Source organism: Phaenicophaeus curvirostris, chromosome 3 (genome assembly GCF_032191515.1).
Source record: "Phaenicophaeus curvirostris isolate KB17595 chromosome 3, BPBGC_Pcur_1.0, whole genome shotgun sequence".
NCBI classification, from domain to species: Eukaryota; Metazoa; Chordata; class Aves; order Cuculiformes; family Cuculidae; genus Phaenicophaeus; species Phaenicophaeus curvirostris.
Window position 1 is genome coordinate 24,402,810 of NC_091394.1, and position 576,716 is coordinate 24,979,525.

The following is a 576,716-nucleotide window of genomic DNA, read 5'->3' on the forward strand; positions in this document are numbered from 1 at the left end:
CCTGATGTAACTGGTGAGTGAACTGAAGGCCTCGTGGGAAATGCGACAGCTGAAGTAAGGAGAGGGGTCAGCAGAATGGGCACCTTGGACTTCCAGAGGGCAGACTTTGGACTGTTCAGATGGCTGGTTGATAAAGTTCTTTGGTGGCAGTCCTAAGGGCAAAGGAGCCCAGGAAAGCTATATGCTCTTCAAGAAGGAAATCATGGCGGCACAAGAGTAGGCCATTCCTGAAAAATGAGCTGTCAGGGAAGAAAAATCATTTGACTGAGCGCAAGAGCTTTGAGTGGATCTAGGAAAAAAAGGAAAAGTATACGAACTTTGGAAGAAGGCGCAGGCATCTCAGGAGGACTACAAGGATGAAGTGAGATCATGCAGAGAGAAAATCAGAAGGTCTAAAGCCCAATTTTTGGCCAATTGGACAATTCTGTGAAAGATAATAAAAAGTTTCCACAATTGTATATTAACAATTAAAGGAGGGCAAGGAGAATCTCCACCCTTTACTAGAAGCAGGGGGAACAATGCTGACAAATGCTGAGGACAAGGCTAAGGTACATAATGCCTTCTTTGCCCAATACTTTAGTAGTAAGGTAAGATGTTCTCCAGGTACTCAGCCTCACAAGGCAGAAGAGAGCGAGGGAGAGGACAAAACTCCAGTGATCCAAGATGAAATGGTTAGAGATCTGCTCAGGCAAGTAGACAATATCTTTATTGATGATCTGAATGAAGGGATTGAGTATACCCTTAGTAAGTTTGCAGATGGCGCTAAGCTGGTAGGAAGTGTTGATCTGCTTGAGGGATCTATGGAAGGATCTGAACAGGATGGACTGATGGACTGAGACCAATGGTATAAGGGTCAACAAGGCCAAGTGCTGAATTCTGCACTCGGGACACAACAAACCTATGCAGCACTACAGGCTTGGGGAAGAGTAGCAAGAAAGCTGCCTGGCAGGGAAGGACCTGGGGGTGTTGATTTATAGTCATCTGAGCGTGAGCCAGCAGTGTGTCCAGGTGGCCAAGAAGGCCTATGGCATCTTGGCCTGTGTCAGAAACAGTGTGGCCAGGAGGACCAGGGAAGTGATTGTGTCCCTGTACTCAGCATTGCTGAGGCTGCACCTTGAATACTGTATTCAGTTTTGGGCCCCTCACTATAAGAAAGACACTATGGTCCTGGAGCACATTCGGAGAAAAGCAGTGAAGCTGGTGAAGGGATTGGAGAGCAAGTCTCTTATGAGTGGCAGCTGAGGGAACTGGGGTTGTTTAGCCTAGAGAAGAGGAGGCTGAAGGGAGACCTTATCACTTTCTACAACTATCTGAAATTGGAGTTGTAGCTAGGTGGGTGTTGGTCTCTGCCCAAGTGACTAGTAATAGGACACGAGGGAATGGACTCAAGCTGTACCAGGGGACGTTCAGATTAATCAGCAGGAAAATATTCTTCACTGAAAAGGTTATCAAACACTGGAACAGGCTGCCCAAGGGGGCGATTGAGTCATCATCCCTGGAGGTATTTAAAAGATGGGTAGATGAATTGCTTAGGGATATTGTTTAGTAGTGGACAGGTACGGTTAGACTCAGTGATCTCAAAGGTCTTTTTCAACCGAGCAGTTCTATGATTCTGTGATGCTATGATTCTATATTTATCAAACTGCAGGATTTATGCATGTTACAAGTTACTAAATGCTAAATTAAGAAAATACTCTTTTCCTTCAGAGCTTTGTAACAAAGAAAATCTATACTCAGCTATGTCCCCCTCCTAAATAAGTGTGTAACCATTACCTGTTACAAAATACCATGCCTTATCTTTATCTAAATAGAAAAAAATAATGTCATCCTTAATGGAGAAGTGTCTGATATTCTGAAGCAAGCTTTTGTCAAAATATATATGCCCTTGAGTAAAATCCTGACTGTAAGTCATATAAAGATAAGCTTTGCTTTTTATCAACCGCATGTAAGCCTGGAATATAACCTCCCATGAGGCTATGGAATTCATTCACTAAGCTACATTTTACATTGAGAGGAATGTGAGGGATTAAATGGATTATGTGGTTGTAAGGGATTTTCTTTTTGTTCTAAACTTGTGTTAAGCCAGACTGCTTCAAAAACATGGAGTACTTCTAAACTGAGGGTATTTGGAATCCCACTTAGAAACTTGGAAAGATGCCTGCCACTGTAGGGCTGCTTGAACTTGTATTAGTGGCCTGGGCTGATGGAAGTGTACAAGATATTTAAAAGTTGCACAGAAAGAATTAGATTTTTTTTTTACAAATATAAACAGTGCATTTGCCTGCTCTTACTTCTGCATTAGGTGCTTTTGTGTTGCAATTTCTTTATTAATTCTAAGAGATAGTTGTTCATTTTGACTGTAAGAAGGCAATTGATAGCCATTAAAGTTCTAGTCACAAAAAGACAAAGAATCATCTGCGTGTCTGGTCCTTACTACAGCACCACCTCCAAACCATTTACAACTAGAAAAAAATGTGGTTACATATATATATTATTTTTTTTCTTCCAGTAGGAAGACAGGACAACATAGCTTATGTGTCTATGCCTTCCATGTTACAAGGAAAATTGGACCAAAATGCAATCCGCCATTGAACTTGTCTCATTTGGCAGGTTTAACACACATCAATGTTCCTGGTATCTTCTTGTTGAGGATATTCCTGTCTCACTCTGCAATTTCTACTCACCTGTTTTAAAAGTGGGACATTAATTAATCCAGGAAGCTTAAGTCCAACCACACATTGTTCTCCTCATTCTTTGTTGTTGTTGTTAAGTATTTGATTTCTCTGTAAAGACAATAATGTGTTCTGCTGAAATTCTATTACAAGTTCTAGGACAAGCTTTTTTATCTAAGTGCAAAAGCTACAATTTTCTTTTTTTAAAGGGACACTTCTCTTCAGTGTATACATTTTACAGGCATGAAAGGATGTAAGTAGAGCAGTGACTGCCAGTTTTATGAATGTTTTTTCATAACAGTGGTTCCATTAGACTATTACCAGAGTAAAGGAGAATGATTAAAAAAATAAATATTTCCCTCCCCCCACCCCATGGCTTTTAGATTAGTTTCCTAAATCCTAGATAAAATAAAAATATTTTTCCTAATCTTCAGTGTGAGGTTCTTCAGACGTACAGTAATAGCTTACTCACTAAAGCATTCACATAAGATATGAAAGCTCAACATCATGTCCTTGGTTTGCTTGACCTGCACTAAAATTTAGCTTAGTTTTGCAACAAGCCTATTGGTTATACAAGCCTTCTTAAATCAGCTTTTCTATACTTCTTCGTGCTTTGAGTCCTTGATATGTATTTTTGAAGCTTATAGTAGTGCATTTGTACCTGTCTGGCTACATTACAGTCTCTCCTCCCTTTTTATGTGTGTTACACTTACTAGTTGGTAAGTGAATTCTGATATACTCCTCCTCTGTCCTTGGAGAAAGGTATTGGATGCATCTCAGTCTGGTTGTATCTAATTTAGATGTGTGGCCTCCTACACAGTTGACATTAATCTTGTCAGCATGGTGGAAGTCTTCCCTCCAATATGAGATAATCTGACACATTTTCATATAGTATGTATTAACTTTTTTCAGAATTTTGGAATGTGCTAAACATTATGTAGGGGGAAAAAAAAGTAATTTATTTTTTTCCAAATGAAAAGTGTTTGCTCATTTTTTGCTTCTCTGTTCTTGGAACAGTATGTTAACAGACTGATTTATGATTGTAGTTTAATGAATATCTTCATTTTGGTGAATGACTTCAAAATACCTGGCAAAAGTCAGGAAGTCTAAGACACTTATCATTATAACATTATAAATCATTAAATTTCATTTTATCCAGTGCAATTACGTATTTGCAAGTACTGAAGATCTTTGCCTCACATTATATTTAATAACATTCTTCTGTATATTTTCCTTCTTCTAAAATTTTTATAACTAAGAGAACTGCAAATTCTTAAGAAGAAGAAATTTCATTTACTAGAAATGAGTCACTGTAAGACCAAAGAATTTAAATAATTTGCTCATAACTACAAACTGTAATGAAGACTTATTTTGAATGCTTCTTTCTTTACTTATTGTCATTTTCTAAACACTGTAAGTTCTGCCAGTGGAAATCAAAAGGCTTGGCTTTTATAACACATGGAATATTGATTTTTAAAATTAGTATTAATCATATCAGCAAAGTTTACAGATAAAATAGATTATGTAAAAGAACAAACAAAGAGATGGGGGTTTGTGATTTACATCCTGATAGGACTTAGAAGAATGTCAGAGTAAACAGCTTTCAGTTATGGAATAACAGAAAAACAAACTGATAGGGGTTGGAAGGGACCTCAGGAGATCATCAAATCGGATCTCTGTTAAAACAGATAACCTAGAACAGATTTCACAGCACTCTGTCCAGATGGGTTTTGAATATCTCCAGAGAAGATTCCATAACCTCTCTGTCCAGCTTGTTTTAGTGCTCTGTACTCTCAAAGCAGTTTTTCCACATGTTCGGGTGGAACTTTCTGTGTTCCAGTATGTGCCCATTACCCTTTGTTCCATCACAAAGCACCATTGAAAAGAGTCCGTCCCATCTTCTTGACACACATCCTCCCCTACTTTATAAGCATTGATGGGATCCCCTCTCAGTCTTCTCTTCACCAGACTAAACAGATCCAGGTCTCTCAGTCTTTCCTCAGAAGTTTGATACTCTTGTGCCCTCATCATCTTTGTTGGGCTCTGCTGGACTCTCTCCAGTAGTCCTTTGGTTGTTCTTGATCTGGAGAGCCCAGAACTGTATACAATACTCCAGATGCACCCTCAGTAGGGTAGAATATAGGGGGAGGATAACGTCACTTGACCTGCTAGGCACACTCTTCTTGATGCATCTCAGTATACTGTTAGCCTTGGTCACCAGGGCACATTGCTGTTGTTGTCCACCAGGACTCCTAGATCTTCCTCCATAGAGCTGGTTTCCAGCAGATCAAACCCTAATCTGTACTGATATATGGGGTTATTCCTCCCTTGGTGCAGGACTCAACCCTTGCCATTGTTGAACTTCATTAGGTCCCTCTCTAGCCTGCTCAAGACTCACTGAATGGCAACACAGCCTTGTGGTATATCAGCCACTCCTCCCAGTTTTGTATCATAGGCAAACTTGCTGATGGTCTGCTCTGTGCCTTCATCCAGGCCGTTGATGAATATGTTGAACAAAACTGGACCTGGTACTTACACAAATCACAGCCCTCTGCCATACTTCCTAACTTTAGCTATGAAGATGTTGTGAGAGGTTGTGTCAAAAGCCTTGCTGAAGTTGAGGTAGGCAACAGCCACTATGCTTCTCTCATCTACCCAGCCAGTTAGGCCATAATAGAAGGATATCAGATCGGTCAACTATGTTTTCCCCTTGGAGAATTCATGTTGACCACTCCTGATAATCTTCTTTTACTCCAAATGCTTAGAGAGGACAACCAGAATGAGCTGTTCCATCATTTTTACGGGGATGGAGATGAGGCTGACTGGCCTGTAGTTTCCTGGATCCTCCTTCTTGCCTTTTTTGAAGACTGGAGTGACACTGGCTTTTCTCCAGTCCTCAGGCACCTCTCCTGATCTACCAGTGTCTTTCAAAGATAGTGGAGAATAGTTTAGAAGTAACATCTGCCAGCTCTCTCAGGACTTGTGGGTGCATCTCATCATGGCCCATGGATTTGTGGTTCTCCAGCTTTCTTAAATGATCTCTAACCAGATCCTTCCAAACCAGGGGACAGTATTCCTTTCTCCAGATTTTCTCTCTTTCTTTACTCCAGGGTCTGAATTTCCTGAAGGCCTGTCTTAGCAGCAAAGACTGAAACAAAGAAGGCATTTGGTAACTCCGTTTTTTCTGTATTCTCCATCACCAGGGCAGCCACTTCATTCAGCAACAGGGACATGTTTTCCTTAGGTTTTCTTTTGCAACTGATGTACTTGAAGAAAACCTTCTTGATGTCCTGTACATCCCTTGCCAGATTTGATTTAGTGGGCTTTAGCTTTCCTCATTGTATCACTACATACTCTGACAGCACTCCTATATTCCTTCCAAGTGACCTGTCCCTTTTTCCATATTCTATAAACTTCCTTCTTCCATTTGAGTTTCTCTAGAAGCTCCTTGCTCATCCACACAGGTGTCCTTGATTTCCTCCTCCAATGGATGCATTGATCTTGAGCTTGGAGAAAACAGTGCTTGGATATTAACCAGCTCTTTTGGACATCCCTACCTTCTAGACCTCTAATCCATGGGATTCCTCCAAGTAGATCTTTGAAAAGTCTGAAATTAACCCTTCCAAAGCCCAGGGCTGTAATCTTGCTTATTGCTCTGCTTCTTTCGTGCAGGTTACAGAGCTCCACCATCTCATGGTTGCTGCAGCCAAGCCTGACCCCAGATTTCACTCCTTCTTTATTTGACAGAATCACAGAATGGTAGGGTTTGGAAAGGACCTATGGGGATCATGTAGTCTAACTCCCCTGCTAAAGCAGCTTCACCTGGAGCAGGTCACACAGAAACATGTACAGGATATATAAATAATAATAAAGAAGTGCAATTTCTGTGTGTTTGAGTCAACTGGCTTATGTGATGAATGGTATACTGCAACTGTAAATGCAAATTACATATAACCAATGAATGCTGAGCTTTCATTTTTTTCTTCTTCATTCTTTTGTGAAGGCATGTATGTTGTTATGCAGCAATGCTGACAGTCCAGCTGAGAATAATTAATAAAAATATAAATACCTCATTTTAAATGAAAATAAATGTATATTTCTACTTGTGTATTTCCATGGAAACTGCCTGGAAAAATCATCTTTACTACACTGAGAACTGGAATTACCTTTTTTTATAAAAAATGAAATCTGTACCAGTTTTTTTCAACTCATTAATGTGGTCATAACCTTATCTATGTCAGAGTGATATAAACTTACTTATAATCAGTTTTACGTGTTTCAGTCTGATGTTGGAAAGTTTTATGACCATTGAAATGTCTTTGTAACATACAACTATGAGACGAGTTCCACAATAAATTGCCTTTTAAAGTACATAAGTTCTTGCTTCTTTCCTAGAAGATCAGACTGCTGTTGATAAAAGATGCTAGTGAGTAAGGTTGTTTTTTATTTTTTTGTGCATTGTTGTTCTGGGTTTTTAAAATTTTCTTGTTTAATTATAGTTCAGGTATAGTGCTCTTTCTGGGAATACAATCAGAAACAGTTTAATCTTTCTAAAATCTATTATGCAGCATAATACAGCTCAGTTACGTTTTCCTGAATTAAAAATACTGTGGAGTTCTAAACATGCTGAAAGCTCCCCCTGCTGTTGAAGAGCCATTAAGTGATGAGCCATGCCTTTATGTTTTATGTTTAAAACAAAAGGCAAGATCAAATGCTGTAAGCGAGCTAATGGTCCAAAAATGTTTATTTCAGTGATGACATTTTAAATTGATGAAAGAAATAAGCTAATATGTTTGCATCACAGTTAAATTACTGCAAGAATCATGACATAAGAGAAAATCCGTGGTAACAAAAGCCATTTCAAAACATTAAGCATAAAATCCTTTTTCAAACCGATCCACTATTTTACATAGGGTTGAATATTCAGGATATTTATTTGAGTCCTATGTGGTTAGTCCTATAAATTTATTCTGGTTAAGATCAATTAGTAACCCCTGAAGGTTATACTTATGAGTATTTTGGGTAGTTTCTTGTAGGAATGTTGTATTCTGTAAGTAACGAGCAGTGAAACTGCTTAAGTTGAAATGATGCTTGAACCTAGCCTGAATTACTGTAACTGTCCTCCTGTCTTTGATATTGTACTGAAGAAAAACATATATACACAGGATAGAAGCCTTTATGCCTTTCTGCATATGAACAATGGGATTCTGTAATCCATAAAAAGCAAAAATCGGTTGATTGGAGGGATACATGCACCTAAATAACATACTTGTGTGAATAGATTTAAGAAGAATGTCAACAAATCTATTATGCAAAGAGCATAGTGTGGTCAGATGCCCAGTTACACTAGTGCAATAGGACATGAACTGCTGAAATTACCTTGATAGGAATGAAAGGAAAGCATCTTAATAGCATCAGACAGAAGAAGCAAACTGTACCTTTAATTTTTTTTTTTTTTTTTACTTATTTTCTGTCTTGAGCTTCTGCTGTGTTTGACAGGGGGATCGGTGTCACAATTCTCACTTTTCCTGTGTTTTATTCTTGTCAGAGTGCAGGTCACACATCACTACTTTAATACAAATCAGCGTTCCAGTTTAGCCCCCTTAGTCAGCAGCTAAACAGTAGACAACCTCTGTATTGCCCAGTTCTACCCCCACCCTAGGCAAGGGAAATGAGGCAATGAAAAGAAGATCCAAAGGTTGAAATAAGAAGTTTTAATAAAACATTAGAAACTAATATTAATACTAATAAACAAAATATACAAGACAATTACTTAGCTCCATACTGTGTGCTACTAGAAATGAATGCCAGACGGCAGATGTAGGGAGCACAGCAGTTCCCGTGACACAGGTGTCACCCTCACAGAGACATCACGAATCTTGAAATTGGACTCAGAACAGCCAGGAAGTGGACTCAAGAGTAGAAGTGTTGTGTGTGTGAGGAACTGATGAGAGCAGAAGGTCCAAGGGGGACAGGACTATGCAAGCAGGGCAGAGTCTGATGAGGAAGAGAGCATGCCCCCGGAAAACTTCCTGATTTACAGTGAACGTGACATCTATGGTATGGAATACTTCTGTTAGCCCATTTGGGTCACTTGTCCTAGATCTATTCCTCCCAGCTTCATACACCTGCTCACTTGTGAAACATGGAAAACTGAGAAAAGACCTTGGTTTTGCCAGAAATAGCATTCCTCTCATACCAGAAGCTTGCCCAACCACAAACCAAATCAATACGTGTTATCAACTTTGATCCCACACTAAATGTAAAATGCTGCAGTTACTTAGGAGAAAATTGATTCTATCCCAGTCAAAACCAGGACAATCAGCTAAACATGTAACAGTGTATCCAGGCTTATTTTGTTCTCAAATTTAAACATCTAAAACTACTTTTCTTGTTTTTGTGGTGGGCTGACCATGGATGGTTGTCAAATCTCCACATAGCTGCTCCTCCGTTCCCTTTTCTCAAGAGAACAGAGGGAGAAAATAAGATAGAAAAGCTTACGGGTCAAGATCACTTACCAGTTGTTGTCAAAGTCATAAGAAATTTTACTTTGGCAAAATTAATTTATTACCCATTGAAAATGTATTAGAACAGTAAGTAGCAAAGGCAAAAATCCTAAAACATCTTCCCTCCATCTGTCTTCTTCTCAGGCTCACCTTCACTCCTTCACTTCTGACTCTTCAACATTCTTCCTTCTGAGTGGTGCTGGTGAACTGGTTGTTCCAATCAGTCGGTAACAGCTCCTCTCTGACATGCCTTCCTTCTCACGCTTTTCCCTGCTCCAGCATGAGGCTTTCTCAGGGACTGCAGGGAAACACCTGCCCCACCAGTGCCTCTCCCAGGACCACGGTGGGGATGTCTGTTGGAACACATTTTCTAGTATTTAAAACAGGATTTAATGTGAATGACATAGTCCAGCTTTTTGCCTCTCTAACACGCAGTCGTTCCTTGAGAATATTTTTGTATAATACTTTTCCAGTTTTTCTCTAGTCCAAAGAAGTTAGTTGAACGGGAAGCTATCACAGAATTTCAGATTATGTTTTTTCCTCTGAAGTGTGAGATCTCTGCTTCAGTTCCATAACTGTAGTCTGTGATTTGTGTAGTACAGCTGGTCTGTACCAAGAGATTTTACTGCTGATGGTATGCATAACAGTGGTGAGTAAAAGGTCTGTTTTACAAGAGTATTTATGAAAATACGAATGGCTTGTGTTAGCAAGTATGCATTATCCCAAATACAGACTGTTGCCCCGTCTGCTTTATTTACCTTGTAACATTACCCTCATCATCACTGCAGCTGACCAATTCATGCTTATCACAAGATTTTATTTCAACAAAACTCACAAAAAGGGAAAGTGTTTCCATGAAATTATTATCCAGAGGAATGCTGTCAGGTTTCAGAAAGAAGTTTTCAAGGCAATTATTGAAAATACAGTTGTACATATACTGAATGGAAATAAGCAGCTAATTATTGTTTCAGAAGATCATGAAAAAACACTCTCTGAATTTGGCTCAGTTTCTGTATGAACACTGGCTAGTGGGCTGTCCTTACTCCCTTCTGCCTATGAACACTTTCTATTTATTTCATCAAAAATCAGCTGAAAATACTCTTGAAAAAATAGAATCTAAGCTAATACTGATAACTATTACCTGGAGCCAGTTAAGAAGTGTTCTTGGAAACTTTCATTGTAGGGTACTAGATGGATTAAGAGACAGCCATCTGTCTGTGGCTCCAGTGACTTAACAGGAAAACTGATTGAGCCAAGACTGCCAGCTCAGTATAAGGAAAAATAAGAACATGTTAGTATAGGTAAAAATCCAATTATACACATATCAGATTGTTGGGTTGGGGTTTTTTTGTTTGTTTGTTTAAAAATGATGTGTATCAGATTATAAACCCTGTAAATTCTCATACAAAAACTCACATTTTATTTTTAGTAGCCCGACTTCTGCAAGAGCTTAGCTGAACATACAATTTTCTCTGTATTGACTGGAAAACAGAGGAGAGGTAGAAAGTATTTCTGGATCTCCTTTATTTTTAACACAATTTTAGGTTAAATTCACCTTGACAACTTAACCCTCTACTCAGTATGATTTTTTTTCTCACATCAGATAACCTTTTCATTCTTGCAATTTTTTAAATTATATGTGAACAGAGATGAACAAAAGACATATTAGGGCTAGCCTTTTGATTGATATGCAAGGGGAAAAGAACGAAATACTCTACCTTCCCTTCTTATTCCAGGAGCAACTGCAGCCCTTTTGTTCTCTATAGAGTTTCTTCTTGAACTCTCAGAAAAGCATGACCACACATCTTAGAGGGGGAGGCAATTCTTTAGCACCTGTACAAATGTTTCAGTAGGTGTTTTCTCTCTTGCATGGGAAAAAAATTCCCTTTTACATCTGAGTGATGTAGAGATGAATAACCCCTATTAGATCAAAAGCTTCTGGATCTCCTAGAAATGTAAAAAGAGAGTTTAAAATCAGTATTATATGGAAATCGAATATATACCATGTAATAAATCAGCTTTGAAATACCAAAAGCAAAATCAATAAAGGAAGGATTCAAATATTTCAACAACAGTGAGAAAAATAAAGATACATCAAATGGCAAAAAAATGACCTGTCAAATATCTCACATAAATGTTATTTAAATATATCATTTAAAAGAAAATGCTCAGTATTCGTATCTTTGACTTGTCAATCAAAAGGATGAGAAACAACAACGAAAAAAATCAGTTGTATTGACATATCCCAAATAATAAGTGCTTAGTTTACCAACTTAAAAGTTAACAAGAAAAATACTAACTGGTAGGCTGCTAATAAATGACCTTTAATGCCTATAGAGTTCAGAAAATCCATGAGGAAATGACAAGAAAAGTATTCAAATTTCTGAGACTTCAGATGAAGAAAATCAGCATTAGGTCTAACAGACTACATTAAGATTATTCAAGTTTCGGTGTTTGGGTATGAGTGCCTACAAACATGACAATACATTCATTGTAAGGGTTGTTCAGCGTAATTCTGAACATAGCAGAACTTTTTTTTTTTTTTTAATCATCCTTTCCCTGATTTACACAGTTTAATTTCAATTATGCAGTAGACGTCTGGGGAATGGCTAGCTCTGTTTGTAGTTGTGCACAAAAATGGAACACACATGCACAACTGCATTGTTACAATGAGATAAAATAACACAGTGAGAACCTATCTGCCACCAAATTATTTTTTGCTAAGAGTGTGGACAACGTCTCTATGTCACTGCTATTGACATTACATTAGAAAAGTATTGGTTTCCTTTCTTTTTCAGATTATTAAACTTCCACGCACCATTTCAACACGAAGTAAGAATCAGTATGTTCAAATTGATAACATATTATGTTAGGATTCAGGAGGCCTAGGTTTTGCTGCTGACTGCTAGTGCTTTGGCAGAATGTAATTCAATGATCTGTTTTCTGGGGTGCTAGTAAATTTTATAAATATTGGAGTATTGCTGTAATTCTGTTTCCATGGATTAAAAATAAGTTGCTTGCTCAGTCATTGCTTTTCTTGTTCCACTTTTACATGTTAAAATTGTGCCTCTACAAGTCTTTGTACTAATTCATAGAAGTATACTTAAGTGACTCTAAAACCCCAAGATACTGCAGCCTTTCCTTGGAAATAAAAAACATAACTTTTTTTAGGGCTTCTGAACTCATAGCAATAGCAAACTTCTGAATAGTTCCATTGATCTTCATGTTTCAGAATGTTTTCTTCTACCTTTTTGGTATATATTGGAGGATGGAGAAAAACAAGGTGAGCACCCTTAAGAAACAGATTTATTGTCAGTATCTAGATATAGATAGAAGGCCTGTGACCTATCGCAGAAGTGATTTTTAGAACAGGGTCTGTCTTAATAAAAGCAATACTTTCTCAGAGGAAGAAATATGATGAATGACTGCATTTTCTAAATCACTCTTTATTACTAGAGTGACTATCATTGATATAATACTGCTAGAGGAATTTTTACTATCATTCACTGATACAGAAGTGCAGTACTTCCCAAGAACCTAGGTGAGCTGCCCACCAACTCAGTTTACATTAAGTGATTTTTCTAGTAATCAATGGCAATCAAAAGGTATCTTTCTGCTCTTCTGAGCCCTATGATATTAATCTGGCTCATATACATCTTCTAGGATCTAAAGAAGCATATCTTTTTAGTTACTCTTCACATGTTGAAATAATGTGATGAGGAATGTCTGTGCTTATTGAAGCTTTTCCTTATTTAATATTTAGATGTGGTGGGTTGACCTGGGCTGGATGACAGACGTCCACCAAGCTGTTCTATCACTCCTCAACTAGACAGGGGGAGAAAAACACAATGAAAATCTCATGGGTCCAGATAAGACAGGGAGAAGACTCAGCAGGTAATGTCGCAGGCAAAACAGACTTGACTTGGGGAAATAAATTTAATTTATTTAGAATTCAACTACAGTCTAGGTGAGTGAACTTAGCCAGAATCAGTTGTATCACTAATGAAGATTTAAAGAGAAATTTGTTTGTTGTTATTTTTTTATCATTTTCTAATCCTTCTTTACAGTCCCAAAATGCACTTTCTAATCAGCTTTTTTTGGACTTAGGAAGGCTGATTTTTTTTTCTGTGATTGAGGGTTTCACATTCCCCTTCCTCCCCAAAGCTCTTCCATGATCACATTTACAGTATATCTTAATTAACATATTCCTATCTCCAAGATCCTCATAACTATTAGAGCAACCTGGAGATAAATACGTAGTGCAGTTTCTTTTTTCAATCTTAATAAAACAACTTTTGTTGAACGGAGACTGAATATAATACACTGGATAGTGACTCTGGGGATAGGTACTTGATTTGAGAAATGGCATTAGTATTTATCCCCTGCCTTCTTGGTTTTATTTGGTTCCTTCTGGGATTACCCCTCACAGAATTATTGAAAGCTGGGACAGGATTAAGCTGGCTAAATCTTTCATTGCATTGTCATTTGTTACTGTGCCTCTGTGTAACTGAATTGCACAAACTTAAGGCTCTGATTTAAAGCTAAATATACAATTAAACTCTAAAAATATACAATTGTTTATGTTCAGTATGCTCATAAGCTCATAAGGAAGAGGGCCTGCTTTATTTTATCATTATGTAACTCAAAGACATGAGTTCTGTTGAAGAAATCAATATGCACATATGAGTACAGATACACAATGACTAGGTACAATTTCATTGAAAATGTCTATATTCAAGCTACGCATCTCTTAAGCTGAAATTTAACACTAAACAAAAACCTTGCTTTAGTAAACAGCTATAATTATCCTCCCCCAAGGAGTAAACATTGAAATTTATATCAGGAAGTCCATGTGTGTGTAGTTGATATTTTTCTGGTTGTTACCTTATTGGAACTCTTAATGCTTTAAATGGGATGAAATCTTTGTTTCTGTTTACTTTGGCTTCTCGGGGCTGCAAAAACCTGCACTTTGGATGCAGCAAAGTTTAGCAGCTTTGTAAACTAAGGAGATACTGCAGTCTTAAACTTTTAGATACATCTGTTCTTCTAAATTTCTATCAAAGTCTACTGCAGACATTTGTTTTCATCATCCTGCTACTGCAATCCTAGTGCAGAACTGTTTTGCTGAAAGACCAATTTGATTATATGAATAACTATGTGAAACACAGGTTTAGTATGATTTTTCTGCCAACATTTGAATTAAAATCTTCTTTTGACTTAAATTAACCTTCTAGAGATTTTTGTCTGTTTTGGAAACGTTATTTTTTCTCCTTTTTACTTTTATTTTTTCGTATTTCACATCCTTTTCCTTCAGTGCAAACTTCTGGCAATGATCAAATTACTCTTTGCACTGTCAATATTTGGGAAACTTTCTCTTAAAATGGAAGTATTTTCCACAAAGATTCCCGTCTGTTATGAATCTGGGGAGAAACACATAACTGTTCAGCTCTGGAGTTTTATCTGTCTGGTGTGGAACGTGATCTTTTCTAGTGTCAGTATAAGTCTGTGCCATGTGTGCAGAATAGCTACTATAACATATATTATGATATCTTTTATAAGTCTCTCGGAGCCTGAAGTGGATCAAAATAATGCGATAATATTCTTGGGAATGTTGCTTCTGATCTTATACTTAACAGGCATATCTGTACTGTATATTTCAGTGAAACCAGGATCCCCCTCTCACTTAACTGATGACTTCATAGAGAAACATTCACTTGATTTTATTTCATAACAAGGGAGGTATGGAGAAACTAGGGGAAAAAGACACACAATTCTTTTTCCCTTCAAATGACTTTTGAGGGCTACGAACTATTTATCATTCAAAGAAACGGTAATAATAAAGTCTGCCACATCATTTGGAATATTAAAAGTAGAATGGAGACAAATACCATGGTGTAAGTAAGACAAAATGTCAGTCATTACACCTGAAGTCATGTTCCTACATTTACTGTCTTGGTTAACATATGATTAGTTAAAGAAGAGACATAAGGAACTCAGAATTGGTGAAAGCATGCAAAAGTTGCTTATTTAATGGTTTGGAACCTAAAACAGCTTGAAGAAATCAGGTAAATATCTTATTTTCTCTCAGTGATGTTTATATAAATTGTTTGGAAATATTTTGTCATTATTAGAGTTTTAATGATGATTCTTTTCAAACATATTGTGAATTTGAAAGGAGAAAGAAGGTTTTTTTGGTGGCATTCTCCCTAATGAAAGTTCATATGAAATGTTTTTCAACATTTTTAAAAGAAAGATCTTGTACACCTTCTTTTAAACATTTTAGATTAAGTTTCAAAGACCACAAAAAATAGATCAAATTAAATCTGTACAGAAACTGCTATAATCATTTTGATGAACGGCTGATTTATCAGTGATTTATCTGAAAGCAAATACAATATATACTTAGTTACATTTGTGTCATAGCTGAGGCCATAAAAATATATTTCCTCCTTTAAAAAAAATCGGGATGCATAGACTGAATATTTCTGTGTGTTAAACATAAGTTATTGTTTTTTCTGTTTTAATTATCCCATATTTTAGACTTTAATGTTGAATGAGTTTATTTCTTCTGGAATATAGAAACACCATTTATTTTCTATTAGTAGAATGAATTTCATAGTAAGCAATATATCAAATAAACATTAGCATAATGCCAGAGGTTTTTTTAATAGCTGGTTAATATTTTTTTTCATTGCTGTCTGCGTTTCAAAATATCTAAGCATTAAAACAACACCTTTACTAAGTACAGACTATATTTTAGCTTATAAGATTTTTAACATAGGAAATCGTAAGCTTGTAAGCACACAGTTTACAATAGTATTATGGTCTCCTTTTTTTTTTAAATTACATTTGTTTGGATATCAAACTAAAAATACTTTTGTACTGGATCTAGCTATAAAGAGCACTTACTTAAAGCAGTATCTATGTCAATACTTACTGCTACCTATTTTTCCTTAAAATATTATAGAATACTACATGTATAGTTCTTCTGCCTTTCTCTGCAGGATCCTTATTGACATGTGTGGTTTCCAAACATGCCATAAAACAGAACCCGTGAAATAATATCCTTAACCTTAGTAATCTTGCATTCTACAAAAGGAAAATATTATACATAATTTGAACCATCCATTTCATATAAGTAACAATAACTTGAAGGCTGCATTAATTTATACTCAAAAGATAATGAAAGCTGTAGACAAATAATTAAAATTTAATTAGCCAGTACAAGTTCATGTAGAGATACAATAACCCCTATAAACACTGAAATTCTTTGGAAATAATTTGAATGATCCATTTTCCGTGTCAAAAGTGATCAGCATATGAATTTCTCATTGTGAAGACCATTTCCTTTTGATAGTAGCTAAAGCATATCATCTTTATTTTTATAATGGGGAACTTATGAACGTTTCTGAGAAGGAAAATGCTCTTAGATTAAACAGCATAATTGCCGGGGGAACCACTAAAAATGAGAAGAATGTCTTGTAAATATTCTGAAATTCTCTGAACCAGAGGAGTCCTGCCAAAATATTCAAAATATTATTTATTATTGGGCCTTAAATATATGTGATTATATGTAACATAAATTCTTATTTATACTCTTGGTGAAGAAATCACTAGATCACAGAATCACTAGATTGGAAAAGATCTAAAGTCCAACCATTGCAAACTCTTAAAAATTCTGTAGATCATTAAAAAAATACCCTATATGTATCTTTTGGGAATTTTAATGTCCGATTGTAGTGGGAAATTTTAAAGTCTAATAGGTCTTTGCAAAGAAAGCTTTCTTAAATTGAGCCTACTGGAAATAAAGTTTATAGCTGTGTGCAATAATGTGTTAAATGTGAAATGTCACACTTCCTTGAAGCCGTTGAGCTGTAAACCCCCAAATTATTCTAATGGCTAAGTAAGCTGACATATATACTATGAAGCTTTTATTGTGATGAAATGATGTATTATTTTGGTGACAGATTTCCCCCTGATGTCTATTCCTAAGCCCAAGCATAAGTTTGTCTTAACTGAGCTGTGCATAGAAATTATGAGCTGAAAAATGTTCTGATATTCATAAAGATGTTGTCTGTTGCACTGAAACTGTACATATTTTTATACCAGAATTTCTCTTAAATTACTAGTAATTTTTGTTTCAATAATCTTTCCTTAATCTTTTGTCTTCCCTCTGTCTTTCGACATTTTATGTTAATTTTTCTCTATGTTCTGAGAAATGTTAATGCTGCCAAGATCTCCTATGTCACATTTATAGCATGACAGTTAGTAATTGTACCTGCCTCTCTGCACCCTTTTGAAAGTGTGAAATTGAACTACTTTGATTTTGATCAGCCAAAAGAGCATCTTCTTATCTTTAAGTATCAAGACAGTACCATGAAACGTCCCTAGGCCTGGAGTGAAGCTGGTGTTTCAAATGCTGTTCTGGGTCAAGATTAGAAAGGTCACCCTGTGGGCTTAAAATTATTTTCTTACAACATTTTAATTAAAAATCAATAAGCAAAATAAGCCCCATTCCTAACACTAGAGCGTTCTTTTCAATTATGCTTTGAACTCCAATCTCAAGTAGATACCAAATTCAGTTAATTTGGCTTAGGAAGGCTTTTCATACAGTTGTACTGCTTTGAACATGATTTAACCTGGGAGAGATTCCTGAGTTTCAATGAAAAATATTTAATCAGAACCACAAAAGATAAACCCCTTTTGTAGAAAAGTCAAGGGTTAGTTAAGTACTGAAGTTTCTACTTCCAATACTAAATACTTAAACTGAAGTTTTTGTTCTTATATTTGATGATTACCTTACCATTTGGTTCTTCAGCCATCTCTGTCATCTCTGTTGGATTCAGTTATTTATTTTAATACAAAGTGGAAACATATCAGGTAGAGACTATGCTAGTAATTTAGAAATTCCAATTGGGCATGAGAACTTGAATTTCAAAGCCTGGCTTTCTATGTGACAGAACAGTTATGTAAGTTAATGTGTCTTCTTTACCTTAGACAAGCACTTTAACTACTGGAAAATAATTTTTAGAATATGAGAAAATGTATAAATGCTGTCTTTTTTTTTCCCGTCTCTCTACAAAGTTGAAAATCCTTTTTCCAAGTCTATGCTGGCATCTCATTTATTTAGAGGAGATGTAAGCTATTATTTATTTAGCCTTAGAACAGAAATAAGGAAATGTTGGGGTAGCAGAAAAAGGCTGAAGCCCCAAAAGGCCCAAACCATTGTTAAAAATATAGTTTCCTAGAAAGCTTCAGTTCTGAATCTGGATCATTCTGAGGGATATCATTCTACTCATTGTCTTGCTCCCTTGTTTCAAGGCTTTACATTCGTCATCGCTAGCACATTTGCTACTAGATTTCACATCTTTGAACAGTTCTTCTTCTATAGGTTTATCCAGTCCAGAAAATCATTTCTTTTTCTTGTTTTATAGATCACATATGTCAAGAAATCATCTTCAGCATACTCCCATCTTCTGGATGTATGTGCCCAACCCTAACACACTTTCAGTAGATACTAGGATGACTGAAGCCCTGGTTGAACATCCTGGCCTTGTATGACTCAAGAGTAACACCATTTGTTTCAAAAAGTTTTACAAAAATCATTTAAGGTTTCCTGCAATTATTTCTTTGAAGCTATTACATACCTATTAGACGTTTTTCTATTCTTTCTGTTTAATATGTAAATAGTCTAGTAACTGTGCTCTGAATGGTCTTTGACTACAATTAATATCCTGCATAAAGTAAATAATGATAGTTGTTTAATTATTCATTCAATTCAGTTTATTTTTAAAAATCCTAAAATCTTAGCAGGACTTGCAAGATCTCAGTTCAATTAATGCTAAGTTATTGCAACTGGTCAGATCACTGAGTTTAAACAATGAACATTATAAAAGATAAATAGTAACTATTTTATTTTTTAGCTGTTCTGAACCTGAATATGTACACTTTTCAGTAGATGTTTCCTTCTGCAAAATTTGTTGTGGATCAAATGACAAAGAAAATGAAGGTTATCTTTTGTTTATGTCAAGTTTTTTGATTGTTTATGTTTTCTGTCCCATTCTGCCGTACAACTTTTAAGATGAGGACAAACTTTGCATATGTCAACTTTGATACTACATGGGAGACGATCTCACATAAAAATGTAATTTTGTATCACATTGCTAATTCCAAAAAGTATTGTTTCATTTTGGCAATATTTTAAAGTTATGTAAACACTCAAAATATTTTGGTGATGGGATGCTTTTGCTTTCATTTCTAATCTATAAAGGAGCTCATTGCAAATTTTCGTACTAGCCGCATATTTAAACTGTCTCTAAAATGCGTATCTTAGAGACTCATCCTTGATTATGTACTACTACTAGCTCTTTTCTTAACCTTCACTTGGATGAACTAAACTACTTGAATTTTCTAGCTCTCTAGCTGCAGTCTCAGCTGGATTGTAAATCATTTCTGCATCTCTCTTGTAAATGAAAAATACTCTACATGTCTACTTCATACATTTTATTCACTGTTTTCATGGACATTTTTTTTAAAGTGCTGAGAACTGTGTTACCACTAACTATAGAAACAATAAGCAGTACAAATCAAGTATGTTCCACAAATTTCAAATATTTAGGGCTCAACTATGTCAATAAGTCTTTTGCTGTAAGTAGAAAAGACAATCAAATAGGATTCAGATAGGATTAGCTGAAAATAAACAGAGTTAAGGTGGAAAGTACAGTATGCAATAATCAACTCAGCTTATATGCAGGTAAATTTCACCATATGTATTTAACATAGCCCAGTATTCTCTGGAAAGAGTTAGGTGACATATGAGAAATGTCTATTGTAAATGAAGACTCAGCACTCACCTTACAGCTTGTTGTTGTTTGTGATAGATTATCCCACTAACTCACAAGCAGTAATTATGTTTACTAAATTATGACATCATGAAGAATCTCTTATAATCTCTTAAAATGAAATTACTGCTCATACAATTGATTTTATTTAAGGTTAACCATTTGTGAAACACATACGCCTGTTTGCCTGCCTTCTACTGATTTCTGCTTTGAGTGATGGGGAAGCATGAGCAAATTGAGTCACTTCTTCAGTCACATGCTTAAGAAGTAGGCAAAAGATGAGCTTTCTGGTTTTATCTATAGATGTACTTATACATACATACATATATATTTGTGTGTGTGTATGTGTTTGTCATCCAGTAAATTTGATCAATTTTCTGACTGAAGTGGTAATCTATAAGGTGTTGTTTGGCTTATTAGAAGCGAATTTTAGCCATAGCTGGGATATTTTTTTCCTTTGGTACATTTGAAATTTAGCTCTTAGCCATACCAGTTCTTAAATAAACATGCTAAGTGTAGTCCAGGTTACTCTGGTTATACCTTCAGTACAATGAAGTCAGTAACTGTGTTAGGCCATGCTATTACTTTACACTCAAGAATATCTCAGAGATCACAGGAAGTCTGTTTTAGATTGCTACCACCATAGTTTGGACTTTTTTCAGATTATAATTTTTAACATTGTTTATGTTTTATGAAAGGATTACATAAGTTATATTACAACTCTGTGAAATAATCATTATATCTATGATTTATGATGAATAGTGAACAGATATGAAGTTAAAATATTCTTAAGATATTTCAGGGTCATAATAATTTTAATTTACTCATTGTGTTACCTCACTTGAAATCTCTATTTTCTGTTTTTCCATTAAATCTTTATATCATATTCACATTCTTAATTACAGCCACTGTACAGAGGTACTATAAGGATGGATGAACCATCACATAATCTGAATAGCAAGAAAAAAACAATGATCTGTTTCCTCATTTCTGGTCAGAGGAAAATTAAACGATATGTTAAATTTAAGTCCATTCTTCAGTAAATGAAGGGAAGTAGCAGACACACACAGTTGCATATTTTACTTTATTATAAACAAGTCAGTAGAGCATGACATACTGAAAATCATATTGTCACATATTAATGACCTTTTATGTGAAAAAGTACAATAACTGTAACCTTAGCTACTTGAATATTTAAGTATTTCTCCTGTTCATAGATTAAATCACAGAATCTTAGGAAAAAAAATAAAATCTTCTCTTTTTGATCTTTCTAACTCTGCCATTAAAAAGACTTTTATAATATATATTTTGAAAAAGCATACTTAGACCTATTGTTTGCTTCGAAATTGTAGAGATCAATACAAACCTGTGGAAGTTCTGCTGTTGATTTCCAAGATTCCCAAGTAAGGAATTTCACCTCTAAAATCCTAATCCTGTAGTAATAGAATATTTTACCCCTTCCTACTGTAATGTATGATGAGGATCCTATTCTGTACTTAGTAGTTCTTCTTTCGTATGTTGCAAACGTTATTTATCCCGGAAATATCTTTAAGAATTCTGGGGTAAGTAATATGCAGGAATCTTTCTACAATGATCTAGAGCAGCACGATGACTACACAAGAAATTAACGTAGCATCACTGAAGATATGCATGGCTGTACCATGGTGTTCTTCACTAGTGCACTTTCACTACTTTTTTTTGCTGCCTCATACTCTCCCATGCCAGCTGGCAGGCCTCTCTTTCTGTACGGTAAGAGTATTGATTCATGCAGCTGAGGGATCAGATTGGCTTTTTTCACAGGATCATTTCAGTGGCAATTGTTTGTCACTTAGTATCCTTCCCTTCAGTGTTTCTGACTATCCAGGTTTTAATGAAGGTTCAGTGTTCACATTAGTCCTTAATGTATTTCTCCTGTTAAATAGCTCCTTTCTGAGACATACCAGTCTGCCAATGTTTTTCAATGTGCTGGTCCTTTTCTGCATTACTGATGCTTCACAATTTCATGGAGTCTTATTGAAGCATCAGGACGTTTGGGCTTGTGTTAGTAAGACACTCTTTCATGTAAACCCAGGATGCTAAGAGATCATACAGGTGCTGCTGTATGACAGTTGGTACTCTTCCGTCTTTCTGGTATTGCAGTGACTTTCTGTGCAGTGAAAAGAGAAAATATAATATTTACACAACATTACAAAAATGCCATGTCTACATGATGGTGAGCCTGAACTAATTACTCTTGAAAGCGACTTACTAGCCCAAGCCCTGTGTCATGCTAATGTTCACGTTCTCTATTCTGTGTTCACAGCAGTATTGTGCTCCTTTGTGCTCTTTTGTGCTTTGTGAATATACTAGCCCTCTGGGACATAATTTCAGGCTTCTTATAGTATGCTTCAGTGGTCCATGGTCAACCATGAGGAGACATGATATCGAAATAAATGTCAAAATAATTTATATTCTATAACAGGTTTCTTTTTGTTTTTCCACCAGCTTTGTTCAGTCCAGTCAGTTTCACAGCATAGACGCTATTTCTATCCTAACTTCATAAGTAAATTGGAAGCAAAATCTGAGGGAAAAATTAGCAATGCCTTATCTGGCTTTGGGATTTATGTTTGTCCTTATCAGTCTTTTTTGTTATGGACACAAAGGATAAGATTATCCTTTGGATAAGGAGAAGGTTTTCCAATTTTTAACAAGGAATGAGGGGAAGAAATATTAGAATGTGATCTTTCCCTATCTGTATTACAGCAGAATTTGAACAATCATTGCTCAACTTCAGCAGTACCTTGTCCAAAACTACAGGAAAAACCAAGTCCTGCCTTAGATGCAGTATAAAGAGATAAGACTGAATAAAACACGGGAAAAATGAAATCACAGACAAAGAACATCATAGAAAATAATAATTTGATCTAAAAACTGTACATAATTATTTTTCTGTAGAAGTCAGATGACCTCATGTTCTGTTTATGTGCTAAAGGTCGTACAGCGAATTTGTTTCAGTACCAGGCACTGAGAGTTGATCTTTCGTCCCCATCCAACACTTGCAAGAAAAACAATTCATCCTGGAACCTAAATGATGGAGATTATCAAAAGTCAGTGTATTCATAACATCAGTAATACATGTGGGAAACAGAAAATTTTGGTCTTTCCCTTCTCTCCCCTCTATATCAGCTACAGCTGGCCAACTTTCTTCTGCTTTTCAAAGTAGTGTAAGCATTCCTCTCATTCTTCTTCCTGTTATCTCCACATTTGTCTATCTTTCAAAAAGAAAGTTTTCACATTAAATTAGAATAATGTATTTATTTCAGAAATTTCTTTTAAGAGCTCTCATAAATTGTGTAGGATTGGGATGAGGATAATTATTTTTCTTCAAAACTTTAGTTATATTTTGCTGACTTGTGCCAGCAATCTATTGCACCAGTCTTTTTCAATGCTGGTTTTATTGTGGGGATGTATTTTGAAGAGAAAGAATCCGATCCATATGAAGAATTTTAGTATGTGTCTTTTCTAAAGAAATTATTTTAAGACCTTAGAATGAGACTTAGCCGCCTATTCTTGTGTCTTAGGGCCTAAGTCTTCATAGATGTTAATGCATACTGAGCTTTATTCAAAGAGGTAATGGCACACTGGCATTTGCCTGTTTTTGCATAGGCAAAATTTCCATTCAAATCAAAATCTTTTATGGTTCTAACACCAAAGTATTGTTTCCCTGAAGAAAAAAAAATATAAAACGAAACACCCTGCTGCCTATTATGTAGATTTTAAGTATGCAATTCCCACTTAACCCAATCAATTTCTTCAAAAGTAAAAAGCAAAAACATGCCAGAGAATTTTTTTTTCTTTAAACAAGCATAAGGGTATATGAATAATTGCATTGCTCTTAAAAAGGAACTTTAAGTCTAATATTCTACTAAGACTCCATCAGATTTTGTTCTTTGTAAAGCCTTGTTAAGAGCTGCTAGAAGGGAAATAAAAATAAGAAAGGTCTCATATTGCCTTTGATGTGGGTATTTAATAAGAAGCTGTTTCAGTGGTTTTAAAAGGTCATATTTTACAACTGTTACTAAAGTACAAGCATTTATACTAGAGTGATTCATATGGAGACCTCCAGAGTGATAATTTTGGATACGATACAGACATTTAAGTTCCTCTAATGCCTTTAATGCTTTAATTTGATTTGTAACTATTAAATTTTCAAAGTTTCTTTGAGTTTCACTGCTAAAGGATCATATTGTTGATTTCTCTTTACTTTTTGTTCACTGGGCAAATCATTGTAACTTGACAAAGTGTTAAGGTTTCCACAATTCCTAGACTTGAAAGTAATTATTTAGCAAACCATTACCTCTCCCTATGGAAAACAGAATTTAGAGTGACAATTTAGACATTTGCTTTTTAAAGAGTTTAAGGTTAAGATAATAAGATTTAGATGAATCTTGCTCATAAGACAGTAGTTTTCTAAGATGTGATCAGTCAGTGTGGTCCTGATCTATACTGCAGTTTTGTATCAACTGCACTTTTCTTCTGACTTTAATTACAAAGATTGGTTATTACTTTTATTGCCCTGGTGATTGCTCTAGCATACGATTTAAATTGTTATTAATAGTTTGGTAATGTAGTCACAGGAAGGCAGGGGAGAAAAAGTCCTGAAACACATCATGATGATACATTTAGAAAAAGTGCATGCAGTAGTGGAGAGAAAAACTGAAAAGAGATAAGGCACTAAAGGAAAATCCCATTCTTCATTGCTAGCAGTCTGAACTACTTGATTAACTAGTAAGCACTGTTTTATATTTTGTGGGTTTTGTCTTTAATTGGTGTGTATAGATTGGCATGGTATTGGTATCTTCCCTGACTTATAGAATTTCTGTATAAATAGCATCATTAGAATCATAGATTAACCAGGTTGGAAGAGACCCACCAGATCATCGAGTCCAACCATTCCTATCAAACACTAAACCATGCCCCTTAGCACCTTGTCCACACATGCCTTAAACACCTCCAGGGAAGGTGAATCAACCACCTCCCTGGGTAGCCTGTTCCAGTGCCCAATGACCCTTTCTGTGAAAAATTTTTTCCTAATGTCCAGCCTAAATCTCCCCTGGTGAAGCTTGAGGCCATTCCCTCTTGTCCCGTCCACTGTCATCTGGGAGAAGAGGCCAGCACCCTCCTCTCTACAACCTCCTTTCAGGTAGTTGTAGAGAGCAATGAAGTCTCCCCTCAGTCTCCTCTTCTCCAGGCTAAGCAACCTCAGCTCTCGCAGCCGTTCCTCATAAGGCCTGTTCTCCAGCCCCTTCACCAACTTCATTGCCCTTCTCTGGACTCGCTCCAGAGCCTCAACATCCTTCTTGTGGTGAGGGGCCCAGAACTGAACACAGTATTCAAGGTGCGGTCTCACCAGTGCTGAGTACAGAGGGAGAATAACCTCCCTGGACCTGCTGGTCACACCGTTTCTGATACAAGCCAAGATGCCATTGGCCTTCTTGGCCACCTGGGCACACTGCTGGCTCATATTCAGTCAGCTGTCAACCAACACCCCCAGGTCCTTCTCCTCCAGGCAGCTTTCTAGACAGACTTCTCCTAGTCTGTAGCACTGCATAGGGTTGTTGTGCCCCAAGTGCAGGACCTGGCATTTGGCCTTGTTAAACCTCATGCCATTGGTCTCAGCCCAGCGGTCCAGCCTGTTCAGATCCCTTTGCAGAGTCTCCCTACCCTCCAGCAGATCAACAATTCCACCCAGCTTAATGTCATCTGCAAACTTGCTAAGGGTGCACTCAGTGCCTTCATCCAGGTCATTGATAAAGACACTGAACAGGGCTGGACCCAGCCCTGAGCCCTGGGGAACCCCACTTGTCACTGGCCTCCAGCTGGATTTCACACCATTTCCCACCACTCTCTGGGCCCAGCCAGCCAGCCAGTTTTCCACCCAGGAGAGTGTGCGCCTGTCCAGGCCAGAGGCTGACAGTTTCTCAAGCAGAATGCTGTGAGAAACTGTGTCAAAGGCTTTCCTGAAGTCCACGAAGGCCACATCCACAGCCTTTCCCTCATCCAGCAGCCGAGTCACTTGGTCATAGAAGGCGATCAGGTTAGTTTGGCAAGACCTGCCTTTCATGAACCCATGTTGACTGGGCCTGATCACCCAGTTCTCTTGCATGTGCTTCATGATAGCACTCAAGAGCACCTGCTCCATGACTTTCCCTGGCACTGAGGTCAGACTGACAGGCCTGTAGTTTCCTGGGTCCTCCCTGCGACCCTTTTTGTAGATAGGCACAACATCAGCCAGCCTCCAGTCCAGTGGGACTTCCCCAGTCTTCCAGGACTGTTGGAAGATGATGGAAAGGGGTTTGGCCAGTACATCCGCCAGCTCCTTCAATACCCTTGGATGAATCCCATCCGGCCCCATAGACTTGTGGGTGTCTAGTTAGGCTAGCAAGGCTCTGACCACCTCCTCTTGGATCATGGGAGCCTCATTTTGCTCCTATAGCTCCTGGGTTTGTACACAGATGGAACAACTTTCTTTACAATTAAACACTGAGGCAAAGAAGGCATTAAGTACCTCAGCCTTTTCCTCATCCCCTGTCATTGTTGTTCCTTCTGCATCCAATAGGGACTGTATGGTCTCCCTAGTCCTCCTTTTATTATTTATATATTTATAGAAAGATTTTTTGTTATCTTTCACAGACTTTGCCAATCTGATTTCTAGTTGAGCCTTGGCCCTTCTGATTTTTTCTCTACACAATCTCACTTCCCTCCTGTAGTCCACCCAAGGGGCCTGACCCCTCTTCTAGAGCTCATAAACACCCTCTCCGGATCACCAGTGCCCCACGTCCAGGCTTGCTCCTGTCTAGCCTGGTCTCAACCCCCTCCCCCTTCACATCTAGTTTAAAGCTCAGTTTATGAGTTTAGCTAGGTTTCTAGCAAGGGCTTTAGTCCCCCTAGGAGACACACGTGTGCCATCCTTAGTAACAAATCCTGGGAGTGCGTGAGCCACCCCATGATCAAAGAAGCCGAAGCCCCTCTCCTCACACCAGTCTCGGAGCCAGGCATTAATCAAATTCTTCTTCCTGTCTTCCAGCTCCTCTCTATTTAGCCTTGGTATGGACCAGAATACTATCTGAGCCCCAGAGCCCTCCATCATTTTCCCAATGGCCCTGAAGTCTTTATAGATGGCTTTGGTCTTTCTGTTTACTAAATCATCATTACCAGTTTGGACTATCAGAGGATAGTAGTCTGTCTCGTGGACCAGGGAAGGAAGATTTCTAGCTACCTCCATCACTGGTGTTTGGACACACCAGCTCCCACAGGCTGCTGAGTTAGTGAGAGGGAACTACTCCACTGGTCTATCTCCCTCTCACACTCCCTGATGGTCCTCAGCCTCTTTACCTCCTCCCTTAACTCCTCCACCATACGACAGAGTTCCCCAACTCGAGTGCAGCTTTCACAAGTGGGGCCAGTACCAGAGGCACAAGCTGGTGTGGGAGGGGGGCACTGCCTGCAGCCCAGGGTCTGGGTAGCTGCCTGCACCCACTCTGGCTCTGTCTGGGTGGCAGCATCCATCCTGCCTGCTGCAGCACACGGGGCAGATTTAATCTTCTGCCGGGTGGCCACCGTGGTCTTCGGTGTCTACTGTCTAGTCTCTAGCCCCTCTCTGCCCCCTGCCTTCTAGCCCTGCCCGCTCGAACCGCCACAGTCCTCTTTGCCCCACTCCTCTTCGCGGTGCTCCCAAGGGACCATTTAAATCTCCCGGTGGCCGCCGGGACCGCCCCCTCCCGTCAGGAACCGGGTGGGACCAGCGTGTTGGGGCTGTCAGGAACCCCGCCCCCGCCTGGGTTTTTCTGGGATTTTCCCGGCCCAGGGAAGCTCCCGCCTCAAAACGTCCACCCCACCACAGAACTCACCGTCCTGCTGCCGGGTGCCGCCGAAGATATTATTCAATATTATTGCAGACATGGTGACAGTTCACTGCTGACAAGTAGCAGAAGTCTCTGATACTCTGATAAAGTAGACAAAGCCAGTGTAGTCAGGGGTATTAAATTTAAAAGCTTCCTGTTATCCTTGGTGACTATTCCTTGCTTGTTGAAACATACATATGTATGAAAACACTGACTTATTCATAGTATGTTAATGAATTAACAATCACTTGGACTACTTGATATTCACTCGCAATTTCTCTTAAAAACTGAAGAATTTCTTGCTTCGAGTGAGAGGAATTTGGTGATGATAGTTGAGGTTTAACATATTCTGGTATAACAACGTGCATCAGCTCAAATAAAATTTATATGAATTGAATAATGAAATCCAAACTTGTGTAATGATAAACTCTGCTAATAAGTCAATAACTTGGGAAATCAAGGAAGTTTCTTATCTAACTTTGTGATCCTTATGAATTGTTAAAGCAATAGCTTCACTCAGCATTTGAAGAAGGTTTGTGAATGCTGACATTTCCTCTGAAGATTTTTTAAATCAGTTTGTAATTATTAATACTCTTTAAAATTAAATCAAAGGCAGCAGTTTTAAATGTATAAAAGATATCTACATTAGGTTATTAGAAGTTCCAAAAATGGGTCAGCTGGATGTATTCCTGTGGAAGTGGTGTAAAGCCTTATCTGTCACTTCAAATGCCCACAGAAATCATAACTTGACCCTTATAAGATTCACACCTTCCTTTTTGTAAGTATAATTACCATTTTGTAGTTAACCTCATGCATAATTTCTGCTATTTCCTGTCACTTCTTTTCTGGGAAGTTGGAATGCAAATGTCTAAATATGAATCACCATAATGAAATATTGCATTCTGAAAGGAGACTTTTACTGACCTTGGAAGATGCAAATGAAAAGTTGTTTCCATAGAAATTGAACTTGTGTTTCTTGGAAACTTTAGATAAACCTTACAAGCCTTTGAGAAATTATTAGATAGGCACAGCTTTCTCATTTTTGAGCTTTATCATCTAGCTGAGGCACTTTGAAGTAGTCCTACAGATTTGTGTGGCAGGGAAAAGTCAATTACTGTTTTGAATTATTAGCAATTAGAAACCGATACATTGTCAGATAAATTTGGAGACGTTAAAATTAGTAACTCTATTATTGCAAAGCCAGAAAAGCTCAGCAAATAAATGTGTCTAAATTTATTCCATTAGGAGCTTACATTACTTTTTCATATAACTATAGAATGGTTTGGATTGGAAGGGACCGTGAAGGTCATCTAGTCCAACCCTCCTGCCATGAGCTGAGACATCTTCAACTAGACCAGGTTACTCAGAGCCCCATCCAGCCTGACCTTGAATGTTTCCAGGGATTGCTTTTGACATGATTGTGTCCAATATAGGAAGATTAAGAAATCGATATGAGTTAAACACAGCTCAGATATACACTGTTGTGGGAAAGCTCCTCTCTATTCCATACGAAGCTGAATATGCTTTTAATATCTTGGTAAGTGTATGCTGGAGAACTGATGAACTGATAATGGACAGAGTCCTAGGCCACACTTGCATGGTATACTGATGCTCAACCTAGCTTCAGATAAGCTCTTACGTCTGCACTAAACAGTGCAGTTCTGCACAGGTCCACTATTTTGGGTTCTAGAGTCCCAGCAGACCAAAGAGCTAATAGTTCCCCTCTCCTTCTTTGGACCTGTGAGAAAGCTGAAAATTGTGTGGCATTATTGCTTCGAGTTCTAGAGCAAGCTTTACTGAAAAGTACATTAATTTTCTTCCTAACATGAGGTACACTATGGCAAGATGCATACTGCTCCGTTCTGTGGTAGCAAGTTCTTCAGTGGAGGATATTTCAGCTTCATTAGTGTTCCTGAAAATAGATATAACACAGTTAATGCACCATTACTTATTCAAAGGGGTTTGAATCCCCTGTTTTTCATAAGAAGTTAGTTTTGTTGTCATATTTTTAGTATTGTTACTACTAAGAGAGAACAAATAATCTAGAGAGTGATCATTATAGAAAATATTTCTTATAAAATTTAACCATGAATCACGTTTCTAGCCAGAGTGAATTTCCGTAGTTTTGTTCAGAGGAACGGCAACCCTATAAGTTAAAATAGAATACAAAAAAATAAATGTACAGGAATGCACCAAATTACAGAATTTTAGCTATATGAAGTATATAAAACCAACGTCAAATATTTAGAAGAGTATTTTAACTGTACAGACACATAGAGTTGTTAGCACTGATGCACCCAGTTTGCTTTCTGGTTTTTGGTAGAGCAGACTAAGTTCGTTTACATGTATGTGCATGTGTCTGTGTAAGAGGAATGCTTTCTTTTTTACGCAGAATATCTGGCCAGGAAAATTCTACTACCTTCACTATTATATGCCCTTGGTGACAAAATTTTCCAAAACATTCTTATAAAAGCTTTTTGGTCAACATGAGGGGAGACCTCATCACAGTCTACAGCTTCCTCACAAGGGGAGAAGGAGGAGCAGGTGCTCATATCTTCTCTCTGGCGACTAATGATAGGACCTAAGGGTCTGGCAGAAAGTTGTGCCGGGGAGGTTTAGGTTGGATATTAGGAAAAGATTATTCACTCAGAGGGTGGTGGAGCATAGGAATAGGCTCCCCAGCGAATCAATCATGGTGCCATATCTGGTGATATTCAACAAGCATTTAGACAACATCGTCAGAGACATGCTGTGAGTTTTGATGTTGTCCTATGGAGGGATAGGAGTTATACTTAATGATTCTACATGATTCTGTATACTGTGAATGTTTAAGGAACCTATAATTGCATTTCTAAAATGGAGTCTTCACAATTTAGTATTATGGTATTTGTTTCTTTGGTGAATTTTACCTGGCAGCTTTCTGGCAAAAATGAAAACAAAATAAATCACAGTTAAGGCATAACTGAAGAGAACACCACTGTGTAGTGGATAATATTTATAGTATGTAGAAATGCAAATAATTTTTAAAATGGTCAACATTTTCATAATCCTTGTGCTTAAATGGTGGAATGAACATTAAGTAGTTCAAATCCTTTCCACTCACGGTTTATGAATGTTTCCAAGTAGGATCCAGCAGAAATGTCTCCTGATACATGCTAGAATCCCCTTCAAGAGTCACATCTCTTCATTGCAATACACAATTCATCCATCATAACCTCAAATATTTTACTCTTTCACATTTTTTTTATTACATTAACAATGCTAGCAACCTGCATAGCAGTTTCAAACAACCTAGTAAAATGTACTGAAACGGTCTTCCTTTCACACTTGAACCCACAGAACTATATTTGTATAAAACTCCCAGCTGGAATCATAAGCCTCAGGAGAAAATAACCAGAAAGTAATAGGAGACACAGCATCCTTCTTCCCAGTAATCTTTGTAGACAAAAGGAAGGGAGAGGGAAATAATAAACCCAGAAACAATTGGTATACAGATGAGAGGACAAGTGTGAGTTTAGCACTGTACTTAAAAGCATACAAGGACTGTTGCTATATTAACCATGCGGAAATAGTGTGAAAAATGGCTGGAAAGAATACCTAGAGAGTTCATTTGTCAATGTATGCCTCTGCAGCATCAGAAATTTCTTTCAAAGTAGCCCATCAAAGGCTATAGCTATTATACCAGTTTAAGACTTTATTTAATACCCCTATACTGCACAAGATAAGTGCATTCTTTTGCCTTGAAGAAGACTACCTTATGAGAAAGAATGTAACAGGCTGCAGTTGCACTGGAAGACACACCTTTAACTGCTGAAAATTTGCTTGCCTCACTTCCTCCTTCTGTGCCTTACAAAGTATGGGTAAGTTTGTAATGGCTTTTCTTAATACTTGAAGCATTGCCTCTTGAATCTTGTTTTTATGTTCTTCAGAAGGCAGAACAGAATCATGAAACTTGGGTTGCACATCAGTATATTATCCTTTTCCTGCCTCTTTTCCTTTTTTCTTTCTTACTTACGGAAGGTTGGCAAAGCTGCTCAGTACTGTTTCTGTTTAGTGTTTTCAGTAGGCAAAAATTCAATTTTAAACAAAAGGAAACAGACTAAATAGAAAAACACATCTAATACCTTGGCAAGAAAACACTGAGTGCCTTCATACCATGCCATAACAATTACCTGACAGAACAGCAGCCGTAGCATTCACAATGACTAGCTTAGGCATTGGAAGTGTTTATACTTCTTTAAAGATAACAATTATATGGATGCCTGCACTACAGAATACAAGCTGTGCATCATCCTCTTTTGATTTCATTTTTTATGCTTCCCAGAATCTCTAGCAATACTAAAACTGAACAATAATAAATCATAGTAATTAAAGAAAAAAGGTTTTATTTAATGGAACAGACAAAGGGCTGGAAGAGAAAAAGTACATTTTTATAGAGAATTAGATAAACAAGGAACTTACTGCTCAGAGGCAGCTTTTACAAGCTGCATGCCCTCAGGACCAACTTCTCTTCAAGAAGTTTGTATACAGAGAATTTCAGTGATGGATTAGAGCTTGACCTACAAGAAAAGATACAAAATTGGCATGAACACAATTAAAGATGCAGTGGTTGCACACATACTCTCTTATTTTCTGTATAATTTGAAAAAAATAATGCAGTAGGAAATACTGTGAAAAATATATCTTTACAGTTCAGTTACAGTTTGCTCATGGTATAGCTAGGTTCTTTCAAACTGTGTGAGAATTTTTTGCAACATATATAAAAAAGTACCTACCACCCTGTTGGTGATATCCATTGATGGTGCAAACATTATCGTTTTGTGGATATTATTAGTGGAGCAAAATTAAATAAAGGTTCTTAGGTGTGTTGAGTTTGGAAAGGCAGCAAGAAAACAAGATATACGTAGCTGGGTACCAGAAATAAGTTGAAGTGACAAGTCACTGGATCGTGTTGACCAGAGTGGTTGTGGAGTCTGCATCAGCGGAGGTATTCAGGACCTGACTGGACAAAGATCTGCTGTAGCTGACCATGCTTAAGCAGTAGGATTTGACCAGATTAACTCAAGAAGTCCCTTCCACCTTAAACAGTTCTGTGAATTTGTGTAAATAATAAAATGCAAACTCCAGAATAAGAATGTACATGTTTTATATGTTTGCTTTATTTCATTTTACTTTGGAAATGGTAAAATGTGGTTCATGTTCTAAATAAGTTTTTATTAAGATAATTCTTACAAAGACAGTATCAAGGTGCATGAGTAGAATACTGCTAAACAAACTTCCTTGATATAGTTTGTATTTACTTCTGAGCAAGTACAGAAAATGCATTTCTGGCAAAGAGTAAATTCCAGGTGCAATCCAGGACACCTCATTCTAGAACAAAAAATGTTGGATGTCTGGGTGCTGGCAGGGTTATGTTTATGTGATAACCTACAAGAGACAGACAGGAATTTAATACCTAGAAATAAGAAAAGGCAGGTTGCAAAATTTTAGTAGGGCATTTTTAATGTTCAGTGTGAGAAGAATGTGTAGAAGTGAATTCCTGACTATGGAAATCCTTGCCAGGCAAAAGAATTATCCTTTTGTTAGGATTAAACTAGTGCATTTATTATGTGGGATAGTATAAACAACATTTTCATTTTGTATGAGAAAACAAAAGTAAAGATTGATAATTGTCATATTAGAAATACAAGAGGTTTTTTTAATATAAACTAAAACTACATAAGAAAGAAGGGAGAAACTATATGGTGTTAATTACAATGTTAAACTAGTCTACAGGTGTAATGTAATTTCAAAGTTGCATACTTATTTTAAATAGCATCATATTTTTTTATTGTGGTAGGATAATTTGTCTTTATATAGCTAAGAGGAAAGAATTTGAGTGTTTTCCACACCATTAGTAGTCCCTTTTTCTTTTACTTCTGTTGTTGAAAGCTGTTTTCATGTGGAGCAAAACTACTGTTGTCATGAAACAACATTGTACTTTTAATAACATTTAGACAGATTCATACTTCCTGCTGTGCACAAATGGCTCAACAGTGTTACTTCAGGACAGAATATACTAAGGGCTGTGTGGAATCACATCACTCCTTAAAGAACAGAAAAGACTTTATGGCTGCAAGCATCTACTGCACTGTAGGGATTAGTTTAGCGTCTCACCAGTGTAATTCATCAATTCACAGAGAGGAGGTAAAGACCAAGCCCAGTATCCTGCTGCTACATAACTTTGGAATTTCTGGGAATCTAAGAAGGGATTATTTATGCAGTGGTGTCATTTATTGAAAATAAGGCTGGAAGATATTCTTTTCAGAGCACATTGGGGGATAAACACAATTTAGTCTAAAGCAGGGTTTTCTGATGACCAGAAGAAAGAAACAGATTCTGAGCAGAAAATTTGTCTGGGTGAATATTGTCTGGGTAAATATTGAAGTGTGTTCTAAGATCCTAGCTAGCCATATATTCCACCCACATCACATTTTGAAGGACCTGACTGAGGCTGAAACTAGATTGCTCAACCAACAGTATAGAAGTGAAAGCTAAAGTAAAGAGAAAAATATTCTAAAACATTTACATGGAGAATGAGTATATCCTTGGATTAGAGGATGATCTTTGTGGTTTTGATTTTCTGTAGTTTGATTGTTTTGCAAAGATGCATTGAATTAATATCAAAATTATTCACCTAAGATTCCTTATGGAACTCACAACAGCCATTCTCAAGATCAGAGTGTATCATCGTTTTTCAAAACAGCATGTCTAGTAATCCATAGAAGCTCTTGTGTTGGAAGGCCTGGTTGGACTGCTTTCATACCGTGATGTGGAGAAAAATGTAAATGTCCAAAACCTTCAGTTTTTCTGAAAGAAAAATGCTGTCTGAAGTTTTCACCAGCTTTATCAAACCAACGACTATCTTACAAGACAATAAGAAAAAATTTTACTCGGTGTGCAGTATGGCAAATGTAAATATCAGTAGTATTGAATAACTGAGTGAAAATTTTAAACATAGAAGAAAAGTTGAAGTATATTAGGTGAAGTTCACCCAGATTGACTTTACAATTCTGACACTCACTGGTTCATTTACTACTTTCTGAATGAGCTTCTAATGTTTTAATAAGTAGATTTACTTTATTGTATATCCTCCTGAAGTAGTTTGATCCTTATCAGCTGCACTTTGTGAAAACCCACGGGAACTGGAGAAGTTCATTGAAAAGCAAAACAATTTTTTTGTTTCTGTTCAAAATTTAGAAATTAAATTTGCAAGGAACTTAAAAATGTCCTGACAGGAAATTCTTTTAGTGATTTATGGAAAAGATTCACAAGGCAATAAGGTCTCACTGCAATGTGCAGTAATGAGGATGAGGAAAGGTGACTGAAGATATATTTGGTTAACCTAAATAGAGAAAACAAATATGTTGTGTGCCCAGAAGATCTGAGACAGAGAACACTAAGAGAAAAAAAAAAATAACCCCACAACCTTTAATCATTCAAAGCAGCAGTGGCTTTAGTGTCACAGCTGTAAAACAGTAAAAACAAATGGGCATGTTGGTGAAGAAGATTTGTGCTCTGTATTGTTTAAATTGTTAATTTCTGCCTTGCTTCTTGTACAGGTAGTTTCCCCCTCAATTGTCTACTACAGTTTGAAAGAAGGTCAGGTTTTGCAGGGAACCCCAGGTGCTACTTCTTGTTACTTCCTGGAAGGGTTGAGTGGATGAAACATGAAAAGCACAAGAGCCTGAACTTTCGAAATTACTGCATAGCAGGTCTTATGTTATATTTCAGAATCCTTTGTCTTCGGGCTTTGCATTGTCATATACATACTCTACTCAGATTTTATTCCTCATTCTCTTTCTGGCTGCAGCTTTTGTGCACTGATAGAACAACTACTTTTAAGAGACCTTCCTTTTGTAGGATGGCTAAAGAAGAATGAGCTGCTTTTACTGTATATCTCTGGTACAAATTCAGATGGCAGTTTTGTTCAGTAAGACACCAGTCTCATGCTAGAAAAGGATGAAGACTGTGAACTTGATCTGTTTTTTTGCCTTTACAGTCTAAGAATTTGGGCTCACACCTTGAGTTCTGGCCAGGTTTGTTGAACAGTCTGTGGTTAAGAGTGGGAGAAGGGTGGGAAAGAGGCAGAAAATAGTATGTGTGTTTTGGGCATAGAAAACTAAAAGTGCATCATTTTGACGTTTCATTTTAATTTCAAAATAACTTTCAACCCTGAATTTGGTTAAATTAAAACAAACAGACAAACTGAACACAAATAACCAACCAGCCAATCAACCAAAAAGACCTTCCCCTCCCTGCCAAAATGTTTGGCTCCAGTAGAGAATGCTTTCCTTGATGGGGTATTACATTTTGAGGATGGATAGGGACAATTCCATTTGTATAAGTAAACGAAAATCTCTGTTGTTATATCTGCCTAAATACTAGTATTTTTTCAATATTTTTTGGTGCAGCGCACAGATCAACACAATCAGTTATTTGCACAGCTCTACCTGTAATATTACTTTTGTAATCCTAATGCAAAATCGCTCTTTCTTCCCTAAATAGCGCAGTTTAGTTTTTCTTAAGAAATTGTACAATTTACCATAGACGCAGGTTAATGTAGCTACATTGCTTTGTCTTGCAGAAATTTACATTGCTTTCTTTTGCAGAAATTTTGCAATTAAAGGAAATACCTGGTGAATCTGCCTTGAGTACTGTTGCCTTCAGATGAGATACAGATAGTTTCAAGGGCAAGGGTCTGGAGTTTTTGGTCAGAAGCAGCATTTTATTACATTGTCCTTGATAAGACTGCAAGACACAAAATAACTCTGGGTAGCAGCATTAAAATAAAAGATTGCATATGGAATTTAGTTTAATCAAGTCTTTTATATATTTAAGGATAAAGAGTATCCTTTGGCTTAGTTATGAAGTACAGCACAAAGCTAGACAGTTAGCTAAATTTATCATTGTTCTGGTGAAAAAAATCAATTCAGAATGAGGGTGTGCCATAAACTCTTTCCTGCTAAATTATCCTTAAAACAATATTAAAGGTGATTTTTTTTGTAGTGCTAGAACAGTAGTTTTCATAACAAGATGTCTACAGAAATAAAATATTCAGCTTGAAGTCTGAGGCATGAGGGAAAGCCTTGCTTGGTTTCAGGCTGTCATCACTGTTATTGTTGAAAGTATAAATTGATATGAAACTACATAAATTCATGTGGACACAGACTGTACGAATTCAAGCTGACAGTTTAAGCCTCTGAGAAATGCTGTTGAAAATTGTTGCCTTAAGACAATTTCTGCATAAAGTCAGCTCATCATGCTAACTCCTACTGTTTTAATGTTATTGGATGGGGATAAAAAAATAATAATCTTTTACACAGAGGGAATGTAGAAGGCAGCTTATACTGCCGATAGTTGATGTGATTGTATAGGCCACTTCTTGGACTGTTGCTAGGAGTCCAGCCTAGTGCTGAATTAGCATTATTGAGGAATAACTGGCTCGGATTTTCGCAAAAAAGCTCTGAACCTGTCCAGGTATCCGGAGGTGACCTGTAAAATGCTGCCTCCCCTTAAGTACTCTCTCAAGCAATCAGAATAATGCCCCAAAGTGAATGATGCAGTAACCCAGCCCTTCCCTTTCTCCCGTATTTACTGTTGTGTTCTGGGAGAATAAGGAAGAAGACTTTTTTTTCTTTCACTTTTCTAATTCCCCTTTCCAGACAACACATGCCTTCAAAACAAAATGATGACAGAAGTCCTAAGGTAACACATGCTGCTGTGAAGCATTGTGAAAACTCAGGTTTCGTTTGGTGGTTTTTGATGGCATAAAAGCAGGGACTGTGACTGGTTGATGCAAGGTCCCATGTGAGTGTTGTAGTAAAGATTTCCTATTAAGATGAGTAGAAAATAGAATGGCATGTTCCATCCAATGATCATAGACAATTTCATTTCCCTGGTTTGCAAAAGAAAATGCTTGCAGGAAGTCTTTTCCCATAGTGGCTGGTGCAAGCCCCACTACTCACTGTGGGGCTTCTGTTGGGATGCTCACTCTCCTTCATAATTCCTACACTGTCTTAAAGAAGCAATTTGCTCTGCAACTAAGTTCCTATTCCACAAGTGTTTAAATAGCTTCCGCGCATTTGTCGGCACTGGTGAGACTGCTCCTTGAATCGGCTCTGGCGAGACCGCTCCTTGAATCCTGTGTTCAGTTCTGGGCCCCTCACCACAAGAAGGATGTTGAGGTTCTGGAGCGAGTCCAGAGAAGAGCAACAAAGATGGTGAAGGGGCTAGAGAACAGGCCTTATGAGGAGCGGCTGAGAGAGCTGGGGTTGTTTAGCCTGGAGAAGAGGAGGCTGAGGGGAGACCTCATTGCTCTCTACAACTACCTGAAAGGAGGTTGTAGAGAGGAGGGTACTGGCCTCTTCTCCCAAGTGACAGGGGACAGGACAAGAGGGAATGGCCTCAAGCTCTGCCAGGGGAGATTTAGGCTGGACATTAGGAAAAAATTTTTCACAGAAAGGGTCATTGGGCACTGGAATGGGCTACCCAGGGAGGTGGTTGATTCACCTTCCCTGGAGGTGTTTAAGGCACGGGTGGACGAGGTGCCAAGGGGCATGGTTTAGTGTTTGATGGGAACGGTTGGACTCGATGATCCGGTGGGTCTCTTCCAACCTGGTTATTCTATGATCCTATGATCTGTTTACTATGTCCTAGTTTGATCCATTTGAGATATTTAAGGACAGGGTCCCTCTGCCCTCCACAACCATAATGTCTATACTTTTTTTTATTTTCTTGGAAATATATTTAATAACAATAATTTGTTGAGCAAAATTACCAATTCAGGTTTTTATTGGAAAAAAGTGGTTTCACATGGTTCCAAATGTTGCCTTTCAACATTAAAAAATAAAATAAAAACAAACCTAACAAATTCTTGTTTAGAAAATGCAATTTATCTGCAAGAAATTACTGAAATGAATTTCAATAATTTAAACAAAGTATAGAAAACTTTTAAAGTTTCTTTGCTGAGCTAATTAAGGTTGATGTCTAGGAGAACTTGGAAATATATTTTAACATCTCACACCAATTTAAATTAGAAATAATTTTCAGAATTGTCATAGAGTGGAGAATCGGTTTTTTCCTCATTTCTACACTCCATGAAAAATCAGTGCCAAGTTCTAGCTTTGGAATAAATCATGACAAATGATGAAAACTGAAATAAATGCTAGGACAACTACCTTGTAACAAAATTATTCCCTTCTTAAATTAATTATTTCTTTAGATTAACATTCTGTGAACACAAGAGTCATGTTGAGCTTATACTTTTCTCTCTCCAAGCTTGCTGAATGTCTTGCTGTGATGTTCTTCATTATTCAGCAGCTTTTCAAGTGTAGTTGACCAGATTATTGCTGGTACAAGGCTGATTAATCCCTGAAGCAACAATATAGTGCTTTCCAGCAGTCAAATCAATAACCACAGGCTGAAGGTTAGCTGGTAAATGGTATTAAGTCTACTGTTATAGGTCTGTAGTTCTATACACCTCTAAGATATTAGTTTTCTCAGCATCTTTTCCTTGGAAAGCCTATTCATTCCAGCAGAGTTGAATGACTCCTACTTCTTTTGTAAAGAACCATTGAGCGCTACATTCTTCAGCTTAAGTATGTGTCCCTGGGCTATTAGTTAAGCAAGTATCCATTTATGTTCATCTAAAGTGTTAATAGTAAAATAACTAAAGATTGGTTTAATTGTCTCCTAAACCAAAAGATTCCAGGCTTGCTGATTTTTGTTTTATTTTGATTATGGTGGTTATTTCATAATATCAGCATACACTGATATGTGGTGGAGATACTAATTTAACCCCTTCTGGTGTTTCATAGCTTTGAGTATGCATCTTATTGGACTGTAACTATCACCCAGCTATTTGCTGGAAAAATATTAAATTAATTGTAAGCAAAAGCATTAAGTATTGTGATTTCCAAATAACTATTCCACAGTGATTAGTGGCTGCAAAAAAATGGAACTATTTAAAACAGAACAAAACCTATCTGGAAAAATCATGCATGGATCTGCATATAGGCAATTATTTTTGTTAAGCTCGTAAGTCACATCAGTCTCCTCATGGAGATCTAATATTGACAAAGGCTTTAGTACAAGGATCTATAAATAATCTCCTCCTGGGCACATCGTCTAGCCAACATCCTCAGTCTTCCTTTTAGGAAAGCACCACATAATAACAAAACAAACATCCCTCAAAAATAAAAGAAAACCAAACCTCAAAACAACATGTGTAACAGTAGTGTTAACTCGAGAAGAAGAGAACTTATAAATATATACTTGCTTAATAAGCTAGTAGGTACATTGGTGAAATATCTGAATTAAATATATATTGATAATCCTAACTTAGAAATGCAGTGTTAAAAAATTGCAACACATAATTTTTTATTTAAGACCTGCTATCACTGAGATCAGAAACTAAAATACAGATTGAGATTTAGAATCACTGTTCTAAGATCTTAGGGACCTAAAGTGGCAATGTTAACATTTTCTGAAAAGTTGGTTCTTAATGCCTACCTAACTGAGGCCTGTAAGATTAGGGAGGTTTGGAAGCAGTATTATATCTTTGACATTATTACTTCAGCTTATAAGATCTAATAGAAGTAACAGCATCCACAATAGATCCATTCTTTTTCTATTAGCTCAACAGAACAGGAAATTATACTCTCCAACCGCTGAAAAAGAAATAAGTCTTCCAAAAATGATGCAATTCTAGTGTTCTGGAAGTGTTGAAAGGTAAAACAAAATAGAAATGAGAGGAGTCTCATAATGAGGGGTTGACTACTTTTTCTCAATGGTTATTTTCCAGTGAGTATCTTATTAACAAAGAAATTTTGCTGGAAAGAAAGGGAAAATCTTAAGTAGACACCCATCCACTTTTTTTTTTTTTTTCTAACTCACAGAGAGTTTTTGCAGTGTATTTTGTGTATCCCTTCAAAACCCTAACCCAACCGTGCTGCTGGTCACGCAACTTCTCTAAAGCTACTGAGTTGTTGTTTTTGTCATAATGAAAGAAAATCGTACAGATCATTTGGCACAGTGACAAAAAAGGGCATTTTTCACTGGATCTGTTTTTCACATAAAGAAAAACATAACTAAAGAAAAAAGAACATGATGGCGTTGTCTTTAACTTGTATAGTGAATAAAGCTACAGGTGTTGAGTATGAGAGATGGGCTAGCAGTTAAAGGAAAAAAATGGACAAAATGTCACTGTATTGAAGACAGAAAAAGTGGAGTATACTAGACTTTGAAATGAAGAACAAACACATAAGGGGAAAGGGAAGAATAAAAAAGTGAAACATAGGACTTAAGTAGTCTAATAGATGTGAAGAGAAGGTGATATTACAATACAAGGAAAGCTTTTGTCAGGCAAGCTATATATGTAGAGTGTCATTCTGGCAATGTAGAAATTCAAGATTCTTATGTTTGGTGCACAGAATTTCATGTGAATGCATTCATAACTTTGTTATGCCTTATCTAACAACTTGGAAATGTGTGTTCCCTAAGTAGCTGGTATGTGGTCTGTTATGGATGAAGAGGTAGATGATGCACTTTGCTCTTAAGAGTGAAGCAGTGATATGATATAAAGCAGAGATTTAATAGTTTGGTAATAAATGCGACAGTGATTTACAAGATTTGATGGAAAGGTATACTTAATTATTTACTGCATGGAGGATGGGGCCAGACAAAACTGTCAGGGACATCCTTCTGTTGAGTGATGGGATTCAGGAGGGACCCTTTTTTCTTTCTAAACTCTTTCTCAGAGAGAAGTCTAGGTGTGTCTGAATCCAGACTTAGTGTCAGACTTGGTCAACAGTTTATGCCTAAAGGCTTATATATGTGGGATCAATCTTTTATACATCTTAGCAAACTATATTACATAAAGTTACTCATTTGCAAAATTGCTGGCATATGCTAGCAATATTATTAATGTGAATATTTTAATCACCTCTTTGGAAGCTTCTTCTTTGTTCATATTTCTATAGGAGGAGTTATGATGCAATTAGTTTTTCCTGTGCTAACACACTGAAGAACACCCAGAATTTTGAGAGTATCTATGTCCATTCCACAGAATGCCATAATTTCAGCATAAGAGAATAACAACTGAAGAACATTTAAAGTGTCTTCATGTATTCATTCACTAATGTTATGAAATATTTTTGAGGAAACTGCCACTAAAAAAACCGTCTCAAAACCAACAAAAAAATATTGGTGGGAAGAGCGAGAGGGACCGTGTTTTGATTGTTAATGAAATTTACCTTAGGATTCCTAACATAACCCTGGCAGTCTCCTTCTAATCAGAAAAAGTATTCTGAATACTGTCCATCAGACTTAAAGTCTGTGTTCTCTATGTCTGAAAAGATGAAATATTTTCTCTAAAAGTGCTTTTGTCACTGGAGGTCTAAAATGTATCGTGTGTCTTGAGTAGTGAAAACAAAAGCACATGAACATACTGCATTTTATATCATTGTTAAATAATAATGATTTGTGTTTTATTAAAAATTCATGAACAAAGGTAAAATTATTTCTGTGCATTATTATTGGAATTAAACATTTTCAGAGAGGGTTGTCTCAACATTTTGAATTGTAGATTTGGCATAAAGAACTAATAGTCAAAGTTTACAATTCGTGTTTTTTATGAAATGGTTTTATTTGTATATCTGATTTTATTTTATGAAACAAAGTTATGCAGCTAGTCTGAAAACGTCATTGTCTGCTCTGTTTCCAAAACCAATATGTACTCAAGGATACTGGAAACTTCTAAATTCTTGGATTCTTTGGGCTGCCTAATTCCAACCATACAGGGATCCAGATGCAAGTTCTGATCCACTGATGTCAAGTGGGAAGTGAGAAGAGCTGGTCTGGGAAGATGATGCATTTCTTGCCTGCTTCATTTATTTGCGTAATTGCGTGGGACTCTCTAAGAGACTGGTCCCACTGTGGGCATTAAGTTTTCCCCTAACAAGAACGCAGTACTAGAGGCAAGCGTTGAAACTGGTCAGTTCCATAAGATGACATGCAACTGTTGCTTGATGTGCAACAGGCTTGCAGGATCCATGCCCTGCCTCCTGCAGTGGTATAGAGGGTTCTTCTTTTATCATAATTAAGAAATTTCTTCCTCATTGGGGCCTCTCTGATGATCATATAGTCAAATTCAGCTCATAAGTAAGCTGTCACAAGTCTTGATGACTTGAAGGGATAAGCAACTTTGTCATAGCTGAATTCAGACCTTTGCTTCAATAAATTTGTGAGCACTTAGTTAGAGAAGTGTTATACTCAATACAGCAACTGTGGAGAGCCATATTTGGGTACTTGTTATTAATTTACATTTGTGAAGTGCACAGAGCCTTCCACAGTGTTAATGTGCATATCGCAATGTGGTTTTGGTAGGATTCAAGCCTCTCTTTGCAGTCATTGATACTACTGAAAAGAGCTCAGAGTCTGCTGATTTCTTGCTAGTGTTTGATTGCCAAGCTGTTTTATGCATGTTTCTGTCAAGTGTTGAGCAGGGTGAAGTGACTTTAACAGAGAACTATTATCTCCGATGCTATATTTATTAATATAGATTACAAAATTAGGCTAAACTTCATACACCTTGATATCAAGCTTTTAAAAATATTTTCAGATTTCCTGAATAGAAAAAAAAGTAGTTTTCCATAAAAATATTTGAAAAGCTCAAGGCACTTAGGTACATGATTGCCTACAAGAGAACTAGTGGTGGTAAACCTTTACTCTGTTGAGAAGAATAAAGGGAAAAAGTTGTGTGATTCAGTGGATTGTTGTTGCAGACAGATTAGCAAGCACTTAATGAAATATGAGTGGGCTGCAGAATGAACAGATTACAAAATTATACTTATATGGAATTCACCATTGGTTGTATTCATTCTTTTAAAATTTCAGTCTAAATTAAAACTGTTGAAAGTAATGTAGTCTGGATTTCAACCTTTGTTTCCATTATCTGATCACAGATTAATAAAAGTAAAGGAAGGAAAGAAATATAATTATTTTTATAGTGCAATTTTTAGATCTTATTACTTAATATATGTAAGGCATTTTTGTTACCAGTAGTAGCAGTTAACGTTAGTAGTTCAGGATTACTTAACAACATCCAAAATTTATTTTTTGTGATGAATACACATGAAAAAATAAGCACGCATGCATGTAATGTAATGTCAACAAAACTTTTATCTTAATTTATAGAAATTAGAAGCCAAATAGAAAATCCTAGTGCTTCCTGCTATGATTTTTTACTTAAAGAATATTTACTACCTCCAAATGTAATTAAACCACATTGGATACTGCTTAGTTTGAATGTACTGTAACAAAAGTATACCCGTCCAGTGTTTGAACACACCAAGGCTGCTTTCCTACCTTGAGAAGACTCTTAAATCTAGAAGCCACATGAGGGCAGCAAAGACCCGAACACTAAGAGAGGTTTGTGCTGGCCAATGACAGAATTAAACATGATGAAGAGGCTTTTTGATTCTTCCACTTCCCTTTTTCTTTTCCCAGCTAAACTTTAGGAAGGTCATATCAGTGACCATAGAAAGTCTGTAACTGCAGTCTTTTTGAAATAACTGGAGAAGCCTCTAACGGTACATATTTGATGATGCTCTTGTGCTGAGCATGGGTAGGTGGCTTTCAGAAGGCACTTCCAACATTCGTTTGCAATCCCAAATCGAACTGATAAGGCCTTCTTTCTCCACACTGTGGATGAGAGGAACCGAATCATGGCAGGAAAACCAAAACTCTTCTAATTTTTTCCCGAAGTGCAGAATATGGAAAGTTTTCCCGTGGTTCACTGCCTTAGTAATATTTCTTCTTTTGAGTAGTACACTTTGCTGTTTACATTCACTCTTGCTTTTTCTGTCACATTGATTACAGAGCATAAGAATATAGTAATCTCTATTATTCAGTTTCAATTCTCTATAAATTTCACAAATAAAAACTTTATGTAATCTCAGCCTCAACTATCTAAAGTTTTTTTCAGTGCAAACTTGGCAAGAGTAAACATGTCAGGTTTATATATATTTACTTTTTAGTGTTCGTACTTAGAATCTGAGAACCATTGAATGGCTTGGATTGGAAGAGACCTTAAAGGTCATCTAGTTCCAGCCCCCCCTGCCATGGGCAGGAACACTTTCCACTAGACCAGGATGCTCAAGGTCCCATCCAACCTGGCCTTGAACACTTCCAGGGGGAGGAGGCATCCACAACTTCCCTGAGCAACGTGTGCTAGTGCCTCATCACCCTCATAGTGAAAAATTTCTTCCTAATGTCTAGTTCTCAGAGAATAAACTTAAAAATAAATTGAAATTAATAAAATTTAGATGAATAAGCATGAATGAACCTCCACCCTCTTGACTTGTACCAAACAGAAAATTTCACAATTAGACAGAGTGAAATGAGTAAAAAATTATGTCAAAGTTAATCCAATTTGCTTTGAAATGTAAACCTTTTTTTTTGTAAATTAAAATTCTAAATGATGCAAGCTATATAGTTTGATATGTTCATAGTGCTGTGCAGTTGTTTGAAAGTCAATGAAATTCCCATGCTTCAGATTTCACTAGGTAGCTGTCAAACAGTGTAGTGCCATTTTCTGAAACTAAGTTGTTGACAAGTCTGAACATTGTCTAAGCCATTAAGTGTTTGTAGTAGGAGAATCTGAGCTTTTACAGGAATTAAACTTGATCATATAGTACACAGAGAAAAAACTGATCATGGTGATCACTTTCTTAGTCTTCTATTGTTAACCTGGTAGAGATGAGAAATTGGATATCATTACTTTTATACTCTCATTGATGTTAATATAAACTTTTTACCAAATGACTGTAATTCTGATGCTCAATTAAAGCAAGTAGAGATGAATGGTAGACATGTCTCTTCCATAGTACCCTTGCCCTACCCATTAACTCCCAGTCCTCATTAATTATAATCAGAATGTAGTCTTTCAAGCAGATAACAATGTGGGTGTTTGGTTATGCTACTGTCACCTTGCACATGCTGAGAGATTATTTCAAGTCCCTCCAGCAAAGAACTTCTTTTGTATTTACTATATGGAAGGACCATGTACTATCTCCCAAACTGCATTCCACACTTTTTTTATGTGGGAAAGGACTGCATGTCTGCCATACATTATTTGAGGCACAAGCACATGAATGACCTGTTTCAAAGATAAAAGATAGATTGCCTTATTAGCAGCTGGTGTTTTTAAGCTGTATAGTCCATATGCATATTTGTGTTCTGCTCAACTTTATTCTCTCTAACAAAGTCATCTTAAGCTGTTTCTCAGAAGAAGTAAAATAGCTGGGAACATTCTTTCTCTGATATAGAGCATGTCAAACGAGAAGGGAAGTAAGAACTAGAGCATAATTAATGCAGTTAGAGCAAAAGAGGATCTCAGTCCCTGTAAGCAGTAGCATGAGTGTACTGTGCCATAAACCAGATATGATAAGGAGCATATTGATTCTGAATCAAGATTTGTGATGATTGTAGGTCTGTAGTGAATGCTTCAGCAGACTGTTGCAAAAATGTGTTAGTGGACAGACAAGAATTTGGAGTGTACAGGCTGTATTTGAGAAAGAATGATTTCATGATCCCCTTTAAGTCATCAAGAGTATCAATGTGTGAGTAAGCCTACTTACACTTCAGAACAAAGCCATATAATAGTAATTCAGGCTACTAGTGGGCATTTCTTATAGGAATGAGACATCACTGAACATTGACTAAATGACCTAAGTTTTCCATTGTCAAATTTGCTGCAAAAGTGGAAATGATTTTAGAGAGGAGACTTTAAAAAGGCTAGTGAAATAGATTGAACTTCAGATCTGGAAGATGAAACTAACTGTAGATATACATTAGTCCTGGACTTGTGTTTGCTTTACAATCCATTTGTACACTATTACCATAATTTCTTTGCAGTATAGTATTTTTCTGCCAGCCATGCTGATCCAGCCAGTCATACAATGTAGGAGGTAAAAGCCTGGCTTATTTGAACATACATGGTGATAAATATCTTTGTGATGCTAACAGAGGCTTTAAACCAGAAAAAGGCTTTGAAGTATTTTAAAATTTCTTCTTATTTCCTTTCACCTTATTTTCAGAGGGTGGCATAGTTATATATTAGACAGAGGTTTTCTTCACAACAGAATTGTCAGGTTTGCGCTATTTTAGCAAACTAATTAATGTCATTCTGAGTCTTTATACTGGAATAATTCATCCTAGTAAAATTACCAGGTTAATAATGAAATAATTTCCTTAAGCTCCTTTCGATGCTTAGAAATCAGTGCATTGAAATATATTTATCATTTTTAAAGAAGCACCTATTTTCCATTAAAATAAATAAATAAATAATGAAAGCCAATTTTCCATGTTAAAAACGTTCAGCATTTGGTTTTAAAACTTAGAATTAAGTGTTATCCGATTAGATTAAATACGTTTAAAAAAAAACTTCTTGATGAATGAAGAAAAGAAAATAAACTGTTTAAGTAAAACATGATAAAGCAAATTAGACAAAACTGCATCCAGATGAGTAATTTATTTTCCTGTTTATTCTTACATATACCAGCCTGATTGCAAAGTGAAAGAAAAATAGTTATAATGTAAGAAATCTGAAGTTAGAAAAAGAGAATTTTTTTTTTTGTCTAGATAGGCAATAATCTTTAAATTTTTCTTTAGCTTTTTCTGCTTGTAATGGGATTTACTTTGAAAGGTGGTGACTGGTAATAGAAAGAATTATATTAATTTTTCCTAGTATGCTATACCTCATTTATTTCAGCGGCTTCTCTTTACTTCTGTTCATCCTGTGAATCATTCTAAAATTTTCTGAAATGCTTTGACACCATGCTTGAGTAACTTCACATATTTTCTTTAAACATATTTCCTGTTGAAACTGTATTACTTGTTCCAGTGCCTAGAGATGTCAAAGTAGACTGCTATACTTCTGTATCATTTTAAATTTAAATCGTATGACAAAATGATATAAGAATAAAAAAGTTCTATTGTTCCAAAATAGAGGTATCTGTTAGGTAGGGGACTAGGATATCCAGATACCCTGTCACATACAAGTAAAACAGTGTTCTGATTTCTTGTTAAAAATCGCTTACTGTTTTCCCATGGGTTTTTCATAAAGATTTCTTTTCTCATAAATTTTACTCCTCAAACTCATGGCATCAGAGCAGGTTGACTGTAGAGTCTCCTGCTTTTATTGGATAATTACAGAAAGGAACTTTAGGTCAGAAAAAAAAAGTTGATACTTCTGGTTTCGCTGTTGGACTTGATGTGCAGGTTTTCTGTATGCTTCAGAATGGTGAGTCAGAGCAGCCGATTACTTAGCCTAATTGGCACGTACGTGACTAGATCTCATTGGAGCATCTTCAGACCCATTCCTAAGAAGCATTTAAAGACCAGAATGTATTTATTCTTGATTGATCAAGCCTGGTCTTCCCATAGAGTGTTTATTGTAGTCTTCCTGTTGAAGGAGGAGAAGTTCCTGGAAAGAATACATGCATGAAGGTTCGTTCCCTCTGGAGGAAGAGGATTTTGGCAGGGACTTTTCAGAACTTGCAAAAGGTGTAGGATTAGCAGAAGAACCCAGACTACAAAGTGCCTTTTTTGTAAGCCTAGCTTTTCATATGAAGCATGCTGATTGTATTTTCTGGGTTTGGCTTGATAAATCATGTACTCTTTTTGCACATGGTTTTACATAGCTTCAGGTAGTGGCATGAAGAACACAATAGGGGCATCAATACACTTGTGTGAAGCAAGATGCTTATTTGATGTAACCTTTGAAGGGCATTAAAACTGACGCTCTTGAATTTTGTGTGCACACTTCAACTGCTGAGCCATTGCATAGGAAGGAGGGACGTACTTGTTATTTTTTCCTTTAGTTTTAATTGATTTCTGCAAGTTATTTGCAGCCTGTGTGGTATGGTAGGCCTATTATACATGGGATTGTAATTAGTAATTTAGAAAAGGGATGATTTCTGTCTATATTTCAGTAGGATGTAGATGTGTTACTGAGCACTGTTGAGGCTGAGGCAATTAGGCAAATTTAAAGAGGAAAAGGCATGAAGTAAGAGAAGATTTTCTGGATTACACTAAATTCAGATTTGTTCTGAAACTGATTTCTACTTTAACAAAAAATTCTCCATAGAAAATTTGTCTTGATCTGTAAAGAAAACCTAAGGAATAGCTTGTCCTCCAGGAAAATGACAGATTGTCTTACGGGGAAAAGTATTCTTCAGAGCACATTTTCAATTGTGTGTAAATGAAGCCATGCATGCTGTCTGTGAGATTTCAGATTACTTGTTCTTGATCACACCATTGGGAACTGTACTGGGTCTGGCTAGGATGGAGTGAGCTTTCATCATAGCAACCCTTTGCATTTGTAACTAAAACAGTGCTGATAATACACCAATATTTTGTCTCTTGCTGAGCGGTTAAGGATTAGATTTATTTTTCTTACTCTGCCACCCCAGTGAGTACTGGGGTTGCACAGGACACTGGGAAGGAACACAGCCAGGGCATCTGACTCCAGCTGACCAAAGCTGTATCCCACACAACATGATGTCATGCTCAGCAATAACATTGAAGAGAGGAGTTTTTTTCTTGAGAGGTAGTCATTGCTTGAATACTGGCTGAGCATCTCTCTACTCACCACTTCCTACATTTGTTTTTGACTTTTGGGGTTTTCCCTCCTTCATCTTTCCTTCACTTATTAAACTGTCTTTATCTCGACCCATGAGTCATTTGACTTTCACTCTTCCTATTCTGTCCACATCCCCATAGCGCTGTGGAGTGAGCAAGTGATTGTGTAGTGCTTAGCTGCTGACTCAGCCCAGCCTACCACAAAACACTCCGTCACATGCAGAAAAGAAGAAAGATTTCTGAATCCCTGAATACAGAGGAAATAATAAGCATGATGGAGCATGATTCAGCTCAGAAACTTCTAAGAAGATGGAAACACCGTCATTGTTTATAACATTTTATCTGTTTCATGTTACACTGTTTCATTTAATCTGCAATGTTTTATTATAAATGCATTAATGGTCTCTGAATTACATGAAAGACATAATGTGCTATTTCTAGAGAGATCATGGTGTTCTGCAGTACCTTACAGACCATATAAGTGAGAAGAAAGGTCCCATTTACTTTTTCCATGTACTTGTTTCCTCTGCTGCTTAACATTTAAAATTGGACTTTCACTCTGCTTATGACAACAGTTTTCTAGAGCTAGATGAGTTATCAGATCAATATTCTGTTTGATAAAATCTGAGCCCTGGCAGAGCTTTCTCCTCCCCATAACGATCAAGAGAGTATGCAGCGTGGGCTGCAGGGTGTTATCTTCCAGATAGGGAACAATTCACACAAATCCCTATGCTTAGCATGTGTGGTTGAATATCTCTGGTCAGCAGTTTAATTAAATTGCTTTTTGAGTTTACTTACCATGCTCTCTTGACTACATATGATATTAAGTACTTTCAGTCACATCCCCTGGGCCAAGGTAAATAGCAAAAGTATGTGATCTTAAATTGTTTAAGTCACTAGAATTGAAATAATAAAAATTAGTCCTAGAAAGTAAAATAAAGCACTTACCACTTGTGGAACAGCATTACTAATGGCAACAATCATTCATTGGTAAGGTGACTTCAGCAAAACTGAAAAATTTAAATTGAATTTCTGTCCATAAATTTCTCCTTTTAGGAACTGAAGAATAATATCTTGCTGTACTGCATTTGAAACATTTGTATGTATTTAATTTGTCATTGCCAAATCCCCCTATTTTTCATAATTTAAGACCAAAAAATAAAATTGAACTAAGAAATACTAGATTGTTATTTATGTATACAAAGGATTTCTAAATACAAATAAGCAGAAAAAAGGAGTTTATAACAACTCCGGAGTCCTTCAGTTCCTTCTCTTTGTATCTCCTTCCCTTCATAGAAACCAGATATGTGAGTTGCAGACTATAGAAGAATTGGAAACAATATACAAAAAGTATTGATATTATAATTAGTTTTTTCCTTATTAAGATCATAGTCTAATTTCTGGTGATGTCAGCTTGAAGAACATTATTTTCATTCTGAAAAAACTTATGTAAACCCAAGCTATGATTCTGCACCTCTGTCATGTATTTTTTGATCAGATATTTCTACTATTAAAGTTCAGCTGTAACGAGATATGAAGGAAGACCCATAACTGGAAGAACGATGAAGGCACAGGGCAATAAAGATCAAGCTTCAAAGTAACCCAGAGAGGCTAATCAGCAGGGTTTGAAGACAATGGGAGCATTATGAATAATGTTAAATGTATTACACTGACTTCACTGACTACAGGGGAAAAAAGAACTCCAAGGACAAAATTAATAATGTAACTATTGACTGCAGTCATCTGACCCAATAATATAAGACATTCTGTTAAGGCATATTAATTTTTGATTGCTGCTAACATGATTCCATTTCCTCGCCATGCACCTTGATAACTGCAGAGAAAGAAGGGGATTAATTTATGCATCCTGAATTATCATTTCTGACAGAGGCATATAGCAGAAAAATGTGCATTTGACTAGTAAATGCATGATATTCAATGCGTGAGAACAATAAATCACCTCTAACTTTACCTTATTTAGCAGGAGAGCAGTAGGCTGCACTCCTGAATACTGTACTAGCACTGCCTACTTGTCCAGGCAGACAGTCATTACACTCCCTGTTCTCTTCCTTCATGAGTTCTCAGGACACAGAGAAGTAAGCAGGATGAGTAATGACGTGAAATGTATGCAAAGATGATATAGGTTGTGGAGATGATCATCTTTATGCAGTTATGAAATTTTTTTTTAAATACAGACAAAGTCAAACTAAGTCATCGTCACTGACAGCAGTCAGAGTTACTGTCCCTGTTACAGGCAAAGGTGCATAAGTACTATACAAAAGTGCAGAATCAAAGGAAATATAGCAATTTCAATAGTTAAAATATGAGGGAAATCATAAAATATGTATGCATATATGCATGTGACAAGTAATAAAAGAAATAACTGGATTTATCCATGTAATGTGGAAAATTAGAACTGAGGGAATGGTGATTTGAGGGTCAATTATATTTACAATAAAATCATAATAAGAAAATAAGATGGGTCAAATTGAGGCAGTAAACATTTCCAGCTCTGACATAAGCTGATATCTCAGCAAAACATATATGAACGAACCAGATTATGCATCTCCCCCAAATGCAAATCAAGCACTATTCTGGACCACCCCACCCCCACTTCCCCCGCCAAGCCACATGTGATGCCTCTGTATTAAACAACCCACAATTTATTAGTTTTTCATTAATTTGTTTCTCAGTCTTCATAAACTCTGAGCCTCCATGACTATATCAGCTACTCACCATATGAAGAGTCAGTTCCATATTTTTCACTTTCATCCTAACTTTCATGTGATGCCCCTCACTACTTGTTCTGATAGTGACAGTAAATAATTTATCCCTCTTCAGTCTGTCCACATTGCTAGTGATTTTATGGATTTCTATCCTATTTCTCTGCTCCTACTTGAGCCATCTTTCTAAAACAAGTCATTTACTCTGCATATGTAGTTAGATTCCTAATGCCATTGAGTTCATGAGTTCTAACCAGGAGGTTAGAAACCTAAGTACACAGGATGATTTTAGTATAAGTCACAGAATAGCTGAGGTTGGAAAATGGGGTCCCGCTTACAACAGGGTCAGACCAGGTTGCTCAGGGACAAATCCAGTTTTGTTTTGAATATCTCTAAGGATGGATACACCACAACTTCACTGGGCAACACAATCCAATGCTTGACCATTCTGACAGTAAAGAAGCATTTTTTACTCATATTTCAGTTTGCACCCATTACTCTTGTCCTGTCACTGGGCACCACTGAATAAAAATTGGTTCTATCTTCCGTACTTCCATCCATCAGGTGTTTATACACATTGATGAGAACTCCTTGAGCCCCAAGAAGTATTTTGACTGGGATCACAGCAATAAAAGTGAGGTAGAAAAAAATTACCTGAGGATTGTAGTTGCAAATTAAAGTTTAATAAAGGAAGTTTAGCAGTTAAATAAATTGAACAGTACAAAAAAAACCCAAACCAATCAAACAACAACAACAAAAAAAACCCAGTTGGAACTTATCTCAGTTTTGCTCAAAATAGCAACTGTGGATCCTGTTCTGACTACTTATCTGGTTCTTGATTGAAATAGGAGGAGAAAAGGCGTCGGGTTATTGTAGATTTGCTAGTCAGAGAAGGTTATATAGGGCTTAATATAAAATTAGATTTTTGTACACACTTAAATGTCACAGCAGTGAGGTTATTATTAGGGGTCATTTCATTATTTGTTTTCATGAAGGTGTGTAAGGCTCAAAAATATTTCTATACACACAAGATTTGAATGGCTGTATTAATAATAATAATAATAAAAGTCGTAACAGAACTGCAGAGAATTTATAAATCAAAAACTCAGCAAGTAAAATCACTAATATCATATGAAATGCCTGTAACCCAGTGGATTATTTTACTTTCTTCCAGTATTCATTTACTAGAGATTTGTTATTTCATAATAATACAGTCATAAGAGCTCTTTTATAACAGCAATGGAGATAGATAGTATAAAATTAAAAGAGCATCTGAAGGACCATTTTTTAAACTAGTGTGTTTGTGTTTATGTAGATACGTAGACATAAAATATTCTTGACGCAAGAATATTTTCAGGGTAGTCTCTAGAATAATATTGACAGTAAACTTTTGAGTCACTCATTACTCTTTGCTCCATAATGAACTTTGTTTCCACAAGCTAGGGCAAATGCTCAGTAATTGAGTTTTTATTTTGAACAGCAAAATTCAGAGTGAATTTTTAAAATAAGTAAAAATTCTGAGAGTATAAAATATTAAGACATATCTTTGTGCAAGAAATGCTGTCGGATTCTTGCTACTTGACTCACTGACAGTATTGTAAATCTGCGTTTCAAGAATAATAGCATTTTCCAATTTTGTAGTAACATTCTTAGAACCAAATATTAGCAATCCCTTATGTTCTGATCCCATCAAAAAATTGTCAAAACTTTCCTAAGAAGTGGCAATTTCAACTTTATGGGGAGAGAAATGAAGACTTCCCTCTTCCTTGAAATTCTTTTCAAATATTCTGTTATAAACATGTCTTCAGTGTCTGTATGTCCACAATGTAAGTTTATCAGCTAGATTTCCTTAGATACTTCCCTTCTTAGCTGAATGCTTTACACTTAGACTTTTATTTCAACACTAACCCATGTCATAATTATTTGACTTAAAACATGAATTTATTTGTACCACTGAAGTATTTCAATGCCTTCATGTGCATAAGGCGTTTTACAAAATGTCTTGTGATTTGCAGGGGGGCACTGTTGAGGCATTTAAGATGATGCCAGATATCTTACATTTGGAAATTTAAATAACAGCATTTGTCTCAATTCTAACCCTTCTGTACCCTTTAAGCATTATTTTAGCTTCCTTTCATTCATAGAATTTGAGGTTTACAGGTCTTTCCATAGTCAAGAGAAAGACAGACATCCACTTTAATATCTTGATTGTGAAATGGATTTATAGAGATTCTTGTAAAATATAGTGCTTAAAAACTGAAGTAGTTATCTGATACAATTTACAAATGCACTGAGGTTCCTTAATTCCATCTGTGTGCAGTCGCAGGGCTATGATATCATCACAATTACAGAGACATATTGGGATAACTCACATGACTGGAATGCTGTCATGGATGGCTGCACACTTTTTAGAAAAGATGAGCCATAAAAGTGAAGTGGTGGAGTTGCTCTTTATGTGAGAGATCAACTGGAATATACTGAGCTCAGCGTAGGTGTGAATGAAGAGTGAGTTGAGAGGTTACAGGTAAGAAGAATCAAGGGGCAGGCTTATATGACACTTTTGAGTGTTTACTACAGGACATCTGATCAGTAAGATGGGTTGATGAGGCCTTCTACAGCCAGCCAGAAGTAGCCTCATGATCACAGGCCCTGGTTCCCGTGGGGGAACTCAACCACCGGGAACTCAACCACCCAGATATTTGCTGGAAAGACATCACAGCTACGCAGACACAGTCCAAGGGATTCCTGCAAAGCATGAATTATAATGTTTTGACGGGGTGGTGGAGGAGTCAACAAGACGAGGTGTGCTGCTGGACTTCATATTGACAAAAAAAGCAGTCTGGATAGGGATGTGAAAGTTGGGGGCAGCCTTGGATGCAGTGACAATGAGATGGTGGAGTGCAGGATCCTGCATGGGAGGAGCAGTTCAGTAAGCAGCATTACAAAACTGGACTTTAGGAGAGACAATTTTAACTTCTTCAAAGACCTATTTGGAAGAATCCCGTGGTGTACAGTCTAAAAAGTAGGGGGTGTCCAAGAGAGCTGGATGATATTCAAGCACCCCTTCCTCCAAGCTCAACATAAATGTATACTCAGGAGAAAGATATCAAGCAAAGGAGACAGGAGACCTGTGTGGATTAGTGAGGAGCTTCTAGAAAAACTCAAATGGGAGAAGAAAATTTAAAGAATGTGGAAAAAGGGACTGGTCACTTAGGAGAAGAGTAGGAACACTGTCAGAGTATGCAGGGATGTGACAAGGAAGGCTGTGACCCACTAGGAATTAAATCTGGCAAGGGAGGTCAAGGACATTAAGAAGGGACTCTTCAAGTACATCAACATCAAAAGAAAGATGAGGGAAAACATGGGTCTGTTGCTGAATGAGGTAGGTGCCCCGGTGATGGAGGATACAGAGAATGTGGAATTACAGAATGTCTTCTTTGCTTCAGTCTTTACTACTAAGGCCGGCCCTCAGGAATCCCAGACCCCAGAAGAAAGACAGAAAGTCTCCAGAAAGGAAGATTTTGCCTTGGTTGAGAGGATCTGTTTAGAGATCATTTAAGCAGGCTGGACAGCGACAGATCCGTGGGCCCCCACAGGATGTACCCACAAGTACTGAGAGAGCTGACAGATGTTATTGTTAAGCCACTCTTCATTGTCTTTAAAAGATCATGGAGAACAAGAGAGGTGCTTGAGGACTGGAGAAAAGCCAGTGCCACTCCAGTCTTCAAAAAAGGGAAGAAGGAGGACCCAGGAATCACAGAATCACAGAACAATTTGAGTTGGAAGGGACCTTTAAAGAAACTGCAGGCTAGTCACGGTCACTTCCATACCTGGAACGGTGATGGAACAGCTCATTCTAGTTGTCCTCTCTAAGCATCTGGAAGAAAAGAAGGTTATCAGGAATGGTCAACACAAATTCACCAAGGAGAAATCATGCTTGACTAACCTGAGAGTCTTCAATAGTGTCCTGATTGGCTGGGTAGATGAGGGGGGGCAGTGGATGTTGTCTACCTTGACTTCAGCAAGGCTTTTGACACCATCTCCCATAACATCCTTATAGATAAGCTTAGGAAATGTAGGTTAAATGAATGGATAGTGAGGTGGATTGAGAACTGGTTGGATGGCAGAGCTCAGAGGATTGTTATCAGCAATGCAAAGTCTAGTTGGAAGCCTGTACCTAGTGGTGTTCTCCAAGGTTCAGTTATGGGTCCACTATCACTCAATATATTCATCAATGCCCCATATGTGGGGACAGAGTGTACCCTCAGCAAGTTTGCCGATAATACAAAAAAACTAAGAGCAGTGACTGGTATACCACAAGGCTGTGCTCCCATTTAGGGAGACCTGGACAGACTAGAGTGTTGGATGGAGAGGCACCTAATGAAATTCAGTAAAGGTGTAGACTCCTGCACCTAAGGAAGAACAATTCCATGCACCAGTACAAGTTGACCTGCTGGAAAGCAGCTCTGTGGAGAAGAATCTGGCAGTCCTGGTGGACAGCAAGTTGATTATGAGCCAGCAGTGTACACTGGAGGCCAAGAAGGCTAATGGTATCCTGGGATGCACTTAACAAGAATGTGACTAGCAGGTCGAGTGAGGTTATCTTCCCTCTCTATTGTGCCCTACTGAGGCGGCATCTGGAGTACTGTGTCCAGTTCTGGGCTCTTCAGCTCAAGAAAAATGAGGAACTACAGAAGAGAGCCTAGTGGAGGGCCACAAGAATGATTAGAGGACTGGACCATCTCTGTTATGAGGAGAGACTGAGAGACCTGGGTGGTTTTAGGCTGGCAAAGAGAAGACTGAGAGGAGATCTCATCAGTGCTTATGAATATCTGAAGGGCAGGTGTCAAGAGCATAGGAGGAGATTCATTTCAATGGTGCCCTGCAACAGAATGAGGAACAATGGGTACAACCTGGAACACCAGGATCCCCATCTAAACATGAGAAAAAAGTTATTTACTGTGAGGGTGACAGAGTCCAGAACAGGAAGTTTAGGGAGATCATGGAATCTCCTTCTCTGTAGATGATCAAAACCTACCTGGACTCATTCCTGTGCAACTTGTTCTAGGTGAACCTGCTTTAGCACAGGAGTTGTCCTCGATGATCTCCAGAGGTCCCTTCCAACCGCTACCATCCTGTGATTCTGCGACTGATTTGCTTCGTGTCACCTGAGGTGCCTTGATGTAAACAAAATCTTGTTCATTTCATATTTGCCTAATTATCTTTTTTTAAAAAAAAGTTGTTAAAAACCTGACAAGCATCTTCTAGAAAGAGAGTGAGAGAACAAGAAATTAAACACAGATTTCCTGGATCTTGGGTTATACAAAAATGAAAAACAATTATTTCCCTTAGATCTATATAGCTGTTCACAAAAATTACCCTTCTTAAGTTAAGATTGCTTAATACATATTTTAAAAAAGGTCTTACAATATTTAAATTATGCTTTCATAGGACAATTGAATTAGTAATTACAAACCAATTTGGGTTTCTTTAAAATCTTCCTGGAGGTTTATTAATTTTGTGTTAGAAACATCCCTGTTACAAACCTCTTAAATGTCAAAAATATGCATTCGGTATTCAATTTGGTATTAATATAACATAAACCAACTCATTTTCAAATATGGATTGTGTCCAGCGGCCTGTTTAAGACCACATTTTCTGCCTAGCCATTTTGGAAGTCAGGGTCCCATACAGACTGTCATGCTTAGAGCAAATACCAACGTACTCAATAAATCTGTTCCCCCAGTATCTGCTACAAGTACTACTTTTCCAGGAGTAAGCATGCCATGTGATATTCAAAAAGTCAAACAGTGCTCTCACTTACTTTGACTTTAATAATGAAATACATATAAAGGACTAACATGGTTATAAGAGCAGAGTTTGGCCACAGGACTGGATTTCACATCTGTAATTGAGCAGTGTCAGATGCCCATTTTAGCTATGGTAGCAGGGTAGGAAGCATTGCTATGCATATGCTATGTGAGGAAGCATTGGTAAGCACCTCCACAAGTGTGATTTTTTTACGAATCAAACCTGTATTTTAACTAATTTTTTTTTCCCCCCAAGCTCTGTTTTAGGCTTCCTTTGCAATATCTAGTTGCCTTTGCTATGCTCTTGAGAGGTGCAAAAATTAAAAATATCATTTTCCACACAAAAATTGCTATGCTTGCAAATGCACCCTGCCACTCCATCTGCTTTCCTGCCCTGTGAGAAGAGAGGTTTTATTGGCTTAGTTTGTCTTCAGGAAACTTTGGCTGATAATAAAAAAAATCCACCAACTTGTTATCATATGCTGTGTCTCTTCCTCAGCACTCTGCTGGTAGAAGCTATGCCAATAGTGCTTTTAATACAACTCTGTCCAATTGTACCAAACGATCTAAAACTTATTTAATGTAGAAACCTTTTAAAGTCTCATTGGTAGGTTAATTTATACCATTTTGAAATACCTTTACATTTTCCTAAGAGAGTAAAGGTAACTTTGTGTATGTTAATATCAGACTTGTGAGTAGCTATATCTCATAGTTATTAATTCCTCAATGGAACAAAAAGTAAGCTGTAGACCTGAGATTGATAAAAGGCTTTTGAATCAAGAATGACTTGAGCCAAAATTGCAGGGACCATTAATCATGAGTAGAGCTCAAGCAGACTGTATTGAACTGCAGAGGTTTTAGAAAGAAAGCATAAGTATATATGCACTTTGGGGGTCATAAACCATTGTCTTTGAAAATTTCTGTGCCTTAGAACATCAGAAGAAGACAGATGAAATAGTTTTACAAGAAATCTTATAATGCCTTGAGTGCACCTGTACTTCTGTTACATGCAAAGCTACATTTATGCACGAGTTTGCACATAAAGTGTGGACAAACATGTTGGTTTATATTTCTATTCTGACTCTCTTACTATTTTAGCAAAACCAGAATTAATATTTTAGCAAGAACAAAATTAATAGAGTTTCCATCCTCAAAAGGCTTTCTAAAATGTTTGATGTGGATTTGACAGGGAAGTAAAAAGATGTATTGAACTGTAGTGAAGGTCAGTTGAAAAATAACTACCTCTGTAGTATGTAAGCTTATAGTACCTACAGAGTAACAATCTAATTGCAAAGAAAAGCGATGTGGAGTTCTTTACATACACTTCGATCATGGTACTTGCATGGGGAAATTTACCTTGGTACTAAAAATACAATAATACTTTTAAAAAAACCTCTGCATTTTATGTTCTAATATTAGTCTTTTTTTGAAAAGAAGAGGGGAAGTCAAGGGAAATTTCTTTGAGATAAAGGAATAGCTTCTTTCACCTTTTTATTATTTTGGAAAAATGTAATATTTGCATGAACATTTTAAATAGTTCTTGATGTATGCTAAGATTATTTCCTTTTCAATTTGGGCTTTACACCTTCAAAGTGAGCAATAGCATTTTAAATTCAATTTTGTAGTGAAATTTTGGAAGAACAAATACGACATCTTGCAATATTGTTCTCTTCTTTAAAAATAAAACAAACATAACTGCCCCAAACACAACATAAGTCTCCCCCCGCCCCGGTTTTAGTCATTAGATATACTCCAGGAAGTGGTTTCCATTTTTATTCTAAAAGAAGTCAGCACGTTGCTATTGCTTCTTGTCTTAAAGTTCTTGTCTAATTTACCATCCAATTTTGCAACATCGTCACAGCAGAGTCTTTACCACTTAAATGATAAAAGTTTCAATAGGCACTTTAGTGGAATTACGAAAAAGCTACCACTCTTCCACCATGATGCCAGAAAGCTATCTTCTTTCTAAGTCAGGTCAGTAAACTGTATCTTGTAGGCCTGAGCTTGTCTCAGTGTAATTCCAGAGTAACAAAATAACGACAACAAAAAACTGTGTATATTACAGGATTTTTCTTTCCATTGCAGATCAAGCCAAAACTGACAGTATGATAAATGTAGTAACTTGCTGGAAACAGTTACTGTCCTCTATAATCAAAGGAATCCTGTCCTATTATAAAGCTTAGGTTTATCTTCTAAATTTGTGGTTGGTTTACTTTTCTTTTTATTTCACTGCTGTAGTTATACTTAAGTGACTTTGTCAGGGTTATAACTTTCTTCTTCACCAAACATGTCTGCCAAGATCTTAAAGCGAGGTCCCCAGTCACTCAGATAGTCATAATCCTGGTCTGCCTCTGTAGTAAGGGAGTCTATAGAGCTGAGAGATTCTGCAACAGATCCATTTCCTTCATAAGCATAGGTTGCCAAGGAGTCATAAGGGGGTGCAGTTAAATCTACATCGTTTTCCTGCAGCCTTTGATTAATGAAATCTCTTATGTCCGTGTTATCTTCCACTGGTGGTCTCTGACGTGGAAAACGCAACATGTCTGGCTTTATGTCCCTACGTATTTTGTTATCTTCAATCACTTTGGGATTCCTCAGAGCACCTATGTCGAAAGCCTGGGTGTCCTCTTCTCCACCTCCTTCATCATCATAATGGATAACATTATCTCTGATGTCTTCTTTAGAGGTCATCAAGGTGTCCTTTTTCTTCTGTCTCTGTAGTGCTACATACAGTACCACAATGACTGTAACAAAAGAAAAATGAAGTTAAGGCATGCACAGAAATAATTTGGTGCTCTGATGATAGGTCATTATATCTTTCTTTGAAAGCTGCAAGCAATCAAAGCCACTTTTTTCCTTAGAAGATATGCTACTACTGTTCTCTTAAAAACAGCTGTGCTCTAGCCGATGAAGTGTCATTTGCTCTTTGATAAAAAGTCTAATGTCTTAGTGCTTGCTGTGCTGCTGAAATAAGTAACAAATAATTTTCCTGTTGTCCTGCTTTGCTAACAAATAGAATTGGACAGCACTTAAGCTTTTTAGTTCAGAGGCAGAGATGTATTTTTTTTAAAAAATGTATTCCATAGCAAAGTATTTTCTCTACTAAAATTTTCAAATTTCCACATTGTAGAGAAAAAAAAAAGGACACAGTATTAAAGATAAAAAGATAATTTGGAAACTTTGAAAGGGAGAAAAAATAGCCCTACTTCAGCTTTTTCTACAGCATACTTTAGCGTTTTCAGGGATCTGCTTGAAAACTCCCATGTGATATGGTCCTGAAGAGAAAAAGAGTCCAGGACAGCTCGTAGATTTTTAAGTATCACCTCCTCCAAGGTGAACAGTGGTCCAACTCCATGAGCAGGAAATTAAGTAAAGGCTGCAAGAGGCCTGCATGAATAAATAAGGAGCTACTGACTAAACTTAGAGATAAAAAAACAACCAGCCAAACAAAAAACCCCCCATATAAACAGTGAAAACAGACAAGTAAGTGAAAACAAATATAGAGACTGAACATGCAGGTATGTAGTTAGGAAAGTCAAAGTTCATCTAGTATTGAATCTTGCGAGGGATGTGAATGGCAAAAAGAAGAGCTTGCAGCTTGTACTAACAACAGCAAAATGTGGGAAAATTAAGGCCCACTGCTGAATGGGCTAGGGAACCTGTTTACAAAGAAAAGTCCAACCTAACCATTTGCTTCTTTGCATCTGCCTTTATTGATATGCTTGTCCTTCAGGAATCCCAGGTCCCTGAGAGTAGCAGGAAAGTCTGGAAGAAATGCTTATCCTTGGTAGAAGAGGATCAGGTTAGCGAACACTTAAACTAATTGAACACACACAAGATCACAGGACCTGATGGGATGCATACATGAGTAGTGAGGGAAATGACTGGTGTGACTGTGAGGCCACATGCTATAATTTTTGAGAGGTCATACAAACTTGAATATATGTCGAGATATATATCTTCAAGAAATGCAAGAAAAATGAGCTAGGGAACTACAGGCCAATCTGCCTCACCTTGATGTTGAGGAAAGTAATGGAGAAAGTAATTCTGGAAACCATTTTCAAAACTATCAAGAATGGTAAAGGGGTCAGGAGTAGTCTGCATGGACTTAAAAAAGTGAAATTGTGCTTAAATCATCTGATAACCTTCTTCAACAAGGTGACTGATGGATGAAGGACAAGAAGTATAGAATTTTAAACCTAAGTTCAGCAAAGGTTTTGATGCTTTCTCCCATAAAAATCTTGGAAAGACTGAGGAAGCATGGACTAGAAAATTAGATGGTAAGGTCGATTGGAAAGCTGGCTAATTTCCAGACTATAAGGGTTGTGATCAACAGCCCAAAGACCAGATGGAGCCCATTTACTAATGATGTATACCAGGGGTTAATGTTTTCAGGTGATACAAAACAGGTGTTGTGTCACCAGTCAAAGGGTCCTTATCAACCTGGGTCATGGTCCAACATGAACCCCATGGAGTTCAACAAAAGAAAATACCAAGTCCCATATGTGGAGAGGAATAATTGTATACTATAGATTCTTTTTGCTGGCTGACTGGCTGGAGAGATGCTTGATAGAGAAGAATCTAGGGCCCTGGTAGACAACAATTTCACCATGAGGTCCCTACTGGTCTTTGGCAGAAAGGACAGTGGTTCAAGTACTGTTGTTGAAGCAACTCAATAATGAATACAGGAATTGCAATGATTAAACATTCATGGTCAGGTTTGTGTGTCCTATAATAACTCCTGATTCTGGTAATATGTTGACTGTCTTTTGTATTGAAGTGAGTTCAACAAGAATGACTTCAACTACAATTTTAATGACTTTTGCCAGGCCAGGTCCACAGCAAGAAATGAAAATCAAAAAGTAGTTTTTAAGTTGATCAATGGAATAGTAAGGAGAAAGATGTAAGATATAAGATAAATGTCATTCTTTTAGGATACACAGCACTGGAGATCTCATTATTGATACATTAGTTCCTCTGGGTAATATTACCAGGCTGATTGGAATGAAGGGAGTTATTAAAGAACCAGAACCTCTTTTCTAATCTCAGTAATTCAGTCTAGGTTTCTGTGCAAAGAAGGAATTAATATATCTTCACTAGTTTTGTATGTGCCAAGAGCATCAATCAATGGCAGGTCTGGTAAGGAGCTCTTTAAAAATAATTATTTTTGATTAAATATGCTGTTTTTTAAAATAAAAAAAAATATTTATTTCAACTTGCCATTCAGGAAATATAAATACTGTTCTGTTAAAGGCCTCCATGATAACAGAGCAAATCTAGGGGAAATTCGGATTTCATGTATTCCTGCTTCCCCAGATACCCTGCCATTGTAAATGATCTCTATACCAAAAGCACCAAGCTGTCTGCTGCTTAGTTCACACTGTCCAGATTACTGGGCACAAACGCGGCAACTTTAAAGGCTTTGCTACTGTTATGTTTTTAGGGATCTTAAGCACTTTGCCCTGTAATGGAGAGCTTAGATACCCTGAAGTCTTGGCTTAAGACAAAACTCTAATTGACTTATCTCTTCATGTGGAAATAAGTTTAAGCATTTTTCAAAATGGAATTTCTTTGATGCTGAGGCTCACCCATGGTTGCTTTCCCTCAGGAAACTCCTAAAAGAATAACAAAAGTGGTCCTAAGGAATTGTAAAGCAGGCAGTATTCTTGATTCCATAAAAGCAACCTAAGGTTTACATTTTTTCTAGAGTCTTTTTAGGTTCAGTTTGGTTTGGGTTTTAAAATTCTTCAGAATGGACATATTTGTTACTAATTCCTGTTCCACAGGAAGTATGATGGTTTGGCACTCTCATTCTGATTTGAAACAACATTTTTCTCACAGCATAAATTTTTACACAGGACAGAAATTCTGACTTTTACCCACTGCTACTTGTAAGCTATTTATGTAACCCTAAGCCTGTAGTACTGTACTTAAGGGCTAAAGTAGTAGATTAGCCAAATGCAAAGACGTATCCGTATATTATAGTCTGTCTGCAGCTATGTTTGCTTATGCATTAAACCTACATAAGGAGTAGCATGAGTTCTAGTAAGCCCACTAGTATCGAGAAGAGGCAGAATTGACCTGCACATTGTGCCCGTGTAAGCTACAAAGTTGTTTTTATTTCATTATCGGTTCATTAAGGCTATATTATAAGTAGGATGCATGTGATATTGACTGATTTGGGCATGCTGTAAATAAGGCAATACTTAAATATAACATAGGTTAAATGACAATGCTACCTTATGTAATCTATGTCTACCTAAAATTAAAATGCTGCTGTAAAGTGTTATATGGTCTAGCCAGTCATAGTCTGCATTACAATTATTTTCTCCTCTCTCATTTCTTTATTCTCCTTTTCTTCAAGTTGGCATGAAGAATTAAAAACCTCCCTTATTGTTATTACTGTCATTAGGACTTGTCTGCCTTAGAGATAATATAAAAATACTAATTCTTCAAGGAAACTATTTAAACAAAACTGTTGCAGAGAAAAACATATGGATTGGTTTCCACTGAAAGCTGGTTCTCTTCATAAAATAAGAGATTTGTAGATGTTAGCACATTCACAGTCATGGTCACTGATTTGAGATGCTTTTCTAGAAATGTAGAAGCATAAAAGTTCTCATAAGCTACCACAGATTTTCAATGTCTTTTGTTAAACAATAGATGAAGCTAATAATAACACAAATAAAGGTGAATAGTCACAGTAACGTACTTTACATAGTTTCATGAGAACTAACCTAGAAGTATAACAATACACAACAAGATTGCAATCAGCGCTCCTGTGCTGAGGCCTACTGGTAAGAAGATTGCTTCCACATTGCAGGATAGGATGGTACCGTCAGAATCACATCTGCAAACACGGATAGTCATTGTGTTTGTGCTGCTCTGGACAGGGTAACTGCTATCTTCTATTACTACTGGAAGAAAGTACAGCTCTTGCTGCCTTCTGTTGTAATCATTTCTCCTGGTTTCAATCCCAGCTGTGTTGTCTGTAAAACATGACATAGTCATTGTAGGACTTTTATTGTGTACTTAAAATGCACCATTTTAGTTTGTATCAACCTTAGTAATAGGCAGCTATTCTATTTTTGAAACTTAGTGAATGGCATGCTTTATGTAATTGCTTTATTTTACCATTACAGAAGGTATTGTATTCTGACTGGTAGAACTCTTTTTTCACAGAGCATTACATAATATTCCATTTCTTATAAACTTTTTAGCTTGACAGCTCAAATTTCAAAGAAGACATAAGTAATAATTAAAAAAAAACCACTACAGTTATTAGATTAGGAAGACTTCGGTATTTCTGTCCTCTTTATCTCCTTCTATTCCGAGTCTGTTGTCCAAAGGACTTTGATTGCACATGGCTTTAGAATCAAGTCTCTATTAATAGTCTCTCTTTAAAACTGAAAGTAATGTACCTACACAAAGTGCACAACCCCTTCAACTTTCACGTTCCATTAAAAATAAGTACAGAAATGAACTGAGTACTTTGTAATCAGTATATTTTCAATTGATTAGTTATGAATGTGTTCGGAATTCCTGGAAGTTACATTTTGTCATTCCTTCCCTGTAGATATTCAGTTGTTGCTGCATTTCTTGAATCAGAGTAGCTAGGAAATTATATGTAGATTAAAGAATTACACTGAAAGAAAAACCAAAATAAAATCAGCAGGGAATTAACTGGCTGACAGATCTGAATGGAAGTAGACTGACAGAGTTATCCGTTTGCCATCTCACTCACGTGCTTTACTATATCTTTAGAATATCTTTAGAATTTGCTGTACATGTTATGAATTTTATCCCTTCATAGTTTTTTGTCACTAGGTAGAAGGATTAAGGGCTCTGAACTCAGCACTGAAATACTTGTGTGCAGTTCTGATAAAGGATAATAAGAATGTACTCTTAAATATTCAAAATCAGATAAGATACGGTATGATCAGACACCATTGAGAAAGCACTTGACTGACAAAATGTTTATTTCCCCTTTTTATGAAAATCAAACATGGCACATGGATGTGTTCAGTATCATTTAGCTTTGAAGAAGGAAAATGTCTCAAAACTGTTTGAATCAAACCGACTTACATATTCAGTTTTGTTCTTTCTATGGTTAATCATCTGCACTGCATAAAGAGTTTTAGATCTAAGTTGAAACCATCCAACTTAAACTTATTCCTATTCTTATTTCTATTTCTACTAATAGAACTAGTCCTGTTCTTTTTTAGTTCTTATTGCAGTGTTGAAGATCACTTTAATAAGTTACAATGCAACAAAATGAATTTCCATTCTCCCTTGAGAAGAATCAAACAGATTGAGCTCTTAAGTCTTTGATTTTGAATATGTCTTGTTGCTTTTCTACGACCTCTTTCAGTTCTTCAAGGTTCTTTTCAAAATATGGACACAGGTATGAGTTTCAACTCTAGCAGCCTGAAGCTACAGTCTGAAACTGAGACAGCTTCTTGTACTTCGGTCAATTGGCAATAAACTTGTTTTCAGGATACGTCTGATAATCCGGAAGGAAGGGAAATTTTCTCTCCCACATGAGCAACTGAGTGTGCTCAACAGGGAAGCAGCCCTCTAGGGAGGAGCATGAGGGCAGAAGACTGGAAAATCGAAGGTGAGCACTTTAGCCAAGACTTCCTATTTCTATTCACAGCTGGTAGACTCATCTCAGCGCTGCTGAAGGCAAAGCCTAGAAACATTATATTTCCCTGTGTTTATGTTTATAGAGGTTCCAAATGGTAACCTTGAACTTCTGTCTTGCTTCTGGCCTCATTAAATTATATATTGAAGAAGTATAGAACCTGGAAACGTTTATTCTCTTAGGTGCATGAGAAACATATTACACCTCTTGTAATGATACACCCCCCATGTTTTTTAGCTCTATGTAGTAGCACTGTTTATTTGGCTTCTTGATGTGTTTAAAAGTGGCAAACAAAACCTTTATTTGTGACAGCGTTAAGTGTAGCACACTGAACAAGATTGTTTCTTCAAAAAAATTAAAATTCTATTTACAAAGTACATGCTTGGTACTAATATAATTACTAACCCAAAAGATAATGGCATTTATGTTTTAAAAAGGTTTCTGTAGTGAAAGCAAAGTTGTGTTATTATACCTCTGAATTGTGTACAGAGCAAACCTTCCAGCTTTCTGTCAAACAAAAGTCAGAAAATATTAAAAATATTGTACAGAATTTCTGTTTGGAAGGATTTTTTTTCCCGAGAGATCTGTAAAACAATAAAAAAAATGAACAAGCCTTTTATGGATGGAAAATATTTCACAAAAATATATTTTTCTGTCCTTATGTATCAATAAATAATGTGCTTCTTTCTTCTTTTTCAGTGCTAAAAAATCCTTTTAAGAGTGTTGTACGTAGGTACACATACATGAAAATATTTGTGCATGAAAAATTGTGTATCTTGATAGTCTCTAATTCCATTTGTTATGGGAATATTATGTATGCTTTTATACAGTAGAGAAAGTTTGTTAATAGGCTACTGAGATCCAAAGTTGTTTTGGTGTCTACATTACTGGATTAAATGGGGAAATTTAACTATCTATTAATATATGAGCAATTTCCCCTCTAAACTTGTATGCTAAGCACACTTCACAAAAGCTGTAAATGAGAAAGGTCATCAAGTTTAATTAATTTGGAGCCTTTTTAAATTTAATGATTCTTTTGAGGAATTAAATATGTTGAAATGACTTGAGAAGAACTGGAAGACTAACATTTAAAACAACAGTTCGTAATTATTTTTAAAAAAAACCTTGGTGAAATTAAAAGATATCTTAGTAAACAGGCAGAAAGAAAGAAATTAAAGCTCTTATTTTAAAGAAGTCTTGACCAAAAGAGCAAAGGTATTTAGAAATACACAGTATTCATGTTATAAGACTATGTAATTAAGAAGGTACTACCCATATGGTCCTTCATAAGTGTTGAAAAACAAAATGATAAAAATAATTAATGTAAAATATAAGGAAGCTCTTAACAGGTTTATTTTCTTTCTTCCATTAAGATATAAAGAACTTTTTTTTTGTTTTTAATTATAATCATACAAAGTTCATCATGCTTCAAGCTCCAACTCCTGATGGAGAAGAGTCTGAACTATTTGTTGTAACAAAGGGAACCCCATATACAGTTACAGAAATAGCTAAATTGCAGGAGCGTGAAAGAGGGACATGGTCTCTGACTCACAGGACAGCCTATTGGGCGGGAGGAATTTATTCTTTGGAAAGGGGACATCTATTGACATCCCCACCCTTGGGATCAGCCACCTCACTGAAACCATAGAAGAGGCAACTTGCTAGCAGTTGATGTATAATAAGACAATTGGTTCCCTGTCAGCCTTCCCTGATGTTAATGTTTGCAAATCCATATAAAATAACCCCCTTAATTAAAGGTTTTCCTGACTCCTTAAAGTTTGATGTGGTGCAAGTTCAAGATTGGTTAAGGACTCCTATGGGGGGAGGACCTTTGGCAGGGCCAAGTGTCACCTGGGGAGAAATTGGCTGGGAGTTGATTAACTACAGTTAGCATGTGGGATACGTAGGCATGGAAGGAAAGTCACAGGTGGTGATCTGGCAGGCTGAGGCAGGGTTAAAAATTGTGCATTCTTGGGACAAAATACTGATGGGGGGAGTTTCATGGACTTATTTATGGAATGAGGGTCTGAGAAAAGGCATTCCACAAGATTTAATGGATGGCCTGTCCCTATCTAATTGGCATTTGTTGGTAAAAATGTGGAAGCCACCAGACAAGGGCCCTCCTAGAAGGGAAATTATACCCCCAGCCCCTGCACCCTTTTACAAGGTGGATTGTTCCCTCTTTTTAAAACAAGTCCTGTTAGGACTGAATTTCTCTCTTTTCTTCTTTTTCAGGGGGAACTTCAGAACTGAAAGCCAAGAACCCACAATGGAGTCACATGGATCAAGGGACTCATGCTGTTCTGCCCTCTCTGGCTGAAGAAGGGCTGAGATTTTCTGTTACTCCTGATGTTTTACTCTTTGTATTTAACATGACCAGTTCAGCTTCCTTTACGGTTTTACAGATTTTGGTAAAACAACAGCTTCTCTAATTTGAATTTTTCCTTTCCCAAGGAATGGTGCAATCTTTATATACCCTCTGTTAATATTTTTCTTACTCCTCGTGAAGTGAAAACTAATCCAAAAATATTATTAATCTTGATTGCTGGTTTTACATTTTTACTGGATGACTTAGCTGTTATACACTGCATGATCATCCATGCCTTCTGCTCTTGCTTCTTTATACTTCTATGCACCGTGTAAGGATCACTACTCTAAACAACCAGAATTTGAATTCTACGACAATTGCTTAAGCAATGTGGTGGAATGCAAAGGTTAACATCTTTATTTGTATTTTTCTGTATGTCTTAAACACTGTTTTGGTGCAAGACTGTGAGTGTGCTTGGGTTTTTGAGCAGTTTGGCAGCAGCAGAGGAAAGAGGGGGAGGTTTGGGAGCAGGCACTGTCCCACCTCATCCCCACCCATCTTATAGTGTGGCTCCTAGTGCACAATGAGCTGTCCTATGCTGCTGTGGCTGAGCGATTTCCACATGCTGAAAAGGCAGAAACCCTTGACTGCCCATGTGAGCCCAAAGGGTTTACACAGGGGTTATTCTGGCAAGGGTCCATTGAACTGCCAGTGATCCCTGGAGCTGCTAGACCCAGTTAAGTACTTTCCTGAAGAAACTTCCACACATGCCCCAATTCATGGAATTCAAGAACTTTCCATGCAGAGAAAAGGCAAAGGTGTAGCGAGACCACTCTGCATATGCTAATAGGGGATGGAGATCCTCTGGAAATAATCTCTACTAAGGAGCACATGTGCGCACCCTCTGCCCCTTGGACTATGTTTCCTGACAGAACCTGCATTGGACTTCATTGAGGTGGCGATTATTTTTCTTATCTTTCTCTTTTTCCTGTTACTTCTCTTCTTTCTCTGTCTCTGCCTCGTTTTCTCCTTAGTCTCTCTCTTACACTGACATATAAGCTCTTCCGGAGGTACTGAATAATAAAAGGAAGAATTTAAAACAGTTAATGGTGGTTTTGCAGGTCTGTAGTAAAATTTCAGCCTTTGGTGTTCTGACAATTCCTGCCCCCTAAAAGTGAGAAAAAGTGAAAGACCTGAATTTATGTTAATATGTATTAAATAGTTTAACAGTTAGAAATTATATTTTTTCATTGTAATCACACCCTGCTGCTCTGAAAGAGAGATATGGGTAAACAACTTACTTCTGTAGTCATGAACTGTGAAATTTGGTTTGTTGGAAGCCTCTGCTGGCAGTCTGAAGGAAAATCTTTGCCCAGCTGGTGACAAATCTTTGTCTACTGCGGTGACAGTCTGTATTACCTGAAACCAGATTAATTCCGAAGTCAGTTCACTCTTAGAAGAAGCAGTTCTGTAGAAGTGCAAAGTACAATGAAACAATGGAAGTGAAGTCCTGCTGGATTACTCTCATTCCCCTAATATATTGGATAATGTAGACAAGAAGTCTGAATACTATAGTCTCCAGAAGATTTGTGATGTCTCAGAAGGTCTTGCTTTGACATATCTGAAGAAAATCAGAAAGTTTTACCCTACATTCATGGCAGAAGTATTTAGTATTTGGGTTTTTGAATCAAAATAATGGTAATTCTTTTCAGATGAGTGATTACTTAAAGACAGTTCACTTTATCTACTACTCCTATTATCACTGTTGCAACTGGTACATGTTGTAGTACTTCACAAAGCTTCACCCTAATTTTGAGAGGGTTCAAAGGTGTGCACCATCTAGATGTAAGGAAATTTTTGGGTCCCAGAATTCTATCTGCTAAATTTCAGGTAAGCACAGTGCATTTAAAATGTTTCATAGTAGGATTGCCAATGATCTTTTAAAAAAAGAAGGCATTTTTTGTGTAACAAAGGTCTAAATATTTATAATTTTTGATAGCTTATTTCTTGTCTGTCTTCCATGTAAAATGGTCCCCTTGCTACTGCTCGTGTCTGGATGAATTGCTAACTAGAAATATCTTATAAATTAAGTTAATTTAGGTTCTATGGTAGTTAGTTGAATGATAAAGAAAAAATCAGTAAGACAGAAATACCATATAAAGTCATCAACAAATCTGTAATAAAAGCAATAAAAAAATTGCATGTACTGATTATGTATTGCATACATATAAACAGAAGTCAATGATGATTATACAGGAGGCTGAATATGTTCCTTCCATGTCTCGCAGTAATTCTCAAAGTTCAACAATTAAGTTACAAGTCTTGTATTGGAAATAGCATTGCTGTTAACACATATGATAGCCAGCCCTGCCACTTTGCAGCACTCTGTTTACTTGAACAAATTTTGTGCAGAAGAAGCACATGCCAGTAGCTTCTAGGGCACATCTATTAATGCTGGCATCATTCATGGTATAAGTTGATATTCTGAATCTGAAACAGATTTTGCATTGTATGCATATATTTGAAACTGCTTATAAAAAAAAAAGCTTTCAGAAGGATTTTCTTTGAAATTGTAGGTTCTTTTTCTCTGAATCGAACACAGAAATGTAATCCATCTTACTCCATTTACTCACTGCAGTTTTACCCTTATATTTAAGCATCTTTAAGGAAGAGATTCATTTTCCTGTCATAGCTATTAAATACACAGTAAAGGGTGGCACAGACCCATAGAACCAGGGATAATAAAAATAAATAGAACATAAAGATCAACAAACAGAATTTCAAAAGGTATTTCCAACACAGACATTTTATTTGCAAAAGAAGTCTAACCATGATGTCATTTTCAAACCAGAAAATTTCTATTACTCTAAAAAATAAGGGTAGAAAGAGCAAAGTAGCAAGCATTACAAATATGAAATACCTGTCCTGGTTTGGCATTTTCACATACAGATGTCTCATATGGCACTGAAATTTCAGGAGGAAATTCATTGACATCCAGGACATTTATTATAACATTGACTTTGCTGGTTAATAGTGGGTTACCTATAAAAGATTTTCAGGAGAAAAGCATTAAGCATATGTTTGTTGTTATCATCAGTGTTCATGAGCTGTCATAAATTGTTTTGATACCAGTACTGTAACTTTAAAAGCCTTTGCCTTCCATTTATTTCTGATTTGTACTAAGGAGAACTCAGAAGTAAACTTCTTATCATTTTGTACCAAACATTGATCCATTACTCTTTGTGGAATATGGAATCAATCAACATGATAAAAGCATAAATTAAAGAATTTAAAGTTGCACCTGTAATTAAAGATGCAAACTTTCCTCAGATTAATTTTTATGGAGTCCGTGGAAAATGCTTCCAATGATTAAAACTCAATTATGCTTTTCACAATGGAATGCCGAAAATCAATAGTTGCTACTTAAATGCTGTTTATAGCTTGAAGACATTAAGGTGGTAAGTGGAGCATGCCCATTTAGAAGATGGAGAAAAGTAAGAGAAAAATATCTAAAGAAAAGTCATACTGGAAGTCAGACAAAGCCAATGACAAATTTAGCAGTGAAACATGTAGAGTTAGCATTCAAGTTGTGGTTAAATCATTAGTCTATGTTGTAACATTTCTTTACCTAAGTATTTGCAAGCAGCAAATACTTTCATGCAAAAACAATGCTAAAAACCCATAAACATTATGCTTCTTTGCGTTGTCCTACCAATGCAGATAATCTTCATCAATCACTAGATACATTTTATAACAAAATTTAACTGCATATGCAGTGTCTGATAGAAAGGAAGCTGAACACAAACCACACAGTATTCTCTTTCACTTTATGTTTGGACCCTTTGTAAGATAGCAGATACATAAAAACCAGTTTAGCTGGTAAGTCAAAACGGTAGTTTTCCTTTGGCATTTAGGAAAAGCGGTAGCCATTATGGAGACATAGTTACCTATTCAAGAAATCAGTACTATGAATCAGAGTGGGGTAGGATTTACATGTAGCATGGTGTCATGGTTAAGTACAACAACAGTTTTCTTGAATCTCTAGACATAAATGGACCCTTCAAATTTTTGCATGTGTTGCTACTTCACTGTTTGTATAAGATTTTGCATTTCTTTTTTCCATAACTAGCACAGCAAGGGGCAAAGCTTCTTCATGGTGGTACTGTAGAAATTTTATGTGGTTTCTTTCTTTTTCTTAGTAATGACTAAATGAAGTGTTTTCAAGTGGCCTCTGTCAAAGTGAAAAGGTATTGTCTGATGATTTCTTAGCTAATTAAGACCAACTGCAATTAGAAGTAGCTTTACCTGTTTATACGTAGTGGATAAAATGGCCATCCTAATCTAAAATGGAATAATTGTAGTTTGTTTCTATGAAAATATCTGATTAATAGTGACAATATATAGTAATATCTTTTAATCCTCATTCATGTGCAAGTCAGCATCTGACAGAATGTGGGGGAAGGCATTGTGTAGTATAAGTGAAGACAGAGTTTTGTCTAGCAGCTGGGCGTTAGGTAGTAGTCCTTCACATGTATTTAGATCAGAAGAAGTCTACATATTTGCTTGATTCCTTCGTATAATAGCAAACAGAAAAGTACTAAGAAGTTATTTTAGTCAGTAGAGGGCAGGATTCAGACTCTGAGTGCATACAGAGATTGGATCTGTTCATGCAGTTACTGGAAGAAACCACATAACTTAAAACTTCCCTCCCAGCAGTACCTGCTGCAAAGAATACAGAAATTCATGTGAAGAAACTCAGGTTTTCCTTTGTTTTCTTGTCTTTATTTTAAGGTGAACATCCCCTGAACAACAGGAGTTCAGGATACATTGTTCAAACTCATTAGGAATCCATTTTTTGCCATGAAAGCACAGGTACAGACATTAGTCTGTTTCCTCTCATAAATACATTAACAATACCTTTCCAGGAAAAGAATAAATGTATTAAAAATGTATGCATCGTGTACATAGGAGATATGAGCTGATCTTTATAATTTCTATTAAACTTATCAGTTTCCATAAGTAGACTTTTTGGGTTCTATTTATTTGAAGTATCTTATATATTTTTTTTCAAGTTTTTGGAACAGTGTGCACATTATTGGGTAATCTGATCTAGTGGAATGTCTCCCTGCCCATGTCAGGGGGTTGGAACTAGATGATCTTTGAGATCCCTTCCAACCCTAACTATTCTATGATTCTGCGATTCTATGAGTCTATGATTGTATGATATTATGCTTCTATGATTCTGGGACTGTATATTTTTTAAATTAATGAAGAGATTTTACATTTTGCCTTCACTCAATATCACAACAGGATAGCATGCCTTAGAAATATATACAAATATGAGTATTACTCTGGCATTTATTTCTCATTGATGATCTGTGGTTTATTTTCTATGATTCTTTGAAAGACATGTTAGAAGCCAAGATATTTTCTTGCTAACTGTTTTGGCAAGGTAGATTTTTACGTTGCATGGGTCAGCAAATTACCTTGCATGGGTCAGCAAAAATTAAACATGAAAGTAGGAAGAATTACTACAGCACAAGATGGACCTACTTCTGGGTTTCATTTTATGTGATTAGTTTTCCTTTTGGTTTGCACTGATATTGGTATAACTACTCATGTATATAAAGGAAAAATTAAAAAAGATTGTGTACAGCTTTGAATTCATATACAGTTACAAAGACTGTCAATACTTGACGTGACTAAGGATGAAGAATTTCATTTCAAATACCACTTTTCAGACTTGACCTCCATTTTCTCTGTTTTTGTTTTATCATCTGTCTGTCTCAAAATCATGTCTTTCTGAGCCCTGTAAGCACAGCAGTGACGTGAATGCTGATATCAGTAAATCACTGAAAATATCTGCTTGTGCCTTTTAATCCCAGGTTACCCAGAGCAGGAGACAAGTTGGTTAAATCATTAGCCTAGGAATGAAGGAACTGATCACAAGTTTCAATTCTGCCAGTAAGATACAGGCAAATTAGTTGACTTCTTCCTTTCTCAGTTCTCCTGTCTGTAAGACACTGTCAACCCTGCTTCCTTGTTTTGCTCGAATACAATCATCTGTCAACATCTTTATGCTTCAAGGATATCACATTAGTCAAAAATATATAAAATATTTTGACTAATGAACTTGTAAAAATTCAAGATAAATGAGAAAAGAAATAAAGACCACTGAGGAAAACTGGTGATTCCTTTATCACTGTTATTGTATGCAGAAGATAAACCCTATTTTGAGATTTAAGATGAGGTTTCTTTGGCATTCATGAAATTTAGGCATGGAGTTAGAGGAGCTGGGAAGATAATTTGGACAGGAAGGATTATGATGACTTCATATTTATTTTCAGCCTAACGAGCACCTTGAGAATGGGAAAGCAGAAATAAGATTTTATGCCTTTTATGTATTTCTTCTATTATAAGATGCAAAAACCATTTCCATACTCTGTAATTAGGCAGCATGCTGGGGAACTTTCTGAGCATTGGACTGTGATTTTTTATACCATTATGTTCTCATGGCAGCCCTTGGTGCAATTTTGGCCTGGGATAACTAGTGGCCTTGTGGACAATTCACATGCATGTGCTAGGAGTTAGTATGGGAGACTCATACTCTCAGAGAGTCAATTTACATTTCAGCGTTTTTACTGAATTGAAGGAAGCACAAGGTAATTATTTTCTGCCTTATTTTTGAAATGTATTCCTCTAAAAATTATAACTTCTGGTGCTTTAGTGCTAATAATACTGAGATTTAACAGCTTGTAGGAAAAGTCAAAATGTTACACTCGTTTCTACATTTACATTCATCAATTGTCTGCTGCTATGTTTAGCTATCTAAACTGCATGCCATTGATTGAAAGGTAATGATTGTTCAAAAGTCATAATGTTACTTCAAGACTTAACTGGCAAAGGAGAATAATCATTTAGAAGGCTTCAGGGTTAAGGCACAGGCTCAGAGGAGTCCATGCAATCCTCCTCATGACCTTAGCATCATTTTCCACATGTAGGGATATGATAGCAATGCCAGTGTGCACAGGCAAGTAGACTTCGAGTTTTTAGCTAGTTTTAATTCTTCTTGGGAATAATAAACGGATTCACAGCAAGTTTACTAGAACTGCTTCCTTACTGCATAAAAAATTATACATCTCAAATTTTCTCTGTCTGCCAATGAAACTTAGACCATGGTGAGACCTTGCCTCTCTATATACCTGCCTTTCAGTTTCCCTCCAAACAAATTACTGGACTTTCTGTCAATATACGCATACACTTCTATGTCCATATACTCAGTCACTTGTGATAGATTGGTTTGCTCTGTCAGTGTATTCTTTTTCCAAGCTATGGACAAGATTCAAATTTTAATTTGAGTGGTGTCATCATTACATTTTCAAGCTCCAGGGAGGCAGCCTATGGTTCTTTATAATATAAAGTGAGGGGTTTTTTTTATTATTATTTTAAATAATGAATACCTTCTCTGCTTCCAAAATCTCTTTCTTCCTGTTAGTAGCATGTATCATTTTTTTGAGACACAGTGCCAAGCAACACATTGAGCAAAATATGTTCTTTGCTTTAGGAACTTGCATTTCTGGTCACATAAGCAATACAGAATGAAAAGGAAATACAGCAGAACTCCTCTTCTACAGCATATTGATGTCAACAGAAAGACTTATGTGGCCTTTACGTAAGATCAAAGGATGTTATATGCCTATGGGTGGGGTTTTTTTGGCAGAATCATAGAGGAGGAATACCACAGAGAAGGATGGCAATGAGGAAAATTGCACCTACATAACATAGTGGAAGAAGGGAGTTCGTAAAAAAAAAAATAAAAAAAATGAAGTGCTATGTAGGAGAAGATACAGTGACAATAAACAAAATAACCCCAAAAACTCAGCACAAATTGTATTGGAAAAGAAAATAAATGGTTAGGTATAAAGTCTTGGGCAGAGAGAAAACACAAGAGCAGAGATGCAGTACACAGATTAATTCATTTAAGGCTTGAAATCTTGATTAATTCTTAGTGTACTTTTTGTCTGAGAATTGAATGAGTCCTTAAATTTTTCAACTTTCAAAATGCAGATTGACAGGCATTTTATTTGACTAACCTAATTTTATGCAGAGTGAATGACAAAATCAGAAATAGCAATTGGAAAGTCTCTATACAGCTTATTATGCTCCTTGTGCTGACAAAATATTTTTCAGCTTCTGAGGGAACTGTGCCTACATGAGGGCTACTAGAAAAACTTACTACAGGGCTGTGTGAACATCACACTTAGCCTTACAGTGTTTCTGGCAAAATATTTAATAGGCCTTCTTAAATAATCTTTGGACAATACATATTCTCTTCAAAGCACATTTATGCCTGAGCACTACATCCTGAAAAAAAAAAACCCACCACATTAGCATATTAATTCGCTTTCTGTCATACTTACTAAATTTACTTGCAATTATAGAGAAATTGTACTGTGCGGTGCTTTCTCTGTCCAGTAATTCATTAGTAGCAATGGTTCCTTCAGTAGCATCTATTGTAAAGTAGCTGTCCACATCACTTTTCCAATCGATGAAATATCTGTATGTGAAGAACATTAAACAAAGTAGATGCAAATATGCTAAGATTACTCATTTATCATAACAGCAGTCTAGCACTCAAGTTTTGTTATTTTTTCACTTACCATCCTTGCAGGAAGAAGATAATAAAGAATTATTTGTTTATTTGGCTTTTAGAGTTGGAATGTTCAAAGGAAAATGTGAAATAAAAAAAGATTTAGGAATTCTGGTGTTCAGGTTATTTGATATGTTTGAGTTCTCAAGAAGTGGTTGCACTAATTCTGTTACCTTGATCACTTTGGAGAGCACTAAACAAGTTTAAAGGGAAAAGGAGAAAAGCTATGTGAAATAGTGCTTAAGGTATGAGAAGTGATGAAAAGTAGATCAAATCTGTTCTCTTTACATACATGTGTAGCTGCAGTATGCTGGAAGTAGCCCCACTGGCCTCGCAAGAGGTGTCCTGGTGCACATATACAGGGTGTTGGTACTGTCTATTGAAGAGATGTTAGAATGGAAGATGGAGAAGAGCATGATTATTCCCCCCACATATATAGGAGCGATAAAAGGCTACTTGTACTTGAGAAGAATAGGCAACTTTCACTGGAGCTGCAAGGAATATCATTTTTTTTTAAATTCTCCTGAGGCTTTGTTGCTAAAAAGTGTTAACACGGATTCAAAACTCAAAATGTGTGCTTACTTGTTATTTTTCCCCATCGAGGACTTAATAGAAAGCAGATATGTGCTTATAAATTTGTCCTTCTCTTTAAAACATCTCTTCCTTCTGCCACTATATGCTGATTAGACTACAAAGGTAAGAGAAGTGGGAGGAAATATTGAAGATTTATTGCCTGAAATATTAATATTTACAGGAAAAACTGCAAACAAACAGACGGCTCTTCTGTACATATGCTCTTCCCAGATACCTCAGTAAGTCTGTAATGCTTACTAAAAAGGTGAATGGGACCCCATCCGGCTGCTTTTCAAATGGGAATTTTTGGAACATGCCAAAGGAAAGTCATTTCGGGGGAGGCCCTAAAGGAAATGTAGATTCCTTTTGCAGCACCAAACCACTCTTTCACACAGTCTGATGTTCAAGGTGAGATTCTTTATAAGCACTACAGACAGAGTCAGTCTCTTTCTAAGGCCAAGAGTATTGTCTGAGCTCTGTCTTATAGTTGAAAAAAATGTTTCAGAAAGAGAAGGAATGGAATAAGGTTCTCTAACCAGAAAAATCAGTAACTTTCCAGAGATAAACCCAGGTATCTAAGACATACAGCCTGACATTTTTTGTTAGATTGTGACACAAAGAGGAACACTGCTGAAATGCTGGTATTACGACAGCTGTCTAGGTCTTCTAGTCACGGTCTAGCAGTTTGAAGCAACTGAAGTCAGTTGTTTTGACTGCTCAGAGTCCCTGCAACACAGATCACAGATAACTGCACTAACTCCAAGAGGCAGCTCTCTCCTTGAAAAGTTAGGGAGAACTGGCACAGACTTACTTATTGAAAAGAGGGCTCATCTTCTTTTGAAGAGCAGAGGACAATGGGGAAGACTATGTCGGCTTTAGCTGTAGCACAGAAGATAGCAAGTGCTTAATGGAGCACTGCTGAATATATGAGTGACAGTAGATCAACCTTGTGAGGATAACAGGAAATCTGAGCCATCAAGCAGACAGTGGTAATTGCCTTAAACTGTTATACTATGAATAAAAGAATTGGACAGCTATCCTGCCGCTGCTATGGAAACATGTTTGACAACATGCTCAGGAGGGATGGGAGGTGGCAGGAGGTTAATGAGGCTGTGAATCTCAGGAGGTGGGTTGTTGGTTTTGGCCGCAAAAATGTGGAGGGAAGACTTCCCCCGCTTAGCAGGGATAGTCTTGGGAACAGTAGGATCCATTCTCACCAAAAGTTTGTAGAACTTGCCAATTCTTTCTTTGTTGTTCTGTCTTGATAGTGACAGCTGTGCTGACCCAATACAACAGAAGAATTATATAAAACGTCATAGCATGCAACACTCACACCAAATTACAATCTTTTCTTTCTTTTTTTTTTTTTTTAGTTTATGCATGAGTGCAATAAAGAGTATGCATTTATCTGACCATGAATTGGCCCTTAGTGAGGATTTCACCACCTGTTGGCAAATTCACAGAGGAAAGCATATTGTGGCTTGGGCTAAGCTTAAAAAGGGGACCTTGAGAGAAAGTTACAAGGTCCTATACAAGGTAATAACTGTATTTTTCAGTTTTACAAAATTCATCTGAGTATACTAATCTTGCTAGTATTACCTTCATAATGAATAACCTATGCGATTATGGTTTCATACTTAAATCTCTTTTTCATTCCATATGCACACAAATAAAATATTTTGTTGATACTTCCACCAGCTAAACAAATATTACAGCCACTGTTGTTTCCCAATATCAGTTTGTCTTCTCAGCTCTCTGATAGCATTTTATTGCCTCCAGAGGACTGTCACAAAGTACTCTTTTTTTATGCTTTTTCAAGGACTTAAGGACACCTTTGAGAAGAGCAACGAGGCTGGTGAAGGGGCTGGAGAACAAGTCTTATAAGGAGTGGATGAGGAAACTGGGGTTGTTTAGCCTACAGAAGAGGAAGCTGAGGGGAGACCTTATCTCTGTCTACTACTACCTGAAAGGAGGTTGTGGAGAAGTGGGTGTCGGTCTCTTCTCCCAAGTCATAGGTGATAGGATGAGAGGTAATAGCCTCAAGGTACACCAGAGGAGGTTCAGATTGGACATTAGGAAAAATTTCTTCACTGAAAGGGTTATCAAGAAGTGGAACAGGCTGCCCATGGAGGTGGTTGAGTCACCATCCCTGAAGGTATTTAGAAGAAGTAGATGAAGTGTTTATGGATATGATTTAGTAGTGGACAGGTATGGTTGGACTTGATGACCTCAAAGGTCTTTTCTGACATAGTGATTCTATGATTCTGACAAGATGGCTTTCATTGCTGGGATTATTCTAGTGATGGAAGCACTCTCAGATCTTTTGAAGAGGATATCATGAATGTAGAGAAAGTAAAAGTAATAGAGAATTAAGAGGTACCAGAAAAATTTAGCAGATGCACAATCTTGTTACAGTGAAAGCTGCGTTGTATCAAGGTGTTCTGTGACACATTCCTATCCCTGAAGCACCATGGTGTATTTTTCCATACTTGTGCTTACATGTGCCTGGTGGCGACATCCATCCATATTGAAAAGCAGCATCCAGGTCTTAGTCAAGCTGCTTTGACATCATTTTAGACTGGAAGTTATCAGAGACTAATGGTATAATAACACAGTTAAGCTCAGAACCATCTGAAATGGAATATGCAGTTCTTAAAACTTGTCATGACATTTCAGACACACAAATCAGATCAGGAAATGAGCAAAGAAAGACATACATAAATGTGTACTTTAAAGCTTAACTAGGAGGATTAAGGTCAAATGCCACAGAAGTAAAACTCTTAAGGAGTTTTCCTTAGATAATGCTAAGGTGTAATGATGGTGGGTATCAGAAAAGCTCTGACCTGTCAAAGATACTGAGAGAACAATGAAAAAAAGGTGCTGTCGACACCTTTTTTCACTCTTTGTATGGTAAGCAGGGGAGGGAAGCACAGATCATGGCCTTAGTCATGCTACAGCAGCACACAATACAGAAAATCATCTGAAGCTGTAAAGTATATTAGAATTAAAACAAAAAATTGAAAGGAGTCATCTAATTAAGTGAGCTGTATCACATTTAACATTTAATTACTAGCTTCCTCTTTTCTTTTACTGCTCCACAAATAGGGCATAGTATTTGCAACCATCCTTCGAAAAGATGATAAAGTGCTTGTACTTGATGAAGAGTTGTCCTTCATTATCAGTGCTACCCATCAGCATAAATATTCTCATCTGTATTTCAATTTCTATTGTGAAATTGTAACTTTAGCAGACCCAGATGGTGAATCTAAGAAAACCCAAGCCACAAATGTTCTGTCTATACTCTGAACAGAATAATTTAGCTGCCAATCCGAGTTTATGAAGCATCTTATTACTCCAAATACAGTTTGCCAAACTCAAGTACTGGAATGAAGCATTATAGAGGTAAGAAAATTCCTGACAGGATGGGATACAAAGCAATATAATTTCTAAGAGAAACTGTGCTTTCAGCCACGCTTTTCCAACCCACAATTTTTCCCAGCTTCAGATATGTACTTAATATATTTCGCTGTAAAAGAACCATATTGAAAAGAGAAAAGATCCTCCTTTCCAGTTTCTGTAGTGTCTTGACTGGATGGGGACTTTTTAAGTTTAATTGCACTGAACATGCTCTTTTATTGGGTCACCAGTCCCTTCTGACCTTCCCCAAGCACTGCATCCTTGGCCAGCCACTCTGAAAAGCTCCTATGGCCAGTCAGTGGCAGAAGAAGGAGGTGCCTGCAGCTCTCAGATGGGCCAAGATGCCTCTGAGAACACTTGGGTCACCTTGCAGATACCTGAGAAACTGGGTGAAATGCAGGTTTCAATTTGGGCATCTCAGTCAACTTAAGTAGTGTGACTTTCTCAGTCCAGGCAGAATTGTTGGTGTATTTTGGTGCTTGAACCTGTTTTGCTTAGTATTACCCACCTGAAAGGTTTTGGTTTGACCACTCTGAGAGAATTGAAACTGAAAATACTTCTGTTGAGTAGACATTTCGTCAAAAATTCCTGTTGATTTTTTTTTAGTTTGAGAGGGACAAATAATATGGTTGTTATAGGTGCTTTATGAAAATATTTAAACTTGTCTCTACTCATGCTTTACTGATGTAAAGCACATTCCTTACTCTGGTACCTAGTGAGATAGAATAATGATTTTGGGGAGAAAAATATTGCAAAGACAGATGAAGGATGAAATAACAATTTGCTGTAATGTGATGATAATTTCTTTATCTATACAAACTTAAATTATTTAAATGGTATTCATTTTAGGTTCTATTTAAATATTGAACTGCAGCTAAATGTTATTCAAAGTTTATGCCAACTTGAGACAGTTAAATACCACCCATTACATCAGAAATAACAGATGGAACAAAAAAGATTAGAAATATAAATGGAACATAATAAGATTCATTTGGGAATTAATCAGGTAGGATTTTTGTAATTCCAATACATATATAATTAAATAGATGAAATAAACCTGTAAAACAGGAGTGACAAAAGGGGTGAGGAACTAGAAGACAAATGAGATTTTAAGTGTGAGTTGACTACACAAAAGTCCAAAGGAACGGTTGTGTTGTTGCTGGAAAATATTATTGCATACAACCAAGTGTTGAGAAATTGACACCTCTACAACAGAATTTTGTCCTGGGCATCATGTCACTAGATACCTATCAACAAGTTGGAGGGATTTTACAGAAAAGTAAGGAATCTTATAAGGAAAGATTAAAATAACTAAAATATGTTTAGCTTGGATAAGAGATAACAAAAGGGAGGCATGATAATGGTCTACAGATAGATGAAGGGCTTAAACACTGAAAAAGGAAAGATATTATTTTGTGAAGCAGAGAGGCAAAATTAAGAAAGGGAAAATATATGTTATGTATATAATTCTTTCTGGCAGTGATGTATATTATACTGCACACAAAAGGAATGATAAGAGTTCTGTCACTTGGTACCACAAAGCTAAGCTATGTAAAGTAATGGAGACTGTGCAGTAAGGGAAATTTCTAGAAAGGTAGAACAATAATCTTTGCATATCATTCACGTTACCCTATGGTAAAACAACCACAGAGTTCCTTCTCATACTCTTTAAGTGCTCGCTCTACTGTACAGCTCAGCAACTGTTGTACTATAAGTGCACAAATTATTAGATGTATAAAAGACTAGATAAAAGTAATAATATAAAAATACATCTTCTTGAATAGAACTCAATATAAGAAATAAATTTCTTAATGTAAGGAAACAGGACTTCTCTTTTGCATAACTCCTAGTTTTAATACCCTGGTTTTAGTACACTTACACATTGTTTAGGGGAAGCAAATTCATTTGAACCTTTCTACTGTCAAATGAAATGTGATCTTATATATTCATAGTTATTCCAGAAATCTAATGCTAATAGCAGTAAACTAACATTTAAAGTTTTGCTGTAAAATTTTCCTGTCACTGACCAAACAATATATAGGATGTGGTAATATTCCAAAGTGGAAGATGCTGTTCTGCTAGGTTACCTTTTTTTGTTTATATGTTTAAATAATTCACTAAGCCATCTCCTTTAATTGGAGTAGAAGTTTTCTGTAGCGTTGCTGAACATCTTCAGAACACTGCTGAGGTACTGGAGGTCAAATCAAAGGAAATGTTGACTACTTTGCTGTCAGATCTTATCTTTTGGGTAATCCTGTGGATACCAGCTGGATCCCAGAGGAGCCCTATCCATGCAGATACATAATAATCTCAGTGCTTAACTTTTTTTTCCCCAGGATGAAGGTTTAGGGTACAAGCAAGTATTAAAAATCCCAACAAACCAACAAACAAAACACCCCAACAAACAAAACCCAAACCGTAGCTGAAATGCGAAAAGGAAGCAGTGCCACAATTCAGTACTATCTAACTAGTGCTGTTATATATTAACGTAACTTCTCTCTTAAGTGCCCAGTCAGACACAATCACAGAAGGGATTCTGATGCTGTTTCAGGTTAAGTTATTATCTCCTACCCTCATCTTGCTTACTGCTTCCAGTCAGTATTAGTCCACCAGTTCTCCCAAATGCAATTTCTTTTTAAAACGAAATGGGCCAGTTTGTAAAGATGCAGTTTGGTTTCAGCTGGTTTCTTACCTAATCTCCTTTACAAACTGGTTTAATGGGAAGTTGCACTTGCAGAATTGATGCCAATAAACCTCTCATGAGTAATGTTTTGAAATGAGGGTCTCAAAATGGAATCAAAACCTAAGCAAACAAGGTAGTTGGTCTAACTTGCTATAAGTGCCTTTACTGCCATATATTAATACAAAACCAACAAAGTGAGCCTAGGAAGAAGTCTTAGTATCATTGCTTTGTTCAAAGGTTGCAAAAACTAGGGATGCTCATGTAGGAAATTATATATAAGTGACAGAATTGTCTTTCAAATTATGCCACATCACACTTGCCACACTTAAATACACCCCTCAATATACTGATACATAAAAATATTTCTGAGAGTTTTACCATGACTTTTCTTTGATCATTCCACTCAAAATGTCTTATTTCTCTACAAATTTGTATAGATTTTTTGAGGGTACTTAGCACTATGTAAAGCTACTGTAATAATCCAAGCTGAGTGTTTAACATTCTGGAGTAATTAATCTAGTCTCTTAGTGAAAGGATAGATTTGTATTTGTTAAAATATTTTGGCTTAGCAAGCAGAGAATTTTTAGATTATTTTGAAAAACCCCAAACGAGTTGTTGAACTCCTCTGTCCTCTTTTCCATAGTTCAGCCAGACTGATATCTCACAAGCTGTACTCCAGTCTTCGCGGAACAAATCTTGTCCATACTGCAGATCAGATAATAATGCTTTAGAGAATGACAGACAAATTTGCTACCTTTTGGGAGAAGGAGCAAAGAATTCTTATCAGTATGTTCTGCACTTATTGTCTTCATGCCTTTCATATAACACACAATCATTCACATGAAAAAATAACCCAGTTTGTCTTCTGCATACTACATGGCTGGGTTCACAATCCCTTGTACAGGGTTGCATACTTCATTCTTAATCAGGAGAGTGAAATATTAGTGATTTTATCAGTCAGTAGCTTATCTGGTCTGGAATGAGTAATGCCAGAGTAAATAAATTATATTTTGCTCCTTTGGAGAAAATCAGCCATTATGCAGAACTAATCGACAGAGAAGCAGTGGCTGCTGATGGGTCAGAGTCAAGCAAGGGACTTTTCATAAACCTTATAAATCTTACGTAAGAATTTTAGTAAAAGATGCTAAGAAATACAGGTAATAAAACATGCTGCAGTTCAGTTACCAGGTCTTCCTAACTGCCAGTTCTGCCTGTCTACAAATTCCTGTGCTCTCCCCTTAAAGGTTTTGTACATTTACTTATCAAACTCTTCAGTCAACTCCATTGTCTGCTCTGCATTTCTCCTTACCAGCTTATCAAAAGTCATTGTCAATTGGAAAATGCATTGTTTTTATTCAGTTTTAACATTATTTTTCCTGCCTCATTAATCAAGCAGAACAGCAAGACAGCCAGGCAGAGGGAAAGCTCTGTTTAATTGAGGCTCAGTTGTTTGGACTGTAAGCAGCAGTAGAAGAAAGCACATTGGACTTAATTCCCTCACTCCAGTCTTAGCAGTCAATGTTGCTATGGTGGGAAAGTGGAAGAGCACTTTCTCTGCCAGCACTGCAAATTATAGGCCCTGAACACCACCTCTGATTTTGAAAGGTGTACATTAATCTTTTGCACTGCTGCCTATGCCCTGTTCTTTCCACCTTCATCCTGTCCATAGCAGGAAGGACCCACCATTTGCATTCACTGAGGCACCCAGGCACCAGAGGGTTCATCTCACAATTGTTGAAGAGGAGCACATAGCTCTTGCTTGGCTCATTTTAGGTGAATAAAGGGCATGCACAGATGAGTGTCTGGATGTATATCAGTAAGTTTATCAATGGGCACAGTGAATGCCAAAAGACAGGGTGTAAATGAGTCCGAGTGGAACCCCCCTCAGCTTTTAAGAAAGCTGAGAGGGGGAAAAACAGATGAGACTACATCAGATATTTAGCCTCAGTAGAAGCTGAAATTGTATTTTGTACTTGTGTGCATGTGAGCTAAACACTGCAGGATAAGATAGAGATACTCCCGAGCCTCTATTCCAATTTCTGGCCCAAAATGCTGTATCTTCTGATAAAGTGCAGAGGCAAAAAGTAACATAACTGCTGCAGAGGAGGGCAGACCTAGTGGCATAAATTCAATAGGAATAATCTTTGATTGCTTTGCTTTTGCATCATGTAAATATTATCTCTGTTTTATATCTTTTGGATACTAAAATCTGAACAAATCCCTCATATTTTTACCCAGGAAAAAAAAAAAAAAGAAAAGAAAAGCTGAAGCAAGGTGCTGATGCTGAGACAAAGAAAGAAAAAGCAAATAACAGCAATCATGCTGACTCTACAGAAAGCTGCAGCATACAGCAGAGGATTTATTGCTTGTTTAGATCTTCAGCTGGGACTCAAATTGTCAGATGGATCTGCAAGAGAAAACACTATGTGAGGTCAGAAACTGGAGGCTGCATTATTGCTTTGAAGCTGTTTTGGTGAAGTGCTCATAGAGTAGGAGATTAGTTGCTGGACTCTCTCCAGTATGTACATGACTCTCTTACACTGAGGAGGCCCAAACTGGATACAGTAAAAGTAGAAGTTACTGACATCTGTGTGTATCTACATCCAGGATGTGACTGAAACTTCTAAACACATAGGTCAGAAAAAGTGTATAGCTCTTAAATTCCCCATTGTTAAAACTTCACAAGCCCACAAGCAAAGAAAACCAAAACCCAAATATGCAAGAAACTTTATAACTTTATATGCAGTACTTATTTAAACATAAACATTTTAGAACAGGACAGTAAAGCCAGTATTTACACACAGGCATAAAGGAGAAATTCAGATGAAAGGACTTGAAATCTGACTAGGTTGCAAATGTTAAAATAATTACTGTTCTGAAAAGAGACATAAAAACTTTAATTAAAAATATTGGGCAGCTTAATTTTATACCAGGAAGATGGTTTCAGGTTTGACTTTGCATACCACTGTGCACAATAACCAGCTAATATTCTTCCCTGTAGCACATAAGTTTTTCTTAGATGTTGGTTTATGTCCTGACCCTTTGTAATTCTCTAGTTGTTAAGCCCTGAGAGGTTCACAGCCTGAGGATATATGGCTGCAGCCCTTAAACCTCTGTTTAAATCTCAGAATTGCTTTATAGAATGCTTGAGGAATCCACTGCTGGAGAAATTTGGAATAAGAGTCCTTGATGAAAAATCAGGAAGACTATTATTTGAGCTAAAGTAAAATTGCAGTGTGTGCCTCTGGGGTGAGAACTAGCTTTGTAAAATCACATCACCAGGTGTTACAAGTGCTGTGAAGTAAACCATAACTATAATAGTCATATTGTTCCTTTCCTCTCACTCTGGCTTCTTAGTTGTTCCCAATGAATTTAAAAGCTTTCCCTGCCAAGTTGTTCTTTTCTGCCTTGAAGCACTCGTGTTGATTTTCAGCATCCACTCCTTCACAAACACGTCATTCACTGAAAGCAGTAGTCCATAAACTCCTTGGATATAAACATACATTTAATTCTAAAGTGCTAAGTGACATTTTATAGCTTAATATGATTGCATATGCCAACCAAAGATCGCTTCCTGTTGTACACAAGCTTCAGTACATTGATGAATTACAGACTATAAATAAAGGTTACTGGACTCTCAGCTTTAAATTTTGTTTTCAGTTGCTTTTGACTTTCTGGACTTATTAAATATTTCATGCTGCACATGCTTCCAGGAGTTGATCTATCAATATTTCTACAAGTAAAATGAATTCTAGCCATTTGGGAAGGGATGAATTTTCTCTAGCACAGGTTTTCTGACTTGTGTCAGAGAGTACTCAATTTCACTCCATGTTCCTTCCTGTTCTATGAAAAGATCAAAAAGTTGGTCTTCATGTCTGGCTGATGATACATTTACTTTCCTCACCGGAGGATTGTGTGGGGTTTTGTTTGTAGTGGCTACCTGTTGTAGCTCTGAGCTGATCACTGGAACTGAGGTACCACAGTTCTTGAATTAATACAACTGTCTCACTTGTCAGATGAGCTGTGATAACTGTCTGCTTGTGTGCACTTAATCCATTTAAAATATGAAATAATTCATATTAATTCAAACTGCTGTGAAGGGAATTATCATGATAACTTGTTACACACATCTTGCTTCACAGTATAGTTAGAGCAGAGAGATATGGTCAGTTGCTGTGACTCGGCTGGAAAGCAGGAATTACTTAAGCTGAAGAAAAACAGTTCCTTTTGAAAGACAGTTTATACACAGAGGAGGAAGATTCTTCTGCCTTGCATTTGAAGAGCAGCCATCTTTCTGCTCAGTCCCTGTAAACCACTCAGTTGCTGACGGGGAAGCCAGCTCATTCAAATGTAAAGAACAGCAGAGCAGCACACCGAATAATATGGGAAGGAACTTGGAGGAAGAAAGGAATGTAGTAGAGGATGACTTTACCTGAAGTCAAGAACACAAAGTGTAGAAGCCAGAGAAGAAAATACAAGAAGAGTCCCAAAGTCAGGGAGAAACAGGAGGAAGAAATAGAAGCTTGTTGCCCTATACAATTTCCAGCATTGCTGGAAGGTAGATAGATGGGGATGTTGTATACATGGTAGCTGAATGCTCAGTGAGCTAAGTGAAATTGGAAATTAGGGAGACTGGTGAGGAAGGAGCAGATGTGTCGGCCAAATATACCCCTTGGGAATCGGAGAAAATGTTGGCTTAGAAACCCAGTTTGTATATTTCTAGAAAGAAAATCAAAGTAAATAGAACAAAGAGAAAAAAAAATGCCTTAAGCCACTGAGATAATAAAAAATATCTGTCATCAGCAGAAGGAAGGCACTAAAGTACGATGCCAATGAAGCAAATGGGATGTGATTCAGGAGAAAAAAAGACAGAAAATAGCTGTAGAAGAAAGATGGACTATGAAATAGCAGACTGATATTAGACTGCCAGGGCATAGGAGATATAAGAAAACAGTGAAATAGTAGGGGGACTGAAAAAGACAGCAAAGAATATGCAGCAGCAAATGAGAGGTACTGATGCATGGATTTGAACTGGTTAGACTGGATAAATTAGAACTTGGAACAGAGGTCTTAAATGCGGTTGAGGAGATTTGGACTGTAGTAAGAGTCAAAAGATGGAATAGAGCTAAAATTGCAACAGAAACAGACAAAAGTTAACAGAGCAAGAAGTGTACAAAACTCACTAGGGCAGCTAAAAGGGAACCAAAATTCCTGAAACTCATCATCTTTTATCTGTGCAAAACTGACTGGTAAAGCATCTTGTTCCCCTCCAGCATGATACCACATGCAGAAAAATACCTATCACTTAATTAATTAGTAAATGAAGAGGCTTGTGATTCTGGAACCAGATGTCCTAGTCTTCCTATATAACTCTGTAACTAGAAGATAGATTTTGATGTCACGGGATGGGATTTTTATTTCTGAAGAAAAAGGAAATTTAGAAAGTGTTTGCAGAAAGAAACAACCCTAATTAGAAGAATTATTAGTTTGGAAGGTGAAGCCCTTTCATACTAAATAAATAATTTTAATTCATCTTGTATGTGCTTGTACATTAAAATGAAGTGTATAAGGATTCAGGAAAAAACTACTGATTTTATTTTTTTCATATTTACGTTACAGAGCAGTGCACTGGGAAAACAGAACCTATCATAAAATTTGCAGACCACTGTGAATTATTTTAGAATATAAATAAGGGTTTTTCTTTGGAAGCACATGCTAGGAATACAGTCTTGTCCCCAGGACACTGAGGGCAGGATTGACCTGTGACCAATACATATGCTTTTTTTTTATTTCATTAATATCATGATTTCATGGCTGTGGTCTTAGACAGGAAAATGCACAGTCTCCACAGTTTTCCTGCTTTGACTGGTTCTTGTGGTTCATAAGGCAAAACTCCTGAGTCAAGCCGAGAAGATCTGAAAGGCAGTGTTGTGTTAGAGAATTTGGAATTCATTGTAATTGGAGTCATGTCTGGGGTTCACATCAGGGGAAAAAAATCCTTTCATACTTTATGCCGTAAGATCATGTTCAAGGAAATCTGACAACTTCAAATGTGTCAATGCAAAGTTGTTGAACTTCACACACACTGTTAGATAAAGCTCACTATTTTAGAAGGTATTACGGATAACTCAGTCTTACTATCCTTTTGCACTTTCATGTTATTTAGACAGCTCTGTCTATAATGTTCATGATGTATGGGCACATATGAAAGTGATCTTTAGAAAGTACTGAAATTCCTCATACCAGAAGTACAAAGATCTTTACTAAAATCATTTGAATATTTAGAAATTATATACATTTTAATACATTGTAAGTTCTTTTTCTATTTTTCTTTCCTTTTTTTAATTTTATTTTTTCTGCCAGAGAGCTTGTAACTATACTAAATTAGAGGAATCTGAGCAGAACATGAGGTCATAGCTCTTTTCAGAAGTGATTTGGGATTTTTAATGGCCACAAAGTACATGTTCATCTTGACATTTATGCTAAGCATTTCTTGTAGCATCATGGATAAAATGGGAATACACAAAATAACTCTCCTGAGACATATAAGCCAGATTTAACACAGTTTGCACATCAAGTGCACTGGGGTAACGTTCCAAAACGGCTTCAAAGCCAGTCATCCTTGTAGGTGTTGAATACCTGCCCCTCTTTTTCTCCTTGTGCTTAATTTCCTGTTTCATGCTGAATTTGTGCTCTGTCCTATTTCATTTCAACATTTATGGCAAATATAATCCTACAAAATAAACCTTCAAATTCCCTAAATTGCCCAAAAACTTGATTCTAGTAATAGGAAAGAGAAAAATAATATAAACCTCAACATTTTCAGTGGCTTCAAGCAAAGTATTTTACTTTTTTACCAGCTGAATCCAGTCTTCATTCTTAACTGTTATCTCCCTCTTCCTGATGTTTCCTAGCATCACAGAGCTAAAGTTGTTGTCTGATAACATAGGTTTAGTTGCTGCGGCTAGTGCCGCTTCCTTTCATGTGAGCTGTTGCAGACTGCTTTGCTCTCCAGAGTTTTGCCTTCTGTTCCATACAGTGCAGATTTGTCTTTTATCCCAGTTTCTATTGTTTGGCAGGTGGTTGATTTTGTTGTTGCTATAATGGGCATCTTAATGACTGAACTGCTCTAGGAAAATATTTCAGAGAAAATGAATGAATTTGTAGAAAAACTGACACCCAGCAAATTGTATGGGCTGTTGCCTCAAAGAACATTACTGTTTTTTCTGGTTTTGTTTAGAAGTCATATTTGCTCAGAAGATGCTTGGTCTCCTTCTTTAAATTAAAATATGATTAAATTGATGGAGCCATTCTTTACGTCTATGAGACAATCTAGACTTTAAACAGCTGAAAGTATAATTGGTTAAGATACGTTAAGTTGTTGTAATAACATGCAATTATTTCAAATGAATTTATGCTTTTCTAACTTCTGGTCACACACTTTTTTCAGTTAGAAGATATAAAACTTACAGAATATTGAATACAAATACATCAGTAACTAACAATTGCATATAATTTCTTCTTGTGATTGGTCTAGTCAGCATTTCGATACAGGTAGGTTCTTCCATAGCATAGGAGCATGGTCAGATTTCAAATAAATTAGTAAGAGTCTTATCATTAAATTCAAAGGGTGGAGGTCAAGCTGAATACAAAGAATCAAGTATATTCCCAGGTAAATGAGAACCGAGGAAGAGATTTCAGAACTGAAACATGAAAATTGACAGAAATATGAGATTTTACATGCTGGAAGAGAGCTACATGGAGAGGTTTCCAGCATAATCTTCTTAGCATGTCAGTTGGCTTACTGGAAGACATCCCCCTCCTTAGAGTAAAGTATCTCCCTCCCATGTACGACTAATTCAATGTGTGACTTGCTTCTCAGTAGGAACAGGTCCCTCTAAGAAATCAGTAATACTGGGTTATAGTTCATGTTTTTCCCTGGGCATGAACTAGCAGAATTGGTTCATAAAATGAGGTCTTGGGAGCACTTCTGTAGGGATCAGAAAGTAGAGAAGTGAGACTAAAATGCAAGGATATTTTATAATATTTCTGACCTTTTAACTGTAGATGGGCATTGGGAGACCCAAGTAATGATTTCAAAGTTAAATAAGTTAGATATGGACACTCTAAAATGCCTACAGTTAGCTCAATGTATAGAGAAACCATATTAAGATGATGATTTTTAATCTGTAGTTGCAAATACAGGATCAGTTACTAAAGCACTTGAGTCTTCTGAGAGGGTTTGTGAAATAAAAAAGCTCTCACTGAGGAATAGTTATACATACAAATGATTCTGCTGTCATGTGAAAAACTACTAGACAGTATGATTAAAGGCTTGCTATCTGGTTGCAAGAGAGTATGATTTTCAGAAGAATGTTGACTTCATTGGGGCTATTTTCATAGGGTTCCACCAGTGAAAAAGGTACCCACTTCAGTCTTTCTTAGTGAAGGGAAGAAATGCGTCACAAATTCATGAGCAAGTCTCTATTAGAGAAGAATGCATTTAGAAAGAAATAGTGAAAGAAAAAAAACCATCCGTAATAGTTTTAGGAATTAATTAATAGTGAATTAAAAAAGCTGGAGTTTAACAGTCACTGTTGCATGTTAAATTTTGGCATATGATTACAACCATCTATCATGTTTATTGTACATTTTGAGACTATAAGTAATAAGTCAAGCTACATATAGGTAACAAATATGGATTAAAAAGTTAAAAATAACTTTGTAGTCAAACATGCATAAATGTGTATGCACTTGGTAGACACTAGCAGCATTTTCCTGTTCCATCATAACCCCATTTGGTAAACACTAAAATTTAAAGAATAATGACTTCCGTTGTGGCTGTAATATTGCTCCTGAAGGTCTGAGAATCAAAATAGTTCCTGAAGTCAGGTAGATCCAGCATGCATTGGTACTGGTTGTATGTGTAATGACTACCTACATCATAGACTCTGTCTGGACAGGAACTTCCGTATTTGTACATGAGTCTAGTTCACTTTGTTGTTTCTAAGGTGGTTGTAAACACATCAGTAAAATCAATATACTGCCTTTGTATAACAGTTCTTGTCTCCCTTATACGTGAGAGAAATCATTCTAGTAAATGAGAAGTTTTGCTGGCAGGGGTTTACATGTGCTGAAGTCTTCTGAATACAGCCATATTGGTCAGCAGTCACCTCCTACCAGCCTTAGCCAAGAGAGATGTAGCATTTATTTATCAAAGTATTTGCTCTTTGCTAGACATAGAGAGTGAGTGATTCTTGTGAAAGGAGTGATACTCACTGTCATCCATTGAGGTATAGCACAGACACAGAATGTACAACCTCCTACTGTACTTCAGAGCTACTTTTGTGGAAGCCCCAGACATCAGGCAAAATGATGTTTGTACTTTCTTAGTCTATCACCTCTGAAGTCATGTCAATGAATGGCAACTTATATGATCCATATGATAGGAAGCTGTCAGCACTTAATGTATTTTCCCAGATAATTCACGCAAACAAGCAAACTATCTTTTTCAGAGCAGCAGCTGTCTGTGACAGTGACAGACTTGGAACATTTTATACCTTCTTACTAAGTTCTTTGCCTCCTAGTCTCACTGTCAGGAGCCCTTCGGGTTGTTCCAGAATTACTGAAGGAAGAAAAGCTTTCTTACCTAACTGAGCTGCTGCCAGCATCGAGGTCTTGTGCTGTCACTGCACCTATAATGGTCCCCACAGGTGTATCCTCATAAACCTCCATTGTGTACACAGGCTTGCTGAAAACTGGAGGTTCATCCATGTCCAGCACATTTATCTTCACAGTGGCAGTATCTTTGAATGGACCCACTGAGTGAAATCGGTGGTCGAGATGAAGATTGGAGGCCTCTACTTTAAAGGTGTATACTTTTTTTGTTTCAAAGTCTAATGGCTGTAGAAGGAAAAAAAGCAAAATATCAGACTTGACTAAAAAATAAACGTTGCAAAATCACTTTGGTAGGATTAATCTGACATAATTTATGACAACTTCAGTTGCAAACTTCAGCTCCTAAGCTAATCATTTAAGCTTGTTTTGCATTTCATCTCATGCTAAGGTGGTTTCTGAAAAAGGCCAGATCAATCATATACAGGAAATTACTGGTTTTCCACATAAAAAAAAATAAAGAAAAAATCAAGATGACTGGCATGGATGTAAACAGTTAGACTGTAGATGTCTGAAGTTAAATGAATGAGATTCAACTCTTGCAAATGAGCTGTGTAGAGATTAGCCAGAGATTTGCGTTCACAGGCAATTGGCTGTCTCTAGCTGATCAAGTCTCTTAAATGGAAGATTTCCGATTCTTTTAGCAGAGGAAGCTTTCAGAGGACCATGACAATCATGGAAATGAGTCCAAATTAAAATTCTGATATATACTAATAGGTCAAAACAAACTTCAGGTATGTGAGTTCAAATTTGATCTGAACCAAGATTTTCCTGTAAAATATGTCTCAGCAGTGAACCTTGCTCACCCTGAATAGTTGAGCCACATGTACATTGAAAAATACAGAATTTGACTCTGCCTTATGAGTGCAGATATAATCTATAAGACCTTGAAGGCAGCATAGCAGCTTGTGGGTACATATCTAGGCTTTTGACAGAAATGCAATCAGACTGGCTTAGTGTGAGTTTCTCTCAGTGTACATCAATTTAGTGTCTTTTTATTTATATTTTTATTATAAAATTTAGTTTTATAAAAGGAATCATCTCGAAAAACCCGCAATGCAGTCTTATTTAGTTGAAAAGACACAGAACCTTTATTTTGAGTTAAGGAGTTTAGCTGTTTTGGCTTTCATGTCCGTTTTAACGTTATGTCAAAGTCTTTTCCTGATATCTGGGTAACACTGGCACCTAGTGGTTTCTGCTTTTAATTGTCACGTCGGAAATTTTCTGAGGGGAAAGGATATCCAATCAGGAAAACAAAGCAAGATCACAAGTGTGTAAGCAAGTATAATTCATTGTCTGTAATTTATTTTTTTTCCCCAGCTGTCATTACCACAGTGTGTCCAGTAATTTTTCACAGCTAGGATAAATCTAAATTCTGACATTTTCTGTCCTTATCACAACAGGACATAATTGGCCAGATGACTGGCTGGTGTAAATTGAAGTGGCTCCATTAAAATCAGCCGAGTTGCCTTGACTTATACCAGCTAAACAGCTGGCATAATGATTTAAAATTCTTATTAAAGACTTTATAAATTTAATAGATCAGATGGATTGTCTTTTCTCAGCTGAAGGTTTAAAATTACCCATCCAAGCCTATATACCATAGAAATAATCAGGCTTGAAAGTCAAGTACTGATGACTAATCCACTACTACATGCAACCACCTTCCTACAGACAAAATTCCTCTTAAAAGCCAGTATGAGTTGTACCTTCATTATTGGACTGACAGAAAGAAGAAACTAAGGTTAAGAAGAAACAGACAAAATTAAGTATGGAAGATTTTGTGCCCTAGTGGTGAAACACTAAGCTGTTGCCTTCGTTACAAATGGATATGCTGCTTCATTATCCAAATTATTGTCACACTGCCTTTTCAGATTCTATACCACTCACTTTCATTGTCATTCATTTCCAGAAATATTCCCCCACGAGCAACCAACCTATCCACCACAAACTCTTCTCCAGGTGATTGTATAAATTGTTAACATATTTTTCAAAATACATGTGAAAGGGAGAAAATCTGGAGTTTGAAGAACCAGTCTAGAGTGGAAAAATTCTCAGTATGAGAGGTAAGGCTAGAGATAAATAAGACAAAGAAAGCAAGAAATCTAAGCTCTCCATTAAGTAGTAATCTTAACTGACAACTTGTATCGATCTTCCATAAACCCAAAATTTTATTAAAACTGTTCAGACTGGCTCCTGTTATGCATGAGTATATTTGCAGATAGACGTGATAATGGAAAGAGCATCCTTCAACAAAGCAGTACCAGATCATGATCTTTGACCAGTGCTCAGGCACAACTATCATCATGCAAAAGGAACAGAGCCCTTGTTTTGAGATGGACAGAAAGAACCAAAATTTCAAGCAATTCTGTGTGTTGGTGTACACAGGCTGACACATTTTACTGCACGGCTATCCAAGAATTGGATAAAGTGCCTGCATTACTTCTCTCCCCAGCATTATGCTCTGATGTATATTTGAAAGGACAGTTTGACCCCAAGAAAAAAAGTGTTTTCCTTCTGCAACCTCAGAGCAACTCACTCTCTGTCCTTCTATGGGTTTGATGATAAGTATAGTTAAAGGTTAAATAATATATAGCCAATCAAGGCACATATAACATTTATAATAAGAATAGATAGGAAAAAAGTCCTGAGCCATCATCAGAGAAAGAAATGAGTGATGGACTCCCACGAAATAGCCTCTCAATATAAGTTAAGCTAAACTGCAGTTGGAACACCTGTGGAAAGATGGCAGATGTTACAAATGGTAAATCTAGAATTTAATTAAAAAAAAAAATGTTTTGTGTAACATATATCACGCAGCAAGGAAGTATGGTTTTATTGTATTGTGTTTATGGGAAGTCTATGCTCCAATTTCCTGATCAGTTATGGTCTTCCCAGTTTCGAACAGCTGTACCACACAGAGAGTTACTGACAGTCTCAGATTTTGGCATTAGCATGATATGCTTAGAGTTTGCCAGAAAACAGAAGAAATTAATATCTGCCTAGTTCTCAGGCAAAATCTTTCTGATTTTATTTTTAAAGATGTTAAAATAGAATTTCTTTGTACCACTAAATTCTGCGAAGGAAATGAGTCGTTTATTTATTTACTAATTTTATCTACATTTTTAAACATATTTTGCTGTTATATAATAAATGTCTGACAGTGCTCAGTCCTATTTAATTTAAAATCTGGAATGCTGATAAGGGTACAAACATAGTAAATGCTTAAATGTTATAGAAAAAACCCACCCTGTACGATTATTGTAATGTCTTTCAATTAATCAGATTGTAATGTAATGACTTAATAGAGTAGTTTGTTTTTTTTTTAAATAGACAGTAGAAATATTTATTCCTTCTATTAAAATAATTATATTTAGAAAGCTGTTTGAACAAGTTATGTGTTTTTTCAACAGTAAACAGCTAAGGCTATGTCTTATTAACTGTGAACTATTCAAGACTTAAAGGAACACTTCTAATTGATATTCTAAGTGACAGTGACAGAATAGATGTATTTGGCCCCCCTACTGGTTCTTATCTGCCTTTTCCTATGTTGCAGTTACAAGCTGCTTTATACAGTTGCATAGTAAAGTATTATCAGCACATACACAGCTGTGTGCAGCAAAGACATTCTACAAATCCCAAAATCAAATAACACATACTGACAAATCACTTTATCGTGCAACTCTGGAAGTACCATGAACAGACTTACTTAGTATGACTAGGAAAGCACATAAACAGCTCTGTGTTATAAATAGATATATTTTAAAATATTAATGTTTCCAATATTCAAGGTAGAAGTTAAGTAATGCTACTATATGGATGTATCTGTACCCAAATCTACATATTAGATAGATACATAGATGGAGAAAGAGACAGAGTATTAAAGAATTGGAAGGAAAAAAATGGATGAAAGACATAATGAATTCTGATTGGAAGCATCCAAACGTGAGAGATAACAACAGTATTCAGACTGTCATGACATACACCTACAACAATGGAAAAGCCGTATTTGAGAGAATACTGTAAACCCCGGGACATATGGATAATTACGGGCAGTAGTGCCAGATTGAGAGGAAGTGCATGGTAAACTAGGCTTGTCTTCATACTGGAGCTGTGCCATAGAACAACTGTATCATGTGCACCTGTCTCAAAACCTGGCAACACTTTCCCTTTGAAGATGGATTGAGTGTCTATATATTTTGTAAAATACTGCTATAAGTCTACCTGCTGTGCATGTTTCAGTAATTGCACTTCTGTACTGGATTTAAATAGTATAAAGAAGCAATTGATATTATAGAGTAGGTTTGTTTATTAAAACAAGCTCCAGAACAATGAGAAACATTGATTAATTACAAAGATGAGAATGCCAAATAAAAAAGTGAGATCTGTAAGCCAAATCTACAGCAAGTGTTGTAGATTTGACCAAATCTGGTGAGTATTTCAGATTTTGATGGAAAGTGGACAAAATATATGTCTATTTGGAGAAGGGAGGAAGCTGGCTAACATAAGGGGTTGAGCTTTCCCTTGCTCTCAGGCATCTTGCCCATTTCTGTAGATACACAACTCCAGGAAAAAAAAAAAAAACAAACAACCAAAAAAACCCCAGCTCTGTCTGCAAAATGCAGAGACAAAAGATCTCTCCCACTTCATTCTTCCTGTCATTATTTTCTGTGGCTGCCATAGTCTGTATGATTGTTGCTGCATCTGGCTCACAAATTTGTGACTGTACTGAAGGTCTTAGTATCACCTGTTCTTTCTCCTCAAAATGTAAAACCACAATTCCCACTCAGAGAGACTCATGGGTTATGATTACAGACAGGTGGTGCCTATGCACACATCTGCAGAGTGTATTCTCTGTCTCTGGAGAATGAAGGGGCAGGGTGAGATGAGAAGTTTACAGTTTTGCTAGTAAAGCAAACAGTAGCTTTAATGCTTTTCTGGCTGGGGGAGATCCAGAGTCTGCCTTATGCTCACCATTACAATGATGTATTTTACCCCCATACCTGGGTCTGCTACTCTGTGCCCCACCTGAGGCCACTACAGTATCAAGGAGATGGCTCCTTCTGTCACCTTCCTTCTTGTAGCTTGCACTTACTGTAGTTTGCTGAAGCATTCAGGTCAGATGACAGCTACTATATAAATATAAAACTCAATAAATGCTGTTCTAAATAACACCAGACAAGGGAAGAAATCGGTAATTGTATTCCTAATATAGCAATAGTTCTTATTCTTATAGGGTATGGTATGCAGCGCTATCCTAAAGCCAGACATTTTCCTCTCTTTTTCTGATTCTATTTTTTTTTATTTTTTGATAGAGAGGATGTTATTATAACACTAACCACACAGTGGTGCTGAATGGCATTTGGATGACTTCTTTAGCAGAATATAAGAAAAGCTGTTCTATTTTCAATATATGTAAATGCCACAATTATATTGGATCATAACATGAAAGTAAATTAGCAGACAAAACAGATGATTTAATATGTTCACCTTGTCCAGCTGTAGCTGTTTGTGACCATTTAGTGTCCAAGAAGCAGAGAATGGCCTTTTGCCTCTGCCAGTGCACCTATTGTGCTGAAAAGAACAGTTTGACTTGTGCAATTTCATATCATCAAATGTATTTTCCACAAAAATAAGTAGAGTCTGGGAAAGTATAATTTTTCTCAATTTTGATATAGAAATATCTCTTTTTTTTTTTTCTTTTGCCTAACAGCAGCACAGAAAAAGCATCTATGCAGTGACTCACTGTGGCTGCAAGAAATTTTTCAGAAAAAATAAAAGCAAACTTTATAAATGGTTTTGAAATGGCTTAGCACGAGTGACTGAAGCTCTTACATCATCAGGATATGCTATAATACGGAATAAAGTGCAAATCTGTTTTTAAAGCACATGGCATTAAAAACTGATTTTTAATTATTTATGTTTCATAATTTAAAGTGTTGGTCCTATTCATTCACTAGCTTCGATTTAAAGAAGGGTTTAAATGCATTGCTAAGAGGTATTGCGTAATACCACAAGGTCAAATCAGTGTTTTAAATACCACGCAGTGTGAAATTGCTTCTATGCAGGGAAATGAATAGCATTGTTGCAGGTTTGTACACTATGGGTAGCATGCATTTTAATAGGTGTCTACAGAATTGTGAATTTCTAGCACTTCTGAAAATCTGAAAAATCCAACTCATGATGCATTTATATTATTACAAGTGTAGTGGTTACGAAAAAGCACCTAATTTAACAGTGCTTTAAGAATCCAGATTGCTTTTGTTTAACCTGTGATTCAGCAAGGAACTTGAGTAGACAGGTTTTGGATGATTCCAAAATATCTTAAAACATTTGGATCATTTAAAGCTTAGTGAATGGGATGTTTTCCTGAAAAAAAGTTTTGTGAAGAGTAATATGTAGGGTCTGCATAAAAACAGTCTTTCTTGGAGGACCTGTGTATTTGGTTTATCTTGTTTCAACATTCCTGTATAGAAAAAAGTTGGCATTCCCTGATCTTCACAGCCTTTCACTGTCCCCAGGCTCACTGTGATGAAGAAGATTAAGAAGAGTTTAGGATTTTATTTTTCATCCCAGCTGTCTAGAGACAGAGATCTATCACTTATATTAAGTAACATTAAATGATGTTCTACTGTTGTAGAAGTGCTCTAAGCTTTCAGGTATTCCTTATCTTGTTACTGAAGAGACTAAATAAATGCACAAAAATACAATTCCCAACTCTAAGGTACTTGGATATAGCATTAGTTGTGTCATTTTTTTTCAGTTGTTTGTTTGATTAGATATTACATAATTCCCCACACAGCAGTCTCAAAAGTGGCCAGGCATTTTTCCTGTGCTTGTCCTAAGATAACTGTGTAAGGCAAATTCGTATGTGAATGCTCTTCATCAGCTATCTGCATGCTATTTGAACATCCATTGCCATTTTAAATGTTTTGCTTATACAGTGTGTGTGTGTGTGTATATATATATTCACTTAACTATCAGTGTGGAAAAATTCCATTGTTGTGCATAGAAACAAACAGTACAGCTGAGGCTTAGGACTAATCTACGGGGAACCTTACGCTTGATGCTCAAGCATTCACTTTTCAATGATTCCCACTCACTGCCATTTCTCACTGGCAGTGCATATGGAGGGGAATGAAGCTGCTTAGCCTGACAGTTCCAAATGGAGCTGACTTTTAGTTATCTGCATAGTTCGAAAAAGGTGATCTGAATGATTTTTAAATGTGAGGCAAATTTTAAGAATTCAAGGGTGTGTCTGAAGAGGCTGAAAAGTTTGTGCCTGATTGACAAATTGCTTCCTGTGGGTATCATAGCTTTCATTTTCTGTAATTAAAACCAGCAGAAGAATAAGTGGTGACATCATCTCGTCCTTTAATGCATGTATAGACAATTTACTATATCTTGGGTCAACAGGCTGAAGCCAGGAATTTGGTTGTTAGAATGAGTATAATGCAAACATAGATCCATGGTCAGAGCCAAACTAAAGCTTCTCTTCTTTCAAAGCTTGTCTTAATACATAACCAGGACCCTTTCCTTCTGAGACTGTTGTGAAGTGTTTATTTTACAAAAATTACATCTACAAGCATGAGCTGTCTATAAAACATAACCTGGTCTTTCAAAATGAGCTGGTGGTTCAGATCTCTTTCTACTAAACAAGTTGATCAGTGGTGTATGTGTACATGACTAGTCTCAGAAGACAATGATCAGTTCAAATGTGGCTGCCCCTGGTTTAGATCTGTCCTACTGACTGCCTTAATCACTAAGTTACAAATAATACTTACCCTTTCCATCTTCAATAAATTCAGTAATCTTGAACTTATTCTAGTACACTAAATGAACATCAACAGCTGAGATTCGGTGTTCCCCTTATATGAATATCTAATAACCAGCTATTTGGGACACTATAAGGAGACTAGAAGTAGGACAGGTTGATTTGCAATGCTTTGGGACTCCTTTACCCTGAGTAAAAACTCTGTTCACCACAGTGCCATACAATATTCTCATTATTAAAATAACAAACATAAAATCAAGATTAAAATATTTACAAGTGAAAATGAAACACATTATCTCAAACATAAATTATAGTTTTCATTACATGCTCTGAACTGCAGTGTTTTTCATATGGTTTTAGGTGGAAAATTTCCCATAAAAGAGAATTATACTTTTTAGAAAGAGATAAAAATTACTTCTCTGCCATTAAAACTCACAATACTGTGAAAAGTTACACTGGGTTGGACATGAAATGCAACATGAAACTCCAGTATCTTTTAAGACTATGATCACAACTACAGATCCTAATAAAGATACAAATTACTGTGTGTTACCTATAAGGCATAATTACATGACATTTATGTTTCTTACCTAGTTTCTTGCTTGAGCCATAGGTACATATACCCCATTGATGCTACATACCTTTTTCAGTTTGATGATTCCTTCCTGGGTGTTCTGATCTGTTGTTATGTCAAACAAGTTTCCTCCATCTCCTGGAACTATATTATACTCAATTTCTGCATTTTTCCCATAATCAGGGTCCACAGCTCTGATCCTTCCAATAGCAGAACCAACGAGCGAGGTCTCAGGTACTTTTAAATGGAAGATACCTATGACAAAGTGGTAAACGTTCATTCCTGGAATTTCTCAATAATTAACATACTATGTCTGATTAAAACCATGGGGTCTGTGCAAAACAGACTTACATCATCCAAGTAAAATGATGAGATTTATGCAAAAACAATTAGAAAAATATACGCACGTTTTACTGACTGGACATGTTAATTTCCTGTAGTTTATAGATTTGGTCCAGTGCAATTCTTAGGGCCTTACCATTTCTGTCTCTTGAGATACTTATCTATATTTCTGTCTTTTATTTTACCCACATGGTTGACTCTTCTGAATTAAATTTTATTTGCAGACAGTATATGTTTATAAGCATTTTCCTCCTTCTATGCTTAACAGTTGCTAGTATCTGAAATTTTATTTTGTATGAGAAAATATATCTATGCATTTCATAGTAGATGAAAGGAAAAAAATCAGTGGAAAGATTTATTACCTCCTGTTTCTGTAATATTCAGTAACACTTCTACAACTTCTTGTGATAGGGAAGATGTGAAGAGTATTGTTTATACATTAGCCACCAGAGGGTGCTCTTATTAAAAGTTCGGTGCTAAGCCCATTTTCAGCTCTGCACATTTATTTTTAGTTTATTCACTCTAAGTGGTAAGAAAAATTAAAAGAAAAACCCACATGAAAACTACACACTTTTAAAGTAAGAATTACTGCTGATATATGAGGATAAATTTTTTTCATTCAGGGAAACGGCTATGTTGAAAAAAATGTTAAACATAATTTTTAAAATTGCTATAAGAAAAAGTCCAAAATACTTAGAGTCAGCCCGGACTTTAATGCTATCAGTAACAGCAGGTCTTACTTTATACTGCTGTGTCCTAGTTTATTACACCGCTGCTGAAGTGCCTGCGTTTCCTGTTCAGCTGCACGTTTTGCTGCACTTGTTATTTTGCCCAGCTGGTAGCAAACAACACCATGGAGAGTATTTCCAGTGGGCAGGTAGTGCTCACCTTTCTTCACAGCAGCCTTTACTGTCAAAATTGCCAGCAGCTTTTGGAGCTGCTTTCAGCAGCCCCAGGATGTTTGCTTCACTTCATCCTGGCCCTGAAAAAAAGCTGACATTTGCTTGCCCCATCAACTGCACATATTGTTTCCCTGGGTTATCCTCCAACAGCTCTCATAGAGCAGTCACTTCAGCACAGGAAAACATTGCAGTGGCCTTCTTTGTTCCTCTGCATGTGAATACATAGGAGGAAACGTATACCTCTATTTCAATAGTATATCAGGACAGACATCTGTAACTAGTAGGAGGCATATTAAGGGGATGTTTCAGAGATTTCCTCCTGGTAGTGGTTCAGTCGCACTTCACAAAATAAGGCTCTGAGAAGTTGTATATCATGTATGAGCAGGATAGATGACTTTCACACCCAGCTGCTGAATTAAACAGCAGATGCTGCTCCCTGTCATTATCTCCTTACAATGCATGCTGTGTCAGCTTTTTCAGCTTTACAGAACTTCCAGGTAAGGAGAAATATGGCATTAGCACTGATGAATTAGGTGGAAACCTACTTTTTTTGTGAAGTAGTAGTTTGGGCTATAATACCTATATAATTGTCTGTTTGATTGCCTCTGAAAAAATCAGTTTTGTCTGTTTCTTCCCTCTATCCATAAGTATGCAAAGTATATCTGAAGGCAAAACTTGCTTTGTTTGTTTGAGAAATACTTGTAAGTAATGTCTGCTTGTGTCAGCATTCACATTTGGTCTTTATCATGTGTGGCTTTGTAGTGCTTGTTAACTGAGATACTAAGGGTTGTGCAATAATCATTCCACTACTTCTTCCATGGGAACATATTAAAGGAACCTTTCCTTGTTCTCTTTCCAAGGGAATGTACTAAGGGAAACTGCTATTATTATTATTTTTTTATTATTTTTTTTAAGAGCTGGGAAAAAGCAATATGATGCAAAATGTTCTCAAGACAGAGGAACCTCACCTATTTCTTACCTGTATTTCAATGACTGAGCAAACTACAAAATTTCAACACTATATGTAGGAGACAATCACAAATCCACCTATTATCTAGTGTCACTTACAAATATGCATATTAGTGGTTCTCTGCTATGCAAATTATTGAGAAGAGGTGGAAGAAAAGGATCCAAAAGCACTCTGCCTATACTGGAATCTTATATTATGTTTCCGTAACATAGTTCCAGCCCTGAAGCACAGGTCTTTTACAGGCATTTCTATTGTATAACAGAAATCATTGCCTCAGTGTTTGCTCTTTACAGCCACAATTTTTGTGAACATAAAATGTAAGAGCATATGGTAATGGATTTTTTCTTCTTTGACTAGTTGATCTATTCTTAGTGAACAGAAGAGCACTCAGATTCATTAAAACAAACATTTCTCTATAAAATGTTGTACCTGGTTATAAAGCATATAGGACTTAAATGAAGGGAAAGAAATATTACATTATTAATTTCAGATTTTTTAGGCTTTTATCCGTTCTTTTCAATGACTTGGCATTTCATCATTTCCAGAAATTCAACAGCAATAAGGATGAGATCATTCAGATTCATTTGAAACTAAAGTAATCTTCAGCTCTGTCAGAGTCAGATCTCTGAAGATGTAGCCTGTAATTACACCGCCATCATCATCCTATAATAGTGTCTTCACAGCATACGGAAACTGTTAATGGTGCTGCTGTGACAACATACTTTCAGAATAAAATAAATGAAAACAAATACTGTATATTGTTGCCAGCTTAGGGAAAAAGAGCTTTAAAAGAATATAATCTATAGCATGAAAACCTTTCCCCACCCCCAAAAAAACCAGTCTTTGTACAGCGGACATTTGAAATGATCAGTACATGTTGCATGTGAAATGTAACAGAAAGATAGTTTTTTGTAGATTTTCATTTTTCTGTTTCTAGAAGGCATTACTTCTTGCTGTAGACTTGCTGTGATAGTTTAGCATTATTCATTTTTTATTGTCCATTTTGCCTGTGTGCACTACTACCTCCATTTGTTTTAGAGGTATATTGAATCAGGCCTGCGTAACAGCCTTTTACTCCAAAGGTCCTGAAAATCTCTTCTCTGCATCTTCAAGGAATGATGGAACAAGCAGCTCACACAAATTTAAGCAGCAGCTGGTTATGTTGCTCAAACAGTTCTGTCAAATTTTGTAGATTGTCTCACATGACTTCTCTGCCTACAAATATAATTCATTCTATTTGCATAAATCTCTTTTAAATGTATTTTCTAACTTGGCTGCTGGCTTTTGTAAAGGATGACTGATATGGGATGTACCAAAGGAGCAAGACTTTACTCCCATCAGACTGCATTATGAAACTGTACTCTGCAAGAAGTTACATTTTGCTGATTTCAGACATGTATATTGTATGCATGCCAGAATATTTTCTTATATAGGAAATATAGTAGCAACACATATTGCCTGTTCAAGACTTTTCACTCTGTTGAAATTCAAATTTTAAGAAAAATATCATGTTATATTTCCTGCCAAAAGTCATGTGCCTGTTGATATGCTTAATTACCCAATACTTTACACATAAATAATGCTTAAAAACACAACTCTAGAATCCAAAACTAGAGAAAGCCCAGTGATTATGTAGCATAAGCATTCAGACATTCCTCTACAAAGCCTTTGTAGTCTCTACGTTACTCAAGGTGTGAGTCTTCCTTGGAGTTTCAGGTTGAGCAACATCAATGAGAATGATAAAAATAAATGAGTGATGATACTGTTTTAGCTTTTAGGCTAAAATGACTGATAGGGCTCAACTCACACATGCTGCATCTGAGCTTCTAAAACAAAGATGTTTCCAAAGAGCATAGCGGGACGAAATCAGAGCTGACTGACAGGTAATAAGTCATATTGACTGAAATTCAGCACACATTTACAGTTCTTTTGATGTGATTAGATCAGTTTTATTTTTTAAGGCTCAAAAGCTGTTCTGGGGTTTGATGTTTACTTAGAAAGGGAGAGTTTTGTTTTGTTTCTTCACATCTGCAGTTTACAGGTGAACTATCATTTACCAAAAACTTTTCCAATTTTGATGAGAATAAGAAATGAAAACCATCATTACATCTCATTAGCAAAGCAACCGTTAAGGAATAACCCACGTTGCCACATAGTGACTTAAGCTAAATGCATAATGACCCTCAGCAAAACAGCTGTAAATTCTATTAGAATGTTTTTTTCTAATCTGTCGCCATACATGCACTGTGTTTATGCAAGATTATCCTCTCTTGCTTTTTCTTTGTCTGTATTATTTTTAGTTCTCTTTGGAAGCTGATGAAGTATTGCATTGCAGTTAATCATGACTGCATGACACTTATTGGCAACAACACTGAAATAAAAATTTCTCTTTGGCATAAATCTTTAATGTCTTCTCACCAAAAAAAATACCCCAGATTACTTATATTATAATATTCTTATTGGCCTAAATTACCAAGACATTTCAGTTTTTATCCTGTTCAGATTATAAGGGTACTGATGCCTGTCAGATTAGGAAGAATCCAAAGACAACAGTTCATGTTTACTTCTTGGTATTTTAACAATAGTGTAATAAGCAAAAGAAATGTTTCTGTAAATACAACTAATAAGCCTAATAATTAGCAGCATCTGTTGTACATGCTTCTAAAACTGGGAAGATGCTCTTTAACACAGTAGCAAGGTATATTCATGCCACTCCTAGCTGCTGCTCTTTGCCCTGCAGGGTGCTGGGACCTTTTGTGGGAAAGAGAAAGATCGGGCTTTTTCACCATTTGCTCTGATGCAGGTCACACACAGCCTGGCATATGCTGGTAAAATGTCAGTTATGGCAAAGCTTCTTCCATCTTCAAGCTGAATACTGAGTTAGGGTTTATGTTCCCATGAGATATAGCATAACCATTCTTAAAAATTCCTTATTCTCCACTGTGGGTCCCAAAGTCTATACTTAGCAAGAGCTGTATCTCCTCAGACTGCAGAGATCCTTGATGTCCAAGGTTCCCCAGGTCTTCAAGGTAAAATGAGCTGAAGCAAAACCCATTTTGAGTTTGATCCTACCCAAGTTTAGAGTAATCAACATGACGAAGCTGCCTCAGATCTGGTGGCTGCTGAGCGAGGACTCTTATCAGTCTCTCAGGTGAGCTAGTGACTGAAATTTTGAGGCTGTCCTCTTTCTTTCCTGCCTAAAAGAATAAAAATGGTCATTGTACCTGGTATAGTTTTTGTATACTGAAAAAAAATAGTTTAACCATTTGCTGCTTTTTCCACTGATAAACTGTTGTCAGAAAGCTTTCTAAAAATAAACCTCCTCATTGCACATCAGACTGTAATTCCACAAAACAAAATATCCCCCTTGCTGGAACAAGGATTCAGGAAATGGGAAATGCCAATTAATTTTCCTTTCTGATGATATTTATATGCACAGCTTCTGTGTCCAAAGAGTGCTGGGAATAGCAAAGAAAATCTTAAGAAAATCTATAAGATTATGCTGTTAAACATCTACAAGAAGGGTCGGAGGGAGGACCCAGGAAACTACAGGCCTGTCAGTCTGATCTCAGTGCCAGGGAAAGTCATGGAACAGGTGATCTTGAGTGCTATCATGAAGCACATGCAGGAGAACCAGGTGATCAGGCCCAGTCAACACCAGTTCATGAAAGACAGGTCTTGCCAAACTAACCTGATTGCCTTCTGTGACAAAGTGACTTAACTACTGGATGAGGGAAAGGCTGTGGATGTATCTTCCTGGACTTCAGTAAAGCCTTTGACACAGGACACAGTCTCTCACAGCATTCTGCTTGAGAAACTGTCAGCCTCTGGCCTGGACAGGTGCACACTCTCTTGGGTGGAAAACTGGTTGGATGGCCGGGCCCAGAGAGTGGTGGGAAATGGTGTGAAATCCAGCTGGAGGCCAGTGACAAGTGGGGTTCCCCAGGGCTCAGTGCTGGGTCCAGCCCTGTTCAATGTCTTTATCAATAACATGGATGAAGGCATTGAGTGCACCCTTAGCAAGTTTGCAGATGACACTAAGCTGGGTGGAAGTGTTGATCTGCTGGAGGGTCGGGAGGCTCTGCAAAGGGATCTGAACAGGCTGGACCGCTGGGCTGAGACCAATGGCATGAGGTTTAACAAGGTCAAATGCCGGGTCCTGCACTTGGGGCGCAACAACCCTATGTAGTGCTACAAACTAGGAGAAGTCTGTCTAGAAAGCTGCCTGGAGGAGAAGGACCTGGGAGTGTTGGTTGACAGCCAACTGCACATGAGCCAGCAGTGTGCCCAGGTGGCCAAGAAGGCCAATGGCATCTTGGCTTGTGTCAGAAACGGTGTGACCAGCAGGTCCAGGGACGTTATTCTCCTTCTGTACTCAGAACTGGTGAGACCGCACCTTGAATCCTGTGTTCAGTTCTGGGTCCCTCACCACAAGAAGGATGTTGAGGCTCTGGAGCGAGTCCAGAGAAGAGCAATGGTGCTGGTGAAGAGGCTGGAGAACAAGTCTTATGAGAAGCGGCTGAGGGATTTGTGGTTGTTTAGCCTGGAGAAGAGGAGACTGAGGGGAGACCTTATTGCTCTCTACAAATACCAAAAAAACCCCAAAGTCAGTAAAAAATGTCCAAAACACAACGAGAAAAATGATTTTGGGGAGTATAATCAAAAAGCTTGAATCAAATGTTTTCATGTAAGTTATAAAGTGTTTATAAAGAATTATCATGGTGTAGCATGCTTTTAAAAAAAAGGGATAGTTTTCAGGAGAAAATATCTTTCCTTCTTCAGAATCTCAGGCACCATGTAATTGACATTTATTATGTAGGTCTGTTGGTAATATTTCAGTGATCACACCATCTTCATGAAATAAATCAATACATTTATTCTCCCTATAAAATATAAATTGCATTATATATGTGAAACGTTAACATGATAAAAAGTATATTGCAAAGGATGGAACACAGAGTTTGTAATGCTCTGTTTAACACCTCTCCTTCTTAAATATCTTGCAGGAGCTTTTTTGTATTTTCATTATTACTTTGGCACAAAATATAATAACACAATTTTACTACAGTTCATTTACTCTTAAGAACATGGTCAAACCACTTACTTTAGGATCTAAGCCAAGTGCTCTAAATCATCTGAATTGGAAGAATTTTTTCTCTCCATCAAGTAAAGAAATTAGTTTCCTACCTTTAGTCCTCTAAGTCACACCTAAGCTGCATGCCTAAAATCACCTAAACAAAACATGCTCAATATTTGTATTAATCAGAAGACTGCCCATGAAGATTTAATTTACACTTGCTCATTGTGTACCTTTTATGCAAATCGTTTTCCCTAAAATACATAATATTTTTCTTCACTACATTGGCACAGTCTGGAGTAGAATTATTTTTTTTAAAAAGAAAAATGTGGAATCATCAAGTATAAGTGCATAATAGTTTTATGTTCTTTGCTTTAAGTTTTGGGTTACTGTATGTAGTTTCCTTAAAATATCAGTATCAGAGTGTAGGTGGAGATGCATGGTGCTTTTCAGCCATCCCAAGGTTACCATGGATAATTTTATGCATCCAGTCTAAGTACTCTGTTTTAAATTAATAATTTCTTCACCAGTCACCACCTAAAACACATTGGAGTGGAACGAATATCATGATTTCTGCCAAAGGTTGTTGAATTTCTATGAACCGTATTTGTTTACACCTTCTATACAGAAGTTAGGAGATGTAAAATAGTGTTATTAATAATAATAATAATCTACTATGATGACAATGATGTATTTAAAAATAATTGACCCATAAATCTTTCTGTTAATGCTCAATTACCACTTAAACCTGATGGCAGGGGGAAAATTAACTGGATAAGTGCAGATTAACAACAGACTTATGACCAATAGATAGTATACAATTCCTAACCATTATTGTGCTCATTTGTATTTCTTGGACTATTGCATACGGTGCAATCCGAGCATTCTGTTTTACCTAGTGACAAATTGCTTATCTTTTTCATTGATTATAGGATAGTACCAAGAAACAGCTATATGTGTTTTTATGGTCTGCTGTGCAGCTGATGGTTCAGTCTCTCTCAGTTTAGACTTTTAAAGAGGTTTTTGTTTCATTCATCAATACTCCAACCAGTCCTCTGAATAGTCTTCGCTAGTTATGCATTCTTGAGAAAGTTAATAACCTATATAATGCAGCAAACATAACATTTACTAAGTATTTAGTGCTTTGAGAATCTATGGACACTGAATGTTTCACCCTCCAGTTTATTTCTCAGGTTTTTTTCCACAATATCATGCTTTAGTTCGATTTTACATCATTATTCAATCTGAAACAAATGTTTCACCTTCAAGATGCTTTATGATCAAGATCATGCAAGAGAGACTGCTACCAGACAAAGAAAAAACAGTTCCTAGGGAGCTTTTACTAAAACTACATTCAGTCTTGGAGGGAAATCAGCTTTTACTGAAAGTGCTTCAAGAGTTCTGATATGGAAAAGAAGAAGAAAAAAGTAAGAAAAAGTAGGCACAAGTGTAAACAGAAAACTGTATGGATCTTGAATTTTATGTTAACTTCCTTATGTTGCACACTCACAAATAGTAAAAGGTCACTTAACTGTCAGGTTCTATAACCCAAGGTGGGATGCATGGCCTGGATTGCAAAGCATAGGCTCAAAAAAGCTACAGCTTTAAAAAGAAATTTCATGTACTAGCTGTACTTCATGGCATAGAAGCTAGACAGTATAGAATGGCCTATTTCTATGTTATTGAATTCTTTCATCCACACCCAAATAGGTCAGCTTCATGGAAAGTGACTGCTGCGAATACCTCCTGCTCTTTACAAATATCTCATAACACCTTGAATTTCTCCGAGAAAGCTTTATCCAGTGTCAGTCAAAAGTATGTCCAGTGACTGTGTTAAGGCTAATAGATGATTTTAATGTCTAGGAATTTTCCCTGGCAATCTCCCGTCTTCCCTTAAGTCTTCAAAAAATACAAAACAAGTCACTGTATACCTACTTTTAGTCTATTTAAGAATGTCTATAATCACACTGATCAAGTATAGTTATAGGAAAAAAAATGAAGTACAGAGGCTTTCTTACGACTGGTTGTCAAACGTGTAGCTAACTCAGGTGGGTCAAATAGAAGCAGCAGGCAAGGGTCACTGAGCTGTGTGACAGTGCAGTGACCAAACCCAGGAAGATGGAGCTATAAAAAGCTTTTCTGGGGTGGTTAAGACTCATGATCTCAATACAGGAAAATGTGGAGAGACTCATAACTGGAAGGGAACCAAAAAACTGTAAATTATTTTAGCAGTGTTATTATTGGGGAGAAAAAAGTGTATTGAGGGATAAGGAGATTGACACACTGTAGTTAGAAGATGAAAATGAGATTAAGGATAAATTCATGTCTCTTTTTGGAAAAAGGAGACAAGAATGCATGTTGAATGAAAGCATAAGACAGGATGATGAGGAAAGAGAAGGCCAAAGGAGAAGACAGAGATGCGGGTAGTACAGAGGTGTAAGACTTGGAAGGAACCATTAAAGAGGAGGTAACCTAACTCTTCCTAAGTCCTCTGATTCCTATAACAGCATTGTGCAGATACTAGACTGCTAGTATTTATTCACACACTGATTTGACTATTGTTTTGCTGGTGTTAAAACTGTATTAAGTGACTAATTATATCTAAAATTATAATGGCCTCTGTATGGTTGCTGGTTTCATGATGGGCTTACAATTGCATGGGCTCATTTCTGGACTCTTTGCATTCATGTCTTCCATCTCACCTGAAAATGGTTGTTTAAAATATATATTTAACTCAAAACCAGAGTTTTTGTTTACACAAAACTCGCAGGTAAATAGAAATCAGACTTGCTTGAGATTTTGTGACACTAAAAGATCTAAGCTTTATTTACAAAACCAAGCTAGTGCTTTTTTTGTGTGTCCTATGGCATAGTGGTTAGAAATTTAACAAAGATGGACTCTACCAGAATTCAGCCTTCCCTCCCTTTCTAATTCAAAGCACGCTCTGGCTTGTTCACCCACCTAATCACTGCCTGCAGGCTTGTCTGCAGTGACTCTGCCTACCTGTCCTGTGTAAGTATCTCCTATTTGGCATAAAAGAAGTAATTTGTTGCTGGAACTGAATCAAGGCACCTTGTCTGCCAGGCAAATTCTTCAATGAAAGAAAGACAGATCCATTTTCACTCTGAAACCCAATGAAGATACAAGTGCTGTATACAAGGCACAACGACTTTTACAAAAATGCCAAGAGAAACCCATACTCCCCTAACTAAATTGCTGTGGGTGGAATAACTTCATGGGAAGTCGGGCAGACTTGTAAAAATACTTATTTAGGCAGATCAGAGCTCTGAACCTTAATCTCAAGTAAATTTTCTAGGAAATTGCCCCAAGTAGGGAAGGAATAAATGCTCCTCTTTAGTTATATTTGGGTTTGGTTTTTTTTCTTAAATTAAAACCTCTGCTTTCATTATTTTAATTTTTAAGGCTGGTTAATAGAATAATTTGTGTACCAGAAGAACTTTTACTTGCATTCTGCATCTGAACTCAATTTTGCAGTAAAATCTGAGGAAGACTGGTTCAAAGCCACATAAATGGAATCAGCCATATTTATTTAGTTTACTGAGTCAACAAGAGTGACTTGCTTTTATATAGTAAAACCTATACAAAGTAGTATGTGTGCTTCCCTAAACAGATAAGCAAATAGCTTCATGTGGCATGCAAGGGTTGTATAGCTAAGACAAAAAACAGCTAGCTCTCTTTTATAAGGATCTTTTACTTGCAATGAAACTCCTGAAATTGCATCAATGAAATTTTTTTTTTTTCCTGGTTTCTGAATTATCTATTTTGATGACTTTCCTGTTTAAGATTGTTTCCTCTGTTGTCTCCAATGGAGGATATAGTACATTCTGAGGAAAGCATTGTACTAACCACACTTGAAACCCAAATCCAATTAGCTGCAAAATTCTACAGTATGGACAGGCAGATGATGCTCAAGGTCCTAGGAACGATCCTTCGATCTTTTTTAAGGTGTAATTATCAGAAAGATGAACAGTTATTTTTCTGTTTCCAAGCATGTTAGCATTTCTGGAAATTTTCCATGTTATTTTATGAAAACCAACTTGATGGCATTCACTGGGTTGCTTCTGGAAAAATCAGTTAGAGCAAAAAAGCCCAATCCTTGTGAAGTTTAGGTGTTGCTCTACAGCCATTTTAATACTTTATATGTGGTTGCAAACCAGCCCTGAAATAATTGTTTCTGACCATTGTGCTTTTTTAAAAGCCAAGATATTGACAAGTAAACAACATTAAAATATTGAGTCCAAACCTTAATTCATTTTTCTTCCATCAAAAACAGTTTTCAATCATTCCCCTACAATATTGACTTCTCTTGTAAGCTGTAAATGATAAAATAAATGATAGCTTTCACCAAATAATTCTTTTGAATAAAAAAGTAAATTCAGGGACCAGGACTTTAAAAATACCCTCTTTAAAAATAAACCCAAGTTATTGCTGACATCATGAGACACTTGAGAATGGTCTTTTATTTACTACTATCAGAATAAAAGCAGTATAGATTTTAAAATTAAATTTCATCTCTTCTATATTAGAGCCTCAACCTCTAAAAGTCGTATTAAAATAAAAATATATCCTATTACTTTGACTAAAATAATTTGCATGTGGTTGTATTGCTCAGCATATGAGGGTTTATTTCTCTAAATTGCTTTTACAGGCACTTTGTCATCAGTGAACAAAAGAAAGAGACAGGAAAACTGAAGCACAATAACCTCACCAAATTTGAATCAACCACTTCACTTAATTGGTTTGATTCCATAAAGTATAATTTATACCAACTAATTATACAGGTTTTGTCATTTAAATGTTGGAGTAAATATATCCCATCCATCGTTTCTTGAAACCTATTTTAAGAGTTGGAAACAAGCCACAGCTGTCCTTTCAGCTAGCTCAGACTGGTCCAATGCTTGTTGCATTAAGGTTTAGCCCATTAGTTTCTAGGAAGAATGTGCTGAGCTCTCTTTTTACTTAACCAGCTATCTTGTACATGAGTAGCTGAGAGAGAAAGGCCATCAGCTGCCTTCTGGACCAGGATGCATGCCTACAGGATGTATGCCATTTTTATCTACCCTTCTGTGGCAACATTGTGTTATACCAAATTTTCATTTAATTGTTTGAACATTGTTGCTATGGCAGAAAAAGATATATCCCTTCCAGTCTTTGCCTTATTTTTTCTGAGTTTGACAAGAATCAAACTTTGTTATGAAACATTTATTTTAATATTTATGAAAAAGTTCTATCTTTGGCAATGAAACATGCACAATAATGCAGAAAGTCAGCGTACTAATGAAGTGTCAGGCAGACATAAAAAGCACTTTTGGAAATAAATTTCTACTAATGAAATCATTCAGATTCATTTTTCCTTCTACTTACAAAGAAAACATCAATTTTGTGAAGTATCTCAGTTTTCTGATATGTGGGCCAAGGGATACCTGCAGGTCAAACAACTCTTGACAGAAATATAGAAATATGTAACGTTTAGAGGTTTCCCCTTTGTTACACTCCTCATTACTGTAAGAAATGCAAGGTGGGAGTTCCCCACTGAATATGTTCAAAAGCACAAGTTCTAAATAAAAAATTCCATGTTCAGCAGGATAGTCAGTGTTTTTTTTTTCATCACTGGATGCTGATAACCCATCCAAACCTGCCTGTTTCCTTAAAGGACCCTGGATGAGATGAAGGTGTGCCGCAATGCATCTCTTTGGCAATCTTGTAATGTATTATTTATCAATGTAACTCCTTCCAAGTATTAATAATATATGTTCTCCCACTTCTGCTGTGATTCTTTTTAACTTGATTGAGCTCAGGAAATAAATTTAAACTTTATTCTGTGATAATTAATATCTTCTTATTTGATAAGATAGTCTGTAGCATAGCATCTTCAGTATAAGTCCTTTAGGGAACCATGGTCCTGATTACACGATTTAAAAACATTTAGTGTTGAAAGACCTTCAGTCCCCTTTTTCAACTCACACTTGGACTTCCTGGCTTGTTGACTGATGCTGAGGAATGTGATACTGGAGGTCTCAACTCCTAGCAACAGTGAGGAGTCTTTAAGTCTTGCCAGGCCCGAACTTGACACCCACCTGGACTTGATTTTGAAAGCTTATTAAAACATAAACTAAAATTCTGCACAAGTATCCTTTCAGCTACGGTAGTGAAGCAAATGACTAACACCATTTCCTGGCAGGTAGTTACTCTGAATCACTGCAAAGCTTTCAAGAAGCAAAACTGAAAAATACCTTTACTCTATTAGAAATAAAATTCATACTCAGCTTTTTTTCTATCAATTACCTTATTTAGCTGTAATTAGCCTCGTTTCTCTATAAATTTCAGGCACACTATACATCATCTCACATACCGCTTAACCAAATGGGATTGGCTAAGTAAATCCTCATTGATTACGATTTTTGCTTGTACTATTTTGATCAAGCAGAATTCCTTAGTTTATGAGAATATAAATATCTTGCCTGTAACACATCCCCCCCAAAAGAATGTTTTAGGTAACTGTTTGCCTTGACCGAGCTTGTTCCTATACACTGGAGTTCCCATACTGACATTTTAGCTTATAAGACATGCTAAGTGTTTATTATTTCTAATATCAACGTGAACCTCCAATATTATTCTCTTCCATTTTGTTGAGAGTCATTGCTATAATTCAGTTCTGTGACATTTTATATAACAGCAAGAAAAGGCTTGCAACCTTATTAGCATGCAAAGCACAGGACAAGCTTGGTGTCTTGTGACTTATTTTTCCTCCTTCATAGCAACAGTTAGGCAAAGACGTCATACCAAGAGTGCATGCATTAAATGAGACCTCAAGGCTATTTTCTTCAGAGGATGACATATTCCCTGATTTCTCTGTATCATGAAAATTGTCTGACATTATGTAGGACTTGCATAGCTTTACAGCACTGTATTAGAGGAAGGCATACAATAAACAGAAAATTCCTAAGGTCCCTAACAGCAAAGAAAGTGAAATATACAACTGGGAAAGAGCACTGGGCCCAAAGAACTTACCAATGCACTGAGTTTTTCAGTTTCCAGGCAGTTATATTGCATCTGTGGTACTCTTCAGAAGCAAGGGTTACAGCAAAAAAGGAAGCAACAGGCTGCAGCAGTGGATGGTTTAACAAGCATTGAGGACAAGGACAGTGAGAATGTTGGTTCAAAGTGATGCTCTGGGATGATTGCTTGTTGACCAGATTGGAGCATCTCACAAGTGTTTTGACAGGATGTCAGGAAACAAAAGGAGGTGCAAGTGACTGCAGTCCATGTGAGCTCTGACAAATTAAGGGAAGACCGGAAAGAGTTTTTAGGGATGAAACTTAGGTTCAGCAAGTGAAAGCTGAAGTTAAGGATATTCATTGTAGCATACTCTCAAATTGTCTCACTATGTACAATCAAGGAAAGAAAGATGGAAAGGAGAAGCTTTAAATGCCTGACTGAGAAAAATGTGTAAGGAGGAAAGATTCACATTGTTGTAAAGTAGGCAGCACTTGCTAAATAATGACTGTCCATAAAGAAGATGCAAAATTAATTCAGCCAGAGGAAACAGAAATTCAGAAAGTTTAAAAACTTTTCTATGACCATTGTGATTCTAGCTGAAAAGTTCAGGAAAATCTGAAATACTGGAAAACATACAGTTCAAACAAATGCAAAAATACACAGTTCAGATAAAGGATGCAGTTTTCAGATTTCTGCATTCCTCACTGAAGAATGCTAAAAAAGGTGATGGTAGTCCACTGAGAAATGCAGAAATGGTAGATTACACAGAATCAAACTAGAGTCCAGTAAAGAGGAGAAAGAAAGTCACAATATAAATCCAAGGGATAAAAAGAGAACTAGTACTAGCTTTAATGCCTAACACTAAATAAGAATATCAGCGTAATAGGCACAATCAAAGTCTCTGGAAAAGAAGAAAATCAGTCAGGTAATGCAGTATCAAGGAGCAAAATGCACAAGAAAGGCAAAGTAGACTTTATCGGTGGAAGAATAATCATGGTTTTTAAAGGAAGTTTTAAAACAAATAAGACTTGAAGAACAGTATTAACACTAGCTAGTTAGGAAAAGTTCTTTAGATCCTCTAAATTTTACTGCAACCATAACTTTATGTTTAAATACAATATCTGTGCAGGAGCAGCAAGATTCAAAATTACATGATGGTTGTACTCAGTTATATATATATGTGTATATATATAAAGTGGAAATAAATAAAACTGAGGAATACTGCTGTAAAAATCTGAATGGGATAGCTGAGATAGTTAAATCACTGTGGGTGGTGTGGATGCTATCTAGGGACATCTTTTGAGACTCAAAGCAAATGCACATCACTCATTAAATAAGCAAGTCTGTCAAGCTAAACAACATAGCTAATAAAAGCAAAACACATTTTTCCAAAAAAGTTGTGGCTCAGGGGGGCAATAGAAAGAACCATAAAACCTGCTTTATCTATAAAACCATAAGAAGACAAAAAAAAGAGTTTAAATAAATCTCTGGTAAACAAGCTAGTAATAATTGTTTTTTAAAGACAGCTGAAGGAAAAAGCCTTAGAGGAACTCTGTAAAGCCAACCCAAAACTGAGATACAGAAGTGCTCCGAGAAGACAAAATCACAAATGTAAAACTTCACACATTTTTTAATTTGTGTTCAGCACAGAATAGCAGGGGAATTTTTTTGTCCTGGAGCCCTTTATGGGGCACTCATGAGAAGGTTAAATTAGCTATACAAGCTGTTGTGGAACAAGCAGACACAGCAGTTACAAATCATTGGGATTAGCTGTTGCATGCCCAAGAGCCTGAAGGATGAAATCAGTGAACTATCACAATGGGTAACATTTTGCTTCAAACCACTGTGGAACATGAAGGCTTGCAGGTGCTAATATAACATATGATTTTTTTTTTCCCTAAAGATTTCCAGGGAGTTCAAAGGAGCTAAGGATGGATATGACTGACATGCACCAGGGCAAAACAGTAGGAGCAGTACTAATGGACTCTCACAGAATATCCTATACTGAAAAAAAACCCTCAACATATCTTTTCTAAATAAAGGTCATGCTTTCTAACACTTTCAGAGTTCTTTAAAGAGGTCAAAACGCAGGTAGATACATAGCAATGTTGTGAACTCTGAGATTTTACATAAGGTTCAAAACAATGGGGCAACTTGCTGTATGAAAAATCCTTTCAGGGTTGTTAAATAGAAAGACACCACCTGGGGTAAAAATCAATAGAAACTGAGGAAATGTTCTGGACTATTGTTTGGCTTGTTTTTATGTATATCCTCTAGATGTCAGTGTAAGAGACAGAAGGCAAGGCCAGAGGGACCTTTGTCTTCATATGGTTACTCTTACGCACCTGCAGAAATGTGAAGTATTTTCATACAGAGAAAAAGAAGAAGAATTTTTATATGAGGGAAACCTGTGAAGTTTCGGATGTGGTTTGATACCTAAGAATAATTTACACTATACAAAGTGGGATTACAATTCATATGCAGGAAGAGAGATATAAAGCAAAAAGCTGCCATGATCTTACTGCAAATTCATAGAAATGGTTTAATGTGAATTTGCCTTACTAAAAGCTTTTAGCAGCTAATTGTTTTGACATAGTTATCAAGCTTTATGCTTGATTAGTTTCTGCATTTCAGAGGTATGGAATAACCAAATATCAGTAACTTCAAGGAGAGCAGTAAGTGACAATCTTGCTAATCATACACAGACTATGATTTTTTTTAAATTAGCACACTTCTTAAAAGTCTCATTTAAACTAATTGATACGAAAAGCTACAAATTGTCAGTGCATGATCACTATTTTCAGGCTGTGTTTTCAAGGATAGATATAATCTTCTGGGCCAAGGCATGTAAAAAATCTGTTCCTGATTATCATAACAACAATGCTTAACATGTGCCAGTTCTGTCTTTAGTAGCTGAATGTCTCAGGTTGTGACCTTTTGTTATTTTAAGGGGATCATCCATTTTCCTTTGACAAAACGGTATTTCCCAAATAATTTTTAAAGTTGAAATGAAATGAACACTCAATGAACACATGAAATGACCAGGTTCAGGCTGGTCCTGTAGAATCATAGAATAGTTTGGGTTGGAAGGGACCTTGAAGATCATCTAGTTCTAATATACTTTTAAACATTTAAAACTCATACTTTCAAACTGATCTTTATATTATTTTAAAAAACAGGAGTATATTCAGTATATCCTTTTCTTTTAAATTTTTTTATTTACCGTTTTTCTTCCTGGATTTCAATTCCTTATCTGAAGGGTTTTTCATATTAATCATTTCAGTCATGCTTATTCAAAAATTAGCACAATTGGAATACTACGTACTCTTAGGGAATCTGGGTGGGTTGTCATTGACATCCGTGAGAGTAATGTTTACAGTAGTAGTACCAGCTAGTCCTCCCAGCTGTCCTCCCATATCCTTGGCTTGAATTAGAACTTGATATTGTTCTTTCACTTCTCTGTCCATATTTGGCAATGCTGTTCTTATTACACCTATGAGAAGAAATGGAAAAGAGAAAGAACAAGTAAATATAGGTCTGTGACTGTCTACTATTACATTTTAGTACCAGATCTCTTGGACCAGAAATGGAATTCTACCTACACGGTTGATAAGACAGGAGTTCACACAGAAACATGCAAATCACTCAGGCTTTTCAAAAGTGTGCTTGTCAGCTATTCAACCATTCCAAATGGCTGCTGCATCTTTTCATTTAGGACATGAATGGCTGAATATTGCACTTTTGTGACGGGGGACGGATTTGAATGGTGTGAGCATAGGTTTGCCCCATTGGGTTGAAAGAAAGCTGCACTGTACAGAATAGGACAATGTAAGAGGAGATGGCAATGCATTTCAGAGCCTGCATCTTCAATTGTTTCCAACCAGTCTTAATCTTCAGTGATTTTGGATAGCTGACATCTAAATAGGTATCTCTCTTCTGATACTTTAAGAATGTATATGATAAAAGAGAGACTTACAGGGAGAGAACTCACAGAATTAGCTGATGAGGTTTTAAAAACTATGAGGTTTGGGGCACTCAAGCCTTTCTCTTGAAACTAAATATATATGAAAAAATGCATTTCTTTGAAAAAAATTTACAGGTCCATATTACATTGCAAAATGCTGTATATTTATCAATAGTTTTTAGAAAATTACTAAGTGCAGTTTGGTGCAGACAGAGTGCACAAGTTAAAAATTAAATAATTTGGGGACATTCTTTTCTAAGATATTATTGGTTTAGAAAATATTATTTTCTAGTATGAAACCGTTTTGTTTGAAAAGCGGTCTTTTTCCCCTGATGTTAATATGAGTCTGGAATTATAAGAAAAAAACTTTACAGGTCATACTTATCTTTAGAGCAACCAACTGCTGCTGTGTTAACAAGTAAGATTAGGAACAATTAGCTTATAGTACTTCTTCAGAGTCTAGAAATTACTTTGACCAAAACCTGCTATTTGGGAAACCTATTAAAGATACCCATTGACTGAATTATGCAACAATTTCATTTCTCTCCCCTTCTAACACTGATCATGATAACATTATTAACCTCATCATGGCGTATACTGTACCATGTAGATCTGGACTATGACTAGTAAGTACTTAAGAATATTTAGATACCGGAGCACTATCTTTTTGAGCTCTTGAAAACAATCAGTGAAGTTTAATGTTTCGCTTGTTCTAGTCATAAATATGGAACTGCAAAACTAACTTTTTTCATATTAATGTGATATTCATAAAATAATTTTTTGTAAATAGGTTGAACATTACTAGGTTTCCTCTTGAACCTCTTATTCCATATGTTCTGCATTGCAGACACTATATGTTCCACATTGCAGACACTATATGTTCCATAGTATTTTATAACATATTTGGTATGCTCATTCTAAGGAGAAAAGTGCTATGAGAATTAAAGTCTTCCCTGGTTAGACTAGTAAAATAAACTACCACTACATGGAAAAAAATGAAAATGGCAGATACAGTAGGTTGTGAGCAGCAGATACAGTTAATCTCATTGTTTATACCTTTTTTAAGTACAACTGACCAGCTTTCTTAGTAATGTTCCAGATGTTTCATTCAATGTTTCATTTCAATTCCAAATGTTTCATTAAGAAAATGAGGAATGCCTATCACTTTAGTAATGAATTTCCCTATCACATCCTGTTTATTCTTGTCTAAAAGTATAAAGGCATTCTATATACTTTTCTATAAAAAAACCCCATTTTCTCCAGAGGAAAAAAAAAAAAAAAAAAGAAGAAGAATCTTCATGTCTAGAAGTTTATAAATAATTTTCCCTTTTCTACCTGTTCTATTTCAAAAGCATAAAAAACCCTCCCTGAAAATACTATTTCTACCAAAATCATCAGTTCACACGGACAGGTAAAAGGTGATTTAAAGTATATAGACAGCAAAATCAAAAAATAAAAAGGAGGTAAAAATCCATGGGAAAGAAAGAACTAAAATTTTGACATTCCAGTTTCAGCTTCACAAAGAATATTCAAACTTCATATCAAAGGCTTTTTATAATGTAGAATGTGCATCTAATAGCGTTCTGAGTGTGTTTAAATCCTTCTATCTTAATATTTTACATTAAAGATTGTTCAGCCCCAGAACTGAATAACTTTGTTGTTTGTTTTTTTCTTTGCAAAAGTCATCAATATCAAATGTGGAGAACAGTATAGTCTCAATGAGGCTGCCGAAAATTGAAAATAGCATCTATGGGACCTGAGCCAGAAGACGTACTCTGCAAAGTTATTGAGCCATGGTTCAAGAGGAGAAGAGAAATTTACGTGGAAGAGAAAATCCAGGTTCCATGAAAAATGTCCTGAATAAATATTAACATCAATACTCCTGACGACACAAACTTGGATTTCAAGAGTGTAACTGAGGTCAGAATATGGACTAGAATACTGAGTCTAAGAAAAAAATTGGAGACATTCACCCATAAATGAAACTGACCGCAAAAACACATCAGAAAATTGAGTGGAAAAAAGTTTGTCAAAAGAGCATTTTAGAACAGAACAGAATGTACAGCGGACAGATAAGGGAGATTATCTGTTTTAAGAGAAGTAGTCTATGTTAACGAAAACTCAAAATCAGAAGAGCAATTTCATAGTATCAAAAAGTAACCTCTATATACAACAGTTGAGGTCATAAAATGTGTCAGTCAAAGAGCTCCTCTCCAGTAGGGAGTGTGATGTGTTTAACTTCCCTGCAAGTGCAATAAAACTCAGCTCTCCCACTTCCATATAGTTTGCTTACCTCCAGCAAAGCACTGCAAAAATTAGGAGATCAGTAAAGAAGAGGAGTAGAAGGTCAGCTGTGACATTCAGACTGATAAAGGTTAAAAACTATTTAAGTGTCCTAGATTCATATCAGAGTAAATGTTTATTACCTACCAGGAATTATTTGAGAAATGTGTATGTATAAAGGCATGTGCCTGCCAAATGCAATACTTATTTCACATATAAAGCTATGGTCAGTGGTTTCATCATTACTGCTTTGCAATGAGATCTTGAACTGATAATAGAAATTCCACAAATGTATCAGCTTTTATGTAGCAGAGGCTAAGAAGTTAACAGATTATTTGGAACTGTTTGAAAAGGAATAAAGGGCAAAAGTGTTACGAATAAATAATTTTATTTATCGGTATGAACTGCTTTCTTGAATACTATGTGCACTTCTCATCCTGAGAAGAAGGATGATCAGTGTTAGGGAATAGCTTCTGTTTAAAAAAGACAACAATCTAGAAAAGAGGTAATTCGGGGAAAATATGTGTCTATAAGGTCATAGGGAACTAATAAATTGGAAATAACTGTTCACTTGCTTGTGCAATCTAAATGTGGGGTATGAAATTAGTTAAGAATTGTCACTTTTCAAAGAAGCAAGACGAGTAGGTTCTTCACCCTAAAAAAATTTACCTTGGAATTTCTAGTCACTGAGCGTGTAGATACTGAGCTCCTGGGCGAGTCAACTCTTCTGGGAAGTGGACAAGTTATGGAGGAGAAATCCTTCCAGAATTTTAGTTACACAGACAGTACTAGTCACCCAGGAACTTTGTAAGAACAAGTTGTTGAAGACTAGAAGAGTATTCAAGCTGTGCATCACTAAACACTTCCTCACTAGAGCTAAGCAAGCCAACACTTTTGGAAACATGTTACAGGACAGCATAGACCTTTTGTCTGACCTCATGTGGATATCCTTAAGTTCTTTAAATAACTACAAGGGAATGTCTCAAAATTGTTAGCAGAATGCAAAAGACCGCAAAAAAGACCCAGTAACGGCAACCCAAAAAATGCTTATCCATCTGTCAACAGTTGTGAGTTTGTTGGTTTGTACCCAAATGTCTGTCTTCCCCTTTTCTATCTTAAACACTCAGGTGTCTGGCAGTAAAACTCTGCAGTGACAAACTACTGTAGCTTTTCCTTAAAATAAAGAATTGGAAATGCCAGATATGTAGTACTGCCCAAGACTTCTAGATTTTAGAGCAAACCATTAAGCAGCATCCTGTGCATTATTATACACATACTGCTTGTCTCTACAGCCGTTGTTAGACCCCCAGGTAACTCTTATATTTAACTTTGCTAAGATAAGGTAGGTTACACCACTTTATTGTTGATTGTAGAAGCATGGTTCTATATGCTTTTTTTCTGGTATAGGATTTTAAGCTGTACTGGAAAAGCTTTATTATAAATCTCCTTTACAACTGTGTCCATTCTTTTACCTCCAAGGTCCACTTCAGTAACTCATTAAAGGGTACCAATAGACAGATGTGGAGATACTTAGTTTATATGATGCTCCAGGGCTAGTAGGGTGCTGGTGACCACCTATGGTCCACTCTCTACTCACTACTGAGTAACAGATGAGAGCATGATACAGCAATTCAAACTGCTATGGGGAAAAAAAGTTCTTCAAATATTAATAACCATTTTTTTTTCCTTGGGAAGCTTGTACTGGAACTTCAATTGTGGCTCCAGTAAAGGTTTATCTTGCCATTGAATTCCTCCTGATTCTTTACAAGACTGAAATAAAAAAAATAAGCATAAAGGTAAATACTGTCCCTCCCCTGCCTCGCCCCAGACATTTGAAGAAGTCTCATTTCAATTTGAAAAGCAAAATTGCTCACTGGAAATTGCAATATGATCTCCTGCTAAATTGAGCATGTGAAAGTGGAATGTGTTCATTGGAGATTGTGCACTAACAGCCTTATAAGTCCCTCTCTGCCAAATTAGTGATTTGTCAGAGATAAAGACTCTTTAACACAAAATCTGACATTCAAGTACAGCTTCACTGGGAAGAGAAACCATTTACTGAAAGGGGCATACAGACATAGCACAAACAGGATGACACAATGCATGGCATTCAACATGTAGGTTATTGGGTCCTTAACTGAATTACTAAATATAGAAACGAGAATGACATTTAGAAAATATAGGACAAGATAGTTATTTGACGTGTCTACCAATCTCCCAAATACCTCCTTGTTTTTAAATGCATTATTCTTTCCTGGTCACATATCCAGTAACCCCATACAAACCTACTATGCTCCAGGAAAAGAAGAGAACAAGAGACGAGTAGCTCTTCCACAGTCTTGAATTAGTTCTATATAGCAAAACAATAATTGCTATGAATTTCTAACTGTAAGTTCAGTAAATAAAAATGCTGAGAAAAAAAAAGATAGACCCAAGATACAAAACTGAATCATCAGGGAAAAAAAACCAAACCAAACAACCAAATATAGAATACATGTAGCAGATAATTCTTTAGCTATAGAGAAATGATAAAGCATAAAACCGTAATTGTTCAGTGTATACATATTATAGCTATTCCAGGAGTGATTGGAAGAGCATGGTTTTTTTGTTCCTACAAAAGATTTTAATCAATTAAAAAAATAGTCAGTACTCAAAAGTGAATCACATACAAAGTTACTCTACCGGCTTTCAGACATATCAGCCTATTCCATATTTACTCATTGATATTGCCCACATGAATAAAATCCAAACTTTGAATCTTCCACTGTTGCTGATAAACTATTTACCTGTTTTCGGATCAATGGAGAAATATGGTTGTCCTTGAAGAATGCTGTAAACCACTCTAGCACTGTTTCCATAAGTGGGATCATCTGCATCTGTCGCCTTTACTTGAAGCACATACGCTCCTGCGAAGAAACACAGGTAATCACATTTTCAGTATAGAGCAGTGATCAAGGATATTTCAGAGATGTTAGTCTTGTTGCTTGTGAATTCTGTTGTAATTCTTGTTCCACTGGAGACAAGGTGAGAATAAAACAGTCAATTCTCCAGCTTCATCCTAGCAACCATCTGAGTAACAGTTTAAGCATAGTGAGAAGGAAAGGGGAAGCAGCCCACCTTTAGAAGATATTTGTAAACTGTTTGTGGTGCACACATTATTTGCAAAAAAACTTTACTCAACACATAGAGGATAAAGGTCTGGGGAAACACAGTACTGGATTTTAAGAATGTACTATACCCCACAATTTTGTGAAAAGGTAGACAACTGTGGAAGTAAAATACGTGAGTTGCCTTTAAAACAAGTATTTGGTCAAGCAGTTCTTGAATATGCCACCGAACCAATATTGAAAGACCTTAAAAAACTATACTACAGACTCCTAAACGAGGAATTTACATTCCCATTTTATAACAAAATTCAGTGTTTGTCTTTAAAATCCAGACTTGAGTCTTCTTGCATTTTCAGTGCAGCTCAGTAGGAAAAAGAAGTACTGTGGACGAAGAATCTCCCCATCACACTTTACTTTCATCCAGCATTATAGACCAGACATAATGCAGTTTCCTTTATGTTCTAACTTAAAGGGGACCCATGGAGGAAAATAAATGCACGTGAAGACAGAAAACTTAAAGTAAATGGCAATGGTCTTGCAGAAATGTCTTGTCCCTCCTACTGGTTGCTAAGCAATTTACCTGCATTTCCCCACTGCCTTGTGTTAGTGTTCAAACTGCCTTCAGCAAAATAAATGGCCACATATTTAGGTTTTCCCATCAACTTTCAATCAATACTTTCTTGTGATCTTCTGTGCAAATTAATGTTAGAATTTACAATGTTGATTTGGAGTGAGTGATGGTTAAGATAACCTACATGAGAAACAGCACAAGGAGGAAGGTTATCCCCATGATTTCTGTTTTAAGAAATGTTCTGCATTCAGAGCTCATCTGACATTTTGTCAAGAATATCCACAGAATACTGCTAACACTGCAAGATTGCTACTTTTCTATAATGAAAGCTGGCAAGTTTCGAAGGATATTCACAATCTAAAATTAACCGTAATGGATTTGTTGAAGTTTATTTCTGGGAGTGCCTCACTGAAAAATGCTCCACTTAAAAGGTCCTATGGCTTGGATGGGAAAGTAAGTCATAAGAAGCATAGTTGTTTGGAACTTTTTTTTTTCAGTGTCCTTCCCCATCTCTTTATAGGACTGGGGCTGATGTGTTTGGAACTACCATTGTACAAATACTTACTGCATAATAGTTGGTCATACATAACTGCTCCTATCACAGCTCTTTATTGAATAATAGAGAATGTAAAGGTATTCCAAGAGATATTCTTTCTATTTCCTGAAGAAGACATAGAAATCTAAGTACTATTGACTAACAATCACATTTTATAGTCAATGGGCTGATCATGTGTTTAAGCTGAGAACAAGTTTCATTAATATGAACTTCTAAAAGAAAGAAAAGATTAGCAAAGAATAAATGAATGAAAGTAAACCATTGAGATGGATTCAATTAACTAAATGCTTGAGGTTACTGCCTTGGTCTTCTGGATGTGAGCGTTGAGGAATGATATGTATTGGAGAAGACCAAAATCCAAGCTCAGTGTAACAATATGGAAGCAATGCCTACTCAAATACTCATGCCTTTATTTACATTGCACATAATCATAACTGACCATACATTAAACAGCTTAGACAAGCCCAGCTGAAGGAATAGATTTTCCTAGTGGAATGACAGGCTGTAGCTTCGTAATACCTGCAGAGCATTTGGTGGCTTTCATCTGTTCCTGTCCATAAGGTATATCTTTGTAATAGAATTTCCCATTTTCAGCCCTGTATTCTACTTCAGAAATTCAAAAAAGTTGCAGCGATAACTTACTTCTCCTCCAATGACCAAGACAGAGAAAGAAATGGCAGCTTTTAAATTTTGTCCCCTCTTCCCCTGAAAAACAGAAGTTGACTGTATATCGCACTTTGGAACCTTACTGTTGTGGAAATAAAATGGAGATCCTCTTTCTGCAGCAATTACACTGCCAAAGCATGTCATGTTCACTCACTGTACAGTACAACTTCCCTTCCTGGTATACACATACAACTGTCTTCCTTCACTGCTACAGGATCTCATTATCTTTACAACCAAAAATATTCAGTCTACTTTTTCCACTGAAAATAAATACTATTTTAAACACAGTTCCTGTCTTCTTCCCTCTCCACTTAATTGTTCAGCCTTTCACTGTGTTCTAACCTTATACTGGTGAGTTTTGCTCCTATCTGAAGTGGTGGAGAAAAGCAGAAGATCCCCCGATGTGGAGGCTGGAGCTGGGACAACATGACTGAGTGTTCTAGTTGACAAGTGCGCTGCTTCAGGGCTGGTTTAAGACAATAGTCTACACTTTAGCAAAAAAAAAAAAACAACCTAAAAAAATGAACGAACCAAAAAAAAACCAGGGCTGTAAAACACTCCCAAGTCTTCCCTCGGGCTAGGAACTGTTTGCTGCTTCAGGGAGCTCATTTTACTTTGTCTTCTGAGTATGAACTGGGAAAATTTTGTGATCCTGTTACCAAGACCTTTGCTTTGTACCTTGAAGAGAGCAATATTCTCCATAAGAAAGCAGGATAGGCAGACCAAGATTTACAAATGTAAGAGCAGAAAATTAAAATTCTTTGTACATGTGGTTATTTTCTGAAGTACTGAGCACTGAGAAGACCTACAAAAGGTCAGAATTTAAAAATGTAATGTTTCTGGAAGGCTAGCAACTGCATATGCCTTCTCACAGGTTATCAACAGAGGACTTCCAAATATCATAATAACGATCTCTCTAACACTTGAGACTATCTAATAGAAACAGCAGATCTGTTGTCCAGGGAACACACCATCACCTTGAGAGGTTGAATTACATATTTTACTACTGACTGTTCACATTGACTAGCTTTGGACAACATATATACACAGTTAAAAGGTGGCTAAAGTTGGGCAGCAAGGAAAATGTCATGTTACTTAATCAACACTTTTTCAGTACTTCTAGACTTTAGGATGCATCATCTTTATGAAGCACTGCTCCTTACTTGCAAATTGATGACAACACCTAAGTCTATATACCAGTTCTTTTAAAAAATAATACTTAATACCATACTGATATTGGGATTTAAAATCAATAATAACCAATATGTTGAAGATGCAGTGAGACAAAATAAATCACAAATGTGATTTTTTTTTCAGATTTTCTTTAAGAAGAAAGCATTGTCCCCCTTAAGTACTTAAGCTCTTATTTGAATAGTGATTCGTATTTTCTATCCATTTCAGTTACAATTCTGCACTTGTGTTTGTCACTATCAGATCTTTTCTCTTAATCCTTAGAAGCTCAACTCAGGAAAAAAAGTATCACAATGTACTTTGAAGAGGATTGTATGATATGCTAATTTGCTATGCCAGGTCATATTTGGAAGGCAGATTTAGCTCTAGTAAAGTTTGTGCAAAAAATACTTCAGTCATCTTACAGAAAAGTCATAGATACTTTATAAACTTTTTAGCTAACTATGAACAGTGTCATTTATCCATTTATTTATAGAATTATAGATAAAATAACAACTGATTTCTTTATTGCTGTTATAAAAGAAATCAATAAGGAAAGATGATCTGTATTTACTAGATAAAAATACTACCTGGATAAAGAACTGTCTGAATGGAGAGGAGAGGAGAGGAGAGGAGAGGAGAGGAGAGGAGGGGAGGGGAGGGGAGGGGAGGGGAGGGGAGGGGAGGGGAGAGGTCAGGTCCTGGGAAGACTTTACAGCAGCCTTCCAGTAGTAAGTTCCAAAAGGACTTTTTATCAGATGTTATAGTGATAGGATGAGGGGTAAAAATTGAACAAGAGTAGATTTAGATTAGACATTAGGAAGAAGTCATTTACAGTGAGGGTGGGGATGGTGAGATGCTGAAAGAGCTTTCCCAGAGAAGTTGTGGGTCCAGCCTCACTGGAAGTGTTGTGGATGCCCTTCCCTGGAAGTGTTCAACAACTGGCAACTCAGTATATTCATCAGCTTCTCTTAAGTCCCAGAAGGTTTAGGTAAGAAATGCTAAGTTAAGATCTTCAAGCAACATTAACTTTTCTCGTTATGACATAAGTATTCACATGTATTTAAGATGTTGGCATGTGAAGTATTGAATATGTTAGTGGGGGATTTTTGATCAACGAAGGTAGTAATTTAATCCATTCAGTGTCTCAGGACACAAACAACAGTTACAGCAGTAAATATGTTCATCTGGTTTTGTTTATTCAAAGCAAAAGCTACCCTGGCTGAGAATGGATTTTGGAGCTCATCGCCTATTCCATCATTTGTTTCCTAAGACCAAGCAACCACAGCTTAAACCTAGTCAATATCCTTTTGACAGAGCTTTGACCAGCTCCCTTTCCTTCCAAAGCTACTATGATCAGGTTTAGCTCCTGCTAAACCACCAGCAACAACTATATTCAAACTAGAAATTATTTAACAAAACAAAGATTTGCTGAACGTGAGAGCCAGAATGAATGTTTTCATGGTGATACTTACAGTGTTTATATCACCTATTATTGACTCCTACCATGTAGGGATCTGCACCCACACCAGGCACCTACATATTGCTTTGCAGCCAGAGGCTGGACACGGGGAGCCTTGTAGCACTGGTCTACATGTAGCAGTGTTGCACAGACAGATGTGAAATACCACAGCTGAATCCATATCTACATCTAAGGTCTCATGCAAAAAATGTGATGTTGCAAGATGAAGGAAGCAGGCAGCAGCCATCAGCGTGTCTGGAAATTCTGCTGTAGGCCTAGGTGTCTGAGAATCCCTGCACAGACCAGTTCTTAGTTGTCTAAAAATACGTTTACATATTCTTAGTTACATACTTCAGGGAATTTAACATTATTACACAAAAGGAAGAATAAATGCTGATGTACAAAGTACACTTTTATTAAGGCAAGCATTCCAAGTCACATTTTAGTCAGATGAATAGCAGGCATTGAATACGAAAAATAATCCATTTCACGGCAATAGCAGTTTCAACTGCATTATATCATCTGTCAGGTCTTTTACATCAAACAGATAATATGTAAAGCTTAGATTTTTATGAGAGGTCAAGCACATTTTTTTATTTATGTGCCTCCATTTCCTAACTTAAACACATACTTAATGTTCTAAACAGGTTTTCTGAAATTGGTTTCTCATCCTTTCAGTATTATTATGCATTGTACATTGTATCAAACAGGTTACTATTTTATTGCAAAGCATAAACCAAATATACTTTTAAAACAAGACTATAAAATCTAATTATTTTTCTCCAGGCAATAATAGAGGGTGCACAAAGTTAGTGATGGGGGATTACATTTACTATAGCTTATGACATTTTAATTAAAAATGTACTTACATTACGATATAGAGTAACCGAAAGAACAAAATCCATATTATTTCTTGTAATTTGTAAATACCTTGTAAGATAGACAGCATTTAAAAATGATTTTTTTTAAAAAAAAGATGTGCAATGAACAAATATTTCACGTAAAGCATAAATTACAGAATAAAGGAATTATGTTGTTAAGTAATTATTTCTGTATTAGAAAGAAAAGAAAAATAATGCTAAACCATTGACAAGGCTAAAGGAAAGGTCATGGAATTCTGATAAAGATTATATTTTCTTTAAAAGAATACAGACAATATTGAGGACTAAGATACTGTAAACGGTTGTTTTAATCACAGCAAGCATACTGGCCTGAATTTTACTCTGGCTGATGTCCAAAGCCAATCTAGCAATAACTGCAAATAGAAGGGAGCCCAAGATCTCCAACTCATTGGCCAAACTGACTAAAATAATACTGAAAAAGCCTCATAGTCTGTATTGGAATGACTGAAGGGAATTATTGGAAGCCTGAATTTATACCATAGCAAGACTACCCAGGGAGGTGGTTGAGTCACCTGCCCTGGAGGTGTTTAAAAGATGGGTGGATGAGGTGCTGAGGGGCATGGTTTAGTGATTGATAGGAATGGTTGGACTTGATGATCCAGTGTGTCCTTTCCAACCTAGTGATTCTATGATTCTAAGACTGTTTACAAAATAAATGTTTGAATTCTATGACTTGTACCATTTTTTCTGACAGTTTTAATTAGTAAAAATGTTAGTTTTCCAAAATCAGATGAATATCTTAAAGAACAACAGTATTAATTAAAAATTTCCCATTCAAAGTGTACTAGAAAGCAATTTCAAAATTTTCTAATATACCCAGTTTGATGTTCTCAAATTTTTATGAATGATCAGTTAATATTTGTTAAAAAAACACTCCAAATTTCAGACATTACCCAATGTGAAAACAGAACATTTAATTTATTGATTTTTCATCTTTGTTTTTCTTTTAAAAGACTAAAATATTGGCCTTTTGTACTCTTTCAGCCTGGAAATAAGTTTTGTTATCATAAAAGTGTAGGTGGAGTATGTTGCTGGCTGTGAAGCTATTATTGGCTTCCAAAAACCCCAAGCAGGAAATTTTCTTATATTTATTTAGTTGAACTGAAAGGCACGACCAAGAAGTTACAAAATGCAACTGGGATTAGATAAACTGGTTTTTTTTCACTGTAGAGGAAACAAAGAAGACTGCAGGCTAGGAGAATAAGACAAGGCTTATTTAGGTATAATACCTGCAAAACTAATGGACAGTCAATAGAATTGCAAAGACGAAGAAAAAAGGAGATGTCGATATGTCAGATCTTTTCTCATTGAGATCAGCAAGGCCTTCAAATCCCATTAAGTTTAGTATTATATGTCAAAATTCAATTAAGTAGTTTTTTTCCACAGAAACAGAGAGGGATCTGTTTAAGGTTTTGGAGAAGCAAGAGGGAGCTGGAGAGGAGCAGCAGGTTTTGGTAGTAGTTGAGAAGGGAAGGGATACTGCAAGTGAGAGCAGGACTGCAGCATGATGTAACCATTCAAAAGACTCTTGCTGGACCCTCTCTCCACTGTGTGCAGATCAGAGATTCAGTCAGAGCAGGTAACTCAGGCCCTTGTCCATCCAAATTTTCAGTGTCTTCTGTGACATAAATCTCACAACCTCTTTGGATGCTCCTATGGAATCCCTTCAAGCAGATTCCTGAACAAGTTCAAGTCTCCTAGTTTGAAGTTCAGAGCTGTGATTTTATTACTTGTCTTGTTTACCACTTTTTCCTGTATTTTGGTAGTAGGAAATGAGTCATAGTATGTGAATTTTCATAGAATTTACTCTTTGCAAAGTGTTACGAAGGTAGTTCCATTTATTCATGGTGAGTAATGACATTGCTAGGGTTGCCTAGCTGCCAGTAGGGGTCACACCTCAACAAGTTCTAATAACAAAACTTTCATCTTAAGCCCTCCTTGTCTTTATTTTTTCCCCAACATGGTTGTCTTGTAGATTTGGAAGAACAGTTATTATCCTGCTGTACAACTTCTTCCCTACTCTATGTATGATTTTACATTATTGTTATTCTGCTGGGAGTTGTTGGTGCCTAGTACTTTTGAAAGAAATGAGAAGATTGTACCAATAGTTTTTCCATAGGCAGGAGGAAGGAGGGGCATAGCTGCTGGCATAGAAACTACTTCGCATATTATTCCTAAACAATTCCAAAAATAGCACCTTGATAATCCAAACAGTATCCATCCTCTTTTCAGAATTCGAGTAAAAACCTAATCAACCTCTAACTTTCCTGTGTTTTTTTCCAAGGGAAAAAGAAAAATAATAAAAAAAAAAGGAAAAGTGAATTTATGACTCACCTGCACCACAACATTGCAATTCAGATCAGGAGGTTCCCTGCCTCAATAAATATACCTCTGGCCTGCCACTAGCATTTTTAGCAAAGCTCCAATATGGGGAGAACCTGTGCATCTGTGAAGAGAGATGCTGACATTGGCTTTTTGAGACCTATCGTTAATAAAAGAAATAATGTGCTTTGAAAACACACTCCTAAAGCTGACTACCACAAAAGTAGTATAAAGAATGTATATTTTACTTGGAAAAGCCAGTTTCCAGTCTATGTATTCATGACTGTGCAGTCCTGATAATAACAGAAGCTTACTGGCTCCATCAATATCTTGAATTCTAGACACAAACAGGGGAGTACGTTTTCTCCTATTTTGCATTCCATGCATCACATTGAACATAAATATATTTTGCTCTCAGTTGTCAGAAGTAGCCATGTATATAAAAGCAGTACTGCCATTCCCTGTTGTAATTGATGAAAAATGGTAGCTTTTTCACTAATACTTCTGCTGTGCCAGTAGCTAAAAGTAGCTGTTGCAAGTCTCAGCATTTAGTGCATAATCAAACATATTTCTAGTATCCCTAGAATAACTTTCGATTTATAGTGGGAACAATGCAGAGAGTATGGGAAGCTGGCTTTGTTAAGCTGAATGATGCATACACTCTGATTTCATGTGGAAAACCGTGCTTTAAACACTGAGGTTTTTTTCCTGGGAAATTGGAAGAAATGGCATTGTGAAGGAGGGAGGATTTTTTGTCTTTTTCTTCCTTGTGCTATAGACGTTTCATAAAATAGAACTATGGTCTTAGAAAGAGTCAGCATATTTTGGTTTTGTCTCTCGAAGTCTTTATTGCAAATTAATTAATAGTCCTCTTTTTCCTGACCATTTCTGTCTCCCTCATGAATGATCAGAGTAAATATGGGAAACCTACATCTATGGGACTTTTAGATAACTATATAGCTTGGAAATCAGTAATTTTTTCTTTTTTTTTCTTTTTTTTACTACGCTAATTTGTTGGGTAGGTCAGAGTTAAGCCACTAAGGGCACACAATCTGGCTAAGATAATAATGGCTCTGTTAACATTGAATTTTTATTTTATTTATTTATTTTTATTAATTTAGGCTATTTATTTATTTATAAAGACATCCAGTTGCTTATATAGTCCCAAGGCTGTGATAATGTTTACACAGTTTGCATTTTAGAAGCAAATGAGGAGCTTGAAATAGCCGCTAATAGTCTATACCCAATATGCACATAAAGGAGTAGCCTGGTAAAGTAACTGCTGGAAATAATGTGCAAGGAGAGCAGCCCAAGAACTGATTAGCAAACAGTAAGCTTAGTATTTATCCCTTTGAGAAATAAATACCAAGAGTGATTTTTGCTTTCTGTTTTCAAGTCTGTGGATTGTTTTCCTCTTACCGATATGACAGAAGTTTCTCTCAAATATATGAAATTTAGCAAACAATAAAACTTAGCTTTGATTTTTGCTTTCATCATCTAGGCAACTTGATACCTCCTTTGGCCATGACTCAACAAGGACTTAATTTTGCCAATATATCCATCATGGCTAGGATGGGGGAGATAAAAATAACTGTTATACCTTCCAATCATGATAACTATTCTGGCAAAATCCCTATTGTAAATGTCCCTGTGCTGATAAAAGCATGCTTTTGTTGTTTTAGTTTATGTTTTGTAGCGAGATGGTGTAAGCTGTATTAGAAGAAAGAACCATTCTGATATCAAATGCTATGTCTGAACTAGAAGATTTTGCCAAAAATACTGTATGAAATCAAATGCACCCTGGAAGTAAATATTTCTTCAATAGAAATGTGAAATAATAAGATGTTAAGTTATCATACCTGATACACTGAAATCAGACAGTTTTCAGAATAGAAGAGTCATCCTTAAATAATAACATTAAGATTTACTATTAATTTATTAACCTGTAAAGTGGTTTCAGTGTGATAAAAATATTTTTTCAGGTGCTAATGTTCAGGCTAAATATTAAGCTCAATTTGAGTGAGGAAAGTGATATACTAGGGTTGATTCCTAGCTTTTGAATGCTAATGTAATATGATGGTTGTCATGATGTTTAGATATACAGCACTTGTTGCTATCGGCTGCATACCTTTCAACAACCTAACATTCTTCTAGTACCAGATGAAAGAGTACCAGGCGAAGAAGCATTTTTAATCAGTCCAGGAAATAGCATTAACTTTTCTCGTGGAAGATCTCCTAGAGATTCTTAAGGTGTGGCAAAGGTCTAAAATTTTGACACTTCTTCCCCACCTCCTTAAAAATAAGTACCCCAAAACCAGCAGATATCACACAAAGAATTCAGGAGAAAGCACGTCATAGCGTACTTCCATTATCTTAGCATTTGGAGTTTTCATGAGCTGAAGTTTCACACATCAATCCTTCAAATGTCAAATGATTTATTCAGAATGTAGTAATAAGAAAACTTGAGCTTTACACAAGACACAAGAGAAAAATAGTGTGAAATAAATGTCATTCATGCTAAATGTCAGTTGAAGCGACTTTGCTTTGATTCTCAGTGGATGTTCGGATGGTGTATGAAGGCTGCTTTGTTTCATTTATTTTTACTAGATGTTGGACCTGGGTAGAAATAGTTTAATTCTATGTTCAGCAAGGCATCTTCACAGAACAAAATTCATTTTTACACCGGAATTTGGTGAAAAAAATCTTTTTAGTCTTGAATAAGAGAAAAAAGTTCACCAGGACCTTTTGGCTAGTTATATTTTAATAGAGTCATACACTTAGGATCAAGTTTTGGTAACCAAATTTCATACTAATCTGGTGACATTTCAAAGAAAAGAGATTTGCAGAGGTTGATGACTGAGCACTTTTAAAGTCTGTTTTGCCCGCATCACATCCCTTCCTACCTACATAAAATGTGGTGGCTACATCTCTCAAGAAACATGCAGAGCAGTCTCAATGAACATCTTTTTCCTTCATTTTTTGTTTTTAATTTAACTTTAGATTTTTTCTCCTACTTAAAATCTACAAAACTCTCAAGGGCAAACTTGGAACAGGCAGAGACATGATAGCATGCAAAAATAACCTCAGAACACAACAGTGACTCCTATACAATCCAGTAGGCAATGTGATTTTGTGAGAAAGTTGCTGATTTTTCTTTAATTATTTAATCAGAGTATTGCTTTGAAGACTTTCCTGCTACTTCAAGATCAAAGCATTGAAGAATTCATAGGATTTTATTCCATATATTTGCATTAAATTTTAAAATCTCATCTGATCCATTCAATGACTTAATTCATAATTTCTGTACTATTCTAGATAGCTTCCAATATTAACATCCAACTACACTAACCTTCATCAGTGCTAAAGGACAGTAATCCCACATACCCATGATAGGAATCTGACTATAGGGACTTCAGAACCTGGAATGGCATGGATGTCCTCAGGCCTGACAAACGATTCATCTCATGTAAACTCATTTGCAAGGTTAAGAAAAATGGTAAAAGAGGCATTGTTACTCCAAGGGACATCAGGCTTAGCCTCCATCACAAATGATATTTTGGAAAAAAAGTAGAAAAAATACATAATTTAAAGACAGACAGGATAAAATGCCCCTACATAAGTCCTGGTCTGATTCCTACCAGTGATTGATTAAAACCTTAAAACACAGAACATAATATCCTTTCCAAACATCTCTTACCTTTTGCCACAGTAGTTCAGCCTTCCTAAAACAAACCTAATGAACTATTTTCCCTTTCTACAGGAACAGGATAAGGAGTAATGAACAGAGCATACAGCAAGGGAGAGGGTTTTGATAGATGAGCACTGAAAGATTGAAACAGGGATGATTGTGGTGACTCTTATTGTCAACTGTGTGTTCTGTACCCTCTCTGAAATCCTATTCCTGTTGTAGGAATGACCCTTAATAATTCACAGCAGTTTAGTGGACTTCGCACAAGCAGCTGGATTATCCTTACAGCAGAAACTCCTGAGACAGAGATGGAACAAATAGCTGGCAGCAGAAAACAGTACAGGCTTTCAAGTCAAGAGTGGTCAGACTACACACAGAACCCTAATGCTAATGGTAAGCACGTAATTAATTTTATTTTATTATTTTACTAGAGGGATTGTAGTGTCACTACCTTCAGAATTTCTTGAGAACAGATTAGACATTTATTAGGAATGACATACACGAAGCTGATCCTCATGGAAATGCAATGAGTGAATTTGAGATCCATTCTAACTCCAGTTTTGTGATTCTGTGCGCTGTATAGACATCCCTCCTAGAATAATGCTAGGTCCCTGCTCTTGCGGCTACAATAGAAGCACCTCTGCATTAACACTATAATTTGGGGAAGGAGTGCACTTTTGAAGCAAATCTTTCAGTTGTTCCCACTTACCTAGTTAATATGTGAACATTGTTTAGGTATGCAAACTGGATTATTTTGGAAGGAATGTTGTAGGCAGGTACTTGGTGCAACACAGCTGTTAATAGGTTCGTGTTCAGTTCAAGGGCTCATATGAGAGGTTATTTGAAACCATGAGAGTAGATATACCCTGGGTGCCAAGTTCTCAGCACTTGGTTTTTTTATCACAAAGACCTAGTTCTATTGCATGTCTAGTATGACAGAGATAGCTCTCTTTCTGTGCACAGCATCACAAATAATAATTCTCTAATCCTTTTCAAAGCCCTTAGGTACTACCATAAAAATACATAGGTATCACTATTATTTCACAGAAGGAACATTTGCAACTTCAATAGCAAAAATCTATAGTTTTAACTGAAGACAAAAATGTTATGGTAATATTACTATACAAATTGAACTAATTTCATAGCACTGAAAATGAACCATTTTAGTGATAAGGAGAGAGAAGATATTCAAACCAGAAGGTCATATTAAACATATGAAAGTTTTAAATATAGCCACTTAAAATTAGCTGGAGCATGACTCTTCTATCTGAAATATCTTATAAGTGTGAGAACTCCCAATCAGACTATCCCAATCTAAGTCACATAAAGCAGTATATCACATTCTTCACATTCCTTAAAGTCATACCTTTGAAAGAATTACAGTCTACTGTCAAGAAGCAGTCAAATGACAGTCTCAAGAGCTGACAGAATTACAAAATATTGCTTATCTGGGAAAATACTTTCTGAAATTTTAGAAGGCATCATGTAACAAATAGCTGTGAAAATACATGGTTTTGTTTGCCTTGTTAAGAACTGAAAAGTAAAGGGTGTCTTTTCAAACAAAATGATTCTATGATACTGAGCAGCCTTTGTGGTGGAAGTATTTACTCAAAATTTTGCTTGAATGATTCTGCAAACATTCTTTTCTTCAAGTAATTAACTATGCAGACAATGCATTCTGTATTTGAAATATGTGATTGAACTCTGGGAACATTTAAAATACAAAACCTCCTGTCACCTGTCACAGATCAATTTCATTATTAATGCGTATAGGAAATCCAATTTCAAAATATTTTGCTCCCTTTTGCAAAGTAGTACACCTTTGAGAAGTAATACTAAACATGAACATTTTTTAGAAAAGATTGGTTTAGATTCTAAAGCTTTTAAGAAGAATTCATGTATGTTTTCTTTGTACAAGAATAATTTCATAATCTCTCACACTTTCTAGATAAGTTTGAAGACTTCATAACTTCCAAAACCATGGCTGTCATGGTTCTTTTATAAATCCAGCTGAAATTAACTCAGACTGCTACCAAAAGTTTTTAGAAATGTTCCTCAACCTGAAAGTGTAACACAGATGCTAGAGAAGACCGAAAAAGAATTATAAATCTTTAATAAATTATTATTTATGTTCTAAATCTAAAAACTTTGGACATAATTTTCTTTCCCAAGAGCCACAATCACATTTGTCAGCTTTACTGACCCCTGAAATGAGTTCCAAATTATTCAACATGGTGATAAAATTAGTAGCAAGCCCCAGGCATAAGACTGCAGTTGGTTTTAGCATTCATTTTTGTTTTAATAACTACTAGAGCTCTATGGCAAATGAAATCACTTGGAATACTATGTAGGATGCATTCCTACAGCAGAATAACTTTTTTTTTTCCTTTCAACTCTAGAATCCTTTAGATGGATTAGAGCACATGCATTTTCAAGTGCACATTGCAGCTGCATCAAGAGGTGCTAAAACTACCAGAATCTGAAAGCAGTTGTTCTTCATTTTCCTTATTAACTTCTTCTGGCTTTTGGTCATAGGACAAATTACTGTCTAATAGCAAAATCAAATCCAAAACAATAAAAATGCTAAGTTTTCATCAACCTGCTAAAAGTATTCTCTCTTCTTTACAGAACAGTGATATTTACAGAACAGTAATGAAGCTGGTGAGGGGGCTGGAGAAGAAGTCTTATAAGAAGCGGCTGAGAGAGCTGGGGTTGTTTAGCCTGGAGAAGAGGAGGCTGAGGGGAGACCTCATTGCTCCCTACAACTACCTGAAAGGAGGTCGTAGAGAGGAGGGAGCTGGCCTCTTCTCCCAAGTGACAGGGGACAGGACAAGAGGGAATGGCCTCAATCTCCACCAGGGGAGGTTCAGGCTGGACATTAGGAAAAAACTTTTCATGTAAAGGGTCATTGGGCTGCCCAGGGAGGTGGTTGGGCCACCTTCCCTGAAGGTGTTTAAAGGACAGATGGATGAGGTGCTGAGGGGCATGGTTTAGTGATTGATAGGAATAGTTGGACTCTATGATCCAGTGGGTCTTTTGAATCTAGTTTTTCTATGATTCTATGATTTCACCTAGATTGATTGCAGGTCTTCTCACTGGCTGCTGAGAGGACTCATACCTTTGATATTCAGCTGCTCTGTCATGTTTCAGCCTTCAACACTAACCAGCCTATTTATCTTATTTTAATCTTCATTTCAATTTTATTTTACAGTGATATTCAAAATGACCATTTTTGGCACATTTTAATCTTCTTATAGGATGAACAAAAGTGAGGCTGTCTTTCCTGGAAATGTATTGCATATCAAATGGGTGACACTGCTCTGTGAGTTTTTTCCTGTCCTCTGCATCTAGTGCCAAAACCAGGCTTCATGTCAAGGCACTGGCAAAAATGAGTATATGTCCTAACTAGGTAAACAACATAGAATTTTAATGAGAAATCTAAGCATATCAGACTATTTCTAATTGTCTGAGATTTAATTTATTTCATTTCACTTTCTCTATGGGCCTTTTTTTATTATCAAAAGCAGGAAAAAGGAAATTAATAATAATTCATGTGAATGGGGGATAGTTGAGGAGAAATTTGTAGAAAGACAGTGGAGGAAACAGGCTCATTCATTTCTTTGTTATTGTAGCTAAATATAATGCAGAATACAGCCTGGTTTTCTTGATATTCAGTATGCATGTGAAGGCTACATTGTATGAGGGAATGCACTCTTTGACCATTATGTAAAAATGTCTAATTAATTTTCCTTTGTCACTTTCAATATGTTTCTATTATATGCTTGGGACTATTAGGGTTCCCAGAGGTGACTAAATTTTTCAGCTTCAAATTACTTTCCTTAAGTAATTCTAAGTATTTTCTCACTGAAAATTCTTAAGCACACACAGTTGCTGGCTTTACATTGCCTTGAATACAATTTGTTGTTTTCATAAAGTTCCCAATCTTTCCACTCATGGACCACCATGTAGCAGCAAGTTTTCACATGGACCACATGCTACTTAGTCAGAAATGAGCTCTGGGAGTCTATCCCTTTAGTTCAGTTTCCTGATAAGTTACATGTAGTGGAATGCAGCAGGGCAAGTATTATGGGCAGAGATACCAGAATATGCTATCTTCAAAGACCTCTACAGATATCATCACCTGTGTTATCTGCTGGGGAGCTACTGACTGATTCATTGAGACTTCTGCACCACCAATAAGCTACAGAATACATTTAGCAATGACTGTCATCATATTTGAAATTAAAAAATTACTACTACAGAAGTAAAAATCATGTGCTGTAATGAAAGAGTAAATGAGTGCATTTGTATTTATATATTATTTTTTATATATATATTATTTTCATGTCATTATTTTCATTTCATTACTTTCATTTTCTGTACCCCATTTCTGTCCAGAAAACTTTATTTTATAGAAGTATTAGTATAGTTTTCTTTACTAAATGCTTGTAGATCTGAAGAGATAGTTCAAGTAAACAGTTAATAAGCTGTGTTAGTTACCGAGTAATTTTCTTTGTTCTCTTAAATATTCAGATGGCATTTATTGCACAAGAGATAACTGTAAGCTTCCATGATGGACAATTGTGACAGCTATGTTTTTAGCCACAATTTTCATTTTTTCTCTTTCTATTTAATTTTTAGTACTTCTTCCAAAATATTCAGTTTTATGGCAGAGAAACAGCCTCTAAATTATGATTGCAATTCCCATAAGAAATTTTCCAAAAAGAATATCCACCAGATGGTGCCGTTCTCCTAGCAGGACACAGAATATGGTCCATGAAAGCTCTCAAATTCTTATCCACAGATATTATCTAATAATCAACATTTACTTGTTCACCATCCTATGTCCTATGCATTTATGAATTTTGTGCTGATTTTTATTTAAAGGCCTAAACTTGTTAGAGTATCTGTTTCTTAAAGAAGGATAGATAGGCAGAGGTGACCCAGCGTGTTACTCAGTAGTACAGCTGTCTGCTGTCATGACTTGCTCATAACTTCCTACCTGTTTTGCTGAGGAAAAAATCCCTCATGTTAAAATGTAAAATCTGCATGGAATTAAGGAAAAAAAAATGGTAAAAAGAAAAGCAAAACCTCATACTTCAGTCTCCTGCTTTTTGTCATAGTATCACTACTTTGCCTTCTATAATTGCTCACAATGTCTTATCATTGCCTAAAAGATTTCTAATTTTTTTAAAAAAATATCTTAGAGTTGACACAAGCTTGAGCTGGATCAATCCATTAAATAAAAAAAAGAAAAAGAAATCAGAAGTTCATTCTGACTTACTTTAAATGAATTATTTTACATCTAAAGTTCCGTTATAAGTCCCTTAGGACTGAAATAGTAAATATATGTCCAGATTCTCATTTTAACAAGAATTTTGCCTTCTTTTTATCTTCATACCATATCTTAACACAAACTCAAGTAGTATCCACAGTTTTGCCTGATCCTTCTTTTGAATATACCAGAAGACCATTGCACAGGGCCCTACACACTTGCCTGATCTTGGCTTCATGAAAGCACATGATTTCTCTCCTCATTCTTAGTGTAACGTTTGTCAGAAATGGAGTCTTCATTTGCCTTTATTCCCACAACCTATCTGCCACAGGCTGCCTTTCTTTTTTGTTCCTAGCCCAGGAGTGTCAGAACATTAGAAGTACCTGGACGTTACATCAATGAAGTTTGAGGTGCCTGAGGAACAAGGTACATATGTAGGCATAAACATGGCACTTAACAAGAAAGCACAGAAAAAATAGATTAACTAGAAAACAAAGACTGAGTGGTTTGATGCTAATTCTGGACACTTTCCTATATGGCTCTGAGCCAACACAGGGCTAAAATATGTAGGAGTAATAGTGCTAATCTCCCCACCTAAGATACAGAACATTACCCTGCACAGACATGTGATGATGGGCACAGCCTTGGGAGTAAAGCTGCCTCTCATGCTGAATGTACAGGGAGAGGTGGTGGCCTTGCACTACTGCCATATGCACACGAAGTCTTGAGCAGGTTCAAACCAAACATTTCTCTGTTAAATGCAATACGTTTATACTTTAAGACAAAAAACTAAGCTTCTTCACATAATGCCTACTTTCAGTTTCTTCACAACTCTGGAATACCCTGTAAGCAGAGTCCTCCAAGGAACCCAAGTGTCTCCTTTCTCAAAATGATTTTCCCTTTTAAACTTGGAGTCTCTCACAGTTTACTCAGAATAACACTAATAGATTTTGGCAGGACTCTCACCTTTATAAGTGTGCTCTCTGCTTGATGCATTCTCAGAATACCTTATGTTTTCCATTCTCACAACTGGTTCTCCATTTGTTTTTCTAAAGATTTTTCCTTAAACTAAATATCATTTTTACAGACAAATGTAGTCAAATTTGTTTCCAGACTTAGACATCCTACTTTTGCATATATAAATACATATAAATTGTGGTTTTGGCATGAATATAGTATACACGTCTGTGTGTCTATGTGTGTGTGTGTATATGTCTTCTGTTACTGACTTGAGAAAGCTAAACCTTGTCACATTTCTAAGTTGTAGAATTTTATTCTCTACCAAGTTTCTTGGAGTTTTGGGGATAGTATGTTGTGTTGTTTTGTTTTTAAACTGATGGTAGTAGTAACACGCTTTCATATGCAAACTGCACAGTGTCAAAAGAGTATATGATTAATTACACAATTGCTAGAAAAGATTCTCTAACATTTTCTCAGCCTTTTTTAGGGCAAGGATTCCTTAGTCAGAAAAAGGAAGATTAATAATTGCTTCAAATGTTAAAAGTAAAACTAGCAAGAAAAATAAACTGTGCTAGTTCCTAAACAGATGAGGATCAAGTCAGTAGTGGTTTCTGCAATGATTGTATTAGTACACTTCTAGAACAACTCTTGACTTCTGAAATTAAACTAAAATGTCAGGAACCACAACACTGTTGAAAAATTGATGCAAATATTATGAAACTAATCCAAAATTTGACAGAATCTGACATCTACCTCCACCATGTTTATAATTATTGACTGTGGTTCTTTTCCATATCTCAGATTGTGGGAAGTATGAATGCATTCAAAGAATATCTACATTTTTTTAAAAAAAAATTGTCTTCAATGGAATTAGTTGCTGTTCCTAGACTATGTGAAAGACCTGACTTATGCATTCATTATTTCTCCTTTTCACTGGGGGAATGCATTTAATTAAAGAACAGTGGCAGTGAAAGAAAGGTTAAGCAAGAGCACCATTGAAGTAAGTCTTTTATCAACACAGGAGGAGTGAAAGATGTCAGACAACTTGCCTTAAACCATTACGGTTATTATGATATTCTGAATCATACTCTGCAACTTTAGGAAATCATTTGTTTTATATATACTGATGCCCTTGTGTCAAGATAACTGGATCTTTATTCAGAGCTGCTTAAATAAACAAAAGAAAATTCTGTGGTTTACATCAAAATGAAGCCATTAAAGTTACCTGATTTTGCCTTTTTTTGTCTTCGTGGCTATGATTAATGAGTGAGGTTTATAGAGGCTGTGGCACAAATCACTAAGGAATTTTTCACACACGCTAAGGACTCCACAAATACGTTACTAATGATCTGGAGAAGGACTTACCTAAAAGAATACATCCTTCAACAACATTGCAAGTAGATATCGGAATTACATGCTTATTTAAACTCTTTTTTTCCAGTATTTGTACATTTTATGTTCTTACTTTGCTTCAACAATGTGTGGCCATTAGAATGACATCATTCTAATGATGTCCCATTTTTCATCCCTTTCACTTCCTGATTATAATGTAATAAAACAAACATTTGTATTCCCACAATTGCAAGGAAATACTGAAGCAAGTATGGAATAATTTCTCCTTTTTGTTCTCTCTGTGCTCTCCATTATAATAAGTTATGGAATAGATAATATTATCCCTTTTTTTGGTATAGCAATCAAGAAAGCTATGTCACAGTAGGACAAACTTTTCTATGTGCAAGCTCAAGAAAGGAAATACCTGAAAATTACAGGCGTGTTCTCATTATTACTATGTAAGTCATATGTCATCTGGAAAACGACTTCTAATCAGAACCAAGCCTTAGTCTGAAAACAGAAATGATGAGCTTTCAAAATCCCTGGTTCCTGATGCAGGAAACACAGGAATTGAACATAGTGTACTGCTATTTATTAAACCACATAAGGTCATTCACCGATTTTTATACTGAGTAAAAAATACCACAGCCCAGGGGCAGCAGCAGCACTACAGAAATAAGATCTTGCTCAGACATAAATCCTGTCAAGCACACTGTCACCTTTGTGAATGCAGTGCATTGCATCCATATTTGCACAAAACTAATATAATCATATGTTAATAAAACAATCAAATTAACAAATTTTTTCCTATTGATACAATTAAGTTTTTCCTACAGAAGCAATCTCTCTTCACCAACATGAAGTCAGAGGTTCTGCTGTAGATAATGTATTGTAGTTTTTATGGATTCAGGGCTTGGTAAAACCAAACCTCATTTGCTTTATTTTGTTTGGTGCACAGAAGAGAAAATTATTGATTTATCCTTGGGAAACTACTGGTATGGCATATGAGAAAGACCTAATCATACCTTCATGTAAGTATATTTAATGACACATTTCCATTTCTTTGCACCATAGGAAAAAGAGAAGCCTTTCTAAGAGATATAAGGACTGCAAAAAATTGGGAAGCCTTTTGTGCCTCCTTTTCAGTATATACCTAGATCTTATTCCTAATTGCTCCTATTCAGTTCCCAGGGATAAAGCCTTGGGACAGCTGAGACACAACTGTTAGGACCTTATTACAGAGCCAACTTAGGGACAGAAAAATAGAAAGCTGCTCAGGACAACAGAGCATAAGGGGTGACAAACACTGATGGCCGACAACATGCTGTACGCCTGCCCATTTGGTGTGCAGTTTCTGTCCTCTGCTGTTTCCATGTGTGCTTTTTTTTTTGGGTGACACCTGCACTGGCTTCCCAAGCAGTATGGGAAATCAACTTGCAAGACACACAAAGCAGCTGGCTACCTGAGAAATAGCTAAATAAAGCCTCCTCAGATGTTATCCAGGAACTAAATGGGTCTTTTCTTTTTTACCTAGCCCTCTACAGGCACTGGCCAATAAACTCAGTATGGTAAGTATCAATGTGTTTCAAGGCATAATGTAAAAATAACAAATTACAAGAAAGCAAGTCCAATTTTGTATTAAACTTATTAAAATAAATTTCTATTAAATTTAAAGATATTTCTCTACACTCCTGCACTTGACTTTTTATTTTAGATTTCTCTTTAATGTGTGCTGTGCATATCTGAATTTTATCAAATTAAAAGTAAATATGAAAGGCCAATCTACCAAATGTGACTTGTGGTGTGCCCTTTTCTTTGATTACTTCATGTGCTAAGAAAGGATTTTATTCCAGAAAGCTTGCTTTCAATTCCTTGGATTTTTAAGTCATTATGTTAAAAACCATACAACACTTCAACTTCCTTTTATTAATACGCTTGATTATAAAAATTCTTTAGGCAAAATTCTGTTCTCTTGCACAGATGCAGACCCAATGAACTCACTCAGAGCAAAAATAATAATCACAGTAGAAGAGATAATTTAGTAAAATATATGTAACTGAAGCTGGGTGTAGATATTCTGTTCTCCTTCTCTGATTTTGTGAGTTAACATTTGTTTAGAATCATAGAATCATACTCTCATGGTGAAGAAATTCTTCCTAATGTCTAGTCTAAATCTGCCCTTCTCCAGTTTATATCTGTTCCCCCTAGTCCTATCACCACAAGCCTTTATGAATAGTCCCTCTCCAGCTTTCTTGTAGGCTCCTTTAAGGTACTGGAAGGTCGCTATAAGTCTTACAATTTAAGATCAGTGACTGTACTTGTTTTGTCAGTTTCGTTTAAAAGGCAAAGGGAAAAATTTGCTTGGCTATAATTACATTTATAAAAACTATGCTAGCCTTCAAGTTTTCACTGTGGCTTTTTGTGGAAGGTACCAAGTACTCTCAGAGAAAGATGGAAGGTCACTTAAAACACTAAAAAGTCAAAACCCCAAACTCTAGGAGTGTAATCCCCACCAACAGTAGAAATAACAGTGGAAGCAGTGATGCAGATAAATTACATGTATAGCTACCACAACCTCCTCTACCTCTGAACTAAGCTATCTAAAATTAACTTCTTAGGTCTACACAGCTTAATGTCATGCTGCGTTGAGAGGAACAAGAGCTTGGTGAGGCTGTAAAAGCAAAAATGCTACAATGCCAAACAATAAAATATCCCAGGCAGAGAGCACACTGGTTTGATTAAACTACTTCTAATTTCCATGCTAGTTTCTTAATCTTGCTTTATACCACAGTCAAACAACCACTGCATCACGCCACAGCTGTTCACTAGCAGGGTTAACAGCAGGTACAGTGTTAATGGTATGGGCTGCACAGCTGTGTATCTACCCTTGTACACTGTATCAGCAGATGTAGCTAACGTCTCTAGCTGCTTCCACCCATGTACCTCCCTACCCACATTTATTACTTTCTCTAGGTCAGACCTTGCACAGCTGAGAGGCCAGAGCATTGGCTGTGAGCTCTCTGCACCTGAACCCAGTGCAATGTTCCCAACCATAGCCTGAGCAACCTTCAATGCATGCCCAAGCCAAGACAGATTATTTGCCCCTAAAACAAATGAGGAGCTTTCATATCATTCTTTCTGCTTTTTCAAACATGGGGATGGAGTTCTGGGGTGGAGCAACTTTTTAGTTATCATAACTATTTTTGCAGCAATTGCCTGAGCATGGTCTTAAAAAAAATAAATTAAAAAAAAATGATGCTATTGGAAGCACAACTGCATCAGCTATCCAGAATATATTACACTGAAAATTTACACCAAGTTTACTAAACGTTATTTTTAGTGGATAGCATCATGCACCCAGCTTCAGTGGACATTAAGATTAAATATTTTAAAATTATTTTCTATACATCCTGTAACTGTGTATAATCATACATTTTCACTAGTCATGGGTGAATTTCAAGAATTTAAGAGTTCTGATTTTGGTCATATAAAGACTTGGGACTCTGAACGTTAATTCAAGCTTTTCTCTAGATCTGTTCATCCTGTAAAAATGAATTTGAAAATCCATGAGTGGACACTCTTTCAAGTAGGTTCCTAACAGTCTGCATGGAATTGGTCATGAAAAATTACAAAACAGGTTTGCTTAAGATTTCTTAGAATTTTTACCACGATTGTCCATTAGAAAATGAGGTGAAGATACATACAAAAATGACCAAATGAAAAACAAAGATTAATTACAAAGCATCTTTGAATTTTGAAACATAGACTGATTCTAGAAATGTTTTAGAAGAAATCTTATTTTTCACTGAATAGGTTTGTCTTTTCCTAATTTTAAAGTATAATTAAATACAACATAGTATCTGATAAAATTGCTTTTAAAGTGGCTGCATGTATTTTGTCAGATGGTCTCAACAACTCCATAATGGTCACATGGTGAAAAACTGGAACTGTTCTCCCCATTGATCATATAAAATCTAATACTTGCAAATGACTTTGTGGGTTTGTAGGGGTTTTTTTTGTGTATGTTTGTTTCTTTTTTTTTTTCTTCTTTCTTTACATCATGAGATATAACTAGCATTTCCCTGACACAGACCTCTGTTATTTCCTTGCTTTTCAGCTGGCTGCAGCATGACTAAGCAGAAGATTAGTGAACGCCCTATGTATTCACGAATTAAAAATCAGTGTAATTCTCTCTCATACAATATATATAAAGATAATGCAATCTGAAGCACTTCCTTGCATGGAATGCTAGAATAAGAGCAGTGTACAAGAAGGGACACAGTAAATTTCATGTGGATTGTGAAAATCTCTTGTTATGAATCATCACACAAATAATGAATGAATCATGTTTCTTGACAGTAAGGCTGTAAAAATGTGTTCAAAACCTTTCAAGAAAAGCATGCTGATTCACGAAGGCTGCCTTCAAAGTTTATCTTCAGTTCCCACATTATGTGCTTTACAAATTTTTACACCATACGCTTCTAAGTCTGGCACATAGCCATTTTGTGAACATTGTTTTTAAAAAAATAAATAATTTCTTTCAAACAATGACAATATGGTAGAAAGATGACACCTGAAGACTGACACTGTTAAATCTCTTGAAATACAGATGATTGCAGGATGCTGTACTGCAGATCCAAGAGTTTTCATGTACGCTTTAATAGTATATGTATGTAAATTCTTTGCGAGTTCAGGCTAAGAAAGATGAAGGAATAAAGCTTTTAAATTAAAATTGTCATTCTCTCAAATGCTGTGAAAAATATGCCAGCATTTATGGCAAATAAAGCATAGAACATGGCACTATGAACACAGTGGTTGAATTTCTGTGTAAGCTGCTTCAAAATCTTTTCAGTATCAGATGTAGACAAACATATAAAGTATAGTTCTACTGCGAAAAAAAGTATCTGTCAGAGAATAAGAGTTTCTTACCTTGGAGGTCTGCCTTTGCTCACGTGACTGAAAACATCAGACTCTATTCCAGCTAGTTACATTCATTTGATCTGCAAGGCTGGCTACATAGACATGATTGAGTGTGCTTGCTTATGTCTCTGGCAGCATAAACATAATTGTTAATTAGTTTCCAAGAACAAAATCTTAAATGCTGGTAAAGATTCTGTATCAAAGCACAAGTGATCAGTTTTGTTCATGACAGCATTTGGGTAACTTGAGTTTGATATGTCTATGCTTCAGACTACACCAAGCACTGTCAGTGTTTAGTATCCTAGATTAGAGCTGCAATAAAAATTAGAATGCTTGCATTTGCTTCATAGTTTAAAAGTGGTGAATAAACATTTCAATGCTCACTGAGAAGAAAAATCAAGAAAAAAGCTTTAGAAATACAAACTATGGGGAGTCAAAAGAAAACTTTCTTCCATATCCACCCCAAGCTGGCAGGACACCTGCTTAGTGCCCACCATCTGGGTGTGTCTAATTACAAATTACCTGGAATAGGCTCTTAGAGAGCTGTTACAGAAACAGCTTCACAGCAGATGTAGCTTCAGTCCCTAAGGGCTGAGAGATAAGGCTGCAAGAACAAGGGGACCACTGAGAAACAGGAATATTGTATCGCCTTGTGTGGTAGTTCTGTGCAGGGAAATGCTTCCAGAAAAGCTAAGTATTATTTGCACTTAGAATTTACATGAAATCCAACAGGGAGTGATGATTACACAGACCCGCAAGTGCAAAGACAGTGAAACAACACACTGAGGCATAACAAACACATGCAGTCCTATACTGATACAACTGATGCACCATGTTTTAGAATGATGTGGTATGGATTTTTTTTCCCCCCTGGAGAGGGACTTCTTTGATTTTTAGACTATTATTTTCAAGTTTTAGTATCACCTATATTTGAAATCATATTCAACTGAAATTTAACGCAGACTTTATTTTTTAATTTCACACACTCTGGCTAAAATAACCTCTAAAAGATAATTTTCAGAGGTTAAAAATAATTGCAGTACAGTATCGAGGGGGAAGACTTATTTTTCTCTTTCTCTAGCTTCTTTATAGCAAAAGCATCACACTTGTCTACCGTAGAACTTAGTGCCTTCCAAATACTGAAACATAACACAGAATCTTTAGATAATTCATATTGGTGAAAACCATAAGTGACTTCAGTTTTACTGGGGATGTAAAACTGCAGGCATAAAGATTCCAGTATTGCATGTATGCTGGGGTGAGTGGCTGATGCCTTGGTGTACCTGCAATATTAGCAGCAAGCACAGAACAAACAGCCAATGTTCTCATGCTGGCTAGCTTGTTGAGACCTTGGAATCTTTATTAAGACCCGTGGGTTAATATGAAAGGAATGCACTAGGCGGAAAACATGAAGATAAGGGGCACATCTGTGGAAAACAGGGGGGTGCATTCTGTCGCTGCACTGTGGAAATTCACTGGGATAGCTGTTACTGGATACAAAGGCACTATATAAGGTTTGCACCCTCTCAATAAAGTTGATCTCATTTGTTGCCTCATCGACGGGGTCCGTGCCTTAATTGCTACATAAAAGTACTGCATGTCAGAGAGCTTGAATCCTTTTTCGCGTTTTGAAACTGATATTGACCCTAAAATTCCTTCGCATTGTAGGGCTTGCAACAGGGAAGAAAGAGCTGGGGTCTGGTGGAGGTCCATTTGGCCCAATCACCTACGTGGCATGAGTTGGTTCATGGCTTATTGCATTGTACCTGTCTGAGCACCTTCAGTCTTGTTCTCAGAACAGTCACCAGAAGCCGTGTGTTCTTCATAAAATGTGGCCATGCTTTTAAAAACACAAACCATAAAGAGTATAACATGTAACAAAACTTAGACTTGCTCTCTGGGCTATTTCAATTGTGTTTTGCTTACAAAATATGTGCCATTGTCTGGGTCATTCAGGTTCCTCATTCTGGCTCACCTCCGCTTTGCACAGCAGAGGAAAGAATCCTGTAAAGGAGCTGACAATGAGTTCCTTCATAGCCTGGCTTCCAAACACTTCTGGTCTTTGACCACCACAACAGTCTATCTAATGCCAGGAGCTGGCTGTGAATAAACACTTCCATATAATCACTTTTTGGTCTGATAACAGATGTGGACAGCTGAATGAGTTTCTCTGTAAACATCTAAGGGAACTGTGGCCAGGTCCAATTCCCTTGGCCAGAGAACTCTTAACCTCATTTTACTTGACTTTTTTTTGCATTCGAAGTTTAGAATTTTCCTGCAGAATAGGTGATCTGAATACAGTGCAATATAATCCATTATGGAACTGTAAATATTAATGCTGTTTTTACCTACAGCAATAGCAATATTAACTAAACTCTTAGGAAGAAAAATACATTCCACCTTCAAGTTAGGCTAATTTAAATTAGAATTCAATGCAACTTCACAGGATTATCTGTTGCTTTTTACAGTCTCAGCGGGATTTTCAAGCACAGAAAGGTGATTTGTCAGATTCCTACTGGTAGCTTAATAAAACTGTGAATTAATGAAAGCCACTGTAGTGAGTAAATTTCAGGGTGGTTGGAGATCAGTAGCCTCAGGTTTGACTGTACAGTGCATTCTTCCAATGTTATCAGTGTGATCAGAGCTCAACTGTCTAATGACAAACACAGGAACGCATTAAGCTGGTTGGGACTGGAGGCACACAGACAAAATAGCGAGTGGCTTGCAAACCACTTACTTAGGCTCATACTTTTAAAATATTCATGGCACATAGGAAAAAAAAGGTGTTTTAAGCCTTTTCTAGAGGAAAAGAAACACTACTTTCTCTGCTGGTAGAGAAAGGGTAAAAATACTGGGAGTTGTCTATGCAGACCTCCTCAAAGTCCTAGAAATATCTTAAACTTATGAACATTTTAATGATGTTTATAGAAGTGCAATAATTGCACATTCTTGCACAGTGACATTTGGGGCATGAGGTTGTTTACTCTTCTGCTGGGAACTCGATTCTTAAAAGCATCTTGATATGCACAATAGATATCATGTAGACTCAAAGCTGAGCTCATATGTAGTATTTAGCACACAACTAGGTCTACACAGAAGTTTGAAATAGCCATGTTACAAAAGAGAATCTTCAGCTAAGTTTTTCATTATAAACATTCCAAATACTAAAAAAAATCTTGATAAGGCTTTGCAATGCTTTTAGACCTTGGAAACACAATCCTAAATGTTATTTGAATTTTGAAAGGTAGAAAATTCACTAAAAAAAGTAAAGTCTGGTTTAATCAAAGGTGTTTCCTTTTTATTTTTTTTCTGGAGATATACACCACAAGCTTTTCTAAAATAATACTTATAAAAGTGAAATTTTTTTTTTTGAAACTTTTGTGCTTTGATTCCAAAACGAGTATTTTTTTAGGTCACTCTAACCTACCAGGTCAGTGAACTAAGAAAAAATTATTACTTGTAGAGACCTCCTTGTAGGTCATAACCCTTTTTATTTGCATGTTACAAACAGGAATATGAGAAGAAAGGTAAATAGATTTTCCTTACATCTCTGACTCACCAGTAAGATTAGGTCCTGACGATTCTTCAGGGCAGAAGCGTATTTATTTCAAAGCATAAACTTAGATTTGTGAAGCAAGAAAATAAAATGTCAGAGTGTCACCTCATAATGAAAAATGGACAGGAAAGGAAAATGAAATTTCTGCTTACAAGTTAAATGTCTGCTTTCAGAGTGGGACCATTAGAAAAAGCAAATATATTGTACATTACTAAAATGTGACATGCCATTTCTTTTTGTACAAATGTAGAAGAAAGGCACAGTGCGCATCTTCCTAAAAAAAAAACAAGTATGTGAATAAAAGCATCTTTAAAGGTCATCAGCCTTTCATATGACCTGTGGCAAAAAAAATAAGGAACAACACTGAATGCTGTATGTCACCCCAATAGGTAGTTTAAAATTGCATTGTACTAAAACACAGGTGATAAACTATCCCTTAGAAAAAAGAACCCTGACAGCAAATACCTGACATGCACATATTATTTCTCACTTATCTTAAATACTACTAGCAGAATTTTCCTCAGTATTCTTAGCTTAATAAGCATGTAATTAGTGTGGGTCATCTGCTATTCTACAATTAGTATGGATATTTTAAACAAGCAGTAGTTTACAATTAAAAGCTGCATGCTTTAAATATATTTTAAAGTATTTCAATAGTCTTGAAATTAATGCAAAGATTAAATTACATATTGCTTTGCAAATTACAGGCATAAGATCTGTAAGAATACTTTGAATTTGCTGAAATGTAGAACTAATGTGCAATAACAGTTGAAAAATGTCCAGAACGGATGTGAACATCTGTAAAAATGAAAGTTTGTTGGAATTCATCAGTCTAGTGCAGGTATTCTTGGTAACTTTCCCAACTGTAGTTTCAGTACTGTTACATGCAGTACTCCTCTTGGTTTTACAACAGATAGTCTCACAAAATTCTCTGGATTGGAAGAATCCCATTCCTTCTAAATTTACTTCTGAGATTTTTCACAAAACACATTTTTATTTTTTTTTGTTTCCCATAGGTAAATAAGAAAAAAAAAAATTACTAATGTACACAGAGAAGATCATATGTCTTGTGGAACTGGAGAAATGAATTATGGAACAGCAAACAAAACAAATAAACAAAACTAATCTGGGTCTGGTAGTTTTGGCTAGGTTCCATTTATCATATTGCAATACTACTTCATTGTCAGAAGGGAGTCCTTAAACGCTGACAAGATATTAGGGGGAAAAACAGTCAAAGAGAAGAATGAGATTCTGAGTCGCTCAGATTTATAAATCTGTCCAAGAGCCTGAGTTTATCTGTTTCTGCATGTGGGAATACAGTTGCAGTTCTGTTACTCTGACATTGTTTTACCTTAAAACTGAAATCCTGTCAGATTCTGTTTTGAATGAAAAATTTGAAAAATGCGATGAAAATATTAATTCATCAGAGTAGACTTTCAGTAGATAATATTTGGTGTTCTGTTGGAATACAGTGTCAGAATGTGTATAGCTAAGATACCTACAGAAACAAAAGAATTAAGAAAAACAATGGCATCCCCCACCTTTTAGGAAAAAAGTACATATGCAGATATCAGAATTTTAAGATTAAATATTGGTGCCAAGAGGAATAGTTCAATATAACATTTTGTCTAGTTTAAATGAGACGGGGTACAGATCAGATTTTAAAAGCATGCTTATGATTTATCAGCCCAATTATAAAATGAAGATAGTTCTAGCAGTGAATACAGTATTTATTATTCTCTATCAGATAAACTTTATGTCAGAGATTAAGTATTTGCTAGCAAAATGTGGGAAGGGAAAAAACAACTCTGCCTGCCCTGTGAAGCATACCAGTCATTAAGGACAGCTGCCACACTTCTGCATGTACATCTGTCTGTTACATTTGAGATAGGTGGAATGTGCTGAGAAAGATGTAAGGATGTGTACACAATATCAGAAGCATACGGGTACATCAGCTCCAGGTTATACCAAATGAAACAGCAAAATTTGCGAATTTCTACCTAATTATATGAGTATTTAAAAGCTGATGTTGAAAAATACCTCTGAGAAAACCTACACAATATTCTCACTTCAAACCTACATGGTCCTCATTAATTACATACATCCAAAATGCCTCACTTCCCTAGATCTTTTGTCAGAGGACTTCTGAGGAGTTTCAGCAGGAGCTCAGTTTTTTCCTCCCTGCTCTGAGTTCTCCCTGACACTGAAAGTGGCCCTCCCTCCTCCATTCCCTGCTCCATGAGTGTTGTCAAAAACTTACATGGGCCAAACAGTGGCAGCATAAGTTATTCCCTCTTCATAGAGAGTTATGCCTGGATAAAATGATGAATAACAGGCAAGGTCAAGATTTCTATTCATTAATCCTATTACATTGCTCCACAGCCCAAATATTTTAGGTAAGCACAGGCTTGTATCCTTCTAAAATATAAATGAAAGCCTGGCTTCAAGCAAAATCTTTAAGAACATAACTACTCAGCAAATCACTTAGGCAAATGGTTAATTTAAAGAACTCTCTTAAAAATACCAAAGCAAATGAGACCAAGTAATTATGTATAAAAGAAGGTAATTGGAATCCATTATTGGAGTGACTGAAGGATATATGGTAATGTAGTAGGTCCTTTCTGCGTGGTCTTTCCTTCATCATATTCTTCTGTTCCTTATCTATCATCAAAAATTTAGGAGTATAACTTGTAGCCAGGAAGCTCTGAGGTACAATGTAACCTAGATTAACCTTCCTTATTTGTTTTCTCAGCTGCAAAATGTAAGCAGAAAGCATTTATTTCCCTTACCCTACTGTCACTGAACTAAGGACAGAAAAAACTTTATTATAACATTTAAAAGAATTCTTCTTTGAGAAGACTTTATCTTATTTGAGAATTCTTATTTGAGAATTCTGTGGCATTATCCCACTTAGTAAGTTAATAGCACTGACTAGAACACAACCTTCTCCTGATATTGGTAAGGTGTACATGGCTATATATACAATTCCCCAATATTTCACTTGTAATCTGGTTTTTAAAAAGAAACAAGCTGAAAAATTATTATTTCCTTAATTAAAATACCTGAACTTTGAAGATGAGTAAAATTCGACACTGATGTCAAATTCTTCCTATAGCAAAGCTGCAGCATTCTTATTTAATTTTGAATTTAAGCTTTTGTAGTTTCTGCAAGGACTTCTTTAATACATTAAGCAATTATGTATTACATTCTTTAAACAAGACAGAAGACAAGAAAACAAAAAACAGTACAACAACCAAATTAATTGTGACCACATATACATGCATAAATACAAGCATTTCAATATTTTTCTGGCATAGCTATAATACAGAAAATTCTAGTTCAGGATGACATAAAATGCTACCTTCTGTACTTCATGAGGTTGAAATGATCAAGGTAGAAACCACACTCTTTATCAGATGGAAATGTGAACCATTTACTCGTTAGAGTTATTCTGAGCTTGCTCTGAGATTTTTTTTCCTGATTTGCATTTCTCTCTTTATTTTGATGATCAAAATCACCTGCCCCTGGAGACCACATAAAAAGCAATGCTCAAGTTGGCAACATTGGCCAAATAAATAAATACATAAATAAATAAGAACATAAAACGGACTAAGGAAAGATAAAATTCAAACAGTAAGACAGACCATATTTCATTGTTGTCCAAGCTGAAATGCAGTTTCACTTTTCTTTGAATGCAGTGAGGATTCTGTTCTAGAAATTTGCCTTTCTATGCCAGCCTTCCTCAACTTCTTTATGGTTATTCATAAATTCTAAAACCTGTGAGATAAGCAAGGCTTGACATAGAATTCTGAACATAGAATATCAAAGCTAAAATTAAATGCACCTGAATACGGCTTAGATACTTTGAAACATATTGCTTTGCTCATTGTCCTGGTTTTGCCTGGAATAGAATCATCTTTCTTCCCAGAAAGTTATGTTTCTTTGTAACTGTGTTTCTTAGTAGGTACGGCATTAAGTTTAGTGTGGGAATAAAGGTGATAGGATTTTCCATTTTAGTTTTGGGGTCAGCCAGAAAATCTTGCTGTCTTGGAATCCAACAATTTTTGTCAATTTTCATGTTTTACATGTAAGCAGGTATAAAATTCTATCCTAATCCTAAATAACATAAAATTAATTCAATGAAAAAAAAAAAAAGAGAGAAATGTGGAGATGTGGGCTATAAAATCATTATCAGACAGCTAGACCTCCATTGTAATCACTGAAATTAACTGAAGGATTTTTACAGCTGGAAGTTAAATTACAACACTAGAATTCTACCTGTTGTTGTTCAAAATATTCCATCTTCAACCCTGTTCCAAAATTATAATAAAAAAGTAACTTTCTGTAACTTCATTATTTCCTTACTGGTTGCTTAGGAAAAAGCTACAGGAAACAAGTATGTCATTCTTCCTGCAAAGTTCAGTAAAATCATAATAAAAAAAATAATAATAGTAATAATCATAACAACAGCAACATTATCACAGTAAAACCACAGACCCTAAACGTCTCTTCCTTTGACACGCATACATGTAATTAACAGTAGGAAGAGATTTTCGAGCTGTCACAGCATGTCAGTATATCAGTATCACATCAGCGGGAGGCTGGATACAGATGGTTATTTCTTGGATGACAATGAGATACTTTTCAGCTATTGTAATGTAGATAGGAGAATCAGACAGTGAACAGCCACACAAATACAATGATTTGTTAAAAAAGGTATCAAGCGGACTTTAATAATCCACATATAGTCATTTCCATACACATAGACAACATGCTTATCATTTTAATTTACTGAACTAATGATGCTCAGATTTTTTTAATGAGCATTAAACTCTTATCTTGTCACCTACCTGTGAGCTACTTCCTGGCTTTTTATTCCACGTTTTTTTCTATTCCTCAACTTTTTTTCCCCTGACTTTCTTACCAACATACAAAAAAAGACATACTACTTTTTAAGGTGACTTTTCCCCGCTTCCCTTACATACACTCTCATCTGTGGTTAATTTGTTATCACATAATCATAGAATCACCATGTTGGAAAAAGTCTCTTGTATCAAATGTTATATGCATATAACATACATGTTGGTAACATATATGCATTAAGATACCAACTCTGCAATGAATATTCCTTCTCAGTTTTCAGGATCTTCAAGACTACTCCTGTAAAACAGGGAAACAACATTACATGGTTCTTTCACACACAACAACCACAGTGTAGAGATACTGAGGGCTTGAATCACAACAAGAGCCAGTGCAAAATGCAATAAGCCCAAATGCAGGTTTATTCTACCTGGTGTTATTTAGATGCCAAACAATAAGATCCATTCAAGTGAGTTTATTAGCAAAACATGCTGTAGACTATAAGAAACACCAGTGAGAAAAGCTGTATCCAAGACAAGTTCTTTCTTAGAAATTATTTACTGGGGAAAAAAAATTGAAACCCTTTTCTGCATTAACAGCTTAAACCAACCTTATACTGACAAAATGCAGAAGCAGATGATGTTTCCTCCTGCATGACCAGGGATGCATAAGACACAGATTATTTTAAGTCATTCTTCTGTTAACAGTGGCTGAATACTTATTTCCTACCTCTAAGTGGATGCTCAGACCATCACCCTCTCGTAAAAGGAGGAAGTTGAACTGTTTTATATAGGGTTATTAAATATTCATCATGCCAAAAGAAAGGGAGAAGGAAGAAAGACTAAGAAAGATTCTCTGGCCTCTGGTGGTTAAAACATGAGGAAGGAGCATTAAAAAATGGGAAAGATTAAAGCTGCATCTGCATCACCTTGTGTGAGTTTTCTGCCCACCTCACTGAAAAATGAAAAACACGTAATCTCTCCTCCAGCTACATTTCGCATGGGATGTAACTCTGAACTCTGAAAATGTCATTGACTGGCTTCTGGAAAAGAATTTAACATATCTACTTTATGATTTTTGGCAGTGCTTAGGTATTAATTGGCACCTGGCTGCTCAGCAGTGTAAAGTTCACATAATTCTGTGTGCAAGTAGATTGGGGACAGGCTTAGGTGACATTTTAGGCTCCCATGGAACATTTTTATATAAGTTTACTTTATTCCAGATTCAGACAGTTACCAAGATGCTTCATTTGGAATCGAACAAATAAATTCATATGGATATCTAACCCTGCATAACATGCCCCAAATCACTTACTGTAGTAATGCTGAATTTGATCTGTGTTGGATCTGGTTGCACTCCAGAGACATTGCTCCAACTTCCTGGCCAAATTTCAAGAACATTTTTGTTCATATGTATAATATATGCCAGCAAAATTTACATGCCTACACATTAGGGATGCTCACCATTACTTGAGGAACTTGATGGCACAGCTCAAGCTATTAAACGCTATTTGAGAGTCTAAAGACTGGTGTTTTCAAAACCATTTATGTGCTCCGCACTTAGTGGTAGCAAGGCAAAAAAAATCACGCAAAATGGTTATTAAAGTCTTTCAGTGCCACCTTTAGAAATCTGGCCTGAGAATAGGCTGATTGAAAACATTCACTAACAAGATCTTACTGACAAGTCTGAAACCTCTACTGTTGATAAGAGCAATATCAACATGAAACACATTGTGTCCACAAGTCAACATTCAAATCATAAAAGACATTTGCAGTGCGGGCAGGGAAGCTCATGTGGGCTATAATGTGGGCAGTTTGTGCAGCAGTAGCACAGGAAATGAACCATTAGGACATTCCTGCAAGATAGCTGGTGAGTTAGTATCCTGAAGTCCCTTGTACTATGCTGCCATAAAACCTATCCTATTGTCACTGTTACTGTCCCCTTGTGCTACCTGAAGTAAATTGATAAAGTTGGCTAAAATATGAAGCATCCAGATTGCAGTACAAGTATTACTGATTTGCCACAACTTCAGCTTTACAGTAAATCAGTTGGATGTGCTGGTGCAGTTCTTACTCTGTATCTTTCCTTTAAATCAGCAGTTCTGAGATCTCTTATTGCTGTGCAGTGGCCCGAAGAAAGGATTCTTCTCTACAGCTTACCGGTTCAATTACCAGCTTCATATGGATTTTGAAATTTAAGGATCTGATGCCTTGATGCCATCATTTCATTCACACAGGCAGTCTGACCTCTGACATCTTGACACCTTTCTGGTCATTTATGAAAGATTTTCTTCAGAAGGAAAGGCTAGAGTTTGGTTTTGGTTATTTGTTACAAAGAAAAGCAGATGTAGGAATTGATTATCAAATACTTTATGATGGAGAACTTCCTAGTACACCAGTGTTTGATCTGGGTTGTAGCAAATAAAAGCAACAATTTACATAGGTATGTTCAGCTACTACTTCCCACTCCACAAATGTTAACAGTTCCCCTCCTTATTCCCTCACCCCAGTTTTGCAAATAAAACTATGAAATATTGTTATTTATTATATCATAGTAAAGTTATTTTTTCCACTTAGCCAGGGGAAGTTTTCCCCCTTGCCCATATCCTCTGTGTTAGCAACTGGATGATCTTTTGAAGGTATACAGGATCATCCACTGTTTGCACAGCAAGGCACTATGTGTCACTGGATTATGCTCAGTGATTAATATTAGTTTAGGATTTAAAATCTGTGACCAGAAGATGCATTTAGAATCACATGCAAGAGCTGTGAAAAAATCCCAGGACTATAAAACATCTGCTGAAAACAGTCTGACAGGGTTTGGTTTGTTTTCAGGCATCATGTGATGTGGAGTGAATGCAACAAGAAAAAGTGGATGCTTTTGGAGCTACGGAACTAGAGTAGTAGAAAGCAGGGCTGATAATTAGAGCATCTGTGTCTGTATCATCTCTTGCAAGACTATAAATTGCAGGCTTGAACACCTGAACCTGCCCTTCAGGTATCTTTCTTACCTGAGTTCTCTCAAGATTATTAAAACTATTGATTACAGTCTCGCTATCACTAAAAGGACAACAGAAATTAAGGGGCTTACATGCAAGCAGTGAAACTGATTGAGGAATTAAAAGTTTTCCACCTAGAACTTTAAGATTTCATTGGTTTAATTTAGAAATGAGATAAAAAGACGTGGTATGATAGAGATATATAAAGTAGCTGGGAATCATACCAAAGATAAATCATCCATTCCTATTCTGCTTTTGCCTTCCAGACTGAAAGTCAAAAATGTTAAAAATCGGAAAAGGAAGTGCTTTGTAGAATAACATGATCAATTTAGGGAATGTACAGTAAATAGACCTAACAAAATGGGGATTACACAAGTATTTGGCACACATGTGAGCCCAAGTAACTTTTTTTTTAGCAGAGTTAGTGAACAACTAAGTAAATTGTGCTTGGATAAAACTTATTCCCAAATAGACTGTGACATAATAATTTGACTAAATATATTTTTTACTTTCTCCAGCCCTCTATTTCTGGTCATTTACAGAGGCAGGAGGACAGATAGGTTTCTAAAGGTGTTCCTGCAATATGGAAATCCTAGCTACATAATTATCTTATGTTTGATATAAGTTAAAATATTCTTTTCAATCAGAGCACATAGTAAAATTGATGCTTGCTGTAACATCAATAATCACAGATGGAAGAAGAATATATGATTGAGGAAATGCTCTACAGCAGTATATTTCCTAACCTGGTTATTATTCTACTGGCTCTTGGGATTTATATTATCCTTTACCAGTTAGAAACTTTGTCCCCAAAGTACGTCAACCTCAGTAGGATGACTAGCAGTCAATGAACTATTTCCAGTGAAAATCATCTGTTGTGAGCAATTGTGTACCAAGATGCAAATCGTTAGGTGAAATTACATCTCTGAAAGTATCTGCAACAATATTCTCTGTCAGTGGCTGGTGCAGATTGGTGTGTCAGGCAGTCCTTGCTGGAGGTTCCTTTGCATGCTGTTTCCTTGCTCCCTCAAGACTGCTCCATAGGAATACTCATGCTTTGAGTGTCATGTATTTATGCATTAGCATCCTTTAAGCTTCTTATGAAAATAAAAGGATGGTCTTGAATTTTGTTAACAGAAATAATAGCTGTCTCTTTAGCAGTGCTAATCTGAATCAAGTACAAGGAAGTATTAAAAGTGCTACATCTCTCTCCAGTTGCTCCTGAAATGAAATCTGAACAGTCTGCTAAGCTTTTCCTCTTCCTCAGCTGTCTTCCTCTCTAACCCTCAACTTTTGCTCCTGGCTTCTACAAAAAAGGTTCTCAGACATAACTGGCAAGTAAGGATGTCTGGACAGTGGAAATTTTGCTTTATTGGGACATTTCATATATTGGCCATTCACTTCATCCTGCTTCACTCCAGAAAAAAATTATTTGCATAGTCTAGAAACAATATTGACACTGCTGACTTTTTAGAAAAGAGGCCAGTTTGTTTAATTTCCATTCGTCTTCTTACCTAGTTATGAATTGTTTAGCTTGCAGGCTGAGTAACTTGCCTGGGAAGAGTGGCAACCTGCCTTGTCATCAACTGCACAGCAGAGAAATTATGAAACAGACAAACCTGCCAAGTTCCAAGATCCAGCAAACACTGCCTGGCCTACGGGTTCCCAGTCAGACAGTGCTTGGCTTGACAGGTTTATATAAAGAATTCTATTCTACTAATTCGGGAACCACCTGTTTAATTTCCCGTCGCTAGCTAACCTAGGGGATGACTCACCAGGTAGCCATCTGTTTTCTCATAAAATATTTTGACAAAATTACAAGTTTGCATCTTTCAGTTCTACAGAAACTTAGCAAAAAGAGTTCTTGTGGGAAGGTTTCAACCAGCTCTGTAGGGACCCTTCATGATCAAAGGCTGGAGGGATGTCGAGCTTATGTTCCCATAAGATCTCTAACACTTCCTTAGTTAGGAAAACTCTACCATGTATGGGATAGACACTGGGCTGGATTGTGCATAGGTGCTGTTCCTTATTGCAAATAAGTATCTAGAATTCGTTAAATCTGAGGTTGACAGACAGATACACATAATTATTGGCTGACATGCTATTTAAAGATCCTTTAGTATGCACCATTCTTCATTCTGTGGATTTTGTTAGATCTCTAGTTTATGAAGATTTTTTTTTCCCTAAGATGTTATTTTTACCTGCAAAATCTCTGCTGTTGACTTAAAGGATTATGGGATTTTTCAGAGAGAAAAAATGTGTCCTTAACAAAATATTAGTGATGAGTGATTTTCTTTCTTAACTGCTGTTAAGCCAGATTCTTGTGAATACTTTTCTTATCACTCCAGACCCTCCTAGGATTACATCTAATTTGCCACAAGGAGTTACTTCTGCACACAGAATTAAAACCCTTAATCATATTTGGTTTAGTGACTCTCATTTGCTTAATAATCTCGAAACTATTTTGCCTTCTGTTTTGTGCTCCTCAGTGACTGATGATGAGTTGATTGATCCACTGAATTTGTCAGTGACTTATTTCTTAGATATTTATTTTAGTACAGAATATCACTCATGTCTGCTTTTATTATTTTGGTTTACTGATGTTATGCACAAAAATGGGGGAGAAGAACACTAGACATGCACACACAGTCCAAGCAAAATGGTCACAAAAAACCATTTAAATTTTTTGTTGTTCTCATGACCTGCAGTGACTTTATGAGAAGATGGCTAGGACATGATTACTTGTCATAAATGAAGAGCTACCTTGTGCCAGTGAAACCTTATTTTTTTCTGTGGAAAATTATAAATAGAACTGAGCTTATAAGAAAAAAATAGCTCAGTGACTGGAAAGTAACTTTAGAGAAAAAATATGTTCGTAGCCATGCAGGCAGTAGCTTGAAAAGCAGCCTCTATAAAACATATTTAATGTTTACAGTCACTCAGTGGCTGAGAACAGTAATACTTTTAAAATACACTCAATGTTTAAAACCAATTGGTGGCCAAAGCAACAGCTATTGCTGAAAAGATATTTAATATTCAGAGTAATTTTGTGGCAAGGAAAAAGCAACTTCTTGTTAATTTTTAACATTTACAGCTGATCAGTGGCTGCTAAATCAACTATCAATACATGTTTTATGTTTTGAGATGTGATGTGCCTGTATAAAAACAATTCCAACATCTCTCAGTGCTACACTAAAACATGTCAATACCTTTCCCTCAGCGACAGGGTCATTGACAAAAAAATTAACACATAAGCCCAACAGCTTTAATGCAATGCATCTTGAACCTAAAGATAATTATGCACACCATAATTACTGCACCAATAATTACAAAGCTCCTCTTTATATATAAAAAGAGGTATTACTCAGCCCATTAAAATGGCCAATGCATAAATTTTTAGTAAACCCAAACAGCTTAATTCTAATAACGGAAGTATTGGTTGGTTAACCTAACACAGGGGTCTGCAGCAAAATATTTGGGTGCGAGAGAATATAAAAAGTTATTTGATTTACGTTACTGAGCTGGAATAAAACCTCCTGTGATGAGAGTTTTTAGCTTTATCCACTTCCAAGTAAACCAAATAAAGCAGGCCTGCATATATATGAAGTAGGACTCAAATGCTTTGCATGAGTTTGGCACAAGTACTGACATTTTGTGACTGTGAAACCAGCTGACAGAAAACGTTTATCCAATGTCTCACCTTTTTAATAGCAAAAGCTTCTGAGACATTTGTTGTGTGCCTGTCAGTAGGGTCTTGTCTGTCACACCTTTCATTTTATACAGAATTTCCCAGCTAACAGTATTTGCCAAATTTCCTTATTTTGCAAACAATTTCCAGCAGCCAGGGTGTATGAAATGAAATTCACTGTGAGAATGACAATAGCCACAAACCTCTAACCAGGCAAGTCTTGATTCTCTGCATGGTTTTCTTCCTCCCTTTTGATCTAAAGGAGTTTTCACTGTAAGGCTTTTGACAGCAGATGAAGCTGTCTAGGTTCCCTAGTGTTTTATCATAATGTCAAGAAACACTTGTTTTGAAAGCTTTTACTGCCTACTTGTAATTTTCTCTCAATATCTGATTTTTATTTTGTTTTGTATTTTTGTGCAATGCCCCTTATGCACAGAAAAAAACATTAACAAAAGGCTACGCAGCCATAACTTTTTATCTGCTCCCTTCTTAAAACTCACCTTTCTCTACAGTGGCTATAAAACAGTATGATGAGCAGTGCAATAGCTGTGTCTTTTCACAATTAAAGAAATGCATTTAGAAGAGAAGGTCTTTAATTAACAAGGCAGTTCTAAGTGAGAAACCACTGAAACATCAACTGTGATGGGTAAACTGCCATTTGACATAGCCCCAGGACAGAAAACTGGAAGATAGCGATGAGTCATTAATTGTTCTGAAAAGTGGTCTGTATGACCTAGAGCATCAACTCTGACCCAGGCAATGGACCAATTTGTACACTCTGTAATAAACTACAATGTTAGAGGACATGTGGATATGACAGTGTAAGGGAGGAGTGAATACAGATTTGTGAAGGGAAGCTTCTCTTCTAAAAACTTGTTAAAACTGTTAAGTAAATCACTGAGTATATAGCTCTAGATTACTTGTACAAATAAACAGTATCTACATTTCCAAAAAGCTTTCAGCAATGTTCCTAAGCAAAAGCTCTTTAAATTTTTTTTTTTAAAAATATAAAGATTAAGAAAGAACAGCTTTTTTTTCCTGAGATAATATCTAAATAAAAATAGAAAACAAATGGTAGGAATAAATTGCCAGTCTTTATATATAAAGACGAGGAGTTGCCACTGGCCTCTCACTTGGATCTGAACTCACAGGCTGCCAGTAAAAGTGAATACATAAGCAGGTGACAGATTGACAATAAGAAAGCTTGACTGCAACGTGTTACAAGGTAGCAAGTATCCGGGGACAGAGGATTTCACACTGAGAAATGGATAGTAAGAGGCATAAAGGAAAAAAAAAAACTTATCAGGTGCATTGCAGCATCTCAATTAACAGCAAAAAAAGAGGGAAAATTATTGATAGGAATTATTAGATAAGGAAAAGTCAATAAACAAGAGAATAAACAAGAATATTTAATATATTTGTATATGGCATATGATGTCCCATTCCCATTAATGGGAATCCCAGTAAGCATGGAAACCAGAGTGGAGCTGGAGGGCCTGCAGAGAGTGGCTGACAGATTATACTGCCAGTTCTCTCTCCATGTGCATGTGTAAAACTATTCAACAATATCTCTGACCTCTACAAATTCCCAAAGTAATATCTTCCACAACAGCCTGTGTATGCTTTTGGAAGTTCTTAAAAAATATATTGCCAGGACCCAGGAGCGTATATCAAGGGAATGATTGCTCAGTATTGCTGTAATCCCTTATGGACCTTCCTTTCCCAGCCTTTGCTCAGCGAAAGCTTCAGGCCAAACTCAGGCACACAGCACTAAGCTAAAAATCAACCAGAGCACAGCTTCCTACCCAACAGTTCATGAGGTTAGTTTTCTACACATTGTAAACCTTTTACATGAAACTACATAGATGAATATATTAAACATATGTTCCCTTTTTGGATGTATGAACAAGCCTTTGTCAGTGTTTAAATACAAGCCAGTGTTTAAATTTAAGACAATTAAGTATTCACTTCTGAAGGAAAACTTCTAGAAAGATTTATGAAGATTATTTTTATGCTGTCAGTACCATGGGAAGCAAATCCATAACAGTCTTGGAGTAGCTGCCTTGCACCACAGAGGTTAGCCAGTAAAAATAATCTGATATCAACTTTATATTATCATTGATGATTTCAGTGTTACAACATAGTGTTACAATTGAGACAGTTTCAAATAGAATATTCAAACTTAATCAGTACAGTTACTTAATATGAACATATTAACTTATTAATATGAACTTATTAATTAATAACCAAAAAGGAAGAATAGTTGCCATGTTGATCTGGAGTCTTCAGAACCTCCTTCAGCAATAAAGAGTTAATCTAATGAAAAGGCATGAAATTAAATTTTCTAAGAAAGAACAGATGGAATCTATATGTTATGGAACTGATGGGTTTAGGACAGCCCTAGCAGGTCTGTGTATAAGCACAGAGGAATAATGGAAGGACCTTTGAAACAATCAGGAGGCTGTAACAGTAGCAGTTATAACTTTGTCATATGTAATATGTATTATCAATTAAAATCAGCATAGTCTGTAAAAGAAATCCATAAGAAATGTACATGCATTCCTGTGCACATTTTTATGCATAAGTATATAAAAATATAACACAAGATCTTTCCTTTAATGTGTGTTTAATGGTGATATGCCCCTGCTCTCAGTCTTCTGGACTGGTAGCGTTAAAAAGCAAATAACCTTGGTTTAGACTCACCATATATTTGAATACTTACATGAGCTATATTGCAACAGAAGCTGGCACATCTGCCAGAACCACAACACAATTGATTAAACTATACTTAAGGACAACATATTTTGTTAATACAAAACTACAAATGGGGAAATTACAGCCCTCTTTTAAGTCCTCATACATCAACTTCCATGTCTGGTTCATTCTGCATTTTGGAACTCTTACTAAATCAAGAGAATATTAACAAATAAAGATATTCATAAACCAAATCCAATATCAGAAAAAATATTAAGAGTCCAGTTGTTAAGCTATGGTAAGTCTCTTATTAATCACAGGATAATGTCATATCAATGTCTGTTTTTATAATACTGGTTTTGCGTTCTAATATGTCTCCATCTCCTGAGTTTCTATGCAAGGAATTTCACATCATTGCCCTTTCAAAAAAAAAATTTCTTCATCAGAAAGTATTCTTCACAGTTATTACATGAGCAATATACTATCAAGTTTGGAGGTGCCAATATACTTCTGCAACAACACAGAAACCATGAACACCTAGAAAGTATCAGAAATAATGGAAGCCATAGATGAGTACAGTAGCCTGCATGTTGCACCAGTCAGTAACCAAGGGGCTTTTCAAGCAAAGATCTTTTTTGTTTATAATTCTGACTGACTGTCCTCTCCATCATACATGAGCAGATTACAGGACGTGTATGGAAGGAGCAAGACTAGCTGCCCATTCAAACCTTTGGCACAAAACAAGTAGGAATCCTAGTATATAGTGGGCTTTAGAATGCAGTAAACATTCTGCTAACAGTTTTTCTCAGTAAAAACCATATGAAGGAATTTTGGCCCCCAGAAAGAAATGTAACACTAAGTAAAAATAGCAATCCTTAAATTACCTTTTCTTCAGAAAAAGCTAAATGATATGCATTACCATAATCTTTTTAAAGGAGTGGTATTGATTATAAAGGGAAATGAACAAACCTCAGTGTACAGAAACTGTAGAAGAAACTTAATATAACCTCAAAGTAAATTTGAAGGGAAAAAAAAAATCTTCACCAAATCCATGCATAGACAACAACACAACAAATTTCTCATAAAATCTACTGTAGAAAACTTGAACATGACAGATAAGTCTAAATCATATCTATGTGCAGAAAACAAGACATTGAGGATCCTACAAACTTCCATCTTTTTCTACTTTTTCCAGTAAAAAATCACCAAGGTGCTGGATAAAGTTGACATGCAACATTATTACAAATTTGTAACTAGAACTCAGAATTTGAGAATGAATGGTATGGCATTTTTTTCATCCACCAGAGCTTCAGCAACAGCAATTAGTACAAAGGCCACAGATATTACAAAACTAAGAACAGTGTAGCCATGAAGATTTCTAAAATGTATGTAAGGGTTCTGAAGGACTTTTTTCATCCCAAGACTTCCCAGCCCTATGCAATCTTCTCTTCTGGCTGCAAACTGTGGTACCTCAACTGTGTTTAATACAATTCACTTTACTTCACTGTCATATATACTGTGTGTTTACATTGGGTGTTAGGTATTTAGAATTTTATTAGCTACTTCTCTGCCCCTCTGTTCCTCTTTAACATAAACCCTGGCTCATTATTACCAATAAACTTGGATAAACTACTAAACTGGGTAAATCTTTGCATGCAAGTGTCATGCAATAATAAAAGATAGCAAGTCACTAGTCACAAAATCTTATAGGGTTTGTAGAAATGACTAGTAATGGGGAAAAAAAAGTCACGCTGTCTTTAATTTCCCACAACAGAAACAGTGCGCATGAGTGCAGTTCATAATAAATACTGTAGCAAAAAATATAGTAAGTGAAGTTTAGGTCATATTGAAATCGAAAACTGGCAATAAGAAAATGAGCATGAAAAAAAAATAGATGAGATAAAGAGTTTATCAGGGGTTTTGCCTAAGCCAAGACAACTGTATGCTACACCAGCTAAAGAATCAAAGTGATTTTTGATGTCAGCCTCAGGCATTGGCAGGTCTGGGCATCTCTATATATGCAACTAAATGGCACTGATGACAGTGAGTAGTAGTTTTATAACCTCTGAGAAATCTGTGCTTGCATAAGGTAGCAAAAGCTTTGATAAGAGAGAGCAAGAGAGTGGAAACACCTACACTGGAGAAGGCATAATCTCCTGGCACATCACAGCTGACAGAAGGCATTTCTGGATATTTTTGCTGCAAGATAACCCAACAGCAAAAATTGTTATCTGCTTTAGTAACCACTAATTGGAGTTTAGGCCTTCATTTAGGGTACTGTTTCCTAGACTTGATTTTTCTGATTAATATTCATCCATCTTTTGTTTTTCTTATAGAGGAAAATAAAAACTAGTATGAATAAAACCAGAGGTAGTGAGTGTGACCGAATAAAGTGAAGATCAAGAGTATACATTTCTTGCCATGGCATCTACTGCTGTTTTTCCAAGGGAGAGTAAATTGAAAAGCATTCCTTTTAAAAAGTTGTATGCATGACACAGCATACCAGTCTAATATCATTTAGTCATGCAAGTCCCAGTCAATGTTAAAGCCACAATGCGTAGCACTCCTTGAGGAGATTTCCCATGAAATAAAACCACTGTTAGCATTTTGCCTGCTACTGCACACACATATTTAAGAAAACAAGAAGGGAAGATGGAAGGAGAGCAATTGAGTGAGAGAATGAATGAATGAACTGCATTCTACTGTGTAAATAACATTATTCATTATTATTTTGCTCATTTCTCTTTGATTAAATCTTAAAAACAACAATTAACCATACATTCACTGATGACAAAATTCTATTCTGAACTTGCGACAGGAACAGTCTTGAAAACATAACACACTTTCAATCTATAAATATTATAACTGTAATCAATATTTCTAGGCATCTCTATAGATACAACAACAATAGTGCACCAATATAGTGAATCTGTACATAAATCTCCATGGGAGACTATAGTTGATTTATCTCTACAGCTGTATGAAAGTAATATGATAATTTCTACATGTCTACTCGTATGACATTTTATCACATTCTAACATGCTTTACTTCAAAATTTGAAATTCTACTTCATTAATTCCATCTAGCAAATTGTGTAGATAGCTAGTTTCCTCACAGACTGTCTTTCAAAACTTCTCCATCTCAGTTGCATAACTGAAGGAGCTACAGAATCCTCCGCACATTTCAGAGTCAAAAACTTCTGCAACTGTGAGCAACTACACGGAGGAATAAGGAACTAGTACTGGCTTGTGAAGTACTGGGAAAAGACAGCTTAGCAGAGAAAATGGTAATAAACTGAAACTAGCTGTAAGAAGTTAAAGGCCTCTCAGCCCAAGATTAACGAATCTGTACTGCCCAAAGCACCATCTGGCAGCAGGATACAAGCAACATTGTCATGTTGCAAACATATTGCTCAGGACCACTGCAGAATCAGCCATCAGGCAGAAATTTGAAGGGTCTATTCTCCTGCTCCAAAGAAGGATGAATGTTTTTTTTTTTTCTGTCCTGGCAAATGTCTATCACATTGTGAAAAATCTTCAAACAAAAACCCATTCCAGTGCTCCAATATCCTTATTATAGTTCACCTCTCTTTGGAGAGAAAATTATTCTCTCCACTGTACACCAGCTTTTTTGAAAACTTATCATGTTTCCAGTTAGTCTAATTGATATATATATATATATATTTACTATATCTTTATTTATTTACTTTTACCACTCACAGTGTAGCAGGACATCGATAAAGAATTGTACCCTAATCCATAATTGGGGGATCATGTGAGTCCCATAGGAATTTAACAACCACAAAGACTAGAAGAGGAAATTGCAAGGTGCTGCTGTATCACCTAATGCTGTGCAGCAGTCAGTCATCATACACTAGGAAAAGAGGGGAAGGCATTTCATCATGTGAAATAACAGATTTGATAGTACACAGAATCCATGGATCTTAGCATACCCACTTTGAATATATTTTTTTTCACTTCCTGTCCTCAGACACATAAAGTCAGAAGCCCTTACTTTGCAAAAGAACAAGTTTCTAAATAAGTAAATAAGGCTAAAACAAAACTGTAATCTGTATAGCACAGAGCAAGACACTTCTGGCAATAAGCTTTAGAAGTTAAATTTTCATTTCAACTTTTTCTTTCTTTTTTCTGAAAATGTACATTGAGACAATTAAATAACATGCAATTAGTTATCAAGTATTCAAAGCTTCTTACTTACCCACTGGAGACATTTCTGGGACACTAGCAACATAAGGTCCATCCAGGAACTTTGGCTCATTATCATTAATGTCCTGAACTTTGATGATAAACTCTGATTCAGGCTCTAATGGTTTCTTGGTGTCAACATCTACAGCCTGAGCCCGGAGTGTATAGAAAGGTTTTTCTTCTCGATCTAGGCTTCTTATGGCATGAATGTCTCCTGTGGTCTCATCAATGGTAAAAACTGTGCCAGCACCATCTCCTGAAAGGGTATACTTAACAGTGCCCACTCCCTTGTCCAAGTCAGAATGCAGCTTGAAAACAAAAAGAAAAAAATAAAAAGGAGGGAAAAAACATTAATGTCTTTTTTTTCTAGGCTGAAAGGCTTTTTTTTTTTTTCCTCTTATATAGTTAAAAACATTAGAGGAACCAATTTCAGAAGTCCTTAGCTGCCTCTAAGAGCATGGAAAAAAAGTGGGTAGCATGTTATCTAATATTTTTATTCCCATCTACTCCCCAGCAAAGAGAACATTTCAAAATTTTACCTGCTTTTTCCCATGAATACTGGTCACTGTTAAAACTGCAATGAAGCAGGGCTTCAGATTTGTTATAAACTGAAATTTAAGACTGAGAGTGGAAAAGCACCAATAACTACATCAGTCATGAGATAACATGAGACAGAGTCAAAAGTTTTCATAGGCATTTGGCTTTCAGAGAAGTAGTAAAAGTACCTAATTTTCATTTCACACTCAAGAGCTTGATGGAATCCTAAACTCAAACTCAAAATCAAATATGGTTTATAAAAGAAAATATATAGATTTAATTACAGTAAATGTTAAACAGAATTAAATATTTGATGGTTTGTTTCTGTCCTTTCTGAGATAATCTCCTCATGGACAGTGCGAAGCTTGGAGTTCTCTTGCTCATTGGAAGAATACAGAACTCAATCATGTCTGCCTTAACTCAATTATTTCTACAATACACACATTTCCCACAATATTAGTGTATTAAATCTCTAATTTGAAAAAAATACTTCAATACAAGATCTTGAATGATTTTGTCCATTTGATTTGTATCGATATTATTGTTATATAGACTTAAATACTATTTCAAATGCAGCATTCTTTGAATCAAAATACACTATGATGAACTTCTGTCTCAGATGCTTTTACCTGTTTCATGCTCTGCCTTTAAATACATCTAAAAGTTTTGAATAGATACACAAGGTTACATCACAGATACCGAAATAGCTTTTAAAATATTCAGCTGCTTGTCCTATCTAATGAGGACTAAAGAGATCTACTATAATAGACACAGGCTGGAATAGAGTTTTCTAGAGTGAATTCCCTTAAGCAGTATAGCAATTATGGATACAGGCTTTATTTACATGATGTACTGCCCAAGGTGAAACACAATAGAGGAAACATGTGACATGAAAGGAGATTATGTAGAAAATGAATTACTGAGAAACTAAATGGTTTTGGTAATGGTGCAGGAAGCTAAGCTACAGAGAAAGTGGTAAAGGCAATTATTAACATTTATAGCTATTGGACTGAAATTGAAAATAGGTCCTTGTGACTGTGGAAGAGGTCATGGTTTGTGGGACAGAGCGAATGTGAATATAGTCTCTTTTTTGCCTACTTTTTCTTCTCATCATTCCTGCTCAGTGAATATACTACATACTCATCTTCCATCTAGCTACTCCCTGCATGTGATTTTAAATTATTTCTCCAGTCCAAAGTAAAGCATTTTGGTCCTTGAGCAGTGGTTCACTGTGGAAAGATTCAAAGGAAGTTCAATCTTTTCCTCCTGGGGTGTTAAATATTTCCTTCTTGCAAAATGAAAAGATAATGCAGCCTGAGGCAATTAATGTCTATTTCTTCCTCATCATTTTAATTTAAGTGGCTCACAAACTTCCTGCTGTTCCATTATTCCTTGCTCGGTTAAAACTTAATATTTTCCTTCCATTATCATACAGAGTCTTACAGGTACACAAAGAGTAAATTATTCCACATGCCTGGAAGTAAGAATATCACAAAGCAAAAGAATGTGGTTTTGAAGTAGGGATTTGTAATCAGGGAAGTGTGCCAAGAATATTGTCCCTACTCCCATCTCCTGTCATCTGATTTGGCACAAAAGCTAAGGTGGTTGTTTTTCTGATGGTCAGTTGAAGGGTTTATATTTTTATTTTCATCTAGTAGCAAATAAGGCGGCATTGCACGTGTTATCTGATCACTTGGATTATGCTAGACAGAAAGTTGTAGATGCTTCCCTCAGTTGAGGATAAGGGTAAAAAGTATAATAAGAAAGCAAAAATAAGGGCTCCTAAGAGAAAGGAAAAGTAAAATACAAAGACACACAAAAGCAGAGCCTTTTTTTCCAAATGTATGAGAGAAAATAAGCTGTATAACTGGCAGCTTTAGCAATTCCACAATTACAGATGAGTCTATGGTGCTTCACAAACATCAGTCTGCTAGTATAATCTAGGAGATATTCCATTGACTTAAGCAGAGTTGTACTGTTTTGAATTAACTGGGATCTGTCACATTGCATTTACTCATCAAATTGTGCTAATTTTAATATAGTCTTCTTAGATGCCATTGCTGGAAAATAGGTAAATGCATGCATGTTTGTAACACACACTAGTCAACACAATTTGTGGGAAAATTCAGTGTTTAAAAGTGTCTAAATACTATGGGGAAATACCCAACTGATTTAGGTTAAAATGAACTATCTTCTACAACAATAAAAGGCAGACAATACTGAGATTCACATGCAAAGATGTAGAGAAAGGAACTATCATTGGTTGGATTTGCACAACACTAGAAAATAATCTTGACTTTCAACACCTAAAATCTTCTGGAAAACCATTTAGGCTAAAGAATAAGTGCTAGTGCTCTCTGAATTATGTGCTACAAGCTGGATTGCACTGGAAGAATTAAGATTTTTCATGTGCTGATAATCATACAGAACATCATACACACAGCGAGTGTCTTGTTTTTCCTGGCACTGTGTCCAACAGAAATTTTGGTTCTCTGTTTCATTTCTCTTGCTTGCTTGTTCTTATTTTCTAATTCTTGCTCTTCTGCTATTTAAGCAAAACTACAGGGCAAGTGAACAACTGCTCAAATCTTAAATGGCCACAATTCCTCATTCACATAGATTTTTCTTATTTTTACATTTTCTCTGTAAATCCTTAGCATTAAAAATGCTGCAAAGTTTGGAAATGTGAGGGATTCATTTTTACTTTTGCTCAAATCTGCACGGTTATTCTTACTACCTAAGTAACACAGAGTAGTGTTAGATCTAATGATTTCTTGCAGCAAACTCTGTTAGTGCAGAAAATCATTAATATTTTTCTGTGATGTCATCATATCATCTCATAATTCTTGCTAATGTCTGCAAACAATAACACATATGGCAAAGGAAATGATTGATTAAAAAAGTCAAGTATGAGTAATAAGATGGAGACTACTGTGAAATACATTGCATAAATCTTTGCAGAAACTGTAGCAGTGCTGTTGAATCACATCCAGTGCCAGATGCCAGACTGAGTCAAGTCCATGTGATATAACAATCTGTCTCAGCCTGTAACTAGTTTGTTTCAGGGAGGATGAAAAAGTTGGTAGCAACTCTTTACAAGCACATCTGGGAGAAATTTATACTGTACTTCAGGCAGTTATGTCCAGTTCTTAAAAAGTAATGCAATTAATAGTATTTTAGCAACAAATTAAGACCTTACTGCTTCAATAACTCAGTATTATAAGCTCTGTGTCACTCCAAGAACTCATATACCTGCAAAAATGATTTGATATTACATATGAAATCACATGAAAGATGAAGAAATGGATTAGTGTCTGTATTTCAAGAACTATACACTCCTAGCTAAATTCAATGTAGCAGTAGTATGAGTCAGAAGTATTTGTTCCTTAGCGTTGATTCACTTGTCAGTATCCTATATCTCTGATCCTCATCTGCTCATCCTTTCTTTTCTTAAACAATTCAGTGACTTACTTTAATAAGCTTATAATGATTTGGAAAGTCAAATTTGTAAATTAACAGACATGGGTAAAGAAATCAGAAGCAAAAGGGTCGTGACATTCACTAGTATTGCCAAGATCTTAATTTCACAACAGTACAGACAATAGTAAATTATTTTATGAATTGGCTGGTTCTCTTACTGAATTTCCCATCCACATATAATAACAAAAAATGTAGAGAAAGAAAACAGGAGGAAGTAAATAAGTTTTAAATGTTAAGGAATGTTTAATATCCGTAAATTGATATATTCACCTTGTAATATACTCTGAGATTCTACATCTTATTCCATTGACAATTTCACAGGCTGAAAAAATTTCACAGCTCAATTTATTTATTGCTAGCATATGAATTTAAATGCTATGTTGCAGTGCATGTCTGGACTGAGAACATCACTGAATGTTCCAAGTTATTAACCATGCCTTGCGTGCACAACAGGGCTACTTATTCATCCTACATCCATATCTCTGTGTCATTTTTGATTATGCAATATATTTTAGGACCATATTCCATTATTTTCTCTGCCTATATCTACTTCAAAGTGCACTCATTTGCTCTGTAGCCACCCATTCCTCCTCCTGCTCCTTCGTACATAAGATGTGCAATGAAACTGTTTGAGAAGTTAAAATAGCCAGTCAACTCCAATATTACCTAAAACTGCAAAGATGGTATGACATCCTGAACTGAAGAAAGGAAAAGAGGTCATTGATGTACGGAAAACACAGATGCAAACAGAGGTGTTCTGGAAATGCTTTACTGCAAAAGTCTGTGTGATGGAACAGGGATGTCCACCATAGGAAAGAATGGTGTAAATAAGCCTGGAGAAACCTTTGATATTAACCATCTAAGTAGACTTTCTATTTGGAACACTGCCCTTTTAAAACATTCTTCACATATTTTCTACTGGCAAGAACTCTACAGCCTACACAGATCGCATATTTTCTTTTAAAAACTGATAATTAGATTCCAATATACTGGTTTTATACAAACAGCTTCTCCCCACTCCCCTTTAGAAATACTTAAAAGATGAAAATTTTCCCAAGATAAAAGGCGGGGTGCAGGGGGAAACTGTTGTCAGAGACTTAAATTCAGAAAATTGAGTAATAAAAACATCACTGCAATTGCTACTAATCTAATCCCATCAAATGTTTTTTTTTTCTCTCCTCCCCTTTCCCCTCTCCCCATAACCTTCCACCCTCCAGGGAACATTTAGGAACAAGAAAAAATCTGCTCAGTATGCACTCAGTGTAAATGTTTCTTGATCCTCAAAATTTGGGTTACCTACAGCATCTTCTGAATAGTCAGTTAACATACATGTATCAGGCAAGTGTACAGACTAAATCTTATATTCATAGGAGTTAGGATACTACTAAAAAATGGGTCAGATGAACAGTGATCTGCAAAACAGGAATAGGGAAAGAAATAGCAACTAAAATCATAGAATCATTTAAGTTGGAAAAGAACTTTAAGATCATCAAGGCCAACCCCCAAATGATGACGTAAAACAAAGATGAACAAAAGAAAACAATGATTTCTTTAAAGATCATTTAGAAGACATGGTTTTGTTTGCTTTTAAGAATGAAAATTATTTGCAACAGGGAGGACTGTCTATGTATTAGCTTTATACAGAGCTTTTACAACAGACACATATCTGTGGCTAGGCTTTTTAGCGCTATGAGAATTTTAAATGATAATTTAAAATGTCAATTAAAGGATTTATATATATATGATATATACACAAATACATCAAGGATAACAAAATAATTATTCAAACTAGAAAGCTATGCATGTCTTCTCACTGTAACTAATTTTCTTAGGATTGTATTGCAATGTTTTTTTTTCCTGTGTTGAGTAAAATATCTGCTTCAAAGAAATGGCACTCTTCTGTCGAATCTTTGTAAAAATGGCAATAGACTATATGGTTCTGCATTTTGAAGTATCTTTTGTACGCTATACGAATTAGATTAAAATACTTTCTTATTCAAGGGGAATTAAATAAAAACGGTTTTCTACTCCCTTTTCTACTGACTCCTGCTTGGCAAATAAAGCGGAGCTTTATTTAAATTAAAACACCGATTATCCAATTAAATAAAACATTATCTCCTTCTGTCATGGGGATTAAGTTTAAGCATACCAAGAAAACTCAGACTAGAGTTTTCCAATAATGAGTGTGATTGTCATCTAGTAATATGATGACAGATAAGTCATTAGTAAGGAATAAAAATGGTACCTGACCTGGTGAGGTCAAATGAACCCTCACCCCTATCAACATCACTGACTTGAAGGGTCAGGGATTGTTATTTTTCTAATTCTGTTCTACAAGAATATTTTTTCTGTAGTACATAGAATTTAATAATGACACTGGCAAAAGTACATTGCAAAATACAGTGCATAGACAGAAGAAATATTGCTAAATTTTAAAAAATAAATGCACTGGTAAAATATTGAAAGACTATAGATTATAACTAAGATTATAACATGATTATACAAGTAATTATATATGTAAATTACAAATTGCATATATTTCTGAGATTACTTTTACAATACCTTTGCAGCTGGAGTTGCTGCATATAGAAACCCTGTGTCTTGGTCCTTTCTCTTAAACTTTATTGTAAGAATCAATATAAAAATAGTTATTTTATTAATTTTTGCTTTCTGAACTCATATATATCCATGTAACAATGTGCGATTTGTACATACATTGATAGGTTTAAGTTCACAGTTATATTAAATTCGATTTGAGAGAAATGTTGTGCAGAATGTTAACAGCTGATGGGACCATAAATCTGCTGAGGCCTCTAGGTATTACCATGATAAAGTAACAATATAATCACAGGTTCCAACAACAAATTCCAGAATTGACCATAAGACAATAACAAAGACAAAATTTGAAGAAATTTATCAACCTCCAGTTTCTTTTCTCGCCAGTGCAACTTTATACATCTCTTCTAGTCTGAGCTAAAGTAGAGCCAGTTTTCTACCTTCAGCTAAGTCTTATCTAAATAATTTCATGTTCTGTAAGTTTTTCACTTAAGGTTTTCACTGCATGTTTTTCAGGCAGTGTTTCTCTCTAGAACTGATAACACAGGGCATTGGTATGCAGAAAGGCCATTGCTTATACTTATTTCTGTAGAAACCTAGGCCATTCTTGAGCTGATGGAGTGCCATAAGTCAAAATGGCAAAAAAGGGTTGTATCTTCAGGGAAGGTGGACAGGATTGGTGACCCAAAATTAACCAACAGAGTATTCAATCCCATACAGGTCATATTCCATATAAAACCAAGAGATCATGAGGGTTACTCCCTCTTCTTCAATGGCCAATATCCAGTAAGGACTTCATCAGTCTTTCTGTCCCTAATCCCAGATCTGTGCATTCTTGAATTCATTTCCTAAGTCCAGATCCCTCCTGCCACTGACCTTTTCCCTGTGCATGCTCTACAGCATTTGTGGTGACATATAGTCATCAGGGAACCGAGGGAGCACTATTCATATATTTGTATATATTTTATTACTTTCTTAATAGTAATAGCAGTTGATGTTTTTACTATCATTATTATTATTATTACATTAAAGCTGTCTTAGTTTTAGTTTTCAACCTACAAGTTTTTTCTTTTTCTTTCATTTCCCTTTCCCTTGGCACAGCGGGGGAAGATGGGGAGGTATTGGAAGCTCAACTGCTCACATTTTAGCTTCCATGCAGGCCAGGTCAGGGCTAAACCATAACATCCAGCTGAAGTAATAAGAGCTACAATGAAGTGTGCATCTGCTGATGACAGTTCAGTGAAAAATGTCTTCACCATCTCATCAAATTTTTATAATTTCAGAATCTTTCAAAGTATTTAACAGGAACAGAGCAGGGAATTGAATCTGAAACCCTCACACGCCAAAGACCTTAATGTATCATATGAGAAAAGTGATGTTTTACCACATATGCTCCTGTACAGATGTGGCCTTTATTTCACTACTGTGTGCTTGAAACTTGTGATAAATTGTGTTCTGGTTCAAAAGAGTCTGCAAAACATTGCCTGTTACAAATGGTTGAGTGTCAGTTAGCAACAGTGGAGCTGGTTTTATTTACACCTGTGAAAGCACTGGCTCTCCCTCTACACCAGTTCCTGACTGGAGTCCCCGTGGCTAGGTGGGAGCATAATGCTGATGTCTGAAACTGAGATATGGAAAGGAGTTTGCCACAAAGAGTGATCTGGGGAAAATAATCACTTTTTTTTTTTTTCCTTTTCAAAGCTATACTTATTTTTTTTAATTCTGAAAATTAAATGAAGTAAAGACATTACAGTGAAATTCTTACATTCTTGCAAGATTGTGCAAGATCAATAAAACATCTAATGGCAATGCTGTAATTAGTGAAAATGGTAAGTGTAGAGGAGTGGTGCTTTTTTTTAGGTAATATGTAAGACTGTAGTATTTCTTTTTGAAACAGGAAGAATAGAATCATTGTTAGAATATAAAAAAGTTCTACATCTTTCTGGATGCCACATACTGAGAGTAATATATTATTTGGCATTATGTTTTCTGCTGTATCCTTTCTAGAACATATAGAATGCATGAGAGTATGAATTATGCCATATGAATAAATATGGTGAAAATACATACTATCGACTTAGGAAGCCTTCACATGAAACATGCTCTATCTGTAACAAAATTTATAAGACACCTATTACAGGAGAGTTTCTAATTTCTAATGACTGCCTAATTGTATTTTTGAAGACAGCATATCTGAAGATCACCAGATAATTACTGTTGAAAAAGTTGAGAAGAATCAGGAACTTTATATTTCAAAGTATCACATAAATTAAGTTGCTTTCAAGGTTAGATATGTTTAATCTAAAATGAGTTGTTTATGCTTGCAAAGTGAAAAAATCTATTTTCTTTCAAGAGTGTGTGAATGTGACTTATTTTCTGTAGAATTATAGTCTATAAATGTTTTAAGCTACAAGGTATAAAATCATGGGGCTTTTTCCTTATTCCTTATATGTTAACAACTTGGGCTTTTATAAAGAAAATATCACTAGAGTCAGAGGACACATGGTTGAGTACAAAATCCAACATGATCAATATATGAGATTACTCATCTCATCTAACAATGGGTGATGACATCATGGACATTTTTTTTCTTTTGTATTTGATTTCCCATGGAAGCTATAGCTACAGCAGTTCAATTGCATGACCCTTTCTTCTCTCACAGGAATTGCTCTACTGATGCCAGTGGGAATACATTTGTGTAGGCTGTAGGATTAGCTATGAATGTCACAAGGAAGAGTGTACTGTATGCCATTCTGCTCGTGAAGTGACAGACAAAAGGAAAGTGGCCTGCTGACAGCCACCACAGCAAGCAGGGGCTATGGAATGGCATCCATTGCTGGAAGAGATTAGGACTCTGAGCAGCTTCCTACTTCTTCCCTTGTTGGCATTCACTTCCCCACCCAAAATGTCTGGAGCTAATTGAATTCCATTGAAATTTTTATATCATACTGTCCCATTTAGTTAAAGTAGTTGAATAGCTGGCCTTTGTAAACCTGGCTCTTCTGAAATTAATTATGGAAAGCTCAAACATTCCACTGGAGTTGCTTTTCTGAGGAGGCAGCAACACCTACACAGGACAGTAGTAGTGGAGCAGCATGCACGTCTCCATCACAACTGCTACTAGGAGAAGGAATATATCTCAAACTATGTATTCATAAATATCTAAAGGCATAATAATCATGAAGCCAGTTATCTCTTACTGTTAATGAGTCTCTAACACAGAAGACAGTGGTTAGAGGTTAGCAAACCTCCATAGTGTACCTGACCACACAAATTTCAAGTCTGCCTCTGGCTCCCTGGTTCTGCAAAAAATCGAGAGAGAGTTTGTCCAGAAAGTCAAAGGCTCAGTATAGTTTCTAATCTCCATATGACTCCCTAAACTAAGTTTATCCTACTTAGGGAAGGCACAGCTCTCTGACATGCAGAGACATGAAAGTACACAGATGACCATATAGACTCCTGTTGCACTAGCTAGTAGTCTACCTATGCTGAAATATTTTCTGTATGTATATTCCAAAGATGATAATAATTAAAGTAGGTTTTTTTAAAAAACACTGATATATACACAATGTCAAGTTACTTTTAATAGGAGCTCTGTCATAAATAAAAATGAATAGGTTCCTTTTAATAGAACATGAAGAGAAAGACCAGAGCTATAGGGGCTCCTACTTTTTGAGTAAACACATTGCTGGAAACATGCTGAAAGAATATTAGTTTAAGTCCATTGCATTTGGAGAGGTCAAAGATTCTAAACCGATTATAAAAGCTTATGCTTAATTTGACATTGATTGGAACTTTAAGTAGCAAATAAATCTTCTGCTGTTTCATTTTTTATTTATATCAGTACGGTCTTCAATTCCTGTTTGATCTTGGGGGAAGGTTAGAGAAAAGGCCTATTACATTCTGTTGGTGCTGATTAAAACTTTTTCTTTTTGGTCTTTCCTGTAATACATTTTTTTCATTATTTCAAGTATTTTTCTTCACTGACCATATTGTAAATAAATATAAAAAGTCTTTTCCTCGTGTATTTAAATGTAACGTTATGTTATATGTAAAAAAACTTGTTCTGTAAATCACACTTGCTGTAAAGCACTGTCAGTTAAAGTGTCTCTTTTTGTTTGGAAATGACACCATAGGACAGATACAGAATGATGGAGTAGAAAGATTGTGTCTCAACTTGTCTATCACTGTGACAAGGCATAGTATTCTAAACTTCTCTTTTCTAAATAGGAAGAAGGAATTATTTGTTTCTATCACAGATGTGAAAAATATTAATTTTAACACATATATTAGAGGGATAATTTTAAGGTACTTACAGGCACAGAATTCTTTGAGTGAAATTAGAATATCTTCTGAATTTTTAATCTCCTTGTCTTAACTTAAGTTGGCCCCAAAACCTCAGGCAAAGAAGCACATCACAACACAAAAAAAAGCAAAATAATCCAGCAGCCACGAATCAATAAAGCTTAATGTGTATGACATATATGAATGAAAGGCACAACAGAGAAAGAGCAAGATTACTTTAGTGCCCAGATGTCTCAATTCCAAGGAAGCATAACCTCATGAATCATGTTCCAGTTGCAAGATTTGCTATGAACAATATTTTTAAAGGCTACATTAATGAAATTGCCCTTTCACACAACAACTATTGATTTTCCTTAGATTTCAAAAGCGTAGGTAAGGGTTGTGTTATACATATTTGGTCCATTTTGCTGAAGTGTTCAAAATGGTTTCAGGTTAAATATCCTTTGGGCATGAAACTGTAACTTACTGTGCTTTGCTATATATTGAGACAAACTTCCTGCAACACTAACTGAGGTTTAGGTATAATTCAAAGAATATTGCAATAAAAAACAGTCCCTACACTTTTTAAAACTACTTGCAGAAGTTGGTTTCTGGTCTGATTAACTCACATTCTTTGTTCCAAGCACCAAGAAACTGGTAAAATACAAGCAGTGATTACTTAATATTAGACTAACAACTTATGAAATTTTGTGTCCTCAGTGTAAGTAGGTTCAACAAATTAAAAAGTGAATGAAATTAAAAAGAGCTGCAACTGAAAGAGGAGCAGAAACACATTTTTGAGGTTTCTCAGTTAAGGGAGAGAGAGAAATGAAAGCCCTTTAAGGAGTGCACTCCTTGCAAGCCTTCTTGCACATCATCTCCTGCATTATGATGTTCATACTACAACATGACACCATTTCATATTTAGAATGAAAACTAAAATCAGTTTCAAAGCAGGGGCATACTGGGAGAGGGAGAAGGCTTACTTGAAAAAAAGTTTATATTGTTTTCAAGCTCCCTTAGAAGCAGAAAAAAAATTATCAATATATCTGGCAGGGATATGAATTTTATTTCCAGTTTCAGAGTTTTAGAAATAGTAATGGTGGGGTAATACCTACAATATTTTTCACTTAGTTATAACTAGGACCTTCACAGAAATGTACCAGTCATTTCAATAGAATATATATGAGGTGGTATTCATTATATTAAAATGTAATAAATTAGAGAATATGGTAAACAAAATAAGTAAATTGGTACATTACAGGTAAGTGACAAAGTGCATAGCTTGCATTTTCTTCCAGCTTGACTTACAAAAAATTTTTTGATGATATGCAAAAATGAGAAAATTTCTCTTTCAGTGGCATCTGTTAATTAAACAACCTTAGGATGGGATAAAGGTAGGTCATTAAGACAGTTAAAGTGTCAGGCAGAATTTATTCTTTAGGCTTGGATTATTGAAAACAAACAAGATTTATATAGCAACAAGCAGAACGGAGTCAAATTTCAGAAAACCTGTGTATATTGTAAGTTCTGGATACGGAGGTTTAGGCTAGACGTTAGGAAAAAATTCTTTACAGAAAGGGTCATTGGGCACTGGAACAGGCTGCCCAGGGAGGTGGTTGAGTCACCTTCCCTGGAGGTGTTTAAGGCACGGGTGGATGAGGTGCTGAGGGATATGGTTTAGTGTTTGATGGGAACGATTGGACTCGATGATCCGGTGGGTCTCTTCCAACCTGGTTATTCTGTGATTCTGTGATTTATACTTCACATATCATTAATCTGCACCACGTAAGACTGGTATGTGTTCTTTTTAATAAAAACATCACACGTATGTGCTAACAAGACAAAGAAAAATATATTCCACAGCTCAAGCCCAAATAACTTCTGCTCAGACTGAGCACTTCAACAATACATCTGAATGGTGATTATCTCTGCTGGATTGTCCCCATGCATTTTTGAAAAAAGAATGTGTCAAGTTTACCTGAAGTTAAATTCTAGCTATAGCATTTGCTTGCAACATTTATTAATGTTGTCAATGGATAAATAAAAACGTCCTTAAGAATCAGGAGAAAAATACAGTAAAATTGTTCTGGTTTGGGCTGAGGCAGAACATATTTTCTGATTTTTCAGCTAAGCCTTCCCCAAAACTTCAGATCCTGCTGTTTACCAACATAGTTCTTCAGTCAGTGGCTGCACTGATCAGCCTGATGTTTATCATCGAGGTGAGGAAGTATTGCTAAGAAGAAAGGCCATAGGTCATATCTATTCCTATGCAAATCAAGGCCATACCAGAGCTGGTGAGAACAGGGGTTGCATCTTCGGGGAGAAGTGGACAGGGCATGTGACCCAAAACTGACCAATGAATTATTCCGTGCCATACATACCATACTCAGTATAAAAGATTAGGGATAGTTGAGGAAAGGTTCTCTTCTTCAATGGTCCATCTTCAGGGAGGATGTCATCTTGGTCTGTCCCTGAACTCATCTGAGCGCAACAGAATTCAGTTCCTGAGTCCAGCTCCCACCTGTCACTCAGCGTAGTATGGGACTTTCTCTGCACCTACCCTGCAGGTCAGTGGTGACCTATAATCATCTGGGAAGTCTGAATTGGTTTTGTAACTTGTATATATTTTATCGTTTTCTTGATAACATTATTGTTTTCTTTTTTATTATTATCATTTTATTAAAGCTGTTTAATTTTAGTTTCCACCTCGTAAGTCTCTCTTCCTCTCACGTCCTTTTCCACTTTCCAGTGGTGGTGGTGGTGGTGGTAGGGTATTGGAACTACAGCTCACAGTTTAGTTACTGACCTGGCCAGAGGAGGGTAAACTGGCACAATAACTGATAAAGAAATTAGACAGCTGGTTGTATGACTATGGCAAGATCTCTGTTTTCTGTAGCTGAGGCTGTACTTAGGTTTTATGCTGATGAGATGAAAGAACAGCCACCTCTACTAGTGCTGTTGGGGATGGAGAAGGAAGTGAAGAACATAGAATCATTTTACACCAGAGGCAGAGGCCCACAAATTTGTTGCTGCAGAGACCTTGGAGAAGAGATTAAGCAAGAAACAAGGTAGAAGGGCTGTGCCTGGGTGTTTCTATCCCTTTTGTGATAGAGCTACACAATGAAACAACTGAGTTGTTAATTCGTTCCTAATCCTTCTGCATATGGTTCTTCCAGAAGTTCTGGGGAAAATAATTTACAAGGGCAAAATCTGTCCAAGCTCCAGGGAAGCCTAATTGTGTCCATAAAGCTTAAATCTTGGCTTCAAGAAGACCCATGGCAAAGCTGCCATTGATTCCAGTTTTATTCAATAGTAATTAGGGACTTGCAAGTGCTAGCAGAATACTCTCCTGCAGAGTGAAATTAAACATTTTGTTTTGTTTCTATTCACACAAGTAAATTTTCTTTCCACTTTTAAGTTTAACTAACTGAAACCAGGACAGTCTTGTCTTTTCTTGTGTGGAAATAATTCTTACTCTATCTCTCTGATTTTCCAGAATCTCAAATAATATTGTTTGATTGCTTCAAGATTTGAGAGATGAGACAGATAAATTTGGTCAAATAATGTTTTTTGCAATTTTAAAAATAAACCTTCAGTTAGACAAAATTTACTGTATAATTCTTCCACTGGTGCGGGAGTTACTCAGCATGTGACTGAGGGTTTATCTGTTTATTAATGGTCACAGAGGTAAGATCCTTACACTAACAAATGTTGCAGCTATTAATAGCTAAATTCACCTGGATTTGCGGTAGTTGCTAATTACGATCAAAGAAGTCACATTCACAAAGGGGCGTATTTCTTAGCAATTATTTCAAATATATTTCTTTGATGTAATAAATGATTTGCACATGTTCCTTTTTGAATATAAGAACAAATTTAACTACTAAATAATAATAAATTCATTGTCTGGAAACCTTCTAAGCATCAAAGATAATCTACTTCCTTTGCTATCTGCCCTTAAGTTCTCATGTATTTACAAGAGAATGTTTAAGTTCTTTATCTTATAGCGCAACCATACTAGTGCCTCTTTATAAAGATGATGTAAACATGACTTAGGATAGAGAACAATTTTCTTCTTTGTTCTGACAAATATTGTACTCACGGATAGTAGAGAACCTCTGTTACAAATAAGGCACTTAAAGAAAACATATAATCTTGTGACAGGTTAATTTTTACTAAACCTGAAAGACATATGTACAGATATTACATATTCGTTAATGAGATCACAGAACACTGATACCTATTTAGAAATAGATCAGCTAATCCTAAGCTAATTAGCATCTCATTGTTAATGAAATTTTTACTCTAGCAATATTTGCACCATAAATTGAATTGAATTTAACAATGAAAGATAATGTAGGCTAATTTACATAGGACAAAAAGTCAATTACCGTACAAATGCAATTCATTCAGGAAGGTAATATATAAATAGAGGTCTTCTGCTTAAACCAAATCAAAGAATGAACAGGTAAATACGCTTACTGTTTAATGAATTTGCCAGAAATCAGCCAGAAAACAGTGTTTATTTCTGTTGCTTGTTTTTTTTTGAAGGGAAAATACTCTAAGTATACAAGTTATTGAACCCATAGAAAGCTAGAGCTTCTAATACTTTTAACAAATTGATTATAAGGATATTTCTTTCAGTGCAAAGTTTTTTGTCAGAATATATAGTTTATTTTCTGCAGAATTGTATTGTGTAAATTCAATGCAGTGCAAATTGCCTTGCAAGAATATTGTCTTCCAAGTATTGCTTATAGTAACCAAAGAGTATTGCTCTCAAGCAGTAAGGCAACCTATATTTTCCAATTTCATTCAGGAGGCAAGTTCTGCCTCCTGGACAATGATCATAGTGTGTGACTATATGAACATAACAGGTGCAGCCTCTGAAAACACAGTGTGCAAGCCACCTGTTGAAAGACAGGCAAGGCTAAGCTCTATAGAATTACACTTCATTAATATGCAAGGAATAACACGTAACAGCCAATACCCATATCCACAGCAGGGCACAAGCCTATTTGTACCAGCCATGTGTTACAGACGGCTTGTTCTATTGAAGGAACAATTGGGAGTTTGACTCAATAAGAACAGAAAAACAAAAAGGCTTTATGCACAGTTTCCCACTCCTACTTTTGTCTTCCACACCTGCACGGGGAAATAGCCTTTTTTGTTGAACTGCTATGAGATTCAATTTAGAGCTACATCCTTTACTCTAAAACTAACTATTTTTAGAGGCTGACCTACGGGTACGAAAAGAATATAGCATTCACTTGCAGTGAGCCTTTTTAAGTCTTCATAATAGAGCCAACCCTTCCTGGCGTCCAGGTGGATCTTGTTTTGAGTGCTGCAAAATATGCTTTGAAAAATCACCTAGTAGAGGCAAAAGAAAATATTTAAGCAAAATCAATTTTTATTTTACTTATTATATGGTGATTTTAAAGTGCATATTTTTTAATTTTAATGATACATTTTTGGGAAGCATGAATTAGTCTTGTGGGATGCCAAATATCTGTCAAAATGAAATTTCATGTTAAGAAATCATAAATAAACTATATCCCAGCACAGTTTCAGCCTTATCAGGGTGATGTTCTTCTGTAAGAATTCAACTGCATGCTAAATTTTCTGAAATATTCTTTTAAAATGGACAAAATCAGTGAGACACCACTGGTAAAGAATTTGAAACTCATAAATACACTTTAATAAATACATTTCTTTGTTATTTGTTTGTTCATTAACCTAATGACTTATTTAGACTGGCCTTAGCTAGCATGGTTAAAAAGTCATTACAATACCAAACTCCCATAAGATAAAAATAGTCTTAAAATTAGTTTGTTTTAAACAATACTTCTTAGAAGTGAGTTTTCATTACCGAAACAGCTGTTACCTGGAGCACAAGTAATTTGCTTTCTTCCTAATTTGAAATACCAGCTGCAGCTAGTAGCCGTCTAGCATTTCTGACTTCCTCGAGCATCTATTTTGTAGTCAACTGTGTTAGTACTGTGGGTGCATGGTGACAATTTAGGGGTTCTGACCATGAAATATGGGATACCTAGGGATCTTTCTTTTTTAGTACAAGCTCTAATATTTACACTGCAAAGATAAACCTACACAAATTCATTCTTAATTGTGAGATGAATATGAAATGCAATCTATTTTAGAAGAGAAAACAATGGGAGAATCTGAAGACCTCTCTTTGTTCCACAAATAAAAACTGGTTTGTTCATACACATGAAAGAACTTCAGAAATGCTGAAAATTCTGATACACACTCTCTCTACTAAAGCAAGTTTGCCCTCAAAAGGCATTGCTTTCTTTTTCAAGAAAGAGCAACAAGGAACAATTTTAGAAGACAGAAAGAAATTATACAGAATGACTCTCCAACTTGTCCGTGATCTGTGAATGTCATGATTTTGATCACCAAATGAATAGGTGTTTCAGCCAGACTGGGTTGTACAAAGCATAGCTAATAAAAGATACATGCCTATATATAAAGAGATTATAAAGAATCAGTTATGTATCTCAGCTGGAAGATATTTGTCCCATGGTTGCAGTACCTACCCAGCACAGCAACACAGATGCACCAGAACCACTGAGGAAAAGTTGTAAGATGGTTCCAGATGACTTCCCTATATGGCAAATAAACTTCTGGTCTCCCAGTGTTATTGACTGTTGTCTGTGGACTCATCCTGATACACCTATCTCTCTCCCACAGGAGAACTATCTGTGTTGTGCTACAACAGGGAAGCAGATTCCAGCTCTTTCTTTACTTTGTCCACAAGAACTCCTACATTTCCTTGTAGAGCAGAATTGCCTGCTGTGAAAAGGATGGAACAACATTTTTCCCTGTGGACAGGCAAAATATTAAACTAGTCATGGCAACAGCAAATTAGCAGCATATATTAGCACTGTGTGGACATGGGATCTGAGTAGCAACACACTGTCTAAGTCCTGGAGTTATGATGGACTTTGACACAGGAAAGGTAATGATGTTCAGGTTCTAAAAACCCACATTCATATAAAAGCTAAAGATGATAACTGTAAATAAATTTACAGAGTGCACTATTAACCCTACTTAGAGAAAGGGAAACACAAAGAAATCAAAGGTGCAAAGCAGCTCAATGATACAATTTATAAACAGAATTAAGTGAAAATCTAGTGATCTTAATGTCAGTAAGCTATCTTTTAGCAGCCTTCCAGCACAATAGCAGCTGTAGATGAGCATTAACTTTGCTTTTCATTCAAGCCACAGAACCTCAAACAAAGATCAGAGGAGTGAAGTAGAAGAATCTAACTGTACATAAACTTCAGCTGGGAACATCAAAGAAACTTCCAATTCTAGTAAATCCAGCCGATTCTGAAGAAGAGCAGAGATGATGATCTCAACACAGGACAACAACCAAAGCAAACTTGTCCCTATGAAACTGGGTCAGTTCAATGAAGGTTTAATGATGAAAAGATGAAAGGTCAAGACAATGGAACCAGAAAGCTTTTGAGAAGATTTGGATCATTTATCAGCACTAATGTAAATAATCAATTGAAGCTTCCCCAGCTGCTGTTTTCACACGTGCAAACATACACCCACATGTTTTCCATATGCTTGTTTTAGAGTAGTTATTTTCCTGGTGAGGCATGGATGAGAAAAAAAGAATATGATCAAACATGTGTAAATCATAGGCATTACTAATGGATGTTGCAAAACAGCTAGCAAATGTTTCCAAAAGAAAGAGCAAATGAATTTTACATAGTCAAGTATTTTAAAAATATGCATTTTATGAGAAACTTCAACAGAAAAACAGATGGCATTTTAGACAGCCTTCTACATACAAGATTTCTCTATCACAAATAGTGAATAATGTATGCATCCTTTCAAATCTCTTTCATTTATAAAAGAGTTTTGAAATATTAATTTTTATCATTTAGAAAAAAATATAATGAATATTTTCATGAGCACACATTCAGGAGAAAGTACTGGCCTTCACAGGAATAAATGTACTGTTAAAAGCAAACACCAATTTCTTTAGAAAATTATTACTGTTCTTTATAACTCATTTGACCTTCTTTTCACACTAAAATTTTTCTCCAGAAAAATTAATTTTTTAGTTAGACTACTGTAAATTTCTTTCCTTTTTAAAAAATAACCAAACTTCCATTATTGCAATTAAAAAAAAAAGCTTTTTAAATAGACTGTATTTCCTAAAACAAATACATCAACAAATAGTCTTTCATTTCTCTGTCATGATTCTTATAACTTTGTATTGCCTGCTTCATGCTTTGTCTTATCAATCAATTAGGACCAAGTCAAAATTTATTGAAATGGAAATCTCTCAGTGACTTCAATTTCAATTTGATTAATCTCATCATTTTTATTGTTCTTTGTATATTTTCTTTCACATTGCAAAAAACAATAGCTGAATATGTTCTATCAAAAATACGACAGAGAATTAACCAAAAAAAGAAGGCATATGGGCAAATGTAACTTTTCCTGAGGCTTTATTTTGTACTTGCAGCCCACCTGTATACTTCACATACCGGTCATAGACATTTTTGTGAATATATAAATGAACCCACAGATACACATACGTGCCTATATATACATGAGTATATATATACATACAAACACTAGACCCTGAATATAATTTCGAGTTTATTTGTTTAAAAACTGATTCAGTAGCAGAGCAGGATAAACACATGAGAAACCAATGGACATTTTTGCTCAGGCACCTCTCTTGCCTCTGTATCTTGGAAGCTCATTTCTTCTAACTTAATAGCCTGTCTTTGCTCTGATTTTGTAGAAATCATGTAAAGATTTATCTTGTAGTACCTAGAATTTTCAAGGATTGTAGACTATGAGAGGTGTACCTTACAAGCATGGAAAGATTACACATTTATTGATATAAATTGTATAAATATAAATCGTAATACAAATATCACAAGGATGTACTCCAAAACACAGATCTCATTCTTCTACTTTATGCTACTATTCTTCACAATTTCTTCCTCACCTTCGGACACTCTACCGTATAAATCACTTCTGCTTAGTAGCTCTTCTTAAAAGGACTGCAAAATTTAGCTAAAATATAGGGAAAGAGGGCTGACTAAACATATTAGCACTCACCTAGCCTTGGCTAGTTTCTTCATATCTGTTTGTTATTAAACACAAGCTGTACCTATGTTGAAATTGGAGAGCGACGGAGGGAGTTGACCAAACTTGGTTAGGTGATCAAAGCTCCGTTTATTGATTTACGGTTGCTTCTTTTATACAGTGTTTAATTAGCTTATACATATTACAAAAATCTAGCTCATGATTGGTTACATATAATTATCTCATACATATTGCAAAAGCTTAGCTTATGATTGGTTACATCCACCTGCAGAAGTTACGGTTTATCATGCTTGCACAGCTATGTTCTATCTTGACTTGCTCCCCAAAATGTTCTCCCTGTTGATACTAATGTTTCTGTTTAACCAGCATGACCCACATTTTACAAGGACGACACGTCCTTGATACCTCTTTCTGAAAGCCATTGTTGTAAATATGTCTCTACATACCTATGCTAGCAAGTAACATGAACCAGTAAGACTGGATCCGTAGAATGGAGCAGCTGAAGCCCATAATAAATGCATCTTTGGCAGGGGGGTTGCTGTGGACAAGATCTGATCTGGTTCAATGCACTAAGTGCCAATTCATGCAGTGCATGCTCTCAACTTATTTTTATCCAAAAGTGATCTCGTTTGCAGCCTTCAGGTCCTCTCTTGATATGAGAAAAGTACATTAACTCTGAAGGATCAAGAGATTTGCCTCTGAATTGCACTTTTGATTGGAGTGAAAACTCTCCTGGAGATTCACCAGCTATTGGGTAATGCACAAATGCCACAATTCTGAAACACATTCAGGACTTCAGTATTTTAAAAAAGGATAATATCAATTTCTTTATTCTGAGAGTATCAGAAAGAGTTTTTTAGAAAAGTTTCTTTTTTTTGGACACTGCTCAAAATGGAAGTGGGCTTTAGCTTATGTTTCTGTTGTAAACAATGGTGATTTCATTTGAAGTAAAGATATACAGCTCTCATCAGCTGGTTATAAAATTAGGGGTAACACAATGCAAAGTGAGCTGGAATTTAACCGGAAAAAAAAAAATTTACTTGAATATCCCTTAATCTGAAGACTAGTTTTCTGAAAAGTATTCGTGTTAACAAAGTCAGTCAAAATGTGTGGGATATTGGCAACATTTAGACAAATGTCACTATCATCTTTCTTTGTACACATCGTTTTAGGCCCTTGTACATCTTGTCCTTTAGTTTATAACACCCACAAATATTAAGACTTTAAACTACTTTAAACTACTACAATGTCAATGGTTTTGCAAAGTCCTAGCATAATTTTACCTGTATTTACCTTTATAACTTACTGTTTTTTTCCTGAAGTTTGAGCTACATTACTGGGAAGTAACACTGGAGATAAAATACCAAAGCAAATAACTTCTGAATATTTATCTAACTCAGAGCATATCAACTCTCCATCATTAACAAACACAGCAATGGAGCCTACACATCCATACAGAATGAAAGAAACTTTGATTCCTGTCTCATGGATACTGGGAAGAGGGGGTTGCAGGTTTTTTTTCTCCCCAATTTACACCATTTTATATTTCCCCAAACAATGCAAAATTATTTGAATAATGCCAAAAATATCAAATTCAGTACACATCAGAAGAGGGATGAGGAGAAGGCTGAGGTACTTACTTAACATTTTTGCCTCAGTCTTCACTGATAAACACTCTCCTCACTCCTCCTGGATCATGGGACAGCAAGACGGTGACCAGGGGAGTAAAACCCCATCCACAGTAGAGAAGGATCAGGTCCGTGACAACTCGAGGAATCTGAACATTTATAAGTCTATGGGACCTGATCAGATGCATCCCAGAGTCCTGACAGAATTGGCTGATGTGGTTGCCAAGCCACTCTCCATGATATATGAAAAGTCATAGCAATCAGGAGAAGCCCCTGGTGACTGGAAGAAGGGTAACATTGTCCCCATTTTTAAAAAGAGCAGAAAATATGACCCTGGGAACTACCAACCTGTCAGCCTCACCTCTGTGCATGGGAAGATCATGGAATAGATCCTCCTAGAAGCCATGCTAAAGCACATGGAGGACATGGAGGTGAATAATGGCAGCCAGCATGGCTTCACCAGGGGCAAATCCTGTATGACTAACTTAATGGCTTTCTATGATGGGGCAACCACAGCAGTGCACACAGGAAAACCAATGGATACGATCTATCTGGACTTCCATAAGCCTCTGACACAGTCCTCCACAACATCCTTCTCTCTAAATTGGAGAGATGGATTTAATATGTGGACTGTTCAGTGGATGAGAAACTGATTGGATGCTCATATTCAGAGAGTCAACGGCTCGAAGTCCAGGTGGTGATCTGTGACACCACATGAGTGGTGTCCCTCAGGGGTCTGTGCTGGGACCAGTGCTGTTTAATATCTTCATCAATGATATAGACAGTGGGATCGAGTGCATCTTCAGCAAGTCTACAGATGACACCAACCTGAGTGGTGCAGTTGCCACACAGTAAGGATGGGATGTTATCCAGAGGGACCTGTACAGGCTGGAGAAGTCGACCTGTGGGAACCCCATGAGGTTCAACAAGGCCAAGTGCAAGGTCCTACACCTGGGTCAAGGCAATTCCCAATTTCAATACAGGATGGGGGATGATGTGAATGAAAACAGCCCTACAGGGAAGGACTTCGGGGTGCTGGTTGATGAGAAGCTTAACATGAGCCAGAAACGTGCACTTGCAGCCCAAAAGGCCAATCGTATCCTGGGCTGCATCAAAAAAAGCATTGCCAGCAGGTCAAGAGAGGTGACTCTGCCTCTATATTCCTCCCCTGGGAGACCTCATCTGGAGCATTGTGTCCAGTTCTGGAATCCTCAATGTAAGAAGGATATGGAACTGTTGGAATGGGTCCAGAGAGCTACAAAGAAGATCAGAGGGATGGAGCATCTCCCATATGAAGACAGGCTAAGAGAGCTGGAGTTGTTCAGGCTGGAGAAGAGAAGGCTCCGAGGAGATCTCATAGCAACCTTCCAGTACCTGAAAGGGGCCTACAAGAAAGCTGGGGACTGTTTACAGGACTAGGGGCAATGGGTGTAAATTGGAGAGAAGCAGACTTAGCCTAGACATAAGGAAGAATTTCTTCACTATGAGAGTGTTGAAGCATTCAAACAGGTTGCCCAGGGAAGCTGTGGCTGCCCCATCCCTGGAGGTGTTCAATGCCAGGTTGGATGGCGCCTTGGGTAGCCCGATCTAGTGGGTGGTGTCCCTGCCCATGTCAGGAGGGTTGGAATTAGATGATCTTTAAGGTCCCTTCCAACACAAACTATTCTATGATTCTATGATTCTATGATTCTATGATTCTATGATTCTATGATTCTATGATTATCTGGTGTAGCCTATAGGAAAAGTAATGCCAATAGGCTAATTATTTATACCATTATTTTTTACAAGATTTTAACTACTGAAACTTAGAGATAATTAAAGAAAATGAGCAGCCTGTCAGAATTATTTAATACACTGAGAAAGCCATTAGTTCAGTCTCTGGGGCTGGGCTCCCTAAAGAAAGAATTTAACAGTCTTTTCCAAGGAACACAAGTGAAGAAGCATAAAGAATAATGCAGATAGATTATTAACAGCACAATCCTTTGAATTTCCTGTTTTGTCTGTTTTTTTTAAATACTTTCATCATTTAATCTGATGATCCATGAATATAGTGGGCTAGTGACAAATTGATGACGTCGTCCTTTTCTCCCCTTCCTTCTTTCCCTTGAGCTTACTTCACCTTGCAATTACAAATTTGCCATTACTAACGTCAAATTATGAATGGACTTGGAAGCTAACTAATCTGAAGAGTATTGCATTGGCTGGATGTAGAAAATTTAACCAGCAATCCTTTATTTCATTTCCAAGTAGGCAGACCTGCCCAGCTTTCTTAGTTACTGTATTGTGCAGCATAGGCAGAACTCCCTACTTTACAGTTTCAACAATATCAAACTGTAGACGACCATTTATATTAAAAAATCACATGTAGAAATAATAAAAAAACCCAGAAGGATGGACTTTTTAGTCTCTAGTGGTCCAATATAATTTTGATAGTTTGACAATAATTCAGTCTTTCCTGTGCTTCAACTCTGTACTTATGAAAAAGAGCTGATACTTTTTTGCCTCATAGAGCCACTGAAAGGATAATCATTGCAAAGTTCAGATGCCTTAGTGATGAGCTTCATGTAGGCACCTGTCTGAATCACAGTAGTTCACAGAGATCATAGTAGGGTAGAGGACAGAATGATTCATTTTGTGTAGGATCAATTACAATTTCTTGAAAAAAATAATAAATCCTCCAAAACAAAAGAACAGATTATACATTAATTTATTTTTTAATTGATGCTATATCTAATTTTACTACCCTGGGTAATAAAATTATGCTGTAGTTGCTACCAGGCTCATCTGTTAGAATTTTACACTCCATTTTCTAAAGAAGGAATGATGTAGCAAGTGCAGTTCAGAAACAGGCCCTAGAATAAGTTACAGACATGGCAAATGAAGCATTGGAATGAATATATCAACAAAGTAAACTACTCTTCTTTATATACCACAGGAAAGAAAACTTAGTTTTGATTCCATGTTTTGCTATACAAAAAAGGCAGAATTATTGTTTCTAACATAGTCAACAATTGTGTTATTGCCTTTTAACTTTTTGATAACACCAAAGTAGTTTATCATCGCAGAAATTACTCAAAAAAGGAAATATTGTACATTTTTAAAATGCCAGAGTAACATACGTCTTTACTGAAAACAAATTCTTAGTAACACTGGTCAGTGTTTCAAATTTTCAGCATCTTTACTAAAGTTTTTAAGCTCCACAAATGTTGTCTGCCAGAATTCATCAGTCTTACATAGGAATCTCTTGATTCCACAAACACTCATCGATTTTTTTTCTCTAACTCTACTACAGGCATCAATTAGAGTTATAACTAGAAATAGTTACCTTTTGTTGGGCTGATATAGCTGGATTTGACAAACAGGAGCTACTACCTGGCTTATGTGAGAGTGCTGAAAAAGTGCTCTCAGTTTCTAGAAGATATACATTGCACTAATAAATGTAATTTTTTTCTTGGCTTTTTGTCAGTTTATGTTTCACTTCCCAAAAAAAGAAAAAAAATATTGTTAGAGAAATTAGACTGCTCTTCACCACTTTTTCAATTGTAATCCTTAATTTACACAAGCCATCATACATAAATATCTATAGGCTGATGCTTTTTGACACAGCAACTTTTCTTAACTAACCAAACCTGTATTGTGACACATCAATGAAAATGTCTTCAGTTTCTCTGTTGTGAAATACTAAAAAAACTGTACTCTGTTCAACAGTGTGATTCCACACATGCAAGATACAAAAATTAAAATACTCATAATCAGCTGTGATCAACAGCTTAATCAAACATCACTGCTGAAAGGCATGACACCAGAAAAAAATTCAGTATAACAAACACTACTACTGAATGGCACAGTGTCATCACAAAGACCTAAGATCTACTCACTGCTATAGTCATGGGAAGAAAATGTTTTGCTAATTAAAACACATTTATTGACATTATCCTCTAACATATTGGAACACAAAGTTCTCTCTCATCTTATTTCTCCTTATTTCCATTAAAGGGCAAGTGGAACTGAGCTCCAGAAAACCACTTTTGAAGACCCAGAGAAGAAAATAAAAATCCAAAAGTGGGTGCACACACTCCTGACAGGCTTGAATTCTTATTCAACCTACACACAAACCATCTACTCTACTTCTATTTATGTAGCATTCATTTTATACATAAAGACTGCAGACATAAATATGTCACGTATGGGGTGTGCTTTGTAATCCCATTGACCTGCTGCAGCGGCAGTTGTCCTGCTCTAAAAAGCTCTAAAAAGACCAAGGCCTCAACTCCCTCCACTGCTGTCTACCTACACCTTTGTTGTTGCAATTTCTGAATATGTATAAGATTGCTCTCTCTTGTCATCTTATGTCAGTATTGTTCAGTATGTTCATCTTGTTCAGTATTTCTTTAAAACTTATTTAGTCTATTCTATTTAAACCTCAATTCTATTTGTTTTTCTCCTAGTCTTTCTATATTTTGTCATGCAGCAAAAACCAACAAGGTGGGGCTTTTCTTACATGTATTTATGAAACAAAACCACCTCCAAAAGAAATTTAAATTTAGAACTAGTATCTAGTAATTAAAACTATATTAGGTTTACTTCCAGTCTGTGTGAAAGCTGGTGGACACTTTCTTCACTCATTATTATGCCTTTTAGCTTTCTTCCCTCCTTTTTCATCTTCCGTGAGATATCAGCCAGGAGGGTGAGGGAGGGAGAGAAATGCCATCCAGCAGTGTCAACTTAAGCACCTTTCTCCTTAGTCATCCCCTCTTGCCTACGTAGCACTAAAAAGTACATATCACTGCAGTGCCGTGGTTCTAGTACACATGCTTCTGGTACCACACAGTGAACGATACCAAGGAATTTATCAAAGTTTTTAAATAATCCTGGAAAGAGAGGAGAAGGACAATTTTCAACCAGATTTTTATGTTTGAATTAATCTTCTACCTTCAGAAACTGCAAATGACTCCACAATATTATTGAATTATTAGGAATTTTATAATCTGTATTTAGATTGAGTAAATATTCAAGAACAAATGTAAATAGAGACAGAGCAACAAACAAGTTTATCTATAACAAAAATATTTTCCATTACTGACATAACTGAATAATATTTGTTTATTTTTATAAAATATTATTTCCTTGGTTTTAGTCTTGTCACGTTACTCTTGTCTGCTTTGTTAAGATTATTTTTTGACTTTTCATTCATGTTAGGATTTTTGGTAGTTTTTTTCAGCTAAAAAAATGTAATGCACTGTCTTTTACATATAAATTGATTTTTTAGCAAATACAATAATCATTTATGAAAGCAGTTCCTTTCATTAGACTTTCACCAACACATGTGGAAGAGCTTTTGTGTACACAAGGCATACTTCAAATCAAAAAAGAAACTGCAGAGCTGAAACTTCGCTGTAAGTTGGGTTCATTCATCACAATTTAATTGGATATGTAACAGAACCTCTGTAAGCATAAACAGATTGCAGCTGTTGCAGTAGAGTGGATGCTAGGCAAAAGGAGACAGAAAGAAGGAATACAGGATGGTTATCTTAGAGGGAGCAGAGAGACAGGCCATTTAGAACCCATGGGACATGGAGGTAGGTAAGGGAGAGGGAAACAGTACATGCCATAAACCCAACACTTGTTCTGAGTCCATTGTTTTCTGTATCAGATAGAGTTACAAATCACCATTTATATATGGACTTCAGAAGCACAAGGGTTTCCGCACCTTAGGACATCTGCTGTGAAAAGACTCTCAATGCCCTGACTCACAAACCATGCTAAACGTAACTGCAACACCTGATAAGATGGCCCATCCTAATTATGTTCATTTCTGTTTATAACTTGCATACAAGGATATTAAATATAGTGGCTGAAAAAGGGTAGAAAATCTTCTACCCTTTAGCTCCTCCTAAGGGTTTTTGTTGAGCACCTGATTGGAAATTTTAATTTATTTTTCTTGAAAAACCTATTTCATTAATACCTGATTTATTCTTGCTTGGAATATGCTTTTGTTTAAGGAAATGTGGCATTTGATTTGAAAAAAAAGAATTTAAGTCTGAAAAATAAACATTAAATGCAAGTTTGACTTGCTCGTGGGAGTTTTGCATTTCCATGGTTCTACTTCGTTCTCACACCTTCATGTGCAACTGTCAAAATTGTTTTGTGTCTCACATACTTTATGCAATATAGAGGATGCAAAGCTTTTAAAGTCATCACAGTCAGACATAACTGAGAGAGACGAAGGTCTCAGTTCAACACAGCGAGATGGGAAGTCCTGACTTCTGCCCTCGTTCTGATTCCCCTTACACTTTTTTACTGTTTCATTTCTCCTCATCAATTTTCTTATCTGTAACAAATTGTGACAATGCTTTTACTTGAAAATGCATTTGGTAGAAACTCAGTCAGTCAGTTTAGTAAGCCAGGCTTACATGTTCATGCCTGACCATGCTTTAAATTATTGTCTGAGAACTACTAAGGCCTAACAAGAATTTCACTGTGATGTCTGAAGACAAAGGTGGGTATACAAATTCCTGTGGGCTAAAGATGTCTGAAGAAACTCATTCTTACAAATATTATTTGGAAAATCTTTCATGCTACAGTTATCCCGAAATGAGTAACCCTGATGTCCTGCATCATGGGAGTCAATTAATGTATTACTAGCAATTAATGTAGTAATTAATTACTAGTCAATTAATGTATTACTATCCCTGACACAACTCTCATCTTGAAGATGGCACTGTGCAAATATCGAATGGAAATTATATACATGTGTCTACTATTTTTACTTCTGTTGTGGGCATAGAATCTGATAACACAGGAAAAACCCTAATGAAAGCTTTGAATGAAATATTTTGACTCTTCACAGAAATCGAGTAGAAATATATATATTTAAAAAAAACCCAGATTAATCTGGGTACAGAGACAAGCTTTTTTAAATTATTTTTCAAAGGGCAGTAGCTTTCAAAAATGACTGTATGCATTTCTTTTCCTCTAATTCTATTTTTTGTCAAGTTAACTCAGTGCTTGTGAATAACAGTAAATTTTAAACACTGTAGATTTATTTGTCTGAGAACAGTTTCTACACAAGCAATGCAGAATTACCTTCACAGACTACCCTGTCACCCAGGCATTCACTTGAGAGAGAAAATAATAGTAAAAATTGAGCTCACATTCAGAGAGAGGTATTGATTTAAGCCTGATGGAAGCTGATCAACAATAATTTCAATATACTAAAAACTGACCGCTATATGAGTTCTATTTGAGCTCATATTTCAGATGCAGAGGATAAATTATTAGTTTTCAGAACAGCACTCCATTCTGGTCACAGAGCTCTGCTTTCTCCGTATCAGCACTGTTTCTGCCTTAATATGTAGTGGAACTTCTGAAGATGATGAGGCTTTCTTGGGACTGAGTCAGATGATATCATGCTATTACACATACCCTATACAGCCATAGGGCAGTCATGACTATTACATTTTTCAGCTGGCAGGAATCATAACGAAAAAAAATGTAGGTTTTTGTACGTGAGCATGTATAATGTGGCAGAGGTTTAAAGAACAAAATGTAGGAAAATATACAGGTTATTAATCAGCAAGATAGTTTGCGGCAAGCTATGTATATTTAGTTGTTGGACACTGGTAGTCAGAAGAAAAATGGTCATTACCTCGAAGAGGATTTGGCAGTCTTTTCCTATGTACCCAGTTTGTGTTTAATACAAGTTGCCAAATATCTTTCTCTTCAAGATTGAGAACAGCCAGCAAAAATCTTTACTATGAACAACTATACAGCTGCACAACATGAGAAACATGTAATGCATTTACATTCTAGGAACACAAAAACACACAGACACACACATATACATATACACACACATATACACATGTGGAAATATACTACATGTATAACTACTAAAAGCTTTTGTTAGTATTATTTGGTAATGAAGAACCTATACTGTTCTCACCTATTTTGTTCTTTGGAACTTTCATTTTATTATGCTGCCTTTGTAGGCCACTATTGAAACAAAACAATAAAGAAAGATTACAGAAAGGTGTATAATATTCTGGTGGGGTCACATCCCCTTGAGGTACCCCTTCATAAGGGCAATTAAAACTGCTACCTTGTTAGTAGTTATAAATTGTGTTGAGACATGGCCATGCTTGAGAATATCATACTCTGATGATTTCTACAACCATTCAGTGAGGACAGAGCTTTGGCACAAAAAAAAAGAATCATGAACTTTTTCATCTTAATCCACACAGGTGCTGTTTTGCAAGGCCTCCTGGAGCTTCTCAGTACCAGGAAAATACATAAAGAACAGTGAAGTAAGTCCATAAGCAAGCCTTATTTTTCAGCAATCCTTCCAGCATCCCTTTAATTTTCATAGGTCACATAGCAACACTATATTCCAATTTTGCTTTTTAGTCTGGGTCTGCTTACATGGGTCTCTACTAAAGGGGTCTATCTTCTGTTTGGTAATCTGTTGGATTTTTATCTCTCTTCTGTATTGCACAAGCAGAGGATATCCAAACTTTGATTTAGTATTCAGGTTAAATGGCTTTAATGTGTCAACATGAAGCACTATTTCAAGATCTCTAGACTAATCCTCATCAGCTTCTAAACTATATTTTGATTTGCAACCTGACACTTCCGGAGATAGCCTTCTAAAAACAGACTTTAAAGGAATTAGATGTGTTGGCTGATAACAGCTGACTTCACTGCTATAAATCGCTGTTTTCTTACAAGTGGCTTCCAAAATGAACTAGCCACCTCTAACTGTTTAATGAAATTGTCAGCTGATTTAACAGACATATTAAAGTCCTGTTTATAAATTACTGAGATATTATTAGTACAGCAGTTCTATAATAAGTAATATAAATGCTATGTACATGTCACTGTATTGTGTCTAACAATGATAGCTGGAAGAAGAGAATAACACTTGTGATTTAAGGTCACAGAGAATATCCTGCATTTTATCATATACTTAATATCACTTCATTACTACTACTTCAGTACTACTACTACTAGCACAATAGTATTATAAAAAGAATTGCTTTGTAAATATACGATTTTGCAACAAACCTAAATTATGGTAAATATAAAGCAAATTTATTTCTGTGATCAATAAAGAACATAGTTGCATTTCATACCTTAAAATTTTTTTGTGATTTTAAAATATTACATAAGATATAAAGGTATAGATTAGCCACTACTGAGTGTATTTCAGCATGGTGAAAGAGTTTGAATTTCCATTAAGCATAACTTTCACTATCTGGATTTCAAGGTATGATTTCTCTAAAGAACTTTCATTGAGTGCTCAAAAAACTAGTGCATTTTTTTTTAAAGTATATTGAAGCAAATAGTTAAAATAGATAAAATAAGTTATAATAAAACATTTTAAAAAAATTATCTTGTAGAATGAATTCCCTTATGGAAACAGATTTTTTTGACCTAATGTTACTGACACACTAACTAAGCATCCTAATTTATTTTGTGTTTCACCACCAAGGTAACAGTGGTTTATGATATCCTGTCAAGAAACATTGCTATTGCACATGCTACACTGCAATTTTTCCTCATATTTGAAAAGTGTCTGTTCTGCAACTTGGAAGAGTTAAAAAAGTCTTCAGAGTTAGAAACATGCCAGGTAAATATACAATGTGGTAAATGTTATTCATAATAAAAATATCACATTAGTTCTGAAGTTGCTTATAAGCTTAAATTCAAGTGTATTGATAGTAGTTAATTCTATGAAAAGTTAATATTTTCATGGCAACTTAGAAATCACCTCAAATGACTACTTGGATATCTTACATAAAGAAATAAAGACTAATGAATTAGAGGGGCGCAACAATAACACCTCTGTCTTCTGAGCTAAAAAGCACGGTAATCACATTGCCTGTGATACAGGATCAAATGTAACTAGAGTCCTCAATTGCATCTTCAGCAAGTGGCCAGAACAAATATATGTGTTAGAGAAAGCAAAATTTGTATCAACCAGACTTCAAAAAGGTGCAGTTTTTCATCATGTGATCACCTTCTCTTCAGACTGTAAATCAAGCTCATTATACTATGACTCTGATATAAACACACTGTTTTGCAAACAGTTTTGACTAATATGCTTTAGTGCTAAACACTAATGCCTACATGTGTAATATGCAAGTACATTTATAGAGGGTTTGTCAAATCATCTAGGAAATCATGTGTAGTCTTCTGCTGTTTAATTTATAAATCCTCTACTCAGAACAATTTCCTCAAAGTGTAGGAGGGGAAATTATTTTTCTGTGAATTTTATTTATATTTTAAAAAATAACTGAATTCCCAACTTCTACATTAAAAAAGGTTAAAACATGATATCAAAATAAAAACTGAAGTATGATGCCTCATTTTTATGATAGGTGAATTTGAACCTTATTGTCTACAGAAGTTGCATTTGATGACCCAGGAAATGAATGTTTAACCTCTTATTTTCATTGAATAAGGGCCTTTACCTAAACTGAAAATTATACATAACATGTGATTATATACTGTGCTATTGGGTTTTTTATGTCTCATTTTCACCTTTCCTTTCTGAAAACTCTGCTATCTAAATTCACACATACAGCCCTCACACAGTTGGCTATCAAAATTACTTATGCCCTATAACGGAAACAGTGGTCATATAACAAAAGAGAATTGTATAAATTCTGTGTGTGTGTCTGCACAGAGTATAAATGCTATAATGTAAGAGTTTGAATTATGAAGCAATAAAATGTATTAGAAATATAAAAAAACTATCTGAACAATGAGAAATACATGCAAATGATTCCGAGACAAAGCCAGTTACCTTCATTAGCTGAAAACTGACCCGGAGCAACCATACAGATCACAGAAATGCCTATGCATACTGGGTCAGGGGGGTTCTTTTTAAAATCTTATCTCTGATATCAGTCTGATATTCATTGCTAAAAATAAAGTATGCTATTACAGTAGATTCAATTAAAGTTATTTGTGCATCACAAACATATCTCAGAAATCCTTTTTTGTTTTTGTTTCATTTATTCCAAAACCAAGGATAGGGAAACAAGACAAACAAAGGTAGAAAATAAATGTTTTAAACTTGTGCCCTAAAATTAATAATTACATCTACAGTGGCTATATGAAAGGCTAAATGATGAAGGGGATGAACGGAGACAACTACCATCAGCTGGGGAATATTGGATCCACCAGAAACAAGTACACATTTATAGCATATTTTATTATTTGTCTGTGTCAGTTCACCTTGTAAAGAAAAAATAAAAAAAAAATTACCTTTCCCACATATTGAGGTTCAGAGCCCATGTACTCCTCCAGCACAAAAAATTGGTTCCATACCCAGCCTCGCTTGACTCGCTGGGCAAACGACCTCCTCCCTGGCACTGGGACATTTTCTCTTGGCTCTGCTTCTAAAGTCTGTTGTGGTTGTGGATGCAGTGGCGTTAGGAGACCTCCATCAAACAGGACCCAGAGAAGCAGGGATAAACAGTTCCTTGTAAGCATTGGCAATGGCTTCCCTACAGCAAGTAATAAAATCTCCAGCACTTAATGCAGAGCGGAGGAATCCAGGTTTGAGGTGTCTGTGGCCTCCACCACTTAGCTTCTGATTTTATTGCAGAAATGCTAATGCAGACATTAATCCTTCTGATGACAAGGTTTTTGCCGCATTAAATTCCATCTAAAGGGACCTATAAAAGAGATTTACATGGCAACATCAAATTATGTAAAATTACATTGAAGTGTTCATCAAAATTCTCACACCTAGTTAGTTTCTAGAGAGAGAGAAAAAGATTAGGAATCACAGTTTTAAGAGATATTGCTATTTTGATTGTAGCACTGAGCTGCCATAGAACTGTGCAGTTATACCAGGAATAGTTCATTTTTGCTGTGATTAGCATTACCACCTTTGTGTCTGTCTAAGGACAGGCCCGTAGCTTTGCTTTACAACCCATTTATCAGACAACACAGCTATCAATCAGTGAAGTCAAAAATATTTACTCTAGATTCACACAGAAAATATCAGGGAAGATAGGACCCACTCTTCCTACTGTCCAGAGCAGGGACGCTCTGCTTATTGTCTCTGTGAGAAAAGCATCTTGGAAGCATCCTCTTCTGTCTGTGAGTGAACTTTGGACACTGGAGGATAGATTTGCATGAACTCCATGGAAATAAAAAATGCGAAATAGTGCCCATACAGCTAAATAGCACAAAGCTGACAACACACAATATGAAGTCTATGACTGGCATTCTCTTCTTATGACAACCTTTGTGTCAAAATGATAGCTGTGTTGTTCTCCAATACTACTGTAAAGTATATTAAATAATACACTCCTGATATATGGAGAAAATTATAGAACTGCAGTCAGTGTAGAAAATGAAACAACACAGAAGAAAGTAAGATAAGACAGTGATGCTCATTTATACTGACAAATGGCAGGTACACAGATTAAAAATAAATCAGTGCTAACTAACTACAGGGCTGAGACAGAACTATCACATCAAGGTGACAATTAAAACTGTGGTGATCCTTGTAGCAGCCAAAAGCCATCAACAAAGAAAAAGAAAACCCAACACCCTAAAGGAATAGTTATGCTCCCACATTGCTCTGTTTATATCAGCACAGTTTGTTTTAACAGAAAGACATATAGGAAAATAAACTGTGTTTTCTAACCACAGTATAATTAACAGGGGTGCTTTTGTTCTATATTTCTGAAATATTCTGATGCATTTTCTGCAATTAATAAAGTGACAGTGCTAAAGGTGGTAAATATTTAAAATTTAGAAATGTGAATATTTAAATATCATGGAGTATATAACAAGTTCAATAAAATGTAACCCTAGCTGTCATTCGCAACTTTGCACCAAATTCAGCAGCAATAAATCTCATGAACATGTACACTCACATTATCTAAAAATGCTGTGACTCTGGCCTCAATAAAGACACTGTGAAGACTGGTAAATCTATGGAATCCTTCATGAAACAGATGGGGTTATTCTAGAATTCAGAACTAAACAATAAACAATAACACAAAATCTACGTTCGTTATGAAGTGGGCAGCAGTAAGGACTGAGGCAACATGAAGACTTTAGTGTTTATTTTCCCCACTCTTCCAAGCTCTTGATCTTCTAACAGAAAGAATGATACAATGGCTTCCTTGAAGCTATCCTTGTTAATGCTGACCCTGATGTAGACGAACTCCCACACTTTCATAAAGCTCATCTGTTTAGTGAAATTTCCCTTATATGGCTCTCTTCATTAGGAGAGGATAGCTGGCAAGCTGCATGTTGCATTAACTTGTATAGAAGGGGATCAAAGTTCTTTTCTGACAACTAACATTTCGACAAACCACAGTTCTGGGCTCTCAGACTTTAAATACACCATGGATTGAAGACTCAAGATTAAATTAATAATCTTCTCACATTAAGACCTACGACCTAGGAGTTAAGTGTCAGCCTACTCTATGGTCTGCTGGTTGTCAGGTACAAGAAATAACTGCCTGTAGGATATAAGATGGATGCATCTTACATTCTAAAAACAATAATACAATTTATACCTCTATAAAATTCACCACTTTTTCAGAATGATACTATCTCATTGATTTTTAAGCAGAAGTTTCTACCAAATCAATAGAGTGTTCTGCTTAAAAATCAATGATGTGATACGGACCTCAGTAAAAAAGAAACAGTAAAGCACCAAACATATTTTTCATTTTCAAACACTGCCAAAGGTTATATTTTCCTTATGAATAATATTATTTCTAGCCATAAAAATAAATAACATAGAAATTATTATTTGTTAGGTACATACTGAAGTAACTAAATAGAAATGATTTAGAATTGGGAGCCCAGAAAACCTAACAAGTTTTGAAGAAATAAAAATAGAAAAAATCCACCCTAGAAAAATAATGGCACTTTTTATTCTAAATTTAGGGCAAGATTTTCTGTTTTGATTGGAAAAGCTATGTTTTGGGTCTAACAGAAAAGAAAGTAAAAAATGTCGTAAGAGGTAGCAAGCACAACTGAGTGTTTTAATTCTACCTTCAGAAATTATTAAAAATTAGGGAAGATTTCATATCATCTCATGATCCTTTTTAAAAAAAAAAAAAGTTTTTGAAGTTGTCCTCAATATATTTCAAAATTTTTCACCTAGAGAAAATATTCTTGGGTATAGTGGGTACAAACTTCCCACTTGCATTACCATTTGTATTCTATGGATTTTATTCCAGCAGAGAAACTTTAAGACAGGACCCTACCACACTAGAGAACTGCACTCAATATTAATACATTTGGTATGCATTTCTCTTAGCAATTTTTCAATTTAACATTTCACATGAAGTTTTGTGCTACTCATTTCAATGCATTCAGTGGTATATAACATCAGATTCGGACTGTGTTCATTCATAGTTCAATTCCAAGACTTCCAAACTCCTGTGTCTCTCTTGATCCACGGTTGCAGTGTGCATTTCTAGTTTTGTGACAAAATCATAGTAATCACAAAGCATAGTGAAAAAATAAAACCAAAAAAAGAACTTGAAGTATTCCTTTGAATTGCTCATCCATAGAGGGAGCTGGAAAAAAACCCATAAAAATTGGTGGAATAACACGCACTGCTTCACAAACCCCCAAATCATGCCTTATTCAATTTAACTGCTATACCACTGCTCTTTGCAGAGGAGGCTCTGTACATTACAGTTCTCCCAGCAGAGCTCTGCCTCTGGCCATGTCAGTCAGTCAGGGAGCTTTTAAAATGTTATACAGCACCTAAAGTAATGCAAAGAGATTGAAGGACTTCACTGAAAGGAGAACAATTCCCCCTTGGCTGGAAGGTTAGTAACCAAGTGCAAAACACAGAGCACTTTAACCCCTTTTCTGTTCATCTCCTGGACTGCCTTCCAGAGCAAGTGCTGTAGACTCAGGAAAGAGCAATGCCAATACTTGCTTAATTCCCTACAGCTTCAAAAAGCCAATGAATGGGAGGGTCAGGAAAAAAAAAAATAAACAAAAAATAAAAAAGAGCATCTAAGAGGTGTTGCAGTACAGGATTGCTGCACAGATGCCCTCATCAGCTGAAAAAAAAACTTCACCATGATAAGTATTATTTTTTGTTCCTTAATTTAAAGCTCAGCAGTTAAAAGGCTAAAATTAAGAATCCAGTACTTCATCACTAAAGAGAAACACTCTACCTTGCTGCTGTGAAATTGAAGCAAATGGTTTCTCCCTTTTAATTTTTCTTCCTCAGCATTTCATTGCTGACTTTGAAGGAAGCCTGATCTAATATATTTAAGTATACAGCTGGAATCTGAACATCAATTCAAAGGCTAAGACAGATATTTCTTTTGGTCTGTGTTTATTCCTTTGCATTTTCAAGTCTTCCAGCTTAGATGGCTAAACCTGTCTTAAGCTTTTATGTTGTCATATGCTCATTAGATGTTTAAATCTAGCACCCTCATATAACTCTGCTCAGAAATCTGCTGTAAGGTCTAGGAGATAAGAATTTAGAAATCCAGTCAGAACATGTAGACATAACAAAGGTAATATATTTCCTAATTTTTTAAAGGATTCCCTCTGATGCTCATAAAGAGATACTTTTTTATCTTGTGCACAGACATGCACACTTAATGCATATATTCCCCTTAAAATATGAAAGTATAGAAGGCCAGATTTTTCATAGACATTGCTTTTTTCCAAGATTAGCTGTTGATAGTAATTCTTTTAAACTATCTTATATCGAGCTAAGTACCATTATGTATGACTTAATTAACCCATAAAGAGAGCCACAGAAGCAGAACCTGTATGAACTCCCCAATCCCACATGCTTTTATAAACTGAGATTACATTTATTCATTTCCCTGGCTTGAAAAACTGAAGTGACTCAGCGGTAAGCATGGACAATCTGTTAAAACATAATAATTAAGAAAACTTCGTCCCATTTACTCTGCCCCCAAAACTGCAGGCACAGACACTCATAAAATGCAAATGATGGATTAAAAATTAATACAATTATTTATTGAGAATAACAAAATACAGTATAAATTGTGATCCTGCAAGAACTTTGATACTGACCTGGATTATACTGACATTAATCTAAACAGCCTGATCAAAGGACTGGTTTTGGAATAGCAAGGTTTATGTATGCCATTACTGCTGCAATAACATGGAAGCAGAGCGCCACGGCACTGCAGACACAATCACCTCACCCAGCTTTGCAAAATTTCTCCCTTCTAGAGAAGATAGCCATACTTTCTCTGCAGTCACTAGTTTGTACATAAAGCCTGATTTAAAGAAGTCTTTGAAAGGAAAATCTATAGGAACTATGATCTTGTTGTTTAATCCCAGCAGGCAGCTCAGCCTCACCCAGCACCTCACTAATTCCCCCTGCAGTCAGATGGGGAAGAGAATCAGAAGAGTAAAATTGAGAAAAGTCATAGTTTGAAATAAAGAGTTTATTAGAGAAAGCAAAACCTGCATGTGCAAGCAAAGCAAAATAAGAAGTTCATTAACTACTTCCCATCATCAGGCAGGTGTTCAGCCATCCCCAGGGAAACAGGGCTCCATCACAGACAACAGTCACTTGGGAAGACAAATTCAGTAATTCCAAACATTCCCCCTTTCCACCTTCTGCCTCTCCAGTTTTATTGCTGAGTATGATGTCATATGTTATGTACCATCCCTTTGGTTGGTTGAAGTCAGTTGTCAGCTCTGCCCCCTCCTAACTTCTTGTGCGCTCCCAGCCTACTTGCTGGTTGGGCACTGTGAGGAGCAGAAAAGGCTTTGACTTTGTGTAAGTACTGCTAAGAAATAACTAAAATATTCCTGTGTTATCAATGCTGTTTCCATCACAAATCCAAAACACAGCACCATACAAGTAACTATGAAAAAAATAAACTCCATCCCAGCAAAAACCAATGCAGGTATGTATCTACTATCTACTTGGATCGGACCATAGATGTGCATGCACACTGTCATATGCAGACAAGCAAGAAGCACAATAGCTCCATGAAGCACTCAAATCTGTCCTCAGTCCAGCAAAGCTGATAAATGCAGCTCTGTGAATGGAGGCAAATTGCTTACTGACAAATTATCCATTACAAACTGGTAGTGGGAACATTTCTGCAGCTACATTAATCACAAATCTATCAGCATAGAGAATGCTTTTGCTTATGTAAAACAACAGCTAATGTAGAGTAACCATGTTCCCATCCATAAAGAGATTTGAAAAAACTTGGCAGTACTGTAAAATGGTTGATGCACGCCAGATGGAAAGCCGGCTAAGATCTGTAATGGTGGATATGTTGTAAGAGCTGACCATCTAACCTCGCTTCTCCATAATATGTTGAAATACAAAAATACAACAGAAGAAAATTGTCTTTGCAGTCAGTATCTATTAAAATTAACTGCTAACACATTTGAGATGATATATCTTGTGTTTTAAGGAATGGTAAAAGGACATGGAAAAATCTCAATTCATCTCTCACTTTGATATGATTTCTTTCTCAGATATTAGGTAAATTAATTATGCTCATATTCTCAAAGGTATTTAGTTGAAGGATTCCTATTTGATTAGAGAGTAGATGCCCATACATCTTTGTGAGTTTGACTTTCTTGAGCTTCACAGTTTATCTAGACAGCTTGGAAATAGCAGTGATTCTTCCTTTTTCCACCTTTTTTCTGCCTTGTCTTAATTAGTGTAGGAAATACCAGGTAACTTAAAAATGGGTGTTAGGTGGGAGATTACAAGTGAACAGATTAGAAACCTCAGACTACCAAGAAGAGTATTTCTCAATCTCTCTGTCCTACAAGTCTGAAGAGGTTCTACACAGTAATTGAGTAAGTCCCACCTCTGCAGCTGTAAAACCCATTTGGCAAGTTTAACATCTGGAATTCATGCCAGGGAACTCTCATGAGGTGTGTGGAAAATAAACCTAGATGTGGAAATAGGACTGAATGGTGTGAGGAATGGGACTGGGTGCTTGTTTACCATACCTCACCCCCCGCTCTGACCCCCATCCTTGGGCTAAGTACAAGGCTTCAAAAGCAAAGTCAGTGAAGAATGTAATATGCACATCCACCAAGGGCATCTCTCTGTCTGAAGTGGGGGGATGAGATGTCTGGGAGCAGTTCATAGTCAGCTCCAGTTTATCAGCATGGCCCATGTAAGCATAGGAGCCCAATTATTTTCCAGGAAGTTGGATTGCAGCTGCTGCTCTGACAATCCAGCCCTCCAGTTGACCTGTAACTCCATTGTAATGTCATTATAACACTAAACCACATTTCCACACCTAAGGTCTCCTCCCCACCTCTGAGGCAAAGCACTTCCAAACCCGCGCCTCCAGGAACCCAAAGCAAGAATTTTTTTTCCACCAATCAGCAGTGTAATGACTTCAGTCACTCAAGTTCCACCTAAACCTCCACCCCAAAGGTGCAATTTACTATGAAAAACGTGAACAAAATAAAAAGCTGGGATGGGAAAATGCCATCAACACTCTCGGGATCGGCCAACAGGCTGGACTCCATCCCACCTCCTACCCCTGGGATTCCACTGGGGTAAGACCTTAGTGTTATGTGGGCTAAATATATGTCTTAACATCAAGCTAATTAACATCAAGCTAATTATTAGTACCTCTATGAACTTTAACCTTAATTATATATTTTTTTCTATGCATTGTTTTTTACTTATGTCTGGGTGTAATTGCTATGCATATATAATTGCTTGTCGCATTCTTATATGCATTTGGGTGTTGGATAATGTATAGAGTTGTTTAATGCATTTTTGCAAACTATCTTATTCCACAGCCACCACCAAACATTCATCACAAGCCGTTATAATCAATTATTCTTAATAAAACTGGCTTGTTTGTAACATATACAAGTCTCAGAAATTTTACTTTGAGGGATTTAAAGGGAGTGTCTTATTCGAACTCAGCAAGCTAGACAAGACTGGTTGCCTTTGTGAAATTGTTGACAGGAATCTGAGTGAAACGGTGTGTAGAGCAAGCTCGATAACATTGATTATCCTCACATTATTGTTCATTAATTACTGTGAATGGCAGGCTGGTTGACATATATTTTCATTCCTAGCAACACTATCAGTTAAAGGGTTAAGGTGATTGGTAAACTCTCCTTTCTCAAATCTATTGTATTATTTTCAAATTTACCCCCTCATGACATCACAAGGTGGAAAAAAAACCCCAAAAGTCAGTGTTTTTACCTGCTAAGAAAACATCCAACTGGAGTTGTAACATGATCCAAAACAGTTACTCCTTTATCTCATAGTGTGGGACTCAACAACCCATAGAAATCTAGAATGGCTCTCTACCTATATATACATTGACTCCCCATGAAGATGAACACCTGAATCTCAGCTCCTTCTTCAGTAGTTGTTTACCTGAAGATGATGATGAACAGGAGGAACAGAAACCAAATACTCTATGCCAACTCCAAATATTCTGTGATGAGAGCACTCCAATTAAATGTGAGAAATATGCGTAAAAAGTGCAGAAATGGAAGATGAATCTTGGTATTTCTGGACTACATATGCCATCATCTGGAAGACAATTGTACTGAATGAACAACTAGACAACATGCAGATGATGGCTTTCTCCTGCAATAAGGTGACTTTTAGTTTCCTTTTGGTAAATTCTATTATAAAAGCCCCAAATAACGAAAAAATAACTTATTTTAAATATTTTGCTTGTTACAAAGTTATTAATTATTCTACTTGGCAAGAAAAAATTGAGTTTGATTAAGGCTATGATTTTGGGATTTGATTATCAAAGCCAACCCCCCACTCTATTCAATAATTACTTGCAGAGCTGTATTTTCTGTACTGAGTTAAGAATTCAATTCTAATATCAGTTATACCTATAGATACCAGGAGTGATATTAATATGAATCTAGAATACTCTATTGATTTTTTTTGGTATAAAACTAAAGTGAGATCAGAATGGTGTCCCTGAATTTTGAGTATGACTGTTCTTGTAACATGCTCATAGGTAGGTTGCCACAAAGATATTTTAGAGCACAAAAAACTTGTGATGTACTATACCAGTACCCAATGAACATATTTATGAAGTACCTAACATTGGAGAGAAATTTAATTATGTTTGGCATTTTTAAGCACTACAATAATAAAAGTATTGTAGCTTCACAGACATGCTTTAATAATTTGCTTTCCAGCATGTAGAAAAGCGATTACTTAAGAGAGTTCAGTAGCATAACAAAATTAGATGATACATATTTCCAAAAAAAGTGGAGCTGGACAATGTTGAGGGTTATAGAATATGCAATGAATAAAAGCAATATAAAATTAACATGTGTGAGTGCAAAACAATAAACTAGCTTGATATACAACGATTAGTATATGTTGTGTCAGCTTTGCCATCATTAGCAACATTTACAGGAGATAATTTATAACTTAAATATGTCACTCCGACTTCTATCATAAAAATGAAAATACAGCGATCAAGGCACAAGGCTCCGCGGTTCGTTGAAGTCTTCAAAGGTAACTCAGGTAAAATGGGATTTTCACTACAGGTTAAAAATGAATGTTTATTTCAGTGAGTTTCAGATCTAGGCTAGGACTGCCGTGTAAATACATAACACAGCTCTGCAGTTTAATCAACAGTAAAAATTAAGAAAAAAAAAGGCCTCAGAACAGCACAAAGTTCCCTTTACTTCAAAAAGGTGGTGAGATAATGAAATAACATCATCAATTTTATTTTTATACCATTTTTGTTGCATCATTTTCTGTTGGTCTTGTCTGAGGAAAGTACTATGGTGAATCTATACCTATTTTGTCAGTCATCTAGAATCTTTATTTCTGATAAATTACAAACATTTTCATCTCTGGTAGGAGTCTGTCAATGTCAAAGCATAGACAATCAGGAAAACATCCTTCATTCTGCTGTCTTTCTATGCTTTATATGAATATGTGATATGGGGGAAAGGAGAGAAAGGCAAACAAAACAAAACCTTTCAATCCATTATTGATAAATGATAGGGAAGTACTGACAAATACCAGGCTGCAACTCAAGTATATATATAATTTTGTAAGTAATATGGGATACAGAAATGGATATGAGCATATTTTAATGCACTCTTTAAAATACCATTTTTTTAGTGCCTAGGGCATTTCCTAACCTGTCAAGAATTCTACCAATTACATCAGATTGTAAGCACTCTTTAGTTAAGATTTCATTATTAAAAGGTTTTCTATGATTGCTCAGACTCTTGATTGTAATAAATTTGATACAATTCATTGTAGTTTCTTATGTTAGAAAGAGTATATAAATATACTAAATTGCATATCTAACTCAAGGACAGATATTTTAAGAACAGTCCTTGCAGATATTTGTTTGTGTATTGTGTATATAATGGCATAATTATTGCCTAATACAAAGTTGATGCATAATGTTAGACACTTAAAATCAAAAATATGGCTCTCCTATTGTCAATTATTGCAATCTGGATAAAATAAATGTCTCTGACTCTCTCATCATAGTATCAAGTAGTATTTAATCCTTACTATTCCTTTCCATGGTAGATTATGCAAATGCATTACGTGACTTGTACTTTCAGCCCAACTCTTACATTTTTGATCTTCTAAAAAGTTAATAGATTTGTGCTAACAGCACTGAAATGCATAATTTCAGAGGATGATACCCTTCTCAGGAAAAAAGTGATAGACTGCAGTTTTGCCATTAATCTTGTGGCTATTAAAAGGTAGTCCCAGAGAAAACAGGACTAAAAGATAACACATCAATATTCTTAACTGTGTGACCATTCAGCTCAGACCTCTCAATATTGTGGAATCATCTGGTTTACACTGGGCTTACTCCAATGCTCTATAATAAATAACTCTTAGGTTTAGTAATTTATCTCTTTTCACAACTCGTTTTGACTTCTCCTCAACCTAGCTACATATGCTCTGTAAGGACCAGCAGTCTTTACTCTAGTCTCATCATTGATGAATTAACAAAAAATCCTTCATGGATTTTAAAATATCAAAAATAGTCACTCTAGGGCTTCTATTTCTAGTCTTTAAAACAGTTTTCTTTGTTTTGCTGACCATTACAGCATGGAAATATAAGGTCATCACAGAAACTGAGTCAGACTGTAGTTACGCTGACATCAGTTATCTTAACAACAGAGTAGAACCATCTATAAATAACTTCAGCCAAAGTAATACTCCTTTGTTTTTTATTGTTCAGAAACAGATGCATTTCATGAAAACTTAGCAAATATCAGAGCTGTACTTTCATTCAAGTAAAACCTTCCACTCTGCAGTCAATACGGAATTGTTTCAAATCTAAGTCTGTGATTAAACTTAAGGGTGGTAAAAGCAATCACAAGGCATCTTGTGTACAGTCTCTAGAAAGGATAAAACAATATTCTTGCCTTTCATCTTCATATAGTCTTTCATGTGCAATTACTCATTTTTCAAATTCAAAACTAATGAATTGAGTAGTTTTAAAACAGATACCTGCTGTGAATTTCAGCAGTTAAGGCCGAACACAGACAATGAATGAAGAGACGCAGGAGGAAATAGAGGGCTCATGTGGGTGACACTTAGTATTGTAGCCTCATCTGTCTTGCCCAGAGAAATAAATGCATACCTTATTAATGAAAAGAACTTTATTGTCATTTTTTCTTACATTTGTAAATTTTAAATTAAAGGGACAAGAAAATATTTAGAATATAGGCAGGTCTTGTTACCTGTATAACTCTTATACTCAGCAACATTAATTACTGGAGGCTTCCTCTCACTGACCTCTTTTTTTTTCACCATACGATACACAAGTGTTCCTCTGTTAAGTGGTGTGAACATATTTTAATAATTTCAGTCACAGAAATATCTGTTTTAATTTAATAAATTAAAGACAATATTCTTTTGCCTCTGTTTTGTTGTCCATACATAAATGCCCTGTCTCCTAGCATTACAAAAAAATACAGGAAATAGAACACTTTAAATTTGAAATGCAAAACCACATTGATATTTGAAAGCTTGTTTACAATTTCAAAAACTTTTTTTGGAAACAGAGATGTCCATAAAGAGCCATAAGCCATTTTCAGCTAGCCCGGATTAAACATAGAATAGAATGCATATTATCTTCTTATGCTTTTCCTCTAACATCCTGCTTTGAAGTATTTTAATAGTCAGATATAACAGTATTAATTAAAATAAAGTACATACTTTCAAAAATTATCACACCTAATATACTCAAACTTCATAAAAGTCAATGGTTTGGTTTTCTTTTGTGCTTGCAATTTGAGCATAGTTTTTCCCTTGACTTTTGTCTGAGGTCCCTTCACACTGCAGTAAAAACATAACTGTATAGTGGAAAAATGGTTTAAGATTTATATAACTTAGTTCAAGACATGTAATGAGCAGTTTGTTTATTGCAAATATTTATTTTATTTTTTTATAATAAGCATAAATTTGTCTAGTTACTGCAGTTTGCAAAACTGTGGTTTAGATAGGAAATCAATAACGCCTTTTTAAAGTTAGGCTCAGGGAAACAAAGTGCTAAAATAGTCCCTGATGAAATTGCACCTCAGTTGAACTCACAAAGAACAGCGTTGTGGAGAGAGGATAATGTCATACCTGCAGTATTATAGATTGAAGATAATAAATCAGATATATTGTAATTGCTAAGGGCACAGTCCTATTGTACTAAAAAAATACCTTCAGGCCTCAACGTAGAAACATTGACACATTTAGTCTGGAGCAACTTAAATCAAATACTTCCCTAAAATGAGTGAATTAACCTTCCTGGAGGACACAGCCCAAAGACATACATACATTTTGCCCAGGTAGATATTCAGCTCTGCACTGAAAAAACACTGAGGGAGTTATTGGTTTGATAGAAATAAACACATATTTCCTTGGATGTGACTACTGACCTATAGTCAAGTATGACCCACTATGAGGTTCTACTCATCACAGAAACATCAAAACACAAAATAGTTGAGGTTGGAAGGGACTTCTTGAGTCCTTCTGGTCCACATAGTCAGAGTCAGCTACAAGCAGGCTGCCCAGGACCATGTCCAGTAGAGTTTTGAATTTTGCCAGAGATGGAGGCCCTGCAATCTTTCTGGGCAATCCATTCCAGTGACCTGGCCGTTTTGCAAATTTTTGATCCACCTCACTATTAGCTTATCTAATCAGTACTTCATAAACTTATCTATGAAGACATTTGCCAGACAGGGTAAAAGGCCATTTTAAAGTCAAAGTAAACAGAATTCACTATTCTCTCCTCATCCACCAAACTAGGTAACTCATTATAGAATGCTACCAGGTTGTTTAATCATGATAACTCCTTTGTAAATCCATACCAACTACTCTCAACCACTTTCCTGTCCTTCATGTGTTTGGAAATGGTTTCCAGGTTTCCAGGGCCTCATTACTATCCTAAGGTGAGGATGATGTTCTGTATTTCTCCTGATATTCCTTCTTGCCCTTCTTTAAGATATGAGTGACATTTGCTGCCTTCCAGACGCTGGGAACCTCTTCTGATTGTCATGACCTTTCAAACATAACCGAGTGTGGCCTTGCAATGACATCAGCTTCCTTCCACGGCATTCACAGAGGCAGCTGATCAGACCCCATGGACTTATGTACGCCCAGAATGTTGAAGGGCTCTTAGTCTGGCCCTCCTCCACTGAAAATATATCTTCCTTGCTCTACTGATTAGCAGCAGGTACTTCCTGATTTTTCTAAAGTTTCAAAGCCTCACCCACAAGCACTAAAACCAAGTCTCTTTGTGAAGATCACTTTTCTTGTTCACATCAGGCCAATAAATGAGCCAAAAACCCCTCTTTTGTTTGTCAAACCATTTTCCCTTCCTCTTAGGAAAGGAGTCTAGGAAAGTCTGAAGGAGTTTTAGAGACAGTTATAGTTCACTTTTCAATTAATTTCCCAATGTCTTCCTTATAAAAGCTTTAGCCTTTATTTATTACTACTAGCAATTGCATTTCTTATCATAGGAGCCTAAAATATAGGTGCATGTTCAATGCTCCTAAATACAAATAGTTTGGTTTAACACAGCCAATACAGACTTCAAGTGCCTTGCCAAATTGCTAGAACACTTTCAAGGAACAAGATATACCCCCTATTCTAAACACTTACAAATTAACGGCAATAAACATGCAGTTATTTAATAGATATTAAATGGACCAAATAAATGCTATTTGGAAGATAGCATTTTAATCTAGTGAACAAAAAGCCTGGCTCACCTACAAACCCTAAAATATTTATGTGCAAGGTTGTGGGCTTTTTTTTTTTAATTTAAAGCCCTAAATTTTTAATGCTTTGGGGCCATACTTTATCAAAAACATAATAATCAGACTTTGGTGACCCAATTGTTATCTGGGCGATCTTCATATGTAAGTAAAGAAAGCTCAATTCAGACACTGAGCTTCATAAAATGTATCTGTAAATTGCTTCAATTATATCTTTAATATAATTTAGAAAGGTACGCAGCTACCTACCCTTCTCTAACAGAGAGAGTAGAATTATTTCCATCATTTTATGACACATTATTCAGAAAATTAAAATGAACTATTAACTCACCATAAAATCAAGTATTTGCATTGCTGGGTGTTAGTAAGGTGTTAAAAGCAATTGATGATATGAAAGAAAGAAAAATCTTATCGCTTAGAGAAATTCCAGCTGAATTGCTTTTATGACTTCACCTCACTTCAGCTAAAATTTCCTCTGATGTTAGAGCTTTTGAAAATCCTGGGAGGGTTTTATCCCCAGGAAGAGTCTTATTTTCCATTTCAAAAAGAACTAATACAATTCTTTGTTTTTACCCCTTTTGATACACATACACATTTTTTTATAGTTTGTGGCATTAAGGAGCATTAAAACCCAAACCTTGCAACTCAGAAATTGAATAAGATATTATTTCTGAGACAATGTCAACCATTATTAGCTTTACTGCTCCTTTGGTTTTGCAAAGAAAACATAATGCAACAAAGTCATGTGTTCGTTTTGAATTTTTCATTGATTCACCACTTGCAACCCTGTATCGATCAACACCTGCTAAACCGCTACCTTAAGGTTTGGATACAATGATCCTAGAGGTGTTTTCCAACCTAAACAATTCTATGATTCTATGATTCTGTGTGTTTCCACCTATTTACCTGCCAGGTTCATTCAGACATAGAGGCAGAAATAGTTATCTGGTGAGGACCAAAGCAAGAGAGAGACTAGACAGGAGCTCAGCAGACACACCTCTCACCCAACATGTGTGAAACAGAATCCCTGTTGAGCAGTTCAAAACTTGGATGGGAATTAAGGTCACTCACTTGAGAGTAATAACTATATGTTGATAATACAGGGAAGAGGGATATCTCTGTTTTCCTCTCTGTTTTGTTTTCTTTTTCTTTTTTTCAGCTCAGTAAAAAAGGCTCTGCTTCTCTGTTACCTGTGCTAGACGTCATTATGTTATTCAAGCATCACTAATGATAATTAAATATTTAACTAGTTAGCATCTGGGGCAATAGTTGGCAGCCTGGCTGGGCATTTGCTTCTGTGAGCAGCAGACAATCAGAGCAGAAAGAATTATTGTGATTATTTCTTAATGAGGTGACTAAAATGGCTCTCAGCTAATCAATGAAAAAGACTTACCTGCTCAGCCCTTGTTTAGAAACAACCTGAATAACAGCTCTGCAAACAACAGGCTCAGCCAGATTACAGAGCCTTTCATATTTTACTCTTACTGACAAATAACCATATCACAATTAAGTAAGTGAACCTGCAGACAAGATTCAGGGAATTACTAGTTGCCTCATAAATACACAAAAGAGTGCCAACAACTGTGAAGCATCCCAGTTGTCTAACTGGCTCAAGTTACATAAATAAAGAACAAAATACAGCATCAGTGTTCCAGCTTGTCAACACATTGGTCAAATCACCCCTTTACGACTCCCGTATTAATCACTTCCCCACCTCTCTCTCATCCACTGTAGCAAATTTTAGAACTAGTATTTAGAAGGGGGTAAGGGGAAGATGGAGGAAATGGGACTGCCTTCTTTATTAAAATGCAACAGGAAATACCATTATTATTATTATCATCATCATCATCACCATCATCATCATTATCATTATTATCATTAGTATTGAGAAGTATAGAGAGTATTGGAAAAATTTACAAGCATCCTCAAGGATAATTTCTTTCACACATTTGCTCTTTCAAGGGGTCTTTGAAACAGAGAGACTAAACTGTGACTAATCTGATTCTGATGAACACTAGAGTCTTATCAAGTATTTACAGCAAAACTAAGTCTTTTTTTTAAAAAAAACCTGACTTTCAGAGTTGATGTCCCTTTCAGCCTATAGGAGGTAGCAAAGTTTTACCTCGCAGATGTTCCTTTTGTTCTGTAAAGGTTAAACATTCCATCTCCCAAAGAAAAACAAAACCAAACCAAAATAATTTTTTTTTTTCTCAGTGGAAAGCCAAAGCCAACTATTATAAATTCTCTTACCAAGCTCTTACTGATATTTTTATATGTATTTCTTTGTAGGCAATCAATGCAAGACCCTTTGATCTCTAATTTTCTTCAACTTATTTCAAAAATCAAATAATCCTCGGTCATTCATGTGGTGCAGTCTCCTCATTAAGCAAAACAAAGACTTCATGACAACTACATTTGCTTTGGTCCTTAGGACAGAAATTTCAGAACAACAATTTTCTCTTTATTTTATGTTGTTTCTATGTGAATATTTATACATAAATACTAACACACACACACATACATATATGAATGTTTATATACACACTCTGTAAGAATAATGAAAGTGTATTCTTTACAGGCATGACTAAGAGTGGTATATTGTCAGAAAAAACACCAAATGTATTGACTGCTGGCTAACATTAATTAACCTTCCCAATACACTGTAAAAATCCTTTGTACTTCAACATTTATATGAAAAGTAAGCATTTTAACACCACTAGAAATATTAATTCCTCAGAGGATGAATTTTTTTAAGGTGTAAGTTTCCCTTCCCATAGCCATACCTACTCGAAAAAATACTCTCAGCAATCAAGTTGCTGTTCTCCAGTGGAAAAAAAAAAACCAAAAAAAAAACTTGGTACATCTGCCACTTTTCACACAGTGCAGTACCCTAGTGCCTAGATTTGGAAATAAAAAAAGTATTCTTCCACTGATGAAAAACCTGAATATAATGCATTTTCCCAAGGAGTATAATCTCCCTGTACAAAACTCAAATGTACTTTCTATTATTTTTACTGCATGCCAGTAACATATCATTTTAAGTTTAAATCATATATGTTAGCACTTTCTCATTCCATGCTTAATTTTTAAATTTTCTCTTGTCAAAACTAGAACTATATGTTTAATTTTGACAAGGAAAATAAATAAAACAAATCCTAATTTGTCTCAGAAGCTTCTTGAGATTACAGAGGGTAGTGTAGGAAGAACAAAATGATGAAAATTTAAGATTGAATGGATAAATTGCAAACATTCACAACAGATGTTAATTTTTTTTGCATTCCTGTGAAATAAGCTCTTGATGGAAGAAATACTCCTTGCTTATCAAATTTTTATTGCTGTACTCAAAAAAAGTAAAGAGCAACTAAGGAGGCCAGAAAAATCTAAAGATGTGAAAAGTAGAATTGTACGCTTTCTGAGATTTAAAGAAGATGAAAAATTTCAAAAAGAAAACATGACAGAACTAGAAAACAATTGTAATAATTTTAAATGAAAATTTTCTATGATATTTTCTCCTTTCTTCTGATACTGCCTTAGTAAGGTTATTATATTACTGCAAATGAGATATAAAATAAAATCTACCACTTTTAAAGGCAATCTTGGTATATCCTTCATTGTACAAGAGCGACGTGTAATTTGCCTTATAACACCCAAATAGTGATGTAGCATCCAGTGGTGAGACGGTAGAGAATATTGGTTTTGTTAGCCATATGAATGTGTTGGGTGCTGCTACTGCATGGCAGGAGATACACATCCGATGTTTCTGCAGACAGGAGCTGGCCAGAAAGCCCAAGAGTTGTAGCAAGCCGATGTGCCTCTTCGTTTCTACCCATAAGAGCTCACATCACTGAAAGCAGCTCATCAGAGGCTCTGATGGCATCAACCTGGACTTCAGCAGATGGGTTATTCTCAAGGAAAATTTAGCAGTAGAATTACTGTCCTGATTTCTGGTCACAGCAGATAAGCCTAAGGCTAACCACCATAGTGGACTCTCAATTAATCCCATGGAAGCCCTCTTACACGTAAAATTTAATCACTATCATCAAGATTTGGGATAAGGGAAAATATACACCCCACACAATGCTGTGTATTATTGGTAGTGTAGGGTGGAAAGTCTGTGTCCATACCATGGGATTCTGGGATAAACTGGAAGAGTTGATCTGACAGGATGAAACAGGAAAATCTTCTAGTATACTTTAAAAAATGTATTCCTTTTTAGTTTGAAGAAAACAGAAGCAAAGAAGGGAGGGAGGCCTACACTAGCAGTAATATTAGGTTTGCAAAATGGACTCTAATAGGATCATATGAAGTAAGAAACATCTTAAAATTGAAATCTCTCTATTTTTGACCTTCTAGATCTGAACTGTCTTTCAGCTGTTTGTTGAAGTACAAATAAGAGTGACAATTTATGTGAAAAGCTTCCTATCAGAAATAATATTTTTGGTTAAACTAAATCAAACCACATAAAACTAAAGAGAATATATTTTAAAAACAAAATGAGGAAGTATTTTTAGAAATGTTGTTCCCTTTCAGATTGTCAAAACAGATTTTTCCCAGACAAAAAAATATCCTTTAAAACAAAAATATTTTGAAATTAATATTCCTTCCCTTTTAGGATTATCAGCTACTTAGATCAATTCTAAGTTGAAATCAAGAAAATTTGTAAAACAAAGTTTGTTTCCAAAGGGATTTTTAAACAGAAAGAACTAAAAAAGCCCCAGTAATTTTTAATATAATTAGGCATTCTATGGTAAGGTGTCTCATAAAAATGGTATGAAGCAGTGTTATATAACAATTGTTAACAAGTCTCTTTTAATAGCAGAAACCCTGCAAACTTTTATGAAAAAAACCAACCCAGAAAACAAACAAACAAACAAAAAAGAAATAAAACTAAACCAAATGCACCAGTAGCATGACATCCTAGAGTCATTGCTGTCATCAATTAATATGGAGTAGAGTACAACTGGAGTTATCAGTTGTGGGAGGCAAAAGCAAGAGAGGAAGATTACAAGATGCTGTCTAAAAAAAAGCAAAGGCAGAAAACAACAAAAGTGATTTTCAATACAGAACATAAGCTGGAAGTCTTCCCAGATGGTTTAACATGCCACATTAGCAGAGAGGTAAAATCTATATCCCCATGATGGGCAATAATCTTACAAGCTGGAGGCTCCAGAAATTCAGTAGCTACATGCAAAAAAATACTCAGCAGCAGAAATACTTACACAAGGGATGCTCCAGCATTCCTGAAACATGATAGGGAAAGATTTTGAAGCCAGCCTTTATTTCTGTGCAAATGATTGAATGCTATAACACAGCAGCTCTAAATATTTCTCTCTATAAAATGACAGTTTAATTTTATAAAATCAGCATAATTTTCATGTATCAAATGCTGAGTTGTGACATGAAACACTCATTTGCATGAATTTCCATGATGCTGTCAACACAGAGTTTCTTGGCAAACTAGTATGCTTGCACCTTCTCTAGCTACTGAGGCTAGTAAACCAACCTCCATGGAGGCCATAAGCTTGGCTTTGCCTCCTTCACCCTCTATTGTCACCCTCATCTTTTCCCATTATGTAACAGCAACAGAAAGCCTCTCTTTTGTGTTAAAATCCACAGAGTTAATTAACATTTCTGTCTTACAGAGTCACTGACTCACAAAACTTGATGCTTCTGATTTAAAGAAGAGAAACAGTAAATATAATTGGGTTAAACAGATTACACTTCGTTCTGCACCAAAAAAATAGTGAAAAAATGCTTAACAGAGTTTAAACTATATTGCATTTGACCTTTCTTAAAAAAAATTACTAATATGCTTTATTTCATTATCTGAATTAGGAACATCAGTCTATATCTCTTTATCTACTAAGGTAGTAAGTGACTACATTAACTAAAAAATGTAAAAAGCTGAAAAATGTCCATTTCCAGTGTCAGTTTTGTCATACAAGGAAACTCAGGAACGTTATTCTGCATTTAACATAGCTTTACTGGAGATCTGAATGCAGTTCTATGTTCTTATTCTACATTTTAATTATGTTCTGTAGTCATTCACAAAACATTTGAAACCTAAATAATACCTTCACAGTCCTACAGCTACTAACCAACAACTTCAAAGAAAAATGGACAAAGTGCCAGCTTCATACACCAAAACAATGTCGTTCAGGTACTTGTGGAGGTGTACAAAATGACTTTGGCTTTCTATAATGTTAAATGAATTCTGAATTTGATCCCAAAAGTTTATTTACTAGCTATCAATATTTTTAATGAACTACATGCTTGTGAAGAAAACTATTAACACTTTTGAAAGAGATTTTGTATTTAAATGATAAGGTCAAATGTTTGAAAATGTTTTACAGTCCATTATGCTTATTCAAATAATTTTGTAATTTTTCTTTAGAATGTGGTGATGCAGTAAGCTTTTAAACATTAACTGAGATAGCAGATTGCTTTCCACTTCTGTCAAGACACAGCCCACAAGTTCACAGATCACATTATATCCCTTATTTTTCTTTTTTATTCAATTAACCATTATCTGTTTGCAGATATGATATGTCTTAATATAAGGATCTGGTTACCTGTTTCAGATGTAAAGATTTCACAATGGAATGCTTAAAAGGGACTGTTACAGAACAAATCACACAGCAGTTATTTTGATCCTAAGCTTTATCATTTTTTCCTGGCAGACTTACATGAAGAAATGATTGTGGTGGAGGGTTTTTTTCATAGTTTGGGGTTGTTTTTTCTAAACAACAATAACAAAATTGCAAGAGCAGTAACATCACTGTAAGTAAATTCAGCATTTCAGGGCTGCACATCTTACTGATTCCTTATCAAGATCTGCTCTTGGCCTCATTCAGATTCCAAAATCTGAAACTTGGCAGGATACTTGCATATTATCTTTATTCAACAGAGAAAGGCTTCATGAACACTGTCTAGGAAGAAAAGCATCATCACTTCCCCTGCAGTTGCTTACACTTCAATCATTCTGGTCGTGACAATGGAATAGATTTACCCTGCTGAATAGAATCATAGAATCACAAAATTGCTTGGTTGGAAAAGACCTCCGAGATCACGGAGTCCAAGCGTATCTGTCCACTACTAAACCATATCCCTGAGCACTTAATCAACATGTCCCTTAAGTACCTCCAGGGATGGTATCTCATTCACCTCCTTGGCAGCCTGTTCCAGTGCCTGAAAAACCTTTTGGTAAAGAAATTTTCCCTAATGTCTGATCTGAACTTTCCCTGGTGGAGCTTGAAGCCACTCCCTCTTGTCACCTATTACTTGGGAGAAGAGACCAACACCTACCTCGCTACAGCCTCCATTCGGGTAGCTGTAGACAGTGATAAGGTCTCCCCTCAGCCTCCTTTCCTCAAGGTTAAATAACCCCAGTTCCCTCAGCCGTGCCTCTTAAGACGTGTTCTCCTGCCCCTTCACCAGCTTCATTGCCCTTCTCTGGACATGCTCCAGGACCTCAATGTATTTCTTGTAGTGAGGGGCCCAGAACTGAATACAGTATTTGAGCTGCAGCCACACCAGTGCCAAGTACAGGGGCAGAATCTCTTCCCTGGACCTGCTGGCCATGCTGTTTCTGATACAAGCCAAGATGCCATTGGCCTTCTGGGCCACCTGGGCACACTGCTGCCTCAGGTTCAGTCAGCTGTCAATCAACACCCCTAGGTCATTCTCTGCCAGGCCACTTTCCAGCCACTCTTCCCCAAGCCTATAGCACTGCACGGGGATTTTATGTCCCAAGTGCAGAACTCTGCACTTGGCCTCATTAAGCCTCATCCCATTGGCCTTAGCCCATCGATCCAGCCTGTTCAGATCTCTCTGTAGAGCCTCCCTACCCTCAAGCAGATCAACGGTTCCTCCCAACTTAGAGTCATCCACAAACTTACTAAGCATACACTAAATCCTGTCATCCAGATCATCGATAAAGATATTGAGCAGAACTGGACCCAGCACTGAGCCCTGGGGGATACCACTTGTGACTGGCTCCAACTGGTTTTAACTCCATTTACCATGACTCTTTGGGTCCAGTATTTTACCTAGCAGAGGGTGTTCCTGTCCAGGACAGTGGCAGCCAGTTTCTCAAGCAGAATACTATGAGAAATGGTGTCAAAGGCTTTTATAAAGTCCAGGTACACTATATCCACAGCCTTTCCCTAATCCCTTAAGAGCGTAACATTGCCATAGAAGGAGATCAGGGTCGTTTTGCAGGACCTGCCTTTTGTTAACCCATGCTGATTGGGCCTGATCACTTGGTTGTCTTGTGCGTGTGCTGTGTTAAAGAATGCTTAAATAAGTTCTTCCCCCAACTTAGTCTCTCTCATCCAATAGTACCCAAAGTGTGATTTGATATTGCTGTACTGAGATTAATAATTTTTTTTGCTTTCTACAGAAACATGCATGAGCATGTGCATATTCATGTCTTCAAGTATTCATAGATAAACATTTTACCAATTTAACATAAAATAAGTATTGCTCTATAACAGCGTTGGTACTCTGAATCATTTAAGTCTGTCAGTAATGTATTAAAAAGTAATTTTTTCACAATGTGTCATCCATGATTTATTTTATTCTGAAAGCATCCTTTGGCATCTGTATGCCTACTGGGATTCAGAAGTCTTCTGTAAGTTCATTTTATTACAAAAAAGACTCACTTGGATATAAACAGCCTGCCATAGAGCTGACAGCAGACTTTTCATCAGTCACAATTCCCTCTACCTCTATCTCCAACTTTTTTGCAAGTGAAAATTCAGCTATTTAATGGGTTTTGTGCGAACAAGCTCTACATTACTATTTTGAGTCTCCATAAGATAGTGCCAGCTTCTTCCCCTGGGAGACGTGGTACCTGCAATTATCATATGTCACTCCAGAGAGCTGGTCTTAAAGGGCTGACCTTGTGCTTATTTCCAAATCCATGAGCAGAAACCTGACAGGACACTTACCCATCACTTTTAATAATCACAGAAAGCTGAGCTCCTGGAGCACTGGCTTGGATGAAGAACAAGATTAAAGATAGTTACAGAATTCCACATGAGTTATTATCGGTTAGCGTGGTGTAAACATGATTAATGAATAATGGAATTAGTTTGGCTGAGCAGAAATCACTCAAAAGAGCCCAAGATTTCTCTTCCACCATGAAATATTTCACAGAGGAAGGAGGAGTATAGAGAAAGACTTGCACATCACTTTAAGAGCCTGGGTGGGTTATGACTTTGCTTGAAACAGAATCATATCAAGGAGGACAATATGCATTTTGTCTTTGCACAGACACTTTGAGGCTCGGAGCAAATAAAATTAATGTGGGGAATGGGACAAACTGATAGGAAGTGTATCTGATCTCAAATCACTTTCTTATATTGCCACCTTTTTGAGTAAATATATTTCAATAAACGACTGAGTATTTCTGTCACTATGGATTTTTTTTCTCTGAATTTGTGCATTTATTTTGTTACGAAATTTTCAGCCACTTAGGTGTCAATGATGTGAGTTTTTTTGTTTGGTTGGTTTTCTTTTTTTTCTTTTTTTAGCACCATTTAACTCAATAAACAGCAACAGCTCTAACACTTTAATGTTAAGCAGAAGTTAGGCAAACTGAATTTGAGATCTAGCAATGTTGCCTGCGGGAGATGACAGGCAATTTTCTCCTACGCATTCAGAACAGATCTTAAAAATTAAAGATTCTGGATTTCAGGTACACATATAGACATTTAGACAAGCACCAAGGACAAGCAAGGTATTGTTACAGATTCTTATCAGTGTAACTGAACAAAATTCTTCTTAGACTCATTAAAGAGTTAGAAAAATAGAGTTGAAAAGCAAAATCCACTAAAAAGGGGGAAAAAAAGAAAGAAGAATCATCATGACAGGATAAACTGCACTCCCTCCTTCCACCCTAATTTTTTTTTATGAAGGGAAAAGAAAGAGAACAAGCAAACATCAAGAAAAAAAGGCACTGGGAAGACCGGGTGTTACTGAAAAATCTTAATTCCTTTTGCATCTACGTAAGTCATTAAATCAATGTCATGTCAGTTCTTTATAATTATATCCCTGTGAGTTCATTAGATCCTTTTTTTTTTTTCTAAAGTTGATCTGGAAATAAGAAAATGGAGAAGAGAGAGGAAATATTTGCAAAAATGATGCTGAAAATAAGCCCATAGAAAGCCCAACAAATAATTTGCCACTTTTGTCAAATGCATTTTAGAGCAATGATTTGAATGATAAAACAAACCTCTGTGATCACAAGATCTGAAGACATTTTAAAATGGCATTTCAGAAGAAGGAAGAGTAGCTTGTAGTGGAAAAAAAGAAGAGAATCCGTATACTCAGTTTCACCTGAAATGAACTCCTCAAGTCTCTAATATCCTGAAAAACTGATACTTGAGTTTTCTCATTCTTACACTAGAAAGACTGAAAAACACACACACTCAGTGCTGAAAATTTCAATATTTAAATCAAGCATTTAGGACAAACTTTCTTTAAGGATGTAGTGCAATTGCTATTCTGTGATCTTATAAAGCCTATAAACTTCCTACAGCTCCTTTTCTGCATACAGTCACTGCAGATAATGTGTTCCAAGACATCTAGTACTTCTTTTCAAAGAGCTGCAAAGCACGTTGGGATGTGAATACACAGTGCCGTCATTAAACAGCATGACGTTCCTTTGGTCACTACGGACCATTTTTTCTGATGGTGCTTTTGGTTCTGCACATTTCTTTGTTCAAAAGCATGTGCTCACATATTTTATACTCATTTATACACACATATTATATACTCATTTCTCAGCTCAGAAACTCAAACACTGGCAACAATCTTTTCCAAACATTGGAGTCAATCTGGGGAAAGACAAGTGAAAATGGGAGGAGAGAAAAAAAAATTATTCTTTAAAAAAATGTGTAAATCACATGGCAACTTAAACATCATTCTTTGACCAACAGTTTCTTTAGTACTTTAGAAGCCCCATGATAGCACAAATGTGTGATAGCACAAATGAGTGAGTTTTTGGAGAAGGAAAGCCATCCAAGAAAACAAAACAAAACAAAACAAAACAAATATAAAAAAAATAAAAAAGAAGAAAAGCTACACTTAATTTCAATTTCCAGGCTCACTGCAATCTATACAAAATGCACAGTAATTTATTTGTTGAGTTACAATTTGTGGCTATTCTAAGTTGCATATTATAGAATCACAGAATCATAGAATAATCAGGTTGGAAGAGACCTGCCGGATCATTGAGTCCAACCATTCCTATCAAACACTAAACCATCCCCCTCAGCACCTCGTCCACCCGTCCCTTAAACACTTTCAGGGAAGGTGACTCAAGCACCTCCCTGGGCAGCCTGTTCCAGTGCCCAATGACCCTTTCCGTGAAATTTTTTTTCCTACTGTCCAGCCTAAACCTCCCCTGGCGGAGCTTGAGGCCATTCCCTCTTGTTCTGTCCTCTGTGTTCAAAGGGAAGTTATTCTGTGTAGAAAACAATAAGAATCTCAATTATTCAGGTGCATTATGTCATGAACACTACTGAATTCTTCTCCACCCTGCAGAGAATTGATGACCACCCTCTAGAAAATCTGTTTATAACAATTACATTTCAATAGCCCTCTGTGTAATTCGCTGCTTTTCTTCAATAATGCTACTGTTTTATATCCTACAGAAGCTGGCTGAATCGCACCGTTATTTTCAGGATGGACTGGTTATATTGCTTTAGTACTACTTATTCAAGATATTACGGCATTATTTTGAATTTGAATCCTATACATTGATCAAAAATTGGCTTTTGAATTCAATTTGCCAACTATTCACACATTTGAGGTGCTTAAGATGACCTTAATCTCTGCCTATTTTGACTGCTGATAACATGATAATCATTAGGAGGTATATACAAGTGAAAGAATAAATTATTGGTAGGCATCGAAGTAAATTTCTTATGTAAATAGTTCACACTTGATAAAAATCCCAGAAAGACACAACAAAAAATCAGATGAAACATCATCTCATTTGCACCATGTTTCTGTTACACAATAAGTTCTCCTTGATGAACAGGCCTTACTTGACCTTTTTCTCTGACGAGTGAACAAGGCTTTTTCCCATCCACTTTGTTTTTTTTCCCAGTCCAGCTTCCTGCTTAGGAAACCATCTGATTATGTTTGACCCTTCATCACTTCCTTCCTCCAACCCATGGAGCAAAAAGATTTTTGTCCTTCTTTAGTAACATACAGAAACAAACAAAAAAATCTGTAGTCCCAAAAATCAAAGCTGCTTGTCTCACAACAGTAGCCAAAAAATGGAATTTTGTTACATAAAATGCAGGTGATTATTCTGGTTCTTTTATAGACAATATGGATTCATAGAAGTGATATCATGCATTACAAAATATCACAGTAGGGCTCTGAATCAATTAGATTGATTTTTTTAGCTTCTGGAAGCCCAAAATTCTATGAAATTTTAAAAATGGCAGACATTTCATCAAATATTCTACACCACCTTTCTTCAGCAAATACACCTGAAGAAAAACACACTAATTCAGGGAATCTAAATTTCCTTGAGACTGGTAAGACAAACTGACAGTAAAAACACATAGGAATCAAAGTGCAGTGGTGAGTGGGAATACATTATACCATTCACACTCCAAACCATATGAAATATCTGTTTTTCTTTCTAAGCTGCAAATTCACATTCTTTTTTAAAGGGATAAGAGTATTTAAAGAGTGGTCACAAATAGATACATTTTAAAAAATTTAGTCCATCTGCACCTTTCTCTAGCCTTTTAGTTTTCAACTGTCCATACAATCACAGAGGTGATTGTATTAATCTACACAGAGACTGAATGTTGTGCATGTCAGAGATCAAAGGCTTAGATGAAATCAAGAACGAAGGGTCAGAATTTGATTTCAACTCTACTGACCTGTAGCTCTAGATGCTGTTACAAAAACTACATCCTGGAACTCTCAAGAAACCCAGCTCTTTAGGTCTTTCTCATTCTCAAAATCCTCACTGGGCTTCAAGAAGATTGGAAATGTTCCACATATTCATACGTCTATCACCCAAATCAACTCCCCAAACTCACTGTAATGATTTTATGTAAGATGATAAATGCTTATTTGCCAAGATTTATGTTCTCAAGTATTTTCTCATGATGTGGTAGTTTTATTTATAAAAATAAATATGTAAAATGCTACATCATATACTTTAAAATTCATCTCACAATTAGTATACTTAAAGCTTGTTTCACCCTCGAGGAATCATAAGTAGCCTTCAGTGAGATACAGATGTCTGCTTTTGACATTTGATCAAGAAGAAACAAAAATGAGTTAATGAAGCTTTCTGTATGGCACGTTAGGGGACTACAGAACTGAAACTGCTGTAAAACAGTGATTTCTAGCAATGGCCTATACATATTTCTCTTCCCTTTAGGCCAGTAGTTTCTATAAATACTACTGACACTTTGATTAAATCATCTCACTGATTGGTTCTGTTAACCATAAAAAAAATTGTAGAAATTTAAGGAATTGTTATTTTATAAGTACTTTTTTTCTTAATCTATGCAGTTTTCACAATTCAGATAAGGGCCTATGCTGACTACAAAAATCTATCTGCCCCACCACTCACTCAATTATATTTAGTTGCATTAAACCCAACGGGGACCACTGCACTTCACTCTAAAAGGCCACTGCATCCACCAAAGAGACTGTCTATTACTACCAGCACTTCCAGGCTCTTTTTACCCAAGTGCTGCCAACTCTCCAAAAGTTATTTCTGTTTTAGCATTTGTATTTTCACTTTCCCTAATTTAAATTTATAGAAAAAAAAGCATAACAAATTCAAATCTGTAACGGTCTGTGCAACTGGTGTGATGATTTAGGTCATAGGAGAATACACATACAAATGGCATGATCCCTAAGAATCCTCAGTATTCACACATGCATTCCAGTAGAGCACTACAAACAGCATGCTGTAGGCTATTATACGTAATTAGAAAATCTTTCTGACTCTTCTGATTTTTATGGTGTCTGACCTATGCAGATGAAATGGGAATTTGATCTATTATTTTCTGGATGCCCAAAATACTATACTGGAGTGATAAGGTTTAGGTTTGTCCTATCCTTATCTTCACAATATGTTAGTAGCAAGCAGTTACTAGCACATTTAAAAATCACTTTAATTGAATCCAAGTTAAAGCAAAATGCATATTTTCCCCCTAGCTTTTAACACTTTCTCCACCCCGACCCCCGCTTCTTGTCTGCTTTATGTAAAAGTGTTCAAAAGAGAGATTTGGTCTATTCAGCTAAGGTTAAAACTGAATGTTCTCTCCCCCCTTCTCAAACCCAGATGTGGCTGCTATGCGCTTGTAGGCCTGATGGTAGTAAGGCATTCACAGCCTTTTCCTTACTTTGTACCCCAGACAGCACTCTCGGAGGGAACCTTTGCCTTCATCAAAAATCGTAACTTGATCAAATGTTACCTCTCCACAGCCATGCTCCCCTAGCTACTCTCCCAAAGCACCTAGGCAGATTCAGTCTTTCACCTGGAAAATTAATATACTTCCTACTTATTGCCTACACAGGAAATCATCTGACTATGCTTTTTGAATAAAATACGCACTTAGCTGCCTCCTTATATACATGTGGTTTATATCCTATGCTTGACTGACCAATTAACAACTTTTTACTTGGAGAGAAATTTCATTCTGCCTCTTCTTTTAGTGAACTACATATATTTCATTGTGATATAGAATCAATAAACACTACCGATTTTGTTTCTTTTTTCTTCTATATTAACAAACATTTCTGACACCTATTTCAATGTTATACAGCTATATAGCTCATTATTAAGAGAAAATATGGTAGTAATTAGTCACTCTCAGGTGACTGATTTTCAATGTTGTTTTCAAAGCCATTGTCAACTTCTCATGACTCAACCCAGTTTTTAGCTGCACCTATATCTTTCTTTAAGCAGACCTGGATCTTTCACCTTTATTAGTGCATGCTGAAGATATTTGCCACTTTATTTTTTGTGTGAATTATGTGGATTACTGACTTCCACAAGTCTACCATCGATTTTTACTTTCTTACACAAGACCTTCAGTACTTTACTGCATGAAATGTCATCTTCATTCCCTCATTACTAAACGGAAAAGAGCATACCAATACAGAAGTGTGAGAGTAATTTTTTTTTCAGTACTACATTTTGAGGACTATTTTTTTTTCCTGTTTCCCACCAGCCTTTAAAAGGACTAATTTTTGTATAATGTACATCTATCTAACTGGGCACACCCAGCACAGATGCTAAATTAAAGTCACATTATCATAAAATGTAACTAGCTAGCTTTCTTTCTTTTTTTTTTTTTTAAGGAGTCAGCTAGCTACACCACTCTTTTCATTACCAGCAGAAGTCACAGTACAACAAATGGATTACATCGTTCCTCATATCACTGATACTGTCCTAGAATGTGATTATTACAGTTTTATTGGCAATCTGTCATTTTGTTAATTCAGTATATGACAGTACAGGACAGCTGAAAACTATGCATGGCTCTCCTTCCTCACAGGTTGTTGGATTTCTTTTTGCACCTCTGCTTGTGAATGGTATAAAGCAAAAGACTATATCTTGTCTTTTATGACATCTCATTTCAGAGTGATTTTTCTGTACTCTAAATGAAAGTGAAAAGATCTGTAGCAAGTTGAAAAAAACTTTTTTTAAAAATTTAAGACAGTCACTGTTACTTTGGAAGCAAGGAGTGTCCAAAGTACTGAATAAGAGTTATTATATGATTGACTAATCATCACCTAAGGCTCTGTAATTTATAGCTTGCACTGTTGGCCTATGCAATGGGCTTTCATAGCTTGTTCTATTTCCTTCTGCACCTGACGATCATATACATAGGTCAAATTATTTTTTGGTAATATAAATAACCTTCATGTACTGTTATGAAAATATGTTTCTCTGCAGTGACACAGAGACAGAAGTCTGCTGTCTGTTTAAAATCCTAGTTTGTAGTTACAATGACATGTGGAGTAACTTTGAAAGAGACGATATATAAAGTCTCAGGTTCTAATTACTTAATTAAAACCTTCAGTGTCTCATGCTCAGTTACTGTTGGATTGCACTGAACTGAATGAGAGGCCTGGGATCAAGATCCCATCTTTACTACATTTAGCACCTAAAATTTTGTAAATGCAGTTTCTATGTTTTATGCAAAATCTCACACTCTGAAAGGTCTTTTCATCAAGCTACTACTGGAAAGACCAATAGCATTCAGGTTCAGTAATCCGTAATATCTTTTTATGAACAAATATATTTATATGTTATAATGTGTCATGATTGAAATCCCTTTCTTATTTCGAAAATATTTTTATTACCAAAGCAGTGGTTTCTATTTGATATTATTACTTGACTTCTCTAATAGAAACTTTTTCAGTTTCTCAAAATCCTTATTGAAAGTTATGTTTTACATCCCATCTGTCTTCCAGAATCAAAGAACCTGGGTTTTCCCTTTTATTTTTTAAATTATTATTCAATATCAATTCATGGATGTGTTGTACCCATTTATTGCTAAACAGGTATTCCAGAGATAGACTTAAATATCTTGGTATATATTTACATGTTTCATTCTATTCACTATTTTTCTTATTAATTTTTCCTCTACTTTACCTACTGATTCTTTCCCTATTTTCTCTGTTTTTCATATAGGTCTTCCCAGTGCTGTTCAGAATCTCTGGCCATTCTCCTCCAGTTGTTTTGTCCCCTCAGATTAAATATCCAATATACATGTAAACTATGTGGGTTTTTCAATATAAGGATTGAAAAGCATGTCACCTAGAATTTCTTCTTTCCTGAGAGCAAAAAAAAAAAATCTTCCCTTTTTACATTCTTTAATTATTTGGCTCTGCATACATGGATAGACTTCCACTGTAATTTTGTTTTGGAGGTACAGGTGATTTGGTAGTTTGTTTTGTTTGTTAGGGTTTTTATTTTTTAGAACAAGTCAAAAATGTATATTTACTCCATGACATCTACTCATTATTCAGAAAACTTGATTACAGAATTTCACTTTTCACTAGGGAAAGGGGAACCCCCTAGTTACATGACTTGTGGGTAGGGGTAGAGTCTTACTTTGACTCTGATCTCTGAAGTACTTCGTGTCTCCTAAAATTTAATATAAACAGTCTCTTAATAATTCCATATCTTTTACCAAGACATTATTACAAGCTATCACTCCTCCTACAGTTTATTAACTCGCACATGGAGTTCAGATACCTTAATTATATGTGTAAAATCGTCACTACATATGATGAATTTTACCTTCTTACTCTTTTGTCATGTTTGGTAACTACTACACTATTTCTGATGTAGAAGTGAATAATCTGAATAAGTGACTAAGCAGTAATATGTTACAGTGCTTCCATCTTTTAACAGATATGCTTGTTTTTACCCATGCACGTAGAGTAAGTGCTAAACTTTTACAGTTTCCAATTATGAACTGTGTGCACACTTCTGCCTCAAGTATTTTGTCTGAGGTTGTTGCTAGTGCTCTCAATTCTATTTGCCTGTTTCCTTGCCAGCATTTACACCTTTTGAGAGAAATATAACAAATTTCATGGCCAGGTGCATATAATGTGATTATGTGCAAAAGAGACTGTAGGAACTAGCAAGGAACAAGTGATAGGAAGGTTTTGAAATTCAAGCAGAGTGCTCTGGCACATGTACCTAATAAATCTAGTCTCGAAGTGTCTTGCTTATTCTTTTGTATCTCTTTTATATACTTACAGATTTGTTTAAATTGGCATTAATCTGTCCTAGCCTCTTGGGCATTGAAGTCATATAGCTGAGAACAGAACTAATCATGGCATTTTTCAAATTCTGCAGTAGATCTGGACACAGACTGAAACAAGGACACTGAAAGCAACTTCAGGTAAGAGTGCTTTTCTATCTCAGAAAAGCTCAGGCCACTAATATTTCTATCTACCCTTAGTGCATTGAGATAAAGCAATAATATAAATTCAAATACTTAATCATAAGTAGTTTCTACTTCCTATCCTGTTTTAAATTTCTAGTTAAAGATCCTAGCACATCAGAATCCATGGGCTGAAAAATATAAATATTATTATGTAAATTTTGTAAGGACATGAAAATATGTCATGAGTGAGAGGGCTAACATCAGAAGTAGCTAAGAAGTGGCCCATATGTTTTTTTCTAGAGATTTTACTTCAAATTTTAAGGTTAAACAATTTTTAAGAAAAATAATTGGTGCTGCACGCTATATATCCTAAACTGTGCCCAACAGTACAAAATCAGATAATTGTTTTTCAACAAGTGTTGTATGTCAACAGATCAGTTTTCACTGTTACCTCTCACACTCACAAAAGGATTTAAGATTTGTTCTATAAAATAATCTCTTAACAGCCATGCTAAATGAATGCATGTAAGCCTGCACAGCACGTTTGTCTTATTAAGACACCAAAGATAAAACCCTAGCAGTCCACTTCTGATATCATCAAACCACAGTACCTAGCTCATTTCTAGTTAATTAAATATGCTGCGAGTAGCTAATACAGTGTGTAAAACTCTCACCCTCTTTGAACTACACACCTCCTGAAGACCTGAAATTTCCCTCCAAAGAAAATCCACCATAAAGGAAACATTAAAAAGGGATGAGAAGGACAGAAAACTGCCGAGTAGCTGAGCCTGGACCTACATTTTTGTTGTTCCTAGTTTTGTTTTTCTTTTTTTTAATCCATGGTGTTTTATTCTTTTTACCTTCAGAGACAGAATTTAATAAATTAAATCTACAAACATGCAGTACCTAATTTAGACAGCATTACAATATTTCCAGTGATCTTAATCAGTCATCACAGTGCTATGCACCTCCAACTTCCTACACTTTGGACCCTGGCAGTGTGATGGAAACAGAACTTAGATCAGAAAGAATATGAAAATTATTCAAATATCAATTTAAAATCTTTGTGAATCCATGCTTATATTACAATAATTCATAAAAAATACCCAACCCACCATTTAAAGGACAGCTATAATTCTGCTCCTCTATTCCTCTCTTGGGAGACCTCATTTGGATCACTGTGTCCAGTTCTGGAATCGTCAGCATAAGAAGGATATGGAGCTTCTGGAACAGGTCTAGAGGAGGGCTACAAAGATGATCAGAGGACTGGAGCATCTCCCATATGAGGACAGGCTAAGAGAGTTGGGCTTGTTCAGCCTGGAGAAGAGAAGGCTCCGAGGAGATCTCATAGCAACCTTCCAGTACCTGAAAGGGGCCTACAAGAAAGCTGGGGAGGGACTGCTCACATAGGTTTGTAGTGATAGGACTAGGGGCAATGGGTGTAAATTGGAGAGAAGCAGACTTAGCCTAGACATAAGGAAGAATTTCTTCACTATGAGAGTGTTGAGGCACTGGAACAGGTTGCCCAGGGAAGTTGAGGATGCCCCATCCCTGGAGGTGTTCAAGGCCAGGTTGGATGGGGCCTTGGGCAGCCTGATCTCATGGGAGGTGTCCCTGCCCATGTCAGGAGGGTTGGAATTAGATGATCTTTAAGGTCCCTTCCAACCCAAACTATTCTATGATTCTATGATCTTCCAGGATTTTTTGCATATGGAGATGTAATTGCCAGAATCATGTTCCATTTCAATTTTATTTTTTCCAAAGGAGTGCTAGTGGCCTCTCAAGACATTCCCTTTGGTGATAAATAAAATAGACAACGTGAAATAACCAGACTACGTGACTGAATATTTTAGTGACTGTGAAAGAAATCACAGTTTAAACACAATTTGGTTCACCTAGAAGCTTCAAAAATTTCCATTCAGCTCTTGAAATATAGTAAGTAAGTTTCCATTAACCTTGTTGCATTTTTGGAGGGGCAGGAGTTGGGGACACATTCAAAGCACTTCAAAGAAGCCTGGATCAGCTGCACTGTAACTGCCCTGCTTCATATTTCATACTGTTTTCTAGTTCGCCAAAACAACAATCTAAACCTCATTTTGAAGACTGTGTTTCTATTTAATTATGGATACTTATATCATTATATTATATAAATACATTCAATAATAATGAAAAACAAATGTACCTCACATGTAGCCTAATGGTTAGCTTCACTAGATGAGACCTGTAACTTCAGAAGAAGTAAAGAGAAAATGTCCTACTGGAGTTGAATTGTGGACAGCAGCGGCTTTAATAAGACTTAACTTTGGTTCACGACATCACTACTTCTCTTTCTGGCTGTACACAGCTCTCAGAAGAACTACAGAGAACTGTCTAGCCAGTCTTAAAACCTAAAGTCAACTGTCCTTCATTCCTCACAGAACCATTGATCTCTGGATTGTATCTGACACATATTTTTATATCAAGGCTGTGATTATTGATAAGAAATGTGCTGATAACTTCTTTCATAAGCAAATGTTGCCTTGATGGAACAACCACTCTTTGGCATATCATAAAAAAACTCCTGAAAAAAAGGCTTCACTATCAGATACTGAAAAAGACTCAACACAAATCTATTTATCTAGCACTAGCAAATAGAGTAATATGGATATTAGTATTAAAGACTGAAATTTATCACCTTAATGTCACTAAAAATCAGCTTAAACTCATAAGACTGCCTACGTACCTTTAAATCATATACACTGCAATAGACTCTCCCTGAAAAAGTTAAGCACAAAAGTGGTTTTTTTTCTGCTCTGTGGTGGTTTTCCCCTTTACAGATGATTTGTCTTGCATATTGTTGTGTCAAACAAAGTTCAATACCTTTGGTAATTATATATTTCATACATATGGTTAACTTAATATTTTCACAATATTTTAACTTTCAAGATTAATTTTATTGTGGACATTGAAGGAGTCCAACACTATTATCTAGGTCTAATTAACTACCAATGCTTGTTTTAAAAGGTTTTGGGAAACTAGAATTTCTTTTTTTCTCTGACAGAATGTACCACTCAAATACTCTACCTCCTTTTGTTCCTTATATTCATTGGTGAAACAGACCTAGATTATAATCAAAGATTTACTTGCCTTTTTCTGTAATTTCCTTACAAAACAAATAAACATCTTCTGTCTTAAAACTAAGTTATTATTTTTTTAAAAAAAAACCACATCACCTCCCCACACCTTTTCTAGAGATTAGATTTGTCCTCTTGTATTATTCAGCCATTTGACTGTATGGATGTTGGAACAGTCTCACTTGAAAACCTTCTGGATATTTGGAGTTGAAAATAGAGCAATAAGTCTTTCAGAATTTAATTTCCCCTAGATTTACAGTGAAAGCTTAGCTTTGATCTATGACATCTATGTCCCAACAAACTGGCCATTCTTAATGTTATCATGCTTCAGACACATGCTTCCATCACTGAAATATAAGGTTTAAGGGTATTAGGATCACTGGTACAGGACTACAATAATGAATTAATAAACCAAAAATGACAGTGAATGCTTTGAAGAATGCAGGTATGATGAAAAGACATCAATCAGTGTGCTAAGCCTCTGAAGCGAAGTGCTTCTGTCCCTGTCCTAACTTCAAGCATGGGAGCAGTCCCATTGATCAGAGCCAGCCTCAGATCTGGCACAGTAGGCACCGGGGGAGAAGTGTGTTGCTCCAGAAGTATGAGCCTGCCACAGCTTTGTTCCCTTAGGGAGAAGTTGGAATTGTGTTGTGGCAGTAGCAGCAGCAGATGACCAGGGCACAGGTGGCCAGGAGAACTGAGGATTGCAGGGGGGTGATGTTTGGGTTTCCTGATACCTTTATACCCACAAAGATGTTGTCCTTGTGAAAATCTTGTGGAGCCAAACAGCCAACCTCCCTCACCACTTTTACTTATTCAAATCTCAGTGTTTTGGTTGTTTTGGTTGTTGGCTGTGGTTTTTTTCATGTTACTGGTTTTGCTGTGCCCGTAATAGCCAGTTTTAGAAATGCACAGGTACATTGGTGAGTCTATTACCTATATAGTGTCTTGGGTTTGTATGGCAAAGGTTTTGGTGGTGAGGGAGCTACAGAGACAGCTTCTGCTGAAGCCTGCTAAAAGCCAGGGCTCGCTGCCTCTGTGGCAGACTCTCTGGCCAAGGTTAAGTCAATCAGCGACAGCGGTAAACCCTCTGTGATAACATATTTAAGAAAGAATGGAGGGCTGAGGGGAAAGAAGAGGCAGCAGAAACAGAGAGAGGGGAGAGGCATAGGGGGAGCCTGTATCTGGGCACCTAAAGATTGATGGACCAGTTGCACCAGTCCTGTGAGGCATGGTGGCAGAGAGAAAAGCAAGAAACAGCCCCACAGACACCAGGTACAAGTGAAACACCTATGCAGACCACCTATGCAGAAACATCAGATGCGGGAGAAATAACTATGCAGACATTAGATGTGAGGAAAATAGTACTCCAGAGAACACTGAGGACAGCAAAGAAGAAGGGGGAGGTGGTGCTCCATGCAGAGATTCCTTTGTAGCCTGTGCAGGAGATAATGGTTGAGCATGCTATCGCCTTCAGCCCATAAGAAGTCGCACTGTATATCCACCTGTGGCCCACAAAGGACTCCATGCTGATGCAGATGGAGGGACCTGAAGTAGGTTGTGACCCCATGGAAATCAGCATAACAGCAGGTCATAGAGGACTCAAGCCCATGGGAATGTCTCACATTAGAGAAGTTTATGGAGAACAGTATCTCATTAGAGGGACCATGTGCTGGAGCAGCAGAAGAGTGTGAGGGTTCCTCCTCCTGAGATGGAAGGAGCAGCAGAGACAACATGATGAACTGTTTCTCATTCCCTGTCCACCTACACTGCTGTGAGGGAGGGATGTAGAGAATATTGTGTGTAAAGGTCAAGTCTAGGAAGAAGGTAGGTGAAAGTTATTCTTTTGGGGATTTAGTTTTGTTTCTTGGAATCTTGATATAATTTGATTAGTAGTAAATTAGATTGATTTTTTGCTCAAGCCAAGTTTGTTTTTCCTGTGACAGTGATTGGTAAATGAACTTTCCTTACCTCAAACTTTTACCTTTATTTCTTTTGATTCTCCTCCCCAGTGGAACTTGGAAGGGGAAGGTATGGGTGAGCAGCTACACGGTTTGTGGTTCTTTGTTGCCCAAGGGGGTTAGCAGCCGTGTGAGACTCTGTTGCCAGTTAGGAGGCTCCAAACCACAACAACAGCTAATAGTTCTGCTGCTTAGCTCATTGTTGCTCATGTATTAAACTTTACAAAGACTACCTATTCTTCCTGTCCTGAACTAGTCACTAGGGTAGCTGGAGTTATACAACAGAAAACAAAGAAACAAATGGTTTATGTGGCAATATCCAATTCCGAGGCACTGAAAGCCAGGATCCTGTATTTTAGATATAAAAAAAACTAGGAAAGACACGGCAAAATAAGGAAACAATATTAAGAATCAGCATTTGAATTAGAGAGTGGGGTATAAAGAATTATATTACAAAAATTGAAAAAAAAAGCGGGGAGAAAGGGGAGTAGAGCAAAAGAGAGGGCAAAACAAGGGAGGAAGGGGAGGAAGGAAAGACTCACCTTCACAGAAGCAATGGAGTTTGAAGCTCCCAGCAGAAGGGGGAGAGATATTTTTTCTCATGATAGGATGATCAGATCTACAAAGACTGAATCTGAAGTTTCTAATGCCCTGCCTACAAGCCTGGTCCTGAACCAAGGGTTGTGACAGGGCTTTTGCCAGCTCCATTCCAAAGGGCCTCAGCTTCAGGCAAATTCCAGCTATCCCCCTCAACTAAGGCTTGCATCAAGACTTCAAAAGAATGTGATGTATTCCTCATCCTTCAAAAGCGCCCCATGAAGTCTTTGACAAAATTACTAGACTTCCACTGCTTCCAACCCATTATAATTTTAGGATGTAGCACCTTGCTTTAATTTATTTTTCTTTTCAAATGTCTGGTCTCCATCTTTACACACATGGCCATATATGTAAGACCATAACTCACCACACCACTGGAATATTCCTGACTTCTCATACAGCAAAACAATTTACCTCAGCCAATGAAAAACAATTTTAAATATATCCTTCAAACTTTATCATAGTTCAAATAAGTAATAAACTCTACTAAATCAAAACTGTACCAACAAATTCAAAAAGCTAAAGTGCAAGTTTTTGCTTTTTTCTCAGAAACAAAAGCAAACCAACAGAATAGTACATAAGAACTAGAAACTTTTCCCTTATTTGTTCTCTTTTTCTGAAATTAGGGAAAACACTTAAGAAAATCCTCATGTAAGTATATATTCCCATGTAAGTATCTATTTTCAGACATTGGTTCCAATTGCTCCATTTCTCTGATCACTCATCTCAGCGAATTAAATCAGTGCAAGCCTAGTTTCAAATTAAGAAATCACTCATAATACTACTGTGAATATTCTCTATTAGATCTTTCATAAATACATCTTCATTATATCCTAACACAGCTTTGAGCTTTGTATGAAGACTTCACATTTCCTTTCAAACTTTATATAATATTCTGGTATACAAAAGTAATTTTGCCCACCTTTTTCAAATGGCATACAAAATAATAAAATTATTTAAGTACCTCATTTATAACTACTTAAGTACAGAAATGTCGGCATTCCAAATTATATTACCTAAAGAGAACTGGGTATTAAAAAAGACATCTTCACAATGAAGTACCTTTTAGACTGAGGAAAAGAAAGATATATTGGCCTCTAGATTGTGTGCCAATCACAAGCTGAATTATCCTATTCAGTGCTATTTTAGCTGGATATATTTTATATATAAAGAGTTAAATGAATAATGCTGAAAAAAAATAGCCCTACCATTTTAAAAGCTTATCCTATTGCCATCACTGAAGCAGCAGGAAATTCAGCTGCTAATGAACACCTCTAACCAAAGCTATATCTATGAAAAAATTTGCTTTGCCTGCCTAAGTATAAATGAGAGGAAAAAGCAGGCTTATAGTGTAAGAAAAATGACATATTCAAAAATATTATGACCAAATGATCTAATTTAACAGAAGTTTTTATGAACATATTTATTTTACTACCTGTGAGAAAACTGAAGCTTATCTGCTTCTATATGAGCAGAGGGGATTAATGAATCTGATTGCGGAATAATAAATAAAGTATTAGTATAAGATTAGGAAATCAGAAAATTTCCATTGAATGCAAACTCATGTACTATATACTCCATCCCCACAAAAATTCCCCAGACCCTCTCTATTGCCTTTCTAAGGGCTTACACTCATTTAGAAGTCTAAACAATTATTAAATCTGTCACAAGTCTTCATAGTGATCTAAATATTCATTTTCATTTTAACACAATCCACCAAAAAAGGTTGCATTCTTGAAGTTCTCATACTCTTCTATGACATCTCACATCACTGTGGATGCATAAGAATGACTATAAAACATTGTGCAACTCATCTTATTAGCAGGATAGTTCTTCTTCAGTCATCACAAATACTCAAATAAGCCAGCATTGAACAGCAATGCAACTCTTCTATTTTATCTCAAAAAAAATCAATTTACAATCTCCCTCATGAATGTCTCTCATTCTGTTTTCATTTGCTCTTGTTTTGTCTTTATTAAAACAAAACTGCAAACTCTACATTTTTGCCACTGATTAATTTGGTCAATTAATGAAGCACGCATATTTATTTTATGACATAAGAGTAAACGATGTAGTTTTACTAAATTATATGACCAGTTGTCGAGGGTTTGTATTTTTCCACAGTCTACAGCACGTTCGCAGTTTTGCCTGACTTAAATTCCTTGAAGAAGACAGATTTCCACAGTATGTATATAATTGTTTAAGAAGAGAATTAGAATGTGAGAAACAGAATATATAATGAAAAGGAAAAACAAAGTGTTATGCTCTAAATTCGTGGTGAGGGGTTTTAGTTTTGGTTTGGGATTGAGTTTTGTAGCTGTTTGGTTTTTTTGCAGCAAGGCAGCAGAAGAAAGGACTCGTGTCTCTCCAGTCTAACTCAGCTTTAGCTCTCTTCTGACCTGCAATTTCCTGACAAAATCACCTCCACCATAGCCTTTCTGTAATCATAAATGGAAATCTGCAGAAGCTAGTTATAGGCAGCCTTCAGGAATACAATAGCACAGACTTGGAAATACTTGAAACCAGCCCTAAATGGAAAATTTGGAAAGATGGTGACATACCACCAATATATATTTATATATAAATGTATAAATATAGTTAGTCAGAGGAAATGCTCCTGAACTGTCCCTGCATCAGGAGGTGTCATGTCCCATGCCTGGAGTTTCAGTGGCACATAATACTTATGAGCAAATGGAAGTACCACATTTCTCTTCATCTTATTTCATTCCTCTTCTTTTTAATTCTTGTATATTTTAATTAATTTGGCTAGCTCCTTCCTCTACCCCAAAAGCCTGGCATTGGCTGACCTCATATTCATACAGAAAAACTTTGTCACTCCTGGTTTTCTGTGTTATTCTCATTCTTGGTAAGCTTGAATTGCTTTAAAGACCTATGTTCTAACCAGGTCTGACACATGCAGGAACTAGATGCTACAACATTTCCAATTCTAGTCAAGTGTTCTTTTCTAAGTAAAGATAAATTCCCTGTCATGGTATTCACATCCTCACATGCACATCATCACGTGAGCACTTTCCAAAACACTGAGCTTTTTAAGAAGGTCCACATTTCTTATATTTGCACACACAGAGATGTCTTCTAATACACCACTAAAAGTAACTGTCTGAAAACGTCTTTATTCATTTTACCTAACCGATAGAATATTTTCTGTTATATGTGTTTTCAGAGAAAAATTATCCAAATGAAAAGTAATTTTTGTACAGGATTTTATTTGTTAATATTTATTGTTGAATGTCATTTGCATAGTGTGATACCATGTTAACTTTTCTGATGCTTTACTACATAGGTTTGATTAAAAAAAAGGAAGCAAGTGCTTATTTTACATGTCTTCTTCGTTAGTGTTTAAAAAAACCCACACTTGTCTTCTATTTCAAGCCTTTTTATTAAAAGTTTCCTTTTTTTTTTATTTTTCCTTTGGCCAAACGCATTCTAAACTGCTGTAGAAATGTAACTGATTCATTTTTTGGATCATGCACTATCCAAACAATTATTGATGCTGTTTCAAATCCATAATACCTCTCACTGTACAAAGATGTTGACTTCAGTTTTTTAAGTGATTGACAGACCTCCTCAAGTGACCATGAAACACTATACAGAACAGAACTCTGTTTCAAAAGTTCCTGTTGCCACTCAAACACATTGTTATTACTTTTGTTAATTTGTGGCAGTTGGTGCCTTTTGTATATTCATACAAGACAAACAAAATAACTCTATCCTTAACCATAACTCTAATAAGGAACTCAATATACTTTCATACCCTTCATACCTTTTGTCTAGTTGACTCTGGTGATGCTGTATGACAAATTATATCTTTTCAACTTACAGGTTGGGTTAAGTTAAAGGATGGAGGGATGAGAAGAAGCCTCACTGCATCGTACAGCTTTCTAATGAGAAACACATGAAAGGCCTCACTCCCTCATTGGCAAGTTCAGATTATATAACTGCCAAAGGGTAAAGCCTACCTGAAAGCACCACTAAAGTAATTGAGACCTTGACTTCATTTGCCTAGTGCCCAGCCTGAATTTTTCCAACTGTGGTATGTGCTATGAAAACAAACCAAGCACAGATAATTGTTATGGAGGTGCTTACCCCAGAGTTCTGTCCTACAACTGACCTGGTCTCATGATGAGGTAAGCACAGAAAAAAAACCAGAAGGGGGCAGATGAACTCCTAACAATTTTGTGGCTAGGTAATAGTACTCTGAGGTGGGAAGCCAGAAGGTGATAATAATCCAGGTAACAGTAGCCAGATGGCTTTAGCAATGGAGACAGTAGAAGAGATTAGCCTGGGGTAATGGTTTAAGATGCCAATGAAGCCACTGGTGGCTTATATCAACCAGGCATGTTAGAAAGCAATAAACAGCAAAAACAACAGCCCCTCATGAGAAGGTCCTTGCACAAAGATCCTGTTGTACTTCTAAATATGTTTTACATTATATGCCATGTTTAGATTTGGTTCTGCCCCTGTAGCTACCTCATCCATGACAACTAAGCTAAAACACTCTGTTCTATAACTCCCATCATATCCTGTGGTTTTGTTTTCCACTAGGATCCTTGGCTTAGGTGGCCAGGAGCATACCCAGAGTCCTTCTGCATTATGCCTAAGAGAACAGGGATGCACGTGGTCATCTTTTGCAGCCTTCCACCAAGGAATGCCTAGACCAAAATAGATCCTGAGCTTTCTAAGGTTTACACTGTACCTAGAGAAGACACCTAGGTACTAGCATTGCCAGAAATCTGTGATTAGTGTGTTTCAGTACTCATGAATGAATCAATTCTTACTTAGTAATTCCTACAATTCTAACAATCCAGCTCAGCTTCTCCCAGTGGGTCTCAGTTTAAAGACCTTGCACATGCAGAACAAACTCTCTTGAAGCACCAGCCCTTGTACTGTGCACATCTTTCCCTATCCCAGTGTAGCTCAGGCTGTTAAGAATGCTAATTAAGATCCTACTGTCTGATAGCATATGCACAACACTATTTTTGTAGAATTAGACAAGTTTTTAAAATGTTTTGACAGACTGTGTTCTGAGAACACTTAACTGAATATCAAATGACTAAATCACAGCAGCTCTTTAGATGACATTACAGCTGATATGCTGTATGTAGCACAGGCACATGCTCAAACACAGTAAATGGTATTTATAGTTTGTGAAATTATGAAGATGATGTTGAAAGATTCAATATAAATCAATGTTTCACTATTTTGGGAGGATGAAACTTTTTAGCATTATTGCTTTTGGTCTTATCTGTATTTCTGCCTGAAAACGCAGACATAAATCTGAATTTGTTAGTAAGCACTATAAAAAGCTAGTAGCAAGTAAAAAGTACTTCCTGCCTCCCAGTTTACAAGAGATAGGATATATTGTTTTATCTATTTAACATAGTAAGGTACAAGAAAAAGTACATTATTGACCTTTTCTTCCTTTGATCTTTCTCTAATTTATTGAAACACTTCACACTGAATGTTTTGTTGCTGTTGCAGAAACTAAACCAAAATGAAACTGAACAGTCAGGCTCAGAGGTCTGTTATCCTTTCCATGTATGCACATACCCTCTATTAGCATTAATGAAAATTACCCATGCATATGGATGAGAGATCAGACCCCTTAATTTGTTTAGATGAGACCAATTTTAATCAGTGTGAGCTAATGCAAAATTTTGTAGCACACTTATGTGGTTGGTGAATCAACATGCTTGAAGTTTTCTCTTTACATTCTGGGGGCGCTCGTGTAGGCTGAGGATTTTTGAAACAGAAGATTGTCAAAATATTAGTCAGGAATATTATTCTCAAGGTACTTGTCCCCTGATAAGGAGAAGAGGAGCCATAGTGACATAAAGTGACCTCACATAAGCAAACCAGGACAGAGAGTGAGTGTTGAATTTCAGAAGCATGGTTTCACATTCAATCCTTTTCATTAAAAAAAGTCCTACAGCCATCACTGAGGTCTGCTGTAATAAATCACTGCTCTTGTTTACTAAACACAGGTCAGTAAACTTATATTCCTAGTGAAGCTGCAAAATTTGCATTACCTCATGGCCTCGCAGCAACCTGACACTAAGCTCAGTAAACATGTTTATTCAAACAAAACAAGCATCAAGAAAAATTATTTAAATGCACTACATAAACAACACCAAAGCACATTGTACAAGGTGAGAATAAGGACCTGGTTGGGGAGAAACTTTTGATACTTCAACCCCATTTGAAAATGCGATTCAGTCTCAAAAACAAAACTCCGTTTTTTATGACAGAGATACTATCTTTCCAGTGCTTCATTTTTCACTGGTAATCATTTTCCTAACTCACTTCCATCAATCCTGTTCCACAGAGGATTAGACTTTTTTTGAGATGCATAACTGTGCAAATATTGCCTGTTTGTTTCCAGTAATAAAAAGAATGTACAGATAGATAGATGCAGAAATTTCCTTTGTTTTTTACAGGAAATAATCAAGATACATCCCTAAATTGACGACATGTATCAGTGGGCAAAAGACAAGAATTTGCACCTGTAAAAATGTATATATTATGAAGACCAGTGATGCAGACCCATTTGGAAGATGATGATCCACTGCTGTGTGTAGCCCTTTTCCTTAATCTTTCCTCCAAGGTTTCACATTATTGGATGTTTACACCATCTACTTGACAAATGTAACTTTTAGTTTTTAAAATATCTCTCAGCTCTTCTCTTGTGTTTTTCTAGGTTCTGTGTGAAGCCATGAGTAGCTTGCACAGATCATCTTAAATAACAGTCAATGTAACCCTGTACAATTGTACCCTACAATTATCCAATCTGAAATGTACACAGGTGACTAAAAATGCACGAAAAGTTTAAAGAGTTCTAAAAATATACTTATGTTACAGTATTTCTGCTTCATTCCCAGAAAGAACAAAGAGCTTTTCCTACTGAATTCTGCATGAGGCCAGCAGGATCTAAGCCAGCTACCGACAAATATATACAATGCTTCAGTTTTCAGAGATGATATTTTTAGCCCAATAACTGATAGAGAACTGAATCATCCACGTGGAAATCTGGATTCTTCCATTCCACTACATTGCATCACTCTCAATATCTCAGTGGGGAAGAAAAGAGAGAAATGTTAAAAAAAATATACGTAGGCATGTACTCTATGCTGTGTATGTATAAAATGCCACCTACTCAGAGATCTGCAATTTAAGATGCTCTCTTAGGAGAATTTATGAAAGGAATTATGAGAATGTGGCAAGGCAATTTATCACAGAGATTTCACAGGAGGGTGCATTTTCTTCTTATATATATGCACATTTATCTATCTATCTATCTATCTATCTATCTATCTATCTATCTATCTATCTATCTATCTATTTATCTATCTATCTATCTATCTATCTATCTATCTATCTATCTATCTATCTATCTCTCTCTCTCTCTCTCTATTTATTCCAAATGTACTCTTCCATCAAAATCATAATAAGCAACACAAGAAAGATAAGTACAGTACTGTATGAAGTTTTTTTTTTCTTTTTATACCTTTAGAAAGTTACTCTCAAGGTGGTCTTCATCTGGTATAGTTTACTATTTTACTAAAACAAACACGGGTGACAATCCACCAAGTTGTACTTTAGTTTTATTTCCATCTATTTTAGTTACAGTACTCTATAAATGATATAGGCTTGTTATCATCCCTCTGTACTTTAATTTAACCATAATTGCATTAAAAATATTAAGGCAGTAAAACTAGCAGAGTTACCTGATCAAAATGAAAATAAATTAAAAAGAAATCAACCAAAAAAAATATATCCTAAAATTAACATAAAATCCAATGGCAGAAACCTAATGAGAAAAAACTATTCTCTGAGTGGAAAAAATGCAATGCCAAAAAAGCTCATAAGCATTGCAGCCTCTCCATGTCAGGGCAAAACTACTGACTGTATACTTGTAAATTCTGTGAAGACACTCAATCCTTTCACATCAGTTTCTATAAATGCCCTAATCACCATGGCTTAAGTAGATCAATTAAATATTCTCGCACACAGAAAGAATTGACTCAGCAGCTCTTATATTTGATGTAAAGGAAACACATCCCCCCAACTTTCTACCTATCTACCTATCACCATTTGAAAAACTTTATCTGTACTTCCAATCTAAGTTAAAATTAAGGACTTTGCCTTCAGTAAGACAGAAACACCTCTACAAAATCAATGCCTAATGAAGTTTAAAGGAGGGCATAAGGGTCTGGGAAGGATTTTTGGGACACAAAGCCACTATCACATAGCACAGAGACACAATGGCACCCACCAATGCTACTGGAAAAGAGTGGTTAAAACTTCTGAGTTCTGGATCCTTTTCCACTCTTCCCAGAAACCTATTACTGACTAAATAATATGCTACTCAAAAAAAACCAGATCTATTAATTCATGCCCCCACCATATAGTGAAAAATCATAATTGTTCACACAGCCTAGACATACAATTGTATACATAGATTTACAATGGTCTTAAGTAAATTGAGTTAAATTCAGTCAGAATGGCAAAAAGTAACTGTCTGAATTCTTAGCCAAAATTTTTCCTTGATATTCATCATGTTTATTGCCTTTTCCAGCTGTTCCTTTCTACAGCAAATAATGTAAAATATCACAAATAAAAGAACTCTTTAATTTTACAAACATGGTATTTTTGTCTTGAATTTAACAGCTACTTTACACAAGCTAATTTTATGATAACTTTTGTGAAGAAAAAGGCAAAAACAGCAAATAAAAAGCACTGATGTAAAGAAGCATTTATTACTTAGAGTTTTGAAACAGACTTGAGAGAAAGGTGCAGCTGCTCACCACTTATTGGAGTCACACTGTGATGGCACAAGACAGAAAAGAAAATCTTCTCAGACCTTTTTTTCTGTTTTAACAAAGAATACGCTTTTTTTTAAGAGCTACCTCAACTCAAAATAGTGAATCAGGTAACTGTTGGGTGACTCATTCTCCTCTGTCTTCTTACTAGCAATTTAGTTATGTGTGGCTTTAAGTTAAACGCGTCAAGAATCTTAGTGAACTCATCAGCTTTAGTCATGTGCTTAAACATGTTTGGAAATTTTTTTGGTTAAAGATCCTAACTTTCTCACACCACAAGCCAAAGTAGTAGTTCATGAACAATTATATATCTGTTAACCATGAAAATTACACTCATGAATTACAGATATAAAAATTCTGTGCCAATTTCAGTTAACAAAATTATAGAAAAATAATTAAATAAACCATTTTTTGATGCAAGTAACTTTCTAAATTTACATTTGAACACAGCTTCATGTTTAAGTTAGCTACTATTTCTCAATTCTTAGGCATTGCTATCTTCTAATGCATACATCATTAGCTCTTCTGAGATGCATTTGCTGTTCAAGAACTGTTGCACGCACAAGTACACTCACACAAAGATCTCCTGCTACTAGTTGAAAAGAATTCTGAACATTCCATCATAATATAATCAAGTTTGGTAGTGAACTGTAACTTAATTGCAACTAATAACTATCATACTCAGGATAGAAACAGCTGATTGCCACGTAACTGCTTACTATGGCTCTTGATCAACTTTCCATGAATGTTTAGAATTTCTAGGTTTCTTGTTAGCTACCAGATAATGGATAGCATCAGGGTTCTACTACTGATTTTTACCACTGTTTTGTAAAAAATATCTCTAGGAGTATTAATTCTATAGCTTTCACCATGATAGCTTAATATTTTTTAAAGCCTGAAATGCAGATTAAATGCAAAATTAAATTCAGAGGAAAGATTTCAAGTAAACTGAAATTTGTTATTATTTGTTATGAATGCTTTCATTCAGTATTTTTTCTACTTCATTATGTTTCATCCATTGACATAAGTCTTTGCTTGGGCATAATACCTTGGGCAATTTTAAAATTATGTTTGAATCTTGACAGTCTGCAAACAATCCATATACATTCAAAGACCCATACAGCTAATTATAAGAGAAGCAAACTTTTTATTGGACAGTTGTGTTGACTTATTTCAGAAAGCTCTCTACTTTGTGAATTTCCTCGCATGCTTCAAAGAAAAAAAAATGGACTCTCACTTAGGATACTTATATAGATGTTGTTCCTTTTCTTACAAGCTCACATGATTTGTTTTACTTTGGAAACCTGTTGTTGGTTTATGCATCTTCATTTCTAGATTAAAAAAAAAATACACATTCAGGAATCAGAAAAGTCAAACAGAAAATTCTGAATCATTTGACCAGCATTAAAATTCAGCTTCTATTCAGATTTGGTCTCAGTGGCACTTCTTGGACTCCAAATTCTCAACACTATTGTCAAGGAGAAGCAGCAGTGCAGTCCATACATTTCACAGCAGCACATCACATCTTGACATCCCTCAGCTGTCCTGACTTTCTTATTTTAAGATACCTCTAACAGAACCTCTTTTAAAGCTCTGGAAAGCTCTAAGTTTCTGAATTCTTAACCCAAAAGGCAGTTGGAAGAAATTATATAGTCTCCCCTCCCCTCTCCTCTCCCCTCCCTTCCACTCCCCTACCCTCCTCTCCCCTCCTGTCCCCTCCTTTCCTCTCCTCCTCCCTCCTCCAAAACTATATAGGCAATTAGTAAGCATGTTTCAGAAAGAGACCGTCTTTAATTTTCGTCTCTTAATTTTCCACGTATGAAAACCTATAATTTTCCAAAGAAATTTTGGGATGTAGGTCTGATCCTCCTTCAGTTTCATTGATATGATATGGGAAGTTGACTAAGGCATAACACTGAACTGGTGAACATAAGAATGATTATTGATTTCCTTTGTATATTCATTGAAGAAAGAAGACACAGGAATATGCAGATTCCTCGATACTTTAAGTCAGAGAGGTACTAGGAGGGCAGTTGATAAAACTTTTTTGTTTGTCTTTCTAAATCTGAACTGAATCACCACCACTTTCATAGGATAAACTTGGGCTTTAAGTATTCTAATTTTTAGTAACTGCTTTGCCAATGTAAGTGCAACATAAGTAGTGAAGTCTGTTGTCAGACTGAGAGAGTCAGGCTTCTGCCAAAAATACTCATACTGCACTTCAAATACACCTCTGTAATGCATAAAAAGATCACATAAACTTCACTGCTATCATCTGAACCATGCAGCTACCAAACTATTTGCTTCATACAGTGTTTTATTTTAGGTTCCTAAAGGATGGATGATCTATGGTGGTGATTTAGACTTGAATTTTTAAAGTTAAAATGAACTAAGAAAATTCACATTTGCTTACTGTTAAAAACAACAACTTTTTCTTTTCAACTCTTTTTCTCACAGTATTCTGCTGTTGTGGTTAAGTGGGAATAATTTTCTGACTATTTGCAAGACAGAGTTTGAGCACTGAAAGTGACATACACAGTAACTCATACACCTTATCTCTTTCTTTCTGTTTCATCAAGAAGAAATAATATCAACATGACAGGAATTATTAGGATGACAGAAAGTTTCTGTTACATCAAAATAAGGGAACATTGTTGGATTTAAACTTTAACATCTAAAACTCAAAAAAACCCCTTTCAAGGTGGGTAGAATAAAGTATGGACTTGTAGCTTGATAACATCAATTTATCCATTTTGATGACTGCTTATATAATTTATAATTTATATAAAATTAGTAGAGGAATAATGCTAGCTTATTTGTCAGTTTTATCCATATAAGTTTGGGTTTTTTTAACTATGAAAACATGACCTCTAATTATTATCTTCACCCTCTTCAATGATACATTTGCACTCACTTTCATTCCCTGTTAATCATAAATTGAGATATGTTTTAGTCTTCCCTAGTTTCTGCATTGGGTGTAAGATAACCAGGGTCAGAAGGATTGCGTAAGGGCTCAATCCACCTCACAGGGAAGTCAATAATATAATTAATATCAATAGGACCTGAACTGGTCCTAAAAACACAGAAATAAAACCAGCAGGTAGCACAGGTCTCATATCCAGTTTATAATTCAAACAGAATCCTTATAATCATGGGCAAATTTGCAGTAGGAATTCTCTGTAATTTATCCTGATGTTGAAGAAGTAACTTTGTTTGATGTTGAAGGAAGTAGGAGGAGAAGGGAGAAATTGAAGAGATATTTTGAATAATGAGAACTTTCATTAATAATAACACAGAGAAAGCTACGGCCAGGCATTAACATAAACATTATATACACTATTTGTTTTACAATATCAGTAAATTACTTCTTTGAATTAAGTTACAAAAAGGAGTGTTTATAGGAAGTGTGGAATAAACAGATTTATGTCCAGTATGGTATTTTTACAAGACACTGTGAAAGAAGGTAAAAAATGTCCTTTGCAATAACACATAAATGGAATGAAATCCAGTTGTTAATGCAGATATAGTAGTGCAGCATCTGTCCCAGTACAGACCCCTGAGGGGCACTACTTGTCACAGATCTCCATCTGGATTTTGAGCCATTGAGCACTACTCTCTGAATATCATCATCCAAATAGTTTCTTATCCACCGAACCATCCACCCATTGAATCAATATCTCTCCAATTTAGGGAGATGGTTGTTGTGGGGGACTGTGTCAAAGGTTTTACAGAAGTCTAGACAGATCACATCCATTGGTTTACCCGTGTCCACTGCTGTGGTTACCCCATCATAGCAAGCCACTAAGTTGGTCGTACAGGATTTACCCCTGGTGAAGTCATGCTGGCTGCCATTAGTCACCTCCAGGTCCTCCATGTGCTCTAGCATAGCTTCTAGGAGGATCTGTTCCATGATCTTCCCATGCACAGAGGTGAGGCCGACAGGTCAGTAGTTCCCAGGGTCATCTGTTCTACCCTTTTTAAAAATGGGCACAACGTTACCCTTCTTCCAGTCACCAAGGACTTCTGATTGTCATGACTTTTTAAATAACATGGAGAGTGGCTTGGCAAACCACATTGGCCAATTCCCTCAGGACTCTGGGATGCATCTCATCACATCCCATAGATTTACACATGTTCAGGTTCCTCACATGGTCATGAACTTGATCCTCCTCTACAGTGGGAGGGGTTTTACCCCCGTGGTCACCATCTTGCTGTCCCATGACCCAGGAGGAGTGAAGAGAGTGGTTATCAGTGAAGACTGAGTCAAAAAGTTATTAAGTACCTCAGCCTCCTCCTCGTCTATTGATACGAGGTCACCATTCCCAATCATCAGTGGGGGTACGTTCTCTTTAACCTTCCTCTTTTGATTGACATACTTGTAGAAGCCCTTCTTGTTAGTCTTTACTTTCCTTGCCAAGTTCAGCTCCAGCTGCTCCTTGGCCTTCCTGACCTCATCCCTACATAACCGGGCAGCATCCCTATACACATCCCAGGTTCCCTGCTCCTGCTTGCACTGCCTGCGCAGTACCCTCTTCTTCTTCATTTTAACCAGCAAGTCTCAACTAAGCCATGCAAGTCTCTTCCCTTCCCTGCCTTATTTTCTATATATGGGGACTGATCACTCTTGCGCTTTATGGAAAGCATCCTTAAATATTTGCCAGGTCTGTTCCGATCCCTTGTCCCCAAGGACCATGTCCCAGAGGGTCCTACTGAATAATTCCTTGAAGAGCTGGAAGTCTGTTTTTTCTGAAATTTAGGGTCCTGACTATACTCCTCTCCTGTCCCATATGCCTCTGGACCTTGAAATCCACCAGTGCATGATCACTGCAGCCCAGGCTGCTGCCAATCCTAATGTCGCTGATGAGTTTGCTTGTATTGGTGACCATCAGGTCCAGTCTCCTTGGGTGGGAGTCTCTATCAGCCAGACTAAGAAATTATCTTTAATGCACTCCAGAAATCTCCTGGATTGCCTACAGCTTGCCGTGCTACCTTTCCAGCATACATCAGGGTGGCTGAAGTCACCGCGCAGGACTTGTGCGCTCCTGTTCACGGCACTCTGGGTCGCGGTGCTCCTTGAAGACCATTTAAATCTCCCATGGCCGCTCCCGGGACCGTGCTCCCCCTCCCCCCTGGTGGTGATTGATAATGATTTGATAAAAATCATTGCTACTCAGCCTTAATCATGTTTCCTGTATTAGCAACGGACAGGATGGGAAATGAACAAAAAAACCACAATATTATTTCTAGTGCTAATTGCCTGAATACTTCTGCTATTTTCAAGTTATATGCAGACCAAATAAATGATAATCAGTTCTCAGACATGATTTAATATTCTAACTTCACACCAACACCTTCCACTCTCCTCTAATTCCATTCAGTCAAGGGATGTAAACAAATACTGATAGACTGAACTATTTACTTTCTAAGTCTTTCCTAACAAACCCCTAGCAAAGATTTGCAGTCTGATTGTCTAACATGCAGTCACTGCTTGCTGTTACAGGGTGACTGTGAACATTGTTCTCAGGTGCTGTTTCCCTGCTTTCAGGAGTCCATTTTGACCCCAGAAGCACTAACCCAGACAGCTTGCATTTATTCCCGTATGGTCAGGTAAGATGTACTCTACACAAAATAAGGGCCATTGACCTTGAAAGGAAGGGGGGAGGGAGAATTATAAATCCCACAACCAAACCCATTCAACAGCTGAGACCAAGATCTAAGCTCTGTCAAAATGATTTCTTATTCCATTTTACTGAAGCAGTGCCATGCTTTATCACTTCTGAGTTCATGTCTTACAGCTAAGGCAGCCCACTTGAATTCATAAGTTTTTTAGTTAAAGTATACATGTGCTATTCACATTGTCAGTATTATTTAAAAGGAAAGAACATTTTTGCAGGTGAAATACAGCTGCAACTGCAAGAAGCAGCTGAAATCCAAAACATTAAAGCACATATAACTAATTGCTGTGTGTCTCACTATATTTGTTCTCTTACCCATTTAAAGAAATACTATAGTCAGATCTGTGACACTGGTGACACAGTAGTGGAAGCAACAGCTTTAGATCTTCCAGGAGCTTCAAGTTTCATAATCATAAGTAAAATTGTTCAGGTAATCTTAGATAAATTTAATGTACTACTACTGTCTGTATCATTACTTCACCGCACACATATTTATACACGAACTGCAATATTATTTGGGAAAATACTGAATTTGGCTGTGAGTACAAAATGTCTAGATGTTGAAAGACTTAAATAAATTTTGACTATAAAAAATATGCTCTCCAATTCATCAAAGACCTCAGTTTACAACCACTGAAGTTTACCATTCATTACACCTGCTCAGAACTAGTTATGTGTATTTATAGATATTTTTATAGAGGTGAATTGAGATTTTTTTTAGTTTCTTCAGTCCAGTCAGGGTGCTGCTTTAATAGGATAGATCAAGTATTGCCGTATAGGCATAGACTTTTTTTTAAAGCAAAAGGCTCTGTATTGAAGAGCAAACCATACTTAAAGAGGGCTATTTGCTCAAACAGCAAGGAAATTAAAGACTTTCTTCTTGTAATTTACAAATAAGGAAAATCAGATCTAGAATGTTAGAAATGTCCTGTGACTCTATTTAGTTTTATTTTAATGTAATTGCAAACCCTTGTGAAGATAATGTTGAAAGTTGAGCTCATTCTCTTAACACTGCAGTGCAGTACCAAACTATGCACTTAATGTAAATTCACAGTGTTATCAGACTACAATGAAATTAAACACTCCTCCACTTGTACTTTGTGAAATGTGAATAAATAAAAACTTGAAAGTAATGCAAATTAAGTCACTGACAAAAATTCCATAAAACTCGGAACTGGGTTAAAACTGAATGCACTAGCATTCAATATACTTCCTTCTTAGGTTTTAACGTTCACTTGCTTTGTTTTTTCTTGCTGCCAATTGATTATCTTTCAATAAAGTTTACAGATTACAATTAAATGTTAATAATGCATAAATATTAAACATACCATCATAAAGTTAGCATCACTATTAATATCCTCAATTTCTGTAGGTGAAAACAGAAATTACCAAAATCATTATCAGTATTCCAAATCATAAAACTCTTTTTTCTGGAACTGACAGCTATTAACAATGGACAAAATACAACTGATATTTAATACAGCCATCTCTCCCCATGGAACCGTAGAGAAAGAAGAAACTCGTGTTAGGAAAGAAAAGCCAACACTTCTAAAATAAAGCACTCCTCTTAATATTTCACTGTTTTCTATCCTTTTGCCTGTATATAATACTTATAAAATGCTGCAACCACCCTAAGACACTGAATATTCCGAACTGCTTAGTAATGTTTTATTGTCTAGTTTGCTGCAACCCTCTGCAGCACTGACGGGCAGAAATGTCACTGCCAGTTTCCCCGCCGCACATCCCTGTCAGGCAAGGCATTGTTAAAAAGCAGTCAAAGACTTTAATGTGAATAGTTGCTCTAGATGTCAGTCCCACTAGGTGACAACAGCTAGCTAAAGTATACATGTGCAATAAGCTTTACACTCCCTCAAGTGTGCTAAATCATTGTGTTGGCTCGGATTTGTTTTTTAAGAGCTTTGTTGACTTCACAGCTGGTGAGTTGACACTTTCCATCACTCCACCACTTGGCAACAGATGCCTCTTACTTATGCACAGATGCTGAGTATCCACCCAACCCTAACATTAGCCTTGTGTTTTGAACTAATTGGGCCAACACAGTTGTAATTAAGATTTGAATAATTAGAAAACTAACATGATTACTTTCACAATCAATCCTTACATTGTATCATTACTTTCTCTTTTGCATTATTTCTGCATAGCTCTCACTTCCTTGGGTCCTGTATGAGCTTCTAAACAGGGGAATAAAAACGTATTTTTCACATAATATTAATGATATTTTAAAGGGCTAGTTTCATTCTGATTTTAAAGAGTAACAGTATATGATTGGTATTTCCTCTCATCCCATTTGCCCATTATGTAGATATCTTTCCAATAAGAAGACAGGAAGAGAAAACATATACAAGAATGAACAAAGTTGTTGGTTTTGGGTTTTTTTTTAAATAGCATGAATATACTGTTGAATATGCAGTGTAATATAGAAGATTAGCTCATCTGCCACATCCTGGCTTATTCCTTTGACTGAATTTTTGGCGTAAAATGATGAGTGCTGGGCACTAGATGTTAAGCAAAGGAATACAGCTGTGGGGAAAGAGTCTCTTCTAAGTGGGGAGTCTTTCTTGGCGAAATGGCAACTATAGTACTTGCAAAGAACAGCCAACCACTGATTTTAGGGAGGGCATAATCAAAAGAAAGAAATAGTAGGAAATAAACAATTAAAACCAGAATTTGATTAGGAAATAGCCATTAAAAGAACGAGGATTGTATCACTTGCATCATCCCAAGTACATAAAGAATGAATGAATATGCAGAAGTCTCATACTTTGGGTATTAAACCAATTTTAAACAGCATGCAAGATTTATCTTCCAGTAATATGGAAAATTGATATGTTCATGTATGTGTATGCTCACAGAAATGCCATTATTTTTTCAGACGCATTTTCTAAGATTTGCACAAAATAAAGAACTCTCATCTGCCAGCAAAAATCACTACTAGTTAAATTTTCATTCTTTGGCACTAGGGAGACTAAGAACAATAGAGAAGAAACATAGCTGTAAAGGGATATTAATAAGAAGCATAATTTAGAAAATGTACATTGTTTATATAAAGTAAAGATTAAATCTTTTTTGTCTTTGTTTTCTTTCTTCTTTATAGAGTTCTTGACAGTGCAGAAAGCCTGGTATTTTTGAGTTAGAGAGATCACTTTTAAAAGTAAGAATATAGTTTCATATTATATATTTAAGAAATAGACAGCTGTAATCTCCCAGTTATGAGAAGGAGGGGAAATCTGTTGCAGATAGACTCCCCTGAACTAAAGGCTTATGTTTGCCTGTCTCCTCCAGGTGTTTAAACCATATTAGTTGCACAGATATCTGAACTTGCTTTAAAGGGCGTTTCAGGAACATATTTATCAAAAGAGCAAGGAAACAGGAAGGGAATAGCAGTTCACAAACAGGTTCCAAGGAGAACAGTAAGTGTTAAATGGCAGCTCAGCCTCCCCTGACATAGCAGCAGTTCAGTTCCCCTGAGGCAGGAGAATGAGAAAAGACTGTAATTACTGGCTGCCATTGTTAGTGAAAATAAATATACTGCTTCCATACTCAAGAAATAATATAGCCTCAATCCTTCTTCCCTGCCAACTCCTTAATCCAAACTACAAATGCTTCTGTTTATGGCTATAATAATCCCTGGGGGTAATATTTGTCATTAGGGTAATTTGTGATCACAAACCAATCTTTTGTAAAAGTCTAAGTTAGGTGTGGTTGAGACAGTGACTCATTATTTCCTTAGGCACAGAAAAGGGAACAGGATGGTAAGAAGCTGTGGAGGGAAAACATGGTTTTCAGGAAGCAATTTTACTAGCCTATTACCCTTGTTCTCTACATGTTCTTGGCTTCTAAACTCATATATGCCCTCGACTAATAAATATTGTATCTCAGAGTGAAAAAAATTGACAGGAATTTGCTACACGCTACATCTGATGAGTAATTCAGTGTGGTATTAACTCCATTGATGGACCTGAATTTAGTTGTTTACATGTTCTGTGCACCAGACAAAGGACATTTCCATTCACCCTGGGTTTCACTGGGGCAGTTAATTCTTTTCCCAGTAGTTGCTGTGTTTTGGATTTAAAATGAGAATAATGATAATAAAGCATACTGTTTAAGCTGTTACCAGGTAATGCTTATTCTTGGCTGGGATATAGTTAATTTTTTTCCCCAGCAGCTGCTATGTTTCAGAATTAGTATGAGAAGAATGTTGATAATACACTGATGTTTTTAGTGGTTGCAAGGAAATAAATGTCTTTTTCAGTTTTCTATGCTCTGCTAATGAGCAGCTGTGCAAGAAGTTGGGAGGGAGCATCGCCAGGCAGCTGACCCAAGCTGGCCAAAGAGATATTCAGTAACATTTTATATCACGTTCAATACACAAACAGGTTTCATGTCTTGGGTATCACTGCTCAGGAACTGTCTGAGTATTGGCAGTTGGGCGGTGACTAAACATTATCTCTTGTTTTTATATTCTGTTATTATCATCATCCTTATTCTCTCTCCCTTTTTTTGTCCTAATAAACTGTCATTATCTCAATGCATGATCTGTTTTTTTTCCTTGATTCTCCTCTCCATCCCACTGTGGGGCTGAATAAGGGGATGAGTGCGTGGCTGTGTGGTCCTAGTTGTCAGCTGGGGTTAAAAACACACCATTCCAAACAACAATAAAAGAGGGGAAGTGAGTAAGGAGATGAGGAGACATAAGGACGAATGCAGAAGAAAGTAATGGTGCCTGAAAATTTCCTTCAATTTATATGTAGTAAAGGACCAAAACCTGGGATAGAAGTCTTTACACTTAGTGACACAAACATCAGAGAGAAGTGATACTCTTCAAAAGGAATTTAAATGATCAAGTTCATTTAGGTGTTTTCCTTATGAGTACTTACGCTGTCAACATCACCTCTTAATCTCTGTATTTATTCTAACATATGAACTGTTTCAAGCAGAAGTAAGGTACATATTATCTACCTCTTTATTTATTTTGACATATGTGCTCTTTCAAGTAACAGTTCAGAGGTAGAAAGGCCAAATTACAAAAAGTCTGTTTTATAGAAACACCTGAGTCCCAACATCTAGGAGATTAGAAAAAAAAAACCCAACAATCAAAAGATGAGAATATGAAACACAGTTATATCCTGAGAGGATTGTGCATCAGGTAGTGATGGAAAAAGAAAAGGGATATTTATTGAAAGGAATAGGTCTTTTTTTTTTAATTTATTTATTTCTCTTCTACTAGTGTAAATCAGGGCTTCTAAAACAACTGTTTAGAGTTACAGTGAGACAGAAATACTCTGGGTATGTTTCCTTCCACTCTAAGTTATTACTATTTTTCTCCAGAACAGGAAAAAGAAATGTTACTTGTGACAGGGAATGTAATAAATTTACATTCCATCTACTATTTGCACGTGGTATAGTTAAATATTTAAAATTACAGTAAACAAGTACCAAAATTATTATTAATATTTGTGGGAGAAATAAAAAGACAGTCAACAAGTAAAGATACAAGTTTCCTAAATGGAAATGAAATTACTTTAAATTTCATTGTATAATTAATACTCCAGTTCAATGACTGAAATATTACTTGAAGAGTCTTTATAGAAACCTTGTTGAAACTAAATACGAGTGAACTCAAATTCGGCAGAATAGCCTCATCATCAAATCTCTACCAAAGGTTCTGAATAAAGTCGATGCAGACTGTTCAAAAGAGTGGTAAAGTAGTCAAGAAATCCTACATTTTATCTTTTCCTCATGCTACAGATATTCTTAGGAAACTGTTATTAAATTGCACTATCTGGTGTATTTGTTCAATTTAACAAAATTGTTTTATTTGCAGTAGTTTCTTAAATAGGAAAAATGAACCATGGGATGAAGCCTATTTTTTTCCCTTCGTAGATTATATACTGAGCTAAATATAAAGCAGATATATGAAAGTGTGTGACATACACACACAGAGTCAATATGCCTGAGGACAGAAAGCCAAGAAAGTTATTCTTAATAACTATACTTTGTGATCTTCATATAGGCTTTTCAGAGAGTTGCTTAAACCAGCATCTCAACTCCACATACAGAAACACTGTTTTTTATTTATCTGTATCTAGATAGAGAGAGAGAGAGATAAAGGGTCCAAGAGGACTGAAAAACATAAGGGAGTGCAAAGGAAACTCGGAACCTAGGTCACCAGTTCAAACCAAGCCCCGTGGGTAGTAGCTGAACTGTACAAACAATCCAAAATCTTCGTGAAAAGAATAAATGGCCACAGACAAGCACTTAGCAAATGTGTGTCTGCATTTGCAATTACATTCAGCACTTGCTGGCAGCCTTCAGAGAACAGCAGCCAGGAACCTACCTAATGCTTATAGACTGTAAATGACCTAGGTCAAAAAGCTAGGTTTTGGGATCAGTGCTGGAGCACATTGTTGATCAAGAAAGGTCAAAAGTCTCATCTCTTCTCTGGAAAAAGAGTGGGCTTACATCCTTATTTACCTTCACTGGGAAAAAAAAAAAATAAAAATTTCAAACATTTTTCCAAACAAGTCAGTCACACTGTATTTTGTAAGTACATTTGATGTGCTGGATGTAGTATTATGCAGCCAGTGAGTAAATGCATGCATGAAAAGAATAATAAATCTGCTCTAAATTTGGAAACAGAAACTACACATTTAACTGAGTATTTATCATCTGCCTGGAGATTGTTCTGAATATACTGTATTCTGAAAGCTAAAGGACAACATAATTCTGGTACCTAAATATGCAGTTTTAAACTTAAGTGGGAGACAGTACTTTATTGTGAGTTAGGTACTTAGATACTTTCTTATTTTGAATCTCAGACCTATAAGTTTCTTATGAATAAAGGTTTCCAGTCTGAGTTGTGACTACAGGTCTGGTCTATTCAACACAACAGCACAGAGATGGACTTCAGCACCCGCAGACCCCAAATCACATTCTGCTGAGGCACAGGACGTTAAATATAGCTTACATTATACACATGTCAACCAATGCAGTAATCACCTTAAAAAATATTGACAGGTGAGACATCTGCAGGAGAAACATATCCCTCAAGCCCCAGAAATGGCTGGTGTACATCGAGCCTGATCTTTATAGGAAGACTCTCTTCACCTTCAAAAGTGCAGTGATACATTTGACTGAAACTGAACCACAGCTGTTTCTAAAGTAATCTGACCAACACTTATGATACAGTATCTTATCTCCCATGCGGTTGGGAAAAAAAGAAGCCTCTTTAAATGATCCATTGCAATATTAGCATTGCAAAACATATGTCTGACTTATGCTAAATACCAGGTCCACTAATAAATACGGCAATGTAGGTTTGCATATTATTTTGATACAGAAATTAGCTACATAAATATTTTTCCCCCTCAAACTACCGGACTTAAGTGTTCTACAAGAAAGCAGTCTGAAGCTTTCTCCCCCTCAAAGCACCACTGAAGCTTCAAAGCTTTTCTGCAAAATTATTGCCTCAACAAACATTCATCCAGTGATACACTGCAAACCCAAAGCCTTCAGTGAGTTACAACTCTGCAAAACAAGTGGACCCTAGTGAAATTTCTATTAATATAAAGGAGTAAAAGGGTTGAAACTCATTCTTTAATATGGTGCATCTATGACAAAAAAAACAACAAACAAACCAACAAACCAACAAAAAAACCTCAACAACAATAAAAAGAGAAGCCAGGAAAAAGTAGTAGCAAATAATACTGCTAAACTGCCTCTAAGTCAACTAATATGGCTCTGAGAAGTCATTCAGATTGTGCAACTTTCACAGTAGCTCAAAAATAATAACCCCTGAAAATATGCTGAGAACTTACATATTTGCAAGCATAGATATAAATATATACACTGCAATATGAGTTTCTTTCTAATTGTAAGGTATGTTTTTGCAAGAACAAGGACCTCCTGAAGTATCTGAGTCAAATCTTGCAGAACTTTGTTTCCATGAACCAGTTAAGAACACACGACTTCTGCAGAGTAGACGCATACACAGAGAGACTTCCAAGCTGGAAAAAGAACTGGCTCTTTCTGTGCTAACTACTTACTGTACACTGAGATATAGCACCTGACACAAAGACTGTACAATCTAAAACAATTAAAAATTCAGAAAAAGTGGTTAAAAACATAGTAGAGTCTTGAAGAACATATATCCTATTCATATGAATACTGGAGTGTTTTCAGAGGGGATTTCTGTTTTCAATTTGAAAGAAAAATTTACTTGGGTGGACAAAGTGACCGGAGTGACGGCTTCACAGTATCAAAGGAAGGAAAATAATGTACGTGAAAGTGATGAAGCATTATATCGTGGTAGATGAAGAAAAGGAAAGAAAGAGGGAGAATGCTAGAACGAACAGAAAAGAAACACAAATTAGTAGGAAGAAAAAGAAGCTATATGAAAAACAAGGCGCTACCCAGAGATGCAAGAATAAGTGCCCAGGAACCAGATTATGAAAATAACAAAAGGAGTAGGAATAACAAGAGTCTGGTTGGACACAACGGTCTTCTTAGGAAAGCTTATGTTAGTTCTCCGATGTATGTTGTGAACACAGTTTGAAAAGCCTCTCTTTCTGGTAAAGCAAATTCCCATATATCTTTGAGAATGGAAACTGGGGAAACTCAATAACCCCTGAAGCTTATGCTATCTCACTCTCACCCTATACTCATGAAATGACATAATAAACAATTTAGAGTATCGGGATTATTAACTGCATACATGAACAACTGTTTTTTTTTTCATCTATCCCTATGACTGTTTTAGCAGGATTGTTCCTTGCTCTATGGTAGGTTTCATGTCAGCTTTCAGAAAGCTCCCTTTGATTTATACCTTTTCAAATCTCAATTTAATAAACTTCCTTTAAAAGCTCCTTAAACACTAAAGTATTAGCATCAAATGCTAATTTTCACTGGAGCTGGTCCAGACAGCAATGGTACTCTTCTATCAGTAATAAGGAGATGTAGCTTGGGGCAAAAAAAAAATTAACACTAGCCTCATTCAAAGAACTTGAAACATCTCAAGTTAAGTTGAACTCTGCATTTAACTATATATTTAATACTATTAGATATAGCCTTAGAGTGAAAAAAAAGTTCCAAGAAAGGGAACTAAGCTACACTGACATGTTTTCCACTGCCTTCCTGTGTAACCCATGTTCCTGTGTTTACCAAGTCTGAATATCCTATTGAGTCAGATGACCCTGATTATTTGCCTAATGAGGAATGATAGTCCCCATATTTGTGAGGTCAGTTTTGGACTGTCACTACATATGAAGAAGCATAGAATCCACTAACAGAAAAGGCCAGAAAATAACTATAGCCTCACTGTCTATTCTTATCAAAACATGAGGAAAACCAGCATTTTCCTGTCTTTGGTGAATTGTCATCTCAGTTTCTGAGGCTAACATACCAGAAAGTAAGTGCTCTTCACTTAGAAGCAGACAGAACATCTGATCTTGTAAAATAATAACAGAGATGTAAGTGCATTTGTAAGACTTGTTTAGAAATCCACAGACACACTGCCATGAAAGCGTGATTTATTTATTTTTTACTTACAGCAACAGCTTTGTGAGACAAAAGGGGAACAGAGCCATCATGTCAAGCAATGTTTATAGTCAGCCCTTGTGGAATACTCGAATGGATGTTCATGCTATTTATATGTAACTTGGATGTCTGCAACTGCATAAGGATTGTTTACACCAGAATATTTTTTCATGTTGTGCATTGTTAATGCCTTTTGATTTTATTTAATGAATACTTTGATGTATATTAATGAATATTAATTATGCTGAGAAAACACTGATTATTCATCAAAGAAAAAAAAGTGAAGATAGGTATAATGAAGCTGATTTGCACATTATAGTATTTCTACCTTGGTCAAGACTTATATTTCTGTGTGGAAGCAGAAAATGTCATGAAATTTAACATGAAAAAAAGAAATGAGCTGTATGACACACCAAAAATGAGGATCAGTGCCTGTAACTACTTCCAAAACCAACTTCCTATGAAAGAAAGCAGTGAACACTTTGAGTCACCATTATTTATTAAAAGCTTACCTTCAGAAATCACTTTCAAGAAGAACAGTGCACTGATAGTTAAAACTGTCAGAATTCTTAGTGCATTGCTCCAAAACCTGAGGACATTTTTGTGAGAAAAACAACTTGGTATCTCTCACTGAAAAAGCTAGTGAAGTAAGTAACAAACCTGCAGGTAATCAGTATTTCCTGGAATTTTACTTTTTTCCCCCTTTTTTTTTTTTGGCAGGAGGAGAGAGCTATTTTTGGATGAAGAAAGATACATCTGTATTGAGTAGCTGAGCTTTTAATGCAAGACACAGTGCTATGAATTGTATTACCAACACTAGATGATAACCAATGATACAGATATTTAATAACAGTGAACAGTATTGGCTGAAAAAAAGCAGTGATTAATTCACACTTTTATAAACTGCCTAGCAGTTATACATCTGTTTAAGACAGCAAAATTTGAAATCAATTAACTTTTCATTCATCTTTGTTCCCTGTTATGACAGATTTTTAAACACAAGATGTAAATTTTTGTAGGAAACAGGAAGGACACTGATGTTTAATACAACGTATCTAATTTGGTCCCTTACAGTATTAAAAAGTTTATACTATTTAGTAACTCTTTAATTATATCTTGACAGCACAGAACTGAAGTGTGGTCTTAACTGAGACTATTGAATTCAGTTCACTTTAGACATTTTAGTTTGCACACACTATAGGTACACCAGGTCATCTAACTAACTCCAGGATGCTTAAGCATCCTTAACTTTTTCTTTTTAATCATTTAATCTTTCAAGACAGCCTCCCTCATCTATTCTTTCTTTTTGTTTGGTTCCACATATGATCCTTAGTTATCAGTCTGTTTCTTTGATATGCCACACTTTCTATCATCCCATGAAAAATATGTCTTCTCCCTCTTCCACCAAATGCTACCTTCCCCCCACCCAGCAGCTAGCAGTTTAATTTTCTGATCATTTTTATCAAACCAGCACTCATACCCACCCCTATCCCCCCTCAGAACTGCAAAGGCAGCTATGCAAAACCCACCAGCCTCCAAGTATAACATTAGACACGCCAGTCACATCCCTCAGACTGTCAGTAACCTGGAAAGCTGCATTCATATTCTCGACTCACATTTCAAAAATCTCTTTCTGGCTCATTTAAATGCCATGGGACTTTGAAGCCCTGCGTCTACAAGTTCCTGCTTGTGAAGGAATGATGCTCCTTATTAAGAATGAAATTTTACCATAAGGTACTTTTGCTTTCTAGCTGCTGTGTTTCCTGAAATAAACGTAGTAAGCACAAAGGAAGAAAGTGTGCTTGCCTTTCCTCCTCCCTTCTCACACCCCTGCACACTTCGAACATTTTTTTTATTTTTTTTTAACCTCCAGAGAACCACCAAATCGGCAATAACTGCAGCCATTCATAAAAAGCAACTTAAAACCTGAATCCCTCCGGAGAGGAGTTCCATGCTGGGACACTTGCCTCTGTCCCCAGCCCTCTCCTGACACACAGCGCGGGCTCCCTTGCTGCAGTGCAGGCTCTCAGTTTACTCAGTTTGAACTTTCAATGCAGAAATTCGGCGTGATGCAGTCAGCCAGATAAAGCAGCACTTACCTTAATTGAAATCTTTTCTCTGGTAAAGCTGGAGCATCAGTCAAATCAACAGTGATCTGGGGGTAATCTAAGTTTCAATCAACACCCTCCGGGTAGCTGCATACTGCTCTGCCTTTTTTTTCCTTTCGTTGATGTTGAACTCTCCAGTGTCTAGAGGAGAGAGAGAGAGATAAGCTGAAATCCTCAGAGGCTCCTAGGGAGTGAGAGAAGAGGCACCAAAGCAATGTTGCTTAACATGAGATTCTCAGCAAGAGTGCTCAGGTCTGGAGGATCGTGTAACTGCTGTGATAGGCTCCTGTCATGTCCCCTGAGCCGTGAGATGATCATTGACCTGATTAGCTCTGAACACTCCCTACACGCAGAGAAAGCACTGAGAGGATTGGTGGGTCGCAAGGGAATTGGGAAAGGCACCAGGGCCGCTTGGGAATCTTCATTCTTCCAGACTAATGGATGTACTGCAGATGAGGCTGTAATTTGTCAGGAGGTTATGCACAATGTTAAGCATCTGAGGACTTAAACAAATGTGCTTTTTCATGCTGTTTCTCAAGGTGCACCAGCGTTCAAAGCAGGATAGAGCTGAGTAATTAGAGGCTGATGTAGCTGCTTCGTAATACGGGGCTCACTGTATGAGTTGTTCTGTAAGCTGAGAGGTAAAGTGGATTCATACATTTGTCTCTGACCCTGGAGACAATAACGGTTAATGGGTAGAATAAGTGAAATTAGCATGGTGGGCTCATGTTAGCCCCCAGATGGCAATCAATCACCATGGGAAGAAAAAGAAAAGAACGACAAACCTCAAACAGTCTACAATTATTTAATAAGTGTATGTGGCAATTTAAATAAAATGTAGAGAGTTTCAAATTACCACAGAAAGGACTCTTCAATACAGAGATAAAAATTAGTATCAAAGCACAATGCAATTTGTCTTCCACTCTTGCAGGAAAGGAAAAAAAACAACATGCAATGTATCTAAAGGACCTAATTTGACTTTCACTTATGCAGATAGAAATAGATCTGTTAAAGATGATAGTTTAAATTTAGATTGGGGGGAAGCAGAGTGAAAAAAGAATTAGGCACATTTGTTACCAGTTTTTGGTTCTAGGGGAAACTAGCTTTTTCTGTACCAAATACACAGGCTTATGTGGTCAAATGAGTTGAGCCAAAGTATGTCAACTTTTATGGCTGTCCTCATCTGCTGTTTTCCTGCTTCATGGACAATTATGGCACTAGCTAGTTAACTCAATTTTCCATTCAGGTTTATCCATACAATACTGGTTTGTTACTAAGAGAGTATCATATTTAGCAATGGTGGTCTGATGCATCAACCAAAAATGGATAAAATTGTATTTTGATCGCAAGTAAAGAAGAAGATTTGGAAACTATGGAATATTAATTCATATGTAGTTATCATAGGTTACTCTATGAATTCTGAAACAAAGATAAACGTACACTGAAATTCATTTGAATAAATACATGAATAATTTACTTATTTTGGGTCTGGTTTTAGCCACTTTTAAGGTAAATTAGTATAATTATATTTTAGTATGACAAGCAGTCAAGAAAGCAATTTTTAAGTTGTGAAATGATAGTAGAGAAAATGGATTACATATTTACTTTCTGCAGGCATTCACATCAGAAATGTTATGTCAGAGTAAACATTATGTGACTTAGATCACTCAGTAGTAACCAGAGAAATCGGAATCTCCTATTTATTTAGCAAGACATGGAAGACAATGATTTCCTACCCTAACTGTAGTCAACCTAACTGTAACGCTTGAGAAACAGAAAATAAACCCCATGTTCCTACTACACAGACAATAAGAGACCAACATTTCTACCCTTACACTGGTATCTATATAATTTTCATGGCCCTCCTCTGAAAGTGCCTTTCTTTTCCAACAAATCAAAAGCTCCTCTATGTGCAGAATCTGGGTATATAAGATTGTCTTTGGCAATATTTCATATTCAAACGGAAATTTTTTGAAAATGAATCATTTTTAATATAATTTACAGAAAGCCTGTCACTCAGGGATTACCATTTCGGCCAGGACTAATGGTAACAAAATAATTATCAATCAAATAAGAAGGTTTTTACACACATTAATATGAAACATAAACACATTTTTGAGCTTGACTAAATGGGTTTTATGTGTCAAGACTAATGGGATTTACTTCTACAACACTTACTCAGAAAGAGGTTACCGTCCTTACCCATAAATTTGTACTACAGATTGGGCAGCAAGTCATCCCAACACTTATGATCTAATCTTTTCTCACATGACATCCTTCATGAAAGAGGTAATCCACAGACACACACTGCATTATTTCTGGTTTCAAATTCAATGATAGAAATTAAATATGAAAAAGTTCTAATTAAGACAATTTCTTTGCCATTCCTGGAAATTTCCAATTTCGGGTTTCTTGCAGTTTATTTTGTTGAGTCTGAAATCTCACCAGCCCTGGAATTTTCGACATTGCTCTTAAACTACTATTCCACAACCTAAGAGATCTCTGTATCACGAATACTTTTCCTGTTACTAGCCCTTTTGCAAATATCTTTCAGTAGTTTTATACTAAAAATTCCACTCTTATAAATTATAATGTTTCTCACTTAAAGTTTTGATTGTCTTTTTAAGGTTTAATAGTCAGTGTTCATCAGAAGTTCATAGTATAGAACTAAATTATTTTAATTGTTTACCACAAGTAAAGGTCTGAAAAATAAAACAGCAGGTCCAGAAATGGAACTGAAGAATGAAGTGACAAAATTTGAAGTGACAACGTGATTTAAGTTTCTGTAGAAACAATTGGGACTTGTTGTTAACTTAGACAATAGGATAAGAAACTGGCATTTGAAATTCAGTGTCAACAAAAGGAAACAATAACTTGAATCACTCATAAATCTTGCTGCAGTCTACTTAACAGAAGCAAAGTCAGTTGTCTTGGGTGCTATTCTCAACCCTAAATATAACTTCAAAAAAAAAAGGAAAAATAAGAAACAATTTTCTATGCAGTCCATAATTAGCCCTTTTAATTCATTGCCACAAACCATGACAGTAACAAAAAGGACTGTTCTTCTATGTGAAATAAAAATATTATATCATGGGCAAGACAAGATACTAATAATGGAAAATAAAATCCTCTACCACCTAATAACATGTAGTGGTAAAAATTAGAAGACCTTTATAGTATCATTGCATAAGCCGTGCATTAAATTTATAATTGTGGGTTTTGGGAGTATATTTTAACAGATTAATAACATTATTTTTAGAGAGCTATATTTCCAAAGTTGGCCATTTACAAAAATGCTAAATATAAATGCAAAAAACTATCCTGCTGTAAGCTTTATAATATTCATGTGAAGATCGTCAGTTCAGAGACACAAACTACTGTAGCACAATACTTCATAATGCATCAATGTAAATTCAATACAGAATAAAAGGCCATAGAAGAATAGTAGGGAAAGTGACACAATCACCTATATGCTAATATGGTCACAATTTTTCTGCTGCCCCAAATCACACATACAGTCGATTCCCTCCGTTCTGTTGATGCTCAGGAACTCAATGAACTAGAAATGAATTGTGTCTACACCCGTAGCTTCAACACAGAGAATTATGATTTTTGCACAGTTACATGAATATAGAATCATAGAATACTTTGGGTTGGAAGGTATCCTTAAATGTCAAGGCCCTTTGTGATGAAAATGATATACTATACAAGATGTACTGAGAGTGTCAACAGGCTCAGTAAATTTTTCTTTTTTAAAAAGTAATTAACAAGAAAAGGTACTGTCTGCTTCATTTTGGCTGGAAAAACAGTAACTAGAAATCAGGTGTGGGAATACTCTAGGATAGTAGCAAAACCAGCAGAATAAATGACTTAAGAGAAGAGACTGAGTAAAACCATCTTTATCCTTCATCTCTCCAGAGAAAAGCCTATACTTTATAAACCACTTTAACACATTAAAAATGCTGTGAAGAAAAAGAAAATCATTTCAGCCATTTGAACTTTTATAACCATCAGATTTTCTGCATTTTGATACCTGGTTTTGCCCCATGGCAGCCAGGGACAACCAGACTAGATAACTCTCAGTAATACCCGATAATTGTCATGCATTTTAGCTCTGATATTATACCTTCATCCTCATTAATTTCAAAACGAGAAGATAAATAGATTACACTCCAAATTCTCATCTGGCTTACATCAGCATAGTTTCATTGATTTAAGTGGAACTGTGCAGTAGGTTTATAAATTAGTGAGATATTGTGTAAAAGCAATATAATTTGCCATCAATGAATAATACAGCAGATTTCAAAAATCAGCTTTCCTGCATCATCCAATATTTTACTTTTGATATGGATATTTTATTTTTCAAACTTTCTGGCAATGGTGAGTACAGACAACACAGGAAACTTGTTTGTATCCAACAAAAAAATGTAATCTTGGATATTCAGCACTTCAGTTCAATGCCTTGTTCAACAGGTTCTTGATGTTAAAGTAAAGATGTGATCTGGATGGAAGGAAGCAGCTAAATCTTAGCCATACTCTATGTAAAACTGCTCACTTCATCAGACTTTTCTTTCTGATAGCTCAGACAAATCCAAAGCACTCTTGCTCTGACCAGTGTTTACACTCTCAGCTTAGCAATAAGAATCAGTGCTACTGTTTTAGTTAGGCCAAGCTTCCAAAAGTTAAGGAATGTTGTAGACTATATTGCTTTAAAACATTCTAACTATGCTCTGCAATGTACAGTCCGAGCTTTGTTGTATGATTTTATTAAGCTAGGGTGGTAGACTGAGACATTTCAATATTAAGCACTCTCTATTTCCTTGAAAGCGCCCTCACAATGTTGGAGATATTTAGGAGGCAGAGGTAACCCTGTATTTAAGTAAGAGTACACAAAATGAATAAAGAAACAAATGAAAGTTTTGGAGCATTCTAATACTGCAGCAGAACAGTTCCAAAAGCATAATGACAGTGGGAAGGCTGGTGGCAACTAAATACTCCATGACTCAATTCTGGAAGATATTGAAGAACATTGATCTTCCCAGGAGTAGGAAACTTACAGGTAGAGAAGGTACAGAGCACTGAGAGGGAAAGGAATTGTGGAAGGACAGTGTTTTAAGGATATTTTCAGATCTGGTGAAGAGAAAAGTGTATAAAGGTAGAAGATGTGAAATGGAAACAGGTGACCACAGGTTTGGTTATGCCTCTTCAGTCTTATTACTATATAAGAAAAATATTGCAGAGGAATATAGTTTATGTTCAAGGACCAAATGAATTATTGTTGTCCATAATTATAAAGAAAGAAACAGAATGGACAACTATTTGAATATGAAATGCGACTGCAATACTATTTACAGATTTATATTTATTTACAGATACATATTACATATATTACAACAGCAGTTTGGTTAAAACATGGAATCTAAATTCTATTTGGTCTGCTTGGTGTGTCTTTCTGTATGAACTAAGAATCTCAGGACTACTAGAATGTACTCTACAGAACAGAGAAAATGTTATACCTGGAGTTAGTTTCTCTCTGCTGAAAATTTCTGTCAGCAATACAACTTTGCAGTTCAACTGAAAACAAGTTACCCAGCTGTAAGGAGGGGCATGGTTTTGCAGCAAAGCATCACATGTAATTACTAGTCAGGGTCTCCTCTTTGCTAGGGGCTACAGACCTCTTTTAAGCATAACAGAAATAAACAAGAGCACTCTGCAAGTTGCACCTCAGGAGCAGTGTGGGAGACAGAACGACTCAGGGCCATCCTTTCTGAAGTACAATTCCTCCTTCACATCCCTCTTGTTCAGGTGAAGGGAACAGTGTGATTTGTGGCATGACCTGTTTCAGAAGCAATTTACAATAACTTCCCAGTAAAATCCTTGTCTGTTCACTCCCTTTTGCCATCCACTTGTTTTAGCATGCAGGGATAAGGAAGAGAGGATAGTGCAGGAAGTAGTGCGCAGGGAGGCAATGTACTGCTTGTAACCACATAAATATCTTATACCTATCCATTAGCCTCCATGTTCCTGTCTGTCTGAATAAGGAGGGGTTGCTTGTCCCCTTGAAGGGGACAAAACTGAACTGCAATTTAGTCTTGGGATTCCCCCTGGCATTTTTATAGCTGAAACCTGCTCTACTACTTACTCAGACTAATACCATAAATCTAATACACTTTAAGGGCCACATATTCAGTGCCATAAACCATCATGTCTGTCTATTTTTTCATGGGAACCACAGGGCTTTTATAATATCTAGAGAAAATCAGATCTTGGGAGGTGACAACATCTCTGCCTGAGATTGTTTAGACATTTTTAGTTTCTGGAAGAGCTCAGAAAAACATAGTAACAAATATAAATATTAATTAAAACTTTCCAGCAGTTCTAATTTCCACGTCTCTGATTAGTTTTTAGACTTCTAACTTTTGTCCATTTCAAAGTCATCTTTTAATATGGTTTTTTTTGCAAAATTCCTTCAAAATCTGCATTTTCTTTTCAAATTTTTTACTGTACTTGTACACTAGGCGCGTGAAATATCCAGGTTTTCACCTTAATGTTCTCTCTCTCCACTTTCTCATTCTGTATTAATGTTTATTCCTACACAATTCCAGTGCCACAAGCACTTCCTGTATTTCTTTTCCAAGGTTTACTTTCCTCATCTCTCTTAGTATTTTTATTTCTTTGTGGTTTTGCTTTGGTTTTTGGCAGTTTCAGAAGGAAAGGTATGCTACCTGTTCTGGCAGTGTTAGAATGCATAGGTGTAGAAGAAGAAAATAGAGGAAGAATAACAGCTGCACTTTTTTCATATACTCATTAAAAATTCTTATGTGGGAAAAAGAATGAAGTGCTGATAAAATTGCTTTTAGCATCACATTCTCTTAACTGCTGTTCAGGAGGAGCCAGAAATGCTGTACAGGAACATGACTGCTAGGTTTTAGTTCCTAGTTCTCTCTTGTTCTTCATGGTTTGAGGCAAGTTTTCTCTCAAATAACAGACATCAGCCCCTTGGCTCTAAGTGACGACTTCCTTCTGTAGAATAAACAAGGAAGGAGGTTGGACTGTGCTATAGAAAGTACTTGTAACATTATTTTGATTCCAGGTTCAGAATTAATAGGCTGATGGGAACAGTATGAATACGACAAGCTCTCAGTTGGGGTCAGCACTTTCTCTTCTTGTGTGACCATGTTGGTTATCACTTAGGCTGGATTTTGCTGTAGGAAAACTCAATCTACACAACACCAAGCTGACAGTGAACAGGAAGGTAAGGTAATCCATCATCCCAGTCTACTAAGTGGAGTAGAACTTTCATAGCATTTCAGGAATGTAAGTAATTAAGTTCTTTCCATGTGTCTAATGGCAATACCATTACTTTCAAAAGCACTGTACTGCATCCAAGTTTCTAATAAGTTAAATGGCTTTCATGATGTAAAGAAGCTGAAATGCATAATACATATAAATCTTATTTTTGGATACCAAGGAACATAAAGATTTCAAGCTAGTACACAGACACTGACATTGATTAGCAGGGCCTAACCGTGTTGAGTTTTCTTCTTGTTTGTACTACTCACATCATCATTAACTCTTCCAATGTCTTCCTATTACAGACAGCAGAGCTGCATGTTATTGCTCATCCACCTGTTTTTGATTCTATCCTGTGCTTCAAAAACATCACCCATGAGCCTTTGTGGTTACCAGATTTCCAAAGGTTCCCCTTAGATGATCAGCAGAGATAGAATGGAAAGTCAATATACCAAACTGTCTTCTTCACTGTTCCATCCTGTAGTCATAATTTCTGAAGGGATTTATGAATGCTAACATTTTAAAGGCTCAGAAGACACAGAATCAGATCATGATGTGAAATATAACACTTGTTTCTAGCCAGCAGGAATCTGCAGGGGGCAGGAGGGGAATGGAGCAATGAACCAGCCGCCTTAGTTCAGGCAGCCAAATCAAAAGCCATGTGTCAGCTACAGCCTCTTCAACAAGGGAAGCAGAGGCAATGGTCCAGCAACACAAACTTAGACATCATATCACAGAATCACAGAATCACAGAATCACAGAATAACCAGGTTGGAAGAGACCCACAGGATCATCAAGTCCAACCATTCCTATCAAACACTAAATCATTCCCCTTAGCACCTTGTCCACCCGTGCCTTAAACACCTCCAGGGAAGGTGACTCAACCACCTACCTGGGCAGCCTGTTCCAGTGCCCAATGACCCTTTCTGTAAAGAATTTTTTCCTAACGTCCAGCCTAAACCTCCCCTGGCGGAGCTTGAGGCCATTCCCTCTTGTCCTGTCCCCTGTCACTTGGGAGAAGAGGCCAGCACCCTCCTCTCTACAACGTCCTTTCAGGTAGTTGTAGAGAGCAATGAGGTCTCCCCTCAGCCTCCTCTTCTCCAGGCTAAACAACCCCAGCTCTCTCAGCCGCTCCTCATAAGGCCTGTTCTCCAGCCCCTTCACCAGTTTTGTTGCTCTTCTCTGGACTCGTTCCAGAGCCTCAACATCCTTCTTGTGGTGAGGGGCCCAGAACTGAACACAGGATTCGAGGAGCGGTCTCACCAGTGCCGAGTACAGAGGGAGGATAACCTCCCTGGACCTGCTGGTCACGCCGTTTCTGATACAAGCCAAGATGCCATTAGCCTTCTTGGCCACCTGGGCACACTGCTGGCTCATATTCAGTCGGTTGTCAACCAACACACTCAGAAAACCCTATCATCTCATGGTCGATTAGTCCTAGGCGTCCACCTACCGCCACATCCCCCACAAGGCCTTCCCTGTTCACAAACAGCAGGTCCAGGAGGGCACCCTCCCTTGTTGGTTCATTCACCAACGGTGCAAGGAAGTTGTCTCCCACGCACTCCAGGAACCTCCTAGACTGCTTCCTTTCTGCTGTATTGTACACCCAGCAGATATCAGGCAGATTGAAGTCTCCCACAAGAACGAGAGGCATTGATCTAGAGATTGACCGCAGCTGTTTATAGAAGAGCTCATCAGCTGCTTCTCCTTGGCCCACAGAGGGAATAAGGAAGTGGAATTTTAAACTCTACTTCACTGCAGCTTTCTGCCAAAAAACAGCACAAAGCATGATGGAACAGAGTTTCTTTAATAAGGTCTTGTTGTGGAAGCATGTTGGAAGAGAACATTATTCCACAAAGCTGTCACCCTTTATCTTTTTTAAAGGTGATATGGTTTGAGACAGTTGGCTAAGTACTAAAATATGGCCTCCCATGGTTAAAATGAATAGGATTCTTTAGCCACAGAAGACAGATAAATCATACAAAACATTAAAAAAAAATGTTCAGGTTAATTATTATATCTTTTCTGGACAGGAAGTATCATTATATGATCACATTCATTTTCGGCCGTTAGCCTCTCTTTCCCCTTTTCCTGAATACAGAGGAATGAGAGATAGCTTAATTACAGCACTAGGAAATTACCTCCCTTTTGAAGAGGGGATGGAGATGGTCTTATAATCACAATACCAAGTTGAAACTGTAGGATATTACTTTAAAATATTTATTCTCAGTTACTCTCTTAGTTCCATTTGCATCTGTAATAAATAGTATTTTTAAAAGACATTCACATATATGGAATGAGGCTAGAAGAATTTGGAAGCCAGAGGGTACAGGACTCACTTCTGAACTTCACAGAGTTGCCCTTCCTTTCATGCTTGCAAGTTGTGATTTGTGACTGATGCGAAAATGTGCAATATTAGCACTGTCTGTTAGAAATGGTGGGTAAAAGTTGTAAATGGTACATATTCATTCATGTTAATTTGTCTCTTCACAGGCATAGCCAACTAGCCTGAGTTCAGCTATCTCCAGAACCATCTATTCTGATTATTAATCAGAGTTTGCAGAAATCTTGTATCTTTTTTTTTTTTTACCCTGTTCGTGAAGGCACTTCTGAGAATAGTAATTACACTACTTAGACTGTATCTAATGCTTCTCATCTTTTGAGTGCTTCACAAATATTAATTCACTAATTAATCTTCCCAACAACTCAGATCACTCCTATTTTACAGATGGAGAAGCATTAGTAGAGAGAGCAAGTGGCCTGCCTGAGGCCGTGGAGGAGAAGAACACGGGGAAAGATGCTTATAACTAGAAAGAAATGGAAGTAGATGGGAAAATTATGGTGATGGTTCAGCAAATTATCATAAAGTTGCAGTGAAATTTGTAACATAATACTGGAGGCCAGGCAGTGTTAGCCCTAGTATCTACTATACAGTCACTCAATATATAAAAAGATTCACAAATAAAAAAATGGAACCTACAAATAAAGTGTATATTGTGTGCTTCCATAATTTTTGTTTTAATACAAAACAAACGAAAACACAGTCTGTTCTTAGACAGTAGCAAAATCTTAAAAGTAATTGTGAGCACAAATTAACTAGGAAAGTCTAATTTATTGGGTATCTCGTCTGATGTATAGCTATCTACTCAAAATTGGATCAACTAAATTCAAAGACTGCCCAATACTAGTAGCATAAATCCCATTAAGATTTTCGTGTCTGGCTCATTTTGCATCCAGGGAGGCTGACAGAAGTCATACTATCTATAAGACTAGATATAGATCTCAGATTTATTTCAAAATGTATGTAACAAGAAAGACTTGCCTCTTAAATCTCACCTTTCTGCTTTCCAAATAACCTGTGTTAAATCCTCTAAGCATCCCACTGACTTTTTTGTTTTGGTTTTTTTTTTCCCTACTGTATAAACTTCCTTTTAATTCAGATTTCCCAGATGACTGCAGGAGAAAAGACCCTTCTACATTAACTTCTACAGGGGAACTTGAATTAGTATTATAGTATGGTATGGCTGTCAGGAAGACTTTTTCGTGAAGGCTGTAAGACAGGTCTCATTGCTTGGAATTTAGGACAGTAACAGGGGATGCAAGATATCCAAGTTATTATGCAGAAAGTGGAAAAAAACCCAAAATGCTTAGTTCAGCTATGATGTGGTTAGCATGGAGGATAAAAACCTTGTTTATTCTACAGACATAAAAGTCACAAGGATATGGATCAGAAGCCCTAAATTTCTTCCCAGGTGAGTGTTATAGCTGCCAGGTTGCACATAAGCTGCTGCAGCTTCATCTTGTTTTCATTTTCTTGAAAATATTTTGTCTCTAAAAGGAAGATACAGTATTTCTTTATATGTTTCCAGAATAATATTTAGAGGCTGCTGAGCAAGGAGGAAACTTCAAAGTGCTTGTTGTAGAAACTTAATTACTGTTTTATGAACCAAGTTCTTTCAAACAATTATTATTATTATTTTATTTTACAAAAATCTCTGTCAAAAACTAGACCATGCTATGCAGTTCAATGCTGTAAATTGGCAAGACATATACTGGTTTTTAGACTTTGGGACCTACAAGTAAGCTAGCTTTACATATCAGCTCATCTTTAATTAAAATTTCTTAATAAAATCTGAATGTTGCTGGTGCTAATATTTTGAAGAACTTAAGGTTATTCTGTGATAAGAAGGAAATTGTCAGTTTTCTTTTTCTAGCACTCTTTATGTTTGCATAAGCTTCAGCTTTGTATACTTCCACCAGGAAACGTTATGTAATTATTATGAATGTCTTCGTTTATTACTTAATTAAAACTATAGAAACTGGCATAAAGTAAACTCTGTCTATAATGCTGACATTTGCACAATAGCATATTTGCAATCAACCAAAATCATATTTGTCCTATGTCATTAATGATATAAAAGATACAAATTATTTATTCATTATGATATTAATAATAAAATATTAATTTGTTGAAGCAAACACTGTATTAATAATAAATAATCCTGATCTCCATGAACATGACACCAGGATGAAATTGCTTTAATTTGGTTTAGAAAGTAATTAAATACTGACTTACACTCATAGAAAAGAACTCTACTGCCTTGTAAACAGTGGTAAAATATATGTCTTGAAATAACCTCTAAGTAAGCACCTGCACGAGAAGTGTGTTTTAACAATGGATTAATTTACTGTGCTGAATCACTGAGCGTTAATTCTGAAAACGTTATTTTTTCAGAGAAAAAGACATGCAAAGGCTAGAATTCAAAACAAACACCTAAAACCAAAATAGCAGAAAGTATCGTTTATTTTCTAATTCAGGAAAATATGTATGTAAGATTAACAGTAATTGCGTACATATCAGTTCTTCAGAGCCCTGAATTTTTAAGACAGGGAAACAAAGAATAATGAAATAATGGCTAGAATAAGTCAGAAAAAATCCTGTATCTGAGTGTAACTATGGATCTAACACAACAGGGACTCAGAGGCAATGTTGGCTGCAACTGACAATCTCTAAAAGTAAGTGCATGTTGTTGTTTCAGTCAGTCTCCCAACAAGTAAAATACTTCTGAAAGTGACCTTTCTAAGCAGTATTGCTGCTTTTCAAGCATTTAGGTCTTTCCCATTGATTATGTCTACCTTCACCTCAACATTTCATCCTTTATATCTAAACTTGCTCACGTGGTAAATTATCTTCCTTTTTGAATGCATCTTTTTCCAAACCATTTCTTCTAAGTATACAGGAAATCTATGGAAACAGTGATGATATCTGCACCCTTTAATTTGTAGCACAATGCACTCCGTTTCTATGCTGCATTCTCAATACTAATAGACATATTTTCAGTCATTTTACTTCCACTTGGTATTATATGTACTACCAATCTTTTCATGCAAGTCTGGTATCACAAAACTTAAGAGAACTGCATATTGTAAAATGTCACACACAAATATTCATTTTCCAGAATTTACAAGTTATTTTACCCTCAACAGCAAGCAGACTGGGAAAGGCTGCAACTCACACAAACATATCTGAGTTAGTCCTAATTAGCTCAAATGCCAGTAACAGCATAGCAGGACACAAAGTGCTAACTGCAAGCTAGATTCTTTATACCACCACACTCATCAAACAGCAAGTTTGAGACCAAAAGGACAATGCAGGGCCTATTCTTCACATCCGATAAAAACCAAAACAAAACAAAACAAAAAATCCCCACATTCTTCATGTTGATATTTTGTTTCACTGTGTTCTCAAAGCAAGTTGTTCCAGTGAGTTGTTCACATGAAAATTGTATGCCAATAGATGGTGATCTAGACCTTGCATATATTCCTTCAAGAGACTATCCCTGTTTTTGCAGATAAGAGCCGATTATTCAGTCTTAAGACTGACTTCTAATGTCATAAACATGTTCATAACCATAGTTCACTCAAATTATTAACGAATTATAACTCTTCAACAAGCAAAAAAGGCATTAGTAATATATAATGTAATGTATACGTGTAATTAAAATGAGAAACTTCTTTATAACTCATTGCTAGAATATGTGATATATATGTGTACACACAGATGGAATTATTCATAAGAAAAGGTGGTATACAACATCCTAACCAAAACTAAAGTATTCAGAAGGTCTCCGAAGGTTCGCTTTGGTGCAAATGTATTGATTTCACAACTAAGGGTCCAACTGTAAAGAATGTTGCAACATTCCTGTATCCCTTGCAATATCATTAAAACTGCACAAGGCTCTTGTGAGTGATTTATTTCATTGAGTACACACCCTCATAATTAATCATCTAATTTAAGATATTAATTTAGGCTACTAACAGTGCTTTTTTAGAGGAGAATAATAGTTTTATTCTACCTGAACATAGATATCTTTCTCATAATGAGATTTATCATTCTTGGCTGGCATCTACCTTTTCCTCCTCTGCTTATGAAAAGATCACAGACAATTTACTAAGATCAGTTATCAAAATTTTAGATAGTTAATAATAGGTGAGCAGAATTTCACCATAACTTGCCTCAAGCTTCCCTTAGTAGAAGTGTATAGAAGCCCCTCTCTTTAAAAAAAAAAATGCATTCCAGTCAAGTGTCTTATCTTTCCCTATCAAGCTTTTACAGTCTCATTCCCTAGCTTATTGAATAGACATTCTCAGAGTCTCATGATTTAATATGCCGTGTTATTTGACTATAATAATGATCAAGTAATATGTCTAGAGTGCAAATTAACTTCAACTAACTAAAACAATACCTGGGAAATAAAATGCAAAGCTTAAGTATTTTTCTTTAAGATCCCAAACGCACACTGCAAACTATCAACATACTCAGAGTATGTAATTTAGTAAGACAGTTATAAATCTTTTACAGAGCAGAACTTCAGCATTCAGTTCCTTAACTTAGTTAATGGTATCTAAATATACATTCAAACTTTTAAGTAAATGGTTTCCATCTACTATTCACTCTTTAAAGTATTTCTTAGGTTTTATGAAAGCAGTCTTAACCGTATTATTATCACTTTGTAAATATTTTTCCCCTATGATCCAGGCTGGGGTAGAGTAGAAGCTGATGAGGAAAATTGTATGAATTTACTTTCACATCTGAGATATGCTGTCTTAATAGCCATTAAGTCTTTTGTCATAAGTATGCTTTTGTCACAGGGTTCATTTTCAAAGTAGGAAATAAGCTATTCAGTCCCTATTATTTCTGCTACTTAATAGCCATGAAGTCCTGCCATACCTGAGGTAAACCATAAGGTAGGACTGATATCAGTGGGAAGAGAACAGGCACAGCCTGAGAGACGTGATGTGTTCCTTAACAAAAGAGACTTATGCTGCAATAACTTCAATAACATCACAGGATAAATCTGTTCATTTCATAAATGAGAGAAGATCTATGAAAAATAGCTATTGTAATTTCACAGCTAAAAGTTCATGTCAGTCAGATGTAGATATATGATAGCTGTTCCTGTATATAACATGGGTATTCCAAAATGTATTTTCCTGCTGAAAAAATTAAGATCTATTCTCTATCACAATAACAGCCATGACTTAGTGAAGAACAGATGCCTCCTGCAAAGCAAATACTTCCCTTAACTAATTTTTCAAATAATAGTGATGCACCAATTAAAGAATTTGAAAGATATCTTCACTACAATATCCATGTCCATATTTGCCCACAATACTCTTTCTGTAACTAATCCACTCGCCACAGCTAGCTTTGACTTTAAGAATACTTCCCTATCAATGGAGAAGATTTTTTCCCCAAAGCTATTATGGAGTAAGCTATGAACAGAACACCTCCCTTATAGAACAGTACAAAGTGTAATAACCTTCGATATTACACTTGGCATGCAAAGGTGTTATTCCGTTGAAAACTAAAATTATAAGTATTTCAAATGTAATGATTTTTTTTTCTTCAGAGAGAAACAAAAACAATGCTCTGAAAATTCTGAAGTAAATTATTTTAAATATATTTTTAATTTTTTTCCTGAGAGATCACAAACTGATGCAAAGATGAGACATTTTAAGATTGAAATGGAACCTATTTTTGATCTCTTGAAATGCTGAAACAAAGCTGTATTTGTCTTGCCTGCCAATGTATCACCAATTTAAACAAATAAACAAAAACTTCCCAAATTTCCCACCATATGATTATAAAATAAATATCATGTAGCTGCCTAAGTGAAAATTCTTTGACACAGAGTGTCTGAGCATCTGTAAATTCATCTAAAAAATAGAATGATAATTAGAATTGATGCCACTTTAGGTGTAGACTATGGACCTTAACTTTATACAGTTGGGGAAAAAACCTGATCTATAACTTTATCATTTTCATTTGCCAGTACAGGATTATATAAACATGGGAAAGAAATAAGTAACTTGTTGAGTCTTTCAATGAATATTCAGCAAAAGAGCAATGCAAAGCCTCTGTGTTAAATAACCAAGGCACATGGCATATTTCTTCATTACTCAAGAATTGAGAAAGATGGGAAAGGCAAGACAGAAAGACAGAAGAAGAGCTGTTTAAACAATATCTTGTCAGTATCTTATTTCCTGAACAAGTTATTTATCCTACCTATGTGAAAAGGAGCTACAGAAAATAAGTGGTATGCTTGGCTTGTCATTATGTCAACTGTTACCTTTTCTGAAGCTAACATGATTTTTTTATGCCATTTTGTAAAATAAATATTGTCATTCCAGTGAATTCAGGTTACATGCAAATTTTTAATAAATACATTAACTAGAGCTTTTCTGTCAAAAAAATGCCCAGATTTTTTTTTAATTTTTATTTTCTTATCATTTGTTCTGACAAGTTAAAAGTGTACCTGAATCTCCAATATTCCCATCTTAACATTCTTAATTTTTTTATATTTCATATTTTGTATTTTAATTACAATTACAAACAATTTAAGAACCTGAAATCAAAATAAAGTAGGTTTAGGGTTTATGGATTTGTTAGTTTCTTTTAAAAATAATTCAAACTTTGGCTGATTAATTCATTCTTAAGAAGGTTTAATAAAAATTCAAAAGAGTTTTCTGCTTGATTTCATTAAAGATTTTTCCTTTTCTATCTGCATTTTCTTGAAATAACAGAAGCAATTTCAACTACAAAAACACCCATGGCTAAATTCCCATTCACTTAAATAAGATCAGACTTTCACCTTTTGATGCTTATGCCATTTTATCTTTCAGTGCCCTTCAGTGTATGCACAAGGCATTTGGCAAATGCAGTCACTGGAATTAAACAGAGATGGAATTGGTACTAAAACAATCTGGTGTTGTTTACTCCAACAAGACAGTATGGTTATGTGGAAATAAAAATGTTATCATGACAGTAGAGAATAGAATAACATGAGTTCATTCTCTTAACAGTGATTGTGATGTTAATGGGACATTGTGTAAACATAACCCACCCCATTACAATTTGAGGAATTTAATCGTGTGTCCATTTCCAGTTGCAATTTACTTTTCTTCTTACAATAATAAATAAATCCACATATTATATGTAAATTAAAAGCAAAGAGACAACACCTCAAACTGATCACTAATCTGCCCATCTGTCATTGAGCAATATGTGAAGCAACAGATATATAATATCACCTTGGTATATAATTCCAGCTCAGTATTGATACCTCCAATTGCAATTCCTGATGTTCCATTTCCAGGCACATGAAGGACAAGATGGTGATAACAGTCAGCAGGGACTCAACAAGAGGAAGTCATATGATTCTATGATTATACTTGATTGATTTGATAAATGTCTGTAATGAAATAACTGGTCTGACAGCAAGAGGAGAGCAGTGGATACTGTCTACCTTAACTTCAGTAAAGATCATACAAGATCCTCATAGAGAAGCTGTTGATCTAAGGGCTGGATAAGCAGACACTGAGGTGGATCAAAAAACTTACAGAACAGCAAGGCTCAAAGGGTGGTGATCAGAAGCATGATGTCTAACTGGAGGTCAGTAACTAGTGGTGCACCCCATAAGTCAGTACTGGGTCCAACACTGATCAACATCTTCATTCATGATCTGGATGACTGGGCAGCATGTACTTTAAGCAAGTCTGCCGGTGACACGAACATGTGAGGAGTGGCTGATACACTAGAGGGTCATGCTGCCAGAAGGACCCCAACAGTATGGAGAAGTGGGCAGGCAGAAACTCTCAGAGTTCAATGAAGGTAAATGAAGTTCTGCACCTGGGGAGGAACAGCCCCATGTACCTGATGACCAACCAGCTTTGCAAAGAGAAAAGCTGGGAAAAGCATTTTTGCAGCAAGGACGGTGGGCACCAAGTGAAACCTAAACTGGCAACACGTCCCTTGCAGCCAGGACAAATAATGGTATCCTGTGATGCATTAGAGAAAGTATTTCTAACAGGTAGATGAAGGTGATCTTTCACATCTACTCAGCACTGGTAAGGCTGCATCCAGAGTGCTATGTCCAGTTCTTGGCACTCCAGCACATAAGAAATATGGAGCTATTGGAGATTGTTCAGTGAAGGGCCACAAAGATGATTAAGGGACTAGAGCATCTTTCATATGAGGAAAGGCTAAGACAACCAGGACTGAAGGCTCAAGGATATTTTATTGATGTGCACAAATACCCAAAGGCTGGATGTAAATAAAAAGGAGCCAGGTTATATTCAGTAGTGCCACGTGACAGGACCAGAGGCAGTCAGCAGAAACAGAAACAAAGGAGGCTCCCCCTGAACATAAGAAAGAACTGTTTTACTGTGACAGTGACAGCACTAGCACGTGTTCACGGCGAGGTTGTAGAGTCCCAATACTTGGAAATATTCAAAAGCTGTTTGGACCTAGCAAATGGCTCTAGATGGCCTTGCTTGAGCAGGGGATTTGACCAGATGACCTCCAGATCTTCCTTTCAACCTTAACCATTCTACAGTTCTATGAATTGTAGGGATTGATGACAATCTCCACAGGTGTGACTTAGAAGACTGAGGATCAGGGTGCCAAAATTCTTTCATTTTGCTGATTCACACAAAAAAATTACATCCCATTTGCTTCATTTAAAGTTTATTTTGGCAGAATAAAGGACTTGATGTTTTAGTCCTATAACGACTGAAATTTAACAAGCGCATTTCATACCAATATGGCCAATTTCAACAAATGGAGACAGCAATTACTACAAATAATACTGCAAGTGCAATTGCTAAAAGGTACCCAGAAAAAACACATTTATAAATACTGTAATATGTAATACTATATAACCAAAGAATTTGTTGTTTATATGCATAAGGAAGGGATACATTAGCAGGGATTTCTCACAGGGTTTGAATACAACAGGGTTAAAATACTAGGAGCTGGATGAAGATTAATCTAAATTCAAAGATCCTCCTAACTGTGACCTGGGAACAATACCTGAATTACGTCATTCAGGTTTGTGACTTTCCGCAGCAGCAAGAGATGACAACATGACATTTTTTAATACCACTGCAGAATTGGCAAGCATAAAGCATTCAAATACAGGAATGGCTTAGGTCTTGAGGCAGCAGTGTAACTAGAAACTAGGACAAGATGCTTTTTGAACACATAATAAAGGTACTCCAAAACCATAATTTCTTAGACCAAATAAAATGTCTGTGCCAGTCTCTTGTAGATTCACTGTATCATTTTGATGTCTCAAAAAAATTGTGTATCCTACAAACTCTAAACTATGTATAATACATATAATACAAAGATATTTGATTTCATACAGAATTTGTTATAATATTCAATAATATGACAAATAATCAGCATTATTTCCTTTTCTTTTTGAACTTTCTTAAGAGACATCTAAAGGGCAGCTGAAGAAGGACAGTGTCCAAACCGAGCTCTGTATTTCTGCAGTTACATCACAATCAGCTTCTCAGTCAGTGAGTTCAGAGCTAGCTTTGTTTTATTTGTGAAGAAGTGCATTCAAATCTTAAACCTGAAAAGGTACTATAACTCAGCTTTCCACACAAAGACATCCATCAGTTTCTATATCCCACTTAGGTGGCCTCAGGAGCAATAGCTTTTCTTTACTGGGCATCATTTTAATTTTCTTACACTTCACCTTTGGTGGATTCAACTGATTTGATGCTACTCCTATTATTAACATTGCAGTTTTTCTCAGTCTGGCATCTTTAAAATAATTCTGGATGATGTGACAGGTGGGCACTGTATCATGCTAAATCTGAAGCTGGGTTCCACTGGTGATCCAGACAGGTAAGTGTCCAGACACTGTTTTCTAACCTATGCATTACATGGAACCCTGTAATTTAAAAATATAGTAACCACTTGAAATTAACTTAAAATCTTTCAGCAGCCTTAAAAGATATACCTATGATATTAAAGAAACTAGTGTCTGTGAATGTTGCTGGGCACTCAGCTCAATTGTTCAAACTGCAAAATTATTAGAATAGTTTCTGGCATACTTGTGGCCTCAGTGCCGTGTCCCATCAGGATTTCAAGTCAGGCAAAAGGAAGCTATCATGGAGAATGCATTATCCATGTAAGCTTAGAAGAAAATATAAAAATCTCTGACTTTCAGGGCTGCAGTCAGGCAGATATCTAAAGTTCTAATATTACTCATGAAGACAGAGACACACAATCAAAAGAAATTCTCAGCAATCCTCAACATACAAGCAGTCACCACTAGACAGAGATTCAGTACATCATGACTGAAAAGCTAATCCTTCCAGTAAGTACCAAATTTGCATACTGTTTAAATAGAAGAAATCCACCAGACAATAGAAGACTGACATTTAAAATACAAAGGAGAAACAAGTGCTTTTCAATATCCACACTATATGTCCTGCATGTATTCTCTGGCTGTTGAAGAGCACTTTACGCTGTTCAGGCACTTTTTCCAATAACGATCTCCAATTTTGACTGGTCTTTCTGGAAGCAGACATCCTTAAAATACAATGGTTCAGGGCTGCCAAATGCTCCATTTATCTTCCATACAGACAAGTGCAGAGGTACCATTTAGTTTTAAGTTCTGTTCCTAGAATAGCTCATTTCCACAGTGGGATGAGGTGTAGAGAGGCTGTTGGTGGTGTCTTTTTTTCCTCTTCCGATTGTCCAGAAATCTATGTAATGGATGGCAAGCCCTGTGCCTGTTAATCATTTAGAGGAAATTTACTAAAAAGGTCGATTCTCTCTCTCTGGGTTTGTTGTTGTTGTTTGTTTTGACAGCTTCAAAGAATGTCGCTTAATTGCTAACTGCTATTATTACTGATTTCCATCCCATTAGTCAAGAGGGTTGCCATGTCATAACAAAACAGAGAAAAGCACAAAACCCTGCAACTATTTAGTGTTTCAGTGTGGTAGAAAGTATTGTGGAAAATGATAACATTCTTACATGAGTAAGAGCTAGATCCAACTCCCCTTAACACTGATCAGGAAACTGCCATTGATAGCAATTGATTTTGGATCTGATCCAAAACAAGAATACAATGGACTGTCAACAGCCAAGATGTTTTTACTCTTTGTTAACTAATCTCAGATGGGAAGTAACCAGATGCATAATCATAGAATCATAGAATAGTTAGAGTTAGAAGCGACCTCAAAGACCATCTAGTTCCAACCCCCCTGCCATGGGCAGGGACACCCCGCTAGATCAGTCTGCCCAATGCTCCATCCACCATGGCCTTAAACACCTCCAGGGATGGGGCATCCACAACTTCCCTTGGCAGCCTGTTCCAGTGTCTCACCACTCTCATGGTGAAGAAATTCTTCCTAATGTCTAGACTAAATCTGCCCCTCTCCAGTTTATACCTGTTCCCCCTCATCCTATCACCACAAGCCTTTATGAATAGTTCCCCCCAGCTTTCTTGTAGGCTCCTTTCAGGTACTGGAAGGTCGCTATAAGATCTCCTCGGAGCCTTCTCCAGGCTGAACAAGCCCAACTCTCTTAGCCTGCCCTCATATGGAAGGTGCTCCAGCCCTCAGATCATCTTTGTAGCCCTCCTCTGGACTCGTTCCATACCCTTCTTATGCTGAAGATTCCAGAACTGGACACAATTCTCCAGATGAGGTCTCCCAAGAGAGGAATAGAGGGGCAGAATCACTTCCCTCTACCTGCTGGCCATGCTTCTTTTGATGTAGCCCAGGATACAGTTGGCCTTCTGTGCTGTGAGCACACATTACCAGCTCACATCAAGCTTCTCATTGACCAGCACCCCCAGGTCCTTCTCTGCAGGGCAGCTCTCAATCACATCATCCCCCATTGTGTACTGAAATCAGGGATTGTCCCAACACAGGTGTAGGACCTTGCATGTGGCCTTGTTGAAACTCATGAGATTCTCACAACCCCACTTCTCCAGCCTGTCCAGGTCCCTCTGGATGACAGCTTGTCCTTCTGGTGTGGCAGCTACACCACTCAGCTTGGTGTCATCTGCAAACGTGCTGAGGACACACTCAATCTTGCTGTCAATATAATTGATGAAGATATTAAACAGCACCTGTCCCAGTATGGACCCCAGAGGGACACCACTTGTCACACATCTCCATCCATTGACCACTACTCTCTGAATATGACCAACCAACCAGTTTTTTATCCATCAACCTGTCCACCCATCAAATCCATATCTCTCCAATTTAGAGAGCAGGATCATCATCTTTAGTCTGACTTAATTATGATTAGTTGGTTACTTCATTTTGAATCTGTTCATTAGTAAAGTTAATCTCCCTTGGTACTCATTTATTTTCCACAGGAAAGAAAGCTTGGGAGTTTAATGCCCTTACCTTTTAAAATAAACTGAGATCATAGGACCAGAAGCACACATAAAGACAGCTAACAGAAATAAAAAATCTTGTTTAAGTGAACTACTAAGAACACAATATTTCATTTAGTTTTTTTCTGATGTATGCTTGTGTAAAAATGAAGTGCAGTATGTATCTGGAAAATCTTCAGTGACAAATTTATTTAAATAGAAAATTTGCTCTGCAAAAATGTATCTTCTTTTCTAATTACTAACTGTAATGCTGAAAATATAATTTTCAAAACTAGACTTCTAGAACGGCATGGTGGAAAGTCAGATGTTATTCTTGGACCTCCCATTAGCCGCTTAGGTTAGGTGAGGTATGTTTCTGTTTCTGACTTGATTTCTTTACTGAAATGAATATTTTGTGTAAGGATTACATATAGTTTTGAAGGGAAGATAATTGTGTTAAAATTCAGATGGTGTTATCTGATTAGAACTATTTGACATACAGAAATAATTTTGTATTACAGTCTTTATTAATGTTTATATCTTATTAATAATAGATTGTTGCTCATGAGAATATTAAAAAATACCTTTGAGCAGTTTTGTTTGAAATTTGACTAGAATCTTCCAATTAACAGAAAAGATTGCTTAAAAAGAAGAAATATTAGTATGAGTGACTGCTTTCATAATTTGAATTCAAAGACGATACCATCTTTCCTATCAGTCTAGAAGTAACACCTCTAACTGCAGGCTGCTCCTTTGGAGTAAGGTTGCACTTTGAGCAGCTGACTCCCTGTTCAGGTTCACTGCCCAACAAAATAACCCATCTTCTGTGGGAAACACTAACAACAGCTTGTTGATTATCTTCGGGAAATTCATGAGCGCATCACACTAAGTTTATAGAAAAAAATTCCTCCTTGTATGCCCCTGGGGATATATTTATAGAGTAGTAGTTTCACAGCAACAGCTTTATTTCAAAACCAAAACATCCTCATAATGCCAGGCAAATTGGTGCACTAAGATTTATGAAATCCTTTTCTTTGATGATATTCTGCTTTCAAATGATAACTTAGTTAAAAATATTTATCAAGACATGTAAAAAACCCCCAGCTGTTCCGGCATAAAATAATAGGAACAATATTTGAAATGTGAAATTTAAAAATATGCTGCCCTCACTTACATGACTACAACTTTTTTCTACTTTATGCTATCTAAATCTCAAGGGCAAACGTCACAAATTCTCCTACAACACCATTTTCAGCTGCACAGCTCTACAGAATCAACTATTATACATGACACAAAATAATACAACTGCAAAAAAAAATACCACTTAAATATATATTTCTTGAAGTAACATATTTTAAATGGAGCAGATACGGAAGAAGGTTAAATGAAAGAGGAATATTTCCAATCTACACAGGTGCATACACTATTCAGAGAAAGATTCCTAATGAAAGCCTGTTCCAGAAGTTTTTAAAAATCATTTGTACTGTCTCTGCTTTGAAGCACAACAAGGAGAGTCTAGAGCTGGTATGGAGTCATGAGGACTCTGGTAATTCTGAGTGCTACCTGCTATGGGTTGCTCAAATACTGCTCTGAAAGAAAAAGTAGAGATAAACTTTAAAAACTAAACAAGGAACAACGTAGATTTCTTCTCATGGATATCATGGATATTTCTTATCCTTCTTATCAAAACTCTGTCTTGAAATATATGCAAATACTGAGTTTTACTCATAATTTGCACATTCACTACTCTACATAAAAGACAGATGTTTCTGTTCTGTCTCAGAGATTTAAAGATCTATGATTCAAGAAAAGACTAAATTGCATGCTCGTATCTTCTCTTGTCCTGGACACAATGAGCCAAAAAGCATTCTTGAATGAAGGTAACAATTTAAAGTTACCAATAAAAATTTCCCTCAACAGGCAGAATTGTGTTCTGGAATTTACTGCTCCTAAAAGCATACAAGATTAGAAAAACATTAGGAAAAAAAAACACCTAATAAAAATCATAAACAATGAAGCCTTAAAAACATCCATGTATAAAAAAAAAAATTCTCTTTGGGATGCAACTACAAGTCTGAAAGCAAATCTTATCCAATAAAAGGAAGCGGGTTGTTTCATTTTACCCCAGATGTCAGTCAGTCTGATTATTAATATTATGAAAATTATGGGATCATGTTAAGCTCCTCAATGAAGTACAGTCTTATTTTTACTTTTATTGTAAATTCATAAAATTTTCAAAGTGACCACTCAAAATCTTACCCATCATGCCTTTGAAACAAGCATACAACAGTATAGGGAAAGCATTATAAGGATATTGCTATGGGGAGATGAATGTGTGAACCCTATAATCAATTGGATTTGAGAAAATACAAGATGTAGGATTATCTTGATAGTTCAGAGCTTCTTAAGAGGATTCAACAGAAAGACATACTAGGCTAACAGAGATACGGAAAATCAGGAGATAAAAGCAAACCCCTAAATAAACACAGTAGCTTTTTTATTATTATTTTATAGGCTTTTATCATAAATATATTTACAAAGTTTAGAGCATGAACTACATGGTCACTGTACTCAAGCACTGCTGGCAGGAAAACTTGCAAGAAGTGCAAGTCTGAATATTAAGAATACCAGCCCTCGAGCAATCTCAACTCATGAATGATGATCAAAATTCTAATTGAGGAATATGGACTGTGGCTATCCAACAAAAGTGAACTAATTATATACAAAGTTTATTGAATTCAATATCTTATATTGTTTACCCGGATAAAAGGAGAATGTAACAGTATTTAATGGAGGACAGTGACTGAAGAGATGGATCCATCCATGATAAAAATCCCAGCGATATTCAGAGATTTCAAGAAATTCAGGCAGATGTGAAGTTCACATAAACTGCAGTCTTTGCTTTATGACAAATCACAGGCTGTATCAGAGTAAAACTAACAGAGCACCAGCTTAGAGAATTACTTTGAAGTCAACGGTTACATTGATCATACACTACAAGACGTATGCCAACTCTCCCAGTGCACGCAGGCCAATTAAAGATACATTAGCTCTCTAATAAAACCTGTGCCTGCAAATCTTCAGTCTGTGCCTTCCTCTAGGAGGACACATGAAAAACAATTAACTGAAAGGTACACAGTAAGATTATAATAAAATACAATATTTATTACATTATTTTATATTCTATTCTACCTCCTTTGTTTGTTATTAAATTTGACACCTTAACATTTGACTACAGGTAGGCAAACATTTCTGAAAAACTTGATGAGTGTATGGGAGTACAAGAGAGCATCATTTTCAGTTTACACATCTTCTCTTAGTTTTGTAGATAATGTGCTCTATTGAGCATGTATTCGGTAGTTAAGGAAAGTTTTCTCTTAACATTCAAATCTCCTTGAACTCAGAGGTGTTGATTCAAATAAGAATGAAGACATTACTTTGTGGGTTCCACAATCCAGTCCAATATCTTAGAAGAAGTGTCATATTCTCCTCTGTGCAATGAATTTTATACTATTCAAATGGGAAGTTAATGGGTTAGACTCCTTGAGTTCTGAGATCTATGTAGCCCCCAAAGTGACCCACCAAGTTTCTGCATATAAATAACTTAGACACTGATCCAGTTTTCAGCTGAATTCAGGCAAAGTGAATGTATGACCTACTTTGTTTTCAGATTGATTTTTGTTGTCCAGCACTAAAACTGTCATCATAATCTAGGTAAAACTGTCTTTATAGATAAAGACAGAGCTCAAGGCATCTACCTCTGGGTTGTTGCATGCAAAATACTGGTACCAGAAAAAGAATATACTAAATATAGGGAGCCTAATAAATAGATACTAGTTTAGTTACAGTAACACTTCTAATCCAAATGAATTCAGAAAAAAAACAAAACCCCCCACTTTAAACCGTGCCTATGTTTTCTCTCTGTCTAGATGTGTATTTTCTTATGTTTTTAAATTCAGCTATGGTGGCTGACCTCAAGAGAAAAGCATCCTAGCTTTTGTTTTTCCTATATTGAGATATTGTAATAAAAGAACAAACCAAACCAAAATCCTAACAGAGCAAAGCTATGCATTACACAGATAACAATACCCATAGGACTGAAATAGACTGTTCATCCTCCTGTTCTGCCTATGAAAAAAACCCACATAAAATCTGCAGCCAAGACTGCTATGAATAGCTATCTTTGTCAACCCTTCCAGAGGAGTTTCTGGTGATATTCTGGCTAATTAGCAGCATTGTTGCCTTCTCAATGCATTTTGCAGTATCTTTTATGAATGACTTTACTGCTAAGTAAGAATATTTTACTTGGTGTGTTTAAAGTCTCTTCAGTGATCCTATAGCCTTGTTTTTAATGGCTAGGTTTCATCCCTTTTTTAAGAAAAAACACGTAAAATTTGATATTTCAACAGAAAAAAAAAATCAAGCACTTGTACCTAAACTTTTACCTCTCTTTTTCTTCTTTCCTTTCAAAATATATATCTATTTGAGTGCATTAATTACACTCATCCCTTACAGGTTTACATTCTGGCTTATACAGTTAGCTCTACCTCACTTCACTGAGAGCTATTTAAATACAGAGACCACTCAGTCAACAATACTGTGGATTAAAGCTTTTTTACTCCTTGCATTATTTTCCTCCTTTTTATTATGCTATTCTCCTCTCTCTCCTTTGGGTGTCACTTTTCCCAGAAGCAGCTCCGGAGAGTTGCACTGCAGGAACCCCTGTGCCAGAAGCCCAGCCCCAAGGCTTTGTTTCCTAATGTGTTAACTCCTTTATTCAGCTCAGCCCTGAGAGCTCCTGTAACAGCAAAGTGGGAAGCTAGGATGTGGAGGAGAAGAGTTTCAGGAGAGTGGAGGAACTTGGTTTTTCTTTCCTTGTCTTCCTTACAGGTGTGCCTGTCCTTATGCCCATTCCCTCAGTTCACAGAACAACCAGTTAAAAAGACTGAACACCAGGACTCAACCAATTCACAAAAAGAACTGAAAACTGAGACCTCTGATCTCCTCAGACTATAACCAGCGACTGAAACCACATTGCAGCAACCCTGAGTTTTTAACCAAGGTTGCATCTCTTCGTGGACTGCTTCAGGGGCTGCCTCTTTCCTTTATCCTTGTCAAGTTTTGGGCTAACAGTGTGACCCATCAGCACCTCTGCTGCGTCCTCTCCATACCAAAGTTTGCCAAGCCTGACAGCCTGACAGCAAGACCAAGGCAAAAACCTCTCTCTTCCCCTTGCTCAGGTTTTCAGCAAGTCTCCATCATCCAAATTGCTTGTAAAATAAAATAAAATAAAATAAAATAAAATAAAATAAAATAAAATAAAATAAAATAAAATAAAATAAACCAAAACAAATTCACACAACCAGCTGGCAGACTTCACACAAGCTCTGCCTTCCTAGTCTTCTGCTATCACCCCTGGCCACCTGCAGAGAAACACTAGCAGATGGTAGCTCACAATGTCACTGTGCCAGGGATTACCAAGGGATCTGCCCACCTTTCCCACCACTGATTATCCTTAAAAGCCTGTCATAGACAAAAGGACCTTGACATACATGTGGTACTAAGAAAGCACTGCTGGTGCAGCTGATGTACTCACAGTTTTTACAGTCCACATTCTCAAATACAAACACCCCTCGATAGCCATGTTATGGAAATTGTTTTAAAGATCACATCCTATCTAGTCTTATTCTCCACTCTCAGATCTAGGTTAGTCCCACACTTCGAGGGCTCAAGGAGGCTGGAACATGCCCTTATTTCTAAAATGACTTGTGATATCCCTTTGCTTATTTGCTGAATGACTTAGACTAAGAGTTAGACTTTGGGAAACAAACACTAGGCTGGAGACTCTTTAAGTGGGGGAAGGAACGTGCTGGTATTCAAGAAGTAATGCCACCAACCAGAAGTAAGGGATTGAAAGTATTTTTACTTTCACAGAAAGGGTCATTGGGCACTGGAACAGGCTGCCCAGGGAGGTGGTTGAGTCACCTTCCCTGGAGGTGTTTAAAGGATGGGTGGACGAGGTGCTGAGGGACATGGTTTACTGATTCATAGGAATGGTTGGACTCGATGACCCAGTGGGTCTCTTCCAACCTGGTGATCCTATGATTCCATGGATATTTTTAATGACAACAAACCATTACAGCATTTTGCATATGGAAATCCTGCAGAGAGACAGTCCCACACTGTAAAAGGTGGGCAATATCCTACCAGTCCTTATTTTTCTAACTTTCTCACCTAGCTTTTGGGGAGGAGATGAGAAGAGATGGATTTATCTTATTTTTTTTTTCTCTGCAGGACTAACAGAAGTGTAGAGTTTTCATTTCCTCCTCAGCATTGGAGGGGAAACATAATACTGTGGTAAGTAAAGTATTCCAGTACAAATTAGAAACAGGTTGCTTTCTCATAAAGTCTGCCTTCTGGTCAGCTCTCCCTTTTCTTTAAAAAAAAAAATCTCTTTTAAAAGTTCTTATTCTGAGAACTAGCAACACATAGAGTATTCAAAGAATATATCACTATTTTTCAGTTTCAACTTATTCTGACAATACAGAAACAAGAATAAATAATTCTGTTTTTCCTTTTCCTAGATTTTTTAAAAAATAAAATATTTTAATCATTCAAGAAGAAACTTTAATGTTGAATGAAATTTTACAATAATTATCTGAATTTTTGCTCTGAATTTCAGACTTTTTTGGTCACTTCTAGGAACAAAGTTTAACAAGGAGTTCAAGAAATAAGCTATTACAGAAATTGAAGGACATAAGAATCCAGTTTTAGTTTGACAAGTCAGTCTACATATTCACATCCTGGAATTTTGTTGCTGTTAGATAACTCAGGTTTGTTTAATGAATTATAAATATTTTAAAATGCTATGCAATATCTGTCCAAATTCTTTCAGTTAATAAAGTCAAAACTACCTCAGACAGATCACAATTATAATTTCACACAAAACCCCTTTAACAGATTAATGAAGGAAACTGAACTGAAAATCTACATTTGTACTGAAACCTTTTTTTTAAAAGGACCTTAGCACTCATCAAAGCACTTTGAAGAAAAAGAAACAAACTATTAGTAGAAGGAAAAAGGTCAATGGATGATTTTTGCTGAGCTGACCCTGAGTTTAAAATAAATTAATAACTTTTACAGGGCTTTTTTTCACTTTTAATGGTATGAATTATTCTAACTCATGTGCATAAAAAATATTTTATGGTATAGTGTTAAGTATTTTCTATTTTAAAATAATTTTTTAACTGAACTAACATTTTTTTTTGCTGGACTAAGGCAAGAAGACATGCTCAAATATTTCAAGTTTAATAGCTTTCTTAAAAGAATATGAAACTAATTTAAAATCAGAAACACAATTATCTTTCTTCCACAGTCAATGAACATTAGGACACTTACTGCCTTTACTTTTTTACAGGAAAATAGTACTATGAAGAACCGTAGGTTGAGTAAGACTTAGTGTGATCAGAAATAAAGCATATCTGGAAATAAGCCCTGAAAAGTGGTTTAGAAAGTAAAATAGGAAGTTATTGTTAACTGCAAACTGCTGTTGTGCTTTACATGGCCTGGGTAATTGGCACATAGAGAATACAACATATTAGAGCATGATTGGATTGACTATAGGAGATGCTGCTGATCCTGGTAAGTTTTTGCCATCCCACTGCTTGGTATTACTGTTTCAGTTCAGCAGGTTTTATTATTTACCTGACCACACTAATCTTACTTCACGAAGTGACAAAAAACAAGGAAAAAAAGCAGGAGTACAATTTGTGCTGAGTGCAATACATATATGTGCAAATAATGCAAATCTGTTTTAGCTAACAAGGTAAACAGAGTGCTGTTCAAAACTATGATAAAAACAAGGTTTTTACAGTTAATCAATTTTCTGACCATAAAGACCCCTTAGGGTTCAAAGAGAGTTTTAAATGTTTTTTTTTTTTCTTTTTTGCTCTTGGTAAATCAATAAAGATATATTACTGAGAATAAAATGCATCACTGAGAGTTTTGCACATGGCTTCAGGCTAAAATGGATACCTTTTTTTAATGACAACTCAAAATGTATAAATAAGTTTATAAAATAATACACTTATTATATTTTTTACAAAATGCCTAATCTGCATCTCAAGATTAAATCAAATCCAGTATTTTTAAATTTTATACATGATGCTGACTATCATATATTCTTTATGGTACCTTTTTAAACAGGAATATAGCCTGAGGAACTAATTGTCCTCTAAACCTTTCAAACAAGGCTGTTCATGTGGATGACTTGCTTTGAAGAGAAATTTTTTCTGCACATTGATATGTGCTGGTTAGTGTTAGATGGTGTAACATATCTAAGCTGCAGAGCACAACAGCGTGATATGTAAGTGGAATTTATTTCACCAGGGAAATGGTGCAATTATTCACATGTCAGTCTTGCAAGATAAATTACATTATTTGTACACTTCAAACAAGATTTATCTCTTTGCTAGTATATTTAAAAAGTCTACTGAAATTGTTCATTTTTTTAACTCTTCATGTTTCATTCCAGCTCCATATACCAACCAGATGGATATAAAACATAATTTATTCTATAGCCAGTCAGGCTCCTTCAACCAGAAATATCAAATTTAAAGTATTTATGAACCATGAATTCTTTTGTAATAATATGTAAACATCCTATCATCTACTCTGACAACTGACAGAAAATGTTTTACAATAAAATGAAATATAAAACTGATGTTAAAATGGGCTTTCTTAGAAATCAGGTAAGAAATAGGCTTTGAACAATGCAATTAAAACAGCTTCTTTTCTTTTTTTCTGATACTTTTTTGGTTTTCAAACAGAATATAACATTTGATTCATATTCACGTTTAAAACAGGCTTAATTTTAATTATTTCCTATTAAATTAGCTACTGGAATCTTTATTGGTGCTAATTTCATACTACTCTTTGCATATAGGTGGGACTTTTGTTTTCTCTGTTCCCTGAGAATTGTACCGTAATAAGGTCTGTGTTTCTGAGCAGCACAGTCACAAAGTAAGGAATAATTTTGATAGGAATGACTGGACTCGATGATCCGGTGGGTATCTTTTAACCTGGTTATTCTATGATTCTATAAATCAATGCATTCACACATAAATAAACTATATTTCTAGCAGATCCTTAGACCCTCATGGTTTCCACAGAATACTATTGTCTCTTCCAGATGATTTTTGATGGAGATTGTTCCCAAGGCATTCAGCACAGGCATCCACACTACATCAATAGAAGCAAAATTCATTTACCACTGAGAGATTAGGTCAGACATTTATTAGATCCAGATACATATAGTACCAAAGCATCAGATGCTTTCCTGGGCTGCACCTAAGAATGTTCAAAATCGAAAAAAGGCATGAACTGCTTCTTGCCCTTTCCTTTAGATCAACACATGTCCACAAATCTTTACTCTGAAAAGTCCTTCAAGTCCCATGCTCTCTTGGCAACTGAAAAGCTGCACCAAACCAGGAATGCTGATCAGATAGTGCTAGCAGATACTGTAGACAATATTATTCTTACATCTCTTTTCCATTGCTTGTAAACAGAATGACCCCCTTGCTTTCTTAAGCTTGAACAAAATCAGTAAATCGTGGCCAGCAATTCAGTAAAATGGAACTTAGAAAAAAAAAGCAACAATAGTGAGATGTAAAAGCACTCAGAACATTTCACTCCAACCTCAGTCTTCTCTCAGATCACTTACACTGAGCTTAGAAAGTAGATTCATACCCTTGATATGCTTTACGATCTATCCAGAATATCTCTAAACATAATTTATCTGTGAACAACCAAGACACTGTCTTAACTCATCATACAGTGACCTAGCCAAGCTGTGTCATACAGCAGAGAAACAAAATGTAGAAGATTCTGGTCTTTTACATGCATATGTTATGCCATGGATCAAATGTAGTTCAGACAACTCTCCAATTTGCTTTCTCATGACGAAATAAATTTTAGTCTTTACCCTCATTTTACTCAGAAGCAACTTCCCTTGCAAGATAAAGTTTTACCAGAATTCAGCTGGTAAATTTACATATAAAGTTAGAGGTGAGAAATGAAAAGTGTACTTAATTTCCAAACGTATTCTGTAAAATGTATTTAATATCTGCTAATATTAATGTTTTAAATTGCATTTAAAGATAGTGCTTCCCTTTAAAATGCTAGAAATCTTTCTTCATAACACAACTCTTCCTAAGGCATGAAGAACAGAAATATTTACTGAAATGAAACCAAGAACCTTTTATATGACTTTCTGGAAAAAAGAACGAAAAAGTCGGAGAGAATAAAAAAAAGAAACAGACAGTCAGAGAGATTTTTCACCACAGATAAAGGTGAGAGTACTCACCTAATATGTAGTAAATATCATCTTAAGTTCCCAGAATCTATGTGTCTTTCACATCAGTTATTGTTCAGATCATTGTATTCATATAGTGAACCAATTTTGAGTCATTTAAAATCTGATGAATTGTTTAAAAAATCATTCTTCTTAAAAGCAAATAATTATATTTGATAATGATTGACAAGAAAATCTTATCTTGCTTCTCCATATAGTATGGGCATGAAAATGTTTTCAAACTACAATACAAACTGTACTTCAGAAAAACTGTCAAAATAGGTATGCTGGCATGAAAAAATTTTGCTTTGATAAAAAGCATATTTTCTACAAAGAAAAAAGCATGCAAAACTTATAAATGAATATTGATATAAAAAAAAGAAAGAAAAAAGAGAGATAAAACAGCCATTTAACTGATTCAATGAATATTTATAAACTATGTTTGATGTTTCAGCACATAAAATTAGGAACCCATGTATCAGAAACAAAGTTACAGTGTTTGATACACAAGCAGGTCTTTTTCATACTATGTGTGAGTTCAGTTACTTTGGAGGGATTAACCTGAATCAACAAAATTGGTGCAGAGTACCTACACAAGTAGTAACAACTGAATTTGAGAACTGCTACTGAATTCCAGCTTTCTAAATTACAGTTGTATAGTTTATACTGGCAGGAAGAAATGGTGACACATGAAGAACGCTTTGTTCTGGGATGGAGTATTAGCTGTACACTTGAGACAGTGAGCTAAAAATAAAGAGTCTGGAATTACATTCCTAGTCCCCGTAGAAGTGAAAGAAGGCACCTTGATGTATTCTGGTTTGGAAGAATAAGCTGCTTTTTTTGACCTAAATGGAAATAAAATTATTTGAATTCATCTTTCCCTAATGAAACATTCCCTCAAACTACTTTTCAGTAAAATACGTTTCTTGACTCTATATTCCTGTGAAAATGATAAGAAATAAAACTTCCAAGTTTACTAACTGATTATACTCATGCAATTATGGACCTGCAGGAAAAAGGGCAGTCTGCTAAACAGGGTGAATGAGTGTTTTGTAGCATCACAGGGATAAAATTTTAACAGAATTTCTAAGTGTACCAGGTACTAGAAAGACATGAAAAAGTCTTTGGTTTTGGTATAATATTAGGTACCCTAAAGTAGGCACTTCTTAGCGAATTGACTGAGATATGACAAAACTAAGCTACAGCACTTTCCTCAGCATTCTAGGGAGCTCCTCAGAGTCAAATTAGGGTGAACAAACCCCTGAGTGCTCTTGAGTTCACTGCCATTAATCCCCATCAGATTTGCACTAAAAACCAAGTCAAACAATATGCTGCTGAGCTAACAGTACATATCAAACTTCCTTAAGCAGAGAATTCAGTGGAACTGATGATACTATACGATTGTACTTAAATGTTGTAGGATTCTCACTTCCCAGACCAATGGAACCTTAAAGCTGCAATATAAATGATTTGTTAGCTTGCTGTGTTATCAACACAGAGTGTTAGGAAAAAAAGAAAAGTTCTCTTTTTAACATTCAGTGGCCACCAAGCACAGAAAAAGCTCAAGAATTCCCCTTGTGTTCTACTGTACAAGGTTAATAGCAAGGCTAGAAGACTATGGAAACAGAAAAGATAATAAAGGAAATTATCAAAGAGAAAGAAGGCATGCTGATGAAAAGATGTCAGGGAGGCTATGAAAACAGTTTTGTTGAGTTGTTATGAGACACCACAAAAAAAAAAAAAGGGTAAGATATTAGTGTAGAATGATACAGTTTAAAGGCTAAGCAGGCCAGAATTTGCTGAGGATGTGCAGAAATATGAATACAAAGAGATTCTCACCATGACACACCCTCCAGTTTCACTGCTGACTACCATCGAGAAAGTGACGATACAGTGAAAGTGCAGATACAGGAATAGAGCAGAAAAACAGCAATTAAGAGGTCATCTTGTAAACGCTGTCTTGTTGTGGCTATTCACAGAACAGTTCATCCAGCACACTTGTTTATATACCCCCTCAGAAGCCCAGATACTGCAAGTGTACCATGATATCAGACCACTGAATTTAGATATTAAAGCTAAGTCACTGTGGATAAAGATGGTTTAGAAAAAGAGCTGTTATCAGGTTAAAACACGGTTTTGCCAAATTTTCATATAAATTACTGTATTTCTGGAAAAAATATGGAGCCTGTCCTTAAGACAAGACTGTGATTACACACTAAAAACAGGTGAGGCTCACACAGAAAGCTGTCACCAAAGCCACATCTGCTGCTTGCTCCCTACCCTTCATAACTTTCCAGTACTTTTTGAAGAGGTGAAAAATCACAAAATATTTTAATTTCTTTGGTCATAGACTTCCAGTTATAAAAAATTTACCTCTAAAATGTTGTCTTGTGATTTTCAGGTAAATATCACAAATATCGCTCAATAAGTCATGACCTTAAAATGCTTACCAGTTTACAAACTTGGCATTAATAAAGAAAACAATCTCAGGGCAGATGCTTGTTTCCTTTCACATTTAATTTCAAGTGTAGGCCAACTGAATTAAGGTGTAATTAATAGTGTTCTTTTTACATCAACCTAAGATCTTACTGGTATCAGCTCTTATGAACATTTGTGGAGGATTTTTATCTGATTATTCAGGAAGGAACTTTTTATTGAGTAGTTATCTGCATTTGCCAGGGATGTTAGCCTATTAAAAAAAATAAAATTAAGTTTTAAAAGAAAGCTATTTAATGAATACATGAATGCAACACAAATCTCAGCTGTTCTCAGTGTGTTTCAACCTCATCTAAATACACCCAATAATATCTGTGAATCATAAGAGAGTGTGCCACAAGTGAAAATAAGTATTAGCCCTAAGCAAATAATTCAGAATCAGATATCTTTGTATCTTTATGCTATATGACATAACCAGAAATTCAGGATCAGACATCTTGGTATTTTTATGTTACATGGGATAATCAGCATTTCCCATGTTTCCTTCAAAGAAGGCAGAACAGCTCTTTTGAAGAAAAAATACAGTGTAGTACATAGCAAAATTGCACTTAAATTCTATTTTATATGGTAGTTATCCACAATAATTGCTTTTATTGCTCTCTATAATCCTATATATTAAAAAACTAGAGGGCTGTTCTGTTCTCTTAAAAAAGAATGAGTCCTGAAATACATAGTAAATTCAATGTATAGCCCATAAACATCCATGTATGATTATTTTCAGATGTATTCTTTAATGATTTCCTGTAGTACGTTTTTCCCTTTTATTAGTTTTTCACATCAATTACTTACTGCAGCTTTTAATTTGGCTTTTCTGTTCAACATCTACTATTTAAGAAATATTAGTTAAAAGTTAACAATACCCATCTCTGCTGTTTAACAACATTATAGTCACACCATTATAGTTAAAGCTATGTCAATACTTCTGCAATAAAAACTATTTTTCAAAGATTTATCATTCAAACATAAAGAAAAAATTCTTATGGGAAGAAGCTCGGCACATAAGGTCATAGCTCACAAGAAATTTGTTTTACCAATTTTCAAACCAATTGATTCTGCCATTTTGAGTGCTGCAAGTGTAAATAGGGATATTGCCTTACGTGTTTAGAGCTAAACACTACAGGCATATACTTATCTGCAGCAGCAGCAAGATTTCTGTGACCTTCCATTAGGAACAAAATTAACTTCTAAAATTGTGCATGATCGATTTTATATATAAATATGTATACATATATAGATTCACATCCATTATAGAGATCTTTGTGATCCCTACAGATGATATTTCCCTTTGAAGGCTGATTCCATTATAGAAAATGTCCACTGATGCACGCAGGTTTGTATGAATTACAGGCATGACTCATATTGTACGTATGTCCTGCTGTAAAGGTGCAATTTTCCAAAGGAAGCTTAAGCACAAAGTGTTCCACCATATTGCTCCAATCACAGAACTGTGGCCAGCTGTGGCCAGTCTACCCTTAAGTGTAGAGCATACTACCTATCTGAAAATCTCTTGGCTTGCTGGACTTTGTACACTCAGAAAACTATAAACAGGCTCATCATTCAGGCTGTACTTGCAGGCTTCATGTGCCCAGTAGGCCCATTAGTATCTCCATGAGGACTTCTACTTATCTTGAACATAGTTAAAAATCTAAAACGAGATATGCATAATTCATCTAGTTTATTTCTGTCAACACACAGCACTAAGTTATACAAATGTAAATGTCAAATAAATGCTTGTTCCAAATATAATTTTCTCATTTTCTAAACTGATACATATTAATATTCCATAAGTGCTGGGAAGATGAGCCCTTGTATGAATGTAATGGATTTAATAATATCCTTGACCTAATTCATCAGTTGCCACTGATAGCAAGGCTAAGCCAGTTTCCTATCTTTACTTCAACTGAGAAAATTCTTGTCTTGAAAGCAGAGTTGACCCATATTATTAATTTCTAGTATTGAAAGAGGATTTGTCTAGAGTCCTTCATGGGCTTAACTTCTCTTCTAATGGAAACTTGGATAGGATGGCCTGCCAGTAACTGCATGCCTTTGGAGAAATCTAAGAATGAAGACTAAAGAGAAGACTAAGAATGAAATGGCATCTTAAGTTCCTTAAAGCTTGTGAAACCTTGTTCCTCTACAATGTTATTTAAAAAGTAGAAAACAACTCAGAGATGTAATTGTGTTGTCAAGTCACCAGACGCAATGTGCACCAGTCAAGCTGAAAATGTAGCATGTGTAATAAGTAGTGCAGTCTGAAAACGCTTTTTCAAGTCATAGTCTGTCTTGAAAGCAAGACACAAACAGTGTTTCAGTGGTTAATTCTGTAGTGATTTGATTGCTCTGTTTCACTGTTCTCATTCTGTTTTACATTTTTTTCAGCCCCATTTCAAGTCAGTAGTTGTATATAGTTATTTTCATCTCCAAGCTACCTTGCACTTATCCTTTTGGAATTAAGTTTCTCCTTCATTTTCACTTTTTATATGCTTCTGCAATTCTCTCTCCACTCACTCTCTTTTTACATTTTCATAGTTTTTGAGACAAAATTCTTGTGATGTCATCTGGTTTCAAGAAGTTTTCTTTGGTATGGAGAAGATTTATTTCCTTCCTCTTTTCCTTTTTTTAAAATTTTTTTTATTTTATTTCCTCTTTTAAAATTTGTTTGTACACTGGTCTCACTGAGTTAAGGAAAGAACAGTGGACTTACTCCAGTAGAAACAGCAAATTTTTGTTCATCACAACTCAAAACCCTCACTGATACTGGCTGATAAGCTGGCTGAATTGTCATCTTTCTTGCCCTCTGTCATTTTGGTGAATTGTAATGCTGCTATATCATGATGAAAATCATGATCAAGAGAGGAAAAAACGGACAAACTTCTACATCACATTAGATATTCTAATCTTGATTCTGGCTTTTCATCAATTTACTAACTTCTAGGTCTTTCTGATTAGCACTACCCCAACAGTATTTCCCCTCTTGCTCTTGTTCTGATTTCATTTGTCTCTATCCTGCTCTTCAGCCAGTTCTGTGCGCTTTTTTTTTCTCTCTCGATGCAGCAGTGTAATGAAATGTTTCAACAACTTCTGAAATAGTTTAGCAGAACTGCCAGTCTTGTGATACTCTAGAAGACTTCAGTAAAATCTATAAAAAGTCAAAAGCAGAAAGATATGTATGATGGTCTTGAATGATGAGAAGTGTGAATATATTTGTACTCATCTGAATTTACTGATTTTCACCTTCTGAGCCTTTACATTAATTTCTCTCATCTTCTGTCTTTTCATTTGAGCAAGCCTTTTTAGATCACCATTCTTCACTTGGAAAAATGGCTGTGCTTTGCTTTCTGTATATTTTTCTTTGGTATTTGTTACCATTGTAAGTAATAACAAATTTAACTTCGGTATGTCCAGAGAGTCAAAAGAAGTATTAAACTGAGTTGAGAATGCTTTCTAACTTCCTGGTCCTGCCTAATTTACTCCAATGTAAAGATATTAATTGTAATTAGTATGTAACTGGCTTATTGAGGATCCTGTTTGAATATCTCCTTTTGTGCCTCAGTTTACTTAAAACAAAAATGTGTTTACTATGTTTATTAAGTACACTGGATGTAACAATGTTACAAGAAGCAAATTATTTTTATGGTAAACAAACAGACAGACTACATATCTAATTACCACGAGGAAATTATTTACAGAAATTTAGATGTTTTTTCAGAAACACCAAAACTGATAGGTCAAAAGGATTTGGGCTTTCTCCAGCCTTCTAAGCTAGCACATCCTTTTTAATTAAGAATCCCAAGTACTGCATCAATTACACATTAAGTGTTTGACAGGCTATTTTATTCAAAAACATTAAGCTACAGTATGGTTCTCAACAACAGGCAACTTACTTTGGTAATGGGGATACAGGCCTGCAAGTCTGCCATTTTATATACAACAAACCCCTATACACTCCTGTTTTATGTTATTCTAGGCAGAAGATACAGACTCAGTGTAAAACTTTTACTTATTGTTGAGAGGTCTGAAAAATTATTGAATTTTACAATTAATCTAATCAATTATATAAAGACACATTACTTGAATGTCATAAAAACAATTAGAAAACAAATCTTGGGAACTTTGCTTCCTTTACAAGAGGAGGGAGAAAGACCTTTGTCTTTCTGGAACTACATTTTCTATTATTTCAGAAAACTGTGTATTGTTCGCAAAGCTGTTTAAATTGTCCTTTGGGGTAAGATTGTTAAATATTTTGGAGGCAATAAAGACAGCAAGTATATCTGAAATCAGTAAATACTGCTATAATGTAGGTTGGTAAAATCTGTGTTTCTACTGGAACAACAATTTTTTAAAACAAGCAAAACATTAAGAAAGTTGTTTTAACTTTTCAAGTCACAACAGGACCTACAAAATGAAATATTTGAGAAAATAGAAGACTACATCAAGAGAAAAGGAAATAAATAAATGAAAAGTTAAGCACTACCAGAGTAACAAAATAATTTGAGTTGTGCCCTTCACCTAAAATAACATCTGACAGACTCAATCTTGTCTTCAGTGCACTAAAATCAAATGGAATTTCTTCAAATTCAGTAGTATGGCACTAGGGTTCAGTAGGGTCTCAGGAACATATGAGAGTTGAATGAAATTCAATTTTGGTTTCATAACCGTGCTTAGAGGAAAATTTTACAGATTCATGTAAAGACTTCACAGTGCTGTAAAAATTATATATTTCAGGAAATTATTATCTAATGCGATAGAGAGATTTCTTTATGTTTTTATTAAAATAAACTTTGGAGTAGATGGTTGCCTGGCATACTGTTGATGAATTTGCAAAGTTTTAAGAAAATTTACAAAGGATTATGTTTGTTTGTTTATAAAAAAAGAAACTATTTTAATCTCTTTTATTCTTGGCTTGGTTTTTTTTCTTCTTTTATTTCCACAAAAAGAGATCCACAGTGTAAAGTGCAGGGAACACCCTGAAAAGCCACAAGGCCACAAATCCAGGTATTTAAAAAATGAGAGTATACTGTTGTACAGAAAGTATCTGCATGTGAAGCTGCAGTAACCACAGCGACAAACACTGCTACTCTTTCCATAAACTAGTGCAGCTCTAGTAATATCAACTATGAAAACAAATTTTAAAAAAAATATACATATACATGTACACAAAATTGCAGGGAGACTCTCATAGAGCCATTGCATTCAAGAATTCTGACTCATCTCTTAGTGATTGTAGTTTAATGCTTTAAAGCAAATGATTTTTTTTATTGTCATGTCAAGGCAAGCAAGAAAAAAAATCAGCCTGCTAGAGCAGGGAGGGGTGCTAAAACATTAATTTATTTTCAAATATTTATTTTTAGTTTTACAAAGTGTCTGTAGTGAATACAGCCCCAGTCAGGAAGCAAAAAAAAGTCACACTCTAATGATTATAGTCAGAATCTAATGTAAAAAAAGAGAATATATTGAAAACCTTTTACTCCTCTCCAAGGACAGAAAAGGCTGTTGTCCCTAGGAAGTGGAAAGTGAAGGAGAGAGAGTGCAGGTGGCTGACATCATCCCATCCAGCATTAAGCAGAAATGACTACCTAATAGAATAACCTTCTGTTGGCAGAAAGGCATTATTCAGAAATGGGTGATCCCGCCCTCTTGCCCTGGCAGCAGGTGGCATTCAGTCAGATGGACAAATATAAACATCAATGTAAAGAGCGAGACAGACACCAGCTGTAACTTCCATCTATCTAAACACCTGGGGAGCAGATTTTGACAATGCTGCTTGAGGGAAAAGAAAATGAGATGGTTTTTAATAGTCTAAAGACTGAATTTGGATTTTAACATTTAACTCCCATGAGCAGAGCCATTCCAGATTTTTCCAATTACAGGAAATGAGACAAAGGATGTCAAAGACAAGTCTCTTCTTTCTAAAAGGGACTTGTATCTTTTAGCTGAGTTAATTAAAGAAAAAGGAACATACTGGTTTTTAGGGATGTGATAGCATTGAGGGAAGATGAAAGGATGCTTGGGGGCTGAAGATTTTGAAGGCAAGGGGTCATTTCTTTTGCTATGTATGCTTCCTTTGTCATTTGTACACCTTGCTAAAATTCTTTGAATGACAGTTTCTCAATAATACAGTACAGCCAATACTATTTTTCCTCCTGCTTTTCACTTTTCCTGTCTATTAAAGATGCCCAGAGTCAGGCAGAAACTCTTTTCTTCTGTTTAGAAACAGTTAGCTCAGTGTAACCATGATTGGAAGTCCCTTACCAGAAGCAAAGCTTGTACTTTAAAAATTAAAATATTAATTCACCAAAACACTTGAAAAAAATCTTTACTATTAATACATTGATAAATGAATGGAATTCAGGCATGTGCTTAAGGGTTTGGCTGAATTATGGGACAGCTCAAATGCTCTTTAAATTGCAGAAGAATTCTGAGAGAATATTCCCATACCTGACATCATAATGATTCATTTCCCTACAAACATTCAACAAATTTGTAACATAGGTCTTAACACAGGAAAAAAAAAATAAAGACCTTAATATCACATGTCAAGCACAGTTGTGTAATTGATTTTATAACATATTTTAGACAGAGACTCATTTCAAATGAATGATGGGGACAATATGCAAGAATCCTTATAGTGTAAACTAACATATTTACTTCCTCAACTCCATGGCCAAAACACTCAATCCTAGGTTCCAAATCTTCCTTCCTGGCCTAATAGTTTTGTGTGAGTTTGCAACTATAGTAAATATGTATGACATGGAATTATTTGGAGTGCATTTTAAGTGCTCTGCTGAAAGTTAAGTCCAAAGTGAATATCCAAACTGAATTTTAAAAGTCATGAAGAAGATGTTCCCAAAGATATGGTTCAGATGCCAAATGGCACAATTAATGAGGCTGCTTCTGGGAAACAATCCACAGTAACCTATTCCTACAGGCCAAATGCCAGCTTTACTGCTGGAAGTTATGCCACTTGGCTAGTGGCAGTATGTTCTCTGGGAGTAGTCAGTCTGTACAGGGCAGTATTAATGACATAAATGACTACTTTTTAAACAAACAACAAAGGGACCACATGACTGCAAACTAAAGATGTTGCAGTTTCCAGGATAGCAACTGAGGTTTCATTATATCCCTCTGGAATTACAGAGAGTGATAAGGTAAATTGATGATCTAGCTATACTGCTTGCTAGCTCTTTCCTTCTTCTAACACCTTTCAGGTCCCTCTGCAAATAAAATGGAGGAGGGGAAACAACCTTCAAACATCTCCCCCAAGGGAACTCATGGCAAATTTCTAGCTCTAAAGTCTCTGACAATAAAAATATTTTAAAGTACACAAATAACAGAAAAATGTGACAGAGGCAAACTTGCTAGAGAGAAACTTCCTCCCCCTAAGAACTGGCGGACCCAAGGGATGTGCAAAGAAACCAAACAACTGAATAAAATCCGACACAAATGCAGGAGTTCATAACACAGTTTCTCTTTGGGAGCAAATTTCTCGATTGTTTTAACAGAGTCCAAACCATACTGATGGCCTTGCTGACTTGCTCTTGATCTTACCCAGAATTAGGTACCACGGAAAATAAAATATTTGTAAGAGTCAGCATGCTCATCTGATGGTAACATTTCTGTTTCCAACAGATAACTAATAATCCTGATCCCTACAGCCTGTTAATACCAAAACACACTGGGGAAATCTGTATTTTGTCACAGCTGCCTCTTATGAGTGCAGAATCTATGTGCATAAGATTGAGGTTCAAGTATAGTTTGGATTACGTTCATAACTGTAAGTTCACACAAAAAAAATCAAACTAAAACATGTGTGTTTTACAATTAAGCACTAGTCTCCAAGTCAGAAATATTTGCAGTATGTTTCAATACAACTAACAAATATCAACCCTACTCTCTATCCACACCTCCAATATATCAAATCCTACAGAAACTACTTTCCAAATAACAATGTCAAATTTTTATCTGGATTTCCAAATCAGAATTACAAGGATGTTCCAAATCAGAATGACAAGGATGTTCCAAAACAGTTCCTCTCAGTTTGCTTGTATCAGTTAAAATAAACACATTATTTTGTAACTTAAATTGCATTGTCACTACAACATATGAAATTTTAATGAATAGCATATAGGGACAGATAGTTTCCTTGCTAATCACTGAATTAGTTATATTTTGGGGAAAACATGGTGTTTGTTACAGAGACAACCACTTTTTTTATGCTATTATGAGAACAAACAATCTGCCCATTCTTGTCCCTTTTTAGACAGGAAAAATGCAGTGACTTATAAAAATTAGGCTGTGGCTGGCACAGCAAGCCACTCTTCAACACATTACCCCTTTCCTCTCTTGTAAGAAGTGCCAAGAATTCTTTTATGACTACAAATACTCAAGGCCTAATCTTAAATATCATAGTAGAGCTAAAAAGTTTCAGTCAGGTTGCAGCACATTGCTATGCAGATCATAGACAGTATACTAACTGAAATGAAAAATCAATTCTGAGACTAGTAGAAAAATATTCGAAATAAAATCATCTGATGTACTGAAATATCTGTAATGACACTTCGCTTCTTTGTTTACCTTTAGGTTTTAGTGTCTGCAAGAATTATCCCTACTTATGGTATCACGTAAGCAGCAGTATGTGGATTAAACACTGTAGCTGATCACTTTGTGACTGGGTAAACATCAATACAATAAGTCTACAACCCAAGAAATAATATTATTTCAATATTGTTCTTTGCCTTTTTATATGATTTGGAGGAAGTGTTTATAGACTCACCTGAACTATCTGTTTACTTAATCTCTGAACTCTTGAGTCTTTAAGTTCTGCACTTATTTTCTAGATTCTTGCAACACACTGTAATATGACAACACAGGTCATTAAACAAACTGGTCATATCAAACTTCATAGACTATTTTGCAGTAGTACTATCCACTATATTAGTATTATTAGCATACATGTATGATTAAATTAATAAAATGACATTCCATTGTGAATGCATATTATTACATATTCTGTTTGGTATTAGGATGTTTTCAGTGAGGAACAGGTGGTAGTGAATTCAGGAGACTCAGGTTTCCCTAAAATGTCAAATTTCATACTACAAAGTGTAAAGGCTTAAATAAAGCCAGTCAAAAATATCATGCTTTGAATCTTTGAGCCTATTTATCAGAAAAAGAAAAATTGACAAGATGACAACATCCTGCATGACAACAGCCAGCTTGTTGTGGTGTGCACTAATCTGTTAAAAATCAGTATTTATAATGCAGCAATTGAATCCGTTCATTTGTGGTGACATGAATGGTTCCGAGTGAATACCATACTATATTAATATTTTAGTTAAAATTCCTGGACTATATGGTTGGTTAATAAGCTGCAGTTCAGGCTGAAAATATATGCCTGTTCAATATAACTGGGTTATGAATAATCCTGCTTATTACAGAAAAAGCAGCCTCCTCAGAGATTCAGAGCAGACAAGTCAGTAGAACCGAGGGAATTGCTTTATTAATTCTCCCATGTTCAACTATATTTCAGCAACTGAAAGAGGTCAATACATATTCCATAGCACCATGCATATGCATGCATTATTAAGACTTTTAGTACTTCACAATGTTAACCAAAATAAGCTACTAGTATATCTTAGATATGCCTAAAAAAAGGTTGTAAAAATAAAACTCTCATTACTTTATATCTGGATTAAGAACTAACATCAGGAAGAAACCAAAGTGGCTCTTGAAAATAAGTTAGCACTAATGATTTTATAGGAATCTATTTTTGATTAACCAAACAAAAATTAATACCTATGGAGTTATATTAAAGGTTTGAGACAAAAAAAAAAAAATATGTTGAGAGAACTCTTATGAGATTCTGTACTTTTTTTGCTTGCCTGACTACCCAGGGTTTTAAATGGCTGATTTGCACTATTACAGTGAGTCACTTGATTACTTCACATCCAGTTTTACTTAGCCTTACTACACTTAGAAGTGCTCTGACACATTGCACGTTCCCGGGAATGACTGGTATTTGAAGCTCTTGAAAATGAAACTAATTTTCACTTGAAGAGCTAAAGGAATGCTGTCTTTGAAAAACTCAATATCAATGACAAGTAATTGTTTCTGTATTTGAAAAAAAAAAATAAAAGATTGTTTTGATCCCCACTTTTGTCTTATGCTTTATGGTAGAAGTATGCAGGCTTTAATGAAACCAATGACCACCTACAGAAAAACAGCTGTAAAAGAACTGTTCATCAGCTCTCATTCAAATTCCAGTAAAACAAAGTTAGCAGCTGTGGGAAACAGAAGCACTTAAATGTCTTAGTCCCCAGATCTTGACCGTGAAGACTATCCATAACTATGGATATATCTCTAAGCTAACAGTTTTGGTGCATCGTTTAATCCAAGAAAAGTGCACAACCATATAATAGTGTGACCAGAAATATTACCAGAGACAGAACTGCAAGAGGCTCATCATCTGCAAGGAAAAAATACTATTACAGTTTTCAGACAACACTGTGGTTATAAGCATAGGGAACATAAATTCAGGAAGCAGAACTAATGATTCTAACAAGAAGAAACACAAATAATTGCCTCTCTAAATTTATTTTTATTAGAATAAGATTTAATAAAATCAAATACAGTTAAAACAATAGCACACTAATTATCTAAAACAGATAATGAAGTGACAAATATTATGCCTAGACAAAGCACACACAAGCTCTCTCCTTCATGCGTGAAGTATTTGATATGAAATAACAAAGTTCTGAATATTTAAGTCCTGCATTGTGTGACCTAATAGGGATTACTATTTCCAGATCACTCCTTTCCTGTGACCCCACAGCTCAGAAACTTTCTCAGGATTGTCAAAATCTATTTGAGCAGACATGTCTGAAAATACTGGTATTAGAAGCACTGTGAGGAGCTGTTGGAAAAAGACTGTGTTTAAATAGCATGTTTAGTGCATTCTCTTACATATATATCACCCTGGATGCAGAGCCTCAAACATGTGCAGTGAATCAGCCACTGATCTCTATGCAGTCCCTTGGCAGGTCCCAATACTGACAGTATTTAGGATATGTTCTATAACCTTTTGGACTTCATAAATGAGTAACTAAGAAAATTAAATTTGAAAGAAGTTGCCAATTCATTTGATCAGTTCAAAACTAAGAGTAACACTTCAGTTTTTCCAAGAGGTAACACAGATCTGTGTTACAAATTGTACATTCCAGTACCATATTACAGCATTGGGTTAAACTCCTATCCTGCAACAAATAAGTAGTTACTGCCTGGCTCCTATGGCTACGACTGTTGTACTTGCTTTTGAGCAGCTCCTTAATATGTATGGTGACATTTTTATTTGCTTCACTTTACTGTAAAATACCACTACATGTAAATATACTATCAAACTTCATTTTCATTCTATATTCTATATTTTAATGCATTAATCTGGTATTATTATTATCATCATCATTATAATTATTATTATTTAAGAAGTCATGCAGATTCAGCAATACCAAAAACTGTCATCACTTTCAAGTGATCAACAGGCCTAAAACAACATAGGTGGTTCATTGATTATTCATATTTAGACCAATTAGATGATTTTTAAATCACTTAGATTGTGAATGAACGAATTAATGATTTGGGATACAAATCCTTCATTGGTCAGAAGACTGAAAAGCAACTGAGTATTAGGTAGAGCTTTTAGTGCATTTTCACTGATCTGCTCCAAAAGAATACTTTATTATCACATGCCACTAACTATTCTTCTATATATTGTTTCAGAAATCATTACCAGGGCAGATTCACTCATTTGGCAAAAGGAAAGAATGACTCTCCACATTATAATTCCATAAACATTTCACACTGTGGCAAGTCCTTCCCAGGCTGAGACGCAGTGAGCAGCAGCTGAGAAGTGCATCTATCTGAGAAGTGCCTCTATCTGAGAAGTGCCTCTATTCGAGAAGTGCCTCTGTCTGCAGTACACTTGACATTACCCCTGGACTCTGCTATAGGAATGGTTTTTTAATATGTAGTATGGTACAAGTCAAGTATCTGTTTTCTGTTTAAACACAATCAAATCCAAACTCTAAACACAGCAATTGAAATCTCTCAATTTATATTACTACAGAACTGTTGTAATATAACAGTTTTCTTCCTCCTTAGCTTTCAAACAGAATGCATCATTATGAAGACTTCCTTTCTTCCCCTAGACAAACAGTGAATAATAGACGTCAAAAATAATTATAATAATTGCATGTAAAGCAGTGATTGAAAAAGCATAAAAATCAGTCACAAAAGAATTTACAACAGCCTAAAGTTTTGGGCAGCTGAATGAGTTTTCATTCATGTTATATTAGGATGCAATGCTTGTAATTTAATCAGAAACTTCTCAGCATCATATCACAGAGTTTCAAAGTCACAAAAGGGTTGAGGTTGGAAGGGACATCTGGAGTTAATCTGATCCAACTCCCCTGCTCAAGCAGGGACATCTAGAACTGGTTCACTACCACCATATTCAGATGGCTTTTGACTATCTCCAAGGACAGAGACTCTAACCATTCTGGGTAACTTGTACCAATGCTTGGTCACCATCACATTAAAAAAATGTTTCCTGATGTTCAGATAGAACCTCCTCTGTTGCAATTTGTGCCCACTGCCTCTGGCCCTATCACCTGGGCCACTCTGTAACACCTGAGTGTTATACAACATATACAACATCCATAACAGTTAACAATACTTACAATTAAAAATACAAAACTTTGCATACTTAAGAATAAAAGTAACTTAGGTAGTCTTGAAAAGTTGTTATTATTATTATTAATTTTTATTAATAGTCTCAGCCCTGCTTAGAATATGACAAAGGCAGACTCCCATCTTCTAGACATGTGGGGACTGAAGAACCACTTTAAACTGTGACCTAGCACTCCTTTGCATTCAAGATGATGTTTTAGTACATTTTGCTGTTGAAGTTGAATTTAGAAGATGGTGAAGAACATTGCAGTGACCTTTGTCATCATACAACCTTCTGTGTTCTCTGCCAATGCAGTACTGTTGTTGTCATGGTGCTGTTCACAGCTCTAACATTTTGATTACATGTAATTATTTGCAAGGGTTATGGTGACTACAGTAGCATTTATATAGTATTTTTCATCTTCAAAGGATGTGGCAAGCATCACTTAATTAATTCTCATAGTCCTTTAATTCCATTTAGAGGGCTGTGGAGAGACAATTTCAATCCTAACTGTAAATGAGCCCCACACTCTCCTTTAACATCAGAACTAGAGCAAGCTAGGTAACATACTACTGTCCAAAGACAGAAAGATTTTTTTGGCTGACATCAATAAGACAATTTTGTATGGCATGTCTGAAAACCAAGGGATAGTTAAGTCTTGCAAAGCAATGAATACTTGGTTTTCAATTCAGTAAATCTCATAAGTAATCTAATTTTTCAAGCCTCTGAGTGATCCTACTGATTTCAGCTTAGAAGATTAAGAAATATTACAGATATTTTACAGGTCTGGGGATGCAAGAAAAAGTGCTCTCATGATGAGGTCAACTGTGAATACACAGCTGAGGGTGAAGACAGAGATTGTTCTGGCATCTAATTCTAAACTTGTTCTTCTGGGCTGTACACTCCCTATTAGCCACTCAAAAGACAGCTTGCCAGCTCTTTGTTTGAGATGTGCACAGCATCTTAGACATACACTTCATTTTACACAATGTATGTGCTAGTAACAATTAAAACCTGGCGGTGCTGAAAGTCTGGGACCATTATATACCTAGTAATGCATTCATAACTGCAGTGCAGTCTGAGTATTTGGCTGCTATATACTCACTGGTTCCAGAAGAAACATACAGGAGTCATGCTTCTAACCTGCTCTTTTTATATGTGAACTGGAATAATCAACCTAGTGAATCAATATGCAAGTGAATAATTTCTTAGAATGCTTCTTAGGAAGCTTCTTTGAACAAGATGGAAAAAAAAAGTACATTACTATACAATGATCCTGACGCAGACAACAACAACAATAATAATAACAACAGTAACGATAATGATAATAATGATAACAATAATAATAATAAACATTTTATCTGCAGGCAGCTGGAAGTTTCCCAGAAATATCACAGATCCTAGGCACAGAAATTATTATGTAGCCATCCTTGTATCCAAAAACCCCTCCCTTCATCACCAAGCAACACATCATCTCTTTCCCCTTTTTTTTTTTTTTTGTTCTTTCTCATATTTCTCCCCCTGCAATGGCAACAGTTTCATAGAATCATAGAATCACCAGGTTGGAAAAGACGCACTGGATCATCGAGTCCAACCATTCCTATCTGCCACTAAATCATGTCCCTGAGCACCTTGTTTACCTGCCTTTTAAACACCTCCAGGGATGGTGACTTAAGCACCTCCCTCAGCAGCTTGTTCAGGTGCCCAATGACCCTTTCTGTGAAAAATATCTTTCCGATATCTAATCTGAACCTCCCGTGGCAGAGCTTGAGGCCATTCCCCCTTGTCCTGTCCCCTGTCACCTGCAAGAAGAGGCCGGCTCGCTTGTCTCTGCAACCTCGTTTCAGGTAGCTGTAGATAGCGATAAGGTCACCCCTCAGCCTCCTCTTCTCTAGGCTAAACAACCCAAGCTCTCTCAGCCACTCCTTGTAAAGCTTGTCCTCCAGCCCCTTCATCAGCTTTGTTGCTCTTCTCTGGACACTCTCTAGAGCCTCAACATTCTTCTTGCACTGAGGGGCCCAGAATTGAACAAAGTATTCGAGGTGCAGTCTCACCAGTGCCAAGTACAGTGGCAGAATAACCTCCCTGGACCTGCTGGCCACGCCATTTCTGATATTCTTCCAAAGTTCGTAGACATTCCTCTTCTTTTTGATGTCCACCCATATCTCCCAGCTCAACCATCACCTCCCTCACAAGGCCTTCTCTGTTCACAAACAGCAGCTCCAGGAGGGCACCTTCCCTTGTTGGCTCTTTCACCAGTTGTGTAAGGAAGTTGGCTTCCACACACTCCAGGAGCCTCCTTGACTGCTTCCTCTCTACAGTATTGTACTTCCAGCAGACCTCTGGTAGACTAGTCTCCCACAAGGACAAGAGCTAGCGATTTGAGACTTCTCCCAGTTGTTTGTAGAAGAGCCTGTCAGCTTCTTCTGTTTGGCTAGGTGGTCTATAACAGACTCCTATTACAACATCTGCCTTCTTGTGGTCTCCTCTGAATTTTGCCCACAGGCACTCAATCCCGTCATCACCATAATCGAGTTTGAGGGTATCAAAGCACTCTGTAACATAGAGGGCAACCCCACCACCTCTCCTACCTTTCCTGTCCCACCTGAAGAGTTTATTACCCATCATAGCAGCACTCCAGTTATACGAGTCATCATACCATGTTTCCATGATGGCAATTACGTTGTAGTCTCCTTGCCCTACAATTCCTAGTCTCCTAGCTTCCAATTCCTCCTGTTTATACCCCATGCTGCATGCATTGATGAAGATGCACTTCAGCATGGGCTGTTAATCCCTCAGCTTTCATGAAAGGAATAGTGTTCATTCCCAAATGACTTGTCCTTGGACAATTATCTAACCCATCAGTGCCAACTACCTGTTTTCTGTCACTGAATGTACTTGCCACCACTTGCTCTGAGTTGATATACTGGAGGTCCTTGCCAATACACCGCCTCCCAAGCACTGGAGTGCCATTTCCAGGCTCACTCCTGTCTAGCCTGTCTTCATCCCCCTCCTCCTTCACATCAAGTTTAAAGCCCTGTTAAAGAGCCCTGCTAGAATTTTGGTCAGGAATTTTGTACCCCTAGGAGACAAGTGTGCCCCATTCCTGGTAAGGAAGCCTGGAGGTGTATAAGCCAGTCCATGATCAAAGAAACCAAAGTTTTGCTCCTCACACTAGCTTTGGAGCCAAGTATTAATTGACTGATCATTCTTGCTCTCTCCCTCTTTGTTCTTTGTTGTCAGAATGGTGGAGGTAAACACTACTTGTGCTCTGGAGCCCTTCACCATTCTCCCCAGAGCCCTGAAGTCCCTCTTAATTGCCCTCAGCTTCCTCCTATGGATATTGTTATTGCCTACTTGGAACACTAACAGAGATTAATAATCTGTAGGCTTCGTCAGGGAAGGAATCTTTCTTATGAAGTCTTCCACAGAGGCCCCAGGCAGGCAGCAGACCTCTCTGTGCAGTGGGTCTGGTCTGCAGATCGGGCCCTCTATTCCCTTCAGAAGGGAATCCCCCAAGCCAATCACTCTTCTCTCTTTTCTCAGAGGTTGTTTTGATGGTCATTTCAGGATGGCGCAGCCTAGGGAATGTTTCTAGGCTGCAGGAGCCATCCTCCTCCTCTATGGAGTTTGATTCACTTGCAGTGCTTCATATCTATTCTGCAAGGGAACCTGTGAGTTTGTCGTCTGAATGGGGACAACCCACTTTCTGCGCCCAGCTAGAACTTGCTGCTGTTCCCCATCTTTTTTCTCCTCAGGCTTGCATTTAGTGGATGCGGCGTTCTCAACTGTGCTCGCTCTGGCTGCCTGCTTGGTTTGTGAGAGGGAGCACAGGGTATTGCTCCACTGGTCTATCTCCCTCTCACATTCCCTAATGATCCTCAGTCCAGTTAGTTCCTCCCTTAGCTCTGACACCAAGCGGAGAAGTTCCCCCACCCGAGCACAGCTTCCACAAGTGTAGTCAGTACTGGTGTGAGTCAGCATGGGAGGGGGACGCTCCCTGCAGCCCAGAGTCTGCATGTGCCCACTGAGGGTCTGTCTGAGTGGCTGCATCAGTCCTGTCTGGAGCAGCACCTGGAGCAGCCTTAATTTTCTGACACGTGGCCACCATGGTCCTCGGTCCCTTCTGACCAGCCTCCAGCCGCTCCTTGCTTGTCCACCCTGCTAGCTCTTAGGAGTTTCCTTAGGATGATTAGGTTTTCTCCTTTGAGCTACTCACCAGGTGGTGTGAGAAGCCTGAGTGACAGGAAAAACACTGATACCTTTTAATCCACCATTAGTGCTTTCTTTCAAGCACCTATGAAATAGGACATTCCAAGGAAGACTTACCACCACTATAAGATTGAAACTTGCTTCATTTTCATCACCATACAAGCGCATTAAGTACCTTGCACTATTTAATTTCCTGTACCCTGCATTTCATTGCTCTCTGCATTTATTCCTTGAGTTCAGCCCTCTTATTTCAAAGTTCCTTCGTGAAATCAGTATCTTTTCTTACTTATTCACTTTTATTCCAAAACAAGATATGATGGCTAAGAGTTTTCCCTTGGCTTAACTCAAGGTCATCATTCTGCCCTATTCCCATGTCTGTCTCTTTCTGCTGCATTATAGCTGTAGGAATACACATAACCCAGACTGGCAGCTGTATGTAAGGAATGACAGATCAGCTTACCTCCACTAAGCCCAAGTTGGTTATACTTGCCTTGGCATTACTGGAGTTTTCCACAGCCTTTTGTGATAACCACTAGCTGAAGCCCCTGTACAAGACAGGCTCCATAGGCTGCAGCTAGGAACAACAGGACAAGGGTTGAACCCTCTAGACTTCCATACCTTAGATCACTATCGAGAGGATAATCTAATTTACAGTTTAGGCTGTTATTAAATTTGTAAAATGTGAGTTGCATGAATGTTGAAGACAGTAAATCAAAAGGAATGCAGATTCATATTTTATGTTTATCCTTCACAGATTTTATAAATTAGGCTCATATACAGAATTATAGTACAAGAAAACTTTCTGGAAAAGCTAGAGCACTCTTTATATGAAAACTGAATATGATTACTTGAACTTTAATTCACAAATCCCCACATGAGGAAACACGAGAGTTAACAAATCTGCTAGGAATAATTCATAGAATAATTTTTTTTTTCTCTAGGTGTGATACAGATCTGGTACAGATTCAGTTTTGTATGTTTCAGTGCAATTTTTGGTCCCTAAAGCATTGCAGGTCTGGTAAAGAAGTCTTCTATGCCTACAATAACACTGGCTATTTTAAAATAATCAATGTATCAGACACAGCAACCACAGTACATTGGGCCTTGAAGAAAGAGGTTAGCCTAATGTTCTACAGCCCAAGGGAAGAGCAGATGATATTTATATTACTTCTGAATAAGAATAAGAACACTAGAGGTTATAAGGTTATTCCATTAACTCAATCCATCACTGGACAGCATGAAAATTGTATTATGTTTCTAGACAAGGTCTTGGGAGAATAGTAACAGGTCTATTGATGTTATTTTTTACTCTGCCTAAATTAAGTGAAGGCTTTACATTTAAAATATTTTTATTTGGCCATAGATCAATATTCAATTGCATGTTTCATTTTATCCTGTCCTGTATACTGTAAAAAATTGCCTACTGTGATTTAGGGGAATATTTAATTAGCAAATGCTATATAAATAACTCTTTGCTCACATTTGATGTCCTCTGGCCTCCTCCCATCCAAAACTAAAACAGCATGTGATTCTGATGGTTCTATGACACATGGAGAAGAATTAAGTAGATGATAGTGATATAATTATGTTATGTTCTGTCTTGGTTTAAATGGAGGTTCATCACTGCATCCACAGAAAGCTTGATTACTCATTCATTAACTAGCAACAAGGCCAAATGCTGGGTCCTACACTTGGGCTACAACAACCCCATGCAATGCTACAGACTTGGAAAGCTGCCTAGTGAAAAGGGACCTGGGGTGTTGGTCCACAGTTGGCTGAACATGAGCCAGCAGTGTGCCCAGGTGGCCAAGAAGGCCAATAGCATCTTGGCTTCTATTAGAAATGATGTGGCCAGCAGGGCCAGGGAAATGATCACGCCCCTTGACTTGGCACTTTTGAGACTGCACCTTGAATATTGTGTTCAGTTTCAGACCCTTCACTACAAGAATTACATCAACTTGCTGGACTGTGTCCAGAGAAGGGCAATGAAGCTGGTGAAGGGTCTGGTCCACAAGTCTTATGAAAAGTGGTTGAGGGAACTGCGGCTATTTAGTCTGGAGAAGAGGAGGCTGAGGGGAAGACCTCATTGCTCTCTACAAATACCAGAAAGGAGGTTGTAGTGAGGTGGATGTTGGTCTTTTCTCCCAGGTAACAAGTCATAAGATGAGAAGAAATGGTCTCAAGTTGCACAAGGGAGGTTTAGATTAGATATTAGTAAAATTTCTTTATGGAAAGAGTGTAGAGCTTTGGAACAGGCTGCCCAGGGAAGCAGTTGAGTCTGCAGTTGAGTCTGGAAGTTGTGGCACATAGTTTAGTAGGCATGGTGGTGTTGGGCTGACAGCTGGACTTTATGATCTTAGAGGTCTTTTCCAACCTTAATGATTCTGTAACAATAAGACACAAATTGCCCATGAAAATATTCCAGCCAAAGTGAAGGTGGAAATCTCCATCTCTAACTCTTTGCTCACTTGTAGTATACTGGACATTCCATTCTGAAGCTAACTCTCGTATTCTCCCACACAATCTCCTGTACAAGTCTCCACTTGTGCACAGGCAAGGCATGTATGAAACTACACTTCTCAGAAGGAGAGAAATAGGAAAGCTGTTCTAGCAAGTCAGACAATTTATGCAGGAGGCAGTATGCTGCTTTTAGATTATGAGAACAGTAACTCATTACTGCTTACTAGTGGTAGCCTTACTCCTTCTCCTTTCCTCAGCAGTAACTATCCTTCATCCATTCTACTCCAAACTCATCCTCCATCAGAAGGAACACTCCAAACTGCCACATCACTCGAAAAGCATGTTGGTTTAGCACATGGATGGCCAGAGCAGGTAATATGGCCACCACTACTAGGGCAGTTCTACTGTCTTAGATAGTCCACTCGCCTGGAAAATGGTGTATAACAAAATAAAATTGAAAAAAAAAAAGGAAACATAATTAAACAAAAAATATTATTACCTGCAATCTGAAATAATGTATTTTAACATTAAGGTTGACGAATTACAGGAAATCTGTTAATTTTTTAAATTATTTGACAGATCCTCATTACTAACAATAACTAGGTACCCAGAAGTTGAGTATCACACACAGATTCACATCTATTATCCACGGAGAAGTAGAATTACACTCAAGAGTATAACATGCAATACCTATATGCTTCATCAGGCAGGCAAGGTAATTCTGAAATTGTCACAAAGAATCAACATAGAAGAGGCAGGATATGAAGCATTCATTTTTAGTATCCTTATCTCCTCTGTGAGTAGAAAAGAGGGCTTGCTCGATTTGCAACTAAACTAGTTAAAATCCTACTGAAGAGATGGCAGCATTGTAGTTGGTGTGAGTTATTTTTTTTTTTTAAATGCAGGAAACCAGCTGCTAACGTTATAAAGTCTGAACATCAGATCTGCTGCAGTCTGTTTAACATAGGACCCTAATACAACTATCCGAAAATATTCAGAAGGAAATATGTAACATTTATAAGAAATTTACAGGAGACCTAACATATCTACTAAGAATTTCCTAAAGGAAAGTAAGCTTAAGACAGAGCAATCGTCTCTGATTCCTCTGACCCTTTTTGTACCCTTAGCCCAGGAGCTCTTGGTGGAACAGCAAAAATGACAGCATATTCTCTTCTTGGATAATGTGAACTTCTACTAGTTACCATTTAGCTAATAAGAATCAAATCAATTCAGAAAACTAAAAAAGCCCAAATTGTGTTTTCTTCCTTTTTGATAGGTAGAACAAATACTGCTTTACTATACTGGGATGTGTAGTTTTTAAACTGTTCACCACTTCACTTTAACTTTCCATGTTAATTAAGGATGCTCTTATTTTCCCTTAGAAACCATTCTCTAATCTCCCCATACCCCTCTTCCACTTTTCAAAATATCAGTGTTTCAATCTTCTTAAATTTAGAAAATGCAACATTTCATATCTTTAAAAATCATTATCTTTTGCTACTGAATACCAAATTCACAGTGTACTGGCATGTAAATTGCATTTAATAAACATGCTATTATTTTTTTAAGTTTTCCTATAACCAATAAATCATATGTTCAATGGAGCAGAAGTAAAGGTATATTTTTCCATATGGTCACCCGTTTAGTTTGGTCTGAAGACTAGACAAACCACATTCATACAGATTAAAAGAGGAAAAAGGATACAGTGAAAGCTCACAATCAAAGATGATGGATAATTGTCAAAATAAACAAGGCTTTTAGATACAGTCTGCAAAATCCTGTAGAACTTCAACTTAATTTTTATTATTTGTGATTTAGGGGGCAACTTGTAAGTTCTAAGTTACAATTTAAGGATGGCCATGCCAAGTCCTTTGGAGCACAGAGTTGAAACTCATGGCTTGTCATACTTCTTCATCTTCAGCAATATCTGAAATAAATGTAGTTTTGTACACTGTCAACCATTTTTCTAGACTAGGCTAAGACATACATGAAGCACATGCAAGAGAACCAAGTGATCAGGCCCAGTCAACACGGGTTCACAAAAGGCAGGTCTTGCCAAACTAACCTGATCGCCTTCTATGACAAAGTGACTCGGCTGCTGGTTGAGGGAAAGGCTGTGGATGTGGTCTTCCTGGACTTCAGTAAAGCCTTTGACACAGTTTCTCACAGCGTTCTGCTTGAGAAACTGTCAGCCTCTGGCCTGGACAGGCACACACTCTCCTGGGTGGAAAACTGGTTGGATGGCCGGGCCCAGAGAGTGGTGGTAAATGGTGTGAAATCCAGCTGGAGGCCAGTGACAAGTGGGGTTCCCCAGGGCTCAGTGCTGGGTCCAGCCCTGTTCAATGTCTTCATCAATGACCTGGATGAAGGCATTGAGTGCACCCTTAGCAAGTTTGCAGACAACACTAAGCTGGGTGGAATTGTTGATCTGCTGGAGGGTAGGGAGGCTCTGCAAAGGGATCTGAACAGGCTGGACCGCTGGGCAGAGTCCAATGGCATGAGGTTTAACAAGGCCAAATGCCGGGTCCTGCACTTGGGGCACAACAACCCTATGCAGTGCTACAGACTGGGAGAAGTCTGTCTAGAAAGCTGCCTAGAGGAGAAGGACCTGCAGATGCTGGTTGACAGCCAACTGAACATGAGCCAGCAGTGTGCCCAGGTGGCCAAGAAGGCCAATGGCATCTTGGCTTGTATCAGAAACGGTGTGACCAGCAGGTCCAGGGAGGTTATCCTCCCTCTGTACTCGGCACTGGTGAGACCGCTCCTTGAATCCTGTGTTCAGTTCTGGGCCCCTCACCACAAGAAGGATGTTGAGGCTCTGGAGCGAGTCCAGAGAAGAGCAACCAAGATGGTGAAGGGGCTGGAGAACAGGCCTTACGAGGAGTGTCTGAGAGAGCTGGGGTTGTTTAACCTGGAGAAGAGGAGGCTGAGGGGAGACCTCATTGCTCTCTACAACTACCTGAAAGGAGGTTGTAGGGAGGAGGGTGCTGGCCTCTTCTCCCAAGTGACGGGGGACAGGACAAGAGGGAATGGCCTCAAGCTCTGCCAGGGGAGGTTTAGGCTGGACATTAGGAAAAAATTCTTCACAGAAAGGGTCATTGGGCACTGGAACAGGCTGCCCAGGGAGGTGGTTGAGTCACCTTCCCTGGAGGTGTTTAAGGCACGGGTGGACGAGGTGCTGAGGGGCATGGTTTAGTGTTTGATAGGAATGGTTGGACTCAATGATCCGGTGAGTCTCTTCCAACGTGGTCATTCTATGATTCTATGATTCTATGAAACATGTCTGGAAAATAACTTCAAATTACAGACACGTTAAACACTGTATATCACTCACAGGAAAGCTTAGGTCTGTGACATTTTTTATTCTGGATAGCAGGAAAATTTCAGAGCTTTCTTGTGTATAGTTATATATTATCAGCCAGACATAGGAATTTATAAGGCCTATATATAGTTTTAATTTACATGTAACAATAATAAAAACAGTGTACCATTGTATATCATATTTCAATCATCTTATTTTATACATCAATACCTGGTAGTATTTTATTAATATTGCCATCTCACAATACAGATAACATCAGATTATCTAAAAGTATTGTTGATAAAAGATCAGTAGCAAGCTAGTCTTCTGTTGTCTAAACACTATTGTAGCAGATGAGTGAATAGTATAGAGTTCTAGTGACATAGAGTACATTCATGCAATGGTAAGATTGAAGAACACACAGAGTAATACAACACATTACTAAATTTACTACTGAAAAACCAAGAATTATCTGTAGGACATCTGATTTATTATAAATATTTTGGGTATTTTATGGGCTTTTTCACATTATAGTAATTAAAAACTTGATCTCATTTACTCCTTTGTGAATAAGGAGTACAAAATTATCAGAGTACTTATACTCACTGTTATCCCTTAGGTAAAGGCTTAAAATGTTTTAAGGAAACTGACGGAATGAAGAATCCATTTTGTTATGGCCAGACTACACCACAGTGGAAGAAACAGGAGGCTACATAAGGGACTATTAATTTCACTGCATTTCAGACACGTGAATTAGGTGGCTAAATTAACCAGCTAATACAGTGAAGTTAGAGAGATGTAAAAGCCTTCAGTACTTATTGGAGAAAGAAATTAAGAGTGCCTACCTTTCTCTGTCCATCAGTTTTAGGAACATACTAAACTAGACTCAATTGGCTTCTTAAAATAGATTTTTGAATCTCATCTTTAAAAAAAAAAAATCTACAGTTTATACCATTGATCTGCAGTAGGATCTTAACTACTCCTGCAGCTAAAATAGTGAATGAGTGGTGGAAATTCTTTGTAATCACAAGTCACCAGGGATTTTAAGCTAACAGAGAAACATAATTACCTTCACTTCAAGGCAAGACACTCCAAGCCAATGACCTAACTCTTATATTACAGGAGAACTTAAATTCTGAAGTCAATACCTTCTTTCGGAACAGGCTAGTCTCTTTTGCAAATATATCACCTTCATCTGGGCAATGAGTGGAACTAATAGTTAGACTCTTTTGAATTTAAAAAAGAGTATTACTGGGATTTTTCACTTTTTAAATTTCTTTTCCATGTGTTTTCCAGCACTAAAAAATGTTGGTTTAGGCTGAAGGTTTAAAGTCACTTCAGCATTTCGAAAACCTGCACAGTACTTAACATTTTCATCTCAGTTTATTTCAAAAATCCCATGCCCCTACATTAAATAATAAATATAGTTGTAGAGCAGTTATTATAACTAATTATACATTTGACATCCTGGTTTCTATAAGTATTTTGTGATGCCCTAAGCAGTTCTGCATGTTGTATATAAAAATACGAATGTGATCATTAAATCACGTAGCATGATCAAGGGTTAATAAAAACTTCTTAAAGTAACCAGTCATAATAACTTTACAGTGCTGATAAGTCCTCACCGGTCTGGTTGTCGTTTCTTTTTTAATTATACCAACCCATTCTCTATTTATAAAAGTTATCAGGTTGCACTAACTGAGTACCTGTATTTTTATGACAAGCAAATAGAGCTAGTACTGTGCTGATGGATCCACTGAGCTTTTCTTTGCTGTAGGTGTTTACAAATGGTTTCATAAAGCATTTTAAGAAGAGATTGCTCAGTGCCTGTGTAAACTTATTGTGTGCTGCTTGAGTTAAGATGTGTAACAATGCAAATTACATTACTCTTATTAATCTCTGACTATGCAGTGGATTTGTTTTAAGGATTTCAACAGACTAGATTTTTTAAAAAATGTACTTGAAGCATATTTATCTGCTGAATGTACTGTTTCAGTGGTGTCTGCTACAAAGTTATGTCTTCCTAAGTTAGTAGCATAACATTTAGCCTGTGAGGACAGGTTCTTTGGTTAATTATCATCATCATAATTCTTTCACTGTGCTTTCTTTTTTATTTTATTGTTCTCTTGTTCCAAGCAACTAAGAAAAATATTGAAGCCTGTGCTGAGTCCTTAAGATAAGCTCAAAATGTACTACTGGATTTAGAAGTGCCTCATATACATACCTAAAGTCAAGCAGTTCGTTGTTAATAAATACAGAGGGGTTTTCTATAAAACTCACTATACTTCTGAATTATGGATTTTGGCTTTAGAAAAAATTACAACCATAAAATTCAGCTACAAACAGATTCACAGTAATCAGTTTGTTTTCTTCTGATGAACAATTCATTTCCTCTCATTTAGACATTCCTACTTACTTGAAAGGTTGGTTGTTCTCTATTAGATATTCTCTGAATTGCAGCATGCAAGAGATCATTTGAAAAGTGAAACAAAATATGATGTCAGAAGGGACAGGAATGTTACCAACATTACAGAGAACTTGAGGATGTTCATGTACAAGTTGTCGGTTAAGATCAAAGGCAATAAATAGGCATAAAGAGTGTCCCTTAAATGTACTAAATGTCTCTACCTACTTTACAGGAGTGTTTCTTTCTAGAGATTAAAAAAAAAAAAGGTAAAAATGCAAAAATATAGTTAGCACTGGATGTAAATGAGTGGAATGGACAAAGGCTGTTCAAAAGCTTCAGAATGCTTTCCACTCTAACTAACCGTTTCCAGCTACTTGTGAAACAAAAGGACTTTGTTCAGCTTTTGTTAACATAGGAGCAAGATTGTCTTCTACTTCTTTTTATTATTATTATTATTATTATTATTATTATTATTATTATTATTATTATTGTTTATTTTGAGTCCTTTACTGGCACTGGAAAGGTTTCCTTAAAAACAACAATTTGTTTTGTCATACATTGTCAGCTGTGCAATTAGCTCACATTCTGACAAAAGAATTTCTAAGTTATGGAAGTAACTCTGACAATTTAAAATTGTTCAACTCTCGGTTGAAATTACACATACAGCTACTAAATATACTTTAGGCTCAAACTCTTCCTGTTCTATGCAGTCAGCAAAAGTACTTGCAGGACCATTAATGGCTAGTATTTTAATGGTAGTTTTACTGCTACAAATTCAACTTAACTTGAATTTATTGATCCAGGTCTTCAACCAATCTAAAAGACCTTAAACCTCAGTAAAATTAATTGAGTTATGACAGTCTCTAAACAAAATTAAAAACTTCTTTGGTGTTCCACTAGCAGTATCTTTGTTATTGAATCACTCCTCTGTCACGGAGACAGACTGCTAGTTTTTGCTTTCTTTTTTACTCTGAGCCTAAATGAAAATGAGATCTACAAAATGAGGGAACAATAATCGAGCTCACAGATGAGTTATTCATTGTAAGTTTTATAACGAAAAGGTCATCCCTTTTTAAGGTAAGTCTTTATATTATTTCATTTGTATATAGACCCGGTTTAAATCTAACACAGCCACAAAGATACACACGTTCAAAATCACTTGTTTAATTTTAGGCTTAACTTTGGTAACTAAGACTAGGGCATGGGGTAGAATCTCCTAATTGGTAATTTAGATGGATAAAACAGATTCCTGCTTAGAATGTGTCTCTAGAGAAGTTGTGCCATGGTCCACCTACATCTTCAATACTATGTGCACATTTGGCCCTCCCTTTCTTCTGCATTTCAAAAGCTTGTAGATAAGCAAGGAGATAGAGTGTCTATCCTACAGTGAATGCCTTAGAGTTCAATATTTGCAGCTTGGATGAAAGAAAAAAAAAAAAGGCCGAGAGTTGTGGTAAAATTTTATAAAATTAGATGACATGGGAGAAGAAGTGGATAGGGCTCGATCAAGCTCTCTCTTTCAAAAAACAACTAGGAATAATAAAGTAAGCTAGGAGAAGCCAAGATCAAAACAGATGGCTGAATTACGGAACTTCTTGCCAAAGCATATTTGATTGCCTATGTTTCACAGGGTGGTCAGGGGAGACTTAAAAAAAAAAAGTTCATGGAAGATGAATCCATAGATAGTTGCTAAATGCCTAGGTAAAATGTTCATATCGTGAGTCCCTGACCTGAATATAGCTGAAAGTTGGAAAGACATTATAAAAAAAGTACTAGAGAATAATAGGAAAAAATTTACATTGGAAAAGATGTTTAAGAACAGCAAGTCCAACTGTAAACCTAACACCACCGAGTCCATTACTAAACTATGTCCCTAAGCACCACATCTACATGTCTTCTAAATACCTCCAGGGATGGTGACTTCCCTGGGCAGCCTGTTCCAGTGCTTGAGAACCTTTTCAGCAAAGTAATGTCACATGTTGAGGGAGATAATGGTCAGGACAAATTTAAAATATGCAAGAGACTTCAAAAGGAGAGTTTACTAATCTATTTAACCCCTTACCTCCTCCAACTGACAGTGATGCAAGAGCAAGAACCCCAGCCTGTCATCATAATTAAAGTGCTAAATACACAGTAAGTAACATAGCAATGACACAAGAGCAATTAATAATTACCCAGCATGTTACATATGCAACAGGTAACGTAACAATTATAGAATCATAGAATCATAGAATAACCAGGTTGGAAGAGACCCACTGGATCATCGAGTCCAACCATTCCTATCAAAATAACTGATCGCCTTCTATGACAAAGTGACTCGGCTGCTGGACGAGGGAAAGGCTGTGGATGTGGTCTTCCTGGACTTCAGTAAAGCCTTTGACACAGTTTCTCACAGCATTCTGCTTGAGAAACTGTCAGCCTCTGGCCTGGACAGGCGCACACTCTCCTGGGTGGAAAACTGGTTGGATGGCCGGGCCCAGAGAGTGGTGGGAAATGGTGTTAAATCCAGCTGGAGGCCAGTGACAAGTGGGGTTCCCCAGGGCTCAGTGCTGGGTCCAGCCCTGTTCAATGTCTTTATCAATGACCTGGATGAAGGCATTGAGTGCACCCTTAGCAAGTTTGCGGACGACACTAAGCTGGGTGGAAGTGTCGATCTGCTGGAGGGTAGGGAGGCTCTGCAAAGGGATCTGAACAGGCTGGACCACTGGGCTGAGTCCAACGGCATGAGGTTTAACAAGGCCAAATGCCGGGTCCTGCACTTGGGGCACAACAACCCTATGCAGTGCTACAGACTGGGAGAAGTCTGTCTAGAAAGCTGCCTGGAGGAGAGAGACCTGGGTGTGTTGGTTGACAGTGACTGAACATGAGCCAGCAGTGTGCCCAGGTGGCCAAGAAGGCCAATGGCATCTTGGCTTGTATCAGAAACGGTGTGACCAGCAGGTCCAGGGAGGTTATCCTCCCTCTGTACTCGGCACTGGTGAGACCGCTCTTCGAATACTGTGTTCAGTTCTGGGCCCCTCACCACAAGAAGGATGTTGAGGCTCTGGAGCGAGTCCAGAGAAGAGCAACCAAGATGGTGAAGGGGCTGGAGAGCAGGTCTTACAAGGAGCGGCTGAGAGAGCTGGGGTTGTTTAGCCTGGAGAAGAGGAGGCTGAGGGGAGACCTCATTGCTCTCTACAACTACCTGAAAGGACGTTGTAGAGAGGAGGGTGCTGGCCTCTTCTCCCAAGTGACGGGGGACAGGACAAGAGGGAATGGCCTCAAGATCTGCCAGGGGAGGTTTAGGCTGGACATTAGGAAAAAATTCTTCACAGAAAGGGTCATTGGGCACTGGAACAGGCTGCCCAGGGAGATGGTTGAGTCCCCATCCCTGGAGGTGTTTAAGGCACGGGTGGATGAGGTGCTTAGGGGCATGGTTTAGTGTTTGATCGGAATGGTTGGACTCGATGATCCGGTGGGTCTCTTCCAACCTGGTTATTCTATGATTCTATGATTCTATGAAAATTACGCAAGGGTAATTAATAATCACACAGCCTGTTATGTTCCAAATCACTTTAAATTCAACAAGGTCTCAAAGACAATAAATTTAGCCTAGCTGGTTTAAGTAGAGAATCCCTTTTTCAATCCCTCTAAACATTTGTGAGCAACTACAGAGTTCTGCCTAGAGCTTGGTGACATTTTTTTTTCTTTGCAATTGCCCATCTGCCCCAAAACCTTTTCTTTGTTGTACCTATTTATAGTAAGCTTGAATGAATGCAGTCACTATATTAATTACTGACTGGTAGAGAAAGAATTTTCTCCTTGTGTGCCAAAACATAACTGCACAAGCACAGTAGGTGTGGCTATGGGAGTAGTTTGCCTCATAGGCAGGGAGGAGGTGGGTACCCTTAGATCTGGAGGTGTGTTTTAGTATTATAATGATTTTACAGTGATGAGCACAGGTCATCTGTAAGGTGAGTTGCCAGAACAGCAGCTGCAATCCATCTTATTAGAAAATAATTATGCTCTTGTTCTTGGCAGGGCCTTGCCAGTTGCAGGAGTTGACTGCACCTGTTCCCAGACACCTCATCCCCCACTTCACATGCCGATATGCCCTCAATGCATTTCCTTCTGTTGAAGGCCTTGTACTCAGCCCAGGGCAAGGAGGAGGGAAGAAGTGAACAGGGGATTAGAGGGGGAGAGGAAGAGGAGGTGGAAAAGAACCCAGTCCCATTTGTCCCCACATTTAGCCCCATTCCCATACTTAGCTTTTATTCCTGCATTCAGCCTTATTTCCCACATGTAATATTTCCCAATATCCAAACTAAATCTCCCTTTCAGGCCACTTCTTATTGTCCTATCACTTGTTACTTGGGAGAAGAGACCAACACCTGCTTGGTACAACCTCCTTTCAGGTAGTTGTAAAGAACAATAAGGTCTGCCTTCAACCTCCTTCTCACTAGACTGAATGGTCCCAGTTTCGTTGGCTGCTCTTCCTAAGTCTTGTGCTTCAAATCCTTCACCAGCTTTGGTGCTCTTTGCACATGCACCAGCACCTCAATGACTTTCTGGTAGTGAAGGACTCAAAATGAATACTATTCAAGGTGTGGCCTTACCAGTGCTGAGTACAGGGGGGAATGAGGATGATTACTTCCCACACTCTTTTCTAGGCCTTTATATTTGATCATTGTTGAGACAGAATATTAAGATACACGGACATGAGATATGACTCCATATAGTTATCTGCGTGCTTTATTGCAAGTGTACATGAACTACACGACCCATTTGCTACTTTTCATCTGTTCTAAATATTGCATGGGAAGAAGAAACATGAGAAAGTGCTAACTATCACTGTGTTCCATTAACTGCTATGGAGTAATTTCAATCTACCAAAAAAGCATTGCACTAACTGCCTTATTTTCATGTTCAACTTCAAATAGAACAAATAGATTAAATCTTCAGTGCATTTACTTATCTTATAACTTTTATTTAATACACTTTTGATATTCCTTGTGAATTCACAAATAATAACCTAAGAAAAAGACCTAGAGACGTATTTCTTCCCCACTATATTTTTCTAAACAATTCCACAGACACACTATTGAGATAATGTCAATAATATACATCTGCAATTGTTCCATCCTTTATGGTCTAGTTGTGAGATAGAATGATGCTCAGATGTAGATCAATGCTGCATCTCTTTCTACTTGTTCTGTCCTATTCTGGAGTTAATTAAAAAAAAAAAATCCCACCAGTCTCCTTTTTCATTTATTCATTTAATCTTCTTAACACTTTTCAAGCCTGTTGCTAAGAGATAATCAAGAGAAGAAAAAACTACATATAGAAACTAAGTAAAAGTCCATACTTCAGGAAAAAAAATCTTGCGGAGTGCCAAGTAATCTTTCCAGCTGGCATGAGATTTAATGTATAGTATACCGCAACCCAGATCTGTCCTTTACACCAGAGAGAGATTAGTTGCTCCACATAGACTATAAACTACAACTAGCAACCTTATACAACAATAACAGGCAACCACAATCCACTGAAACTGATGAAGTGCCAAATGCCTTCAACCAGCCCTACATCCAAGGGACTAAGCCATAATTCTTCAGGTAAATACATTTCACTAAATAAGTCCTTTCATTTCAAGCAAATATGAAGGGCACCAAGAGACAGAAATATAACATAGCAGTAGCACAGCAATAGCAGTTCACATCGAATACAATTAGTAGTCATTCTTGAAAATGCAAAGAAAGTCAGATTGAGCACTTTGCATTTGGGATTAATTCCCAAATGTACATCATGGCAGGGGTCCAGAAGAACAAAACAAGTATTCTGGAGGGTGGAAAAGCACAGGCTATGTGAACGCTGCTTTCTGTCCATGCAGCTTGTTAGATCAAGGAAGACTTCCCTCAAAAACTTGGTTCCAATTTGCCTCCTGGAGACCAGTGAATACATCTCAAACAGTAACATAAATGTTAGTTACCTGCTGCAAGCCCTCTTTTTAAGGGTACTGGTCCCTCCTTAACAAATTTCTGTAGGCACTGTGTACATTTACAGCATGATTAATATCAACCAAATATCATTTACTGGCCACGCATTATCAAATACCACAGCTTCTTCTATAAGGAAGGCATAGATAGAAAAATACATTATGTCACTTCACAAAACAACTAACCTGTAATTGAAAAACATTTAACTTGCCCCTCTCTCCCTATCCATTCATGTTACAATACACATCTGTTTCTGAGAACCTCTGACCTTTGATTTCACAAGGGAGTAGAATCTGCTTAATTTAGTCACAGTGAACTAGTGTTCCTTGTCTTCAAAAGCCCAGATGTGGGAAGGAGGAGGGTGGGTGTTGCTTTGCTTCCAGGATCAAGAGGAATCTTGAGAGGAAGGGGAGACTACACATTCCTGCAAGCAGCAATGGTGCTTAGGTGTCAGAGATGTTCTCTGGTGTGCAGGCGAGCAAGGGCCTCATGGGACAATAAAAACGCTGCCTTGGGAGAGCAAACAGTAGGGAAGAAAAGGGGATGTTCAAACATCCAGGCCCCCAAAATGGGAATTATTTTCTTCTGAGAGATGGGTAAGTTTCACTTGCACTAATCCAATCTTGGAATCTGGACTAATAGCAAGCTTGGAGGACAGGAGAACTCTGAAAAGACAAAGGAAGCAAGAGAAATTTCTGTTTGCAAATGCTCTTTGCTATCTGTCATGTTCTGAGTTCCCTAAAATGTTCACTATTCTAGTCACTGTTTTAATAAAGGCAGAATTAGAGTTTCAAAATTTATTCAGTGTTTAGGGATCATAAATTCAAGACTGATTCTAGTCTCATCAAATAGGCACTAAATGTTATTTCAAAATATAGCCCAGAGTCTCCTGCTTTCAAACTGGCACTCAAAACAGAAGTCTGGAAATCCTGTGAGCACTGCAATGAGAGCCTCATAAAGAGGACCTTTTTGCAAAAGATATTCCTGAGACACAGTTTCTTGGTTAAAAAAAAGAGTACTAACTAGTTTAAGTTGTTTTAGTTTAAATCAATAGGTAATACTTAGTGAATAAAAAAAAATAAGTGTTTTTATTTATTTTTTTTTAAGAAAGAGGAATAACCCATCAAACACATGCATGCACACACACAAATGCAAACACACACAAGCCTAATTCCACCAGCTGGCTACCAGGTGACAATTTCCCACCGCACCAAAAAAAAAAAAGAATCCATTTCTCTGTATATTTTACCATTTAGCACCATAAAAGACACAAACCAATAATGAAAATTCCTCTCTGCCTGGAAGCCACTTAAAAAAAATTACTTTATCACAATATTTCATGATACATGTTTTCTGTGGTGCACTTCCCCAACATGTCTGTTACTGTTACATAGTTCAGCACTGAGCATGACTGAAAAAGGTTCTGATAAAAGAAAGTAGAAATAGGAAGAGTTGAGAACAGGGGATGGGTTTGTATGATTGTTTTCCTTAAAAAAGCAAATGTGACTATTTTCTCCTTAAAGTTCTGTTCATTAGGATATGAATTTTTATTTCCCCAATAAATTTACATCTGCTAGGAGTCTCAAAATATGACAATAAAGGGTATTCTAACTTTTTAGAAATCTGAGATTTTATTCACTGAATATTCACTCAGACAGTAGCATTTTTAGGAACTTTACAAAGTCATGGTGGTAACATTATTTGTTTTTACAAATATAAGTGTAAATATCAGGGAATAAAAGGCTAAAATACAGTGAGTGGAAGAATAGCTAAAGGGTGTTTTTTTTTAATTACAGCTAGTGCTACATCTTTATCATCACTGGTACATTAACTATTATGACTTGTACTTTTTGTCCAATAAAGGTGTACAATGAAGAATTTAGATTATTACAGTTCTATGCTGGCAGTTTGATTTGATATTAAATTAATTTATTGTGAATGTTTGAAGACATACTGTTAATCTCCTGTCCACGAAGAACCTTGCAGGAAGCCAGGATGAAGAATTCGATTAATACCTGGCTCCGAGCCTGGTGCGAGGAGAGGGGCTTTGGCTTTTTTGATCATGGGGTGGCTCACGCACCCCCAGGCTTTCTCGCTAAGGGCGGGACACATGGGTCTCCTAGGGGGGCTAAAGCCCTTGCTAGAAACCTAGCCAAGCTCATAAATCGAGCTTTAAACTAGATGTGAAGGGGGGAGGGGGTTGAGCCCAGGCTAGACATGAACGAGCCTGGACGTGGGGAAGTGGTGATTGGGAGAGGGTGCGTGGGTGAGGACCACCAGTACCTCACCACACAAAAAGTGGGGGAGAACACACCTCGGGGTGCTAAGGGAGATGCAGGCACTCTGGTGTTAACTACTCCAGTTACCAGGCAGTTGGGAACGAACCCTGTTCCCTCTAGGAGGGCTGAAGGCTCAGCAGCTCAGCTGAAGTGCATTTACACCAATGCACACAGCATGGGGAATAAAAAGGAAGAGCTGGAAGCTGTTGTAGGGCAAGCAGCCTATGATGTCGTTGCCATCACGGAAACGTGGTGGGACGACTCATATAACTGGAGTACAGCTATGGTGGGGTATAAGCTTTTCAGGCGGGACAGGATGGGTAGGAGAGGAGGCGGAGTAGCCCTCTTTGTAAGGGAGGACTTGGACTCCGTTGAGATGGATTGTGGCGATCAGGAGGCTGAGTGCCTGTGGGTCAAAATCAGAGGAGCCCACCAGAAGGTAGATTTTGTGATGGGAGTCTGTTACAGACCACACAGCCAAGGAGAAGCAGCTGATGAGCTCTTCTATAAACAGCTGCGGTCAATCTCTAGATCAATGCCTCTCGTTCTTGTGGGAGACTTCAATCTGCCTGCTATCTGCTGGGTGTACAATACAGCAGAAAGGAAGCAGTCTAGGAGGTTCCTGGAGTGCGTGGGAGACAACTTCCTTGCACAGCTGGTGAATGAACCAACAAGGGAGGGTGCCCTCCTGGACCTGCTGCTGGTGAACAGAGAAGGCCTTGTAGGGGATGTGGCAGTAGGTGGACGCCTAGGACTAAGTGACCATGAGATGATAGGGTTTTCTGTTCTAGGTGAAGTGAAGAGGGTGGTTAGCAAGACGGTAGCATTAAATTTCCAGAGGGCAGACTTTGATCTCTTCAGAAGGCTGGTTGGCAAAGTCTCATGGGAGACAGTACTCAAGGGCAAGGGAGCCCAGGAGGGCGGGGAGCTCTTCAAAAGGGTGGTCCTAGCAGCTCAGGAGAAAGCCATCCCCGTGGTCCGGAAAAAAAGCCGGCAGGGGAGAAAGCCAGCTTGGTTGAATAGAGAGTTCTTGAGGGATATCAAGAGGAAGAGAAATGTTTATGGGCTCTGGAAGAAGGGACAGGCCTCTTGGGTGGACTACAGGAGGGAAGTGAGATTGTGTAGGGAAAAAATCAGAAGGGCTAAGGCTCAGCTAGAAATTGGATTGGCCAAGTCTGTGAAAGATAACAAAAAATCTTTCTACAAATATATAAATAATAAAAGGAGGACTAGGGAGACCATACAGTCCCTATTGGACACAGAAGGAACAACAGTAACAGGGGATGAGGAAAAGGCTGAGGTACTTAATGCCTTCTTTGCCTCAGTCTTTAGTTGTAAGGAGGGTCGTTCCGTCTGTGTACAAACCCAGGAGCTAGAGGAGCATAATGAGGCTCCCATGATCCAAGAGGAGGTGGTCAGAGCCTTGCTAGCCCAACTAGACAGCCACAAGTCTATGGGGCCGGACGGGATTCACCCTAGGGTACTGAAGGAGCTGGCGGATGTGCTGGCCAAACCCCTTTCCATCATCTTCCAACAGTCCTGGAAGACTGGGGAAGTCCCACTGGACTGGAGGCTGGCTGATGTCGTGCCCATCTACAAAAAGGGCCGCAGGGAGGACCCAGGAAACTACAGGCCTGTCAGTCTGACCTCAGTGCCAGGGAAAGTCATGGAGCAGGTGCTCTTGAGTGCTATCACGAAGCACATGCAAGAGAACCAAGTGATCAGGCCCAGTCAACATGGGTTCACAAAAGGCAGGTCTTGCCAGACTAACCTGGTCGCCTTCTATGACAAAGTGACTTGGCTGCTGGATGAGGGAAAGGCTGTGGATGTGGTCTTCCTGGACTTCAGTAAAGCCTTTGACACAGTTTCTCACAGCATTCTGCTTGAGAAACTCAGCCTCTGGCCTGGACAGGCGCACGCTCTCCTGGGTGGAAAACTGGTTGGACGGCTGGGCCCAGAGAGTGGTGGGAAATGGTGTGAAATCCAGCTGGAGGCCAGTGATAAGTGAGGTTCCCCAGGGCTCAGTGCTGGGTCCAGCCCTGTTCAATGTCTTCATCAATGACCTGGATGAAGGCATTGAGTGCACCCTTAGCAAGTTTGCGGACGACACTAAGCTGGGTGGAAGTGTCGATCTGCTGGAGGGTAGGGAGGCTCTGCAAAGGGATCTGAACAGGCTGGACCACTGGGCAGAGTCCAATGGCATGAGGTTTAACAAGGCCAAATGCCGGGTCCTGCACTTGGAGCACAACAACCCTATGCAGTGCTACAGACTAGGAGAAGTCTGTCTAGAAAGCTGCCTGGAGGAGAGGGACCTGGGTGTGTTGGTTGACAACCGACTGAATATGAGCCAGCAGTGTGCCCAGGTGGCCAAGAAGGCTAATGGCATCTTGGCTTGTATCAGAAACGGTGTGACCAGCAGGTCCAGGGAGGTTATCCTCCCTCTGTACTCTGCACTGGTGAGACCGCTCCTCGAATACTGTGTTCAGTTCTGGGCCCCTCACCACAAGAAGGATGTTGAGGCTCTGGAGCGAGTCCAGAGAAGAGCAACAAAGCTGGTGAGGGGGCTGGAGAACAGGCCTTATGAGGAGCGGCTGAGAGAGCTGGGGTTGTTTAGCCTGGAGAAGAGGAGGCTGAGGGGTGACCTCATTGCTCTCTACAACTACCTGAAAGGAGGTTGTAGAGAGGAGGGTGCTGGCCTCTTCTTCCAAGTGACAGGGGACAGGACAAGAGGGAATGGCCTCAAGCTCCACCAGGGGAGGTTTAGGCTGGACGTTAGGAAAAAATTCTTCACAGAAAGGGTCATTGGGCACTGGAACAGGCTGCCCAGGGAGGTGGTTGAGTCACCTTCCCTGGAGGTGTTTAAGGCAAGGGTGGATGAGGTGCTGAGGGATATGGTTTAGTGTTTGATAGGAACGGTTGGGCTCGATGATCCGGTGGGTCTCTTCCAACCTGGTTATTCTGTGATTCTGTGATTCTGTGATTCTGTGAACCTGCATTCCTATAAGCAATATTGAGAACCATAATATTCATCAAGCCCAAAAACATGTGTATGTCACATTTGTATATACAGTTTCCTATGAAAAATATGTATGCAGAATTTTTCTAATATTACTGGAGTTGGTGACTGAAAGTCTGACTCTGTAACCAGTACCTTGAATAACTGTAAAAAAATGGAAGTAGAAAACTCAAGGAGAGTTATCACATCTTTAGTTCCCAAACAAGATATAAGTAGGAGTTCATCAATGATGTTTGAGTTCCGATGAGTATTGGGTACTTCACTGTCTTAGTGCTTTTATGAATCATAGGCACATTATCTAGTTCTGTCAACTAGATATTCATTAACAGTCATCTAAAATGCATAAATTATAAAAAAGTCCCAAGTATACAGACCACAAGTAATCATTCACGAAGTTACTTAATATAGTGATGAAAAACAGATTGAATTAGTCTCTTTAATGAAAACATCCAATTATTAAATCTGCATTAGCATCCCTATACTGTTTGGATGCAATAAGAAAAATCTGCAAGAACAAAAACCCAACAATCTCTAGCAGAGAGAAGATCAGAAATAAACTATTAGCCAACATAAATCAAACCCCTTCAGTTCAACGTATCCTATTCTGCTGAGAGTTGCCTTACTGTTCAATAACTGTTTGGAAGAAATTTGGGTTTCCTTCCAGTAGCTGTTGTACTACAAAGGCAACATCTTTTCATTATCTAGATTACAAAATGCTTTTATCTCTTGAATGGTGAATTTATGGCTTGTAGTAAAGTACAGAATATTGGATATTTACTTATGATCAACGATGTTTGGCCCTAAATTTTCCAAGTTCAGAATGAAAAGTGATTTAAAAAAATGAGATAAATAATTCTTGCAAAATAACAAACACAAAGAAATGACACTGTGCTATTTGTATACTCACTTTTCTTTTATCATAGTCTCTAATTAAGCATTGAAACTTCCAGAAAGCATATTCAACATAGGAAAATCATGTATGTTTTGCAATATTTCATGATCTATAGGAATAATTCCAAGAAAATTGTTTATTTTTTATGAAACATATACTATTCAACATACTGTTCCTGGTAAAATGACTTTCCTATAGCCACTTTCTCCAACAAGCTACATACTCAGCTGAAAAGCATTTTTACTGTAGTAAAAACTATTGAAGACATGAAGATCCAGCAGACTCATGAATTTTCTGGGGATTTTTGAAGCTAAATACTAGAGATATTTTAGAAAAGAAAATAAAATTAAACTTTGGCAATAACACATGACAGAGGCTTGCTATACTCCATTCTTCCAGAGAAAGTCAGGAATAAAAACATCTACTAACCATGCAAACACATGCATGCTCTTAAACCCAGTGAGGACTAACCGCAGTAACCAAAGTGAATGCAGGGAAAGCATTGTGTGAATTAAGCCTAGAAGTTGTATCAGGGAAAACATGATCTACTATTCCTATTTATTAAGGAAAATTAAACAACATGGAGGTTGCCTAGACCAGCTGATATTAACTGCCTTTGCTCTTATCCTTCCATACAGTTACTTATGATTTACAATGCCTAAGAGGAGAAATGGTATCACAATGCTTACAAATAAATGCTTTATTTCACTGCTATCAAGACCAAAACACAGATGGAAAGATTTTATGCAGTAAGACCACAAATATAGTAACTTTTCTTCACGTTACCATTCCAGTATAAGTAATGCTGTTAAGAAGGGAAGATTCCTGTATATGTTTTAATGGGATTAAGTTCCTGATCATAAAGCTAGTTATTATGAAAGGACCAACTTTATGTTCTCAAGCAACCAAATCTAACAGCAATGGAAAGTCAATTATATCATTTATTAATATTTCATAAATTATATTCCATGAGATATAATTGGGTGAGCAGAGTAACTAAATTAAAATTTTATTTGTAATTAAAAATATATCAATCATTTCAAGAACATTAGCACCACTCAACATTCTGTATTTGCTGCTCTACTCTCTCCAGGAATTGTAGTGCAACTTGTCATACAGTTTTAATCATCAGTTCTGTGTGGCAGGCAATGTTTGTGGCAATGAAGAGAGCATTTAGGATGTATTGGCAATGGCATGATGATTTATTAAATTCATGATATATGTACTACACTAGAAAACTATAAATATACAGAGAGACAATGCATTTCAAAGTTACAGCCATCTCACATTTTAAATAGGTTTTTATTCTAGTAAGTTGTGCGTGATCATCAAGGAGGCAGGGCAAAAATGGGAAAACAGAGATAAAAAGATAAAACACATTATACAATGGCATCTGTATGATTACTTGTCGTTTAGATCAGAATAAGACTTACTCTGAGCACCATGAGGTCATAAGGAGTCTTCCCACAGAGTTAAAAAGTAGAAAAGTGGGGTGATTCTGAAATATGAATCATTATTTCCTTTATAACTATAAAATTGACAATACTGATACATTAGGTTGATATATTTAGAGATTCCTCATTTGGTATGGTATTGCAGCAGTACAGAGAAGAATTACTTTCCTTTTCTGTCAATACTTTTTTAGGAGTTAACAATATACAGACAGAGTATGGTATACTTGATTAAACAGAACTTTTAGTTAATTTGGAGATAAGCCGAAGAGTTAGTTGCTTGTCAAAGTGACTTATGGGATCAAACTCATAGTTCCCAACACCTTGACATATAATTTCATACAAATAAATATACTTTACCAAGAAGTATTAGACTATGGTGTTAGATCGAGCACTTCTTCACTAGCAAAATTCCTAAATGGAAAACACTTCTGTAAGATGCAGTTCACTACATGTTGCTACTGGTAGAAGGACCAGTGATTTTGAATATTATCATTAACAAACTCAAGTATCTTGCAAAATGTGTTCATAAACTTATGAATCTAACAGATTGTCAATAAACCAAAACCAATGAAGGCCAAAGTCCTAAGTCTTTTTCTCCAGTTTGTATACCGTTTTGAGCTCATTGAGAGGCAGAAAGAAATAAAATGCATTCTCCATTCAAATGTATTCACATCAACAACCTCTTAACCCAGAATTTTGCGTATTTGTCATGAGAGGTGCCTGCTGAATGGTTTTCTCAGCAGTTCCCACCTAGCTCCTTGCAGAGGATGTCTCTTAGCAACTACTGTGTTTCTCATCCATAATCATTTCATATTCTTTGTGACATAATTAGAAAGCTGTGGGTTGTAGCAGCTGAAGAGGACGCCAGGCCTTCAAGTGTATGACATAAAGGTGCAAGTGCCATATGCTCATTTATATAAAGGCACTGAAGTCTGCTGAAGAAAATTATTTTCTGGTATTGCATCTAGGTGTAGAAAGAAACCACAGACTGTTTTCACAGTCTGCATTACCTTTGAAATGCAGATCCTTAAGTTTCTATATGTGTGGCTTAAGTGCAGAAGGAGACCAGAAATATCAGAGTGCTGTTTGGTAGCTATATCTGTCTGTACCCTTCCTCAATGCCTTCTCAATATGCTCCTCTTCACATCAACCATTTATGGTGTTTCACATGTGCTGTTGCTTTTTCAAGTAGGACTATAGTACTATTTCTCCATTATATTACAATAAAGCATGCGACCAAAGTTCAAGATACTCTTCTTGCATGAAAACATGTATGATTTTGTTTGACTTCTAGTGAGTACAGGGTATTTCACTGTCTTGGTGTTTTTAAGACCCAAAAGCACATCATCTAGTTCTGTCCATAGATATTTATCTGTCCATTCTTCCTTTTCTCATAGCCTTGTAATATGGAGGGAATTAATGTTCTTAGTATCTTTGTGAGGCAAGAAATAAAATTTCCCTTTCACACATAGGATACAGAATAACTAAGTCTTTCTGGTGGATTGCACAGTTTAACCCATGTATTTTTAATCTCACATTAAGTCTTGTCTCTGGTTAAATAATTATTAAAATAGCTGAACCCATCAAAGTAATCCAACAATATTTTATGAACACATACCGTGTAGGGCAATTTACTACAGAAAATACAAAACAAACCCCAGGCTTCTGATTGCAATGAAGATACTAAGCAAACAGGTATAACTTGTTATTTGTCTGGGGTTAATCGGTATAATATTGGTATAGGATGGCAAAGGATAAAAGAGAAATAAAAATTAAAAAAAAAAAAGAAACCAAAGATTCATCTGTTTGGGAGAAGGAATAAGAAATAAATGCATGATTGAGTCTCACACTCAGAATTTGAATTTGAACATTGATAGTGAGTAAAAATGGCTACAGCTAGTGCTTTCATCTGGATTTGTCTTGGTCTAAAGAGGGGGAAATACAGAGACCAAGTGTAAATAGTATTAAAGGATGTTAACCAGAAAACAAAATAAAGTTAAAGAAAATCATTACAAAAAAATTCTCCAGTGAAGAAACATTCATTAGAATGGTTTTGTAGGAAATGAAAAATTTCTGACACAGATTTGAAAAAGCAAAGGCGAAAAATCTAAGTATTTAAATTAATAGTATTCTGTAGGCCAATTAAAATGAAAGTTGATCTAGTGTATAGTAAAACATATTGCTAAAATGGAAATGCATGGAAATACAGTAATTTTTAACAGGTAGGAAAGATATTATAAAGGGGTTTTTTTAATTATATTTTTTAGTATTATTCCCTGTATTTTTTCTGTGCTAATCTAAGGTTGCAACCATATCACAAAAGAAAAAGAGAAATGTACTGCTCAGTAATATGAAAGCAATGCTTAGAAAATAATTGCAGTACTTAAACTGACAGGTTGAAAAGAAGTATTTTAAATAAGCTGAGGTGTCAAAATTGTTGCATTTTGCAGTCCTTTTGTCATAGATAATAACTGCTAAACCTTGAAGGAATAAGGGTAGTTACTTGACAAACAATTTACTAATCAGGAAAACAGTACATGAAGACCCAGTCATTTTGTCATTACACATGCATTAGAGATGGTAATAGTAAGGCCAGTGTAATGATTCTTGGAATCCGACTCGTTAATGAGTACCATATCAACATGGTACATCAAGAATAGATTCCTGTTCTGCCCAATTAAAACAACAGCTGTATTATGTTGGATCTGACAGATTAGCTTAAATTGAAGTACAGTCTTTCTTGTCTAAATCGCAACTGTCAGTGTTTGACTGTACTGAATTAGACCTTTCTCTTCCTCATCTCGCCTACAAAATACAATGGGAGGAGATGGAGAGGTAACGTTCAGATTTAGATATATTTGAACAGAAAGCTAACAAGAATATTTTGTCCATTCCTGAACATACAGGTACCAACATCTGTACATTTAAACCCCTTACAAAGGGAAAGGGAAAGATAGCACCTACCTCCAAAGATCATGCCCATGCTATTTTAACTGTATTTGCTGCTAAAACTTCAAGCCAAGATACACAATAGGTGGGATGTTGTCCTTCGGGGACTAAACAGTTTACCTTAATTGTATGTTTTCTCCACTGTATGTGATAGAAGGTTTCCCATGTGATATAGGACTGTAGTTAAGTTACACACCAGAGTGCCAAATATCTCCTGTTATTAACAAGCATTTCTCATTGTTGACTAGATTCAAGTGATCGCCTGTGAAATCCTGAATATTACACATTGTACACCTAGGGCATTAAAACAGAGTTCTCATTATATCCCATTATTGTAATAGGCAATAGAATGCCATGAACATATTAACTACAGTACCTGTAATGTATAATGTAGTAAGTAGCTTGTATTTCAACTGCTTTGCATAATTCTTGTTAAGGCCAACCATAAAATGGTGTGAGTCTACTTCTAAAAAAAATTGTTTTACTTATCCTTCCTCTGTTTTCTGTATAATTCTGCAATTCTAATTAATTCCTGAGTTTTATATAAAATCACAGCATATTTTTTTTAAAGGCAGTATTTTGGGGAGCAACATTGAAATCTTTAACTACATCTAGCACTGGGATTCTTTAAAAATATTACAGATTACTATCTGAAGAAAATAAAATCACAAGGATTGCTATATATCTTCATATGAGACCACACAAAAGAAAGTGGAAACAAAATACATTTAATACTGTATTCTAGTCATTCATTAACAGCTTTAAAACACATCAAGCATTGACATTAAAATACAAAGTAATATAACTATTTAAAAGAACACATTCTCTCCTCAAATATAACTTTATTCATATTCATGCAATAAGTTTGAAATGGGCTAATTGTGTTTGAATGTTTGGTTTGTCTCCACAGGAGTCGTAAAAGAGAAAAATAAAAAAAAAAGTTAAGCAGTACAATCAAAGGATGCATGTACTGATGTTATTAGACAGCAATTTTCATTCCAGAGTCATGCAAGAGTACTCAGAAGTCTTTTTTAATTATGGCAATCTTGTAGGAAATGGTGAAAGGAAAAAAAAAAATCAACATCCAAATATACTCACTGGTTGGACTAGCACCATATCTATTAAATAAACACTATTATAGATAGCATCAGATTAATGAATTGTGGTAAAAACTAAGACCCTACTTGATTTGCTATGCACCATTAATCAAGACTAAACACTTCTAAAGAATGCAAATGTTTGGATCCCCTTGATTTCACATTTTGAAGAGGCCTTAGTAAAACCCACAGAATTTGGAGTAGTACAAAGTTGTAGTAACCTCTTTCTGGGAGCTTTGATGTGAAAAATTAGAGTATTAAGTGTTCCTGAAGAGAAATCTATAGGTATTTCAATGTTTCTCCTAATTCCATATAGCAAGTAATGAGTTTTTTTAAGGTTGTGCCAAATGAGCAGTAAACATCGCCAGAAAATAAAGAGGCATCAATGGCCATGTCAATCATTACAGTGATACATCATTTTTTGTTGCAAAAGTTGACTTGAGTGCACTCCAAACATTAAAACTGTCATACACAATACCTCAACTTGAACTCTACCTGTGGAATAAAGTCATTGTAACTCTTTTACACTAATGCAAAAGCTCTCTGAGTATATAATTAAATTCTGTATTCAGCTGCCTTAACAGTGGATTTTTATTTCAATGGTCCATAACAATGGAATGATTTTGTTCAATTTGCAAATCTGTCTTAGTCTACGCTATTGATTTCAGCCAACTGAGCTGCCAAGCATGGATAGTGAAATCTGTGCACCTGAAATAATTCCCCTTAAGAAAAACAGGAGTAAAAAACTCAACCCCACATATCTGTGTTACAGATCTTATTATCTTATTTATAATCTGGCAAATCAAGTCTAGTTTTGGTGATTGTCAAAAACTAAGAGTATATTCATTACACTTTTTAGATAGCGAACGTTAACAAATTTTTGCTTGGTGAGATGAATTAGTCATTTGTAAGAGATCACCTTCTGAATTGCCTACCTGTGCTCAGTTGTGTAATTTTAAAATTGATGCCTTTCATATTTCATTTAAATACAACTTTTTTGTAGTTCAATTTAGCCCTCTAAACATTTACTAGCAAACAGCCAGTAGCTATGTGGACAAACTCTACTATATATTCAGGAAGGAAAAGAGAGATATCCGTTTAATTTTCCATTACTTTAAATTTGAGGTATTTATCAGATTCAGCATCCCAAGTTCAATATATTAGTTTACTTTGGTAGAGAAACATAAAACAATATTTGATATCTCAGTGCAAAGTAATCTCTCCTTTGTACCTCATTTTCATCTGGTATTGATCAAGATAACTGAAGCAATCTCTTTTGATGCCAGCAAATACACTGGCTAGGAGTTTGCTTCTTACTAGTCTATCAATAAAGAGGGAAACACTGGATTTGAACTTTTCTTCTTCTTCCTTTCATCCTCCACCCAATCTGTCATATTCACAGCAATGTGGTAAATAGCAACGCTGTCTTTTTATTGTTTTACAAGTTACACTTTTTTAAAGTTTTCTATTTCTTACCCCCGCATTTTCTTAAATATTCCTATTTCCTTACAAAACTCTACTTTATTTTTCTGAACTTACCCTCTGTTGTGTTTTCCTTCAGTAGCAGGATCATTTTCATACTGTCACTGCTGCTGCTATTGCTATAGTTCGATGGACTTCTTGAAGAACCACTCACATTTATTTCCTAATTGGTTTACAGTTATAACCTCTTTTATAGATATACTACAATGTGTCTCTCAAAACTCTTTCTTTACAAGTTTGAAATTTCTAGTATGGCTTCTTTCCTTATTTTGGAGTATGAGTCATTTCACATGATCTCCTTCTATGACTAGGTGACTTGCCCAGAGGATGAGAGAAAGTTTGTGGACATTGTCTACCTGGACTTCAGTAAGAGCTTTGACATCGTCTCTCACAGCATTCTCCTAAAGAAGCTGGTGACTCATGACTTGAATTAGCATTTCACTGGGCAAAACACTGGCTGGATAGCTGGGCACAAAGGGTTGTGGTGAATGGAGTTAAATTCAGCTGGCAGCCGGTCACAAGTGATGTTCCCCAGGGCTCAGCACTGGGATCAGTTCCGTTTAATTTCTTTATTTATGACATGGACAAGCAAATCAAGAGCACACTCAGTAAGTTTGAAGATGATACTAACTTGAGTGGAAGTGTTGATCTGCCTGAGGGTAGACAGGTTCTACAGAGAGACCTGGACAGGCTGAATCAATGGGCCAAGGCCAATTGCATGAGGTTCAACAAGGCCAAGAGCCAGGTCCTGCACTTCAGTTACAACAACCTCATGCAACGCTACAGGCTTGGAGAGGAGTGTCTGGAAAGCTTCCTGGAGAGAAAGTACCTAGGGGTGTTAGTTGATAGTCAGCAGAATATGAGCCAGCAGCGTGCCCTGGTGGCCAAGAAGGCCAACAGCATCCTGGTCTACGTCGTCAATGGTGTTGGCAGCAAGACTAAGGAATCGATCCCTCCCTAAACACCTCGAATTCTGTGTTCAGTTTTGGGCTCCTCACTACAAGGAGGACATCGGAATGCTGGAGTGTGTCCAAAGAAAGGCAACAAAAACGGTGAAGGGTTTAGAGCACAAACCTTATGAGGAGTAGCTGAGGGAGCTGGGCTTGTTAAGTCTGGAGAAAAGGAGAGTGAGAGGAGACCTTATTGTTCCCTGGAGCTACCTAAAAGGAGTTTGTAGTGAGGTGGGGGTTTGTCTCTTCTCCCTGGCAGATAGTGACAGGACAATGGGAAATGGCCTCAAGATGCACCAGGATAGATTTAGGTTGAATATCAGGAGGAATTTCTTTATTGAAAGTGTTTTCAAGCCTTGGAAGAGGCTATCCAGAGAGGTGTCTCTGTCACTATCCCTGAAGGTGTTTGAAAGACAAGTAGATTTTGTACTTGGGGACATGATCTAGTGGCAAGCTTAGTAGGGCTGGGTTGATGGTTGGACTCGATGATATTAAAGGTCTTTTCCAACCAAAACCATTCTGTGATTCTGTGAGTCAGGTCAGTACTGAGCTTTGCTGTATCGCAATGCTGTATTTATACTTTATAGCGAACAGATAAGATAGGAACATAAATGTTCTTCTCTTTTCTAATATGTTTTCTTTGCTGGTTCTCATTCTCCTCAATTTAGTTTACTCCCCATATTTCTCATTAATTTAGAATTCATCTATTTTCAGCTCAACTTTGAATGGTCTGTTGTCTGAGTATCCTAACTCCATGTGCTCAGCTTTTTCCTATTTCAGCTGTTATATTCTTATGCATGTAATGTGTTAGCACAATTGCCTGGTTCAGGGGTCTTAAACTCCCCTAAGTCCTAAAACTAGAATATTCAGTATATTCAAAAGTGATGAATTTCCATACTATCATTCCATGGAATCACAGAATCACAGAATAACCAGGTTGGAAGAGACCCACCGGATCACCGAGTCCAACCGTTCCTACCAAACACTAAACCATATCCCTCAGCACCTCGTCCACCCGTGCCTTAAACACCTCCAGGGAAGGAACATAGAGAAAAGAGCTTCCCAATGGCACCAAGAACAGTGATAGTGAGGAAAATTCAAACACTTGCACAGAAGTAGAGGGAAATAGCAGTCCCCTGTTTTATTTTTACGCGCAAAAGTTTCTTTTCTGAGTTATAAAGTTATCCCCAAATTCTACTAGATTCTTCCTACAGCTGACTCTGTAATATGTGCTACAGTTCTTTTGATCAAAAACTCCCATATTATGTCTTCAGCTTCATTCCGATAACAAATGCTTAGAAAAGAATAAGAAATAGATCAAAAATGTGAGGTGGTATTCCTTCTCACCCTTCAACAGCCAGTGGCAAGGATTATCAGATTCAGAGGTTGTATCTAAAATATTCCATTTAATAAGCATCATAGAAACCACTCTCCATGAAAGTGGCTTTTCTCTCCCAAATCACTGTATACTTTTGGTTTCGTCATTTGCCTGAGCATTGCACTAGAGGTCTTGCACTTATTGTTGTTTAAGGAAAACTGTCAGATAATCAGTTTACTTATATTCCCTATTTAGCTTAAATAACACCTAAAGCATGTAAACAAGCTTTTAGCACGAGCTGGAAAGAAGCATATTAAAAAGGTTAGAAAACAAACAGTCTGTGCTTATATAGAGCACAGTTAGAATTATTTTTGTAAGATTAACAGTTGATAAATATATTTATATTCTCAACTATTTGACTGAAGTTATCATGCTTACTGGGCAATGTGTTGTAATTAGAGGTCATATCAAATTCATAACAAATTATTGGATACATAAATAAAACTATACAATAAAATACTTATAAGCTGACTACCATTTTTGAGAAAAAAACCTCGTGGTTGCACAAATTAATTTCTTTGATACAAACTCTTCTGGACATAGTTTTGCAAGTTTCCTATTTTGGGTTCAATATTTTCTCTTATTTCCCTTATTTTCTGAGAGAAAGAAATTACTGGCATGATATTGAATCAATATTTTAAATATAGATTTTCAAAATGCAAATAAGGGAAGAGTTAACAGCTGTTTCCTATTCATGATGAAAAGTGTCAAAAAGCTTGAAAAAAATGGCATCAAGGCAAAAAACATATTTCCTCATCAAGACAACAAATCTGCTCAGTGATAAATGTCTAAAGCACCAGCAAGAAGAATGGAGAAGGGATATCAATAAGTCATAATAATTTTCAAAATAAATTCTACCTCACTGCACCAAAAATGTAGTACATAGGATGAAGCAGATCCCACTTAAAGGAATATTACTGCTTCATTTAAAATAATTTCTTTATCCTCCCTACAAAATTTTCCCCATCCCCAATCAAAAGCTTCTTAAAGTTTGGCTCATAAAGTCAACAAAGGACTTGTTCTTTCATTACTGTGAGGATGTTTATTGAACTCTCGAGTCCAAATGTTGCATGCTATCAGGTTTCTAGTCACTCAGCAACCAATCCGTCATCTTTACTCCAGTTATAAAAAGTTTTATAACCTTTCTGTCTTTAACTAAGGTTTTCTATCTGTTCACTACACTTCTGAGCTGGGAAATAAACCAGGAGCTGCAGGAAAATCCTACACAACCCTCCAGCTCAAAACACTTAGAACTTGTATAGCAAGTACTTTATGCCCAGTACAGCTGCTGGCAGGGAAATTGGCTCGGATCTTACCTCCCACGTCTCCTGTAGCTCAACCACTTCCGCTGGGTAGTTGTTTATTTTGTTTTTCCTTTCATATCCCTAACCTTTTTTCTAATGCGTTCAGCTGAGTTTGGAGTCACAGTGATGAATGAGATGTGATGATGAGAATCATAGTGAGGCTGCAGCGTGCAGGGCTGTTTCTCAGTCAGCATAGTAGCAGACGGAGGAGGGGGGAAGTGGAAATCTGACAGGTTTAGCTTGCTGACAGCCCATGTTTATAGGCTCTGTAAAGAATACAGATGAGACAGAGGAAAGGCAGAAACGACAATGACATAATAAATCTCACCCACAGTATTTTCAGCCTGAAAAAGTGAAGAAATAAAATCAAGTTTGGAATACTGTTAATGGTTAGGCTGTCACAGAATTGAACCTCTTCACTGTTTGCTTCTCTGGATGAGATTAATAGATGCACTAGACTCCTCTATACAGTACCTCTGCCATCTGCACAGAAAATTGCAGTCCTCTCTCTCCTTTGACCACAAAGTACTTTAGGTAAAAAATGAGTTTGGCATTCCAGTTCCAATACACGGGGTGATATATCTGCATACTTCTAACCAATACACTCCAAAATACTTAAAGGAGTAAACTTTATTTCATGCTTGGAAATGCTGTGAAGATTAAAAAATATAAATTAAAAAAAATTAAAACAGAAAAATGGTAAGAATAAGGACCAGCCTCCATTCTGAAAGCATCAATCATCTCCTAAACTGCTTCAAACACCAAATCTGTCTCACTTCAGTGGAGCTATGCCAGTTTATATCAGGTGACATTCTTTCCTCTGTTTTTATTTGGGAAAAATTCCAAGTAAGTCATGAATAAATGCCAAACCACTAAATAAAGACTTCAAGATTTTAACTAATATCAAATTTTTAAATGTTTAGATTTTCCCCTCCGAAGTCTCAGATACAGTAGAAGTTTTCTATACTCTCTTGAATATATCCAACATGAACATGAATTTTCTGATGCAACCTGATTATCCCCCCTGTCTCCAGTAAGCTATGTCATGCAGGCAGACTTTTTCAGAGCTACTCTCATTTTTCAAATTCCACTTTGGCTTGACAGTCAAAGTAAGAGCAGCCTTCTACCTAATTACTAGCAAGAATAATGCAAAGTTCGTTCCTTGTCAGAAGCTGTAAAGCCTGTATCCATTTTCATTCTTCTGAATCCAGTACTAAGAATGGGATATATAATATTAATATTCCTGCCCTTTGCAGATTACCTTTGTTGAATGAAGTAAAGAGAAAATGACTATTACACCCAAATGAACTAAAAGAACAGGTCAAAGAGCACATCATGCACTATAACTCAGACAAAAGAAACACATCCATAGATGTATATGGTTTTCCCACTGTCTTCCAATAAGAACATCTATTTTCAGGCCATCTTTCATAGTTTTAATAGCTTTGTTAATTGGAAGCTGGTTTGCCCTCCAAAATTATGCATGCCATCCTACGTGTCTAATCCACACAAGGCTGTCTGACCCACCCAACAGTATATAAAATTGTGAATAGTGCAACCTTAGTGTTACAGAGTATGAAAGACAGAGGTATAAGGGACAAATACTGTTTCTTGCAACCAATCATTTGACCAAAGCATACTTGTTGAGTCAGGAACATGTGCAAAATTGATGCAAAGTAATATTCATAGAAGGGCAAGTTTTCATGAAAACTGAACATCTTCAAGGCATGTGAAAAAAAGCACAGAAATAATGAGGCTTTTCCTGAACTTGAGGGACAGAGAAGACTTTCATCTTAAGATCTCAAGTAATTATATAGGTCTTTCAATAGTCAGTAAACTAGCAAAGTGTTTTTTATGACATATATTCATTATTTTGAAGATTTAAGCGAGTTTAAGTGATTTGTCCAATATCTCCTAAAAAGACAAGGATTATAGCATAGAAACACTGATTTCCAATCTCCTGGTCTAATTCTGGAATGATCCTGCACTACACATGCCTTCTACTTTATAAGTGCTTTTCCTAAACGACCAATGTTGTACACTTATCAGCTCCGTTACATTTAATGTATAATAATATTAGTTATTCTAGTCTCTCTAGATAAACAATGACAACATAACAAAACAGAAATTATCTACAAGAAATTGCATTTCTTGTAGTTATTTCCTTGTCACTTTTTAGAATGTTAGCAGCTCTTCTTCCATAAAAATAAGGAGGATATGAAAAAGAAAATGATAAAAAATATTAATATTGTTATAAGTAGAAATAGTAATACAAATGTATGAAAAAAAATCCCAACAACAATCACAAAAAAAACCAACCAAAAAGCCCCAACACGGCAAACACCCAAGATTATTCAACATACATATCTGGTACTCACCAGAGAACCAACTTTGTATATATTTTCTTGAAACTACTGCCAATTAATAGAGATTTTCCACAGTAGTGATAGTTCAACTTTTCATGTACATCTACAGGTGAACACTGTCAAACTGACAAGCTAAAGCCCAGGATTTTACTGCCTGTAGTGATTCTCATAAAAAGATTAAAATAGTAAAGAGTGATTATGTGATTAGTTTAGGTAAAGGGGAAAGAAGGCAGCAAAGTTTTACAATTCTTCCTGTGTAGTCTTAATTCTAGCTCTTCTGATATGCTTACCTATGTAAACAGTGGCTCTTAATGCCCATGTCTAACTTTGCCCTGCACTCCATTAGTCTGATATTTCTCTGAAATATAGAGCACCTCAAAAGAGAAAAGGTAGCTCACACAAAGAAATGAGAAGTGCTTCTTTTCTACCAAGCAGAAATTATTTTTGCAAGCATTTGCATCTTCCTAGCATTTTCTTGAGAGTATAAAAACAAACCTAACCTCTATAGTGAAGAATCCTTATGATTTGTCCCTTACTTTTCAAAAATTTCTCCCTGAGAGTGTAGTTGAACAGTGAGAAAAAGATTGTGGTAGAAATATAAAAGTGTCTACCCACCCAAAGTCAAGCTGTCATCTCAGCTAGGGAGGCTGACATTCAATGTTATATTCAGCTAAAAATAGAATGAGTGAGACTGCTGCCTAGTAGGCCTATTTTCAGTGGAACTGTCTCATCCCAGATCTGGGGTCTACTTCTATTCTTCTGAAACTAATATTTTCACACTTTCCAGACTTTTGACTAAACAAAACTTTTTTAGTCACTTCTTGATTTTTTTAATCTATTTATTTATTATACCTTTGTTTCTTGCTACTGCTTCTTAATTTTGTCTGTGGTAGTTCCAAATTTTCTAAGTATTTTAAATCCTACCACTTTAAGTATTATTTATAAAATTGGGAAGTAGGAATGGCTCTGTGTGTAGTTTAGAGTAGCTGGTCATTCCACTTCAAAAAGGAGGACAGCAAAGAAGCCTACTTGAGTGAAATTAGCTAAATAAAGATATTATTTTCTTAGCAGAGAGTTACGTCTAGCACAAGCTAACTTAGGAAACTCCCCCATCTGTGTAAACCTTCGTCTGCTTTGACAGGCACTTCAGAGAAGAAATTATTGAATTCAGAGAGATCAGATTGGACTATTTGTCACTAATTTTTAAAGAAAAGTCTATCAAACCTCACTAGCTAATTAAAAACCTTAAAATTATCACTTTTAACACTTTGCAGGGGCTTGTTGTAGTTTATTAGGGATAATAAAAACAATTATGGTGATTAAAAAGTATACAAAACAAGTGTTGCACAGTGCAACTGCTCACCACTCGCTGACCAATGTCCATCCAATCCCTGTGCAGCAGTCACAGCTCCCTGGCCACTTCCCCCCACCCAGTTTTATTGTTCAGCATGATGTCACATGGTATGGAATATCTCTTTGGCCAGTTTGGGTCACCTCTCCTGGCTGTGTCCTATCTGTGATGGATGCACTCAATTCCCTTCCTACACTTAACCAAACCAGCAGCAGTTTGTTTCATGCTCCAGAGAAGGAAAAGGCCTGAGCCATGGCTGGGCCAAGAACTACTCTAGGAAACCCACTGGGAGCAAAGCAACACAGTGAGCACCAACAAGTTGTGGGTATAAGGAGCCTTGTGCATACCTCTCCTACTGTATGCAATTTCACTATGAGCTAACAACACTATCCCATATATACAACAGCATAAATGATCCTTCTTTGATCTCTCTTGGCTAGGCAGCATGGCAGGGGATTGAGCTTGTCTTACACGGGGAAACCTCTCAAGGGTACCCCTCAAAGCAATGAGATCTTTTGCCAACAACAGATTGCTAGAGAGCCCCATTTGAATCCTTCCTGGACAGCAGCTGGATTGCATGACAAGCAACTCTCCTCTTTAGCAGGGATTAGTTGTTTAGCATAAATAAGTAAGTTTTAAAATAATATAAATCACTTAGTTTTGTAATATCATATGGTTTAGTATGCTGTTTTCTTAGCTTTCTTAGCATGAGTAGCCAGGCTGGCTGAAGAAATAGTCCACAAGCCATGATTTTCCACTTAAAACTTTCCCAGTGTACAACCTCTTTAGCCAATACATGGCTTCCAGAGTTAATGAAAAACAGAAAATACAGAAATTTGAAGGTTGCAGACCATCAACAACAGCTGCAACTAGATAATGTAACAATCTGTCTGAAAGACAGTCAAGGAATAAAATGAAAGATGAGAAATGAAAAGACCCCAGAACCAAATATTACTACTGGACCAAACCATTGCATGAAGAGTGGGTAAATAGTTTGCGATGGTATAACTGCCCAGGGATTTCTTAGTTTTAATGTCAGCCCTCTTTCTGGAGTTGACCATGCTGCGGTATTGCTCTTTAAATTATTTATTTTATGAAGTCCGATGCCTGAGAGTCTGCTTTGTGAAACCTCACATTCAGACTTCAGAGCAACTGAACCCTAGCAGAGTCGGCAGGATGCTTGGATGAAATGTGGCTGAAGTGGAGAAGCACAATGAAATTTCAAAATCTTAGCTAAATGGTTTAGAGAATCAGGTGTACACATATAATTCTTTAGCTGTAAAAACATATAATCCTTACACTGTTAATCCCTTAGCTATAAACTGTTGCCCAAACCCAGAGCTATGATTAAATCCAGCCACACCTAGATTCCGCTCTGAGAAGGAATTTAGGAAACAAGATGGCCCATCCTGAACCTCGTGACTTGATGGGGGGGTCTCCTTTATGCTTTTGCATTCCCAGTCCCTGTGTAAATCATTCCAAATCAACTGTAACCTGATTTTCCCTCTTTGTGTTTCCTCCCTGAAGTAAGTGATAGAGAGACCTTACCATCTAATTCTGTTAAGTTGCACTTTTATCTAAATAGTTTTATCTAAAAAAACTCATTCACAATACCAGAATTGTACCAGCTGCTATGTAGAAAATTAACTCTATCCCAGCCAAAGCCAAGACAGGTCTCATTGCATGTCAACGATAAAATGCAAGATCAATGCTAACACCAAGCTCAGAGTGGAGTCAACAGAAAATATATCTGTGTCATGGAGGACCTGTATTTAAGAATAATCAAAGGATCAGTTTGCTCATAAATTGGCTTTTTTACACTACTCAGTTAACATGGAGGGAGTAGCAACTGAATCTGGGAACCTTAATAGTCTGAGATATACTTTACAGCTAGTAAATTCATCTCTTCCCCTACTTCCTGCACAGATGTCTCAGGCCGATAACAGTGCCATATTTCACAGAAATATTTTCATATTTAAATAAAAAAAGCATATCAGAAAAATGCTAGCCAATTGTCTTCTGAAGTGCTTCTGTAGCATCACTAGAATTCTTCTCTTGTGAAGTCCAAGTGGCCTTTTGCATGGAAAGGCTGGGGAGGGGTCTCTGGCCAACTAGTGGCATAACTGCATTTCTCTGTTACTAGATACACAAGAAATTTTTTATTTGTACCAATGAATTAGGCTGTAGATGCAAATAAAAGAGTTCTGAGGGGAACTCTGTCAGCCTCCCTGAGCTCTTCCACTTTTCACTACCAAACAAACCAGGATAAATCTGGCTCCAAGGGGGGACATTTTTTTAATAACATCATTTTGACTGCATTCAAGTAAGTCAAACACAAGGGTTTTCTGCCTGAATTATCAAGTATGTGGAGGTTACTAAATAAGCAGCTCAACTGTTACCACCTCATGTATGGTTCTGTAGAAATATCTAATTTACAAACAGGGGCCCAAAAAAAGTTTCCCAGCTAAATGAACAGTATCTAAACAATTCAGCGAGATCTCAAGACAGCTAAAGCCATCATGCAAAAATCACAGCCTGACCCCAAAAAAACACACTGAAGGAGGAATAGTGCAGAAGAAGGACTCGGGTTCTGTATTTGAGATATGCAAATGAATAAAGACATCCTCAAAAGGGGTTCAGAATTAAGTAGTTAATCAAAAGGTTGTGCAGTAAGGATCTCATCCTACTGGTAAGGTACATCAAGAGAAGAGCAGGAAGTGCATATAAGAATGTATATCTACATCCTGAGACACAGTCTGGTGAGAGGAGACCTCACTGCTTTGTTTTAAATACTACACGATGCATGCTTCACCAAGGGAATAAGATTTAGTTATAAACAAAGAAATTCTAGGAGTTATCATCACACATCAAACTTTTCCAAATTTTATTTCTGTGAGACTGTAATGCCTTTTAGTTTTAGTGAATAACTTTTTTTTTCTAAATTCCCTAAGGGTAAAGTGCAATTTTTTTGGATTAGTTGCAGTTTGGAAGAAAAAAAATCTTAGTCTTACAATTTTGTTTTAAGGCAGTAGACTAAATTCTCTCTTGTTTTTTCCATACATCTTAACAGTTTGCCTTATAGAATATAGGTGTATAAAAATCTGTAAGAAATCTACCAGCTTTTGAAAGGCCATGCAAAGGGAACCTTTCATCTCAGCTGCTAAGACTTGACCTGGTATTCCTCTTAGGGCAATATTTGATATTATTATCACCAAAAGAAATCCTGAGGTATGAAATTTATTTACAGTGCTTCATTTGTTACACACATTACCAGCTCTCACAGATGAAACAGAATCTGAACTCTTGGCATGAAAAATAGTGTTGGAGCTCATTAAATCAGCTTCAATAATATCACAGGATAGCATCTCTGCTGGAAAATCTGAATTTGGTGTCATCATCTTTCTCAAAATAAAGTGTTAATGATTCCTCTTATGAACTTCTAGCATATGAAATGAACCTAGACAATCTGTTTTCTCAAGAACTGAAGAAAATAATTTCAAATATATAAAAAAGAATTACACTTAGGCAGCAACCTTATTTTTTTTCTCCTATCATTTGGTCACTGACTTTTAGATTTTTTTAAAGAACCTTAAGAAAGTACAGTAATATTTGTTTAAATATATATGAAAATATTCAGAGTAAAATCTCAGTAATTCAGACTTCACTCAGTAAAATTTACCTGCGTGAGGAACTGACAATTTGTCCCATTGTGAATAACAATGCATCTCCAAGCTAAGAATGAATATTGTTATTGTTATGCATATATATGTACATGAAAAATATAAATAGTACATGTCTGTATTTGACACACATGTACATATAACATGTATAGTACACACATATATACTTATATACAAGTTTTAAGCAGAAGAGAATACATACACATTAATATATTACCATTATATGTGAAATATAATCACAGCTAGGATAGCAAAAGGTATGCATAAGCCCATTATTAACCCAGACTTATGTTATCATGACAACTGCCTCACATAAACTTAAAACACAGTGTGTAATAGCACAAACCATAGATATGGCATAATCTTCTAGCACAACTAGTCTCCATGCCATTTTAGAATCTGGAGCAAGAAGTGAGTAAAAAAGAATTTATCAAAAACTCCTTCCCATTGGAGTTCAGATTTAATATATTATACAGAAAAAAGTATTTGTTACTAGAAGGGTTTTTCCTTCTGAAACTGAGTAACTGTAAAATAGCCATGTTTATATTACTGAATCCCACTCTATTTTTTAACATACACTATTTACCTGCCTAAAGTGTCAGCTTCACATTTCAGAGATTCATCTCAACCTTAAGCCACTTGCCAAAGAAGCAGGAATGATGAAATTGCCTGTCCTGGCCCTTTCTCCAGTGGTGGATACAAATAAAATATGCTTTCATTGTAACTTATTGTGTCATAGCTCACTATGTAACCACTCCAGTCCTGTGTGAATTTTAGTGTACAATGTTTTGCTCAGCACGCTTGCATTCAGTGTGTTGCTGTTTAAAAGAACACTAAAATTCAAAACAAAGTACATTAATACACAGGAGAGGAAGAACATAAAGAACATTTTCTCATAACTGAAATGCATATATTTTAACTTGCAGAATAGTAGCAAAATTATTACAACTTGCTTATTCCATTATTTATATATAGATGCAGACATACACATGCTGTATTGTTTGGTTTCATTAATTTGTCCCTGCCCATGGCAGGGGCTTTGGAACTAGATGATCTTTAAGGTCTCTTCCAACCAAAACTATTCTATGATTCTATGATTCATGACAAATGTCATTAATACAAACATTAACTTACTAAGCAGTGTGAGCAACTTGTAGGGCAGACAGAAATAGCTAAAGCAATGCTTTTCTGCAGCTGGAAGAAGGTTTCTACACCGTAGCAATAAACAAATGTCTAATTTACAGGTTTTTTTAATGAAAGGCACTCAATATTTTATCCACTTTTAACATGTCAGTTGAAGAGTGTTCTGTGTAAATGGCTGATCTTTATGCATATGGAGAAGAAGACAAGATTGCACTCTTCTCCAGAAAGTGGCTGTGAAAAGCCATAATATCATATGTACTTCTTATCTATTCCTGAGTGAATCTGCTGCTTCTACCAAACTCTAAAGCTCCATCTGTATCACCTCTTCTATACAGATACAAAGCAAAATTTAAGCTATTTGTTCATACTTCCATTATGTGGCTTCTTTTACAACAAAGTCTGTCTCCTGAAAGTCTAGGTGAAAAAAATGACAGTTTATAGTCCCCTCACTTATTGCTTACATGCCTGTTACTGGCTCTGAGGTGTCTCATGGATGGAATAAGTTCTAGAAACCTCCAGAAAAACCCTTATTAATTCAATGTAAAAAGATAATTTTACATGAAATGTCTTTTGCAATCATAAGTGATGGCATAAAAGGAAGACCTTGTATGGTTTTTTATCCTTCATTAATGGTGTTAAAGGAAGCACAGCATCTTTGATTGATTGTTCCAAAGCTTAAAACAAAATGGTTTTTTTTCGTCACATTTATGACCACCAGGAAATATTTGCCACTACAATGCTCCCTATTTGCTCATGGAACATAGAACAGTTTTTATTCTAGTTTCTCCATGAAGTTAGAAGAAAGGAAAGAATGTCCACGTCTTGAAGTCAAAGTGAGACAAAAACCAATAAACCAAGAAAATAAAATATTTGTGGGATTTGTGTGCATTAAAATCAGAAAACTTACAAAAAAATAAAGAACCATAAATAATGCTACATGGTGCAGGAACCAAAGAACATAGCTGTAAGTTGCCATGACCCCTTCACAAGCTCCTCAATTAGGGCTAAGTTCTAAAATCTCATCCTTATTCTGCAACTGAGTAGCTGTAAAACTTAAAATCCTAAGCCATACAATCAAGCCTTGAGAAAATTACATGTCATTATTGAAGTATTTCCCTTGCTAAGCAATATTTACATTTCATGTAACACACACAACTAAAACCAGTATTCTTGGTTGTATAGATCATGTGTCCCTAACTCAGAGAAGGGCTTTACATATTTGAGCAGGATGTACATTTCTCAGGTGCCTACAGGATATTAAAGGATCAAATACTTGATTGTAAGTCCATCTGGAGAGACAACTAAAAGAAAATAAAACCACAGGGTATTCTGGCACTTACTTAGAGGTCAGTGAATCAATGAACCTCAAATCAATTAAAATTTGGTGAGCTGTAATGTTCAAACCATCGGCACTTAAGCAGTCAGGAAAGCTCCTGCATTACAGAAAAGTTATTATTCAGCCACTACTTGTCAAGTGTGATAAATGGCCATCCCTTCTGACTTACTAAAATGCACTACCAGAGACTTTAGCTAATATTACCAGACTAAACCTGGTAAAGGCTGTGACCTATACAGAACAAAGAGGGGCACACTGCTGGCTCATGTTCAGTCGGTTGTCAACCAACACCCCCAGGTCCCTCTCCTCCAGGCAGCTTTCTAGACAGACTTCTCCTAGTCTGTAGCACTGCATAGGGTTGTTGTGCCCCAAGTGCAGGACCCGGCATTTGGCCTTGTTAAACCTCATGCCATTGGACTCTGCCCAGGGGTCCAGCCTGTTCAGATCCCTTTGCAGAGCCTCCCTACCCTCCAGCAGATTGACACGTCCACCCAGCTTAGTGTCGTCCGCAAACTTGCTAAGGGTGCACTCGATGCCTTCATCCAGGTCATGGATGAAGACATTGAACAGGGCTGGACCCAGCACTGAGCCCTGGGGAACCCCACTTGTCACTGGCCTCCAGCTGGATTTCACACCATTTCCCACCACTCTCTGGGCCCGGCCATCCAACCAGTTTTCCACCCAGGGGAGTGTGCGCCTGTCCAGGCCAGAGGCTGACAGTTTCTCAAGCAGAATGCTGTCAGAGACTGTGTCAAAGGCTTTACTGAAGTCCAGGAAGACCACATCAACAGCCTTTCCCTTGTCCAGCAGCCAAGTCACTTTGTCATAGAAGGCGATCAGAATCACAGAATCACAGAATAACCAGGTTGGAAGAGACCCACCGGATCACCGAGTCCAACCGTTCCTACCAAACACTAAACCATATCCCTCAGCACCTCGTCCACCCGTGCCTTAAACACCTCCAGGGAAGGTGACTCAACCACCTCCCTGGGCAGCCTGTTCCAGTGCCCAATGACCCTTTCCGTGAAAAATTTTTTCCTAACGTCTAGCCTAAACCTCCCCTGGCGGAGCTTGAGGCCATTCCCTCTTGTCCTGTCCCCTGTCACTTGGGAGAACAGGCCAGCACCCTCCTCTCTACAATCTCCTTTCAGGTAGTTGTAGAGAGCAATGAGGTCACCCCTCAGCCTCCTCTTCTCCAGGCTAAACAACCCCAGCTCTCTCAGCCGCTCCTCATAAGGCCTGTTCTCCAGCCCTTTCACCAGCTTTGTTGCTCTTCTCTGGACTCTCTCCAGAGCCTCAACATCCTTCTTGTGGTGAGGGACCCAGAACTGAACACAGGATTCGAGGAGCGGTCTCACCAGTGCCGAGTACAGAGGGAGGATAACCTCCCTGGACCTGCTGGTCACGCCGTTTCTGATACAAGCCAAGATGCCATTGGCCTTCTTGGCCACCTGGGCACACTGCTGGCTCATATTCAGTCGGCTGTCAACCAACACCCCCAGGTCCCTCTCCTCCAGGCAGCTTTCTAGACAGACTTCTCCCAGTCTGTAGCACTGCATAGGGTTGTTATGCCCCAAGTGCAGGACCCGGCATTTGGCCTTGTTAAACCTCATGCCATTGGACTCTGCCCAGGGGTCCAGCCTGTTCAGATCCCTTTGCAGAGCCTCCCGACCCTCCAGAAGATCGACACTTCCACCCAGCTTAGTGTCATCTGCAAACTTGCTCAGGGTGCACTCGATGCCTTCATCCAGATCATTGATGAAGACATTGAACAGGGCTGGACCCAGCACTGAGCCCTGGGGAACCCCACTTGTCACTGGCCTCCAACTGGATTTCACACCATTTCCCACCACTCTCTGGGCCTGGCCATCCAACCAGTTTTCCACCCAGGAGAGTGTGCGCCTGTCCAGCCCAGAGGCTGACAGTTTCTCAAGCAGAACGCCGCGAGAAACTGTGTCAAAGGCTTTGCTGAAGTCCACGAAGACCACATCCACAGCCTTTCCCTCATCCAGTAGCCGGGTCACTTTGTCATAGAAGGCGATCAGGTTAGTCTGGCAAGACCTGCCTTTTGTGAACCCATGTTGACTGGGCCTGATCACCCGGTTCTCTTGCATGTGCTGTATGATAGCACTCAAGATCACCTGTTCCATGACTTTCCCTGGCACTGAGGTCAGACTGACAGGCCTGTAGTTTCCTGGGTCCTCCCTGCGGCCCTTTTTGTAGATGGGCACGACATCAGCCAGCCTCCAGTCCAGTGGGACTTCCCCAGTCTTCCAGGACTGTTGGAAGATGATGGAAAGGGGTTTGGCCAGCACATCCGCCAGCTCCTTCAGTACCCTAGGGTGAATCCCGTCCGGCCCCATAGACTTGTGACTGTCCAGTCGGGCTAGCAAGTCTCTGACCACCTCCTCTTGGATCATGGGAGCCTCATTATGCTCCTCTAGCTCCTGGGTTTGTACACAGACGGAACGACCCTCCTTACGACTAAAGACTGAGGCAAAGAAGGCATTAAGTACCTCAGCCTTTTCCTCATCCCCTGTTACTGTTGTTCCTTCTGTGTCCAATAGGGACTGTATGGTCTCCCTAGTCCGCCTTTTATTATTTATATATTTGTAGAAAGATTTTTTGTTATCTTTCACTGACTTGGCCAATCCAATTTCTAGCTGAGCCTTAGCCCTTCTAATTTTTTCCCTACACAATCTCACTTCCCTCCTGTAGTCCACCCAAGAGTCCTGTCAGGTTACAGGACAAGAGGGAACAGCCTCAAGCTCCGCCAGGGGAGGTTTAGGCTGGACGTTAGGAAAAAATTCTTCACAGAAAGGGTCATTGGGCACTGGAACAGGCTGCCCAGGGAGGTGGTTGAGTCACCTTCCCTGGAGGTGTTTAAGGCACGGGTAGACGAGGTGCTAAGGGGCATGGTTTAGTGTTTGATAGGAATGGTGGGACTCGATGATCTGGTGGGTCTCTTCCAACCTGGTTATTCTATGATTCTATGAATAGCAATCATTCATATATTTTGCACATTATGCACATAGGCAAACATACTGATATTCCTTAACTATATAAATAGTTACCATTAAGTAAATTAATAACATTTTTAGAACTCTATCTATACTGTTTTAACTGTTATGACTTCACTGCCTCACACATCTAGTTTTATGATATGTGAAAAATGATGTAGCTGCATCTTATTAAATTAAATTAGATGCCACATACAGCTTAAGCAATTGCTGTAATTACTCTGTAATTACTAAAATACATATAATAGGGATACACAAATGATATAAAGCTCATTCCTATGTAAACAGAGTAATTAATACAGAAATCTCAAACTCTCCTGACTGTCAAAAACAATATGTTTGCAAACTTTAGGAATGGCTGGCACAGTGCATTCAAAGACTTTAGAAGAAATTGGGTAATCAGTTTTTAGCATAATAAATATATGCATAAAGCATGCAAATGAAATTAAATAGGTATCATATAACAAGCACTCTAGTATATGAAGTATATGAGTCACCATTTGTTTTTTCTCTTGATAATAAGGACTAATTGTGAGTGTGCTCATTTGAATTGGGAAAAAGCCATTGATCTCATTAGTAGAATGTGAATTGTGGGAGATGACTGTTACTACATCTATCCTTGTTGAATTTTGAGGGCCTATTCTTCCTTCGCATTCCTACCACATACAGTTCAAGCTGGACAGAGTTCAAAGTAAAACCGCTAAAGTCTGAGTTCCTAGTGAGTTCTTCCATTTTCTCAGAGGCAACACCACCAATGGTGTCACTAGTTTTACAATAACTTAAAACTGTCTAATACAATAGGAAGTCAAACTCTTAGTACATATTAGAATGCAAATGCCAGTCATTTAAAAAGTAATTTGCAAACTAACTTCAAAGACAGTACAAAGATGACTAAGTATACAAAAGAAACAATACACAAACCTCTTCTGCATTTTACATTATGGGATGTATACTAAATAGTGTACATGTTCATTTGCATAAACACTGTTAGCTATTACAAGTGAACCCCTTCTTGTTGTTACTCAGTCAAACACATTACTGTGAATTAATGTGGAGATAGAGAGATAATCCTGCATCTATATTTTTTCTTTGTTGTTAGTTTCCAGTATGTCTTTCGTAGCAATCCAGCAAAAAGTAAACAATTCTGGGTTTTTTTCTAGCACTTTGAGGATAGAACAGTAGTTTAGATTAATGTTGTATTGATATTCTTCATCTCAGCCTAGAAAATATTCATAGTGCTCATCTACACTGATCTATAATTACATTGGGGCCAGCAGCAAAGACTCAAGGGTAATTCGTAATTCATTGTGAAGCTTCTTTAGCAGTAGTCTAAACGGCATTCACAATGGGAATTTTTTTTTTGTTGTTCTAAAACCAGTTCCTGTTCTTCCATGTAAATTGTTCAAGAATTCATGGTTATGGAGAAATTTTCCTAGAGCGTAATGCACAGATACTTGGAATTAGTTATGAACAACCTGATATTCTACACTTCTACATCTCAATTAATGACAGATAAGCTGTATAGATTAAGTACAATATGTGAAGCTTTCCACAAAAGTCTCTCTAAAGAAGAAAAGCTTTCTGAAACCTGTAAAATGTATTTTATGCTTTATTGCTTTATAACTGCTTTTTTTTTTTTTTAGGAAGAAATCTTTTACAATCACCCTTGCCTCACGATCTGTCAGAAACTGGGTTTCTAATGTCTTATGATTATTTTTACTTGCACTACTACAGTTCAGAAGAATGTCCCTTACAAGCATGTATCTTATTTACAATCACTGTGTGCTGCAGTACAAAGGTCATAAAATAAATATAAAAAATAATCACCTTTGCCATTATTTTACAGATAGAAAAGGTGCAACACAGACAAAGATTAACCAAACAACTTGTCAAAATTCATACAGAATGTCTCTAGTAGAGCCCAAGCCAACCTAATCAAGTTACAAGCCAGTGCCTTAAATATAATATGAAAGAGAATTTTCAAAAGTCTCATTGTTAGTGCTCCAGCTGTAATGCACAGGTCTATTTTATAAATGTTGATCATCATTGCAGTCTTACTTGATTTCCAAATTTAACTAGGTTTTTTCAGGGGAAGAAAAGACAGAAAAATTTAAAAAGACAACTGTTTTTATCTGCAATCATTCTGTCTACCCACTTTACTAAAATTCAGATAAAATGCTGTAGCTGTTTCCCAAAAACGTCCAGACTTTTTAATACAGTGCACTCAATATGACACTCTTTTCAAGGAGTTTTAAGATTAAAATCTAACAATAACACTAAAAACTAAGCAGCACCTTCTATTTACTGATTTCTAAAAAGGAATTTCAATGTAATTATATCTGCAGTTTACAATACTGAGGAAGTGACTTGTCCAGAGCCCAGGGGAAAGTCAACAGAAGTGTAACTCTAACGCCCTGTGCAACTAACAGAGGCACCTCCCTATAAAAATAGGGAAAGATTTGTTCTGATGAACAAGTGATAATTATCTGAATGGGAAAAATCTATTACTGAATCCTCTAGTGCTTTTATTCTTCTTTACTGATTTGCCATCAGATTTATTTTCAATTGAAATCGCTTCTGATTTGCTTCTAGCAGAGGACAACAGTGCAGAAAGTTGTCTGAAAGAAAAAAAAAAGCAAGGGGAAGCCAATACTTAAAAGCATCAGCATTGAAAAGACACTTTTCTGTCTGGATGGTGCTTGTTAACTCAGTTCTGCATGACAACTTAACAATACTAAATCCTAAGGAAGAAGCTTGTCAACAACTGCAGGCTGCTTGAGGATTATACTATGGTATTTATCTGAACACACAAGACAAGTCCCTCAGTCTATTTTCTACAGTATATTTTTTTCCTGTTTTCCAAAAGAACCAATGATGGGAGACTATTTGGGATTCCTTATATTCTGCACTATAACAAAGAATTAGAACATTTTAATTAAAACTTCCTTAGCTTATACCTTAACAACTTCAGAAACCTCTCTCAGAGTGTGCAGAAGCAGGGCAAAGGCAGAAATTCATGTAAGACAAAGACATTAGTATTTTAAGTTTTGTCACTTTTGGCAAAGGTTTTGCATAGTAATTTATTAGATAAAACACACTGGTAGCTGTTTAATGTAAACCAATCAATATTGAGCAATATAGAAGTGTGGCTGACTTGCTGTTAAAAATGGCTTAAGTTCATCTTGCATACGATAACAAGACAGAGTATGTACTCAGAACACAGAACCACTGCTGGATTTTAAACAAATCAAAATCTGTTAAAGCACATTTTCTCCCCAAACGCTACAAACTTCTCATAGATTCCAGACAGCCTGAAGGCAAACAAGGTTGCTTGTCAATTTATAGCCAAGTTTATACCTGTAAAGGCCCAGTGAGCCTCTAAGACACAAATGTCTGCTTCCTTTATGCTGCACTTGGGCATTTGAGACCCATGTCCTCCATGTGCGTTAATGTCTGAGACTCTAGTTAATACAGCAAGACAGAAATTGTAAATGATGGGTTGTGAGATGTTATTCCCGTTTTGAGATTCTAAGAGGTAGTTTCAGTAAAGGTCTCTGTGCTATTAATTCTGTGGGGCTCTTAGTAGAAAACAATATAGTACAGACAAAGTAATGTTGAGCAGTGAGAGCAATTCCAAGCACAGTAGTAAAGAAGAATAATCTAACTAAGGCAAGGACAAGTTTAGTGTTAACACTTACAGGTGGATTTCCAGACATTCACATTAATTCAGTACTATTATTCTCTTGTGCTTGTATCATACATTTCAAACGTGTCTTTAAATATTTTCAAAACAAAATATGGTTCATGTTATTTTTCCTCCTCCAAATTACAGGCAATTTTGAATCTCATTTGTCAGTACATTTCTTACTGTTTCACTAGGCCTCCCACTGCCATAAAATCATCTAGAGAGAACAGGATTCATTTGTGGAACACAGTCCAAAGAACAGATACTGTTTCAAGAAACTGAACACCCTCCACAGGCTTCCAGGTTTCCTTTTCTCGTCTAATCAGTTGAAGAAAACAGAAGCAGTAGGGACCATAAGACTTCTGAAGGAATTCATACAGAGGTAGACAATATAGTAAAATTCTAGCAAACGCACACTGACTGCATATTCCAAATCAGCTGAATGACTCCCACCAACTTCAATGGTTGTTAAATGTGGCCTCTAAATATTCTCTTATTTTATGCAAAATCAGGAATCGTATTAAGACATGTTTACTCTCTTGTGTCTTCAGAAGTCTTGCAGATTTAGGTTTGGGAAGAGGATCTTGACATGAGGATTCTAAGAGCAAAATGCCACTCTACTCGGTAGGGAACTTAAAGGAAAGAGATCATTAATATTGTTTAAGGACAGAACATGTGTATTGAAAGACAAAGGGAGACGTAGCAAAAGGACCTCTTTACTTTCTGGTGTAAAACATCATAAATACATAAATACAAGCCCCATAAAAATAATTTAGGCTTTTCCAGAGAAAAAATATGAGTTGGAAGAGAAGTCATCTGTCCAAACTTCTGCTAAAACACAGCTAACTTCAATGAGAAATAAAATTTCTCAGGTCCTTCTATGTTTTACCAATTTTCTTTATAAACATGCCTGTCATGTGACATGCATTATAACATCTCCTCTTTCCCTCAGGTAAAATTCTTTAATAGTGCATTACATAGTCTTGGTGCATTTCTTGTGTGAACTAATAAAAAACATTTTTATCAAAATAAAATCTGAAGACCATAGCAATAATAAAATGAATGATAATGTAAGTAAGAGAGAATCATGAGTAAAGGATGTTTTAACAATGAGAACTCAAAAAGGAGGAAAAAAGACAAAGTATATTTAAAAAAAAGTTTTTCTTTTTTTGTTTTCCATTTATTTTTTTTCCCATTCTATTTTCCTGTCAAAAGACACTTATACAATAAATAAATAAATAAATAAAAATGGATATTTCTGTAATGTTTTTAGTCTTACCAACAGGGCATCTAGCTAAGAAAAGCCAGAACACAAACAGTATTTATCATATTTTGAGTCTAATTCCTTTTTCAGTCTTCTCACAGCCATTTTCTCCCAAGACAGTACCAGCAGTATGTGTGCTGTGGATACACTGACTCATTATCTACTCATAATTTTCCCCTTGGCAACAACTGTCTCAGCTACTGAGATTATGACCAATGCCTTTGTATCATACAGAAGATGCAAAAGGGTTGTGATGGATCAGAGATCTCTTTCTACAGAATAAATGATCACTTTCAAAACAGTCTTCGAAGCACGACCAGTTTATCGCATTGTAAGAGAGGTTAAAATTTGTTCAATTTCAAATTTGGCAAGACAATTTACAGGGCAAAGATTCTCTCTTTTGTTGACTCATAAGTCCTATGGTGTTTGTTCTCTGTTCATAATATATTTGTAAATTACAATTCCCTCACCCCAGAGGTTTGTCTCTGCAGAAGGCGTATGAAAGAGAAGTGCTACTCAGAGAAAGGAATTTTATCTGTTGAAAAGATGTTCTTATATCCTAGAATGATGAACTAGTTTGGGTTGGAAGGGATATTCAAAGGTAATCTAGCCCAATACTGCTGCAATGAGCAGAGACATCTTCAGCTAACTCAGGTTGCTCAGAGCCCCATCTAGTCTGACCTTAAATGTTTCCAGTGATGGAGCATCTACCACCTCTTTGGGAAACTATTCCAGCTTTTTACTATCCTCATTGCAAAAAATGTCTTCTTTATACCTAGTCTTTTATACCCTCTTTTAGTCTAAACCCATTACCCCTTGTCCTGTTGCAACAGGCACTGCAAAAAAAATTGTTCCCGTCTTTCTTATAGGCCCCCTTTAGGTACTGAAAGGCCACAATAAGGTCTCCCTGGAGCCTTATTCTGCTCAGGCTGAACAACCCAAATTCTCTCAGCCTTTCTTTATAGGACAGGTGTTTCACCCCTCTAATCATTTTTTTTAGCTCTCCTCCAGACACGCTCTTACAAGTATATGTCTTTCATGGACTGAGTGTTCCATGAAATAATTTTACCATTTCCAAAGGAAAAGTAATCACAGTTTTTCAACTGACTACCATGCACTGCACCTGCTGAAGAACGCAAATTGCCACAGGATAACATCACTGTGCTGAAAAAAAAAAGACAAAAACCAATACAAGAACTTTTATGTTCTTGTTTAAAATCTGCTTAATTCACACTGCTGTAACAACCACACCATTCCAATCAAGCAAACTGTATCTCAGGCATCAAGGTAACGACCAAGCCCTTAGGTTGATATACAACATGCTACAGTATCTTAAGAAACGAGCAACAATGAGTACAAAAACTATACGTTTAGCAGGCAGAAGCTTGCATGCATAAAATACAAGAAACTTAGTTTTAAAGCTGTGTATGTGAGAAATTTTCTCCAGGAAAGAGAACACTTGTGAATTTATGCTAATAACTACATATCACTTCCTTTAAAATTACAAAAAAAAAAAAAATCTACAAATTAATATATTGTTTTGCTAAGACTTGTTTATTAAGCATTCCCATGTTATCAAATGTCATCACATTGGTAAAGACATTAATAATTCCTCTAGATAAGGATAACTTACTTTGTATATTAATATTACCTATAAGAGAATGTTCTTTCTTTCGAGTTCCTATGTATCATCACAACCACTTTCTTTTCAGTTTCTTATGTTTTCATATGTGTTCAGCTGCAGAATGAACCAACCACTTGCTGGAGAAACTGTTTTTTGTACTTTGAGTGTGCTTACACAAAAGTAGGGCAGGCAGCATGATCCGTAAGGACCCTGAGTAGGAGGAAGAAGAGGGGGCAACTGGCAGTGATGGAAAGGGAAGGGAAATGTTCGAAAATACAGGCCATGTCAAGAACTGTGAAGCCCTGGAAGCTAGTCATTAGATGCAGCAAAGAGAAGGGAGCGATGAAGTTTAGGGTTAGTGTCAATATTTTCAAATGTAATTTTCCTTCTTTCTTTTAGCTACTTTTTGTACATAAATAAAAAAGAAAGAAAATACAAGCCTATAACTTTACATCTATCTTGGAGAATACTCTCAGAAATAAAAAATGATCCTTGGAGTCTCGTTAGATCTTTATAATGTTGTTCCCTTATGAAGAAAACAGAAAAGCTTGTTTTACAGGAGACTTGAAAGCAAAGGAATCTCTCAGGCTGTTTCTATAAATTAGTATCTAACATCAGATATTTGACCAAGAGACAACACAAAAGAAGAGATGATGTTTAATGCAGACACTTTTTTAAGGATGAATCTGACTACTTTCTCCATTGGAAAGCCTTTATATAGCTCAATAAACAATCAAGGAGAAAAATTTTTATGCCTGAATCAATAGACATGAACACAGTGCATTTCTGCCTCCTGTACAATCATCTTGGTTGGAGTAAATTCCATTCAGAACTTCTTTCTCCCTTTCCTTTAATTTCTGGTTTATACTGATTTCTTCTCTCTTCTCTTGTTTGAATGCTTACATTCAGTTAAGGATTTTCTCCTACAGTTATCAGCAATGTTTGATCTAAATTACAAAGAGAACCAACATATAGTCCTAGGTCATTCAGAAAGTCTTATTAGCTTGTTGATTATCCTCAGCATTTTTGAGAGAAGGTTTCATTATCATGCAAATAGAAATAGCTTCTTTATTCAGACAGACTAATGTTTAGTGTTCTATGAATTATTTCATGCAACAATTAAACTCATCAAGAGGTACCCAGCAAATGAAATTCACATTGTACCAACTAGTTGTTATTGCCACAAAAGATAAGGGGAAAAAAAAAAAGTTTGTTGGCATCTCCAAGTTGCCACTGGTTTTAATATAATATAGCTTAAAAGCTCAAATTTAGGACATACAACAAAAAGACAGCAGAAAACTATTCATTTGGAATCATTTGTTTGCTTGCATTGCTTTCTCTGGAAGAATTCATTTCACATTCTGTTAACAGTAGCACAAAAGCATTCACTAGTGATGTTTCTGGGTGATTGGACCACAACTCATTTTGGCCTTTGAGCAATAAAGATCAGACTCAAGGTACGTAAACAGAGAAATGAATCGTCAGCCTACTGAGAATATACCAGAGCAGAGGAAATATCACCAGAACAGTTGAAAACATCAGCTCCTGGACTGGTATGATATTTACACAACATACTTTATGCAGACTTTAATTGTGCTTTTCATTTATGTGCTCCGAAATACTGTGCTAACTCCCATAATATCCCTGAGCATTTAGGGGCCATAGTCTTGTAATTTATATGAATCATAGAATCATAGAATCATAGAACCACCAGGTTGGAAGAGACCCACCGGATCATCGAGTTCAACCATTCCTATCAAACACTAAACCATACCCCTTAGCACCTCATCCACCCATGCCTTAAACACCTCCAGGGAAGGTGACTCAACCACCTCCCTGGGCAGCCTGTTCCAGTGCCCAATGACCCTTTCCGTGAAAAATTTTTTCCTAATGTCCAGCCTAAATCTCCCCTGGCGGAGCTTGAGGCCATTCCCTCTTGTCCTGTCCCCTGTCACTTGGGAGAAGAGGCCAGCACCCTCCTCTCTACAACCTCCTTTCAGGTAGTTGTAGAGAGCAATGAGGTCTCCCCTCAGCCTCCTCTTCTCCAGGCTAAACAACCCCAGCTCTCTCAGCCGCTCCTCATAAGACCTGCTCTCCAGCCCCTTCACCAGCTTTGTTGCTCTTCTCTGGACTCGCTCCAGAGCCTCAACATCCTTCTTGTGGTGAGGGGCCCAGAACTGAACACAGTACTTGAGGAGCGGTCTCACCAGTGCAGAGTACAGAGGGAGGATAACCTCCCTGGACCTGCTGGTCACGCCGTTTCTGATACAATATGCTTATATTATAGATCTTCCTCTTCTCTTTCTACTTTTAAAGCATGGGAAACTCCAACTGACCAGTAGGACAGAATAGAAATAAAAGGGAAATCTTCCCACTGTGCCATAGCAATGTAAGTCCTCGCTCCCAGCTTCACCTTCATTTCAGCAGCTTTTTTTTTTTTTTTCCTTGGACTAGAGCTATCTATGCACAGTCTGCCTGCATTTTCAAAAGAAATTTCTGTTTGTCACACTGGGAACCTGGCTCCACGTTTGCTGCCTGATTTTAACAGCCTGCCTGTGCTTCCTGTACTGTGTGCTCACTGCTTGGCTTGCCTCTCACCCAAAGCTCTCCATGGCCGCTTCCTGCAGCCTCAGAAGACTTGAACATTCCCCTCCTTTGAAACTGCTCCCTGGGCTACCTACATGTCCCCATTCCTCAGGAGTGCTTATCCAACCTTATAATTCTCTTTTTGTATAAATATCACATAGAAATATACATTATCATATAATAGTATATAAAGCATTCTGTTCAAAAGCAAAAAATAGGGGCGAGACTTTCTTTAAAGTACAAAGAAACTATAGAAGTTCAGAGGTGGAACATAAAAAAGGTAAAAACATCAATTTTCTTCCGGTAGGTAAGTGTGAATACATGCCTATTTCCAGTTGACATAGAGCTGCAGTTTTTTGGGCTTAAAACCTTTTTAGGCAGTGAATTACTTTAAACAATCAATGCTGATATCCTGTATTGAGTAAAATGGACAACTAGCCAAGCAGTTTGGTCAGTCGTTCAGTTCTGCACTTATTTGATTACCATCAGGATGTAGAGTGATCTCCTAGACATGCATTAACCTTCAATCAATAACCACTTTAATGGTAGATGGGGTTCTTTCTTCAGGCCTCTTCCAGCTATATTACTGTGGAATTGCTATTTGGATAATGATTAATATGCTCAATATATCAAAGATTAATTCCTGTTTACACTGTGAGATGCTGCATTACATATTTCTATACCACCATCTCTGTCCTCTAGTCACAAACCTTGACAATGACAGGGCTTTGATTACTTTCAGAATAGTCTTCATGATGAGGGATTTTATGCTTGTGGTAATCACTAAAGCAGAAAATGTTTAAAATGCTGTAATTTGAAGGAATCTATGTAGGTGCTGAACTCTGAGTTGCCAGAAACAGTGTAACGGGCTGAGCAGATGGATAAAAGAAATGCAGACGCTAAGCCTTTTCCCTCATATTTTTTACTTCTGTTTCTAATGTAACCAAGATTACAGAGGGAATTTATTAAAAACTGCTGTTAGGGTAGAAATATAACTTTATTCTTTGCTCATCTTTGTTGAAATATAGTGGAGACACACTATCGGATAGCAGCAATTTGAATTATTCAATAAATAAATGTTCAGTTCTTAGAAATGCACCAGATTTAGAAATACTGATTAAGAGATGTGTGCCTTTTAATGACATTGTAATACAAATAATGCATAATTAAGTTAAGTTACTAAAATTAATGTATCACAGAGACTAGTGGAACTCCTTCCCACTAAGAGTTTGTAGGGTTAGGATCTGTTTGACATTCTCTCTAAAACCTCATTTACCTTCACTGTTACAAAAAAAAAAATACAAATGAAGACTAGCAACATTTTTTCTTGTGTTTACCTAAAATGTTGTTAAGCAATCTAATAATACCGTTTAGGCTACAAAACTAATATTCTGTCTGTCTAAGGCTCAAAGGCTATACTCTTAATTATCAAATTGACATAATAGGATGCTTAGTCCTTCTGTCAGTGATCTTATTCCTTTCAGTCCCGCCCTGTCTCATAGATGTAAAGAGATGTTTTGTTTCAGAGTTTATTTTGGAAATAAACAGGCTCAAATCCCTTTGAGCTGAGGAAAAAACAAAACCAACAAAACAAAACAAAACCAAAACCAACAAACAAGTTCCACAGTCAAGAACCACCCTTCAAGTGAGTTTTGCTGTCCTGTCACACTAAAACCAAAAGTTACAGCTCCTGCAAGAGCCTCTTGATTTGGGTGCTCCACTCAGTGAGACAAACCAAATAGAGAGGTCAGCTGTAAACAGCAAGGAACTAAACTGATGGAAATATGGCTACATTTTATGCTGAGCTCAGCTCTATATCTGCCCTCAAGGCCATATTTGCAGGCCACCGAAAGAGATGATTTCTACTTAGTGACTTAGTTCATCCAGACAGATTATATTTAAGCTGTATGTGATATGGTCACAGCCATTCCAGGGGCAGAACTTTTAGAGATAGAACCAGGTGTTAACTTGAGGGTCCTTCCTTCTAATGAGAGAAGATGAACACAGCTAAGGCAGAAATCATTAAAACTCTCAAGTTTCCATACTGACATAGTTACACTAAGAGATTAGCTGGAAACTAGGTTAGATGCTGACACATGGGTTTTATGTCAGTGCTTTGCTGAGCCATTAAGAATTTTCCTCACATGACAATGTTTCCAAGAGGTGGAGCGTGTTGTCAGCAGTACCAACACTCAAAGCTCACGATGCATATATTCAACTCCAGAAAAGTTTTAGATAGGATGTCATAAATATCACTTTTTATTATAGTTTAATGAACCTGGTGTGAAGATTTATTCCTGAAAAATATACATATAGTACAGTTTCATGAGGTCCACAGAAAAATAAGTTATTATTGCCCTCTAGTCTAATATAAAAATACAAACTGAAATTAAACCTAACTTGTCTTTTCCACTAATTGGATATCAAATAGACACCACCAGATTTTGAAGCTTGGATAAATTTTCATGAACATTTTCACTCAAGTATTGTAATAAAAACTATATATACATGAGTAATATAGAGGAGGGAAAAGAGGAAAAAATATCTCTTCTCTTTATTTTCAAACACATCTGTCCAATAAGAGGAAATCATGATCATAATTCTTTAGAAGGAAATTCAGGAAATAGGCTGTCTCAAGTTTAATAACAAAATATGCTTTTCCACCATAATGACTCCACACCAAGTCTTCCTATTTCTTCCTACTCTTTGGCTCTGATATGGAAATACCTTTACAAGTCATTGTTACTGTGGTCATTATAACAGTTGTCATGTATCACTCAGTGATTCAGTGGTAGAGATAATGTTCCCTTATGATTTTAAAACAATTGAGTTATTACAATGAAAAACAGTATATTCATTAAGAGCTTTATTTATATTAATGTTGATTATTTAACTCCAAACTTGATATAAATTTACACTATTTCATATTTATTGAGTTAGAAAGAACTTTGCTTGTTTAAAGCTCAATTGAAATTACACAAAAAGGTAATGAAGCAATTACTTCTTGTTAATATCTGTCAGATAATAAATAATAAAAATGTTTAGTCTAGTCTGAATAATAAGCCTGCATTCTGGAAGTATTTGATGGTCAGTAATACAGAAATATTCAGTCTTTAACTTGCTAAGCTACACATACCTTGTTAAAAAATTACTGTTACATTTTCCATTCAACATTTTTGCTTTAATTACATAAACATGTGCCTCACAAGGCTTATACAGGAGTAAAAACCTTCATTTGTTAAGAGACTTGTGGGCAAGAGGCCAAAATTTGTGAAATTGTGACTGACAATTGTGCATTAATTGAAAAGTCTTTCTGGGTCATTATTACTTGTGAAGAAATACCTAACTTATTGTGAACCATCTACTCCTAAATAACTGTCTATTCCAAGTACAGAAAAATTCTCTCTGAGTTTAAGCATATTTAAAAGCAATAGATGTTGGAAGTAAAAGATGGCAAATTGCATTATTTTTTTCTTTCACCAGCCTTCATCATTGGGACTTGCAATATTCAGTGTATTTTGATCTTTTCTGTGATCCATTTACCTCCATCAGGAAGGTTCACTGCCAATATCAGAGTATGTCAGTTCAGTAAGAGCCCCCTATCAAAGAGCTAGTGATGTTGGTCGTCAAGGAATCAAACTGCAGTGCAGCATTCTTTGCCTATCCTTAGCTTGCAGGCAATGCCTTAATGAGATTAAGAGAACTGACAGAGACAGATGAGAACTCAGTGTCACAACTGCTTTTAGAAGCAGGCTGAGCGAAAACAATTTGATGCAAGGAATATTATGATCAATAACACCTCCTAGGCTTGCATATTCCATTATATACAATTCAATGTAGTTCTAATATTTTTTTTCCCCTTCCTTCCTTCTTCTATTCTTTTTTTTCCAATTAAAAATGCTTCAAACTGGTGGCAGTGAGCATTTTTTACTGGATTAGTTTTTGGAAGAAAACTGCCAGTGCCACCCTGGAGCAATTTTTGTGCATTGTCTGTGAACTTTAAGAGTAAAGGAAGCCATTTTAACGTGTTAGCTAGTCGAGTTCACTACAGTATATTAGCACAGTGAAAAAGATAATGAAATCTCCTGGATACTTCTGTGAAAAAACAGATGAAGCAAAAGTATTAATTTTTATTTATTTATTTATTTGTTTGCATAGTGATCTCAGGCTAAGAAAAGTCACCAAATCAAACCTCAGATGAGATAAACGAAACTAAATATATCAACATTTAGCAAAGTAAGTAGAAAGTGTTATGAAATGTCACATTGCAAAAAGCAAATTCTTATCTGTTTGGCAAACATCACCACAGAATAATTTTTTTTTTCAACATCACTGTTTTAGTACAGCAACTTTTTATCAAATGTCAGCTGAAACTTAATGCTGCTTATTATTATTACTATTATATTATTATATTATATCAGTAGCTTTAATAAAGTCAAAACAATTGAAGAAAACAATATAATTCTGGCAAATCTAGGTGGACATATCCTATTTTTGGGTGTAGTCAACTGCTGGCCACTTTGAAGTATGTCATTTTAAATTTCATATTCACTGAAACATAAAAATAAAAAAAAGGACATTTCAAATGATAATTTTCTTATTTAAGGAAATGGCCAGATTTTAACACTTTCTTAAAAGTCTTCCCCTATGCCCACTGGAAGAACATGTTGTTAGTGAGGTGCACTTGACATTTCAAGGCCGTACTATCTATACAGCTGACCAAAAACCCTGATGTCATAGAAAGAGATCAACATATAGACTCTGTATTTCACTTTTTCATTTCTCCTTTATCTTTATTTAGATGAGTCAAGAATCCCTTTTTCATGTAATCAGCCATGGCTGATTAGATACACTGGTAAATAAATAAATAATTTTTATGATCTGCTGCAAATACATTCAGTTTCACACTTATTTTCTTCCCAGTAAGTTAATGATAGAATTGCTATGTTCTTTCTTGGTATGTAGCTCAGTTATTGGACTATGTGGGCAAAAAATCCTACTGAGATTACTCAGTTTTAGGAGTAGATATGTAATGGAAGGTTCACATGGAGATCAATAATTAACCTGCTTATGTTTGAACTGTATATATCAATTGATAATAGTGTAGCAAAGGAAAGCAAACTTCTACAGTTCTCTTTCTGAAGAGGAAGCAGCAAAGATTCATACATCTAAGAATGTCATAAACAGATTAGAGATACTTTTCTGGCTTTAGAAATCTTTGTAAGGACAAAAGAAATCATTACTTTTATATCTTAGAACTGCATTTTAAATTACAACCAGAAATCAATTAAATTGCTTAGGCTGAGTCCATGCCAGGCTAGAAACTTGCATTCTAAAGCAGATTATAAGATCTTTAAAACAGAGACATTGTTATGGCTTTAGTCTGAAAATAACCACAACAGCTGACCTACGGATCTGAATCAATCATTATCTCCCTATCCAAGTTTCTTCACTGATCTTCATCAACAATTAATTTATCTCAAAGATGAAGACTCTTGATGGCTCTCCTCATTCTGTGATGGAAAAAGGAAGGGTTACTTACTTTATTTGAATTATTGAAGGATAGTTCATGTGAATATTAGTACAATACTGATAAAAGAAACACCATCCCATCTATAGCATCTTTGTCTCTTAGATTTCCTGGTTGTGGGACATATAGATTGCTCATGTCTTCATTCTTTAATGGGCAGGAAAATATAAACCATTTTTTCCTCTTTTCAGCTTCTCTGAAGTATCTAGAGTCATTTGTGTTGAATACTAAAATAAAAATAATAGCACTGGCAGCGTTTAGTGTCTCTGCACTATTTCAGCCTATGACAAGACTGCTATGTTCTCAATAACAGACCTCAAAATCTATTTGTAAAGGAGGAATAAGTGACTTGAAATATTTTAATATTGTCCTAAAGAAACAAAACAAAAATTAAAAATCATTCTATACATATGCATATTTATATCAGCTATCTGGAAAAAAAGAATTTTGATAACTGCAGACTACACAAAGTCAGTGGCATGTTGATTCTAAGGCCATTTTTATGAAGAAGTTAAGATTGTTTGGTAAGCTGGGTACACTTGAGGCACATACATGCATATATCATTTGGTACATCCTATATGTACAAATCTAGAATGCCATATCAGTGGAGAAAACATGACAGTGTTGCAGAACTGTCTGGGAAAGATATAAGGATGAATAATTAGATGATTGTTGCTTATAGTATAACAAAGCAATTGAATAACCAACTCAGTCTCAGCTGTAGATGAGTGAAGGGAAGATCAAAAATTCCAAGGGAAACACGAATTGTATAAAGCTATTTGCAAGGTCACTTATACAACAGTATGGTCATTTGTGCAGCTACACATTATAAGGTGCTGAAGCACAAGAAATAGCCCAAGAAAGGCCAATGGAGATTATCTGAGGTATGGGGAACTTGTTACATAGTGAAATACTAAGAAAACTTCTACTTCTTCTAATGAGAAAGTCAGAGAGATTTTGACCTATAGGTACCAGATCTGAGACAAATATCACTTAAAAAAAGATCCTTTAAACCACATGATAAGTTCATAAGGCTAAATAAATACAAGCTGAAAATGGGAAAACTGGTGCCTAAAATTATGTAATTCTTTTGACACAGATAATTTCAAGCCCCTTTTGACTTCAGCGTCAATGAATTTTGATCTCCATTTGATTGTTTTCTTTCAAAAACTCTAAAAAGCGTTAATAGATTTCTCCTGATTTTTTTCCTATTCATCATTCCTTGCTTAGTTGAAAAAAATATAATTACTTACACAGTTATGTATCTGATACTATACTGGATTGTTTCTGTCACAGCATGTAATTTAGATTTTAATAGTTAATATTTTTCTCGTCTAGCATACTTTGGATGAGTTTAGCTTCATTAGATTGTAATTTCTGTGATTACACATCTCTCTTATTTTTTTATTTAATTGACTGATACAACATTTATCACTTAGGTTGTAAAAGAGCACTTCATCCTGCAGAAAATGCCAGGTCCTTCAAGAAATAGCCACAAATGTCAGGCTTGAAATTTAGATCTCAGTATGAACTTTCCTGCAGCTCAGAATTGTTTGGAAGATGATGTGTTTTAATTTGTCATTAGCAAAATTATCCCTCTGTAGCTAGCAAATTATCAATAAAGATGGCAGAAGGTGGCTGTGGTATGGGGCATATGGTATTCTGGGAGGGGCAAATGCTATTCATATAGAACAATGTAAACTTTAGAACTAGTCTCTTGTCATAACAAGGACAAATGGGGTTTGGTACAGTTCTTTTCTCATCAAAGCAGTCAACCCATGATCAAAACTGATAGCATTCTGAAAAGGGAGAGTGGGGTCCTTCTGCAGTGGGCAGGTTAGAGAGCACAACAGCCAACATCCTACCACAGTTACCTCAGGTTCTCATTGACAACAAACAGTTGTCTGGAGAATTTACAGCTCTCAATTCCCAACAGGACAGAAAGCTGTATGAGTAAACAGTTAGGATATAAATGCATGCTTCTCCCAGGAGTCATCATGAAGTCTAATCCTAATGGACTGTTTATGAAACCATTGATATTAAATGGTCTCCAGTGGTACCTGTCAAGCACGTAACGTATACCTAAACTAAACATTGATCTCTACTTGGAGATAATTTGAAATTTTAAATGTCTTAGTATTTTCTGAAACTCCACGTTGGCAATCACAGGTAGACAGTGACTCCCATGCAAGCACACAACTATGTAGAAAACTATCCTGTCTTTAAATGCAACTACTTTTTGTTAAAGAAAGTGATGGCAGTGTTTGACTTTCTTGTCTGAGGATAAGTATAGGCTTCTGAAGTGATCTGTTGAATGAATTGATGTTCTGCTACACAGTAACAACAGTAGGATGAGATTTATTAAGTACATAGCATGAAAACACTAATAAGAACAACAGTATACTGTGCATTGTTTCAACAGCAAAATTTGAAAGATCAGTCATTTTCATAGTAAGATTGTAAGGCTTTGGAATGACTTTCTGTGTGATCCATAGTACTATTTCTGAACCAACTGTCTTGGTGTGAGACAAAGTCTTGCTTTGGTGCCTGTTTTCCAGAGATTGTCTTTTAAAGATGGCAACAGTGAATTAATTATCTCCTCCCTGTATTCCTGCTGCATCTTCTACCCCATGATGTCTCCTAACTTGCCTCCTAGGTTTAAAGAGGAGACCTGACTCTTCCTGCCAGCTTACTACTAATACTCTGTCTTACATCATTAGCATTGGCGTGTCTTGCTAGAGACACCTACCTAGCTGATGCCCAAGTCAGCAGTCCATCTTCAAGGAGAGTCACACCCTGTCCTTTTTGTAAACAAACCAAATTACTCACAAAGCACTGAATTTCATTTTCCTTTTTATGTTTAGGTATTTGCTGGAAAGATAATAGTTTTTTATAGTTGAGTTGGCCAAGCAGATGTAGGATATATTTACGGCAGTGTTTATTGTGTTCATTTCTCCAAAGACTTGGAATTTGCTGGTTTGTTTACACAGCTTGGGTTACATAAGCGGTCAGATCATACACACAGCATTATTTCTGACCCTTCATTTACCTTTAATCCTAAAATCCAATTTATTTTACAAGTGTCCTGATAGGTGGTGAAGGAGAAAAGGAAACACTTTGGAGGGAACAAAGGGTACATGGATAATTTAAAATCACCTTTTTTTTTTTCTGTCTTATAATGGATGTGATAAACATCATAGGTTTAAAGATATTTGAACATTTAGGGACATAAAAGTTGTTTGAGAAAAAGAAGACAATAAGTATTAATCAGATGTTTAACAAAGATTGTATTGAACTTCATCTTACTTATACATATGGGAGAATATTCCAGACCAAAGCACAAGAGAACTTTCATACATAAAAGAAAAGATGGGAAATAAATCTCTAGGCTAGATTTCTAGTAGATGTAGACAGGCAAAATGCCCTAAATTTTAATGCAAGGGACAACATTTCTGAATGGACCACCATTTTATGTGTTCAACCTTCCTATGAACTGATCCTCAAAACTTCATTTTCTATAGGATTTAGGCAAGTCTGAAGCATTGTATTGGGTCTTGATTATCTATCCCATTCCTTTCAAGAATGCTTATGCACATTTAAGAATTTTCCTTGAGAAAATCCTTTAGATTCTTTTCTGTCACTGAACACTGACACACGTATAAAAGTATAAACTATTATAGTACAAATATTCTCTTCTTATGAGATACTTAACTGGTATAACTACAGAAACATAAATGCACTTAATATAGTATGAATATGATTAAATATTGTCCATGGTTTGGGTTTTTTTTTCCTATCTTCCAACATTATTGTTTAACTTCAGGTTTACCAAATGTATCCAATTTTAGAAATCCAAACATATAAATGTACATCTATGGATATACAGGATAAAAGTTTAATGCTACGAAAGGCTTCTCATGAAAAATAAGCATTGCTTTGAGGAATTTACAGCTCTAATTTTTCCCTTATGTTATTTACACCCAGTATGTTGCTTCTTTCAGAGCTGCCACCTGCAACAGTTTTGCATCAATTGCTATATAATTAATGTGTCAGACTTCGCCTTCAGGATTACTGAAAGATTTACCTATTCATTCCCTACTTACTTTGCAAAATGGAATACTTTGAACCTGAAATCTGTTACCAGATTTACACTTTCTGTGCTTAACGAACAAAAGCTTACCTCTGAAGTGAATGCTAACAAACTGATTCTTAAAATCCTGGAATACAATCGCAAAGTTGTAATTCAGAACAAATATATGTGATTATAAATCATCCAGCACCCCATGAAGGTTTTTATATTTCTAAATAGGGTGCTTTCAGAAAAGCATGACTAGTGAGAAAACTCATTTTCTAACACACTAGTGAGGCAAAGTAGGAAATATATTGTTGGCAAGTCAGTGTTGCAAACATTATTTCAGTAACTGTAAATCAAAACTTTTTTTTTTCTCTTCCTCCTCCAATTATTTCTATGAACAAAACAAATCCAGGTTTGACTTAAATATTGCATAAAGTAGCTTTTTCCTTGTTTTTTTCCACTTTGATCTGGATTTCACTTGAAGCTTTTCATGCTTTGTTGAACAAAGCATAAATAGAACAGTGAATTCATCTTTATGAGACTATGAAGACAATCCAGTTGCAATAAGATAGAGCAATTTCATTTCTCTTTTACATTTAAATGCAGAATGTGGTGGATCCAATGTTACCATTTCACTTAATTCTCTACTTCTCATATCGCTAACTAAAAAACTTTCTATATATTATTTTTCTCAGTGTGTGTGTATATAAAGGAACATGTTTGACCTGAAGGTAGAAAACAATACCAGAATATAACAAATTACTCCACGAAAGAAAGGACTAATGCACAGAAAGTGAAGTTATCCCCACGTGTCAACATAGGCCTTTTTAAATATAGCTAGACTCTCAAACTAGTTTTGTACTGTGTCAATTTGCATGTTATTAAAAATGAATCATTGTATCTAGTAGACATATTAAAGATCTACAGTAATAACTTAAGTGAGGAGAACATTGATCACATTTTTTTTCTCTCTCTAGGTTTAGGTATCTATGTGTCTATGCAGGGAGCCATTACTTTTTTCCCACACAATTCTCTGCTTTCCTAAATGGGTGTAACTTAGGCCTGGAATCGCATACAATATTGTATAAGCTAGAAAGGATCTGGATCCTTGTAGTACAGATAAATGAATGTAACATATGAGGTCCAACACCCCCCCCACCCCACCCCAAGATTGTGCCTGTAACTCCTTTTATTTAACAAGTTAAGAAAATTAACTACGATCATCTTCACAATAGTTCCTTTCTGAGTTGACAAACAGCTGCATATGATGCTGTCAATGTTCAATGCAATTCCACAGATCATCTTCTGAAAGGCTGTTGAGGATCTCCATCGTATTTGCTTTCACATCTTCTGCTGACAAAAATGGGATCCTTTGAGTATCAGCTGGAACTCAATCAGCTGAAATTTCCATTGTGGACTTCTTCAGTTTCACAAGAAACTTGATGTTAACCCACTGTTCACTCCCAACCTAGGGTAAGAAAATGTCTGTATTTGAATATGTGTCCATTCCTAGTGTCTGAAGTAATCAAGCTGAGCCTTGTCTGTGACAAGTTAGAACATGTTCCATAACCAACATCTTGTCTCTCCCGCTTCCACTCTTGTTTCCCGAGTTACAAGGTTAGTCTTGGGGTTTTTGGTGTCAGATCTCATACATATCCTGGCCTCATAAAAGAAAGTAATACTAGCACTTACCAACATATAATTGCTAGAATTTTATTCACTTAAAAAATCTGAAGAAAAAATGAATACTAATGATGATGTATAAGCTCTCATGAAGAATCACTTGATACTTATGGACTGAAGGGAGACAAATATGGGTGTTAGCTTTATAAAAAGTTTCCAAAAGGATTTAAGGAACTTCTCACACATTTGTAGGTATTATAAAGCATAAATAAAAATAAAAAAAAAAAAAAAAAAAAGAATTGTGGACATGTGGGTGAATACTGCCCACTTGGGAAGTCCAACAATCCTTCCTTCTGTAGAAGCCAGTGTTACAAAGACTTTTGGAACAGCCTGACTTTTCAGCACATTTACATATTAGTGACCAAGTTCTTGCGCCTTTGTTGGATTTCCAAAAGGCTTTTGATAAAATTCCTTACCTCAGGCTTCTAAGAAAACTAAGCAGCCACTCCATGGACCATTTAATGGTATGAATTAAGAGTGTAGGAGTAAAGAAGTAATTTACTCAATGGAAGGCAGTCACCAATCGAATTCCTCCAGAGCCTATGCTTGAACCAGTTCTAGCACCTGTGTTGTTTGATGTACTTGCAAATAACCTGGACAAGAGTCAAGCAGTGAGATGAGCTGTTTTGCTGATGAAGTTACTGAAGAGAGTAAGGACAACTGCAAAGAATTTTTGAAGGTTCTTTGGGGACCAAATAACAGAAGCACCAACTGTGTTTTCTTACACTATGCTTAGATCAACTGCTAAAGATGTAGTATTGTTAGGCAGATCCCTTAACCGAGGCACTACAGCTTATGTAAACAGCATCATCTCAGCATTGCTCCTATATTTACCCTCTGCTATTTTCCCATTTGTTGAGGCTTGTGGTATCTGGTACGCAGACACGGGAGAATAAAAATTAACCTAACATTGCAAATGCTGACAAGAAATGGAAGTTGTTTATCACTAGGATAGATTTGATTTATATTTTTTTTAGAAAAAATCTAGCATAGGAGATTTGTTGTGTATCAGCCCAGATTATTTTAATTCCTTATTTTTTACTATAATATGGGTTATAAACCACCAGCATGACACATAAATTACCACGTATCTTCTTTAAATCTTGAAATAAATTGCAAAGAAGTTATCAAAAAAATTAATAGCCTTATTTTGAAATGATATTTGCTGCATGAAAAAGAAACTGCTAGAATATTATATGGTATTATGATTTGTCTTTCATACATTTCCACACTTACTGAGATTTTAATAGTCAGCAAACTCTGCACGGAGTATATGAAGGTAATAATTATGAATGCTTTGCAGTGAAAATAGTTCTGAGTTCACTTTTTCCATTCTGAAAATAAATCTTACATAAAAGTAAAAGAAGTATTATTTCAATTTTGAAGGCAAAGCACAAGTAAGCTCACACACAAGTCTCTGGATGGAAAGCACTTAAAAACATTAAAATCCAGAACAAGAGAATAAAAGAAAGCAAGGCTTTGAAATTAATGAGTCGTTATTGATTGGATTCTACAGTTCCCTGGATTAATTTTCAGTAGATCTTCCTGAAGAGTATGTGCAGGATATTTTGAATGTGTTTCTTGCTTTAGCATCAGCCACATAGCTAGCTTGCAAACGTATGCTGGTAACTTCTGATTTATACAGGCTTGTTTCAAACACATTCTATCTCTCTTTACTCTTGTGCTTCTAGTTTGGTATCTTCACCAGAATACAGCTGGTGAAATATTTTTAAAGAGTTCATCGTACTCTTTTTCCAACTTTTTGTTTAGGTTTTTGGTACCCTTAGTAAAGAAAACCAGCTATTTTTGTGGAATGCTTTTTAAAAAGATGCCTTACTTCAGTTTCAAAATCTAAAAACTAAAAATAAAAAATCAGGCTTTTGAAAATTTGAAATGTCTGGAGTTGTTGAACGGAAATTGGGTAAGATGATTGTATTGTGGAATACTGAAAGTGAGGCTGGAGGATAATGGAAGGGAGGAAAAATAGCTTCACTGTACGAATAAATGGCTTGATGTTGCCAGTATGTAGAGACATAAGTGATGTAGTCTTAGAAAATGAAAAACAGCCATTGTCCAACTGTGTGTATTTGAGAATGTTGCTTTTTTGCTGATTGCCTGCCATTTTTAAAAGGTGATTATGTTACATGGTAAGACTGATATCCATGAATGCCCATGTCCTGCTAGTCAGTTACCAGATAATTAAGAAAGGAAACAAGGCATGTCTTGAAAAAGATATAACCAGATACTGAATTGAAAAGAAGAAAGATGAACAATGAGAATAAATAGTAGCTTGGGGGGGGAGGGAGGGGAATACAGCTCCACGCAATGGTTCACAAATAAGAAACCAGTAGAATAGTTCTGGTTGAGATTATTAACTTAAACTGTGTTAGACGTGCAATTGTGGAAAGGAGACTGAGGAAGAGAAAAGAGTGTCTCTGTAAATAACAGCAACTGAAGAAATAAAGCAAATTATTTGCAAAAACACCAGACTTAAGGCCTCTATCGAATTCAGACCTTGTTGGAAACTAGGAGAAAAGTAGTTACTTTTGTTGTAATCAATCCTCTCCGTCAAGCAGTGCCAGCCATATAGACACATTATACAGTGCTGTTGTGGCTATTTAGAGTTGGAGTGTCTCTGATCTGAAGAACCAGCCTCTCAGATGCAACTGGTGTAGCAACATAACCACCTCTGGTAACCACCAGGTGGTGCATAAGCTTTAACATAATGCACAGACAATAATTTTTCCTGTCTGGGGTCTATATTCTAATGTCAGGATTCCTCAAACAAAAGAAAATGCACATTTGACATTCGAGCACTGAGATTAATTAGTTCTAGGGATTTTTAAGATAATGAAAAGGAAGAAAAATCCATCCAATACTAAACATATATTTAGTATTCATATGATTTCAGTCAATTACATCATTAATAACCTCATTTTGTCTTTGTATCTGGTATTTTATAGATTATACTTTCAATCTTGCCTACCAACTACATTTCAATGTATGAATGTCTTTACATTACTGTATTTCAAATCCTGTAACAGTATCATCTGCTATAAAAGTCAATTGTTGTAATTTCTTCCAGAATTACAGGAAACTGTAGTTTTTTAAAACATAGAACAACAAACTTTTATTCTTTATCTTAATATATTGTTGACTTGTGAATGCCAAACATTATTGCTACAGGTTAATAACAAATTGATTTGCTTTGCAGAATTCCCTTTATAGACCATGCAAACTAACCATTTAGCTTCTAACAATGGTGACAATGTTTCTGCTAAATGGTTTAAAGATAGCTTCTTTCCCAGCAAAGCTCTTTGAATGTATTTAAGTTATTACTTATTTTTCATTAAAATCAGATAAGACAATTTTTAAAAAAACTCTTTGTAGAAACAAACCATTTCTTGTTTACTTCTACAAACAGAAATAGTTTCCAGGGGCTTAACAGATTATTGAGGCAGTATTTGGTGAGCTAAAATGAGAAGAATTCAATCCAGTGAGTCTGTTAGGAAAAACAAACAAATGAACGAACAAAACAAATCAGATATGGGCATGAAGTACACATGCTGTGCTAAGAGTCTGCAAGTAGAAAACATATTATGTATCTACAAAGATTCATGTTTTTTAAAATGAAAATGTTGAATTGCTCTTCCATCCAGACAAATTTTCTAGTAAGTTTTGCACTCATTACTTTACTGTTTCTGAGGTTCCTGCATTTTCTATGCTAATCAACATCATCATTATTATCATTACTGTATTGCTTAAATGCCCTAGTTATAGATCAGCACCACTGTGTTAATTAGGTGCCTAACAAACACAGAAAACTATTACACTGTGATATAACGTGTACTTCTGAATCATTGAATGTGCTCTTCGTTCTGGTTGCAAGTCACTGCAGGCAAGGCTGAGCTATGACCCTTACCTTATTTTCAATGGAAATATTTCTAGCTATGAGGCTGTATCCACTAACAACATTGGGTAGGAGGGATTCTTGGATGTCTACTGGCAGGTCTATTCATGAATTAAAAAAAGAAAAGGAAAATCTGTAAGGTGCAGATTTATAGATTAGACTCTTGATTTGTGCAGAGGAGATATTTTACAAACAATAATTTTGAAAACAGGTCAAGAGGGCTGTTTGAATTTGTTACTGCAGCTCTGGTTTTACTCTCAGGGACTTGTTTTCTTTTTTTTTTAAATGTACGTGTACTTAACTGTCACACTATAAAGCAATGATTTTGATTAAAATGTCATATAATTAATGAATTATGTTCTTAATAATTATAAAAAACATGAAATATTTTATTGAATAACTTACTGGTTATCCCTCTAGTACTTGGGAAAGTTTATTTCTTCAGAAAGAACACAGTTATGGATTTGAATAGTTAGTTAATGTTTAAATATTTAAGAGCTCATCAGTAATAACTTGGAAGATTCTTTTCAGAGGTTTTGGTGATATACTATCAGAAATAACACAAATGCATAAACTACTCAGTATAAAGAAGTACCTTTATAATTTCTCTGTTCTTTGCATAATTTTGTGGTTTCTACTTCCCCATCACCTACAGCCTTGCTGAAATTATATATACAACTTGCTATTCAACAGCATATTCAACAATAGAGCTGATGGAAGACAAAATGAATACTTAATTTTAAGATACATCAACTAATACACATCTTTTCTCAACAAGACTGCCCTCAAATTATTGCAGTAACATCATGAAAAGCACTATTCAAATTTTAGGTCCCTCCCTATAATACAATCATTCCAGATGGGTCCTAATTTTGCTGTGGCACCTCTAACTTCCTTCAAAATGGTAATTTCTGTTCTATTTTCTTGTACATAGAGATAACCAGAAAAATTCAATGTACTATAAATTAAAATTATGCTACTTTACAGTTTCTTTCTGTTTCCTATATTTTAAATTTCAGAACAGAGCACACCTATGTTTACCATACCATATCAAATCTACTTTACCATACTACTTTCAAGGTTGAAACAGAAGATACTGCTCAGCAAAAACATGACCTAGAAGCATCAGTTAAAGCAACTGCACTCCGCCCAATGGGATAATTATACTCTCTCTATATATGGACCTACAGAAACTATTTATCTCCTATATATACACATGGGTATATCATATGCAGATATATACGATAAGTCAAATGGTTTGTTGAACCTTTGTTCAGCAAATCTGTTGAATGCTTTCTTTTGGCTATAACTGGTGAAGTGAGCAGCTTCGGCTTAAAAAACCTAGAGGAGAGGCCCATGGTACTTGGCTGGCTGTGCTGGTACTGCCAGCCAAAAAAAAAAAAAAAGACATTTCCAATAAACAAATCTCCTGAAATTAATAGGCTTATGTCATAATATTCTTTCAAATAAATAAAAAATCTAGTATAAAAAGATGATCAGCTTTAGGATTCTGTAGAGTAAATGACAAATTCCCCCAAGCCCTTCACACCAAATGATGCATCAGATTCACTCCCATTTCTCTCAGAAAATCACCACTAGGAGTAAAAGCCGTAGTCTTTAATACATACATCGAAAGCACATAGGATGTATATCATGTATCTGGCATTTATGGTTATAGTTCTTGTTTTACTATAATGAAAAAGGTAATTTAAAAAAATTTTTTCTTTTTCCAATTCTTAAGACCAAACATCTTCCTTCCTGTCTTTTTTCATCATGTTATTTCCAGGTGAGGACAATGATTTGCTCCTCAACTTTTCAGTTTAGAAGGAATAGGCACATGGTTCAAACTATAGCAGAGAATAAAGTTTTAAGACTATAGAATGTTTTGTTCAACTTCTGCCCAGTTGTTTACCCTTGACCAGATCACTTCAACTTTTTGCTTTTTCTCCTCCTGCCTCGTGCCTTTGTTTATACAAGATCAATTCAGAAGAAGCAGTTTAACAGATGGACTGTATATTTATTTTAGTTAGACTTGAACAAGATTGATGATATTTTACCTGTACAAAGATCCCTTACTGAAATGAGATCCTATAACATAAACTTAGTTGGACAACATTTTTTTTTACTATACATTACACAAATATGAGATGTAGCAATGATAATTTTTAGTTTTATTTTCTATCTCATGAAATGCAGAAGCTTTTTTCCCAACTTACTACATGAAATGGTTGCATAAGAATATTTCTTGAAGAAGAGTTTAAGGTATCTGGTGACTTTTGTCAACAAAATTTTGTTACTTTTTTTAACAGTTTCTGAAGAATTAATTGGAAAAAAATGATTGGAAATTTACATTTTATATCCAAAACTGAAGGCTAATTGGAACAATCTCTAGAATGTGCTTTAGAACATGTGTAATGTTTAATAATGTACACCTATAAAATATACATGCATGTGCAATGTCTATTTAATTATTTCTACTTTCTGTCCTGTGATTTTTAATTTACTCTTATGTCTTTCTAAGCCAGAATCACAATTCTGAGAGTCTGATTATGCAGAAGCATATTGAGTTAGCTAGGATTCAGGTCTTGTTTATCCATGCAGAAATTACCATATTCAAAATAACTTTTTTTTTTTCCTGAAAGAATCACATCCAAAAGTTTTGGTATGTGCTAGGAGAGGCATTTCTCATGAACTTCAACATCCATCTTCTAATATTAAAGATAGCTAAATAATGTATTGTTTCATATACTCCTACATATCAGTATTGATAATCCTTGAACATAGCTTGAGAAGCTCTGGGAGTTCCTGAAGATAAAAATCAGATTTTGTAAAAAATAGAAAAATGTGGAGGTATGAACACAGTCCAAACTACCCTCCACTTCTAGACAAACCAGTTTTTAACAGATGGCAAGTTCAAAAATGAAGATAATTGAATTACGAATTATTTTGGAAAAACTGTCATAACTCATCTAAACTCTGTATTTTTTCCAAAAATAGGACAGGGACAAGTATTTGTGAAGATACTTTGCATGGAACTACATGTATCAATCAAAAATATTGTTCATGTTACTTTGCTTTTATGGTCACAGTATAATGCTTGTACTAAAAATTTAAGTTTATCTACAGTGTTTCCTCTTTCTCTCTACCAGAAGAAAGCTTAAGGAAATTCCATTACCAAGTATCTGATGTATTCAGGTAATAGTCAACAGGATTTTACAGTACCTAGGCCTGCACAAAATGAGATCATTAACTTCACTGCTGTAACTATTACCTGTATTATTAACTGTACCCTTAGCAGTACAATTAAATTCTTATCTATTCCAGGTACTGCACCTGAGAAAGTGGAAAGTCCCCAATGGAAAATATTTATGTCACTAAAAGTAGAAGTATTCACCATAATTTAGTTCCTTTTGCTGACTTATCTTCTCAATAGTGTAAAATCACTTTTTAGCAATGAGACTACACCACTTTGTAAAGGCACTGAGAAACTTCATACAAGGTATTTTTCAAAGCCTGCACCAGGAACGCTTTTACCTGGAGTTTAGAGACTTGTGGGTTGGAAGCCAAAACAACTTTAATGAAAAAATAGTATTAATATTATTCTCTTCTTTTTTATTAAGAAAATAATAAAATATATGCAAGTATGAAAAACTAACTCAAACTTCCCCAATGACTGCATGTCACCACTGATGCTGCAGGGGTATCACAGGGAAAGTCCTGGACTGGACTCAGTGGTAAGTGGGAGCTGGACTTAGAAGCTGAATTTAGGAACATGTGGATCAGGTTTAGAGGCAGACAGACACATCTTCTCCCTGAACAGCAGCCATCAAAGAAAAGCATTCGACCTTTGTGAACCCTAGGCTTCTAAAGTGAGTATGTAGTGTATAGCATGGAACACTTCATTGGTCAGGTTTGTATCTCCTGTCCCGTAAGCTGTCCTTGCAGGTATGACCCCCTTCACAAGCTCTAGGATGGTCTTGATTTACATAGGAATAAGTGTGACCAGTGACAGCTCTACATACCAATACCTCATTACCTTTGCAATAAATATCAGGCTTATCACTCCTAGAGGCAGGCACTGCCTCTCAGCCTCCTTTTCTCCAAACTTGACGAGCCCAAAGACCTCAGTCGCTCCACACAGGACATTCTTTCTAGTCCTACCACCAACTTTCTTGCCCTCTGGACATATTCAAGGATTTTCATAACCTTCTTAAATTGTAGGGCTAAGAACTGTACACAGTACTCAAGGTGAGGCTGCACCAGTGTTAGAATCATAGAATAGTTAGGTTTGGAAGGGACCTTAAAGGTCATCTACTTCCAACCGCCGTTCCAATGTTGAATGCAGAGTGATAACTATCTCCTCAGACCAGCTGGTTATGCTGTGTTTGATGCACCCCAGGGTATGATTCACCCTCATGCCTACCAGGACACACTGCTGACTCATGTTAAGCCTGCTGTCGATCAACAAGCCCAGCTCCCATTCTGCAGGGCTGATCTCCAGTCTATCCTCTCACCATTTATATTTGTCCCCAGTATGACTCTGTTCCAGGTACAGAATTCTGCAAAGTTTCATCCTAGTAATCATTGTCCAAAGATCCAATCTATCTAGATCCCTCTGCAATGCCTCCTGTTCCTTAAGAGGTCGAACAGCACCTCCCAGTTTAGTATCATCAGCAAACTTGCTAATGGTGCATTCAACTCCTGCATGCAGATTATTGATAAGTATATTAAGCAGAAGAGGCCCTAGTATTGACCCCTGAGGAACATCGCTGATGAGCAATCACCAGTCATATGTAGCCCCATTCTCTACAACCCTTTGAACCCTGCCTTTTAGCCAGTTCTTCACTCAGTGCACCATGAACCCACTCAGCCCACAGCTGGACAATTTGTTCAAAAGGATATCATGAGGGACAGTATCAAAAGCCTTACTAAAATCCAGAAATACTACATCCACTGCCTTCCATTAGTTGATTAGGTAGGTGACCCTGTCACGAAAGGAATATCAAATTAGTTAAACAGCATTTTCCTTTCATGAAACTATGTTGACTGTGCCTGATGATTGCATTTTCTTTAAATGCCTTTCAATAGTAACCAGGAGAATCTTCTCCATAAGTTTGCTGGACTTAGGTTAGCCAAACAGTAGGTTCCTGGGTCCTCCAGACTCCCAAGACCTTAGGTAGATGATTGAGAAGAGTCTTGTCATAATATCTGCTAGATCCTTCAGTACCCTGGGGTGAATCTCATTAGGCCTCATGAACTTGTGAACATTCAGCTGATAGAGCTGGTCCCTTGCAATTTCAGTGTCCACAAATGAAAGTCACTGCTGCCACACTTGTGGTCCTCTGACACAGGGGACTTGGAAGCTCAAAGTCTATCATTACTATTAAAGATTGAAGGAAAAAAAAAAAAGCAATAAATGCCTCTGCTTTTTCATCATTTCTGTTAGTCAGATCATCATCTTTAACAAGTATCATTCCAATGTTTTCTTTAGACCTCCTCTTACTATAAACACACTTTAAAAAGTCCTTCTTGGTGTTCGACAGAACAGTGGCCAGTTTCAACTCTAATTGAGACTTGCTCTTTTGTTTTTTCTCCCTGTATATATGTTATAAAACATCTGTAATAGCCTGAAAAGGTTTCCAACTAGCTAATGAACCCTTCTGTTCTAACATAGGCAGCTTATTCAGTTCCTAAAACATTCTGTAACCTTTCATTCTGGATAGAGTAATAGCAAGGGTATGTTGGAGATTGAATTGTTATCTGTCTTGTATTTTGCAGAAGACTGCTCTCAAAAATACTCTTGACTGTGGTCTGACAAGCAGCCATATAAAAGATGTCTGGCATGACCACAACAGGCTTTTAGTTACTTAGGCATAGCACATGGATTAGCACACTACACAGGCTAGTCTGCTTGAAAGCAGTCAGTGTCTGTTCATAAATTCATATTGATGATATTGATGGGAGACAGAACAATCAGATGTGGATTTATTGTCAGGCAAGAATCAGAATAAATAGATTGCAATGTGGTAATTTAGGAGTTTCGAGATGGTGTGCATATGCTACATCATTTAATGCAGACAGGTTCAGCCCCAGAACATCATACGGCTATTCTGGACATTATAATGACTTGCTCAGCTGCGAATTGCATTCCTTTTATTTATGATTCCTTTGATTATGACCCAGGAAAGCAATGTGTTTTCTTGCATCAGCATATTTTTTTCAGAACTACAAAGCACTTAATCCACACAGAAGTGTCATTATAAAATGGCTGATTTGTTGCAAACCCAAGGCTGTTGTCACTACATATAGTTATACTGATACATAGTATTTAGTTTCATATAGGTCATACAATTGATTGTAAGGAAGTTTTCTATGACAGAAACAAATCTTACTTCCAGTGTCATCTGAAATTGCTGAAAAAAACTAAAGATGAAAACAATTCTTCATGGAATTTAATAAAGCGTTTGACTCTACCATGTTTTACTAAAATCCGTGCTAGCTTGAAAGATACAGAAGCTGTTAGCAAGGCTAAAGGGCTATGAGAGCTTGTCAGCCAGGAAAAACAAATGTTTTTTTCTTACTCTTACATCAGTGAACTGAAACCTGGAAATCTTGAATATTTCAAGTTGAATTACTAAAAAATGAGCTATTTTATTTGGGACTCAGTGCTTTTCTTCCTTACCATTCTTTTCTCAATGTATTCCTCCTCAGCTATCATTAGATGCATCTTAACTTCAGCTTCTAAGTAAAATCAAAGAATTCTCCTACCTAGGTGCCACAAAGAGTCCTTACTGTGAATTTGAAGATATAAACTTCTTAACCTTGAAATGGAAACCATGTATTTTGAACTTGAATTCTCAAAAATTCCTCCAAGTGACTCCTATTTTATGTGAACAAGTGGAGATAGGGTAAGAAGAACCAGAGACTAGAATAAAAAAATCCTGCCAAGGATCCTTCTTCAATCAGTAGGAATACTAAATGACACACTTACTAATAATGCCTACTATAATGCCTCTGGTAGAGGTAGCTCAGTTGTTTCAAGGACATTAGAGATCACAGTTGATTCCTTTTGCCAGTTACATGAGACTTGGAAGAAAACTGCTTTGCTAAATAATTGTCTGTATATGTAGCTTGAAGCAAAGAGAAAATTTTTAGCTCCACAATTGCAATGCTATTAATCTTCAAGCATAAGACCAGTTACTAAAGAAAAAGCTACAGCTGAGCTGTACCCAAACTCATTTAATTAAGAAGAAGCAATGATACCCCAAACACTACACTACTTGCCTATCACAGTATCTTAATTTCTGCATGACTTTGATCTTTGGACCATTCTTATTTAATCTTTCATGAACGTCTTTCCTTCAAAGCCTTGACACGTGAAAAAGAGAAGTCTGGAAGACCTATATCTTCCAGTCTCCTTTGCCAAACTTTACCTCTTGAAAGCACCAACAGACAGTTTTCGTTTCCCATCATTTGATCCTTCATTATGGCATCAGAATCTCCTTATAATGGCAGCAGACCTTTGTCCTGAAGGTCTTCCTTCTACCTGCCCTTCTCATACTTTATTTCTTTCTTTTGTATTATCTGATTTGAAAGGACAGCTGGAATTTGATATCCAGAGCAAAAGAAATGTTAGGCTGGAAGAAGAAAATAATTCAGAGCACACCAAAGGGATAACTCCTATTCTGTAGACCTGAACTCTGTCTTTGAGAATATGAACACTTCTTCCCTTTATTCTATTATGCCCCAGTCTCTGAGAGACAGGATTATTGTAAGATATGAGTTGTGTTCTTTAGAAACTACTTTCTTTCATTTTTACACAACAAAGATATATAGATGCAGATACACATATACATAAACACTATACATTTATGCATATAAACTTACATCAAGAAGAAAACAAGAAAAAAAAATTAGCCATTGTCAGAAACACCTACACAAGTCAGGGATATGGCTTATAATGCACTTGTTCTTCAGTTACTCTTTCAATTCAGCTATAGACGTATATCATCAGAAATTTTCTGGGTCTCTACCTACGGAAGCATGCAAAGCTACTCCAAGAAGCCCACTTAATATGAAAAGATCTTTATTAAGCAGATTAGGTAGCATTAGGACTATATTACTAAATCTAACAAGATTAGATAAATAATCTTATATTTCAGAATATTTGCCAGCTTCATCATCAGGTTTTTGATTTCTTAAAAGCACTGTGCAATATGAAGTGTGCGTGCTTAGCTGAGCCCAGGAAAGGAGAAGTTAAAATGGCATTATGGGTACCTATGTTTATCAACTTTAATCATGAGTTTCACCAAATGAATCTGAATTTAGACAAGAATCCTGCTACTGATCTATCCTACTTTCCCAAAGTTGTGTGTTGGCAATTCACTGCTAGGAGACAAGCCACAAAATGTACAAAACGTTCAGTCAGCTGTGTAATCAGAGTGGTTCTTCATATGCATAAATCTATTGAGTAAGACAAAACCATTTTACATTGGTGCTTTTCATGATGGTATTGCACAACATAGGCAGCCTCTAGGGAGCTGTTTCTGTTTCAGTGAGCAATTTCATTTTCAGCATAATTTGTCATATAATTGTGTCCTTAAATTTAGTCAATCCATTCATTTGCTTACATACATAAATAATTCTGATTTATTTTCAAGCTCTCATCTTGCAGTTCTTTCTTTCTTTGTAACTTGCTGAAGATTACATTATTTTTTCAGATCTTTTGGAAATTGTCTAAATCCCCCACAGTGAACATTAGAAGTTAACAGGTTCTGTTGTTCCTGTTGTTGTTTTATTTTATTTTAAAGAAGCAACGAGCTACAATTTCCATGTAAGGCTGTGGTAAGAAAAACCTAGAGGAATTCTAGACTGTTATTTTCCAGGTAAAAAGCCTGACCTCTTTCATGACTATGGCTTGTATGTCCATTTTATGAAAAAGACAAGGAAAAATATAAATCTCATATTACATAACTAACACAAGGGGTTTTCGATTTGTATGCTACAAAGATGCATAATTTAAAGAAATCTGTGTGCTACACTAGCATGTGTCATGGTTCATCTGGAAAACACATGAACTGCTCTTGCTATCCTTCATTTTAGAAAGCTCCTGATGACAGAATCTTTACCCTAACAAGACTAGAGAGGGATAGTTTTTGTTGATTTGTTCTTATGTACAGGTCTGATTGAAGATTTGGCCAGGCTTCAGTGGCAAGAACACTATAAACCATAAATGAGGTTATTCATACTTGAGCTTTTCCTAATTCTTCAGTGTGTAGATGGACTGATGGCTCCATCTTCTATTGTTTTAATAAAACATCCAGATGTCATAATAATAAATTAAAAAAGCATACCAAGAAAGGCTGAGGGAAAAAGGCATTAAGTATCTTTGCCTGGAACACATGCTTTGTCAGCAGCTTCCCAGAAGCACTCAGCAGTAGGCCCACATTTTCCCTAGTGTTAGTTTTGGTGTTTACATAGTTGTAAAATCCACTCCTTTTACATCTCCTGCCAAAGTCAACTCGAAATAGGCTTTGGATTTCCCGTATTATTAAATACATATTGCACCTAGGATGGAATTTAACATGATATAATCTGGATCCTTTTTCCTACTAATAGACAAAGTTGACCAAGAAGTTGCAATCAGTGCTTATTATATGCTCAGTATTTCTTTGATCTACAAAAGAAACAAAAATGCCCTAGAAGAGAAAACCCTGCTTTTTCATTACAGACCTGTAACAAGAAGCACAAAGGATGTACCTTTGTGGTGATATCCAGAGGAGTTGTGGGTGACACTATCTTTCATTCAAAAAATGTTTGCTCAAGGAATAAGGAGAGTTTTAAAGACCACCTCTGGGATGTATCTGAATTCTGTAGTTGGGACTGGAAATTAACTGCCACGATACAAGTCACCTCAGGCTGAAGAACTTCCACTTTCTATGAAGAGCCTTCAACTGTGTATTAAAACTTGCTGAACTTTATGCTAATCCAACTCTGCTGGCATATAGCACAGACTACAAAGCTTTATTCCTTTCACATTCCAAGTTTTGACCACTGTCAAACTTTAATTGTCCATAACATTTTACTTTACTTTTTGAGAGGAGAATGTTGTTTTGGGTTTGTTTTGTTTTGTTTTTGTTTTTTTCAAAGTTCAAAGTACTCATTACTGAATATATTTTGAAGTGCACAGTGAAATTCAAATGAAATAAGTATAGGAAAAGTCACAGGCAAGAACAATACAAGTCTGAATAGAATATTTTGAATATGAACAATATTTGACTAAAGACATCATGATTATAATTACTCTGACAAAGAATGCAAAGGGATTTTGCCTCCTATTAGTAGTTTTGAAATTCTGCATGAATTTAGTTATGCCAAAATACATCCTGTCAAAACCACAAAAAAACCCCAAAACTTAATGATAAATATTTTGTGATAGGTACATAGATAGATAGACAGACACACAGACAGACAGACACAGAGAGACAGATAGACAGCAATAATAAAATGAGGAGTAAATGTATCTAACTAAAATAACCCCAGAGATTAGTCATAATAACAGAGATAAGGAAATTTTTACCTTCAGTTGAAATAATGTATATATTCACATATGTGAAATCATTAGAAGCATAAGAGAAAATGTGTTTCTTTAATGGTAATTTATGGACTGGAAGTGTAATCAGGTTTGATTCACAGTCTGGTATGCAATTCCAGTGTATATGTTTACAACGTGTTGTTTGAATAAAGTTGTTTCCCGGTCTTAACTCTCACTGTGGGCTCTGTGATGTCACAACTGTTTTTGCAGCAAATCACAGTAACACTAAGTTTTAGCTTTTCTGGAGGAAGAAAACAGCTTGGGAAGCAAACAACTTCAATATTTGTAAAAGCAGCAGAGAAGTATCTAGATATGATCACTGAATATAATTGCTTTAAAGGTATTTTCTCTGATCTTACAATTAAAAACTGGAGAATGCCATCATCAGCACATAAGGATCAGTTAATGTACCATTTTAGCTTTTTCACTTTGTGTTTTTTTCTAAAAAAACCCCACAGAACACACACACACACACACACACATATATATACATATGGTTTGCTATGTTAAAAGAGAGCCTGGCTACAGAAAACTAAAAAAAAACTACTTGCTTTTTAGCTCATATAAGCAAAAACTATACCCATCCCTATTGCCACCCACAGAGTCACACTGTGTTATTTAAGCACCTACAAATAAAGAAAAGAGAGATGGAAAATATCTTTTCAGTTCTTCTATGGCTGTTTGGGTTTGTTTGTTTGTTTTTTTCCCTGGGATAACAACTTCATGGTATCAAGTCAGGGAGAAAAAGTTTTCTCTTTAGCAACAACTAGAAGTCCCTGTCTGAGTCACAGGTTGCAATGGGCTGATGATTACACCAAGAATTCCATTCACAGGATTTATTAAGGTTTGATTTCATGCTGGAAGCTAGTTGAGTAGAATGTTTCCAAATATGAAAGTCATAACTGATGCTTTGGTAAGTGTTGGGTGCCTCTTCATTTGCCTGTAAGATTTCCTCAGCCTGCCTGCCCCCCTCCCCCACTTCCAATAATTCTAATGCTTCCATTGTCTATTCCATCTTTTCTTCACCTCCTCTTTTGCTCCTGACACTTTCTTTGCTTCTTTGTCTAATACATCTAATGTTTACTTCTTTCTTTGTGGTGGTAATAAAAGCCACCTTCAACAGACAAAAAACCCAGGTGTCATACAAATAAGTCTCTATAGCAAGATTGCAAGTGGGTTCCAAGAACAGCTTAAAATTATATTTGACTGTACAGTGTACAAGCTAACAGATAAGCAGCTGAGAATCACTGCAATAAGCAAAAGCATCTTGGAATTGAATAAAAAAAAAAATCATAAAATATAGGATGTGTTGGGGCAGATGCTAAACTAAATCTCGTGTGAAGTGACTGACAGAGTTAATAAAGGTGCTTCTTACGATCACATATTCAGTTTTTCATTTCCCTTTACAAACATCAGTTCTGAAAACCTTAACTGCATAGACTCAGTGCAGTGAAGTTAATGATACCATCTCCCTATCTCTCTTTTAGAAATACAGAACTAACAAGATTAAAAAAAAAAAAAGAAACGACAGCATTTAGAATGAATTCTAACGCTAAGCAGTTTTATCCTCAAATCCAAGCATAATCTCATAAATACTCAAAGTGAGGAAGTATGCATATTTTTAACAGCTACACTGCTTGAGTGCCTCTGCACTCATACAGAACTGTCTCAGCTGCTCTGGACCACTTAGCGTCTACCTTCAAGCAAAGACTCCTTGAGAGGAAGAGATGTACTCACATTTAGGGAATGAGCTCCACACAAGTGTAGCAATGATGACAGCTTTATTTTAAGACTCATTGTTGCAAGAAAGAACAGTACTGCTGCCCCTTCTATTACCATGCTAGTGGATAAAAGAAATAGCAGGAAACATGGGAAAGATACATTTAATAGTTTTTGCTTGAGAAGTTGCAGTCCAGCAAAATGTCTCATACCAGGCTGTACTATTTCAAGTATTGTTAAGTTTTATTTTCTACAAAATAACATTATTTTGCTTATCCATTAACAGAGTAATGTAGAAAAAGCAAGATGCAGGAAAATATGGAGTAATGGAGATGTGTCTTCTAAACCCTACTCTAAAGAGTACATGGTAAGTAATGTAAAGTATTTGGTAAAATAACTGGACTTGAGCATGCAGTGGAATTTATACCTACTCTGTATTTCTCTAAGCTTGCATAAGAAATAATAAAAAAATCAGAAAGTAAAAAAAGATTATGTTTCTCTGTGCAATTGTAGATAGTAAGCAAGTCGTTTGCTTTTTAAATATCTTTTCTGAAAGTACTTTCATGCAAAGACTGTACCAGATAAAAATTCAATTTAAAATTCTATTAACAATTACTTGCGTATAATTTTACTTCCAGACTTTCACAACTCAGTGAAGTCTCTTTATGCCTAGGCTGGCTCAGTGAGCTGTAGAATTATTTTCTTTGATAACTGATTTTAACAACCAAAGAACTCTTTGCATAAAAAGTAGCAATATACACAAAGTAGACCTCCCCCTTTTAACAACCACTCTACATCTTCCATATAAGATTTTGCTAAATGGCACCAAACGCTTGCCAATTTATTATTATTACTATTATTACTAGTGTATAACATGATACACATATTTCAAAAGTAGAGATGGACTTTTAAATTTCCATTTCACTCCCCTAGCTTTTATCCTCTCCAGCATACATGCACTTATAATTTGGCAAGTCTTTAATCATTTTACAGTGGGACTTCTACAATCTCAATCCAGAACACATAACCAGGTCATGTGCCCTGTTGAACTTCAAAATGAAATAAAGTGATAGTGACAAACATTTTTCCAGTATCAACATATAGGGCTTACACAGTCCTGTTCCCTCTAAAACCTCTTTCTGCACTCCCCTTTTATGCCAACACTAAAATAAATTAAAAATAATTCCCTTCTGCCCAAAAGGCTTTCACTGCAATGACTTCTTAATGAAATGATTGTCAAATTCTGGCTTGAGAATCACAGCTTTTAAAATCTATTTGCCTCTTCCTTATGCTTGTATGATATAGCCCCTGCAATGTTTAGAGGAGAATCCTAAAACTTTTTAAGAGTCTTACAATTCTTTCATCACATAAATATGGAAACAGTAAACTACAAATGAACAATACAAAGCAGTATAACTACCACTTAAATTTATTTGATGTAGAACACCTGAAGAAAAATAGTCATGAATAAAAACAAACAAACACAAAACAAAGCAAGAGAACAGATTTATCCTAGGCGACACTAAAATAAAAACAAAATATGAGATTATATTTTTGATTCCTGTACACCCTGGATGTTTGTTTCATATTTGTAACCCACATATGGGAAGTGGCATATGAAAAACAATTACATTGACAGACAATCCTTGTTGTACAAAGTCAATAATATATTTTAATGAAAAGATTCTGTGAGTATCACATGTAGATCAGTCATGGCTTTAAAACATACAACAACCCAAATCTCTCTGGTAGAGTCTAGAACTTCATACTTGGAAGCATTACCAGACTTTTCTTGAAATATTCATAGAGGCTCAATAAGCATTTAGTAAAGCAGGATTTCAGTTCTTGCTTTTTCTGTGCTGTGCTGTTTGGTGGTTTTTAACCTACTGAGGAAATTGTAGAGAGTATTTTCAGACGCATACAATGGAAAAGAAAAAAGAAAAAGATTTCTGTTGAATGAGGGGTTTGGAGAAAAACAGATCAACCAGAAAATGATATGGGAATCTCATCTGAATATAACAGAAAACACAACTTGCAATCTGAAGAATGTGATCAGAACAAAAAAAACAACAAAACAAAACATAGAAATTCACTGACAGAGTGTAAGTCAGTTTTGCTAAAAAGTTTTATTTTCTGAGCCACCTTTATTTTCTGAGTTTAGACACCTCAGTGTACTTGCAGCCTGGGTAGAATAACACATATTCTATGTACAAACCCTTCGTCAGATGTTTTGTGCTGTTTTTAGGGTTTCAATTTAGGGAATCACAGGATCTTTCTCAAGGAACAAAGACTGCCAGAGAGAGATGGAAACAACATATTTGAAAGGAGCAAGAGCACCTTTTCCAGCAAGCTTTGTGATCGTGGTGAATTTTTTTATCTAGCTTCACCAAGGAATTGGTGAAGGAATAAGGAATAAAGCCTATGGATAAATTGATGTATGGAGGTGAGGGCAGATGTGGCAACAAAAGTGGCTCTCAGACTGTCCATGAAAATACAGGTTAATCTGGAGTGTTTGTTGAAGTGCCCGTCTGAAGTGCCTGTACACTAATTTGTAATATGAAGCAAACTGGAGAAACTGGAAGTAGCTGCTTGCAGGGCTATACTGAAGCTGGAACTCATAGTGTGGGACAGTCCATCCAACCAGAAAGATGTGATGGATGGAGAAAGGCTCTATAGGAAAGATAGGTTTTAGGAAGGAGCACTAAACAGCTTGAAGGCAGGGGTGGAGGGAGCTGTTTAAAAGAACCCCAACAAATAAATGTACAGGACCCTGCTATAGGGGAGGTGTCAGGTCTAAGGAGCCCTAGTATGCCACAATGAGACGAAAGGGCCAACAAAAGAGACATTGTTGTGGGTAGATGCTTCAGGTAGTCTGTTTAAGAGGAGCAGGTAGACAAAGCCTTCCTTATAGAAATGGAAGAAATCTCACAGTTATAAGTCCTACAGGATTTTGATCAGCGATTGACATCTACTAAGAGTGCAATGGGCCCCAGACAATCAAAGAGGTTTCTGAAGAGTGTTAAGGACTGTGGTTTGTGGAGGTGCTGCATGAGATAACTAGAAGAGACAGTCTGTTGGACCCATTACTCACAAATAAGAACTGGTTGCAGATCAGAAAGTCATTGAAAACTTGACAGCAGTAACCACGACATGGAAGATTTTTTAGATTCTGAGAGAAGTAAGGTAAACATAGAAACACTTCCTATAAATTCAGAAGAAAAAAAAGCTTGATTAGGAAACTGAGAAGCAGGATGGAAAATGGAAACCATTCTGAAGGGTTCTTCATTCTCAAGAAGAGAGAAGACAGAAGAGCTGATTACTTTTCAAAGATACCCTCCTCAAAACACAAGAATATGCAAGAAAATAAGTAGGCATGGCAAGAATCCAGCTTGCCTGAACTCACTAAATTTAAATCACAAAAAGAATCATTTTAATGCAAAGCATAGAATCACAGAACCACTAGGTTGGAAAAGACCTCTTGGATCATCAAGTCCAACTATTCCTATCAACCACTAAACCGTGTCCCTGAGCACCTCATCCACCTATGTTTTAAATACCTCCAGGGATGGTGACTCAACCACCTCCCTGGGCAGCCAGTTTCAGTGTCCAATGACGATTTCTGTGAAAACGTTGTCATCCACACACTTTAGGAGCCTCCTTGACTGCTTCCTCTCTGCTGTATTGTACTTCCAGCAGATGTCTGGTAGTTTAAAGTCTCCCACAAGGACAAGAGCTAGCGTTCTTGAGACTTCTCCCAGTTGTTTGTAGAAGAGCTCGTCAGCTGCTTCTATTTGGCTAGGTGGTCTATAGCAGACTCCCATCACAACATCTGTCTTCTTGTGGCTCCTCTGATTTTTACCCACTGACACTTGATCCCGTCATCACCATAATTGAGCTCCAGGGTATCAAAGCACTCTCTAACATAGAGGGCAAACCCACCACCTCTCCTATCTTTCCTGTCCTACCTGAAGAGCTTATACCCCATCATAGCAGCACTCCTGTTATACGAGTCATCCCACTATGTTTCCATGATGGCAACTACATTGTAGTCTCTTTACAATAGCTTCCAATTCCTCCTGCTTATTGCCCATGCTGCATGCATTGATGTAAATGCACTTCAGCTGGGCTGTTATTCCCTCAGCTCTCATAAAGGGAATAGTGTTCATTCCCAAATGACTGGGACTTGGATTTTCTAACCCTTCAGTGCAAATTACATGTTTTCCGTCACTAGATGTACTTGCCCCCACTCGCTCTGAGTTGATATACTGGAGGTCCTCGCCAGCACATCTTTCAGGCACTGGAGTGCCATTTCCATGCTCACTCCTGTCTAGCCTGGCTTCATCCCCCTCACCCTTCACATCTAGTTTAAATCTCTATTAATGAGCCCTGCAAGATTTTTGGTGAGGATTTTTGTACCACTAGGAGACAAGCATGCCCCATCCCTGGTAAGGAAGCCTAGAGGTGTATGGGCCAGTCCATGATCAAAAACCCCAAAGTTTTGCTCCTCACATCAGGTTTGGAGCCAGGTATTAATTGACAGTTTTTTCTTGATCTCTCACTCTTTGTTCCTTGATGCAGGAATGGAGGTCAACACCACAACGATTATCATACTTGGTGTAGCAGTAACTTTTCAACTCCTCAAAGTGGACAAAGTGTAAAAAATCATGTAAAATGACATATACAAAAACTTCCACCACATATTTAAGAAACTCTTGAAAATTCATATTATTAAAACACCTTATAATTGATTTGTACATGCATGGGGGGGTCAGCAGGAATGTACATTACAACAAATACATAACACTGTAAAAGGCATCCTCCATTTCTTCTTATTGTTGCCTTACTTTCATGTATGCAGTATCCTGTTTTCACCCACAGAGATCTGTTTCTCTCACTCATACCAACAGCTAACCATGAAGCAGGCATGTATTTCATTGCTTAATATATGCTTTTCTTCATTTAGATTCTCTTTAGAACTTTCTCATCAGAGTACAAGCACTTTCTCATTATTCAATATTTGCTCATTTTAGCCCACTCCTTGCTTCAGTCACAGAACTCTTTCACTGTGGTAGAAAGGTGTTTTATATATTACTACACATTCTTAGTGCCTCACTAGTTCATTCCTTGTTTCTAGCTAAAAAAGTGCTGGGATAATTGAATACTATCATAGCACATAGCACTTCTACATTTTACATTCTGATTTCATCATCTTTCATTTATTTCATAATCAGTGATTACATTATAGTATTAGTACACCTGAAAGATCATGGAACTGTGGCAGAACATATGACTCAATACAGACTCCAAAATTATGAATTTTCTACTGGGACAGTTTTGATTTATCTAATATTTTCCCTCCCACTCTGATTTGCAATGCTGAAATAGTATGAGACTTATGAACATAAGCAACAATTCTCTCTTTGCCCAAATTCAAGGCATGAATTCTAAGTTGACACTAGTGGTGGTTATTTTTTTTTTCTTTTCCCCTGCTACTTCTTTCTCTCTCCTTCTCTGTCTTCTGTCTTGTCCTGTTCTTGGTCTCTTCCCTTATCTTACCATACTTTTTTTTTTCTTCACACTTCGGTGAATCAGATCACATCAGATCAGAGTTGTGTTGTAATTTGTTTATCAACTTTGGCTGCATTTAAGGTATCAGATCGTGATCTAGGCAGACTGAAATCTGCTTTGTGACTTTGAGAAACTGTGAGTCATAGTGAACTTGAGTATCTGTTTTGTGATTTTGGCTGTGTTATAAATAAATACTGGACTTGGATTTGCCCTGGGGAGTTTTGTTGGCCTCTGACTTGCTGTGTAGATATCCAAAGAATATCCCTCCTTTACCCTCCCTTTTCAGCTGAGCAGGTCAGGGTAGGCTTTAACACATTTTGTACAAGGTGTTTCCATGTAAGGTATTATAGAATTTCAATATTCCTTTTCTGTCTTTCTTTTACTTCTTTTAAGTAAGGAATAAAAAGCTTTTGGGTTGGTCTTTTTGAGCTTTCCATTTGAAATGAGATAGAGCCAGATGAAAATATTAGAGAATTCTTCTTGCTAGCAATTCACCAAAGCCTCCCTGAGAGCTTATTCTTTACTTCTGCCAAAGATCTACAGCAGTTGCAAGCACACGCTTTGCTCAGCATGATACAGATACTTCCATTTTCAGAAAGAAAAAGCACATCCTCAGCAATGAGAAAACAGCAAACAATAGGAGGACATATTTACTGCAAAAGTGTCCAGTTCAGCATAGAAAAACTTATGCGAATCACCATATGTCAGGTGAAGCTAAGTGAGTTTCAGTCAATAATATTTCATTGTACTCCACTTGTCTAGCTCATAAAGTCAACAAGCCCATCTGATCTTTATGTCATAAGTTATGGGATGAAAAATGAACTGCAGATTTCAAAGGTCTTTGTAGGTGTGATTACAACCATAATAAATCTAAACTAGCATCCCTGCTGGGTTGTTAATCTTTCATATTTTCTTTAATGTACTTATTAAACAGTATCAATAGCCTTTGTTGCAAAGTTAACAAATTTCATAATATCATATAACACAGTATATATAATAATATATAATGCAGTTAAATTTAGAGAGCTATTACTATGTTTGTTAATAGAAATAAATTAATGTAAAATTTTACCTATATAAAATGAACAATAAAAATGTCTAACAGTGGTATGTAGCATAAACTCAACATCCAAAACTACATTCCAGACAAGAGAATACAAGAGACTTCAATTAGAACTGGAAATTCCCTAGTCTGGTCTAAGGAGGATGTCTTTCTTGGCAATTAGACCAGGCATTTAGAAGAGAAAGGGCCTGTGAAGATCTTCCTACTGATTACATTCATGTTATACTGTCAATGATTAGGGCAAAACCTCAGTCAGTAAGATCTCATATGAGTCACTGCTTTAAATACAATTATTGACACTTGAAGAATAAGCAAATCAATCAAAACACATTTATCTTCTAATGTCATCAGGCACTAAGCACATGGACTCATCCCACAGGCACTATCCCCATGCTTAGACATAAGAAAAGTTGCAACTGTCCTTTAGCATGGTGTTTTCTTAGCACAAGCTTGTATTTTCACAGAGAAACCATCAGCCATGCATACATTATGCTCGGTAACAGTCCTCCAACAGAAGATTAAACCAAAGTAAACTAAAACAGTATTTTAGCTTTTTTCTGTTGTCCCCTTGTCACATGATCAAAGGAATGAAATATCACTATAATTATCATAGTCTACAATTAAAACATTTTGATTGCTTTTAATCAGTTTACAAAGGGGTCTGTGAAGTATGACTGAAAGCAAGGTATACAACAGGACTCTGAAGCAAAATTCAAAAAAAACCCAGAATGAAGAGAGCATATTGTAATAAAATTTCCTTGCTTATTGTGTTGTAAAAAATGCTTGGTTCATATGATTCAGACCACACAAGATGACATATCTGCTTCAGGGACCACTCAGTCTAAAACTGAGATTTGATCTCAAGAGTAGTTATCAGTCCTGACAATATAGGAGAGAAATTATTCTCTTTATAATTAATTTCACTTAAAGCCTTTAATCTTCCAAGGATTAGAGCCTTCAGCCTTATCGCCATATAAGCTGACTAGCATTCTACCCTATATTTCATCCCTTTAGTTTGCCTGCAATCCAGCAAAAACAGAGTCAAAAGAAGCATAAGAAACCTCTACTTAAGACGATGCTGTGTTACCCTGCTTGCATGGTGGAGACTGTATTATTATGATTCTGAAACACATGAGCAGGACTGCCTACTCCTCAGTCAGTCATGAGTTGACTTCTTGACCTACACAAGGGAGTATACTCACAATTTCAGCATTAAATTCTCAGTATAACACGAGGTTGTCCAAAGAAAGAACAATTCATGTCACATTACTACATTTCCTTAAGCACAAAGAAAGGACAAAGAAGAAGTTATGTATTTTCTCAAGGAACCTTTCTTTCAGTGTATGAAGTAGCACAAAATGGAAAACAAGGCTAGATACTGCATCAGAAGGAACATCTGATACAACACATGGGGAGAAAAGACCACATTCCTTATGCTGATTCTGTTCCTCAAGCTGTAAATATATATACTTCAGAACAGACCATTCTACTTTCACACATAGGTAACAGAAAAATTTTCTCTTTATATAAGAAAAGAGAGGGTGAACTCTCTTACAACTACAGCCATTATTTCTATATCAGATAAATAAACTGAAAAATGATGATAAATTGCTTTTCTCTCTTTTACTGAGCTGCAAAAAGATAGGTATTGTATCCATGTTTTATTGGAAGCATTTAAAGATATACATTGTGAATGTGAGAACTTGGGCTGCTGTAATTTAAAGAAGATAGTGAATTTTATACAAAGACGTGTAAAAATGTACTGCTATTTTTTAACATGTTGTGACATAAATCTTACAGAGAAAAGCAGTGAAACTGACAGTTAAGTCAGTGTTTGAACAAACCCTTACACACTTTCTGAAGTTTGGTTTGTTTGGTTTTTTTTTTCAATTACCTCCCACTTATACTGCAAACAATATGGGCTTGAAGTCAGGAAAGCTTCAAATCATTTTAGCATAGTCTATGCATGCACAATAAGAAATATATTTAAATATTCTCTTTTGTACTTTCAGAAATCTCTGTGCTTCTGACAGATGCTTCTGTTCTTAAATATCTCTAATAATGAAGACTTCATGCTTCTCCTATAGAGTTTGATTCAGTGGTATTTTTGCCATTATGAGATTTTATTAATTATATGTACTCCAAGACTTTCTTAATATAGAGTAAGAAAGCAGCTAAACTCTTGCTCTCATTGTCCAGAATCTCATCAACAGGTTACTGTCTCCTTTTTACAAGGGTTTATCATGTCAAATGAAAATTTCTTGTTTATTCAGTCTTTTCTTCTTTAGACTCTAGAGTCATACTTATTCAAAGGTTCTTTCATGTCATGTGTGGTTTTTTTTCAAGCAATCAGATATCTGGTTCTTTTGGGAAACTCTTCATGTTTTCCTCAATGTATAATGACTAAAACATTACAAAAGTCTTACTGAAGCTGAATAGAGATGAAAAACTATGTCCAACATTATTTATAAACTCACAGAATAACTGAGACTGAAGGAACACCAGCATATCTTTTGTCCAATATTCAGCTCGGAGCAGGGTAAGTTGTGAGGTCAAATCAGCATGCTGTGGGCTTTATCCATCTAGTCCTGAGTATCAAAAAGAATGAAGGCTTAACAATGTTCTAGGAAACATGTTCCTCAGTTTGAGTCTCCTCAGAGTTAACAAGTTTTTCTATATATATTTGTCTATATATCCATGCACTTCATTCTCCCTCACACATGTCTGTTGAAGAGCCTAGCTCCATCTTCTTGCTAACCTACTTGTTGATATGGGCAAGCTGCTGTACACCCTCCCAAAATAGTCTCTTCTCCAGGTTGAACAAAGCCTGATCCCTTAGCCTCTCCTCACAGAAGAGGTGCTCCAGCTCCTGGCCATCTTGGGATTCTCTGCTTATCTCACTTCAGTTAGTTGATGTCTTTCTTCCATTGGGGGACCCAAAACTAGATGAAGCATCTAGATGAGGTGTCAGAAGTTCTGAGCAGAAGTAGGATAATCCTTTTTCCTTCATTCTCCTGTCTGTGCCCCTGTGAATACAACCTAGATAGCACCTCTGCTGGCCCCAGGTTATACCCCTGAGGTACTTCATTTATCACAGACTTTCAAGTAGCACATGATCCTTTACCCAATATGCTCTGGTCACAACCATCCCACCAGCTTTTCATCCATCTAATTTTCCACCCATCCAGTAATTTTCAAAACTAACAGTGTTGAAAGCATTATTAGAGGCAAGGTAAATAACAGCTGTTTTTCACAGAAAGCAATCAGGTTGGTCAGGTATGAATTCCTCTTGGTAAATGCATGCTGACTCTTCCAAATCACTAACTCCTCCTTCACAGCCTCAGACATGGGGGTTAGGAAGATTTCATGATTCCCCAGAAGCTAACATGAGATGTCCACACCACAGTTCCCTGTATTTTCTTTTTGGCTTTTTTTTTTGAAGGTGTGTGCAAAATTTTCCTTTCTCCAGTCATCAAATTTAAACATTGATCAAAACTCTTTGATTTTAGGAATGAGTCATGCATGATGTATTAAATTGTCATATTCTCTATGTGCTTCATTTCCTTATACAGTGAAAGAATTTTTTTATAGACTGTACTTCAAATTAGAGGTGACACATTCCTGATCTTTCACAATAAGTGTTTTACTATTTTACAGCATTTTTTTACACATCTGTGTTTCCTCCATGAAGTTCAACTGAAATTTTTATAACAAGTTTTATGTACCCAGGGGACTTGAACAAACTGAATTTCTGTAATATTGCATCCTATAAATACATATTTAAGTAATTCTTAGAAGGATATAATGCGCTATAATTGAAAACCTCAGCTCTATTCTTTACAAGTCTTGTACTTATGTGAGCAATACCACTAAGCACTGCAAGATCAGTGCTAGGCTCACCAATGCAAATACAAGTCTGTGGAACCGAGCTCTGTAGAGGCTCCCATATGTATACTAGTGATGTCCATATCAGATAAATGAATACAGCCTTAGCATCTATTATCAAACATACTCCCCTTGCTAAGAAATAATTTGCAGCAAAACCCAAAAATCTGTAAAAACTTTGCAACATTTTTGTGGACTCACAATACACCCAAAATTTCAGGATACTGAAATACTGATATTACCCTTGTAACCTCTACAGGGGTTGTATAGAAAAGACAAAACTTTCTACAGCCCTTCGTGGACACGTGGGTTCTGAACCTACAAGATGACAGCACAGAAAAGTGGGAGGAAATATTTAAGCTGCTGTTGGTTGAATTCCATGATTTAATATCAACTGCATGTTTACAGCATATTCAAACAGCATTGCAAAGCAGTATTACCATATACTTTATTCCTTTGCCACGTGGCAAACAGGTGTAACATCTCAATAGCAAAGACAAAGAAAAGTGCACCAGTACAGATTTTTATTAATGAGTCTCCTTGGAGAGGCAAAAATTGTGTGAAATGTACATTTAACTCCTACTTTATTCTTTATGGCATTCATCTAAATATGAGATTATGACCGGGAAGAACTTGTGCTAATTTTGATTGCACCAAGTACTGAGTAAAGCAAGTGTTCCATGTTGCAAACAGTCCAAGAGTACCTCATTGCTAATAAGTCTTTTTCATCAAAACTAATTACTTTTGTCATGGTGCTGTAATGCGAAGATAGCAGTATAAATTGCTTCCAAGTAAAATAGCCTATAACTACCACAAAACTCTTAATTTCCTACTTTTACATTAATCAATAGATTCTGGGTTTCTTTATTAGGATTTACACATTCAACCTGTCCTTCAAAGTCACTAGCATTTCAAAGTACAGTAGCAGTATGAATATGTACTGTCATGCAATTCTTCATTGCTAAAAAAAGCCAAAAACAACCAAAAAGAACTCAAACAAAAACCCCATCAATCATCTATTTTGTAACTTAAGGCTTTTTGTTTGTTTGTTTGCTTGATTTTTTCCAGGAGTAAAGCTTAAGAGTTCTTGGACATTCTATTTCCCTTGTAAATGTTCATTAACAATTTCTTTAAGCAGCTATTTCTGTGGCATTGCAACAAAAAAAAATTGTAATTTTCTATTTTTTTTCAGGTGAATAAAAATATTGCACAGATATAGTTTAATTTAATATTTTCATATCAATGATGTGAAGCAAATTTCGAATTTCCTTAAGAACTTCATCATCTTGAATTAGTTTTAGACTCCATTTTTGGAAGCCACAATTCAATCAGATATGGCCTTTGAAACTTGAATATTTGTTCAATTAACTTGTTAAAAAGGGTAAGAACTAACTCATGTTCAGAAAAGTAATGTCTTTTTAAATTGTATCAGGTTGGCACTAAAATCTGAAGAATCACAAATCAATAACTAGTTTTGAAAGCTGCATATTTTTGTGCACGAAAAGATTACAAAAATCTCAGTCTCAGACATGTAGTTGTAACCAATACTTGATCATCCTGCTTGCTTAAAATAGCATGTTCTACACCCATGAATTATAATATAATTTATATAAAGCTTTGTTAAAAATAATAAAAATATTTACATTAGGTCAGGTTAACACTGCCAAATAAAGAATAGTTTTTATCAGCTCGCTAATTAGCCAGCTGTTTCCTTCACTATTTTACTTTAATGGTGTTCATGAATCATGGACCCTTAACCAGTAATCCATTCCAGGATTCATGAATGCAGTATGATGTGGTGGTCTACGAGGATGAAAAACTGTGCATGTAGCTCACACTTATGATGTGAAAAAATAACACAGATGAAAAAGAAATAATCTTCAAGTTTACAAGAAATCACAGAAAGATACAAGTCAGTGCACGAACAGTATCCAGGTCCACTATTCGTTTCACAGCAACTGCATCATTCTCGCCTAACATGGCAGATGCATAAGCAAATTCTGTCTCCCTGAATCTTCTATTAGGTAGATTATTAGAATAATCAAACATCCCAATGGAATACTAGAAATTAAATGAACTTGCACACATTCAAAGTAAGAAAAAAAAAAAAGTAAAGAAAGAAAACCAGTGAAATTAGAAAAATAAATTACCACAGAGAAGATGCCCAGAATTATATTTCCAGCACAATCTTCATGACACAATCAGAGGATACTGCTGTCCTGAAGAGATGACAGAAATAATTGCTTGAAGCCAATAAAACTTTACAGCACTGTTTATAAGCAGCTATCAAATGGTCTGGTCTGAAGCAGCTGACAAACCAATATTCTTGTGATTGTGATCTTCTGTGAGTATTCAGGAAACCCTCTTTAGAAGAGACTCTCTGTAAATAATGATTGAATATAAAGCTTATAACATGGTGTCTGTCAATGCCTGTAGACAACCCAAGGATATGAATCACCCAGAAGCCTCAGACCACACAGAATCTTCCATTTTTCTTTAATTTTAAAGATTTAAGATTCTAAGATAGAAATATGGCAATCACAGTGTGCGCCAAGTCTATTTTTCACTTAAAGATGCTGTATGACAGTTGTATTCTATATGACAGCAGTGAATACATGCTCAAAGAACACAGAAGGGAAAAATATATTTTGAAGGACAACTGGAACTTCATTCTTCAATACCAGAGCATTCCTATTCAGAGATGCAACAATTTTAAAACTGATTGATAAATACTAAGCTATTTTGTGGAAATTTTTTTAGCAGTAAATAGAGAACTAGAAGAGCATTGTCTCCCAACTCATAAGAGAAGAGCTCTTTCAGCAGCACAATCCTTTTTGGGACTCTGGCCTTTTCATCCATTTATCTGATACCATTAGAAATATTTTGTCAAATTACAAAGGGACAAACAATGAAGTAAACATGAATTAAATAAGTACAGCATTGATGCAACAGAACACATCAAGATATGAAAATATAAGTAATAAACAAATCAATAATTAAAAAGAGAATGCCACAAAATCCTTCTAACCACCAAAGAAAATGTTAGCCATTATTTTCTAGCTCTCAGAGATATCTTCAAACTTACTTATTTTGTCATACCTACCTACCTACCTATCTTTGCTTTTTTAAAATTCTATAAATAGAAAATCTCATCATTTTCAAAAGCTTGACTACTCTGAGGAGTTGAACCCAGGTAGTCAAGGCAATGAGCTGTATCAAAATACCATTGAAGGCTACGAAGCAAGACTAGAGATTAATTTAGTTTATAGTTCTGATCCATGCAATAGATTTAATTTTCAGATGCTTTAAATTTTTATTCTTTTCTTAAACAAGAAAATTGAAATAAGTTTTTTTCATAATTGTTTTTAAACACTTATTACACTTAATTTCAAAATAGCATTATTTTCTTTAAAGTTATTATTCATAGGTCTCAAAGGAATAATGCTCAAGAGACCCCTTTCCAATCCCATTGTTAAAAACCAGATGATTCAAAGTCTGTAGTTTCAGTGGGGACTTCAGAAGGATCAGAATTAATGCAAAGATCTTTAAGCAGCTTTATTATGGAATAACAATAAAAAATGGAATGGACATATGAATAAATAATTAATTTGTTAAATTAAATAAGTATCACACACATACATATGTGACCTTCTCTAAAACATGTCAGAACCTGGAAATAACTGACAGAATAAATATTTGGAATCAAGGGAATGAAGGAGAGAACTCTAAACACTACAGGTTTATTAAGGCTTTCTTAAAAACATCCAAAGGGTAACAAGAAGGAGCAATGGTCACAAAATGTATCAGTTAGTTGCAGGTGAAAGAGCATCTCATAAGCACACTTAGAGGAAAAGCTGAAGTCTACAGAATTACAGTCTGCCAAGGATAACAGTAACATGACTTGGTCTAAAGGAAATGCAAGAACTGAAAAGGTACCAGCAGATGATGTTACACTTTGTTGCTTAAGCCTACTAGCAAAATATCGTATACAAATTTAGTAATCAGAATGCTTATTGTATTACCAAACAAGTTACTGAAAATTGGTACTCAAATAAATATGCATCATTTTGTCTAGGCCATATTATGCGAGAATTTTATCAATCTTGCTCATGTTCTGTGAAACATCTCCAAGATTCTTCTGAGATAATATGTCTAATAAAGATTCAGTTGGCTCTGTAAGTAAACTTGGATAGTTTTCATCACATTCTAACAGCATGAAAACAAATAACAGACTGATCTATATAATCTGAGATCTCATATCCTTGTCCCTGTGGTTAAAAGATGCCCACCTAATCACAGATAAAGATAGAACAAAATAATAAAAATACTGATTAGTAAACACTGACAACAGCTCCTCTTCTCCTCACCACTTTCTTTTTACTATTAAAAAGATTGATTCAAAGAACTACTGATTCCTGTAACTCCCTAGATTTACATTCCTTAGGATACAATTAATGATATGAGTTCTCTGAAATCTGCTTCCAGGAACTATGTATTTTTAATTTTACTGCTTTCCTTCTTCTCCTGAATTCTGTTCCTTCATAAGTAGCCTCACTCTCTATTTCTAAGTTCTCCTTCAGTTCCTGTCCGTTAGTTTGGACCAAATCTATAAAAACCTTGCACACTTTTACTTTCTTTGTAGTACATATTGGAAGCTGATCATCATTGTTGTCAGTGGTGCAGTAGAAAACTCTGCTGAACAGTGTTTTTTTGTGTTATTATCCCTGATAATCTCCTCCTCATGACGTTGCCCACATGCTTTTCCCTTCCAAATATTTTTTGTCACTCAACAGCAGAACTCTTATTATGGAAGAAAAATATTTGGTAGTTTAATGCACTGGTGCATAATTTAAAACTTATTTAAAGATCAAGGATTAAAACCAAACTATTGTTTGGCTTAGAAACGCACAATAGGTTCAGCCCAGAATTAATTTTTTTTACTGCTTTTTTTTTTTATTTTAAATGTTAAGCATTCCTTTAACGGTAGGAATTTGTTTAAAATCATTTTTAACCCACTTTAATTGTCTTTTTTTAAAAGGTAGGTGCTACTGTTAATTGAGAGAAGCTTTCTAAAAAATTGACATGCTTTATCCCTGAACAAAGATTACATGCACAGTAAGTTGTAATCCTTGGCTTTGCAATATTGCTTTACGAGGTTAAGAAGATGAATGTTCATTGCTTTTAATCCTTACCATGATTTATGAGGCTCTGGGCATCCTTTCCCCAGAGCATCTACAACTGTGCGGTTGTTCTCCCTGCTGCTTAAATTACAGAGACATCTGCAAAGTAAATTATGGATTGTTGTCCCACAACCAAGCTGCCTCTTCATCTCTTCTGTAGTATCACTTTGATAACAACAAAAAGGTATTTTTTTCCCTTGTTTATCACTCTTGTTTTGCCAGACTGGGTGATATTATGATGACCTGGATTACTGCCTGCCAGGCTCACTTTCAAACAACATGTTTAGCTGGGAAAACTCAGAGCAAAAAGGAGGGGAGGAAATGGGCTGTGAGGGAAAGAGTAGCCAGCTACATAATGCTTATTTTGTATGTTAAGCTCTTCAAAGTTCAAAAATCTAGAGCTTATTTTACTCAACAGAATCTATGTAGCTAAACAAACATTTGAACACTCAAACCCATTCTGAATGAGATGAATCTGTAGATTTTTGTTGCTCTATTATATGTTCATTAATATCCTGTTTTCCATATCTCTACTTACATACACATATACCAACATAAACTTTTCAAATGCGTATAGGCTTATCTAACTCACAGAAAAGCTGAGCTCCTATGAAGTATAGATGTAGATTTGTGCATCTAAAATAACATAATTAGTGGAGCTTATACCATAATACTGAGAACTATATCACTTATCTCATTTAAATTGTAACCCAAATTTTTAACTGTGCCTAATTTTACAGCCTTACGCTTTAAAACTTTATTTCATAACATCTGCACATAAAAAAATGAGACTAACCATATAGTTCAGGAACCAAGAGTGGAAGCGGAGAGACAAAGACATGGTTATAGAACATGTTCTAACCTGTCACAGTGAGACAAGGCTCAACTTGATCACTTCATTCACTATGAGCAGATGCAATGAGATAAGCTAAGTGTTCAAATACTGATATTTTCCTACACAGGGGTGGAAATTTTTGGTGTGCAAGACTGAACAATGAGTTAACAGCAAGACAACACACCAGCCCACAATGCTTTGTCTGTGAAGAAGTTATTTGCTAATAACAATATCACTGTTCTCAAGCACCCAACATATTTGCTAGTCTTTGCTCCCCGCAATTTCTGTCACTTCCCAAATATCAATTGGTGCTCATAAGAACCCAGTTTTTGTTGGTAGAAGATGTGAAACTTAAAACAACGGAGATCCTCAATGGGCTTTCAGAAAATGATCTGTGGAATGGCTTTAGACATTGGCAGCATCAAATACAGCTGTGTGCCAACTCAGAAGGGAAACACCTTAATGGTGATCATAGCTGTTTTTCTTATTTTATTAAATAAGAGTTATTGACAGTCTCATTTTTGTGCCTGACCTCTTAAAGTCACTATCAATATCAAGTCATAGTTTAAGGTAACTGGCCCAAGACTGCAAAATTCTATAAAAAAATACACAGCCAAGGCTTTTCAAAAGTACAGATGCAGCTACTTTTTTACTATATTATGTATTTCCCTCTCAGTCTTTCCTCTCTGTCCCATTCATCCTCTGTGTTCATCCATTTTAGTGGACTTTGAATCATTGTTACCACCACAACAAAGCACAGCAAGTTTCATCTTTGTCTACACATGGGTTTTCTCAGAAGTTATTCTACTAAGTGCCGATCTTGTCAAGTTTCACATAAAATTTAATAAAATCATTCTACATTATTTGCTCTCTGTTATCCTTCTCATTATGTTTCCATACTGTCTGTTTCATACTGAATGCCCTGAAACAACATGCAACTTTGATTACACTCCAGGTGTCATAAAAATGACATCCTAAAGGTAAAGTGCATGGCAATGTGTCATCCAAAAAAAACCATTTTCGACGCAGAAGTAATAATCACATCCCAAGCTTCTTTGTCATAATTGCAGTAAGCCTAATCAAGAAAACAAGTGCAGATAACACTGACATTAGAGAAGGTCTTTTTATACATTTGGTAGTCATTGAGATATTATCTCAATTTCCTAATTACTTTTGACTATGTCAGAAGCCTAGAGACTATTAGAAGAAGATAAGTAACTGAAAATTGTATTGTGCTCTTTGTCCCAGAAGACTACCAGAAAAGACAGGCCTCAGCAAATAAAACCTAGAAACCAGATTCTTCCAACTTTGTATCTGAAGTTTTCATTAGAATATTATTGAAAATGTGCATTTCAAATTTTTAAATATTTATATAAGACATATCACAGAACTACCAAAATAAAGCCATGAAATTACACTGGGCAGTGTAAAAGTATGTTAGCCTTTGAAATCAAAGATCACATAAAATGGAATGTGGGCAGAACAATGTCTTACTATAACAAAAATACCAATTTATTTTAAATAAAATCAAAGCCTTTATATACTGCGCTTATTTCTCAACTGAAATTAAACCCCAATGAGACTTTCACTTCTCTGTTTTGCTTTTTATGTATAATTTTATCAGAGACAATTAGCATCTGGAACTTCATCACTATATAGCTACCTGCAAATGCGTGTTTACAGCAAGCGTTCAACAAAGCTGTGACAACAGAGTATTAGTGAATTTAATCATTCCATGTCACCTGTACTTTGTTCTCCAGTGTACAATGCTTCTTAGACCAAAATTCTAAAAAAACCCAAACCCCAAATGATCACATCACCAAAAAAATACACCCCCACTAATTTCATTTAGTCTTTTACTTCAAAATATATTATCATCAATTTCAAAGATATAAAATTCATAATAAAATTCATGCCTTCCTCTAACAGATTTTTTTTTCAATCCTTAGCTTTAGATTCTTGCCAAGAATACAGTACAGGTTATAGTGGAGTCCATAAGCAACAACTGAAGCAGGCAATGGCATATTAATAAACATGAGGAAGCCTGCAACGCTTTTTTTTTTTCTTTTCTACTGTGAAAGTAGTTCTTCCAAGGTATGCCTTTGAAATGAGACTAATACCCTTTGACAAAAATAACACCCTGCAATTACAAGAAAAAAGCATTGTAAAAGTAAAGCTCAGTAAGAGAAAATTAGTTTCTGTTCTTTAAGAAGTAAGGGACAGACTGCAAAGGTACTTTTATTTTCTCCAATCTGCATGTAAATTGAAATACCCTTGAAAAGGTAACATACAGAACAAGTCTTTGTAAACAGTCTATTGGTCAATAGTACCACAATCTGTGGATTGCATTAAATATATTTGTTGAGATATGAAATAAAGATACTTGATTTCTGGATTTCTCAAGCTCTCAAATTTCATGAGCCTAAAATTAATTTGTGTTTAGTAACAGAAAGGTGAGAACTGAATCCATTAAGTTTAACATGATGAGTTGACTGCAAATATTACAAGTTTCTCAGAGATGATAGAGACATTTAGAGTGTTTTTAAAGAGTCTACCTGTGAATATGACGCGATAGCTTCTAAGATCTTACAGAAGTGAAGTTCAAACCTTAGCTGGCCTTGTTCACCACAATCCTCAACTGATTGGGTCACTATCGTCTGTAAAAGCATACAAAAGTTATGTTGTCATTGTTAGCAGTTGTTTCTCATGAGACTAAAAGAGTCAGCAGCAAAAAAGAACAGTCAGTGTGTTATTAGAGAACTATGGAATTCAATCTGGGGAAAAAAAAACCCAACAACCCAACAAACAGAAAACTGCTGTGCATCGTGTGTGAATAGGGCAAGAGGAGGAGCAGGACACAGATATCCCTTGAAGCAGATGGACCCTATTTAGCAAACATTCGGAACTGAACTGCCCACATTCCTTATAGTTATCTAAAACTTGTGGGATTTTCTTTGCTAGTAAGCATTGCTGCAGAACATCATAATATAGCTCTGATTTGTATGCATTGCCTTGGCTGGGTTTCCTTTGTGCCAGCTATCATTCATCACAGCATGAAAATAAACACACAAAGATTTCTTTGAAAAGAATGGAGGAGTGGTAACATGAGCTAGGGACATCACCTATACTGCTTTGTTCTTTTTCCACAATGGCTTTGCAGCCAATTTTGTCACTACCATAATGATATAAATCAGTATCATATATGGCAGGATGGTTATTTTTCTCAGAGAAGCAACTTCCATTAGTAGCCCATCCTGAACTGGTTCCTACTACAGTTCTGAGAGACATTCTTAGTTGAACCTTGATACATTGCTTAGAACATTAGGAAGACAAAACTAAGTAAAATATGCTAGAAAAGGTTTTCCATTGCTTTAGTAGGACTAAAACTTGGAGAATTCCTTGATGCTTTTTGTTTTGTTCATTTATTTGTATACTGGAATTTCTGAATGCAGATGGACAGAAAAAGAAATTAATAGGAGGGAAGAGAAAAAGGAAATTAAAAAACAGAGTCCAAACCTAAGGCTGAAAGGGTATTAAAAGAGACATGTTATCCAAATATAAAACTATAAAAGCAGATACAACTCAAGGGAAGACAATCAGCTGAGCTGGTGAGTATCTATTTGCATTCTTTAACACCCCAGGCAGTGTTCATAAAGGGCTACTGAAAAGAGACATAATACCCACTCTGTGACAAAACATCAGATTATATTAAATTAAGTCTTTTAGAATTTAAAAACACAGAAGTTTCAGATTAATTATGCACACAAAGGGAAATAAACCACTTATACAGGCATTAATGACCCAAATCTTCACACTTGAAGTAAACATTAAAACATAAGCTAATAGTATATGAAAATATAAGTTATATATTTGTAAAAGTAAAACTCGTTTGGCAGTACTTCCACTCCCTGCACTTCTAGTGGTGTGTTCTCTTCCTCCTTGGGCCACTTGCTAATCCAGTTTGTCATGTATGCTGGGGGAAAGAATTCCCACTCTAAAAACTTAGTGACTTGGAGTGTTAAAGCTCTCCCTTTGCGTACCTGAAACTGCAGTGCTTGGGAAAGGACCCCTGAGAAAGGGACTGATGATCAGTCACCTCCTCATGGCCTGGTACGCCTGCTGCCTGAATCATAGAAATTATACTAAAACAGTATGATTGGCAAAGTATTGGAATTGTGAAGTTCATAGAAAGTACAATGGTTATTCCAACATGAGTCATGGTAACAAATACTGACCAAAGTCAATCATATGCAACCATACAAATAGCAATTCTAAGTAAAGAACCTTTGAGCTCTCCTGGACCACAGTGGGCTGTGACTAGCATCTCCTCCTGAACTGGGACACCTTTCAGGGTCTTCTGCTAATGCAAGACAAGGATAATGGCGAGGCTGGCACCTCATGACTCAACAACGGCCTGCTGAAAATGTCAATGCATCGAAAATTAATATTCCATTAATCTTGAGAGAAAGGATATTTTGGTGAGGTCAGCTTTTGTGTTTTCAGATCCATGAACCTCTGTATATGTGTGTACATAGCTCTGAGTGTATAATTTGACTTAACCTTGTAGTAAGGATAGTACGAATCTTGCTGGTTTTGAATTTGTAAATAAGTTGCTGATTCAGTTATAGCAAATCTCCTTGAATCACTTTGAATCACTTGGATAATCAAGTTATAATTAAATGATAATAGAAATTTTATACCTCAATTTTGTGGTCTACCTCAATAAATTCTAAATTGTTACTAAAACAAAATTTCATAAAATTTCCATCCACAATACCCCTCCACTTGATTAATACACATCCACTTTCAGTAACGTAGGAACTACAGTATCTTATTTTGACAAAGAAAAAAAAAATAACAGCATTTCCTTTAACTTCAGTGGAAAGGGTATTTATTCAGTAATTTTTTGTATTTGAGTTTGAAATTATTACTACTATTCAACAAATTTTTTTTATGTCCAAGTCATTTTATTTACTGAGAATAAATAACTGTAGGAGCAATTGACTTCAAATGCAATAGCTAGTACTATTCAACTACTCAGACCAAACGGACATGTTGATCTCTTCCAAAATTTAAAATAATCACATCTGGGAGGGGGGCAGCACAATAACCAAACCTACCCTGGGGAGAATTCCTTTTGACTTTCTTAGTAAGGCAAGTAGTATTTGAATCACACGCTTTACTCCAGGCTTATCAAATCACCCACATTAAATTTTCTTTTTAAGAATTTACTTGTGGCCCTATATATTAAAAAAAAATAAAAACGAAAATTAGTATAGGTCCCAGAAAACAAACTTCCAAGCAAAAAGAAAGTCCAAGGAGAGAAAGATCTCAACATTGTAAAAGCTTTGTGAGTTTCAGAAACCACTTTCTATAGAAAAATCCAAATCAAAACAACCTGTTTTTTCTTCCCGTCATTGAATTGGATTTGATAGCAACAATATTAACTTCATGGATCGATAACACTTGATATCAGTTAAAAACAGCAGCTGAAGCACGCATCTAGAACTACTCACATTGCAGGAGCCTGGAGTCTGCTAATATAGAAATTAATTAGGAGGTTTGGAAAGCCAAGAAAAAATAAAGAATCCAGGCTTTTGGTGCCAGCACTGCAAGACCTTGTTTCGTTAAACATATTGTTAACATGCAGTGTACAGCCCCAGTTATTTATTTTTTGGTACCTCTTACTAAAAACATTTGCAATGAGCAAGAGGTCACAATGACTCATTGCAAATAAGGACTGGAGTGATTCTGTAAAACTTACCGATTTTTTTCTTTCTCAGTTGTATTGATTAAATCTGAAAAAATCTTTTCTGCAAATACCCAGTTACTTAACTGGAAGAAAGATACAGCATAAGAACTATAAATTTCAGTTTGAATTAGTCATTTGGCCTGAGGAGACTGACAGTGAACTACCACACCATTTGCATACCCTGGAATACACTCCTATTCACAGAAAAGCTTTTGAACACATTTACCAAATGAAGTTATGGCTGCCAGGATTACTGTTATTTGTGAACCTGCATGAAGTACCAAGTGATACAAAAACTGCATATTTGATGAAACATCATGCAGTTTGACTTATGGATTCTTTTCAAGACAAAACATTTAACTGGTAGTTGTTTGACTCATACTGCATTATATTATGGATCATTATATCTTTTGGTTTTGTATGTGGACTAAATTTCACAGCACTTTTCTGTCAGTGCCTCCTTGCCCCCTGCCATGGGGAGGTGGATCACAAGTGTGGATGTACCAGTTTCCATTTTTTGAGATATTTTTTAAGTTAGTGTCCAGGACGTTTTATTCTTTTCACATTCCCTTTATACCAAAATTTATTCTTCTTATGCAAAATGTTTACATGCAAGATACAAATTTTGGCCTGTCACACACATGCAAGGTAATTCAGAAAGAACCTGATCATAGATTGAAAGGCTTTTCTATCCCTCATCTCTCCTGTACTACTCAGTATTATTATTTTTACATTTTACAGCACAGAAATTTGATAGTCAAATACACACCGAAAACCAAAAGAATACCATCTTGTTTTTAAACTCTCTTCAAAACTGTAATAACCAGTCTTCTAAAAAAGAACATTCACCTCTAGGCTTATTTGATAAATATGCTCTGAAGTACAAATACGCAACGAGACACAGCTAGTAATGCTTTCATATTTACTCATTCACAAATCACTATTAAAGCAAGAAGGACTAACTTTGCTGAAACCTGAGATTTCTATGATAGAATTCAGTAACAAAGCTTTCATAGACTGCAGTAATGCAGGGCAAATCTTTGCATCCATCCCTGTGTTTTCTTATTTCTTCTGCCAGCAGTAGATGAAGGCTGTTCCCAGGCATTGCTTGCAGTCTAAGGGAGATGCACCAGTTACAGTAAAAATGACAGCATGTGTCACAGGATGACCACATTTATTCACTCTTTTAGCACTGTATATTTTACAAAGACACATCTGAAAGGATTTGAATAGAACCTATACAAATCCAGTGGGTTTCTAAAGCAGCTTTCTTCCCATGGAGAAAACACACCATCAACCTCTGAATCAGTATCATTTTAATGTGAGAAAACTGCTTATAATACAAGAATAACTTGAGTTTTAAATAGTCCAATGTTATTTTGGTCTCCCACACTTTGCCTAGAGTAGAACTAAAAAGCACAGAAAAAAAATCTATTAGTGAACTCTATTAGCTGGACTAGCTATGCACTATAATGAGACAGATTATACTTCAAATACTAGGGGGTGGGGTACGTGGGGCAGAGTAGGTATGTTTTAGAGAAAAGGAACCTAATACTTTACAGTTACAATACATAAGAGACAGCCAAACTCTAAATTCATAAGTAATTAAAAGAAATGAAGATAGTGAAATAGGCAAGAATAGATAAAACATTACTAATTTAAGCATAAAGCATATAAAAGACCTGAAAGTACAAGTGCGCTGAAGAGCATCATCTCAATTTACAGAGGACTCTGAGAACAGACTGAACAAAACAGGCAAACTAGAAAAAAAGAAAGAGGAAACATGCCTGTGCAAGCAACACAGACACATTTTTCACAGGTCAAAAGAGTGAAAGAAAATTGGTGGTGAAGGAGATGGCAAATGCAACAAAGTTTCATTTAGAAGAGTAAGAGGAGGGCAAATGTAATCTTCCATCATTTTAATATGACTCTTTGTGGTTCTTGAGATTGCCACCAAGCTAAATGGTTTCTTACAAGATTAAATTTTATTGGTTTAAGGTGGCATCAATTATTAACATCAGATCATTAAATTAAGGAAGGAAAAAACACATTGTGACAGACAAGCAGTTGTAAATCTTTAGTAGCTCAATTCAGGTATGAATAATCCATTGACTCAAAATAGGTCAAACACAATTCCAAGGTGAAATAGATTTATATAAATTCTTTGTCTACTTGCTCAACAGTTTTCTGTGAATTACAATTTAACAAAAAAGAAAATCTCTGTTGTCACATATTGTATTCTACTGAAAACAATTCTATTTATTATAGATAAAAGTTTCGCTTGAGTTAATTTCAATGAGATGTGTCAACATGGACAAAAAAAGGAAGCCAGAGTTTTTAATACCGTAGCAGAAGCTTGATGGTAGCTGTGATGCTTTCAACGTGTCTACTTCCCAAAATGATTCTGAAGGTGAGAAATTATAGAAATTTCCTTATCCTTTCCTTCCCTAAACCTCTGACAATGAGAGTAGCTATTTTTGCAACGAAAGTACTAGTTCACTAGGAACAAGAATGAAACCAATCACCCATTTCACATGGCAATTGCGCTGCTATCAGAGAGTAATGATTTTCAGTCACTACTGACTTGGCTTGAATCTGAACTACTGGCTCAGAGGTCAAAAGCTTTCTAACCAATTATCAATCTCCTGGTCCATCCAGCCCCCTCTGTTATCTTGATTTCCTTTTGAAGATTAATGCTGTTGCCATAGTTTAATCAAATAAGCCTTGGGCTCTGACATTTATTTCCAGCCTACAGATGCTTCTTCACGGAGATGAACCAAGAAAAATTATAATAAAATTACTACTATAAATATCACTTGAATATTGACTGTTCAATATTTGATTAGGAATTAAGACAAAGAACTCTGTCAGTATATTAAGTATTATTTTATGTTTTCCTAAACATCTGAATTTTGTCTGAATTTTCAGACAGGAACTTATGTGGTTTCAAACATCCAGAGCCTAATATGTCATATAAAAGTGTTAAGTCTTACTGATTTGATATTCAATATTGTCAAAGAACCACTGGAATACATACAAACAATCTATAGCCAGCCCTCTGAATATGACCTTCTGGACCCCAGCCAGAAAATTACAAGGATGACAGTGTTACCTAGGATCATTCTGGACTGGCTCTGATACCAGCTAGCAATTTATTCCTATATCCAGATTCAGAATATCGTTATTCCTTAAGATGTTTTTCGGTCATCCTCATCTCCTTTCTGATCATATATATGCCTCATGAGAAACGAGAAGTTCCTTCTAAATTGCATTAAATAAAGAATCAAGAAAGAATTGTAAGATTATTTTCAAAGATATCTAGCCTACTTCTCAGATTAAATCTCTGTGGTCTCTCAAAATATTTTTAATTATTTTGCTTTTGGAATAGCTCACAGAACACTTGTGCTGAATGCATTTTTCAGAAACAACAAGGAACTGACAAAGAATTTACTATACATAAATTCCTCTGTGAAAGGATGCCATATGTCTACTTTGTTGATGGCTGTGGGAACATAATCTCTTTTAGTGAAAAAGGAAATGGGTATTTCCTTAGTCTCTCACTGTTCTCCCTCTGTACACACCTACGTATGTACACTCATAAGTGCACATACACATATCTAATTTTTCTCTATTAGATGACATTTTTATCACGTTGTCTTTTAAATTTAGCACATTTATCATAGCTATTTTTTCATTCCTTGCCTTTTACTAATTTTAATCAATTTACTTGATGAAAAAATTAAGTCTGAAAGAGAGTAAAACAAAAAAAATGTTGCCTCTGCTTTCACTCTAACATTATTTCCATTACGCACATGGGCTATGTAAAGACTGCAGAGCATTAAAAGAAATACTGAAGCCATATGTTCTCATTTGATATAGGACATTACTATGCTTTTGCTAGTCCTGATATTGTAATATAATGGATTCAAGTTGAATTAATAAATTGGCCATTATCTAGCACATGCAAATATTTTCTGCCCCAAAATTTATTTTTACATTAACACTAGCAAGCATCATTTTGAAACCAGGATGACAATGTAATTCTGTACCATCCTCAGAACTATCCAACAGAAGTTTGAATGAACAAGCAAACAGTCTGCTTCAATTTCATGGGGTGGTTGAAGCCAATGATACCATGTTTGTGCTCACATAGAAAAGCAAGCTCTCTGAACATAAGTTGAACACTACCTCTCCAATGGCAAATTTCTGTTGCATTTTGAAAACTTCTCAGGATTTAATTTTTTTTTTTATTATCACCAGTCTGAAATTTGACATAACAAAATTGCTTTCTGTCTTTTGAAAACATCTGCTAAACATAGTTTTTTAATGCATTGCATTTCGTTTTTATTTCTTGGAAACCACAGAATTTCTTTGACATTATCAGAGCCCAGGAGTTTTCTCCAGCAGTGTACTTGAACCTTTCCAAGTGTTCCAAAGTGTGCATATAGTCTGTCCAATTACAGGTCTTGGATTAGACTCCAGTGCTGAAAATTAATTACTTAGCAGTGCAACATGCAAAAAAGCTACTGACATGGTAAGAAAGAAGAACCTGAGCTTATAATTTTCTTTTTTTAACAAAAACTGATGATGTCAATCATAGCTATAATAACTCACTGCTGCTATGATACTAACAGATAGGAATAATGAGGTAGGTAGTTACGTTAAGACACGCGAGTAAAAATCCTTGAAATTAACCAGATATAAACTGTTAAGGATGTATGTAAACATTTGCTGTGTCCAGGGATGGAATGAAGCAGAGTATAACACAGCGCTGAACCAGTGTTCATTGTGAAAAGTCACCATTCATTGATCTCATAACAATTTCACCCTATCCTAAAAATAAGAAACTATTCTAAAAGCAAGAAACTATTCTAAAAGCATGATGATTTTTATGCATTGATTTGTACAATTACAAATAATAACAAGTATTTTTACTTGTTTACAGTGTTATGGACTAACTTTTCAAAAATTACAATTTCATTTCTCATTAATAAATATGCATAATTAAATACTTTGGTATTATCTGGACATAAAAATGCCAGAAAGCTTATTTTAACATTGAAAAAGTAAAATTAAATCACTACTCAAAATATTTGTTTGCCAGTTATGACTTATAACTAACTTTTTTTTTTTTTTTCTTTTACCTATGTGGTGACAACTGTTCTCGCACTTCTGTTAAACATAATGACAGCATCAATAGTGTTTCCTTCTGCCATTACACGCAGAGCTTCTTTAACTATGACTGTTCCTGGGGGTTCCAGGACTCATTGGTTTTTTTGTAAGGCTTTCCCCAATAAACACCCCAGCTTAAAATTTTTATGCAGTTGCTTTTGGCAGCTGGAATAGATGACAACCAATTGATGGCCATTATTGAAGTGGACGCATTCTAAACTTATCAAGAGCTTGCAGAAGAACTAAACGTTGACCATTCAACAGTTGTTTGACATTTGCACCAAACTGGAAAATCAAAAAAGTTCAACAAATGGGTGCCACAGGAGCTGAATGCAAATAAAAACCACTCCCATTACAAGGTCTGCCTTGTAGATTTTTTTTTTTGGAAAACACAAATGATCCATTTCTTTATCACATTGTGACATGGAACAAAAACCAGATTATGTACATCTGATAGTATTCTGCACAGAGGCTGGACCAGGGTCAAGCAGGAAAACACTTCACTGAACTGAAACTGCATCTAAAGAAGTTTATGGTCACTGTTAAGCAGCTGGCATGTGGAATTATCCACTATAACTTCTTGAATCCTAGCAAAACCATTACAATAGAGTATTGCAAGGAAATTGACAAACCTTTGCAGTTCTTGGTGAACTATGATTAACAATTTCAATCAAAAAGCACCAGTTCTTCTCCATGATGATGCCCAACTGCATATCTTGCAAATGACTCTATAGAAGCTGCATGAACTCAGCTACAATATTCGACCTTACCCAGCTTACCCACCAGAATTCTCTCCCAGTAATTACCACACTATCAAACATCTCAAAACAATTTGTTACAAGAAAAGGTTTTCCACAACTAAGCAGTAGCTCAAAACATCTTCAAAGAATTCATCAGTTCCAGAAGTCCAGGATTTTATGCTACTGGAGTACATACACTCATTTCTTGTTGGCAGAAATGTGCAGAATCTGACAGTTCATATCTCATTTAATAAATTTTATTCTAAGCTGAGATTCTAAGCTTTAAAGTTGATGATTAAAAATGTCAATTACTTCTGCACTGAACTAATATTTCTTGAGATTCTATAACAAAGTCACTAGAAAGTAGCTGTTGACTTTCTGGCATTCTTACCTAGACATTGATTGTAGTGCTCTTTGGTAATTAATTTGTGCTGTTGCCTCTGGTAAAAAAATGAATAGTACATAGTTTTAACAATTTCTAGTCAACGCATAATTTTTCAAAATTATGTTTTATTTAAAGCTCGAATTTTCCAATAAAAGAGCTACTGAATCTCAAAGGAATCAGTCTACTTCTTGGTTGAAGCAGCTCAGGAAAAGCAAGCTTTCTAACATCATAACAGGTATCTCAAAAGATTTTACATTTGGCCAACCTGTATTGACAGTTCTATAGTCTTGAAATTTCACCATTTAAAATAAAAAAACTGCATCACTAGCTTTCATAGCTTAAAAGTCCACATTCACAAGCAAAATCTGGTGGATGGAAGGAAGGAGGGAAGGAACCCAAACTCTGCAGTCTCAATACCTAAATCTGGTTTGGAAAATACAAGTTCTTCTTAACCTTGAGGACAGGGATAACAACTACAGGCATGATGGTAATTTACCAATTTAACAGTATGTCTCCATATTCCATTCCTGGCAGATTATGGTTGAACATGTACACTTGTAAGAAAACTCAGAAAAGGAGAGAAAACATTGATTCTTCCCCCTTCTCATTAGAGAACAGCATATTCCTAGAAAATGTTCCCCTAACAAGATGTCTATACTGTAAACAAACCAAAAAAAAAATGATTCATTTCCTTAAGAAATTAAAAAGAAAGAAAAGTGGGATTTGTAAAATTGTGATGTGGTGACAAGAAACATGAAGTCTGAATAACTAAAATTCATGTTTATTGTATCACTTGCAGTATTAGTTATCAATATAAGGAGAAACCCTAACAAACCGTCTACCCTCAAAACATTTGGTCCCTAAGCCAAATAGAAATGAAAGAAAAAGTATGGCCCAAAATCTGTTCATTTCTTTCAAACTTTTTTCTGTTCTAGAGTTTATTAAATATAACATTCCTAAAAAACACCTGTGAAGATAAAATCTTGGGCAAATTTTCTACAAGATAATTGAACTTGGAAGTCATTGAATGGTGGCATGAAATGAAGTAGCCCAAATGTTCTCTGGAGGATCTAAAAATGTCGCAGTAGTAGTCCATTTAACTGTGATGCCAATACTCACAACTACACAGATGTAGCAGAGAGGGAATAGGTAAAAGCAGTCCAAGATTCCTTTTGTCTGCCTTCCTTCTCCAACTATATTAAAAATGTAGTGGCAATGAAGGGCTTTATGCTGCTTCTCTTCTGTATAAGGTGAATTTTACCCTTGATGACTATTTTGCTTCAAAATACATTAATAAAGGTAATGGAATTCCAAGCTGGGGGCCAGGAGGAGACTGCCCCCTGTATGTGAGTTTTCCATTAGGCAGAAAAGTGGGGGGTTTTTTTAATTCTTTCCTTTGTTGCAAATAAAGTGGAATTCAAGGTTTCTGTTTGTTACTGTTTTGTTTTGTTTTATTTATTAGAGGCTATTATTACTTACATTGACACGGAAATAACTAATCAGCCAAAAACTAGGTTCAATAATATAAAAGGTTTGCTTTGAATTTGACAGAATACTTTTATTAAACTGAACTATAAATTATCTTATTACATGCTTGAAAATTTCCATTTTAATTCATAAAGTTAGTGGAGCTTTACATATCACCTGTATTTCTATGCTTTATATGTTTTCACATGAAATTCCTAATATGTAAAACCATGTAAATACTGGGAAAAAGTTAGGAACATGTATCTATATTAAGTCATTTCTATGAAACAATTTTTCCAGACAGTGAGATCCTAAAAGACAGTAAAGGTATAACAGTACATCAGCTTGTTATAGTCAATTCAAGGGTACACCTGGAGATTCACATAGTTGGGAAGAAGTCCACAGCTGCGATAAGTGCTGTGTCCTATTACAATTTCATGAAAAGCGTAGTAGTAGTTATACATATGAATATGCCCACTGCAGAACATGAAAACTTTATGATTCAGTTAACTATCAAACATTGAAGGAACACAGCGTGCATAAGGGGGGAAAAAAAGACATTCTGGAGCAGAGGTAATGTTCTTGTTTTCTCACCAGAGTAAGAATCACAGACCTTTTATGTCTGCAGCAAGTCACTGAGATGAGAATAATTTACCTTAAACCAGCTGGAACAGTCTAACAAACAAAAAAAACCCCAAAACAGACAAACAAACAAATCATGCTCTTCTCTGTTTTCCTAGTTCACTGAAGCAAGCTCCACTGCCAGTAATAGCATTATCTGAGGCGAGGAAGTCAAACTGAAGTGTTTAACGAGATGGTAGGCAAGTATTGCAGTTCTATTAAAATGTAGCTACCGACCCAACTTTCCTCTTAATTCTGAGCAATACACCCATTAGTGATGCTCACTTGATTAGGGGGAGGATGTGGTGGTCCTTTAATGTTTTTTATCTTCAGGAGTATCGATCTGAGACAGAGCAAAGAACTGGAGAATAACTCTATTTCTCATTCCTTTCTCTTTCCTCTTCAATGATATATTTTTGTTCTCTCAAATCAAACCTCTCACCTAGATTGGGACCAACAGCAACGCACCTTTCACACTGACAGAGAAAACTAACTCCATCATTAAGTAATGATAGAGAACACCTCATGAGCCAAGAATGGATGCATTTTGGCCAGTCATGGGCAGGCAACTGTTTATTATCTGGGAATTCCATTTAAATTTCTAGCTGTTATTCACAGTTAGAAACTATGTGTAACTCTTTCACGTCAAAAGGACACATAGCAGAATACTTGTGAACCCTACACAACTTATGCCTGGTCTGCAGGGCAGCTGCTCCATCCTCAGTGACTGTGAATCCTCAAACACTTGACCTGCAGGCTCCTTCTTGATATGTTCAGGTGATTGTAAAGATATTAGCTTGTACTTCTTTACTAATATTTTTTTATTGCAGAGTGAGCATAAGTTCAATTTTTCTTCAGTTAAGCTACCTATTGGTCTTTTAATCTTGTTCTTAGTGTATGAATAGGCAAATTCTGTAGTAATCTAATTGCAGAGCATGCAGACACCCACTTCTGCATTCATCTGCAAACAGAAAAAGCAATATCTGCTCATTTTATTTCTGTGTATTCCACTATAAGCCTTCTCAGTATTAGGGGTCTATCCTGCCCATTAAATTACTCATTTCAGCAAAGTTGGGTCCTAAGTAGTCAAATTTACATTCTCATGTCATCTTGTAGCTGTTGCCCATAAAGTCTGCTTATTCTGTAGAATATTCCACTGATAAACTAAATAAAAGTCCTAGGAATCCTAATGCCTGCTGAATACAAATTTCAGCCACTTCTTAATCAGAAAAAACAAAATTAGTGGGGTAGATTTCAACATAAACATGGTAATTTTGTCTCAATGTATTATTAGTGCATTGTAATTTTCTTTTATGATTTATAGGAACAGATGGAAAGCCACTGATATCTATGGAACATGTGATATGAGATCATCTTTGAGAAAAAAAACCCAAGCAAACTTATCTTTATTTTATCATCACATGAAGAACAACTACTCTAAACCCCACGAAACTTCTAGAAATCACCTGGATATTATTATTATTATTTTATTTTAAAATCCTTTCAGTCTTATTTACAGAAAAGATTCTTAGAATTATATTGTGGCATTGCCACATTATATATTGAGCTTTTCTTGGCATATTTACTAAGCTCGCATTCAATAAAGCGATAGACAGTGCTTCATCCACTAGAAGACTATTTTATATTAGCAAGGATTTAATTTGGCTAAAATATATCCTTTCCATCTAACTGATCATTTTTAACCAATTTCTTCTCCTATTTTAGTTCAGAGTCAGGATGCTAGTAAAACCCTGAGACTGGCTCAAGCCCACTATTGCATTGAAGGAAACTGATATATCAGACTGACCACTGAGTCGCCACTGGCGGGAGAGGATAGTGCTTTCACCATACTCCTGTCATGCCTGGCCAGCAGCATTAAGGCACTGCAGGAATGCTTTCAGACACTAGACAGTTGCAGCGACAATTCCTTGTTCCACCAGGGAAAGGAAAGGGCAATGACTACTAAACTCAGCAATCCTGGTCTAACATTGACCTCGGCTAGTTTGTCTGTACGGTGACAAGGACACCATATATTAAAGGAAATACTAATACTACTTTTGTCAGCACACTGACCTGACAGTTCTTGAGAGAATTCACTGATTTTATTCATTAGTGCTTTGAGAAGGCTGGAAAATTCAGTAAAACCAAAAAATAATTATTACAAAATATTCTGTTTGACAGGCACTTCCTCAAATACAAAGAAATCTGATAAATCAGAATGTCCTTATTACTAAACATCTCAAATGCAAAATCCTCTGTTCACATACAGTTCAGGAACACATTAGATTAAGGTCAAATGTTACTATTTCTAAAAAAATTGGTTGGCATTTCTTAGCATTTGCTTCTTACTATTCCAGCTGGATTTGGCCCCTCTTTGTAAGAGGACATACAAAAGACACCCCTAAAAATATCCCCAGTTCACTAAGACTACATCGATTCTTTCTGACAGTGGCTATGCAGGAGAGCTGTGTGTTACCAAAACACACACAAACAGAAGGGCTGAAAAATGAAGATTTGAAATTATTCTAACATCAGCATTGAAAAACACACCAAAAAAACCCCAAGCTCAAAATACAAACAGTGGCAAGGGGCTGCAAATAAGATTTGTTGGAAAACTGCCAAAGCTTGTACAGCTACATTGCCAGGTGGAGCATTATGTTGGATGACAGAGAAAACTGTCAATCTAGCACTTAATACCATTGTCTTCTCACAACATGAAGTGAAATTTTGGAAGGATTAACAGGAAAGTTAGCAGTAACTAATCCTTGTGGCATGAAAAGCTTTAGATGGAAGGATTGTTAGTGCCTAGTTAAAAAAAACTGGACTCCATAAAAAAAACACCCTAAGCAACTACCTAATGTCATTTTCTTTCACATTCTATTGTCAAACACTAAGTAATTTTGGGAGCTATCACAAGAAGTGCGTGAAAAATTAATTAAAAGATATTTAAATAATAACCTAGGAATTTTACACACATTTGTTATGAAAGTGATCAATATAACAAAGTTTAGTTTACTAAACTTTTCTCTAGTTGGGCTTTTATCTTTGAGTGTAGAAAACAGCAAAAGCACAAACCCACCATTTTAAGTTTAAATTTGAAGTAAAGCTCTTCATAGTAATAAGAAATCTTTCTTCATTAACAAATCTTTCTATACACAAGATATATAAAACAACTCATTTAATCTCCTAGAATTAAATAAAAACAATGAGATATGGTACTACATATGAATTTTTATGTATTTTTCTTTTTCAAATAATTGTATTTTAGATGCAAAAAATGGTACAGAGGTGCTTCATTTTTAGTATTATTGGAGTAGACAACTTATGTACTAATTTAATCATTCTAGCAAGCATTGTGGAAGTAATGAAAATAATTAGATGCTAAAACATTGTTCCATTTTTTTGAAGCTGAGGTCTGTAACTGCTAATGCACAGATCACCAGTCTTATTTCAAAGGGGATTTTGTTATGAGTTTAAGGCAAATTCAAATTGTGCAGAAAACTTATCAGTCAACTGTGTGACTATTTCCTTCTTTAAATCAAAAGTTACAAGAAAACAAAGTTGAAGGTTATAATCTAATAGTGTGGTTCTTAGATCACCTGAAGGTAGTTTCTTCTTACTTAAATGCTATAGTGTTTAGGGAAATAAAAGGCATTCATTTCCAAACTTGTCATGTTCAGAAACACCCATGTTTCCCAATTACTAAACACAGTATATTCATCTAGTAATGTAAGTTAAAAGCTATCCAAGGAACCATCACTTCACATTCAGATGCAAGAACAGAAAAGAAAGGAAAAAAATACAGCAGCAGCTGCCACCACCACAATGGTATCTCACATTGATATTCTGAAGGGAAGCATTACTGACACATTGTTACAAGAACTATCATAGTTACAGGCCAAGGGAGTAAATTAAAACCAGTATGATAGCTGTCTTGGCATTTTTACAAGCCAAGAAACATGATACTTGAAATTGGGTTCTGTTTTGGCCACACATTTTTACAAACCTGATGCTGTGATTAAACTGAGTAGTCCTCACACCTTTGTCATTCAATGGGGGCAGCACAACTCATGCATACACCTTCCTCTCTGAAGGTTTCCAATTACAACAGGAACCCACAAAATTTACCTATATGATAAAAAGTTTTTGCAGAAAGCTTTAACGGCTAGCTCAACATGTCTTCACTAACCTTCCATTTCTTGTCTCTCATAATGACTAGCTTCCTTAAAACTATTTCCTTACCTAAAATTATGAAGTATGGCTATCATATCTAAATGTCTCTTGGCATGAAGAATGAGATCTAATAATATGCTCTAAGAAAAAAAAACTCCTGAAGCATGTAGACCTGGATAGTGTAAATATAGAGTAAAAAAATTATTTATTGTATTTACATTGTTGAGAAACACTACTTGAAAAACAGGCTGTTCTTTTTTTCCAGTGCATTTTGTTACAGAGTCATGCTTTATCAGCTATATACTACTAGGAGAAGATTTTTTTAAATTATTATTTTGGTAATCAGAGAAAATACAGATAATTATAAAACTAACAGATAGATATGAAATCATTAGAAAGCCAATACATCTGAAATCTATATCAGCACTACATATTTTGCTCTGCTCCTTTTAATTAGTATATTGTGTCTGTGCTCAGCTCCATGGAAAACAAAACTATTACACAAATTCTTCCCAGTGTACTTCTTTGCATTTTAGTCTTTGAAAGATCAAAGGACACTAAAAACCTGTCCACCATTCTTAAAGTCTCAAATTAGCTTCACATGTTACTTAGACATAGATGAAACTTCTAAGTGTTTTTTCTTTGATTAAGTGCAGCAGTTTGTTATGTGTTCAAAAGGAATAACTTCCTGTTATCACACAAAATAGCAACTGTAAGATGAAAATTATAGTAGTAAGTTTCCACAGAACCATAGAACCATAGAATAACCAGGTTGGAAGAGACCCACCGGATCATCGAGTCCAACCATTCCTATCAAACATAGTAAAACATAGTAACATAACATAGTAAAATAACATAATAAAAACATAGCATAGTAAAAAAAGTGAAAAGGTAAATAATTTTAAAATAAATTACTGAGTGTTCTATAAAGAAGATGCAGATTGGAGAGTTAAGATAAAACAACTGGTTCCTCATGAAGTATAATTATCTTTTCAGACAAAATACATTTGTTTACTTTACGATCCTAGTATACAGCAACATGAGAAAAAAATTACCTGCCACTCTTCCTAAGGGATCTACCAAGAAGTCCCTTATGAATATAGACAGAAACTATTTTGCCTTTCTTTCTACAGAAAATATCACGTAATCCAATGGGTATGAAAGAAGAAACAGAAAAGCATGAAAAGTGATATATAAACATATGCCTTATTAAGATACAATTTGGAGATACATATCCATAAAAGAGTGGGAGCACTGGACCTGGATTAAATTTTCAACACAATCCTTGAAATTAATCAAACATAAAAGAACTCCGACAAGAAAAGTATTGTACAAATTCCTTGTGTACTTATGCCACCTAGTGGATATTGCTGAAAGATTACAGAAATGAGAATTTAATAGCACATTCAGCTTGCTGGCAGAATTCTAGCAGAAGTCACCAAATACTCTCGATAAATTAAAAACTGAAATGTAATAATACAGCTGGGTGGTCAAGTCCCCAGAAACTGGAACATCCACATGCATAGCTCTTCCTCTCCTTCAAGACTTGTAAGAAAACATACCATGCAACCTTGAAAAACTCATCCATTCTACCTGGGTCAAGTTATTGGGAAGACTTTTTCTGAAATTAGTAAGCTGAAGAGCCTAACTTGTACTGGGCTCTGCATGTTCCCATTCACTTCATTTAGCCTTGAAATCCACATTAGCAACCAGTAAAAAACTCTTAACTGCTTAAAAGTCACAAGATTAAGCTAACAACTGCAATATTCAGGAGGAGTCACAAGAAAGATGCCGCTGAACAGAGACAAGCACTGTAAATGGCCATGTGATCCGTCTCCAGATTCGAAGGAGCATAGCAAAATTACATCAAGCTGTGTTTGCCTGCCTGGGAAGTATTGAAATAAATTGTATCTACAGCAAATTTATCAGAAAGCCACTTGGCATGTTAACACTAGTGGTTCTGCTCACTGACCTGGCCCTAACCAAAAAAAAAAGCTCCTATGGAATCTAGAAGGAGATGAGGTCACCCTACTACATATGGAGCTGACTGGGTTGTTAATGAGTTGTTCTTCCATCTGGAAAAGGCAAACACATTAATGGGATTGCTTTTACTGGAGGACCTGGGAGCACTTGCTGCACAATATAGGAGAATAAGGAAATCCAACACATACATCACAGAGATTTAACCTTTAGGGAAATAACCTTTGATTTGAGTTGTATAAATTACTACAGCAGGAACCATATGAAACCATGAAGGATGACTCTCAAAGGAAAAAGTGGACAAGCACAGCAGTGACCCAGCCCGAGATGGCTTTGGTGCCTAACAATTCAACACAAAATAGAATCATAGAATCACCAGGTTGGAAGAGACCCACCGGATCATCGAGTCCAACCATTCCCACCAATCTCTAAACCATGGCCCTCAGTACCTCATCCACCGCACCTTAAACACCCCCAGGGAAGGCGAGTCAACCACCTCCCTGGGCAGCCTGTTCCATTGCCTAATGACCCTTTCAGTGAAGAATTTTTTCCTTATGTCCAGCCTGAACTTCCCCTGGTGGAGATTGAGGCCATTCCCTCTTGTCCTGTCCCCTGTCACTTGGGAGAAGAGGCCAGCACCCTCCTCTCCACAGCCTCCCTTCAGGTAGTTGTAGAGAGCAATGAGGTCTCCCCTCAGCCTCCTCTTCTCCAGGCTAAACAACCTAAGTTCTCTCAGTCGCTCCTCATAAGACTTGTTCTCCAGCCCCTTCACCAGCTTTGTCACTCTTCTCTGGACTCGCTCCAGAGCCTCAACATCCTTCTTGTGGTGAGGGGCCCAGAACTGAACACAGGATTCGAGGTGCGGTCGCACCAGTGCCGAGTACAGAGGCAGAATAACCTCCCTGGACCTGCTGGTCACACCGTTTCTGATACAAGACAAGATGCCATTGGCCTTCTTGGCCACCTGGGCACACTGCTGGCTCATGTTCAGTCAGCTGTCAACCAACACCCTCAGGTCCCTCTCCTCCAGGCAGCTTTCTAGACAGACTTCTCCTAGTCTGTAGCACTGCACAGGGTTGTTGTGCCCCAAGTGCAGGACCTGGCATTTGGCCTTGTTAAACCTCATGCCATTGGACTCTGCCCAGCAGTCCAGCCTGTTCAGATCCCTTTGCAGAGCCTCCCTACCCTCCAGCAGATCGACACTTCCACCCAGCTTAGTGTTGTCTGCAAACTTGCTAAGGGTGCCCTCAATGCCTTCATCCAGGTCATTGGTAAAGACATTGAACAGAGCTGGACCCAGCACTGAGACCTGGGGAACCCCACTTGTCACTGGCCTCCAGCTGGAGTTAACTCCATTTACCACCACTCTCTGGACCCGGTCATCCAACCAGTTTTCCACCCAGGAGAGTGTGCGCCTGTCCAGGCCAGAGGCTGACAGTTTCCGAAGCAGAATGCTATGAGAAACTGTATCAAAGGCTTTACTAAAGTCCAAGAAGACTACATCCACAGCCTTTCCCTCATCCAAGAGTCTAGTCACTTGGTCATAGAAGGAGATCAGGTTAGTTTGGCAAGACCTGCCTTTTGTGAACCCATGTTGACTGGGCCTGATCACCCGGTTCTCTTGCATGTGTTTCGTGATAGCACTCAAGATCACCTGCTCCATGACTTTCCCTGGTACTGAGGTCAGACTGACAGGCCTGTAGTTCCCTGGATCCGCCTTTTGCCCCTTCTTATAGATGGGCACGATATCAGCCAGCCTCCAGTCCAGTGGTACCTCCCCAGTAATCCAGGACCACTGGAAGATGATGGAAAGGGGTGTGGCAAGCACATCTGCCAGTTTCCTCAAAACTCTTGGGTGGACTCCATCTGGCCCCATAGACCTGTAGATATCTAGCCAGGCAAGCAAGTTTCTAACCACCTCCTCTTGGATCTTGGGAACCTCGTTCTGCTCCTCCAACCCCTCGGGTTGTGCGTAGAGGGAACACAACTTTCCTTACTATTAAAGACTGAAGCAAAGTAGGCATTGAGTACTTCAGCCTTGTCTTCATCCCCTGTTACTGTTGTTCCCTCTGCATCTAGTAGGGACTGGAGATTCTCCCTAGTCCTCCTTTCACTGTTGATATATTTGTAGAAAGACTTTTTATTGTCTCTCACAGACTTGGCCAATCTGATTTCTAATTGGGCCTTAGCCCTCCTGATTTTTTCCCTGCACGTTCTCGCTTCCTCCCTATAGCCCACCCAGGATGCCTGCCCCTTCCTCCAAAGCTCATAGACATTCCTCTTCTTATTGATGTCTCTCAGGACCTCCCTACTCAACCTATGTTGCCTTCCTCCTCTTGAACACTACAGTTAAGCAGACTCAAAACACAGAGATAGAAATTAATCTACAGAAAAATATGGAAATAAAAAAAAATAAAAAGGAAAGAACACTGGGAACTCCATACTTACCTTGCCTGTAACAATGAGAATAATAGAATGCATTATTTCAGAAGGCACTGACTTCTATGTCCAAGAAACAGGCACAAGTGTCACACCACACTTAAACATAAAACTTCATGATCTTCTGCCATAGTTCAGTCTGTGCTGGTTTTGTCTGATCTAGAGTTAATTTTCTTCATAGTAGTTAATATGGGGCTGTGTTCTGGATTTGTGCTGGAAACAGTGACAATATGCAGAAATGTTTTCATTACAGCTGAGCAGCGCTTACATTGATTCAAGGAATCCTATTCCTATTCATTGATAGGAATGGTTGGACTCGATGATCTGGTGGGTCTCTTCCAACCTGGTGATTCTATGATTCGAAGGACTTTTTTACTTCTTACACTACACACAAGAATGCTGAGGGCGCACAAGAGGAGAGGGGACACCGCTAGGACAGTTTACCCCAGCTGACCAAAGGGATATTCCATACCATGTGATGTCATCCTGGGCTATAAAAGCTGCGGGAAGAAGAATCAGGTGAGGGATGTTCAGAGTTATGGCATTTGCCTACCCAAGTGACCATTACACATGATGGAGTCCTGCTTTTCTGGGTGTAGCTGAATACCTGCCTTCCAGTAGGAAGTAGTGAACAAATTCCTTGTTTTGCTCTGCTCGTACACAGGGCTTTTGCTTTACCTGTTAAACTATGATGAGTCTGAGATTACTTAAGGTAACACCAGAAATATCAAAAAGGGGAATGTCTGTGGCACCATTGACCCTAAAGGGAAAAAAGAAACCGGGGGCAGGTGGTTTATCTGCAAGAAGGTAAAGAAAAAAGAAAATGAAGGGATCAAGGTAGATTAGAAACAGCATGCACAGCAAAGAGAAGAGGGGATGAAAGCAGCTGGTTGTATGGAAGCAGATGCAAGTCCAGTTTCTGAACACAGCAGTTCATCCTGTCTTCTTAAGCTCTATTCCAAACTCTCTGTTTTCATGACCATGTCATCTGCTCTGTGTGTGCATGTAAGACTCTAGCAAGGAAAGCCAGAAAGGAAAAGAAGATGGGAGAGATTAGAGCTCTGTGACTGCATATGGACAGGAATATAGGTCAAAGGAGAACTATGAGATATAGGTCTATGTGCAAGTTTAAGCCAGTGTGTAAGAACAGGAACGGGCCATGTACAGCTTATGCTTATATGAGTCCTACTTGCCACTGTGTGGTGCCTAAACAGCTAGAGGCGATGTTCTGCATTATATATTGATCTGCTTATGGCCAGCCATACTCACAGTGTATGACAGTGTCGGTAAATGCATTGGTGTATTAGGAATAATAGGAAGGGAAAAAACAGTAGCCTGGCATTTAGCAGGAATTGGAGGACCCCCTCTGGCTCGCAGAGCAGGGGGGAGAACTCCCGTCTGTCCCCACTGATCTTGATCTTCTCTTAACATGCACAGGCAGTGAAACACAATCCTGAACTATATGTGGTATTTATCCTTTCCTGTCAATATATGCTCACATCATAATATGTAGTATTTAGCTTCACTGAAATACTTCGTTTTTCATTTGTGTCTCTTAGATGCATAACTTGCCCTGTTCTATATTTATTATGTATCAAACACACAATACAAACTCCCAAGAGAACAATTACTGAGGCTCTTCATAAAAAAAAAAATCCTATTTTTCTTTAAACCAATTAGCCAGTTCTTACAGTGATTGCAATAAATTTGTCTTTTATAGATTATTGACTGTGTTTACTTTTATTTCATTGATAACCCATTATCATATATCACAGTAACTTAATTGCTGATTATGTATACTTCACACAAAGCCCTAACACTACTAGCCTGCAAATAAACAAATGAATGCAGGGAGCCTTGGATGCTTTCCACTTATGAATAACAGTGCTCAGAAGTGTGCTAAACTGAAAGACTGGCTTACTGACCTGGGCAATACAACACTCCCAAGAGCACCCATAAAAGTGCTCCAACTTCAGGTACTTGCAAGAAATCTGTTTTATCCTGACATAGCTCCAACAGTTGATACACAGGGCAAAGGGAATGCACTTCTCCTTTCAAAGACTGGATGTTCTCATTTCAGCCATTAAATTAATGACTTAAAATAGAATCTATTATAATTTAGGCTGCTTTAAACCAAAATTTATCTATTCTATTTCAAATAGCTCTTCTCAATTGTGGACTGCATCCACAGTTTCTATTAAAGGAAAGCTGACATTTCAATAGTCAAGTGATGAATTGCTTTTTTTTTATAGTGATGCTAAGTTTTTGGAGTTTCTTTGTTTACTGCGAACTTGAATTTTAAGTTCATTTGGAATTGTTTCCTCACACAGTTTTTGATCATCACGGTTATGCCTTCAAGAACTATACACAGCCTTCTATATTTCTGCTCATTTCCTTAAGTAATATAGCAACAAAACATCAATAGGGAAATAAAGTTCTTGCTCCTACTCCTAGAACAGAGGAAGACGCAATATGTAAATTTTAATTAAAAATTTGGATTGCTTTCTAACAACTGTTATTTTTACTCAGAAAAAAATAAAAGAATTGGTCCTGCATTTCATGGGCAGAAAAAAGCATTTGTTAGACAATAATGGTAGTAGGTATTAAGAAATTTTATTACTGAACAATACTGGTGCACAATCCATTTCTGGTTGTACATGCACATGTATTTGTAGGAGACTTAATTGGTTATATGTCAGGTGGAAAAATATTACATTTAAACTTAATCTAATGAATAAAAGTTGTAAATAAAAAGGCCTGTGGTAAAAGAACAGAAGAATTAGCAAAAATATATATAATAATAGCTTTTGACATTTGAAAAGCATATGAACTTATAGTATTCTTCAATGTTTCATTCTACATATCCATATTCATCCAATTTGTATTAGAAAAGAACAAACAAAACTACATCTGTGAGCTTTTCACAGCCTCTTGAATCAGCCTCATCCTTATACAAGTATCAACAACTGCCAACAACTACTTAAATAATAACAAATAGAGTAATATTCTGTAACCTCCTCCACTACCTTTCATGAACAGCACTATGTTCTGTAGAAAAGTGAGAGTACGCTACATTCCTATTACACAGATTAAGTAGCAACCTGAAAACTCATTACATACAGTCTAAATAAATTTATTTCTCCAGTTTCTAGTCATAATTTCCACTATTTTATTATTGATATTATTGCAGTTTTGCATTAAATAATCTTATTAATCTCACTATTATCTCATATACTTAAAAACCCCAAATAAACTAATATATCCAATATTTTATCTGCCCCACAGAAGGCAAAACACAGCCTCATTTCTGAGATGTGAATGTTATTTCGTACCTGCTGCAAATGGAAATTCACCAGGATGAACTTACTGCTAAAGCATTATAAATACTATATTATAAATAATCACATTTTGTTAAAAATATTACCAGGCAATGATTCAGTTGATAAATATAATTGATGATATAATCCCTAAAATTCAAGGTATAGGAATTATGGATCAGCCTTTGATAGCAGAAATTACAACAGATTTTACTCCCCTGTACAGTTGTTTTGTTACTTTTTCCTTAAAAGAAAATCACAGACAATTTATTATTTAAAAATATATTTTGATATAGCGAATCCCTATTTTTTATCATAATTCTGCTCCTGAAAGAATTCTGTTCTAGATAATTTTAATTCATCATTTTGATTCTATGAATGCTACTAGTGGGTTAAAAATACAAAGACTATGAGCAAAATTTTTCCAAAATGATCAAGTGATTTTAATGTCTCAAGTCAGGCATCAAAATATATCCAGCATGGAGGGAACTGATATTCAGTATAATTTAGTTTTAGTAGCCCAATAGATATTTAAAAGCAATTGAATACTCCCGATACACGCCTGTATCCACACTGTAGATTTGTTTCCTAATTATAGTTAAAAGCTTTGTTTTCCTGATATTATTTGGCTGTCATTCAGCTTAGACTTGATGACAGATTATGTGACAAGAAAAAATCTCTCCACACATGCAAAGGAGCACAGAGCAACAATGACAGGATGGGGCACCTGAATAATATCCTACCCAAGCTGCTCCCAGGCCCATTCCAGGAGCCAGCAGCCCATCAAAGGCCATTTCAAGCCCAGAGGAGCACAGGAATACACAAATGCAGGTGGGAATCCAAACCAATGACTTCCAAGTAACAAGCACTCTGTCAAAGCCCCTTCTCAGGGCTGTCCCAACAGAGCCCCAGCCCCATGTTCAGCTGCGAAACCCATCAACGTGAGTCAGTGGAGCAGTTCTGACAATAATTTTTTGGATGGTGGTAGGGAATCATTGCCCAGGGATGTAGGATTATGTGATTCTGGTAGTAATGAATATTTTGTCTGTCTTGCAGAAGTTATTGATACTATGGATTTCAGCTAAAATTGGACATCTGTTTGATAGTGCTAAGGATTTACAAAACCTTTTTCCAGTCAAGTTTCTAGAAACCAGAATAGTCTCCAACAATGAGTAAGACTGAACTCTGTAATAAGATGAAAATTTAATCAGTATAACTTCATAAAAGTAGTAGAAGAAGATGGGGCCATATGAATTCATGGGGCCTCCATCTTCAAAGAAGTTCATTAATTAAACACGGAAGTTAATTCATTAAGGTATTTAAGGGAATTTGCTTTATGTGTTTGAAAATGGGATAAACTGTGTGTGCCCTTAGTTTCCTACCCTTTTCCCTGTATTTCTTTCAGCAGGGTCATGAGAGAGGACAAAAGGTATCAGGTTGGAGACAGGGCATTGGAACCGGGAGGGGCAGGCACTAACTGGCTGCCTAACTGTGTTAATAATACCAGTCCATTTTTGCTAAATGTCAGCAAGTACTGTGAGAGCAATAAGCTTCAAAACTCAAACCTAATTAAAGTGCATTTAACACAGATGTTGCTACTAGCAACACAGTAGTGTTGTCATTGTAACTTCACCTGCCAAAGTTACCACTACCCGTTTTCAAAATACAGCATATTACCTGTGTCTTGAAAATATAAATTAGCCTTGAATATACAAATCATACGTAAATTTCACCGTTACTATGCAATGAGGCAGCAGAAAGTAACCTTTCTGCAAACAAAATTTTTTTTTTCTATGCAGTTCCTTAACAATACTGGATTTTTAGTTGGAGTAAGATTAATACATTATTGCCCTGCTTTTCACTTTCTCAAAGGTTCAAGCACTTTAATGTACATGGATATTTTTTTAGACTGCCTCCAGCACCTGCAGTTCCCATTTCACATGTACTTCCTAGAGCTGCTGAAAGAAAGGACAGAGACAGATACTTTTTATCCTGTAGGATATTCAAATGCCTAGTTGAAGCCAGTTGAAAGCAGGGCAGGTCTAAATACCTTAATCATTTATTTCCTGGAGCTACAACAGGTAAAATAACAGTTGTGCATACTGTACTGCTAGCAGTTATCCATCTTCTACAAACACCTTTCCCTTAAGAAATCAATTCAAATTTTCATAAATTAACCCCAGAATTTTGTTTTTGTATGAATTTGCATTAGAAAGGGTGGACATCAGATGTATACAGCTCAATATTGGGCAAACAATCTTTGTACACGATAAGCAGTAAGCCTTCCTGACTTCTGTATATACAAGAGTAGATCAACAATAAATGCATTTTTAAGTCTTCTTGCTAAAGGCTTGCAGTGGACACTTCAGTAAGCACAGTGTTCTGTCCATGGACTAAGGAAGCTTTATTTGTTACAAGCATGTACCTTCGCTTCCCCTCATTCTCTATTTCCCACAGTATTCTTATTTTTCTCATTTTCATCTGTGCCATCTGATGACTTTTACTTTCCTCCCTCCCAACTCCTACCTTCGTTTTTTGGTTAGGCAGCCTAAAAGAGGAGTTATATCCACATCCAAGCTGGAGCAGGTACTTACTGCCCGCCTAACACACCCACGGGCACACCCAAACGCATTTTCTCCAGTGGTGAAAAGGCAGGTTGCACTCTGCCTGCCTTCCCTCCTCCATGCAAACAGAAAGCTAGAAACCTTTCCTACTACTGAATTTCACAGGACTTGCAGGAACTCCTTTCATTGCCCTCAGGCCTCTACTGCCTGACAAATTTAGATGGAATTGGTCAATAGATTAAAAAGCTATTTCAGATAATTGACAATCATAGACTCTGTGACTGTATCAGGAAGTCAGTAAATTATTTAAAATCATGCTGAAACAGAATTAACTTCTATACACACAGACACTGAAATTCTCCTAAACTGGATATCCACTAGCTACAGAAATGGCAAGACTGGTTCTTTCTTTTTTTTGTTTTTCTTTTTTTGTTTGTTTTTTTTGTCTACTTGTAGTTTCAAATAAACACAGCCCACAAAAAGCCATTTACTTCTGACAGGATTTCCTAGTGCATGCATCACTAATTATAGTCTGGCTCATGTACAATCAGAGTTCCATTACTTTGTACTGTAATTAACGTTATGTGGATCAAATACTAAATTAATTTCAGGATTATAAAGTTGTCATTAAAGTCGGAGAATGATTCAAGGAATTAGACTTTTCAACCAAAATTGCCTTGACTGTTTTCCTCCCAGCCTTAGTGCAATAAATGCATCCTGAGTTTTAGGAAAACTAGTTTAATAAATTCTGTGATGTTAGAAATAACGGTCCCAGACCTGGCTTCAGGGTTTGGCTAAGTATGCTAATTGTTTTTGTACTGATTCAGTTCATCTACTGTGTTCAAGCTGCTGTTCCCTTATGTTCAGATCACAATAGAATTATAGGTCATCTAATTGACTGGCTATTTACACATGCTAATGTAATTACAACAGGTAAATATAGAAATGCTAGCCTGGTTTGCTACACAAAAATTAAATATTTTGTCATTTCCTATTCTTTCTTTCAAACCGTAATTTCCTATGATTAGACAGATTTACTAGTAGAAACAACTCAGGGCAAGATGCAGTCAGTCAACAAAAGCAGTAAACTCAAAATATGCAAAAATAAAATCTTGTTAACATAATTTTAATTTAAAAAAAATTAAAGACAATATTAAAACAGTCAAATAAAACAAAGGAAAATAAATACTCAGAAAGAATAGAACAAACTAATTATCTAGGAAACACTCTATTTAATATTAACCTATGCTCACATTTTTCATTTTCCTGATTAGAAGTATGTTAAGTACTTCTCCAATACCTTTTTAAAGTGTAATGATTGATGTAGGGATGCCTCAACCACATTGAGAACACTTTCCATTTTTACAGTAACCTCCCCAGTTTACATCTCTTCTACTTCAAAGGATAAACAACACTTTATTGTAAGAGCTGTTTACTAACACAGTCAGAAAAAATCTCCAAATTTCACCCCAAAATACAAATTTATGTTTTTCATTCGAATATAAGCATTTTCTTCATAAAGTTTTAATTCTGCCTGTAAATCCAATTACAGTAATCTAATGATATAAACATCTTTAATCACAGAATAAGTTTTTATTTTCATCTTGGAGGGACCTCCAGCGTAGTCGCCAATGCTAACAGTACTGTAAGAGTTTTCAAAAGGTTATTACCTAACATTTTTTAGCTTAAAGAAGTTGTACGTACTGCATGGGATTAAAAAAATCATATAACTTTTCCATTTTGTGATTGGGATACTATAGATTCAGCTTTTTTAGTTAGTCTTATTTAGGCAATCTGTGATTATCTGGATTACTATTGATTCCCTAGACTGAAAGGCTGCATATGCAGAAGATTTCAACAGCAATATACCGCACTTTCAGAAAATTAAAACAATGTAGTCATTTTAGTCTGTTGCTAGTTTCTTTTGTCATAGCCTACGTTAGTTTCATGAAATTTTATGATGCATTATAAGCCTCTGGTTTTAACATAGCAGAACCAATAATAAACTGTAGCAGGAGAAATCAAAGGAAAAATAACGGACACAGTCACCACTTTGGCTTGGTCTGAGACAGATAGCAAAAACTAAAAGAAACAGAAGTCAGGAAAGATCATGACAGCAATCATTAATTCTTTGCTAGTTTAGTGTCTAATGCCACAAGGGAGAGACAAATAATATTCTCTTAAGAAATGTCCGATACTAACAAAAGCTGTTAATGGAGCACAAGACGGGCAGCATTACTTGAGAAGACTTTCTCCTTTCAGCCTTCCTTCCCTTAGGCCCCAGTACTGCTAAATATTCCAAAAGAACAAATAAAGGACTGATGGGTAAGTGATGGAATGTGGGGCAATCCAAATACCCCACAGAAGCACCTTGTAGATTAGTACTGACAGCAGCTAGTAAAACAAGTAAACACAATTTAAAAAGAAAAAGATAAAGGTTAAGAAGCCACAGCTTCTATGTCCATACAGAGTCTGCTAGCATAAATTTATTGTACTGTATTGGTGTAACATATTACAAAGAAAGGAAATAAGAAACTACCTAATTATTCCTTCTGGTTTAGTGAGAGTATCACAGTGGGGTAATTCATGAGTTTGTCTATGCAATAGTTCACTGTCTAGCATCTAAGACAAGAAATCCAACCGTCTGAAACAATTGAACTGGGCCTTACCTACATGATAATCTAAAGTCAGTAGAGCAATAAGAGCTGGCTTGTACCACCTCAGCTTTCCATCTTAGGAGTCTGTAACACCAGTTAGCACAGTAATACACGTCTGGTGTTTTATATGTAACAAATGAGGACGAGTTTTAATATATATATAAAATAGGGATATGTTCCCACATTTAGAAATATATGTGTCAATAAATGTATGTGCTCATGTAAGCATCCAATTAGGATGCAGTGACAGGCACAGATAATTTTTGCACCCGTTACTTAGGCTCCAATTCCAGCAATATTACTGTAAAGATCCACTTTTGTCCGTAAGTATTAAACATTTTCTTGGTGCTAGGCTGTGTGGGCTTGAAACTTGTCACAGTTCAGCAGTAGCAAAGGATAAGGGAGAGGTGCAGGAGCAGGTGCTGACTTCCTACCCCTACCCCCTGCGCCACTCGCAGCTGGGCTCCCAACGCACAATGCGCTGAGCTAGGCTGCTGTGGCTGAGGGATTTGCAGACACTGGAGAGGCAGGAGCACCCCTGACTGCACACGCACACCCAAAGGGTTCACATGGAGGTTATTTCTGCAAGGATACCTTGAACTGCCAGTATTTCCTGCAGCGACCGGCACCAATTCAAAAACTTTCCCAAAGGAACTTCTGTGCACGCTCCAGTTTGAGAACTTTCCATTCAGAGAAATTATGCAGATGCAGGGAGATCACTCCTTATATACTAACAGGGGGTGGAGCTCTTCTGTAAATAATCACTGCCAAGAAGCACATCTGCACATCCCTGCCCCGAAGACCACGTTTCCAAAGGAAACTTGCACTGGATTACATTGGGGGTGTGTGATTATTTTTGTGTTATATTTCTTTTCTTTTCCTGGTACTTCTCTTTGTCTCTGCCTTGTTCTCTCCTTATTCTCTCTACTTACTCTACCTCAGCTTTCCTCCCCGTAGCCCTCCCCCTCTCCACCCCATGGCAATTTTGGGTGTATTTTTTTGTAAACTGTTTGTCATTTTGACAGATTTAAAATTAAAGACCCGTAACTTTGACTGTGTTCAAAGAAAGTTCTAGAATTTCGAGCATACCTTCGGAGTGATTTGTTGTCACTCCAAATTGCCACACAAACATACAAAAGAAACCCACTTACTCCCATCCTGAGTGGGTTAATTGGGGCCATGTCATAACAATTACCTGTCCATAAAAATTCCGGTACCACTGTTACAATAAATGAACCTGCACAGGTGTTTTGGCAACCTTAGTTCTTTGTTGTCATCACTGCAAATATACGTTTTTATCCTTTTAACACCACCAGCCACAAGAACAACAGAGGTGCTTACAGTCACACAAACTACATGACACTCTGTTCAAATGGTATAATTCTGTGTTGTAGTCACAGTATAACCAACCACTCTGAACTACTAACCACATATTATGCAAATATTTAATAACACCCATATGCTAAATGTATCAAGATAAGGACCAGGCTTTTCTGCATTAATCAAGGAACTGGTAGGCTAGGTCCTATATAAAGTCAGAGATTTCTGATAGAAGATGATCTTTGGGATCTTTTCTATAGAAGCATTCCATGGAAAAATATGGAAAGTACTTATTGGAAAAACAAGTTTGATATATGAGTGATGAAGGCTGTCACCCTTACTAATATGCTCACAAATGTGATAGCCATATACTTTAATATACCTTAGTTATATTAATATACCACAAGTATATTAGCAATATACTTTAATATTAAGTATATCCAGACAGACTTTGGATAGGCCTTCTAATATTTGATCTGTGAGTAGAAGTCATATGATCTGTGTTTGAGGTTTTCTAATTACAAGTCTAACTATGAATTGTGGGCCAGGTTCATGGTACAAAAGCCAGTATCAAGGAGCTTTTTTCCACTTATGAGGTGCATATAGCTACTCCATCACAACATTTTTCCACATTGTGTAAGACCTTCTTAGCTCCATCTTGAGAACTATTAAAAAAAAAATAGTTTACCTTCTGGTTTCTGTACATTAGAAAATTACTTACCAAATTACTTACCAAAGGTACTTTCTACCATAATTTTAAAGGAGATCAAGGAAAGTAAGGTGATACTTTAAAATTAGTGTTCATCAGCAGTTTTGAGCATAAATCCACATATATTCCTAGCAAACCATTCACAAGAAAAAGCTAGTATTTTAAGAAAAAAATAAAACGAAAATTCTTAAGGGTGTGCTCTGTATCTCATGTAAAAATGATCGAAGTGTATTGGATGAATACTGATCACATGATTTTTGCAGATTGGCAGGTATTTCTAATTTGAATTCTGCTACACCTGCAAACACGTTTCTATGACTTACTCTGAAACATTTTGCTCACTAAAACACTTTCCTCACTAAAAGGTCTGAAAAACTTCCCTCGATCTGAAACAATTGTTTGAAATGGTAATACAGGGTAGAATTTTTTTTTTCTTCAGGTTTATAACCAGGGTAAACAGCTGATGGTAAAATTTGTTCTTGAGCTGTTTATTTCATAACAATTTTGCAAGGATATCATGAAGCATGCAAGCACATGCTGAAAATGTCTGAATGTGATTTTCTGCTTCCGAAATGAAACATATGGCATTTAACTTCACCTAGTACAGATCTTGAAACAAGTACATAAATTCTTTGGTTTACGTGCACATTATAATAGATGTATAAAGACAGTATTTGTAATAAGCTTTATGTTCTTTTGCAAATTACCAACACATGTAGGTGGATAAGCCTGGCATGGTGATGACCACGCAAATTAGCAGAATTTCCTTTCTCCATTAAGATTAACCTTAATTAATTTTATTATGAAGGAACAGGAGCAATTAAATTCTGTTTACAAAAGGATTAATTATTTTCCACTTATTTGTGTTTATTTCAACAGTTTACCCCATGTTTACTGCCATTTAATTACTTCACAAAAAGGACATTCAATATATTTATATCAATTATTATCGTGATGATGAAGTATTACTTATTCTTACTTTTACATTTCATGAGGCGATGCTTTTGACTCTGCATAATTATTAGCAGTCTGCCAATAACCACATAAGTTCAGTGAGCAGTCAAGAAGTAAGCTTAATTCCTTTATTTTCTCTGATTTTTCTGCAGATGATAGAATTCTGTGTTTTGAATAATGCAGGTCATAGTTCTACATGTAATATTACCTATGTAAGCAACTAAACGCACTGAGAGATTCCTCTTTAGATTTACCCATTGTATGAAGTTTCCTGCATTAGACTTTAACTATATTAATTAATATACAGGTTAAGAGAACAAGTGACTTATAAAAGCAAAGACATTACTGATCTGTTTTCTCAACTAATTTTTAGTTTTAACTTGACACGGGATTTTCAAAACTTTTCCTTACATCAAAAGCAAAAATAAGCAAAAACACCGTAGCCTCTTCAAGTACAAAGCACATGAAGCAATCTAATATTACCATTTCCTGGAACCATAACATGCGGACACTTATAGATTTCAATTCACTCCCATAAAATTTATTTTAGAACTTCAGCATTTAATCACAGCACAAATATGTTACTCTAGTAATTTAATATTAGAGAAAGAATGAATCTTGTTAACTTACTAGTCTTTTATACCTGTGAATAAACACTGCACTGGCAGAGAGAGTAGTAGTGCTGCTCAGAACTTTGTAGCATTCATCACTGACTCCCACAGGGAAGAGCATCAAAACTGCATATAGGCTCTTCAATCGCGTTAGTCAGCTGTCAGTGACATTTGACCAGATTGGGACCCTAACAATTGCAGCCACCACCACAAGGCTGAATATAAGGCAGCTTTTGACAAGGGAACATGCAAGAAAAACATAAACAACCTAGGATTATAAGCTAAAACATACATAGCTGCAGATAAAACAGGAGACATTAGTTATGAAAAAAAAATAAATAAAAAAGTGATAGAAATATCAGACTGTGTGCAGATGGTATAGCACTGATCTAGTATTTCTGCTTGTAATGTCATCATTAGACATTTCTCCTGAAGTTGAAGGAACTTTCTCAATTAAAATTTAGCTGTATTTGAGCTATTAGGACTCTATACAAGGTGAAGGAGATTGTGTGGCATTAAAAGTCTTATTTATTTCTCTCTCCAATTCTAACAACATCATCTCATTTAGCCCCAGAAGAAGAAAACTCTGAAGATAAAGACTTAAGTTAAATTATCAAAATCTACTGTGAATGTTATTTTGGCTCTTTCAGTAGTCCAAGATAGGTGAGATTTGTCATTTAAACATGGTATTTTGCTACCTGATAAAGGAAAATTTTACAAGTAATTTTTCTGCCACTAATGATTTATAGTTACTGGTGGGAAGAAGAGAAGAATCATCGAAAGTTCAAAATTAAATATAATTAATAAGAATGGTGCACACTAGTATAAAAGCAACTGTCAAAAGAAAATAAGAAGTCAATACATGTGTAAAGATCTATGAAGAGAAATTAAATGCAAAATGAAAACATTTTTACTAATAGATTTAGCAAATAATGATGTTATCACTGAAAATCATGTATAAAATACCTGGTTCAACAACCACTAGTGAACTGCAATTCAGATTAAACAGTTCTTTTGCATATGGAATTTTATTCTTTAGCAAATTGCTAGAGCAAACTGCCATTTAATTTCAAAGGTAATCTCCTATAAATGCCACATTATAATTGCCCTTGTTGTTATACGCTCAAGAAGTTTCAGAGAGAAATTCTATTGACGTGATATTTCTTGGCTGAGCTGAAAAAACAAAACCCTCAAACTGCATGAGTCTTCTTCCTAAACAATTATTTCTGCCTTTGGCCAAGTTTCTTTTATGGTAGCAGATGAAATGCATTACAAGTGGGAAACAGAAAGGGGCCAAACAGCCTCAAAAGTAGGATAAAGAACTTTCTTGTTGATTATATCTGTTATTAACAAGATCTTTAAATAACACTTCATTTTGTTTCTGAAGAGTATTGTTCTACACTCCATAATTGAGCAATTAAAAAAATTGTCAGGAATAATCTCATCTTCTGTTAGATTTCTAAGGCAAAGAACTTTTATTTACCTCTGATTAAATCTTAGAGGACTTTTCTATGAGCTTGAAACAATTTCAAACAACTATTTCCAAGTAGGAACATAACTTCAAAAGCAGATACATCGTATCCCCAGAGACATAACTCAACCCAAATAGTTAGATACTTGCCCAAGTATTTTCTTTTCCTTCCTTGAAAGAAATCAAAAACTCGGGATGTATTCTTATCTTTTTTAAAATTTGAGGTACAAAACAGTGGCTAGTGTATCTTTTTTTTGTACTGATGAAGAGAAATCAAAGATTCAGTTTATGCAAGCCAATGTAATTTTATCCTTGGTAAAGTAAATGTCAAAGTCAATGATAACATTCACATAGCCAAAAAGAGGTGATTTTTTTTTTTTTTAAGAATATACAGATGAGCCAGAACATCCCTGCACCAGGCAGTAAATTGATCAGAGAATTTATTGTGCTTCAATTTAGAGCATGATGGTCCTTCCTGCTTTCACCTGAAGTACTGAACACTGGTTAATTCCAAAGAAAGGATTCTAATTTGTACTGTTGGAGTCAGCACAACAAACTTTATATTCTCAAGAGATTAAGAAGGAAATATGTTTATACTTCAGTCTGACTCAGCAGTGTGATCTGGCAGCAAGGAATGCCAGCCGAATCATAGCTTGTGTTAACAGGAGCACAGCCAGGAGGCTGAGGGGAAGAATTAGTCCCTCCTACTCAGTGTTAGTGAGACCTTTAGAATAATGTCCAATTTTGAATACCCAGTACAAGGCTGACTTGAACATCTGGGTCAAGATCAGTAGGAGAAGACTAAGCAAAACTCTTGCCCTGTGGGAAGGAGGTCTTTGCAGAGGTAGAGAGCTGGAAGATGAGAGACAATTAAAATCAGTTAAAACAAGAAAGGTTAATGAAGGAAGGAAGGAATCATTAAGAATAATAAGAATCAAATCTTGGCCAGCTTGCAGTAAGAGTTTAGCTTGTTTACTAGTTGAAACAAGCACAGTCCCCCAGCAGGAACAAAGGACAAGCCTGAGGTCACCAAGAGGACACAATGAGGAAGGAGATAAGATAAAAAGCATTGGAGGATTCTGAAGACACAAAGGAACTGTGAAGTACATTCCAGAGTGGGTGATATGAGTCCATGTATGTTTAACCAATATTTCCAGAATATATAACCAGTGTTTCTCAGAATCTATATGAATATTTATGTTTAACCAGTGTAAAAGTCCAGTAACCAGCCTCAATGGATACACATTAGGCAAAATGATTCCCTGTGTGTCTGGCATCACTGTTTATTGCTTAATAATCAAATTGGCATTGATTATTGAGTTTGGCCCTTTTCACGGCATCATTATAATTAAATATAGACAGAGGAATAACTATGGGGATAATTAAATAGTGGAACAGGTTTCCCAAAGAGCTGGTGTAGTTTCCATATATGTAAGTTTTCAAGATATGGTTTTAATTGTGTGTTGATCCTACTCTGATTGAGAAGTTGGACTAGGTGACCTCCTGTGGCCCTTTTGAACCTGAATTATTCTATGACTGTATTACAGAATTACATACATGTGTTTTGGCAGGAATAAAGACTTTTATTTTGTGGTGATCTTAACTAATCTGGACATTAATTTTAGCAGACAAAGACGCGTGTATAGTCACCCGTTACAAAATGGCCTCTACTCACAAAGGGCCAAGAACAGAAGGAAAACTTCAGGGCAAACAGTACGTGTGACTGGAATCCCAACCTGCTCCCAGTGTAGTGCTGCTAAACTACAATGGGGTTTTGTCAATTTCTTAGCTTAGCTGTGTACGGACCTGGCATGGCATGGGTTAAAAATGTCTCAAGCATGTGATTCCGAGATATGATCTCCCAGTGGCAAAGTAGAGTGCTGAAGGTCATGTCTGAACTTGTCTAGGGTGGCACCTCCAAACTTGTTACTTGATCTACCACCTGACAGGTGGGGGCAGGGACAGAGAGTTTAAATAACCCTGCCTGCAACCTCATGGGCACCTGCCACCTTTAGTACCTGCTGGACAAAGAAAGAGGTGCTGCCACCCATTGCATGGAAATATGGAGAAAGTGAGAGACTAATAAAACAAATTACACCTGTTTTAAAAAAGCAACCTTTTAATTTCAGGATTAGTATCTAGCTTTAAGAAATCAGACATATCATCATCAAAATGGATAACTGATTCTTACATAATTTATTTATAATAAAAGCATTATGAGAACTTGCAAAACAAAAGCAATCCTAAAGAACAAGCCGCTTAAACAATCATGGTTTGCTGTTCAATGCCGTATCAACTGGTTTGTTGAAAGAATTCATTAACTAAGTAATGTTTCCAGGAGTCTGGTATCAATTTTCTGGACTATTCAGCTATTTTCTAAAAGTGCCATAAGTGCAATACAGACAGAAAGTGATTAGACCACTATAATGTGCTGCCATGTTAATGATGCAATTTGAAATCCACCATTATGAACAGATTTATGTGTCTTATGTGAAAATTAATTTATATTAATGTTTCACATAAGGAAAATTTCTAGCAGCCCATTATGAGAATTGATAGTTCTTCATGGTACCCCTTGGATGCTGTTGGAAAGCAGTAACATATGAACAAGGCAATCAACAGTATTTGCACTTCCCAAAACCCAGGTTTTCACTGAAAAGTCTTTGAAGTGTTAAAGGAAAATTACATAAGAAACAGGTAGTCTCCAGTAAGGCTTAGACCACAAAAGATAAAAGCACTGTGGTTTTTTTGAACAGTTCTTAGGAAAACAATCATTGCCTGAACAGCAGTAGAAAAATGTTCCAATTTTTAGCCTGGTTCCTTAAGGAAAACAACATTTCTCCTGCTGGCATCCTCCACAACCTTGAAATAGATTAGTGTTGCTGAAGAAACTGTGTACAAGAAATCCACATTTTAACTATGTGTGTATTATTTGAATACACTTGCCTGGTCTCTAAATCCAATCCAAGGTCATAAGAACTTGTATAAATTTGCAATGTGTGCAACATAACCACCAATCTTCTTAGCAGATTAATTTCTATTGCTTATCAATTGACTTTGTATCATGATTAGATTATTTATCTATTTTCCAAATCATTGAAAACATATTCTTAACATAATTTAATTTAGAAAGATTTTTGTGCTGCTGGGAAAGACTTCAAAGAAGCAGGAAAAAAGGCTCTTCTCTTTCACAATGCACTATGTGTACATGTGTCCAAATAGTAAATATGTTCTTTGAGATCCATTAATTGACTCTCCTGATAACTTAGATAATAGTGAAAAGTAGTTGTAGTCTTAGGTGTATATTCAATGCTATAATTTGACAATTCTTCATTAACTATCTCCTAATACATAAACATCTCTAAGTCTAATAACAGTCAGAGGGCTGGAACTCCTCCCTAAGAAGACAGGCTGAGAGAATTGAGGTTGTTTAGCCTGGACAAAAGAAAGCTCTGGGGAGACACTATTGTGGCATTTCACTATATAAACTGTATTTATGTGACAAACTGAAAGAGACTTATTACCAAGGCCTACAGTAACAAGACAATAGACAACAGTTTTAAACTGGAAGAGGGTAAATATAGACTGGATACAGGGAAGAAATTTTTGTCTCTTTGGTTGGGAATTTGTAGTATTTTTTTAATATTATTTTGGGGAGGAGTGTTGTTTATTTTACACAGTCAGGGTGATGAGACACCGGACCAGGTTGTCCAGAGAGCTTGAGGATGCCCCATCATTGGAAGTGTTCAAGGTCAGGTCCTATGGGGCTTCGAGCAATCTAATCTAGTGAAAAACGTCCTTGCTCATGGCAGCTGAATTGGACTACATGATCTTTAAAGTTACCTTCTAACCCAAATCATTATTTGATTCCAATTTAACTCCTTTTTGTTTACTTAACTATTTTCAACATCTCCGCAGAGTACTCTACAGTGTGAATCTGTAGTATTTCCTGACCTCCCTCATTTAATTGGGATGGCATTTTCATTTGACATAAGAATATACTAGCTAAAATAGATGTGCTATATGAAAAAAAAAAAATCTCTAAGTGGTATTCATTCTTGTCTCAGATAGGAGAAATCTTAAATAATTGCATAGGGAAACAGAATTCACGTCATGGAATAAAAATATTTTTTAAACAAAATGCACTAATAGTGATGGCAGGGAGAAATTTATCTGTATAATTACAGCAATGAAAGACTGGGCAAGTCATAAGTGATTATATTGTCCAATTCTGTACATTCCCTAGCACTGAAGCAGGTTTACATATCTTACATAGTTCAATTTTGCTAGCCATGCACTAGTAGTGTAAATCTTATAACATGGAGAAGACTGCTTTGTATGACTACTACACACATATCCAAGCACATTGCTTTGCCAGTTCTTTTGTTTACCTCTGTGAAGGCAAGAATATTTCAATCTCCCTAGCACTCATCTTAAGCAGCAAATACTGGCACAAGTGCAGCTGTCCTTCATGGTCAGAACACAACTTATTTTTGAAAGTGAGTGCTAGTGCAGGAAACATGACTATGCTGAGTTACAACATACTCAGTGCATAAAATATACAAAGTGAAAAATGGTAATAGTGATAACAGTTTCAACATTTAAGACTCCGAATGTTTACAGGATAAAAGCTCCTACCTAAGAGAAGGCAAGAAGTGGAGAATTAGAATGCTCCATAACAGGTATGAACTGTGCTCTCTTAGGAGAGAAAGAGAGAGAGGGAGAGAGCCAAAAAGAGCGAAGAATCTCTGGAGACCATTAATAAACAACACAAAGCACATACATAATTTTATAAACTATTATTAAAGCTTGTAATTACATTGGTACTAAATGCTTTCCTATGCTCTTATCTTTGGAGTATATTAATACTAATGGTTAGAATTTGTGCACTATAGTGCATAGCTAATCCAACATTTCACCTGAAAAAACCATACATGTTGCAAGTGACTGAATATCTAAGTGCAACACATGTCAGATTTGGATGATTGAGCAGGCAGGCTGATATTACGGTCTTTTGAGATCTTTTCAAGACATTGCTTTCTAGAGCACTCTCACATCCTTTTTATTATGGGTATATAACTTAAAAGAAGTTTCTGAAAACATTTAAAAAATATTTAATGATAAGATATGAGAAGTGACAAAATAAAATAAGGTATTTTAAAAGATATAACACTAAGTTGTAGAAAGTCTGTTTTCATTTAAACATAATTTCCAGAAAATTCTAGCAAAACATCTAAACACTATTGTAATGTTCTCTGCAAAATCAAGTGCTGTAAGAATTTTACAACTTCCAGTTTTTATAAAACCTCTAGTGGCTGCAATATGTTCAGAAGGCATTATCTCAGACTTTCTAAATTATATTCTCAAAAATGGAATTTATTTTCACTCAATTCATGCTTGAAGATAGCAGCACTACCTTCTTATAAGCTGAGTTCCTGAAAATGCTGCATCTGCATTGGAAGTCACAAATACTGGTTATATCTATAGCCATAGATATATCTTTTATATCTAACATATAGAAACTTTGTCAGATCTGTACACTCAAATACAGGAAATGTTTTCTATTGGGTAGACTAGTCCTCTGGTCATATAGAAATAACACACAAAGATGCTTTGATGAAGCTAAACTCAATTAATTAAACCTAACTTCAAAAGCCAATCTGACAACTTTTTAGAAAGAAGACAACAATTGTTGAGGAAAAATAACTGCCTGTATACCATATGGGTAATCACAGCTTGCCTACTTACAAACTAAAGTGCTAACAAGACAGCTGTAAAGGTGCTGGAATAATGGCTAATTTGCAGTCAGTTAAGCTTGAGACAGATATGTTTTACTTCCATAAAGTTGTAGAAAAAGAAATGGCCATAAAAATCCTTTGATCTGAACATTGAGCTCTTTGCTTATGTTCTCATTTTGCCACACTCATCACTACCTCTCATCCCTGCTTGCTGACAAATTCTTATAAGACAGATAGGAAGAAACCCATTAATAAGCAGCTAGCAGAATATATGATTATTAAAATTACATCAAGTCTCCAACTTTTTGTTAACATGAGACTGTAAAACATTGAAAAGGTACTAAATTTTATCATCTGTAAAGATTTAAATAGGATAACAAGTAGCTATTGTAACAACTCTTTTTCCTCCCTTGGTAAAAATTCCATAATACACTGTAGAAGAGGAGACCCAGTAAGCACAACTATAAAGGGTTTTAATTCAGATACAGGCTGATTTTCCTCCAGATTTTCACCATGGCTTCTCACACCAGTGGTGAGATGTAGATACAATTTGAACAGAGGCAGCTCCACATACCCTCGAAGTTACTGAAACACGTATCCTGAAGACCTAGCACCCACCAATGACAGTTTCATATCTCTACTTCCCCCCATTCAGCTAAATCTGATTAATCAAGCTTAGCACGTGAAGGGCATCCAGCAAGTACTTCCTTTGGCTCACACATATGCTTCTTATGAAATTACGTGCTTCTCTGTGGGTAAGCAACAATGAACCAAACACTCACCAAGCTGTAGGTAAATTCTTATGCTTATTGCAAACAGACAAAAGAAAATAAGAATACAGATTACAGTTAAAATAATGTGATAGCTTATCAGCTGACTGTTCTAACCTTTCTGAACCTAGAAGCATTGTTTTTCAAAATACTGCATTAGCCAAAAGGGCACTTAACTAATGAGCTCCTCCTCTGGTGACTATCACCCTGTCACTGACCTAAGAAGCCAAATACAGCCAGACAAGTTCCACCTGCAGGGCATACATCCACAGGCTACATTTCCCCAGTTGGTTGACACCTTTCAGAAAGGTCTAAATTCTCTGATAAAGAACGTTTATCCCTCTCCCATGGCCTATTCAGCTTCATATTGCTTAGAGAGTGACAGGCTGTTTTGTGCACTAGAGACATCCCTTCTAAGTTCTGAATCACAGGGCTGTCTAAACTAATTTTCCTGCTGACATTATCCCAGGCAAAACTTCTCCATAAAACTACACTGTCATGCCAGAGTAACTCAATAATTAGAGAAACACAGTGTGACCTTGTAAATAACCAACATGACAAAGAACTAGGGAAGAACAAAGAGAACAAAGTAAATTTAATTCTTTTTTTTCCATACTTATCTGTGAAAGACAATAACATGTCAGCTGTTTCATATGAGCCTGCTAGAGTTTGAGTCTTCTGAAGACTGTTAAAAATAGAAGTCAAAAGGACCACTTATGGAGAGTGTATTAAGGACAAAGCAAAGGCAAACAACATGATATTCTCAGTAAAACAATCCAACAGAAACATACAATTATTTTAACTCAGAACATCTTCCTCTCTGGAGACTTACACACATTAGTACTGGACAGTAGTGATTCTCCATTACAACTAAGAACTAGCACACACAGCCTTATTATTCATAAGACATTATACTCCATTCATTATTGCTAGGTTACGTGATAAACCTCAGTCCCAGACCCACAAAAGAGATCAGAGACATAATGCCAGCAGTGTAAACCCAAATAACACCCCACCCAAGCCACTTCTAGGCACATCCCAGGAGCATCAGTGCATCAAAAGCCCATCTCCACGAGATCAGAGAAACAGGGATGCATAAACAGAGGTGGAGACCCAAACTGAGGACTCCCAAGGAACAAACACCCTGTCTGGACCCCTCCAAGGGTTGTTCCAGCAGAGCCTCAAATTCACTATCCAGGCATGAAATCCATCATGAGGGGTCATCAGTAGCAGCTCTGGAGATCATTTCTCAGTCTAACATGTTTGCTGCTCAGGGAACATGCCATGGGATGCAGGAGAAAAGCAGTTCAGGGTTACACGATGTTCAACCAGCCGGGTCCAGTGCCTGATCAGCATAGCCTGTCCTGTCTTCTTATTAAACTGTTTCTTACCTCTTTGCTTGGTGAGGAAACTCTGTGCTAGATTACAGCAATATTAACAGAAGGAAATCCAGCTTCATGTGACTGACAAGTTACAAGAAAAATCATACTATCCTAAAGTCAGTGATTTATCCTAACTTTTTGTCCAGAGTGAGAGGGCAAAACACTTCTGCTCTGAAGAGCCAATAAACTTTAAGATATCCATATGCAGTGCTTTGTGAAAGCACATAAAATCCTTAGCAAGATAACATGCACAGTCAACTTCATTCCCTAGATTTTGTGTATGTGTTCTCATCTGAGAAAGCAGAACAGTGGGTAACTCAGTAGACAAGGTCTTAGAAGAAAGACCTTCTAATCTCAATTTGGTTTTTTGTTTGCCAATTAAACCAAAAAGTTCTACATGGTAGAAGCAGCCTTTTTATTCTGTAGGTGTATGACACTATCATACAAGAAGAAAGTGAGATGTTGGCTATGGCTCAAAGACAATATTGTAGTCCGAACAATATTAATAATCTTAAATATCTGAAGTTTCACCTACCTATTACTGCTTCCAGCTCTTCTAATTTGATTTCTAAAATTATTTCACCCTAACTGAAAATATTTAGATCTTTTTGGGAATTGGTCTGCACCTTTCAAATAAATAACATTTAGCAAATAACACATAAAGCTTTCTAATCATGAATCAAGGACTAGGCTACTGTGAAAGTTTCTTTGTCATGCATCATAATGTAGACAACTGTGAATAGATCCTATATTAGCTACTGAACAATGTAATATAGATGTAATATAGATGTAAGAATTCTTTATGCTTACTGATATAAATGCTCATGTCACAGAAATGCCATAGACAATTAGGACTATAGGAAAGGAGCAATGTACCCCCAGAATTTTCTGGTACTAACTACAAAAGTTTAAAGATTTAAGCTCTGAAGTAGTTCCTACTGCACCTTTCCTTCCATCTCTGTTCAACTGTATGGGAGAATCATAAAATCATCAGGTTGGAAAAGACCTCTTGGATCATCGAGTCCAACCATTCCTATCTGCCCCTAAACCACGTCCCTGAGCACCTCATCTACCCATCTTCTAAATACCTCCAGGGAAGGTGAGAATGGTTTCAGTCAGAAAGGACCTTAAAGATCATCCAGTTCCCACCCCCCCACCATGGGCAGTGATACCTCCCACTATACCAGGTTGTACAAAGCCCCATTCATCCTGTCCTTGAGCACTTCCGGAGGACATCCAGAACTTCCCTGGGCAACCTGTTCCAGTGCCTCACCACCCTCATTGTAAAGAATTTTTTCGTGACGTCTAATCTAGATCTTCTACATCTATTATAATAAAATTAAGTAGACCTGGAAATATTCTCAGATACTCAAGCCACTCTGAAGAAGTGATATGTGTCCTTTCCAATTTTTTGTTTTAAGCCTCAAAACAGGATCATGCTGAAAGGCTGCTTATCTGATATTTTAAAAAGTTCCCCAAAACATTTTTGTTGCTGAACTGTAGACAAAAAGTGGAGAAACACCTGTGAGAACAGGCTTTATGTTTGGTGGACAGTTTGTGGTTTTTGTTCCCTCACAATAGAGGTAATTTTTTTTCCAGAACTCAGGCACTGTTACAAGCTACTAGTGTAGACATCATCTCAGTGTTAAGCTAAATAGCAACCCACAGGGAACAACTAAGACTGCTTTCTGGGTTGCAACAATAGCAGATATTTTTTGGGGATGATTTTTAGGATGAGAAATACATACTTATCTTCAAGATAGGAAAGGTACAGGGGAAAAAATAGGATTTCTCCTAGCTCTTGGGACTCCCAGATTTGAGGAGGTGAGAATTCAGCATCTTGGGAGATGGTGAGTATTCTCCTCACCCCTCACCTTTTCCAAAGGTTTCCTAGCACTTAACTAATAATAGATAAATATACAGATGGAGGGATGAAAGTGCTCTAACCAGAGATGAACTACTATACAGGTCTCAAGTAAAACATTAGTCTCAATAAGTCTAGCAAAAGAGCAGGAGAAAAAAATAAATCAATTTTAAACCCCCAAAATTTATAGATGTGTAAGATGTCTGTACACATGGAAGGCCTTCTAATAGTCAGTGATAACTATCTACACATTAAATAGCAATATATTTCCTTGCTCCTATTGGCCTATTTTAAAATGAAGTCCTGCCCTTAAAAGAAGTTGCACACTATGTTATCAGTAAGCAGCAGCAGAGGTTGTCTACACATAAGACTCTTGGATTTTCTGCTGTGTTCAAGGTGCTAATTTCTGCTGACACTGCTTCTAGTGTTACCAGGCATGATAATTTCCTCTTTACTGTAAGTAATTACAGTTCAGCCCAGTGGTTCTGAACCGTAGTTAACTAAATCTTGGCATTTGCTGTAGTTCAGTCATAATCCCTGCTGCCAGCAAGCACCACTGGAGTGGGATTCATCTGATAAAGCATTTATCTGAAAGGTTTCAGATGTGCCCATAACACTTCCTAAAAAATAGGGCTTTTTTTTTCTTTTTTCCCTATGGAATCCTTCAGAGACATGTCTTGAAGCATGGGGGCTTCTTACCAGTTCATTTCCCACTAGATCTCTCTAAATTAATTTGTTTGTTCTACTGAGCTTCTTTGTATATTTTGATAGAGAAGTATTTGCTCTTTGTAGATTTTTTCAAATAAATTTATCTGTATGTTGGCAGGAATGTTATCTTGAGAAAAGCAGGAGAGAGAAAAATTCCATTCCTTGGTAAGTAGTTTTTTACTTATGCACTAATAAATGGAGTGATAATCACCCCTTTTCCATGTTGACAAACCAAATACACTCCCAGCAGAAAACATAATTGTGTATGGATTTTTTAGCAGGGCTTGTTATGATAGGGCATGGGGTAATGGCCTCAAACCAAAAGAGGGTAGATTCAGACTAAATTAAAGGAAGACATTTATTACCATGAAGGTGATGTGGTGAAACATTGGAACAAGTTACTCAGGGAGGTGGTAGATGCCCCATCCCTGGAAACATTCAAGGTTAGGCCAACTGGGGCTCTGAGCAACCTGATCCAGTTCAAGATACCTCTGCTTGCTGCATGAGGGGCTGGATTAGATGACCTTTAAATGTCCCTTCGAACCCAAACCATTCTATGATCTTATGACCTACAACACAGAAACATGATTTGAGTAGTTTCCCATTATTTATTTTCCATTGTTTTAAGAAACTCCTCTTTGTCCTCCACTAAATGTACATGCTCATGGATAAATTTGTCATTTATGGAAAGCAGAAGGTGATACTTTAATCAACGGGAAAGAGAGCAGTTTGCTTTTTACTTAAACCTAAAGTTTACTCTATTAATGCTGCATAGGTCCTGCAATTAATATGAAGCTAATATAAGTCTCTGTAGATCTCAAATACGCTCTGGGACAAGGCTGTTAAGTTGTCCTCATTTGCAACACTGGGGGACACAGTTGAGGCTTTTTACATCCATCTCTGGCATATAGATCCATCCCACATTTCCTAATCATTTCAGAATTTGTTATAATTTTATTTCTGCATTGATAGTGAGTATTGTCTCACAACAGGACAAATATTATTCTGTTAAATAGATGGACAATTGAGATACAGGAAAGCTAAATGATTCACCTTGGACCATTTGGGAAATTTGTAGCAAAGCAAGAAATTGAGTCTAGGAGCTTGATCTGCATTACTACCTAATATGTTATGTAATGAATATTAATGATGGACACAACACCCCAAATGGTACAAGTTAAATGGAAGAACTATTGTGAAAAATCTGATTTTGGGGTGTTTTCAATAATAGGAGCTAAAATTGTTTTGACCAACAGTTAGTCAGAAATTTAACATGCTTAGACTACAGGCAAATGCCAGTTACTTTGTCTGAATTCTAAGGTTTTTCTGCAATAGGTAAGGATGCTAGAAGTATTGGTAGGTCCTGCACTCTAGTCACACTATAGGACCTCTGTCATTCTTGTTCATCTCTGAAATAGACCTCAACAGAAAAATAAATTTCAATATAAACCTTTGCATGCTTTAATGTTTCTCTTAAATTTTTCCACAAGCCTAGCACATACTTCCAAACTTTACATTGGAACTAATAGCTGATGCTTTAGTTTTAAAACAAAACAAAACAAAAACAACCAAAACCAAACAAACTAAAACTCTAATTTCCAGACCAAGAAGGTCTGGTAATTTGGTAATTCTGTGACCAAAACCAACCCAAACAAACCCTAACAAAACCAAACAAATTAAATCAAGCAAACAAAGCCCAAAACACACACATATATAATGATTACAATTTAAGAATATTTTCTACCTCTGCAGAGATTATCATGCAGCATGCATATTATCCACAACATATGCAGACTGTATGCTCCTATAGTGGTTTAATATGTATTTTTATATTTGTGCAAAGATGTAACTGAAAGCTTTATATGAGGATTTAAAAGTCTAGTTGTAGATATTCTGCAAGATAAAACTGTAAAAACACTCTTTTGTATTAATAGTATAATCCCAAATGCCCTGAAAGGTAACAAGCACATGCTCTTAAAAGCACCTTTGAATCAGAATTATGGCCACTGCAATCTCAGTATCTCTTATGATACAGAGTGTTGAGGAAAAATAACAGCTACAGGAGAAGGACTCATTACTCGAGAGTGAGTGGAGCCTTTGCAAGTTAAAAACTAATCAGAATAATTCCCAGACAACATGCTGTGATATTTGCATTGTCAGCTGGTTATTATAATTTATTGGAAAAGTGGGACACGGCCATAGCAGTACAATGGAATCACACTGTGATAGCTGTAGTAATCTCATTACACAGCATTTGCTTTTTCAACCCGAACTCTGCCTTGCCATCATTTTCCTTTTCTCCAAGCACAGAGGGTAAAAGAAAAAGAAAAAAAATCCCAGGTGTTTAAACCCATAGCTTTGTGTATGCTCTGCTCTTTGTTTTTTCTTCCTCTCTTTCTGCTTTTTTAAAATAGCAGTGCTTCAGCAAATCCTCCATCTAAATACTGCCCCAGAAGCAGTCATGATAGTGAAATCATTGATTTTTCCCATTGGAACGTCAATGTTTTAACCACAGTCAATGCATCAAAGCATTTCTTTTGACTCAACATGCATGATAACTGCTCGTGTCTCACCATCTATTTAGGCTTTCATTAATGAAAAATAAGTGATCTATCTTTGAAAGGCTAAGCCTTATTTGACTTTATCTCATCATCACAAAATAAAGGTGTCCTTCACCAGTTTTCTGGTACCGTGATATCAGAAATTCCTTGAGGTGAAGGTGGGTTTAATAGATTTGACTAGAATTAGAATAACAGTTAGCAGTAGGGACACTATAGTACCCTATATAAAAAAATAATCATCTATTTGGCAGGAGTGCCTGCAGATAGTCATTCATATTTAACTTTGCTTAAACCAGTCACTGAAAAGTCATCAAAAAGGGCTTTATACCAAGAGAACTTGGTGTAAAATAGTCAATGGAAAATAATTTCATTTGAGCTGTATTAATGTTTTTATGCTTTGACTAACTCCTTGTTATCATAAACATTACATTTCATGAATCTGAATACACATTCTTAGAGATGTAAACACAACATAGTACAGAATTGGTCCCAAGCAAGTTTTGGAAGCTTATTAATTTCAGCAGCAGTCTGCTGTCAGGAACAGTCCCAGAAACTGCTTCCATCTCAAACCCCATAGAGCAGGATCCACAAAATTACTCTTAGAACCTCCTTTCCTTTCCCTCTGTAATGAACAAAGTGTTGACCACATGAAAATTGGTGCTTTGCTTCTCCTTCTGCAACCACCATCCCTCTGGATATCCACAAATACCATCAGAAACAGGTGCTACTAACAGATTACACTTGCACCCTTAAATTGGAAGAAAGTAACCAAGCATTTATGTAAGGTATGCACTGAAGCCTGTGGGAGCCACTGCAAAAACAGAATCCATAACATACTTCATAGTTTAATCGTAACTCAGATGAAAATATTTGAATTTAAATTGCCAGCTAAGTTCTGACAACAAAGTTTTGTTAGTAAGTTACAATTTCTGACTCACATGTGGAAAGAAGAATCTTAGGCGGCTTTTTTGGTTTGGTTTTTTTTTACATTTTTTGCTTTTACATTTTGCTGAAATGCCACAAACAACTAAGTCCTCGGTTAGGAAAGGAGTTGGCTCTCTAGTGACTGCTTTAGGGACTGTAATTGCACAGTCAATCATAGATATACCAGCATGGTTGCAGAGATCAGAACTGAATAAAAAACAAAACAAAACAAAACAAATCAAAACAAATCAAAACAAAACAAATCAAAACACAAACCAACTGTGGTCAGAACAGAGAACATCCATCAGAATAAAGGCTATAGTTCATGCGTGGAATAGTATATATACTCTGATTCACACATAGGTACAGCCTTTCCTCATGGGAATGGGATGCTGCTTCTACCATTTGTGAAAAAAAAAAATTACCACAACACTTCAGAACCTGTAATTTTAAAAGCAAGTTCATACACTGTGGCAGCAGATAAGTATTCTGTGTGGGGTGCTGCTTTTCTTTTTTTTTGAGACAGCCAGTCACAGCGTTTAGATTACTCCCTAGGAAAAAAAAAACACAACAGCTTTCAGATATAAGTATAAAGATGTTCTGAAAAGTGCTTACAAAACACATTTAGCAGTAATCCTATCTCTAACCACATCCACAGCCCCTCACATCTTTCTGTGCATCAGCAGTAGAAAGCATGCATTCTCCATTCACTCAATTTGAGATGAGCACTTTAAAAAAGGCTTCCGAATACAGCAGACTCCAGATGTTTCAGATTGCTGGGTGGGCACAGAGAGAGGATATTCAGTTTCAGACAAAAACAAAAAACAGTAAATTACCTTGCCAGGATGTCTAAACAGCACAGATTACTGCTCTTCTTGCATAACCATCAGATTATTAAAGAGCATTTTCCTCATTAAGACATCTTACAAAGGATCCTCATTTTCCAACTCTTCATTTACTCATTAAACTACACATATTTTTTACTTCTTTAATTGCAATTTCATACAAGCTCTTTACTCCTAAAATTTTTTTTGTTGTGTTTTTTTTTTTTTTAAGAAAAGGGTTTTATCACCTACAGAGTAAAAATATTGTTTTCATTGAAGAGACCTTGAATTTAAAGCTGCATAAGGGCAATGTGAATTGTTTTTAAAACACACAAACATTTCACTAAAAAAACCTCAAACTGACCAGAACAGAGAAACCAAGACTAAGAAAAACTCACAAGGGCCAGAAGATAGCTTGCAGCCAGCAGAAGTGGTGTCAGAAACTGGAAATGCAAGTAATGAGTTCAACTGCTTTCTCCCTGACTAGGTAAAAGCTCTCCAACACAATACAAAGATAATTAAATATCTGAAAGAAGGAAATGTTATTCTTTCTCCCCAAAAACATGTATTAAGATGCATGATCCAGTTTACACAAATTATATGCGATAGAAAACAATATGAAGTGGTGTATTGGTGATGGCAGTAGCTTATAAGGGATCCCCCCTCTCTATCTCAACCCACAAGCTTTTCTATCTTACTGCCTCCTCCCAGACAGGGGAATTGAGAGAGCAGCTGGATAGGAACCTGGCAGCCAGTCGTTATCTCCTGCCACAAGAGGACGTTCAAATGTAGATCACTGTTACAATCCTTTTTTTATGTTTTGTTTTTTGTTTTTTTTTCCTCTAGAATGGTAGGACAGAGTAAAGGCACTCTGATTTAACACCACATCTTGGGCATAGCCGTGAATCCTAAAATTCGAGAGTTCTGGTCAGTGTACAGGTGGAATGAGTAACGCCCCCATAAGTTATTTGCCTTTGGCTGAAGTTAATTTCCTTCTTCACAGTATTCATGTACTGAATATTAACATGGTGTTAATATATTTACCTCTATATAAGAAAATGTGATTAAATAGGCTTAAGACAAAAATGTAAGTTCTTAACAAAAACCCATTAAGTTAAAATGCATTTGTATCCAGCAGAAGTCTCTGTATGTTGTAGGTGCGTTAACTTTTTGAACATACATGCTGGTGAAAAGATGCTTGTGGTAAAGCCACGTGAACCACTTCAGCCGAAATCAAATTGAAATACTAACTCTACCAAAACAGATCCCCATCTATTTGTGGTTTTGTTTGCCACTGTTTTTTTCTTTTAAATGTTCCTTCAAGATTAATTTGCCAACATGACTTTGCAGGAAGAATTTTAATAAGTAGCTATTGTGGAAGTGCTTTTGAGTCAACATGAAATAATTTTTCTACGGTGCACATGAACGAGGCTACAAAAGACTAAGGTTGTTGAGTATATCAGATCATTTACATTGTTCCTTTTGTACTAAAACATTAAATTTTCAGCCTTGTGCATAATTACTCTCCATTTCATCTTTATTGTGATGCATTTATTTTTCCAAATGGATGGATTCTCAAATACACAATTGTCTATAAAGTGCAAAGACCAGGAAAGGAGAGAAATTGCTGAAGATAGTAGTTTTCCACAACTCTTCCAGAGTAGGGTCTCACTTTGTTTCTACAATAGAACACTGTATTGGGTTTGCACAGCAAGGTTTTGGTGGCAGAGGGCTACAGGGGTGGCTTCTGTGAGAAGATGCTAGAAGCTTCAACGTCAGACACAAGCAGTGCCAGCCAGCTCTAAGATGGACCCACTGCTGGCCAAAGCTGAGCCAATCAGTGATGATGATAGCGCTTCTCTCATAACATATCTGAGAAGAAGGAAAACCTGCTGCACAACAGCAGCTGTAAGAGGGGAGTGAGAATATGTGGAAGAAACAGTTCCGCAGACACCAGGGTCAGTGAAGAAGGTGGGGGGAAAAGGTGCTGCAGGCACTGGAGCAGAGATTCCCCTGCAGCCCATGATGAAGGCTGATGTGAGGCAGGCTGTACCCCTGCAGGCAGTGGAGGTTAAAGGTAGAGCAGATATGCACCTGCAGCCCATGGAGGACCCCAGGCTGGAGCTGAAGGAGGCTGTGACCTAACAGGAAGCCTGTGCAAGACCAGACTCCTCGCAAGACTTGTGACCCCATGGAGACAGGAGCCCATGCTTAAACAGCCTCTTCCTAATGGACTGCACCACGTGGAAAAGGCCTAAGCTGGAACAGTTTGTGGAGGATTATCTCCCATAGGAGAGACCTCACACTGGAGCAGGGGAAGAATGTAAAGAGGAAGGACTGGTCGAGACAACATGTGATGATCTGACCGTGACCTCCGTTCCCCATACATTTCTGTCACTTGGCGGGTAGGAAGTAGATAAAATCAGAAGTAAAGTTGAGTCTGAAGGCAGGGGTAGGGGGGAAGGTTTTTTAAGATTTGGGTTTATTTCTCACTACCTTATTATGATTTGATTGACAATAAATATTTTCCTGAGCAGAGTCTGTTTTTCTTGTGACAGTAATTGGTGGGTGATCTCCCTGTCCTTCTCTCAAACCACGAGCCTTTTAATTGCATTTTTGTCCCACTGTACAGCTAAATTACAGGAGTAATCGAGCAGCTTGGTGGGCATCTGGCATCCAGCCAAGGTCAACCCACCAGAAAAGCTAATGCTTCCAGTGTAAATTTCAAGATACTGTCCAATAAGACTACTTTTCTTAAGTATCCCTTATGAACACACAGAGTAATCTTAAAATCACTAGTTTAAAACCAATAGCTTAATGTCAAAAAAAAGTTTGATCTTCAAGAAAACAAGGTTAAGGATTGGGTGACACTCAGAAAAAGGTTGAGAGAAAAAAATGCATTATCAAACAAAACCAAAAAAACCAACACCAAAACAAAGAAAGACTGCTGAAAAGAAATCTGCAGAATGTCCTTACAGAAACACTTAGACTGCTGGTGAATGTCGGGGAAAATAATAATGCAATACCTATTTTTAAATAATGCTGTTAAAAAAGAATGTAGAATTTACAGCCTGGTGAGAGTTGTCCCATTACTGAGCAAACTGATAGAGAATCTAATTAAAGATAGGATGGCAGAACAGTTGGATAAATAAAATCTGATAGGCTCAAACCAGCATGGTTTCAGTAAGAGGAGGAGGGAGGTGAGGGAAAGAAATCTTATTCCTTTAACCCAACAGAGTTACTCTTCACAAACACACACAAACAGATAAGGGGGAGTAGATGAAGGTGGGCTTAATTAACTTCAGTTTTCAAAAATAAGATAATTAGATCTTTCCTAAAGGAATATTAATTTATTTAATTACAGGTAAGGATATTAATTATTTAGGTTTATGTCACCAGCTGTGTACTAGGTGGTTTTCTAAGGGGCAAATACCTTGATTTAGAAACTAATTAAGCAATCGGAAATAAAGTTCAGAAGTTATTCCTCAAAACAACCACAGATATTTTTAAGTAGAAAAGTCTCCAGGGTCTTTGCAGTTAGTGATTTGGAAAAGGAAATATCTAGGAAATGGATGACATTTCCCAGTAAAAAAACCCACTGTTCCTGTCCTAAAACATTACAGAAATCTGGGAGAAACCCAATTCAGAATCTCACGCTTTGGGAATAAGCAAGATGATGTCAAATAAAGTGTAACTGGTCTATTTTCAAGTGCTAAGATATGCTCAGCAATTAGATTAGAAACTCCCAGGCTCATTCTTGAATTCTTCAAAAAAGATGCTTTGTTTATTTATATTTTTAAAAACATGACTTGGTGTACACCATAGACAACTTGACAAGGTTAGTTGTTGAATACTAGGAATGCAAACAGAAAGCTTAGGTGCATTGAAAAGGTTAGTTCTACACAGTCAACCTAAAAGAAATAGACGAACATAAATAAAAGACAAAGAAGAGGTCTGGAGGAGGGAGATAATCATTCACTAGTCTTAAAATGTTTCTTTACAAGAAAGAATAAACATTTTAACTGCACATATGACTAGATTTTAAACTTAAACCTTGCACCCAGTGAAGCAGGAACAAAGAACATTCTTCCAAAACTTGTGTAGGGGTGGTGAGGTAAAATGAAGGGGAGAAAACCAGTGGATAAAGCTCCAAATAATCTTGAGATACAGCCATTGTCAACTAAATAATTTGAGTATCTGAGTAATTCCTCTCCTATATCCACTGAAAACCAGGAAAGCACCAGGGAATCTGGTTGATTAATTTTTGGGGGCAGTGAGGGAGAAGTAAGGGTAACCCTTCAAACTAACGTGACAGAAGCTAAACAGACAAGATCAGGGGAACCTTCCTTCTCTTAGGGCAGGAATCCTAGTTTGATAGAGGTGAGGAAAATACCGGTCATCAACATGACACAATCATTGCTAGATTGATCCTGAAGGTTTTTACAAGGCTGGCAGCTTCACACAAACTGATGATTTAATAGAAACGGAAAGGAGATTGCTTTCTTTTATTTCTCATTACCCTAGTTATCCTTCCCTGACCTGAGCAGGGTAAATAAGTATGTTAAAAAATTTTCATTATACTTTGTCACTTTCCATACATTCTAGATCCTCTTCAAAATTGGTCATATTCATGGTAATAGAACAGAAGCTCTATATATTTTCTTTGTTCAATGCAATACTTATGGTTTCATATATGCAACCAGTTAAAGCCCACATTGAATGGAAGGAAGATTCAAGTATTTTTAATGGGGCTGCACAATCTGTAGAGAGCATGTCTGCAGTGCTCCCTGGAGTGGAGAATATTGAAAGCAGTCATTCAGCAGCAGCTTATAGCTGCAGCAGCATCGTATTCTGAATATACAACATCACACCGTACAATAACAGTAGTTAAGGGTGCAGCTGATCTGACTACGTGCTGAGACACTGAAATGGTATAAACATCAGAAGGATTTAACGTCTCTTATTTTGGAAATATTACAATTCTATGACAGCACACTGTGGACCAAAGCCATCTCAAGGAATTCAGCTGTAGGCAAAGCATGGAAAACAATAGTTGTTCTCCTCTTACCCCACCACCCTTGCATTTCTTTGGAATATAATAAATTAAAAAGGCTAAATCCTTCGAAAACTTTAAGAAGCACATATGTAATAACACACACTACCTTCTAAGGATGTGATGTTACAGATAACTTGAGGCACGCTACAAAAACTTTAAACAAATGAATTGTCTGGAAATACAAGCCAAACACTCCGCATTTTACCTCAGGCAAGCCTGTGAAAAATGATGTATGGTCTAAACTTATAGCTTCCCATAATGTTAAAGTGAAGTAGATTAATGTTGGAACATGCATTGAAATTGCACTAAAAGGCACTCAGGAGAACCTCTCAATAACTCTCCTTCTTAAAGAGCTAGGTATTGAACATAAAAGTCAATCGGCAAGAAATGCCATAAAGCTTATGGATAATGAAGATATACAGATGTTGTCTCAAATACAGGTTAGCCAGCTAGGTGGCCAGATTAATTAATATTTAAGGACTAGCATATATGTCTCTGCTTTCCGCTGTATTTGCTACATTTCTAGGTTCCACAAAACACAAGAAAATCCTGTAATTATCCTCTGTACTTTTTTCTTATACATGCAAGCAGTCTGTGTATTTGTTAAGAAGATGCCTGGCAGAGAAGGACCTAGGAGTGCTGGTTGACAGCTGACAAAAGATGAGCCAGCAGTGTGCCCAGGTGGACAAGAAGGGCAGCAGCATCTTGGCTTGTATCAGAAACAGCATGACCAGCAGGGAGGTGGTTGATTCACCTTCCCTGGAGGTGTTTAAGGCACGGGTGGACGAGGTGCTAAGGGGCATGGTTTAGTGTTTGAGAGGAATGGTTGGACTCGATGATCAGGTGGGTCTCTTCAAACCTGGTTATTCTATGATTCTAAATACTGTGTTCAGATTTTGGCCCCTCACTTCAAGAAAGACATTGAGGTCCTGGAGCGTGTTCAGAAGAGCAATGAAGCTGGTGAAGGGGTTGTAGAACAAGTCTTACAAGGAGCGGCTGAAGGAATTGAGGTTGCTTAGCCTAGAGATGGGGAGGCTGAGGAGAGACATTATCACTGTCTACAACTATCTCAAAGGAGGTTATAAAGAGGTGGATGCTTGTCTGTTTGCTTAAGTGATAAGACAAGAGGGAGTGCCCTCGAGCTGCTCCTGTGGAGGTTCACATTGGACATTAGGAAAAACTTCTTCACCAAAAGGTTTATCAAGCATTGGAACAGGCTGCCCAGGGAGGTGGTTGAGTCATCAGCCCTGGAGGTTTTAAAAGGCAGGTAGGTTAAGTGCTTAGGGCTATGATTTTGTAGTGGACAGGTACAGTTGGACTTGATGATCTCAGAGGTTTTTTCCCAAAGGATTGGGAAAAGGATTCTATGATTCTAAAATATTTTTTCCAAGGTGTTTATGTACTGGCCACTTACTTTCCCTCCTTTCCTTCCTGAATGCCAGTAAGAATGAAGATCGTGATGATAATTACCTTTTAAATTCCTAATTTTTTTATTCATCTTCAAGGTCTCAAACATTTCATATATGGTCACTTACTTTTTATTTTAGAAAGTACTTAGGATCAGTTACATCTTTTAGATTTTGTTCATGCTACAAATTCTTATCTACAGCTTGAGTCTTCAGCTAGTAAAAAAATCCAATTAAGTCAAAGGCCCTCTCATGTGAGCAAAGCTTAATGTCCTGCAGGAGGCTAAGCTCCCAGTAATTTATGATATTTAACACACTTGTGAGAGGGCTGGTTTTCTTCCAGTAGCATTCTAGATTTACATAATTTGATTACATGAACAGGACTGTGTTTTTTTCATTACTGTATAGCATGAACCAGTATTAACAGTAAAACCAAATCACTAGTTAACAAGAGCTGCACATGAGACCATTACAAAGTAATCTCATTTTAGTTTCTTTAATTACCATCCATGTTTTTCAGATGTTTTGAGTTAAAAACAGTATTCTTGACCCGATATGAAATTCTGACAGTTGCACAAGGGACAGCACATGGATATGAAAGCTCCAAGATGTGCCAGTGTTACTATAAGATGGATACACAGTTATGAATTCAGTGATATATGAACTTGAGAGAAGCAATACAAATAACAGAGTAACTTGACTGCATTTTTGTTTATCTATTGGCATTAAATACAAAAAATGATAACATAGCTTATCTATATTATATCCAACATTATGGTTTTGAATATTTTTTAACTCATAGAAGAAAAATGGGGAAAAAAATATTTCAAAATACTACTGGGTTTGATATGTTCTTGCAGGTACTGAGGATACATCAGAACAAAGAAATGTGAAATGACTTAAAAGAATCCCTAATGCATTTCTCACTCAGCATACCAAATTTTACACCAGCAGTTTTCCTTTCTGAACCACCTTTTTTCAGAATCAAACATTTAAGTCCAAAACTATGTAAACAACAGTTTTCAGGAGGGACTAAATATTTTTCAAGAATATCCACTAGGCTGATGTGAAAAGATTAACCAGAATCAAGGCAAAAAAAACCTAAAAAGCAAATACTTCGTACATGCAGAAAGCTACACTTAGGAATAGACAGACACACAAGTACATCTTTGATTTCAAAAGTGCCATCCTGTTAATGACTTGAACAGTGATGTCCAACTACTAAAACTATACAGATTTTGTGTTTTTAAGAAAAGCTTTAGCAATCAGGCTATTTGGACATATGTTTACTTTTGAAATTAATAGAATTTAATCACACACCTAAATATTTGGTTGAATTATCATTCCTTTATAATAAGAATTCCACATAGGATCTTTGGAAGCAGAGAAGTCAAAGCCCTTGTATTAAACCTTTGGGATTTGATCAGTATTTTTTTAAAAGAAATAGTTGTGGTTTGATTTAGATGTTTGGGTTTTGTGTGTGTGTTTTATTTATTTAAAACACATTGTTTTTTGAAAAAAAATAGTAAAACATAAACAACTGCTTATGCAGTTGATAGTAGTAGCCTTTAGGACTGATGCTTTCTATAGGTTACAGTCTCTATGAAAGGAATGCAGCAGAACACATCTGAAATCTGTAGAGGTACATTCAGTCCTACAATCCTGATAATATTAAAAAAAACACAAGAGCAATAAAAAAACACTAAAATAATGTACCGATGAAAACCATAATAGTTATCTGATACCCACACCTGTAACTTTTACTTCAATTTTTTTTATTCCATAAGAATTAAATAAAAGCAGATAAGAGAACCTGTTTCTTGTAAAACATCTCAATAGTATTAATGCCATAAACACAACTAACAAACACCTCTTATGAACTAAACACAGGGGTTTTTTTAATCTTTGCTCACAACCTTCAACCAGAAGCTTAAAGAATGAAATTCTCAAGGAAATCCTTCCTCAACTCTTCTGCAAGCCTACCAAACAAAACCAGCTACATTCAAGCTACAGTTATAATCTTTCAGCTGCTCTGAGCTACTTCTCCCTTAAGAAACCCTAACACCAGAATCTTAGACATACAGAAACCAAGTGACTCAACATTCTCCTAACAGCTCCACTACCCCTATTACACATGGCAAGAAGCTTTAAGAAGCATTTACATAGGGCTTACCTCCACCACACCAACTCACTACAGAAGTGTCAAAGGAGAGTCCACAAATGTTTCTAATAACTCAAAACATCCTCTAAACCAGCTGCCTGCCACTTCCCCATGTAGTGTTACTCCTCATATTGTTCCCAGCTGTTTTCTCCTCTTCAGGTTAAAAGAGTAGAAAAGAAGTAATTGCTTTTCTCTGATCTAGCACATCAGGTGTCCTGCTTTAATTCATTAGTCTCTGTAGTGAAAGCTTTCTGCTATGCTCATTGCACTTAGTCTTCAGTAAAATCAACACATTCAAGAGGGAGTTACACTTAAAATTGTTCCTGGGAGCATAACTGTTTGCCATTGTTCTCTTTGATGTTGTCTGTTTATCAGAATTCTAGTTAAGAAGGAAAAGCAGTGAATAAATATTTGTAAAGTAAAAGAAAACTTTGGGGGGGGCAGCAGGGTATGAAGGGACATGGGGAACAAAAACGTGATCAAAATGAAAAAAAAGTCTTCATTAGACTGGGGACTATGCTAAGGAAAAACTGATTTTGGATGAAGCCCAAATCATAATTTCATTTGTCTAAATGAAGTAAAGCAGTATTTCTAGCAAGACAGAAGACAAATATGTAGTTTAGACAACATGATATGAAAACATTAATTAAACTGGCCAACATCTGTTAGAAATAGTTCTTTTTGGTCTCCCCCCAAAGGAAAAAAAAAATCACTTAATGCTTAAATAAACAATGCTTATGTGCATACAAATGAAATTGTAATACCTAATAAAATAGAGTATTCTGTGCCTTCTAAGGGCTATAGCTACGTCACAAGTATAATGAACATATAAGCTACAATGGAGTAGCAGGAGACTGAAAGAAAGAAAGGATATTGCTCAAGATCATTTTGTATCTTGTTTATTATTCACCACACACACCTGCTGTGTTTGAGTTGTGATTATAATATCTACCAGGGTTAAGATAGAGTTTGATCCTTCTAATAAAGATAGTAAGCTTATAACAGCTGCAGTACATGTATAAATGTGTAGAAAGAGATACTATATTTTTAATAGTCACATTTTACAGTGAAGACTTATCAAGTCTGTTTTACTTAAATGTACTCCATAACATCTCTAACTTTGTTTGTGACCATTTAAGGGGATGAACCAAGAGTGTAAACCAATAAACAGAGTTTGCTCCCTCCTACCAACCAAAAAAAAATTGTTTTCTTATGGACAATATAATGATTAGATATAATCCTAACCCATACCAATTAAGATATTTTTGGCATTCGGTTACTTACTTCATGCACATTTCATGGCCCTGCAAACTCCCTTGATGCTGGCAGTTCTCTCTGATGAAGTATTTCAGTATTCCCTAGAACCACCCCTAAGAAAATGACCTAAGTAGTTCTATATAGCTGTTGGGTGGCAGCATACAATGAGCAGCCCAAGCACTGTGGCTGGGAGGAGTTGGGAAGCCATAGCCAGTGTCCTCAAGGTTATAAAAGGTTACAACGACTCTGTTGTGTTATGCAAATTAGGAAGCTGGCTGTTGAAGGCGGGCTAAGGTTAAACAATTTTATAAAAGCAGAACGAACCCAAAATAAACGGCTTCACTTGGATCACATTGATGGTTGCGTGTTGTCCCGTTTCTTCTGTCATATAGCAAGACATCTGATCTGTAAGCAAATCAGCACCATAAGCAGCTCAACTCTCCAGTTCCAATTAATGATAAATATTTTCAGATGATTACTTTCCAAATAGAGAAGAAAATATATCAGCTGATCTTAGAATACCTAAACCCATCCTCTGACAATAGCCCATCTCTGTGAGGGCTTTAGTACGTATATGGATGTGATTTTCACATTCTATACTCCTGCAAATATTCACCTCTCTCAATCTTTTCTCTTCTGTGCACTGATGCAAAGCCACACTAAAAAATTTTGGTTCCCAAGAAATAAATTTGATGGAATGGATTGTTTGGGTAATAGAAAACCTATAACAGCACCCTGCCCCCTTTCTCAAAGTTCACAGCCTACAGGCAGTTCTCACTGAATAAGAGGTAAGCAGCATTTTATTCTGACCATTAGCAAATGAGCAGAAAGGTTGCTTGGGGCCATTGCCAACTTTGTATAAATCTAGTAAGTCCTGAAGACATTATAGAGGCCATGCAGCTTATGTGTGCAAATTCCACTACAAACAAGGAGGACTTTTATCTGACTTGTGGGTGGCTATAGGCTCACCAGTAATTTACCCAGGAAAGATTTTTTTTGTAATTGAATAAAAAAATTTAGATTTACTGTACCTTAACAGTTAAAGTCATAATCTTCTCCGGTTTGTAATATAAATGAAAGAATGTCACAACTAATAAGATAAGAAAATGCAATAAAGGAATTATAGGAAAGTGGTGTCATTTGCAAATAGATTACCAGAGACAGAAAAATGCGTGATGATGTGGTTATTCATTTTTTTTCTGCTGTTGACAGCAACCAATTGTCTACCTGGTGTTGTGGTGGTTGGATCTCTTATTAGTACTTATTACTAATTAAAATTTTAAAAGGTCTCTCTGCTTCATGATGTGCTGTACTAAATCCTGGTTAAGCAATCAGAATATGTCATAATGAGCAACTGGTCACTTTAAAAGAAAATTCTGTATGATGTTTGTCAAGGACTAAATCTGGTGAAAGTAGAACTAGGTTTATACATATGCATTTCTTATTCATATGATCATTTCAAAACGCAGATACTAGTCTTAGTTTCTTTCAAACAGTCAAGTAATAGCCATAGTTAAACAAAAGACAAAAATAGTTTTCATATGTACTTAGAATGGAACTACTTGCTTTTTTCATAAATTCTCTTACATCCATTCATATACATAAGCAGATGACTCTTCCCACAAAATACTTCTCCATTCTTTGCTTTGTGTGGGAATCTCTTCTTTTCTTATGTCTGTGATCTACCCTTCCCTATTTTATCTTCTATATCTTGCTTATGAAGAAATAAACCCAAAACAACTAAAGTAACACTGATACTACAGTATCTGCTTACATCCAAAGTGTTTTCCCTCTTCTTTCCTTTCATCAAAAATATATTTCTAATTTCTTGTCATCGTCTCAAACCATTTCAATATGTGTAAATTGCAGTATTCAAAAACATCAAACCACCAAAAGGCTTGTAACTAAACAGTAGTCTGAAATCTGTACCTAGAATGCTTTTTGCTTCATTGCCCTCAACATGTTTGTTATTTCCTGTTTTACATCTTGTTTCTTATGTGGTAGTGTTTTAGAGAAAATATATTGGAGGTACCACAATCCCTGAAAAAGGTGATTTCAAAATAGTACCAGAAAAAGGTATTTCCAACCTTATTCGGAAGGGAATACAAACACAGTTGCAGTAGGTAAGTCAAGCCTTGTTATGACATCGCCTAAGGGTGGCAATACTAGTGGGAACACTTACAGTGCTCCTAGGAGCATGGAGTGCTTGGCAGTATGTCTAAAATGTTTGCACGCTGATGCATGCAGTTATGAGAAACAAACAGAATGAACTGGAAGCATTGGTCAGCGCCCAGAGTTACAGGATCATTGATATTAGTGAGATTTAGTGGAATGAGTCTCACAGTTGGAGTACTGGGATGGAGGGCTACTAGCTGTTCAGGAGAGAAAGTCAGGACAGGTGAGGTGGAGTTGTCTCATTATATGTAGAAGAGGTTTGATTATACAGCCCTTGCAGTTAGTGATGTGGTTGAGAGCTTCTGGGTGAAGATTAGCAGGATGGAAAATGAAGGACATGTTGTAGTAGGTGTTTACTACTGATGTTCCAGCCAGGATGTAAACACTGATAAGTTATTCTATAGGGAATTGGAAAAAGTTTCTGTATCAGTAGCCCCTGTCTGTAAGGGAAATTTGAATTTCCCAGACATCAACTGGGAATATCACACTGCTGTGATGAGTGGGTCTTGGAAATTCTTCAGTTTTGTAGGAGATAATTTATTGTCACAGGTAATCAGTGTGCCAACTAGGAAAGATTCCCCCCTAGACTTGCTATTGGTGAATAGAGAAAAACTTATGGGGATGTGGTGGTAAGTGGTTGTCTTGGCCACACTGATCATGAAATTGCTGAGTTTAAAATTTTCAGTGTAATGAGAAAGGACAGCAGAGTTGCTACCAAGACTTCAGGAGAGCAAACTTCAAGATATTCAGGGAGCTGTTTAGCACAGTACGCTGCAAATCTGCTTTTGATGGCTTAGGAGTCCACAAGTGACAGCCAGTCTTTAAGAACCGCCTCTTAGAAGCATAAGATCAGGCAATTCCACTGTGTTGTAAGGTAAATGTGAGGCAGGAGACCAGCTTGGCTGAACAGGGAACTGCTTATGAAGGTCAAGAGGAAAGAGAAATTGTGTGATCTCTGAAAGTGAGATCAGGCTTCACAGGAAGATTACAGAGCTGTGGTTTATTTATAGAGGGAGAAGACACGAAAGCACAAAGCTCAGAACTGAAACTGGCCGTTGTTGTGTCAGACACCAAGAAGGGCTTTTTTAAGTACATATATAGCCAGAGAAGGTCTAAAGAAGACATTGGACTGACACTTGTTGAAGATTGTTATCTAACAAGGATGAAGAAAAAGCAGACATTCAAAGCTCTTTTTTCTTCAGTCTTCAATAATACTGATTGACCTTGGTCTGCCTGGTCCCCTTAGTTGGAGGACCACAAGTGTGGGAACAGTGACTTTCCATTTGTGGACACTGAAATCATAAGGAACCAGCTGTATCAGCTGGAAGTTCACAGGTCCATGAGACCTGGTTGGGCTTCATCCCAGAGTACTGAAGGAGTTAGTGAATGTTGTGACAGGACCCTTCTTGATCATCTACCAAATGTTTTAGGAGTCTGGGGAAGTCCCTGCTGACTGAAAACTAGCCAATGTTATTCCAGTCAACAAAATGGGTATGACGGAAGACACAGGAAACTTCAGACCCGTTTATCTAACCTCAGTCCCAGAAAAATCATGGCGAAATTCTACTGGTCACTATTGAAAGGCATTTAAAGAATAATAAAGTCAACATGTTTTCACAAAAGGTAAGTCCTGTTTAACTAATTTAATGTTCCATCTGCGATAGGGTCACCTGCCTAATCAATGAAGAGAAAGCTGTTGATGTAGTTTTTCTGAATTTTAGTAAGGCTTTCAGTACTGCCCCTCAAAACATCCTTCTGGATGAGCTATCCAGCTGTGGGCTGAGTGGGTTCATGGTGCACTGAGTGAAGAACTGTCTGAAAGGCAGGGTTCAAAGGGTTGTAGTAAATGGGCTACATCTGGCTGGTGACCAGTCACCAGTGGTGTTTCTCAGGGTTCAGTACTAGGGCCTCTTCTGTTTAATATACTTATCAATAATCTGCCTGTAGGAGTTGAATACTCCATTAGCAAGTTTGCTGATGATACCAAACTGGGAGGTGCTGTTCGATCTCTTGATGGACAAGATGCCTTGCACAGGGATCTACATGGATTGGAGCACTGGGCAATAATTACTGGGATGAAATTTAACAAGTTGAAATGCCAGTTCTGCACCTAGAACTGTGTCATGCTGGGCACAAGGGATTTGGGCTTGCTGGTCAACAGCAGGCTTAGTATGAGTCAGCAGCGTGACTTGGCAGCCAAGAAGGCAAATCACATCCTGAGGTGCATCAAAAACATCATAAGCAGCTGGTCAAAAGTGGTGATTATCCCATTGTGTTCAGCACTAGTGCAGCCTTACTTTGAGCACCCTGCAGTTCTGGGCCTTACGATATAACAAGAATGTGAAAATCCTTGAATGCATCTAGATGTGGGCAACAAAGCTGGTGAAAGGGCTGGAAGGAATGTTGTCCTATCAGGAGACTTTGGGCTTATCTAGCTGGGAGAAAAGGAGGCTGAAAGATTTATTGCTCTCTACAGCTTCCTGAGGAGGGGAATTGGAGAGGGAGGTTCTGGTCTCTTCTCCCTTGTAACCAGTGATGGAACACATGGCAATGTTCAAAGCTGCACCAGGGGAGGTTTAGAATAGACATTAGGAAGCAATTCTTCAGCAAGAGTGTGATTTAACACTGGAACAGGCTTCCTAGAGAGGTTGTCATGCCCCAAGCCTTCCAGTTTTTCAGATGCTTTTGGACAATGCCTTTAACAATATACTTTAACTTTTAGCTAGTCCTGAATCAGTCAGGCAGTTGGATTATATTGTACCTACCAAATGAAATATTCTATTCCATTCCATCTCTTCTACGTATTAAGGAAAAGTCATCCTCAGAAAGCCTGTGGGATCCTGGACCAAGTCCACCCTTTCCAGAGCAGTGAAATGGGTACATTGGAGCAGACTAAGGGACGGCTGGGGCATGGATCATTGTACAGAATGGAATTAAAAACGCCCACTAGAGTCCAACTTAACAGGAGAAATTCTCTACTTCTGCCAAAATGCAAAGGCATACTAACTAAATTGTGGGACAGAAAAAGAAGAGTTTCAAGTCCGTTTGTTTTTTGGGGGTTTTTTTTGAGAGAAGGAACACACATTCAGAAAAAGGTATTTAAATCTTAGATCATGTAACAAATCCAGCCAGCTCCTTTAGAGAGGTGTATTCACCTTTACAGGGACATATTTGTAGAATAATCGCCAGCATAACTCACCCATCTTGAAAAGCAGGAACCCTGCTGTTTACTGACAATGATAGATCAAGGCAGGATTTCAGAACACTGCCAGATTCAGAGTATTGAAGCTTAACCTTCAGTACAGAACCACACAGTGTAATTTGGATTAGCTCCTGCTGATAGTCAAGCTAGTGTGTTAAATCCAAGTAAATCTAAAATATGCATAGAAAGTGGCTGATCTCCTAAGTGTGGTAATCAAGTGATCCTGAATTGCTCAGGTTTTTGTTATTATTGGTAAGTTAAAGAAAGCATACATTCATCACCTAAAAGAAATTAAAGAAAAAAGAGAAAGCATATAGAAAAAAAAAAATACAAGCCACTTATGATTCCATTTCTAACATGTAAGGATCCAGCTGCAGTGTGGTGAGAATATAAAAAATACTTAATTCTTTATGTAAAATATTTTGCTTCTAGGAGATGAGGGAGGTGGAGGATTCTGTTGATTTTCCTAAAAAAAAAGGTTTAGTTCAGTGTTTACTGTGTAATGGGACTGGAAGGTAAAGACAGGGGTAAAGGCAGGAATGTTGCAGCCAATAGTTAAGTTGGCTTGGATTGACATGGAAGATCATATACATGCTTGAGGCTTGAGGCATATGAGGTCCAACACACACACAGAAAAAGAGACTAACCCTATTATTAAGGAAACTAAGAGTTTGAGGGAAGAGCCAAAGACATGGTTATAGAATGTGTTCTAATCTGTCACAGTGAGACAAGGCTCAGCTTGATCACTTGATTTGGTACAAGTGGACATGTGTTCAAATATAGACATCTTCTTACCCTTGACTGGAAAATGTTGGTGTGCAAGAGTGAATAACAAGTTGACATCATGTTCCTTGTGAAATTGAAGAAATCCACAATGGAAACTTCTCATTTATTGGCTGAGGCTTACAGTGAAGAGGTCCCGAAAATCAAGGCAGTGCTCAAGGGAACTCACGTTTTGTTGTAGAAGATGTGAAAGCAAGAACAAAAAAGTTCCTCACAGCCTTTCAGAAAATCGTCTGTGAAATTGTGTTGAACATTGGCAACACCGTATGCAGCTGTGTGTCAGCTCAGAAAGGAACTATTTGAAAGATGATTGTAGTTGATTTTCTTAACTTGTTAAATAAGGAGACTTATTTAGTCCCTTTTTTTTTTTTTGTATCAAACCTCATATAAATACACATCTATAGCATGAGCTACCAATGGTTTTATTTCCTCTTCTACTTTCTTTGTTGTTGTTGTTTATGAAACATGAACAATGTGGTCAGCAGTGCATGGCGTACTGAATGAGATTAACTCTGGGTCCTTAACTAAAATGCCTAATTTAGGATTGTAATTACTGTGGATCTCCTCTGTAGTCAATGGACAGAAAAAAGTACTTCTAGAGCAGCATTTGGGTCTTAGTGAGCTAAATCCATGCCTCTCCTCTCTCAGAGCCCATAAGTACTTGTTTTCCCTATTCAGTGGAGACAATAATGAAATGAATGACAATTCCCAGTGGCTGAAACAGTTCAGGTAGCAAGTCTATTCTCATATCAACCCCTTGAAGAGAAATCAGTGTCTCTGGTGTATTTCTAAAAGATTAATAGGAAAAAAAATGCTAAAATTATTCAGATTATTGTTCTCACATGAGAACAGAGATAAGTCCTAACATACAGACTACTAGACGTGAGAACAGAGTGCAACTTCTGTAAAAGTAGAATAAATCAATGCGTATGTGAACTCTCTTATTTTTATAATAGCAAACATTATGAAAAAATATTTTAATTTTTTTAAATATTTGGTTTTAATTCTTCTAAATATTTTGATTCTTCTGAAGAGTTTTCTCAAGGTCTCTTGAAACACTGGGCTTCTGGCAGTAATGCAGGACTATTCTGGAACATGAAGATACAGCTCATGGTCATGGAACTGAGGCCAGTCATATGGAATAAGATCTTTTGTTATTTTATGACCTATGTTCATGTACATGGCAGTGTATTAGTATTGTTTGTAGGAGGGGGAGGAAAAGATTAGGAAATTCAAGATATTTGAAGGAAAGAGATTAGTGTTCTGTATATCTGTAATTATCTTTTAGACTGTGTTACCAAGCTGAGGAAACCATAATCCTTTGCCTTCACCTTGTGGATAATACAGAAAACGAGCATGACATTTTCTCCTACTCAGTTTTGCCAACAGCTCTTAAACCAGGGCAAGTAAGCAATAAGATACCAAATTCAGTTTCTAGTCTCATAGGTAATTGGCTGAGATGGCAATTCTGATGCATATACCATGAATGAGTATCTTTGGAAACTAAGGCTTCAGGTCCTATGATTTTTTTAAGCTTTGTACCACTCCCCTTCACAGAACTGTATAGATTTCTGAAATATAATCCTGTTTGTGAAGGATGTGAGATTCAATATTAGCATATGGTAATTTCAAGAACAGTAAAAATCATTTTATCTCCTGCACAAATGTTTTAGCTCAAATGCAATGGAAGCCTAGAAAACAATTCTTCAATAATAAAAATGTTGTTTTCTTTAGTCTTGAAGGGAGGCAAATGGAGAAGTTTTATTTTCTCCTTTTTTTTTTAATTTTGTTTCTCTTTCTGTTCTTTTCTTAATAAAGTCAGGGCCAGCAGAAAAGAGGAAAGCCATAAAAATATGCAATTTTCAAAATAACGCTCAATATATTATAAGGACAATATCTTGCCAAATATTTCCAATACTTTATTTTACAGTGTATTCTTCTCAGGGTATAATCATTCATCCTGTGCTAGCTACAAGTGACTCAGTAAAGGAGATCCATCTGTACCTGAGTACTTATGACCACTGTTCATGAAAATTACTATGTGCATGGATTCAACAGAACAGCTATAAGCACTACCTACGTTCAGTCAATACAATTCAGGTAGAAAAGGCATACTAATAAATAAAGTAAAATACAGTTTTTTCTGAAGTAGATTAGGAAGTAAAATATTTGCATTCTATACAATTTTATGAATTTCAAGTTTCACTCTTGGCAATAACAATGATTTTGCTAAAATAAATATACGCTATACTTTATGTATTCTTGAATGATAGTTATCGGCTACCATATTCGTGATAATATGCACTTCTATGATTGCACAGGTTTATCATATAGTGTTACAATATGGTGAAACTTATGGTGGAATTGTTCTTGTTCCTGTATTGGACAGTCTGACAGATGGAAAAATCAATGCAGCTTTGATGACTTAAGCCCAAATCTCCAGACTGCAGTCTTACATAAACATTTTAAAGATGAAGGATTTCTTCCAACATAATAGGGCTATTAAAATATATAAGAATTAATCTGATCATAAGCTGTCCAAAGAATAATTCTGATTTGAAAAGGAAGCAAATTTGAATTGTTGTGATAGCCTCCTCTGGGTCATTGCCTAGTTTGAAAGCATGAGAATGCACAAAAGAAATTATAAAATTCAACTTTTTTTTTTAATTTTAATCTCAGCAGGCTCAGTTTCAGTGAAACTGAGAAGCCTATTCCTTTTTGAAAAAAAAAATTAAAAAAAAATCAATTTTGTAATGCAAACTCTGCAGTGTTTAACAACTTGGGCCAAAGATGCTGTCAACATCTTTAACTCTGCCATAAAAGCTTAAATACAGATATCACAGCTTTTATTTATTCTCTATTTGACAATATGGCTTGAATTTTTTTTCAAAATGAGAAAAAAAAGGAAAAACTTCAGGTGTATATGTTCTTAAGATATATAAATCATATGTATTCTACAGGATTAAAAGGTATTAATTTCTATATTGTTATAATTGAACCATGAATAATTCTATAAATCAAGGGTTGAGTGAACTGGAAGAATACTCCTCAAAATACAGAATGGGATATAGGTAATAATCAAAATGAATTTTGAATGCCAATACATCAGAAGGAAAGAGAAGAAGATTTTGAACTCTCTGACCTTGAATGCATCAGTTTTACCTTCAAAATTATCTTCTCTACAGGAAAAATTATACCTGAGTAAAACAGGTTTTGAATTTAAAATACATTATATATTATTGAACAATCATAGAATCATAGAATCACAGAATAACCAGGTTGGAAGAGACCCACCGGATCATCGAGTCCAAGCATTCCTATCAAACACTAAACCATACCCCTTAGCACCTCGTCCACCCGTGCCTTAAACACCTCCAGGGAAGGTGAATCAACCACCTCCCTGGGCAGCCTGTTCCAGTGCCCAATGACCCTTTCTGTGAAAAATTTTTTCCTAATGTCCAGCCTAAACCTCCCCTGGTGGAGCTTGAGGCCATTCCCTCTTGTCCTGTCCCCTGTCACTTGGGAGAAGAGGCCAGCACCCTCCTCTCTACAACCTCCTTTCAGGTAGTTGTAGACAGCAATGAGGTCTCCCCTCAGCCTCCTCTTCTCCAGGCTAAACAACCCCAGCTCTCTCAGCCGCTCCTCATAAGGCCTGTAAGAACAAGAATCCTTAGGGGTATTTGTGCTAATATGCTGCTACTATTTTTGCTACTGTTTTGCTATTTTGTCATTCTAATGTAGAGTGTGATAAATTAGAACCGTCATTCTTGTTCTAGATTTAGAGTATAAGAACTCATCTATAGCGGCTTTTTCCATGCTGACGGACCTTGCATCCTTGTCTAGAAATACATTTTGGGCAACAGTTTTTCCCAATCTCTTTATGTGCAGGGAAGCAGACGGCTGCCTCTGTTGAGGCAGCAAATCTGACTGTAGTTACCAAGCTGTTCTTAGGGGAAGAGGAGGAATTCCATCTCAACTGCTATTTCTGGTCTCATCAGAGGCAAAGATGGCAGCCTGCAACACCTGGCTTAGGTTACTTAACTTGATTCCATTACATGTACTTTTATCAGCTTTCCTCAGCCCCAAGTCCCAAGAGCTTCATCAATTTTTTCTGTATGTGTGAAGGAACTGAAATGGTGATTGAAGTGGCAAGACATAACACATCACCTGCAACTGAAGTTACAGAAGTAAATACCTAGTAGCTAAATATTTTCATCTTTACGTTAAAAAAGCCTTTTGCCCCTCTTTCCTTGAAGCCTAGCATCTATATTTCTCCCATTCCTACTTTTTTCCTCAATCCTCACAAGCAAACAAGCACAGAGTGGAAAAAAATAATGCATTACACTGAGTCATTGCTGGAACACCTCCACAGCTATCAGACACTGAGTTTTTCAAAAGTTTCTGGTAACTAATTTCAAGCAACAGTACTGAACAGAGCTGTACAGAATATTTCAAAGCCACCATGTGGGATAAAAAGTTCCTATTACTTCCTCAGAATGCCATCATGAGGACTTGAAATGTTCTTGAGCATAGTCTCTCTAACTTTAAAAGTTTTGAATTGATGAGTATCAGCAGAGAGGTACAAGAAAAAAAAAAGAATCTCCATCAAAATTAATGTGCTATGCTTACTCAATCCACATAACTGAGCCACAGCACAGCATCCTTTCTCCTTGTTTTATATACACCCTAAAACAGAAGTGAACATGGCCTAGAAATTAGTGTTGAAAAGTAGGCTGTAGTCTCCACAATCAGGCATAATTTATAGTTAAAATATGTTTTCTTGCTTACTGATTAAGGCAAAGATTTGGCAAACAAAAAAAAAAACAAACAAAAGACCAAAAAAACACAGGACTTTTTTCCACAAAAGTCTAGCTAGGAAAGCTCTAGGGACTTTTTGTTTCAATTTTGGGACTGTAATGAATATTTTATTATTTTTATTTTAATCCCGTGTAGGGATGTTCTTGCTGATAACATGATCTATTGTTCTCTGAGCTATGGTGAGGTTGCCATCCCTTAAACAGACAGCACTTATTGGAAATTAAATTCCTACTAATGTATTATAATTATTACTTCAGAATAATTTGCTGCTCCAGCAAGGAGTCAGACTTCATCTGATGGTAACATTTTTTTCTGTTGAGCTGTTAATATTTCTTCTGTGTGGAATATATGCATACTGGATCTAGCCTGAGGCTGATTAATGATCTTGGTGTTGGAACAGTGACTTGTAGCTAAATCAGCCCTCATTGGAAGAGATTCCATGTTACTTCAGTCAATACTGTTAAATAAGTGTAAACAGTGACTTTGGTTAGCACAAATGTAATCTAGTAACGTGTGAGAAAGGCAATAAATTGAAGTAAATAAAGGAACTTCTGCCATTCATGCATTTCATTTGTACATGGAACAAATCACAAAAACAAACACTAGGAAAAAAAACTCCAGCATTCAAATGTTCTCTATACAAAAATCAAAACCTGTGGTACTACTTCACAGAACTGCCATTTCCTAAAAAATGTAAAAAGGAAATTGAGCAATATGGATAAAATAAATTAGCATTTCTTCTTCCTTCATGGACATAAACATTAAGCTGAGCTCAGTAAGGGTTTAAAATCTAAGTTAAACAGAAGTTGAACTTTGATGGTTTTAACCCAGTGGATCATCCTTTTTCTTTGTAAATTCTCCATGTTTCAGAATACAAATGCTTGTGATTATGACGTGAATTGACCATAGCTAGATCTCATGGATACAAATATGAGATAAAAATAAATGATGGTCACCTCCAACCACAAGTTTTTGAAGAGATTCTTTTCATTCATAGTTCTGTGTGTCTGTAATACGACTTCCTGAAAAATTTTTGTTTTCTGAGAAAAAAAGAGTAAAATAATTTCAAACTTCAAAATTTATTGATTACATTTGTTTGCTTACTGCATACAATAACCGTAAAATTAATAGTTTGTACTCTGAATTAAAATATAAAAATATCTTTTTACTGTAACGGATATCACTTTCTTAGGAAACCCACATATTTCAGATTATAATTTTGAATTATAAGTTTACTTCCCAGATCTCTCAATTTCCAGTCTATCTCTTTTTCTTGAGAGAGCAGGAAAAAAAGGAATGAGAAGTAAAGTTGAAGCAGGATTCCCTTCCACAGTGTTCTAGCTTCCATCTGTTGGAAGGTAATAGATATATATAAATATTAGTAATTTCAGATGATGCTACAGAAAATTGAAAATGTGTCTGAAGAGAAATGTTCTCAGATAATTCTTAAAATATATATTTTTGCCAATGTTACTTTGAGTCTGCAGGACAATTTTCTGAACATTATTTAAACACATTTACTTATAAACTGATACTGCCATAACAATATGGTGTCAGTCCATCTGGACAGACACCACTGCAACAGATAAAATCCCAATCTTAGTTTGATGAAAACTCCAACTGATTTCTCTGAGGAATAACTCCTTGCATTATATATATATATTTATTTATTTTTTTTTTTTTTTTTACTTTCTCTGCTCATGCCTAGGTTTCAGAGTGGCCCCTGCCCAGTCCAGGGCAGTGAGGAGCCCAGACCTGCTGAGTACCCATGAAGCCACTTAGCCCTCTGTCCAATTCCCTTTTTGTCTTCTCCCTCCATACTCTACCCCACTCCTCACCTTCCAGCCTGGCCTGTAAGTGTCATACAGTGTTTCTGAATGTTTCTCAAATTTATCAAGTGTGCCTGTTTTAAAATATTAGATAATATTGCCTTTTTCTATTTTCTCAAACTCCCCTCTCAAGATTGAGAGCAGCAGCAGTTCCTGGCAGCAACTCTATGCAGTTCATCAATATGAAAAAAGAACACCAATATGAAAAAGAAAAGAACATCAATATGAAAAAAGGGTCATTTCAGTACCTGATCAATTGTATTGGCAGAAAACTTCACGTTGCATTAAGGCCGAGTATTGTTATAAAGGAAAAGCTTCAATTAGAGAGCTTCACCAAAGCACAGAGACACAGAAAAGGCAGTGAATCATTTGTGGAAAGTCTTATTTGTTACATATCCCACCTGTGAAATTATCAACCCCAAAGCCTGTAGCCTTTTCAGTCACTAAATTTTAATATAAAAATACTTTGCTGAGAATAACAGTTTATGGGATCTGAGGGATAGATACTATCAGCAGCTGCAAACAGCTATGTTTTCTTTTCCATCAGAGACAACATTTCTTACCTTAAAGCTTGGTTCTTCTACTTCAGATTCACTGAAAGCTACAGTTCTATTCTTCAGGGCCTAAAGACAGATACGGTTCTTGGCTCTCTAAAGGCAGATTCAGTTCTTGGCTCAATTCCTGACTTTTATTTTTAAGCTATTTTGTTAGAATTTCTTTAACTTGCTCACATTTCTTAGAAACTTAAATAATTTTACTTTTGAGATCCAAACATAGTGTACTAAACTAATCATCTTGTAAGGCCACAAAACACTGTATAAACCACCTTTGCTGGCCAAATGACACTTTCTGTATATGGAATTGTCTTATACTCCCATATACAGAGACTTGCCAGATAAGTATCTCATCTAGTAAGTTCATAGCTATTACATGAATATATGCTAGATGAAATTAAATAGACTACTTTTTAACTAGTTGAACTAAGAGGAAAATACATAAATAAAATTAATTGAGAAACTGATTTTTGAAGTGCCTTGGCAGAGGCTAATAGCTAGAAATTTTGAGAATTTCCTGAGGAGAATGTTGGTATGTGGCTTTCTGTTTTATATACACAGATTAACAAAATGCTCTGTTTGCACCACTTCCAGTTATGTTGCTTTTCTTCCTTCTTAGTTACCTTCTGTGGTAAATTTCTTACAAGCCCTCCAAGCCATGGTGTTCGTCATAAGTCCAGAATCACAAAAGAGAAACAAATAAGTTCCTTTGCCAGAGTTCTCTTTGCATGTAGAGCTGGACTCAACCTCCTAATTCAACTTTGCTCATAATGTCAAGTTTCATTTTTTATATCATATACTTGGATAAAAATAGCAAAAACCCTCAAAGGTTTGAATATCCAACATCTCTTTTCTTTCTCCTTTCTAAAAAAAGTGTCTACTTCACTCTCATGAGACCCCACCTGGAGTATTGTGTCCAGTTCTGGAATCACCAACATAAGAAGGAACTATTGGAACAGGTCCAGAGGAGGGCCACGAAGATGATCAGAGGGCTGGAGAACCTCTGCTATAAGGACAGGATGAGAGAGTTGGGGTTGTTCAGTGTGGAGAAGGGAAGGCTCTGAGGAGACCTTAAAGGGGCATTCTAGTACCAGAAGGGGCCCTATAAGAAAGCTGAGTTGGGACTTTTTGCAAGGGCATGTAGTTTTAGGACCAGAGGGAATAGCTTTAAATTGGAAAGGGGAAGATTTAGATTAGACATTATGAAGAAATTCTTCACAATGAGGGTGTAGAGACAACTGGAACAGGTCACCCAGGGAATTTTTGGATGCTCCCTCCCTGGAAGTGTTTAAGGACAGGTTGGATAAGACCTTGGGCAGCCTGATCTAGCTGGAGGTGTCCCTGCCCATGGTAGGAGTGGGGGGAACTAGATGATCTTTAAGGTCCCTTCCAAACCAAAGTGTTCTATGACTCTATGATTCCATTATTCTATTATTCTATGATTTGCACAAATATCTTTGCTGTTATGTGCAAATATTTAGCATTAAATATATTGTTTAAACTCTTCTCCTTATAGATTTTGTAGTTCAGCTGCTAAAATAATGAAATTAAATCTCTCTTTTAAGAAACGTATAGCCCCTTAGCTCAGTAAATAAAATATTGTTATTACAAGTAACAATGCACTAGTGCTATAATAGCTCTGCAAGGCCTCAGGACAGGGCCTGTCTCATTTTGTCTGCACTTCCTTAGGTTTCCCAGGATATTTGATTTTGCTTCCTTTGCTGTATTAACAATCTAAGGAATCATATTGCTATTCACTAATTTATTTTGCTTTTTCTTAGCTTTGAATAACTGCATGTTATGCCTGTTTTAAGATTTTGAATCTATTTTGGTAGACAGTAAATAGTGACAGTGTGCATTTAATCTGTGTAGAATGAACTGTTGCATTAGAATAAAGAGATGGTGAAGTATAGACATACAATGATAGCAGAAGCCTTGTAAGTGTGAGGCAGGATAAAATCAGAAGCTGTGAAAAACTCATCAATGAGGATTCCGGACCATAATCAGAATGCAGCCTTGGGAGATGGGCAAAACCAGCTGTAGGTGTAACAGAGGAAGCAAAGAAGAAACATCCAGTGTATGCAAAACATACCATACACTGTAATTTCAGATGTAATATGACGACCAGAGGAGCAAAAATGGGTGTAGTTGTCCATAGGAGGCATCCAGGTAACATGAATTTGCCAAAAGAGGGCAACATAAGAACAAGGGACTACAAATAGGCAAACATCCTCCTGAGTACACAAGAAAGGTGGCAAGACAAAAGAAAACAAGATAAAGGGAGTCAGGAGCAGAGTAGACTCCTAATTTTGGGAGCAGGGCAATTGCATGAAAACATCTGATGAACTCTCAAGCTTGACTACCTGGACCTTGGTGACAAAGAGCCACCAAGGACCATAGACATCAATGTTCACTATACTGCATCAGTTCAAGCTAGTAAATGCTTATAACTAATTTAATATATGTGTTAATAGTACTTTATATTTTGTGATGATTGATTAATAATGAATATGAACTATCCATTAGTAAGTGTGCTGTTAATGAAAGAACCTAGTAAAGTTTATTTTTAAACTTTAAAATTAGTCCAAGATGTCAGTCTTCTAGAAGTTCCCATCACAATGATCTCTGATTCCCTAGCTGATACCTATATACATATATTCATGTTTAACATGAGTTAATAAAATAAGCTGTTGTTCCTATGAAAACAAACTGTGAACCTTCTATGCACAATACTAGCCTGGATAATCATAATAGTGGTTTCTCTTCAATGTGATTAAGAAAGTTTTCAATATAGATTATAATGTCTTTACAAAGTTACATATTTTTAAAAATAATTACAGGTTAAGCAGAAATAAGATCACATATATATAAAAGAAAGTAAAGGTGAAAAAATAATTTCAAGAAAAATTTGAAAGAAGATAGAGAGCTATTGAAAGAATATAATACAAATAATTTTTGAGGATATGTATTTCATTATATATTTCATTATAAGCATCTTTAAATAATGTGAGTGAGATAGCGAAGAAGAATGAAGAGAAGAAAATATCAGCAAAAAAGATTTTTACCAGCTTGTAGTGTGTTTCAGAAACAAAGAAGCTAATGCTGTAACTCGATCTTGATTGGAGGGGAAAACATTAGAATTATGTCAGTGATGTTGCAGACAACCAGGGAGAAGTCCGGAAGGGCAATATAAATTTATCAAAAGCAATAAATTCCTCTGTCCTTCCTTTCTTTACTGAATATTATCCTACAGTGTAAAATATGTTGAAATATCTTGTAAGAATTCACCTATTAAAAAAAAATCTTCACCAAAACCAGTTGAAGTATATATTGTAACCTGGTTTATATCTTCATCTTCCACAATCTCTGTAACAAATTACTTACAACTGCCTGCTGCCATTACTGAATAGCATTTATGAGTGTAGCATTAGACAGGTGACATGAAAACTGAAAAATGTCAGAGTATGAAGTGACATCTTTTCTTGACTCAGCTAAAAAGCAGGCTCAGAAGATCATATGGCTTAAGACCATCCCTTTCTTAAGGATGTCATACCATGTTGGGTATTTCTTTATCTTTTTCTGTTTTTCTTTCTATTCGTGATGGCACATGAATGTTTACATATCACGCTTCAGCCTTTGGACCAGCACAGGAAGGATCATGGCTAGCGATTCCACTTCTACTTATCCTCCTAAGGGGTGCTTGTTCCACAAAAAAAATACTGAGAAGGGATGATTTCACAGCCTAGGAAAACTAATGAGCTGCAATTTGTCTGACATTTCTACGATTTTTTCTCAATATTTATGTAGGTTCACGTCTGTGACTCATACGTACATAAACTCAAATTAACAAGATCAGAGTTAATACTTTACATTAGCCCTGAATTGCTTCCTAGGTCACTGGTGAATGGAGAGAGGTTAAACTAGTATAACAGTTTGGAGAGAGTATTACTACTGGATAAACATTACAGTGAAATCTGTCACATTTTTATATGGCCTGCCTTTCCATGTGAAACAAAAAAGCAGATTACATTAAATTGTCAGGAAGAAAAGATCCAAGGTGACATAATGTAAATGGACTAAGTGCACACTGTTTCTAGTTTGTTTAAAGCTAGAGACACATTTTGTAAATATAGAGAAAGCAAGTTTCTGAAAACAAATCTTGACTGCTACATTAGGTGGCAACACTCCTTTGAAATTCAAGTATCAATATGCTTATCTAATAGCACCATCTCAATACACATTTAACAACATGAATTTCTAGGCTAAGAGACACTGGGTTTGTTTTCTGTTTGCTTAAATAAACAACATGCATACAAAAATGTTCAGTTATTTGCTGCAGAATTTGAAAGCCTTCATTACCAGTACTAAACCAGAACTGTCCAGAAGAATGAAGGGACAAGTTATAATTCAATTATACTAATAATTTAAGAAGTTTTGATTAGATATGAGAGAAAGGAGAGGGAGCAGATTATACGTAAGCACTTTAGTATCTCTTAATTACCTTGTCGTTTCTAGAAAGACCATTCTGCAAAACATATGTCTTTCAGGATATTGTTTTAAGTCTATCTTTTAACCCTTTTGGACAGATGGTAGTTTTGGTTGATGACAGTAGGGAAAAAGACATAAGAATTTCTAATACACAAATGTTTTTGTCAGTAAACAAAAACTCCTGTTTTTATAGCCAGGTATACTCTCTCCACCCAGGAGGATAGACCAGAAAGAAAAGCAAGATGATTTCAAAGCCGAAATAATAATGACTGATGTGTAGCTAGTAAAGGCGTTGTTGTTTGTGCTTGTTTTTTTTCTTTGTTATACTCTTCTCCTTGAGAGACAGTTGTGTATTCTGCTGGAGAAATATATGAGGTGTGCATTGAAGTGAAAGATAATAGAATGAATTGACTTGTGAAGTAGTGATGCGGATATGAAGGAAGCATGAACATGTGAATTTTACCCTTGTGTAAAAGAAACCAAAATGGAAAGCAAAAGAAAACGAAGGATTCGAGTGTGGATATTAAGAAACTTTCTTTAAATTCTGAGACAATGGAGCAAGCGCCTCCTGCACAATCCAGTTTCTTAAACTGGCATTAGGTTTTCCCATTATTTGAGCAAAGAATGGATTTTTTAATCAAAACATTGAAATACAGCCTCAAACATTTTTTTTTAAATAACAAATAATCCTAACTTACTTCAAAATTGTATTAATACTGCAAAATTAAGAAATATTAAGAGATGAAATGTACTATTTATTATTATCCATTTTGAAGACACTATGACATTACCACATGCAGCTGTTTTCCACAAAGATCTTGTCTCACTCACTGAATGGAGTATTTACTCCATATGTCTATTTCTTACTATTTTTTCAAAGTTTCATGAGATAATGAAATACTGACATCAACATTTCTGTAATATAACATGGAAATAAAGTTTCATTTTAGAACTGTGAAAATAAGAACAAGATTGCCAGAAGTATGTAGTAAGAATCATCAACTGTATGATTTTTCAGAACACTTCTCTTAGTAACCTTAAATGTTTAAAACACAGCCCTGGTTATCTTCAGGATTTATATGTTGAGGCTTCTGCAAATCAGTCATTTTAAACACTCAGAACTGAATGATACCCAGTCATTAAAAGTACCATTCAACTAAGTTTTTCAGAATTATTCAAGAAATCAGTGACTGAGAAGCAAGGAAATATAATTGTTTATGACAGCCTATAGGTCCTTAATGACTCACTGTCTCAGACAAATGTACTTAAGTGCCACAAAACATTCCTTTACCCATTCCATGCGTCCGACTAATCTCTAAAGAAGGCTGTAAAATTAATTGAAAATAAAAATATTCTAATAATAAAATATTTACATTTAAACTAGAGCAAATGCACAAAACAAACACAGAAGCAATTGTACTTCCATAATATTTTCCAAGAAGTTAAGAAATTATGATGGCTAAATTTTCTATAGTTTGTATTCACAGAATAATTCAGGATGGAAGAGATGTCAGAGCAGGATCAGAGCATGTCATATTAGGTTACTCAGGGATTTATCCAGTTGTGTCTCGAAAACTTCCAAGGACAGAGACTGACCGTCTCTTGGAAATGGGTTCTACTGCTAGAGTGCCCTCAGGGTGATCTCCCAGCCCACTCTCTTATTGGTAGTCTGATCCTCTCTTGTTTCACCTTTTATGTGTTAACTGTTGTTCTCCCACAAGGCACTGCTGTGAAGAGCCCAGATCCATCACCTCAGTAATTCCCTCAGGGGTGCCCATGGGCAGGACACTGCTCTTAAATCCCCCCTGAAGCGATCCCTCCAGGTTGAACAAGCCCTAGTCCCTCAGCCTCTCCTCACACAATAAATGCTTCAGACTCCAGCCAGCATAGAGGGTCCTCTGCTGATCTCACTCCTGTTTATGGCTGTCACCTCTACACTCGGAGCCTAAAACTAGACTCACTACCCAGGTGTGCTGCCATGAGTAACAAGTAATATCCAAAAACTTGTCATTTTATCGAAACAACAATCAAGCTGGTAAGGCATTAAACTTGGTAAATATTAGCCTTGGTAAATACTGGTTTAATTTAGATTTTTCTAAACTTTGAGTGAGAAAAATAATTGGGCCTGCTCTTTGTATAACAAAACAGTCAGATTTATCTATTTATTTCATGTGCCTCGTGCCACAAGTAACAGAAACATTTCAAATTTATAGATTTTGTGGGATGGAAGCAGATCTAATAACGCTTCTTTAAACAAGCATGTATTTTTAACTGAGTTGTGCACCTGATACCGTGAATTTAGTTGGTGTTATCCTCTACAAGGGACAAAGACATTTAATGTAAGTGGTATGTATGACTACCAAAATTAACAAGCTGTTTTACCAGAGATTAATGCTTAATACCTTACTGAACTGAATTTAGATTTATTGACAAATACCTACTTCATGTTACAAAGGTTAATTTATATTAATAGAAGTAAAATAATTGGTTTTGTAAAATTTTATACAAGATTCTGATCTCAGTTAAACAAAGATAAATGGGACTTATGTTGTACACAAGTGTAGCTAGCAGACCAGTTTGTTAACCCAAGTAATTTCAAGGTACTTGTCTTCTGGAATTGTAAAACCAGAATTTCCCCTCAAGACAATGGCATCTCATTGAAAGCAGTCATAATTGGAAAGGTCCAAGAAGAAAGAACATGAAAGCTTTAATAAATATAAATAAATTCAGGATTTAGAAATGCATGCTAAAATGTAAGTGTTTAGGAATAAGAAGTTTATTCAGTGGTCAAATGTAGAAATACCATATCTGGAGAATTTAGGAGACCATGTCTTCAGAGTCTAAAGTGTACAAACATTTGATGAGAAAGAAACAAAGCAATACATGAAGAGAAGGGCCAATTTGAATGACTTCCAATGAGAGCAAGATGCATTGCCTTGTACATTTACACAGATGTTGCACACAAGGAATGAATAAATTGTTCTTAACAGCCACTGGGGATAGAATATAAAGTAAGAGGCTTAAATTGAAACCTTAAGTTTGATTAGACATTAGTAAAACCTTTAACTGTAAAGGCCGTTAAGCACTAAATTAGATTGAGGCTGTGAGATTTCCATCATTAAAGGTATTTACCAGGATTTTAAATAATTCTGTGAGGAACAGTTGGGGTAAAATGATGAAAAAGGTGGTCCATTTGGGGATTATTCCTTTGTATTTCCCTTATAACGTAAGATGATTTTTTTTTTTATTTTGATACATCTGGGAAAAGTAATTACTTTACATGTTGCATGTTGTGAAATCTGTGTTATTCTGTTAAAAGAGAAGTGACAGTCAATGTCCTGAGAAACTTTTTTCTAGATGCTGTAGAAATAGAAAACATCAAAGTCCCAAAGATTTACCCAAGTAAAGTGGAAAAGTAAGCAGATACTTAATGTTATTTAAGTAGAGTGTTAAGATGGAGATAGCCAATACAAAAAATATTAATGTTAAAAGCACAAGGTTACCTGCGTTAGCTAACTTTGATGAATTCAAAGGTTTTAAAAAGTGGAAAAGGTATCCATAAATTCCTGTACAGGCCAACTACCTCACTATTGTTAGGAAGCTAATTTGCAGTCCTGTAAGCAATTTCATGAGAGAAACCAAAGACTAAATAGGCCTGGGAGATTGTCCCTGCAGTTTGTTCATATCTGGGGGACTGGGATAAAAAACATGTTCACTGCTGGTTGCATCATACTTCACTTAATTTAAATAAACTATCTCAGCTATTGGACTGTTTTGTAAAGCCATCTTCAATAAGAAAAATAGTGGGAAACGTTATGGATAATTTGGAATTCATGAAGGGGCTATGTCATTGCAGCTGATGACAAAATACACTGAAGGGTGAAGCAACATATTGAGTCTGAATGTTAATCTGCTAGATTACTGTACTTTTCAGAACCTGGATTTATTTTATATTACAACTCCATCAATAATCAAAAAGAAGGCATAAACAGCACATATGTTATAGGAGGTGTTCCCATCACTGGAGCGAACAGATGCATTATGAACAAGAATCTAGAGAGGAGAGGGATCAAGAGAAGTAATATAGTGAGATTCATTAAGAAAACATACAGTCCTAGAAATGTGTGTGGGAAAAGCTTTCCCTTCTCTCCACACTGAAAGGCATTTCGCTTATTGAACAGATGGGACAATGGTCACAAGTGCCACTTCAGTGTTATCCTTACATCAAGAGTCACTGAAGTCAGTCTTAGGATCAACCTAAAACCAAACTCACAGGAATCATTCCCTGTACTGATCTGCCAGCCAAGAGGCAGTTCAAGTGCAAAGCAGATTTGCCCTAAAATGCATCTCTCCAGGCATACCAAGTCCCATATGTTGTCCTCAGACTGAAGACAATGTAAGGGTTAATAAGTGGCATGAAGATGTCACATAACCCATATCTGAAGTTATATTGCTCAAACTCAAAAGCTATGATCTTCTAAAGTTTCTAAAGCTATGATATTTCAAATTCAATTAAAACCTTTTTTTAAACAAATGTCCCAAGCATCAAAATAAACTCCTCTCAAATGTCACTGTTTTTTTCCAGTCGTGCTAGTAATGTCAGTCATCCACACTTCATTACTTGGCATGACGGCCTGCATCTTGCAGCTGCTCTAAAATAATACGCTCAAAACAGAGATGCAAGACAGAGATATAATCTCTTGTTGTATCTGACACTCATCTGTGAACTTAACTGTAATCATTCTCCTAGTGTTACAATCTTCTAAAAAAGCAAAATGGTTCTAACATGAGAATCGAGACTGCCATCCATTGCCAAGACTTACTATCATGAATTATGCATTGTGTATCTCATTTTCTTCAGAAAGACATTGTGTAAATCAAAGCTCTTCTGTGTACCCAGTACACAGAAATGAAATACTAACCAAGTATTATGCTACTAGATGTCTTATGTTTGTTCTTTAAAAAATTACTCCACATATAAGTACAGCACAGAAATCTGAAAGGAATAGTTCTACAGAAGAAAATAAAATTTCCTTGCTTTTTCTACTTATATTTTGATTTAATTTATATCACGGTTTGAAATACTTGCTTTAAAGGTTCTAAAACTTTATTCTTTAGATATGTTTAAATACAACATTTCTGCAGAACTGGAATTGAAACCCTAGAAAGGAGATTTATGAGTAGAAAGAAAATGGCAGAATTCTATTATAGAACTCTCGAAATCCTGCAAATTACCTTGTTCACTTTCAGTAAAACGGGAAGGTCATTAAAACAAATCTGTTTAATATCAACCAAAGAGTACTGAACCCTTGAACAATAAATAAAATGCAGCAGTAGGCCCTGCAGCGTATATCTCAAAGTACTGCTCAACTGAGCGTGATGAGAACAAGCTGAGGATGATTGTCAGAAACAAGTTTTGCCTTTCTGTTTGTTATATGTGCAGATTTCTTCTGCTTGCCTCCTAATAACATCTGCAATTGACTGACTAAAGAGAGAGAATGCTACAAGCCTGTTGTGTCAAGATTTTACACAGTAACTGAAGAAACCCCTGGGAAGAAAGGAATAGGTCACAAAAAGGACTTCTCAAGAACAAAATGTGTCTTTTGAAGATCTTCTTAGCCACAGAACTGGAATGACATGCTGTAACAGGCAGACACATACTTGCACGATCCTTTCTGTACAGGAATCAAATTCCAAGACAGAACTAGATTAGTATTGGGCCTCTCTACTGTCATTTGGAAGCTGGCTGCAAAACCTTCCTGACTCTCAGCTGTTGGAAATCTTCTAAACCTAGGCTGAATACGACCATCCAACCAGTTTCTTAACCACTGTACCATCCACCCATCCAATCCATAATTCTCCAGTTTAGAGAGGAGGGTGTTGTGGGGGACCATGTCAAACGCTTTACAGAAGTCTAGATGGATCACATCCGTCGGTTTACTTGTGTCCACTGCTGCAGTCACCCCATCATAGAAATGGAATGGATTGGAATGGAATGTTTGGGGTTGGAAGGGTCCTTTACTCATCATCTAGTCCAACAGATGCAGTAAGCAGGGACACCTTCATCTAGGCCATGTTGCTCAGCCCCCCCATCCAACCTGGTCATGAATGTTTCCAGGGATGGGTCTTTCACTACCTCCCCGGGCAACCTGTTCTAGTGTTTCACCACCCTCATAGTAAAAAAATTCCTTATATCTAGTCTAAATCTACTTTCCCTCAGTTTATGAGCATTACTCCTATCACAACAGGCCTTGCTAAAAAGTCTCTCCCCATCTTTCCTATAGACACCCTTTAAACACTAGAAGGCCACTATAATGTCTCCCCACAGCCTTCTCTTCTCCAGGCTGAACAGTTCCAACTCCTCCAGCCTGTCCTCATAGAAGAGGTGCTCCAGTCCTCTGATCATTTTCATGGCCCTCCTCTGGAGCAGCTCAAACAGCCCCATGTCCTTCTTGTGCCCAGGGCTCCAGAGCTGGATGCAATACTCCAGATCAGGTTTCATCAGAGCTGAGTAGATTGGGAGAATCACCTCCTTCAACCTGCTGCATGCCTTCTTTTGATGTAGCCCAGGATACTGGTCTTATCTGTCTCAAACACTCCTGGACACAAAGAGCTGCTAAGGACGCTCCTCTGACGTGCAACAATAGAAGGCAAAGGCTGGAGACCAGCAATGGAGAATGTCTCTAGTTTCTAGGTTGCTCAGAGCTTTATCTGATCAGATCTTGAAAAGTCTCCAGGGATAGAGATTGAAGAGCCTTTCTGGGCAGCCTCTTCCATTATTTGTGTCCCCACAGTGATTTTTCCCCTTTATTAAAAGTCAGAATCTCCTTTGTTTCAGGTTAAGACCATTGTCTCTTCTCCTCTGGCTGTGCAGTTGCATAAGACTTGTCTCTGTCTCCTCGGTAACCCCCTAAAGGTACAGAAAGGCTGCTTTTACATATCCCTAAATCCATTTCTTCTCCAGGCTGAACAAACCTTGGTCCCTCAACAAACTTGACATTTGGCAGTTCCTACTTTATTCATTACAGAGCTCTGAATAATGGACTTCATTTCCTTTTTTCCCCCTTTCCAATCAGTCTCTTTTTCCGCTGTCTGCTTAATGCTAGTATCTTCTGAGGGAGCTGTTAATCTGAAATTTCCTATATGTTTGCTCCTTTTGTAATTAAAGTGAGGCCCAGATTAAACCAAACCAAATCAAACTGTAATGAAACTCAAGTAAACATAACACTGAACTAAATTATGCCACATTAAATTAAACTAAGAAGAGAAATCCAAAATGTATGCATGTCAACAACAGGAATATTGGAAGTGAACCTAGCTGAAATACACTGATATAAAGTAAACTGGAAAACCTGTACAGAATGTGTTGCTGTACTGTAAGGATTATTATCTGTTTGTGAAATAGTAAGAAAGATATATCAAGCAAAAGACGAAGATGAATCATTTATTTTAAAATGTTTATATTTTTAAAGGGCTTTTGTTATTCACTATTCAGTAGCTCAAAAAGACTATCAAATGCTAAGAAGTGTAACACATGACTATTATTCTACCTTGACTTTCAAATTTGTGGGAGGTACCTATTTGTTTGCAAACTAGCTAAACAAACAATCATAGAGTAATATTACAATTTGCTTAGTTGTTTCTGATTAGATGGCAGCTAAGAGTTTAGAAAGCAGCCCTCGTTTGGTAAGAACAAATAGGTTTAGTCAGTGTAAAAATTCTGTATATTGGAATTTATTCTTAACCAGTTTGAAGTACACATCAACCTGTGTATCTAACTTCAGTCAATAAAACATTTCCTTTTCTGAAAAAAACCCCAAACACATTAGTGTCACATTCTTCTTATTAGAAATATATGAAAAGGTTTTTGTTGGAATAGATGGCAGCGCAAACAGAAAATATTGTAAATGTGAATTGAGGCTGTAACTGAAAGTATTAAGAAAGGTAGTTACATTTGGAAAATATGTGACAGGAAAAGCAGTAAAGATATAGGGACTACAGGTGAGCAATTTCAAACCTACGTGGTGTGGTGGTTTGTTCCCTTTTTTGATGCATTGTATAAGTTTAGAAATGTTTTGGGTTTAGAAATTAAAGGCTATGCCTACTGCTAATGATGCAGGCAAGGATATAGTGCTGCCATGGTTTCAGCAGAAGGAAAGGTAATTAAAAAGATTAATAAAATACATTCCTTAAAATGGGAAGACAGCACAGCATTACAGGTGATCTATTTGCAAATTTGTGAGTTTCAAAACAAAAAAGTTCAATATCTTATTTAGATATTCTAGGTCTGAAATATTTTCTTTAAATATCTTCAAAGCTTTAAATTCTGAAAAGCTGAGTAACACATATCATAGACAATAAACTTTCTGAGACCTGTCTGTTTTATTATATGACTGGGCAATATTTAGCAAGGCAGAGTTCATAATATAAATGTGACAAGCAAAAAAGCTAATAATAAAAGATGCTTTGAAAGTAGCACCTTCTGTCTATCTTAGAAACTGCAAAGGAAAACCTTTCCAGGCTCTGTTTACACTTAAGTCCATCCGGTAAAAAAAATATTGACAGTTACTAGATGTTGGCCTGTTATACTGTGGGGTTTTCTCAGTACTCCCAATATTGTGATGCAGACACTAGGGAGCCAAATGCGTATGCAGGACTCTAGTGAGAAATGTAAACGCAAGAGTACTGAATAAAGGTGAAGAAAGGAGGGAGTTAGAGGTTCGAATAGCAAAAGATTAAGTAAAGGGTAAAGGGAAAGGGCAAGAAACAGCATATTATAATCAACACCAGAGATTTTCTTGCAGAAATCCATAAAGGCAGAGAGTCTGCAATTCTAAACTGTAGAAACTGTTAAATTCCTTCTTGGCTACCTGACAGCTGACCTAACCAGAGGTCAGTCTACATAACAGCCTAGTCTGCTGAATATAGGAAGGAAAGGTTATTTTGTGCATCTGATGGTCTAAATGCTTTGGTGACTCTAAATGTGAATCAGTTAATTCTCTGGAAGAATTACCAGTTGTTTAGAGTTTTGAGTATTCTTTTTCTAGTTTATTTTCTGTATACAAATTAATGTACAACAATACACTGGGACTTTAAAGATTTTTAAAATTGGCTTAGAGAAAGCACAGAATCCTGGAAGTAAGATGCTCTGTGCAGCAGGAATAATTTCTTATTATCTGTGGGAAAAAACGTGCCTTATTTTGAAAGCCAAATTTGCATCAGAAATCTCAGGCAATTATGAGTCATGAAGGAGAACATATAAAGTAGAAATTTTAAAAAAAAAGTTGCCTAACTTTTACTGTTGTGTATTTTTGAGAGTGTTCTGCTGCTTGCAAACATTTTGCATGCATCTCTATAGGTCTTTATAAAGATGTCCGACAGGAGGAAGTCCTCTGACAGCTACACAGTGATACTTTTTCCTTCTATTGATTCTCCTTCATTCATCAAATGGACAGTGTCCATATATCACTTTAAACAACAACAAACAAAATCCCAGGTTTCTTATCTTGTATTTTGCTGAATGGGGATCCAAGCAGCATGCGCCCTTCACTGAGAATAAGTGCCATCACCAATATTATTAATTATAGATAATTATAATTAGACTGCCTCTGGAGAGACTTTATTCTTTTACCAAAGTTGGTTTTGGGGTTTTTTTTTGCCATTTTGTTCTTTTTACATTTGCTTAAAACAATTTAAAGCCTGACAAAACAGTCTAGCTCCTGCTGTCTTTGCTTTTAAATGAACCTCTACATTTTAGGTAACACAGAAGGACAGGAGAAGGGATATAGACCATGCAATTACATCGTTTTGTTCACAATTTGTTAACTAGATATCACCTCTCCTAGATAAGACCCTCTATTGTTAATAAAAATAGAAGACTAGTGTTCCTTTTCAGTAAGGAGCATGCTAAATGATAAATTAAAAGAATGCAAAAGATACAACTGAAGTACAGAAATATGAAAATATCAGCCTTCTGACGGTTTATGCAGCCTTATCCTTTTGTAAATGGAATATTCTTTCTCATCTGATGTCACACTGTTAGCTCAGAAGAAAGCCAAGGATGGAGCTTTTCCTTTGGCACAAAGAAGACTGCCATTCACAGAATAATGCTTTTTGTAACATATCACCCTTTCATGTATTTCCATGGTTCAAGATACTGTTCTGATACATACCTTCTTCCACCCAAGAGACTTTTTAGCTACCCTATGCAGATCTCTATCATTTGAACTGGCTGGGTAGGTAAGGGAAGAGCAGTGGATATTGTCTACCTAGATTCTGCACGGCTTTTGGCACTGTCTCCTGTAACATCATCTAGTTAAGCTTAGGAAATGTGAGTTAGATGAGTGAACAGTGAAGTAGATTGAGAACTGGTTGGATTGCAAACCTCAAAGCATTGCCATCAGTGATGCAGAGTCTAACTGGAAGCCTGTGGCTAGTAGTATTCCCCAGGGGTCAGTAATGGGCACAGTATTGTTCAACATATTCATCAATGACCTGGATAAGGGGACAGGGTGTAACCTCAGCAGTATTGCCAATGACACAGAACTGGGAAGAGTGGCTGATACACCAGAAGATTGTGCTTGTGCTGCCATTCAGTGAGACCTGGAAAGGCTAGAAAGTTGGACACAGAGGACTCTAACGAAGTTAAAGAAAGGCAAGTGTAGAATCCGGCATCAAATAAGGAACAACCCCATGTACCAATACAGGTTAGGGGTTGTCATGCTGGAAGGCAGCTCTGCAGAGAAGGACCTGGGACAACAAGTTGACCTTGCACCAGCAATGAGCCCAGGTGGCCAAGGTCAAGGGTATCCTGGGGTGCATTAAGAAGAATGTGGCTAGCCCTAGTGAGACTGCATCTTGTACAGTGTCTAGTTCTGGGCTCCCCAGATCAAGAAATAAAAGAAACTACTGGAGAGAGTCCAGTGGAGAGCCACAAGAATTACTAGAGGACTGGAATATCTCTGTTAGGAAGAAAAGTTGAGAGACCTGGATGTATTTAGCCTGAAGAAGAGACAATTAAGAGGAGAACTTATCAATGCTAACAAAAAATATCTGAAGGATGAGGATAGATTCTTTTCAGTGGTGCTTAGTAACAGGACGGGGATCAATGGGTACAAACTATAATACAGGAAGTTCCATTTGAACCTGAAGAAAAACGTCTTTACTTTGAGGATGATAGAGCAGTGGAACAGGCTGCCCAGAGAGGATGTGGAATCTCCTTATCTGGAGATATTCAAAACCTGCCTGGACATGTTCCTGTGCAAACTGCTCTAGATTAACCTGTTTTAGCAGAGGGGTTGGACAAAGTGATCTCTTCTAAACCCTATAATTCAGTGATGCTGTGAATTAATGTGGTATGCTGTGGTATGCTACCTACACTATACCGAAAAGCCCTGTCAACCAGCCAATAGATGAAACATTCCAGACCTTTTACGCTGGTAACACCTGCTTGCAATGTGGGCATAGAACTACTGATCCTCAGAACTTCCAAATTGTTTTCCATTCCTTTCAAAGCACGACCTAGATTTCTTGACCATGCAGACATATTTACAGACGTATCACACCACAGAGAAAAAATTTGTCAAGTTAAACTTCAATAAGGCTAGCTAGAAATTGGAGGGGTGGGGGATATGCATTAGAGATCTCTCCAGGAAAAGAACTGTAGAACTTCTATATCAGCAAAACTGAAATGATAATAAATATCATCAAATGAACCAATACTCAGTGCTTCCTATATTCAGAACTCAAAAGCATGTAATGTATACAGAACTTTCTACTTCCAAATGTCAGGGGGGGAATCTGCACTAAAATATATAGTCTGATTAATATATTTTTTCACACACAGTTTTTGCAGGACTAACAAAGCCTGACAAACTACTAGACCAATCAACATTTAAATCCTACCAGAAATCTTAAATGCACTGTACTATATATGGGTCACAACTGGGGCCTGCAACATATTTAGCACCTAGTTTTAGATTTTTTTTTTCCTTTTAAAGGAGTTGATAATAATAAAAATATTAAAATAATTATTTTCAGAGATAGGTATGGTTTTGGACAAAAATATTTTTGTCTCATTGGACCTTCATGTTAGAAGACAGTGGAATTTAGCCTGGTTTAAAGAATCAATTAACCAACACTCCAAAGCAATGAAACTTTTAGGGATAAATAATAATATATTTTTTTTCTTACTCTATTATTAAAACTTTTTGTCTTGAAGTATGTTTCAAAAAATATAACTGAAGCAGATAGCAAACAGGGAGTATATTATCCCCACCAGTTAAATTCTGGCAATACTGAACACAAATAAAAGCAAAGACTTAGGATAGAAAAGATAATGCAGTATTAAATATTGATACTCCTGTTATTACTGTGATATAAGAACCAGCTAATACTGTAAACATAAACATATATAAACTGTGTTTGTGGTTTGATATTGCAATTAAGAATATAATTTATAAAAAAAAAGTATTCAAAATGGGAAGTATAACAGCAGAAATACTGCAGCCTTGCAGAAGAGAAACAAAGGGTACAGAATAGTGACTACTCTGTTTCTAGCAGGGAATAGTTCAGCAGCAACATCACTCCATTTTTCCAACAAAAAGTCCTGCACATTATTATATAGCATTTTTTACTTCAGATAAAATTAAAATGTGTTACAGAACTTGAGTTTCAGTAACGGCCTTGTCCACTGATTTGTATTTTCTTCATAACTCAGTTTGAGAATCAAATGCTCTCTTTTTTATTTTTTAGAAATTAAAAAGACATTCAAAATGTCAACAGTAGGTGGCTGACCTTTCCAATTCATTACTGAATTTCAGTATGATAGAGCTTCATTTGCAAACCACAATAAGCCTTCATAGTGTTTTCTGTCTTCTGTCAGATATCTCTCTTGGCAAAAGAAAGATCTTTCTTACTGGTGTTTTTGGAGGGAAGGTCATAATTTTACAGATGTTGGTTTGATACAATACTGACCATTTCCTCAGAGGTACAAATTGCCCTTTATTCCCTGAAAACTCCAAGCAGCTTGCAGGATTGAGACGATAAATGGCATTTGAAAGTAGGGGTTTTTTGTTTCTTTACATTCATTATATCACCTTATGTCCTGTCATTTGTGTGCAGCACTTGTTTCAAGCATGCATTTTCAATGCAGAAGATGCTGTCAGCAGCAGCAGATGTGAAAGTAATGATAGGCTGAGAAGTGATCTGCAGGCTGATTTCGGAAAGTGCGTTATTTGGCTCAGAACAAATATGGTTTTCTAGAAGACCTGCATCATAATCGTATTTGTTTTCAACTTCTGGGAAAGGAAGAAGAAACAAAATAAAACAAACCAAAACTTTTTGCCTACAAACTGGTTATAATGCTAAACCAAACCTTCTGCATCACTGTAATATAAAATATGTAAGAAAAAGGACATTTGAGAGAATGCTACTAGAAAGACAAAAGAATCCAGAGGCAGCAGAGATGAATCAAAACCAGAGAGGAAAACTTAAAGGCAGAAAAGAAAGAGAAAATAAAGGCATAAGGTGTACTAAATTTATTTTAATTTACAAAAGGAAGTAGTGGGAGAGAGGAGAGAGGACAGCAGTCTTGTGCACACATTCAATTCCCTCATAGGCCCTAGCAAGAGTCTTAACTTTGAGAGAGAAGGGAATACTGACCATGATATCCTGCCTTAAGACACTACCCATGAAATACTCTCCCAGAATTCTCTAACATGCAGGAAAGTTTTGTTCCCCTTCCTACTGCAAACTGTCATTTCCTCTCATCTCCATCCTGGTGTGCTCCACTTTGTCTTCTGTTCTAACTCTTTCTTCTATCTCCACCTCCAGGCAAAACTCATCTAATTGAGCAACATCTTACATTTGTCCTAATTGGAATTTCTGAAGCCTGGACACAATCTGTATTTTCAAAAAAGTCCATCTCTTCTCAAAACTGAACTAAGGTTCAGCAGTGCCACTCCAAAACGAGGCTGAGGATCACAGGTAGCTGAACCCTTAGGTCATGGTTACTTTAGCTAATAGCACTCACATTTGAAAGGCAAACTTTTCACACATAAAAAAAAAATATCTGAGAACTTAATGGAAAAGGGTATTGCTATAGGGTTTTTGAGCCAATTGTCTGCGTTTTGTAACTTCATATTAAAGTCTAAATGGAATTTCAAACTTTAAAAAAATTATTGCAATCCTCATTAAATTCCAGAAGTCTTGAATATATTACTACAGAGTCCTACTTCACTTGCACAGACCATTTGATGTAATCCCTATTAAATTCTATAAAAAGATGTTACACAAGGGCTTACCTGCTTTACATACTGAATATATGCATGAGTAATTCTGTGTATGTCTGTGTGGGCTTATTTCCTTAATTTGTTTACACATACTCTAGATCTTAGAAATAAAAGCAATCATGACCATAATTCATTAAAAACAACTTCTGTCCATGGAAGTTTGAATGTTTCTGAAACTTTTTTTTTGAAAGATATGTTAGGATTGGTAAGTAGAATAGATACAGCAACATGGAATTCAATAGGAAACGGAAAGTTCTTCCCCCTAGACACTCAAATGCTTGCTAATCCCTTCAGAAAGGCTCATATAAGAAAACTTGTTATGTTCTATTTTAATTACTGTCTGTTAAAAAAGAAAAACATGAAACTTCCTGGCCTCTGGAACTTGTTCAACATTCATAAATAGAAACACATAAAATAAAATAATTATTTTCTGTAATGGCTGTATATTATTTTCTCCATGTGTACATATTTCCCATCCTACGAGAGCTAAGATAACTTATTGAGGTCAAACCCAACCTGTTAAATCAGAAAAAAATAGTCCTGTATTTCACATGAAATGTACTTAGTACCTTGTCTCAGGTTTTGCTGATCATACAGTCACAGCCATTTGGAACTTTTTCTTACATTTTATGTTGTCCAGGAGTTACACTTTCTGCTTCAGCTGGCCTTAGCTCTCTGACTGGGTTATTAGTCTGCTAGTGGCTGCTTTTTCTTGCTGCACCCTATCCCACTACAGAGCTACTAATTAGAAAACTGTCTGAAATTACTTAGAATGATAGAATCATAGAATGGTTTGTTTTGGAAGGGACATTAAAGATCATTTAGTTCCTATTCCATGCCATGAACAAGGGTACTTTCAACTAGACCAGGTTTCTCAAAGCTCCATCCAGCCTGACCCTGAAGATGTCCAGGGACATGGCATCCACAGCTTCTCTGGACAACCTGTTTGGTGCCTTACCACCCTCAAATTAAAAAATTGCTTCGTAATCTCTTATCTTAGTCTGTCCCAAGACAGTGCCTATGACACCAAAGGACCACTGGACCTAACCAAACATGAAAATACTGCAGTATTTTAGCAGCTCCCTGATTCAGTTCCACCAAGCTGGCATCTTTGGAAACCCTTGTTATAACTCCCACATACTACAGAACTATTAATGACTTTTCATGTTTCAACCCCAAACGGAATCAGATGAGAACAAGCTCGAACAGAAGCACTTTCAGGACATCTAATACTATGCCAAAGCTGAAAATAGGCAAGGATGCAACTGCACTCTCCACTGGCCAGGAAAAAAGGCTAAGAGAATAGAAAGAAATGAGATTCATTGCCAAAGAAAAAACCAGAATCTAACTGCAGGAAAGAAAGTTACAGATGTTCAGGCTCTAATAGAGTTCCAAAGTAGTGGAAAAAAGCTAAATGAAATCAGGCAGAGAGTAGAGCTGAAATAATGTGAAGATAAAAATGGTTGTAATTGCCCATAAGAAAAGATTGCATAGCCTGAAGTCTTGAGAAAGGTGAGTAACAGACACTGTGGGAAGGAGCACAAGAAACAGCACAGAAAATGGAATTCCTTGAGAGGAGTAATTAGATATTTGAGAGTATATCTGAAAATTATATTGCAACTGGTTGACAATTTTAACTGATCACTGCTGTGTGGCTACTAAACACAGATTTAACTTTGATAACACTCTGGGGCCACCAGTGCTAATTTTAATCTTACACATTTTTTAAAAAAGCAAGTATTTTTGGTTTTCTTTTTTTTTGTTTGAAACCTGCCTAAAACTGTCATTGCATATTCCCTTATTCTTGTGTTGTTGAAAACACTGAAAACCTGTTTCATCCTTTATTTCTTTATACCATTGTGTTATGGGTTTTATGGATATATAAACATTTTACTATTTAAATATTTTCCAAATAGCTGGAGGGTTTTTGTTTTGTTTGGATTTTTTTTTTTTTTTGTAAATAGAGAAAGTAGTTCTAAATCTTTTGAAAGTGTCTTTTGATAAGGTTAATTGGTCAGAAAAACAGTTTAGCAGATAAGAACTTGTTCTTTTTCCAATGATGGATCTAGGATATTTATTTTGGACTCATTGTAGCCTGTAACTGTTAATTTGTTACACAAAGATCACAGACAAGATGGAGATTGCTATCATCACTCATTTGTGCAGTGTCTTATTGTCATTTTTTAGCTTTCAGCAAGTAAATATGCTTGCTTTTCAGAAATAGCTCTATCATTTCTGTTTCCACTGGATAGAATGATTGGTAGGTAATGATTGCAATAAAAGAAATACTGTGGTTTAATAATAACTTCATAGAGAAAGCTAATTTCTGAAGGACATTTGAATTGTTTCAGAATATATAGTCTTTGCCAAGTTAGGTATATTTCATCAATTATCCCTAAGTTTTTACTTAGGCTTTCTTAAAAATAAAAACATAGAAGCATTCTTCTACAGAGGCATTTTAAATGGGAGAATTTGTATATCTAATAAAGCTCTAAAATGGTCAATCTTTAAATATTTAAAGTGCATTCAACAACTGGAGCTTATAAGAGTATGAGGAATATGAAAAGCTTTTCATAAGTTCTCTTTCATGTTTTCTGCTTTTAGTTTTAAAGGTTTTTATCACATTGTAAAAAGCTATAGCTAAAACAATATAATTGCATCATGCAGTGATGTTTCCCTATTAAACTTTTTCTTTGAGAGAATTGTTTTTGCAACAGCTGGAGAATGGTAAGTATGCAAAGTATTTAAAAGTTAACAATTTCTTTCATTCCTCCTATACCATACCTGTTTTTAAACATTGGCAAAATATCTTTAGGACAATTCTTTCTACAGAAGCTAAAGATATTTAAAAAATGGCATGACAGAAGGGTGTAATTCCTGTTGCCAAATAAACATGCTTGCTAATGGATTACACCCTGGCAATCAAATGAAAGATTAAAGTACATCTAATGTGTCAGAGAAAAGTCTGAACTGTTTCTTGCCAGGAAGAATGCAAAGCATTGTTAGCTGGGAATGTGCAACGTTTCCTAGAACTTTAATATTCACCATAGTGTGAATTTCTACTTTCAATTAAATCTACAGAATTTGAGTGCAAATATATATGTATTTGTGTAGATAATTACGCTTTCTGTAGGAACAAATCAAATATCTGTATCCAGCCTTTACTTAGAATTTTTATATATTTCAGTAAGAAGTTAATACTTTAATGTCATGGCAGTATTTATTTTATTAAGATATTCAGAGCCATTAATAGATAAGGACTTTTTTCTATAATCTTCAGGTACTGTTCCAAACAAGGGCAGAAGTAGTAACTGAAGACTCATACAAACAGGGTTTCTCTCTGATCCTGCAAAGCCTCTTCTTCTTTCTGTTGATTTGTTCGAGGAGATTTCATGCAGGGGCTGCCTGACCTACATGGAGCAGCCAGTGGCTCTGTGCCTTTGCCTCCTGCATGAAGCTGAGATGGGAATTTTGACACAGACAGTCTGAGGAAATCTCAGATTTTTTTTCGCTGGTACAGAGCAGTATAAATTGAGAGATTCATTTAGCATATTTTCTTTCAACACAAGGGTACACTAGGGGCATTGATAGGTATGCAAGCCAAATACTTGCAGAAGATTAGAAATTTACTTATCATCTCAGGACACGTGCTAATCATAGAATCATAGAATCAAAGAATCACAGAATCACAGAATAACCAGGTTGGAAGAGACCCACTGGATCATCGAGTCCAAGCATTCCTACCAAACACTAAACCATGTCCCTCAGCACCTTGTCCACCCGTGCCTTAAACACCTCCAGGGAAGGTGAATCAACCACCTCCCTGGGCAGCCTGTTCCAGTGCCCAATGACCCTTTCTGTGAAAGGGTCCAGCCTAAATCTCCCATGTCAGAGCTTGAGGCCATTCCCTCTTGTCCTGTCCCCTGTCACTTGGGAGAAGAGGCCAGTACCCTCCTCTCTACAACCTCCTTTCAGGTAGTTATAGGGAGCAATGAGGTCTCCCCTCAGCCTCCTCTTCTCCAGGCTAAACAACCCCAGCTCTCTCAGCCGTTCCTCAGAAGGCCTGTTCTCCAGCCCCTTCACCAGCTTTGTTGCTCTTCTCTGGACTCTCTCCAGAGCCTCAACATCCTTCTTGTGGTGAGGGGCCCAGAACTGAACACAGGATTCAAGGAGCGGTCTCACCAGTGCAGAGTACAGAGGGAGAATAACCTCCCTGGACCTGCTGGTCACGCCGTTTCTGATACAAGGCAAGATGCCATTGGCCTTCTTGGCCACCTGGGCACACTGCTGGCTAATGTTCAGTTGGCTGTCAACCAACACTCCCAGGTCCCTCTCCTCCAGGCAGCTTTCTAGACAGACTTCTTCTAGTCTGTTGCACTGCATAGGGCTGTTGTGCCCCAAGAGCAGGACCCATCTTTGCCCTACGACAAATTCCAGCTCTTCCTTCTTGTTCCCCATGCTGTGTGCATTGGTGTAAATGCACTTCAGCTGAGCTGCCGAGCCTTCAGCCCTCTTGGAGGGAACAGAGTTCGTTCCCAATTGCCTGGTAACTGGAGTAGCTAGTGCCAGAGTGCCCGTATCTCCCTTAGCACCCTCAGGTGTGTTCTCCCCCACTTTCTGTGTGGTGAGGTACTGGTGGTCCTCACCAGCACACCCTCTCCGAATCACCAGTGCCCCACGTCCAGGCTCGTTCCTGTCTAGCCTGGTCTCAACCCCCTCCCCCTTCACATCTAGTTTAAAGCTCGATTTATGAGCTTAGCTAGGTTTCTAGCAAGGGCTTTAGTCCCCCTAGGAGGCACACGTGTCCCATCCTTAGTAACAAAGCCTGGGGGTGCATAAGCCACCCCATGATCAAAGAAGCCGAAGCCCCTCTCCTCACACCAGTCTCGGAGCCAGGCATTAATCAAATTCTTCTTCCTGGGATGGAGCAGAATACTATCTGAGCCCCAGAGCCCTCCATCATTTTCCCAATGGCCCTGAAGTCTTTCTTGATGGCTTTGGTCTTTCTGTTTACTAAATCATCATTACCAGCTTGGACTACTATCAGAGGACAGTAGTCTATCTCATGGACCAAGGAAGGAAGTTTTCTAGCTACCTCTTTCACTGATGCCCCCGGTAAGCAGCAGACCTCTTTGTGGAGCAGGTCCAGTCTGCAAATGGGTCCCTCCATTCCTTTTAGGAGGGAGTCCTCTACAACAATCACCCTCCTCTTCTTCTTAATGGAGGATGTTTTTATCTTTTTCTGAGAATGGTGCAGCCTAGGGAAAGATTCTAGGCTGTGGGAGCCATCATCCTCATCCTCAGGATTGGATTCCACCTGCAGCACCTGGTACTTGTTCACCAGGGGGATCTGGGGTTTTGCTGTCTGGTTGAGGGGAGCAGGTTTCCTTCGTCTGGCAGGAACTTGCTGCCATTCCCCATCTCTTGTTCCCCCAACCTTGCAGTTTGCAGGTGGATGGTGTTTGGACACACCAGCTCCAGCAGCCTGCTGAGTTAGTGAGAGGGCACTACTCCACTGGTCTATCTCCCTCTTACACTCCTTTATGGTCCTCAGCCTCTTTACTTCCTCCCTTAACTCCTCCACCATACCACGGAGTTCCCCCACTCGAGTGCAGCTTTCACAAGTGGAGCCAGTACCAGAGGCACGAGCCGGTGTGGGAGGGGGGCACTGCCTGCAGCCCAGGGTCTGGGTAGCTGCCTGCACCCACTGTGGCTCTGTCTGGGTGGCAGCATCCATCCTGCCTGCTGCAGCACTCAGAGCAGCTTTAATCTAATCTGTTAAGTATACTTCAAAAGAGTTAGACTTACAAATTGTAACATTTGGCTTTTTACCCTCTACCTGTGATAACTAGAGATTAGGAAACATTGACCCTTGAAACTTATGTTTTAACCTCCTCCAATTTCCTTTATTATTGCCAAATAAATAGAAGTGTTTCTCTGGTTCTTCTGTTCTCTTTTGTACTGATAACAAATAACCTGTGTTTGATCTTAATGAATTAATTTTGTTGAAGATCGTGACTGGCTATTGCTTGTGCCTACCAGGTGCTGAGGAAAGACAGCAGTGCAAATCTTGTTTATGGAAAGAAGCAAGTTTCTGAGAAATCACCTTTAGGTCTTGCTTTAGAAGACCTGGATTTATTAGAGAAATTACCTGTGCCAACAGCTATTTTTATTATTTGTTCTGAAGTTGCTCTCTTGGTGAGGGAAATACCCAGACATTCAGTGACTCTGTTAGCAGAGCACTTCAGTTGGCAATGATTTCTCTTTCTTTTAAACTGGCTAGCTGGAGAGGCTGAAAGTTGGCACTGCCTTTGGGACATGACAAGTTCTAGAGGGGGGATTTAAAACTCAGCATGCATGCTGGGGGTCTTTATTCTGATTTTGAGATAGATGAGGGACATAAAATTGCTTGAAGCAAAATAGTAATGTTAAAGATTCGATATTTATAATTGAAGGACCTTATAAAAGCTTAGTTTAGAAAGATGTTTTTACAAAAATGCTGACAGAAAACCAAGAATGAGTTCTGCCAGAATTGAAAAATGTTTTTAGTACTTCAGATTTTACAAATTATTCTTCATGTGTAGCATCAATCATAGAGTAGCTGGATAACCCCTGTTTGTGGTCATTAGCCCCTGTGCCACTCTCTTGTCTTTGCCTTTAGAATTACATCCTGTTTGGCAGGCCAAGTGACATGGCACACAATGATAACTACTTCTTCCAGTGCTGGAAACTTAGCTGTTCCACAGGCATGGACATACAGGATGAAGACACACTTTAATTATCTACTATGGAACTAACTGCATCCTCTTTCTAGAACTATTTTCAGTCTTCAGACTTTAAAGGGACACGTTTTCCTACTTTTAGGACAAAAAAAAGCTCAAACACATGCATTACATTTAAACAGATAAACAATTGTTTGCAATTAAATGTCTATCTTTCACTTTTATTTATTTCCCTGTTATTTCATTGAATTGAGTTCTACAGTAACTTTATAAATAATTCTAATGCATCCAAGTAACATAGCAAGACATGATCAAACTTGGACCATATTTGTAAGGGTCTATTATTGTCATTACTAATGTTGCTGCTCTGCAAAAAGCCCAGCAGGGCATTAGCCTTTTTGCTTTTTTTCCTGATGTGCTCACGGAGATGTAGCTGTCTCCTGTGATGACAGTGAGCCTTGTTCTTTCCAGTGTTACTGCCTTCCAGCTGACAATGAACATACTGGTTTGTTTTCCTTAGTTAAATTAACTGCTTCTCTCCCCAGGATTACTTTAATCTGTTTTTTTTGTCCATGTTTGAATACCCCTCAATTTCCTATTCCTCTTTTTTTTTTTACCATTGCTGACAACTGCATCTTCATAAGTTTGATATGCAGATGTCATTGATAAAGCATTTATTTTCTCTACCAGATAGTCTATAAAGGTACCTCTGCAGAGCATTGCTTGCATTTTTATGTTTCTTGCATATCTTCCTTTTTTTCAGACACTTCTGAAAAAAAAAAGGTCATTTTGCACAAGATTGTGAATTTGGTGAACATTTTTTGAGGTAAGATATAGAATAGTCTAGCTTTGTTTATTCTGATATGTGATATGAACATCAGATATTCACTTAAATCACCAAGTTACTGAAAAGATTCAGCTTTAACTGACTAATCATGATGACTGTCAGTTCCTCAATTTTAAGACTATAGTTTTCCCTTGATTTTTGGCTTGTTTACAAGAATATTCAATGGGGAAACAGGGTTGTCCCCTGTACACTGGGAGATCATCTGGAAATTATGTTCTTCTTTTGATTTCATCTACCCTATGGGAAGACAAATGGTTCTTAGATCGTAAACTCAACACACTTAGGAACATTTATCTGGAAATTGATGTTTTGAGCTACATTCTTAGAGAATTGATGCAATATATCTATAGGAAATCAGACAACAGTATTTGAGGTTTTTAAGATGTTCTATTTATCTTTTAGCATAGTATCATTTAAACATATTACAATAATTGGTTAAAAGATGCTGCCACAAAGAAAATGTTGAAACTTCTTACTCAGCCAACAGAAAAGCAACAATTATGTCCACATAGCATTATAACTCTAAAAACTCTAATCTGATACTACCATTTTCCATTGAAAATACTTTCTTCTTTAAGGAAACAAAATAAAATGTAGAAGACTTTCTCTTGGTGCTTTGACTTTTACTGACAACTGAGTTTCCATATTCAATAAATGTCAGAAATAGTTTTTGAAACTCAGTGTTTGCAAAGATTGTGCTTTATTTATTTGTTTTTCTCTCTGCAATTTGTTTGGGTTTTTTGTGCTTTTTAACTTCTTGGAACATATTTTAAAACTGCCTGGATGACATTTTAAGTTAGCTTGTTTTCTCTGCAGTTATAAGTAATTCACCATTTACTAAGACTGATTTTTGTTATGGAAGTTTGCTTATATTATTTAGGGAAAAACAACAGCAATATTTACATAGCCCATTTCCAGAAGCCAATACCGCTTTTAGGTCCCAGTTTTGCAAATTTATGCAGGTCCAGAGATATATGGTAAACAATTGTATAGGAAGAAGCACTATCCTCAAAAGTGCTTTGAGTCAAAATGCTGCGTGATTCTTTAAAAAACTCAGTCATTGAAAAATTGGGCTCTTTATCAGAATGAAGTTTATACTATACAGGTCATTTTACTTATGTCAGCATTTCCCGTATTAACTGCACATTTACTTGGCTATATGAAAAATAAATACACTTAGTAGATGTGCATGGAGGGTTTTCCTTTAATAATATCAGTTGTTTAATGTAAAAAGACACTTAGGATAATTCACATTCTGAAAGGTGAATTAAGTGAAAGAGGAGGTCTTAAGGGTGCAAGAGTAGGCCGTTCCCTTGTACAAGACGACAATCCAGTGGGGAAGAAGACAGACCTAGCTGAAAAGAGAGCTCTAGTTGGAATCCGGGGAAAGAAAGGAGAGTTTATGACCTTTGGAAGAAGTGGCAGGCAACTCAGGAGGACAACAAGGATGTTGTGAGATTACGCAGGGAGAAAATTAGAAGGCTTAATGTCAAACTAGAACTTAATCTGGCTACTGTGGTAAAGGACAATAAAAATGTTTCTGTAAATAGATCAGCAGCAAAAGGATCAGGCCCACTCCTCATGGGTTTAAGAAAGGCAGGTCCTTCCTGACCAACATTATTTCCTTCTATGAAAAGGTGATCTCCTTAGCAGATGAGGGACAGCTTGTAGATATTGTCTACCTAGACTTTAGTAAAGCCTTTGACACTACCCTCCACAACATTCTCATGGACAAACTGGCTGCTCATGGCTTAGATGGGCAGACTCTTCTCTAGATAAAAAACTAGATGGATGGCGGGTCCCAAAGATTTGTAGTTAATGGAGTTAAATCAAGTTACTGGCTGGCCACAAGCGGTGTTCCCCAGGGTTCAGTATTGAGGCTGGTTCTGTTTAGTAACTTTACCAATAATCTGGAAAATGGGATTGAGTGCACTCTCGGTATGTTTGCAGATAACATTAAGTTGTGTGGGACTGTTGTTCTGTTTGAGGGAAGAAAGGCACTGCAGAGGACTCTGGACGGGCTGGATTGATGGGCCAAGGCCAACTGTATGGGGTTCAACAAAACTAAATGCCGGGTCCTGCCTCTGGGCAAAAACAAATGTAACGCTACAGGCTTGAGCATGAATGTCTGGAAAGCTGCCTGACGGGAAAGGACCTGGGAGTCTTGATTGAAAGCTGGGTGAATATGAGCAAGCAGTGTGCCCAGCTGGTTAAGAGGTCCAATAGCATCCTGGATTGTATCAGAAATATCATGACCAGCAGGACTAGGGGAGTGATTGTCTCCCTGTACTCCATGCTATTGAGACTGCACCTAGAATACTGTGTTCAGTTTTGGGCCCCTCACTACAAGAAAGTCATTGAGGTGCTGGAGCCAGTGCAATAAGCAATGAAGCTGGTGAAGGGTCTGGAGCACAAGACTTATGGGCTATGGGTAGTAGCTGAGGGAACTGGGGTTGTATAGTCTGCAGAAAAAGAGGTTGAGAGGAGACCTTATTGCTCTTTACAAGTACCTGAAAGGAGATTGTAGCAAGGTGGGTGTCAGTATCTTCTCCCAAGTAACAAGTCATAGGACTAGAGGAAATGGCCTCATGTTGTGCCAGGAGAGATTTAGATTGGATACTAGGAAATATATGCTCTTTGAAAAGGCTGTTGCATCTTGGACCAGGCTACCCAGAGAAGTGGTTGAGTCACCATCCCTGGAGGTATTTAAAAGATGTGTATAAGTGGGACTTAGGCACATAAATGGTTTAGTGGTGGACTTAGCAGTGTTAGGTTTGGGTTTGGACTTGATGATCTTAAAGGTCTTTTCCAATCTAAACAATTCTGTGATTCTTTGAATAAAACTAAAAGAAAGCATTTACTAATTTCAAATATTTCCATAAAATAAGATGAACTGGAAAGCTCAATTATTATTTTGGGGTTTGAATGTCTAGGATATCAACAAAGTTGCCAGAATTAAGAAAAGCTATGCTAATGATGAATGTGCTGAATACAGTCTGTAGAAAAAAAACCCCTTTACATTTAAAAATATAATTAAAAGACAAATTTTGTGAAAAATAGCAGTTTTAATCAGTAAGCTCATGATTCCAATTCTACTTCAATGAATACTATGCATAGCTCCAATGGAGCTGAACTCTTCTAAAATATGACTAGGAATTCAGAATTCATAAAAGGGGTGCTTAGTACAGACTAAATAAAAAACTCAGTAGAAAACATCAAGAACACTTGGCCGATATCTGTTTTTCCTATATTTTCAAGTGGGCAAAATTCAATTTAGTAGTTACAGATAAAGTTGCACCAAGCTTTATAAATAATGACTGTAAAACCTCCATCTTGATGCATGCAGAAAAGTCTCATTAGTGTCAAGAGGTACTGCGAATGTGTTGGGTGGGAAGAATGGACCTCCAGTACATTATACATTTATTTGCAAGGCTCTGTTTTAGAATGCAGAAGCAGTTATTTAAGTGTCCTGCTGTTACTTACTCTTGTAATTAACAAAACAGACAAATGCTTACTAGTTAACATGGAATTGCATTGATACAACAGTGGCTTCATATACTTCATAGTACAAAGGTCTATTTAAAAAATGAAAAAATAGCAATATTCAAGGTATTCATCTACAGTATTGAAAGTTTAAAATAGAACTAATATACTTTAAGCCATATACTACAGTGTTTCTTATTTTCCTCTATAAAAATTGTCTACAGTATAGCCACTTCTCTTTTCCCTCATATAGTGCATGTTTTTTCGCTTGCTTAAATTAAAGGCTCCCTGTCCTTCATATTAGGATTAATAAGATTCAACTGTAGCAGGGATACCTTTGGGAATTGGTTATTTATTCAACAGAAAAGCGCTTTTTTGAGAGATGAGCTGTTGGAATCTAGGAGAATAAATAATTCAAGATAGTTCTCTTCCTTTTTGTTTTAATACTCAAGTGTATATGTCTCATCTATAGGAAATTCCACATGCTTCTTCAACCAGCTTCACATCCACATTGCAGTATTTAACCCTTTCATCTCTAGTCTGTGAGGCAAACCAGGGAGATTCTGCAGACAAATAGATAAGAATTTCTAAGACTGCTAGCTTATTTCAGAAGGCAGAAAGAAGGAATGGCCACTGAAGAGAGAAATTTGAAAGTCAAAGAATACTAAAGAAGCTAATAAAATTCAAAAAACTTGCATTAATATTACTAGAAAGCACATTTTTAATATTTATCTTATGTAATTTATGCAAATTTCAAAAGGATAATTTCCTGTAGTGTGGTTTCAAAAACTTAAAGCACATCTTTTTCTCTATTACAATATGCAAGAAGAGAAGGAAATCTTTCTAGTATCTTTTAACCTAGCAAGACAGACTTTTTCAGCTGCAGGGATTATGCAACAAGTATAAATCAGTGCCCAAGAACTTAATCTTTGCTCTTGAGGTTATGATCCATACACTGAGGAATAGATGATAATAAGTATTAGGGAAAGCCCCTTGGAACATTTCAGTTGTAATGTATCTGAAGACTGCAACACCTCCCTAAGAAGCACAGTGTCACACATAATTATACAGAGCCCAGAGATAACACAAAAGACCATCTGTAAGCTTTGAACAGATGTAGCCTTTGAAGACTTGAGCTTATCTTGGTCTTAACATTTTTAAATCTCCAAACAAATGCAGCTTAAAAAAATGATACTGGAGTAGGAACAAATTCAAGACTGGGATATTCAGATTCATCTAAAGTTAATATTTTTCTCACTGTTATTTAAAGTATATATCTGCACTGTTGTGTTGTAAAGGGAAGATTTTGTATACATAAGTAATTACCTGCCATTATTTTTGTGCAAATGAAATACCTTACAAATACAAGACCTGACTGAGATAGATTTTATTGTATTAAGGTAACAGGGAACGGTGCAAAGTTTGGTTTGTTTTAGGAGGGATAAGGAAAGGGGATGGGAAAAGAAAGGGGAAGAGTGGAAGAAGGGGGAAATGAGAAAGTGAGGAAGATAAAGACAAAAGAATATAAAATCGTATAAATCCATATCAACCATTCACTCTACAGCTAGAACTTCACATACCCTGAACATGCTTTAAGGATGGTTATACATTCTCTGTCCCAAAGGTATCATACACTTAAATGGAGTTGGAGTTTCACTGAATAGGACTAATGAAAAACATGGATTTAATGGTCCTGTACTTATACCTTGATAAACAACGGATATCAGTCTGGAGTGCTGTCAGCTTGGTGTGCTTTATGGGCAATATAACCAAGCTATTAATAAAAACTGGTTTCTTCAGTTCAATAATCACTTGCTATAAAGAGTAAAGACCTAAATGGAAACTAAAATGCGTATTTCTCATTTTCTCACATGCCCATAAATCCCCCAAATCATAAGTCTATGGAAGATAAACACCAAGATTAGAAGCAACTTTGTAGAAAAAGAACATAGACTTTTACACGAACTAGGTTACCTCTACAGACTACTAGAAACTATAGACAAACACTATTTGAAAGACAAAACTTTGAAGCTTCTACCATTTTACCATTTCTTTATCTAAGAATACTGAAAGAAAAAAAAACAAAACATCAAGCACAACAAGAACCACGCATTTACACAGACCAAAAAGCAAAGTAACCGTTTCCAAATAAGTTAAAAGTTTGTTCACATGGGATGAGACATTAAGAAATGCTAGATTAAGTTTTAATGTCGTGTGCAGAAAAAAAAATCAAACCAAAACATTTTTGACAAAGAGGGAATAATTATAGGTATAATAACTGGAAGTTTCTGAAGACAATGAACCAACCTCATTCCCTTCCAAATATAACCCATTTTCCTAACAGTAGGCATAACTCTAAAGTGCTGTTTGCTTGGTAGCCTTATCTTTAGCTCTAGATTCCTTTTCCTTTGTGAATTACCTTAAAAAAGGCCTGCTTGGGAACTGAGAGACATAATGTACACTGAACAAAATACAAATAGAATGTTCAGCTCGGACAGTGTGGAAGCATTAGTTCCTTGGCACTGATTAGATTGACCATAAGTAGTACAAAAATACCTAGACTTTCAGTTGACTTCTTTTTTCAGCTTACAGAGATGTAGAGTGGAGCCATCAGTCCTGTTCTCTTTTCAGTTTTATTTTTCCCTGACAATCATTACATTCTTGCTTGCACACTGAAAAGTTCTCACAGGAAAGACATTGGAAGACAAGTACATCAAGGGTGATACCTAGGAAGTATCAAAATTATGTCAAATTTAGATAATTGAAGTCCAGAGATTTTATTTTTTACAACATCTGGAAGAAGAATTCTCAAGCAAAGTATACTGGGCTGTAGACTGTAAAGCCAGTTTATAGTAAGAGTAGCCTATTCATTATCAAATTCTGCCGTAAGAAATATTAAAACTTTTTAAATGGGCTGTAAGTTTGTATTACATATAGAGAATTTTGCAGACTGTTTTTATTTTAAAACTTGATAAAAGAGAATTTTTTTATTAAAGCAGATCCATTTTTGGACAAACAGATTTGGACTTCAATGTCTTTGCATGCAGTTTAGATGTGGAAACTATCATTGGCCAATAAAGACATAATCAATGCAGTCAGTGCACTTCACAGAGCATGTGTTGGTTTGGTCAGCTGAATAACTCCAGAAGTTTACTAGCTGTTTCAACTAGTATCTTGACTGAGTTGTCTAATTATCTGTTTAATTATCTATTGATGTCTGAAGCATGTATATATTACATTCCTTAGAGGTTGATATGGATTGCAGAGGTTTAGCATAACACTTGAGTCATGCTATTTAAAAAAAAAAAAAAAAATCATAAATTTGGGGAAAAATAAAATCATCATTTCTAAGAATGTGGTTTTTTTAAGTATGTGAGCTTTTTTAATTTAAGTTTTTATTTTATGGAACAAAACTTTTTACTATATGTTAACTGTTAATGTTCATAGGTATGTTTCATTTAAGTTATCCTTAGTTAAGAGAATATCAAATTCATTTTATGTATTAAGATTGAACGTACATTTCAGACCATCTTAATATTTAGATATGAGAGAAAATCCACAAACATTAGAGATATTTTAAATTAAAAAGCTTTACCTTATCATTTCTGTTCTTAGAATACAAATATGGATTTAAGCAGAATACAAATTTTCATAATCTACAAATAAAGTCAATGTATAACTGTAAATGTTCTTTTTTTTTCTTTCAAATGAGTTCATTATTTGAATTATGTAAGTTGGCTAGAAATAAGGAAAAACAAGTAATATAATAATCTATAGAGATATCGTGTCTTGTACAGGCCTTCAGAGTATCACCAAAACGTTACCTTAAAACATATTTAAGGACCAATGCCTTAAGAATCACATGAGACTTAAAAACATTGTCAGTGTGTGCTGAGCATCTAATTACCCTTTTCCTATGATTTTAGATGTGAGCTTGTTCTTAATGAATACCAAGCACTTATAATTTCTATTATTTTACTAGACTTATGTGTGATTGTTATTTCAGAAATTCATTGTTCTTCTATTATGTTAGGAAAAAAAGAATTTTAGAAACCTAAATGTATCCAGCTGTATTAAAAAACTGACTCAGGATATTGTATGCATAAGAGAGATTCATTTACATATTTACTATTATTTTAACTTGATATTGATGATATTTTGAGGAAGACAAAAGTACATGAGAAAAAACATGGTACATTTTCTAACACTTGAAATATTAACCATAATGTTATTTTGACTGCATTTTCTTAGATTCTGATATTTTATCAGTCAACCATAAGTTGCAGGAAGTTCTGTAATATGAAAGAGAATGTTTGCAAGGCAATCTATGTCTGCTGACTTGATTATTGTGTTTATAGTTTTTGAAAATTATGTTTTAAAGATATCAGTCTAGGATATAATGCATTAGGATAAAAGTAATGAATTTCATAGTATGTACCCTGGCCACTGGATTTTTATTAATACTTACTAATTATTACTATTCTATAATCCCTAACTACCTTGGCAGCCCAGCTTTAGTAACAACAGGATCGCACAAAAAATCATCTTCTGTACAGTCAGAATTAGTACATTACAGTCCTGACTGATTAGAATTCCACTCTTAGTTCTTGTCAACAGAAGAAATTTTGTAAAAAGTAGAAGGGAGTTCCTGAAAAGACATCACAAAAATGTGTCTTTAAACTTCCATTCTACTAACAGAATGGTGCCCTACTAAATTAGACAGAGAAGCAAAAGGTCAGAAAGATTTAAAAGTCATAAAAATGTATTAATTGCCAGAGCATTAGGCCATCTGTCATGAAGCAAGAGTCTTTGTCCTCAGCAATGGACTCAGCTATATCAATAGTGTAACTGCTGTTCAATAGTCCTGTGTCAGCTTAGCTCCTCCTGGAGCAGACATTTAATTGAAACTCAGACTGGCAGAGTACATGGATCCCTGTAGTTAATTGGTCTTTAGAGACTGTTAAGAAGTATGCCAATTATCTCTAGCCTCAGTCCCAAAATAACAAAAAAAAAATTTAAAAAGAGAGAAAATAATGTCACCTTGTCTTTTCATTAATAAGCACCAATAAAAAGTGTTGGTTTTTGTTAAAAAAATGTATATCTATGTGGCATTGTCTTTGCACACAGATCTGAACAGAAGTATGGCACAGCAGTTGCTCATGTACCACTAAGGCAGGTGACCTAGAGACTGTCTGATCAAAAACAAAAGCCATTTTGGTTCCTCTTCAATGAAAAAAAAATTCTTTATAGGATCAGGTATAAGAGCCTCAATTTAAGGTTAGTAAAAAATAATGCACTGTAAAATGTCAAGATGCCAGAAGAAGATGGATGAGAAAAAATAAAGCAACAAGTGATTTGTGTCCAAATCCCCTTCAGAGAAGATGGCTTTAAGAGGTAATTAAAAGTATTTTTCAGTACAAGCAATCAGCTATATTTTCTACTGCAAATTATTTCAACTTGGAAAATGGAAATGAAAATGTTTAGCAATCGCTTCAAAATACAAGACAAAATAATGCAGTAATACATTTTCCCTTTTAAAACACTACTTGCGAACTAACAGCTACTATTCATTAAGCACTATAAATCTTTCTTTAGACCATAGACAAATAACTTAAATAACACACTTACTCTGACATGATTTTATATTTTTTATAAAGTATCAAAAATTGTCCTGTCATAATAGTATAACTATTTATTTTAAGAAAAGACTGAGGGGGAAAAAGGAAGAAGTCTGGAGGCAATTTATTTAGTCAACAACAATTCTTACAAATTTAAATGAGTTTGCACATAAAATTTTAATTTCCGTCTCTCCAGAAGAGAATTGATGTAAAATCTCATAGACAGTTCCCCTTGAATTTACAATAAAGATACTTAATATCCATATATATGAATTTAAGCCTACAATTGGTTTTGTCTTAAAAGTCAGTCTGCGTTTACACATTTTCTTTGTTATTGTGGGAAAAAAACCCAGTAATTTTTACCAGGAATAATATGCAGGGTGCACAATTAATGGAAGATTTCTCTCTTGTAACCAACTTCCTCTTCATTTGTTGGTGAGAGAGTCTAGTGAACAGTAAGAGTGCTACCCTTAAGCATGCAAGGCATGTAATAGTAACAATTCTTCTGTAGAATGCTGCTAGGGCAACATAGGTACCTCACATTTATTAAACCTTTTTACGTATTTTGTGAAATGGATGAGGACAGAAAGACAGACTACTAATGTAAGCAGTACTGCTTAGAGTACTTCTCTTTCTCCCTTTTTTTTATGCAAAAGTGAGCACAAACTGCCATGACTAAGTAGAGAATGTAAGTAAAAACAGTACCAAAGACTAAGCTTGAATTGTTTCTATGAGAAATCTGAAAGTTGTTGCATTTACTATTTAATAGCTTCTTCTGTTAGACTTCAGGTTGATAAGACTTTACATTCATGAAGAGGTGTTATAAACTCAAACTTGGTTCACTAAAAGAAATAATGAGATTTATTCTGCCATGCAGAAAGTCTAATACATACTAAATATTTAAAATTTTATTGTCATTGTTGTTAAAGCTCTTTAAAGTGAATTGATGGATTTTTTTAGTTAGCTTTCACAGAATATAGTTAAGGTAAAGTAGCTGAAATGTAAAATAGTGTGAGTTGGAAAGGACCTTAAAATAATCACCTTAAAGATCAATAAAATTCGTATCTACTTTACCTAGGTATGTCCAAGTCACAATTCTAACCCCAGTTAAAAGATCTGATAAATCTGGTTGATGTCATTTGTAGTACTCTATTGCTGTGTAGGTAGTACAGCTTTCTTTTCTAACTTAATCCCTTCTCTTTGGGTAGCTTGCAACATCTTGTTTAGTTAATTAAAAATTTAATTTAGTTTTCAATGTTTTAGTCTTGTATTTGCTTGCTGTAACTCAAAAGAGAAATAAATAAAGGACTACTCAGAAACCTGTAAATCACCTTTGCTTGAAAGTGTTTCATGTGTTAGAAACAAGCAACATATAGAAACACCTACTTACAAGCAGGCTTGCTGTGAAACCTCATTTTTTCTCATGCCTATTTAAACAATCAGATTTTCCCCTACTTAAAAAATATCTAAAATCATCAAGATAGAAATACATCTAAAAAATAAAGATGCTCAAGAAAATCAATTTAAATAGTGCTGTAGTGTAAAGTTGTTCACCATCAAGCTATTTACATCTACCTCAATATCAATTAAGTTATTCAGTTAGAAGGTTTGTAATAATTCCTTCTGTCACTGGGAGATGGTTGATGAAAATAAAAATGCCCTCTTCTTATAGGCTTGATCTGAATGAGATGTTGGCATTTGCATTATTTTAATAGTCACTGTCTATGTTTTTTAAAAATTGACTCATCTGTACAGGCAAACTACTACAAATGTAATGGTACTGTGACTTCTCAGCTTGTCTATATGGTAAAAGTTCTCCTATCTTCTTTTGAGGTTCAACTCATTTTCGCACTTAGTTAACACTTAGTTAAACAGTCTTGACATATTGTACATTGCACCATCTACTTAAAAGGAGTAATAGAAAACTACTGTGTCAAGATACTAATTCAGAGGAAATCAGTGGATGTTGTCTAGACATTAGTAATGCTGAAATGGACTAAAACCTGACTAGCCTCCAGTTGGAGGCTAGTCACTAGTGTAGTACCTGGAGGGTCAACACTAGGGCCAATACTGCTCAGCATCCTCACTGATGACCTGATTATGGGGCAGAGCATTCCCACAGCAAGTTAGTTGATGATATAAAACTGAGTAGTGGCTGAGGCAGAGGTCTGTGCCGGGAAAAATACATTGACAGGAGCCTCATGATGTTCAATAACAGAAATTGCAAGGCCCTGCACCTAGGGAGGAATAACTCTACGCAACTGCACGTACTAGGGGTCAACTGGTTGTAAAACAACTTGGCAGAAGAAGACCCAGGAATACTAGTGGACAACAAGTTGACCATGAATCAGTTATGCCCTTGCAGCAAAGGGGGTTAACAATGTGCTGGGCTGCATAAGGAAAATGTGTTGCTAGCAAGTCAATGGAGGCGATCTTTCATCTCTGCTCAGCTGTGGTGAGATACCTCTGGAATGCTGTGTCCACTCCAGTAAAAGACAAATGTAGGCTTACTGAAGCAAAGTCAGCAGAGCATCACAAAGAAGATGTGAAGCATTTGTCATATAAGGAGAAGCTGAGAAGGATGGGGCTATTCAGCCTGGAGATGAGAAAGCTCAGGAGATCAATGTGCACATACACCTGATGAGAGGCGTCAATAAGAGCGAGCCAGATGTCTTAGTGGTGTTGTAACAGAGCAGCAGGCAATAGATACAACTTGGAATATAGTTGAATTTGAATATCTTGGAAATATTTAAACCTGACTAGACACAGTGGTCGGCAACTTGCTTTAGTTGACCCTGCTTTGACTACTGGGATCAGACTAGATGATTTCCAGAGGTCCTTTTCAAACTCATCCAGTCTGTAAATAAACATAAGTAAATTTACTATATTGTCAGCTTTTCATTTCACAAGAATACTGCTCTGACACACAAAATGGTAACCCTATAGTTCAGTGTAAAGATCAACTTTTTTATTTGTGTTTGTATGTATTAAACAACATCTTGGTGCAAGGCTGTGTGCTCTTGTGGCTTTGCACAGTTTAGTAGTGACAGCAAAGGAGAGAGGGAGTTGTGGGAGCAGGTGCTGCCCCTCCCAACCTGCATGCCTGTGATGTGGCTCCTGGTGAAAAATGAGCTGTCCTGGGCTGCTGTGACAGAGGGATTTGCATCCCTGACTGCACATCTGTGCCCAAAGGATTCACAGAGAGAATTTTTTCTGTGTCTGTTGAACTGTCAGTAACCCTTGGAGATCCCAGCCCCAATTCAAGAACTTTCCTGAAGGAACCTCTGTGCATACCTCAATTAAAATCTTTCCACAGAGAGAAACAGTGCAGTCGCAGACTACTTCTCATATGTTAATAGAAGAAGCCAAGAAGCACACATGCACATGCCTTCTGCTCCGTGGACCTGTCTCCTGAGAAAAGTGACATTGGATTTCATCAGAGTGGTGATTATTTTTATATTTCTCTTTTCCCAGCTACTTTTCTTCTTTCTTCTTCTTAGCCTTATTCTCTCCTCTTAATCTAACTCACACTTGTCACTTTTGGGTGAATTTGGTTGGATCCAGATTTTTGTTGTTAATTGTGTCTAACTTTGACTGTGTTCCAAGTACAGATTGGAATCAGTTCATTACTCTCACTGAGTTCAAATTAAATATTGTAATTTTGATTATACCAGAGGAGTGATTTGTTGCTTCTCTGAGCTACTGTGCAAACATACACAAGAACCTACCCATACCCTGTCCTGCCAAACAGGTTGATTTGGAACAGGTTGTAACACTCAGAAAGAAGAGTGGGAGGGGAGTGACAAAGACATGGTTTTAGAACATGATCTAACTTGTCATGGTGTGACAAAGCTCAGCTTCAGCACTTCACTCAGTACAAGAGGACATGTGTTCAAATATAGACATTTTCTTAGGCTTGGACAGACAATGTTGATGTGTAAGAGTGAACACCAAATTAACACCAAGTTTCTTGTGAAATTGAAGAAGTCCACGACGGAAACTTTTCAATTATTGTCTGAGGCTTACAGCGAAGAGGCCCCAAAGGTCAAAGGGACCCATTCTTTGTTGGTAGAAAATGCAAAAGCAAAAACAATGAAGGTTCTCACAGCCTTTCAGAAAATGATCTGTGGAATTGTGTTGAACTTTGGCAACATTATATGCAGCTGTGTGTCAACTCAGAAGGGAACTATTTTGAATGTGATTATAGTTGATTTTCTTAACTTGTTAAATAAAAAGAGTTATAGGCACAATTTAAAATTTTTTGTGTGTCAAGCCTTGTAAATTTTAACAAAAAAAGGAAAATAAAGAGAGAAATGAAACTTAAGAAAGGTAAGTAATACAAGTGAAAACAATTGCTAACCACCAATGGGCTGATGCCCAGCCAGTCCCCAAGCAGTAGTCTTCCTGCCAATCTTCCTTCTAGTTTTATTGTTAAGTGTGACATCATATGGTGCAGAATACCCTCTTGGTAGGCTAGGGTCAACTCTCCCAGCTGTGTCTCCTCACAGCTTGTTGTGCACCTCCAGTCTGCTTGGTGGAGGGGTGTTGGGGGAAGCAGAAAAGGCTTTGACACTGTGTAACCACTGCCCAGCAATAACAAAAACATCCCTCTATCATCAACACTGTTTCCAGAACAAATCCCAAACATAGCCCCGTAACAACAACTGTGAAGAAAATTTATACTCTCTCAGCCAAAACCAGCACAGGCTTACGGTACAATATAATTTCAATGTTATTAAAAATATGTGTAGAACATTAATAGTTACGTCTAATTCTTGTTCTGTCCCATCCCAGTTTTATTAGTGACAAACACAGACTGCATGTATTCAATGCACTACAGAGGTTTTTTCACTGAGAAAAAACTCTGCTGGTGTGTTCATAACACAGAAGTGTTATGAATGCATGAGGTTCTGAGGCAGTACCTAGTAAAACTACACTTGGAAAACAGAAATAAAAACATACAGTAGAAAACTTCACTTTCAACGTTTGGAAAATTTATTACATATATTCTTTTACTACTTAGGAAAATAAGTTTTTTTTCAATGAGCAATGACTTCTTATGTCAAGTGAAATGTTTCTATTTCTTTACACCTATTATAAAAATTCATACTTGAAACACACAATAACATTCTAATCTGTCTTGTACCTTCATGAACTGTTACAGTCCTGCGAGAGGATGAAAATTAGAGAAGAAACTGGCTCAATATTCTTCAATGATTATTTCTGGTTTTGTATTTGAGTCCAACAAACATGTTTCCATTGAATTCACAGCTGTTCGAAAGTAGAATTTGCTTTATACTGAGTCACATTCATAGAAATTATGCATGGAAGAAGGGCAGAGGGGGAAATCTGTTATTAGAATAATGAAAAGAGGCAGCCATAGTAGTGACTACAGCGTTAAGAGGCAGGATAGAAAGTTCACAATGCAAATATTACCAGTATATCTTTGTCAGGGTGAGTATTTTGCCTGATGCATTTCTCTCGCTGCCTACTATTCCAGCTGTTGCTGTATCAGTTTATGACTGGGTGGTCTGGGCACCTTAAATACATTTGTCAACTTCCAATTCAGTAAGGATTTGCTGCATGAAAGAAAGTATCTTTTTACTGTTTAAAATACTCTACCCAAATTCTCACATTAAATACAAATTATAATCCTTCTTCAAAGGTAGGTCAAGATATCCTTCTGAGTAGCAACATAAGCACTAGAAATCCAGGTAAAGCTTTCTGAAGTTAAAAAAAACCAAAACAAACAAACAGGAAAGGATTAAAAATATAATCCACTAAAAGTGCCAAGTTCTGCTTGATAATCCCCTTGCTAATGAAAAACTTTTATTTTTATTATAAGTACATATTTCTCTTTTTAACCTAATTTTGGAAAAATACATGTAATATGAGAAGAAACTTGTTTCTATAGATAATACCTCCATAATAGCCCTATCTCACCTTCTCAAATAATAAAAAACACTTTCAAACACACAAATAACAATTGAAAAATCTGACTGAAAGGCATATACCGAATCAAAAATATTTTAAGAAATGAATTTTTCAAAAAGTAAGTTTTTGAAAACTCAGTTTTGATTTACTTTATGTAAATACTTAAAGATCATTAATTCTGCCCACATATGCCCATTATTTGCGAATATGATAGACAAATTTCTTTAAAAGACACAGCTTCTGTCTTCTTTAAGGTTATTTATAAAGCTCAATGTTTTGACTTTTATAAATATGAGAAAATCCTGCATAAAACTTTAGCTGGATAAAAATGCCCAGGACTTCTTGAGTAGTGTTCCTTGCTCATGAAGCTCATGCACATGAAAAAAATTCACTGATCACATTGGGATTTCTGTGTATATTCTTGAAGTATTTTCATTATTTCACCATCTTACATCACCATTTTCTATCCTATGTATTTGGACATTTAAATACAGTCCTCTATATTTGGACATATTAAATCATAGCATGTTCTCAGTTACAAAATTACAACCTTGGTTATGAACCTAAAATGCAGGAAGAAAGAGGTACTCCCTCTAATTGATACTCAAATGAACTAAATTTTGATATGTTCTCATCCTGTGAATTACCTGTCATGGTAGACAAATTCCATTCATTCACCATAATTAGTATTCCAAGGTGAGGCTACTACCTGTTTCCTGTACTACTACAGCATGTTAGACAGAGGAGGGCAAAAAAAATTCTTCCAGCAGAGCTCAACATGACAGACCACACAAATCAATTTTAATTAATTCTGCCTCTTTAAATCTGCCTGCTCTTTTAGAAAGATTGCTATCTGCATTAGGTACTATGGCAAGATAATTAAGAAAAGCACTGCAGGGTGCTGATAGTGCTAGCAGTCAATTTACTTGGCAACATCTTGGTTTTATGAGAGTGCCAGGTTAGAAGGTCCATTGTATTAGGAGTGGGATTTGTGTTCTATCATCATGTAAAAAATATTCATCTTTTACCAAGGAACACCTTGTGAGGTTTTAATTATATGGCTTCAAGCAAGAATTAATGGGAGAGAACTTCTGAAAAAACAACTTTAGTGTTACGAGGCAGAGACTGTTTCAATGCGAGATTACTGACAATGAAAACCCAGTGTGTCAGTGCTATGAAGTTCATCCTGGGAAGCATAAGCTTATGAAATGTTTTATTCTGGTTTGTTTTTCATGCTATTTGGCACACATTTCAAGCCACCTGCTGTAGAGTACTGACTTTTCAGAAACAATATCTCTGTTACATTACAATGCTTCATTTCCTATTAAGGCACTTGATGGAGTGGTGCAACATACTGTACCAATAACAAAATATTGACATTAGTAAGAGTAAGCTGATCTAACTTTGACTACCTTTTAAGGCAAATATCTCAAACCACTGCCTGTCCTTCAGAAACAGTAAAGCAATCAAATGTAATATAATGAACGAAACCTTAAAAATATTGTCTAAGAGTGTCATTAAAAATTAGATTACCAGTCTGGTATATATATAAAGCCTACCCTTTTCAGTAGCATTTCATTATTATTGAGGGTCAAACTAGCATATAATTTCTGGAAAAATCACAATAGTAGTTTTGTAAGATTTAGATTTGAGTTTAAATAAAAAATGAGGATTTTACATTTACAAAGATTTATTTGGTGCAAATTCAATCTGCTATTAAACAAATTAAAAAAAAATATTTTGCCAACACAGGTATCACCATTATTCTGGAGTTGACATGAAAGGCTACATTAAATAAAAATTGAAATTTGTGCTCTGGTTAATTCAAGAGAAATGTGACTGCATGTTCATGGATAATCTGTGTCAGATCACTGATAATTTGCCATGTGCATTTACTGGTCATGTAAACACGGTGTTAGAACACAAAATCTTTGCAACAATGACAGCATTGTTATTTCCACTTAAATAACAAATAAGACATTACATTTAATTTCAAGTGGCTTCATTCATATCTCTTGCACAATGCTACAAGTGGTGTGAAATATACATAATGCCACTAAGACTGAAACCGATAATATGTTTTGCTTTGTTAAACAAGGGTCTTTTTATGTACTGTGTATAGACATCAAGAATTTGCTAGTGGGGGGACCGCAGGAATGGCTCCTGCAGGGAGAGACTGAGGTCATCCTGTGCTGGTCCCAGTCTACTGGAGTAGATTTATACAGAAAAATTTCAGCCTTTGGAGAGTACCCACTCTGGAGCAGGGGAAAAGTGTGAGAACAAAGGAGAAGTAAAGATAAAAGTGCTATGCACTGAAAGTAACACTCTCCCCTCTCTACCTCATCCCTCCCAGTGCTGCTCGAGGAGGGCTTGGGAGTAAAGGAGTGAAGCTGGATATGAGAAAGGACGGAGGAAATGTGTTGTTCTAATAACTGACTTTTGTTTCTCATCACCCTAATCTATTTCAATTGGCAATATTTTTTTTTTACCAAACTACTGTACTGCTAGATCATTCAGCTCTTTGATTGAAACTGTTAACTCCAGTGGGTGATATATGAATTCAGAATTTTGGACACTTCACTACAAGAAAGACATTGAGGTCCTGGAGCGTGTCCAGAGAAGAGCAACGAAGCTGGTGAAGGGACTGGAGAACAAGTCTTATGAGGAACAGCTGAGGGAGCTGGGATTGTTTAGCCTAGAGAAGAGGAGGCTGAGGGGAGACCTTATCCCTGTCTACAACTGCCTGAAAGGAGGTTGTAGAGAGGTGGGTGTTGGTCTCTTTGCCAAGTGATAGGTGATAAGACAAGAGGGAATGGCCTTAAGCTGCTCCAGGGGAGGTTCAGATTGGACATTCAGAAAAAAATCTTCACTGAAAGCGTTATCAAGCATTGGAACAGGCTGCCCAGGGAGGCGATTGAGTCACCATCCCTGGAGGCATTTAAAAGGCAGGTAGATGAAGTGCTAAGGGCTATGATTTAGTAGTGGACAGATACGGTTGGACCTGATGATCTCAGAGGTCCTTTCCAACCTAAGAATTCTATGATCTTTTTAGTTCCCCAGCAAATTCTACAGTTCTGGTTACGAGGATGATGTACAGAAAAAACTGAAGACTCTGCGGCAAGACACTGTTCCTATATCGGCAGTTACCTCAGATATCTATGCATCTGTCCATAAGAGAAGTAGTCAGCTAGAACTCTCTCTGTCATGAAAAACTGCATACAAAACCTAAATACTGGAAGAAAACAAAGCATAATTATTTGACTCATGCTGTAGCCAAATCATCACATTTACAGAATATTTTTTCTTCTTTGTCTAGGTTCCTTTACCTACAACACCAGCATATATAGAAACAAAACAAAAACAAAACAAAACCAAAAACACAGTACAACAATAAAATACATTTTTTAAAAATACAATTTAGAAGTTTCCTATCAGAAAATCTAATTTCATTCCTCTGCTATACAAGATTTCAGAGTAATTCTGAGACCAAACAAAGCAGCTTCTGTCTGTCCTACACATAATATGTTAAATTCAAAGCACCTAGGCTAGAATCAAGTTGTTTGCATAAATTATGTTTAATACAATTAAGTTAAAACAAAGAAAACATCCATTTATTTTGGAAAACATTAAACATCCATTCTAACAAATTAAACAATGCCAAGGAGCATTCCCATGTGTTTAGTCATCTGTCCTGCTGAATCATTATAATGATTCCTATCCAAGTTTCGGCATAGACTGTGCATCACTTTCTCGAGTAATTCCTTGAGATGGAACAAAAACCATAGAACTTAACACAGACTAAGGACCATTACCAATAGCAGTTTGCCTGTGGTCACTGTTTCGGTGGCTAAGAAAACTTAACAACATCGGTATGGGCTCTTCCATGCAGTGCAATAGAATTGTCCTGTGGTTTTCCACTTTGCTGGTACAGATGCACACATTCCAATTACCATCTTCACATTTGCAATGAAACTGATTGCAATCTTTTTTTTTTTTTTCTGGAATTTTATTAAGTCCTCTCAAATCCAGAAGACCCACACCAGCCTTCAAAGAGCATTGGGGTTCTCAATGATAGTGGGTTCTGTCAAAACCATCTGAACCACTCATGTAGGAAAAGAGGAGCAAGACTAATAAAGAGTGAAGGGACTCTTAATTAGTGTTGGAGATATTTTATCAGAAAAATAGAACACAGCTAAAAATGTCTAATCATCACTGTAGAACACAATCAAAACAATAAACAGCACATCAAAAAGAAACTCTCTGGGATATGATTTGAAACCAAATTTGTTATATTTTATTTCAGTACTTGAAATTTGCTACTATTATTTCGATTGTGTATCATATGAATCTCAAAAGGAGAAGTGGGACTTGGGGTTGCACCATTCTTCATTTGCACTTGTATATTCCAGTATTTTAACTTTTCTTCAGACCTATTGAATTCAATGAAAGTTTCCTATTGATGTTCCTAAGTGCTACAACTAGTACTAAAATTTCAAGTTACTCTTAACATCCCTTCATGAAGTTAATTGAAAATGGTCATTTGTGAAAGATTTTATGTCATTTTACAGCTCATCTACTCTATACAAAACCCTTAAATATATCAAGGATGTAAGTCTGTTCCTTTTCAGTGTAGATTAGAATTCCTTAATCATGAGAGAAAAAATGTTCTAAGGATAATTCATGAGGTCTTGAAGACACTAGTGCTCTCTCTATCATCACAATCGGCATTCATTCTTCTGAATTTCAGGATATTATTAATGTCTAAGAAACACCCCCACCAAAGGAAAAGTGTGAAGCTTATGAATGCTACTTAAGCTTTGACATATTCCAGCTAGCTGTATTAATGACAAACTCCTCTTTCTCCAGCTGCAGTGGTGTAGAGTATTGGCGTTTGTGGTTATATGAATCATACCAGCTGCAGTTATGATAGTTTTACTGTTTCATGGAAACCAGATGAAAAAAGTGGATATTATAGTTGACAAAAAAAAAAAAATATAATTCAACAGTGTTCTCACATCACAGATAAAGCAACCAGCATATTAAATTACATTGTGAGGACCATGGCTAGCAGACCATTTATCCCACTCTGGACTGTGACAATGCAGCTACACCAAGAATGCTGTGACCAGTTTAGGGCCACTTTCTCTGAAGAGAGAGTTAAAATACTGAGATATACAAGTGCAAATGAAGAATGGTGCAACCACAAGTCCCACTTCTCCTTTCAAGATTCATATGATACGCATTCGAAACAATAGTAGCAGGTCACCTAGAGAGGCACTGCAGTCTCCAGTATTTGGACTTCTAAGAGTTTTTTAGAAAAAGCCAGAACCTATGTATCTATCGATGATATTCCTGCTGAAAGCAGGAGTTTGGATGACCTCTAAAGGTGCTTTCAACCACCATTTCTATTACGAACTCCAAAATGGTATGGAGTAAAACATGTTAGATCAGATGCCCAGTCATTAGATTTTTAGATATCTGATAGGGGATCGGTCCTTCACATAAATAAAATAGAAAGCTCAGAAGGAAAATCACTATTTTTCTCTTTCTTGCCTGTTCCTTGAAATTCTCTTAAGAACCCTGTAAATTAAATAATTAAAAGCCTCTACTAGCTCTTCCTAGTCACTATGCATCTTGTCCTATCACAGAGAAAGTAATCAGAAGCTTCAATTTAATATGTATACAGAAACATTGTTTAAAAGAGTATTTTTCCCTCCTTTACCACATAAAGAGCAGCTGTGTCTTGTATGGTACTGAATAGAACATCCAAAAGGAAGTCAAACAATATATCTCTTTGAAGTTCAGTTCTTTTGGAAAAAAGTGCTAGTGGCCAAACTTCAAAGATAAGATGCCCTTCCTACCTGGCTGTAATACTTCTGAGAGAGAGCTAATTTACCTCTCTGGTGAAAGGCAGGTCTCTCAACAGCTGAACTGCCTAAGAAATGATGTAGCTGGTGGACTCTGGAATGAGGTGGCAATTTTCTTTGAAGTTGGGCTGCTCCTGTCATTAGCATTTCAGACATGATGAAATGTTTTACTTTCCATTTTGATTTAATGTATAAATCTAAATAGAAGTTCCCAGTTTAGCTCTTAAAGTTGTAGCTTAACTTTAAAAGGCTTTAAAATTATTAGATGATGTCATGAAGTGTTTTGACATGCATGGTAGAGGCACACATTTTTTTTTCATTTCTGCAATACTTGGATTGCCATCCACAAGTGACAACATCAGTATCTGTCTAACAGAAATGTGGAAACAGACAGAAACTATCTGTAAAATGTGGAGCACCTTAATCCCGATAACACCGATTCTATATAGATGATAAAAAATTCAATTCTTTGAAGTATATAAGGTTTAAAATTTGCTCAGTATCATTACTTTGTTTAAAGTAGCTGGCAGTTTGCACTTCATTATATCTGTATGGTGACATCTACACAACTAAGGAAAAGGTCAGACATGCTACAATTCCGCTGCATAACAATTTCCTAAGTGGAATACTTTTCCTAGATACATTATACATTTTTACAATTGACTTTCACAGACTTTAAAGGGCACACCTCATATGGTCTGTGGGGGCTTGAAATAAGCAGCATATGGTTTTAACCTATGAAGGGCCTGGCAACCCACAAGTAAAAAGTTTTCTGTACAGGATTCTGCACTGAATTTTCATCTTTCTATAACTACCATATCAATTTAGGACATTTTTTGATGTGTCTCTCAAACAAACCCTACAGATTCTGGAAAGCTTAAGATATCTCTGAAAGGACATCTTTAAGAGAAGGGCTCTGAAGGATTAAGTGAAATGTTCAGAAAGTCAAAGAATGAATAACTAACTTGGATATCTCATACTGCTGACTGTGATTTCCATTCTTCAAATTATCAGAACTATAATCTTATAAACTAACAGCTTGGTAAAAGTTACGTATGCATATGACACATATATACTGACTTCAACCTACCCCTTGCAAATATTTGCAAGGCTGAAGTTTAGAGAAAAAAAGAAAAACACAGAAAACTCACAGATCAAACAAATCTAGTAACTTAAAAAATTGGGATAGTTGCAGTTGCTGATAAAAAAAAACACAAAGGGAAATTGTGCGCCATATAGAGAATTTTTGCTGTAATGTGAATGAAGAAAAAAATATGTGAAGAACTGGAAGAGCAATGAAAGGAAAGAATTGGAAAAGCAATGAACAGAGAAAGCAGAGTAGAGCTACAATGAAAGGAAAAAGACAGCAACATTCAAATGTAATAGAGCATAGGGAATACAAATGGGAAGATTTTTTTAAAAAAACATATAATGAGTGAAAAAAATACTATGGCAGTAAAATAGTATTTTTTCCTATTCTATCCTTTTACCATTAAGATGATTTTCATTTTATGTTGTAAAAAGTAATCTTAAGAGAAAAATTGTTTTAAAAAGATAGCTTAAATAAATTAATTGATACTCAGAAGAGCCACATGGTAATAGTATTAAGGCACTCCAGGGCATTTTTTATTGTCTATTAATACAAATTTCAGATGTTAAAAGCACTCGGCCATACAATGCACGTGAATTGTATATTAATTGCCAAACAAAACACATTCTGCTTTGTTACGGTGCTTTACAATTGTTTCAAATACATATGGCTAGTTGTACAACAAGCACAATTTTGTTTACAAAACACTGCAATGACACTGCTTAACAAAAGGCAAATTATTAGCTAAAAATATATATTTTCTTTTATAGAAATAAAAATATGTAGAGCTTTTCATTTACCTCAACTCCTCAGAAGCTACATCATCAAGACAATAAAATCACTTCATACCTTATTTACTCTCAAAGGCATGGGTAGCTCTTAAAAAAAAAATCTTGTCCTTTGTTTATTGCTCAGATGACGGACTTGAAAAATTGAGAAAAAATGCTTTTCCTTAAAATAAAAAATGGCAAGATCTAAAGATCAGATGGCAGGAACAGTGTTACTGCTCCTGTGTGACTGGTGGGTCAGAAGGCTAAGGCAGGATGAGAAACAGAATATTTGGAACTGCAGCCAAGTGAAGAAGTACTCTTTGCCTCGAACTGATTACGGTCTAGTAAGTGACCACAACATATTGGCCCTGGAAGTATCAGTGTGATGCAGAGGGGCAGTGGAACTGGAGTGAGATGTAAGAGTGGTGGAGTAGAGAACTGAGCAGAGGTAGGAATTTATATATACAATAAAAGTACATTACATTATTTCCTAAGTAGTAAATGATCCATGAGTATTGACATTTTTCATCTCCACAATTGGTTGATTCACAGCCTATGTAGAAATACTGCTATTAAGGCAGATGCCACACCTAAGATGTATGATATTGCTCTTGAACTTATAAGCAAAACAAAGCAATTGCAATTTGCTTATATCCATCTGCACCTATGAAAGAAATTCTAAGAAAAATAGTAAAACAAGACATTATATAATGTTAAGTGCAAAAAGGGACTGGCTGGTTCCCAAGCTACGTGTATTCCAGAATTCCTTTTTTCTTTTTTCTTTTTTTTTTTTGTAGCAGCAGTTTCTAAATACTGTACTAGCAGAGCACTAAAGACTTCTGTAACAGTTGCTATTTAATCATAACTATTAAAGATTACAGGCCACCAAATCTGCTGTAGTAATGTTTTGGGGTTTTTTTAAAGAGTTCAAGGTAGATATTGTCTATTTATTTTCATTATGAACTCAGGCAGATCAGCCTTAGGTTCTAGAAGATAGAATGTTATGATATAATCACGAAATTTACCATAGCTCAAAAAAATGTGCAGGTTGAGAGATATCACAGGCTCTGCTTTGTGTCATTGTTGCATACTATTTATCACTACTATGAGAAATGCATTCCAAATCATCATTGCCATATCATTAAAATAAGAACAAAAGTTTGAGGGTATTTAGGAAATCAGTGGCTTTCTGCCAATATTTTTAAAAAGGCTTTTGACAAGCTAAACTCTCACCGTTACTTTCCACTGTCTCTAGTCATTAAAAGTCCCAATAGGAGTATTTTCTTTCATGCAATATGATTTCAAACCCCTGAGGTCATATCAAGAATTTTGGTAATATAGTATTGGGTCCACAGAGTAACAATTGTATAAATAATTTCCAACCAGGAACCAATGAAAGAGCCTTACTTCTTTAAAAAAAGTTTAATATGACTGTGTTTCTAAAAAATGCTTACTAATTTAGCAGAAAGCTGATAAAAATGTAGAAAAGTAGTGGGGCATAGAATACTTATTTTCCAGATAATTTTTATTTTAATTTCTAGAAAAACATTGACCATTCTAAATTCGTATGTTTAGAGTTCTAACTTCTTACAATCACCTCGGCTTTGATGTCATTGGCAAAATTCTAATAAGTCCCACAAGCGATCACAGTCATCTGTATTTATCATAGATGATTATTCACTTCCTATACATTGCAAAGTGATCGTGTACTATAGCAATGTAATGTATTTTTTCCTTCCAAAACTGAGGTAAGAAAGGGAAGTAAACTCTTGGATTCAAAATGGGGAAGTAACAGTCAAACAGGTACTTCAATCAATTTTTAAAAATCTCATAAACCTAATTCTACTTAGACCATTTATTTTAAATTTGAGTTTCAAAATTATTCAGCAAAAAAACTGATGTTGACTTCCATTGCTCTGTCAACCACTTGGAAAAAGCACCCATGAAACACAAACTAAATTATTGTATAATTAGAGAATTATTATCATTTTTTTCTGGCTCCCAAAAGCAATTTTCTTTGTAACTGATATATTAAAAATGTATATCTTCTTTAAATTTGGTGCAATCAGTCAAAAAAATCTAACAATTAAACAGGACTCTTATTAACTAATACAGTAGTTTCTATTTGTGACAGCATTTTTCAAAAGTTGTCCCATAATATCCAAGCTGTCACATTTTCACCTTATAAATAGTGTAATAGATCTACTAACTGTGACTATGTGATGTCCGTTACTAAATAAATTACAAAGCATCATTAACCAATTGGCTCTTATTAAAAATAACATGACTATTGGGCATTGAAAGCACCCTCCTGATCCTCTCATGGTTTTGTGTCTATAGGTCTAAAATCCTGAGCATCACTGCCATCTAGGCAAGTTAACTCTGCTGCTAAGTGCCTTACTTAAAAGAGGTAAAGAAAAGCTTATTACAAAGAAACTCATACATAGAGAACTACTAAATCTATAGAAAACACATACGTCTCAGGAATTCAGTGAGCTGAACCTTGAGGGTGGAGCAGCATGTGCCCCAAGGGCTTATACCAGGACCAACACTGTCTATCATCTTCGTCAATTACCTGGTCCATGAGTGCAAGCTGGGAGAAGATACAAGACTGGGAGGAATGGCTGAAACACTGGAGTCATGCTGCTATTCAGAGAGACTTCTACAGGCTGGAGACGTGTACTGGCAGGAAGTTCATGAAGTTCAATACTGGAAATTGCCAAATCCTGCACCTGGGGGATATAACCCCATGCAGCAGTACATACTGCATGATAACCATCTGGAAAGCAGTGTTTGCTGGCAGACTGGTGGATGATTAGTTGACCATGATCAAACAATTGTGCGCTATAAGCAGAGATGATGTATAGCATTTGGGCAGTATAGGAAAGAGCATTGCCAGCCAGTCAAGGGAGGTGGTCCTGCCCCTCAGTTCAGCTGAGACACATCTAGGGCATTATGTCCAGATATAGACTCCCCAGTACAAGACATACACGGATTTTGTGGAGCAAGTCCAGCAAAGAACCACAAAGATAAATAAGGGACTGGGATATCTGACATCTTATTATAAAAAAAATCAATATGCATCGCATAATATCAGGAGAAATAACTGATCAGGGACTGACAATGTTGAAGTAGCGCAATCTCTCTAACACTTCTTTCTTAGCAATCAGCAGATAATAGGAGATTATCAAGATGGAAGGATTGTTTATAGTTCTAGAGAAGTAATGAGATAACAAGAAAATTAGACATTCAAGCTTAGGTCAAGTATATTTATGCATAAACTGTATGGAAAAGTTACCAGTCTCAGCCAAAAATTTTACCTAATGTAGAAAACTGGCATATCACTGCTTAAAAAAGGACAGACATTTTTGCAGGTGTGGAGTATTAGAATAATTTAAACACCAATGCTTTATAGTCAAATTCATACCATAATTGCTCATATCACTCATCTACAGTTATTGCACTTGAAGAGATAGATATGTAATAGATGCAAATACATGGATGCACATATGTTCAAATTTGCATACTATACACAAATATAAATAGTATAAATACACAAATATTGAATACTATGTATACACATATATAGACATGTAAATGATACCTATATGTATAAGGATGTGCATTTAGATAAAATGTAATCTAATTAATACCAGTTCTATCAGGCATTTTCATTTTGTTCCTGCAGCCAGATAAAAGCCTTGTGATATATCTTCATTTTGAAAACAAACCAGATAAATGAACAACATTCAGTTCCTGAAAAAGATCATAATTAGAAAAAAAATATAAGCATTGGCAATTGGTAAATTTCACTAAAGCGGAATACACTACTGTCACTTAGTGACCTAACAAAGTATTGCTTCTGTATCTCAGGCATCGGTATTTTCACTGCATATATATACCTACATTCTTGAGTCCAAACCCAGTGCTTCCTGGGTCTGTATGTTTGAGTATTTCTTCTGTCTTGGCTTGCAGCCATATCTTTTTATATCAGTCGAATGATGAGGAAGTCCTGATAATGAAATTTTTGAATCAGGGGAGTATCCCTGGAACATCTAGGAAATTGTGCTGGTATTTCAGCTGAAAGAACATTTTGTAAACTCCACCACACTTGACACAGCTGAGTGTGGAGAAGAAACATGGTGAAGCAAATCACATCCTTTAGAGAAACTTTTACCAATTCTATGCAGAAAAGCTTAGAGGGCACTTTTCCTGATTACATAAACCAGAATGTCCCAGAGAAAATTCCACCTTGAATAATTATATTTCTCTTAATTTGAAACTCAATGTATTTTACAGTTTTTAATAGGTAGATTCTTTTTGACAGACTATCTTAAGTGCTGGAAATGCATATAATATCCATGTAGACGGAGTAAATTTAGTTGACTGAATGCACTCATACTGCAATTTCTGAAACTAAGATTTTTTTATTGGAAAGAAGAAAATTCAACATAAGATTATATTATCATTTGTTCTGTTAAACAAGTTAAGTTTATTTTTGTATGCACTGAGATTTAATCTCATTTACAAATAAAACATGCAGTATCTCCCCACTTCCATCTCTGCAAACCTTGAAATATGTTTTGACACTAAACTCATAAACATAATAACTGCAAAATAATTTAGATGTTATTTAATTTTTATTGGCTGTTTCCTGTTTGTAGTACTCTTTGGTATCCACTCGGTACATCTGCTTTATCCATACAGATCACGTGAAATATTTGTTATCTTTTTAAAGAATGAATATGGCTATTCTGTAAAGTAAAAGTAATCATTTAAAATCCTTCTGTGACTTATGATGTAAGGATTTTTAGTACACTTCTCCTGAATTCTCTAATGTGCCAGTAATATTGAATAATGACTTGTTTTGATAGGAATTTATGCAGCTCCTTTTACCTATATGAACAGATAATATTTTAAAGAAGTGGAAGTCTGTTTCCATCCTGCTAAGCAGAGCTCCCTCACCCTGATAAGACAAGAGAAAAACTTTTAGTTTACTTAACTAAGATTTTAATCTTGAGTCAGAAATTCTTAATTGTACTTTGAAATATTCCAGTTTAAGAAGCAGTAGACTTGCAAACTTTTATTGAAAGATTAGTAGGAAATTATATAGCTCCTTATTTCCTACACTTTCCTCCCTGCTTTAGGCGTAAGAGAAACAGAGCTGTGTGTTAAATACTAACTGTACTACTGGTTGTCTTCTCCAATGCAGTGGAAGAACCAAAAAAATGAGAACATTTTGCTGCAGACTCACCTATGAATCTTCTTTCTGTCAATTTATATTATTTCTTAGTTGAACATGATAGAACACTGAGATTAATCTGAAATATTGCGCTGTTCTTGGAAAGGGAATTTTAATACAATTTTTACTTCCTATACTTTTGTTAAAATTTCTTGTCCTTCATTCTATCTATTCTTTTCAATAGGACAAATATTTCAAGCGTAAAATGATTATTCCTGTCTCAACTGAAAATCACATCAGTGAAATCAGTACAAGAACGTACTTTCAGTTGTTTCAGATTATGTACATGCAAACTTGCATCCAGAAGTTTAAACTATATCTGAAGTGATTCACCAAGATACTTATATATAATTTAGCTAGCAGCTTTTCAAGCCTATGAACTTGAGCCTTGAGTTTGAAAGCTGGCACCAGGTTGCCAGCTGCAGCCTGAACTGATCAGAAATGCTTTAACAGTTCTGCATCAAAGGGACAGAGTTCCAGTCCTCCTGAATCATCAGGCCTTATGGATTCTCAGTATGGGACTAAACAAGTACAACTCTTGGTTGGGACTAACCTGAATAATTTTCATCAGTCCAAAAATCGTCACTCTGAGATCCTAAAATTATAATACTATTGTATCCTTGAGAAAGGACAAAATATTAAATGAGTGAAATCTCAGTAGATAACACTCTGAATCAGTGTTAACAGAGCAATGTTATCATCCTGAAGTGGTTCCATCATTCTCTGACAAATTCCCATTTTAAAGTCTATTTCATTTAGAGACTCCTGGTGTTTCAAATGTCTTGTTTTCAAAATCAGTAAGAGACATCTGTAAATTGCAATAATTTTATTATTAATTTCTGGGTTTAATTATTATTATTTATGTAACGTTTTAATATTTGGAAAATTTGCCTATATATATTTTCTACCTATTTTAAATCTTTGCCACTGAATCCAATATATACACCTTAGCTTCTTATTTCCTTTTCACAGTATCACATTTTACTATTTTAATTTTCTCTCATAAATGTAAAGAGACCTTATTATTTTTATATTCTGTATTTTTGTAGCTGTTTGCCACTCATCCCAAAGAATTTCCTTCTTTTCAGTGCCTTTTACCTCTTCAGTCACTCTTGTACTTTTCCTTTTTTCATATTTAAACTCTCTTTCCCCAAAATGCCACCTTCTTCTTTTCTCTGGTTGCATTTTCTGTCCTCTGTGTTAAGTATTCTGATATAAACATGGGTCTTCTCCTCACCTTGGCATGTCAAAATCATTTAATTTGCTCTTGCCACAACATCTACAAACATTGTGAACCAAGAACATATGCAAATCTGATTTCTCAAAATTACTTCTGGTAGTGACAACTCTACAATGATTCAAATGACCCTACAGACATTAGCAATTTACTGGTAATCAAAAATGGTTCCTAATGATGAAAATGGATTGTTTTTTTTAAACTGGGAAGTGATTCTATCTGCGTCAAAGGTAATAGGTAAGATAGCTGTTTTACTCACCCTACTTTCTCAAGTCTAAATTCAGCAAATCTCTAAACTGCTTGCTTTAAATCAGCAGATACTTACATGCCCAAGGGTAAATGTTTTGCTGACATGAATTATATAAATGCATTGCTGTGCTTGGTAGTATGGACCTTCCTCAGTGTCCTATCTCTTCTTGTTTCTAGAATAACTGACTTCTCTGAATAGATTCAGTGTTGTTACCAGTAACTATCGTGTCTATGGAGATAAACGCACACACAGGAACATGCAAGATACTGCATTATTTTTGGTAAGATATATCCATCTGACTTATCTACTAGTACCTCATGCACCAAGCTGACCACCATCAGAGTCTGGGTTCTCATGCAGTGGCTTGAAAAAGGGCATGCCATTAAAAATGCAAGGAGGATAAACTACTTAATTATGAAAAATAATACCACAATGCTTCTTTTATATTAACTCTACCAAATGCAAGGCACTGCAATTGATGATGTTCTCTTTTCCTAAGTATACCAAATAAGTCTTTGAAATTTCCTTCAAAACCCCTGATAATTACCTTTATATTGCATAAATAGGGCCCTATGTAGCAGCAAAAAAAAAGTATCCTTCATATAAAATAAAATTTAACTTATATAGAAGTTTAAACTCTATGGGGAAACAGATATACCTAGTTAAATTAATGATATATACTATAAGCTGGTAGGAATCTGATAATTTCTTTGCATTATGTCATGGTTTAGCCCAGGATAGCAGCTAAGTACCACGCAGCTGCTCATTCACTACCTACACCCTCCTGGTGGGATGGGGTGGAGAATCGTAAGTAAAGCAAAATTCATGGGCTGAGATAAAGACAGCTTAATAAGAAAACATAGGAAGAAATAATAATAACAATAAGAATAACAATGATGATGATGATACCACACTCCTATTTCATCTTGGGAAAGATACTTGCTTCTAGATTGTTTAAAGTCTTTAAATGCTCAAATCTGCAAAGTCTATGGGATTTAGTAAAACATCACCTTAGCAGCCACCCGTGCACTAATAAGCAGCATTTCACTCAAATTCTAATATTTTTATTAGCTAGCCATGTATTAAAAAAAAATGGAAATAGAGAAAAGAGAATCTGGCCAAGGTCCACTACATCATTAAAGATCTAGTAGATCTCAGTCCATCAAGAAAACAAAAGTCTAAATACAGAAGAGGAGTCTGTAAGGAAATACACAGATAGGAAAGCTATTATTTAAGGCCAAGGCATTGGTGCACAGATAGGAAGTTCTGTCTACTGATGGCTCACATTTCCTCCCAGGCAAGGAGCGACTGTGGCAGACCAGTGGGGAAAGAGCTGAACTAATCCATACTGCAAGCTTTTACCAAATCACCTGAGGCCACCAGCCACATCAGTTTAAGTTACTCTGCTTCCCAGGAAATCATTAAGGAGCAATAAATCCAGAGAATAAGGAAGGTTTTCTCTGAATCTTGACTTCAGAGCTCTCAGTGTTGAAAGTCACATAGCAAACAAACAAAAAAATTAATTATCTTTCAAAATGCATCATTTCTTTTGTGATGCTTCAACACCTATCTACAAAACAAAATGTGAACAGCAGTACTTCCTCTGTACCTCAAAAGAATGTTGTATGAATTCTTTAAAGAGTGTGAACAGATGAAACTATAATAACCAGGGCTGTCTGAATACCAAAGCCTGAGAGAGAGAGGATAGAATGCGTTCTGTCCCTGGCTCATGCACAATGCCACTTGGATATGCCAGATGCGCTAGTTGCAAAGCAAAGGACTGTAACTGAGGACTTCATGAATTTAAGATTACAGAAAGCTCAGACAGGAGGGCAGTACCAGAGAGAGTTTATGTGTGACTCCATAGTCAGAAAAATGATTCTGTAACTAATGCGAAAGATGGCAGAGGGAAGACGGAAGGAATAGTATAAGAACACAAAATACTTATAATCTATATGGGAAATTACTGTTGTGGAGTAAAGCTCAACTAGAGAAAAGAGCACAAATTTTATATTTGGTAAAAGAAAACTAAGGAAAAATTATAAATATCTTTGTTGAAAACATTCTGTTGCAGAAAAACTTTTAGAACTAATGCATTCATAGAAGAGGTTCAAATATATTAATTCAGTGGTTGACACATTTCATGGGTTTAATCATAGAATCACAGAGTGGTTTAAGTTGGAAGGGACCTTAAAGATCATCTAGTTCCAAACCCCCTGCCATGGGCAGGGACACCTCCCACTAGATTAGGCTGCCCAAGGCCCCATCCCACCTGGCCTTGAACACTTCCATGGAGGGGGTGTTCTCTACTTCCATGCAACCTCTTCCAGTGCCTCGTCACCCTCATTGTGAAGAAATTCCTCCTTATGTCTAGTCTAAATCTGCCCCTCTCCAATTTAAAGCCATTCTCCCTAGTCCTATCCCTACATGTCTTTGTAAAAAGTCCCTCCCCAGCTTTCTTGTAGGCCCCCTTCAGGTGCTGGAAGCCCCCTATAATGTTATATTATACCTGATTTATCTAACACTATGAGTCACATGAGATAAGAAAACAGAACACTGTTAATATTTTACATACTATAAGAAGATTTTTATGTAGGATATAACTTTATAACCTAGTAGTGTCATGGTGTAAAACAAATGTTGGTTATACTCATAAGTATCAATCAATATTAAGACACTCAAGCTTATGTTTCTGAAGAGAGGAAGAGGAAATCCATGCTGCAGTTCTGAAGTTTCTCTCTTGGTTAAGCTCAGTATTGGCATATTTATAACTGCAGCGAATATAAGTAGAATTAAGGAGATTCAGAGATGAGAATCTTAAAAAAATGTACATGGCATCTTATATTCTACTGGACTAGATTTTATTATTTTATTTGCTGTTTTATTTTGCTGTTGACTTAGGTCTCAGATATCTTTGCAACTTTCTCTTCTCTATGTGACAAAGCAAAAATATTTGTTGCAACAGATTAAGTTATTAAAAAAGACAAAGCAACATCAACAAAACAGCCAATGTGTGGAAGCTAATGTTACCCGGATGTAGGCTGCAAATGAAGCACATATTTGTTTTCATAATGGTAGCAATTAGCCTTTCATCAAGCATTGCATATAACTATCCAAACCAGGAAATTATAAATCAAGAATGGTCTTTGACTGAATAGTAATTAATCTGAGGAAATCCTTCACTCCAGGTTGCTTGTGAACTCAGATCAAATCAGCTGATCAGAAGTTACTTCTGTTCTTCTTTCATGTCTAAAAATCTAATTTCTACAACCATAAAAGTCTTCCTAGCCACCTGCCCCTACCTCTGAAGCTGTGTCACAGCAGTGATGGTATAAGTAGCCACTGTAAGAGTCCCTCTTAATTTTGAGCCCAAGTTATAAATTGGCTGTTGCAGCAAGTTCCCTCTCACTACTTCCTGGGAACTCCCATCTCTGCAACAGTCTATTAGCAAGTATCAGGAAGAAAGAGATTGTTTTTAGCACACTGTCTTTAGGCTTTTCCCTGTATGAGGTTGATTTTGATTTGTGGTTTTGTCTCATTTCACCCTTTCTCACCAGGCTTTCTACTGAGTTTAAATTTTCAACAAAGCCTTTCTGAAACTCTCAAATGACGGAGAAAGCCATGTTTCCTATGCTAAGGAGCCACTATGCAATATCATTGCCTCTGGTATGTTCTTACCCAATTGGAGATCCAGTGGACTTCAGCATTAATCTGACTACAAAGCTCTTGTCCTGGCAGGCAGACAGACAGGTGAGCATATAAGAATGAAAACACATAAATGTTACCTTCATGAATACCGGCAAAAATACATTAGTTAAACAAAATGTACTGCTTATGATTGGTACTTGATAAAAGTCAAGAAGTCATGTAAGAAAATGAACTTGATGGTATATCTGGTATAAATACCTCAGAATAATTAATAAAAAGAAAACATAATTAGGTGTCATTTCTAGAAAATGTGGAGATTTGTAAAATATTTAAATAACTGAAAGGAAAGAAGAAAGTTGAACAGGGAAATGCAAGCAATAATCTTCTCATTCCAGAAAAAAAGCCTGAGATGTTGTACTACTACTACATGATGCTACTCCAGTTACCAGGCAATTGGGAATGAACTCTGTTCCCTCTAAGAGGGCTGAAGGCTCGGCAGCTCAGCTGAAGTGCATTTACACCAATGCACACAGCATGGGGAATAAGAAGGAAGAGCTGGAAGCTGTCGTAGGGCAACGAGCCTATGATGTCATTGCCATCACAGAGACGTGGTGGGACGACTCATATAACTGGAGTGAAGCTATGGTGGGGTACAAACTCTTCAGGCAGGATAGGAAGGGCAGGAGAGGAGGCGAGGTAGCCCTCTTTGTAAGGGAGGACTTGGACACCGTTGAGATGGATTGTGGTGATGAGGACATTGACTGCCTGTGGGTTAAAATCAGAGGAGCCCACCAGAAGGTAGATTTTGCGATGGGAGTCTGTTACAGACCACCCAGCCAAGGAGAAGCAGCTGATGACCTCTTCTATAAACAGCTGGGGTTAATCTCTAGATCAATGCCTCTCGTTCTCGTGGGAGACTTCAATCTTCCTGATATCTGCTGGAAGTACAATAGAGCAGAAAGGAAGCAGTCTAGGAGGTTCCTGGAGTGCATGGAAGACAACTTCCTTGCACAGCTGGTGAATGAACCACCAAGGTAGTGTGCCCTCCTGGACCTGCTGTTTGTGAACAGAGAAAGCCTTGTGGGGGATGTGGCAGTAGGTGGACGCCTAGGACAAAGTGATCATGCGATGATAGGGTTTTCTGTGAGAACACTTTCACAAAATTCTGTCTTACTGCAATAGATGAATTGTGGACAAGATCTTAGAGAATAAAGTCTTTATTTCTTTAAATCTGAATTTCAATCTAACATAATCTAGTTTTAAGTGTTAGAGGGTTAACAAACAGTTCAGTTACAAAAATGGAAAAGGACAGCTTAATGATGGCCTGTTCTCTTGATTTTAAGAGGAAACATCTCCTGTAGACATGATTTTAATCAATGTTTCAGTTCAGCTATCACTGACTTTCTATGCCATCCATATGCCTTGGTGCAACTACATGCTGTAAAAGAACAAGTACAATTGGCACATTTATCACAGCATCCACTGTTAAGCTTGATCTTGTAAGGAAGAAAATACAAGAGGAGCTGGAATTTAAATTACAAAAGAGATAAATAAACAATGTATAACAAACCTAAGTGATGTAGAAAAGAGAAGACAAAGATAAAACAAACAAAAAAATCAGATAACAGTGATGTGTTATAAAACAGGACAGCCTACGATTTATACTGATCTTTGCCTTGAAGGAAGTCGTGCTAGTTATTATCTTTGAAAGTAAGGGTAAAATGGGGCTTATCTCCTCTTGTTAATCAAGGGTAAATTAGATCCATTTTACTGTGTTGTAAAGATATCCCTTTCTAACAGCCCTTGTTTAAGGTATAACATTTTATTATGTCAGATGGCTTTGTTATTTTTTCTTAGAGTCAATTGGAATCCATTTTATTTATGGATATATCAGCAGACATATGCAGAACTTTTATTTTCTAGCAGTGCTTCCATGAGATAGTTTTAAGTGAATAATTCAGTTCATTGATTTTGGTCCTTACTGGTTTAAATGTTCATCATACATAATTACTTTTGAATCTATTATAAATATTCAGTGCATAATCTAGTATTAAGTGGTTCTGATTAGATTTTGTTTTCATTCTAATTTTAGTGTCGAAAAAAAATTTTACAAACATTACTGTTCCTCCCCATTTTTCGTCTAGATGTCTATAAAAATCTTTGTTGCAGAAAAACGATCATTTATGAAGTCTGACACTACATTTTCAGTATAAACTACATCTGTTGCACTTTGCGTGAAGATCATACAAACAGCAGTATAATTTCATAAGGTGTAGTACTTCAACTGAATGTCAAAATCTAAAGAAATGTTACTAGATTAGGAAAATATAGTGACTACTAAGACCGAAGAACAAACGCTTCTTTCATGCAGGTTTCAGGCCTCGCCATAGAACAACATGCATTGTCCATATGGGGCTAGAACTAAAAATGTGTATCTTACTAGTATTTTCCTTTTCTATTGCAAAGTACTCCTACAACCCTATCGCAGGGCTATATACCTCAACAGTGATCTGTGGAATACCTACAATCCAGATGTCATTAGAAGGAAGGGAGAGAGCAGAGGCACATAACTTTCGTAAGGAAGAAAGCAAAGAAAATTAAAGTAATAAATATTTTAAAGTTTAAACTTTCTTTTTGTCGTATTGCCAAAAGAAACCTATTGAGACAAGCATGCAAATCTTAATCTTAACTTAAATAATGTCTTTCTTGGGTTTTATATGTCAAAATGCCCTTACTCTAATTAGAAAAAAGAAGCTTCATAGTATTTCTTTTCAGTTCTTCTATATTTTTGTTTCTTTTAGTGGCTGCTGTTAGTTTTGCCAAGATCTTTTTAAATTTCAACAGGTGTGACTTGCAGCATTTAAAAAGGGGTAAACTCACACTGTGCAATGCTATCTAAGAATGAATTAGGAGTACAGTCAACTTAATCCACTGGCATTATCAGTGTATATATCGGGGAAGTTAGGCAATATTTGATTATTATTCTTTTATTACAAATAGCATACTCTGAACTTCATTAATATCAAAACATTTCAGTGCATTCCATCTGCAATTCTGTGTAAACAGGAAGTCATCAGTTGCAACAGTAAAATTCCTAATGTATTATTCCAAAACAGAAGAACTCAAAAAAGAAATGATCCCTGTCAATTTTGATGTTGCACAGTGAAGAAATAGTCAATATAAAGACAGAGGAGCAGCAAACCTAACAAGGCAAAATACTTCAAATCCTTCTTGTAATCCTGATAAAGATGCAACCACTTGTTTTCCTGGGAGAATCTCTGTGAAACTCAGATATCTTCAACCTCCAGCAATACATAATCTATTGTAAATAGATATAGCATGAGCATGTTGATTTGGACTGGGTGAACAAGCAGCTTCAAAATACTGTCATTGCTAAAATATTTACTGGAGGACAAATGTCTTTAGAAGATTTGCAGAACAAGCTGCTAAGAAGTTTGCAGAGTTTTCAGCTTTCATTCTAGTCAAAATATCGTCACAGAGACAATACAGTAAGAGAAGTAGCAAGTCAAAATTTTATCTGCAACCAGGAAGCACAGGCATTTTAATTACACATTTTCCATTGGTTATTTCTAATTTTCATGTTACAAAAGAAAAACAATTGGAAAATTCCTGCTTAAAAAATTTGCTCCGCAGTTCAGTATAGTATTTGTTTTCCTTTCTCTATACTTTAATCTACAAAGGATGGTATATGAAATTCATGAAGACTGACAGTAGTTCATACCAAAAACCACTGAGAAGTGAGTGTATATGAATATACACTAAGAATTTATTGTTCATTATTCTTTCTTCTAAAAAACTTCAGTTCCCCAATCAGGAAGTTGAAAGTGTCACCTCGCTTACTCAACCATCAAATGTTACAAGAAGTGAACAGCAAAAGTGAAAAAAATCTGACTGAATTTTCCATGGATCAACCAAATGACAAAGTCCTGGCTTTGTCCACCTACTCAGTAGGTGCTTGTACTCTCACAAGTATGGTGGACAATATAGACAAAAGTTGAATGCAGTTTTTTTGGCAATGCAATAACTAATTAAAGTCTATCAGATGAGTAAGATTACTCATTACTGAAAATTTATTTTCAGGTTAAGTTGTCTTACCAGTTGCAATTACCAGCTGCATATGTCAATCTAGTGTATTAATACATGTCCTTAGGTATCTAAGCATGTTTTCTTCTACTTTACTAATTTATATTCTAATGTATCATAACTCTAAGCAGGACACCTCTTCAAATTGACAGGGATTTTGCACAGACCTGAAACCCACTGATGAGTAAGATCAGTCTAAAAGCAATTTTAACATCTTTTTAAAAAAACAAAGAACAATGGATTTAAAAAAAATACAGAAAAATAATTTTAATCTGAAACGACTGTTTCCTATCAATACTTAGAGGAGAGAAACTAAAACTAATAAGTACAACTGACATAAACCCAACCTGCTTCATGGGAATTGTGAGATTTCATGAACAATTTTCGAGTGAAATAAGTCTTTTGAAAATGTTACCAAAGAAAGATGATAACATTTGTTCCAAGGAACTTTTATTCAAAAGATATAGTTTCAGAACTCGAAAGAATCTACAAACAGGTCAACCATGTATATCTGCCACTTTTTTCCTTCCGTTGCTCAACACAGCTAACACGCAGGATGTTCTACAGTCATCCTTGCTTTCTCCCAACAATGCAATTCAGTGTTTCATGTTGACAAAGGCGTGTCCTTATCACTGTATGGTGGTTAGAGTACTCACTGGGGCCACAGAAGACATTGGTGTCTGCATTATTCAGCTACAGGATTTAATCTGTTTATTTTATTATATATACTATAAGGCCTGTGACTGCAGAGCTCAAAAGTAAATGACTTGTTTAATATTTTATGGTACTTCACCTTTTCAAAATAATTAAATACTACTGGTTGTAAAGAAATACTCACCATTTTCTGATGTTTATGATTCTCCCTTGCAAGTGTCTTTGATAGAAATTGAAATCCCTGCTCTGTCAACTGGAACTGAGATTTGAGCTTGCGGCTTGTTTATCAGAGGTCAACATTTTCGTTCCTACATATCCACGGACAACCACACATAGCCTGTGCTGTAACATGTGTAAGTTATCCTGCAGCTGACAATGCTTTCTGAGAAATTCCTTGTTGAAATATAACAGTTTGGGGAAAATCATAAAAATAAAAACCATAAAACAAACCAGTATTTTCTGACTATCCATACTCTCTTACTACAAGAATTTTCTGCCAAAAGAAATATTCTGCTATTCAAGTATGGAAAATAAGAGCTTAATAATACAAAACAAAAGGATTTTAGCTATGCCATTACATCGTTCTAATAAAAATAACTTCTCAGTTAGGCCATTTTGCTGCTATTCACACATCCATAAAACAAATCAACTCTTTTTAATTATTTTCCATTCTAGAAATTTTATTCTATTTGTGATTGTAACAGTTAACAGCAGATTAATGTTTTTCTGAGATTGCCCCTGCCTTGTCACTTACAGGATTCTTTCTAAATATCATTGCTTTTTCTTAGTAAAATGACTCCTTTTAAAACAATATAAATATATTCGATTAGAGAGCTACTATATAAGGCAAACACCATTCTGCTAAAGACTTTTCTTTTAATATTATATCCACCTAAACTTTTCAATTCATTGTGGAGCTACCGCAAAGTCTTTGGGACAATTCATAGAATAATAGGATGGTTTGCGTTGGAAGGGACGTTAAAGATCATCTAGTTCCACCACCTGCCATGAGCAAGCATACTTCCTACTAGACCAGGCTGCTTAAGACTCCATTCAACCTGGCCTTGAACATTTCCAGGGATGCGGCATCCAATACTTCCACAGGCAACCTGTTCCACCCTCATCCTGAAGAATTTCTTCCTAATATCTAGTCTAAATCTTCCCCCCTCCAATTTAAAGCCATTCCTCCTCATCCTATCACTACATGCCCTTGCAAACAGTCCCCCCTTGGCTTTCTTGTAGGCCCCTTTCAGGTACTGGAAGGCTGCTCCAAGGTCTCCCTGGAACTCTCTCTTCTCCAGGCTGAACAACTTTCTCAGTCTGTCCTCATAGCAGAGGTGCTTTAGCCCTCTGATCATCTTTGTAGCCCACCTCTGAACTCATTCCAACAGTTCCATATCCTTCCTGTACTAAGGATTCCAGAACTGGAAACAATGCTCCAGGTGGGATCTCACAAGAGCAGAATAGAGGAGCATAATTCGACATGCTGGCCACGCTTGTTTTGATGCAGTACAGGATACAGTTGGCCTTCTGCACTGTGAGCACACATTGCCAGCTCACGTCAAGCTTCTCATCGACCAGAACCCCCAAGTCATTCTCTGCAGGGCTGCTCTCAATCACATCATCACCCATCCTGTATTGAAACCACAGATTGCCCCCCCACAGGTGTAGGACCACTTGGCCTTGTTGAACCTCATGAAGTTCACACAAGCCCACCTCTCCAGCTTGTCCAGGTCCCTCTGGATGGCCTCCTGTCCTGGTGTGACAAGTGCACCACTCAGTTTGCTGTCATCTGCAAACTTCCTGAGGGTGCACTCAACCTCACTGTCTATATTACTGATGAAGATATTAAACAGCACCGGTCCCAATACGGGACACCACTTTTCACAGATCTCCATCTGGACACAGAGACATTGACCACTATTCTCTGAAAGCAATTATCCAACCAATTCTTTATCCACCAAACATCCACCTATCAAATCCATGTCTTTCCAATTTAGAGAGAAGGATGTTGTGGAGGACCATGTCAAAGGCTTTACAGAAGTCTAGATAGATTACATCCATTGCTTTTCCCATGTCCATGGAAGTGGTTAGCCCATCATAGAAAGCTACTAGGCTGGTTAGACAGGACTTGCCCCTGGTGAAGCCATGCTGGCTGTCCCAAAACACCTCCCCGTTCTCCATGTGATTTAGCATGTCTTCTAGGAAAATCTCTTCCATGCTCTTCCCAGGCACAGAAGTGAGGCTGACAGGTCGGTAGTTCCCAGGGTTGTTTTTTCTACATTTTTAAAAATGGGTACAATGTTACCCTTCTTCCAGTCACCAGGGACTTCTCCTGACTGCCATGACTTTGCAAATACCATAGAAAGTGGCCTGACCACCACATCAGCCAATTCCCTTAGGACTCTAGGATGCATCTTGTCAGGTCCCATAGACTTATATAGTCTTCAGGTGGTCACTACTCCTCATGTGGTCATGAACCTGATCCTCTCCTACAGTGGGAGGGGCTATACCCCCCTGATTCCAGTCTTGTTGTCCATTGACCCAGGACAGGTTAGGAGAGCAGTTTTCAGTGAAGACTGAGGCAAAAAAAGTTGTTGAGTACCTCAGTCTTTTTGCCTGTTGATATGAGGTCACCATTTTCATTCATTAGTGGGAGTACACTTTCTTAAACCTTCTTTTTCTGATTGACATACCTGTATAAGTCCTTCTTGTAAGTCTTCACTTCCCTTGCCAGGGTCAGCTCCAGCTGCATCTTGGTCTTCCTGACTCCATCCCTTCAGAACCGGGCAGCGTCCCTGTGTTCTTCCCAGGCTATACGTCCCTGCTTATATTGCCTGTGCAGTTCCCTCTTGGTCTTTAGCTTGACCAGCAGGTCTTGACTCAGTCATGTTTATTTCTTTCCTTCCCTGTCTGAATTCCTGCATCTGGGGACTGAGTGCTCTTGCACTTTGTGGAAAGCATCCTTAAATATTTGCCAGCTTTCTTCTGCTGCCTTGTCCCTGAGGACCAGAGGGTTGTACTGACTAACTCCTTGAAGAGCTGGAATTCTGTCTTCCTGACATTTAGGGTCCCTGAAGTCCCCCAGTAGGATGAGAACTTGTGAGTGTGAAGCCTCCTCTAGCCGGAGGAAGAAGGCTTTCAGTAGGCTCTCCTTGATCAGGTGGCCTGTAGTATTCACCAACCACAAGGTTCCTTTCGTTACCGGTCTTTTATTTTGATCCATAAGGTTTTGACTGTAAAAGCATACACTTTTGTCTTGGGTAAATCCATTATGAAGTTATGTAAGTCCAAGAACACAGCACAGTTAACAAGGCTTTTGCTAGAGTAGGCCAAATCAGTGAGTGAGAGTATTTACTTGAGTGATCTGCTAAATTGTATGAATGGCTCACCTGTTCAAACACTATTGAAAAGTCTACTTCAAGATTTGATATCACTGTCTCTCATAACAAAGCATAAGCCTTTACAGAAACACTCACAGAGAAAATCCCAGCTGTTAAAAGTGACATACACTCATCTTTTCCTTAGAGTTATAAAAAAAAGTTAGTTTTCGGAAAAAAAACCCCAAAAAATAATAAAGCCATAAAAAGCCTTATGAATATCATGCTTTCTTTGAAAAAAAATCAAATTTTTTTTTTGCAGAAGTTTTAATTTGGACAAATTATAAATAGTTCACTACATTTTAAAATTTAAAGCTGAATTTAGCTTTACTAAAAAAAAGAAAATATGTCTATGATGGAAATTCATGTATATTGCAGGAATTCTTCAAACATTTACTACATGCTTACTCTGCATGAGCTACTGTTGTTAACTGCAAGTTCTCCTCTGTTTCCCAAAATCCTGTAACTTCATTCATGATGTAGTAGCCTCAACACTGGCATACTTAAAGCTGAAGGCACTAATTTTTACTGTTGCTGCTCTTGAATGTTGTAGTTGAGGAGAAATTTTTTACTCATTTTTAATATAGCAGTCAATGAAGTTCAATACTGTTATTACTGTTTATCTCAAATTTAAGTAAGTACTGACTTTTATGCTGGTTCTTACTGTATCAGGAAACAGTAGTTTGGTCAGAGCAGGAAAGAGGACCCTTTAGCTGGCCTTCAGCTAAAATCCAAATATATTCTGTGACACTGAAAAATTGTGTCTGTTTTGTAATTTAGACTGCTCATGGTCATATATTTCAGATATAACTAGTGAACTGTCATTTTACGACATTTCAAATCTGTTTTCTTCTATCAAATTTATTACAGCTTTCATTGAAACAAGAATGAATGCTTTTCGTACACAATAAAGTGCCTTTCAACTATCATACCTTCTAGCACTGTGAAACTGTCTGAAATGTTGGAGATTTAAAGTGGTATGATAAACTGTCAGCTGGTCTTCAAAACATATACAAATAACAGGTCAGTTTTCAAATCAGACTGCCTAAAATTAGATACTTAAATATCTATTTCGTAGTTCTGGATTTTGATGAATTTTGGAATGATCTGAACACAATATTTTTGTTTGCTAGTATCAAAGCATAATTTCACACCAGCTATAAATTCAGATACTTCATGCAGCTTGAAAGTAGGACAGCTACTGCCAAGAATCTATGACACTGAAAACTTAGTGCACTTGCCCCAAAACAGTCTTTAATAATTTCTTCAGCTGAGGAAACAATTTAGTCTGCTTTCCTTGCTCAATTTCTTAGTCATTACTGGATAAACCTTCCTTAGTTTCTCTTTCCCTGAGGTCTACCAGGTCACTTGGTTCCTGTCCTGTGTATGAATATGTATTGAACAACATAGATCACATAAAAAATTAGGAAGCACTGTTTTATGTAGTGGAGAAACTGATAGAGATTCTTTGGGAAAGTAGGGAAATGATTGCTTATGTTAAAGAAAAAGCTACAGTAAAGTTCTACAGACTAGGTCAAAAAGAAAACATACAAAACCTGAAAATACTATTGAATAATTAACATTTATATTAAGTGATTTCTCAAGAGTTTGTGTGTCACAAATGAGCAACATGAACATAGAAAAAAGTGCAATTCAGAGATGCAGATACAAAACCAGTAGCAGAATTTTACTGTTGATTCCAACGATGCTATACGCTTCACAAGGCAAAGGCCAGCGATTGATCAGTGGACATAACATGTACTAACTGCCACTTGAAATTCTTCTGCATCTTAGTGATGGGTGTGTATCAATGAATAAAGTGACATGAAAAATTGCATGCCAGCTGTTTCAGACATTTTGTAGACTAATTATTCCCCTTCTTCAGTACCTTTTTGAGGAGAACCTAGGGAAGTGAGGTGTGTAACACTGTGAAGTAGGAACATTCAGGTGTTTCAAGATCTTAATGAAAGTGTATATAGACATTGTATCTCACCTTTGTTATCTCTGTAAGAAAGACAGATTCAAACTGAGCTCAAAAACTTCTTTACATGCCCTCTTCCAAGAAAGCTTTCCTGCTTTGTGGATTCACTTATTTATTGTGGGCTTTACTGTAGGGCTAGTAGATGACCTAGCATAACAGTAGAGATAACTCCTCATACTGGGAAATACAATATAAAAGCACTGTAAAACACAGCCCCATTTGCTACCACCTGCTATGCTAATGAAGATTTTTATTTTTCTTTTTTTGACCAGTCATATTCAAAGAAAGAATGACTTCAGGTTGGTTTTGCTGTCATTTACACTGCCCAAAATTGAAACCTTAATTTCTAAGAACGATAAGTGCATACTACTAAAAAACTAATGCAAATAAACATAGAAATAAACTCTGTATTTTTAGGCATCCAAAAGCTTTTAAGGCCATGACTTTTAATAACGCTAAGCCTAGGTGGTAATTTAGCAGCAGTTACTTCAAGGTAACCGAAATTCAGCTAAGGTGATATAAGAGATTTTAAAATAACATATAATGCTAAAAATAAAATAACAAAGGATTTAGAGATAAATATTTTTTTTCTAATTTTGTAAAACCAGTGAATAGGGTTCACATTTATTTGTCCAGTATTTTAATTCTTCTCTTCGCAACTAATGGTATAAAATACATGGTAGCTCTATGGAAAATTGAGCACCAGTTCTATTACTTCAGTTTAGCAGTCTACAAATTCTAAACTTTGAAATTTAATTTGCTTGTGAAGATGTATAGTAGCTAATTAAACAGTTTAAGAAAAGTGGTTTATTCAATTTATTTATGTCTGGTGGATAAACTGTAGCTACTATTTTCTTTCATGTGGCTTTGTTTTCTGACCTGATAACTTTTTGGAAGGCATTGCTCCAGAAATGGGAGGAATACTTAATAATTATGTGTTAAATTGCCTTAAAAACGTTTTTATCCTAATTGTTTCACTGTTGTTTCTTGCTAAGCCTCGTCTTTTTTTTTTTTTTTTCCATAGACAGTATTGCACAAATGTCCTGAGCGAACGCATGAAGAGGTTGTTGTTTACAGGAGTTAAATGCATCTTAGTCCTCCCTAGAACAAGTTCCATAATAACTGATAATTAAAATACAAAATATAAAAAAAATCTCCAAAAAACGACCAAGATAGTTAAACCATTAGGATGGCTTGAACACAAAGTAAAGATTGGGATAGAGAGTAAAATACTGACAATTTTATCCCGTTCCCATTTATTCTGTTCTCTGAGGCTAGCACCCCCATGTAAGCTAAGGGAAAAGGAACTTTTGTAGAAGTAGCACTTTCTCTGATGGTTCATTATCACCTCTGCCTCTCTTTTTCACTGCTACCCTTTCAGGCTTAAAGCTTCAAGGTGCACACAGTCAAATGCTGCTTTAAGGGCAGCTGTGGTACAGCATTTGCTAACTGAGATATTATGCCTGTAGAAACACCCTCTCAGTTTCTCTCTAGCTGCCGTACAATCTGTTCTGTTTCATCGTTACCTCTCTTTTTCTCAGAACTTGCTCCCTCCATTGAAAGAAAGATATTACACCAAGTATCATAACAAGTACCAAAGACAGAATTTCAATTTCCCTATTGCTCATAAAAAGTATACTAAATTATTTTGACTACCTGCACATTTGCATGGCAACACGTACTGAATTACCTATAAAAGTCTTATTCTGTTGCACAGAGAATAACTCTATCGCCTATGAAATGAACAAGCCAAGTAGCATGGAGTAAGGAAGGTGACCTTAAATGTCTTCCTTACAGAAGAAATGGATAATGCTTTTTCATGAGTTAGGAAGATCTAATTAAATTCAACGTATAATGAATTAAGTCAATGTAAACTGGAAACAGAAATCCATCAGTGTGGGAACACTGTTTCATTGTGGGAATTAAATGCTCCACTAACCAAGAGAAGGTGGAAATAACTATGAAAATTATAGGTACAGAAATGTATAAAGAAATACCACAGCACATTTCCTGTTTTTCCTTGATTTTTGGAATTCACGAAGTTTGACACTTGGTGGATTTGTCATTGCAACTGAATTATGACTTCCCTTCCTACTACTTTACAACCACTGTGGCATCACATTTTTGAGCCTTCCCTATGACCTAACCCATTTTTGCTTTACGCCTTACCTAGACAGTCATAAACATCATGAATTAATTACAGTAGCCTCAGACTCAATGTAAACTGAGGAGTCAGATGGCTGTTCTCAGCTTTTGGAGAAGCCAAAAAGAACAAACTCCTAGTTGTTGGAAAGCCCAATGATTGGTCTTGGAGGCTACATGATGCCATTAAACTGATTTTAAAAATAAATAAAATTCTACCTTTCTGTTAAATCATGTTGAAGATGCTAGATAAGCTCAAACATAATAGGGTAATACAAAGATAGACATACAGGGAAAAAATGGATGAATAAATATATTTTTCTAAGGAATTCAAGCATAACTTTTTAATGAATAACACTGATTTCATGGTAGGAATTTGAAATCATTATGGAAGAATGGAAATGCATAAAAATTATATTGAGTTTGCATATTACTATTGCTTAAATTCTTAAACTCTTTAACGTCTTAGTTATTCCAGCAGTAAAAAGATATTTGATAGTTAGATTTGTTCTGCAGAGAGCACATTATACTTTCTTATATATAACAAAATTTATTTTCCAAGCCAAATCTTTTGCTTCATAAGACAGCATATTCTCAAAGATTTGAAGAAGTCACTAAATTAGGTCTCCCTAGAGGTGGTGGATGACATTCATTTCTATACGAATATTTAGAGCAGCACAATGTTTGTGTCTCAGAGGACAAAACCAATGCTCTTTCAATCTATCAAGACTGGATAGAGCCACAATGGAGGTATGTTAAAGATTATGATGCATTTTTTTATTATTCAAAGACAGCGGGCTGAACTGAAGTATAGTTAGCTTAGGCTAACAGGGAAATTATTTGGGGAACTGGAAAGGGGCAATTGTCTGAGGCTACTTCTCTACATGCAAATTTACTGTTAATGCATTCTTTAGCTTTCAGGACACTGTAAGACCTCTGTGGCATCCTTTATTTCCTTTCATATCAGTCTGCATGCTTCTCTTGGGCCTTACATCTAAGTAGTTTTCACTTGTACTCAGATGCACAGAGGCCTGACACATCTGAGATAAGGTCTGTGACCCCTGACATTTCAGTCTTACATAAGGCAACAAATAAAGTAAAAAATAGGTTAAAGGACATTGGATATTTGAAGATGAACAATCAATCATATAAAACACATTATAGACCACATGTTAAGCTAGGGCTTAAATATAACAACTAAAATGGGAAATCAGAAACAAGAAATCTTGAAACAATAAATTTGTTGTATTGCCAGAAGCACAGATTATACAGCAACAAATAATAAAATGGAATTATCTGCTTGCTCTGTTTAGGGCAGGATAGTTAGTTAAAAGTAATGAGAGTCCTGTACATTCTGTGACACTATGCACACCTATATGGCCTCATCACCCTGCCCTGAAGCTTTGTTATCGCTAACTGCTTACATGTTTCAGGATTCTGCCTCAGGCTATAGAGCAGCATTTCCAGAATAACCCAGTGTAAAAGAAGACGTGTTAAGTGGCAGCTGGCTCAACTAGATATTTTTGTTCGATGTCACAGGGAGTCTATTATGGAAGAACACATAGACACATTTGGAAAAGTAGTAAGAGCAATTATGTTAAGAGTAATTATTCCAGATAGAACTATTAGATGTAGTTTTACATGATTCATTTAATTCAGTATAGAGTCAAATATATTTTGGAAAACATTTTTGACTTTTTTTAAGATATCACAAACATAAGTGTGGTCCTTTTTTTTTTTTTCTGTAACTGAATAACACCTTTCATGTGAAGTTACTTTCCAGAGATTGCATCAATATAAGCAAAGGAAATATTACATAGGTCAAAATATAACGATATTTCACATAATGATCAAGCCACGTTCAGAAAACGTGGATGTGGGGACAAATAGAGTCAGGGTAGTTTTGTCTCGGGAGAAACTTTAATTTCAGTATCTGCTGGAATGCTCAATTAACAATTTTAAACTTGCCAGTTTACTTCTGTGCAGCCTCCATTCACACTGCCAAATGTTGAAACACAGATTCTCCTTCTTCATCTTTCCTATTGAAAGCCTTTTTGCCCTACCCTACTTAACAATACAGGAAACAACCTTTATTTGTTCATCTACACAAAACCTCCCTAAACTAAGAAACAATGAAATGGTCAACCTACTGGAACCACTTGTTAGTTATGCACTATTTACTCCATATTTACTTGGCTGAGAAGACTGCAGACCTTGGAAACTACCTGCTGAGACAGTCAGAGTCTCAGTGACATGCCACAAGACATTCTGTGTGGCCCTGTGGCCCCAGTTACAGATGAGGTTTTCATAGTAGCAGGAGTACAATTGCAGCAAATATGGTCAGCAATGAAACAGTTAATCCATTTCTAAGGCTACTGATTTTCAGTTAAGGTACTTCAAAGAATGCAGGCAGATGGAATCACTTACAAAGCTATTGTTTTAGTTTGTATGAGACAGAACAACATCTGGAAAACATTCAAAAGTTACCATCAAACAGGATAGATGCATCTTGTATGTATAACAAAACTAAGTTCACTTTTTCAACAAACAAAATATCGTGAATTTTTTTAAAGATTGCCTAAGTGACCGAATCTGTGTGGAAATTTCAAACACATGAGCTTTCCTTAAAAACAATTTTGCAAAAGCCCTTGCTGCAAGTCTTGCCAAGGTCAGACAGGAGTTGCCTGTGGTGAACAAATGTAATATGTAAAATGTAATTCTATACTTTTTGAAAAAAACATATGAAGAGCTTAGATATCAGTCTGTCTTCAAAAACCCTGTTCTGGTTGCCTAATTATTATAATGATTCAACAACAATAGAATCTTAGTAAAATATTTCTTCTGTAGTGAGAGACAGTAATATTTAATGCTTATTAGTAATCTGAATTAAGATTCAGCTTTACATAATAAAATCAACTCAGAGCTTTTGCAGAAATCCAGTTATATTGATTACACATATCTAAGAGTTTCCGCCTTGCTTTTTAAAATAATCTTCTTATATATCAGACCATGCTGTATGGAGATCTTTTTTATATTTACAGAAAAAATATAGAGAAAATGGATGTGTCTTCACATCCTCAATTCCATGGTCTAATGTGTATTGCTACAAAGTAGAGGAATAAAAATAGTGGTGCAATCAAATAGCAGAGACATCTACTAAGGTACAAATAAGATGCAAATGCAAATCACTACAAAAATATTCCAGCTCTTTTTGTGCTACATAAAGCCTCAGGCTTCTTTCTCTGTATCTGATGCATTTGAGCACTATTGTTTGCTGCAGATGTGACCCAGCTTTCTTGGAACGAAGCAGAAGACTCCTCGAATATAATATGGTAGTATTACTGACCACATTTTGAATTAGGGAAAGGAAGACACAAAAAGACCAAAAGAAGTAGAAATTATTAGAAGAAAAAAAAATATATTCACGAGAAATAAATAGCACAATTTAAAAAATAATCAAAAGCTTAGAGTTAAAAAAAGGACAATAAGGACACTATCAGAATGCCAGGATCACACAAATGCACACAGAGAAGATGCCTCACACATCATGGACAAGCTCTGCCTAAAAAAGAACACAAGAAAAAAATCTTAGAGCAGAAATAAACAGAGACAAGCATACAATTTTATTCCATTTTCAGAGATCCCTTGTAGATGATCAATTAGTGGATTGGTCATTTTTATGTACTATTTGAAGCAGTAAGAATCAAAGGTAGCTGTATATGATTCAGTCTTACACACTGCACCTGCTTCATTACAAGCCATAGAATCAAATGCAGTGCAAAAGAAACTGTAGCTTGTTGCCTGAGCCCTCAGTAAGGTGCTTGAATTGCTTGTGTGGAGCTGTATGACATGGAAATAAGCATTTTTCAATGAATTACTTAAAACCTCAAGATCTTTCTTCATAGATTTCTGTTTCACAGTCTGCATTTTTTTCTTGAACAATTTTTTTGTCTATGCTAATAGAGGAGGAAATAAATGCAGCCAAAACACACGCCCTAGAAGTTGCATGAAGAGGTGTTTAAAATGTACCTTTTGTCCATTACATTTTTCACATTTCAGGTGTTCCCACTCCTAGTATATAATATGGAATCATATATAAACAGACTGCAGATAATTTTTAGACCAGCTAATATTGCATAAGGCAAGTCATCTGAGATTTAATGAGATCAAGATTTAAAGTCCCTGCTTGGCCCAATTTAGACCTGCCTATGAAAGAGTGGGTAAGTATTCCACCCACTGTGCTACTGAGTAATTCAGAGTTCCTGCCTCTTCCAAAGACCTTTAATTTTCTATAAAAAATAATTTCCTTGGAGATTGTCAAGCTATAATAGTATGGAGGTGAAGTTAGTTACTTACTTGAAATGACAGCCGAGTTGAAACCAAGGAAAATAGGCATTAAAACTTTATTTCTTTATGTCCTAAAAGTATTCCTTCACCACCCTAGTAACTTCTGCTTTTTTCCTATCTCTTTCTTTTCCTCCATCCTGGGCATACAAAGCATCTTGAAGTGGTAACAATGCCTTAGAAGAACTAACATGTACTAATCAGAAATTTCTACCTCCTGCACCTATCCTGTTTTCCAAAATAGTTATCAGATACTCCAAAACAAATAAATATACTCTTTTTATCCATGCATTAATGTATCATGGAGATATAAGCAAACTTTATGTCACCCTTGCAAGAAAAGAGCATGTATGAGTACATAATAAGGAAAGTTTACTTTTTCACTGTCCTGTCTTCCTCCCATACTATTCATACATTAAATCATATATCAGCAGTGCAGATAGTAGAAGCACTCAACAGATGTCACAGCATAACTGGATGAGTAAAATATAATTAACTTAGGGATAAAAAAATCACCTAAATTAATTTTTGTAGTCCATGTTTAGACTCCTCAATGAAGGTATAACAACCTCAGAGCTGTTATTATCACTATTTGTATGGCCCATTTGACATATTTTGATATTAAGCAAAGCATACACAATGCATTTACACAAGCCAAAATCAAATTTGGTCTCAGGTGTGTTATTGATCTCCTCCAGTACTCTGAAATGGAATATACATAAATAGTGCATATTGAAAAAAATGTACTCTGTGATTTCACAGGAGAAGCATTTCCTTTGTTGTAATAAATTCCTAATCACATAGGTTGCAGACAGACTAATGTTCACAATATTTTAAGGTTCATCTAGTTTTCTTGGGGGTTTTGTGCCTTTTTGGCAGTAAGAAATAATTCATGCTTTCCTTCTTATCCGAGAGTAATGGCAGAGCAGTAAATTATATCTGAGATTATTTTAACCAATCAGAAACCCTGATTAGCTACAGTCTAATTAAGGAATACTGAATGAGGAAGTTAAAAATTTCCTCTTCCTCATTTATTTTTGTAATTAAATTACATACTGTGCATCAATCAAATAATCTACATTATTAGAATTTGCAAACTTTTTTTGGAGCCCATGTGTTGCTTTGTTGGCAGGAGCATTTATCAGGTTTTATGGCCAGATGTCAAGAAATCATAAGATAGTAACATTAGGCTATCTATCTAATAGATAGGAAATAATCAGCAATAGCTGCTGTAAGAATAGCTGCTGTGGAACAACATGCAGTGTTTCCACTAAATGTAGAAGAGGGTCAGAGCTTGATGAAAAGATAGTTATTTAGGTTGTCTGACAACAACTAAGGCCTAATAATTCTTCCAAAACCTTTAACTTCTACAATTTAGTTTATGTTATGTCGTTGCCCTTCTGCAAGTCTTGATTTGGGGTAAAGAACTAATAGAATAAACTGAGTGCTGAACAAATAAGAGATGAAAACCTCTATAAAGAAGATGGATTAACACAGCTTTCCACATTATTAAGTTCACAAGCAACAGATGAAATATACTTTGGGGGCTTCAATCTTATGCTCAAAATCTGGAGGTAGGAAGTAATAAATGAGACTGTTTAGGAATGTTCAAAATATAGAGATTTTCTTTTGGAAACTTCTAGCTTTTCAAAGAAAAATACGTCAAAATAGAAAATATAGTTTCAGCCAAAACGCTCAGTTGGAATATTTTCTTGATGTCACATGATAAGAGGAGTTCAAGATTTACAGACTTTACTTCTTGCTTTAATGAGACTTCTATCTGCTTCTGTCTACTGTATTTTTCATGCTAGTATACAGACCAACAATTTCATTAGTGAATAAGACTGTCAGGGTCATCAAGCATTATGTTGGGGAAAATGCGAACAGTGATGCTGTCTTCCAGAGAGAAGGAGCACGTGAGCCCAGAACAATTAACTTCAATATCATGCAGTCTTCCTGACTTAAATGCTTTCCATTTTAATAAATTTACATAGGGAATATTTTGTTTCAACTATTTATTTATTTTATTTTTTTCTTCATTAAAGCAAATTCTGTTTGCAAAATGTGTTCTTCAGCTGAAGGAAGGTTTTGACAAAGACTTATCCAGATCATCCTGAGGCTGACAAAACTGACTGTTTCAGAAATTCACACCTGTCTTTTCAGTTCCTTAAGTATGGAAGTTAGACAAAAACATCTGTACAGTATCATTAGGTAACATTAAAACATTCTGGGTTTATGTTTACATTTTTTAAAATCTCCTTTATTTAGTAAGTATCTTACCATGCCAGCAGTTATTGCTGCAGTTGGGTGACTTCATTTAAACAGAGGGATAAAAAATGATAAAAATTTCAAACATATAAATTATCACATACAACACGGACGCACAGGGCACCAGGACTAAATGCCTAGTGTCAAAACTAAGCTGATCGACATAAATTAATTTCTATTACATAAAGCATTAGCTGGTGACTAGCCTTCCATATTGCATAAATAAATAAGTAAATTTGAATGAAATGACACGGTGACAGCAGTCATCCGAAAACCATCACTGTTACTGAAATAATGCCATTTTCATCTTTTATCAAGACACCATGGCACCAAGTTCTTCCTGGAACTGTTCTGAGGCAGAAATAAACTTGTTCTCTTAATTTGAAAGTAATTGAACAAGCAAGACCCATGTTCTAATTCTAAATTAAGTTCAGAGAAGTTTGAAAAGTCTTTTCTTCAGAGAGGAAAAAGTACATAGTATAAAGCAAACTCCAGAAGTTGTGAGAGGAAGATTTTTTTTTTCTGTTAGATATTTTATCTGACAGTAGATCTAATGAGCTTCTTAATACTCATGCTGGGCAAGTTTACATGTGTACCAGTATTTAGGTAAGACATAGACAAGAGTTATCTGATGGTTTCCAAAGAAAAAGCTTTGCAATTGACATAAAACACATAATTTCTTCTTTGCATTGTTTCTCATCTAAGTTCAGTCTCTAAATAGGGGTTTAACTTAAATCTTCTAGGATCATCTGAGGATGTTCTTCTTCCATTTAAAGTATTAAGATGTGAACAAGAACCCTAACTTTATCCTCTTGAAGATGAGAAAAAAATAATTACTTTAGTAGGTATTCTCACCACATATTTTCACATAGCACATAAATAAAAAACAGTTCACAAATTCCTATGTAGATATTTTGTCATAGTGACATATGCAATTTCTTCTTTCTAGGGATGGATTCCACTAGTCTGTATGAAAAATAACAATAGAATCAACAATTTCTTCAGGCCATGTTTTTCAGTACACTGGTTTCAATGAAAAGAAAATAAGAGCATAGTGATACAGATATGCCACAATATATTTACATATTGAAGATAAAGATAAAAATAAAAACAAAGAGGAAAAATTCCATTATCTTGCATTATACCTGGCAGAAAATGTAACCTATAATTACAAGTATTAACACAAACTTTGAAATCTTGAAATGTTAAGCCTTTATGTTTCATTACAAACATTACTCTGCTGTAAATTTACTAGGTAATAGAACTAAGCTTATAGTTTGAATGACAACCTTTGCTTTCCTTGCAAAAAACATCTATAGCTCCCTGACCTACTTCTGTATTCAGAATATGAAGCAATTCTGAATGATTCGTAGATACAATCAAAACATCAGGTTTTTTTAATACATTTATCATGGGAACTGGGAAGGAGGGAGTAAGACCTTGGATTTTGGTCTTTGGAAATAGTGAGTTTCAATATCCTTTCAAATATCAGTAAGACCTATATGCTTAGGGAGGAAAAAAATGAGAGAAATAAAATGGCATGCTTCTAAGCTTCCAAACACAGGAATATAATATCGAACCTCAAAATCATTATACTATTGATGAAAGAGGAGAGAAAAGGAAGAAAACCTCTTTCTATTAATGCTTCAGGCAACTATCACAAGGGACTTCTGAGTCCTAACTTTGCTCCAAATCTTAGCAAATTAAAATATGCAAAAGGTTTCAGAGTTTTAATGTAGCAAACATTTCAAAAGCCAGTTTTCACTGTTTCACTGTGAGTATATACCAGTAAACAGCTAAGAAACCTAATCTAGCTTTGAAATCTGCTTACAGTTCTGAGATCTTTGGCACAACTTCTGCAGAGTTCATTGTGTAATACTTTTAGAGCAGAATAAAAATGTTATAGAATGAGAGCTAAATCTATTTTAAGCTAATGAAATAGCTTTACTTACTAATTATGAGTGCCCATCTTTTTCTCTTATTCTATGCCCAGCAGGTCAACACATCAATATTATCTTAATCATATACAATTCTATTTCTAATGCAACTAACCTCCTCTATAGTATTTGAACTATTTAGGAAATGTACTTTTTATGCGTGAGTGGATGAGAAAATTAGTCAAAAGAGTTAAAAAAAGCATATTTTAATATACTGAATCACTACTTGACACTGTTGACTGTGGTTGTATTTGCCAATGTCGAGAAGCAGAAAAAGTGGAAAAATCAATGTTAACTGGTGTTTTCCATTTGGATTTTTCACTATCACATACTTTCCTCAGAAGAGGATTCTTGAACCACATACAACTGTTCTCTCTCCCTACTGACAGAAGCTGTTGGAGAATCTTTAAATTCAGCTATAACAAAACTCACTCACTTGAAGAACAGCATCATTTCCTACATCAATTTGTCTTTCTATGTTGCTTGTGCAGTTGTTAGCAAACAAAGATGATCATTATTTCTATTTCCCTAGGTCTTATATCTCTGTACAAGAAAATATAAGGAAACAATTCCGTCGCCTATTCATGTTTTCGCTATAGCATATATCAGCTAGGAATGGTTTATGTTTTGGAAGTTTTAGTGCTAGTGAGGTTTATGACAGTTTTATTGGAAGCTTTTCACAAGATTCAGCAGCTGGACCAGTGAGCAGACTGGTAGTCATTGAGTATAAATGCAGTGGTACACAAGAGTGGTACACATTTTCTCCAAAAATAGAAGTAAAATTAATCCTTTAGAGCATTTTACAAGTATTCACAGGCACATTCAAAATTTCATTTCTTATCCTATCATCTACACTGTTTTGAATTGCTGTGACTAAGTAAAGACAATCCGTCAGAGTAAATGACAGTGTGCCAGCACTGGAAAAAGAAGGTATTATGTTGGTGCTTGCAGTGTCTTTACAACTAGAAAACACATCTTTTTTTTTCCCTTTTCAGTGTGTCTACCAGCCTGAGTCTCTCCTGTGTGATATTTACAGTCAGCACAAAACTATCAATATGTTTTCTTCCTGTTGGAAATTGCTCCATCTTCATGTTAGATACTCAAGCTGTGAGGAGTAAAAAAAAAAATAAAAAAACTAAAAATCACAAGGCACTTGACTTGCACTCTCACAGCAGGTCAGGGTCAGCTAACTTCCCTCACTATAAAAAAAGAAAACAGTAAGAAGCAAAAGCCAGAAACAGGTAGATCTGATTTCTGTTTATGTCCAGCCCGTCTGCTCAGACAGATGGCCAATTGAATCACAAGAGGAAGGTGGCACATTCACAGAGAAACTTAAACCTTTTCTGCTTTATCATACTCTAGCCAAAAATAATAATGAATTCAACACCAGTCAACAGAACCCTAAAGGCTTTGTGTACTAAGACACCAAGCTTTCTTGTAATCACTGCAATATCTCCAGGAACAAGGGGTGGCATGAACCATTATTTGGATGTGATAGGATGACCCATACAAACATTAGGGGATAATGGGCAAGTCTATAGTCTTCAAATCGAATCACACCATGATCCGTCATTAACCTAAGTGAGTTATTGCTTTATTGAAGTGGCCCTGTAAAGGAATAGGTCACAGACTATTTAAAAGCTGAGAGATTTGTTAATGCTCAAAGGGCTTATATTCTTTTGAAACATACAGCCTGAGTATAACTGAGATTATAAGAATGCTCTTAAAGGATAGACAGGAAAGAAGGGAAACTCTAAGAATTAGGCAAGAACACATTTAGAATGTTCTATTGAAACATACTTATTCACACATATATAGAATGATATTTTCATATGTGTCTCAACTTAAATTTGTCTTAAAGAAGGAAGAAAATAATCACTAATTTTAAAATGTTGTTGTTTTTTTACCTCATAAACTTCCGTAGTGCAGAGTTAAGTCTTTGTACTGTGTGAATACTAATACACTTTAAGTTAATCTGAATCAGCACTACCTGAGAAATTAACACTGTTCTTCAGAAAAGAGCTTCAGAATTCGGCTTAGGAGGTTTTCAACATTAAGCCATTTAATTGCTACTTTAGGAACTCTGGGTTTTGCACAGACATAAGTCCAGGTGTTAATACCAGTTCTTCACTGTTCAGTTTAGATAACAGGACTGAGCTTCAGAACCAGCTAAGACAAACCTTTCAAAGATTCCCCCCCGACCTTTTTTCCTACATCCTAGCAGCTCTACTTAATTGTGGATGCAACACAGATTTATGGACACCATCCTTTGAGACTGCCTAATCACAAATGAAGAAGGAATTATTGTCCTCCTGATTTTTACTGAAATAAAGTTTAAATCAAGAATTATTTATTTGCTAAAGAAGAGTTTTCTTTTTATCTTTGTAGCTACAAATCTTGTAGAAATTCTTTGAAAAATGAATGAGTCTATTCAGCAAATTGTTATACCCTAGGAAACTAGTTACAGCAGCAAACTAGTTTCACCTGACAAAGGTGGTAATGGGCTTAGCAGTTCAGAGGAAGACATAGTTTCTAGGAAGTGCACAGGTAATTTGGGAGGATCATAGTCAATAGAACTTAATATATAGCAGAGAAATTGTTAATCCTAAAACCCGAAAGCACTTTTATTTGCTTCTCGGGAGGAAAGGTGATTTGCTTCCACTTTTTTCATTTTCATCTTATCTATGACTACTTCCCATATATCTCTGTTATATAGTTGGTCTGAGTGTACTTAAGGTGTTTCAAAGGAGTCTGTCTTGCACTTTTTGTGAATTCCAGGACATCCACACAGAACAGCTTTGAAAACATCCCTAAAAAATGTACCAGAATAAGTTACTAAATATTACTACGCACAATGTTTTGCTAATTTCTTTGTTGGGGCATACTTCACTTTTGATATTCTCAAATTATAAACTCATCTTTTTCATATGTACTCAAGACCCTCTGAGAGTTTTACCTGCTCGACTGAACATCACTACAGCATACTGCTTTTACTGACAAGACCCCAAGTATAAGGCTAGTCAATTTTATTTCTCCAGTCACAGCTTCAAGAAGGACATTCATATTCATGTTTGAACAACTCAGTTCACTCTACAGCCATGGGAATCAAACTCAGTGAAATACCTTTCCTGTGCATAATAACCAAGTCCCAATGAACCACATACAGCGTTTGTTGAATGTTAGACACTTGAATAAGTTACTGTATCAGACACTACTCTAACTTTGAAGTCTGTCTTACACTTGTATTTCTGGATCCTCCCCAATGATCTAATATGATTTTCCATAAAAGTTAAATAGCAAATGAAGTTTTATAGGTCAAAGCTGTTTACCCTTAAACAATTAGGATTGTATCCAGGCCACTGATGAGCTCTTGATTTTCATTTGACGCAGTAAATGAATAAAAATGCATTTTCACAGTGTAACGGGGCAACTGAAAAATTAGAGGAGAGCAGACAGACAGCAACACAACAGTTTATGGCAAAACTTAAAAAAACAGGACAAAAAAGCCACAATCTATTTTCTGATCACCTGCTCTCTCTGTCACAGCCAAGCAAAGGACACTGATACTTTGATCTTCTTTTGAGTTAGAGACTGTAGAAATAATAGTAATGTTGGCCTGAAAAGTTCATTTTTGTCTCCTGGACTATCTGGATAAGTTCTTAGAACCCAACAGCAGCAAAAGTTTGTGGCTTTGTTTTTATTTTGGTTTTGTCTCTATTACCAATACTAGTTTTATATGGATAGAAATGGTCTCTGCTCCTATCACTGAAAACAGATGCCATGCTATCATAAAAAATAGAGAATAGCAATTTTTTTATAGGGTACATTTTCTATACTCCTGCTTATATATATCCATTTATATACACCAGAAAACCATCTCTATTTGCAGTCAAGAATAGCCTTTGGCCAACTTTATGGTACTTGACACAACTTCCAGAAATGGCTACTGGAAAAATATACACATTCTCCTATTTATTTTTTTTCTACCTAGTTTAGGTGGCTGTTGTAGGTCTTACTCATTTGACCAAGATACTTGTTTCTGTGAACTTACATATTAAATTAAGCCTTTTGTATGCTTTTTAGTCACACAGTGGCCTTCTTTAGATGTACTCAGACTTGCTTTCTCATTTATCTACAAGCTTGTGTGTGAAAACTCCTCTTCTGACAGTGGGCCAAAAGCACATCTTTAGGCCTGAAGTAGGTTACCTAATGATAATGAGCAGTCAGAGAGAGAAAATACACGATGGGAAGGTCAAATCTTTAAGCTAAAATCTGGTTTATAAATTAAGAAATGGGAAAGACAGGTGGGAAGAAAGTGGCAGACTGGTATGATACAAATATTGGAGAGACATGATTTTGATGGGGGACCACTTGGTGGATAAGAAATTGCGTGGATGGTTGCACTCGGAAGAGTTGTTGTCAATGGCTCCATGTCCAAGTAGAGACAAATGATGACCGGTGTTCCACAGTGGTCAGTATTGGGACCAGTGTTGTTTTACATCTTTGTTGCTTAACATCTTTGACATGGACAGTGGGATTGAGGGCATCCTCAGCAAGTTTGTCTATGAGACCAAGCTGTGTGGTGCAATCAACGTGCTTGAGGAAAAGGACGCCATCCAGACAGACCTTGACAGGATTGAGAGGTGAGCCTGTGCAAACCTCATGAAGTTCCACAAGGCCAAGTGCAAGGTCCTGCACCTAGGTCAAGACAATCCCAAGCACAAATATGGGCTGGAAGGAGAATGGATTGAGAGAAGCTCTGAAAAGAAGAATTTGGGGGTGC

At 36.4% G+C, this 576,716-nt stretch overlaps 1 protein-coding gene across 4 annotated transcripts; it reads right to left on the reverse strand.

Moving 5' to 3' along the window:
- Positions 1-59,529: 59,529 nt before the first annotated feature.
- On the reverse strand, positions 59,530-419,951 carry CDH12 (cadherin 12). Of its 4 annotated transcripts, none has more exons than XM_069853514.1 (12): positions 419,848-419,951; positions 204,767-205,179; positions 171,922-172,216; positions 125,762-125,881; positions 120,054-120,221; positions 102,485-102,672; positions 94,044-94,297; positions 77,492-77,628; positions 71,992-72,113; positions 70,373-70,490; positions 64,857-65,108; positions 59,530-60,863 (listed from the first exon to the last, which is right to left on the reverse strand). In XM_069853514.1, exons 2-12 carry the CDS (start codon positions 204,992-204,994, stop codon positions 60,364-60,366), a joined length of 2,382 nt encoding a protein of 793 aa, XP_069709615.1. In that variant the 5' UTR covers positions 204,995-205,179; positions 419,848-419,951; the 3' UTR covers positions 59,530-60,363. The 4 variants fall into 4 exon arrangements, with proteins under 4 accessions (XP_069709615.1, XP_069709617.1, XP_069709614.1 ...); XM_069853516.1 differs by lacking the exon at positions 419,848-419,951 and adding an exon at positions 351,207-351,342; XM_069853513.1 differs by lacking the exon at positions 419,848-419,951 and adding an exon at positions 268,475-268,761.
- Positions 419,952-576,716: the final 156,765 nt, after the last annotated feature.

Excerpts from the sequence above, each read along its gene's own strand:
- CDH12 (XM_069853514.1), bottom strand. The coding sequence starts at position 204,994 with ATGCTTACAAGGAACTGTTTATCCCTGCTTCTCTGGGTCCTGTTTGAT. Across the intron at positions 172,217-204,766 it reads AACCTCAATATGTGGGAAAG|CTGCATTCTGACTTGGACAA; the intron begins GTAATTTTTTTT and ends TTTGTTTTCAAG. Across the intron at positions 60,864-64,856 it reads GTGTATTGTTATACTTCTAG|TCATTGTGGTACTGTATGTA; the intron begins GTTAGTTCTCAT and ends CTTTTGTTACAG.